General features: G+C 46.2%; 12 protein-coding genes, 4 long non-coding RNA genes, 1 other non-coding gene and 3 pseudogenes across 84 annotated transcripts; 13 read left to right on the plus strand and 7 right to left on the minus strand.

Annotated features, from left to right (window-relative positions):
* Nucleotides 1-1,260: 1,260 nt before the first annotated feature.
* On the plus strand, nt 1,261-31,809 carry SPI1 (Spi-1 proto-oncogene). Of its 5 annotated transcripts, none has more exons than XM_070473032.1 (5): nt 1,261-1,401; nt 16,987-17,086; nt 29,423-29,613; nt 30,284-30,446; nt 30,803-31,809. In XM_070473032.1, exons 1-5 carry the CDS (start codon nt 1,282-1,284, stop codon nt 31,120-31,122), a joined length of 894 nt encoding a protein of 297 aa, XP_070329133.1. In that variant the 5' UTR covers nt 1,261-1,281; the 3' UTR covers nt 31,123-31,809. The 5 variants fall into 5 exon arrangements, with proteins under 5 accessions (XP_070329133.1, XP_070329134.1, XP_020726656.1 ...); XM_070473033.1 differs by having other exon boundaries at nt 16,990-17,086; XM_020870997.2 differs by lacking the exon at nt 1,261-1,401 and adding an exon at nt 14,333-14,612.
* LOC139037074 (uncharacterized) lies at nt 4,221-10,921 on the plus strand. The gene is made up of 4 exons (XR_011489867.1): nt 4,221-6,902; nt 8,922-8,992; nt 9,942-10,114; nt 10,707-10,921. It is a non-coding gene; the product is annotated as an uncharacterized lncRNA (long non-coding RNA).
* A 1,559-nt stretch (nt 31,810-33,368) lies between the features above and the next one.
* Nucleotides 33,369-51,084, plus strand: MYBPC3 (myosin binding protein C3). The gene is made up of 32 exons (XM_070472796.1): nt 33,369-33,393; nt 34,501-34,767; nt 35,337-35,450; nt 35,529-35,621; nt 35,711-35,859; nt 36,992-37,109; nt 37,599-37,647; nt 37,914-37,943; nt 38,123-38,176; nt 39,427-39,444; nt 39,697-39,851; nt 40,849-40,981; nt 41,351-41,475; nt 41,551-41,656; nt 41,749-41,915; nt 42,264-42,429; nt 43,410-43,516; nt 43,602-43,631; nt 44,484-44,623; nt 44,828-44,908; nt 45,564-45,723; nt 46,031-46,135; nt 46,231-46,419; nt 47,650-47,787; nt 47,918-48,085; nt 48,688-48,776; nt 48,881-49,076; nt 49,296-49,435; nt 49,621-49,780; nt 49,852-49,988; nt 50,258-50,444; nt 50,659-51,084. Exons 1-32 carry the CDS (start codon nt 33,369-33,371, stop codon nt 50,667-50,669), a joined length of 3,807 nt encoding a protein of 1,268 aa, XP_070328897.1. The 3' UTR covers nt 50,670-51,084.
* Nucleotides 51,085-51,972: 888 nt separating this feature from the next.
* MADD (MAP kinase activating death domain) lies at nt 51,973-92,701 on the minus strand. Of its 37 annotated transcripts, none has more exons than XM_070473036.1 (37): nt 92,616-92,701; nt 88,792-88,951; nt 87,583-88,179; nt 86,879-87,182; nt 86,020-86,151; nt 85,372-85,485; nt 84,144-84,224; nt 82,277-82,455; nt 81,697-81,932; nt 81,336-81,492; nt 80,979-81,082; nt 80,574-80,764; nt 79,960-80,210; nt 79,580-79,719; nt 78,617-78,718; nt 77,240-77,299; nt 76,781-76,883; nt 76,021-76,207; nt 75,789-75,939; nt 75,142-75,348; nt 73,370-73,423; nt 72,305-72,405; nt 70,618-70,701; nt 70,114-70,272; nt 67,562-67,670; nt 67,218-67,280; nt 66,858-66,978; nt 66,650-66,755; nt 65,859-65,969; nt 63,691-63,798; nt 57,224-57,388; nt 56,966-57,038; nt 56,779-56,885; nt 55,007-55,015; nt 54,755-54,824; nt 53,052-53,098; nt 51,973-52,794 (listed from the first exon to the last, which is right to left on the minus strand). In XM_070473036.1, the coding sequence occupies exons 2-37, from the start codon at nt 88,851-88,853 to the stop codon at nt 52,690-52,692; spliced, it is 4,950 nt and encodes a 1,649-aa protein (XP_070329137.1). In that variant the 5' UTR covers nt 88,854-88,951; nt 92,616-92,701; the 3' UTR covers nt 51,973-52,689. The 37 variants fall into 37 exon arrangements, with proteins under 37 accessions (XP_070329137.1, XP_070329142.1, XP_070329140.1 ...); XM_070473041.1 differs by lacking the exon at nt 92,616-92,701 and adding an exon at nt 92,434-92,601 and having other exon boundaries at nt 79,580-79,692; XM_070473039.1 differs by lacking the exon at nt 92,616-92,701 and adding an exon at nt 92,434-92,600 and having other exon boundaries at nt 70,630-70,701.
* LOC110123372 (protein lin-7 homolog A pseudogene) lies at nt 60,671-63,205 on the plus strand (annotated as a pseudogene).
* Nucleotides 92,702-94,194: 1,493 nt separating the features above from the next.
* NR1H3 (nuclear receptor subfamily 1 group H member 3) lies at nt 94,195-101,282 on the minus strand. Of its 2 annotated transcripts, XM_020871342.2 has the most exons (10): nt 101,193-101,282; nt 100,373-100,452; nt 99,669-99,857; nt 98,886-99,152; nt 98,317-98,525; nt 98,030-98,209; nt 97,750-97,849; nt 94,995-95,108; nt 94,680-94,774; nt 94,195-94,488 (listed from the first exon to the last, which is right to left on the minus strand). In XM_020871342.2, exons 2-10 carry the CDS (start codon nt 100,413-100,415, stop codon nt 94,342-94,344), a joined length of 1,344 nt encoding a protein of 447 aa, XP_020727001.1. In that variant the 5' UTR covers nt 100,416-100,452; nt 101,193-101,282; the 3' UTR covers nt 94,195-94,341. The 2 variants fall into 2 exon arrangements, with proteins under 2 accessions (XP_020727001.1, XP_020727008.1); XM_020871349.2 differs by lacking the exon at nt 94,680-94,774.
* A 4,769-nt stretch (nt 101,283-106,051) lies between these two features.
* Nucleotides 106,052-118,027, plus strand: ACP2 (acid phosphatase 2, lysosomal). 5 transcript variants are annotated; one of them, XM_070473070.1, is made up of 13 exons: nt 106,052-106,207; nt 106,345-106,608; nt 106,991-107,177; nt 107,737-107,832; nt 108,158-108,244; nt 109,095-109,274; nt 109,384-109,482; nt 109,562-109,651; nt 110,097-110,226; nt 111,056-111,138; nt 111,257-111,363; nt 111,489-111,664; nt 113,385-118,027. In XM_070473070.1, exons 3-13 carry the CDS (start codon nt 107,064-107,066, stop codon nt 113,516-113,518), a joined length of 1,296 nt encoding a protein of 431 aa, XP_070329171.1. In that variant the 5' UTR covers nt 106,052-106,207; nt 106,345-106,608; nt 106,991-107,063; the 3' UTR covers nt 113,519-118,027. The 5 variants fall into 5 exon arrangements, with proteins under 5 accessions (XP_070329171.1, XP_070329170.1, XP_070329169.1 ...); XM_070473069.1 differs by having other exon boundaries at nt 106,058-106,207; nt 106,345-106,756; nt 110,094-110,226; XM_070473068.1 differs by having other exon boundaries at nt 106,058-106,207; nt 110,094-110,226.
* On the minus strand, nt 114,389-149,796 carry DDB2 (damage specific DNA binding protein 2). 7 transcript variants are annotated; one of them, XM_020871303.2, is made up of 10 exons: nt 134,137-134,512; nt 132,862-132,998; nt 132,294-132,485; nt 119,166-119,311; nt 117,808-117,907; nt 117,539-117,716; nt 117,081-117,223; nt 115,250-115,414; nt 115,065-115,110; nt 114,389-114,772 (listed from the first exon to the last, which is right to left on the minus strand). In XM_020871303.2, exons 1-10 carry the CDS (start codon nt 134,261-134,263, stop codon nt 114,723-114,725), a joined length of 1,284 nt encoding a protein of 427 aa, XP_020726962.2. In that variant the 5' UTR covers nt 134,264-134,512; the 3' UTR covers nt 114,389-114,722. The 7 variants fall into 7 exon arrangements, with proteins under 7 accessions (XP_020726962.2, XP_020726927.2, XP_070329167.1 ...); XM_020871268.2 differs by having other exon boundaries at nt 114,389-115,110; nt 134,137-134,519; XM_070473066.1 differs by lacking the exon at nt 115,250-115,414 and having other exon boundaries at nt 134,137-134,517.
* Nucleotides 148,398-157,491, plus strand: PACSIN3 (protein kinase C and casein kinase substrate in neurons 3). 3 transcript variants are annotated; one of them, XM_020871358.2, is made up of 11 exons: nt 148,398-148,507; nt 151,719-151,790; nt 152,041-152,130; nt 152,288-152,444; nt 153,405-153,640; nt 153,763-153,918; nt 155,055-155,230; nt 155,399-155,519; nt 155,697-155,833; nt 156,205-156,326; nt 156,958-157,491. In XM_020871358.2, the coding sequence occupies exons 3-11, from the start codon at nt 152,077-152,079 to the stop codon at nt 157,071-157,073; spliced, it is 1,275 nt and encodes a 424-aa protein (XP_020727017.1). In that variant the 5' UTR covers nt 148,398-148,507; nt 151,719-151,790; nt 152,041-152,076; the 3' UTR covers nt 157,074-157,491. The 3 variants fall into 3 exon arrangements, with proteins under 3 accessions (XP_020727017.1, XP_070329174.1, XP_070329173.1); XM_070473073.1 differs by lacking the exon at nt 151,719-151,790 and having other exon boundaries at nt 148,403-148,507; XM_070473072.1 differs by lacking the exon at nt 148,398-148,507 and having other exon boundaries at nt 150,031-151,790.
* Nucleotides 154,664-157,893, minus strand: LOC139037076 (uncharacterized). Its single transcript, XR_011489869.1, has 3 exons — nt 157,819-157,893; nt 156,458-156,550; nt 154,664-155,928 (listed from the first exon to the last, which is right to left on the minus strand). It is a non-coding gene; the product is annotated as an uncharacterized lncRNA (long non-coding RNA).
* A 248-nt stretch (nt 157,894-158,141) lies between these two features.
* Nucleotides 158,142-168,558, plus strand: ARFGAP2 (ARF GTPase activating protein 2). 3 transcript variants are annotated; one of them, XM_020871331.2, is made up of 17 exons: nt 158,142-158,270; nt 158,442-158,560; nt 159,077-159,149; nt 159,670-159,801; nt 159,888-159,968; nt 160,981-161,062; nt 161,336-161,392; nt 162,023-162,064; nt 162,408-162,460; nt 162,900-163,036; nt 163,134-163,265; nt 165,086-165,214; nt 165,294-165,428; nt 166,303-166,429; nt 166,580-166,673; nt 166,788-166,906; nt 167,377-168,558. In XM_020871331.2, the coding sequence occupies exons 1-17, from the start codon at nt 158,199-158,201 to the stop codon at nt 167,395-167,397; spliced, it is 1,605 nt and encodes a 534-aa protein (XP_020726990.1). In that variant the 5' UTR covers nt 158,142-158,198; the 3' UTR covers nt 167,398-168,558. The 3 variants fall into 3 exon arrangements, with proteins under 3 accessions (XP_020726990.1, XP_070329175.1, XP_020726994.1); XM_020871335.2 differs by lacking the exon at nt 162,023-162,064 and having other exon boundaries at nt 158,143-158,270; XM_070473074.1 differs by lacking the exons at nt 161,336-161,392; nt 162,023-162,064.
* On the minus strand, nt 168,475-373,637 carry CSTPP1 (centriolar satellite-associated tubulin polyglutamylase complex regulator 1). Of its 2 annotated transcripts, none has more exons than XM_070473076.1 (9): nt 373,478-373,637; nt 321,577-321,679; nt 282,647-282,777; nt 194,117-194,201; nt 176,078-176,163; nt 174,164-174,359; nt 173,224-173,333; nt 170,986-171,049; nt 168,475-168,767 (listed from the first exon to the last, which is right to left on the minus strand). In XM_070473076.1, exons 1-9 carry the CDS (start codon nt 373,521-373,523, stop codon nt 168,608-168,610), a joined length of 981 nt encoding a protein of 326 aa, XP_070329177.1. In that variant the 5' UTR covers nt 373,524-373,637; the 3' UTR covers nt 168,475-168,607. The 2 variants fall into 2 exon arrangements, with proteins under 2 accessions (XP_070329177.1, XP_070329176.1); XM_070473075.1 differs by lacking the exon at nt 168,475-168,767 and adding an exon at nt 169,977-170,734 and having other exon boundaries at nt 373,478-373,634.
* Nucleotides 219,040-220,370, plus strand: LOC110123504 (uncharacterized). The gene is made up of 2 exons (XR_002309533.2): nt 219,040-219,475; nt 220,014-220,370. It is a non-coding gene; the product is annotated as an uncharacterized lncRNA (long non-coding RNA).
* Nucleotides 253,079-253,405, plus strand: LOC139037245 (U6 spliceosomal RNA; annotated as a pseudogene).
* Nucleotides 373,638-384,557: 10,920 nt separating the features above from the next.
* Nucleotides 384,558-436,798, plus strand: LRP4 (LDL receptor related protein 4). 2 transcript variants are annotated; one of them, XM_070473085.1, is made up of 38 exons: nt 384,558-384,707; nt 397,935-398,081; nt 399,723-399,839; nt 400,430-400,543; nt 400,947-401,063; nt 401,381-401,509; nt 401,746-401,865; nt 402,505-402,630; nt 403,233-403,358; nt 403,557-403,691; nt 404,072-404,197; nt 404,950-405,180; nt 406,025-406,181; nt 407,263-407,480; nt 407,645-407,821; nt 408,210-408,332; nt 410,199-410,407; nt 410,581-410,662; nt 411,441-411,546; nt 412,303-412,504; nt 413,956-414,145; nt 414,229-414,360; nt 415,282-415,422; nt 415,779-415,865; nt 415,971-416,142; nt 417,041-417,203; nt 417,319-417,544; nt 417,919-418,222; nt 419,957-420,175; nt 420,320-420,454; nt 421,451-421,559; nt 423,254-423,398; nt 423,672-423,785; nt 424,522-424,657; nt 428,881-428,948; nt 429,780-429,867; nt 431,471-431,612; nt 434,294-436,798. In XM_070473085.1, exons 1-38 carry the CDS (start codon nt 384,656-384,658, stop codon nt 434,624-434,626), a joined length of 5,718 nt encoding a protein of 1,905 aa, XP_070329186.1. In that variant the 5' UTR covers nt 384,558-384,655; the 3' UTR covers nt 434,627-436,798. The 2 variants fall into 2 exon arrangements, with proteins under 2 accessions (XP_070329186.1, XP_070329187.1); XM_070473086.1 differs by lacking the exon at nt 384,558-384,707 and adding an exon at nt 397,440-397,828.
* Nucleotides 436,799-437,594: 796 nt separating this feature from the next.
* On the minus strand, nt 437,595-445,086 carry LOC139037078 (uncharacterized). Of its 2 annotated transcripts, none has more exons than XR_011489872.1 (2): nt 444,941-445,086; nt 437,595-440,225 (listed from the first exon to the last, which is right to left on the minus strand). It is a non-coding gene; the product is annotated as an uncharacterized lncRNA (long non-coding RNA). The 2 variants fall into 2 exon arrangements; XR_011489871.1 differs by having other exon boundaries at nt 437,595-440,281.
* An 88-nt stretch (nt 445,087-445,174) lies between these two features.
* Nucleotides 445,175-544,877, plus strand: CKAP5 (cytoskeleton associated protein 5). 10 transcript variants are annotated; one of them, XM_070473078.1, is made up of 46 exons: nt 445,221-445,269; nt 451,520-451,573; nt 479,952-480,045; nt 480,516-480,709; nt 482,514-482,720; nt 485,294-485,465; nt 486,069-486,201; nt 486,451-486,551; nt 488,375-488,488; nt 493,656-493,760; nt 497,264-497,353; nt 497,459-497,623; nt 498,137-498,265; nt 498,986-499,168; nt 501,765-501,878; nt 502,162-502,272; nt 503,248-503,340; nt 505,628-505,813; nt 506,314-506,408; nt 510,286-510,343; nt 510,428-510,553; nt 511,043-511,182; nt 511,314-511,488; nt 512,433-512,546; nt 513,601-513,729; nt 520,924-521,118; nt 521,497-521,632; nt 522,842-522,930; nt 525,098-525,223; nt 526,482-526,631; nt 526,936-527,139; nt 527,285-527,420; nt 528,111-528,304; nt 529,494-529,666; nt 529,895-529,918; nt 530,838-531,011; nt 531,524-531,644; nt 537,481-537,660; nt 538,368-538,555; nt 539,073-539,148; nt 539,858-540,046; nt 540,139-540,276; nt 540,679-540,762; nt 540,852-541,011; nt 543,864-544,015; nt 544,163-544,877. In XM_070473078.1, the coding sequence occupies exons 3-46, from the start codon at nt 479,989-479,991 to the stop codon at nt 544,403-544,405; spliced, it is 6,123 nt and encodes a 2,040-aa protein (XP_070329179.1). In that variant the 5' UTR covers nt 445,221-445,269; nt 451,520-451,573; nt 479,952-479,988; the 3' UTR covers nt 544,406-544,877. The 10 variants fall into 10 exon arrangements, with proteins under 10 accessions (XP_070329178.1, XP_070329183.1, XP_070329184.1 ...); XM_070473077.1 differs by lacking the exon at nt 451,520-451,573 and having other exon boundaries at nt 445,175-445,269; XM_070473082.1 differs by lacking the exon at nt 451,520-451,573 and having other exon boundaries at nt 445,175-445,269; nt 544,166-544,877.
* On the plus strand, nt 513,736-519,434 carry LOC110130072 (hepatocyte nuclear factor 4-gamma pseudogene; annotated as a pseudogene).
* On the plus strand, nt 527,527-527,637 carry LOC139037262 (small nucleolar RNA SNORD67). Its single transcript, XR_011490092.1, has one exon. It is a non-coding gene; the product is annotated as a small nucleolar RNA SNORD67 (small nucleolar RNA).
* A 3,097-nt stretch (nt 544,878-547,974) lies between the features above and the next one.
* On the minus strand, nt 547,975-562,616 carry F2 (coagulation factor II, thrombin). The gene is made up of 14 exons (XM_020881823.2): nt 562,515-562,616; nt 562,007-562,170; nt 561,398-561,422; nt 561,114-561,164; nt 559,662-559,767; nt 559,419-559,555; nt 557,850-558,164; nt 557,413-557,541; nt 557,202-557,328; nt 556,048-556,215; nt 555,354-555,527; nt 554,931-555,112; nt 548,374-548,444; nt 547,975-548,238 (listed from the first exon to the last, which is right to left on the minus strand). Exons 1-14 carry the CDS (start codon nt 562,591-562,593, stop codon nt 548,101-548,103), a joined length of 1,866 nt encoding a protein of 621 aa, XP_020737482.2. The 5' UTR covers nt 562,594-562,616; the 3' UTR covers nt 547,975-548,100.
* Between the last annotated feature and the right edge of the window lie 8,076 nt (nt 562,617-570,692).

Genomic DNA, 570,692 nt, shown 5'->3' on the forward strand with positions numbered 1-570,692 from the left:
TGGGAGTGGCGGTCGCTGTGTGTTACTGGCCACACGGTCACCGTGAGGCCCCAGACCATGACCTCGTTTGTCCTGCATTACCGGCTTTCAAGTGAGGCCTTTCCCCAGTGGGGAAACCGAGGCTCCAGGAGGCAAGATGACTTGCCCAGGGTCACACACTGCAGGCTCCCCAATCTGTCTGGCCCTGCAGCCCAGACTCTCCAACAGTCACAGCCACTTTCTTTATCTTATCTGCCTGACGAGGTTGTGAGTGAAGCAGCGTGATCTCAGAGGTACAGAGGGATCCTGGGCCCTGCTGCTGTCTCCTAGGACCCCGAGCTCTTGGCTGCCCGTTGTTCAGGAGACACTGCTGGGAGACCCTGGGGGCTGGGGGCTGAGTGAGAGCAGAGACCCCTGAGGAAAGGGGAGTGAGCCTGCCATCTCAGGATGGTTCCAGTAGAAACACCCCAACAGCGGGGGAAGCTGGAGGTGTCGCTCATAACAGGGCCCAAACTAGCCAACCTATCTCTGAAATTCCTTCTTCTTGTCTTAAAAATTCATACAGATTTGTATCCTGTTAAATAGGTGGGCTCCCTCACCCCACGCACACTTTAAAAAAAAATCAGTTTCTACTCTCAGTTTCTGCCTGCGTGGACACTCCAGGAAGACGTGATGTCTTCAGTGACTGCGTGTATCTGGTGCTTGCCCTTTGGACCCCAGGCCCTGGGCCCCTGGTCTGGTTTGAGAAAGTGCAGGGACAGAGTTGAGGTCACTGTCCTGCCCGTTCTCACAGTCCAGGGCTCTCCCCGCCTCCACTCTTTGCTCCGGCCTCTTGCTCTGGCTTTCCCGGCTCCTTTCACAGACGTTTGTCCAGCCCAGCCAGCCGTCCTGCTGGGACTTCTCAGATGCTTCACCCCCTCCCCACCCCTCTTCATGCCCTGAGGGTCCTTGTCCGGAGGGGCCCTGCCCGTCTGCAGCTGTCTATGCGGGGCAGTCTAAGCCTTTGCCTCCCCAGAGAAACAACAGCCTTGTTGAGTTTCCCCACGCCCATTTGGAGGAAACTGAGGCCCAGTGCTGAGAGAGGCTGGGCCTCCAGGGTTCCCAGGGGACCTCCGGGCAGGTGGGGTACCTCGCTAGGCCTGGGGGAGAAGGCACCCAGTCCGGGCCCCCCGCCAGGGATGCAGGAAGGAGGAGGGAAAGCCGTGGGGTGCCGGGGGCTGCCGCCTGGCAGGTCCCTGTGCCCGGGGTAGGGAAGTTTCTTATTTCTCCTGCTCCGACTTCCCCCTTTGATTTATTACAGCCATGAAATGCTCTGCTCTCTTCTCTTTTCCTTGCTGTCCGCGGGGCTGGAGCAGTGCAGGCCCTGCCGGGACTCCCACCTCCTTCCAAAGGGTGCGCCCCGGGGGGACCCGTAAAGGAGAGGTGAGTCGGGGCAGGTGGGGTGGGACGAGGAGGGGCCCCGACTCCCACCCGCCCTCCCTGCCCCCCCAAGGCGAGCCCCAGGGGGCAGGACCCCGGGGGCTGGCAGTCTCGGTCGGGAAGGGCTGGGGCCGGCCCGAGAGGGTGTGGCAGGTGTGGACTTGACGGCAGACAGCTCCCAGGGGCTGTGGGGGTGGCGGGCTCCGAGGCTGTGGCCCCGGGGAGGCTGGCGGATGGAGCCGTCAGGTCGAAGGCCGTCGAATAGTCCTCCCGTCCCAACCCTTAGGCCGGAGAGGCAGCTTCTCTGTGACCCCTGACCCCACATTCTGATTTCACGACGGCCCGAGGAGGCCTGGTTCAGACGCAGTGGGGGGATGGGGCTGAGCACCCAGAGGAAGGCGGGAGGCCTGAAGCCCAGGCCTCGGGCTCCTCCGGGCCGCCCCCCGCCCCCCACTGGACACCGGCCCGTGGTCGGGGCCCGGCAGGTGAGGGCTGAAGTCCGACGGCCCGGCCCCCGGGGCGGACCTGGCGGCCGGAGCGTCCCCCGCCGCGGTGTGGTGCCTGTGGTAACCGGGCTGTTGGCGTTTTGCAATGGGCCGGGGGCGGGGAGGCTGCGCACACACGCTTCCTGTGGTGACTGGGCGCTTCCTGTTTTCTCAGGCGCCGGACTTGCTGCTGCCGATGTGGAAACAGGGGCAGCTGCAGCCGGGGTGGCTCCAGGCAGGGCGGCCCACCGACCCTGCCCAGAGGGGGCCTGAGTGGGCCCGCACCGCAGGCCCCGACCCGGGCAGGAGATGGCCCGAGTTACCCCCCAACCCCAGGGCCCCCAGCCCTCCCATCCCCAGCACTAAGAGGAAGGGGCCAGGCAAGGCTGCCGCTCAAGGCCGAGCAGGTGGTCCAGAGGGTCTGAGGTCCAGGGTCGGGAGCTCTGGTCTCAGCTCTGCCCTTTGTCTACTGAGTGTCTCTGGCCCTCCCTGACCCACTCCCGGCCTTGGTTTTCCTCTTTCACGTGAGGTGATCATGGTACTCATAGTCTAAGATCCCTCGCCCGTTTCCGCCCCAATTCTGACAGTCCTTGATTTTTTCCATCCCAAGAGCTTCAGCTTAGAGGATAAGATCCGCCCTGGGACTGGGACCCTCCGAGGAAGGGCTTGGCATAGGCCTCGACAGAGAGGGGTTTGGACAGACGGAGCAGGGAAGAGCTCACCCGCTGGGTGAACCAGACTTCGAATTGAGGTGTGGAGGTCGGGAAGGCCAGGACCAGGTTAGGGAGACAGGGTGTGGATGGGACAGACAGAGAATGGTGGGTGACCAGGCTGACTCGGAAGGATTCCGAGCGGGAGAAAGATTTCCGGATCCCCTTTATGCCTACAAATTTTAGGAAAGGGTCCGGTCCACCCTCACATTATTTCTCAGGAGAAGGTTGAGTAGGGCTTGGGGCCGGGCCAGCCCTTCCCGGCTGTCCTGCAAGGAGGTGGGTGCCCGTGCGACATGACACCTGGGCCTTGGGAGGGCCCGGAGCCTTCTCCCGGTGTCGGGTGCCTGGAGGTTCCACCACCAGGACCAGGCCTCGGGAACTTGGCATTGCCTTTTCCCCGAATGTGTGTTGTTTTGTTTTCAAGCTGCTCTTGCAAGAAGGGGAGGGCAGATGACTTGTGCTTGTGGAGATTGCTGACAGCATCTGACGTCTGGAGGAAGAATTTCTTTGCAGGAAGGCTGAGGCCTGGGTGCCCCTGGGGGAACTGACCAGTCCACTGACTGAGTTCAGCCACCCCACTTGGCCCAGGAGGTTCTGATGTGCCCACTTCCTAAGTGGCTTCTCCTCAGTCTCAAGGCCTGTCCATCGTGGACAGCCAAGGACTGGTTCCAGCCAGAGAGGCCTCGAGGATCCCAAGACCCTGGTGCGCAGCCTGAGGGGCCGGGAGGCCGGCCTGGCCCCCGCCATCGCGTCCTCTGCCTTGGTGCCTGGGGTCAGCCCAAGTGCTGAGTTGGCGGCTCCGCAGCTGCTCTTCTGCCCACGGAGGCCCAGTTATAAATAAGCCCAGTGTGGCCAAGTCATCAAGTTCTATCCCAGCTGTATTACCTCAGTGACCACAGGTTGGGGCTGCCCAGAACCGGGCCCGCCAGAACCTGCCCATCAAGCCCAAAGGCCGGGCAGCCTCGATGCCCGCGGGGGTCCTCAAGCCCAGGCCAGCAGCGCGTGCAGCTAGCTGCTCAGACCTGGACCTCCCTGGACACGGGCCACAGAAGGGGCAGGGCCCATCCCGCCTGCACGGAGCCAGCAGCTATTTACAAACCGAAACCAGGAGAAGCGAAGTGACTGCGGCCAGAGTGACTCCAGGCCCCCCGGCCCCCACTCCTCCCCGCGGCCCCCTCCCCCGCTCCGCACGGCTTCCTCTTTCCTTCCCCACACAGCTCCCCAACCTCCCACTGCCCCGGCCAGCTCTCTCTGGACAACCTGGCAGGACCTCGCAGTGACCCCCCCACCTGCCCCATCCCCGGCCCTTCAGCCACTTGCTTGGAGAAGCAGGGGGTCCTCTTCAGCTCCTCACCGCCCCGCTCCAGGACCCCATGAGCTTGGGCTCCTTGGAGCAGCCCCCTCCCACTGGGGCCCGGCCCACTCTGGCCTGCCCAAAGCACATTCCCACAGTTCTCAGTTCCCCTTCGTGACTGGAAAAGCTCCAGCCCCGATGGCCGCCATGACGCTGCTCGGCCCTGCCCGAGGGTAGCCGCTCCAGGGGCCCCTTGACCTTTCCCGGGTTGGGGGGGTGGGGGCAAGGAATCTGGGGTGCTGCGGTGGGCCTGGGGGCACCCGGGGCCTTCCAGGGGGCTTGTTTCTGGGTGGGACGCCCCAGCCGCCTACTGTCTTTGAGCTGGGTTTCAGCCCCCTCATTCTGCTGGTGTGGGTCACAGGTCCTCTTGCGGGCCAGAGTTGAGCTGGGACCGATGGACGCTGGGCCTGAGACCACGGCTCACGCTGCTTAGGAACTGGCAGGCAGGACTGGCGCTGCAGCAGGGGATTGTTCTAGGAAGAGACAAAAGACAACACAAGGAACACTCGTTTCAGATCATGGACGAGCTCTCATGATGACGCAGAGGGGGGTCAGTTCTTTTTGTCCCCAGATATAGCCTGTCCCACCATCTCCATCAGAAATGACTCTGGGGCACAGAGGGCGAGGCGAATGTCCCAGGCTACACAGTGGGCAAGCGTCTGGACTGGGAGTCAGGGTTTCCTGACACCGAGTCCCCTCGTCTGTCCATCTGACTGGCCCTCGCTCCGTCTCATCCGTCTGTCTCCTTCCCCGGGGAGGACACAAGTTTCCCAGCCCCAGGGACAAGGCAGGAAGTCAGGCTGGCCCGAAGCTTGAGGGGGACGCAGGCCTCGGACGCTGGAGCTGCTGGACGGGGTCATCAGCGGCCCAGGTCCCCCTCCGCTGCCCCAGGGGAAGGCTCTGCCTGCCCCACTCCATACCTCCCACCAAGTCCCAGCTGAAGCGGAGCCCTGGCTCCCACCCCGCCTCAGCCCCAGCCAGCAGGCCGCGTTTCACCTAAACTCTCCGAACGTCAGAATCCTCTTCCGTGGATTGTCGGTCCTCAAACACAGAGCACCCACTCCTTGCCAGCTGCCTCAGATGCAAACTGTCTCTAGAGCTAGGACATGGCACCTGCCCCAGTCCTGTGCGCACGGCGGATGAGTGACAAGGTGCTGAGAACTCTGGGAGGGAAACTGAGGCTGGGGGACCCCAGGAGAAGGTGACGGGCGCTTCCTGGGGTGAGGAGCGGCCCCTCAGGTGGGGTAGGAAAGAGGTCCCCAACAAAAGCCTGGGGGGACAGGCTCCCCATGCTGAGTCCCACCCCTGGGCCTGAGCTCTAGTGGTTCCCACAGTTCAAGTCGAGTGCCCCTTCTTCCTCTGGGCCCAGTGAACTCCTGTTCATCTGTCAGGGCCCATGGACACACCATAGTATGACCAGGCCTGGCCTGGCGTCATGGCTCCTTGCCTCCTTCTTCCCACCAGGAGGCCGGGCCTCCTTGGTCACGACGCCCTTGCCGGCCCCACCCAGCAGGCATCTGCTCCCGGGCTGGAGCCCCCGCCGTCCTCTGCTCCAAAAAGCACCGTTTCCCTTTTCTGGGTGACCACACGCCATGCACAGGGAATTTCCACCTCAGCCTGCGGAGTCTCTGATTCACCCAGGCCCCTTATGCATTTAACTCCTTCCCGGTACAGGCCTTCCTACTCCTTGCCCCTCGCGCTTGCCCGGGACCCCAGACTGCTTCGAGGTAGCCTGGGATCCCACAGCCTGGAAATCAAGTCAGCACCTCAGTCACCGGCCCCCTCAGCACCCTCCCACTCACGCACCAGGCACACAGACCCCTGTCCTGCTGGCTCCCGGCACGCACGCTGGGGCAGCTTTGGGCTGAGAGCACAGACTCTGGAGTAAGATAAGCCTGGTCCGACCCTGATTCTGGCTCTTTCTGCTTTCTGGCCTGGAGCGGTATAAGCGTCGGCTCTGAGGCCCATTTCCATCTGTTAAAATCGATCCCTGTGCCGTCGCTTTGTTGTAAATGTCTAGCACGCTGGCCCACGACCGGTACTTGATATCGATTACCTTCTTCCTACCATAGCGTCCCTACTCCAGACCTGGGGCCCCTAGGTCTTCTCCCAAGAGCTGGCTGCTCAGGCAGGGAGGAGGGCAGAAGTGCAGGCAGGGCAAAGGAGGGCGAGAGGCTGCTCTCTCAAGGCTCTCCTCCGCCAGCTTCTCGGCTCCTCACGTTGCTCAGCTTTTCCAAGGAGGCTTTGGAAAGGCCAGGGGGTTGGCGCTTCCAAGGAACTGAGGACCGTAGAGATCCTGAGCCCTCGGAGATAGGGCCGAGCCTTCCTCCTCCAGAGGGATGCTGGGTGCGTGCATCACATAGAAACATCTCCAGTGCAACCTCTAATTCTCACAGTCCCCTGGGGGGTATCCTGCTGTTGGCCCTGTTTTACAGATGACGATACCGAGGCTCTGAGAAGTGACTTGCCCTCAGCCACGTGGCGAACACAGGGCAGGGATAGGATTCAGAATCAAGGTCTCTAGAGCCATACTCCTAACCTCCACGAGGTTAGGAGGATCACTCAGCATTTGTGGAGGCCAGTGAGGGAAACGCGCGCTGATTTGAAAACCTACTGTATATGAGGGGAGGGCTCACACAGAGTGTCTCTTTCTGTCCTCTGGACCGTGCTGCGGCTGGGTCTTGGCCCCTCTATAGAATCGAGGCCTCTGAGCTTCGGGGAGGGAAGGGGCTACACTGCCAGTGGTAAGGAAGAATCCAGGGGTACCTGGATAGGAGAGGATGGTGCCGGGGGCTCCACAGAAGAGGGGGGCCTGGCGGCGGCGGGGGGGGGGGAAGTGGCTCCTGGTCTCAGTGAGCCAGCAGGGCGGGTGCTGCCCGTGGTGAGCAGGAGGAAGTCGCTGTGGGTGGCGGTGGGTTTGAGGTGCCGGAGGCTGAGTGATGTGGCCAGGAGGTGAGCTCCCCGTCTGAATGGCCTGGCCAACAGGAGACAAGGGTGTGCAGCAGGGTGGGGGGGGGAGCTGAGATTCAGGGCATGGCAGAGATCGGGCCACTCTGGAGATCTCTGCTGCTTGGCCCCTGGGGCCGGGGAGCTGGTGGGAGTGTTGGGGGGGGAGCAGGGAGGTGGGCAGGAGCTGGCGCAGAGTTCAAGGAGGGATTCAGTAGGGCGGAGGAAAGATGGAGGTGATCTGGGAAGGGAGCGTCTGGGGAGACAGCCTGGAGGAGGCGAGCCCTCAAAAGATGGAGGAGGAAAAAAAAAAAAAGATGGAGGAGGCCTTTGAGTGTGAAAGGGGGTGGGAAAGGCCGTGGGAGATTGAGAAAGAGGTTCTGGGAATGTTGAGTAGCGTCTTTGGGCTGGAGGTGGGGGCAGGGCTGGCCCACTCAGGGTGGGGGAGGGTGGGAGAGGCTGGCCAGGGTGCTGGGGAGTGGGGGGTGGGCTACAGCACAGGACTCGGAGCTTTGGACTTCAGCCTGTGAGCAAGCCAGAGGCAAGGAGCACTTTTAGGTAGGAAAGCACCCATCCACAGAAGCACACGCCCCAGGGCCACCCCCACACCCCCCTGGGCCAGCTGTGTGTCCTTGGGCAGCCCCCTCGCCAGCTGAACCCCGTGACCCTTGTCTGTAAAACGGTACTGGTAGTAAATTCACAGGGTCATGGGAGGTGGGGTGAGTTAATGCCGGGCGACGAGGGCCTCAGCCGGTGGGGCTGGTCGCCTTGGTCCCAGCCCCTGGCACTTTATGGGCACCTGCCCTGGGTACCACCCGGGTCTCCAGCTGACCTGGTTTAAGCCTCGCCTGTCTCTCGAGTGGCTGAGGCATGGACCCCCCTTCTGAGCCCCAGTTTCCTCGACTGTCCCAGGGGGAATGATAAGAGCCCCAACTTCAGATCTGAATGAGAAAGTGAACTCTGCAGTGGAGCTCCCGTTCTCCCGGAGTCAGGACCAGATTCCACACGATGCACAACATCCCTCAGCATCCCCCACCCCGCACCCAGGCTTCTCACCTCCTCCCCCTTCCACCCCGGCTCCGCTCACACTGGCCCCTTGCTGGTCCCCCCGCCTGGAGCTCTTCTCCCAGGTGTCTGCTTGGCTGGCTCGCCCACTTGTCCCCAGGATTGGTTCAGTGTCCCCATTGTCCATGTCTCCCCGAGGCCTGCCCTGCTCCCCTTCACGCTGTAGAGGCGCCCCCCCGCCCCGCCGCCACCCCGAGCTGGGCAATCCCCTTTCCTGTGGCGCTTGCCTCCTTCTCGCCGACTCCGTGTGTCCCCTGCCACCCCCCCACCCCCGCCTGCTCCAGAATCAGCCCCTGGAGGACAGGGGCCTTTGCCTGTTTGGTCGCCTGACCCCTGGAGGCCCTGAGCAAATATTTGTCAGATGTCCTCGCGGGCTCCAGAGGCAGCCCCGCACTCAGACCGGCGCTCAGAGCTTGGAGGGGCCCAAGGAGCCCCTCCCAGTGTCTCAACCATGAGAGGAAGTTGCAAGATGGCCATTTCTGTACACGGCTCAGCTCTTTCTGGTCTTCTTTCCCAGCTCGCTCTCTGAGGTCTGAGTTCTCCCACACACCCCGTCACATCCCGCCGGGCCCAGCCACTTGCAAGAGTGGAGGGCGTCTGGAGCTCTTTGGGGCTGAGGGTGAGGGGTCTGTGAGAGAAGGGGTCACGACGTTCCCCCATGTGCACTCAGCTTCGAGGACATGGGCCCCATGTTTCCTGTTGCCTGCCTGCCTTGTGATTGCAATAGCACCCGGCCTACCCCAGCAGTCGCCCAGCCCAGGGCAGGCAAAGGCCGCCCAGTGCTCCACCAGCCAGGCTGCCTGACCGCGTGTCCCTCTCTGCAGGGCCCAGCCCTGCATGGCCGCCCGCTTGTCCCGTGGGAGTGGGAACAGCACTGTCATGGGCTGCTGGTAGGAGGATAAGTGGGGGAAACCTTTACTCAAGGCAATGTGACAATATCGCTATTGTTTAATCACTCAGTCGTGTCCGGCTCTTTGGAGACCCCCATGGCCTGTAGCCCGCCAGGCTCCTCTGTCCATGGGATTTCCCAGGTGAGAATACTGGAGTGGGTTGCCATGCCCTCTTGCAGGGGATCTTCCCAACTCAGGGATCGAACCTGTGTCTCCTGCATTGGCAGGCAGATTCTTTACCACTGAGCCACCTAGGAAGCCCATGTTTATCTACCTATTTACTTGAGAGTTAAAAATGCATGCAGTACACTTAAAACTAATACAATGTTATATATATCCCTTATATTTCAACTGAAAAAAATGTCCCCTTTGACTTCAAAAGAGGTAAGTCAAAAATTTCTGTGTGTACTTCAATAAAAAAAATAAAAATTAAAAATTAAAGAACTATCTGGGCACCTACACTGATAGCATCTAAATAATTCTCTGATCTCTTTTCCAATGAGTTAAGATAGAAAGCTGTGCCATTTTCAATATTACTTATAATTGAAGGAGTTTTTGTTTCTATTTTAGGTAATTCCTGATACTATTTATTAGTGTCTGCAGGGAGGTACACAAAGATTTTTGACTCAGCCTGCATTTGGTTGTGGTGATTTTCTTTTCACTGTCAAATCTCTTAATCACGATTAGACTTGGAAAATTAAATATATAGAGAAAGAATTTATAGCATTTTAGTGTCTCTCCCTTTGAACATTTACTTCTGCAGAAGTAGGCCTTTCTCCCACATAGTTTTCATGTAAGGCAGAAAAATAAGTTTCGATCTTTACAGTTGAAGGATGTTTTTTAGAAACAAGCTGACGTGAAGGCATGAGGACTACCACCTGGAGCCAGCACTGCAATCCCTCCAGTCCTGGAAACGACCTTTCACCCACATCTTTACCCAACTATTCCAGTAGACACTCCCCTCTAGCTTTCCTGCAAAAAAAAAAAAAAAAAAAAAGCACTCCTCTTTGACCCAGTATTTCAACTTTGGGGCATTTATCCTAGACGTACACTTGCATGTGTGTAAATTAGCAAATTTTGCCTATTGCAGTATTATTTGTAATAGCAGAAGTCTGGAAACAACCTGAACATCCATCCGTAAGAGACTGGTTAAATAACTTTTCAACAATGAATGCTATACGGCAATGAAAGTGGACCACAGCTACATGCAACAAGAATGTTTACACTATGATTCTCTTCATATAAAGGTTAAAATCTGTTAAGGTAAAAGCTAAACTATATTGTTAGAGATGTTTACTCAAGTGGGAAATCTGTAAGGAAAACAGGGAAATAATTACTGGCAAAGTTAGGATAGTCTTCCTTCTAGAGAGAGGCAGGACATTTGGGGAAGCTTCTGAAGCGCTGGCAGTGTTCTATTTCTTGACCTAGGTGGTGGTTATGTATGTGTACACTTTATAATTATCTTTTAAATTGTACACAAATGTTTCCTGCAGTTTTTTGAATGAATGAGGTCTCTCATGATGTGACACTACCACAGTTTACCCAAACCGTAGAATACTATATAGTCATTAAAAAGAGCAAGACGGCTCTATATGCATGGGCATGGAATGGATTTAGTGAGGAAAAAACAACCAAAGTGAAGCATGATGTGTTATGGGCGCTGTTTGCTGTGTGAAATTTAAAAAAGAATATATCTGCCTCTATGCTTCTGTCTGCTAGACTTCCTCTAGAAAAAATATCCAAGAATCAGCTAACAGGGAACGGGACCATTTCCCTTTTTGTTACCTTTTGAATTTCATACCATGTGTTTCTATTACCTATTGAAAAATTAACATAGTTTAAAAAACCGTTTCAGGGATTTCCCTGGTGGTCCAGTGGTTAAGAGTCTACCTTCCAATGCAGGGGACACAAGTTCGATCCCCGGTTGAGGAGCTAAGATCCTGCATGATGCCGTGGGGCAGCTGAGCCCGCACAGCGCAACTAGAGTCCACATGCCTCAACAGAGACCCAGCACGGCCAAAGATAAATAACGAATAAAAAGATAAAAATAAAAAACAGCTTTGCCTCTCATTCCCTGAAGCACCTAAGTGTTTTTCTTTAAATCTCAAACCAATTTCTTGCCCACAAAAACTCGAGCCACGGGGTCTACAAGACGCTCCTGGTGACTTCCAGCAAAACTGCGGACCCTGACCCTCTGTGCTCGGGCCTGCAGCCTCCCAGGACCCACCGTGCTCTCCGCTCTCGCCCTCCTGTGTCCTGCCCTCCCACCGCCCCACCCCGCTCTTTCTCGACTCACTTCTCTCTGCCCCCTTCTTTGGCTCTTTCTCCTGTTTTTCTGCCTTCCTCTTCTTCCCCAGTCCTGACCGCCTTGGCCCCTCTGTGTCCCCCCGGCCCCCTGTCTGCTCCGCACTGGCTCCTCGTCCTTCTGCCTCCTTTCACTGCCCTGGGATCCCACCCTTCTGAGAGCCCCAGAAAGCAGGTCCAGGCTCCCCACTCACAAGCTGTGTGACCCTGGGCGAGTCATCAACCTCTTGGGCCTCAGGGCAACATGATTGTCCCGGTTCCATGAGATCACAAGAGTGGAGGCACTCAGCCCAGTGCTGGACACTCAGAAAATACCTGTCCCCCCACCCCCCACCCCTTTGAAGGAGTTGCTAGCTCCTGGGGTTGTGGATATGATCAGACCCCTCCTGCTGTGCTTGAAATTGTTTAGAATCTGGGTCCTGCTATTCCTAAGGCTTAGGACCTCAGCAGGTCCCTTGGAATCCGAGCCTTGGGAAGAGGTTTCTGGTGTGCTTAGGGAGGATGGGCAGTGGGAGGAAGGATGGGGAGGACTTGCTGGTGTGGGAATGGATACAGGGTGCTCGAGCTGTGCAGAAAGTGGGAGCCAGTTCTGCCTGTTTCCCGAGATTTGGGGCCCTGGGGATTTTCTCTCCCTGGGCTTGGCCAGACTTGGGACAGTGGAGTCTCTCTCTTCTCTCGTGGCCCCTTGAGACTTAGGGCTCAGGAACACAGAGCCGGCCTGGTCCGCTGCCTGCACTCACGGGGGAGAGCAATACACTGCCTCCTCGAGTGTGTGCGCGCTCAGTGGCTTAGTCGTGTCCGACCCTTTGTGACCCCACGACCCCTGTAGCCCGCCGGGCTATCTATCCATGGGATTTCCCAGGCAAGGAACAAGTTGCCATCTCCTCCTCCAGGGGATCCTCCAGACCCAGGGACTGAACCTGCCGATCTCCTGCGTTGGCAGGTGGATTTGTTACCCCCGCAATGCGGCCTGGGAAGCCCGGACTCCCTGCCTGGGCCCAGCAGGGGCCCCTCGGCAGCTCCTGGAGGCAGCCCATGCCCCAGGCTTGGTACTCAAGGCTCTCCGCCGCCGGGTCTGGCCTTGTTTCCAGCCTGTTCCCGTCTTCTCTGCCACCTGCTGGCCTTGCTCTGGCCCCGGCGTGCTCCCCTGCGTGTGGCCCTGACCCGACTGACTATGCGCCTCTGCCCCTGGCACCTCTTGTGCCCCTGCCTCCCCAGAGGAGCGTGCATCTGCTCGCATGTCTGTTCTCTCTGTGGGCCTGCGAGCTTCTGGTGGCCCAGGGCACGCCTCCTTCATGTTCACGTCCCCTTGCCAGGCCCAGCAGATGGGAGACCTTCAGTAAAGCATTAGTGATTAAACAAATGAAAGAGAGATAAATAAGCATATAAGCAAAGAATGAATGAGTGAACACAGCAAGCAGGAGGTGGCCCTTGTGCAGTAGAGACCACCCTCAGCCGTGCAGTCAGTGGGGATGAGGCCTTCTTGATGAGAAAGTGGGGTCAGGGATGGCACAGATGCCAAGTCAGCCCGCCTCTCCCCTCTTCTTGGGGAGGGGCCTTGGTCAGGTTCCTAGGGAGTCCTGAGGACCAGTGCCCTAGACTTCTTGGAGAGTCCCAAAGGTGGAGGCAAAAAATCAGTGAAGGTGTAGGTGAAATAGGTCTAATGGTGAATCCAAACCTGCGATCCCTGGTCTTCGCTGCAAGCGAAGAAACACTCGGGTGTCTGGGATTCCACTGACAGGAAGGAGGCAGTGTTAGTGTGATTAGGACTTAGAGCAAAGGGTAAGACTTCACAGGAGAGGAGAGTGCGCTCTCAACGAGTATGGAGAACTGAGCTTACTAGAGACCAAGGATTTAAAAGTTGCCTCTATTCATCCTTCTGCCCTTCAGACTAGATCAGGAACTCCCTGAAGACAGGAGCCTTGTTCAGTACCTTTCTCTTTTCCCAGCACTGAGCATAAACCCTGTGTGTGTTAGTCACTCGGTTGTGTCTGACTCTTTGTGAACCCATGGACTGTAGCCTGCCAGGCTCCTCTGTCCATGGGATTTTCCAAGCAAGAATACTGGAGTGGGTTGCCATTTCCTTCTCCAGGGGATCTTCCCAACCCAGGGACTGAACCCAGGTTTCCCACATTGCAGGCAGACTCTTTACTATCTGAGCCATATCGTATGGGCATGAAGCCTAGAACTCAACTGATATTGGTAGAATGCATCAGTGGATGGATGGCTAGATGAATGAATGGACCAGTGAACGAACAGATTGATAGCTGGACATACGATGGATAAATAGATGGAAATGTGGATGAGTAACAAACGGATGGGCTGATAAATGAACATATAGACGGCTCACTGGATGAGAAGATAAACAAATGGGTAGATGGATAATAGACTAACAGATAAATGGATGAATGAAGGGCTGGATTAAACTGAAAGACAAATGAATGTACGGCTGGCTTGATGGGTGAATAGATGGATTGACAAAACATAAGTAAATGGATGGGAAAATAGGTGAATGGATAGACAGACAAGAAAAGTTTTTAAACTAGGAAGACTCAATTGACAGTCAGGCATTGGTAAGGGGTAGGGAAACTGAGATATGGAAGACATGGTGATCCTTGGGAAGATGGGAGGGGAGGGTGTAGGAACACTTCTGGTGGAAGGAAGGAGAAACCAGCATGATGCTGAGGACCAGGCCCCAAGGCCCAGCCCCAGGCTGGGTAGGACTGCGGTTGGGGGCCTACGGGCCCAGGAAGAGCCAGGCCTGGCAATCAGCAGGACGAGCGCCTTCGCCCAGCCAGGCTGACCCCAGAACGTGGAGGCCCCAAGGGGACACCCTTACCAGCTCCGATCCCCCAAGGAAGTGACTGTTGGCCACGTGGGGGGTCTCAAAAGTAGTAGGCATCTGCCGGATTCGGGGTGAGAGAGCCTCCACAGGCCCCAGGGGGCAGCAAGGCCCTCCTCGTGGTGAAGCCAGCCTTCCCCACTCCCATTCTCCCGCCCTACCCCAGCCCTCAAGGCCGCCCCTCACAGTCCCGACTTCCTCTGGGCAGGGGCCTGGCCCCCTCGGCCTTCCAGGCCAGCCCCTGGAGCACCACCTGCCCCAGCCGGCCAGAGACTTCCTGTAGCGCAAGAGATTTATGCAAACGGGCTGGGGTGGTGATGTCACCCCAAGGGGACTATCTCCCAGCGGCAGGCCTTCGATAAAATCAGGAACTTGCGCTGGCCCTGCAATGTCAAGGGAGGGGGCTCACCCAGGGCTCCTCTAGCTCAAGGGGCAGGCCCGAGCCCTGCGCCCGCCCCGAAGCGGTCCAGCCCACCCCCCCACACACCCCCGACGGGGCGCCCCATCCCCAGGGGCTCCGCACTGGCCCCCACCGAGGCAGGGGACCTGACCGGCTCGGAGCTCGGCTGGATGTTACAGGCGTGCAAAATGGAAGGGTTTCCCCTCGTCCCCCCTGTGAGTATCGGGACTACTCCACCAGCCCAGCCCACGGCCCTCGGACGCCCGCCACCTGCCCGCCAGCCCGCCGCCTGCCTTCCCCTATCAGTGGGAAGCTGGTGTTTCCTCCCTGGAGCCCCGGGGCCTGAGACCCGAGCAAGGGGGCCATCGGCCTCCTCGGAGCAAGCACGCCCCGGCGGGCTGAGGGCCGGGCCCACAGTGGGGCTGTGATCGATGGGGCCTGAGCGGTTATTTATAGATGGGGCTTGGGTGGCAGCCGGGGCTCCAGGGGCCTGAGGGGCGGCCGGGCTGAGGGTGGCGAGGATGGCGAGGGTGACTGGGAGCTGGGAAGGCTGGTGTGGAGGGAAGCCAGTCCCTGGGACGGTGAAGGGCTGGCAGGCAGGAGGCCAGACGTCTCGGGCCCTGGACTGGGTGCTCCTGGAGACCGAGGCTGCCTGAAACCTGGGTCCCCCGCCACCCAGGCGCAGAGGACGTGCCTGTTGACCCGAGAGGTCTGGGCCTTGGGCCCTGAGTGGCGGAGGCAGAGGTGGGGGCCGGGGCAGCGAGGGGAGCAGAGGCTCGCCAGGCAGCTGGGGTCGGGACTGCAGAGAGGAGGGCAGAGCCATCCTGGGGCTGAGATTGGGGCTGGGGGAGGGCCTCGTCCAGGGAGAAACGGGGGTGAGGGCAGCGGCTGAGGCCGGAGGTGAAGAAGCGGGCGTCCCAGGGGACCCCAGGGACGGCAGGGCGGCCGTCTGGGGCAGACCCCCTCCACTCCCGCTGTAGGTGACAGTTGCAGCCTCCGGCAGGTGTCAGACCACCAGGCCCCTCTGAGAGGACCCCCTCCCTTTCCTCACCCCCTTCCCCACTCAGCTGGGGATGGGGAGCCCTGGGGGGGTAACTGGGAAGGGCTTGGCCGGGCCTGCCCATCTGACTCAGCTTTCCCGGCCTGGAGGCAGCTCCCTTCCCCCCCTACCCCCACGGGCCACCCCACCCCAGGCAGGTCCCAGAGCCCCAGGGAGGCACCCCAAGCTTGACACCCTGCTGTGGGGTTGTGCTGTCTCTCTGCAGACCTATGCCAGGCTCCATGTAGGGCTGGGCACAGATGGGACAAGCCAGCCGGCCTCTGACCTGGCCCTGGCCCCCCCGTCCCCCACCTGGAACCTAGAAGATGGGGGAGACAGGAAGGCGTGTGATGGGGGGTGGTCCCAGGAAGAGCCCACTCTGCCTCAAGAGAGCCAGAGGGCCTGGGTCCCGGCCACCCTGTCTCTGACCCTTGACCTCTCAATCCCTGAATCCCAGCTAGAGCTGAACAGGAGACATGTCCTCCTGGGCTCCATGGGAGCCCCCGAGGCCCCTGGCCCAGTCTAGGGGCAACGCAGAGTGGGTCTTGGGAGGGTGGGCTCCCAAGGCAGCTCTGGTCCCCAAGCCAAGCCCTGGAGGCCACGGTGACTGTTGTGCAATGCTCGGGCACACGCACGGGGGTGGGGAGAGGCCTGGTGACTGTTGGGAAGCCTCTGGGTGTGCATGTCCCAGCGCCCGGCCAGGCAGTGGGGTGCGGGGAGGGGGAGAGGCATGGGGAGACGGAGGGAGGGAGACCAGGGAGTGTCCCCAGAGGACAGGGGAGGAGGGAGAGGCCCCCAAAGCCACAGCCCCAGCGCTGCGCGGGGTGAGTCCTGTAAAGCCCATCAGAGTGGGCAGCCAGCGTGGGGGTGGGGGCCCTGAGCTGGCCTGGGGCCTGGACATCGGGCAGCGAGAGAGCCTGGGGGCCCGGGGAGGGGGTTTCGGCAGGAGGACAAGCCTGTGTGCTGGGCGATGGGCGTGCAGGAACATGAGTGACCGAGGATGGACACAGGCCTGAGTGTGTCTGTCAGCGTGCTTGGAGGCGAGGGATGGATTCCTGTGTCAGCCCCAGGGACCCTGCGAGCACCTTTAGGCGGGTGCATACTGGCATGTGTGCCTGGGGTGAGTGTGAGGGCTGCGAATGGACGTGTGTGTGAGAGCACACGTTGGGAGTGTGGGAAGAAGTCTGTGGGGGAGTTTGTGTGAGTTTGGGGGGGTGCATAGGCACATTGGTGTGACCGTGAGCGGGTGAGTGTGTGAGGCTGGGACCTGGGCACGCCGTGGAGTGTGAGTGTGAGGTGGTTGGGGGAGCCGCTGGGCTGTCCCCTCAAACCTGTCTTCTTTTGACCTCTGACCCTCCAGGGCCTCTGTCACCCCCTTTCCGCCGGAGCCGAGGCTCTTGCGCCCCTGGGTCCCCGGCTTGTGCTCTGTGTGACCTCTCCTCTGGCAAGCAGACGGAGGGCTGTAGGCCTGATAAAGGGGCTCAGTGTGGACCCAACACCCTGGGGGGGTCCCCCGCCGCAGGCCGAGCCCTGACCCCCTCCTCTCTCAGCAGCCATCGGAAGACCTAGTTCCCTATGACACGGATCTCTACCAGCGCCAGACGCACGAGTATTACCCCTATCTCAGCAGTGATGGAGAAAGCCACAGCGGTGAGTAGCGGGCCCCACCCGGCCCCGACTTCCCCAGCCTGGCCTGCGCCCCAGCGCCGCTGGGTTCTGGGAAGGGAAAAGCAGACCCTTCCCGAGGCTTCTGTGGAATCCCGAGCATCGGATCCAGTTAGCTCTCAGGGATATGGATTCACTATCCTAAGTCCCCACGCTCCTGCTCCCCGCCAACATCCCACACCCCGAGCGCATGTTTCTGGAGCATCCTTGGTGTGCAGGCATGGGTGAGCCTCTTCATGTTTTATCTTCTCATCCACTCCTTTGGGCCTGTTTACACCTGACAGACCAGGCAGAGAGGCTACGGGACCTGTACGAGGAGGCGCAGCTGGCCGGTGGGACCCAGCTCTGTCCCTCCAGGTCCAGTGCTTTCTCATTTTTTTTTTTTTGGCTTCACTTAGTCGCTCATTCATGTCCAACTCTTTGCGGCCCCACAGAACTGTAGTCCGCTGTGCTCCTCTGTCCCAGGGATTCTCCAGGCAAGAGTACTGGAGTGGGTTGCCATTTCCTCCTCCAGGGGATCTTCCCCACCCAGGGATCGAACCTGCGTCTTCTTCTCCTCCCCCAAACCCCCATCTTCCTCTCCATTCTTGTCACTGCCCATGACCCTGAACTCCCCTCTGGTGCAGCCCCAGGCCCTGCTGTGTGTGACTCACAGCGTTTGTCTCTCGACATTTGGGCTGCATAATTCTATGCTGTGAGGTCTGTCTTGTGCCTTGTAGAGTATCTGCCAGCATTCCTGGCTTCTGCCCACTGGATGCCTGCATTCCTGCCAATCATGGCAACCAAAAATGTCCCCAGAGTTGCCAGATGTCCCCTGGAGGTGGGGCGGTGGGGTGCAGAAGCGCTCCCACTTGAGAGCTGTTCACTTAGCAGGGGCTGAAACCGTGTCTGCTGCTGGTGGGGGTGAGGGTGGGGCCTCGACCAGGGCCTTTTTCTGTCTGGGTCTAACTGCCCCCCACCCCAAAGCCCAGGCTCAATCCTAAAGCAAATTCAGGGGAGGGGAGAGAGACCTTTAGTGTCTGGGACCTGGGCAAGGGGCTAAGAGAGGTCACCAGTGGTAGATCTCGGTGTATTGATGGAATATGTCTGAACCAAAGGCGAGGTGGCCCAGTTAATGGGTCTTCACTGAGGGATTCTTCAGGGAGTCTGGAGGCCTGGGCAAGCCAGATAGCAGGATGTCTGCAGCCCCAGAGGGACAGACACGCTCTGTGCCACAGCCAAGGAAGGTTTCACTCCCGAGGGCTTCACCTGGGGGCTGTTCACACCTGGAGCTCCATTCTGCAGGCACACCTCTGGCAGTTTAAGCCTGATGTCTGTACCCAGAGATGCCATATGTGGCAAGTCCTTATTTAGGACCCTCACATCCAGATGGCAAAGCCTGCAAACAGTTTTGCCTGGAACTCACCCTTGACAGCCATTCTAAAGACTGTAACTGGAAGCCATATCTTGGGAGTAAGGGGTGGACATACTTCAAGGCCATATCTGGGAACACACAGGCTCCTTTCAGAACTTGAGGACTAGAAAGACTTTAAAAACATCCTTTATTTGCCCGCCCCCCCCATTCTTTTAAATTTAAATTTTATACTTCTACAAGAAATGCATCCTTTCTGGGGAAAATCCAGAGATGGTTTAGAGTCTCCCTCCTCCAACTGTACCTCCAGCTCCCGCTGCAAGGGTCGCGGGCTGACTGTCCCTGACTCAGACACCAGCCCTACACCTACCCGGAGTCTGGGACCTGAGCGGGTCCCTCCTTGAGGACTGGCGCCCCCTGGTGGCTCCAGGCAACAGGACCGCTCAGGCCCTTGCAACCTCAGGGCTGCCTCTGACCCCTTCTAGCCCCAGGGATCCTTTCTCCCCTGGCCTGATCCCTTCTCAGTCTCCCTGGGTCTGAGTGCCTTTCCTTTAGGTCTACCGAAGCTGAATTCTCCCCTCCTGTAATACAGGGGTGCTATTTATATACTCTAGAAGCCTGCTAGGCCTGGGGCTGGCTGATGGAGGGGGCACTGTAGAGATAGCCAGTGTTTTCCCAGCTCGTGCTCAGGCAGATCCCTTTTATCTGGGGTGACTCCCAGCTGGCTGCCTGAGCTCCCCGTCTGGGTCCTTTCTGCAGACTCCTTCCGAGTCCTCAGATGCTCTGGTCCCTATTCACCACCACTTCCCCCACCCCCACTCCTGTCATCACAGTCCATCTGGGCATCCGTTCTCTCCCTTCTAATACCTGTTGGAGGTAATTTCTGAAGACTCAAGAGTTGAGACACCCCCAAACTCTCCCACCAGCTCCCGCATGCCTTCTGCATGTACCCTTGCGGGAGGTGAGGCTTGGTGGCAAAGGCTGGGGGGCCAGACCTGCCTCGAGTCCTGGCTCCATCACTCACCCGTGTGTAACCTTGGAGCAAGTGACTTAACCCCTCTGCACCCCCGTTTCTGCATCTGTAAAACCGAGAACATGAAAACACCTCTCGGAGTTGCAGTGATTCAATGCAGTAATACATGCAATGTGTGAGGTAATATGCTGAGTCGAAGGCCCAATAACCTTTCAGGACAGGGTGTGTTAGTTTTACTGAATATCCCCCCGGGGGGAGAGGTGAAGCAGGTCCACAAGGAGTGGAGAAGCACAGAAATTTCTGTGACATCAACAGGCTCATTTCCTGACAACCCAGCAGACAGCCAGCCTGTCCGCCACTCACCCAGCCATCCGCTCCCCTCCCATCCGCCCAGCCCCCCCGCAGCCACCCATCCTTCCAAGGCTGTTGTCCAGTCCACTTGTCCACTTATCCCCTCACTTGTCCATCTCCCGAATAGCCCCTGATGACATGCCGTGGACCTGACCGTGTTCTAGGCGCTGGGTTTGCCACAAGGAGCAGGCCAGGCAAGGCCACTGCCCTCATGGAGCTTGCTAGTCCAGGGAGGGAGAGAGATGGGGAACAGTTGAATTGGCAGACATGCTCTAAAGACGTCCTGTAGAAAGCAGAGTAACGTGAGTCAGGCTCTGGCATCTGCATGTGAGGGCCCTAAAGAAGGACTCGCCACAAGTGGCATCTCTGGGTACAGACCTCAGGTTTAAACTGCCAGAGGTGTGCCCGCGGAACGGAGCTCCAAGGGTGAGCGGCCCCCAGGTGAGGCCCCCGGTGGAAATCTGAGTGCCCTGAAGGAACACGAATGCACAGACAGGGAGGGACCAGTGTTCTAGGAGCGGGAACAGCAGGTGCAAGAGCAGCAGGGACCTCGGTGGGGAGCGGGGTGGCCCAGGAGCACGGGCAGAAACGACATGAAGGGAGGCCAGTCTGCAGGGGAGGCCGCACAGGCCCGAGGACTGCGGTGGAGCTTGTCTTGTTTCCCACACCTGATGGGAAGCCACGGGAGGGGGCTGAGCAAAGAAATGACACGATCGGAATAACCTTTTGTGCGTGTGTGTGTCTGGTAAATATCTAAAGAAATTATGGATGTTTAATTTTAATTATTCAAACAAGAAATACCCACTGCAAAGAATTTTAAAATACAGCAGCATATCAAGGAAAATATTATGACCACTTTTCATTCTTACCCCTCATTGATAGCAATCTTGGTCTATCCTAGCAGATATTTTATTTGACAGTGTATAATCCTATATGTTTGTAAGTGTATACATCCACACATATTCTATCCATTCAGAAATGAACTATAAAAAAAAAAGAAATGAACTGTAGTATCATGCGGTTCTGCAATCTGCTACTTTTTTACATAAATTTATCAGAGTTGTTTCTCCATGGCCTATGCTGGGCATCAGAGATAGTTAAAAGCTATTTTTCCAGTCTTTCTGTTACAGAGCTATGGAAGTATATACATGAAAGTTTGAAACAGAGACTTAGAACAGCCTTTATTTATTAATTCACAAACATTTATTGAGGGATTTCTATATGCTGGGTGGACATGAATCTAGCTTGATTTTTTACTTAGAGAAATCTATTGTACTATGAAAGATGAGTATTTGACTTTCTAGTTATTTATAGAACACACACACGTACTTCTTCACACATACCAAAATGGTCACAGTAACTTTTCCCCTTTTTTTCATTTTATTGCTGTATGATATACAACATAAGTGTATGAGTTTAAGGTGTAACAGCTAATGACTTCATACACCTATACATTGGGAAATGATTACCACGTAAGTTTAGTTAATATCCAACTCTTCATACAGTTACAAAAAAATTTTCCCCTTGTGATGAGAACTTTCAGGAGATGCTCTTAACTTTTGAAGTTACCATACAGCAGTTAACTCTAGTCATCCTGTACATGACATCCCCAGGACTTATTTATCTTACAACTGAAAGTTTGTACCTTAGACCACCATCACCCAATTTCCGCCCCCACCCCACACTACTTCTGGCAACCACCAATCTGACCTCCTTTTCTGAATTGTTATTTTTTAAAAAAGATTCCACATATAAGTGAGATCATACAGCATTTGTCTTCCTCTGTATTCTATTTTTAATTTTTTTGCATTTTTTGGCCATGTCCCACATGTAGGGGCTTCCCTGGTGGCTCAGAGGGCAAAGAATCTGTCTGCAATGGGGTAGACCGAGGGTCGATCCCTGGGTCAGGAAGATCCCCTGGAGCAGGGAATGGCTACCCTGTCCAGTCTTCTTGCCTAGAGAATTCCATGGACAGAGGAGCCTGGTGGGCTGCATTCCATGGGGTCACAAAGAATCGGACACGACTGAGCAACTGGCACTCAACATGCATGTCATGCGGGCATTTAGTGCCCTGATCAGGAATTCAACCCTGGCCCCCTGCACTGGGAGCATGAAGTCTTACCCACTAGACAACCAGGGAAGTCCCTCTGTCTGTATTCTAACTTTGTTGAACTGACGTGTGAATTTTCCATGGTTTGGACCTTGTGAATATTGCTCACAGTTGAGCCACACTGTGTAATTTGATTACTTTCTCATCGCTGTGTTTCTAAGGGCTGAGCGGCAGTGCCACAGGGCCCCCGCATTGCAGCCAGGCTGCTGGGAGTCATGCCCCATCTCCCCACGATCGGGTGGGGTGACCACAGGGAAGAGGTCTCACCCCCCTGGGCCTCAGCTCCTCACTCATGATACCTATTTCACAGGACTGCCCTAAGGATGGAGTGAGCTACTCCATAGAAGAGGCTTAGAAAGTGAAAATTATGTAAGGATTTGTTACTCATAGCATTACGCCCTCCTAAGAGAGGCTGTCTGGGAGCTAAGGTTTTATTGCTGTTTGTGTTACTTGGTGTCTTTATGGCCTCACCTGATTAACAGTAGTTTGGTTGTGTATAGAAATCTAAGTTGAAAAAAACTTTTTTTTTTTTTCTCATTGAAACTGAAAGTATTTCTCTACTGTCTTCAGGTTACCAGAGTTTTTCTTAGGAAATCTGATGTCATTCCATATCCTCTTTTTTGAATGTAACCATTTTGGGGTTTCATTTAATTTTTTTCCTGTTTAGTTTTGTTTTATCTCTCTGGAAGTTTTTAGTGTCTTCTCCCAATACCTAGTGGTTCCACTGAATATGTTTTTTTTAAAAAATCGCTCTAATTTCTTTGTGAAGAATAGCTGGAGAGGAGGCAAGAGTAGGAACAGGGGGGAAGCCCAGGAGGAAACCACTGGAATAATCCAGAAAGAGACGACAGTGACTTGGCCAAGGGTGGTGGCGAGATAGGCAAAAAGGAGCAGACGGGTTCAGGATAGATTCTCAAGGTGTAGGGCTCATAGAATTTGCTGTCTATTATTTTTAAGTTGTGATTAAAATGTATACAGTATACAATGTACGGTCTTGACCATTTTCACACGTATAGTTCAGTGGCTCAGGGACATGTCGTGTGCTACCAGCCCCACCATCCAGCTCTGGAACTCTTTTCATCTTGCGAAACTGACATTCTGGACCAATCACACAGTACCTCCCATTGCCCCCTCCCCTCGGCCCCTGGCAACCAGCATTCTACTTTCTGTTCCTGTGACTTTGACTGCGCCAAGTACCTCATCTTAGTGGAGTCATGCAGTATTTCTCTTTTTGTGACTGGCTTACTTTATTCAGCATATAACATCCTCCAGGTTCACCTGTGTTACAGTGTACATCAGGATTTCCTTCCTGTTTAAAGCTGAGTAACATTCCGTTGTGTGGATACACTACATTTTGTTCATCCATTCATCTGTTGAAGGACACGTGGGTTGCTTCTACCTTGTGGCAGTTGTGAACATAGGTGTTAAAATATCTCTTTGCAGATCCTGCTTCCTGTTCTTTGAGACTATATACCCAGAAGTAGAACTGCTGGATTGTAAGATGATTCTAATTGTTTGAGGACCAAGCATACTGGTTTTCCTTGGTGGTTGCACCATTTTACTTTCCTACCAACAGTGCACAAGGATCCTACTAATTCACATCCTTGCCAAAACTTGTTATTTTCTGCTTTTTTTAACCATCGAAAAAACTGAAGTATAGTTAATTTACAATGTTTCATGTCTACAGCAAAGTGACTCACTGATTATATATATGTATATATACACATATATACGTATTCTTTTTCAGATTCTCTTTCATTCTGCTATTACAAGATAGTGAATGTAGTTCCCTGTGTTATACAGTCGGTCTTGGTTGTTCTGTTTTTTGATAATAGCCATCCTAATGCTATTTGCAGTGGGACTGATGGAGGAAATAGAGTTCCAAAGTATGACCGTTCTCTCCATCATTCCATCTTTCTATGCACTTTTCATCTTTTCATACCACAGATTCACAGTTTATTATTATTCACACACCACAGTTTATTCACTTCTAATCATCCATTCATTTCATTCACTTTCCCAGGTGTCCTTCCTTCCATCCCAGGCACATTGCCAGGTGCTGTAGGATGAATAAAACACAGGCCCTGCCAGATTTATCTTTTCTAACAAGGGAAATAACTAAAATCATAATAATTAGGTTACAATGTAAGAAGTAACAAGGAAAGTGAGACCTGGGGTTCTCTGCCCGCTGGGACCTCAGTTTCCATGTCTGAATAAGTTGCATGAGGGCTGGGATTAAGGAGCCCTTGTCCAGTGGTCTGTGATTTCCGGCGAAGGTTTTTTCCCTCATTCCTTGCTTTCTTAATTCCTCATCTTCCTTCTCGCTCTTGATCTTACTTCTCCTCTCCTGGCAAGAGCCAGCCGGCTTCAGGCTGAGGTTTCTGCTCCGAGGAGATAAGGTCAACTGAATGACCTTAAGGTTTGCCTTTTGTGTGTGTGGGATTGTTTTAAATATCATTTTATTTTTGTCCTAGTGACATCTAGGTGTTAGTGACACAAAAAACTGAGTAGCAGCAAGGATGTGTGGGTAGGGTCCCAGACTGGAAGCTGGTTTAGAGGGTGGAAGTGAAAGATGTTGATGAATGGGTCATTGCTGGCTGGATGAATAAAGGTTCAGTGGTGGATGGTTGGATAAATGATGGATGGGTGGGTTAAATGACAGATGATGAATGAGATGGATAGATGATAGTTGGATGTTGGATGGGTGGATGGATGGATAGACAGATGGATGGATGACAGATGATGTTGGGTGACAGATGGATGATGGATAGATGATGAATAATGAATGAGGAGTAAATGATGGTAGACAGACAGATGGATAATAGCAGTCTGTAAATTCTGTCACCATGTGTCTTATTTAAAGCTTTCATTAGCTGTCTTGGTCCTCAGCAGTGGTATGGCATAGGGGTAAGAGTTTAGTCCCTGGAGTCATACACAGGTGGGTTTGGATCCTGACTCTACCAATGACTATGGGCAAGGGACTTTATGTCTCTGAGTCATAGTTTCCTCATAGGCAAAAGGAAGATCATACCATACTGGCTACTTTGTCAGAGCCATGGTGAGGACTGAATGACATAATGTGGATTAAGTATTTAGTACAGTGCCTGGTACATAAAAGACACATTAAAAGTAAGCTTTCACTGGTCATTTAACCAAATATTGACTGAAGCCTAGTATGTGTTGAATGCCCTACAGGTTGTAGAAGGGAGGGTCCAGAGCTATCTCTGGATATGTGAATGACACTATATTCCCATATTTTAACTTTTAATATATGATTTATTTATTGGCTGCACCTGGTCTTAGTTGTGGCACACAGATCTTCGATCTTCATTGCTTCATGCCGGGTCTTTTTTTTTTTTTCCAGTTGTGGCATGTGGGATCTTTTTTTTTTTTTTCTTTTAGTTGTAGCATTCAAACTCTTTGATGCAGCCTGTGACATCTAGTTGCCTGACCAGGGATTGAACTCTGGCCCCTTGCATCGGGAGTGCAGAGTCTTAGCCACTGGACCACTAGGGAAGTCTTGACACTATGTCCTTTTGAGGAGCAGAAAGTCATGCTAAGGGGACATAAGTTGCAGGAGAGTCTGGGTGACCTGTTGAAGTGACCAGCAGGGATATAGAAAAGCATTCAGGAGCAGTCATCTAGGAATAAGGTCCAAAGAGCCCAGGCGTGCTGACCTTTGCATAAGGATGGACTCGTGGCATTATGTTCCTTCAGAGGACTCATCTCTGCCTACCAAACAGTGTTTATTACATAACTGCCCGAGCACTCAAAATCAAGGGTAGAGGAAAGGGTTTCGTTGGGCCTTTTGAAACCTTAATTGTAGCCCAAGAGTCTCTGTTGCCGGTTTCAGGTGACCCTAGGGCGGGGTTCCTGAGCCTCAGTGAGCAAACAAACCTCTGTAGGGTGCTGTGAAAGGCCAGACTCTCCCATCTCCTTCCGGCGCTGTGGATCGCATGGGTCTCCGATGAGCCCCAAATCCTCAAGCTTTTCTGGCCCCCAAAGTGACTCGAATCAGGGGGTGCTGAGACTTGCTGTGGGAAGTGCTGGCCTCAGGCTGGGACCACCAGAATGAGCCCGTGGGTCTCATGTGGAGCTGGAACATGAGGTGGGGACCGAGAGAGAGAACTCAGCGCCCCCAACCCAGAACTGAGTAGGGGGACTTCCCCGGAGGTCAAGTGATTGAGACTGTGCTTCCAATGCAGGTGGCACGGGTCTGATCCCTGGCAGGGGAACTAAGATCCCACATGCCACACAGCACGGCCAAAACCCGCCCCCCCCCCCCAAAAAACAAAAAAGACCTGTAGTAGGTGTGAGGATTTGAGGGGGAGTATAAAGCATTTCATAAAGATCATGAAGTTCCCCTGGAGAAGGGCATGGCAACCCACTCCAGTATTCTTGCCTGGAGAATCCCAGGAATGGAGGAGCCTGGCAAGCTACAGTCCACAGGGTGGCAAAGAGTGGGACACCACTGAAGTGACTTGGCATGCACGCATGGGCAGGATAAGGCATTCTATGAAGATCTGGGCTTCGGCCTGGGCAGGAGAAGGCAAAAATGGGAGGGCCTGGAGTGGGGCTCCAGGGCAGATCTACAGCTAAAAAGGAATCTGGACCCACTCAGTAACCCCAGAGCCCCAAAGAGCCCCATCCATACAGACAAAGCCAACTCTCTCTCAGCAAGTGGAGAATTTCTGGGTCTTATTAACTCAAGGCAAAATGAAAGTACAAAATAAGTGTCATTTTGTTTTGTTTTCCCTTCAGATTTGGATAATTTGGTGGAGGAGAGTCAGAATTCTTAAGAAGCTAGGATTCATGCTTTCACTCAGGAAATGCTTCTTCAGTGCCTACTGCATCTCAATTCCGGCCAGTTCAGTTGCTCAGTCGTGTCCAACTCTTTTCGAGCACATGTACTGCAGCACGCCAGGCTTCCCTGTCCATCACCAACTCCTGGAGATTACTCAAACTCATGTCCATTGAGTCGGTGATGCCATCCATCTCATCCTCTGTCATCCCCTTCTCTTCCTGCCTTCAGTCTTTCTTCAGGGTCTTTTCAATGAGTCAGTTTTTTGTATCAGGTGGCCAAAGTACTGGAGTTTCAGCTTCAGCATCAGTCCTTCTGGTGAATATTCAGGACTGATTTCCTTTAGGATGGACTGGTTGGATTTCCTTGCAGTCCAGGGGACTCTCAAGAGTCTCCTCCAGCACCACAGTTCAAAAGCATCAAGATGCCTACTGCGTCTAGGCACTGGGAATATGAAGGTGAACAAAACCAGTCCTCTGCCCTTGGTGCAACCTTGGGGTCCCAACTTAAGCTTCTGGGAGAAAGAGACAGCCAGGATCCCTCAAACTATTTCTCTGGACCACGGACTAAGGTGGCAGAGAGCAGGAGAAGAAGAGGAGCTGAAAAGTATTAAAGTATCTGTTGTTTGCTCAGGTGCTGATTTAGGCTCTCTAAAGACAGCATTAAACATTCATAATAATTATCATTATGATAACGGGTGTATGTGTGTGGTCAGTAGCTCAGGTGTCCAACTCTTTGGGACCCCATGGACTGCAACCAACCAGGCTCCCCTGTCCATGGGATTCTCCAGGGAAGGAGGAGTGGGTTGCCATTTCCTTCCATGGAATCTTCTCAACCCAGGGATCGAACCTGCGCTTCCTGCAACTCCTACGCTGGCAGGCAGATTCTTTGCCACTGAGCCACCTGGGAAGCCTGGAATGATAATAGTTAATGATTATTGAGTCTTACTTTGTGCCAGGTTCCATTCGAAGTGCCTTGCAAGCATTAGCTCATCTAATCCTCACAGCAAGCCTGTGTCGTGAGCTGGGTGTAGTTATTAGCCCCATCTCACAGCCGAGACAACAGGCTAAGAGAAGCAGAACCACCTGCCTAGTGTCACTTAGGGGTGAGCGGCAGGGGCAGCATTCAAACCCAGCTCCGCCCCAATCGGCTCCCCATGCCATGCAGCTTCACGGGAGTGGCAGTCTGGACTGTGGGTTCAAATAATTCCACATGCCAACCGGACCTCAGCAACTGCCCAGTTGGGTCTCTGACTTTTGCAGAATCAGAGGCTCAGGGAGATAAAATGTCTTGCTCAGGGTCACAAGGCAAAGCCACCACAGGGCAGGACTGGAAAATGAGTGAGTCTTCTGAGAGCCAGTGCGGAGCCAAGACCACACGTGTCGTTTCTCAGGGATGCGTGAGCGACGATGTGTTTGTGAGAGGGGGGAGACAGACAGACGACACACAAGACACGCACGGGAGGCTGGTGACGGTCCCCCTGCAGGGCCCCGTGCCTGTCCCGGAGATGCTGGCCTGTCTCAGCATCCTGTACACTCCCTCTTTGGGTCACACGGGAAAAATTCCTCTTGCCGCTTTGTCACCACATCTTTGGGACTCCAAGTAGTACCCAGGAAGCCCTCAGACATGTGGTGGTTTTTGTTCCTGGAAAAGGTGCCCAGAGTAACCACGTTGAAGACCGGCTCCAGGCCCAGGCAGGCTCCCAGTGGCACGGAGCTGTTCCCCAAACTCAAATCCACCCTGCCGCAGACTCTGAAAGCACCCACCAGGGGCTTTCCGGGAAAGCCTCGGGTGCCGCGGCGACCTCCCTGGGACTCAGGTGCAGCTCCCCAAGGACGCGGCCTTGGAGGGGCCGCAGGGGGAGCTCGGCTGAGGAATGTCAGCCCTGTGACTCTGCAGTCACACCTCGGCCGTGTGACAGGGCAGTGAGCTGTGACTGCGGGCAGCCAGTCAGCTCAGGAACCACTGCTGCGTCTGAAGGGCAGGAGAAGCGATTCCACACACTCCCGAGTGCAGGCTCTGGGGCTAGGGGGTTTTACAAAGGTGAACTTGCGTGGAGCCTCCTAGGTTCTAGCATCCCTGTTTGACAGAGGGGTCAATGCAAGTGCCTGAGGCCACACAGAAAGGAAACAGCCGGATTCGGACTCTGGCTCAAAAACTGGCATCGTTGGAATGGGCGTGGGAGGCACCAAAGGCTTTGCCTCACGGCCTTTGACCGTGGGCAGGTCATGTAGCCTCTCCAAGCCTGAGTGTCCTCATCCATAGCATATTCTGAGTATTCTAAAGTCCCTCAGTCGTGTCTGACTCTTTGCGACCCCATGGACCGCAGCCCGCCAGGTTCCTCTGTCCACGGGATTCTCCAGGCAAGAATACTGCAGTGGGTTGCCATGTCCTCCTCCTGGAGATCTTCCCGACCCAGGAATCGAACCCAGGTCTCCCGCATTGCAGGCAGATTCTTTACCATCTGAGCTACCTGGGGAAGACCCATCTATACAATTGGGGGTCGGAAAATAACAGGACGGGTGGTGCTGCAATTAATGCCAATCTGCAGCCCAGAATGGCGGCGGTGATTATGACAGGGAACAAGGCCTGGCACTGTTATTTTTATACATACTATTATTGTTATATATATGATATTATGTATAGTTATCGTACATAGTTATATATAATACACACTATCGTTGTTCCCATAATGTTTCACACGATCGTTAAGCCCCTCCTGCCCCGGCCCGCAGACCATTACTGGGACTTCCACCCGCATCACGTGCACAGCGAGTTCGAGAGCTTCGCGGAGAACCACTTCACGGAGCTGCAGAGCGTGCAGCCCCCGCAGCTGCAGCAGCTCTATCGCCACATGGAGCTGGAGCAGATGCACGTGCTCGACGCCCCCATGGCTCCTCCCCACGCCAGCCTCGGCCCCCACCAGGTGCGTGCCTGCCCGGCGGCCCGGCCCGGCCCGCGCCTGCGGTGGGGCGGGCGCTCCGCAGGAAGCTGACACAGCCTCTTACTCAACCCGGCTTCCTGCCCCACAGCGCCAACGGCGGCCGGAGCCCCAACGGCTGCCTCCTGACCCCCCGGCTGACCTCGTGACCCCGCACCCCTTATCTGCGCCCGCCCCACCGAGGACGGAGCCCAGACCATTCCCACCCCACCCCACCCCCACGGGTCCTTCTGACCCCCGGGGGCCTCTGAAACGCCGGGGCTGCAGCCCCCACCTCGTTCCCTGGCTCCTCGTGGGTCTGGCATCCGAGTCACTGAGTTCTGAAATCTGCTGACCTCCCCATCTCCCCGCTGACTCCGTTGGCCGACCCTCCTCCTCAGCCCCTCACCCCAGGGCAGCTGCCTGTCCACGTGGCACCTCCCGCCGCCCAAACCAGGGAGACAGGTGGGGTGTCAGGAGCCCCTTTGTCCCCACCACCGGCACCCTGTGTGTGCTGACCCCGTATGACTCCATAACCCGCGCGACCTCCAGTGTCCCCAGCCTTCTCCCAAGTCCCTCTGCCCCCCACTGGCCACCGCGCCCCAGGACCCTCCCCTACCTGGCCGCCTTCATTGGTCCCTCAGGGACCCCAACCCTCCTCCTGCCTCCTTCCCAGGTCTCCTACATGCCCCGGATGTGCCTGCCGTACCCCTCGCTGTCCCCCGCCCGGCCCAGCTCGGATGAAGAGGAGGGGGAGCGGCAGAGCCCCCCGCTGGAGGTGTCCGACGGGGAGGCCGACGGCCTGGAGCCAGGGTCTGGCCTCCTGCACGGGGAGACAGGTAGGTGACCCACCCTTGACCCAGCCTGGGCCCAGCCGTCACCCTGGCCATCCTTGTGTCCCCGTCCCCACCCCAATCAAGGCCCACGGACGCGGCAGCCTGGCCACAGAGCAGAGTGCTCGCGTACGGGTGTGTGTTTGCCAACACGTGTCTCCGTGTGTGTTCCATGGGGGAGGGGGGGCGTGCGTCCCCACCTCGGGGTCTGAGCACGTGCTCTGTGGGCGTGCGCATGCGCCATGCTGGCCGTAGCCCCGCCCCTGCGCCCACCCCACCCGGGGAAGGAGGGGGCGGTCCCACGTCACCTGGAGGCGGGCTGGGTCCCCGCCGCCGTGGGCGCTGACCGTCTCCGGCTGCAGGCAGCAAGAAGAAGATCCGCCTGTACCAGTTCCTGCTGGACCTGCTGCGCAGCGGCGACATGAAGGACAGCATCTGGTGGGTGGACAAGGACAAGGGCACGTTCCAGTTCTCGTCCAAGCACAAGGAGGCGCTGGCGCACCGCTGGGGCATCCAGAAGGGCAACCGCAAGAAGATGACCTACCAGAAGATGGCCCGAGCGCTGCGCAACTACGGCAAGACGGGCGAGGTCAAGAAGGTCAAGAAGAAGCTCACCTACCAGTTCAGCGGGGAGGTGCTGGGCCGCGGGGGCCTGGCCGAGCGGCGCCACCCGCCCCACTGAGCCCAGGCCTGAGCGCACCGGGCCGCCAGGCCGCCCCGTTGGCCATAGCATTAACCCCTTCGCCCGGGCGGCCGGACACAGGAGGGAAGCTCCCAGGGGCAGGACTGTGGCGGGCCAGGCCTCGCCTCCCCGCCCACCCCCTCCTCCTCCAAGCCCCCTGCCCGCCCCACACCCCTTGCTTCGCCTCCCACCAGGGCGCCGGCCCGGCTCCGGAAGGCCATCTGGGCGTCTGGCCCCCGCGAAGGGTCAGCTTGCTTAGTACGGGGCGAACGGCCTTGGGAGTTGGAAGCCGTCATTATTTGTGTATATTGAACCCCCTTTTTTTTCAGTGGCCCTCTCTCCCCACACCTCTACCCCCATCAGCATTCTCAATAAACCCATTTACCTAAAGTTATTCTCAGTTTTCTTCAGCCCGGAAATGCTGTTTTTTAAATCTTTTGTGCACCTTGTCTGACGCACCCCAGCCCCGACATCTGATCTGCCTTCTCAATTGTCCATTGAGTGTTTACTAAGGATCCTCGCCAGTGCTGGACCTGCAGACCTCGGGATGGTTGACACTTTCTCTAGTTGTCCAGTTTGTGCAGACAATTGATATTGCCTGACTTGCTGTTGTGATCCACGGAGGGAACGAATTCTCAGTTGTTCTTAGAGGAATAAATCATTAAAAAGCTCCCTGTACCTGATAAATGGTTGGTTTTTTTTTTTTTAATGTTTCAATGAGGCTTAAACTCATTGAATCTTTCTGTTAATGAGCCCAATGATGATGATGATAATAAGGGCAATAACACTGGATATTCTAGCCATTTACTGCGTGTTATCCTTGAGAAGTGGAACCTAATGCCCCATTTTATAAACTGGGAAACTGAGGCTTATAGAGGTCAACTAATTTGTCCAAGGTCACACGTGGAGTGAAGGGCTGCCATGGCCACGTGAGGCAGGAAGCTTCATGTGTCTGGAAAGGGGTAAAGTGCAGCTTGATCAGGAGCAAGGATGAAGCCCCAGAGCTCCCGTCAGCAGCAGAGCAGCTCACGGGATCCCTGCTGGCAGGACCCTGACACAAGTGAACTCCTCCCATGTACCCTGGCGTCTGGTCGCTCTGGCCTCTGGCCCACAGCAGGGGAGAGAGAAAAAGATGAGCCATGAAACCTGTACGGGCTTTGCTTCCAACAGAAGCAAGAAGAGGCAACCGAGAGCCTGGGAGTGAGGCAACTTTCCTGAGCAACCTGCAGACCTCAGAGAAGCCAGATTCTGGTGCCTTTTGTGTTGGGGCAGACACCCTGCACAGTGACCTGAGCCCTCAGGCTGGGGAAACCCAACCATAATCCCCCTCCATGGATCTCTGAGCCCCGAGAGAGGGAGAGTGCAGCCCAGTCTCTTTGAATTTTTATGGATTAATTAATTTGTTTTTTAAATATTTGGCTGTGCCATATGACATATGGGATCTTGGTTCCCCCACCAGGGACTGAACCTGGACCCCAGCGGTGGAAGCACAGAGTCCTAACTAGGACCACCAGGGACGTCCCAAAGCCCCAATTCCTTTTGAAAGACGGCCCAGCGACATGAGATGCAGTTTAAACATGGTTAAAATGGCAGAAGAGAATGGATTTATGTTGAAAGGGATGGCAAGTTTTGACCACACGGACAATGCTTGTGTATAGAATTCCTCTCTCCTGACGGCGGGGCGGGGTTCAAACGACCTTCCCTGATAGTGGGTCTTGCTCACAGTAGGTCACATGTGATTTGCTTCTCCCTGTGTAGCGCTGATGTTCTCTGTGACTTTGGGGGGGCGGGGGTGTGGAGGCAGTTGTGGGGGGCAGAAGGACACAGAGGAGGAAAGCCGGGACTCGGGGTCTGTGCACGTAACCATCGCCCGACACGGATGCATCTGACCCGACAGCGTCAGGGTTCTGGGCCCCGCACACTCCCACTGCACAATTTGCCTGTCACAAGGACACACGAACGGGGCTTGGGGTGCCCCTGTGTTCACCGAGAGTTGGGGGGCAGAATCTGTCCTGTTGGGTTGGTGCGGGAGGCGCTGGAGCCAGAGGAGAAAGCCAGGGCCACACATTCTCCTGGAGAGCCCTTGATCTCGGGAATTTGTCTATATTTAGCAGGTGGCCAGGCAGGGTGCAGATAAGGAGGGCCGGGAGAGGGGGCGGCCCCTTATATAGTCGGGGACCGGATCCCTGCTCAGAGTCTCTTCGGGTGGCCGTGCCTGCTCGGTTCCTGCTGTGACCTCTCTCGAGATGCCCGAGGCAGGGAAGAAGCCAGGTAGCTCCAGGCCTGGGCTGGGGCCGAGCGTGGGGCAGGGAGGGCTGGGGGCACCCGCGGCTGGGGGTGGGCCCAGGAATGAGCTTCTGAGGGGTTCCCAGGATAGGGGCTCTGTCCTCCTGGCTTCTTTTTCGACTCTCACTTTCTCCTCCTTATTGTTTTGATGAGAGTGAGGGTAAACCAGGGTCAGGGGCCCAGAGGGGGAGACAGCCAAGGCAGGAAGGCCCCAGGGCTGTTGCCCCACTGTCAGGATGCCGGGGGGCCCCTTCCCTGCCTCCATCCCCATCTTCTGCAGCAAGGTTAGGTCCCGGCTTGCCTTCTGGGGAAAGGCTGCTGCAGGAGGCCCCCCAGGATGGCTCCAGACTCGAGCCAGCAGTCTCCCTGAACATCTTGGATGGGCCCCTCCCCTCTCTGGGTCTCGGTTTCCCCAACTGTACAAAGAGGACTTGGGTGGGTCGATTCCAGTTCTGAGCGTCTCTGCTTTAGCAGCCTGTGCCGCTGTGGCCCCCACACCAGGCACGGCCCCCACACTGAGGTGATGCAGGCCCTCTGCTCTGGGAGAGGGTGGTCAAGAGGTCCCTGAGCCACCGCCAAGGGCGGAGAAAGTCACAGCCCGGAGTCCCCACCCTGGCCTTACCAAGGTTGTCCAGGTCGGGGATCAGCCCTCCAGCCCCAGCCCCCTCCCAGGCCAACTTTATCTCACTTGCTGATTCCCAGCCCCAGGCCCTTAGAGGACAATTTTAGCTGCGTCCAAGTAGGCAGAGTGCTGGCCCCTTGCCAAGGGCCCCCGTTGGTGGGGGCTGGGCTTCCACAGGCAGAGAGGGTGGGCTCTTCAGGGACACACCCAGCAAAATTCCTGTGTGGTGGGTGGACCACAGGCCTGGCTCTCCCACTTCCTGGCTGTGTGATCTTGGGTAAGTCACTTAACCTCTCTGAGCCTCGGAGCCCTCCTCTGGGGATAATAACTGCACCTACCTCATAGAGCAGTTGGAGCATTAAACAAGGTGATCCATGAAAGCACTCATCACCTTATTTAATAAGAGGGGATGTAGGAGTGGCGTGCAGGGGCAAGCCAGGGGACCCCTGCAAACTCCACTGGCCCCTCAGTCTCCGCCTTCAGCAAGAAGCCACGGTCCGCAGAGGTGGCCGCCGGCAGCCCTGCCGTGTTCGAGGCCGAGACAGAGCGGGCAGGCCTGAAGGTGCGCTGGCAGCGGGCGGGCAGTGACATCAGCACCAGCGACAAATACGGCCTGGCAGCCGAGGGCACGCGGCACACGCTGACGGTGCGGGACGTGGGTCCCGCCGACCAGGGCTCCTATGCGGTCATCGCTGGCTCCTCCAAGGTCAAGTTTGACCTCAAGGTCATAGATGCAGGTGAGCGCCTGGGCAGCCTTCCCTGAAGTTGGAGCAGCCCCTCCAGCTCTCTGTCAATCATGGCACAGGAGATGTCCTCCCAGTTTCTTGCCTTGGATCTGGGTGTGCCCTCAGCCGGCCGTGGCCTTTTCCTGTTTTCTGTAGCGAGACCTTTCTGAGTGTCCCCACGAGGCTCCCCGGCCCATCTGGGCCGTTCCGGAGGTGGGGGAAGTTCAGAGATGAGTCAGACATAACACTGACCTCCCGCTGGACACCCCCACATGGATGGGAACTTGGTGGGCTGGGTGTGCTGGCAGGGAAGCCCCTCGAACCTGTGGGCGTGTGCCAAGCCCCAGCCCAACCTGACGGGCTGGACCAAGATCCAAGCCTGGAAGAAGAGAAGAGGGATGTTCAGGCTGACCCTCTGAGATGAGGGGACAGACAGCTGGTGAGGGCAGGGAGAAGGTGAAACGCAGGCTGAATTGACTTCCTGCAAAGATGGGAAGGACCAGGGACAAGAGAACCGGTGTGTTGGGGGAGGGGGCTCTGGTTAGAAGCTGCTCCACAACCCTGGACCTGATCCCCTTCAGGGAAAGCGGAGCCTGTGGCAGTGCCTGCTCCCACCCCCGCTGAGGCCCCTGGAGCCCCTGGAGAGGCCCCGACCTCCGCCCCTGAGGTGGAAGGAGGCTCCCCGAGTCCCGAAGGTGAGAGGAGCGGGGCAGGGAGGCCAGGTTGGTGGGTGGCAGTGTCCCAGGGCAGGTCTCAAACTCCTCTGCCCACAGGGTCCAGCTCAGCGGCCCCCGAGGGCCCTGGTGCCCCTGATGACCCCATTGGCCTCTTTGTGATGAGGCCACAGGACGGCGAGGTGACCGTGGGTGAGTGTGGGTCTGCTGCCCCTGGGGTGAGGTGGGGGAGGGAGGCACAGGGCGCCCCCCAAGCCCAGACGATCACCCCTCTCCTGCAGGTGGCAGCATCACCTTCTCAGCCCGCGTGGCCGGAGCCAGCCTCTTGAAACCGCCCGTGGTCAAGTGGTTCAAGGGCAAGTGGGTGGACCTGAGCAGCAAGGTGGGGCAGCACCTGCAGCTGCACGACAGCTACGATCGGACCAGCAAGGTGGGGCCCGCGGGCACAGGGTCACGGGGGCTCACAGCGAGGGGCCGCGGGGAGCCCCCGGAAGGCCTGGGGGGCAGAGAGGCAGGGGGGCACTGTGAGACCCAAGCCACAGAGGAGGTGCAGAGAAGGGGCGTGGAAAGCCTGCAAAGCTGGCTGGGGGGCCAGCGGCACTCAGCGAGCTTGGGGAGGCTCGGAGGAGGGTTACTGGGGGGCACGGAAGAACATGGGGACTCAGAGGCGTGACAGTCTCACGTGTGTGCTCAGTCGTGTCCGACCTTTGCGGCCCCACGGACTGTAACCCGCCAGACTCCTCTGTGCATGGGATTTCCCAGGCAAGAATACTGGAGTGGGTTGCCATTTCCTCTTCCAGGGGATCTTCTCGACCCAGGGATCAAACCCACGTCTCCTGCGTTGGCAGGTGGATTCTTTACCACTGAGCCACCAGGGAAGTTATGATAGTCTCAAGGGGGCATAATAAAGCCTGGGGGGCACCAGTCAGTGAGGGTGCAGAGGCCCCAGATGGAAGGCTATCAGAGCTCACGGGGCCCTCGATGAGCACCCACAGTTCTCTACACATACGAGGAAACCAAAGCTTGAGAGGTTGCTGTTGGCGGTGCCAGGTCACTCAGAGCCGGGCCTAGAAGCTGTGCTTTGACTCCCAGCCTCTGCTCCTCCCATTCTTCCAGTCCTGGCCCAGGCAAGGGGGCTTCTGGAAGGGTAGGGTGGACATGTTCAGTTGTGTGGGCAGTGCCCTGAACAAAAATGCCTTTTTTGGGGGGGGCTGAACTGCGTGGCTCGCGGAATTCCTAATTGGGGATCCAACCTGGGCCCATTGCAGTGAAAGCATGGAGTCCTAACCATGGGACTGCCAGGAAACTCCCCCCAAATGCCTTATCCTAAGCGAATGCCACTTGCCTTGTAGCCACCCTTGATTTCTATTTCATCACCACCCTGTGCCAGCAGATGGCAATGCGTCTTGAGAAGGGGCCCCGTTTTTAGATATCCAAAACTGAATGGATTCACTTAAGCCCCGAGGGTGAAAAGGTCGGTGGTCCTCAGCCACCCCGTCTCCTTTAGGGTGCAGGGCCTCATGTCCTGGCCTCCAACCTCCCCTGACACCTTGCCTCCACAGGTCTACCTATTTGAGCTGCACATCACGGATGCCCAGGCCACCTTTGCCGGTGGTTACCGCTGTGAGGTGTCCACCAAGGACAAATTTGACAGCTGCAACTTCAACCTCACTGTCCACGGTGAGGGGCCCTCTGTGTCTGTGGGGTTCAGGCTCCCCATGGGTCCAGTCCCCACACCCGCCTCCACTTCCCAGTACTAAGGGGGATGCTGAGGCCTGACCATACGCCCGCTGATCACACGCCCAGCGCTATTCACACAGAGCATGCAAGAAATACGTCGGAGCTTCTAGAGTTGGAGTGGGGCTTGAGCTCAGATCTCATCTGGGGTCTTTATCATCTTGATGTCTGATGATTAGGCACTAGTGAAGAGGGGAAGGGTGAGTTGAGAGATGAGAGGGAGATGAATATGGAAGGTATTGGGGAACATAAACTGCGCCACATCCCTGGTTCCTTGACGTGGGCTGGGCAAGGCTCAGAAGGCAGGTTCCTGGGACAGATGCCCACTGTCAAGGGGTCACAGATGGGCAGGCCTGTGACACCAGGAGATCCCAGGGCAGGCCCCCTCTAAAACCTTCCCCCCTGACTCTCATTCCCCCTCTTTGAAACCAGAGGCCATTGGCTCCGGAGATGTGGACCTCCGATCAACTTTCCGCCGCACGTGAGTGGCCCTCTCTCCTCGGGGCCCGTGGGGGAGGCCAGTGCTGGGGTCTGTGGCCCCTTGGGGTCAGGGCCAGGATTATGTGAAGGCCAGGGCTGGGGTGGGATGTCGGGGGCACCAGAACTGGGGTTGATACGGGGGTCAGAGCAGGGGCATAACATAGGGACCAGGGCTTGGGGTAATGTGAATGGCCAGACTGAAATGGATGGGTGTGGAAGAGAGTAAGCTCCCCGGGCAGCTGAAAAACTTGAGTCTTATCCCCGCAGGAGCCTGGCTGGAGGTAGTCGGCGCATCAGGTACCCCTTCCTGTCCACCTGTATGGTGACACTGGGGGTCTGAGATGGGCAGGGCACACCCGTGCAGTCAGTGTCCCTTTCTCTCACTGCGCCCCCACCCCCACCGCAGCCCCTGCTCCCAAACACCTCCTATTAATAGTTGGCTCTGTTGTGGTTTTACTGGGGGTTCCTCTCCGTAGCGACAGCCACGAGGATGCTGGGACTCTGGACTTCAGCTCGCTGCTGAGGAAGAGGTAAGTCCCAGGGTAGCAGCTCCCAGAACATGTGGCTCCCAAACTCCGGCCCTGTGGTTTTCCAGCTGCGTGATCCCAAGCAGGTCGTGCATCTCTCTGAGCTGGTTTCCTTGTCCGTCAGATGGGACAGTCCAGGTGCAGGGAAGCGTCAGAGGGCTCAGCAAAGGTTACACCCCATGAACTAACATCCCCACACTGTTCCCATGACCAGCCTGCACTTGAGTCTGTGATAGCTCTTCTCAGTAGGCTCTGGAGACCCAGAAGTGGGAGAAGGCTCCAAAGCCTCAGGAATTGCCCACCTAGCCCCGCCCAGCACAATTGACTTGTGTCCTCTGTGTCCTGTCCCCCCCGCCTTGGACCCTGCATTACGGCCAGTGCTGCTTCAGCCCAGAGAATGAGCACTGGGGTCAAGTGCTTTGGGGGCAGCAGGGCCATCCCCACCAGGGCAGATGACAGATGAGAAGGCTGGAGATCAGACTGACCTGGGTGAGGATCTGGGCGAGGATCTCCACTGACTGGGGAGAGTCTCTGAGCCTCCGGCTCTCCTGACACTCACCCATCAGAGCTGAGGAGGAATAAACAAGGCCACGGGGGCCCGTAAAAGGAATGGTGTGAGTGCAGGGAGGAAAGTGGAGGTGAGGCCCCACGCGCTGTGCTTCATGGAGGGATGACCCATGCCTTTGTTACTGACTCCACACTTGTACTGAGTGCTGCATGACAGGCCAGTAAATCGAGGGACAACTTGTTGGGGCAAAGAATAGCGACTTTATTCAGCAAACCAGCAAACCAAGAAGATGGTGGACTAATGTCCCAAAGAACCACCTTACCCCAGATAGAATTCTGGTCTCTTCTATTGAAAGCGGGAGGGCGTGTGGCTGGTTATTGCAGACTTCTTAGTGCAATGCCTTGTTCTTGCAGCCCTCCAGGTAGATTTGGTCACAATGTTCTTGTAAACATCTCACAAGGCAATCCTTATCTTTTGTAACTTTTTATCTCTATACAAATGAAGAGTGTTCTAAACCTTTAATGGTCCAGTCAGGGAGACACAGCCTTGAGAATGGACTATCATATACTTTATGTTCAGGGTATAGACAACATGCTTTTACAAGGGTGCAGAGCCAGCTTGACTAAGAACAGGCAACAGAGCACAAGGGTTAGTGCTAAAGGCATGGACTCAATATTGAGTCACCTTTGTTCTTCTCTGTTCTGCCTCTAATGTGTACACTGCCTTTCTGCCCTACCTGGAGCAGCAGTTTACGGACCCCGAGGTGAGTGTCCCAGGAAGCACCCCCCGCCCCGCCTTATCACCCCTACTTCAGCCAGGAGCCCCTCCCAGTCCCCCACACTGAGCACCTAAGGCCTCATGATCCCCGGAACTGGCCCGGGATCCACTCCATTTCAAGCTGCCCCAGCAGAAGGGAAGGGTCAGAGGGGCAGGGGCAGCTTCCGCTTGGGGAGGGGAGGGGACGGCAACTCTGTCCTGGCCGCCGGGGCCCTGAGGGCTCGCCACGTGGACGCAGGCTGGAGGCCCCCGCCGAGGAGGACGTGTGGGAGATCCTGCGGCAGGCGCCCCCGTCAGAGTACGAGCGCATCGCCTTCCAGCACGGAGTCACCGACCTGCGGGGCATGCTCAAGAGGCTCAAGGGCATAAAGCGGGACGAAAAGAAAAGCACAGGTGAGCCGAGCAGAGCCAGGGCTGGATGAGGGCTGGATGAGCGCCTGCGCACACCTGCGCACACGTGCACGCACGGCGGGGCGTGGACGCAGGCACGTGCACGCAGAGCGGCGCGCGGACGCAGGGACGTGCACGCAGAGCGGCGCGCGGACGCAGGGACGGGCACGCGCGACGGCGCGCAGACGTGCTCACAGGAAAGAGCGGCGTCCAGCTTGACTCAGGGGCACCCGGGAAGGGACCTTTTGGGTGAACGTCCTCTTCTGTGGGGGGAAAAAGCAAGGTGCCCGGGTTGGCATATGGTCGTACAGAAAAAGAAAAGGGCAAAGTTAGCCCAGAGACGCCACAGGAAGAGGACAGAGCCCAGGCCAGCCCTCCTCTCCACAGCCAAAGCCAGGAGACCCCTTCCTCCCCCACCCGCCCTTGGCGAAAAAAGTAGACTGCTTGATTCTCCCCATGCCCCCCAGAAGGGGAAGAAACCAGTTTCGCCCAGAGGACACCCCGCCCCCCAACCCGGGAAGAGAAAACCCTGGTTAAGCCCCCTCATAGGCAAACAGAACAGGTGGGTGCAGGTGAGCGCGCCCGGCCCCCACCCCAGGTGGGTCAGAGGCGAGGGCTCAGGCCAGCCCTTCCCCATCACGGGCTTGACATGGAGGCCCTGGAAACCAAGTTGAGACAGCAGAGGCGCCTAGAAGGAGGGCATGAACCTGGGAGTTGCTGCAAAAACAGACTGGAGAGGAAGAGAAGGCCCATTTGTCCCATCACCCATTCTCCTGCCAAGCTCCTGCCTTTCTGGAAGCCCCGAACCCTAGCCCTGAGCTGAGCAGGTGGACCTGCTCAGTGGACCCCAAGGAAGGAAGACAGAGAGACAAGCAGCTGACAGACAGAGATAAAGAGACAGAGCCACAGCAGAGGCACAGAGAAATGTGGGGAGGCAGGACCTTGTCCACTGGGCCTGGGCCAGCCTGGGGAGCAGGGGGCTGAGGGTGGGGGTGCTCAGCCTTTCAGAAGAAGCTGCAGCCGGCCTACCAGGTGAGCAAGGGCCACAAGATCCGGCTGATGGTGGAGCTGGCCGACCCTGATGCCGAGGTGAAGTGGCTTAAGAACGGACAGGAGATTCAGATGAGCGGCAGGTGAGGGCGAGAGCGGGGCCTGGGGGCGCTGGGGCGGGCGAGGGCTGCTCCCCAACCCCGCTGTCCCCGCTCTCTCTCCGCCCCTGCCCTCGGGCCAGCTCTCTCTCCCTCTCTCTCTGTCTCTCTCCCCCCATTTCTCTGGGTTCTGACTCCCTGTCTCTCTTTCTGCCCGGCTCTTTCTCTGCTCATTTTCTCTCGATCTCGCTCCTCCCATCGGGAGTGCTCCACTGGCCTCTTCTGCTCCACAGCAAGTAAGGTTCCTGGAAGTCTTGGGGTGGGGGCACAGGGGTCCCGACGGGGGTTTGAGGGACACCCAGGGCCCAGGCGGGGCGTCCATGGGTCTCCTGCCCCCACCCCGGTCCTACCCAGGTACATCTTTGAGTCCATCGGCGCGAAGCGCACGCTGACCATCAGCCAGTGCTCGCTGGCGGACGACGCGGCCTACCAATGCGTGGTGGGCGGTGAGAAGTGTAGCACCGAGCTCTTCGTCAAAGGTGGGCCCGGGACCCTGAGACCCTGACGGGGGCCCCACAGAGCGGCCTGCCCATCTCGCTCCCTCTGCTTGACAGAGCCCCCCGTGCTGATCACGCGGCCGCTGGAGGACCAGCTGGTGATGGTGGGACAGCGCGTGGAGTTTGAGTGTGAAGTGTCTGAGGAGGGGGCGCAGGTCAAATGGTGAGTGCAGCGGCAGGGGGTCGTGGGCAGGGCCGGGGGCCTGGGGTGTCCCCAGAGGGGGCCCTGGCACCTGCTGCCCGCCCTCTGGCCAGGCTGAAGGACGGCGTGGAGCTGACCCGGGAGGAGACCTTTAAGTACCGGTTCAAGAAGGACGGCCAGAAACACCACCTGATCATCAATGAGGCGACACTGGAGGACGCCGGGCACTACGCACTGCGCACCAGCGGGGGCCAGGCTCTGGCTGAGCTCATCGTGCAGGGTGAGGCCCGGGGGGCCCCCGAGCCCCCCAGCCATGGACAGGAATTGAGCAAAGCCAGCATCGACGCCAGCATGGTCCTGGACATGTCACTTTAATACCTCAAACCTCCCCTTTCTCATCCGTAAAATGGGGATGCTGGGGTGACCATCGGGAGAGCCTTGGGAGGTTCACATGGGCCTGGTTAGCGTCACCCACCCGGGCGCGCTCAGGTTCCTTGTGTACACAGCGCCATCACAGGCGTTGCGCACACGCACGCACTCATGTGTTTTCACAAGCCCACGAGATCTCCGCAGGGATTCCCACCCACACACACCCTGCCCAGCTCACTGGCTCTGCCCTGCCCCCCAGAGAAGAAGCTGGAGGTGTACCAGAGCATCGCGGACTTGACGGTGGGTTCGAAGGACCAGGCTGTGTTCAAGTGTGAGGTGTCGGATGAGAACGTGCGGGGCGTGTGGCTGAAGAACGGAAAGGAGCTGGTGCCTGACAACCGCATAAAGGTGTCGCACATCGGGCGGTGAGTGTGCAGGGTGTGCTGGGGACAGGCTCTCAGAGACACAGCAAGAACCAGAGGCTGAGACAGAGACACAGAGGGAGGGACGGACGCATAGAAAAACAGACGGAAACAGAAAAAGAGACTAGCAGAGAGGTACTTAGCACTGAGAGTGAGCTAGAGACAAATACTGAGAGGAGAGAGAGGGGAGCAGAAAGGGACAGGCACACAGTCAGGACAGAGACAGACAGGAAACGGGATACACAGCAGTGTGGAGAGGCAGACGCATGCAGAAAAGGAGGGTCCGCTAGAGACAGGAGGAAGTCAGAGACAAAGACGAAGCAGTGAGACCGGCAGGCTGCGACCCCAGCTCGTGACCAGGGCAGGGCAGGGCGCCGCGGAGCACGGCTCTGGCCAGGGGCCCTCACTGTCTCCCACTCTCTTACTCATTCCCTGAGTATCTGGGCCAGCCCGTGCTGGGCCCAAGGTCACAGAGATTAATGTGACAGGCCCCTGCCCAGTCTCCAAGGGCCCAGCCAAGGGGACATGTCTACACTGCCTACCTCTGAAAGCAGGCAAGGGAGCAGAAAAATTCAAAAGCAGAGAAAGACAGGAGTTAAAAAACCATTTCTTTGGCTGTGCTGGGTCCTCACTGCTGTGCACCGGCTTTCTCAAGCTGGGGCGAGCGGGGGCTTCCCTTGAGTTGCAGTGCTCGGGCTTCTCACTGCGGTGGATTTTCGTTTTGAGGAGGACCAGCTCTAGGTGCAATCCCTTTAGTTGCTCCTCAGCATGTGAGATCTACCCGGACAAGGGATCGAACCCGTGTCCCCTGCATTGGCAGGTGAATTCCTAACCACTGGACCACCAGGGAAGTCCAAGAAAACACTTCTGCACACCATTGAGCCAGGGCAGGGTGGGGGCTCCCTGGAGCCCTGGATGGGGTGTCTGGTGAGGCATGGGGTGCGTGGCCTAGCAGGGTCCCTTGAGCCACCACTGCCCTGTAGGGTCCACAAGCTGACCATTGATGACGTCACGCCTGCAGATGAGGCGGACTACAGCTTTGTGCCGGAAGGCTTCGCCTGTAACCTGTCTGCCAAGCTCCACTTCATGGGTGAGCGGGTGCTGAGGGGCAAAGGGGCCCCTGCCTCTGGGCCCAGCCTGCACCCTGGTGCCACTTGCTCTTCCATCTCTTGCAGAGGTCAAGATTGACTTCGTGCCCAGGCAGGGTGAGTCTTGGGCCCCTGAATCCTGCCTCCCCCACCCCGCCAGGATCTCCTCTCCACTTACAGAAGCGAGGAGCCGGGAGTCGGGACCTGGCTCAGTCTGAGGCCCAGCCTCAGCTCTACCACTCCTGACCACGAGCCAGCTGCGGTCTGTCTCAGCCTCAGTTTCCTTACCTCTAAGACGGGGACCCCGATGTGGCTCCCTGATGGGCTGATAGGAACGATGACCTAAGGTGGTACATGTGAGCTTGCAGAGGACATCACAGTTGTGGGGTTTTATTATTAAACCTTTTCTGCTTTTAGAATTACCTCTCCTGCTTTTAGGTTAAACTGTAATCAGGCATTTTAGGATTTTAACTTCGGGAGAATCGTCCAGGCTGAGGTAGGCTCTAGGTCAGGGCTTTCCAAACAGGGTTCAGTAAGTTTGAGAAACCTTGAACCATCTGTCCTACTGCTTCTTGATTCAGAAAGTGCATTGGCATGTCAAAGGCTCTGAAAAGTCCTACCTAACTTGGTTTAACCCAGGGTTTCTTAAATATTTTCCGTGGAAACTTTTTTTTTCCTAGGAAGACACTGGTGTTCCCCCAAACACAATCTGAGAATCGCTATCCTAGGTGACCCAATGTTATGAACCTCCCTGGGAACTTCCTGGGGAGAAGACAGTGTTTTAGGTGTTGGTCAGGCAGTGGATACACAGGTGTATATGTTTGTCAGTACTTATTAAGCAGTACCTCGATAAAATTAATTCAGAAAATAAACCAACACCCAGGGGCGTGTGCTTCTTCCAGTTTTTTCTTTTTTCAAAGGCCTGGGGCCCTTTTCCTCTTTCTCTGACCTGTCCCGTCTCCCTGCCAGAACCTCCCAAGATCCACCTGGACTGCCCGGGCCGCGTACCAGACACCATTGTGGTGGTGGCCGGGAACAAGCTACGCCTGGACGTCCCGATCTCTGGGGACCCTGCTCCCACTGTGATTTGGCAGAAGACCATCACAAAGGTACTGTGGACCCCTCCCCCATGTCCCCATCTGTAAAATGGGTGCATAGGGCCAGCATGGTCCCCACCCCACCTGTGCATGCCCTACAGCTGGCTGAGAGGGTAGGCAGAGACACCGATTGGGGGTGCTTGGCACGGTTTCCCTCCAGGCCGAACCAGACCTTCCTCCTTCTCCCTCCCTCCTTCCTTCCTGTTCTGTGTCCAGGGGAAGAAGGTCCCAGCAGGTCCAGCCCCCGATGCGTCAGAGGAGTCGGGTGCTGGTGACGAGTGGGTGTTTGACAAGAAGGTGAGCGAGGCTGGAGGAGGCTCGTTTGCCTGCCATCAGTCTCTGTCCAGGTGGTATCTGCGCTCAGGCGAGGTCTCTGTGAAGGTGCTCCATCTGGCCAGCTGTGTTCCTGCCCCAGGCAGGGTCTCCACGGGGCCCTCAGGCCCCAGACAGACATGCTCACACCCTCCACACCCCAGGAAGTCCTCCGGACTAGGGGTCTCCCTAGCTCTTGTCTTCCTGGGCCCGCCTTGACTGTGCTTCCTCCCAGCGTGGGAGTGGGTCCCTGGCCCTTTTCAGTCGGAGGCGCGGCCGGGGCACTGCTCCTGGCTTTTCCTCCTCCTCCACATGCTGCTGCTTCCTCTGCCCAGCTGAGGTCTTTTGAGATCCTCACCGTAATCGTGTGAGGCCATGTAGATCAGACAGGGAACCTGAGGATGGGGCGGAGAGGTGATTGCCTGAAGTTCCCTGACACAGCGAGGGTCGTGCTCCGGGCAGGTGGTGGGAAAGGGTCTCGGATTAGACGCTCGCACAGTGCAGTTCCCACTCAGGCTGCGTCTCCCCAGCAGACCCGGGGCTGAGCTCCATGCCCATCTCAGGGCTGTCGGCGGCTGCAGGAACCCCTGGGGTCGGTCTGACTTGAGTCCCTCCCCCCCAACTCCTCCTCCCCCGCCAGCTGCTGTGTGAGACCGAGGGCCGGGTCCGAGTGGAGACCACCAAGGACCGCAGCATCTTCACCGTGGAGGGGGCCGAGCAAGAGGACGAGGGTGTCTACGTGGTCACGGTGAAGAACCCCGTGGGGGAGGACCAAGTCAACCTCACGGTCAAGGTCATCGGTGAGGCGGGGGTCCAGGGGAGAGCGCAGGGGGACCAGGGAGGACCCATCCGTTCAGTCGTTTGGCCTCTCGACGGACGGTGCGGGCCCCTCTCAGATCTGTAGAGCGGCTTGGGACTTGGACTGGGGGCACACAGGCAGTGAGGGGCCGTGGCCAGTTGAATGCAGGCTGGTGACCTGATGAGAACCGCATTCTGGAAAGATGGCACTGGGCTCCAGGGGCATGGGGGAGCCTGTGGGTTAGGGTGGTGAGGGGATGGGCGCCGTTGCCCTGGCTGGGCAGGGCGCAGGAGGGTCCACTCCCCCAGATGTGCCGGATGCTCCCGCGGCTCCTGAGATCAGCAAGGTGGGCGAGGACTCGTGCACGGTGTGCTGGGAGCCCCCAGCCTATGACGGCGGGCAGCCAGTCCTGGGTGAGCTGAGGGCACGGGCCCGAGCCCCGGGCAGGGCGCGTGCGGCCGGGGGCTGAGCTGCAGGCCGGACCAGCGCACCTGCCTCCCCTCTCCAGGCTACATCCTGGAGCGCAAGAAGAAGAAGAGCTACCGGTGGATGCGGCTGAACTTCGACCTGCTGCGGGAGCTGAGCCACGAGGCCAAGCGCATGATCGAGGGTGTGATCTATGAGATGCGGGTCTACGCGGTCAACGCAGTGGGCATGTCCAGGCCCAGCCCTGCCTCCCAGCCCTTCATGCCCATCGGTGAGCCCCCCCGGCCAGGGCGCAGGAACCACAGCTGCCCTGTGGGCTGCGTTCACACCCCTCACCTTCCTTCATTCCCGCCGTCTGCCAGGTGAAGAAAGGGAGGCTCTGAGAAGTAAATGACTTGTTCGGGGAGCCCAGCTGGCAGGGGGTGGAGCTGAGACTCACCTCTCCAGCCTCACTTTCCACATCTGTGAAGGGGTAATGACAATGTCTGCTTCACAGAACTGCTGTTAAGATGGAGTGAGAGCATGCAGCTGGAGCGTCTGGCATAGATGGTTCTTTTCCCCTGTTCCCACAGGGGAAACCCCCTCTCCAGCGGGGTTTGTGAACCGGGGAAGGGGTGAGGGCAGTGGGGTGCTGAGGGTGTGATGGGTGTCTGTCTCTAGAAAGGGCCTTGGACCAGGAACCAGAGATGGGGTTGCCGAGCCAGCGCCTTTGTCCCCAGGAGGAATATTGAGTCGTGGGCTCCCCCAAGCCTCAGTTTTCACATCTGTATAATGGGGGGTTGAGAAGTCCCCAGGAGGAATGTCTGGAGTCATGGTCTCCCCCGAGCCTCAGTTTCCACATCTGTATAATGGGGGTTGAGAAGGTAGAGCAGCCCCCGAGGGTGTGGCACTCTTGAGGACCCCTGTTGGTGTCAGGACCCTGAGTCTAGGGGCGGGGCGGCTGGTGGTAGTGGGGCAGACACAGGGAGGGGCACGGTTTAGTGAGATGGCAGGAAGATGCCCTGCGGAGAAGGGCTCAGGCCTCCCTCTTGAGGAATGACAAACGGCAGCCCACTCCAGTATTCTTGCCTGGAGAATCCCATGGACAGAGGAGCCTGGTGGGCTACAGTCCACGGGGTCGCAGATTAGGACATGACTGAGCGACCTCACTCACTCACTCACTGTTTTCTCAGCTCACTTGTACAATGCCAGGAGACTTCCATGTTTTGGGCTAGTTTTCCCTTAAATTACATCTATAGCATCTCCTACACCGTCTGACAGAAGTGACTCCTTCTAAGCATGTTGGTGTTTTGAGTGTCTTTTTAGATCTTTCTTCTGTAATTGCTGGTGCTATTTGGGTGTGTGTGTGTTTCTGAGTCTCTCTAGAGACATGTCTTTTAACGAAGCTGGGATATTTCTCGAGTGCTTGAAGGCCAGTGGAAGGGGGAGGGTTTCCCTGGATCTTCAGCTTCGCCGACTGGTGCAGCCTCGCTCAGACTCCATCTGCCTCCCCTCTGCCCAGGCCCGCCCAGCGAGCCCACCCACCTGGCGGTGGAGGATGTCTCCGACACCACTGTCTCCCTCAAGTGGAGGCCCCCCGAGCGCGTGGGAGCTGGAGGGCTGGACGGCTACAGCGTGGAGTACTGCCGGGAGGGCTCCGGTGAGGGCGCCCCCAGCCCCCAGGCTGGCCCCCATCCCCCTGCTGGGCCCATCAGCCACCAGGGAGGTGGACGGCAGGGTGCGGACCCTGCTGGCCTTGCCTGCTCACCGCCGCCTCCACCCTTCCGCAGGCTCGGCGTGGGTGTCCGCCCTGCCCGGGCTGATCGATCGCACATCGCTGCTGGTGAAGGACCTGCCCACGGGCGCCCGCATGCTCTTCCGTGTGCGGGCGCACAACATGGCGGGGTCTGGGCCCCCTGTCACCACCAAGGAGCCGGTGACCGTGCAGGAGCTGCTGCGTGAGTGCCCCTCAGGCAGCGAGGTGGGGGTGGTGGGGAGAGCCTGCCAGAGATGGCCGGGCAGCCCCTCTACCCCCCTCTACCCCTGGCCTGCACGTGCGGGAGGGGCGGGGCCTCCCCCGTGGCTGCCCCTGTCATTCCCAGTCTGGAGCAGGGAAGGCGCAGGTCGTTGCACCATCACTGTCAGCTGTTCCGTGGGTCTCGAAGCTCCATCAGGTCGGCCTTCTCCACGTGCTCAGGACAGAGCAGTGAGGTCACTTGGGGTCAGGTTGGCCCCTGGGGGGATCCACTTTTCGTTAGTCTGTCACCAGCAGAGTGGATCGTTGAGGATCTGCTGCTTAGCTGACAGAGGAAACAGCAGGGTGCATTGAGGCGAAGGCCTAGATTAGCATCCTGGCCTGTGACTGACTAGCTGTTGGACCTTAAATAAGCCCCTCACCCCCTGGTCCGTGCCTGTGTCGCAGTGTGAGGCCGTGGCAGCAGGAGCTCTGTGACCTTTGGGGCCGGGGCTGGGTGGCGGGAGGAGAGGGGGGCCCAACCGCGGCTCTCCAGCCTTGTTCCCGGCCTGCAGGCCCCGCCAAGCCGCTCTCCTGTGCCCACAGAGCGGCCTCGGCTGCAGCTGCCCAGACACCTTCGCCAGACCATCCAGAAGAAGGTCGGGGAGCCCGTGAACCTACTCATTCCTTTCCAGGTAGGGCTGGCTCCCGTCCCGGCACACTCGCGGGTTCTCAGCAAGGTGGAGGCAGGGGCCGGGAGGGCGGGCCAGGCTTGCAGCTGAGCTGTGCTCCCCCGCAGGGCAAGCCCCGGCCTCAGGTGACCTGGACCAAGGAGGGGCGGCCGCTGGCGGGTGAGGAGGTCAGCATCCGCAACAGCCCCACCGACACCATCCTGTTCATCCGGGCCGCGTGCCGCGCCCACTCGGGCACCTACCAGGTGACGCTGCGCGTGGAGGACATGGAGGACAAGGCCCAGCTAGTGCTGCAGATCGTCGGTGCGTGGCCCTGGGGCTTCCCTCCGAGCCCGAGCCCCTCCAGTCCCTGAACGGGGCTGCCGCTTGTCATCTTGCAGGCTCGGGGCCTCTCTGGGAGGCCCAGAGCCCCTGCCGAGGATGGCAGGCCAGGTCCTGGCAGGCAAGGGGGCCCCTGGAGCCTGGCGTCCCCTGCTTGTACTGTCAGAGGCGTGGGCTTCCACCTGAGTCTGTCTCCTGCAGACAAGCCAAGTCCGCCCCAGGATATCCAGGTTGCAGAGGCGTGGGGCTTCAATGTGGCTCTGGAGTGGAAGCCGCCCCAAGACGACGGGAACACAGAACTCTGGGGGTACACGGTTCAGAAGGCCGACACGAAGACCATGGTGAGCTTGGGGGCCGGGCCCCATCCCTGCCCGGGCCCAGCTGCCCTTCCATGCCCTTAGGCAGGGCCCTCCTTCTCTCTGCGCTGGTTCCCTCCACAGTGAGGGTGCAGATGACGGGTGCCCGAGAGAGGCCCTGGCAGCGAGTAGGGCCCACCTCAGGGGACCCTCCCTTCCCTCCCAACCAGGAGTGGTTCACCGTCCTGGAGCATTACCGCCGCACCCACTGCGTCGTGTCGGAGCTCATCATCGGCAACAGCTACTACTTCCGGGTCTTCAGTCACAACACAGTGGGGCCCAGCGACAGAGCTGCCACCACCAAGGAGCCGGTCCTTATCCCCAGAGCAGGTGCTGGGCGGGGTCGGGAGGCAAGCCTGGCTGGGTGCCACCCTCTGGGTGCTGAGTTCTCACCCCCACAGGCATCAAGTATGAGACACCCAAGTACAAGGCCCTGGACTTCTCCGAGGCCCCCAGCTTCACCCGCCCGCTGGTGAACCGGTCGGTCATCGCTGGCTATAACGCGACCCTCTGCTGCGCCGTTCGGGGCAGCCCCAAGGTATGGACCTGCAGGCGCTGGTCCAGGCTGACCCAGGAGAGCGACCTGTGGGCCCCCACCCTCCAGCAGTGCTCCTCCCAGGCTGGCCCTGCTTCCTCGCCCCCCCGGGGGTCAGGTCCCTCCGTGAACAGGACTGAGACGGTCCTGCTGGCTCTGTTTGTCCTCGGCCTTGGCCGTAGTTTGGGACTCACTCCAGGGGGAGCTCAGAGGAGAAAAGAACGTCTTGTGTCCCTCAGCCTGAGAGCTCCCTCCCGCCCTCCCATCTGCAGCCCAAGATTTCCTGGTTCAAGAATGGCCTGGACTTGGGCAAAGATGCCCGCTTCCGCATGTTCAGCAAGCAGGGAGTGTTGACACTGGAGATCAGAAAGCCCTGCCCCTTTGATGGGGGCGTCTATGTCTGCAGAGCCACCAACTTGGAAGGCGAGGCCCAGTGCGAGTGCCGCCTGGAGGTGCGAGGTGAGGAGCCACGGGGCCGAGGCCAGGTGCCCCGGGGACGCTGGGGTTCTGCCCTGCCGCCCTGGCCCAAGCTGCCGCCCTGGCCCTTGCGGGCGGGACTGGCCCCTACACGTCGTGCCAGAGCCGCTCGCTGAGCCTTCCCGGGGGTGGGGGCGGGGCCACACGTGGTGCTCGAGGTGCAGCGGATTCAGCATGGCCGCCTCCTCTCCCGCAGTGCCTCAGTGACCGGGCTGGCTCCCTGCGGATGGCCAGGTATGTGCTCCAGATCGCCTTGGTCTGGGGCAGCCACCAGGAAGTGGGCTGCAGGAGGCTCTTAGGGTTTCAGCCCGGCGCATTCAGACGGAACCTTACTACAGGTGCAGCTGGAGCCGGCCTGCATGCCAGGAGCCTGGAAGGAAGCTGGACAGGCCCCCTTCCTGCTGCTGGGTGTGTGTGCAAGTGTGTTCACTGGAGTGGGGGGGGGGGGGCACCCGTAGGGCAGCAGTCACGGCGAGCGGGCACATTCTGACCTCAGAGCTCCATGCGGAAGCTCTCAGACCCCTGTGTGGGCTTTGGAAGTGATGGCTGGGGACAGGCCTTTCTGGCCTGCCAGTTTTCTCAGCGTGTAAAGGCAATAAAAGATCAGTGCAGCCACCGAGAACTGATTCTTCCTGTCCCAGGTGCCTGTTTTCACAAGAAGCGTGGGGAAATTTATATTGAAAACCAACTGAAGGCAGGTATTCTTTCTCCCGGATGAATTAAGTGAGGACCAGCATAGGATCCTAAATTCACAAAACATGAACAGAAGGAACTTAGTCTCCCTGACCTTCAGTAGACACTGACGAGCTGTGACAGAGCAAAGTGTATCATTAGCAAAAGGGCCAGAAACCCCAGGCTCTGCCGTCTTTGTCCTGGTGACCGAGGTCACGGTAGCCCGGTGAGGGGTAGTGATGGACGTTTGTGTTTCTTTGCCCATAAGGCCTGGGGTGGAACTGTCCCAGCTGCTTTGTGGTCCCAGTAGGCAAAGAGCCTGCTGCCCACCCACAGCTGTGTTGCACGGGGGGAGAGGGTCCTGTCTGGAGAAGACGGAACCAGGAAGGTGTATGGGCCAGGGCCCTACTTTGCTTCCCCTTTTCCGCCAGCAGTTGGAAGCCCATCACTGATTTCCTTTTGGGAGGAGGAAGCCAGCAGCTTTCAGAGGTGCTCTGATAAGAGTGGGTTTTTCCATGCTATAGGAAAAAAGTTTCAGGAGGCTGGTCCAGGGTTGCTTCTCGGTGTCCTGCCCCACCTCAGACACTCCTGGTCTCCAGGCCCTGGGGGAGGCCCTGGCGCAGTCCCGACACCGCCCTGGGAGCTGAGACCCAGCCTCCCTGTCAAAGCCGGAGCACAGCCACCCGGGGGCTCCCCTTGGAGCAGGCCGCGGGGCGAGGTGGGGCGGGCACAGCCTCACCTGCCTCCGGCAGAGGGTGCCTTTGTGGAGTCCGGGGCCGGCCCTCCCCGCACCCGGGCTGATGGGCCTCACTGAATGCACGGCAGCCAGGAACCCGCAGGGAGTTCAGGACATTTATTTCACATTCACACCTCTGTACAACTTCTATAAATAGTGTGGAGCCGAAGTATTTATAGTCCCTCTGCTGCCCACTCCCAGGCTCGCCCGCCCTCACACACGAGTGGGGCCCGGACTGGCCCTTCCCCACCGTACCTGGCTCCGGGCGGGGCAGCCCGCAGCCCCCGGGGTCTCCTGCCAAGGCGGGCAGGCCACAGGGAACCCCGCCGCTCAGTAATGAAAGTGGGTCGGCGCGGCCAGCTGCGGTGGGGGGGCGCGTGGGAGCGGCTGCCGCCTGGGAACTGCCTGGGGAGCAGGGCGTCCCGCTGCCTCTGCCGCCCCCGACCCCTCCAGTCCCCACCCACCCCTCGCCGAGGGCGGGACGAGCCGAGGCTCCCCCAGCTCCCCGGGGCTGCCCTGGAGAGCCACGCCGTCACCGACGGGAACCACAATACAGACGTCTCAACGGCACGCGGCAGGGGGCTTGCACTGCGTGTCCTCAGGAGCCACTGGCCCAACAGGCGCGCGCGCGCGCACACACACACTCACTCTTGAGCCCTGAGGGGACAGCAGGCTGGCCTGGGGGAGGGTTGGGAGGGGGAGAGACTAGCTCATCCCCGTGGGACACGCTGGGGGACACACGGAGCGCCTCTAAGCTGCGGCGAGAGGCCCGCGGAGATAGCGCCGGGGCAGCAGCGAGGGGCAGCCTTCGGCGCGCCATCAGCTGGAGACGGGCCGGGGCGGGCTCCGGAGGTCCGCCTCGCTGCTGCGGGCCGCAGCCACGTACGAGAAGAGACACAGCACAGAGTAGCAGATCTCATGGGCCTGGGGGGAGAGAACCAGCCGGGTCAGCGTCCGCAGGCGCGGGCTCTGCCATCCGCACTCGTGGACGGCTGCCAAGTGGGGGCTCCCGGCCTCCAGCCGGAGGCCCCACTCCGCGCCAGCGGCACCTCTGCCTCCAGACCACGCTCGCCTGCCTCGACCACTGCGTCGCCCCGCGCCCTGCGAGGCCCGCCCCCCTCCTGCTGGAGTGCCCTGGGAGCCCTCTGCAGACCGGCTTGCGGGGCTGGCAGCACACTCACCATTGGCGTCTTGTACTTGTGGCTCACCACTTCTTTAATTTCAGGAACTAAAACCGGACGGGCAAGAGACAAAACAAGAAAGTTCAAAACTTCAGAGCAGTGATGCCACGCTCCCCCAGGCGGCGGCGCCCGGCACAGGGTCCCCTTCCCTTCCGGGCCTCGCCCAGCCCCTGGGAGCGAGGGGACGCTGGCCCAGATGCCCTGAGGTCTGCAGCTCGCCCCGCAGGCAACGCCCCAGCCCAGCGCAGGCTGGCTCCGCCCCGCTGGCCGCTGCTCCGGTCCTGGCCCCCCAGGACCACGGCGGGCGCGCCCAGCTTTCTGCCGGTAGAAGAGCAGTTTCCTAGCCTGTGCCTCACCTTGCTGGGACCCCGAGTGCTCAGCCCCCTGCCCACCCCCACCCTCCGGCCAAGTCAGCAGGCGCCCTGCGCTCCCAGCCCCGACGCCGGAGGCTCCTGAGGCGGGACGAAGCAGGGCCGGGACACTAAACCCACCAGACTTGGGAGTTTCCTTCCCTGATGGCAGGAGAGGCCCAGGCCTGCCCGTGTGAGGGAGAGCGTCAGAGGGCCCTGGAGCAGAGACGCCGAGCAGGAGAGACAGGCGAGGACAGCACCCGGGGGAGTGACGGGGAGCGTCAGGCAAGATACACACAGGTCACAGCCCAGGGGCGAGACTGGACCCCCGGCCCCAGCCCTGCGGGGCTGCCGCGCGGCCGGAGCAGGGAAGCCGGTCCCGGCCTCAGCCCCAGACCAGGAGTGGGGGGGCGTCACGCCCCCAGGGGGCCCCTCCTCCTCCTGGCCCCGGGAGGGGAGTTTGGGGCCCAGAGTTAACAGAGAGTAAATACACTCGTCCAAGGTAGAACAAGGAGCCCAGGTCCTTCTCCTGAGCCAGAAGACCCCCCCCCGCCCCCCGAAACATCTCTCTGGCAGAAGAGAGGAAGGCGTACAGAACCGGTGAGCCAGCGCAGGGGGTGGCGGGTGGAGGACGTGGGGAAGGAAGGGGCTGGAGGGAAGGTTAGAGACACGCTGGCGATGGGAGCCTGCCCACCCGCCGCAGGGCCCGAGGCGGCGGGCGGGGGCCTGGGGAGGCAGCGAGGCGAGGTCACTTTACCTGCTGGAGAACGAAGGTTTTCATAGCAGCGACGAGGGGCACAAAAGAGTGAAGCGCAGACACAGCAGGGACTCACAGCCCCAGGTGAGAACCCAGACACCGCTCAGCCCTGGGCGTGGGGGGGCCTGGCTCCCGGCTATCCTGCTGTCTGCCTCTGCGGCTAGGCCTGCCTGCGCCCCTGAGCGCCCTCCTCCGGCGGCGTGGCCCCGGGGCGGCTGGATGAGGCGCTGGGCTGCTAGAGGGACCGAGGCGGGCTACGCGAGCACTGCTGAGCAGGGCATGGCTCAGCCGCTCTGCCCCCAGGACTTTCTGACTTCCAGCTGGTCAGGCCCAGCAAGGGGACGCGCGCTGGCTGGAGGAGCCCCGCAGTACCAGCGCTGAGCTCTGGGCCGGCGTTAAGCCGCGGCTCTGGGGCCTGTTCTCTGGCAGCACCAGCTAGCCTTCCTGCCTCCCTTCTCTTGTCCTCCCTACACTCCTGCTTCTCCTGACCTCTCTGCAGAGGCGCTTCTTCTCTGTCTCTAGTCCCTCCTCTGGAGCTCCGAGGTTTGAGTTACTGCCATGTGAGTCCAGACCTAAGAGCAAAATAGTGTAATTACCAAATTCCTCCAGGACAAAGACGCCTCGGACTGTATTGCACTTTTTAATGTGATTCAGCTCTATGAAAACCTGCAAGAGAGGGAGGGAGGGAGCGGTAAGGCCCAGAGGCTCCCCCTCCGCTGCAGAGCCCCCTCTCCCGGCTACAGCCCCGAGCCCACACCGGAAACCTGTGTCCCGAAGGGAGGGCGCGAGAACCCACACACACACAGCTCAAAAGCGCCAAGAAGCGAAGACAGCAGAAAGGGCAGTACCTTCCGCTCCTGGCCGGAGGAGAAAGCATGGGAGAGAAAGGAAGGTGTTAGTTTTACCGGTCAAAGCCAACCCCAAGGCCCCTCTGCCGGCCTGGGCTGCCTGCCCGCACCCTCCGCCCGGGGCAGCGCTGGCAGGACCCGGCGCCCCGGGGCCCCCCGCCCCGGCCCCTCAGCGCTCCACCACGCCATGCGTCCTCCTCCGGCACCGAGGGCTGGCACAGGCACAAAGCTCTCCTCACACTGGCCTGGGGGAGGTGGGGGACATCTTCCATCAAACGGGATCCAGGTGCTCCCCGGAGTGTGTGGTAATGGCAGTGACAGCCGCCACTGTGAGCACCCACTGGGAGTCCTGCACACACTGTCTGTCTGTCCCTGCATCTCCGGAGTGGGGCGTCACACACAGGTGTGGGGCCACCCGCGTCTCACAGATGAGGACGCCAAGGGTCAGGAAGGGGTTTGCCCGCGGATAACAGCTGGGATCTGAATCCGAGGACATCCTGACTCCAGAGGCCACGCATCCCCCCCCCGCCAGGGGGCCACCGCTTCCTCCACTCCAGCTGACTGTCAGGAGGTAGAAGATGGGCCCCGAGGCCAGGATCTCAATGAGAGTCAGGGTCTGACCATCTCTCTCCTGGGGCAGAGCCATAGTCCACAGACCGTCCTGTACACACTGTGTAATGCTTAGACGCAAGGTCAGCCTGGGGCGGGTGCTGGGGGCAGACCAAGGTGAGGGTGGGGCGCATTCACTGAGACCGTTCTTCGGAAGGTGAGGCTCCGGGGCAGGCCGCAACCCTCAGGTGCAGTCTGAAGCCTGGCCCCCAACAACTGCTGGCGCCTCTGTGGTCCAGAAAACCGCTTAAGTAAACCCTCTGTGGGTGGACCGTCAGGTCTCGAGTATACTGTTTAATGCACGACCGTGGCCCAGAGTGAAAGTGCTTCTGCACGTACCCTGCCTGGAAGCTGGGCAGCTGCTCCCCACCACACCGAGCTGCCCTGAGGGGCTCCTGAAAGAAGAACTAAAATGGAAGCGGGGAGGGAGCCCCTGAGTCCAGGCGTTCACAGCACACTCGGGTCTGGCTCAGAGCCTCGGGGAGGGCAAGGGAAGGCACTTGTGTGAAGAGTCAGGACTGGGAACGGACCTGGGATGATGCGCGGGCCTCAGAAAGGAATTAGCTTAAGGAGTGTCCACTGAGAGAAAACGTAATGCTGAGTTAGAAGACCAAGAGGAGAAACGGTCAGCTCCTACGGTGGAACCACAGGGAGGGCAAGATGGATCCGGAAGTGCTCCCCGGTGGGAGGCGGGCGGGGGAGTGGGGTCTGCGGAGCAGGGAGGAGCGGGGCGCTCAGAGGAAGGAAGAGAGAGGGAAGGACGATCAGCAGGGCGAAAAGACGAATTTACACACACACTCACACACGCTTCGCGCGCACCAGAGGACCAACTGGCCTAGACTCGCACAGCGAAACCACGAGCAAAAGCACACCCTGGAGCAAGGGAAGGCGACAAGGGCTGGGGGACGCTCCCACTCACACTGAGCTGAGTCTCCCGCCGCGGCCCCCTGTCCCCACCCCCCTGCACAGCCTCCCTGCTGCAGCTTCGCGGGGTGGGGGCGGCCAGTGTCACTGCGCCCTCCCCACGGATCGCCCTGTGGTCCAGCTGCCAGGATGCTCTCACTAGCCCCGGAGGCCTGGCTCGTGGTCGCGGAGGGGGTAACCTGGACACTGGACGCCTGCAGCGCGGGGGCTGGAAGCCTCCGGCCACCACTGGAACCCACCTGGTTGTGCATGAACTTGAGGTTGATCCCTTCGAGGGTGACCTGCAGCAAGCCACCCTCACCGGTCTTCAAGTCCTGCACGGGGAACTCGCCACCCAGCTCCGGCCCTGTGGCGAGGGAGGGCGCCGTCAGCTGCCGCAGGGCGCGAGTCCCAGGCCCGCGCCCTCCGCGGGCGCCCCCTCCTCACCCGGCTTGATGCTCTGCTGGCGGGCGGCGGCGCGCTCCATGCTGTCCTTCACGCAGTAGTACAACTCCCGACACTGCGGCACGGGGAGGGGGCGCGGCGCGGAGGCCAGTCAGACCGGACCCCGGGCGCCCCACCCGCCCCGAGCCCAGGGCCTCGAAGGCGGCCTCGGGTGGCCCGCCCGCAGCCAGAGGCGTTCGGAACTCCACGTGCGGCCCCACCTCCGGGCCCGCCGCACTCGGAGCTCAGGCGGGGAGGTACCTTCTTCGTGTAGAACTTGTTGAGCTGGGTCTCCGAGCCGTTTCTGCGCCACAAGCACAGCACCTTGGTCTTGGGGCAGTAGGTCATGTTGATGAGCTTCTCGTACCACCAGCGCTCGTACACCGTCCCGATGTTGCTGCGCAGCACCAGGCAGTCGTCACACACCTGCGGGCGGGCGGGCGGCGGCCCTGGTCTCCTGGGTGTCTCCCCGCCCCGGGGACGGATGCACGCTGGGCGCTAAGAGCATCCCCCGGGTCAGGGTTCTCCCCCACACTCAGCCTAGCTTCGGGGGAGACGCAGACCCTGAACGGTTGGACATGCCGTCCACCGGAAGGGTTGCTGGCAAGAGCAGGAGCCACTGAAAGGAACTCGTGGGCCAGTAAGGAAGCCCACGTCTCACCTCAGGGTTGATTACCTCTTACACGTTCTGGACGTAAAGTACGCGGAGGCCATCTCCTGCCTCTACCTTTCAATCTTAGGGATCATCTCTTTAGTGACTGAGGCAGACTTAACCGAGGAGGAAAAATGGGAAAGGAACACATTTTCTAACCCTGGCTCAACTCCAGTTCTGCAGAGATTCTTTTCAAAAATTAATTACACCAATGATACATCGACACTGCTTAATGCAATAAAAAGAAAAGTTATCCAGCACAGGATGATATAAATTAAAAGGCGAAGTTCTCCTTCACAAAGTTCCTCTTTCTTGCTCAACATTCTCCCGCAGGCCAATGAATCTGTCCATCTGCCTTCAGTTGTGGAGGAGGCAGTTCAGCACGATGGGTAAGAGCACCAGTCTAAGATCTGACTGCCTGGGTTTAGATTCCGGCTATCACCTTACTTAGCTGTGTCACCTTAAGCAAGTTAATCCGTGTCTGTATGTCCTCATGTATACGATGAGGACAGCAATAACTTCATGGAGTTATTGTGAAGATTAAGTAAGTTAATGTGCATAAAATTCTCAGAATAAAGCCAGGCACGTAGAAAGTACCCGAGAGTCAGCTACTATACCAATAATACAATTGTGATGTAGGAAACAATAATTATGACGACCATACTGACGATCCTCCTTCTGCAAAGGAGACTTGTCTTCCCGAGTCCTGACCACGCTCTGTGCTGGTGTCACACTGGCAGCACCTCAAACTCATCCTGCCCAACTCTGAACTCTGCATCTCCCGGGCAGCTCCTCCCTCTGAGCTCCCTGTCTGATAACTGGCATTTCCGTCCCTCTGGCTGCCTGGGCCAGGAATGAGACCCCACCATTCCGCCCCATACACCCCAGGACACTCTTTCCCTCCCCTACTCCAGCCATTAAGTCCTAACTCTTTTTCAAGTCTAAGCTCAAGGATCACTTGTGAGCATCACCCACAACGCCCAGGCCTTCTGCTGTGTACCCCCATGACATCTGCCCCCTGGAAATCTCTCATAATACTCATTATACTTTATGACACTGGGTGTTTAATTTCCTGACTTTCCGAATGGCTTATCAACCCTATAAGGGCAACAGAAACCATATCTCCCTGATTCACTACTGTAACCCCAAAGCCAGCAAACCCAGCAGAGTGTCTGGCTATATTATGTGCCCCATAAAAATTGGGTGAATGAATAAGGAACACACAAGACTATCAGCTTTAATCTACCTACATAAGACTTTACTGGAGTTCAAAAGCCTGAGGAAGACAAGGGCCGAAGTAGCTGAGTAGCAATTTAGAGACTTGAATCCTACCGCAGCTTGACTCTGTGCTTCCCTCCGTCTGGAAGGTGGAGGACACTACTCCGCTTTCCATAACCCTTTGAGACCATCAGGTAGGGCTTTCCCTGGTGGTACAGTGGATAAAAATCTGCCTGCCAATGCAGGGGACACGGGTTCAATCCCTGGTCCGGGAAGATTGCACACGCCTAGGAGCAAGTAAGCCCGTGCGCCTAGAGCCTGTGCTCTGCAACAAAGGAGGGGCCACTGCAATGAGAAGCCCAAGCACCACGTGGAGGAGCAGCCCCCGCTCGCCACAACTAGAGGAAGGCCATGCCCAGAAATGAAGACCCAGTGCAGCCAAAAACAAGTAATTTTAAAAAGAACATCATGTAATGGAGGGGAAAAGATACTTAGAAGAACATACGATTTCTACGCTAGAGAGACAGAGGTAGTAACGTGTCATACTCGCCTACACTGCTGGCGGAGATGTGAACTGGTATAGTCTTTGGGATGGCAATTTGGCAAAAATCTATCAAAACTGCAAATGTATAAAGTGGATACCTGTATCCATATGGCTGTGCCCCTTCGCTGTCCACCTGCAACTATCACAACATCGTTAGTCGGCTATACCCAGGACAAAATGAAAACTTTTTAAAAAGCTGTAAACGTGTATCAGCTTGATCCAGAAATGCCTTTTTTTAAATTAATTTTTATTGGCGTACAGTTGCTCTACGGTGCTGTGTTAGTTTCCGCTGCACACCAAAGTGAACCATCTACGTACAGATCCCCGCTTTCTTGGGTTTCCTTCCCATTTAGATCACCACAAGCATTGAGTTCCCTGTGTTACACAGTAGGCTCTCATTAGCCATCTATCTTGTACATAGTTTGATCCAGAAATTTCACATTAACAATCTATCCTATAGAAATTCTCATCTGAGTATGTGAAGGTTTATGTTCAAGGATGACCAGTTAATCCTTGCTTTAAAAAAAAAAAAAGTGGGAGGGACTAGTTAAATAAACCATGGCACATCCATAGGAAACCTAACGGTTGAGCATCCATTTAAAAAAGACCAATTTCTATAATATGGAGACATACTATGGATATATCTGTGATACATTCAGTGAGAAAAGCCAAATTATAGAACAATAGTTGTAATCTGGTATCACTTTTATCAGCACTGAAATAAAATTCAGTATTTATATGGATTTTACACAAATACACTTAAAAAAAAAATCTAAAAGGATTCATACCAAATTCTTTACCAGCGGCTACCTCTGAGACATGGCATTGGCAGGAAGTGAAGGAAAATTTTTACTTTTTACTTAATTGACTTCTATAGGGTTTGAAACATTTCCAGCATATATTCTTACTTTTGTAATTAAAATAAAAGGCAATAAAGGTGATTCTTTAAAGTCTTTGCAAATTGTTATCCAACTGATCACGCAGCCAGCAGCCTGTGCTGAGAACGGTTAAACCTGACAGCCTCACGGTAGCCAGGTGCTGACAGAGTGAGCGAGGTGACCCTGCTTTGTGGTACAAGGCGGAGCATCCATGAGGTGACGGACCCACCCCAAGCTCCACGGCCCTCGTCTGAGGCTCCGTGCACAGTGGTGAGAGTGAGTCCTACGCGTCAGGGAACCCTCTGCAGAAGTTTACTCTGCAGCAGGTGTCCGAAAGTCCTCAGCTCCGACAGGCACTCACAAATTCTGTCATTTCAAGGGGACATGAAAACATCAGCCTTCTCAGCTACCTCGCCATGCAAGTTTCTGCCACAGAGCAGGTACCCCACCCTAAGTCTGATACCTCTTCAAAAAGCTGTGACTGAAAATCAAATTCAACTGAACCAAAAGGCAACAGGGTGTTAGCTAATTTCACTACTTTACAGAGGAGCTGTACTTGGCCCCTAAAATTACTTAGAAAGAATCTTAGCCATTTTAGAATTAAAAACACAGAAATGAAGAAAACGTGGCCAACTTCCTTCATAATACTGGATTAAGAAAGGATTTTTCTAGCTATGACTTAAAATTCAGAAGCCAGAAGATAAATGACTGATTAATTCAACTACAAAAAAAGTTAAAAAAAAAATTCTACACGGCAAAAAATACCGTAAGTTAAATCAGAAAACTAATGCAGTGCAGAGGTCAGATTCCCACATGTGAACCCACTGGTCACAAGGAGAGAGCTGATCATATGAGGCAACAGGAAAATATATGGCACCACCTATTCTTGCCAAAATACTGAAACTGAAATTGAACAAATCTCCAGACTGAAACACTAGTTTGTACAAATACAAGTGATAGAGAAACATGTTACACAACACTAAGGAGATGCAATCAGCAAAAAAATCTAAAATGTAAGATGCTCCATACGGCACATTTTCCCCAACAAAATAAACAGCAACATGGAAGAGAAACTATAGGTTAAGAGATACTTTAGAGTCATATCAACCAAAACTATAAATGCATTTTCCCTTTGACCCAGCTATCCCACTTCTGGGAATTCTTAGATAAAGCTTCCTTTCATGCATGAAATGAAGCAGGCACAGCATCATCCAGAGTCACACTACTAACAATATAAAAATCTGGGAGAAAACCAAGGGTGTATATATACTGACTGGCAAAATAAAGTATGGTCTAGTCACATGGTGGAACACCACACGGCTGTAAAAAGAATGAGAACATTCTTTTTGTACTGATATGGAAGATCTCCAGGATATGTTTAATGAAAAAAAGAAAAAGGTTCAGATCAGCAGATATGATGTGCTACCTTTATGTCTGTGGTGCTGGAGAAGACTCAAGAGTCCCTTGGGCTCTTTTTCTCACTACAAGCAGCGGCTGCTGCTGCAGCCGGGCGTCACTTGGCTCCCACGGCAGACATGGCGACCCTGACAGTGGTCCAGCCGCTCACTCTGGACAGAGATGTTGCCAGAGCAATTGAATTACTGGAAAAACTACAGGAATCTGGAGAAGTACCAGTGCACAAACTACAATCCCTCAAAAAAGTGCTTCAGAGTGAGTTTTGTACTGCTATTCGAGAGGTGTATCAATATATGCATGAAACGATAACTGTTAATGGCTGTCCCGAATTCCGTGCCAGGGCCACAGCAAAGGTTTTCTCGTGTGTACACTGTAAGAGAATGTAGACATCAGTGGCAGCCCAGAGTCTAGAACCAGTACTACTTCCCAGGCTACAGCTGCAGCTTTTGCAGCTAGTGAAGGCCATTCCCACCCTCGGGTAGTCGAACTGCCAAAGACAGGTGAAGGCCTTGGTTTTAACGTGATGGGAGGAAAGGGGCAAAATTCTCCCATTTATATCTCTCGCATCATTCCTGGAGGGGTGGCCGAAAGACACGGAGGCCTCAAGAGAGGAGACCAGCTGCTATCAGCGAATGGAGTGGGATAATAAAGAGGACCTCCTGGGAAAATCATCGCAAGATATTGCAGCTAGTAGAATTTTCCCCACATAATACTCTAGTTGAATTAATACTTAACATAATTTCAAGTCACTTTTATTCAGTTTGTTGTTATTCAGTCACTGAGTTGTGTCTGACTCTGCAACCCCATGGACTGCAGCACACCAGACTCCCCTGTCCTTCATCAGAGATATTAATGAATTTGCACAAATTCATTTTTTCTCTCGGAGCTTGCTCAAATTCATGTCCATTGAGTTATTCAAAGTTACTGTAAGCAAATATACACATTTAAAAAACAAAGCTAGAACTTTTACCCTATTTATTTTTCATTTTCATTATAGAGGAAGGATGGCTTTAATATGTATAATAATAACACACGTGGAAAAGGCTAATGCACAGGTAATTCTTTAAGCCAAGTAAACAGTTACAGTGAAATAAAAATATATTAGCCCCTTTCCTGGGAAAAAAAAAGAGCAAGTATCTATTCATTATATTTATCTTAGTTTTCACATGAAGTTAAAAGTATGAACATATATTTTTTCACAGCCTCATATTCTTTGGATACCATTACCTCCACATGTAATAATAAGTTGTTAATGAGATGGTGTCATGTGAAATGAATAATTCTTCCCTTATAACTTCTACTTAAATCAAAAATAATAACCCAAAAGCAAAAATTTCAGAAGTATGAATAGAAACATATCAAAGCTTATTTACTTTTCTTTTCACCTGGGATCTGTCTTCTAAGAACTTAAGGTTTAAAAAAATAAATTAGATTTGTGTTCTTTGTGGTCATAGTGATTTCTGCTAAGCGCATAATATCCAAAATAAATGCATTTGAAATGTGATATTTTGTTTATAGCCATGAAATAAATTCTTCTGTATTAAAAAAAAAAAAAAAAAAAGAGTCCCTTGGACTGCAAGGAGATCCAACCAGTCCATCCTAAAGGAGATCAATCCTGAGTGTTCATTGGAAGGACTGATGCTGAAGCTGAAACTCCAATACTCTAGCCACGTGGTGCAAAGAGCTGACTCATTGGAAAAGACCCTGATGCTGGGAAAGATTGAAGGTGGGAGGAGAAGGAGACGACAGAGGATGAGATGGTTGGATGGCATCACCGACTCAATGGACATGAGTTTGAGTAAACTCCGGGAGTTGGTGATGGACAGGGAGGCCTGGTGTGCTGCGATTCATGGGGTCGCAAAAAGTCAGACATGACTGAGCGACTGAACTGAACTGACAATGAATGATAAATGGACTATGAAAATGAATGAGATAAGTGGGGAAAAATATCTTGGCATCCGTTCTAGGAGTTCCTTGTGACTTTCAAATGCTCCTCTGGACATGAACCAGCAGCACCTACCTCCATGAAAAAGATATCTCCATTTGTGTCTGTCCCTGCGTGTACCACGAATGTCTGCTTCTTCATGTGCCGGCTGCCACTGGGCCGGATGGAGAGGTCTCGTCCATTCTGCAGAAAGAGATCCTTTAGGGACATCTGAGCGTCCCTCTCACAGAGCAGTCTGGGCCCAGAACCCCCCACTCAGCAACTCAATTCCTATCGGTCGCCTCAGAGAAGCGCCATCTGCTGGCCACTGGCCACCATGGACGTATTCACAAACCTTGGTCTCAGGACTCTTCTAACGTTACTGATGAACCCCAAGAGCTAATGTTTTTGTGAGTTAAATTTATAGATATTTACCATATTAGAAATTATCACTGACAAAAGTTTTAAGTTTTTATTAATTCATTTAAAGTGTTAGTCGCGCAGTCGTGTCTAACTCTTCGTGACCCCCACAGACTGCACAGGCTCCTCTGTCCATGGAATTCTCCAGGCAAGAATACTGGAGTGGATAGGCATTCCCTTCTCCAGAGGATCTTCCCCAACCCCAGGGATTGAACCTGGGTCTCTCACATTGCAGGCAGATTCTTTACCTGAGCCACCAGGGAAACCCAATTCATTTAAAAGGAATTAGTAAATCATTAATAAGGTGGCGCAAGTGGTAAAGAATACGCCTGCCAATGCAGGAGACACAAGGGATACCAGTTTGATTCCTGGGTCAGGAAGATCCCTTGGAGGAGGAAATGGGCAACGTACTCCAGTATTCTTGCCTAGGAAATCCCATGGAAAAGGAGCTACAGTCCATGGGGTTGCAGAGTCGGACACGACTGAGCGACTGAATACAAGGGTACAATAATAAATCCATTACATGGTAATATAAATAACATATGTTTTTCAAATAACTCTATCTCCCAGAACAAAAAAAAAAAGTGAAGAGCAGCATTATTTTGCATTTTTGCAAACCTGATTAATGTTTGGCTTATTAAAAAATAGTTGCATTCTCGTATCTGCTTCTACATTTAATCCATTCTGACATGTTGCTTTGGCAGAGGTGTATTAAAGAAAATCTGACTTCAAAGATATGTATCTGGAAAAGGGAGGCGTATTCTACTAGGCTTTCCATATATATATGTATATTCTTCTCTGATGCTATACTAGAACTGCAAGTACTTTCTTAAACTTAGTTGCAATGTGGGATCTGAAAACACATAGGTGAACACTTTGTACTTCATTACATTATGATCCATTTGTCTGCTTTACACTTGGAGTTAAGCTTGGAGTGGTTAGTTGAATTTGCAACATCACACATTGGGCATCTGGAAAATACTGGTTTTTCAAGTTATGAAGCTCTTTCAAGTGTTGACAAATTTCATAACATAATATCAAAAAATCACATTCATTAATTTCATCACCAGTCTCACTAGAAAAGCCTTTAAATACTGGGAAGCTTCGAGCACAAAAGTCTGCTGAATACCCAACTCCAAACAATGATAGTTGGTTAGTCATTCTTTCAAGTGAAAATGATGTCCCATAAACAAAGCTGCCAGTTCACTGTGCAACTCAAATTATCACAAACTGCTTTTCCTCGAAATGATCATTGCATTTTGGTTTGCGGCAGAAATGCTCTCTGTGTATTTCTCATTTTGCCACACAGAATGTTAAGAAGATGTATAATCAGTAATCAGATTTAAGAAAACTGATGATTTTAACTGCTTCATCGAGGACACTCACAAGTAAGCTGGCTTTTCAAAGTCTTTTTAACCGAGAGAGCGCAGAGGTGGCGATACCAGCACGTTTGGTGCCACTGTCTACACTGTATTAAGGCGCCAGCGGTTTTTACCCACTACTGCTTCTGAACCATTAGTGTGCACACCAACCCGGTAAAAAAAGCAAATAACACTTCAGTATTGTCAAGAAAGCAGTATTCTCCTTGTGGATCCACAGGGGTCCACAGACCATACAGATGTTAAAAAGGCTGCACTAGGATGATTTCAGTGCAGAGACTCCTATCACAGAAGGGCAAACACCTAATTTAGAGTCCAAGCCCTATGTTCAGAACTAGGAATTCTGAAAATATCTGAGCCATAAAATGACCTACAGGGAAGCCTCTCCATCAGGCCTGGGGGCCCACACCTGGGGGCTGACTAGTGTGATGGGAGGACCCTGAAGAATGACTGAGACGTGCTCACCAGGTTGGCCAGCTGGTCAAGGACTTCATTGATTTGCTGACTGTACACAAGTCCAATATGGGACTTTCCCATCAGGCGCCTCACCTTCTTCCGGATGTCATTCTTATTTACCTGGAAAACCAAAACAGGACCTTAATAACCAAGAGTGACAGTGACCAGTATTCTCTCCACTGGATCAAGTCATGTCTTCATATTAAGAGAGGCCGGGAGAATAGGCGGAGGAAAAACCCAGGAACTCATTCTCAAAACAACTCTCTTCTACCCACCAGGTCCTTTCCTTTACTTGGGAACACAGTTCTCTCCCACGGCTATAAAAACCAAATATAACCAAGTCAAACTAGAACCTGCTATTCATTACTTTTCTAATGAGCAGTCCTTTTTACATCTACGGGAAAGTCTACATGATAGACTAGTGCTGAAAAGTAAATTCTGAGTATCCTTTCTAAGGTTTCAGAATCTACTACTTTAAAAAAAATTCTTTTTCCACTGAATCCTGTGGGGATTTCGATAGGCATCCTAAAACTATTCAGCAAAGGAAGCCCACAGAAAATTCAAAAGAAATAAGTGGCACGCCATCATCATCCCCTTTACATCACTCTCCAGCACACAGCAGCCTGGCCGCTTCAGAGAAGAGGATAACTGAGCTGCAGAGAGGCCTCAGACCTTCAGTGAGGAAGAGGGCCCTAGCAGGACGCCGTGACTGCTTCCTGACTGCACTGGGATCCAGGCAACAGGAATAAGCCTTGTCCTCAGCATTGGCAGTAGCTAGGCCTAAGCAAAACCAACGCTACCTTCATCAGAAGCATGTACGAGATGAGGTTGTGCAAGAGTGTGGCCAGCAAACGGTCTTCATCGTCCTCCAGGCGCTTCCGGTCGTGTTCTCCCAGGGACAGATACCTGAACGGGAGACCAGGGCACGTCAGCCCCCAGGTGGGAGGATGCAGAATTAATGGGGAAGGGGCCAAATTTGCCTTTTCCAAGGGTTTATAAACCTCGCACCTGTCTATCATTTCCTGGGGACCCTGGTCCATGCCCATTCCTTCTCTCTCCAACATCACAGCATCTAAGAACGCATCTTCCCAGAACTGCATTTGGTCCCATAAAGTAGAACGCTCTTTGCCTGTGTGGAAGAGAGGGTTTCTGAGGGGCTTATATAACATATAAAGAAGGCGGCTGCCAAACTAAGATAAAGAGTCAATTCCAGCAAGGAAGGGAGTCTTCACAAGTTCCAGAGCAAAGGAAACAGCAGACTCGCCACCCCAGATCCAGCATTCCTGCCACCAGCCCCGGCTGCCTCCAAGTGAGGCCCAGTCCCTCCCAAGGAGGAGGGATGAACAGCACACACAGAAAGGTGGTTACTTATAGAAAAGGTCTCCATAGCAGCGTCCTCTAACTGGTCCCACATCGATCCTTTGTCCCTTCCTGCCAGTTTGTGAGCAGGAAGGACCACGGTAGCAAGAAAGTAAAAGAAGACAGAAAGACAGACTGTTGATTAACACCAAGCTTCAGTCTCTTCTAGTGTTCCCCCACTGCTTTCCTCTCTCCAGACCCAGACAGTCGCCGCCTTCAGATATAAACACGCCCTCTCACATCCGCACTGAGATCAGCCAACGGCCATGCAGCTCCTTGCCAGGTGCCACCCTCTTCCCCGGCCGGGGCCTGCTTCCTTCCTGTGCAAGAGGCCTTCTCGGTCTGCTGCTCACCTAGGAGTCCCTCGTAGAGGTAGACTCGCTGGCTGACATCTTCAGAAGAGCGAACTGGGCTGCCCACCAGCTTCTCCTTTACACTTGGCTTCAAGCTATGGGCTTTACCCTAGAGAGAAGAGGCAACAGGTCAGCTGCCCGAAGCACTAAGGGACTGGGGCAAAGTAAACCCAGCAGCTTATAAGAGAGGCTCACACGTCGGTCACCATCATTAGCCACATGTATTCCAGCAGCCCTGCCTTGGCCACTCTGCTAGCCTCAATCAGAACTCAACCTGGGACTTCCCTGGTGGTCCAGTGGTTAAGAATCCACCTGCCAATGCAGGGGACATGGGTTTGATCCTTGGTCTGGGAAGATGCCACATGCCACGGGGCAACTAAGCCTGTGTTCCCTAAAGCCCAGGCACCGCAACTAGAGAAAAAGCCTTCACTCAGCAAAGGCCCAGCACAGCCAAAAATAAATAAAAGAAACCTTTTAAAAGAGAAGTCAACTTGATAATACTGCTTTCTGTTACTGCCTCCCGAAACATGTAATTGAGCTTTCATTTTTATTTAATTTTTACTACCTCGTTTCTATAAGACTCTTTGCTCTTAAAAATTAGACAAATTCTCTGTAGCAGCGTGATACAGTGAAAAGAATACTGGGTTTAAACTGAGAATAACCAAGAATCAGATCCCTGCCTCTTACTAGTTGTGTGATCTTTGGTACAAAACTTATTAGCTTCTCAGACTCATTTTCTTCATCTGTAAAAGGAAGGTTATAATACCCACTCAACAGGACTATTCCAGGGATTAAATGAGAAAAGACATATAAATCACACATAGTTCCTGGCACACATGCGTGTGCTATGTCGCTTCGGTCGTGTCCGACTCCTTGCGATCCCATGGACTATAGCCCGCCAGGCTCCTCCGTCCATGGGATTCTCCAGGCAATAACACTGGAGTGGTTGCCATGCCCTCCTCCAGGGGAATATATCCGACTCCCACGTCTCTTACGCCTCCTGCACCGACAGGCAGGTTCTTTACCACCGGCACAAGGCTGGCATTTGACAAATGTTAATGTTTTCTCTCTTACCATCTCTTAGAAATATCCTCCCACATAAAAATACCACTTTATCTGCCACTTCCACAACATTAGGCTTTATGTTCATCCGGGAAAGATTTTCAGCTGGGGAAGGGGTAGCTCTCACGCCCATTTCACAACATGTGAGGCAGCAGAAGCAGAAGCAGCCTCCAATCAGAGGGTCCTGGGCAACAAATACCTAATGAGCATGTCCAAATGCCAGCTACCTGGGTCACAGCCAAGGCTTTGTTCGGAGAACTGTATTACCTTAGTGTAATGTTATTTCTTGCCGAAACAGCCTATTTTTTTGAGCCAAGAAATTTAGGTCACTGCTCTCCGCAACTCAACTGCAGGAAGCGCCCTTACCCAGAAGCACAGGACAAGTGAGAATCTGTCCCGGGAAGGTGCCAGGAAAAGGAGCCCACAGCTGAGTGGCTTCTTGCAAGACCGCTGCAGCGCAGCACGCACCTCAGCTCCAGAACGGAAGTGCACCAGAAGGATCTGAGGTGCTCCTAATTAAAAGGGTCTGCTTAGACTCAGGGCCAGTTACAGTCCAGGAACGTGAACGGCTCTGCGGACTCAATCCTACCCCACCCTCCACTCTGGGATGTTACTGGCTCTGTCAAAAGCAGGGCTACTCAGGGCCCTGGGGTGAGTGAGAGTGGTCGCCAGGGCTGTGTGATTTATTTCATTTAAACAACTTCTCCCATTCTCCCCACAGACCAAAGGTGAGGACCTCTGAGCTCAGGTGGAGAACACCCATCCTCAGCTCCGCCTAACCACGTGGCGCGAGTGTCAGAACCCTTAACGCTGCCTGTGGACGCCTGTATACATTGCAGGGCTGTGTGTCTACAGACAGGGACTAAAAAGAACTCTAATTCCAGCTGATCACTGGCTTACTGTATAACCTAGGGCTAGATCTTTTTTTTTTCCCCTCACCTATCAGAAGAGATCGGTCATAGCAATATACGGAACTGCAAACTTCTTGAGAAGGGGAATCATGCCTTGTCATCCCTGATTCTTTCTTACTTACAGAATCTGGCATTTAGTCAATCACTTAATAGATGTTTATTCATGAAGGAAAGCTTTGAATAACTGTTAGGAATACATGAAAATGAAATGCTATTTTAAGATGCTACGAAAACAAAGCAGTGACCAGAATAAAAACAGGCTGACTGGGACAAAATGAGAGCCGCAGTTGCCCTGACATGGCCACAAAGGGATCACTTTGTTTATTTTAAACACGGGGGTTATTGCCACATAGGAGTCGAAGCCCTTACGTCACTGGGCAGGAAGCCTAACTTATCAATGATTCAGGAGATGGTTCCCAAAGTCCCAGAGCATGGCATCGGATGACTCTGAAAAGAGCTAATTTAAGAAACATTTTCCTGAGGGTCAGATATACGAAGGTTATCCATGCCTTCCTTCCCTTTTGCCTCCTAACTTTCAACCTTTTCTAACCTAGCCCCATCCCAGTGAACAGTGCTTACAAAGATAGCACTGGTGGCAGCGCTGGTCTCGATCTCACTGTCAGACAAGGTGCCCCGAGAGCCTGCCAAGTGGGTGCTGCCCTCGCCACCTGGGCCATCGCCCGCGCTGCTGCTGAGGTCGCTGTCTGCTCCCAGGGTCTCTCCAGAGCTGTTGCTCACCTGCAAAGGAAGAAAGCTGCTAAGGGGTCTCCCCAGGGGTGCGTCACAGAGATGCCAAGCGTGTTAGAGCTCTCTGCTGCCATGAAGAAAAAAAGGACCCAGCCTCAAAGGCGTGTTAAGACAGCCTCTGGAAGTACCTTCTTTACAAGAGGAGGAGGAGCCCTGGGTGAAATCTTGGGGTCTGATCCCATGAACAAAGACCCATGACAGGTACACATCTCCACCAAGAGAACCAAGCTGAATGACCTGATACTAAGAACAGCCTCCACAGGAGAGAGGGAACCCCTTCTTCCAAAGGGGGATGCACACCCCGCCCACCAAGGTGCCAGCCTGGTGTTCCCCTACCACGGTGCTAACTTCAGAGTCCTGACTTGAGCTTCGGATCATCACGGCGGGACTCACACAGATGACAGAGTCTGGATCAGTCCTCTGAAACAAGACACGCTGACTCAGACACAGTAGGGAACTGGCCCATCCACTCTCAGCTTCCCTAAGAAACACTGTATCTTCTTCCTCCTCCCATCCCCACCCTTCTATTGTCATCCCTGGATAGGTCATGAGAAATCAGCTCTTTTTCCTGAATTTAAAATATATATGACTTACAGAATAAGAAAAACAATGAATGTAAAACAAATACGTGCTCACTATGGAAAATATGTGGAAGAAATAAGGAAATTAAAAAAGCCATAAACTTACCACCCACATTAATCACTGTTATTAAGTCTTTAGCATACTTCCTTTCAGTCTTTCCTATGTATATTTTAAAAGTAAAATCTGAATCACACTGTATGTAGCTTTGTAAACACTTTCCCATGTCACTAAATTTTTGAAAATACAGTCATTAATGGAGACTAATATTTTTGGGCTCCTTTTACTGCAGATGGTGACTGCAGCCATGAAATTAAAAGATGCTTACTCCTTGGAAGGAAAGTTATGACCAACCTAGACAGCATATTAAAAAGCAGAGACATTACTTTGCCAACAAAGATCCATCTAGTCAAGGCTATGGTTTTCCCAGTGGTCATGTATAGATGTGAGAGTTGGACTGTGAAGAAAGCTGAGAGCCAAAAAATTGATGCTTTAGAACTGTGGTGTTGGAGACAACTCTTGAGAGTCCCTTGGACTGCAAGGAGATCCAACCAGTCCATCCTAAGGGAGATCAGTCCTGGGTGTTCATTGGAAGGACTGATGCTGAAGCTGAAACTCCAATACTCTGGCCACCTCATGCAACAAGTTGACTCACTGGAAAAGACCCTGATGCTGGGAGGAACTGGGGGCAGGAGGGGCAGGAGGAGAAGGGGACAGCAGAGGATGAGATGGCTGGATGGTGTAACCGACTCGATGGACATGAGTTTGAGTAAACTCTGGGAGCTGGTGATGGACAGGGAGGCCTGGCGTGCTGCGATTCATGGGGTCGCAAAGAGTTGGACATGACTGAGCGACTGAACTGAACTGAATATTGTATTACATGGATACTGCTGCTGCTGCTAAGTCGCTTCAGTCGTGTCCAAGTCTTTGTGACCCCATAGACGGCAGCCCACCAGGCTCTCCCGTCCCTGGGATTCTCTAGGCAAGAACACTGGAGTGGGTTGCCATTTCCTTCTCTAATGCATGAAAGTGAAAAGTGCAAGTGAAGTTGCTCAGTTGTGTTTGACTCTTAGACCCCATGGACGGCAGCCTACCAGGCTCCTCTGTCCCTGGGCTTCTCCAGGCAAGAGTACTGAAGTAGGTTGCCATTTCCTTCTCCAATGCATGCACACATGCTAAGTCGCTTCAGTCGTGTCCGACTCTGTGCGACCCCATTGACGGCAGCCCACCAGGCTCCCCTGTCCACAGGATTCTCTAGGCAAGAATACTGGACTGGGTTGCCATTTCCTTCTCCGTTACATCGATATATTACACTCATTTCATCATTCCTCTGCGACTGGATATTCATGATGTTTCAAGGTTGTCTTTTTGTTTTGGTCTTAAAGAAATATTCTGAGATAGCGAACTATGAACGCTCACGATTCTGAACAAGGCTGTCACAAACCTGGGAACCGGATGTCAGGCTCACACCACTGTCTGCGCTGACCTGGGACTTTTTCTCGTCGGTCTCACCAAGGTCAAAGGTGGGTTTGATTACGTCAGGCCCTGAGGAGGGGAAGACTTGTGTTACTCGGCATACAGGTGAGGGGCAGGCTGGCCAAGGGAGTGGGACAGAGGCACGGCCTGGTCCCAGACCTGTTCCGCGTGTCCCAGTCACCTTTCCAGGGACTGCCACTCACTCGGGCCCCGCTGGAAAAAGAAGTCCCCAGATACCTTAAGAACTAGGTAGGGGAAAATCAGATCTGGTCTCAAGGGGTTCTGCAGCCATCTTCTCAACTTGAGAAGACTCTGACCGAATCACCCTAAGGAGGAAAAGTTACACAAACAAACCACGCTCCACTGCACTCAGGGTCAGCGCTTCACTGGGGCCGGAGAGCCTTTAAGGGGCCCCCGATCCCTGTGCTTTCCCAAAAATATGTCTCAAGGGACCGGAGCAAGAGGAGCCCAGGGAGATTAGACAGCACCAGCTGTTTCCGTGGACACCACCCCACCCCCCACAGCTTCTAGTTCAAGGTTAAAAGGCACCCCCGTCTTCCCCGCCCATCCACAATGGTATGGCAGAAGGACAGAATGACAGAAAGCGAGAAAGCGTGCCTAGGCAAGCAACCAGAGAGAGTCGGGAAGCTGCAGACTCAACACGGAGGGGCAGCAACCATCTCTGCCAACTGTGCCCACAGGCCTTCCAGTGGGCGCGGGAGATTCAGCCAATGGGGGTTGCTGAAGCAGGCAAGCATCCTCCCCACCAACTCTGGGGCGACAGAGAACCCAGCTCTGGGGGCCTTTATGCAGCGGATGCCCTGATCACCGCCTGGTTTACCACAAGGGGAAGGGGCAGAAGCAGCCTACGAGCACATACCTAGGCGTCACACACCACCTACCTGCTTTCGTTCCAAATACCCCCCAAGAACAAATTTGGGTTGGGGCTGACCAAGGGAGCCTGCCCCGACTGGGCCTGGGGAGTTGGCAGGTATGGGAGACTTGGGAACGGGAAGGGGCATTTGTTCCTTACTCTGTTTTTCCAAAGCTTTTTGCTTTTTCACTTCCTGGTGCTTGCTCCACAATTCTACCCCAGATGCAATGTAAGCAGGAGAGAAAGACAGAGAGAGTCAGAGGCTGGTCAGACAGATGAAATGGAAACCCCACCCACCCAAGCTGCTTCCGTCTCAGGCACAGGACTACAAATCAAGAGATCAAGAGAGATCTTCATTGAGGGGAGGAGGGGGGGTGAAACATCATGAGATCTAATGCCTACCCCCCCGCCACCCAGCTCAAGAAATAAATTCCTTTCCTCATCTCAATGCGTCAGTAAAAATCCTTCCGAATATCAGAGCTGGAGAAGCCTTTAATCAAGCTCCTTCAATCTGGTGCGAGAAAGCTGATCCCAAAGAGGCTGAAGCGCTTGCTCAAGATCACGTAACCCTGGACCAAGGGAAACTTCCACCACACTGTGCTCTCTCTGCCAAATGAGCCGGGCAACAGCAAATTTTAAAGATTCCAGATCAGACAGATGATCACCTCGTGCAGTCAAAGGGTCTCAGAAGCATCAGCACAAATCTGGGCGCTTCTCTGGATTGGACAGAGGCCACCTGTGCAGGCAGTTAGCATCCTTCCCTGTTGCTACCAAAAAACCCGACTTACCCTCAGAATCAGTGCCTGCCCTGCCAAAAGACCCACCTTAGCCAGTAGAGGTGGACAGAGAACCCTAAATGGTCAAGAAGAGAATCTTAGTAGGGGTAGAGAAGAGGGAATAGTCATCACGGCAATTCTTTTCTTGAAAGAACTATAAAGTCTACTCAGTCCAATCTCCTTGCTTCCCAGGTGAGGAGATACAGACCCTGAAAGGGAAGTGATCTGTCCAAAGTCATTTTCTTTGCTAGGGGCTGATCCAGGATTAAAACTCCAGGTCTCCAGACTGGCGGGTCAGTCAGTTTCTAGAGCGTCAAAACAGATAGGAGATAGGCTTTGCTGGCTGCCTCGAGGAAACTATTTTGCCGGCTAGAGAAGGCCAGGTTCCTAAAACGGAAACTGGCTCCGCATTAACATTTAAGGGAGTAAAAGTTATTGGCTCATGGATGTGGCAAAAACACGCTTCAATTAGAAGCATGTTCCCCAGGGATCTAGAACCAGAAAGAGAGAGATACCATCTAGATGAGTCCAGGTCAGGGGGCGAGTGAGTCAGACAGATGCCCCGAGAGCTCATCAAGGCACTGCCTCGGTGGGAATGGAGAAATACCACACGTAAAGCTAGCGCTAGTATCAAGTCCACTGAGGAAGAGCTGACTCAGAACTCTGCACCTCAAGGTCTAGAACCCAGGGAGATGGGGTGGCCGGACATGCCCCAGAGGAGCAAGTCCGAGGGCAGTGTGATGGCTGGATGGGGTGGAAGCTGGCTGTAGAGACCCAGACAATCACAGTGTCGCAGCCCAGAAACGCATCTATGAACGGCCCTGCAGCTTCCAGGAGCTCTCCACCACGTGAAGCAACCCCAGTATAAATGAGAGAGGGGGGACGGGGAGTCCAGCTCAGACTCCGGCTCTAAGGTCCACGGGGGCCCCTGAGCGAAACTCCCACTCTCCCTTTAAGGCTCAGGTGAGGTGGCTGTAAACAAAGCATAAGGGATAGAGAAGTATAGAGACGTGGCTAGAAATGGACACGAATCTGTCTCCCTGTCTGGGAAGCAAAGCATGGGGAAGAGAGAGGCGGGATTCTGGATGAATCGAAAGGAGGCAGGGACACTGAGGAAGCCAGAACTCCTCCAGCTCACTCAACCGTGATACACACCAATAGATGCCACAAAGTTCTCTTCCTTTAGGCTTCTGGTGTCCAGCTCCTTGGGACTCCTTCCTGGGGCACTTGGTGCCCGAGGTCCCAGCTGGGGGACCCTCAGCTGAGCCATGGCCTTTGGGTCCCCCCGCCCAGCCAGGCCAGGATCCTTGCCAACTGGTGTACTGATGCTCTCTGTGGGACTTCTCTTCCGCTTGTCTGGTTCTGAGGAAAAGATGAAACACAAGAAGAGGTCAAAAGAGACAGAGAGGACTTCCCTGGTGGCCCAGGGGCTAAGACCCCGAGCTCCCAAAGATGGGGCTCGCGTCCGATCCCTGGTCAGGGAATGAGATCCCATATGCTGCAACTGAGACATCTTTGCACAGCCAAATAAGTAAATGTTTCTTTTTCAAAAAAAAAAGAGAGAGTCCAGGTGTGGAATGAGGTGGGAGAAGCGAGGACAGAGGAGAAGGTGGAAGGGAAGAGGTACAGGGAAAGAAAAGCAGGCCTCGTTCTCCGCCCCAACAGCAGAATACCCGCCACATAAAGACATGTGCTAGAAAAGCCCAGAGCCTCACAGGAAGCAGCCTGGCACTGGGAATCCTGTCAAGGGGCCGGGTTCCTTCTCTGCGGACAGCATGCCGCCCTGCTGGTCCCACCCCTACCTTTACTGTAGTAGTGGGTCTGGGCGATCTCCAGAAGCCCGAAGATGCTGGCCATGCCACCCAGGCCGGCGTGGGCGAAGGACTGCTCCAGACTGAGGACCGTGCACTTCAGCAGGTCCAACATGCCCTTGTACACCTTCCGGCTGATCTCCTGCAACGACAGCCCAGGGCCGAGAGTGGGCACCGCTCTCTCCAGGGAGGCGGCCCCCGGCCCCCGGGCCCAAGCACTGACCACGTCCGGGATGACGTCCTGCTGGGCCTCGTCCTCGGACTGCACCGTGCGGCTCAGCTTGCTCAGGACGAAGACGCGCAGCTGCTCGCTCTCCAGCAGCCGCCGCACCTTCTTCATGTTGAGCCAGCCGACGCCCTGGCCGTCCAGCACGCTGTGCACCACCTCCTTCAGGAACTGCTGGTTCTCACTGGGGGCGGGGCGGGGGGGGTCCACACACCACTTTTGGGGTCAGCAGCTCCTTGGCAGAGCATCCCCCACTTTCACCAGACTAGATGTTTGCCGCTGGGGGCAAAAACACATTGCCACTTTCCAAAGCACTGCGAAGGCCACCCCCGCGAAGCCCACCCCTCCGGACAGCCGGGTGGGCCCAAGGACCCAGCAGTGGTCCCACCCTCCTCTACACCACAAGCCACGGCTGCCTCATGGGGGCCGAGTCAGAGTGGGAAGAGATTTCACCTCTCTCTCTCTCTCTTCAGCACCCCTCATGTTTGGTACAGGAATCGCTACCTCCATCTGAGAACCTTTTAAACAGCTCTGGGGACTTCTTGGGAGTGCCCAACGCAAGGGGCCCAGGTTCGATCCCTGGTCAGGGAACTAGATCCCATTTGCTGCTACTGGGGAGTTCATGTACCACAACTAAGGATCCTACGTGACAGCGAAGATCAAAGGTCCCGAGTGCTACAACTAAGCCCAGTGCAGCCAAATAAATAAGTCAATATTTACACAGGAAGCAAAACAAAACAGCGCTGCCCTTTATTACCTAGAATTGCTGGATCGACCCTGAGGTGACGGAGGCTCTCTTTTCACGGTTGGGCTGTGTTTAATGACTGATGATTTCTGGTCCACTAAGGCCCGCCTGTTTCCTGCAGTCAGGGAGGCAGAAGGAGACGGGCATCACTCCTGAGGGTCTAGGAGCGAGGGTCAGCACAGCCCCCCGGGGCAGCCATGCTCTGCACCCATTCCCTGGAAGGGCTGGGTGCGGGCGGCCCCGGGGTGTCACACACACACAGGTGGAGACCAGCCACGTGGAGGAGGTGGGGATGGAGACTCAGGCCGCTCCACATGCACCAGCAGCGTGCCCCACGGGCAAGCACGGGGGGGCAGGGCAAGGCGGGCCACTCGCGTGATGCCGCTTGCTCCGGGAGGAGGATGGCCCTTGGGAAGGCACAGGAGATGCTAGGAGAAAAAAGATCATGCAGAGCTCATGGGCAAGACCCACCTTCACCACTCCCGGGGCCGGCTTCAGTAACAATCTCCATTAGAGTATTTAGCCCAAATACTGGGACACAAAATACACAATTAGTAGGTGCACCATGATACCACCACCCTGCACCCCACGATGGAGCTGTCAGTCAGATTGTCTGAGCATCCTCCCGAAGCTGAGTGCATGTGACCTTCGTTCTCGGGCACCTCCAGGGGCTGGAAGCCAAGTGGCCAAGGGGAACAAACCCAGGCTCTGGGAAAGACTGTCCTAAGACTATGGCCTCTCCGAGCCAGAGGCAGGGGAACAACACCAGGAGCCTTTCGGTACTCAACAGACGCATGCATGAGGGAGAGCTGGTTCGTGGAACATCCAGCACGGGCGTCGGAGGGCCCACAGGGAGGCAGAGGGAAGTGCCCCAACGTGTCGATGGCATCGTGGGGAGGGGGCGGGGCTGAGGATGGGAGCGGGTGGGAGGGACGAGTGCGGCGGATGGAGTGAAGCACCGGCATGGCATGCGATGAGAGCGTGGCGACCCCCGGCAGCTGTGTCAAACGAGAGCCAGCAATGCTGCCGCCTTTCCGTCCCTAACCTGCCGCGCCTGGGCCGATCCGCCCTGCAGGCCTGGTGAGCTCCCTACACACACCCCTAGCAGTGATGTCCTTCTGCCCATCTACCCTACGCTCCCATCCCCACCAAAGAACGTTCCTAAGATCTCTAACATTTACTAACTGGTGGGGAGACAGATCAGTTAGAAAATACACGAAACTGCTGCTCACTGGGCTTTCTTCTTTGATAAGTACTTCAGCACAAACTCCAAAGGAAACAAACAAAAGTCAAGAGTACATTCAGAAGAGCCCGTCAAACTGTCGGGAGATCACAAATGAAAATCCAGTAAGGTCTTAATCGCCCCTCAATGCCAACCAATGCTACACTCACGGGGCCCTGAGCTGATAGGAAGCCAAAGTAAGAGGTCTCTTGACTCTGTAAACACTGCCAGTCTTTTCACAACCATACCCTAGTGGGCCAGCTCCTTAGGATGGAGTCTGTCTTAAATCCACGCAGCAGGAACCTGGCAGAAGACTGGTGGTAGCCAACGAGCCCTATGTGGATTATGTGGTTCTGACAAAGGTCGCCCCCGGAAGCAGCAGTAATCCCCCAGTTGCCATTATCCTAAATGATACGACAGGGCCTTCTCTTTAGCTACGAAAGACAGTTTCCTCCTGAAAACCAGCGAGAACTCATAGGATGTGTGGTGAGAGCCATGAGAAGCGCTGTGTGAGAGGCAACGGCCAGGTCAGATAACTCATCTGACACGGGGTTCCTCACAAGCACCCACGGGCCTGAAATATTTCCCGGAGGACCTTGGCTTGGCAGAAGGAGGGCGGTAGTCACCTTTCAGACTGGGGAAGGGTGTGCTCTTCTCTCGGGCTCCTTTGGTGGGCAGCGTGAGGTTTGAGAGGCTGAAGCTGGTGCTGTGGTTCCGATACAGGCTGCCTGTCCAGGGGGGTAGGCGAGAGCCATGTGTCAGGGGCGGGGGGAAGCCTTGGAGCACTCCCCTCCAGGGGCTGGAGCACCACCTCCACCCGCCTCCTCTTCAGATGTAATCCCAGAGTCTCTCACCTAAGCTTAGAAAGGACCACAGCTAACTTAGGGCAAACAAAAGGGCTACTGCCAGGAACGCTCAGAACCCCCAGGAAGCACTTTCCCTGGCTGCCTCCCATGGTAACACCCAAGCCTCTCCTGTACTGCCGGCCCAGCGCAAACGCCTGGCAGATAATGCACTTCCGGTCTGATGTTGGTACTGTCCCTTCCTGGCTTCTTAAAACAAAACAAAACAAAAAAACCCTCACCATCACAATGATCCCCCCATGATGGCCTTCTCTGGCCCCTAGTCTGTCTTTAATCTTGAACTGACACCACCCTCATTTCTGGTAATATTCTCTGTGTACAAGCCAATGTCACATAGATTTCAAGGCATGTGCGTGAAAAAGTCCTTCCCCCAGGCAGAGAAGGTATTAGGCATAAATCCCAAATCAAATTTGACCACAATGTTTCCAAGAGATATGTGTACAAGGGTTATGATTTTAATAAAATGATTTCTTTTCAGTTCAACAGCCAGCTGTCTTACCCTGAAACAGACTGAAACTTCCAGGCATAAAGACAATGACTAACCTGTCCCTGCTCTCTGTTGACTTCCCCCCAAAATACCTCATTTGGCATCGTTCAAAGGACCTAAGGAGGAGCTTGACAATGCCAACCCAGCCCCATGTCTGAAGTTGTTAGGAACATCTGCTGTGGCCAGGCCCTGCCGGACCGGAGATGGGACCGAGGCGGGCAGGAGCTGCAGGCACTTACTGGCGAAAGACATGATGCCCCCGAAGCCTTCCGTGCTGTTGTTGGAGACAGTGGAGGTGGGCGAGCTCGCTCGAGAGTCCGACTCTGCGTCTGAGTCACTTGCCAGTTTCAAGCTGTTGGGCCGCAGCAGCTTTTGAGCCCTTGAACACACAGGGGCGCCTCTGAGCCCCCAGGCAGGGCTGCCGAGTCCTGGGCAGACGGGCCTGACTCTACACTGCACTCCCTCCCCGCAGTCCCTACAGGGCTAGAGCAAAGCACGAGCCTCTGGGGATGCCTTGGGGATGCCTTTGGGCTGCCGGGACTTCCTGGCCCGCCCTCGCCCCGGGGCCCACGGGGGTGAGGCCCTCCCATCACCCCTGGGGGCACCCGCAGGCTCTCACCGCTGGCCACTGGCGTGCTGGCTGAATCGGGGGGCGTAACTCTCCCCCGGCTCGTCGTCCTCCTCGGGGGGAGAGCCAAACTGGGGCTGCAGGCTCGGACTGTCAGAGGCTCGCTGGCGCACCCACCCCTCTCCGGGTTCTGTCTGACGGCTGTCCGCGCTGCACTTGCCCACGCCAGGAGGCAAGGTGGGCAGGGACTTGGGGACGCCTCCTGCCGCCTTCTCATCTGTCTCCGCTGAGCCGGCAGGTTCCTGGGGACATATTAAATACAAAGCAGTCACCTGGCACCTGGGGTGCCTTCCCATCTTTCTCAGCTGGGCGGGGCCAAGCCAGGCCTGGTAGATTCTGAGCCTGAGGAGTGTGTGAGAAACATCTCCGTGACACCCCTGTTCTCTGTGCAGATTATGCACGGGGGAGATCTCAGCTCACTTCTGGGGTCAGACTGTATCTCATAGGCTCTAAACTACAGGCTCTATGGAGAGAAAGCTAGGGGGAAACGCGGAGAAAGTAGCAAATTAAGTGAACGGTTTCACCCTAGCTTTCCTAACAGAGAGGAGGCCCCCACATCCCAGGTCACAGTTCCCACTCATCCCCTCCTCCGGGTCATCACGTACAGAGCTGGCGCCGTGGATGATGGTGCTGGGGCTACTGCTGGCAGTGGTGCTGGAGCTGGAGCGCAGGGGCGGGTTTTCCTGAGAGTTCTCGCCGTCTGGGCCGGGCTCCTCTGCCTCCTTCTGATTCTGCAGCTCATCAATCGCCACCTCGCTGGCATCCCCCAGCGCTGCGTGTGTCAGAGGGTCCACGTCTGCCAAAACCCAAGGAGGATATGTCTGGCGGACTCACTGTACTGTCCCGTAGAAGCTATTGATGTAAATCAACTACACTCCAATTAAAAGATTAATTTTTATAATTTTAATTCTTTAAAAAAAAAAAAACAAAACCTCAAAGATGGCAGCTGCAGACCTGCCGTCGCAGAACCCCAAACCCTGCCCCGAGTGGCTAATTTCTCCGATACATACTAGGAGTATCACCGTTAATGTCGCATTTCATCATCTCGCTGACAAAGTCACCGAGGGAAGAGTAAGAAGAGCTTGAGTCGTCATAATCCATGCTGTCACTCCCGCTGCAGAGGGAGGAGCAAGAAGAGCAAAACAGGAGAAAGGGGGCCGAGATAAGTCAGGAAAAATCAACAGAGGGGCACGTGTAACTCAAGGTCAGGGAACAAGGGAGAGAATGAGAAAACGAACACAAAATCAGCTGAATATGACCCACGGCTTCACGGACTGCGGTCTAAACCCTATGAAATCCGGCCACTGTGCTCTCGAGAGTCTCCTAGCCTTTTGAGAACCCTCCTGCCGCTGTACGGCGCTGCTCACCTGTCGTCAGTGGGGTCAGAGTCAGAGTCTCGCTCGGGCGGCACGCTCAGCGCCTCGGCCAGCTGGGAACCGCTGTCATATACTCGATAGTGGATGGGCTGCAGCTGGTGGGCGTACCACTTGGGTTTGTCGCCAATCAGGGCTGGATCGAACATGTCTACCCGTGGAGGGAAAATAGGAGACTCGAGTGGGCAACAGGGGAAGAGAAAGCAAGCAAAATGTAAAAGAAAGGTGGGAGAGAGTCTCAAGCAAAGTCAGAATGGCAGGGGCAGCCTGCAGACTGGCAGAGGAGAGCACAAAGGGAGGAGCCATCAGGAAGACAAAACAGGAGGTGGGGCGGCACAGAGGGACGGGGACTCACTGTTGTGAATCCGCTGGAAGGCGTAGTTGGTGGGGTTCAGGATCCACTCTCCAAAGTACTCCACGGCCTGAGTCCTGGCCAGTTTCTCAGCAAAAGGAGTCTGCCGGGGGCGTGAGGCTAGAAAGGAGCCGGCTTGGAAAGCCACCACGGGCCGGGGGAAGAGGCGCAGGGTGCGCGTGTGCATCTGAAAGCCTTGCAGCACGTTGGGGGAGTTGAAGAAACGGACCATGGCCACTCTGGAGAAGAAGGGGACAGTGAGCTGACCCGAGTCCCACGCCCTGCGGAGCAAGGGTCCCCCGAGGCCTCAGACCACCTCCCGAGGTCATCATTTAACAGGCTTCCAACAGCCAGGGGGGAGGTGTCTTAAAGAATCATCAACTCGCTTCTGCACCCAAGGCCTAAAAGGCCTGAGAATATGATGAACCATTTACTCTGCTTTAACTAAGGTGGCAAATAAAACTAGATATTACCCACATTTTATAAATAATCTCTGGGCTCAGGGAAGTAATCTGCCCCAAGGTCACTAAGTGAGGAGGGACCAGTTTAAGAGCTTGCAACTGTCTGGTTGGCTTGTGTGTACCTGGTTGCGACATCCACCGAATCCACATCATTGCCGTAGATGAGTGGGTTGAACTCGGTGGAAGGTGTGGACTGAAGGTCATTAGAAGGCCTCCCCAGGAGAAGGGGGATCTCCTGGCCCTCATGGAATTTCTCCAGATTGAGGATGGGTTGGGTGTTGAGACTCATGCTGGCGAGGGCCTGCGGAAGAAGAAGAAGTCCCTCACGGATGGCTGAGTCCTGGGCGGCCAGCCAAAGTCAATTCCTAGGAAAGAGCCTTCATCTCTGAAACAGAATCCAAAGGCTTTAACCTTTAGAAAACAATCTGAATTACGAAATCTTCAGCTTAAACCAATCTGATCAAGGCCACCTGATCAAACCTGAGATCCAAGGCGATAGTTTTCAAATTTGTTTCAGCTATGAAACCTTGTTTTTCAGTTGAGATCTAGGTGGGAACATAAACAGTTGAAACCTATAAAAGTAACGCTTCTCTGAAGGACATGAGGAACCTAGAGCCTCATATGCTCAGTGGTCCCGATCTAAATCAACCCCCAGGGGCTCCATGGGCCAGTTTGAAAACCACTGGTTTATACCAGCAGTGTTTGTTTTTTTTTAATCAGTTAATTTTGGGGGGCTGCACTGGGTCTTTGTTGCTGCATGTAGGCTCTCTCTAGTGTGGGGAGGAGGCTGCTCACTGCTGGGACTTCTCCGGTTACAGCGTGGGCTCCAGGGCACATGGGCTTCAGTAGCGGCATGCGGAATCTTCCCCAGCCAGGGACTGAACCCGTGTGCCCTGCATTGGCAGACAGATTCTTAACCACCGCACCACCAGGGCAGTCCCAGCAGGGTTTCTTCAATGTTACGAGCATTGGAATCACCTGGGGATGTGGCTGCATGCAGATTCTGATTCAGTATGTCTGAGGTGATTCTGCACATTTAACAAGCCCAGGTGATACTGATGCTGCTGGTCCAGGGACCTCACTTTGAGTGACAGGGGTCAGAATACAGGATCTGTCAGCCCAGGGATCTTAGCTCCTATGAACATGTAAAGTACAACTCTGACTGTACTTCTCCATCTCATTAGTCATACTAAAGCAATCATTGAGAATGAAAACACAGCAAAGAAAGACAGCTAGAGAACCTTCTGAACTTGCTATCCTCACCACACTGTGCAGTTACCAGGCATCATATTGCATCAGCAGTGATGGAGCCAAGTGAGAGAAAGAGAGGGATGACACGAAATGACTCATTTAAATCCAAACAGATTTCACCTAGAGGTATTGCTAAGTAACTGAGACAACACAGAGAGAGATTTCTGAAGACGCTTCAAACGAGGGGTTCCTAAAAAGAAACACAGGGCCATCTACTGGTGGTCCTACACAACGCATACATCAGGGCAGGGGGCCCGGGTATCACGACATTTTACCTTCAGGTACTGTGTTCAGCATGCAGGGGAAGAAGAAAATCAATCAATGAAAATGTGTTTATGGAGTTTCCTCTAAAGGAGGAATTTTTGAAGAAATGATTCTGTAGGGACCAGAGATCAATTCAAGAGAAAAACATGAAAGGAGCCAGACTGTCCAAACTGCTGACTCCCTTCTTAGGAGACAGAGAATACTCCGAGGCCATTAAGAAGGGTGGATGTGACAAACAACACAAAGTGAAGGGTGGTTTTATGCACTAGAGGGTGGGAGGTGCACACACAGTGAATGAAAAGGAATCTAAATGGCTCTTTTCTAAGATTCACCCCACCACCCCGAAATGGGATACCCCGGTTTTCTGGAGCCCGCCCACGGCTAAAGGAATCGACTCGACTAGAAGTCGGCAAGGAGACCGGCTCTCTCAGCAGCTGCTGCTGCTCCCCTTGCTTGGCTGCCCTCTTCACCCACCTGCTTCAAATGCTTCTTCAACTCTAACGATTCCGGTTCCGGCAGGACAGGCAGCACTTCCGCATTGGTGGGGGCAATCACCTGCACCAGAGAAAGAGCAAAGGTGCAACCTCAGAATGAGTTGCTCCAGACTTTCTCTCACATAAGGGTAAGGAACAAGAATAGGAAATTAGGTACACAATGTTGTTGTTTTTAGCCACGAAGTCGTGTCTGACTCTTTTGCGACCCCATGGACTAGAGCCCGCCAGGCTCCTCCATCCATGGGATTTCTCAGGCAAGAATACTGCAGTGGGTAAACATCTCCTTCTCCAGGGGATCTTCCTGACCCAGGGATCGAATCTGCATCTCCTGCTTGGCAGGCAGATTCTTTACCATCTGAGCTACCAGGGAAGCCCCTTATATATATACTATTATACACATGCAAATACACACATTATATATGCATGTATATAAACATATATATATATACGCATGTATATGACAGATATACACACTTGAAAGGAAACAGTATACCTAAATGTTCTTGGTGACTCTCCCTAGCCAACAGGCTCATGGGATTGTGCCAGGTCTTAGCTATGGCACGGGGGATCTTCCATCTTTGTGATGGCATATGCGTTCTTCAGTTGCAACATGCAGGATCTTTTAGTTGCAGCATGCAAACTCTTAGTTCTAGTTCCCTGACCACGAATCAAAGCTGGGCCCCCTGCATAGGGAGCATGGACTCTTAGCCACTGGACCACCAGGGCAGAATGAGGATCATGGTTTTTGTTTCATTCCTTGTACTTTTATTTTCACTCTCTAAAGTTTTATGGCAAACACATATAAAGGGCTACCTACCGAAGCTTGAACATATTCACATCACAGAATGTTAATAATATACTTTTTAAAAGTCTGCACTGAAAGGCAGTTTCTTACTAGAAACTACACTCCCAGAAAACCAGGAGATGACCTATGCCATAGGTTAATAATTCTGCAACCATAACTGCTCTGCTGCTCTTGGAAGATGCGGGGAAGCATTTAACTCCAGCAAAACTAAATCTTATAATTCTCTGGGCCCTAACCAAGAGCTGATCAAGATAATAAAGTAAAAGCAGCACTTTTTAAAAAAAAAAGTTGTTTCAGTGAGTTTCACAGTAGCAATCACCCACAAATTACCCTGGAAGTAATTTAGAAAAACAGAACACACTCCTATTCTAGACCCCACGGAGCCTCAGACAAGGGGCCTCACCCTATTGCTGTCCAGATCTACTAGCCACACATCATCAGGCATTTTGAAGTCCAGTTTGTAGAGGAAGAAGCTGGCAGGGACCCCGATGATGTACGGTGTTGGAGCCAACAGCAGCTGAGGAAAAGACAAGGAACAAAACCAAAACCTACTGTGATCACTTGTCAGGTCAAGATTTTTCCAGGGGAGGAAAACACAGGTCCACAATCCCTTTTCCAAAATCCTTAAAGGCAGATGTGTTCCAAAGTTCAGAATGCTTCAGATTTTAGAGAAGTAACAGTATATATTATACATATTATGTACCACCTGCAGTGGGTAGCCAGTAGCCTATAATCCCTGACATTAACTGTGATAAATAAAAACTATAAATAGTGGATCCATGTATATGTATGGCTGAGTCTCTTCACTGTTCCCCTGAAATTATCATAACACCATTAATCAGCTATACCCCAATACAAAAAAAGAAGTTTAAAAAAGAAAAGCCTAAATAGCCTAGGTTTTCACACCAGATCAGTTCAGATTTTGTGGACAAATAACTTATAACAAGGAGTTCAGGACCAGGACTGACTTACAACTTCTTTGGGCATGGAACCTTCACCTGGACACTGTCAGAACAGAGGTGACAAAGCCACAAGATGCCTTGAGACTCACCTGTTCTGCCGATGCCATGCAGGTGGGCAGCAGTGGGATAACAGGAAACATATACTCCAAGGGGTAGATCATTGCCACAAACGCCATCACGGACATGGAGAGTGCGTTGTAGTCTCGGGACTGGAGCACAACCTGCGGCAAACCATACCAGAAGGATTGCTCGACAGAATAAGTAAGGCTGAAGTGAAAAGAGCCTCTGACACTACAATTTAATTTCTTTTCACCAAGGCCACGACCCTGGGACCTTAGTTTCCACACTTATCACTGCCCTACACCCCACCTGCCTGTCACCTCCCAGTGTAAGCACTGCCCAAATCCTCCCTTGAGTCACTCCTTTACCTTCTTAGTTCTTGTTCCCCAAATCCCAGGATCACTCGTCAGTACAGAATTACTGAGATTTCCAGAGAATTAGACTGGTACAGTTGAGATGAATTCAGCTGAGTGCCAAGCTCTCTGAATATATTCTACACGATGCTCAGTCACTTAATCATGTCAAACTCATTGCAACCCTATGGACTGCAGCCTGCCAAGGATCCTCTGTCCATGGGATTTCCCAGGCAAGAATACTGGAGTGAGGTGCCATTTGCTCCTCCAGGGGATCTTCCTGACCCAGGGATGGAATCCATGGTTCCTGCACTGGCAGGAAGATTCTTTACCACTGAGCCCCCTAACCCCCACAATGCTGGTACATTAATTCAACCCTCACCCACTGAGAACCGACTGTATACCTGGTACCATGTTATCTCTGGGAGACAAGGTGATGAAAGAGACGCAGTCCCTAATCCTCATCTTTGATGGTCTAGCCTCTACCACGCTTCAAAGTCCTTCCCTAGAACGGTCCAGAACGCTGCCCTCTCACCTTGTGCTCTAAGAGGATGCAGGTGAGCACCTGGAGACAGGCGTCCACACCCAGAAGTTCCAGGGGGAGGTGTAGCGGGAAGTCCACTAGGGTGAATCGAGAGGGGTCTGGGAGAGCAAAGGTCAGAGCCTGCTGGAGCTCCTGGGGCAGGACCTCGATGTCCACTCGCTTCTGCCCCGAGACAGGTACCGGGGAGCGCAGCAATCGGTAGATCCAGGCCTCAATCTCCCGGAGGTCGTGCAGCAGGGCACTTGACTTCTCTTCCACTAACAACGATCCAGTAAAGATGCGCCACATGGTGTCCCTGAGGAGCAGACGGCAGGGAGCAGACACGTTAGCACTGGAAGCTGATACCTCACGGCAGTCCAGCGTAACCACAGAGCATCTAATGATGGCAACTGGAGAAGACCTCTCTATGGACTCAGCCAGGACCACAGGGTGCACACAAGGGTGATGACAAGTGCAAAATGTACACACAGCAAGGACTTCGTGTCCTGCCCATCCTGAAACACCCAACTCCTCAGCATCACTCCAAGCACGATCATGGAAGGAGGTCTAACTCTGCAGCAGTCTTTCACTTCCATGGATTAACATTAAGCGTTTAAGGAGGTCTGAGGGACCTCAGGCTTTAGAGGGAAATCCCTACGCCCCTCACCAGCCAAGTACCCCTCAACTCCAGCCGCCTCCCCTATTCTGAGCCATACCTCTGTATGCCTCGAGGGAGGCCCAGTTTCTTGCCCAGCAGGCGCTCACTGCAGCAGTCCACCAGACGCTTGAGGGTGTACAGACACTCGCGGAAGGTGGAGAAGAAGGGGTAGTGGCTGAGCACGCACAGGGACGTCAGCGTGCTGTTGCGGGACCGGCTCCCTGCCTTGGCCCGGCGTCTGGCCCGTGGAGACTGGCTCACGTCCGGGGTGGAGTCGACACTGGGCGGCTGCAGGGATGGGCCGCTCTCCGAGGTCTCGGGGCCCACCTCCTCGGAGGCGCAGGGGGCTCGGGGCCCTTCCTTCCCCCGGGACCCTGGCCCAGCCTCCCCCTTTTCCTTAGGCACACGCTTTTGGAAGGAGCGGTAGAAGTTGACGCAGATGCCATAACGGGTGACACCAGTGTCCTTGTCCGTGAGGGTGAAGACAAAAGAGGTGTCATCCCGCAGGGTCATGCGCCGCTGCCGCACGCTGAGGCAGCCCTCTGGCTGGCAGAAGAACACGACATCCGGGGGCAGGGGAAACTCCGCATGGTCCTCTAGCGGGTACCGCCGTAGCAGTTCCGGAGTCTGGGCCACACTGTCACTGCTCGGGTGCCTGGAGAACATACGGACAAGGTCAGCAGCCTGAAGGGACAGCATGCTCTTTCGGGTTTTAACCACAGTAAAGAAAAAATAATAATAAAATAATAATAATAATTAAACCACAGTGGAGCAATAAATGCTCTTTTGGATAAAGCAACCTAGCTGCAGGACCTGGGAAAACATGGCACATTGAGGTCTGTGCTGCCATGAAGATGCCTATCCTGAAATGAAAGGCAAGTGGCAACAGTAAAATTATCACCAACACCATAAGATGACTAACATCTTTCAAGGTGTATTCGCTAATGAATTCCCCAAGGTAGACAGAAAAGGAGCACAACATACTCTTCCTTTTTTACGAAATAAGGAAGCTGAAGTAGATAAGAGTATATTTGCTCAAAAATCACAAAAGACGCTAGTTAAGAGCAGAGGTTTGCTCTTTCTCCTCCTCCAGGCCAGTAGTCTCGATCCACCTGTTTTGTTTTTCCAACTGGCAGCAAGGTTCCCATCAGGGTCAAATAACAGAAGAATGGGATATGCAAAGCAATGTGGAAGTAGGGAAGGGGATTCCTTACAGATTTTGTGGCTACCCCAGATGACTAGAGAAAATCAGTCACTTCTTGGTTACCTGGCCCCTACGATCACTAGGTAGTCAAGTAACCGAGGACAGGACTTCTTCTTTTGCACCATGGCTCAAATTCATCAATCCATCTCAGAGAAACTCCAAGGCACCAGGCACGGAGTCAGCGTTCCCAGGAGGAATTCTGATATTATCTGAAAATCCAAGCCTAACAGGAAAAAAAAGTACTACTAAGATCCACTGTTTCACCTGAGAGACTCATCCCTCTCCATGTCAACCCAGGTCAGAAGATCTTCCATTCCACTATGAAAGAGAGGAGAACGTGACACTTTTCCCAGTCTAGAGCTCTGTCCGGGCTTATGAGCTCACAGAGTCACGCGCCATGAAGTAGGATAAGTAATGGCTCACCTGCCCATCCCTACAAACCAGATCGTTTCCAGCCTCACTCCTGGGGCCTGTTTCTGAAAAACAGGCCTAGTCAATCCAATCGGGACTCAATTATCATAATAACAAAAATTAAGTCACTTTCAGGACTGCTCCAGGGTGCATCAGGATCAAACCAGACTCTCTAATCAGAACTCATCTGCACTCCTGGCTCTAGGTAGAAACCTAATTATTCTGTTCCAACATTCTGCATTCAGCTTGATGTGAGACTGCCCTACAGACGACACTTAATTGCACTCAGCCAACAACAGATGGCCACTCTACCCCACACGATCTCCAGTGAGGACTCTCTCTGCCCCAGCTGCTTCCTCCATACCATTCTCCTCCCTTCTTTAAGCAAGAAAGGGGCTGAGCGGCTACAGATACTAGCTCTGCCCTTGGTGCTGAATCATAGTCTTCTGCCTCTATTGCGGTCCCAGGATTTGAATCAGTAATACAATACACACGGATGAGGCCCTGTCCTTCTGGATCTTAGACATAAAGAATCTGAAGGCAGAAACAAGATTTCTGGGAGGAAAGGGAGAGGTGCTCAGGGAAATTTCTAAACCACAGTCCAAAAATTAGAAAAAGCTTCCATGTCTTACCCTGGAGAAGGAAATGGCAACCCACTCCAGCATTCTTGCCTGAAGAATCCCATGGACAGAGGAGCCTGGTGGGCTACTGTCCTTGGGGTCGCAAAGAGTCAGACATGACTGAGCAACTGAGCACTCACTCACTCCATGTCTTAACTGCAATTTATTTCCTGTTCAATTTCCATATACTTCCCTAAATAAAGTGTTTCACTCCATGCCAAGGCCACTTTCAGCGCTTCCAGCATTGCACCTCTGTGTGCCACACACGGCCACACTAGGACCTTGTTCACTGCATACACAGAACCCCACTGCGCTACACACTCTTACACGCCACTCCCTTCTTTGCCGCTGCATGTACAATGCAAACACTCCCTGTAGGCTTAAGGCTCTACCTGATCTAGATGAGAAGTTATATCTTTTTTCTCTCCTACTTAACAATTTTTTAAAACTATTTATAGCACCTCTCAAACCCTCAAAATACTTCTCCCTCCTTTCCCTTGCTCCCCATAGACGGCCTGCAGGTAATAGGATTCGGTTTTGTCTCCATAGCAACTCTGGCTACCGCACTATTTATAGCAGAGCTGCCACCCCTCCCCTGCTTGGTGACCGCACAGTGCTAGCAGCTGCTACCCCAGAGCTGCCCGGTGCCCCTAACAATTCACTCTCCTTGAATCTAGAGACGCCTCTTCCACTGACCGCATCTACCAATTATCAGGTTATCTTCTCCCTCATGGGCCTTTAGTTTGCACTTGGTTCTAATTCTGGATTTTCTTAAGAGATTATCTCCTTTCTATACAACCAAAACCAAGTTCCCAAGCTTGCTGTATACGCATTTCTAGGCATCACTACCACCGCAAAAGCCCTCTGGGTCTCCTCACTGCTATGGAATCATGAGCATACTGCAGAATGTGGAGCACTGTTAAGAGAGCTCCTCCCAAGCAGAATGAGAAGGAGAGGGAAACACGGAAATGAAATGGGAAGACGGATAAAAGCGTAACTCATTCTCTAAAGAATTACGTGTTTGTGATGGTCATTTTATGATATATTTAAATGTCAGATCACTGTTGTACATCTGAAACTAACATAACAGTGTACTGTCAACCACACTTCAATAAAAATGTTTGCTCCAATAAAAAAGAATCATGTGGAAAATGCCTAGTGAGAGCCAAAACACCTTAAAATAAAACAGAATTTGCAGGACCAGAGCTCAAGGCTGAGCCTTGAAATCTATATTTACACTGAAAACCAGAAGCCCTTTACAACCAAAAATCTCGAAGATCACACCTGAAGCGGCTTCTACTGACATACCAGGCATCGGACCTCTATCCTTGGTGGGATCCCAGCCCCCTCTGAACTGAGAATCACTTGATAAAACTGAAATCATTATCATGCTCTACAGTGTTCATCTCCCTCCAAAGCCACAAGGACCCAGAGATGTCATGACCATTCCAGCCACTCGCGATAGGGTGGATTTTTAGTCTCAGCTCACATCTCATCAACAGCCACTGCCTTCAGTTATTCAGATTGCAGAGATAACCAAGACTTTCCTACCCATTCTCTCCCTTCTCCCCTCCTCACAAAGACTCTAGATCCTCTAACAGTACCTATAGCTCACACTGTGTCTTCACATCCACACTCGGCCTCTAGCCTCATTACTAAGCGTAGAACCCATCATTATTAGCCCCTATATTCCAAAGGAAGCAATCTCCAAACGCAAACCTACCTGCTGAAGTTCTACAGTTACCATCCACTGCATCCACAGAGCTCTAAATTATGTCTTTTCAGCTTACAAATGGTCATACGGACCAGCTCCTTGGATCTGTCCCCCGTTTGGGGCAGGATGTTAATAGTAAAACCACAGGAACCAGAGAGCGATATGACATCTTCGCTGACGTGAGCAACGACTGGAGGCTCTCTCCCCTCCCCCTCCTCCCCAGGCAGTGACCTTGCAAGCGCATCAGCACAGACTGGTCCAGCTTGGGGAAGAATGAGAGCAAGAAGGCAGGCGCTAGGCAGGGATGTGGCACAGGGGAGGACAGGAACAGGGGGACGAATTTAGAGGTGCACGAGTACGAGCAGGGAAGCTGCTGCAGGAAAGATTGAACAAGGCGTCTCCACTCACCAACAAGCCAATTTTGAAACACCGAATTTAAAAAAATAATAATTTTTTTTTTAAGAACCAAATGCCCTTCTTCAAAACCTAACCAAAGATAAGCCGCGCGCGTGCGCGCACACACATATACACAAGCGCACAGAAACACACACACACACACACACACACGCTCGCCATGTGCTTAGCACGGCTCGGGCCCCCGAGCTGGACAGCTCTGCCCGTCCCCTCACCTGCTGGACAGTTCTCCCCGGCCCCCACCCCGGAACCAGGGCCGCCAGCCCGCCTCGCAGGAACCCAGCCCTGCAGCCGCGAACTGCGCCCAGGCTCGCAGCCCAGACCCCCTCAGGGGCCCGGACGCCCCCACCTCCAGCCCCACCGCCCCCTTTCCTTACCGATCCCTGGTCTGCCTCTCGAGACCCCCAAACCCTCTCACACGCCTTTGGGGCCTCCTTAGAGATCCCTTCCCCCTGGAGCTCCTGTTCCCTCCCAGGATCCGTTTCCCCCCGAGGAACCCAATCCCCAACACCTTCCTAGGGCCCCCATTGGCCCGGACCTTCCTACCTCCCGGGCCTAGGGGCACCGGCCGGGCTCGGCTGGACGTCCCCGGGCAAGCCGGGCGTCAGTGGCTCCCCGGCCAGGGTGCCGCTCGGAAGCGCAAGCCAGTTCCGCGTCTGCACCAGGGGGGCGCGCACCACTCGGACTAGGTGAAGGAAGGGGAGGCTGAGGGGGGCCGGGGGCCGTACCATTCACCCCCTGGGGGTGGGGGGGGGGAACGGGGCTGCACCAAGCCGAGCGCCGAAGGGCGGAGCCAGTCTCTGGAGAAGGGCGTTTACGCACACACCTAGGCGTGAGGGAGTGGGAGCGCGATGGGGCGCGCGGGGCTGGCCCAGCGCCTCTACGTGCCAAGGGGAGGGCCCACGGGAACGCTCTGGGTATAGGTTGCGCAAACATTTCAGTTCGACACGGTAATAGAGCCCATTTAGATGACGGGAGATTCACCCTGGAAACGACTTCTCAAAATAAGCTGCTCTCAGAGTTTCTCGCCGTTCCCTTCACCTCACGTCCCTCCCCCACCCCCGCTCGCGCTTTGGAAGCGCCCAGCCGCCCGTGCAGAGAAGCCGGCGGCCGCGGCGGCGGAGCCTACCATCTCCGGACGGCGAGGGGGGAGGAACTTGAGGCCGGAAGGCGCGGCCGCGGTATCACCTACGCCCGGTGCGCTCCAAGGAAGGGGGCGTGGGCGCCGCCGCGGCGCCCGCTGGGAAATGCAGTCCAGCCCTTCTGAGAGGCCCAACCTGGGACGCGGCAGCCTCCCCTTGGCCTCAGAGGACTCCCCCCCGCCCCCCCGGTCCCACAGGGCCTACGGGCCAAGAGGAGGGAATTGTCCTTCGATTTTCAGGAAAACCGAGGCATTGGACCTGCACGCGCGAACACAGGTGCGCGACTGAGGCGTTGGTTCCAAAAAATAAATCCAACACCCCTCCCCCAGAGAAAGACAACGCGCGATCCCACCGGGACCCCTGAAGAGGAAGCGGGCCTCCCAGCCTCAGCACCTCATTGACCCCCTTACGGCGCAATGGGGCTGGTAAAAGGAGGTCCCCTCTCGCTGCCAAGGCTGTCACTTGTGACCTGCCTCCCTCCTCTTGAGTCTGGAAGCGGACCCTCAAGGACACTCTATCTTCCCGCCTCCGGTGGTCGGGCTGCAACCCCTCCCCCAATCCAGAAATCGGTTTCTCTCCTTCCGAATTCAGTTTGGTCTTCCTATACAAACATCCTAAAGGAAATCAGTCCTGAATATTCATTGGAAGGACTGATGCTGAAGCTGAAACTCCAATACTTTGGCCGTCTGACGCGAAGAACTGACTCACTGGAAAAGACCCTGATGCTGGGAAAGATTGAAGGTGGGAGAAGAAGGGGACGACAGAGGATGAGATGGTTGGATGGCATCACCGACTCAATGGACATGAGTTTGAGTAACTCCGCGAGTTGGCGATGGACAGGGAAGCCTGGCGTGCTGCGGTCCATGGGCTGGCAAAGAGTCAGACACAACTGAGCGACTGAACTGAACGGAACTGATACAAACAGTGCCAGACCTCTCAGTGTGGCAGCCCCGAGGCATTTACGGCCAAGCCGCGGAGGGACAGTGGAGAATTTCTCTGGGGACCCTGTGGCGGAAAACAGGAAGTGGTAGAAGCAGGATGGGCCGGGCCCTGGAGAGCCTTGTGCAAAGGGGCCCCCAGGTTCATCCATTTGACGGGGTTCACAGAGTCTTCACGTGGAGCACAGTGTGGATATCCCGACTACTCAGCAGCCACAAAACTCCCAACCCTTTGACTCTCCTTTAATGCCACGTGAGGATCTCCTCTACCCAGCCCTCAGGAATGTTTGTCCTTCATGTGGCTCCACCTCTAGGAGGCAGCCACCCAGTCTCAGTTATCCAGCCCAGGAAAACAGAAGACGGAGGAGGAGCTGTCATTCGTGCACGTCCCAGATCTCAGACAGCAGCGGGGGAAGCTTCTTATCTTGCAGGCGCAGGGCAAACACTTGTTCCGAGTGGACGCTGCTCAGTGTCCGGAGGCTCACCAGTTTCATCAGCATCCTTGGGAACATCAGTCGGTCCTAGGAAAAGAGAGGGACAAGTAGGGCCTTTTGTCTCTCCCCAGGGAAGAGGGGCCAGGGGTAGGGGGGTTGTGGGAGAGGCAGAGAAGTGTCTGTGCTCGATGCAGTCAGGGAGGGGTTCTAGAAGGGAGAGCAGGTGTGCTGGGGATGAGCTGTGCAGAGAAGGGAGGCGGTACAATGGGGAGACTCACATGGGGGTGGTGGATGGAGACGTAGGCATGCAGGGCCTCCACATATGTGTGTTGCAGCCTCTCTACCTGGAGCTGGTTCTGCACGTTGGGCCGGTCTACAGGTCACCAACAGAGTTGAGTGGCAGGTCTGGCCAGGGTCTTATTTCCATACCCCAAATCACAACCCCAGAAATAGGGACCTGCCCCACCCAACCTCTGCCATCCCCCAGGAACACAGCAAGGGCCTCCACCCCCACGATCCTTGCCCTATGGGCGCCTGCAGCCCTCTCTGGTTTGAGTCTCTCGCTGGTTTTCCCTCTTGCTTCTCCTCCGCACCTGCAGAGAAGATGCTGATGGCAATGAGCAAGGCAAATTCAGCGTCATTTAGCTGCAGCTCATTCATGGCTCTGGAGAACTCGAAGATGGGGTTGATGAACTCCACCTGAAGCCCTGGGGAGGAAGAAGAGAGGCTGGGGAGTGTGGCATGGGCTTTGTTGTTCAATCCCTAAGTCACGTCTGACTCTCTTGCAACCAGAGACTGTAGCCCACCAGGGTTCTCTGTCCATGGGATTTCCCTGGCACAAATACTGGAATGGGCTGCCACTTCCTTCTCCAGGGAATCTTCCTGACCCCAGGATCAAAGCTGGGTCTCCTGCACTGGCAAGTGGATTCTTTACCACTGAGCCACCAGGCGAGTCCCGTGACATGGGCAGCACTGCTCAATTTAGGAAGCTACCAGGAAACTCAGAAGTCCCCAGGCTCTGCTGTGTAACCTTGGATAAGTTTCTTGGCCTCTCTAAGCCTCTTCTGTGAGGTGGGAATCATATCTGAACTTATAAAATTGTTGTGATGGTTAAATGGTAAAGCATACAGACCCATTTGCACTGCACCCAGCATATAGGACATGCTGAATTAAATAATAAGAATTGTTAGAATTCTTAGAACTCTTCAGGGCCCCACATTACTAGAAATAGAGGCAACTCTATGTTTATTTACAAAAAGACTTCTTCACTGGCAACTGGCCTTACATTGAATAGCAGCAATACATTTCATTTTCCACATCACGGGGAGACAGCAGTGTGTTGGAGGTGTGGACTCTGTTGTTGGCCTCCCTGGCTTTGAGTCAGCTGTAACACTTCCTAGGCTGTGTGACCTTGGGTAATTATTTAAGCTCTCTGGGCTCTGGTTTTCCCATCTCTAGAATGGAAATAATAATAGTACCTACCTCATAATGGGTCCTTAGAATAATGAGTGGCACATATAATAACTACCATATAAGTGTTTGTTGAATAAATGATAAATTAAAAAAAAAATAGAACCAGCCTTCTTACTGAGAAGACTGAAGTTCAATAAATCATGACTTGTTCTAAAGGACAGCGTTCTAATGAACGTTTCTCCCAAACACAGTCAAACTCTCTCCACCCTAGCCCATCCCCTAGGTTTTCTCAGATGTCTTTTAGCAACCATCTGCTAACTTTTCCATTCCGGGCTTCTCGATTAGTCACTTCCTGTACTTTCACCCCGATGTTTATCAAGTGTGCGTTGATCCACTTAACGGACAAGCTCTTTTAGAAAGCACTTCTCGGTGAGGTGTCCAGCCTTGAACGGCGCTGAAGAGCCCGTTGGAAGGGCCAGCCAGTTTTAGTTACTCCTCCTGTGAGGGTCCACTGCGGCTCGCCGAGTGAGCACCCCCGGTGCGGGCGTCTCACGTCACTGCTCGCTCACACGCGCAGCATGTGGTAGTGGAGGCAGAGGGGGAGGAGACCTACCCAAGAGCACCGCTGTCCGCCTCCCTCACTGAAGCCATGAGAAATGAAAGACAAACACGACGACATGAAAACCGCTTATATAAATGAGTCTATAAATAGATGCAGATTCAGATAGCCCAAGTCCGTGAGTGCTGAAAGACACGTGCAGGCATGAGAACAGGCAAGGGTTCAGAAGGGAGGATGTTATGAAGGAGAAGGCCGTGGTTGGGTAGAGAAAGGGGGCAGGGCTGGGCTTCTAAAGCAGGAAAGAGTCATTACATCACTCCTATCAGGTGTCTCTACCTTCAAGCAGCACACGGGGCACTATAGAAGGCTAAAGGTGCCCACACAGCCCTACCATGCCCTATGGTGAAGGGAGGCCTACCTAGAAAGCTCCCTGGGTGGCCTGTGATGAGACAAGAGCTGGCCTGAGTCACCAGAAACCTTTCTGAACTCTGCCCTGGAGACCAGGATCCTCCAAACCTGAGGACAGGGTCAGCATCAGCCCTATTTTACAGACCCACTGACTCAGGCGTTAAACCACTCAGTCTTTTGTTCAGCCTCAGTCCTGTCCCTCGAAAATACCTTCTACCTTTCAACCCTTCTGCCACAGCACAAATGCCACCCCACAACTGAATATGAGGAAACCAACACTGCTTAGCCTGCAAGAAAATATCAGATAGAGAACAGCACTATGAACTAATTCTTGGAGAAAGTAATCCAGCTATGGGATGGGGACAGAAGTGTTCCCTCTTATCCTAAAACTGCCCCATCTGGGCATGTCTGCTGTGTTTTAACACCAATGCCATGGCTCCTCAACGCAATTGAAAAGGAGAAAATCAGTCCTCATGATCCTTAAAGAGCACGTCTGTGAAAGGTTTTTCGTGATTGACTACGAAAAGGCTCAGTGAAGTTTTCAAGTATTTTTCCTAGCTTTTCTTCAAGCAAATCTTTTTTTTTCAAGCAATGTTTTCTTCAAGAAAAATATTATCCATAGGCACGACATATAATGCAGATTTAAATGGAGCTTCTTGTTTGGCTAAAGTTAGGGTGAAGGACACGTCTCCTCTAAGGTGACACTGTGGAAACCCTGCCTCAGGTTCCTGGGAGCACAGTTTGAGAACCACTGGCCTAATGCAACAGAGAGCAGGAATCTGTGTGGGGCTGTTAAGGGAAAACTATCAGCATTTCAACTTTCCGTCTTGGAAAAATAGGTGAGTCCTTCCCTTTGCAGCCGCTCAGACCCCGGGCCTGCAGCTCTGTAGTTGCTATGGACCCCCTGCATGATGGGACAAAATGCATCTGTCCATCCAACCCAACCCCTTTGTGAGCTCAGTCCTCACCTGCTTTGGCAAAGTCTTCCCGGTTATAACTGAAATCCTTGAGGAAGGTGATACTCTCACTTCCAGGGTTGTACCTCCGAGAGGTCTCCAGGAGCATCACCTGCACACAATTATCAGGCTAGTCTTGGCTCGGGGCACCTTCGAGGAAAGGGTGAGCCCCTCATCCCTACTCCCTGGGCGGGGGGTAGTGGGGGTCGTGGCTTTCCAGGGGGCTGGCTGAAGGCTCCTCCCACAGACATCCTGCTCAGGTCCTCCCTTCACCTCCATCCCCGCCAGCCACCTCGATCGCAGATGTCTTCAGGAGGGCGATCTGGTCCTCCCGGCTGAGCTGCAGGAAGCCTGGCAGCTGTTTGGCAAAATCCACAATCTCTTGCACGGAGACAATGGCCAGCTCGGTGAAGTGAGCAAAGCGCTGCTGACGGGCCTCCCGGCTCTGGGGATCTGGTGCCATGGGCCAAGGCTGCCCAGAAAAGCAAGGAGGAAAGAAACAAGGCACCCTGAGTTGGATGTCGAGAAACCACCTGGTGCTCTGGGCACAGCCATCTCTTCCCCAGGTCCCTCAGGTACCGTGACTCGAAGCCGGTCCGAGAAGGAGCGCCTGTTACACAGCTGCTGGGCAGCCACCAGCTTCTCAATCATGCCCAGCTGCTCCGGGCTGAGCTGGGGCAGAACTTGGGGAGGTGAGGAAGCCCTCGGGGGTGCAGATGTGGCCTGAGCCTGTTCCTCCTCTTGCCGCTTCAGTTTCTTCAGACGTATCTGTTCTTCTGATAAGACGCCTGAGGGCAGAGTGGGACAGGGTGAGGAGGGGAGAAGTGGGGAGACAGGAAGTGGGGATGGGGCACAGGAATAGTTTGAGGCTCCAGAAAAGCGGAGAGCATTGTATAAAGACAGATAAGAGACTTAAAAAAAAAAAAAAAAAAAAAAACATGACCAGGGATGGAACCTGAGTTCCCTGCAGTGGAAGCTCAGAGTCCTAACCACTGGACCACCAGGGAAGTCCCTAAAGAAGAGACTTGAATCCACTCTTAGGAAGGCCTGCAGACTCAGCTGCCTGTCTGCCCCCAGACCCTGGTAGCCACACGTCCCCTCTTCCCCATCAGCCTAACCACCCCCAGCTCCAGTGCCCAGACACTCACACTCCTCCCGCATGCCTGCCTGGCGGCACTTGCGAAGGCGGCACTCCTGGCATTTGCGGCGCATGTAGGTGTCCATGGGGCAGTGGCCCCCGCTGTGGCAGACGTAGCGCGCCCCTTTGATGACGCTGCGGCGGAAGAACCCCTTGCAGCCCTCGCAGCTCAGCACGTTGTAGTGGAAGCCGGAGGCCTTGTCCCCACACACGCTGCACAGCTCGTTCCCCAGCATTTTGGGGGCAGGCCCCTTTTTCCGCTTTTGTGGACGAAGCTCTGGATGCAGGAAAGAGCCTTATGTTCTTCTTCGGGGAGAAGGCTTAGTGCGCAGCTGGCCACTGCCCTGAGCACTTGGTGACCTTCATTCACTTCATTATACCAAGACTAGTCTCTCTAGTCTAAGAAAGTAGCTCTCATACACCAAGTGCTCTTATGTCCTAGGTACTGTCTAAGCCCTTACAGGCGCTGATCCTTACAACAACCTACGAAATGGGTGCTCTTATTAGTTCCATTTTATCGAGGCTCAGAAGAGCCTAAAAGTGAGTGAAGTCGCTCAGTCGTGTCCGACTCTTTGCGACCCCATGGACTGCAGCCTATCAGGCTCCTCCGTCCATGGGATTTTCCAGGCAAGAATACTGGAGTGAAGAGCCTAAGACAGATGCAAAATTTACACTCAGATCACTTACGTCTAGTTGACTCCAAAGCTTTTGGACTTAACCCTGATCTCATAAGGTAAAGAGCCCCAATCCTAGAACCAGGGAGCCCCCTCCTCCAAATCCGGCAGCTCCTCACCTGTGGACTCTGGAGAAGCTTCCACACCAGGGAGCAGGGCTGCGGGCTCTGGCACCTCCAGTCCCACCCTCGAAGTGCCCCCAGTGGACTGCGGTGTGCTGGATTCCTCCCTGAGGATGCACTTGCTGCTTCCCAAGGGCTGGCTGCTTGCATCTTGTGCATCTGGTTCCCACAGCTCCACTGCAGAGTCTGAACCGGAAAGAGAGACACAAGGGGGTCTCAGGTCCCCCTCATTCTCCTGGGAAACTGCAAGCCTATCTCCACCCACAGAGGGCAGCAAAACGTTGGCTCTGGCTCTGGGACCCTGGGATTGTCGTGGGCTCTAGGGTGAGTCACTTGGAGTTCCCTGCACCTCAATACCTTAAATGAGGATGTTAACCTCTGTCCTTTGGGCAGGGGCTGAAGTCCATCCATCTCAGAGATCAGACAGAACTCTTGAAAACCAAGCTGGGTAAACCCTGGACATGCCAAGCCTCCCCAGCAGCAAGCCCGGATTGAGAAGGATGGCAGGTTATCTGCAAGGGCCAGGCACCAGAACCAGGGCAGAGGTAGTCCGGGCAGAAGGAGGTCAGCAACACCCAGAGCAGCTCTGGGCTGCTCTCCAGGGGAGGGCTGAAGGCAGGTCATGTAGGAGGCTGATTCCCTCGGGAGGAGAGGAGCCGGGGTCCGGGCTTAGGGGACAGGGCTGGAGTGAAGACGCTTACCAGGAGAAACATCAGGCACAGGGGCCTCCAGCCACAAAGACATCTCTTCCCGGAGCCCTGAACATTACCAAGGGACTGTCCTGCAGGAATGATCCAGGTTACACTCTTCCCAAACTGGGTCCCTTCCCCTCCTGATCCTGCCTTTAATCTATCCTCACATATCAGCTTATGTTTACTTGCCATGTATGTGTTAGCCTGTGCCAAGGCTTTCCATGCCTTCCTCACAATATCCCTGTGAGGTTAGGGCTACTCTTAAGCCCAATTTACAGATCAGGAAACTGGAGTTACAAGACATGAAGAAGATTGCCTATGGCCACGCAGTTAGGCAGCAGGAGAGCCGAGACTCCCATCTCTGGTCTCTCCCGACGTCGAAAAGCCTGGTGTCTTGGCTACCGTGCCACCTTTTCTCCCCAGGCCCCCCTCCAGGCTGTCAGGGAACGTTTGACCCCCCCGCTTCTGTCAGAGCCTCTTCCCCTCACTCCTGCACTGGGGACCGCCGAAGTTGGGCCGAACCTGGGACAAGTTCTGGGATCCAGACTCCCTCCACCCCGAGAAACACACCGCTAGTTAAGACAAACCTCCCTCCTGCCACTTCCCGGGACAAAATCCTTGCCTCCGGGAGTCACCCCAGTTCACATAAAGGACCTCCTCCCCTGATCGCGACAAGTTATTCTAGGGCTTAAAGCGAGCGCTGCGCTTCCATCACCACCCTCCCTCGTCGCTCCCCTGAGACCCCCTTTCTAAAGCCCCGGGACACCCAGCCCCCACTCCCGGACACGCAGACGCAGAGCTCGAGGCCAGAGCTGAGGCGCAGACCCACCGGTGCCCAGGCCGCCAGACTTCCCGGCCGGGGCAGTCTCTGGAGCCCCCTTGCTGGGAGAGCAGGATGCTGCAGTCCCCGGGTCCTTAGGCCTCGGCGGCGGCCGGAGCGCCCGAGCTGAGCGAGACAGGGGCCGGGAGCCCGGGGCCGACCGACTGGAGCCCGGGCCTCCTCGCCCCCGCCCCCCCAGCTGACTCCGCCCCTGCCGGCCGGCCGCCCCCTCGGCCCGGCGCCACCGCGGCCCCTGCCCCCCGAGCCCGGCGGCCGCATGTCCCCGCAGAGCGGCCCGCGACTCTCCCCTTCCTCTCCTCACCCCGGCGGCTCTTACACAAACCGCTGCCTCCCAGGCACCCCCACCCCCCCACTCTCCGCAGGTTCCAGAGTCGTCCCCTCCCCTCCGGAGACATATCGCAGAGCAAAGGTCCCGGCCCGGCCCGGAATTGCGACACCGGGCCCCAGCTTGCTTTCCCAGTCTCCCTCCGCCTTCCCTGCCTCGGGAAGGGACCGAGCAGCTCTCCCCATCTCCAGGCCGGGGCCAAGCTGAGAGAACTCCAGGGGTGGAGACGGGCAGGTTGCTGGGCCTTCCAGGGAGTTTCTGACTGTGGGTGCCCTGCGCTGGGGGCGGGGGGTGGCGCTCCGAGAGGGGAAGAAGTTGTGGGGGGGAGACAGGGGTGGAAAGAAGTCGCTTCAGCACTGGATGGTCTGGGATGGGAGGCTGTAGATCTGGGTACCAGCCTGGGAGGACCTGAGAGGGTGTGCAGGAAGGGTTCCATCACAAGTGAGGGCAGGCCCTGTCCAGCTTCTCCTGAGACCATAGCCCTGCCTTCCTGCCCCACTGCCTGGAACACCGAAGGTGTTCTGAAGGTGGACACCTCATTTTATTGATTTTACCTCCCCTGAAACAGAACCTGACAGAGAGTAGAAACAAGGGTACTGTGGTTCTGTTTGTTGAATGAATAAGTAAACAAGGAAAACAGTGTGATCCTCTTCTATCCTATACTTGTTAACTCGAGTCAGTTTTATCTCCACAACACTGCTTCAGTGCATGGGCTCTGAGCTCAGATTTTGGGTTCAAATTTGGGCCTTGCCTCTGCCTCTTATTTGCTTTGTGATCTTGATTAAGTGGGCTTTCCTGCTGGCTCAGGCTGGAAGAATCCGCCTGCGATGCAGGAGACCTGGGTTTGATCCCTGGGCTGGGAAGATCCCCTGGAGGAGGGCATGGCAGCCTACTCCAGTATTCTTGCCTGGAGAATCCCATGGGCAGAGGGGCCTGGTGGGCTACGGTCCATGGGGTCGCAAAGAGTCAGACAGGACTGATGGACTAAACACAGCACATACCACTTAACTAAGTTACTTAATGTCTCTGAACCTCTGTTTCCCTATCTTTATAACAGGGATAATAATAATAGTGGTTTTTACTACAGAAGGTTGTTGTGGCAATTAAACAATGTATCATATGTATCGGACCTCCTAAGAGTACTAGAGACGGTAGCAGTGATCAACCTCCCAATTCCTTCAGCAGTGGGTCTTTCCCATCACCTTGACTCTGAACACTATTAATCTTCCAGTGCTTATTTCCGTATACAACCCCCTCACTATCTCTTCTGGTCCTTGGAGCCGCCCCAGGAGGGAGGGAGGGTAAAGTAACTCTGAGCTCCATTGTTTTTTTCGGAGAACACTGAGCTCACGGCAGGGCCTTTTCCAAGACCACACACAGTGGCCGAGCTGGGATGGGAATCCAGATGTCCTCACTCCAGTCCCTGTCCTCTTTCTCCTGCGTCAGAGTCCAGGATGCTCATCTCGGTGCCTCTCAGGTCTGCTGGACCAGTGCAGTGCTGAGATGGACAGAGCGGGGGCCCGGGGAGCTGCAGTGGGAGAGGCAGGGTCCCTGGGGATGCTTCGGTGCAGATGTGGGAAGCAAGGGGCTAAGGTTACTGCGGGTTGTTCCCCCCCCACCCCCCACCCCACTCCCAGTTTCCTGCTCGGAGGCTCTTCCTGTTTTGCTGTGAACTCCAGTTCCCATGGGTCCCACATTAAAGCAGAGGACAGGAGGCCAGGGCAGGCAGCCAGAGGGACAGACACGGAGATGAACAGGGCAGCAGGGAAGAAGACAGGAGAGGGAGCAGAGCAAGAGTGGACACGGGGTGGGGGGGGACAGGATGGGAGAGGTACCGGGCCAGGAGAAACAGAAAGGCGCTTGGTGAAAGATGGGAGGAAGCTCAGGGTGGGGCAGGGGGAACAGGCGGAGGTTGGGGAGCAAAACTTGAGAAGACAGCAGGCTGGGCGGTGTTGCAAAATCTGCCCATGTATTCATTTTCACTTTTCAGAAAAGCCCCTCTGACACCCCCCATCTCAAAGTTCTGCCTCCAGCTTTTGCTCTTGTTCCCTCTCATCACAAGGTCATCTGCTCACAAGGCCGGCACCCCGGGCTGGGCATCTCTGAGTCATGAGCACAAGGCCCCAGCTGTCCTGGGAAAGTAAGAAACCAGGGACTCTGGCTCTTGGGCAACTGGCACTGTTCTGTCTCAAGCACACACACCCTCTCCTGGCTCCCTGCTCCTCCAGTGGACGGAGAGTCAGCGGTGCCCCTGAGACACCTCTGGTCTGGGGTCTGATGACCTATCTTCTGGGAGTCGGGAGAAGACCCTCGTTTGCTCCAGATCCTCAAACCCTCTCCTCACAGCCTTGTCTCCCTACAGGCCAGGTCCGAGGACCACACGCGAGCTGCCTCTGTGGCCCTCTGACCCAGGTCAGAGCCGGCTGCTGAACAAGCAGCTTAGGGCGCCATCTCTCCCACGTCAGGCAGTCAGCCTCAGCCTCGTCTCGGAGGAGGAGGAAGCGTGCCTGCCTGAGTTACCCCTTCAGGTTACAGGGGTTCAGGAGCCTCCCCTGCATGAGGGGACAGCAAAATAGGCGAAGACCAAAACCCGTTGGTGGTCTCTTCACCGGGGTCCTGAAGACTTAACGACTGGAACCTGTTCCCCAAGCCAGGGCAAGCAGTCAGTTATCTGCAGCGGGAATCACATCTCACTTTGCCAGACCCCCAAACCCACCCCAGGCCTACCAGTCTCCAGGAGGTGTCGGGTGCAAGGCCTCCCCGTCCCGTGGGGGCTCTCCTGCGTGCTTCCTCCATCCCGAGAGGAGGCATCCTGCCTGGGAGCTCCATTTAAGACCTTCCAGCTCCCCACAACCTCCAGAGGGAATCTGAAGCCCAGACAGGTGCATCCCCCAGCCCATGGTCACATGCACCACTAGATAACTCCCCTCAAAGCGCTCCCCTGAGCAGGCCACAGGGTACAGATGGCGGTAGGGAGGAGGCGGGCAAGGGCTCCCTGCTGCCTCCCTCACGATTCTGGAAGGCTACAAAGTGTGTGGGGTGGGTGCGGGGGTGCGGTCATCTCTCAAGCCACCCAAGTAACTTCTCAACCTCCCAAATCACAGGACTGGGAAGAACCCAGGAATTCCAGGTCTGTGAGTTCAGAGATGACATAGACGGCAGAAAGGAAAAAAAGAAAAGTAACATTTATTAGGCCCTACGACATACATTTATCTTTACATGTATTATTTTATTTCTCCTTATATATAAAACCCAAAGAGATAGTTACTAGCAGGAGGGGAAATCTCAGATTTGAACACAAGTGTAGCTGACTCAAAAGCCAAACGCCAACAAGAAATTTCAACCTCACTCCATTACACAAAACTACCTTCCCAACTGGGAAAAACAATGAACTCACACGGATTTAGGTTCATTTCTGCCAACAAAGGGTAGAGCAGTGGTTCTCAAACCTGGCCTCCTTTTCAGAGATTCTGATTTATTTGGCCTGAGGTAGGCCCATGTATCCGTCTACAAATCTATTCTTTCTGCATCTGTAGCTAAGAACCAAGGTGTGGGAACCACAGAACCACCTGGTGGAAAATATGCAGAAGCTGGGGGTCAAGAAACCAGGGCTCATCTCTTGGCTCTAACATGGTACTCGTGATGTAATCCTCACCCTTCCTGGGTTTAATTCTCACCATCAAAACTGAAATAATATCTTCTCCATCAATCCTTCCTACATCAGATATTTGCAGGCACAAAGAATACAGAAATATTTGAGCAAGTGGGAAAAAAAGCAAAAGATGAATTTAAGGGATTTTTGTTCTACATGCCAAAATTTAGTAAGCCTGGGATTTACACTCTGAATCACAACGGTCTGGCTGCTTTGCAAGGAGAGTAAGGGGCATATTAAAATGAAATATTCAACAACTCCCATTAATATGCAGAATTTTGCCAATTAACCATGTCCTGTTCAACCCCACCCATGTGAAAAGGTTTCCTTTGCTAGAAATCTCTTTATTGAAAATATTTTGGGGCCACTGGATATAGTTAATGCAGTTTGAGTAACCTGTGAGAAATAGCCCATTATAAGGGCTATTTGACTAGAAATCAGAAAACCTGAGTTTTAATCCATTCTCCTAAATTGTGTGACCTGAGACAAGTCACTTCCTCTCTTAGGATTTGTTTTCTTATCTGTGAAGAAAAGGGAACTAGGTTACATCAAGGATTCAGATGTTGATTTATGAAGCTTATTAATAGTTTTCATGAACTTCTTGGGATTGTGTGCAAAATTCTATTTGTGTGTGGACATTTTTCTGGAGGAGAGGAGACTAAATTTTCATCTAATTCATAAAGGGGCTTATGACTAAATAAGGCTAAGAACTTTGACTACCCAGCCTTCAGCTCTCAATTTCTATTCACTCCTCCGTAACAATTCCGGAAGCAAAGTTTAGATCCTGAAATATATGTAAATAATTCAATCTGGAGTCCTGGCAAAATAATGACTCTGTTTTCTTCCACATGTTCTGATCAGGTTTTATTTCTCCAATGATCTGAGGTAACTGGCTACTAGGGGGCAGATCTGAATCAAAGCATCTCAAGGGCCTTTGACCTGACTTCCTGGAGCAGTGAGTCCCTCCCCAAGCTCTCAGAGTCACAAAGATCTGAAGCCAGACTGGCTGCACCTATAATCCTAGCGGTGAGTGCCAAGCGGGCCTCTGTCTGATTCTGTGGAAAGCCCATCTACTCCTACTCTATGATATCCTCTTTTCCCTTACCCCTATAAATATCTCCCCACTGGTCTGAAATGTCTCCCCTGAGGATTCACTGCTTTAGTTTTGCAGTCTGAACATCCTGTGCAACCCAACTCGTTTGAGAAGAGGCACGGCATCGTGATTCTAATTATCTAAAACTTGGACGTGGACGGGTGGGAGGACAAGGAAAAGGACTGGAAAAGACAGCACCTTAGCTCTGCTCAGGAAATGAGCAGCAGGCTAGACTGGGACCAACCTCCGGCATACAGGAAGTCCAAAGGGCTGGTACACCCTGTGCCCTACACCCCGATCAAGCCTTCTTTCGGGGAATGGAGTCTACCCGAAGGTAGGCGTGTGGAGACAGGCGCCCCGGGCCACTCCTCGCCCCAATTCGGCACCGGCTCTGGCTGTAGGTCAAGCCCGGCAGCAACCCCCGGCCCAAGGGGGCGCTTGCTCTCCCCGCCACGATCCAGCCGAATACAAGAGCCACCTTGGTACGGGGGTCTCCGTGGGCAGAGGCAAAATCCACGCTCAGGGGTCTCTTTACCAAGACGAGGTCTTCAAGCCCTTTCTGCCGGGCGAGGTGGCGCTACATTCCCACGCTCCTCCTCCACGGCAGGATCGCGAACCTGCTACAGGAATTCCCTCCCGGGTTCCTCCTCCCACCATCCCTCCTCCGCGCCTTTACCAAGATGGCGGCGAGCTCACTTCCGGCTTGTGTTCTTAAGGGTGCGTCCGGGCGGCTGCTGCAAGTGTCACCCAGAGGGTTCCAGCCTCTGTACTGCATAGACTACAGCGGTGATGGCGGGCAGGCGGTTTGGCTGGAGCCGGGCGGCTCTTCTCCAACTGATTCTTTGTGTGAACCTAATGGTGATGCCACCCACCCAGGCCCGGACTCTGCGTTTCGTTACCTTGGTAATGAGAGATGGGGTCGCCAAGGGCTGGCCAGCGCTAGGAGGGCACCGGCCTGCTGGTGGAGGGAGGGGCGGGGCTTTGCTGCGGTCTGGGGTCCGGGGTCTGGAGGAGGGGGGAGACGACTGGCCTGCGGGGTTGGGGGCCAGCGTTCGCAGTTTTTGTGAAGCCATGGGGTATTTAGATGGGGGCAGGGTGAACGGAGTTCTGTGTTAGAGGACAGATTGCTGAGTCTGCCTTGGGACTGGATGTAGTTCAATGAATAATAAGAGATTCACTTCTAAAGCAACCTTTGGTGATTTTTTTTTTCCAGTTTCCCCCACCACCTGCATTACTTTCATTTCTTTCCCTTTCCCACCTGTACTTTCGGTTCTCCCAAGGTCTCCAGCGGCATTGCTTAGCTAAGTTAAGAGTCTCTGGAGGCTGCAAGAAGTTACTGACTTCTGAGTTGGGGTCTTTTGCAGTGGGTAGAGTTGAGGCTGTCAACATGGGGCATAGGTTGGCTCCGTGTCCACACCAAGGGGACCCTCCGACCTCTAGGCTAACCACTTTCTTTCCTCAGCTGTACCGACACGGAGACCGCTCTCCAGTGAAGACATATCCCAAGGACCCCCATCAGGAAGACAAATGGCCCCAGGGCTTTGGTCAGCTAACCAAGGTGGGTCAGGAGCCAGCTCTCTCTCAGGATGAGCTGTAGAACCGGTGACCTCTAGAGCAGGCTGCAGAACTCACCAAACTGCTTTTCCCCATGTGGGTGCTGACTTTGGCCACATTTCTTCAGCTTACTTTCATCCGTGCCCAGATTAAAATGGGCACACACAATGCATGCACAATCAACCCCTTAATAAACGACTTGTGGGATCAGATTAACCCACTCCTACTTCCAACCACAAGGTAGAAAGCAGCCACAGCTAAGCCCTATTGTTCTCTCGAGCCATCCCCTCCCTTCGCCTGGGCATCTTAACCCGTGGGTTTGCCCACAGGAGGGGGTGCTCCAGCACTGGGAACTAGGCCAGGCTCTGCGACAGCGCTACCGTGGCTTCCTCAGTGCCTCTTACCACCGGCAAGAGGTAAGGCTGCGAGCTCGGGAGCGAGAGGGGGTCGGCTGTTCTCACGCTCTGCCCTCAGGGAGACTGCCGGTGGCCCGGGCGCTGTGGCCTCCCCTCCATGCATCTCTGGTTACAGCTGCAGGACACGACGTCCATGGGCTGTCTGGAGCAAAACTGTAGAGGCTGAGTTGCCCCTGCTTGGCTTGGGAAGAAGCAAAACTGTTCAAGCATCTAAGCCCGGACTTAAGGGCCTCGCAGAGTAGTTTCTGACTCTGGGAAGTAACTCAGGCTTTCCATCCAAGTACTGTTTACGGGCCAGGCACTGTGCTGGCACTGCGTGTAACAGTGCATCAGCCAGATCCAATCTTTGTCTCTCGTGTTGTTACTGTTTCCTTGAGGGCCAGCCCTATCCTGCTCTGTCCTTTCTCAATTCTTCCTCCTTTTCACAAGCAGTTATCTCTGTTTCTCATCTTATTTCCTCTCCTGCTCTCTAAACCAGTTATTAAGGGGCGGGGGGGGGGGCGGTGCGGGCATTGTGTGTGTGAAAGACAGTTTCTGCCCCCAAGGACCCGGGCCTCGATAAGGGAGACAGGTGTTGTAATAAACTAGGCAGGCTGGCAGGCAGACCCGAGGACCTTGCTGAGTAAGCACTTCAGACTGGGAGGGGCATTTGACCTAGAGCCGTTCCAGCAGGAATTCTTTGCAGATGCGGGGGACAGCAACCCCACCAGTCTTGGCTGAAAGAGGGGTGGGGAAGGCCAGAGAAGGGGAGAGGGCCAGACGCCTGGTGAATTTACAGTTTGCTGGGTGAACAGCAAAAACTGGGGCCCCACTGCAAGGCCAGAGCTGCCTGCACCCCCGACTTCCACAGGTGGGACTGGTGTTGCCACCTCTGCAGGTTTATGTGCGAAGCACAGACTTTGACCGGACGCTCATGAGTGCGGAGGCCAACCTGGCTGGACTCTTCCCGCCCGACGAGATGCAGCGCTTTAACCCAAACATCTCTTGGCAGCCTATCCCCGTCCACACTGTGCCCATCGCCGAGGACAGGGTAAGCCTGGCCCACCCTTCCCTCGAGGCGACGGCAGGGACGACTCTGGCCATTGGCCTGCTGATCCCCGACTCCTTCTCTGCCTCTGCTTACCCGCCCCGGCCTGCAGCTGCTGAAGTTCCCGTTGGGCCCGTGCCCCCGCTTTGAACAGCTGCAGAACGAGACCCGGCGGACACCCGAGTATCAGAACGAGAGTGTTCAGAATGCAGTGAGTGGGGCTGAGGTGGAGGGCACCACCCCAACCTTCAGCCCCGGGCAGGACTAACCCCCTGATCCGTGTTTCATAGCAATTCCTAGATATGGTGGCCAATGAGACAGGGCTTACGGACCTGACGCTGGAGACCGTCTGGAATGTCTACGACACGCTCTTCTGCGAGGTAAGCTGGCTCAGGTCTTCTCTCACACCTCAGCAGGCCTAGGTGCCCAGGCCAAGTAAAACACTGGACGCCATGCCCGCTGGGGAGGTCCAGGCAAGCCACCTCTTGTGAAACAGAAGAATTTCCCTCACGGGTGAGAAAACCTCAGAGTGGGAAATAGTTTGTTGATTGTCAGCAGTTCCTGCTTCTCCCCACTCAGAGCTCTCGTGGTATCTGACTCCATTCTGCTGAGTCATACTTTTGGGGCCCGAGCCTCCTTTCCTGTTCCCTGCCTCCTCCTTCTCCTTGACACCCTCCACCACGTCTCCCGATTCCAGACCCTCTGCCTCTCCTTTGCCTCCCCTCACACACACACAGGCACCATACCACCAGGAAAGAGAGCTGCTCCCGGGAGAGGCTCTGGCCGGGGCTGGGGAGCTAACCTGCCCGCTGCCGCACACAGCAGACACACGGGCTGCCCCTGCCGCCCTGGGCCTCGCCCCAAACCATGCAGCGTCTGAGCCGGCTGAAGGACTTCAGCTTCCGCTTCCTCTTCGGGATCTACAAGCAGGCAGAGAAGGCCCGGCTGCAGGGGGGTGAGTGACAAGACCAGCATGTCACTCCCCTGAAAGAACCCGACAGCTTTAGAAACCTTCTGCAGGGGGGAGCTTCTCACACACTTACTTGGCTACCTGAAGAGTTCTCTGCTCTTTGAGGACCAGCTAACCCTAGTTATCCCGTCAGTCATCAAAGCCTCCCCAGTCCCCCAGATGCTAAGCACATTTGTCACTTATACGAGTGACCACAGTTAGGCTGGTGTGTATCTTTTTTTTTTCGGTGTGTATCTCTTCTGCCATTCATTTTTTTTAAGTTTCACCCATATCAGGAAACCCTCCATCCCCTCAAATAACTCTCTACCTCCCCCAAAGGACCACCTGGGGCCATTCTGAAAGAAGGCCAAGAGTAATACACAGGCCACATGCTGATCTGATTACTCAAGGGAGCGCCAGCTGTCAGACCTTTCCGACGTCTCAGAAGTTTTCCGAGTCTGCCCCTGACAGAGTTCCCCTGGCCTGGTGCCGCCCTCTTGTGTTCCTTGAAGCAGTCTTAGGTGTACATTTGTTCCCAACTGGAGTAATTCTTCAAACACAGGCAGGGCCTCATAGCTCCTTTCTAAATAACTGGGCAGGTTTCTGCACCTGTGTTGAAATAGAGATATCTTGTTTTATCTTGCTTCCTTCTGTAAATTTGCAAGTTCTTAAGAGAGCAGGGGATGCTGCTCCCTGAGTTTGTGGGATTGCTCTGACGTGCCCTCTCTGCTGGTGGTCAGACCCAGGGCGGGCAGAGGGTGAGAGGCCCTCAGGTAGGTCTGGTCGGAAGATGGTGAAGGCCGCAGCTGCTGACACGGGGGACTGTCTCCCTCAGGCGTCCTGCTGGCTCAGATACGGAAGAACCTGACGCTGATGGCAACCGCCTCCCAGCTCCCGAAGCTGCTGGTCTACTCTGCGGTGAGCTCCCATGGTCCCCAGGGGGCTCACGGCACGCGGAAGCTGGGTTTCTCCTCTCTTGGGTATCTGGGGTTGGCGAGGGGGCGCGGTGCTGATGGGAAGCCCTCCTCCCTTACAGCACGACACCACCGTGCTGGCTCTGCAGATGGCGCTGGGCGTCTACAACGGTGAGCAGGCCCCCTATGCGTCCTGCCACATGTTTGAGCTGTATCAGGAGGACAGTGGGTGAGTGGAGCTTGCGGTCTGTCCTCGGGAGGGGCACTCCAGTGGAAGGTGGGGACTGTGGGCAGCCTGAGGGTACGCTGTTGGCCTGGGGAGCCACTCCCATCGTGTCTCCTACCCGCCCGCAGGAATTTCTCGGTGGAGATGTACTTCCGGAATGAGAGTAACCGGGCCCCCTGGCCCCTGACCCTGCCCGGCTGCCCTCACCGCTGCCCGCTGCAGGACTTCCTCCGCCTCACGGAGCCCGTCGTGCCCAGGGATTGGCTGCAGGAGTGCCAGCTGGCAGGCGGGCCCGCAGACACAGGTGAGCCGCCGTCTGCCTCCGCGCGGGCCGAGGCCCAGAGGTCTCCAGAGGCTGACGCACTTCCAGTCCTGGTGCAGGTTCCCAGACAGTCCCCTTCCCACCCTGAGACGTACTCCTCACCCTCAGGCGACGCCTTTCTCACAGCTGAGAAAAGCCACGCAGCTGGGAGGGAGAGAACCGTCTCATCCTCCCACCACGGGGTGTTCCGGCCTTCTCGCTGGCATGAGCCCCCGCTGGGGGCCCGTCTTTCCACGTACGCCCTAGGTTCGTTTCTTCTCACCAAGTGGGCCCCAGTGCTCGGTGACTGCCGGATCAGTCCCGTCGCAGAGCCTAACAGACTCCTTTGGCCCGCCTCCTCCTCCGGCTGCCACTCCCGTCCCCCTAGACTCGGGTGTCACCTCCTTGCCGCTCCTTCTCAGACACACACTGGACAGTCTTCCGTCACCTGCCACTCCACGGAAGTCACTGTCGAGAACCAGTGGCCTCCTCTCGCCCCAAAGCCAGTTGGCCAGTTCTTAAGTCAGCTCCTCCTGTCAGCTGCATTACTGACTCGGTCACTACTTTGACCACTTTCTTGGTTTCTCTGGTTTTCCTTCCCCCTCCCCCCAGCAGCTTGCTTTACTGGCTTCTCCTCCCCACTAACCAGTGGATGGCCCCAGGCTCATCAGCCTGGCTCTTTCCCCATTGATGCCCACTACTCCAGTGAGCTTACCCAGCCTTATGGCTTCATGTTACCATTTCCATGCTAAGTTCTTTTTATGACTCGTGACTGCTTCTTCTCTGAGCCGCAGGTTCACATATCCAGCTGCCAACTTGAGGTCTCTACGTGGGTGTCAACTAAGGCATCTCACAGTGGAGGTCTAAAGTCAAATGTTACCACTGCAGGCCTCCCCACCTTAGTAAATGCTGCCTCAGCCACCTGGGTGCACAGCATATCCCAAGGTGCCATTCCGAGTGCCCTCTTCCTCAGATCCCCCACCCCAAACCACCAGCATACCCCACCAGTCCGGTCTTTAAAATCCGTGCTCTTGCTCCGTGGCTCGGTCTGCCATCACCTCGTGCCTGAAGTACTGAAAAGCTTCCTAACGTTCTTTCTGATTTTGTTCTTGGCCCTACCAGCCTATAAGCACAGCACAGTTAAATTTTTTAAAAACATGAATCGGTTCACATCACTGTGAACCTTCTCAGAAGTGTCCAGTGGCTTCCCGTCATTTGGAATAAAATCCACATTCTTTACCGTGGCCTTCCAGGCCCTGCTCGGTCTGGGCCTCCACCCTGGTCTCCTACTTGCTCAGTCTGCTCTGGTGATACTGAGTTTCTTTCCTAGACCATGTCGAGCTAATTCCCTACTGCATTTGCTTCCTATCCACCCACCCCCCCCACCCCCACCCCGTGTACCGTTGGCCTCAGGACCCTCTTCTCTCAGATCTTTCGTACGTCTCACTGAACAACTCCTTGGAGTCACTTTCTCGGTTACACCTTCCCTGTGACCTGCCTTGCTTTGGCTCTCTTGATGGCGTCTGCCGCTAACCTGTCCTTTCTGTCATTTGCCTGTCACGGCGTCTCCTCTCCTAGAAGGGGAAAGCTACAAGGGAGACTGTGTCTTGGGCACCTGTGACCTCCCCACTGTAGGAACGGCACCTGGCATGTGGCAGGCACCCAAACATGTGTTGAACGAACACTGACACCACCTTTCTCTCCTCCCCCGGCGCGCGCTCAGAGGTGATCGTGGCCTTGGCTGTCTGCGGTTCCATCCTCTTCCTCCTCATAGTGCTGCTCCTCACCGTCCTCTTCCGGGTGCAGGCCCAGCCTCCTGGCTACCGCCACGTTCCAGACGGGGAGGACCACGCCTGACAACCACTCAGCCCCCTTCCCTCTGCCTCCTAGGGGAGGTGGGCTGGGCCCTTGCTCCTGACTGCTGCTGCTCCCCAGCCCATGGACAGGAGACCCTGGGTTGGGCCTCCCTCTGATCACCCGCACCTAGATGAACAAGTGAGGCTCAGCTTGGCCCGAGGCACCAGCATCCACGTGCCTGACATTAACCAAGTACTGTGTTGGACACTGGCTTCCTCCAAACAGAATGTGCCTCCTCTGTGCTCCCTTCTGAGGACATGAAATGTAGACAAGTGCTCCAGTTTCACTCAGGACCTAGGAGAAAAAGACTGAAGGAGACGGTGCTTGATCTGCTTGGCCTCTCCATCAAACCCTGCTCTCTCTTCCAACCCAGAGTCTCTGGCAGATGGCCCTGAGGATACAGTCTTGCCTCTCACCTCTCAGTGCTTATTTTAGTGGGAAGAAAGTCCCAACACTGGGGGTACAAACACTGGCTGCCAGGGAACCAGGTCACCCAAGAGCCAGCCAGTGACGTTTGTCCAGCTGAAGCCACCGTTAACTCGAGTGAGACGTAATGCCTTCAGCATCTTTGTCACCCCTCACCTTGAGCCGGTTGGAAGGAGGTTTGTGCTTGGGAGGGAGTCAGGGGTGGCGGAGAGGGGACGGTGGGTTGTGGTACAGAATCCTGAAACCACTGTCCCCACCCTTAGTGGGAGTGGGATCCCTAGGTTGTGAGCTGAACAGCTCTAGACTGTGGCCCAGAATAGGACTGAGACAGCTTCCAGAGAATGAAGGTTTGGGACTCCCAATGCTGATTCTATGCCTTTTCTTCATTCTGGGGAGCTGAGGAGCCCTTTGACCAGATCAGAGCTAGAAGACCCACTCAGAAGCTCAGTTGGGTATGGTTTTATTGGCCATGTGAATAGTGAGCACAAATTGAAAACCACTGCCTGACCCTCTGCCACTGCATGTCAGAGAGGAGAAAGAAGAGAAGCTCGGCTCCAGGCTAGATACAGCAGAGACCCTTGGGGCGGCGAGATTGCCAACTCTGGAGTTTCTGGTCTCAGTCCACGCCCGTGTCCAGTCCCCGTCGCGGTCCCAGCGCCCCAGCTCCAACTCGAAGACTCCGATACCTCGGCCCTTTAATACGAAGCTGCCTCTTCTCAAAGAACTTGTTCTCGTGGGGCTCCAAGCCCCTGCTTGGCCCCCGCTTCATTAATGTCTCTCATTTCTGAGTCCCAGCATCCTCCGGGCTCCAAACGAGAATGTGATAACCTAGGAGGAGTGAGACCAGAGGCACCTTCCATCACCAGCCTTCTGAGAACTTGGAGCTGGCGTGGGGAACCTAGGACTTGGTCAGGAGACACCAGGCAACTGGGCAGAAGCCAGGCATTGCTATGGCCAAGACTCAGCAAGAAGGATGGCTCTAGGTCCAGAGACCGTGGTCTCCTGGTTGTCATCCTCACTGACTCTATCCTGGGGGTGGATGGAGCAGCGCTGAGCTGGGGTGAGCCCACACTGAACCTTGGGGAGTAGGGTGGGCTTGACTGTCCTAATGTACACTCACCCATCACGGAGGCCAGCGTGTCCCCCATGGGATTGAATTCATTGAGCTGCAGAGACAAGGGGATAACCATGAGGAGGGAGTGGAGGCACCAGAAGAAGGGCATGTGAGGAGTAACTGGTCATTTTTGATCCATGAGGTTGAATCCCTGCTTCCTCCCATTTATTGTTTGAGGGCCCAGGCCTCACCGACATGATACCAGAAGATTCTGGGTCATACAGCTGATACATGATCTTTCCTGAGCTTCCATCAAACATATCGATCGTCCTTAATTCATGGGGGGAACAACTTTTGAAATTAGGATCTGGGTATCGGCCCACGACAATGAGGTTGTACCGAGGATGCCAGCTTGCCTAGAAGATGGAGAGGCAGGTCACAGGAGTAAGCTCAGAACAGCATTGAGAGGGACATAAGTATCTTTGCCAGCGACAACAATGGTTCATACAACTGCCAGCAATTTAACAACGGAGGTAAGACCTACATGAAACAAAGAATGGTTTTGAAGTGCATGTGCATCTACCATCGCAAATGTAAAATCCCCAGCAGGCCTCCCTGTGATCCTTAGGACACATTCAGGCTTTCTCTCTTTGCATTTCCTGACATTGTACCAGCTGATAAGTATTTTAACATCAGCGTGACCCGAGTGAAAGTGATAGGATAGTCCCTCAGTTGTGTCGACTCTTTGCAGCTCCATGGACTGTAGCCCACCAGGCTCCTCTGTCCATGGGACGCTCCAGGCAAGAATACTGGAGTGGGTTGCTGTTCCCTTTTCCAGGGGGTCTTCCCAACCCAGGGATCTGCATTGCAAATAGGACCTCTGTTCTGAGCTCATCCCACGGGTCTCCCTGTCAGGGAGTTGAGTAGAAAATGGCGAGTGGCTGAAAAGGGGGGAGGACCCCTCTGTTCCCCAGATCACCCCACTTGAAACAAACCCAGCAGTTACTAGGATGACAGAACTGGATGGGATTTTCCCAAGAAAGCTTTTCAGGGAAGTTCTGAAGGGTTAGCAGGAAGAAAGAAGTGCTGCAGGCAACGGCTTGGAGATAAGTCACAAGTCACACCTGGGACACTGCTGGGCTGACTGATTGATACCAAGAGGGAGATAAGGAAGAAAGGATCAATGGGAACACCAACTGCTAAAGGGCTGCTATTACAGAGAGCTTGGATTTGATTTGAGGTACGTTATGCTATGCTAAGTTGCTCAGTCGTGTCCAACTCTTTGTGACCCTATGTGACCCTGTAGTCCACCAGGCTCCTCTGTCCATGGGATTCTCCAGGCAAGAATACTGGAGTGGGCTGCCATTTCCTACTGTAGGGTTGAGGTACGTGGGGTCCATTCTAATACCAAATCATTATTGTTTGCTGAGTACTTACTAGGCGCCAAGCATGTTGCCACATGCTTAAAGTACATGAGTTCATTCTCACAACAACTCTGTCAGTTAGATACTATTATTCCCTTTTTATAGATGAGGAAACTGGGATCCCAAATTTGAGTTACTTGCTGAAGGAGTCTAACCTGGGGGGTGCAGGAATGGGGTCTGCCTGCCTGAACTCTGCTGACTACAGAAGTGCAGGTATGAACTCTGGAGGTCCGAAGAGGGGCTGCGGTTCTAGAAAAGAATATAATCTAGACAGCAGGAGGACCAGCAGAGTTCAGACTGCTTGGGGCGGGGGGCCGGCAGGCATGAAGGACTTGAAGACTGGGAGCCTTGGGGTCTAAGGCTAGAGAAGCCACAAATGGCTTAGCTAACTAAGCCAAGTTAGTTTGTGGGTCAGCTGCATACACAGGTAACCGAAACAGGGCAGAACAGAGGATCAGGATCTCAGAAAGTGCCCCACAGAGAGGAGATCTGGGCTGCGTGGAAAGAACTCAGGAAAATCAGCTTATCAAAGAGCATGAAGAAAACTCAGCAAAATGGGCTCACGGAGCTGCAGCAAAGGTGCAGAGCGAGCCAGGGCAAGAAGAGGGCTGGGACTGCAGGTTTCCCTGGCCACCGCCGCCTCCCCACCATCACTTACCTTGATGGGCGTCAGGTGCTGGAAGTGGCGGTGAGGATGTGGGATCAGGCTTGGCGGGCAGTCCCACCGGCAAGCAGAGTAAACCCGGATCTCACTCTTCTGGTCAGTGGTCAGGAGCTGGGCTCCATCGGGACTGAAATGAGCTGGCAAAGCGAAAAGCCCCTGAGCTCAAGGGACCCCAGGTGGGCCCTATCCTGGCCCTCACAGACCTCCTGCAGGGGCACCTCCCTCCCACTTCTTTCTAGAGACGGGCGGCAGGGCCGTGATCTGGGCCATGAAACACCCAAGAGGCTCAGCAGCTGAGGGGGCAGCTAGAGACAGGAGGGCTCAGGACCTCTGCCTGGCCGATGCTGTGCGGAGTTAAGGTCTGGCTGAGTGGCTTCTACGCTTTGCGGGAGAGGCCCTGAAGCGGCGGGTCGGCGGGGTCTGCAGGAAGGCTGAGGTCTGGTATATCACACCTGCGTTGACAGGATGCCTGTGCGGCAGCGAGTGGAGGAAGCTGGATTTCCCTCTGACCTGGCGCAGGTCCCAGATTTTCACCGTTTGATCTACGGAGGCTGTGGCCAGGAGCCAGTCACAGCACGGGTTCAGGGCCACATGGGTCACCTTCTTTTTGTGCATTCTCAGATTCCAAAGCTGCGGACAAGAGCTCAGTTCAGGCTGCGGCGCAGAACCGAGGCTGGGGGTCAGGAAGGGAAGGGGAGGGCCTGGGCTCTCGAGAACGCACCTCCCTGCCGTCCATGTTCAGCAGGATCACGTGCCCCACATTGTCTCCCGTGACCACCACTCGGCTTTTGACAGATACATCCAGGCTGCAAAACCAGACGCTGGAGGGAGAGATTGTGCTGTAAGACTCTTAGGGACAGAGGCAAGTTGCATTTATTCACTGCTGCAGCTCATGTCTCACACACAGTAGACAGTCAATAAATATCCGTTGAGTGAATGAATATCTTGTCATGGACTCCTAGTAAGGAGCACTCACTTGTCCGCCATTCCGACAAAGGGTTATGGGGGTGATGGGGCTCAGAAACTTGTCCAGTTACTTCTAGGCTCAGGATCCTCACGTGGTAAGAGTCCCCGAAGCAGCCAAACCCAGAGCCGTAAGGCAAGTCCTCAAGTCGGGGCTTGCCCCCTCGAGCCCTGAGGAAGACTCAGCTATTGTTTTCTCTCTTCATTCTCCACCCTCTGGGCCAAAGGAGATGACACTCCAAACAGGGGCTGCCCAACTGTTCCTCACTGCTGGCTGGAAAGGAACTCCTGCCCCCTCTGAGCACTTCCAGCTTGGAACTACCTGCTCTTTCTGTGGCTCAGACCACTTGCTATGAAGAGACTGGGGTTGGGAGGGGTGGGGGGAGCTCCAGGGATCCTCATACCCAATCAGGAGAGCCCAGATTCACATTTTCCCCTCAAATCTCTGCTACCCTGCTTTTTGCATCCCTTGTAAACATCTTTCAGGAGGAGGGCTCCTTGTGGAAGAGTAAGCCCATCTGTCACCTGTCCTGTTGCTCCTGTATTTCTTACCTCCGCCTGGCAGCCCAGTGCTAGGCAGAACCCCACAACCTCACACACTTGGGGAGCAGTCAGATCTCTTGACTGGAAACCAAAGTGACAAACATTTTGGAATTTCTCTAGCCACTTGCTCTTGGGGAGTCCAAAGTGCTTTGTGGACATGATTCTATCCATTTAGGCTTCCATCAAGGAGCTGGATAGGTTGTTACACCCCAGTGAAAGCAGGGAATGGACTCTTAAAGTTCTTAGTTCCTGCTCCAGGCTTTAAGTAGTTTTCTAGACTAATGCATGTCGACTTGTCCAGTGAGAATCCAGGTCTAGTCGGATACAGGAAGGACTGATCAGAGCTGAGACCCTTCCCTTGCTGAGAAAAGCTGAGGTTCTAGAACCTGTCCCTGACACAGGAACCCACCTGGCCCAGAGGAATAGCAGCTAAAGAGAGGGAAGGATGAAAAGGAGCTAACCCCTTCCTTCCCCGTGCCAGGTTTGGGGAAAATAAACGGGGTCCAGGTACTCTCGCCACAACTACAATGAGAGCCTAGAAGCCGTTTCCCCTCTTGAGTTGAAACTACTCACTTGCAGGTGTCTGAGCTGGCAAAAACTCGGAGAGTGTTGCCTTTAAAGTCTTGCAGCCTAGTTGTTCCCTCCATTGAGGAGGTGAAAAACTGGTTGGTATTGAGAGGGTTAAACTTCAGCCCCGTGATGCTCCCTCCAGCTCCAATCTAACACAAGGAAGAAAAAAGTCAGTGAGTGACAGTGGCCCATGAAGCAGACAAAGCTTGGGTGCACATCCACTGCTTGGACACACATCCACTGCTTGGACACAAGAGCCATCCAGGCCACACTTGGGGCCAGGCCAGCTTAGATGCCTAGACACTGGGATGCTGTCCACAGTACTGTTTCTCAAGGCTCTCATTTTATACCTTTTAATGAACATAAATTGGTTGTTTCTGGTATACAGCTTTATGAATTTTAACGCATGTAGAGATTTGAACCACCACCACCAAAATGAGGATGCAGAACAGTTGTGTCACTTCCCCCCCAAATCCCTCCTGCTCTCCTAATTGTAGTCACATCCTCCCCTGACTCCTCACCCCTGGCAACCAGGGATGAGTTCTTCGTCACCATACAAGTTTTGCCTTTGATGGAGTGTCATATCAATGACTTGTGGTATGCAGCCCTTTGAGACTGGCTTCTTTCATTTCACTCGGTGTAATGCCCCTGAGTTTCATCCAGCCTGCTCTGTCAATCTATAGTTCATCCCATTTTATTGTTGAATAGCCTATTGTGTGGATGTACCATAATGTATTATACAAGTGCTCTCTTCAGAAGAGCTTCAGCTTGGAACAGTGGCTGGGTTAGGTGGGCTGGTGTCAGACCCGAGCTCCTCATTTTTTGCAGACATACCAGACAATGATGATGAAGATAATCATGATAACATTGGTAGCATAACCTTATTAAGTGCTTATTATATATCAAGTGCACTGTTTTAAGAACTTTATATCCTCCAGGCTCCTCCTCCAGTTCTCCTGTATGTTGTTGCTATCCCAGCCTTACTTCTTCAAGGCCTCTTACACAACATTCACTTCACTCAGCATACTAACTGGTACTTTCCATTCCCTCTATAAAACATTCTAACTGATGCCTATGGTTCACCAAACCCTTGCTGCTAGTAAGTTAATCTGCTCCCACTAGCTGAGTTCTATGCTTATGAAGGGTTAGACATTGTGTTTGCTCTTAAACCTAGATATGTCAGTTGTACTTTGTATGGTAATCATGTAATTTAACTAAACATGTAATTAATTAAACATTTAAACTTTAAACACAAAACATTTCATTAAAATGTAATTTAATTAAAATCGATGAAATATGTGCAAAAAGAATGACCACTGTGGTTTCTATGAAATCCATATTGAACACTTTGGAAAAACTAGATAAAAAAGATTTGCTAAAATAAGAGTTGTTGAATTAAGCATGGGAGAAATACTTACAATCAGGGTGGGAAATAGTGAAAACTTAAGGGAATCTGCCATCAGACTGCTTCACAACTGATTTTAAATTATGTCTCCACTTTTGGGAAATGGAAACTAGACCCTGTAAAGTACTCGTTATGGATACGGTTTATGTAAGACCAGATGAACCTGAATCAGTGAACACTTACTACAAGAAAAGGACTGGCCCTATGTCAAAGCATTAGTAATAAACCCTTATGTAAACATTTTAAGGTAAGATGCATTCGTGTTCTTCTAGCAAGGGTGGATTAAGTTGTTATGACAGCTCTTGCACTGAGAAGGACTACATAAACCTGGACAAAATACAAAAAAGAAAATGTGTTTGAGACTTTCCAATTCCAGTGATGGTGGGTTAGCTGGTTTCAGGTCAACCTTCTGTCAAGAAAAGCTAGAAAAGGTAGATAAGGTACATGTTCTCAAAGTTTCTGAAGTCAACGAAGAGCTATCAAGGCACCAAGGATTTCCAAGTCCAGCCTCCTAGAGGGAAGAGAAGCAGAGAGTTAAGTCTGACATTTCGATGCTGCTTTTGCTCCTGAGGCCTATGCATATGAGAAAGCTGTATGGCTAAGAAGTTCAGCAGAAGTTCTGTCAATCTCAAGGGAGGCAAAAACAGAATTCAGACCTATCAAAGAGGAAAGGTTTTAGAAGAAAAAAAAAAAAATGCAGTTTTAAGTTAGGATCCCTGAAGCCCTAGAAATAACAGCAAATGAAACAGACCATCCCTCATGAAGACTGAAGTCCACATTCATTTCAATCTCTGATTAAGATGATCTGATTCTACCTGACCTGCCTTCCAGAGGGAAAAAATTCTTTTTGTGAGCACACTCAAAACTTCAAATTCTATCTCTGCAAATTTTCATATATAATATTTGGCATCAAATCTAAAATTGTCCAGCATATCAGAAATCAAGAACAAATAACCAATCAAGAGAAAAAACACCAGCTTAAAGACATTCACAGAAGATCCAGGTATTGGTGCTATTAGACACAGGCTTTAAAATAATTGTAAGTAGTATACATTTTAAAAAGAGACCTAATTAAAAAATGGACAAAGAGAATTCCCTGGTGGTCCTGTGTTCAGGACTTGATGTTTTCACTCACATGGTTGGGGTTCAGTCCCTGGTTAGGGAACTAACATCCCACAAGCCCCATGGTGCAACCAAAAAAAGGACAAAGGATTTCAACAGTCATTTCTCCAAAGAAGATATACAAATAGCCAGTGGCACATGAAAAGATGCTCAACATCATTAGTCACTAGGGAATGCAAATAAAGGCCACAGTGAAATACTATTTCACATCCACTAGGATGGCTATAAACAAAAAGACAATAATGAGTGTTGTAAGACAGCCTATGGAATGAAAGAAAATAGTGCAAACTATATCTGATGAGGGATTAGTATTAACATATAAGGAACTTGGACAACTCAATAGCAAAAAAAGAAGAAACAAATAATCTGATTAAAAAAATGGACAAAGATTGAATAGGCATTTCTCCAAAGACATACAAATGGCCAAAAGGTATATGAAAAGGTGCTCAATGTCACTAATCATAACAGAAATACAAAATTATGATATCACCTCACACCTAGTTAGAATGACTATTATCAAAAAGACAAGCGATAACAAGTGCTGGCCAAGATGTGGAAAAAGGGAACTCTGGTATATTGTTGATGGGAATGTAAACTGGTAGGGGCATTATGGAAAATAGTATGGAGGTTCCTCCATGAAAAACTCAGAAGGGAGCTACCAAACTATCCAGTTAATTCCACTGAGTATATATCAAAAGGAAATGAAATCAGTTTCTCAGAGTTCTGTCCTCCTGTGTTCATTGCAGCATTATTCACAATTGCCAAGATACAGAAACAACTATCTGCTGATCAATGAATGGATAAAGAAAGAAAATGTGATATATATATATATATATATCAAGTGGAACATTATTCAGCCTTAAAAAAAAGCAAATCCTGCCATTTCTGACAACATGGATAAACATGGAGGATGTTATGCTAAGCGAAGTCAGACACAGAAACATAAATACTGCATGACCTCGCTTATGTGCAATCTAAAAAAGTCCCTCACAAAGGCAGAGAATGTGGTTGCCAGAGGCTGAAAGGGGGTAGGGGAATGGTGAGATATTTGTCAAAGAACACAGAGTTTCAACTATTCATGAGATCTAATGTATAGCGTGGTGACTATAGTTAATAACTGTACTGTATATGTGAAATTTTCTAAGGGAATAGATCTTAAGTGTTCTCAGCATACACATACAAAACTATGTAAGATGATGGATGTTAATTAATTAGCTTGATTGTGGAAATCATTTCACAATATATACATGTATTAAAACATCATGTTGGGACTTCTCTGGTGGTCTAGTGGTTAGGACTCTGTGCTTCCACTGCAGGGGGCTCAGGTTCCATCCCAGGTCAGGAACTAAGAGCCCACATGACACAGCCAAAAATAATAAATGAAGTAAAAACAAAACCACAGTATGATGTACACTAAATATGCACAATTTTTATTTGTCAGTCAAGGATGTGGAGGAACTGAAGCCCTCCTACATTGCTGGTGGGAAAGTGAAATGGAGTAGTTGCTTTGGAACACAAGCAATTCTTCAAAAAATTAAACATACAATTACCATATGGCCCCAAAGATACATATACCCAAGAGATATATAGTCAAGAGAAATGAGTATGTATGCTGATATAAAAACTTGTATGCAGATATTCACAGGAGTATTATTCACAATAAAAGTTAAAAAAGCCTAAAAATCAATGACCCAAACATCCATCTCAAGAAGCTGTAAAACAAACAAGAAGCTAAAACCAAAGAGAGTAAGAGGAAAAAATAGAAATGAATGAAATAAATACACTGTGGAGAAAATCAACAAAGCCAAAAGTTGGTTCCATGAAAAGACTAATATAATTAAAATGATAAATCCCAGCTGAGAATGACCAAACAAAGGCAAAAGCACAAATAACAAATTTAGTGGATGGAAAGACATCTTAAGACATTTTAAAAAGTAATAAGAGGACATCATAAACAATCTTTTGCCAATAAAATTGAAAATTCAGAGGAGATAAACAAATTCCTAAAATAGTACAAACTTGCCAAACTGACAGAAGATGAAAAGGAAAAATCTGAATAATCTGATCTGTATTAAAGAAACCGAGTCACAACTAAAAATTTTCTTGCAAAGTAAATTCCAGATCTTAACGGCTTCAGTGGTGAATGTACTAAATATATATATATTTTTTAAGTTTATTTTCAAACGATCTCAAACTCATAGAAAAGTTGTAAGAACAGCACAAAGAACTGTTTTCTTCTGGAACCATTTGGTAATAAATTGCCAGCATGAAGTCCCATCACACTCAGATACTTTACTGTGTACTTCCTAAAATAATATTCTCTGACATAGCCCCAGAAAAAGCACCAAAACTGAGGGTATCTAAAGTAGTTCAGACTCATAGAAACAGAAAGTAAACCTGTGGCTGCCAAGGGCTGGAAGGAAGGGGAAATGGTGAGCTGTTACTCAGTGGGCACACAGTCTCAGTTTTACAAGATAAAAAAATTCTAGAACTCTGTTGCAAAAAATGGGAATACAGTGTTAACTGTGCACTTAAAAATGGTTGAGATGACACAAATTCAGGTTATGTGCTTTTACCACAGTTTTTAAAAGAAGCAGTATCACTTGCTAGAAATATAATTGTAAAGGTTAAAAAGTGGGGAATAAAAGAGAACATTTAAATAAAAAAATCAAATGTAACTAATAAACCAAAACAAATAAAAAACAATCAGTGTAGCTTTTTTAATAGCACAGATAAGGAAAATCATATGCTGACCTCAACAGACACAAAAGTATTTGAAAAAATTCAATTATCATTCATGATAACAGCTTCTGGCAAACTAAGAACAGAAGAGGAACTTACTTAATCTGATAAAAGGTATTAAAAACAAACAAGCTCCCAGGTGCATACCCCAGAGAACTGAAAACAGTTGTTCAAACAAAGACTTGTACCTAAAGGAACATTCATGGCGGCTGAATCAAAATAGCAAGGCAGAAACAATCCAAATGTTCAATGACAGATGAGTGGCAAAACAAACTTTGGTATAACTTATACAATGGAATATTATTCAGCCTCAAAAAGGAATAAAGTACTGAAACCTGCTACAACATGGATGAACCTTGGAAATATTATGCTAAGGAAAAGGAGCCAGACCCCCAAGGGCAAATATTGTATAATTCCACTTACATGCAGCACCTGGGATTGTGAAATTCAGAGACAAAAAACAGATCGGGGGGCTGGGGAAGAGGTAATAGTTATTATTTAATGGGTACAGAGTTTTATTTTGGGATAAAAAAGTCCTGGAGATGGATAGTGGTAATGATTGCACACTATAAATGTACTCGGCGACATTGAACTGTATGCTTTGAAATGGTTAAAATGGTAATTCTCATGTTATATATAGCTTATCACAATAAAAAGCAGCAGAAATTTTAATGGTAAAACATAAAAGCCTTCTATAATCAAGAACAAGATAAGAATGCCTGTTGGAGCAAACATTCAGCAAGTTACGAGAGGTCTCAGCCAATGGGATAAGGCAAATAAAAAAGAAGTGTAAAAATGGTAGAGGAAGAAATCAAACTCTCATGATTTACGGTGGACAAGACTGTATAGGAAAAAAGTTTAAAACCCTCAGAGAAACTATTAATATGAATTTCTACTTCCAACCATGATGGAGTGTCAGAAACCATATATATCCTTCTGCTTTAACAAAACTAAAAAAATGGAAAAATATATGAAAAGTTTTCACACACTGGCCAACAGGCAGCACAAGAGGGAAAAGAATGAGGCAGCCATGTGACTGCCCCAATTTAACGCTTGGAGAGCATATCCAGGCTGCAGCATAGGCAGGGAGGACCCAAACAGCCTAATAGTCTCAATGGGCTCAGGAGACATTTGGGAAAGCCAGCAGGGCAAGAATTTGTATGGCAAAATGCTGGAGAGGCTGATGTGCAGAGAGAGCATTATGGATATTTTCAGAGGGGTACCCTCAGGCCTTTGAGTAAATAATATTGTGTCAATGTGTATAAGGAAACTATATAAGGCTGGGGTGGGAGAAGGAAGACATGAGAAACTAACAGGAGGAGAAATCCTCAGAATGGTCTACATTCTCACCATCCAGAATGAAAAGATTCTTAACATACAGAACATCAAGCAGAGTCCTCAGAGGGGTACTGTCTCAGGGTGAGCCCAAAATCTAGACTATAGGCTGCTTTAGACCCAAGCTAACTGGAGTGGACTGAATAATGATAATGGATAGTTATCCAGTTACCCAAGATGTCTATGCTGTGACCCCTGGATCCTGTGAATATTTAAATGACAAAGGGAAAGAAAAATCACACGAAGAGGAACATAGGATGAAAGCAGACTTCACATAAGAAGTCATCTTTAAAGTACTAAAAGAAAAATAAAAAATCCTGTAAACCTACGATTCTATACCCAGCAAAAATACTTCTAAAAAAAGTACAAAACGAAAAAAAAAAAAAAAAAAAGTACAAAACGAAGACTTCCTTAGACAAACAAAAGGGAAAAAACATGCATCACCAACCAACCTACATTATAGGAAATGTTAAAGAAATCTCTTCAAGCAGAAGATCAAAAGGAAGTCTGAATCATACAAAGGAATTTAAAAAACTGGAAATAGCAAATATGTGGGTAAATATTAAAGTTTTTTTCTCATTTAAAAAACATCTTTAAAAGATACCTGCCCTGCAACCTAGCCATTCCACAACCAGGTATTTGCTCAGGAAAAATGAAAACATATATCCACACAAAGACTTTTACATGAAATCTTCATAGCAGCTGTACTGGTAACAGTCAAAAGCTGGAAAAAGTCTAAATGCCCTTCAATAGATGAATGGATAAATAAATTGGTATATCAATCACTGGAATACTACTAGAAACTACTGATACAGGCAAAAATATGGATGAACCTCAAATATTCATACTGCATGAAAGAAGCCAGGGAAAAGAAAAGAGTCTATATCATATAGTGCCATTTATATGCGGAGGATCTCCTGGAGGAGGGCATGGCAACCCACCCCAGTATTCTTGACTGGAGAATCCCATGGACAGAGAAACCTGGAGGGCCATAGTCCATGGAGGTCACAAAGAGTTGGACGCGACTGAAGCAACTTGGCATGCAAGCCATTTATATGTCCTGAAAATGCAAATTTATCAATAGGAATAGAAAGCAGATCAGTGGTTTTTAGGTGACAGGACAGAGAGTAGAAAGGGAAGGATTACCAAGGGGTGTAAGGAAATTTGGGGGGTGATGGATATGTTAATTGTGGTGATGGTTTCATGGTTGTATACATATTTATGTATGTCAAGACTCATCAAGTTGCACACTTTAAACATGCAATTTATCACACATCAGCTATATCTCAGTAAATATTTAACAAAAAACAAAAAGATAATTGACTGTGTAAAGCAAAAATCATGATGTATTGTAAGTTTTACAAAGTACAGAAGTAAAATGCAGGACAATGAGAGAAAGGAGAAAATGGAAGTCAGTACATAGTTGTAAGAATGTTACAATACATATAAAGTTGTATAATACTATTTGAATGTTCACTCTTACATTAAAAATGTAGATTGTGGGAAAGTCCCTGGTGGTCCAATGGTTAAGACTCCATGCTTTCACTGCTGAGGGCCCAGGTTCAATCCCTGGGTCAGGGAACTAACATCCTGCAAGTCTCATTGTCAAAAAAAAAAAAAAAAAAGATGTACATTGCAAACTCTAGAACAACTACTAAAAGAGAAGGGAAAGAAGAAAAGTGTAACTAATAATCCAATAATGAAGATAAAATGTAATCACAAAAATACTCAATTAAAAAGGCAAGAAAAAATAATGGAGCAAAACAATGACACAAATATAGAAGATAACAGATTTAAATCCAATCATATTTATAATTAATAGTATTAAATGTAAATGGACAAACGCTTCAATTAAATGGTAGAGACTGTCAGAATGGATTTTTCCTTTTTCACCATGCCATGCAGCTTGCAAGATCTATTCCCCAACCAGGGGCTTGAACCCCAGCCCTCAGCAGTGAAAGCATGGAGTCCTAACCACTGGTTCACCAGAGAATTATCAGGTTGCATTTTTTCTAAAAATGCTATATACAAGAAACATTTTATATACAAATACATGAATCCATTAAGAATAAAAGGATGAAAAAAGATATACAATGCAAGTATTAATCATAAAAAAAGCTGCATGGCTACATTAATATCAAAGAAACAAAATTTCAGAACAAGAAATATTACCAGGGATAAAAGGAGACATCTTACAATAACAGAGGTGTCAATTCATTAAAAGGACCTAATTCTAAATGTGTAAACACCTAATAACAGAGTTTCCAAATGTTTGAAGCAAAAACTAAAGGAAAATAGACAGAACCACAATTTTATAGCTGGAGATTCCAATATTCCTCTCTCAATAACTGGTAAAGAGATATAAAATCAGTAAGGATATAGAACATAAAAAAAAGGATACAAACACTACTAACCAATGTAACCTAATTGACATTTAGAGAGTATTTCACCCCAAAATGGCAGAGTATAAATCTTTTTTCAAATGCATATGGAACACTCCAAAGACAGTCAATATGCTAACTTATGAAAGGTCTGGAATCATGAAAATGTCCTTTGTTCCGTAATAGCATTGAACTAGAAATCAGTAACAGAGATATCACAACAATCCCCAAATAGTTAGAAATTAAACAGATACTTCAGAATAATCCATAGGTAAAAGAAGAAATCATAAAGAATTTGGAAAGTAACTTATACTGAATGGAAACAAAAATACAACAAAATCTGTAAGATTCAGTTACAGAAATAGAGGGAAATGTATAGCATTGAATGGTTGTGTTAGAAAACAATTAAAAAAAAAAAAAATCAAATCCAAGTTTCTATCTTAAGAAACCAGAAAAAGAAAAGCAAATGTTCCCCCAGGAAAGAAAACAATGGGGCAAAAAGAAAAAAAAATAAAGAAAACAGAAAAACAACAGAGGAAAATCAATGAAGTTAAAAGCTAGAAAATATCAACAAAACTGATGATCTTTTAGAAAGACTGATCGGGGTTAAAAAAAAAAAAGACAAATTAACAGTAACAATGAAATGAGTGAGAACATCACTACAGATTCTATGGATATTAAAAAGATACAAGGCTTTCCAGGTGGCACTAGTGGTAAAAAATTCATTTGCCAATGCAGGAGACGTAAGAGACTCAGGTTTGATCCTGGGTTGGGAAGATCTCCTGGAGAAGGAAATGGCAACCCACTCCTGTATTCCTGCCTGGAGAATCCCATGGACAGAGGAGTCTGGTGGGCTATGGTACATTGGGCTGCAAAGAGTCAGACACGACTGAGCATCTGAGCCCAAGGGAATACTATAAACAACTTTATGCCTCTAAATTCAACAACTTAGATAAAATAAACAAATTACTTGAAAGACAAACTACCATGCTCCTTCAAGAAGAAATAGATAACCTAAATTGCCTTATCCCTGTTAAACAACTGAAAATATAGTTAAAAACCTTCCAACAACAACAAAAAAACCTTCCAACAAAGAAAACTCTAGGCCCAGATGGCTTCACTAGTGAATGCTACGAAAAATTTAAGAGAAAAATAGTATTAACTCTGCACAAATTATTCCAGAAAATTCAAGTAGAGGGACCACTTCCCTGATACCAAAACCAAAGACATTACAAAAAAAGGAAATAAGATATTTTTAAGTGGGCATCATCTGGTACAAGATGACTAAACCAGAATATGATCTAATAAGTAAAATACAACAGATTCTAGGGTAGAACATTTATATAAAAATATAAATAAAAGAATAGGTGTGTATGATAGTGTCTACACACATATAAAGATGCCCTATATGGGGATTTCAGGTAATAATTACTTTATTCTTTATATATATATATTTTTTCTGTATTGCTTGACTTTCTTACAATGAGCACAGGTAATTTTTACAATGAGAAGAATCATTTTGAAAATTTAACTCATGTCCCTTTGCCAAGGGCCTGAAAGATACTAAGATCAGAACGAAGGTCAGATGACAAAAGAAAAGATAAAATGAGGCACTGCCGCTCCCTCCCTCAGTGGTCTCAAATCAACTTTCTGCTGTCGGTTTCTGGGAGTAAAAACAGACAGTTCTCCAGACCATCAAACCTTTCTTCTGCTACAACCTGTCTCCCTGTGAGTCACACAGTTTAAATGCACAAACCAATCTCCACAAGTGTGAGGAAGCTTCACTTAAACGCACATCGTAAGGAAGGGTGATAAAACCAAAAGCACCTTCACCCTAACACAAGTTCAAAGCAGTTATCATTCCTTTTTCAGTCAGGAAGCTCTTCCCCTAGGACACTCTGAGGCTATTTCTTAAATTTCTCTATTCTCACATCCTGGCTGCTTGGGGGCGGGGGGGCGGTGGTGAACAAAGCTCTTCCTGTCTGAGCTCTGGGTTCTGACTTCAACTTAAAGTTCCACTTCCTGGTGGTCATCTGTCTCACCAGCTGGACAGAAAGCCATTCTTCGGACTCCAGGCACTTATTTTCTTGAATAATCTCATAGCCTGAATCCTCATCTCACAAATCTGTCTAACCTGGCCTTTTCTGATGAGCTGCTCTCCAAAGCTTCCATTTAAAAGAACTCATCCTAGGTTTAGCTATGGCCTCTAAACCAGAGGTAGAAAAACAGAGAGCTAATGAAGAATCCAGTTCACATATGTGTTTTGTTTAGCTACAGAGCATGTTCAATTTCATTTGGTTCCCCAAATTAAAAATCAGGATATTTTAAATTAAAACCCTTGTGTCCTATTGGTAGGAATGTAAAATGGCACAGCCTCTATGGAAAACAATATGGTGGTTCCTCAGAAAATTAACAATAGAGTTACAATGTGATCCACTCTGGGTACAGAACCAAAAGAACTGAAAGCACGAACTCGAAGAGATATTTGTGCAACCCTGTTCATAGCAGCATTATTCACAAAAGCCAAAAGGTGGAAGCAACCCAAATGTCCATCAAGAGATGAATGGGTAAAAAAAAATGTGGTGTATACAATACATACAGAGGAATATTATTTAACTTTAAAAAGGAAGGAAATTCAGATACATGCTGCAACATGGATGCACCTTGAGGACATGATGCTAAGTGAAATAAGCCTGTCAAAAAAGGACAGGTACTGTCTGATTCCACTTGTATGAGACAGTCAGTCAAAATCAGAGACAAAGCAGAATGCGGTTGCCAGGGTCTGGAGGGAAGGAGGAATGGGGAGTGTGTGTTAATGTTTACAGAGTTTCAGTTCTGCAAGACAAAAAAGTTCTGGAGACTGGTTATGCAAGAACATAAATGTACTCAATGCCACTGAACTGGACACTTAAAAAATGGTTAAGATGGTAAACTTTATGTGTTTCACTACAATGTTTAAAAATCCGAACATTTCAGACTTCATTTGAAAAATTCAGATCTGATACCACAGGACCTCGATTCTCACCTGTCAACCATCTCCAATTTATCACTGACCAGCATCCTGCATCACTCCTACATCACTCTTTTATCTGTCTGGCTTCTTTAGGTATGTGAATCTGCAGCTCCTGCTCTAAAGCCAGAGTGCCACCTCTCGCAGTATAGCCCTCCAACCTCAGTGCCCTGCTGGGCAAGGTGAGAGTGTGCTCTCTGGCGGAGGAGCCAACACTCTCAACCCGAGTGACTGATGGCAAACACTAGCACAGTTAAGACCATCCCTAAACGGCTCTTTGCCAAACCTTGCCTCAAACACGCTCTGCCTTTCCTCCTTTTCTCTCCATGTACCTAAATATTGTTCTTCCTCACATCTCACTCATCCACGAAACCTTTCCTATCGACTCTAATTCCCAGAGATTCTTCCTTCTCTCATTTCTGTAGCATTTAGCATCTATATTGCTGTACAGTCAGTGATCTTATAGGTATGCATCTGACTTGCCCAGTTATCCCTCAAGGCCCTCATTCATTCAGCAAATACAAAGCAGCTACTATAAGTACTGGGGATATGGTGGTAAGTTAGAAAGACAAGGTCCCCGTGATCATGGAGTTTACTTTCCAGTGGGCAAAGACATACAAATAAGTAAAACATTTCAGATATTGATAAACATTGTGGGGGGAAAGTGATGGAGGATAATAATGAGGTAGAGAGTCATTAGTGATTAAGCACAGCGGTGAGTAATAAGCCTTGTTAAAGAAGTAATTTGAGCTGAGACCAGAATGATAAGAGGGAGCCAGCCATGAGAAAAACCGCGGGAAAGAGCACCCCAGTCAAAGGGAACAGCAAGTCCAAAGACCCAGTTTCAGGAACAGAAGTATCTAGTATGGCTAAAGCGTAGGCAATGAGGAAGACAACAGCACAAGATGAGGTAGAGGAGGTAAGAAGGGGCTTAGATCCTGTAAGTGACTTACAAGGATGATTAGTGTATCATACTTGCTAATATTTCAAGGGCAGGCATTCAATAGAGTACCATCACCATTGTTTGAAAATACCCACAGTTACTTTTGATCCCAATTATCTTGTTACTAGATGACTTTTCATCCCTTCAGCAAACATCTCTTCAGTACTATTGTCTGGCACAGGGTACTGCTCACCCCTTTAATGAAGGTAGGTTTGTCCTTTATGCCAAAGTTCCAGAGCAAGATATCTCCCCCTTTGGAGCCCACAGCCAGGGTGCTGGGGTGAGTTGGGTGCCATGCCAGGGATGTGGCCCTCCTGTCAAAAGGGGCAGCCTTTTGGAATATCCGGTAAGAAGCCAGAGAGTTCAAAAAGGACTGCTGGAGACCCTAATACAGAGAGAAAACAATTAAGTTGAATTAAAACACAAGGGTAAATTGCCTATCTCTGATTCCTCCATAGATGAGGCCTGGGGCCAAGTTCTCCCACTCAAGGAAAACCGACTGCCTGGCTCTGTGCATAAAAAGATTTGCAATACACATAATCTAACCGCAGAAATCAAGGGGTCAGAGTGCACTCCTGCTGGGACCCCTACAGCATAGGACTTCTACCTTGCCGAAAGCCCCGTAGGCCAGTCACCAAGGTGGGGGTGATCTGACCACTTGACAACCCAGTGAACCAACCCAGCATCTAATTTTGGAGCATCCAGTGGTTTAAAAAGGCATCATACAAATCCCTGAAATCTTCAGCCAGGAAACGCCTCACCTGCTGCAGTGATGGCCAGGCAGCTCTGCCCAGCTTATGCTGGTGGAGGGCCCTGACGATGCTGCTGCATAGCGGCGGGACCCGCAGGCTACTCAACCCCGCCCAAAGGCAGCCTGAGTCAAATCTTCTGCTAGAACCTGCCAAGCAGAACAGACACATATTTTCCGCTCCAATCTCACGCAGGAAAGATTTTTCTGCCGAATATGCCAGAAAGAAAGCCCTATTGCTTCTTTTGGCAGAGACAATCTCTCCTATCACCTCCTAAGATCTTTTCACGTTCTGCTCAGTCCCACCCAGCACAACAAATAGTGAGCAGGGATTCAACCTCTTCCAAAAAACATTCCCCAAAACAGTAATTCTGAAGTGAAACTGTGATCTTGCAGGGTTCCTGAGAACTGAGCCCAAGAAACACACAAGAACTGCAGAACTCTTCTCAGTTTTGAGTGGAAAACTTGTGATAGGGTTGAGTGACAATTTAAAAGTCATATATAAAGCATAATAAAAAGATTTTAAGACAACACAGTGGAAGTGACTAAGACAGTTTTTTTAAAATCCTGTATTACAATAATGTAGACGTGACCAGTTGTGGGCCCCAAGTCCAATCTGTTCTCCTGAAAACCAGCAGGATCCACAGGATCTGGCATGGCGCTAAATTCACTAGGCTACTTTTGGGGAGGCAGATCCACCTAGAATAGGAATAAAGCAACTCCGGATTACTAACCTGTATTTGAGGACCTGATCTCTATAAATCCTGCCTCTGGACAACCCATTCTTTCTTCTCATGAACAAAAAAAAAAAACACTTCATCGACAACCCGTCTTTGAGTTCCCTACATTCCTTACAGACCCAGGTTTTAGCCCCAAGAAACCCCTAAGAGTGAGTTTTCAAAGGAAGGAAGGAAGAAAATTGAGGGTTCCCGCAGTTAGACCAAAGACAGATAGCTAACAATCATGACTATCGAAATTAAGCACACACAGCACCACGCAAGGTAGGATTATCTTATGCAGGTCTCTGTGTAAAAATTCCGATAGAAATAAGGAATTGGAAAAGTCGGTTGTGTCTGTTGTAAGGGAGGTCACCTGCCTCATCCCGTCACCTGGGGGACGATAAGCCCAAGCTCTGAGGGTGTCAAAGGACCTGCAGACAAAACGCATAGCCTGAGGCGCCCACAAGCTGGGCAAGCCTCAGAACCTCTGCGCACCCATCCCCCACTCCAGCCTTCTGCGGAGAACCCCAAACTGCGGAATTAATTAAAGCAGCAGGCACAGGCAGTACCGGGGCCCTTCACACAGAGCTTCTTGGCCTCGGGCTCCGGCTCCCGTGGGCTTCTGTTCCTCTTGCTCTTGGGGCGCACGACCACCTCAGGGGTCTTCTGGGTTTCTGGGCGTTTCCTGGGAGCCATGGCGTCCTCCGTGCGAAGGGGTACTATGCCCTATGCCGAGGAAGAATTAAGAAGCCTCTGGGGAGAACAAGGCGGGGACGAGGAAAACCGCTCAGCCACAGGTAGGCCAACTAAGCCAACTTCCCGCCAAACAGGCTCACCGAGAAGGCGGGGGCACGCGCGGACGGATGGGAAGTGTGTGAGGGGAGGGCCTCACCGCTCCCCAGAGAAAAGGGATACCGCCTACAAGTTGGCTCGGAGCTAGTCCAAGTCAGCTGACCTGCCAGGAATAAAGATGGCCGCAGCGCTGGGCCTCCCGACTTGAAGCTTCTTCAGACGCCACGCTGCCAGGCCTCTGGGCTCCCCCACCCCCGAGACTGGATGCCAATCAAAACTTCGGCTCCGCCTCTCTACCTCTAATTGGTGACCACGCCCTCTCGGGCTTTGTGATTGGCTGATCACTACAGTTGGCGTGAGGCGGCTTCGTAGAAAGTAACCACATCCTGGCGGGGGAAATTAAGTTGTGACTGTCGGCTGGCTCTGTGGTTGATGTCAATCAGTTGTTATTTCTCCAGCTCCGCCGAAACTCAGCTTCTCTATGGAGAACAGTTGAAGCTCTCGGCTTTTAACTAAGGTTTCCCTAAGCCTGCTTAGCGTGCTCCTCAGGAGTAACCTAGGGCAGTGATGATGGACCGGAGAGAGTTGCAGCTAAGCTAAGGGACTGGGCTGAGAGGTCTTGTGCCCCCGACTTTAGCCAAGGGCCATTGGAGTGAGCTTCGTCGGTGTCCCACCCGGCCAGATAGGAGACAGTTTGGATACATCCCACTTTCTGCCTCAAGCCAGGCAGAACTGCTTGTCGGGAACTTCTGGTTCTTTGGTTCCACCGGCTAAGTCCCAAGCCAGGTGCTTTGGGAGACTGAGCAGAGACAAAAATATGTCAGTGGCAGATGGTGCATTAAAGGAGCTTTCAGACAGGTAGAGTGCCACAAACAACTCTTGGAAAGAAAGGAATGCTTCAAGAGAAAAATTGGAAAACGCTTTCTTGATGGGAAGATCAACTCAGGGTGTTAGAAATGGCCAACAACGGAAAAGCGCAAGCTGATGGCCTCTCCCCTGCAGCTGTTTTCAGAGCTGTGTTACTGAAGCTAGATGCGCCCTCTCCTTTACTCAGACCAGTCCTTAGTTTCACCTCAGTGGGCATTCATTTCTGAGGGATCCTGCAGAATGAGAAATGGCCCTACCCCTATACAGCCAGTTTACAACCTACAAAGAAGAAGAATATATGTGAAACAAGTCAAGATAGAACACAGGGGACTTCCCTGGTGATCCTTTGGCTAAGAGGCCACGCTCCCAATGCAGGGGGCCTGGGTTCCATCCCTGGTGGGGGAATTAGATCCCACATGTCAGAAGTAAATTGTTCTGTGAGCAACTAGAAGATCTCTCATGCCCCAACTAAGATTCAGCCCAGTCAAATAATAGATTAAAAAAAAGAGAGAACATAGGTGAGTACTAAATTGTGGTATGCCATCCAAGACTTTTAGATGCATTCAGAAAAGATAATCTAATGGAGAAAGAAGTATTTAGGAAAGCCTCATCGGAAAGATGGGGTTTTGTGTTGTCTGGGGGAGGGAGAATAGCATCCTAGGAGAAGAGGCAGATTGATAAGAGTTAGGCATGGGTGTGGGTTGTGAGAAAGAGAAAAACAGCTCTTTGAGCTTCTCTGGTGGCTCAGTGGTAAAGAATCCGCCTGCCAGTGCAGGAGACACAGGTTCTATCCCTGATCAGGGAAGATCCCGCGTGCTGCAGCTACTGAAGCCTGAGTGCGCTAGAGCCCGTGCAACAAGAGAAGCCACCTCAATGAGAAGCCTGCACACTGCAAGAAAGAGTAGTCCTTGCTCATCACAGGTAGAGAAAAGCCTGTACAGCAATGAAGACTCAGCACAGCCAGAGATAAGTAAAATTATTAAAAAAAAAAAAAAAAAGCAGCTGCTGGCATCTGGAAGCCAAACTAGTACTATTATCTAGGCTTTAGTCATCTGTTGAAATAATTTGGAAAAATATCAGCACAGACAGACAAGGCCATTCTATAATTATGGTGTGTGTGTGCATGTGGACACACGCTCAATTGTGTCCAACTCTTTGTGACCCCATGGACTGTAGCCCACCAGACTCTTCTGTCCATGGACTTTTCTAGACAAGAATACTGGAGTGGGTTATTTCCTTCTTCAGGAGATCTTCCTGACCCAGGGATTGAACTCACGTTTCTTGTGTCTCTGCATTGTGGAAAAGCCAAAGAATCCACCGGCTAATGCAGGAGACACAGGTTGGATCCCTGGTCCTGGAAGATCCCACATACCTCAAAGCGACTAAGCCTCTGCGCCACAACTACTCAGCCTGTGTAATCCTGATAGATCAACACAAAAAGATAATCACTGATGTCTGAATACAGACAGACGTATGAACACTGTCCAAACCACAGAAACGACCCAAACATTCCCCTATTATTTTGGCTAATATGAATGACTGCAGATTCTTTGCTACTCACAGCTTTAGCTTTGCTTCATTCTTATTGATATGCAATCATAGAACCATTCCTGTGTCCTGACAGCCTCCAATCCAGAGCAAAGGCCCACTTCTCTGAGCCCTTATCCAAACCATCTGGTTGAACAGAGCAGCATGAAGCATCTAAGTTCCCCAACCAGGGATTGAACCTGGGCCCTTGGCAATGAGAACACGGAGTCCTAACCATCGGACAACCAGGGAATTTCCTCCTGTTTCTATCTAACACCTTCTTTCAGAGATGTCCCGCCCTTCCCCACGGTATGCATCCCCTGTTGCAATGGCAGTAGACCCAGAGTTCAACTCCAAGCATGTCCCTAATGGTATTTGGCTTGGGGGCATGAACATTCATGAGCAGGATAGGAGGCAGCTTGCAGAGGAGAAAACTGATCATGTTAAAGATCTGTGCAGGGACTTCCCCGGTGGTCCAGTGGCTAAGAGTCCGTGCTCCTGACGCAGGGGGCCCAGGTTCAATCCCTGGTCAAGAAATAAGAGTTTGCGTGCCACAATGAAGATCCCAAGTGCCCCAACTAGGACCTGGCACAGCCAAGTAAATATAAAAAATAAGTCAACAAAGGATTGTGGAAAGTGAGAGAGGTCAGATAAAGGGGGAGGTGGTATGGTAAGCCGAAGAATTCATTCTACTGACATTTATCAAAACCCACACTGTTCCTGGCATTATTCCAGTCAAAAAGAATGCTGAAGTGAAAAAAATGCTTTATTCCCCCATGGAGTATGACTTTTAATCAACAAGTAAACATACAACTACAGTATTGTGTGATAAGCTGGGTGAGAGAGGAAGCACTGGATTCATGTGGGGTAGGGGGCACAGAAAAAGGGCTCTTGAACTCATTTCAGAGTGGAGTACATAAGGGACAGTGTTGGGACTTACCTGGCAGCATTCCGGTGGTTAAGACTCAATTCCCCCAGTGTAGGGGGCGTGGGTTCGATCCCCCGTTGGGGAATAAGATCGCACATGCTTTGTGGGCGTGGCCAGAAAGTGTTCACTAATTGAACAAACAGAGTCAAGGAAATCTTCCCAGAGAAGGTGACACTTAAGGTAAATCTTGAGAGGAAACAGAGGGAGGGGAGATGGGGAGAACCTTCCAGGCAGAAGGAGTAGGAAACAGAAAGGCAGGGAGGTAACTGTTAGCCATAATGGATTCACCAGCAAAGGAAATGTCCTGCTTAATACCAGATTTTCCTACAATCTTTGTTTAGGACTGAGGAGTCTTCCATGGTGGATATAAAACAACAACAACAAACAAACCTCATGTGAGCGGTGAAAACCTACCTTGCACATACCAGTGAAGCACCTTGCCTCAGGTCGTGTGTGATGGGCCATTCTTACCCTGAGTTTTGTTGTTTCACGAGGGACTTGATCCATTCCCATCTGATGAACCATTGGGTGCACAGTGGACAAACTATTTAATACATATTTTTGATGCAGCTAATCTCATAATGGGGTGAATGGTACAGCATTGCTCTGGTTTCATGCCATGGAGAGGTTGTGCCGTGAAACCCCATTTACAGATGTTTGGGTTCTATCTGTGACACTACTTTTGACGTAAGGCATCACAAGGCAATTCATTCAAAAGCTGCTGGTGGTAGCAAATCAAGGCCTCGTGTTCACACTGGAAGCCTGGCAGACCGTGAGCGTGGCCCTAAATAATGCCAGTTTCTTTGATCTGCAAAACAATGTGTGGCTTAGGTGTTTTCTGGAACAAATAATATAGCACGGTGGAGAGAGCACTGTGCTGAGATTGTGTGTGTGGTCTTGGAGCTGTCATTTCGCTTCTCTGTGCCTTAGTGGCCTCATGATCTAATGAAAGGGAAAGAGGAGGTGGGTCTCTTAGATCCTTTTTGATTTTAAAATCTGTGATCCTGTGACTGACTTGCTGTTAAAGCCGCGGAAACCAGGGACTGCTTTCAACTCTGGTCTCCCTGTGGGAAGTTTCCATCGAGTCGGGGTTATTGTCCTATTGCAGGCTGATACATGACTCCGATTCTGATCAAGCTGTCTGTGGATCCAAACACTCCGCTGAGTCTGCAAAACCATCCATAATCCACACGGATGGCGTGTGCAGGCTTCCCACACACATTTACTGCGTCCAGTGGTTTGCAAATAACAGCCTCAAGGATTTGGCAGCATTTGCAGGAAACTGAAGTTTAAATTCCTCCTAAAGGACTGGAGACAGACTGAATACAGCATCCAGGGTCCTCATTACTTGGCATCTCCAATACATGTTTAACTGCCCAAATATGAATAGATTTGTAATAATGTGAAGTGAAGGCATGACTCCCACTTTCTGGGAACAGCATAAGTTTTCAAAAATATAATAATTTGGGGTAGCTTTGGGAGTGTCAGACAGCTGTGTAAATACCCCCAAACCCTACTTTCTTTCTCTGCTGTGGGGGATGAAGCACCATCCACACACTAAATCAATATCCTGTCATGAAATACCATTGGTACAGGATGCCAGAAAACTTCCCTAGGCAGCCAGAGCTGCAGGGCATTCGCCAGAGTGCTAAAATAATATATGAAAGTGCTTCGCAAACTGTAAAGTGCTCTACAAATAGAAGTTGTTATATAATCTCCTGGCAGCATGTTTTTCACTTTGAGGTTTGAAAAAGGTGGTGGAGAGGCTGTTCTTCAGAATTCTCACCAGTCACTGAGCCATCATGGGAAGAGCGGGGAGCAGAGAATGAGGAACCAGGCGTCTGAGTTCAGGCCATGCCTTCTACTCCCTCTCCTCAAGCCAAAGGTCTCTTCCAGGGACTGCAAAAGTCCCAAGTGGCAGAAATAAAAAGCGTTCTCTTTGTGTTACAGCCAAGCCAGTTCTCCCTGAGCGGATGAGTCACCCGCTGGTGGGACCGGGAGAACTACATTTACATCTCTGTACATTTCCCTCTCCCCCCTCCCCTCCCCACTACCCGCCTTTGGCTCCTGTCCCTAGGAGCCAAGGTCCTGTTATTAGGACGTTTGTAACTCCGGCAGCATGTGACAAAAACTTGCCCGAGGAACCTCAGTTAACATTCTCCTTGTAAAGGACGGTGATAAGCTGCCAGGATAGCTGTAGTTCTTATAGGTGAAGCGGATAGCCTGGGGGAGGGGGCGTTCTTAGTAAGGATTTACACACATCCTCCCCCACACTCCACACTCTTCCTGGGCATCATCGCTGGCACCTTTACTGTGACTCCTCTTTATGCTTGACTTGCCCAGCGTTAGAAAGCCCCAGAATCTGAGCCTTTTGTCATAGCAATAGGCAATCTGGAAGAGCATGCCCCATTCGCGTTGACAGCGTTTAGGCTGCTGATCCATTCCTCAAAGAGGCGGATAGATTTATGAAACTGGATGAAGAAAGTCTCTGAAAAGGCAGACTGCTTTTTAAGCTCAAGACGCATTTTACTAAATGTCCAAGGCTGACAGCTGTGGGTTCCTCCAGCCTTGTGTGGAGGGTTGAATGATGGCCCTTGAAAAGATATACCCATATCCTAATCTCCAGAATAGATGGGCAAATAGATGGGAAACAATGGAAACAGTGAGAGACTTTATTTTCTTGGGCTCTAAAATCACTGCAGATGGTGACTGCAGCCATGAAATTAAAAGACACTTGCTGCTTGGAAGAAAAGCTATGACCAACTTATTAAGAAGCAGAGACATTACCTTGCCAGCAAAGGTCCGTCTAGTCAAAGTTATGGTTTTTCCAGTAGTCATGTATGAATGTGAGAGTTGAACTATAAAGAAAGATGAACACCAAAGAATTGATGCTTTTGAATTGTGGTGTGGGAGAAGACTCTTGAGAGTCCCTTGGACTGCAAGGAGATCCAACCAGTCCATCCTAAAGGAAGTCAGTCCTGAATATTCATTGGAAGGACTGATGCTGAAGCTTCCAAAGAAAGGCAATGCCAAAGAATGCTCAAACTACCGCACAATTGCACTCATCTCACACGCTAGTAAAGTAATGCTCAAAATTCGCCAAGCCAGGCTTCAATAGTATGTGAACTGTGAACTTCCAGATGTTCAAGCTGGTTTTAGAAAAGGTAGAGGAACCAGAGATCAAATTGCCAATATCCATTGGATTATCGAAAAAGCAAGAGAGTTCCAAAAAAAAATCTATATCTGCTTTATGACTATGCCAAAGCCTTTGACTGTGTGGATCACCACAAACTGTGGAAAACTCTGAAAGAGATGGGAATACCAGACCACCTGACCTGCCTTTTGAGAAATCTGTATGCAGGTCAGGAAGCAACAGTTAGAACTGGACATGGAACAACAGACTGGTTCCAAATAGGGAAAGCAGTATGTCAAGGCTGTATGTTGTCACCCTGCTTATTTAATTTATATGCAGAATACATCATGAGAAACAGTGGGCAGGATGAAGCACAATCTGGAATCAAGATTGCCAGGAGAAATACCAATAACCTCAGATATGCAGATAACACCACCCATATGGCAGAAGGCGAAGAAGAACTAACAAGCCTCTTGATGAAAGTGAAAGAGGAGAGTGAAAAAGTTGGCTCAATATTCAGAAAACTAAGATCATGACATCTGTTCCTATCACTTCATGGCAAATAGATGGGGAAACAGTGGAAACAGTGACAGACGTTATTTTGGGGGGGCTCCAAAATCACTGCAGATGGTGACTGCAGCTATGAAATTGAAAGATGCTTACTCCTTGGAAGAAAAGTTATGACTAACCTAGACACTATTTTAAAAAGGAAACACATTACTTTGCCAACAAAGGTCTGTCTAGTCAAGGCTAAGGTTTTTCCAGTAGTCATGTATGGATGTGAGAGTTGGACTATAAAGAAAGCTAAGTGCTAAAGAATTGATGCTTTTGAACTGTGGTGTTGGAGAAGACTCTTTAGAGTCCCTTGAACTGCAAGGAGATCCAACCAGTCCATCCTAAAGGAAATCAGTCCTAAATATTCAGCTACCTGATGTGAAGAACTGACTCATTTGAAAAGACCCTGATGCTGGGAAAGATTGAAGGCAGGAGAAGAAGAGGACAACAGAGGATGAGATGGTTGGATGGCATCACCAACTTGATGGATGTGAATTTGAGTAAGCTCTGGGAGTTGGTGATGGACAGGGAAGCCTGGTGTGCTGCAGTCCATGGAGTCAGGCACAACTGAGTGACTGAACTGAACTGAACTGAATCTGCAGAACCTGTGAATGATATCTTATTGAGAAAGAGTGTCTTTGCAGATGTAATTAAGGATTTTAAAATAAGGAGATCATCTTGAATTATCCGATTAGACTGTAATCTAGTGGCAAGTGTCCTTATAGGAGTGAGGCAGAGGGAGATAAGACACATAGACAGAAACATAGAGAGGATGTGAAGAGCTAGGCAGAGACTGGAGTGATATGGCAGTCGCCCAGAGGACACCAGATATCCCCCCAGGTTGCCAGCAGCTACTGGCAGCCAGCAGAAGGACAAGGAAAGCTTCTTCCCCAGAGCCTGGAGAGGGAGGTGTGGCCCTACCGCTTTGGTTTTGGACTTTCGGCCTCCAGAACTGTAACAGAAGACATTTCTGCTGTTTTAAGTCACCGGTTTGTTGCTTGGCAGCCCTCGGAAGCTAATATATCCAATCTCTGCCATGGATGCTCGGTATCACCAAGAGGGAAAAGTTGTTCCCTGGTGTTGGTGAGGCCTCAGGTTCCCACGTCCTAGCTGTGTCCTAAAGCAGATCCCGCACCTCTCAAAGTCTCTTCCCTCCATTGTTAATTGGGAAAAATCAATCCAACTGGACAGGGTTGTTACGAGGCTGGGGTGACCAGGCACTCAGCAGAACGCCTGCAGCTCACAGACACTCTGTGAGCGCCCCTTCCACCCCCTCGGTCCGGGCTTGCCTTGCGTACAGAGGGCTCCCTTTCTGCAGTTTCTGTACCTCCTCCCAGGTCTCGGGCTCATCAGAAAGGGTCAGGATAGTGCCTGTGTGCCAATAAAACTTTATTGACAATTTTAATTTCAATAAATAATTGAAATTACTGACACTGACATTTGAATTCCTTCTAACCTTCATGTAACACAGAGAGTATTCTTCTTTTGATTCTTTTCAACCGTTTAATTAAGTAAAAATTGTTCTTAGGGATTTCCTTCGTGGCCCAGGGGTTAAGAATCCGCCTTGCATGGCTGAGTCTCTTTGCTCTTCACCTGAGACTACCACAACATTGTTAATTGGCTATACCCCAATACAGAATGGTTTCGGTGTTTAAAAAATTAAGAAAAAAATCAATTGGCCATTAAAAAAAAAAAGAATCTGCCTTGCAATGCAGGAGGTGCAGTTTCAGTCCCTGGTCGGGAGCCCACATGCCGCCAGACAACTAGGCCCTTATTCCGAAACTCCTGAGTCCACAAGCCGAAAGGAAAGATCCTGTGTGACGCAACTAAGGCCTGACACAGCCAAATAAATACATAATAATAATCTTTTTAAAAATAATAATCTTTAAAAGATTTATAGCTTTGAAAACAAACAAAAAATAAAATAAAAATCTTCTTACCTTGTGGGCCATCCAGGCTACAGTTTGCTGATCCCCTGCTCTAATCTATTCTTCACACAACATCCAGAAAGATCTTTAGGGTCTCTCTTCTGTTTAAATTCTGCACTCAGAATAAAACAAAGCCTGCAGTGTCTGAGAGCTGCCTGCCCCTCTTACCTCACCCTGGCCCTCTTGCCCTCTCATTCACCACTCTGCCCTTCTTTCCCAGGTCAAGATCCCATCAGAGGGACTTTGCACACATCAGTTCTTCTGCCCGGAATGCCATCTTCTAGGTTCCCTCTTTACCTAGCTAACTTTCATTTGTCTTTTGGGCCTCTGGGGGTCCAGAAGCTTAAACTTCCTGAGAGAAGTTTCCTCTAACCCTCTGACCCATTGAAATTATGCTCCCCCTGTTATTCTTCTTTCATAGCACTGTATCCTTTGTATTCCCCTTTATTTATTTATCTTTTTTGCCATATGTTTTCAACAGCCTTTATTTTTTTTTCCATTTATTTTTATTAGTTGGAGGCTAATTACTTTACAATATTGTAGTGGTTTTTGCCATACATTGACCTGAATCAGCCACGGATTTACATGTGTTCCCCATCCCCATCCCCCCTCCCGCCTCCCTCTCCATCCCATCCCTCTGAGTCTTCCCAGTGCACCAGCCCTGAGCACTTGTCTCATGCATCCAACCTGGGCTGGTGATCTGTTTCACCCTTTATTCCCCTTTAAAACACATATCACAATTTGTAATTGTGTATGCAGGCTTTTGACTTTAGTGGGAAACTCCATGAAGCTTCCCTGGTGCCTTAGATGGTAAAGAATCCACCTGTAATGCAGGAGACTCAGGTTCGATCCCTGGGTCAGAAAGATCCCGTGGAGAAGGGAATGACAACCCATTCCAGTATTCTCGCCTGGAGAATCCCACAGACAGAGGAGCCTGGCAGGTTTCAGTCCATGGGGTTGCAAAGAGTCCATGGGGTCGCTTTATCCTATCCTATCATATCCACAGAATCAGGAAACATATCTGCTTTGTTTGCACTGGACCAGGCATCCAGCATGGTGTCTGGCATAGCAGGTGTTCTCTGAAAGTCAGCTGAATGAATGGTTCCCCCACTAGAATTCCTCTTTTACCAAAAAGGAGGTCCCCAGTGGACTTTGGGGAAGGGTCCCAATGAACCAGGGCAGGCTTCCTGAGCAGAACCCTGCCTGCAGAGCTGCAAAGTGGACTGTGCAACAGTACCTTCGGAAGACTCTGCCCCAGGCAAATTCCTGACCCCAGAGAGGCTTTCTCTATAGTCCCTGCTCTGAAATCTGCTACACATTTTTCACTCTAATGCCATCCATCTGCTGTTCTTCCTGTGTTTCAGCCCAGAAACAGCCACCCCCCGCCAACCCAACTGAGGTTAACCCTTCTCAATACCTGGGACCAGTTTTTCCACCTGGGGTTGCCTGAAATCTTAAAAACATAGATGTTGAACCAGAATACTCTACTTAGCTGCCCATCTGGAATGCTGGGGCAATGTCCAGAGGCCACGGAGACAAACAGCAGCCTTCAGAGGAGATCAGTCCTGCCTGCAGCCCTCTGCCCACTCCAATCTACACTCTGACGGGCTGCCAGAGTTATCTTTTTAAAGGACAAATCTGATCTAGTCACTTCCTTTCAAACAGTGAGATTGTCTATGAGAAGTATGAAAGGAGCAGCACCGTTTTAGACAATAACACCCATCACCATCTCCTAAAACAAAACTGTTTAGTTATACAATTTATGTTTAAGTACATACTCATCATTAATTTTCAAAGATTACAAAGATCTCCTTCACCAGTTCTCTCTGGAGTGTGCATGCATGCTCAGTCGTGTCCAACTTTTTGCAACACTAGGGACTGTAGCCCGCCCGGCTCCTCTGTCCATGGAATTTTCCAGGCCGGAATACTGAAGTGGGTTGCGATTTCCTCCTCCAGGGGATCTTCTCCACACAGGGATCAGACTGGCATCTCCTGTGTCTCCTGCATTGACAGGCAGATTCTTTACCATTGAGCCATCTGGGAAGCCTCTCTCTAGAGAGAATCACCAAAATCAGTTTGGTGCATATTTTCTGAAGATTTTGAGTGTTCTGCACTTTGCTTTTTTGTCATGGATGTCATGACATCCATGGATGTCATGGATCCAAGACATCTTGAATGTCTTCATATAAGAGCACATCTTTATCTCCCCTATTCTTTAGTTATTGCAGAGTAATCCAAAAGCATGAATGGACTTTAGGTTATTCAACCAATGGCCTCTTTTTTTTTTTCTTCATTAAAAAAATTTTTTTTGACCACACCATGTGGCATGCAGGATCTCATTGCCCCGATCAGGGATTGAACCCATGGCCCCTGCAGTAGAAAGGCAGCGTCCCAACCAACCACTGGACCCCCAGGGATGTCACCCAACCACTATCACTTGTTTCTAGTTTTTCCCTTACTGCAAACAATACTATATGCAAACATCCTTGGACCTTTTCCTAGTCTTGTACACGTTTGTCTGGGGTAGATACCAAAAAGTGGAATTGCTGGGTTACCACGTCATATGCTACCACCTCTGGTGCTTGGCACACCCTGATGCTCCTGCCTAGAATGCCTCTCCACATGACTAATTCTTGCTCATCAAGACCAGTCAAGTGTTGTCGCCCAGTGAAAGGTGGTCTTTTCTGCTTCTGTTTCCCCGTAGTATTTCCTGCTCATATTGTATCATTAACGTACACCTCGGACTCTGCCTTTTTTATTTTTGTATTCCCAACACCCAGCCTAGGGCTTAGCATAAAGCAAAAATGCAAATGTTTTCTTGATTGGCTGAGTGAATAAATAAATAAACAAACAAAGGAACTGTGCTTAGAACATTCCAGAAAGTCTAGGTGAGTGAGTCTGTGAGTGTTGTGAACTTGGGCTGAGGACCAGCCTGCCGCCTGGTGCCGGGAGCCAAGCTGCCTCTCTGGGTTTCTGTCTATCCGGTCCTCCTGACCTCGGGCATCCCATCTTGAGCTCTGTTCAAGTTGGGAACACACTGATGGAGCCCCGTGAGTGCTTAGGGGCTCTGGCTGTGGAGCACAGAAATCTGGACCCTGGGGCAGCACTAGGAGGCCTTTGGCTTTCCAAGGTCAGCTCTGTCTCCTCTGACCCTTGAAGCAGCTCCCTATGCTCTGGGTTTTGGTGTATTTTTTTCTCCCTACAGTACCTTAGGGGCAATTAAGATCAGCTGCAGCATTTCTCCAGATTTGAACCCGAGGGATGCCAGATGTTTCCCACTCCGCATTCCCTTCTCTTTGTGGTCTGACAAACAGCCCTGTTTTTTCTGAGTTTCTAGAGAGACTTCCCTAGATCCCAGAGTCTGGCTTGCAGCCTTTATTTTTAATGGGTTTTTGATAGGTGGCTCCTGTAATTCATTTCTTTCTTGTGATCACACTTTCTGTCCAGGTGCCTAAAGCCCCTCCGGGCACTAGGTGGGATGGTAACTGATTTTGAATAATAATACAAAAATAATAACATGGCTGTCAGTAGATGTTCCCTCAGCTCCTCTTATTTGCAGTCGTTTTACAAGCATTAATAAGCTGCTGCACAGGCCCTTTTGGGAGGTCAGCCCAGTCACCTGTCATGTTTCATAGAGGTGGAAACAGAGATATGGAGAAAATAGACTTGTCCAAGCCCCAGCAGAGTGGGTGTTGAAACTTGTCTCGGGAGCTATGTACTGCTGGGTTCACACCCTGCGAGCGCCCAGGCGAGGATCACTACTCAGGCGCGAGGGGCCGAAAGCGTCTTGTCTAGGGTGCCCCACAGGCGGTTTCACCCTCCCACGGGGACTGCGGGGCAAGTCAGTCCTCAGCGGCTTAGATGCCCGTTTGAAATTCTCCCCGTTCATTCTCTGCAAGCCCCCTTTTCATTTTATGAGCGGATTTATCTGCGCAGAGAACGCGTCCGTGATTCCTCCCGGATTTAGAAACTACCTAATTTTGCTATTTTTAAAGCTGTCGTTTAAAAATCCGTGCACACGGACTCACACTCCTCGGGGAGTAGGGGTGGGGGCGGGGGCGTGGGGACCGAGAGGACGTGCTGGGGAGAGAACAGCTTGGCTCTCTGCTTCCCAGCGCGCACGCCGTCCCCTGGGGGCGCACTCCTCCGAGAGCGCGGGAGGGTTTGCGGCCCACAGCAATTTGCGCGGTCCAGACCCTCTGAGCGCCCCCGGCGTCGGACCGCGCAGACCTGCGCCCCCTCTCGCCTGCCAGGTGGAGTGCACGGCCGCCGGGTCACCGGGCCCAGGAGGAAGCGGGAGGGGCCGGGAGACCGAGCAGGTGGCGATTAGGTCAGACTCAGAACATTCTTGGACCGCTCCAGTGGATATAAATAACCGACAGGCAGGCTCCGAAAAATCCCAGGGTGCAGGGCAAGGGGGTGAGGAAGAAGGGATTTAAGAATGAACCGTGGTACAAAATCTGGGAATAAGAACACGTGGGGGGGAGGAGCTCATGACTTTCTGCTCCACCTCCACAGCGTGTCGGACCCAGTCCTCAGAATGGGCCGTCAGATTGGCCAGGAGGGCTATGCAAGGAAAAGGCAAGGCTTTGGAGTCCCGGCCCTGCCCGACGACAGATCTTGTACAAGGTGCTAAAGGTCTCTGAGCCTCAGTTTCTGCATCTATACAATGGGAGTCCTAATGCTTACAAGGGGATGGTTATGAGCCTCTCCAGAGTTAACGTCTAAGTAAACGTCTAAGTTAACTTCTAACTTTTAAGAAAGCTATGCTCAGTAAGAAGAGCAAGGCAGTGTAGCACCCCCCAGGTCTCCCTCCAAAGGGAGCCGGTGCAGGCCGGACTCCTTCCCGCTTCCACGGCTCTCCCAGGTTCTGCCGAGGCCGGGGAGGGGCAAAGCCGAAATCAGACTCCTTATAGCGCCACCGCCCTGGATAGGCGGCCCTGGCGCTCCTCGGGCGGGAACCGAGACCCCACGGCCCGCGCCCCGGGAGCCGCGCCTGTCGGCGCGATGCGGGCAGCTCCTGCGCCCCGCCGCTGGCCGGTGGGGTTGGGGCCCGCGGCCGCGAGGAGAGGGCGGGGCTGGGGGCTGGGCTTCCCGGGGGGAGGGCCCGGCGCGCTCCGGGAGGCGGCGGCCCGGGCCCGGGAGCGACAGGACTTGGGTCGGAGCGTGGCCGGACCCCCCCACCCGCCGAGGCGCCCTGGGAGGACGCGGTGAGTGCTGCTCGGGAGGGGACGGTGGGGAGGCGGTGGCGGGAGCCGCGGCTAGATAGAGCACGCCCTCTCCTCCTCCCGCTCCTGAAGTTTGCAGTGGGATCGGCTCCAGCCCCGGGAGTCCCGGGGTCGCCGCGCTTTGCGTGAGCGCGGCAAGAGCTGCCGCCGCGCCGAGGGGGAGGACCCTTCTGCGGCGCCGCGCGCCCGGCACTTTCCCAGACCTGCCGCGGGGTTGGGGGGGGGGGGGTAGGGAGGCGTCGGGGCTGGCGGGCCACCCCATCTCCTGGGGCCCCTCAAAGGTCCCCGACCGCCCGGGGACCCCAGCAGAGGCCTCGCTCCCCAGCGACCCCTCGCCCTTAGCAAAGAGTCCCAGTTCCTGGGGCCGCCGGTCCCGGGCCACCATCTGGAGTTGCCGGCGGCGCGGGCCAAGGCAGGGTGCGCCCCCTCCCCTCAGCGGTGGCCGACGGGCCCCCACCTCCCGCCGAGACCGAGTTCAGCGAGTTTGGCCGAGAAGTCCTGGAGTCTCCAGGGCCAGGCCTGGCCCGGCCGCTCCTCGTGGGCTCCACCGGCTCCGACGTGTGCGGCGCCCGGCCCGCAAGCAGGGCGCCCGTCCATAAGGGCTTTGAGGCCAGAGACCGGCGGCCCCTGGGTTCGGAGGCTTGGTGTGAGGGCTCCGGGTTGGGAGTGCGTCATCGGGGAGCTGGCACCTCAGGCGGGGCAGGTCGGGTTTCCAAAAGTGCCCCTTTGTTATGCCCCTCCCGGGCCCGGCCTCCTCCCCCTTCCCCGCGCCGCCCCTCCCCCAGCCTCGGGGGCCTCCCTGGCTGCAGGTTCCGGTGGCTCTTGCCTGAGCACCCCTCTCTGGACCGGTCGACCGCCCGCCTCGGTGCCGTCAAATCCGCGGGCGGATCGGGAGGGGCTGCCGGGAGAAGAGGTCCTTGGGCGCAGCCTGTGACTCAGGACGGAGCCTGGGCAAGGGCAGGACAGCAGGGCTCCCTCCCAGGGCCTTGCCCTGGGACTCGGGACAGGGTCGGGCGAGTACCTCCCGGCCTCCTAAGGGAAAGTGGGTTCTTCCCTGAACCCCGAGACTCCCTACCTTGGCTCAGGACGCTGTGAGGAGACCCTGCCAAGCCCAGTTAGGTGCTGGCTCCCTGGGTGGGAAGGTTCATGATCTGCTTCGCGAGCTCTTGGCCGTGGCAGGAGTGTGTTGGGGACCAGGCGGGGTCTCTGCCGGGGTCGGGAGACGCAGGGGGCTGGCCCTCCTCGGCAGGGGTCAAGGCACAGGCCCATTCCCCCCACTGCTGGGTCCGCTGGGGCAGTGGGGCTGGCTGTGCCTGGGGCTTGGGCTCGTGTTTGCTCTGGGAGGCCGGAGGGAGCGGTGCCAGCCCTGCACACACAGCTCGCTCTGTTCTGGGGCCAGAGAGAGGGAACGGGTGGGGGGCAGCTCTCCTGGGAGCCGGGAGCCGGGAGGCTGGGGCAGGCAGGGGGCCCCGGCCCCTGGATGCCTGGCTGGGATAGCTCTTGAGGCCCTGGGGTTTACAGCTGCAGCTCTGTTCCTCTCCATCTGGTTGGCACGTCCTTTCTGGGTAAATGGGACAGACTCAGGAGGAAGCCAGGGGGAAGCGCTGAGGACCCCGGAGGGGCGGGCTGCTCCATCCTTCTCTGGGCCCAGGCAGCTCCGCTGAGGGCCCAAGCTCTCCCTGCTCTGAACTGAGAGGCAGAAGCCCACTCAGGCCATGCTTTCTCAAAGCTGCCACAGCCCGTGCATTTCCTGGTCTTCAGGTGGATATCGTTTGTGTTTTAAATTCAGCTACTAACTCGAATATCTGGAGGAACACAAACTGGACCCTCAGGAAGTCTCTGCCAATATCGTCACAAGGCAATATGTGATATATACCCGGAGATATATACAATGTGATATACACCTGGAGAGAGGGGTGGAGATTGGGGATGGAGAAATGGGAGGGTGCCTGGAGAAGATGCCTCACTCGATTTTCTTTAATAACAGCTTTATTGACATATACCACACAATTCACCCATTTAAAGTATTGTTTGTTTAGTTGCTAAGTTGTGTCTGACTCTTTGTGACCCCGTGAACTATAGCCTGCCAGGCTCCTCTGTCCATGGAATTTCCCAGGCAAGAACAGTGGAGTGGGTTGCCATTTCCTTCCCCAGGGGATCTTCCCCACCCAGGGATACGAACCTGAGTCTCCTGCATTGGCAGGTGGATTCTTTACCACTGAGCCACCTGGGAAGCCCTCACTCTTGAGTTTTGCAGGGTGGGGAGGCAGTCAGTTTGGGGGAGGACTGTCATAGAGCCCTGCCTTGGGGGCAGTGAACACACTGTTCTCCCAGGCCTGGCCGTGTCCCTGGGGTTTGCTCAGAGGAGGAAGTGGTTTCCTTCTAGGGGCTTGAGTTGATGCTGGGGACAGCTGAGACCCTGCCCAGAGATAGGCAGGGAGTGGCCGCGTGCCTCTGGGTCCTCCAGCCCCCCGGGGGGAGCTCTGGGGCTGGAATCTGCCTTGCCCTCCCCCGCAGTCCTGGAGCTGCACTGTTTTAACTGGCTGATCACCTACCTGTCTGACACCTCGTGCTGCCCCAGACTCTGGGCTTTTGGAGGGTGGGGCTGAGTTACTCATTATTCACGGAATCCTGTGGGACCTCAGGGATGCCGTGGAGCAGGATGAGTGTCTCTTGTGACTGTCAGGCTCCTCACAGGTCTTGTTCGCTGCCTTGGGTCTTATACCAGTGTTGGCACTGAAACAGGGAAGAAGGCGGGATTTCCATTTTGGGAGGGAGCCGAGGCCCTTTAGGAGACGACAGTATAATGCACTTGTTCAAGCTTCATGGCCAAGATAAGACTCAGACCTCCTGGCTCCCAGTGTGCTCTGGCCAGTGAGGGGAGCTCCTGGGGTGTGGCTGGGTACCCTCTGACCTGGCTGGGTCTGGGGAGGGGTAGCCTTGTTCCAGGAGAGGCCACAGAGCCCTGGCTTGGGCAGGCGTCCCCTTATTTCATCTGCGGTCGGGGCAGTGGGGCCCTCTGCCCACTACCCACCCCCGCCTGCCATGTAATCCCCGGCTGGACCGTGTGACCCGACTGGCATTCTCCTGGCTGGAATCTGGCGCTTCTGACAGCAGTTGCTATATCGGGGGAGCTGGGCACCGCCCTGGACGTGGTCAGCCCCACCCTCACCGCCTGCTTTGCTCTTGTTAGCGTCGAGGCAGGATCACGGTGGCAGCTGTGAGGGCTGGACACCCAGGTCTCCGGAGTGAACCCTAGGCCCAGGTACATGGAGTGAGCTGGTGGGGAGGGCAGGCCAGGGCAAGAGGAGGAGCCGTGGGACGACCATCTTTGCCCTCTTCGGGCCCCTCCTGGGACTTCCAGACCCCTGCCTGCTGAGTCCTGGCTCTTGACAGTTCCTTGGGGAGTGGGGATGGCAGTGGGGGGTGGGGGGCAGAACCTAGGGATAGCAGAGGCTCTTTGCCCGCCCCCGAAGTGCGCCTGGCTTTCCTGCTTACCCCTCTGCCCTCTGCAGCCCCAATCCGCCACCATTCCGTGCTGCGGGGACACCATGGCTCCAGAGGAAGAGGCTGGAGGGGAGGCCCTGGAGGGCAGTTTCTGGGAGGTGAGCAGCTGGGTGCCAGCTTTGGGGGTGGTGCTGAAATGCCCACCCCTCTCAGGGCCCATCCACCTGTCCCAAGGAGAAGCCTCGTGTCAGCCCTGGCCCCCGGGGGGGGAGCGGCTCCCCCGGGGCGACACCAGGCTTCTCGTCTCCTGCACAGGCTGGCAACTACAGGCGGACCGTGCAGCGGGTGGAGGACGGGCACCGGCTCTGCGGGGACCTGATCAGCTGCTTCCAGGAGCGCGCCCGCATCGAGAAGGCCTACGCCCAGCAGCTGGCCGACTGGGCCCGCAAGTGGAGGGGTGCCGTGGAGAAGGGTGAGCCCGCGCTTGGCCCCGTGGGGAGGAGAGGACCGCCAAGGCGGGGCGGGGGGGGGTGGTGCAGCCAGGCAGGGCAGTTTCTTTTTGCACCTCTTGTGGAAAGTTGGAGGCTTCCCTGTCCGCCTTCCCTTTAAAGAGAGAAGGTCCTCCTGGTTATTCTTACAGTTGTGCTCTTAGGGTTTGCCAAGCACCCTCATATGAGTTACTCTGGTATTTCTAACAATGCTGTGAGCTTCCCTGGTGGCTCAGTGGTAGGGAGTCTGGATCCCTGGTAGGCTTGGATCCCTGGGTCGGGAAGATGCCCTGGAGAAGGAAATGGCAACCTGCTCCAGTACACTTGCCTGAGAAATCCTATGGACAGAGGAGCCGGGCAGGCTACAGTCCATGGGGTGGCCAAAGAGTCAGACGTGACTTACAACCAACCAACCACAGCCCTATCATGGAGATGGTCTTGTTCTAACTATTTGCTAGAGGAGAATGGGATACTTCAGAGAGGCCAACTGACTTGCCTGAAGTCACACAGCTAAGAAGAGTTAGCGCTTGCCCACAGGTTTTTCTGCTTTGGAGCTTGGGCTCCTTCTATCCAAACAAGCTGCCTTCGTTGGGGACAGACACTAGTTCTTCCCTCTGGGGCAACAGAGCGTAGTGATTTTTACCACACACCTGGGTTTGGATCTGAGCTCCACCTGTAGCTGGAATGCTCGGAGCAACGAATTTCCCTTCTCTGGGCTGCCTTTTCACTTGTTCCATGTTGTTGGTGATGCCATCTTCACAGTGGTGGATGAGTCAAGCATTCAGTGGGACCGTGTGTCCAGGCACACAGTAGGTGTTCAGTCAGCAGCAGCTGACGTCACTTGTCGTTCATCTTCGCATCTCTGCCCCATGCCTGGCACCCAGAAGCCCCTGCTGGGGGCTGCCAGCAGCCCGGGCCCAGCCCCAGCTCACCTTTCCCCGCAGGCCCCCAGTATGGCACGCTGGAGAAGGCCTGGCACGCCTTCTTCACGGCGGCCGAGCGGCTGAGCGCGCTGCACCTGGAGGTGCGGGAGAAGCTGCAGGGCCAGGACAGCGAGCGGGTGCGCTCTTGGCAGCGGGGCGCCTTCCACCGGCCTGTGCTGGGTGGCTTCCGCGAGAGCCGGGCGGCCGAGGACGGCTTCCGCAAGGCCCAGAAGCCCTGGCTCAAGAGGCTGAAGGAGGTGAGCCCGGTAGGGAGGAGGGACCGCAGAGGCCCGCCCCCTGCCTGGGTCGGCCCGGGGCGAGGAGGGGCCGCTGCGCAGGGTCCTGGGTCCAGCACGGTCGGTCCCTGCGTGTGCGCCAGGTTGAGGCTTCCAAGAAGAGCTACCACACGGCCCGGAAGGAGGAGAAGACCGCCCAGACGCGGGAGAGCCACGCAAAGGCAGACAGCGCTGTGTCCCAGGAGCAGCTGCGGAAGCTGCAGGAACGGGCGGAGCGCTGCTCCAAGGAGGCGGAGAAGGTACAGGCTGAGGGACCGGGCAGCCCAGCTCAGGGCTCCCTGAGTGCTTTCTCCAGCCCCCGGCATTGCTCTCGTCTTCACCTGCCCCCTGCTCTTCATCTTATCATGTAACATCGGACCCCGAGAAAGATGGGGCTTCCCAATGGCCTTAGTGATAAAGAATCCAGTACCGATGCAGTCGAGATGTGAGTTTGATCCTTGGTTAGGGAAGATACCCTGGACAAGGGCATGGCAACCTACTCCAGTATTCTTGCCTTGGAAATCCCACAGACAGAGGAGCCTGGCGGGCTACTGTCCACGGAACTGCAAGTTGTCAGACACGACTGAGCGGCGCAGTGTGCACGCACCAGGGAAAGAGGATGCTCTAGGCAGGAAAGAAATGGTGCGGTGTGGGCCACTGGGATAATCTTAGCAGTTGAGGAGACCTTCCCAGCTGCTTTCCTTTCTGTGTGCCCCTTGGGACAAGTTTTCATGTTGCTCACTTGGCCAGAGCGCTTTTCCTCCAGCTCCGCGTATCCAGGGCCTCCCTGTCCTCTGAGGTGCTGCTCTGTTTCCACTGCTGGGAAGCCTTTTCTGATTTCTTCCACAGCTCCCCATGTGTGTGTGTGCCCGTGCATGTGAGGCCCGTCATGTCTGCCTTGCGACCCCAAGGACTAGTCCATCAGGCGCCTCTGTCCTTGGGAACACTGGAGTGGGCTGCCGTTTTCTGCTCCCATAGGTTAACCTTATCGCACTCTGTAACACCTTTTTGTTTGTTTGTTTGTTTATTAAATTTGAAAAAATCTATTTTAAAAAATTTATTATTTATTTGTTGGGTGTTAGTTGGGGTGCTCAGGCTAAGTTTCCCTAAGATATGTGGGATCTTAGTTCCCCAACCAGGGATTGAACCCACGTCCCCTACGTTGGAAAGCGTCTTCTTAACCAGTGGACCACCAGGGAAGTCCCTCCACCGGACTCTTAAAGCTGCTGGGCCTGAATGTCACCTCCCTTGTTAGGCTCCTGGGGTCCTCGCGGGCAGGAGCCAGGTTTCCGGGCCCTGGTGCTTAGCTCACAGCAGGTATGCAGGAAAGACTAGCAGAGTCTGAGTGGGGGAAGAAGGTCTTGTCCTCACCAGAGCCCCGCCTCTCCCCACCCAGACGAAGACCCAGTATGAGCAGACCCTGGCGGAGCTGCACCGCTACACCCCACGCTACATGGAGGACATGGAGCAGGCCTTCGAGAGCTGCCAGGCGGCCGAGCGCCAGCGGCTTCTCTTCTTCAAGGATATGCTGCTCACCTTACACCAGCATCTGGATCTCTCCAGCAGTGAGAGGTACGGCCTGCCGGGTGGGCCTGGAGATCTGGGTGAGGCTTGGCTCTCTCCCTTCGCCTCTGGGCTCTGGCTGGGCTGAATGAGACGGGGCAGGGTGTGCATGGTGGGGGTAGGGTGGGGAATAGAGGCCCAGGGCTTCCCCGCCTGAGGGTTATACCCGGGGCACAGGTTCCACGAACTCCACCGAGACCTGCATCAGGGCATCGAGGCAGCCAGCGACGAAGAGGACCTGCGCTGGTGGCGAAGCACCCATGGGCCGGGCATGGCCATGAACTGGCCCCAGTTTGAGGTACCTGTTCCTGGCAGGCTGGGGTTGGGAGATGGGGTAGGCTCCCACTGGGCTTACTCTGGTGCTCCAGCAGGAGGCTGGGGTTTGGGATGGAGTAGGTATAGGTGGTCTGGATGGTTCTGGCTGCCACCAAGCCTACAGCCCAACCCAACCCGACCCTGAACTCTGTCCCCACAGGAGTGGTCCTTGGACACACAGAGGACGATCAGCCGGAAGGAGAAGGGTGGCCGGAGCCCTGACGAGGTTACCCTAACCAGCATCGTACCCACCAGAGATGGCGCTGCACCCCTGCCCCAGTCTTCGGGGTCCCCGCGGTGAGAGCCAGGATTCAGGCTGTGGGAAGGACACAGCTCTGCCCGCTGCTGTGCGCTCCTCCTTCCTCTCTCTCTTCCCTTCATGCCCTTCACACCTGAAGTGGGTTCAAAGCTGGTGTTCTGAGTTGTAGAGATGCCAGTTTATATGGTGGTCTGCCAGGTGCTCCCCACACTCCCTCTCATGTACTGCCCGTGTCAGCTCTGCGTGGCCGGACGTGTGCCTGAGCTTGCAGGCATTCGTGGCAGAAGTCAGGCTAGAATCCTGCAGCTTTTCCCCCACCTGCCTCTCCCTGGGCTCCTGTAGGGGGGAGCCCTCGGCCCTGAGTCCCAGGCTCCTGCTCAAGCCTGCCCCCTTGTTCTCCCCCCTCTAGTGGCAGACACGAGGAGGAGTGGTCAGATGAGGAAAACCCCCCCAAGGCTGCCACGGGCGTGCGGGTGCGGGCGCTCTATGACTACGCGGGGCAAGAAGCCGATGAGCTCAGCTTCCGAGCAGGTACCCTAGAGCCCCGCTCCTGGTCCTTTGCAGGCTGCAGCCCGTCTCCCTCGCCCCTTTACTAGTCTGAGCAGGAATGTGGAGAAAGGGAAGCCAGATGCTCATTTTAAGCATCTGGTGCTTAAGCTTACGTGCTCTGAGCTGAAGACTGCTCTAGGTACCTCCCTGCTGGTCCAGTGGCTAAGACTCCATGCTGCCAGTGCTGGGGGCCCGGGGTTTGATCCCTGGAATGAGATCCAACTAAGAGTTCACATGCCACAACGAATGATTCTGCATGCACGCTGCAACACAAATTGAAGATATTGCATGTGACTTCTAAGACCCGTGCAGCCAGATAAATATTTTTAAAAAACTATTAAAAAAGAAAAAGGCTGCTCTGGGTCCATCCCGCAGGAGTCAGTGTGTCTGCTTGGAGCCCTCACCTGCCTCTCAAAGTCACCAGCTGGGGCCTGACTGCTGAATTCAGGGCCTGGGGGTGGGGGGTGGGGGTGGAGTGGCTGACTTTGACCTCCCTCTGCCTGAGCCTGGTCTCTTCTAGCTGGGTTCGCCGACTACCCCCTCCCCCTTAGTCCTTGACCCAGTTGCAGGAGTGGGGCGGGCAATCGCCAGTGACCAATCCCCCTTCTCGCAGGGGAGGAGCTGCTGAAGATGAGCGAGGAGGATGAACAGGGCTGGTGTCAGGGCCAGCTGCAGAGTGGCCGGATTGGCCTGTACCCTGCCAACTACGTGGAGTGTGTGGGGGCCTGACCTGCCCTGGCAGCCCTTATGCAATGTTTCTCCACCCTGAGTCAGAGCCCAGCTTGTCTGGACAGCCGGACCCGAGGGCCCTGAACCATCCTGACCCCTGCGACCGCTCTGTCCCTCCAGGAGGGAGGAAGTCCTGGAACCCAGGGAAGGTGGGGGGGCCTTGTGTCTGGGAAGGGACTGGTAGGGAAGGGCCAACTGAGTCTAGGCTGAGGGGAAGATGGGGAGGTCAGGAAGTGACCGAAAGGCTCAGGGGTGCCTGGGCCTCCCCAAAGGGTCCTCCAGTCTCCCCGGGAGCTGTGGACCCAGTTCCTGGTCTGTTTTGGGGTTCCTGGGGTTGACTTGGGGTGAGTGTAGTTCTGGGCTAGCAACACTCTTGTGGCTTGTTCTAGTGTGTATTAAACTTCAAAGAAAAAAAAAACGGCTTCTGTGCATCTTTTTCGCTATTGCACCCTTGCCAGGCGGCCGAGGGCATCTGGCGGGAGGCACTGGGGGGAGGTCGTGGGCCTGCAGTATATAGCGGGGGCGGGGGTTGGGCGGAGGTGAGCCAGGTTGGTGCCTGCTCTGGGACCCTAACCTAACCTGGGGTCCCGCAGGGGAGTCGTGATCAGACTTGGTGCGAGGCATCCGAAGATGGGTGGAGGTCGGGAGCTGAGCTCTGACCGGAGCGGGAGCCCCGCCAGTTGATCTTCCCATTCAGGTCGGCGGCACCGCGAGTGTTTGGTAGGGACGGTCAATCATTACTCACCGTTCGGGAACTGACCCGAACCGAGGCCGAGGGCCGAGCCTAGCTGCCCACACGCTTCTGGGAGGTGGCCCCGCCCCCCTGGGGGCGGGGCGCGCGGGGCGCGGTTTGGGCCTGTGGGCGAGCCGTCGCCCCGCCCTGCCCGCGGATTGGCCGCGGCGCGGCGCGGCGAGGAGTCGGGCGCGCGCGCGTGGAGCCCGGGCCCCTGGCGTCACGGCGCACGCTCCGCCGGCCGCTCGCCCGTTGGCCTGCGTCGGGCCGGTCGCCCCGCCCCTCGGCGGGCCGGCCTCCGCTGAGGCCCGCCCGCTGACCCTCCTAGGCGGCCGCGGATTGGCTCGTGGCGGGACCCGTCGGTCGCGCTGCTGTTCTGGGAAGGAGAGAAAATGGCGGCCGAGCCGAGCAAGACCGAGATCCAGACGCTTTTTAAGAGGCTTCGCGCAATTCCGACCAACAAGGTGCGGGAGAGGGAGGCGTGCGGGGCCCTGGGCGGGCCGAGAGGGTCTCCCCCGGGTCCCCTGGCGTCTGAGGGATGGGGAAGGGCCGGCGTGGGCTTCTCTTCCTGGGTTGTCAGCGCCCGGCCTCGACTCGAGGCCCCTGACCGTTCTCTCATCTCCTTCTCTGTCCAGGCCTGCTTCGACTGTGGCGCCAAGAATCCGAGTTGGGCCAGCATCACGTACGGTGTTTTTCTGTGCATTGACTGCTCCGGGGTGCATCGCTCCCTGGGCGTCCATCTCAGCTTCATCAGGTGTGGTCTCCTCGCGGCTGGTCGGGACTTGAGTGCTCGGCAGGGGAGAGTGGGCTGCCTGGACTTGGACCGCCCTGAGTTTAGTGTTCGCCAGACTCTCACGGATGGGAACCGCCTGTGTGGGCTTCTTGTTACACTGGCGGTTCGTCTCCGCGTCTGGGTCAGAACTCTTCGCTGGTAGTCATGCTCGACTCTCGAAATGTTAGTTTCGGGGGGAGAGTTACCTGCGTTGATCTAGTTGGTGATACGCTGGAGCGAGACTCTGGTTGTCCTTAAGAGGAAGGCTGAGTCCAAGCTTCCATTTCCTTTGGCATCTGGAAAACAGTTAGCACCCTTTTGACTACATGAGAGTGGAGCAGAGCTCTCCCGGACAGGGTGGAGTGGAGGAGACAGGCTGGTGGCTGGGGAGGGTTTTGGGGTGCCTACTGCAACCCGAGGCCAAATGACAGGTGTGGGTCTCTCAGGGAAGCGTCTCCTGGAACCTGCTGGTAGGTGACACACAGCCCTTGCACACAGGTCCACAGAGTTGGATTCCAATTGGACTTGGTTCCAGGTGCGGTGTATGCAGGTCGGCGGGAATGCCAATGCGGTAAAGCTCCTCCTTAGCATCCTCCTGCCCCCATTCTTCTGTCCGGGTACTCACCTCTCAGTGACTTCTTGGAGGCCTTCTCTGTTTCTCTGTTCAGAGGATTCTCTGGTCTGTGGCAGCTCTGTACGCTGTTCTCTAAACTTGGACATTGGTCACTGTTCTTCTCAAAGGGGCTTTGGATTCAAACTAACTGGGGCAGACATTCTTGGGGAGAGGCCAATGGAGTTGGGGCCTCCACGGTCGACCAGCTCTTGTCGGCCTGGAGGAAGGATGGGTGTATCATGCTGTTCCCAGGCAGAGTTGAGTGAGGGTTAGGCTTCAGACATTCATCCTACAGGATGGGTGGCTGTGTTATCTTGCAGGAGTTTCTGAGGAACTTTTTGAAAAACTGCTGGTGTCAGCAGTGTGTATCATTCTCTTTGAGTAATAATGGGGCTGTTGTGTGTGTGGGGGGCGGGGGGCGCCTCTTTTGCTCTGGGAAAAATCACCTGTAGCATGTTCTCACTTCTTGGCTCACCAGACAGCCTTTTTCCGCCAACATGGATGCACAGCCAATGATGCCAACACCAAGTATAATAGTCGAGCTGCCCAGATGTACCGAGAGAAGATCCGGCAGCTGGGGAGCACGGCCTTGGCTCGGCATGGCACTGATGTGAGTTCCTGTTCCTGGGGCTGGGGTCGTGGGGGGAGTGGGTATATTCAGAGTCCTGTGTTTCAGTGGTGTCTTCTCCTTTCTAGCTTTGGATAGACAGTGTGAGTACTGCTCCCAGTCACTCCCCAGAGAAGAAGGAGTCCGATTTCTTCTTGGAACATACTCAAGTGAGTGCCACAGGAATGTTTCCCACAGTTGTTCCTGACAGGTGGTTTACTTACTGAGGCTGAGGCCCAGTCACAGGCATGGATCCTGTTCGCCTTGGTGTGATATCCCCTACGGGGAATGTGTGGGGCCCACTGCTGGGTAAAGCTGGCTTTTTCCTCCTTTCATAAATAGGGTTGCAGTGTGGCCCTCCTTAGGAACAGAAACCCTATAAAGTGGGGTGCTAGGGAGGATGAGAAGATACTTGAAGGCTCAAGAGATATCAGGAACCCAAATAACTTTTTCTGGGTTCTTTCCCTATGTGAAAGGATTCCCTCCCAAGAAACCCACCCCCGGAGGTTTCCCTCTGTTGGTGCTGGGTGCTCAAGTCAGACTTTGTCTGTTTGGATCCCTGCTCTTCTGCTTGGCCTTTCTAGTGTGGGGTAAGATACCTAATGTGTTAAAACCTCAGTTTCTAAGATGGAGAACTATTTACCTCATAAGTTTGTTGTGATAATTAAACATATTTATGTGTGAAAAGCCCCTAAGACTTGTACCTGGCACATGGTGAGTGACCATTGGTTGTTGGTGGTTATTCAATTAGGGAAATGCATTCTAGGTGTAAGTAAGTAGTGAAGAGGTGGTGATGGCTGTAGTTTCTCTTGTTTTCTTCCATTGTGCTTAGTCGCTCAGTTGTGTCCAACTCTTTGCAACCCCATGGACTGTTGCCCCCACCAGGCTTCTCTCTCCATGGAGATTCTCCAGGCAAGAATACTGGAGTGGGTTGCCATGTCCTCCTCTGGGGATCTTCCCAACCCAGGGATCACACCCAGGTCTCCCACATTGTAGGCTGATTCTTTAATGTCTGAGCCACTGGGAGAGCCCTCCATAGTGAACAGCAACTATAATTTTACTCGCTAACCTCCAGTTTCCTTTCCTCACGGGCTTAGAGTAGGGCCTTGTACCCCCAAGGTACTTGGCACTCTTTGCCAGCAGGAATGGCTCATTGAGGCTTCTGTCATCTGGTTCTTTCAGCCCCCTGCCTGGAATGCACCAGCCACTGACCCATCAGAGACCCAGCAGCCAGCCCCGTCTGCAGAGAGCAGTGGCCTGGCACGTGAGTTCAGCCCATGTTTCAGCCGTGTACCCTGGTCTTGGCAAAGGGCTTGAGGCAGAGGAGTGGGACACCTGACCGAGGGAATGGAAGCGAGGAGTCTCGTGTATCTCTGGGTGGGCTGGGAGTTACTTAAGTCCCCTAGGGAAACTGGTAGGAATTCCTTCTCTTATTTGGTGGCCTCAGAAAGCTGAGGAAAGCAGTGCCGTCACTTTGAAGAGCAGCTCATAGGAAGTTTTTGAGTGTCACACCTAATTTCCACCATTGCATTCACAGAGCCGGAGCATGGCCCCAACATGGACCTGCTTGGCACCTCACCCAAAGCCTCTCTGGGTCAGTATACCAGCTGGCAGGAGTGGCGTGTCTTGGGAGTGGGTGGGCCGTGGGGGTTCTCTTCAGATCTGCTGCTGCCTGTGTGGACTGAGGTCCCAGGAGACCGAATTCTTGTCTCTCTGGAGTGGGGCCTGAGATTGAAGCTGTGGCTGCAGCGTTGACCAAAGGAACTTCAGAGCAGGCCCTTGGCGGATGGTGTCCCAAGCCTGGGTCTGCCTCAGCGTGTGGGCCTGGGCCTGGCCGCTATGAGGCTGGACACCTAGCCCTGGAGGCTGGCGCAGGACTGGCCTCTCTGGTCCATTTCATGACACAGGGAGACAGCTCTGAGCTGTTAATGGCTAGAGGCGACGCGGCCCTTTCCTAGCCAGTCCCTGGCCTTTCAGCTCTTTTCTGTCTTCTTGGTGTCCTTCAGACTTAATTCAGGGTGAATGATCCATTTGTTGCCCTGGTTTGTTTTGTTGACCTTTGGGGGTTGGGACCGGAAACCATCAGAGTGACCGTCACGATCCTGTGAGAAGGCTGATGTGGCCTGGGTCTGGTGTGAGGCTCTGTAGAGGCCTCTGGGCTTGGGAGCTGTATGGAGGCTCTGGGGTAGGGCCCGCTGTTAGCCATGAATCTGTTTCTCTCCAGAGTCCATGTATCTGTCACCTAAAGGGGTTCTTCCTGCCAGAGGTAACCTCCTGCTGCTTTGGGAGCCCCTTGCATGCCAGAGGCTGGTGTGTGGCGCCGCCCCGGCCTGGCAGTCTGTGTGTGGGGTCAGGGCCTTTGTCTCTGGTGCTTCAGGTCTGGGTCCTTACATCCATGTGCTGGGAGTTAGTAACCGCCCCTAACCGTGTCCATCTTGGCTTGGACGTCCTGACACCATTGGCTGGAGCTGGTGGTGGCAGCTGTGCGTTTCTCTGCCTGAAGCTGTTCTTCATAGAAGCTCTTGCCAGGAAGCTGCATGGCGTGGACCAAGCTGCCGCCTCTGATGTCCCTTTGTCTCTCCTCATGCCCCACCCTCTTCCTCACACAGAACCGAAAACCTCCCTCATTGGCAAGAAGAAGCCAGCAGCAGCGAAGAAGGGGGTAGGTGGGGAGAGGCAGTATGGCAGGGTGGTTAGGGGCTGGGTCAGATCTGACCACTTTGGTAAATGACTGTATGACTTTGGTAAAGGTGTGTAGCTTCTCTGTGGCTCAGCTGTGAAAGGGCTGTCAAGAGACCTGTCCTTAAGGGCTCTTAGGAGGAGTCAGCGAGACTGTGTGCCTAAGTGCTTGGCTCATCCCGGGCCTGGCAGCATTAGACCTCCGCTGGGGTTGCATGGGCCGCCTCATGCCTGCCTCCAGGCAGAACCACTCTTCTCCCTCTCCACCATGCGGGTGGGCTCCTATTTTTTTTTTGTTTTTAAACACTAAACTTTAAGAAGGAACCCTTTCCTTGGGGGTGTCCCCTCCATGCCAGGGAGGGGAGGAGGGGACAGAGGACATTGTGGTTGGCAAAACTCTCATCACATGATTCTCTTCCCAGCTGGGTGCCAAGAAGGGCCTAGGGGCCCAGAAGGTGAGTAGCCAGAGTTTCAGTGAGATTGAGCGGCAGGCCCAGGTGGCAGAGAAGCTCCGTGAGCAGCAGGCGGCTGATGCCAAGAAGCAGGCCGAGGAGTCCATGTGCGTGTCTGCCAGAGAGGCCCTGGCTTACGTGGGGTTGGGTGGGCAGGACAGGTCAGGATGTCTGCTGAACTCTGGCACGCTTGCCCCCTCAAAGGGTTGCCTCCATGCGTCTGGCCTACCAGGAGCTCCAGATTGACCGTAAGAAGGAGGAGAAGAAGCTGCAGAACCTGGAAGGGAAGAAGCGAGAGCAGGCCGAGAGGTTGGGCATGGGACTGGTGTCCCGAAGGTGAGGTTCAGCTTTGGGGTGCGGCAGGGAAATGCCATTGTTCTCCGGGGAACCTCTGGAGGTTCTTCCTAGTATTCTCAGCTCAGTCTTCCTCTGAGGCTGAATAGATGGCCTTGCTTATTGTCTTCAAGCACCGAGTATAGTGCTTGGCATGTGGTAGGTTTGTGCTCGCCAGCTATTTGTTTAACGAGTCAAAACACAGGATCAGGTGCTCTTTCGACTGTCCGAGAGACCAGGGTCGTGTTTCTTCATGAGGGCGCTGACGGCTCTTTGGATGGAGGACAGTTCTTTATTTCTCAGGATCTTCCCAGGAATCACAGGGCTTTCAGTATTCTGACCCCTGCTCTCTAAAGGCTGTTAGTGCTGACAGCTCCCATAACACCTGGAAATACTCCTGGACTCTCAGATGCCCCTGGTTGGGTGGTGCCCTTCCTGTTTCAGGACCACTGGGTTTAGGTTGCTGTGGTTTTCTTAAACAGAAATAAGAGCTGCTCACCAGTTCTCTTAGGCGTTTTGTTTACTTTACATTGAGAGTTAGCGTTTGGAGATTTCAGTAATATTAGATTTTTTTTATCTCTTTTAAAAATCAGAATATCTGGCAGTGCCAGAGTGAGAAACCCTGGCTACGGTGAGCTTGTGCTAAGTGGTGCCTGCTCCTCTCCAGGGTGTGAGCTTTGCCAGTGGCTTTATTTAAACACAACAGTCCTATGCAGGAGGTATTATTGTCCCTTTTTAAAAATGAGAAAATTGAGACTCAGAGCAGTTAAGCAACTTGCTTGAAGCCCAAAATACTAGTAATTGGTCCAGCTAGATATTGAACATAGAACTCTTTCATATTCAGCATTTGTAGCCATTATACTATGTTGCTCAGGTAGAAGACAAAGCTGGGTATTTCTACTTAATCTTTCAGGGTGTGGTGAGTTAGATTTCAATTATTCCCTTTCAGTCTGTGTCCTACTAGTGTGACCCACAGCTAATCAGGAAAACAAAATTTACTCCAGATTGCATCTCTTGCTCGTCCCTGTTTTGGTCACAGAAATTACTGGGTTAAAGGCTATACTTAATTTTTTTTATTTTTTGTATGCAGTAGAATCTTATTTAAACCTAGCCTACCCTGTTTAAAACTCTGTTGCAAATAGTAACTCTGTGGAGTTCTGCCAGCCAAAAGCTATAGATCTTAATGAATTTATTTAAATGAAACTAATCCTTAAAATGCCCCTGTGGAGTTTTAACACAGCAGGGAAGAGAGGCATCACGAGTTAGTACTGCCTGCCAAATTCAGTGCCTCTTCTCCTTAGGAAACCAGATAGCAGATTCAGGTCTTAGTGCGTAAGGCCAGACTCTAGTTTGAAATGCTTTGTTCTTTAAAAAAACAAGAAAAGGATGGGTTACTTAAGAACTCATCCTGTGATGCCATTAGACTCATTTTCCTGGTGCTGGGGCATTTTCCATCTCTTCCTTTCCGTTTGTGTCCCTCATGGTGCAGGATGTGGCTCATGGGACCACAAGCTGAGGACAGAAAGCACTACTGTTTGGCGCATAGTATCACTGAGATCAGGCAAACGGCCGTTGGCCTGGGAAACCCTACTTGGAGAAGACGAAGCTGATAGGTTGACAGGGGAGGTGCCCTCCAGCTCAGCACAGGGCCTAGCACTCCCTGCTGGGCCTTGACCAGCCCTGGGTGCAGGGAGGGGAAGAAAGTTCTGGGTGGTGCTCAGTGAGGGAGAAGCGGGTTTCTGCCCACAGCTGGGCGTCTTCTCTTGTGCGGTGACACAGATGCCCACTCTGCTGTCCCGCCCCGGCCCTGCCTCTCTCTGCAGCTCCGTCTCCCACTCGGTGCTGTCTGAGATGCAGGTGATCGAGCAGGAAACCCCAGTGAGTGCCAAGTCCTCCCGCTCGCAGCTGGACTTACTTGACGACGTTGGTACCTTCGCCTCTGGGCCTCCAAAGTAAGGCTGTTGTTGGGGTGCAGGCTTGGCTGCCGTGCTCCTCACCCAGCTTCTCTGAGCCTCTCTACCGTCTCCCTAGGTACAAGGATAACCCCTTCTCCTTGGGGGAGAGTTTCGGTTCCCGCTGGGATACAGATGCTGCCTGGGGTGTGGATAGGATGGATGAGAAGGAGCCGGAAGTGACCATCTCCAGCATCCGGCCGGTTTCAGAAAGGTGGAGGACCGTCCCCTAGGACGCCCGTGCTGGTGGCAGTGCTCTGTAGCTGCACTGGCCGGCTTGGTGGCCGCCACGCATGCGGTCCCGAGTCCTGCAAGAGTGCCTAGTGTTAACGTAGGGACCGAGTTTTTTAACTTAAATAAATTTGGATAGCCACTAGTGGCTATCAGACTGGAGAGTGCAGGAAGCCGGCCTGGGTTTGAGCTGCGCTCTCGTGTCTCAGAAGGCCTAACTAGCCTGCTGTGCTTGGAGTCCATTTCTGCCAGGAGGGGCCTGATTTTATGCTTCGGTTCCCAACCTCCCGACAATTATGTGTCTCTGGCCCTCATCTAGGAATTTTTTAAAAGCATCTTCCATGTTGATCTGGGTAATGATTAACTGATAAATATCTGCAGATAACCCATTAGGAAGATGGGGACATAACTCATAACTTCTCAGGGCCGCTTTAGGGTTAAATGAAACTGACAAACGCCGAGCTCTGTGTGTGTCAGGGTCAGGTGGCGGTGACCTTACCCCTTCTCAGCAAGACCGAGAGGCTTTTGAGGGTAAAAGGGTGATACTCATAATTACACCAAGGGAGGAGGTGTAAGTCCAGGCAGACTGAGAACTGGATCATCCTAGTGGTTTGGGGCAGAAGCCTTGGCCCCTCCAAACCCTGTTTCCATGCTGCCTAGGGAAGGGAACAGAAGTTCTCTGTGTTGTGGCTTCAGTGTGGAGGAGAGAGGGCCCCAGGTCTAGAGCTGCAGTCAGGCGGGACTGTGGGGAGCACCGCCAGGAGGCCTCGGCTTGTCACAGGGTAGCAGTGCTCCAGGGACACTTCCCTGGAGGCAGTGGGGAGAGTCAGAGCCGTTGTCCCGTGTCCACTCCTCAGAGTCACCAACCGGAGGGAGGTGGAGAGCCGGAGCTCAGGCCTGGAGTCGAGCGAAGCACGTCAGAAATTTGCAGGAGCCAAAGCCATCTCCTCCGACATGTTCTTCGGGCGGGAGGTGGATACTGAGGTGAGGTGGTCCACCCTGAGCCTGGAGGCAGCAGGCGGAAGTGGACTGTCTGCCCTGCTGTTTGGGTTTTAGCACCCAGGTGGCTTGGCCCGTGTGAGTTCTGGGTCAGTGGCGCAGAGAGCCGCAGACCTCACCTTTTCCCCGCCACAGTATGAAGCCAGGTCCCGGCTCCAGCAGCTCTCGGGCAGCAGCGCCATCAGCTCATCAGACCTCTTCGGGGACGTGGATGGCTCGCATGGAGCAGGTGGGCCCGGGGCCGGGGCCGGCACCAGGAGGGCCTGCTGGCCGAGTGGGAGGGCCCTGGGGGCTGGCAGGGGCTTCCTGCGGGCACTGGGTCACCCCCTCCCTCCTCTTACAGGCAGCGTGTCCCTGGGGAATGTGCTGCCCACGGCTGACATCGCCCAGTTTAAGCAGGGTGTCAAGTCTGTGGCCGGGAAGATGGCCGTGCTGGCCAATGGTGTGATGAATTCTTTGCAGGTGAGGCTGGACCGCGTGACCTGGGGTGGGAGGAGACTGGAGGGTAGTGCTGAGAAAGCGGCCTTCTCTACCACGTCCAGACTCAGCTGCAGGGTGGCCTCAGCCCGAGAGGGTGCCTTTTCTTTTCTTGGAGGACAGCTTCCTTCCTCTAAGCTAGGCCCCGGGGCTGGGCCTCTCCCTGAGATGGTGTCATGTCTACACTGATCTTCCCCCACTCTAGTCCTCCTCCCTCTCCAGCTTCTGTGTGATCAGGCAGGGCGTCCCCCTGGGGATCTGACCACACCCCCTTTCCTAGGTCACAGTAAATAGGAGACAGTCTCTGCCTGGGTGAGATGGGTGCTTGATTTCCTCACTCACCCCTCCCCACAGGCCCCCAGTCCCTTGGGGTGTGTTGGGGGAGGGTGTGCTCGCTGGGAAACTGCTGTAGGTTAGAGACTCTGACTTGGTTTTTTTCTTTCCATCATCCCCAGGATCGCTACGGTTCCTACTGACCCAAGCTCCGTATCTCAGACCTTCGGTGGTGGCAGAAGCAGAAACCTCATGATTCCTCAGCCTGGGGTGTTTGCCTTGTGGAAGCTGGGGAGGAATTGTTACTTTATGCCTGTGGTGTGAGTGGGGTGGCCTGTGAGGAGCTCCAGTGAGGAAGGGGCAGCAGCAGCCCTGACCTCCGCCTGGAGACCGGGCCCCTCACTCCCCTCCCTGCACACCCCCGTGTGCTCCACTCACCAGTCCTGCCCCCCACGCTGCTGCTCTCTTGGCCTGCCACCCTGGGGGTGAGGGGAGGGCATTCCCTCAGGATGGCTTACTCTGGCTCTAGGCCTTCCCCGAGAAGGGAGAGTGAAAAGTGTAAGGCTGTTGTGCCGGCTCTAGGATCCTTCCAGGTGGTCCAGGCGGTTGGCCCCCGGCTCTGGAACCGGCAGGGAGGTCTGGAAAGAGTTCTGCTGTGGATCAGCCCCCAGGGAGGGAGGCTGTGGACATGCTGCTGCTGCTCCTGTGGTCTCTCCCGGCACCGAGAGGGCAGGGCACGGGAAGGACCTCTGTCTGGGCCTTGCTAAGGGTTAGAAACTGGACCTGGTACCTAAAGCTTTCATTTGGATCGGACTAGAGGCCCGACTTCTCCTGTCTCGCTGACCCTTTCTGCAGCGATCGCTCGGAGGACTCCTCCTCCTGGGTGTGTGCAAGTCCTCCCGTGCCATCCGTGGTGGACTGCGGTCCCTCGGAGACTCTGTCCCTTCTTCCCCTGCTTGGTGGCCGTGGTGGGTCTGCTCTGCCCGGGGCTCCGCCCTGGATGCCTTGAGCGTAGTGCTGGCTGAGGAAGCAGAGGATGTGTGGGACGAAGCGGCTTTCCTTTGCACTGTCCTGGCCTTGGGACCCTGGGCAGCACCCCCACGGAGAGCTCGCAGCACCTGCGGAGTGGCAGGTCTCGGCCGCGGGCCACGCTCCGTACCATCCTTGGTGCCACCTGCCCCTGCTGCTGGCAGCCTGGGCCCCCCACCTGTGATGGGGGCTGGGCTCCCCGAGCACCGCCGACCACTGTTCCCAGCACCCTTCCCCCAAAGGGACGTGACTTCTTTCTGGACTGTTTGTATTGAAACAAAGTGGTGTTGAATAAAGCCCCGACGGGGCCCTGGGCCTCCGGTGGTCTGAGTGGAGGACTGTCCTCTCTGGATCCTGTCCCCCTGCCCGCGCAGGCCCCTGGCCTCACTCTCTGGGCTCCCACTGACACAGGCAGGGCGTTGGTGCCGAAGCGGGGGGCACTGTCTGCGGGGCCTCCAGCTTGTCTCTCCTCTGACAGCCAAAGGCCCCTGGCTCCTTGGCCCTGTGCTGCCGCGAGCTCCGGTGCGGCCTCCACCTCAGCACCCTGTTGCACGCGGGGGAAAGAGCTGGCGTTAGTTGGCCCTTCGTGGCACCCCCGAGAGCTGTGCGTGGGCGGGCGGCCTCCGCAGCCCTGCCGCTAGCCCAGCAGGCTTGGCTGGGGGCGGGTGTCTCAGGGATGGTGGGGGGAGAGAGCAAGTGTGTGTGTGTCTCTCTCAGGGGAGTTAGAAAAAAAAGACCTTAATGGAACTCTAGGAAGGTGCGTGCCTGTGTGCGAAGGAACTCTAGGAAGGTGCGTGCCTGTGTGCGCGTGCATGTAAACCCATGGCCTGGCAGCTCCCCCAGATGGGACTTCTGGAACATCTCTGTACCACCTTTGGCGGACAGTTGTAAACCACTTGTCTGGGAGATGGGTGATGAGAATGGACGGGTGGAAGGAGCCATGGGGCTCTAAGCCAGTGATGTCCCAAGTGCGGAGTCATCAGAAATTGTGAAATCCTTGGGAGGTGCTCATAAAGACGTTTCTGTGTCCTGCCCTCAGGCTGGAGGGGTGTGGTCGTATGCCTTGTACACAGGCACCCCAGGTGACTGAGGCAGCCAGCGGCTTTGCATGGCTCCCAGTCAGCTGGAGGCTGGAGATCCCTGAGCCCTCACCACGTGGCCTGGAACTTCTGGCCCTGGGCAGGCAGAGCTATGGGAGCCAGTCCTGTAATTCTCCAGGGGGTGCTGGTCTGGGCAGGGATGAGCCTAGGAAAATGTGGGTGCCCAACGGCTTCAGAGGAGGAAGCCTGCTCTGCTTGGGTCCTAGGGTGAGTTTTACTTTCTGGAAGTTGCAGGCCACACATCTTACTGTCTAGCTTTGGCTGGAAGCTGGTAACTCCTCCGCCTGTCTTGTTCATAGCTGCACCCCCACTGACCTAACCCTGAGCAGGTGCTTAGAAAATGTTTAATGAAATGGGTTAAAAGACTGCAACGGCAACCCTTTGTGGCCAGTCTCTCAAGTTATGGGCACCTGGCCTTGAACTATCTGAGCTTGTTCCTGAAAGCTCTGTCCCACTGTGACCACCTTTCCCATGAAAGGCAGAGATCATGTGCAGGTAGCAAGTCCCTCTTTGCTCATGAACTGAAGCAGGTCTCCAGGCTTGAGTGGTTCTCTGTCCCCCAACTTCCCAGTCCTGCCAGAAAAAGCTGGAACTTGGCACCAAAACCTCAAACTCGCCCTTTCTCTTCACCCGTCTCATGGCAGACTCACCACTTACCAGACACAAGGGACTTTATTCATTTCACATATTTAACTGTTAGACACAGAGGAGACTTGAAGCGGTTTCTGAAAGTGAAATTTCTTTTTTCCCACCCTTCTCCACCTTATGGTTAGTGGCTAGTCCTCTAGCAGGCTACCATGGCTATATCCTCCTAATACTTGCATCGCTGGGTGTCACCCTTGACCATCAAGGCCCTGCATGGTTCCTGGAACTGCTGTGAGGAGATGGGGATGGTCAGCAGAAGGGTAAAACCAAGTCACCCTTCCCGTGGCCTCAGCTCAATCTGCCCTCAGCTTGGGGCCTGGTGAAAAGCTGACTGACGGGAGAAAGTAGGCTGTTTAGGTAGGCTTTCTAGGGTCACTGCTTAGCTTGGCTGATCATCAGAACCTCTCTGGCGCGTCTCTGGGCTGGGGCTGTCACTTGGCCTTTTCACCAGTAGAGGGCAGCTCGGCACGGGTGGGAGAGGAGATGCCTGGAGTCCCAGGGGTTGGAGAAGGTGGGGACGTGAGTGGGTGGGGAGCTGGGAACTGGACCCAGAGCTGGGTCCTGTACTGTAGACAACACCCTTCGGACTCCTCAAGTCTCGGACTCATCTGTCTCTTCAGTGGAGCCATCGCTCTCTGCATCCACTTTGCGGGCAAGATGGAGGGGTCTCCAGGGGGAGCCAACCCGGGGAGGGGTGCGGGGAGGCAGGCAGCTGGCCTCTGGACCGGCAGTGACCGAGGTGACCAGGCCTGGGATCTGCGCCAGCCTGAAGAAGGGGAGACACCCGAGGGAGCGAGGTGCCCTCGTGTCCAGAGACTAGGACCCCCCACTCACTCTGGCGTGTGAGTGAGACCACGGGCTGCCTCCCCAAAGGATTCAAAGAGCGGCCGCCTCAGGCCTCCGCTGGCCCCCAACCCCTCTGACCGACGGACAGGTGCTGTGTGGCCCAAGTAGGGGTCTGATCCGCCTGAGGTTTGGTGCCCACAAGGGGGCAGCATCTTCCCACCCAACACTTACAGCCGCTCCAGTTCCTCGTCCATGGCTGGGTCGTGCATCAGGTCCCCTTTGTCGGGCAAGGCTCCTAGGGAATAATTGGGAGCACAGAACTTAACGCGAGGGTCCTCCACCCGGGCTTCAGCCAGACAGCCCCTTGCCCAGTAGCCGCCTCTGTGCCCCTCATCGTCATGTCTGCCTGCAGTGTCGACCCTGGGAGAGCTGATCTGGAAGATTCAGGGAAGAGGTTTAAGATCTGCTCTGGGGGCAGTAAGCCCTAGGTGCTGCTGGGGAAATTTAGTGAGCCCCCCTGCCTACCCTCCCCAATCGTAACTACGAGACAGCCCCCAAATTCAAAGTCACTGCACAAACAGAATGAGCTTCTTCCAAGACTGGATGGTATGTTGTGAGGTGGTGCTACTGGTAAAGAACCCGCCTGCCAGTGCAGGAGTTTGATCTGCCTGGGTCAGCAAGATCCCCTGGAGAAGGAAATGGTAACCCACTCCAGTATTCTTGCCTGGAGAATCCCTTGAACCGACGAGCCTGGGGAGCTACAGTCCTGGGGCTGCAAAGAGTCAGACAACAACGGCTGAAGTGACTTAGACTCATGCACGAGCTGGTGCCGAGGGTTTCGTCCTTTCCCGAGGCCCCAGGTACTGAGCTGAAAAGCAGCCAGAGACACAGGACATGGCCAAGGCCCCAAAGGCCAGAAGTTGCTTAGTTTTGTGCCTCCAAATCAGGGGGATTCCACTTTGGGGACAGAATGGTAAAAAATGCTGTCTCAGCTCCTCCCGGGAGGGTCCCAGGGCAAGAAGGGAAGGCGGGGTCGGGATGAGACCGGGCTCTCCTTGCTCAGCCGCAAGTCGCCAGGAGGGGCGCTGTCCCTTCTCTGACATCACTCAGCGGGTTTCCCCCGCTACAAACGAAGGGCAGTCATTCTCCGACATCGGGAAAGGAGGGGTCCAGGGTGCCTCCTGGGGCTGTTACCAGTGGGAGGGAAGGTAAAGCTGGAGTCTGCAGATAGATACTTACCCTCAAACGTAAGAGAAAAGAGCCGCCCTGCTGGTCAGAAGCTAGTTAACAGTGCTGGTCCCTGGAAAGCCTCGACCTTAAAATTGTCCATCTGGCTCTACTTCAGTTCCTGACCTTTTCAGATGATGCTTCCTGGCGCCTTTTGTTCTAAGTTAGTGGTGATCACACTGTGTTGGATGGAACCCTCGTGTGTGTGTGTGCGTGCGTGTATGTGTGTTGCCCTCAGGACTAAGGGAACAGGACAGCCCCCCTCCACAGTTGGCTGCACCTGGGGTAGCTCAGGTCTCTTTTCCATACATGGGAGATGCAGGTGAGGACAGAGACCCTACGCTTCTTTCCGTCTCCCACTGGTCCAGCACTGCAGGGGACGTGAGCTCCATCGCTGGTCGGGTAACTAAGGCCCATGCTCCACAACTACTCAAGGCCACTTGCCCTAGAGCTGGCATGCCGCAACAGGGGAAGCCACCGCCATGGGAAGCCTGTGCATCACAACTTGAGAGGCGCCCCAGCTTGCCACAAATTAGAGAAAGACTGCACGCTGCGACAGAGACCCAGTGTAGCCAAAAAATAATTTAAAAAAAGAGCAGGCAGATGTGCTCTTTCTTGTTTAAAAAATAAGAAGAACCCTCTCAAGCTCTGTGGGTGGTCATGTCAGCTTGGTGGCCCCTCCCCGGGAGGGCAGCAGGTGCGGGAGGGGGCGGAGGAAGGTGGGAGGGGAAGGTGGACCAGTGAGGATGAAACAATGGACAGGAAAAACTGGGCCGGAGCAGGCCTCCATCCACCACCGCCCTTTTTCCCCACTCCCTTTCAGACTAGTAAGATTTTTTTCTCCCCAGATGGGAAAAAAAAGGTCTCCTGAGACACACCTTTGCCTTGCTTACAAATGGGGTTCAAGTCTCTTTGATACATAAGCTCCGGAGCCAGTGATTAAATAGTCTGTGTCTGCCCAACCTGCAGGCCAGTGCCCAGAGCAGAGCCGGGGATCCTACGGGTGGGGGAGCGGGGGTGCTGGGCACGCCTCTGCCCCGGGGAGGCTGCTTCATGTTGGGGCAGGACCCGGGTGGGGGAGGCCGTCCGTCAGCACAGGAGCAGGGGAGGCCTCAGAGTCTGGCCCTTAGAAGTCAAGGCAGACCTGGCAAATCTGCATCCCCTGTGGGGACTCTGTCTACCAACAATTGGCTCCTACATGGCTTTCCGCTGTCAGGGCGGAGGCAGCCGGCTCCGGCTTACCTAGGGCTTGGTTGATCCCGTGATGCTTTGAGAGGGCCACGAGGAAGCCGTAGAAGGTCAGTCTCTGAACATTGCTGAGGACCTCTTTGACCAGTGCCGGGGGTGGGCAGCTAGAAGGGAGAACACAGATTCAAACACTAGTTAAGTCTGACGCCTTCTTTTCATCCAGACCTTAAGGCTTAGGAGGGTATGTTCAGTCACTAAGTCGGGTCCGACTCTTTGGGACCCCATGGCCTGGAGGCCACCAGGCTCCTCTGTCCATGGGGATTCTCCAGGCAGGAATACTGGAGTGGGTTGCCATTTCCTCCTCCTGGGGATCTTCCCGACCTGGGAATCGAAACTGCATCTCTTGCGTCTCCTGCCTTGGCAGGCAGATTCTTTACCACTAGTGCCACCTGGGGAGCCCTCAGGAGGGCGAAAACCAAGAGACCTGCCTGCCTTGGGAACCTTAAGGCCCTGGGGAGCCTGGCAGACCTCTAGGAGCAAGGCCTTGACTGTGGACAGAAAGGCTGGCATGTTCAATGATCAGTGCTTCACTGGCAGGGGTGGGGGATGGGGAACTGGTGCTGGGCGATGCCTCCTCTCAGAGGAGACACAACCTGGCTGCTCTGTCCCCAAGGGGACTTCGTGCTACACAGGACAGCTGCCTTCTTTTTCTGTAGGGTGAATTTTGCGCACAGTGGATATTTTTCTCCTTCTCTCTAAAAAGTCAAGACCAATCTATCTCCTGGCAAGAAGAAGGGGCCCTAGCTGGTCAATAACATCTGGTCTTGCCCTAATGGAAGCAATCCGTCCCTGTGAGCCACCTGGGAAGCCTGCCAATCATCAGCCTGGACTGGGGGCAAATGGCTCTGATTTATATTCAATACGATGACCATCAAGGGCCTAGGAGCCCCAGGCCCTCAGAACAGCCTGCTGGATATCCGAGCCGGGGCCTCACCTGTACTTGTGCCGGTCACACAGGTTCTCCAGGCACTGGTAGAACAGCGCGGCCTCCACGCCCTCCAGCGTGCTGGCCTCGCCCGCGGAAGGCCGCTGGCGGTGCTGCCCACTGGACGACGTGGGCACGATCACCGTGTTGGGGTTCTTGCCCGACAGCAGGTCCTGATAGATGGCGGCCACGCTCTCCAGGAACTCTGCGTACAGGGCAGAGGGGCACGCGTCAGGCAGGGAGGACACCCTGGGTCCCCTCACCAAGGGCCCCCTTCTCTCTGCCGGTCAGCTCAGCTCCCCAGTGAGTCCTCAACGCACGGCGTCTGGGGAGCAGGGGCCCTCGGCCTCCTGTGACCACCTCGCTTGTGAGGGATGACATGCGTTTGTCTCGGCTCGAACGTCCCCTCCTCTGGAGGTTCTTCCTAGACCAGGTGAGACCCCATTCCATGCTTTCAGGCACCCCGGACTCCTCTGGGGCACTTATCCGGTGAGGGTGTTTCTGTGACTGGTTCGCTTTGTCTCCTTGCTGGAGTGGCAGACCTTGCCCACAGGCCTGAACCATGCCTTGCCAGCCTTTCCCACACCCAGCACCCAGCACGGTGCCTGGTGCGTAGAAAACGCTATAAATATTTTTGAAAAGTGTAAAAGGTGAACAGGTACACATTCCTGCTGGCAAACCCCTCTTGTCAGGCCACCTGCCTCTCTGACTAAGGGAAGCAGGTTGGAAATACCCGCGCAGGAGAGAAAGCTTACCAGCTGCTGATTTATTAAACAGCTGAACTAGTTTTCAGGTATTAGTTGCTGAGCCCAATGAGCCCAGACTTCACGGCCCACCTCCCCATGGCTGCCCTGTTCTGGGGTCCGCTGTGAGGAGAGAGCCCAGACACACGGTGAGGGGAACAGGGTCTCCACACGCGGCTGCGCCTTCTCCAGGGCCCAGGAGCCTCAGAGAAATGGGCAGTGGACGCCCGGAGCTGCTGAGAGCAGGTGGCGAGATCCTAGACTGCAGCCCCTGCCGCCCGGGCCCGGGGCCACCATCAAGAGGACAAGGCGTGGGCCTGAGTGAGGCCGGGGCCACCCGCTGGCAGGAAGGCCACCGGCAGGCTCCAAGGACAGCCAGCCCTCTGTTTACTGGAAGAGCCTGTTTGAAACAAGTTTGCTTATGGACACAGTCAGCAGTTTCAGGGCTCAGCACTCCATCCGACTCGCCATGTGTGAGCCGGGGTGCGTTGGCATCCGGTCAGCCATTTTTATTCCACCTGGGATTGCAGGGCTAAGCCGCTGCTTGCTGGGGACCCGGGGGGCGAGGGGCAGCGTGACAGAGGTCGGCGTGCACTGATGAGGAGCTGTGCGCTCACACGTCTGCATCGGGCCCCGGGGAGGACCTCCAGCCCCGCTGACACGGCCGGGGGGCTGAGCGCGCGCGGTGCGGCGGCGGGCCCTCCGATCAGGCCTGGGCTCCACCGCCCCGCAGCCCGTCGCGTTGGCAGCTCCCCTCCGTCCGCTTCTCTCTTAAAAGACCGCCTGCCTCTCAGCGCCGCGGTGAGGATGAAGGTGCCTAGCGCTGGGCCCGGCACACCGTACATTTTCGCTCAACGGGAAATGCCTCGGGGACCATCCCGGAACGTGTGTTGGTGGTGGTGTGACCGTGGTTATCACTTAAACTGATGTGTTCCCCTGCTGGCGGGAAGCGCCGTGGTTTTCTGAGCCATGAGGAGGCTGAGCGAGCGAGTCGGCCCTGCGGGCCGAGTCGTGTGACCACCGGCGACAACGGGACATCCTGCGGGGCGGCCCGCGGGGAAGCCCGCCACGCAGGGAGGAGGCGCAGAAACGTGCGGGCCAGACACGCAGACGGCAGGGCCCAGGGCCGGACGGGGAGTGAGGTCCCGACAGGAGCCACTGGGGCCCGGAAGACTCTCACCTGAGTAGTAAAACTGGATCTGGAAGGCAAAAAGGAAGTCTGAGAAAGACATCAAGCAGTCCATGGCATCGTCCATGAGCACGATCCTGAGGGTCAGAGAGAGAGAATATGAGAGTGCGTGCGTGTGCGCGCGCGTGCGTGTGATGGAGGGGTGTTGGGGTGAGCCCTTCCTGGGGCTCCAATCTCCCTTGGGACAGCAATACACTGGGGAGACGGCTCCCCCAGACAAGCTGCTCCCTGTCACCGCACTTCCCCATTAACTGGGCTCTGCCACCAAACTGAACTGGGGTGTGGGGGGGGCAAGCTCCCACTTCAGTCTCTGTGGCACCAGCGAGTGGATGGAACATGGGCTGCGGGGAGGGGGTGGCAAGGAGGGGGGGGTGCCACTGTAATGCCGCCAAGATTTCTTTTCATATCCTTCAGCAGTAAATCCTTTCATCCTGCAGCGAGGACCATTTGGTTCAGAATAAATACAGCTGATCAGAAAAGGCAAAAAGAACAGCCAAGAGGTTTAAAGGGTCTTGGCAAGTGGCCCCGAGATTTAATAGGCGACCAAGGGCCAGACGGGCCGCAGGCACCTCCATCCTGGGACACAGGCGACACCGAGGGCCGGGGGTACAGCCTGGGGTCTGCCCTTGAGGGGGGTCAAGGGACACGCCCCCTCCAGGGGCGCCGCCGCCGCTGCTCCTCCACGCTGACCACGCCCACAGGGTGACCTCTCCGGCTTCGCGCAGGAAGAATACCACGTAACCACTAGAGGGCGCGGAGCGAAGCCGCGTTCACACTCTGCCCAGGGCCTCCTTGGAGACAGGACAGAAAGGGAAGGAAACGAGCACTTGCCGGGCTCCATCCTTGTGCCAGGCAGGGTGCCAAGCTTATCTACTGACTGGCAGCCGGGCCCCCAACCTGTTTCTTTTCTCTTTTTTTCCAGCCATGCGGCATGTGCGAATCTTAGTTTCCTGACCAGGGATCGAACCTGTGTCCCCTGTAGTAGAAGTGTAAAGTCCTAACCACCAGACGGTCAGGGAATTCCTATCCCCCTCCCCAATCTGTTTCTGACTGGGCCCTATCTTTCCTTAAACAAACAAGCAAACAACCACCAAAAAACCAACTTATTTTGCTGTCTCATGGATTTTTCAAATTCTCCCTCCACCTCACTGGGTCAGAGTCCCCAGACTGGTGACTGGATCAGCTCCAGAGACTGCAGGCATTGCTCACCTTTGGGGAAGGGGCTTTAGAGAGACTATGACGTGGATGGTGCCCCTGGGATTGTGCAAGGCAGCTGGCCTGGCTTCAGGTCTCCCCGAAGAGAGAAATGGTTCCTACATTTAGTCTCCAGGTGTTATAATGATAACAATAGAAATAGGCAGTATTTACTGAGTCCTTAATTCATCGCAGGCACCGAACAAGGTATTTGGATGGACCTGTGGTGGTTTAGTTGCTAAGTTATATCTGACTCTCTGAGACCCCATGGACATTATTAGCCTGCTAGGCTCCTCTGTCCATGGGATCTTCCAGGCAAGAATACTGGAGTGGGTTGCCATTTCCTTCTCCAAGGGATCCTCCCAAACCAGGAATCAAACCTGGGTCTCCTGCATAGCAGGCACATTCTTTGACAACTGAGCTACGAGGGAAGCCCTGAGTTACAAGGTATTTAACTTATGTTAATTAAATTTTGAGAGTCCCTTGGACAGCAGGGAGATCAAACCAGTTATTCCTAAAGGAAATCAACCCTGAATATTCATTGAAAGGACTGATGCTGAAGCTGAAACTCCAATACTTTGGCCACCTGATGCGAAGAGCTGGCTCATTGGAAAAGATTCTGATGCTGGAAAGATTGAAGGCAGGAGAAGGGATGACAGAGGATGAGATAGTTGGATGCCATCACCGACTCGACGGACATGAGTTTGAGCAAACTTCAGGAGATAGTGACAGACAGGGAAGCCTGGTGTGCTGCAGTCCATGGGGTCGTAAAGAGTCGAACATGAATGAGTGACTGAACAACAACAATTAAATTTTATCCCACAACAATCCTATGAGACAGGTGTTGTGATTATTCCATTTTACAGGTAAAGAGACTAAGTCTCAGAGAAGTCAGCTTAATGAGGTCGCACAGCTGGTAAATTTGCTCTTCATGTCATGAAGTAGGACTTGCTTCCTACTAGGTCTCACCACCTCTTTTAAAATAAAGATACAGGATATTGAACGGAGGAGCCTGGCAGGCTACAGTCCATGGGGTCACAGAGTTGGACACGACTGAGCAACTTCACTTTCTTTCACAGGATATAAACACCTGCATTTTATTTCTTAGTTTATTATCTATCCAACTTATCTTTTCTTCTCATCTACATCTTAGGACCTTAATTGTTTCTCATGTATCTCTTGGGGAAGAAAAAAGCTACCTCCTCTACCAGAAGACCCTGACGCTGGGAAAGATTGAAGGCAGGAGGAGAAGGGGACGACAGAGGATGAGATGGTTGGATGGCATCACTGACTCAATGGACATGAGATTGAGTAAACTCCGGGAGTTGGTGGTGGACAGGGAGGCCTGGCGTGCTGCAGTCCAGGGGGCCATAAAGAGTCGGACACGACTGAGTGACTGAACTCAACTGAACTACCAGAATTCAACGTTAAAATTCCCTCTAGAAAAAAAAATTCAGGGCCAGAGTGGGAACAAGTAATGCTGCCAATGGCCACAGGAGGGCGCCCTAGTCCTTCTGGCGGAGGCTCCCGGGTCCAAACGCTGAGACTCAGGCCAAGTAGCTGTTCAGTTACCCAGTCGCACCGACTCTTTACGACCCTGTGGACTGCAGCCCGCCAGGCCTCGCTGTCCCTCACCATCTCCTGGAGTTTGCCCAAGTTCACGTCCGTTGCATCGGTGATGCCAAGTATTTACCTCTTTCCTTATAACCTGAGCAGAACGGACAGGCGAAAGGGATGAGAGAGGGTGCAAGGCCCAGGTTCTGGCATCTGGATGGGGTCAGAGGGGTGAGAGAGGCAGAGAGAGGGCAAGGAGAGAGGCTGGGGTGACAGAGACACCCCAAACTGCAGAGGGAGAGTGCATTTTTCCAGAGTCCTGGGGAGCACCCCAACGTCCTCCCTTCCTGGGCCCACAGGGGGAGGGAAAGGCCCCCCGAAGAGAGAAGGCAGTGCCCTCCCCTTCCTGCCCTACTCCCGGCACAGCCAAGAACCAGAATGGCCTGAAGTTAATTACTAGGGAAGAGCGCTGGGCTGAGAACATCCCCAAGCAGGAAACCACGAAGGGGAACCAAAGCCTTTGAAGATGTTACTTGGCTCCTCTTGTTTATCATCAACCTGGGACCTGGTGCTCCTGTTTATAGCAGTTACCTCCCTTTACTATTTCTCTTTCTCTCTCTCGCAATCTCTTTTTTTGGCCATGCTTCGAGCATGCAGAACTTCCCCAACCGGGGATCGAACCCATGCCCTCCGCAGTGGTAGCTCGGAGTCTTAACCCCTGGACCATCAGAGAAGTCCGAACATTTCTCTCTTCACCTATTTATTTACTTACTTCATACAAACGGTTCCCATCTTAATGACAGGTCAGCTTAGGTTTTATGACTTTACCAACGATGGTGCGAAAGCGAGAAGAATTTAGTAAAAACCATACTTTGAATTTTGACCTTTCCCTGGCCCAGCGATGGAAGATACATATTCCCCTGTGACGCTGGGCAGGGGCAGCTCCTACTTGGCTGTGCAGTCACGAGGGTGGGACATGGACAACCATTCTGTTTTCACTTGGAGTACCACGTTCAATCAATTACATGCGAGATTCAACACTATGACAAAGCAGGCTTTGGGGTAGATGATGTCCAACTGTGGCCTGATGAAAGTATTCTGAGTGCAGTTGAGGTAGGGCTGGGCTAAGACATGATCTCTGGTAGGTCTGGTAGCCAGAGCATTCTTGACTTGATATTTTCAACTTAGAGTAGATTTTATCAGGACATAACCCCCTTGCAAGTCAAGGAAGAGCTGTATTGCAATGTAACTCCAATACCATAAGACTTATCCTTTAAGAGTGCAGAGTGCAGTAGGTTCACAAAACTGCACAATCATCAGCCCCATCTAATTCCAAAAGTGGTCATTCTTGCTGATCGGCCTGCTCCTGCCACGCCAGGGCTGCCAGGCCAACTGCCTTAAGCGTCTCCCCTTCTCAGCCACAGCCAGGGCTGCCGGTTGCAGAGGGCCCGCCCTTGCGGCCCCAGAACTGGCCGCCGTGCTGTCAGCAGCCACGCCTGACTGCGAGTGCCAGCTCCCTCTTCTGAGATGGGCAGCTGGGGAAGAGAGGGGCACAGCCCTCGGAGGTGTCACGGTGAAGCAGGCAAGCCCGGCGTGCGCTCCGCTTTGACGCCTGCTCCTCGGAGGGCTGACGCGTGGGTGGGGCTAGCTGGGGGAGGCAGGCGGTGCAGGGGCTTTCTCTCTGAGGGGCAGGTGGCTGGGCCCTAGCAGCACGTGCGCGTAGGTTTTCTCGACTGCAAGCAGTGGGCCTGGCTGCCAGAGAAGCCAGTTGGGTCTCAGCTGTCATTGACAGCCATGCTCCGAGTCTGCTTAGCCAGAAGCCTGCGCGTCCTCCTGACATCCGGGAAACTCCCTCCCTTGCCCTCCACGTATCAGCCAATCACCTGGTCCAATCAGTCCTGTTCCAGACATTTCTCTGGAATCCATCTACTCTTTTCCACTTCCACAACCCTCATCGATGCCCACCTCCACCTCCTCTTCCAGGACAACTGGACGACCTTCTACTGGATGGTTTCTGGTAACATTTTTGCCTCCTTTTAATTGGATATCCATACTGTGGTCAAAAAGGCTTTTTTTTTTTTTAAGAAAAAAATTAATTTATTTTTAAATGAAGGATAATGGCTTTACAATATTGTGTTGGTTTCTGCCAAACATCAACATGAATCAGCCATCAGTTCAGTTCAGTTGCTCAGTCGTGTCTGACTCTTTGCAACCCCATGGACTGCAGCACACCAGGCCTCCCTGTCCATCACCAACTCCCAAAGTTTACCCAAACTCATGTCCATTGAGTCGGTGATGCCATCCAACCATCTCATCCTCTGTCGTCCCCTTCTCCTCCTGCCCTCAATCTTTCCCAGCATCAGGATCTTTTCCAATGAGTCAGTTCTTGGCATCAGGTCGCCAAAGTATTGGAGCTTCAGCTTCAGCATCAGTCCTTCCAATGAACACCCAAAACTGATCTCCTTTAGGATGGACTGGTTGGATCTCCTTGCAGTCCAAGGGACTCTCAAGTCTTCTCCATCACCACAGTTAGGTTTGCCTGTGTCCCCTCCTTGCATTTTCCTCCTACGTCCTTCCCCATGCCACCCTCTCGGTTGTCAGAGCCCTGGTTTGAGTTTTCATACAGCAAATTCCCGTTGGCTGTCAGGCCTCCCTTGCAGCTCAGCTGGTAAAGAATCACCTGTAATGCAGGAGACCTGGGTTCAGTCCCTGGGTTGGGAAGATCCCCTGGCCTGGAGAATCCCATGGACTGTATAGTCCCCGGGGTCGCAATGAGTTGGACTCATCTGAGCGCCTTTCACTTTCACTTTTCATCTGTTTTACACATGGTAGTAGATATGCTTCCATGCTACTCTCTCCATTCACCTCACCCTCTCCTCCCTCCCAGAAAGACCTTTTTAAAAATGCAAATTTGACTGTTTTACAACTCTGTTTTAAACCCTTTATGGGCTTCCCCTTGTCCTTAGAGCAACGTCTGCCGTCCTTATCCTGGCTTATGAGCCTGTATGCCCTGCCCTGGGCCTCCGCTCACCTTTCTGGACTCACAGGAGGCCCCAGTCCCCCACGATGCTCCAGCAGCACAGACCCGTCAGCCTTCCCTGCCTCCTGTCCTCCACACCCCTCTCCTCACCGACCTGACGCCTCCTCGCTCTTCGGGGTGCAGCCTCAGAGCACCCCGTGGGCATGGTGATGGTAGGCCTCCCTGCCCTGGGACCTTGTCACGCTGTTCGGGTCTGTCCCGACCCCAGGACTGTGCAGTCTATGCAGCTGTCTCTCTGCTTGTTGCCTGACTCAGGGGCCAGTGGGGGGGGGGGCACACAGTAGGCCCTCAGCCAGTATTAGTTGAATGAGAGGGAATGTGTGAACACATAAGTAAGAGGTGCAGTACCCTTTTCTTTTCTCCTGGCAAGGTGACATCTGGGCACTACGTTCAGCTCTGGGTGGTTTATTTAAGAGGGATGACAGAGTCACGGAACAGGGGGTCGGCGAGGTGGAGTCTGCAAACCAGGATGTCGGGCCAACGACTGCCTTTAGATCTTTTAGTGGGAAGAGAGGATGAAGGGGGAAGTGACACTGGGCCGTGACTCTTGAAGGGCTGCCTCTGAGGGAGACGTCACAGGGTTCTGGGAGACTGGCTCCCAGAAGACTGGAAGACGCCCGGCTCTGTGATTGTGGCTGCTTTGTGAGCGAGTGAGCTGCCTGTTGCTGGAGATATTCAAGCGGAATACTTCCCCAGAGTCTGAGCGGGCTTCCTCGAGCTCTGACAGAATGGCATCCCCAGGGCGGAGAGAACTAACAGCTTCTGGTAACGCTGGTTCTCACTGGGGAAGAGTTTGCTGTTGAAAAACCTCACGAAAAGGAGCTTTTAGAAACATCGAATGCCGCACCGTCCATCTCCAGACGAGCGCTCTGACGCATGAGAGCCCTGGGCATCTGGCACCGGGATCTCGGAACTGTGGGGAGAGGCAGGCAAGAGGCTGCGGCTCTGTGTCTGCCTTTGGTGACTGTGATGACCCCAGGCTGTAGGCCCTTCACCCCACCGACAGCGGCTTCACCCAGAGCTCGAACTTGGCCCCACCCCCTTGAGGGTCAGGAGGAGGAGTTTCCTGGCTCAACACCCCTTCCTGCCGGAGGCCTTCTACCAGCGTGCCAGCTGCTCCTGACACCTGGAGGAGAGGGGCCCCCGCTCGGCTTTGAGGCGGAGCCAGCAGGGAGCGGCTGCCAACCAGAGTCTGTACTGATCCACTGGGTCGGGGAGGGACCCTGGCAGGCTGGGCCTCGGGGCTGGAGAGATGGGGCTCTGGGGGAGAAGGAGAGGCACTGCTCAGAGGCTGGTTCTGAGCAGAAACATGTGGAGGGTGGAGTCCAGGGCAGCGGCTAGAGTGGAGAAAGAAAAGAGCGCTTGGCAGGGTCTGAGCCCGTCCCGAGGGGGCTGGCTGTTCTCGCCCTCCCATGCTGACTTCCAACAGCTGGGACAGGCTGGCTGCCTGGGTGGTAGGTGGGTGCCAAGGAAGCAACAGTTTTCAGCCTGAATCTGCAACTTGCCAACTTCCTATTCCCCCTTAAAGGTCAGCATCCCTGGTCGAGTGGCAGAAGATGTATTGGTTTGTTTTTTTTTTTTTGCAATTCAGCGGGATCCAATCCCACCCAGCTCTAGAACTCCCTGCCCAAGTTTCCTTTTCTCGGCAAGTCATGTTTTCTCTCGGAGCTTCAGTTTCCTCATCTGTAAAGAGGAGATAATTCTAGTTCCCAATTCACAGGATTCTGGTGAAGATTCAATTATGGTGATACGCTGTGTCTATTCTACTGTTATATATTACTGGTATACATAGTAATCACTCAAAATCAGTGTTAGCTGCCATCCCTAAGTGTGACCTAGCTGGTTTCAGGTGATGGAAGAGCTCAAAATAGCGAATAAAAATATAGCTCAGAGGAAGTGCAGCCAGTGCTTGACCGGACACAGGCTCTCAGGCGGAAGCGAGCTATCCTGTTTCAAGTCCACTTTTTGGGGGGCGCCAGGGCTGGCGAGAAGCCTCCCGTGCCTGCACTTCCTCTGGGAGGTCACACGAGCCATGTCGTTCACGGGTGAAGGTGAAGGGCGTCTCCAGGCCTGTCTGGGATCCCGGGACACCTCTGTGGCGGCTGCCTTAACGTCAGGGCCATGAGCAAGGGTGAAACCACAGCCTGGCTGCCTTCTCCAGGTATTGCCGCGGTTTCCTACGACACTTCCGTAGGGCTGGCCGTCCGTGGGGCTGCGCTGGAGACCCCCTTGTGCTGCATGAGCTGCTTCCAGTCCAGGCCCTCTGAGCAGAGTGGGGCGTCCAGGTCGTGGCTCTCCCTGGGCTCCGGGTTGCACGTCCCAAGGGCCCCAGCACCCCTCTGCCCTGCAGTGCCTGAGTAGCTGGACCCAGAGGGTGTGGGCAGCAGCGATTACAGCTACACGGCGTCCAGTAAGGGCTTGCTTGGTCAGCGCTGTGCATCCGTCATTGCATTTCTTCTCCCGTTAATCCTCTGACGTAAGACTGATGGGTATCTTCACTGAGAACATAGGGCTTCAGAAACTTGACCAGCGTTTTCAAGCTAGAAGCAAAAGAGCTGTAATGCGAACACAGGCCGCCCTGAGTCTGGTCATAGCTCCGGGCCCGGCTGCAGCTGCTCCAGTTGAGACGTGGCCGTGACTTCCGCCGGGGGTGGCGCTGTCCCTTCTCCCACTGTTGTAGAGCCGTGGCCCCCAGCGGGGCTGGACGCCGAGGCCTGGACCCTGCTTCTTCCCTGCAGGCGCCGTGAAGGCCCCGCTTGGCCACTTCGGCTCCACGAGCCTGGTTTCTCCCCAGAAGCCTCATAGCCGGGGTTGGGGGCAACTGTTCCGCGCTCTTAAGATAAAACCCACATCCAGTGCATGGCCTGTGAGGCCCTCCTTCCTTCTCCCAGCCCCCCAACTCCTCAAACTCCAGGCCCTCTGGCTCCCCCAGGGCACCCAGCTCCTCACTGGCTTCTTTCCAGGCTGCTCACTTGCCTGAGATGGCCTTTCCCTCTCGCTGCTCCCTTCCTAAATCCTGCCCACCATCCTCATTTTATTTGTTTTTCTCTTTTTTATATTTTGAATTACGAAAGCATGATAACACATTTACAGGACGCTTGGAAAATACAGATCAAAGTTATGTATAGTTTCACTATATATTACAACTACTTTTTAAGCAGATAAATTAAGGTTTTTAGTTGGAGTTTCAATATCAAACTCTCAAAATTAATAGAATGAATACAGAAAAGTAGAAGGATGGAGTAGACCTGAAAAGCACCATGGACCAACTCAACATAAAGGTTACACAATTTTCACATAACAGTAGGGTATAAATTCAAGTTACCATAGATCATAAACTAGGAGACACTGGAACATATCCAGGGACGTAAAACAAGGTGGAAAAACTTCATGGTTTAAAGGTATTGAAATCACACAGAGTGTTCTTTTATCCACACCTTTTTCATTTTAAACACAATATTTAAAATTTCAGAAAATTACACAGAGTAACAGAAAAAACATCTGTGTACCCACTAGCTAACTTCCTCTCCAACCTTCACATTTTGCCATCCTTCCTTCAATGTGTAAAAGCTTTGTAAGCGATTACACGTACTGTTTAGAACACCTGGACACCCCCCTCTGCCTTCCTCCTCAGAGATCCCGCTGGAGCTTGAGGGCTTAGCATTCATTCATTCATTCACTGAAGCTTGGTGCTCTCATACTGTTGTTGACTCACACAAATGTTTACATTCTTAAAACGTGATATAACTTTGCTTTGCCTGTTCTCAAGCTCTATGCATCCTTCTGTAACTCATCATTTTGAGATATTCAGGGCTGATGCATATATATCTCCCTGTATTCACTTTATTATTTAAGAAAAAACTTATCTCTTTGGCACGGTAGGATCCCCATGGTATCAAACCTGCGTCCCTTGCATTGGAAGGTGGATTCTTAACCATTGGACCACCAGGGAAGTCCCATCTCTCTGTATGCATTTTAGCTGCTGTACAGAAGTCCATGGAATGGAAATAAGACACTTTATCCTTTCTACTGCATGCGACAGGCAGAGGACTTCACTGGAAGCTTTCACAAATAATGCTGCCTGTCTCCTTAGACTCAGCCACGCCTCGTGAACTTTTTTTTTTTTACTATTATGTAACTAGTTCCCTGCACATGGCAAATCCAAATTTATTTTGTTTTTCAGAACTTTCTGGAATTTCTTCCCATTTTCTTTTTTTTAAATTAATTTTATTGGAATATAGTTGCTTCAGAAAGTTGTGTTCGTTTCTACTGCACAGCAAAGTGAATCAGCTGTCTGTATACACATATGCCCTCTCACTTCTTGAACTTTTTAAGATTTGCCCAAATTGCTTCCAAGTGATTCTGCCACTCCCACTAGCAGAGTGTGCAAGTTCCACGTCCTCACCAACACTTGCATTATCTCACTTTAAAATTTTTGCCAATTTGACGACTCTGAGGGGGTATCTCAACATAATTGGCATTTCCCTGTTAACTAGCGAGTTTGGCCATGAAAATATGCCCGAATGTTCGGTAGTTGTTAGGGTTTTCTCTTCTGTGTATTAGCTCTTCATATCTTTGGACCGTTTTTCTACTGAGGTCATTCATCTTTTTCTTATGCACTTGTAGGAGTTCTTTACAGACAATTCTAGAGACTAAAAATATTCTGTAGACTGGTTTGTTGTTAGTTACATAGGTAATAAATATCTTCCTCAAGTCCCTGGCTTGTCTTTCCGCTTTGTTTGTGGCATCTTTGGTTGACTAGACATTTTTCATCCTCACTCTCCGGCGGGTGAGGGCTCAGCACTTGCACTGGTGTGGCCCGGGTTCCGTCTGCCGTCGGGGCCGCGAGCTTCCCAGCAGACACTTCTTTCTCCAGAATGTCTGCTCCACGAGGACAGGGGCTTTGTTTCGTTCACTGCTTCCATCAGCAGCAGGTGATGGCATTCTCCTTCAACACTGGCTGAGTGACTGAATAAGGGAATGCAGTTTTATGGTCACTTTATCAACCTCGCCCATTGGGGTTGGGCTTAAAGAATTTCTATCTCGTTTAAGAATTTTTTAACTACTGGTGGAAATAAAATATTTTCTTCTAATCTCTTTTAAGAGTATTATAGCTTTGCATTTTACACTTAGGTCTATAGTCCAGCCTTCCTAGGTGGCACAGTTGATAAATAATCCACCTGCCAATGCAGGAGACTTAGGTTCAGTCTCTGGGTCGGGGAGATCCCCTGGAGGAGGAAGTGGCAAATTACTCCAGTGTTCTTGCCTGGCAGATTCCATGGACAGAGGAGCCTGGTGGACTACAGTTCACAGGGCAGCAGAAGAGTCGAACAAGACTGATCACACATGCACGCGTGGGTTTTCTGTAATCTACATGAAACTGACTTTTGCATATGGTTTGAAGTAGTGATCTAATTTTATTTTATCCTAGAGGATAAATGTCAACTGAAGAAAATGCACGATGTAAAAGTTGTGAGTTAAGTTTTATTTGGGGCAAAATGAGGACTACAACCTGGGAGACAGCGCCTCAGACAGCTGAGAAACTGCTCTGAAGAGGTAGGGGGAAGCTCAATATATACTGACTCCGGTGAAGCGGGAACATGCAATTGAGCATGCATTTTTGCAGAAAGTTGCTGCTAGTCTTGTGAAGTTTACTGCTAGCCACAAGGAGCAGGTGTCTCCACTAATGATTTTCATGCTTTTCGAGGTATGAGGAGAGGCAAGGATTGGACTCATAAAATCCTTTCTTGAAAATATCTATCTGAAGGCCTGTTCTGCTAGTTTTTCCCAGAACACAGAGTGCCTCATTCCTAATGAACCCCATTCAGGGTGTGTTGAAGGTCAGCTGCTGCAGTGGCTTAATTCTCATAGAGACAGATGGCAAGTCCCAATTTTTAGTGGGCATTATGATGGCCTTGGGCTTCCCTGGTGGTTCAGACGGTAAACAATTCACCTGAAATGCGGGAGACCTGGGTTGGATCCCTGGGTTGGGAAGATCTGCTGGAGAAGGGAACAGGTACCCACTCCAGTATTCTGGCCTGGAGAATTCCATGGATTATATAGTCCATGGGGTCACAGAGGTCAGACACGACTGAGTGACTTTCATTGTCATGAAGGCCTTACAATAAGTCTTAGTACTTGATAGGGCTAAGACTTATGGCAAGACCATCCGGCTTCCCTGGCGGCTCAGGCGGTAAAGAAGCTGCCTGCAATATGGGAGACCTGGGTTCGATTCCAGGTCTGGGTTGGGAAGATCCCCTGGAGGAGGGCACGGCACTCCAGTATTCTTGCCTGGAGAATCCCATCGACAGAGGCGTGGCGCCTGGCGAGCTACAGTCCAGGGGGTCCGCAAAGAGTTGGACACGGCTGAGCGATGAAGCACACACAGAGAAGACAGAGCAAGTTCATCTCTTACAGATCCTTCAGGTCCCCGATTCAACATCTCTGCCGTATGGACAAGCTTCTCCTAATTTACCAGGTTAGGCTGGGTAACCTGCTTATACGGCCCTGTAGCACTTAGCTTTTCATTTATTTAATGTCTGCCTCTCTATCAGTTTGCAAGTTCTTCGAGGGCTAGAACCACATCTGTTTTGCTCACTGTCATAGCTCCCCCACAAGCACAATGACGGGCACATAACAGGCACTCAATAAATATTTGGTAAATTAAAGGATGGGGAGGGAAAGGATATTCTGTTTGGGTCAAAGACCTTTGGGGCCACAGTGACACTGTCAGATGGCAGGTCAGAGCTGGGGAGATCTCTGCAGGATGATATTGTAGGCGAGAGGCATAAAGACATTCTAGATTTTTTAGGAGTCTATATGCTTTCAAAGTGCTGTATGTACTCAGCACATAAGCATGACAAAAGAACTCTTCCTATTAAACATATATTACTGACTAGGAAATTTGGCTTTCAGAGAGGGAGAAGTGAGTTAAATAGGGTTTCAGATGACAAGAGTGAGAAGGAAATGCAATTGCTTTGAATTCAGTCAATTCTAAAATGGCAGAATGGGATGGGCATGCAAAGCTCTAAAGTGATTCTCAGAGAGTGGTCTCAGACTGTGAGCATCACCTGAGAACCTATAGGAAACATGAATTCTTGAGCCCCGTCTCAGACCCACTGAACTCTGAGGACGGGGCCTGGGCCATCTGTAGTTTAATAAGCTCTGCGGGTCCGTCTAAAGCACTCTCAAGTTGGACAACCACTTTAAATCTCCACCCTTGGGGCGAGGCTTCCCACCCGTGTCACATGAGCCTTGGATGGGTTGCAGGTGTGAGGGTCCCCCTGGCCCAGCGGGGAGGAGGCCAGAGCCTGCAGGCTAACCACAGTCAGTCTTGTCTTTACCCTGCTTTTTGTTACATATTATTTTCTGAGTGTTGTGAAGGGGAAGAAGGCCAGAAAGCAGTGCCTCAGGGAACCCAGGAACTTCTCACTTATTTTTTACCTCGAAGTACAGTTCATTTCCAACGTTGTGCTACTTTCTGCTGTGCAGTAGGGTGATTCAGTTATACATATATATTCATATACATGTATATGTATTCATACACATATATCCTCCTTTTAATATTCTTTTCCATTACGGTTTATCCCGGGAGATTGGATATGGTTCTCTGTGCTATACAGTAGGACCTCGTTGTTTATCCATTTTATATGTAATAGTTTGCATCTGCTAACCCCAGACTCTCAGTCTTTCCCTTCCCACTGGCAACTGCAAGTCTGTTCTCTCTGTCTGACTTCTCACTGGCTTAAAAAAAAAACAACTGGTAATAATAATAACAACATTATTTTAACAGCAAGACAATATTATTTACTGAATGTCCATAATGTGCTAAGCAATTTACATATATATATTTGTTGAAATCTTATAGCCATCCTATGATTTAATTATTAGCCCCATTCTACAGACATGGCAAACAGGGCTTGGAGAAGAGAGATCCTCAAGGTCATGCAGTCAACAGACACAGGTGGTGTGGACACTCAGGTCTTTCTAATCCTGTGATGCCTGTGTTCTTAGAGGTCAGGGTTAACACCACTGCTTCTAACATTGTTTGCTCTATGCCAGGCATTGTTTTAATCCGTGATATGCGGCTTCAATTACTGCAACTATGACTATTCCCACTTTACAGATGAGGAAACTGTGGCTCAAATAAATTAAATAATTTTCCCCAGGATATAAGCTGGAACCAGGATTTGAACTCAAGAGCTCTGGCTTGAATCTCCCTGGTGGTCCAGTGGTTAAGAATCTGCCTGCCATTGTGTTCAGAGCAAAGCTCAGACTGCCTGAACACAACAGCCAGGCACTGGGATGCCAGGAACCCGTGCTGGATGGATACAAGCTGACTAGTCGGAAGACTCCTGATTCTAAGTGTTTGTGATTTCTATATTCTTCTGGCTTTTCTGAAATTTCTTGGATTTCTTTACTGCACGTGTGTTGGTTGTTCTTGTAACTTAAAACGGAAAGGATGAAAGAAGCGAAAAAAAAAAAAAAAAAAAAAAAAGAATTCACCTGCCCATGCAGGGAACACAGGTTCGATGTCTGGTCCGGGGAGATTCTGCAGCCCTCAGGGCACCTAAGCCCATGCGCCTCTACTATTGACCCTGTGAGTCACAGCTATTGAAGCCCCAGAGCTCGTGCTCTGCAACGAAAGACGCTCCGCGAAGAGAACTGGCGTTCGGCACCTAGAGAGTGGCCTCTGCTCAATGCAACTAGAGAAAGCCCTCACGCAGCAATGAAGACCCAGCGCAGCCGAATACACACATACAGACATACAGACATAAAAAGGACCTTCCCTGAAGGTGGGGAGAGGTAGTATTAAAATACCATCAAAAGTGGCCTCTCACTTATTAAAAAAAAAAAGAAGAAGAAGAAGTTTGGCTCTAGTTGAATGCTTTTAACCATCAGGAAAGCCGCCCAGTCCATGGAGGATGGAGACGAAGACGCGGTGCTGACCGTTCAGGGATGCAGTAACTTAGCGACCTGCACCCTGCAGGAGTGGGGGCGGGCGCGGGGCTCCGGCCGGCGCAGGCAGGGGGTCTGCTGGCTCCTCCCCCAGCTGTGTTTCCGGCTCACACTTCCGCCCCAGGCCTGGCCGAGGTGCCGCCCGTCAGCGGCGCACGTGGGGCTGCTCCGCGCTCGGCAGGCTCTGGGGCACAGCTGCTTCTGGGTCACATTCCTTTACGCACACATCATCAGGGGCTGCCGCCTGCTCCCGCGGCCTGTCCCCACCTCGGGGCCACGAAGACCGTGAGCCCAGCAGTGAGACGGGAGAGGCCAGCGCGTGCTCCAGCCACGGCCACCCCACCACTGACAGTTTTGGTCAGAAGCCGGGGCTCGCGTGTGAGGAAGCTGGGATCCTGACCTTCAGGACGAGATGGGAAGAGCTCAGACAGTCAGAGAGGCACATTCTGGGATGTATATGATTTTTCCACACACACACACATGCACGCAGCAGCTGGAGTCGGGTGGGGAGAGAACGGAGCTGGGGAGGCGGGGTCGACACGAAGCTTGAGTCCTGAAGTCATCTCTAATTTTGTAGCCTGTCTCCTGATGCTTGCCCTGGGCCCTTCTGCGGTTCATTCTGGCGTCCCCACCATCCCTTCACGTTCCTGGCTATTAGCATGGACCGGCCACCATGCTTCCCCTCTGCTCAAATGGAAAGGTCTGAAGTTCTAAAGAACAAGAGGGTCTCCTGGTGGTGGCGGTGGTGATGGGGAGGGGCGGTAAGCTTCTGATCACAGCTAAGAGAAGGTCACTCCAGAAGCCCCTGGATATCAACACTTGTAAGAATCTGTGGACTTTAGAGGGTTCTGTTCCTTCTAGTCTAACCTTGCGGTGCTTACTACATCAGGTTGTTTGGAAGCATCTGGGAGGTGCGTGGGGCCGAAGACCATACAGAAGGTTTGTCCTCGGGCCCACCCGCGACCTTTCAGGTGCGGGAAAGGGGGACAGCAGCTGCTGTGGAGTGACAGAGACCAAGGTGATGTGTCACAAAGTGATGGCAGGCTGTGATCAGTACCCAAGGGATCCTCTTCTAAATCAGGTGTCAAGCTCCTTACGGGGGTCAAGGTGGGGGGGGGGCGCAGGAACTATATCTTATTCGTCACTGCACCCCCCAGTGTGCGGATTAGATCCTGGCACAAAACTGGCACTCAATAAATAGTTCATGAGCGACTTGTCTGGCGGTCCAGTGGTTAAGACTTCACCTTCCAGTGCTGTTTGATCCCTGCTCAGGGAGATAAGATCCCACATGCCTTGGGGTCAAAAAGCCAAAACATAACACAGAAGCAATATTGTAACAAATTCAGTAAAAACTTAAAAAAAAAGGTCCGCATAAGAAACCTTTAAAAAATATTTGATAAGAGGAAATACTGAGACCTGCTATGTCGTGGATGAACCTTGAAAACATAAGGCTAAGTGAAAGAAACCGGTCAAAAGGACCATATATGGTGTCATTCCATTTAAGTGTCTTGAGCAGGCAAATTTATAGAGACAGAGTGTAGTTGTCAAGGGCGAGGGAGGATGGGCGGGGGATTAGGGAGCAATGGCTGAGAGCAGCAGGATTTCTATTGGGGGTAATTAAAATGCTCTAAAATGGATTGTGGTGATGTGAGTATATGGCTGACCCTTGAACCTGGGTTTCCGCTGCGCGCTCACTTATATGTGGACTTTTTCAGTAGTGAATCCACAGGCGCACACGGAACCACGGGTGCAGAGGTTCTGTGTGCGTGCAGAGCGGACTGAGAGGTGTGCTTGGATTTTCAGCTGCGCAGAGGGGTCGGTGTCTCACCTCCTCTTTGCTCACTAGTCAACTCTACTCTGTATATATACTTGATCAATTGATTTAGGGAAGCTGGGCATTTATAAAAAATTATTATTTAGACTTTCCTAGAGCAGTTTTAGGTTCACAGTGAAACTGAGGGGATTTCTGAAATGCCTTCTGCCCCCACACATGCACAGACTCCCCCATTACACATTTGCTACAGTTGTTGAACCTACACTGATGCATCATCACCCAAAGTCCACAGTTCAGATTCACGCTTCCCTCTTGGTGTCCTGAGTTCTGTGGGTTTGGACAGATGTATCTATCACGTATGCTGTGTGCTGCGCTTAGTCGCTCAGCCGTGTCCGACTCTTTGTGACCCCCTGGACTGTAGCCCTCCAGGCTCCTCTGTCCATGGGGATTCTTCAGGCAAGAATTACGGCAGTGGGTTGCCATGCTCTCCTCCAGGGCATCTTCCCATCCTAGGGATCAAACCCAGGTCTCCCGCATTACAGGGAGGTTCTTTACCCTCTGAGCCACCAGGGAAGCCCAAGAATACTGGAGTGGGCAGTCTGTCCCTTCTCCGGGGCATCTTCCTGACCCAGGAATTAAACCGGGGTACCCAAGAATACCAGAGTGGGCAGCCTGTCCCTTCTCCAGGGCATCTTCCTGACCCAGGAATTAAACCGGGGTTTCCTGCATTGCAGGCGGATTCTTTACCAGCTGCGCTACCAGGGAAGTCCATCTGTCATGTATAAGACAGAATATTATTCTAAAAATCCTTTGTTTGGGCCTTTTTCAAAAAGTGAGATTTTTGCTACAATTCCATTTGCTGCCTTAGCTCAAATTTTCAGCTAAATAAGTAAAAGTTAACTGAGGCATAGCCCAGCTACCTCATTTGGTTAAAAAATGTGAACAACAGTGAAACCAAACACAGAAATTAGGGGGTTCTAACTATTTCTGCCAAGTCTTCCTGGTTCTGGACTAATATTGAAAACCACCTTTTAGCATAAATAATACAATTTATCTCTCCGTCAGTCGGGGTTTATCACCTTCATGCTTTCCAGCCTTGAACCTCAACCCCCTTCATCACAACTTGCTGCCAAAGCTTGCGCTGTATTTTCTCAGAATGTCCTCTAGGGATGTGTGTGTGTATATGTGTGTGTGTGTGCGCCCGTGTGAGTGTGTGAGCCGGTGTGAGCGTGTTTGCCTCTTCATCTCACCACTCCCCCAACTCTATCTGCAGACCCTACGGCTCCCCACAGAAACCACCAAAGATCATTTGGCTTCCTCCTGGAGATGCAGAAAGTGAATATTATGTTTTGGGGCAAATCCCAAATAGACCCCTCTCCAAACGCCAGTTCCGTCCCTATCAGTTTTACTCTCTCCTGACGGTGTGTTTGTCTGCATACCTTGCCATTATCTCTCAGAAGCCCGAGCCAGACACGGGGCTGAGTTGACTTCAGGAGCCCGGGAGACATACCTGGCGGCCTTCTGAGTGAGCTCCAGGGGGAAATCCGGGCACAGTAATTGCAGCAAGCAGTGATATTCCCTCATGGTCAGCAAATCTGTAGCGAAATGGAGAGGAAGGCGTCAGACCTCAGAGTGGGAAGTCACTGCGGTCTTTTCGGTCATTTCAGGGGTTTCAGGCCTACCCTAGGTAGAACTGCTCTTTTTTAAACAAATTTTTATTGGAGGATAATTGCTTTACAGTATTATCCTGGTGTCTGCCGCACATCAACATGGATCAAGATGAGTCACTATTAAGGCTGCGTTAACCCAAGGGTGAGATTTTACGTCAATATTTCTACAAAGTTTTTCCAGGATGGGAGGCACCCAGCTACAACATTTTGGCCAAAGGAGCTTCACTGGTTTGAGAGATGGTTGGGTAAGAAGGGAGAATTAGAGGGGCAACTTTATTAGCCTTCTCAGTTTGATTTTCCTGGTGTCTGAAAATCTGCAAAAATGAGTCATTTCAAAGCTGGCTAAATTTGCTGAAATTCTCTGGCATGGTTGCCTTCACCACAACATGCCCAAAGACCATGCACAGAATATCTGGAAGCATTGCTGAGGCAGAGGCAGTCTTGCAACATATGGGGGAGAAGAATACAGCAGGGCGACCCACAGCCCTTCTTGCTCTGTCATCCAGTTCTGCGCAGGCTGGCTTCTTTTGGATGCCCACACACAAATCTGGTCATCCTACCGTAGGAAGCCAAGACCCAAGATCTACAATCAAGGCGACCAAATGACTCCTGATATACAGAAGCAGTGCTTTGGGAGAGATGAGCCAGGATGAGGCTCCGTGGCTCAGCAGAAAACCCAGAGGGCTTTGTAGAAAGTCAGGGGAGAGGAAATACACTGACGCTTAAAAGTTGTTTTGGTATGATTTGAGAGAAGAGCGTTGAAACATGTATATTACCATATGCAAAACAGGTAAGCAGTGTGCCTTTGACGTACGAGGCAGGGTATCCACAGCCGGCGCTCTGGGACAGCCTGCAGGGACCGGGTGGGGAGGGCGGCGGGAGGGCTCAGACAGAGGGACACGTGTACACCGGTGGCCGACATGTTGACGTATGGCAGAAACCATCACAACGTGGTAAGGTAATTATCTTCCAATTAAAATTAAAAAAGAAAAAAAAGTTGTTTTGTTACTGCGTGTCCTAAGCCTGAGGGATTTTAGACCAGTCAGGCAGCTTCAATCCACAAGTATTCCATATACCAAAGCATTTCAAATACGGAAGGACGTGCTGACGGTAAAGCAGGATGGAGCAGCCCAGAAGCCCTCCTAACTGGGAGCCTGGTGAGAGAAGGGAGCCCAGAGGGCAAGGCCACACTGAGGGAATGAAGATGGTGATCACAGGCGCTTGGTTTCTTTGGACCTAAGTTAGCTCAAGCCACAGGAATCCAGATCTCCTGTCCCTGCAAGTTTGGTTGATGCTTTTCCAAGATAAAAACCCCAAATCCCCAGGGACAGGCCTGGGTTTCCTTCTCCTTTTTCATCAAGGCTCAATTCAAGGTGAGGGCACAGAGTCAGACTAACCACACCGCCAAAGTCAGGGACAGCAAGGGGACAGACTCCGCGTCAGCGTGGGTCAGAGGACCAAGACGGCTTCTGTGGCCTCCGTCTCGGCCACAACGGGGCGTGCACTTTCCTCTCCTTGCTCGCCTGACCTCGGGCACCAGCCTGGTCGGAGGTTTTGTTCTTCAGGGGAAAGAGTAACAGCTACTTGTGGGCTCGCAGGCTTGGGGTGAGGGACAGGAAAAACGAAATGGAGAAAAGCCACTGAATCGAATGTGTTCCTGCTTTCTTCTCGCTCCAAAGCTCCCTGTGCAGAGAGGAGCGAGTTCTGTCTTTGAATCATTAAAGCTCTTCTAGGCTAAGATTTAGAGAGGAAATGGCAACCCACTCCAGTATCCTTGCCTGGAGAATCCCATGGAGAGAGGAGCCTGGTGGGCTACAGTCCATGGGGTCACAGGAGTTGGACACGACCAAGCGACTGAACTGAATTGAACTGATGCTAAGATTTGGTGGATGGATCTGATACTATTCTTGGGGGTGGGGGGGGCAAAGTATTTCCCAGTTATTCATATTTATCCCCCACATTATCTGCAAGATACTCTTGGGAAGATAAACAGTGTGAAGGAAAATGAGAAGCTGAGAGAGAGTTGTGACACCTGTCCCCTGCCCCCAACCCTGCTTAATCAAGAAAGACAACGCTGGAATGCCATCTTAGCCTCTAGCCTCCTGGTTTTCATGCCCTCAGCATTTGTAGGTTCTTGATGATATTCTAACTCATGTGTTTCAAATACTTGCTTCCTAAGGATAGAAGAATAATTTACAAAAATAATTTTGTTCTTCTCCAAAGCATTGACAGGTCTGGGGAATACTAAATACATCAGAAAAACAGAATACATCCTGTTCACCACTTCTGGAACTTGACATTCCCACACGTAAAGTGAGGAAGATAGTCAGATAAAGAGATGAGTGAAAGTGCAGGCAAACACACAACTGTGGCTACCTTAATTGTGGAAGACAGAAGTTCTACTTCTTTAAGACAGCAGACTCAGGGTATTAAAGCAGACTCAGGATAATATCAAGGCCAGATGCTTTCAAGGGAGAGGCATCTGTCACTTGGAAACGCTCCTGGGTTGCACAGTGCGTATCTGGGAGAAGGGTGAGCAGTTCGGTCTCGTCCCCGAATCAGAGCATTGATGAGCAAAGGAGAGCTGTTCTCCTCCTGACCCTCTGGCTCGGGTTCAAACCTTGGCTCTTCGGTTCCCCAGGTGGGCAACCTTGGGCAAACTGCTCAGTCTCTATAAATCTCAGTTTCTCACCTGTGAAACGGAAATGATGACACCTACCTTTCAGGGCTCAAGTCAAGATTAAAAGAGATGATGTCTAGAAAGTACTCGGCAGAATGTCTAGAACACAGTAATGCCAAACAATAGGAGCTATTTGGTTTTGTTTTTAGTGTTCATTCATTTACTTATTTAATTTCTGGCTGTGTTGGGTCTTAGTTGTGGCACTCGGGATCTTCAGTCATGGCATGGCGGATCTTTAGTTGGGCCATGTGGAATCTAGTTCCCTGACCAGGGATTGAACCCAGGCCCCCTGCAACAGGAGCATGGAGTCTTAGCCACTGGATCACCAGGGAAATCGCTTGGTTTTGTTTTTAAATCCTGGGGGCAAAGGCAGGAGATGAGAGGAGGAAGAAGTTTCTTGCTGAGTTTAAAGCTTAAACCCCTAGGAGTGTTCTGCCTTGAAAATTCTGTCAGGTTGTTTGAGTCAAACCTGTTTTTGAATATTCTTCTGCAGTCTGCATTTTATGCCTCCTCCATTCCCAGGAAGATGCCCTGGAGAAGGAAATGGCAACTCACAGCAGTATTCTTGCCTGGGAAACCCCATGGACAGAAGCACCTTATGGGTTACAGTTCATGGTGTTGCAAAAGAGTTGGACATGACTTAGCAGCTAAACAACAAGAACAACAATATATGGAGGAGGGCATGGCAGCCCACCCCAGTATTCTGGCCCGGAGAATCCCATGGACAGAGGAGCCTGGTGGGCTACAGTCCGCGGGGTCGCACAGAGCCGGACACGACTGAAGGGACTTAGCACGCACACCATTCCCAACAAGCTGGCGGCCTCCCCAGCTCAGAGGCTCCAGCTCAGCCGTTAGTTAATCCTAAATGCTCCTGCCTTTGGGTCCTTTGGCTCTAAAGAGCTCTCCAAGATCTCGAAGATCAGCCTTGCAGGCAGCCCCTTTGTACTTCAGGAATAACAACAGTGAGTCAGACAGTCACTGAGCTCTGTGCTCAGGCTCTGAAGTAGCTTGCTTAACCTCACGACAACCTCATGAGATAGACTCCAGTAGTCCCAGCGTCACTGCACAGATAAGGACATGAAGCCTTAGAGAGATGAAATTATCTAGAAAGTGGGGAGAGAAGGGTCCAGAGCGTGGGAGACAGGAGGAGCATGTTTGGCTTCCCAGAGCCCTGGCTTCCTAAGCTGGGAGGGGAAGTGAAGTGAGTTGCTCAGTCGTGTCTGACTCTTTGCGACCCCATGGACTGACTATACAGTTCGTGGAATTCTCCAGGCCAGAATACTGGAGTGGGTGGCCTTTTGGGCCTAAGGGCTGGATGGGCTTAATGATGATAATAATACTTAGGGTGAACACTTACTGGGCATTTACTCTGGACCAGACACAGTTCTTCCAAGGGTTTTTTACTTGTGCTGTCTCATCTAATCTTCACTGTGGTTATCCCCATTTCACAGACACAAAAACTCAGATCATGCTTAACTGGTGGAACTGGACTCCAAGCTCTGGCAGTCAGGATCCAAAGTTTACCCAACTAACATTTTCTGCACCTTGATCTTATCAACGGTAATGGGTGAAGGGTTAAAAGCTTGTTCTCCACTCCAAACAAACTGTAGGGACTAAATAGCTCCAGGTGAACTCAATCAAGGAGATAATTCAAGTGATTTGGGATTTTTTTTGCATGTAAGAAATTGAGTCTGGAAGGTTCTAATTACTGTCAACAGGAAAGACTGCAGCTCCAGCATCGCGGCCTGTGCTGGGCCGGGTCCACGGGGAGGCGGGGATGAGTACACCTGTGCGAGAAGCTACACCGCGCATCCCGCCCACTGGCCGGGGCGCTCCACCCCGACAGGTGCAGGAAGGTAAGCGGTGTGCACCGACAGACGCCTTCTCTAGAGGAATCCCCCCACAATTAGGAAAGCTTCACCCAGCAGGTCCTCAAAGTTCAAAGGCAAAGACATGAGACGACTTTGGTATAAGATTAAAATCATAACATCCCCCGCAAACTGGTGCTCCTCATTTTGTGGGTGGCCAGAGCTGTTAATCTTTCTTATTCTAAACCTTGTAGTAAGAGTCCCATTGACTGTGCCCAGCTTGAGGACCAGAGGTCTTGACCCCGCTCCATCCTATCATCTCAGGAGGCGGCTCGGTACTGCATTGTGGTGCACGGCATGGACTCTGGAGTTAGACTGCCTGGGTCCAAATCTGAGCTTTGCCACTGATTTCAAATTAATGACCTTTAAGCATTCTATGCCTCAGTTTCAACATCTATAAAGTGGGGATAAGGATAACCAACATCATATGGTTGTTGTGAGTTAATGTAAATTACTGAGAACAGGGGCCCCATCGTAAGTGTTCTGTTAAGTGTTTGCTATTATTATTTCAGAAATAAAGAAACAAGGTTTCTTTAAGGTTAATGACTTCAAGGAGACAGAGCTAATAAGAGGAGGGAAGACTGAGATTCAGATGTTTGCTGGTTTAGCATTCAAGGTCCAGCAAGTGGTATGCTAGCAGGTAGGATCTAACTGGTTTGTGGGGGCCTTGACTTCTGATGATAGGATTATTTACGCCAGGTGACTTGCAGACTTTAAGTAAAATACACATAGAGGAAAACAACAGAATGGGAAAGACTAGAGATCTCTTCAAGAAAATTGGAAGTATTAGGGGGATATTTCATGCCAGGAAAGGCACAATAAAGACAGGCGTGGCAAGGCCCTAACGAAGCAGAAGTGATTAAGGAGAGGTGACAAGAATACACAGAGAAACTATACAGGAAAGGTCTTAATGACCCAGATAACCACGGGAGTGTGCTCACTCACCTAGAGCCAGACATCCTGGAGTGTGACATCAAGTGGGCCTTAGGAAGCATCACTAGGAACAAAGCTAGTGGAGGTAACTGAATTCCAGCTGAGCTATTTCAAATCCTAAAACATGATGCTGTTAAAGTGCTGCACTCAATATGTCAGCAAATTTGGAAAACTCAGCAGTGGCCACAAGACTGGAAAAGGTCAGTTTCCATTCCAATCTCAAAGAAGGGCAAAGAAAGGTCAAACTATTGCACAATTGTGCTCATTTTACATGCTGATACAGTTATGCTCAAAATCCTTCAAGCTAGGCTTTAGCAGATATGAACCAAGAACTTCCAGATGTAAAAGCTGGGTTTACAAGAGGCAGAGGAACCAGAGATCAAATTGCCAACATTTGTTGGATCATGGAGAAAGCAAGGGAGTTCCAGAATAACATCTACTTCTGCTTCATTGACTACCCTAAAGCCTATGACTTCGTTCAGTTCAGTCGCTCAGTCGTGTCTGACTCTTTGCGACCCCATGGACTGCAGCATGCCAGGCTTCCTTGTCCATCACCAATGCCCAGAGCTTGCTCAAACTCATATCTATTGAGTTGGTGATGCCATCTAATCATCTCATTTTTGTGTGTGTGTGGATTTGACTGTGTGGATCACAACAAACTGTGGAAAATTCTTCAAGAGATGGGAATACCAGACCACCTTACTTGTCTCCTGAGAAACCTGTATGCAGGTCAAGAAGCAACAGTTAGAACCGGAAATGGAACAACAGACTGATTCCAAATTGGGAAAGGAATACGTCAAGGCTGTATATTGTCACCCTGCTTATTTAACTTATATGCAGAGTGCATCATGAGAAATGCTGGGCTGGCTGAATCACAAGCTGGAATCAAGACTGATGGGAGAAATATCGATAACCTCAGATAGGCAGATGACACCACCCTAATGGCAGAAAGTGAAGAGGAACTAAAGAGCCTCTTGATGAGGAGAGTGAAAAAGCTAGCTTGAAACTCAACACTCAAAAAACTAAGATCATGGCATCCGATCCCATCACTTCTTGGCAAATAGAAGGGGAAAAAGTGGAAGCAGTGACAAATTTTATTTTCTTGGGCTCCAAAATCACTGTGAATGGTGACTGCAGCCATGAAATTAAAAGACGCTTGCTTCTTGGAAAGGAAGTTATGAAAACCTATACAGTGTATTAAAAAGCAGAGACATTATTTTGCTGACAAAGGTCTGTATAGTCAACGCTATAGTTTTTCCAGTAGTCATTCATGGATGTGAGAGTTGGTCCATAAAGAAGGCTGAGCATTGAAGAATTGATGCTTTTGAACTGTGGTGTTGGAGAAGACTCTTGAGAGTCTCTTGGACAGCAAGGAGATCCAACCAGTCTATCCTAAAGGAAATCAAACTGAATATTCATTGGAAGGACTGATGCTGAAGATGAAACTCCAATGCTTTGGCCATCTGATTCGAAGAGCTGACTCACTGGAAAAGACTGTGATGCTGGCAAAGACTGAGAGCAGGAGGAGCAGAGGGCAGCAGAGGGTGAGATGGTGAGGCAGCATCACTGACTCAATGGACATGGAATTGAGCAAACTCTGGGAGTTGGTGGAGGACAGAGGAGCCTGGCATGGATCACAGAGTCAGACACAACTTAGCCACTGAACAACAAAAACAACAAAAATATAGATGCCTTGCAGGTGGGCAGGGCAGTTGTGTTAGTGCAGAGACCAGACTTTGTAATCAGATGACTTGGCTTCAAAACCTGGTTCCACTAGTTACCACCAGTATGACTTGGACAAGTTAGACAACTTTTCTTTCGTTTTCCTTTTTTTTGGCTGCACCATGCAGCTTGTGGGATCTTAGTCCCTCTACCGGGATAGAACCTGTGCCCTCAGCAGTAAAAGCTTGGAGTCCCCACCACTGGCCTACTGGGGAATTCCCTAGAGAACTTTTCTGAACCTTGGTTTCCTCTTAGTAATGTGACTAACCTGCCTAATGGGATTGTCATAAAAATAAAAGGAGGTAATTTGTATATGAGGTGTTTTTCTAAAAAATTATCAAAATGCTCAGTAAATGGGAGAACTGTTTAATAATTATTAATAAAGTCCTGAAATTAAGGCATCTTCGGACCTAACTAAAGTCCTCAGTACAACACCCAGATTATAGTACTAAATAGCTGCTGAAAGAACGAATGAATAAAACATGCACTGCACAGTGACCCAAATGAAAATTCAGAGGGATGAGTTTCCGCTCACCGCATGAACACAGAGATGGGGGATCACATCTTCTGTGATGTGTCGGATCACAACCGACACAGAAGGTGTGACGGTAAATTTAGGGTAGTGTGAGGAGGTGCCAGGTGCTGGAAATGGAAAGTGTCCTGGTTGGTTAGGTAACCCGGCTCTCAGTGAACTGAATGAATTACAGCAGGTGTAACTACATTCCATGGCCTTGCTGACTCCTAGCACTTTCTTAGCAAGTGCTCAATCCAATCAACCTGAATACTTCTTTCACTGGAACAGATCACCAGTTTTACCATGAAAATCAGAAGAAGCCTAGGGTTCACTTCTTAGTAATTCAGTTTACCACTGTTAAAACTCTGGGGCTTCCCAGGTGGCGCTAGTGGTTAAGAACGTGCCTGCCAATTCAGGTAAACAAAGAAGCTCGGGTTTGACCCTGGAAGGAGATCAGGATCCGGATCCCTGGAAGGGATCAGGAAGATCCCCTGGAGGAGAGTGTGGCAACCCACTCCAGCATTCTTGCCTGGGGAATTCCAGGGACAGAGGAGCCGGGAGGGCCACCGTCCACAGGGTCTCAAAGAGTTGGACACAACCAAAGTGACTTAGCATGCGTGACTGTTACAACTCTGGCCAGAATACGAGTTTTCAACATACCCAACCCCTGACTCAAAATGTTCTCTTGGCTGTCCCCACTTTAATCCTAGAGAGTGATGGATGAGGTTATGATGGCTAAGAAAACTCATCTCGTCAGAAATTAGTCATGCCCAATATGTTCAAGGGCTAACTCGTTCTTACTTCCTCCTTTCTTGGAAAAGAAGGATTGAAGACCTTCTCTTGTCTTTTCTCCATCTGGTCTTGCCTTCCTGCTGTGGAAACTCTAGGCTCTGAAGCTCTGTGGGGGCAGCTGAGTCATAGCTACATCTTCCTCGCAGACCACCATGTGCATCCACACATTTGCCCCAAAGAACTGCAGCGGCCTGTGGTTGAAGATTCAGATGCCTCTCAATCTTCCTGGGAAACGGTGCCCTTTGCAGGGTCAGAGTGGTGTCATGAAAGCAAGGATAAAGGATCAAGGGCCATATCTTTGTCCCTTACTCAGAGAATCCTTCCCCCAAGCCTGAACCGAGGGTTGTTTTTTTTTTAACCACCTCAGAAAGTCTGGAGGAGGAACCAGGGTTTAGTCTGAGTTCATTTGCATGAGTGCCTTCAGGCTGAGGGCTGGGACAGGAGCTGGAGATAATGAAATGCTCCCAAGCCACTGGGATTCCCAGAGGACTGAACAGCCTTTCGTTGGTTGGCTGCATGGTCTCAGCAGGAACTGCCACAGAGCCCGGAGAATACCACAGCCCATGAGCGGACTCTCCAATCTTCAGTTGCCATTGTTTTTATGTTCTTTCATGCAGGGGTTGTGAAGTCTCCTTCCAAGTGACACTCGCCCCCCAGCCAGGCTGCTCTGCCAAGAGATGCTCGGAAGGACATGGATAATTCAGGGCATGACCATACCACCCCTTCCTTTCCCCCAGGGCACTGAGGCTTTGGTACCAGTCTGCAGCTGAGTAAATATCTCAGTGCTACTCTGCAAGGAGGGGAAGGGAGAGAGGGGGGAGTGGGGGGAGGAGGCAAGACATCTGATAGCTTCACCCCTCATGTAGCACTGGGTACCATGAGACACAGGAAAACAGCTAACATCCATGGGGGATGTTCTTGTCCAGCAAAACCCCAGAAGAAGGGCAGGCCATGTTCTTCAATTTTATCTTCCTTGATAGCACAGCTGTTTTATATTGTAAATGGAGGAAAATGATAGTTTACTGAAAGGGAAACGATTTGACAAAAGGAATGAGAAGCAATGGTGTCCAGTGACACCTGTGGGGCATTATTAATACTATTCTTTGCCAACGCATTCGTCTCCAGACTATGTGATGTGTGTTCAAACAGCGGCAGAGAGCCAGACTCTTTCGTTTTCATGTTTGATTATGACAAAGCCCAATACCAAGTGACTATTACTTCTTGATCAGTATATACATTCTAGGCAAAGTATTAAATCATGTAGTAACAATTTCACCACGAATTTTAGAATGAACAAAAGAAATTCCCCAGGGGGACGTCCCAGGGGGTCCAGTGGTTAAGAATTCACCTGCCGACTGCAGGGGACAGGGCTTTGATCCCTGATCCAGGAAGATCTCAGGGGGAACTAAGCCCGTGGCCACAGCTCCGGAGTCTGTGGGTCCTAGAGCCCGGCTCTGCAACAGGAGAAGCCACCACACGGTAAGCAGAGAGTAGCCCCCAGCCCACCGCTACTGGAAAACCCTGAGCGCAGCAGTGAAGGCGCAGCGCGGCCACAGATACATACATACATCCCCCAGAAACTGCTCATATTATTACAAAGATTTAAAGAGACGTGAGCATTTTTAATCAGGGTCTGAAAATTCTTCCCCAGGGATTGTGTACAGCACATCCCAGCAGTCTGATCAGGTGAGGGGCTGCGGGACTGAACCAGAGGGCTGGACTGGTACAGAAGAACCCTCCAGACTGGGTCAGACCTTCAGGGTGCCACCCTCTCTTCTGGACGTCATGATGCGGCTGCTGAGAGGTGGAGGACCAGGGCAAGTCCTGGTGCTGGCGGGGGGTGGGGGGGGGGGACACTGCCTTAGCTCTGATGACGACGTGAAACCCAACAGGCCGCCCATGCCCAGGCTGGGGAGCCAGGTGGCACTGTGGAAGGAGGCACCAGCCGGGAGAAAAAAAGTCTCTCTCCAGGAGCAACAGGGCTAGGTCCTCGGGCACGGGCATAGTCTCCAGATGGTTTACTGAGGACACGGAGGCAGCTCTCCCAAAGGTCCCAGTTAGCCCTTCAAGGAAGCTATTTCAAGCCTAGCATTGCACTACTGTTCACAAAAGGGAGTGCCTTTGGAGGCAGAGATTTCAGAGCCGAGGTGTAATTTTCATCCAGGAAGAAGCAGGGACTGCCGCAAACTCCTGTGAGCCACTCCGGTCCTTAATACAACAGAAATGGTCACACAGGCATGAGAGCTGGAGGATGAAGTAAAGTTGAGAGGAAAATCCTGCCCTCTCGATGGGGGCGTATCTGGAATACCTCACTCAATTTTTGAAAAACAGGCAGCATTTTAAATTTCCTTGGTGTGTGTGAACTGGTCGTTCAGTCGTGTCTGACTCTTTGCGACCCCGTGGACTGTAGCCCACCAGGCTCCTCCTGTCCATGGGATTCTCCAGGCAAGAATACTGGAGTGGGTTGCCATTCCCTTCTCTGGAGGATCTTCCCCACCCAACCTGGGTCTTCTGCACTGCAGGCAGATTCTTTACCGTCTGAGCCAGCTAGGGTTTTAATGACTGAATAAGGATTTTCATGCTTTTTCTTTTAAGTCTGTTTTCCCACAAAGATACCTCCTGATATACAAAAAATAACTTGATTTGAGTTCTGCAAAGAACTAATTCCGTGATTCTGGCCACAGGTTTTCTGGACCCCCATTTCCTTAGCTGTAAAATAAGAACATTGTGGTATGTAAGGGCTGAATAAAATTTTTAAACAGATATACTTTTTAAGGGGCTTCCCTGGTGACTCAGTGGTAAAGAATCCACCTGCCAATGCGGGAGACGTAGGTTGGATCCTTGGGTTGGGAAGATCCCCTGGAGGAGCAAATGGCAACCTGCTCCAGTATTCTGGCCTGGGAAATCCCATGGACAGAGGAGCCTGGCGGGCTGCAGCCCATGGGGTCGCAAAAGAGTCAGACATGATTTTGTGACTAAACAATACAATGTACTTTAAAAAAAAAAAAGGAAACCTTGGGAGTTCCCTGGCCGTCTGGTAGTTCGGACTCTGCCCTCGCACTGCCAAGGGTGTGAGTTCAATCCGTGGTCCGGGAACTAAGATCGCACTGGCCACAAGGTGCAGCCCCCGCCCCCCGCCAAGAAAAGGAACTCCTATAAGGAACCTTACCGTATAACGGAGAAAAACAAGCCTTTTCTTACCTAACTTTGTCAACAGCCTTCACTAGAGGTGTGGGGGTGAGGAGGCTGGGGGAGAAGGCCTGAGGAACTGCTGTAAAACTGTGGGCTCTACCCACGCACCCCAACTCCTGAGCCCGCGAGCAGCAACTGGAGGAAAGTCTTCACACTTCGAGGAGGGGGGCCCACATGCCTCAGTGAACGCCCTGCGCACCGCAACTAAGACCTGCTGCGACCAAGTAAATGGACATCTACTAAAGTAAAACAAAACGCCGGGCTCTGTGCGGGACGGCCACGCAAGCCGCTGGCCCTGAGCCCTCAGTGGGTCTCATAGAGCGTGTGGCTAAGAGTGCGGCTCCTGGATCAGCCGGCCAGGATCTCAGTCCTGGTGCTGAGGCACAGGAGCCGTGGAGCAATGAGCATGCCCACTAGAAGTGGCAGTAAGTCATCCTCATACGAATAGGAATAAAGATGATGCCAGTACTGATCATGAAGAGCTCCTGAGAGGATCCGGAGAGGCCACTGAAGAAACAGGGGGGTAGTAAGCGTCACGTTCGAGGACACGGCACGGGGCAAGCTCAGGAGAGCGCCTGGTCCTGTGTCTGAGGCACAGGTGGGATGGCACCTGCGGAACAAAAGGCTCAGTTCATGGACGCGCTCCAGCTCCAGCCAGTGGGTGGCCAGAAGGATCTTATGCCTTATCTCATAATTATTTTATCTCGCCGCCTTTGTTCTTACTGACGAGAGAATAACAGACTTCCTGCCCCAAGGCAGGTGCACACCACCTTCCTGGATAGTCAGTGCTCTGCCAATCCTCGTTTCTTACAATTAAAAGTACAGATGAGTCATATTTATAGAGAGACTGTATAATTATGCAAACCATTTTCATATGCACTACCACTTTTGATCTCCATAAGAAACTTGTGGGGCAGAGAGAGGAAAGTGGGAATAAAAGTGTTCCCATTTTTATAGATGAGGAAAGTGAGCCTCATTCAGGGATAAAATCACCAAGGAAGTGGTAGAGACAGGATGAGATCAAGCCTTCCCACTCCAGGGCACAGCCTCTTCTTACTATGGAGGCCAGTTTCCTGTGATGTCCTTTTCTTTCTGGCCATATGGTCCCTGGGACCCTGGGCTCTCAGCCTGCTTTTATTTCTCCTAGAGAATTCAGTAGTGAGAATGCAGTAAATGTTAGCTGCAAATGCTATTACTGTCATTTCTGTTACATTTAAATCTACCACTGGGTATTCTACCTCTTTCTAGCATCCTTCTCCTAGGCTGACCCAGGGTCAGATGTAGTCTATCTGGCTCCCAGCTTCCTGGTTGCCCCCCCCAGTCAAACTGAGAGGGCCCTTCTATTTTAGGTGATCTGCTGCTAATCTCTAAAAGAAAATAGGGAAGGGGAAACAAAAACAGTAAACATGCTGAGTCATTAGAAGCCTGCGTCTACAATGTTAACAGGCCCAGACATAGGTTAGCAAGAGAAAAGTATATTGAATGTACATAAAAAATACTTCCAACTACCTTTTTTCCCTTTCCAATTTAAAGTGAGGCTGACAACCTGAAACATCGTAAGTCAACTATACTTCAATAAAATATATATAGTTAAAAAAATAAATAAAATGAGGCTTAAAAAAAAATTGGCACGGGGTTTTATAAGCTATCAGCAAAACTGTCTGATGAGGACTTGTCTGAGAAAGCAAGCCACAGAAAACAAAAACCAATAAAAGTTATTATTTTTCTGGGCTTTCTACTGTCCAAAGTAGCCATAGAATAAATAAAAAGTGGAACAGATTATGCATTTGTTTTGCTTAAAATGCATTTTCCTTCTTTTCTAAATAAATATAATATGAAGCGGTGGCTAACAAGAGTTACTCACTGAGGGTGAGCTGAACCAAGACAAACTAAAAATAAAAAACAATCTACGTTCCCTGGTTCTCAATGATGGCGCGAGTTGGGGAAGGCTGTTGCCAGCCTGTAGGCGTATTTATAAAGACCACAGCCTGTTCTCTTGTCAGAATCCACTAACTTCCACCAAGGATGATGCATTTCTGGCTACCCATGAACTAAAAAAACAGACTTCACAAACAAAAACAGCAGGAAGCAGAGAGACGGCTGGATGTAGACAAACATATACATTTCTTGAGACGAATCCACCTTTGTCTTTCCTGCTGTTTTCTGTCTTCTGTGGGCATATATAATGAACCATATCTATAATTATATGTATATGTGTGGGTCAGAGGTGTCCAGAGACAGAGCGTGTCTGACTTTTTGGGAGTGGATGGGAAAGGAAACTGATGTTAGCAGTTTCTGTTCCTTAAAGGCATCCTCTTTGTCAAAGTATGGTTTCCCTGGGAGAAGAGTCTTTGCCTGTGACATGAGTGAATCACTCATCTTACTTTAATAAAAATGTGAACCAAACGCTATCAACTCTCCATCCTGAGAAATGACACGATGGGTCAGGCTATCTCAACTCGGATCCTCATCTTTCAGTGCAGCTGGCGGGCAGACAAAAGGAAAGGGAAAAGATAAAAAAAAAAAATACCCCAGTGGCATCAAAGGATGCATCCACCCAGTTTCTTTCAGTCATAAATATGCTAGAAGACAAAGTCTGGTTTCACAGAATTTGGATAAGGTACTTGGTGTGCCCACTGACTTTTTAAAAAATATTTGGCTGCTTCAAGTCTTAGTTTCAGAGCACAGACTCTCTAGTGGCGGTGCTTGGGCTTAGTTGCTCCGAGGCATGTAGGATCTTGGTGACCTGACCAGGGATCTCACGCGTGTCCCCTGCATCGCAAGGCAGATTATTCATCCCCGAGGAAGTCCCAACTGGGCACCAGCCCTTTGTACCTCAGTTTCTTCCTCTGTCATGCCTCACATATAAATGATCGGGGTTGATCAGACTAAGTTTAAATGTGTTTTAAAGTATGTAAGCATTACACCTTTTGAATTTTGTCACATTCATGTATAACCCATTTTAGAAAAATCAAACAAAAATATGAACAGTGGGCAGACACCAACGGCTCTTAAAAAAGTGAGACCACAGAAAAAGGAAAAAGAAAAAAGAAGAAAAAAAAGTAAGACCATTCACAACTATATAAAAAAGTGCAAATTATTTGTCTCAATAATCCTCAGGGTTCTATTTGGAGCTAGCATTCTAGGATTCGTTAACTGTAATTCTCTGTGGTTAAGGCAGTAACCTAAAAAACAGGGAGGACATAGTTTGAATCTAGGTAGCACAGAACTTGCTAGAAGAGTGGGGATGTTATAAACCCACACTAGTGCAGCACACGCAGTCACTGAGGGCATGAGCTTTGGAATTAAGGCAGATCTGAGTTCAAAATACCCGTTATTTCCATGCTATGTGGCATCGGCAAAACTCTTTGAGCACTAGCTTTCCCATCTGTAAAATAGGGTAAGAGTTCATCCTTCTCGGACGCCATCCAGCGGGGGCCCAGACTGCATCTCTTACCCAGCCCTTGCTCAGACCATCCAGCCCCGCGGCTTTGCCGCTTCTTGACTGTGTCGTGCGTGTCCCTGTCTCGGGCTTTCGTGCCTGCTGTCTTCATGCTCAGACCATCCAGCCCCGCGGCTTTGCTGCTTCTTGACTGTGTCGTGCGTGTCCCTGTCTCGGGCTTTCGTGCCTGCTGTCTTCATGCTCAGACCATCCAGCCCCGCGGCTTTGCCGCTTCTTGACTGTGTCGCGCGTGTCCCTGTCTCGGGCTTTCGTGCCTGCTGTCTTCATGCTCAGACCATCCAGCCCCGCGGCTTTGCCGCTTCTTGACTGTGTCGCGCGTGTCCCTGTCTCGGGCTTTCGTGCCTGCTGTCTTCACTTGCCCCTGTATTGCGCTGACTTCAGGTCTCTCCTCAAATGCAATCCTAGCAGTGAAGCCTTTGGGGCAGTAGTATTTAAAACTGCCACTCCCCTATCCCCCACCTCGTTCTCTTGCTTTATTTTGCTCCATAGTACTTATCACTGTATGATGTACTACATATTTTTTAACTGTATTACCTACTAGGATACAGTAGCATTCTATTTATCTCCCTACTAGAATGTAAGCTCCAGGAAGGCAAAGATTTTGATTCTTTGGTTCCCAATAAGTAATTGTTAGATGAACAAGACTTCTGTGATGATTAAGTGAGATGATGCTTGGGAAGCTCTTGGCATTCACTGAGACAGAATATGACTGGAACACAGGGTCTGTGTGGTTTGAACTGTATTTTTTAATTTTTTGAGTTAAAACATTAGAAAATCAAGACAATCCCCATAATACAATCTAGGTTTCAGATAGCCCTGTAAAAACTCCTATAAAAATAATTTTATTTTATTTCTGGCTGTGCCGGGTCTTTGTTGCCGTTATTTCTCTAACTGCAGAGAGCGGGGGCTTCTCTCTAGACGCAGTGTGCGAGTTCCTCGTTGCGCCGGCTTCTCTTGTTGCGGAGCATGGGCTCTCGGGTGCACAGGCTTCAGTAGTCTCAGCTCCTGGGCTTAATTGCTCCTCGACATGTGGGATCAATCTTCCAGGATCACGGATAGAACCTGTGTCTCCTGCATTGGCAGGTGGATTCTTTACCACTGAGCCACCAGGGAAGCCCTAAAAAAATTATTTTTAGAAAGGCCATTCCTTCACGGCCACGACCAGCTGAGCTGGGCAGAGGACGCCCTTGTCAGGTACCCACAACGCATTGCACTGAGTAACACCCGTGCTCCATATATTACCTGTTTGGCTGCTGCAGGCATGCGAATTTTCAACCCCAGATGTAGAATTTCTTTCTGGAAGCATTTACGATAAAGATTTGAGCCATCTGACTAAACAAGTTGAAGAAGAAAAGAAATAAACTAGATAACCTCATAATTATTCAGGGAGAGAGCAAAAAAAAAAAATTGTATACAGTATGATCCCATCTTTGCTTTAAAAGGAAAAAAAAAAGCTATAAACTTGCACAGAAAAAAGAACGGGCTTCATCAAAGTGTTAATAATGGTGGTTAACTCTGGGTTTGGGGATTATGGGTGATTTGCATTTTCTTACAATCAGAATAAAATGTACTTCACAAAAGCCACACAGACTAATGGTATGAAAATTATATCTCAGTAAAGCTGTCAAAGCAAGCAAGCAGACCAGCCAGCCACCCTGAGAAAATGCCAATCCTGCATCTTCCTTCAGAAAGGCACTTCTGTGTTCCTCATTCTCCGTGGCTCTGTCCACCCTCTCTAAGTCACTTGCTTTTGTCCATAATGCAAAGAGTTTGCAAAGCTGATAATCATCTTTTAAAATCCTTTACATGCTTCTGGATCTTGTTATAATGCTGCTTGGCTCTGCCTCATTCATGCTCACAGTTTGGGCCCATGGGGCACAGTAAGCAGGGGTCGGGGTGGCGGGGAGACACCTATCAAAGTCAGGGCTAAAACAGATCAGTTACAATACTAATCAGACTTCATTGCCTTTTAGTCACAATTATTGATGGTTTTCCTTCCTTTCTACAGCCCACGATGATTCTGTTTCCTCCTGGGAACAGTGTGGCTGAGCAGACGGGAAGGGAGGCTCAGGAGACTTGGAACCCTGCCTTGGCTCTGCCGGGCTACCTCACTGGAGCAAGCTCCTTACTCTTTAGGCTTCAGTTTCTTCATCTGTAAAATGGAGGTAACGATCGGTTACCTACTTGAGAGCAAGAGGCGAGATCTATGTCCTTGTGATCGCCAAGGCTCTTTTAAGTTAAACAGCCACAAAATGGACTAAATTCTGATCCTGAGAACAAAAATGGATTTTCCAGGGGTCTGTACCCTATACAATAATAGCTAATGCATTTTAAGGTTTTTTTTTGATGTGGACCATTTTTAAAGTCTTTATTGAATTTGTTACAATATTTTTTATGTTTTTATGCTCCTTTTTTATGTTTTGGTTTTTTGGCCATGAGGCATGTGGGAATCTCAACTCCCTGACCAGTGAGGGATCAGAACCCGCACACTCTACATTGGATAGTGGAATCTTAACCCCTGGGCCACCAAGGAAGTCCCACCAAATGTATTTACAACTTAACTAATAGGAGCTCTCAAATATCTAGATGCCAATAAGCCTCTAAGTAGGCAAAACAGATGTCACAAAGTTCACACACTAAAGCGTATGTGGTTAACGTACAGGTTTTCGAGAAATGCCCTGATTATTTTCACAGTTTTTAATAAGCTTGGCCATCTAGTTTCTAAGCCCAGTACAGACTAGACAAAGTAACCCGGGAGAGGGGAAGGAAGTATAAAAGGCAAGGGCTAGGACAGCAATGAGAAATTAGGCATTAACCACCTGACAGAAACTTGATCGAGAAAGAGGAGAAATAATTAAAAGACAATTGATGCTTTTAAGGTACACTTCCATGAGCTTTGATGGCAGCAGTGTTTTCCAGCATAATGCAATTCAGAAGTATATACTTAGACACAAGATAAGTTCTGTTTATGAAATGCAGGGGGATAAAAAGGAATGCAGAGAGTGGTATTATATATTTATTTAAATGTATTTTGAAAAAAATTCCCATGTAAGTTATATTAAAAACAGTAAAAAAATTTTGGTACTCTAACTGTAAAACAGAAGGTTGTAAAATGACAAAACTCTCCTGAGTTTTTCTATGTTTACTGTTTCTAAGCCACTTATTTATCACTTTTTATCCACTGCCTCCTGATGTTGGTTATCTGTTTTTAAACTACCTTCCTGGGTTCTATACACACATTACCTCATTTAATCCCTCATTACTGTCATATTAGGTAAATATTGCTGTTCTCATTTTAGTTGCAGACACGGGAGGTTAAGTCATTTGCCATTCCAGCTTTGAACCATGGGTCTGCCTGAATCTAAAGCCTGTGGTTTTTACTATTTCATGATTTATTAATAATATATGTGTCTGGCTGCCCCATTACTACCAAAAGATTGAATCTTGAGAGTGAGGACTCCGTCTCACTTGCTTTTATATGCCACAGAGACTGGTACGTAGTAGGCACTCAGAACATGTCCCATGGACTTCGATTCTACACCTCCTTATATAGATTCCAAACCCTTAAATGAAATATAGTATATCCCAATGTCTCTCCAAGTATGGTTCATGGAGCATCTGTATTCCAGACCTACAGAATCAGACTCCTCAGGGTTAGGATGTGTGAATGTGCCTTTAAATAAATAGCTCAGGTGACTTTTAACGTGTATCCAGGTTTGATGGGCGGACTTCCCTGATGGTACAGTGGGTAAGGATCTGCCTGCTGATGCAGGAGACATGGGTTTGACCCCTCGCCTGGGAAGATCCCACATGCTGCTGAGCAATAAAAGCTGGAGCACCACATGTACTGAGCCCCTGTGCTCAGCCACTGAAGCCTGAGTGCCCAGAGCTGGTGCTCCGCAACTAGGGGAGCCGCCACGAGAGGAGCCCCCGAACCCCAGAGAGGAGCAGCCCCCGCTCGCGGCAGCTAGAGGAAGCCTGCCTGCAGCAGTGAAGACCCAGTGCGACCACAAATAAATAAACTAAGAACAACCTCTTTTAAAATAATGTTAAAAAAAAGTTTGCTGGGACTTCCCTGGTGGTCCAATGGTTAGGACTCTGCTTTCTAACCAGGGGGCGTGGGTTCCATCCCTGGTCAGGGAACTAAGATTCTGCATGTTGGATATGGAGCCACCAAAAAATTAAAAAAAACAAAAAGTCTGAGAACTATTGACCTAGCGTTTGAAAGCACTTTCTTTGGAGTGAGTCAATCCTGGCTTCAGATCTCAGCTCCATTACTTAATAGCTGAGTGATGTGGGCAAATTAGTTACTTACATTCTTTGAGCTTTAATTCCATCATCTTTCAAATGGAAACAACAGAAACATCCACCTCACAGGATCCTTGAAGGGGCAAAGTTCATCCACTTGGCAGGAATCATGGAACATCTAAAATGTGCCCGATACTGCTTTTTAGGTGCTTAGGATATATTAGGGAACAAACAGACAAGTTCTTTGCCCTCCTGGAGCTTATGTTGGGAGAAGACAGATAAACAAAATAATTAACTATATAGTAAGTAAGTTGAGTGGAAAAAATAGAATAGAGCAAGTTGGAGAAGGCGTGTGAGGCAGCAGTTGTAGCATCATTTTATAGAAAGGAGTCTAGTTAAGTTTCATGAAGATGGTACCAAGCAAAGACTTGAAGTTAAAAAGAAACTTTGGCAGCCACCTGAGGGAAAAGCATTCCCGCCACTGCAAAGGCCGCGTGGAGGGAATGTGCCTGTTGGGTGAGAGGGACAGCAGAGAAGCCAGTGCAGCTACAGCCAGAACAAAGCAGAAAGGACTAAGGAATGGGGCTGGAGAAATAACGGTGGTCAGTTCATGTGTGGCTTTTTAGGCCTACACGTAAGGATTAAATAAGATAGTCATGTTAGGTGCATAGAACAGTAAGTGGTACGTAGCAAACATTTACCTACATCTGTATTGACATGAATAACTTTGGGTCCCTAAGTAGAGCTAGTCTGGAAGGTCAGGCTTCAGGGACAACGGCACCTTTTATGTGCTTTGGTGCGGTTTCAGAGCCCTTCAATGTTTCCCAGGGTACAGAACTCAAACAGATCAAAGGCCTGGGTGATCCCCAGCAGCCAGTAGAGATGGTTAATTCTCTGCAGGTGCTCAGAAAACTGAACTAACAGAAACACACAAAGTCAACACAGCATCAATAAAAGACAGGGAGAGAGTGGGGTGTGGATGGGGTGGGCTTGGCTAAAGGCTGAAACCAAGAGAAGAGTCGTTAGTAACGTAACAGAAGAAGCAGTGGAGCGTGGAAGCGTCACCTACGGCAGATGAAACACACTCTAATGTCAACGAGACCGCAAAGTCCAGAGAATAATGACTACAGACTGCCGGGGAGTGAGCCAGGAAGCCCAGCAACATGAACGCACTTGCATGGGGGGAAAAACAAATTAAGAGATTCAGGCAAAACTATCCCATTTCCTGGTGGAGGAGGCTCTTTAATCTTTAATATCTCTCTCCTGACACGAGGCACGGATCTTGCCCCAACAAGACAAAGGATGGTGTCTGTGCAGTTAGCACTCCTCATTCCAGCAAAGGACTTCTGAGATGACTACCATGTGGCTGCCAGGCTAAAAGGATGCATTGTCTCAGTCCTACGGTTTCACTGCCGGGCATGGCTGTGTGCTCGGTCGCTAAGTCGTCTGACTCTTTGTGACCCCACGGACTGTACCCCGCCAGGCTCCTCTGTCCATGGGATTCTCCAGGCAAGAATGCTGGAGTGGGTTGCCATTTCCTCCTCTAGGGACCTTCCCGACCCCAGGGAACAAACCTGCATCTCCCGCACTGGCAGGCGGGTTCTTTACCACTGAGCCACCTGGAAAGCCCTTCACAGCTGGGCAGGTGGGAGCTGAGACACGCCCGCCCACCTCCAGGGCTCTCCCAGGGGAAAGAGCTGCAGCTCTGGAGAGGAATGTGGGCTCTTTGGGACCTGGAGGCAAGCAAGGGTGTAATAAAGACCAGATAAAGATACCCAGGCTGGGCCTTAAGCTACTGTACATCTTGGTGCCCTCGGGAAAGCTAAGCGGGGGGCACTATCCAGTGGAAATGTGGAAGTGGGCATCCTTTGAGGCCTCAGTTAGGCCAGCTTGGCCGGGAAGGGTGCCGTGTTGGTCTCCATGACCCTGACCTAACCTACTCAAAAGGGAGCAGTTTAGTCTGAGTCAGAGGAAGAGGGAGCAACTTACTTTCTGTGATGTTTGACTCAACACATTTGGTTCGGAATTAAGACCATTATGAAAACCAACACGGGACACCCCTGGGCTTTTATTCCATTCCTCAAACTATGTGTCAGTCTGCCTTCACCATCTCCTGAGAGAAACCACATATTTGCTTTGGGAGTTCCTAATTGCTGTATTCCTACCTATTTCTTCAGTTAATAAATATTTAGTGCCCACTGTGTTCCAGGGGTGAGCAAGGCTCTGCAGGAAGAGGAATGGGTAAGACAAAAGTTCCTATTTTTATGGAGCTTACTCTCTAGCGTGGGTGCGTGGGGGAAGAGATAGATAAATGAAATACTTGCAGAAAGTGGGAAGGGCAATGGCATAAGTGGAACAGGGTGGTGTGATGTGGAGTGACTGAACATGAGACATTAGATGGGGCGGTCAAGGCGCAGGTGTCGTCTGAGCTGGAGCCTGGCCGGATGAGAAGGGGCCAGGCGTGCAATCGGGGGGAGCGCCAACAGCACGCGCACAGCCAGGAGTGGGAAGGGGCAGCAAGACTGCTTTGCTTCCCGGGGGCCTGCTCTGCACACAAGTACGACTTCTCTGTCTCTGGCTGTGCTACAATCTGCTAAAGAAATTGCTCTAGGAGGCCTGGGAAAGGAATGCTAGTGAATGAAATGGAATTCCAAGGCTGACCGATTAGTACTGGAGTCAGCACGGACCTTGGGGGAAGGGTTGGGAGCGTCAGTAGGTACTCTGATCCCCGAGCAAAGATAAGGCAAGGGCTGTAGGAACGAATTCCCTCCCACCCTCCCTGCTTTGTGGCCGCTCTTCCCTACTGTGGTTAACTGGCAAAGTGGCTCGTGTGAATGAGCGCAGGATGTCCAGGGAGCAGCACTGTTTCACACATCATCATTTCAAGTCACCAGCCGGACAGGATTTAGCACTCTGTGTCTGGCAGCAACCAGCAGGGAAGCGGAGAGAATTCCATTGGACTGTCCAGAGCATCTGACCCACAAATGAGGAGTGAGGAGAGCATTAAAACCAAACAAAACAACAACCATTCCGGAATGGTAGAGTGAGCCAATTCGACATCGAACAGAGACACACAAATCCGGGCGCCTCTGAGGCAAAAGGTCAATTTCTTGTGCTGGTCCCTGATCGTCAGAATCCAAGATCTTGAGCTGAGCTAGGTCCCTCATTTCCAAGCAGAGTTGGGCCAGATGGGCTGCTCAAGGTCAATACTCTTTGGTCTGACTCCAGAGGAGCCTCATGGCTGCAGTGGATGCTAGCGAGGTCGGTGGGAGAGGAAGAGGATGCAGGCAGAAGACAGGACGTGTCCTCTAAAGATACAAGTTCTGATTGCTTGGTTTTTCAGTTGAAGAAACTGATATTTGCATCCAGATCTTTATCTTTGGCAAGCCCACCACAGGTCCCGGGATTGGGATGAAGGGACAGAATAAAGGAAAGGAGGAAATCCCCATCTAATGAGATGTAGGTGGGACTGAACTGTCCCGCCTTGCGGATTTCTGAACTTTCTAGTTCTCTCCATCAAGTCCAAGCCCACCTCCCACGCCTCATCCTTCTCTCCTCTAAGTCCTTCCACACAGCTGTTAGGTAAGATTTAGTAGACAGAATGTGTTTGCAAAATCTGTTTTGTTCATTGGAACATGTTTATCTAGAAGGAAAGGGAGGAAAAAAAACCACGAAAAAACAACCCTGTTCCTTCTCGGTATTTACTTTTTGGTGACTGTCTTCTGGGATTGGGAACTGGATAAACAGATGGCCTTCATGGAAGGAATCAGGCGAAACGCCAGGGTGTGTGTATATATCTTGGTCTCAGTGTATACATGGCAAATGGTCCCCGTCCACACAGCTGTGCTGGTTTTGGAGGGCCACGAGGGGACAGTACCCTCTGGACGTGAGGACTCCCACTGCTCCAAGGTGTGGTGCTCCAAGGACCCCCTCCAAGGAGCACCTCCCTGGCAGAATCTCGGGCCATGGGGTGCCCGACGGTTTATAGAATTATAACCCCAGATACGTGACCGTGATTTCATTTGCTGGCCTCTGGCTGTGGTGACTAAGGGTTGTGCCAGATTCAAAACTGTTGCTTATGAGTTGTGCTGGGTTTGTCTGGCGTATGTGGGCGCTCGCAACGTGCTGAGTGTTCGCATGGCCCGTAGAGCGTGGAGCACCTCGGGATACACTGGATGCCTCTGTGCTGAGGGCGTTCCCACGAGGGTCGTGGTTGTGTTGTGCGTGTGTGCACAGAAGTCATGGAAGGCCTGAAATACGATTATTTTCCAGGCCATGGAGAAAGCATAACTGCCAGAGGGAATAGGGAACAGCGATCCCTTCTGTGTCCCCCAAGCTGACAGTGACTTGTCGGGGGAGTGGAGAAGCAGTGTCCCTCCTAATTTTTTGACCTCCGATATAAAGGGCTCCCCTGGTGGCTCAGATGATGAAGACTCTGCCTGCAGTGCAGGGGACCCAGGTTCGAGCCCTGGATTGGGAAGATTCCCTGGAGAAGGGAATGGCAACCCACTCCAGTATTCTTGCCTCAAGAATTCCATGAACAGAGGAGCCTGGCAGGCTACAGCCCATGATGTCTCAGAGAGTTGGACATGACTGAGAGACTAATACACACACACACACACACACACACACACATGTCTACTGCAGGGGGTGGTGATGCAGGAAGTAACTCTTTCATAATAAGAATGTTTCAATTCCAAGGTTTGAAGACGTCTCATTATATTTCTAATAGTCAAATTAAAGAAAAAAAATCTTGATTTGCTTCACAGAAAAGGGTTTGGGTGGATGTTTTTTCTCACCCCTGGCAAAAATGCCTTTAAACGACCACAAAAAGAAAAGATGACCGCACTGCCCAGGCAGAGAATTGGGGCCAAACAGCGTCAACTCAAAACCTCCAGAAACCCCCAACAACAGCAGCAAACACTCCCCGGGAGAAAGTGGCTGCATTCGTCAGGTTCAGGTAGCTCAAAGACAAGAACATGAAATGATTAGACTCTAAGAGAGCAAGGTGCTGCAGGGAATGGGACCTCACAGAGACAGAACAAAAGATCCCGTTTCTCACAAAGCCTGTGCAGACCTTTAGACTACAGTGAGCGGTGAGCGTGAGGGATGCCGCCCAGGAAATGAAAGGACTCCCTCGTTCCTCTCCAGTGAGCGGAGCCCAGGAGGAGTGTTCCAGGGCACTCTCACAAACACTCTTCAATAACAGCATCCAGAGCCTTTGATTCAAGGAACATGCTGAAGAATAAACAGCCTATTAATCTGAGTTTTCTGGTGTGCCTGATTATACAAAACAGCAGTGAACTAACCCCTTGGCTCTCGCCCACATCCTGATGGTGCACCATCCACTGCTCCGTTCCACCCCTCCGCTCCCTGTCTCCACCGCTGCATGCAATTTGTCCCTGGAAAAGCTTCAGGTTTGGGGGCCCTGGTGGTTTCAACTAAGGATGCCGAGGCCCAGCCCCGGGTGCAAAGAACTGGAAACAGCGCATCCTTGTTTGGCCATGAGCAGCAAAACCATGTGACTTCGGGCTCAAACGAGAACTGTGTGGTAGTGCGCCTGGGTGAGGAGCCGGAGTCATCAGTCTGCCTCTTTCTGAGCCAAGCTGACAGCCGCAGGCCTGGGAAAGGAAGGCCCAGTTTCAATTGCTTCCCAGTCCTGGTTACCTTGGTGGCGGGAAGGGTGGGCTTTGGGTGCCGCTCTGTGGAAATATTCCTGGGCGCTTTGCCTAAATAACAATGACCAAGCAAGGTCCCTGAGTTTTCAAGGAGGAAAGGAGAAGAAAGGTAAGTGACCGTTTCACTCTCAGACCCTTTCTCTATGAGTTGTTCTTTAAAAACAACGAGGTGTAGCTTTGGTGATAACAACCATTTGATGAAGCATCAGGTCCTCCTTCCCGCCCCCAGGGAAATCATAGATAAAGAAGCCGATAGTCTGAACGGTTAAGTAATAAACCAGGTTCGGTTGTTGAAACAGTATGATTGAGGCTAAGATCATAGGCTCAAATCAGCCCTGGGAGCCAGGTGGCTTCTTTGTGTCCACAGTCACCAATCTCACACAGGTGTGTGCTTAATCGTAAAAGGAACTGACCTGGTGAGCTGGATAAATCAGTATCAGTGCTATTCAACACACACATAGACACACACACACACACACACACACAACCTCAAAGCACACATCCCACTGACCTCAAGTTTATACACACAGGAAAACATGAAACTTTTTCAGAAAGTATTATAGAAAGGGTCCTTTCTAAAAATAATTTCAAAGAGATGCTTTGATTAAAAAGAAATTAATTCTAAAGTCCTCTGACTCTACTTTCAGAGAACCATATGGTATTTGGTCCGCTCAACTGGAGAGGAGAGGACAAGCGTCTTATAAAAGAGATGGGACAGCACAGAAGCTCACATACTTCCCGTGAGGGATGCTGAGATGCCACAGGATGCAGTGATTCGCCTGGGACTTGCAAAAAGGAGAGGCCTTGCAGACAGACAGGGGGAGCTCGGCTGCTGGCTGCATGTGATCTTAGACGCGTCACATAAGATCAGTGAGCTTCACTCCCTCACCTGTGAGATGGGAATCATCCTCATATGGCTAGTATGAGGGTTATATAACATACGGAAAAGGCTTCGTGCAGAGCCTGGGACACAATAAGTGCTCAGTAAACTACAGGCGTACTCATCACTCTCTGTGTGTGTGAGTCGCTCAGTCGTGGCCGACTCTTTTCAGCCCCAGGAACTATAGCTCGCCAGGCTCCTCTGTCCATGGGCAGAGGAGGCAAGAATCCTGAGGTGGGTTGCCATTCCCTTCTCCAGGGGATCTTCCCGACCCAGGGAACAAATGTGGGTCTCCCACATTTTGGGCAGATTCTATACCCCTTGAGCCACCACCAGGCACAGGAATCAAACACGGCTCTGGGGAGGGACCTAAGGGGCAGTGGGCACACGAGCTTCATGAAACAGGAGTTTCTTCATCTCTTGATTGGGCTGGGCTTAGAAGGCCTCCACAGCGTCCCTTAGTACACTGGAAACAAGAGCTTGCATTTCATGGGGTTATTGATGCAAGGGCCATGAGAGATTCAATCGTGGTACTCTGGGGATGTCCTTTTGGACTTGGGAACTGCAGACGGACTTGGCATTTTCCCACCCCAGAGTGTGGCTGAGCAGATACAACCTTCTTCCTCACGGCTTCCACCTGTTGAGACAAACAGATGTCTCTGAACACAAGAGGGGCCATGCAAGCAGAGATCTGGTGTCAGACAGCCTTTCCCTGCAGCATTCCTGGGGTGGTGAAACGACAAACATTCCAGCAGGCTGAGTTGAGTCCTTCCTGCCCTGTAACTGGGGGCCTTATGAAGCTGCTTCTTGTGATCTGAGCCAGTAGGACCTCACTCCAAGGCGATGGGGTGGACTTCATTAATATTGATGAGCTGCAGCTCGTTAACCTCATTTGATGTTTATTTACAACCATTCTTCTCATATGCTAACGAGTGACACTGGGCTCTTCAGATAGAAAGGAGAGAACTGGACCCTCTCTGCCAGCATCTCCTTGGCAAACTCCTGTCCCTTGCCACAGAAGTTTGCGCAGAGGGAAGGATGCCAAATGGAGGGAATGCAGCAGTGAGGACAAAATGATGTGAAAAGAATGTCTGCAATGTGATGGGGGAGAGAGAGCAGCCCAGCTGCTGGGGCCACGGGGTGACTCAGTGGGTAACAGAAAGAAGCTGAAGGGTGGGGATCCAGGGACCGATGAAAGGGCCAATAGGTTAGGGTTTGGAACTGGGGTGGGAGGTGGAGATGAGTGGGTCCCCTGGGCGTCAGTGGCCTTGAAGGCCTCTCTCCAGGTCATTTCACTTTCTTCTATGATCTTAAGGAAATCAACAAACAGGGGCTGGGGTAGATTTCTGTAAGGCAGTTAAATGCCCACAGTAATGAATGCTTAGTAAAGGCTTAGGCTTGGGGAAAGAGCACTCATTGTCCAGAACATCAATGTGAAATGGGGAAGCAGGGAGGCAAAAAAATCACTTTCTCTTTTCTCCAAGTTATGGGTATGTTATGTATATCAAAGAACAGGATGATGAAAGAAGAGGCAGAGATGGTGGTGGTGGGGGAAATAATTTTTAAAAATATGGCCAAGACTTCCCTGGTGTCCAGTGGTTAGGAGTTTGCCTGCCAATGCAGGGGACAGGGGTTCCATCTCTGGGCTGGGAAGACCCCACATGATGTGGGGCAGCTTAGTCTGTGGGCCGCAACAACTGAAGCCCTCGCAGCTGGGGCCTGTGCTCCACAACAAGAGAAGCCCCCGCGATGAGGGGCCTGCCAACCACAAGGAGCAGCCCACTAGAGGATGCCTGAGCGACAAAGACCCAGTGCAGCCAAAAGTAAGTTAATCAAAAAATTGTTTGTAACATCAATCACAAAAAAATATGGCCATTCTATTGTTTCAGGGCTGCTGAGTCTAAAGAACACAGGGTCTCTTCCAAACTTCATACTGTGTAGCAAGTCAATTTTGAGACGTCCCATCCATTCAAAAGGCACAAAAGACTATCTAAGACATACAAGGGGGATGGAAGGATATATAAATGTTTATTAATATCAGCACCAACATCAAACTTAAAATTTCCTAAACACTTACATGCCAGTTCCCCACCGTATTTCTGGTCTTTATTCCTCCGCACGTTACATTACTACTTAAGACAATTATTCCCTTCCTGCCTGCGGGGTCCACACCCTCTCTTTTCTCTCCATCTGACTTTTTCTATGAAGCACTTTGAAGATCGCTTCTACCCTTGATGTGCCTTTCTGCAAGACTAAAGAGGCAGGAGAAAAAAGGAATCTCTTACCTTAAGGATTTAACCACATTTAAGTACAAAGTATTGGTTCTCAAAGGGTAGATTTTATGTTGAGTTGTTTGTGTGAGATCATTATCCCTTAGGGTACGAATTTAATCTCTTTCAAGTTTCCTACGAACTCAGTTCCTGTTGGATTGAAGGAATCAATGGCAATCTGCATTCAGCCTGACTGTGTGCAGCTCACCTATCCTGGGGGACAAACATCTCCAGGATACTAACTGAAGCCGTCTGCCTGGGCTTCCCTGGCAGCTCGGAAGGTAAAGAATCCGCCTGCAATGCAGGAGACCTAGGTTTGATCCCTGGGTCGGGAAGATACTCTGGTGAAGGGAATGGCTACCCATTCCAGTATTCTTGCCTGGAGAATTTCACAGACAGAGGAGCCTGGTGGGCTATAGTCCATGGGGTTCCAAAGAGTTGGACAGGACTGAGAGAGAGTCAAACATGCTTTTTCTAGACTGCAGCTGTGTTTCCTGACTTTTTAAAATCCCATCCCCCACCCCCAGTCTTTTAATAACAATTTTTTCCAAGTTCCCTCTTCCACCATGAATTTTAATACCATAGAAATACTTCATGTCTATTTTTTTAGTGGAGGGCCACAGACCATTATGAACTGAACTGAACAGACCATTGTATTATTGAATTTTTTTTTTTTTGCCTCTCATAGAACTAATATTTTCCCCCTTCAGGGTAAATATTGCTCCCATTAAAATGCATGTTCTAGAGACTTTTTAAAAAGTATATCATCTGATTTAACATGTTCCAGGACTGAACCCAACATTCTCTCAAAGTGAACCATCAAACCCAATTATGCCACTGTTCTGATTTCAGAAAAAGAAAGAAAGAAAGAAAAAAGGACATCTTTGGGCCTATCCAGTGATAGTTTTTCCAAAGAAGAGATCAAAATCCTTTTTTTTTTCTGCGCTGGACCTGATCTATCTGCAGAACAAATGGCTTACTTTTTGGCTGTGGGTTAGCTTTTTACAATAGTTTCATTTGAGTGCTAGAAGAGGTAATAGATTGTTAAGTCCCTCGGGGACCCCCAAATAGCTAACTCTTCTAAAAGTCAACAATATATTCCCTTGTAAGAGGAGAATTAAGTTCATTATCTCATTAAATTTCTCCCAAACTCCAGAGTAAGATAGTGATTGGTGTTGCTATTCCCCTTTTACAAGCAGAAAAATAATGACATCGAGAGATTAGGTAGCTTAAATTAGGTCACAGGGACTGATGTTTCTTCATATAAATACCTTATCTGTCATACAAGGTTACGCTGAGGATTTCTAGACCTTATGTCTTCTGGTTCCTACTTTAATCTAGAATCATGGTACTCTGCTAGAGAAAAATTTAAAAAGGTTCTTCTGCCTCTGATGACCCATTTTCTCCATCTAACAGCAGAAAAGCATAAGGTGCTAACAGATAAGAACTGACTGATGGGGAGAAAGGAAGAGAACTCAGGCTATTATTCTCAAGGTTTCTATTTTGCAAACAAATGGCTTACAGTCAAAGCTGTGGTTTTTCCAGTAGTCATGAGTGGATGTGAGAGTTGGACTATAAAGCAGGGTGAGCACTGAAGAACTGATGCTTTTGAACTGTGATGCTCGAAAAGACTCTTGAGAGTCCCTTGAACACCAAAGAGATCAAACCAGTCAATCCTAAAAGAAATCAACTCTGAGTATTCATTGGAAGGACTGATGCTGAAGCTGAAGCTCCAGTACTTTGGCCATCTGATGTGAAGCGCCGATTCACTGGAGAAGACCCTGATGCCGGGAGACTGAGGGCAGGAGGAGAAGGGGGCAGCAGATGAGACAGACAGCGTCGCTAACTCAGTGGACGTGAATCTGAGCAGACTCGGGGAGACAGTGGAGGGCAGGGAAGTGGTGCAGTCCATGGGGTCGCAAAGAGTCAGACGTGCCTTAGGGACCGAACAGCAGCAACAGAGCACAGCGCACTGCAGAGGGAGGCACGCAAGCTTCTCTTCCTTTTCCATCGTCTTTCTGGGCTTAGATAAGACAGAGTAAACCATGATATATAAAGACTCAAATTAAGATCTCTCACAGAGGACCTCCCCGGCAGCCCAGTGGTTAAGACTCCGCACTTCCACAGGGGCCTGGGATCAATCCCTGGTGGAACTAAGATCCCACATGGCCAGAAAAAATAAAAAATAAAAAAGAATTTTTCACAGAGAGTCTTCAAGTAACATGAAAAATTCATATTTTATTTAGTAGTCAAAGAAACAGATCATGTCTTAGAACTATCCATACTTGAAACTCACCATAAAAGGGTGGGAGTCAGAGGTTGGCAAACCAAATAAAAACTGCTATCTAAAAGGACTCTTCTCTGTAAGCCAGACTTAGGTTCATTTCAATTCTCCCTGTTACATCAGTGTTAAAATTCCCTAAAGAGTAAGTGACTTCAAGAGATAAAGTCCATCTCAGGCTCTCAAGTAGATCTGTATGTAATTCATTTCTGAATACCAGAGTCTACTCTATTAAAACAAAGAAAGGATATTCTGAAATATTGCTTAGGAACCTCACATGACATTGTATAACATTATCTCTAATAAATTTGCCCACATATGTGACCTCTGTCCCTCACATTGCAATAAGAATTCATTCTTTTTTGTTTGAAGAGGGGGAGGTGAGCTAATGATGGGTTAAAGGCTTTAATTTTAATTGAGAATGCCCAGAGCCAAAAGAGACACCCCAGATCAATGAGAACACATTAAGGAGAATTTCAAAGTGTATTACATTCAGTTCAACTGGCTTCTGATACAGATACGCTATTCTAGCCCCTTCTTTTGCTATAAACCAGAAACAAATTTGAGAGAGGGCAAAAACAAAAAACCCTTCATGCTATGCCTTAAAAGGTAAAATTATATAACTATTTTGAACTAAAACAGAAACTAGAAGATACAAGGTACAAATATCTAAAAAGGGATTCTTTTATTACAGAGAAGCATTGAAACAAACAAAAAACCATTTCCTACTGGATGCCATAAAACAGGAAAATAGGGGTGGAGGTAGGGGCAAGTCCTTTAAAGTCTTGGACTTCAGAACAAAGGAACCAACGGAAAACATTCCAACTTGGGGATGGTGAGGAGAGAAAGAGCCCCACGGAAACCCCGTTCATGTTGGTGGCAGCAGCTGTCAATGTGTTGGAAAAGGGCAATGAGCAGGAATGAGCACCACTGTGCGACTGATTCCTTTATTTCAGAAGCATTTGTCTATCTTGTTCTACCGACATAACTAGCTAAAGAAACAAGACTAGATTCGGGAAAAGGCTAATTTTTTTCATTGGCGGGTGACCAAAGAAAACATTCTTCAACAAGCAGTATAATAAAGCAATAAAAACCAAGCTGGTACATATCAAACATTTTTATCCAAAGTGCTTAAAACATATGCCTATGTTATACTCAGTTTTCACTTCCCCGTTCACCGTCTTCCTCATAGTTGTGGGGGGAAAAGCAAACTTTCTGTGGGAAGGATGTCTCCTCTGCAAATCGATGTAGGTCTGAAGATAACTTGAGGAAAAGGACTTCCCAAAGAGGCTGTTGGTGGGAACGTGTACGACTCCTCAGGGTGCGAGACCCTCCAAGCTCTCTGTAAAGGCTTGGCGCTACCATTCCAAAGGCAGTGGGGGCCAAGTCCTTCTCGGTACACATAGATGCTGCCAAGAGAAACAACTCTTCATTTGGGCCAGGTACCAGGAGGGAGAATACAGAAGGAAAAGTAAGATGGCATTTTCACATTCAGATATAAGTAAGGAAACAAACCCACAGACTCACTAGTCTTTTTTTCTAAGAGGTGGTTTTATTAACCTGGTTTTATGCTCAGTGAAGTTGTGTGAAAGTTAAGTGTTCAGGAAATAACCTGCTCAAAGTTAGAAAGTAGGTCTGTAACAAAGAGCATTGTAGAACCCAAGGGTCAACTTCAAAAAGTGAACAGATGGAGGTTATCGGAAAGGCCCTTACAGGTTTGAGAATTAGAAGTTGGAATACTTTTCTTTTTTTTTTAATGGTGAACAGGAATGTGTAGGAAGACCTTAGACCAATGACTTGTCATGATACAGTGGTCCAAACCCATGGGAACAGAGATTAAAAGCAATTTTATAATGCAAGGTTTAAGTACTTAACAGGTAGTTCACAGTTTTGCACAAAACATATTACGTGAAAGTGTTAGTTGCTCAGTCATGTCTGACTCTTTGTGACCCCATGGACTGTGACCCACCAGGCGCCTCTGTCCATGGGATTCTCCAGACAAGAACACTGGAGTAGGTTGTCATTCCCTTCTCCAGGGGGTCTTCCTGACCCAGGAACCACACCCTGGTTTCCTGCATTGTAGGCTGATTCTTTTTTTTTTTTAGGATTAGTCTCTTGGCATGTTTTATTTATTTAAAAATTAATTAATTTTAATTGGAGGATAATTACTTGACAGTATTGTGATGGTTTTTGCCATCATTGACATGAATCAGCTACGGGTGCACATCTGTCCCCCTATCCTGAACCCCCCCCACCTCCCTCCCCACCCCATCCCTCTGGATTGTCCCAGAGCACTGGCTTTTACTGCCCTTCTTCGTTGTAGGCGGATTCTTTACCATCTGCGCCACCAGGGAAGCACATAATTAGGTTACTAAGGATCAGACTTTTACGGTCAGACAGTGAAGGTGGTGAGCGTGTCACAGATAGTCTTAAAAGCGTGAGGACCTGGGGCTTCCCTAGTGTTCCAGTGGTGAAGAATCCACCTGCCAATGCAGGAGACAGGGGTTTGGTCTCTGATCTGGGAAGATCCCGCATGCGAGGAAAGATCCCGCATGCGAGGAGACACTAGGCCCGTGGGCCACGACCGTTACGCCTGTGCTCTAGAGCTGGGGAGCCACAGCTGAGCCCATGGAAGCTCGCGGGCCTTTGAGAACGTGCTCTGCAGAAAGCGAAGCCGTGGCCACGAGAACCCGGAGCGCTGCAACTAGAGAGGAGCCCCCACTCGCTACACCTCGAGAAAAGCCCGCGCAGCAGTGAAGACCGAGCACAGCCCAAAATAGTAAATTATATATATATATATATATATATTTTTTTTTTATTAAAGCTTGAAGAATATGGTTAAAATAAACATTTCAAGTCGTGGCTATTTCCTGGGCCTCTTTCCTGGGCACAGATGTCCTACTCTGGACAAGATAAAAAGATTTTCTTCCCCAGAGTAGTATGCTGAGCATGTAAGATGTTCTTTGCTTCACTGGGACATCTGGGAGAAGTCAGTAGGGCTGTACTCGAGAGCTAAGTCTTGTGGACAGGATGACTTGAAATTTCCAAGTTGTGATGGCTTTAAGTAAACACTGTTTATAAAAAGAGCCTAAAAGTCCTAGTTCTTCTGTTTTTGAACTTTGGAACCATTTTAATAGTAATATTCTCCTTAATTTTTTTTTTTTCTGCTGGGCCTTGATATGACAGAAAAATCTTAGAATGATGTAGCTGAAAGATGCTTATTAATTTTTATGAGAAAAATCAGATAAAGTGCCACTAACTAATCAGTAACCATCTCGAATGAATAGACTTTATAATGAACACATGGGTCATGATAAAAATGGATTAGGATAAAAGGAATCTACATGATTTCATGAAACCAAAGTTCATGAATATAATTTTCTATTGCTTGAGATAAATCCAATAAATCTTAATATGACCTGGCTTGGCAGATCGAGGGACCTATGATGTTTGATTCCCTTCACCCAGACTCATGCCTCCAGGCAAGAAAGCAATTAAACTTCGGATAGAAATCAATTATCTGCCCACTTTTATGAGGTATCTAGAAGAGGCAAAGTCATAGAAAAAGAAAGGAGACTAGAGGGCACTTGGGGCTGGGGCTGGGAGAGGGAGAAGCGGGCCGTTCTTGTTTAACGGGTACAGAGTTTCAGTGTGGGACGATGAAAACATGCTGGAAATGGATAGTGGAGCTGGTGGCACAACGCTGGGAATGTACTTGAATGTACTTAATGGCACGGAACTGTATGCTTATCCACAGTTAAAATGGTGAATTTATTATGTGTATGATACTACAATAAAAAATTATCTGTCTTGTTTTCAAAAATATCCAGATAAAAGGTTCTTCAATCATTCTTTTATAATAATTTGGCCCAGGCAGTTCCCCAAATTTGTCTGCTCATCAGAATCATCTGAAGTGCTTGTTTAAAGGTACAGATTCTCTGGCCATGTGGGAACTCCTGGGCCCTAAGTTAGCATCACCAAGAGATATTTGGATGCTGTCTGTACTGGAGCACCATGGTGTCAATTCAAGAAGCTTAGTCACCCTTAGACCTCTTCCTCTGTCCTGTTTTTGCTTTTTTTCCCCCAATTTTTTCATTGTGGTAAAATACACATAACAAGAAATTTACCATCTTAGCCTTTCTTAGGTGGACAGTTCAGTGGTATTAAGTTCATTCACACTGTTATGCAACCATCACCATCTATCCCCAGTGCTTGCTGAATCTTCTAAAACTGAAACTCTAAACCCAGTAAAGAACACTCTCATCTCTCCAGCCCCTAGCAACTGCTGGTCTACTTTCTGTCTTTGCGAGTTTGCTACTCTAAGTACCTCATATAAGTGGTATTTGTGTGTTCGTGGCTTGTTTATTTCATTCAGCATGGTGTCCTCCAGGTTCACTTATGCTGTAGCACATGTCAGAATTTCCTTCCTTTTAAGGCAGGCGATGCTTCATTATATGTATGTGCCACTGCTGGCTTACCCACTGAGGGGCCACTGTACCGCTGGACACAGCATCAGCTCCGTTGTACATTCCCCCCAACAGCGTATAAGGGTTCCGGTGCCACTTTCTCCACATCCAGGCCAACACACGTTCTTTTCTTTTGTAATAGGAGCCCTCTTAATGGATTTTTTGGTTTTCATTTCCCTAATGATTCGTTTTGATTTTCATTTCCCTAATGCTCAGTGATGTTGAACGTCTTTTCATTTCACTCATGGCTATCGATCATTTGCATATCTTCTTTCATCATCTTCTTTGGAGAAATGTCTACTGAATCCTCTGCCAATTTCAAAATCAGGTGGCTTTTTTCAATGGTTGATGTTCTTGTGTTTTAATAGTTGTCAGGCTTATTTTACATGGAGAAGGGTATGATTTGAGACTCCAATATAGAAGTCATTTTTGAGAGATAGTACGCTGTTGTTTTGGGCTTCCCAGGTGGCGCTAGTGATAAAGAACTTGCTCGGCAATGCAAGAGACATGAGACGAGGGTTTGATCCCTGGGTCGGGAAGATCCCCTGAAGAAGGAAATGGCAATCTACTCTGGTATTCTTGCCTGGGGAATCCTACGGACAGAGGAGCCTGGTGTGTCCCAGTCCGTGAGGTTGCAAAGAGTTGGACGCGACTGAAGTGATTGAGTACCTACCCATGCTGTTGTTTAACTAAGGCTAAATAGTTATTAAGAGCCCACTCTGTACCAGGGTGGGCCCTAGGATTACAAAATTCAGTACGTTATGATCTCAGTGCCCAAAGAACTTAAAGTCTAATGGACAAGACAAACGATTGATTTTGAAACATGTTGCTGATGCAATTGACAGGGAGGACAGCCTCCTTGGTGGGTTGTGGCAGAGGACTGCTGAGGGCAGGATTCGAGAGGAGACGTTACCAGCGATGAGTACCGGAGTGGGAGTTTATCCAGGAGGAAAGATGAGGTGGCAGGGCTACAGGCAGTGACTCAATTGAGGCATCCTGATGGGAAACAACACGCGAGATGAGGGGGGACAGCACTTGCGTTCAGTATAATCGAGAGTAGATTTTCAGGTGAGGAGTTGCCAGAAACGAGGCTGAAGAGGGAGGCAGAGATCAGGTCACAGAAAGTCTTGTGGGCTTCATTCATGGTTTGCTGTTCAGTTGCTGAGCTCTGACCGAATCTTTGTGACCCCATGGACCGCAGCACACCAGGCTTCTCTGTCCTTCACCATCTCCTGGAGTTTGCTCAAATTCATGTCCATTGAGTCAGTGGTGCCATCCAACCATCTCATCCTCTGTCATCCCCTTCTCCTCTTGCCCTCAATCTTTCCCAGAATCAGGGTCTTTTCCAATGAATGGGCTCTTAGACGGTGGGGGCATCTTTAAATGGTTTCACGTAAAAGAAGAGCAGTGCAGTCAGATTTTCTTTGTATATAGATCACTCAGCTGTAAAGGGAGCAAAATTTCAAAGGTTCAAGCAAGAACTGCAGCAGTGATCACCGGAATCAAGAAGACAGGTCAGGAGTTTAAGAACTGTTTTGAAGGGGAGAACAGTGGGACTCTAGCTGACTCCATGTGAGCAGTGAGGGGGAGGAAAGAGGAATCTAGAATGATAAGAGTGTAACTTTGGGGAGCCCAAGAGAGGCAGATTCGGGGGGAGGGGGAGGAGTTCTGCTTCCGACATGTAGAAACGCGTGACCGTCAGCCATACATGTAAGGAGTGATGTCTGAGGCTGGTAGCACACTGCATGTGTGGGTCTGAGGCTCAGGGGGAGTTCAGGGCTAGACAGACAGATTTAGAAGTCATTTGCCCAAGATAGTAGGGGAAGTCAAAGGAGACAGGACTGCTCAGTAACCGTGCGCAGTGAGAAAAGGAATGAGTCAAGAATGGAATTCTGGGACAGAGGAGAGTAGCTTTCTAAAGATACCGAGGAGGACAGGTCAGAGGAGCAGGAAGAATGAGTTAGTGGGAAGGGCATAACTTTGAAGCCACAGAGAATGTTTAGAATCTCTTCTGCACATCCTATTGTATGGTCTTGAGCAAATTAGTTGTGAGCTTTAGTTTTCTTGTCTATAATATAGAGACAATACCTTGTAGATTGTGATGAGGATTAAAGGTGATTCTGTAGAAATTTTAACCTTAAGAAGCGCCTGTCACAACGTCGACCTCACTGGAGGCGCTCAACAAATGTTATTTCCTTTTTTTTGTTAGTCTGGTCCTTTCATGGTTCTCTCTCTGTGAGTAACAGGAAGTAGGGTATCCTTAGTTTTTATATAGTTTTTAGCTTAACCAAGGGTCACATTGGAGACAGGTTGGCCTCTGGCCATCTACATTTATTCTAAACTGAAGCCACAAAGATGCAAGAAATTCAGGTTTGTGATGGTATTCTTGATGTCCGTACAACTGCTGCTCTTCTACTGTGTTATTTACGGTTTTCTAAGACACTGGTCCTTGGGAGTTGCTCTGCCATGGCTAAAATGGGCCAATAATAACATACTTGGGAAGGACTATGAATATACGGTGTTAGAGGTGACACCAGGTTCATTTTTGGCTCAAGGAAGATACAGGAGTTTTGTGTATTGCAGGTAGTGAAAAGGTGCTGGAGTACTCCAAAACATTAAAATCAGAAAATAAAAAATTCTCCATGACTCAAAGATTAGTTTTATAGAGATTCTTTTTTTCTTCTGGAAGCTAAAATGTATATTACATCAATTTGGAAGGTCTGCTTTTAATGATTTGTAAGCTTCGATGAAGCAAACATCATTTAAGGCTTTGAAGGGAGAGAAAAAAGGGTTTTTCAAGTCCCTCAAACAATTTCCTGCTCCAGTATTCCTAAGAATCGTGTGAGTATTTTTCCTTCTGACTGGAGAGCAAAGGAAAACGGAATCCTGCGGAAACTGGAGTTGGACAAGAAACAAAGTTGGTAGATGACATCCTGTCTAATGCTGACAACTGAGACAAGACTCACAGCTCATGTCCTGTACAAAACCAGCCCGGGTCAGGCTCTTTTCTTCCCCTCAGTGATTTTTAAGTGTCACAAAAGGCCTTTCAGGCTGAACTAAACAATCATGGGAAAGTTCTTTCAGGAAAAAGGTACAATGATTATTGTCTTGATTATGCTCTGGGTAGGCCATTTCCCTGTCAGAAATTTATTTCTTTAATTGGAGTGATGAGCTCAAAAGAAGCAATTTGAAGTCAGTGAAATAAAAATATCTCCAAATAACACAATAGTTCTATTTCTGTGATAATTACTCTCCTTTATTCCAAAATGAAACTGTGCCTATCTCTGTATTATTACTGATGGTTAAAAAAGATGACGTTTAAAAATCTATAAACTAGTACCTGGAATACAGTAGGCCCTCAAAAAATACTAGTTGAATGAAAGAATGAATAAACAGAGCAAAACAACCATCTTCTCCTTAAGGCTTCTGTTAGTTTTGTATTACTCTAACTGGCGTGCTGCGATTCATGGGGTTGCAAAGAGTCGGACGTGACTGAGCGACTGAACTGAACTGAAGGCTAACTTAGGTTTGTGGTGGTCCCATCATTCTGCAACCCAATACTCAGTTTAAGTGTCTTTGTAGTCTTACTGTTAAGTTACATGTCATCATGCATCGTGGCCATGCTGTATGGCTTACAGGATCTTAATTCCCCGACTAGGGATCAAACCTGTGACCCCTGCAGAGTCCTAACCATTGGACTTCCAGGGAATTCCCATACCTCTTTTGTCTTGACCAACTTTTTCAGTTGGTTATTTTTTTAAACAATTTTTATTTATTTTTTCCTATTTGGTTTGTAAAATGAGCCTGTTGTTGGAACATGAATCCTTGGAACACAGAGATAACAGTTAATATACAAACAACCACAGATTAGCCTCTTTGGCATCCTCTAAGTCATGTTTCATGACACTCATTATACTTGTATTACTTATTCATTCACTCATCTATTTATTTAACAAATATTTACTAAGTCTTAATAAGTGCCAGGCCCTATTCTCAGTGCTGAGGACATAGCAACGAACAAAAATCCCTGCCCCTGTGGAGTTTTCATGAGAGCCCAGGGAGAGTCAGGCTAAACACAAGAAAAACACTTCATGAGAAACAAAATAGCACAGTGTTTGTTCCAGATTAAAAGAAACTAGAGAGACATTACCAAGTACAACTATAAACCTTGATTTGACTCTGGGTCAGAAAACAAACAGATTTTAACATAACTGAGAACAACTGGGGAATTACTGTTCATTTTCTTAAATGATGAAACTGGGGTTATGCAGACAAGGAGAATGCTTCCTTTTAGGGGATTAAGTATATAGGGGTTAAGTGTCATGATTCTTATAACTTAGTTTTGAATTATCTATCTATCTATCTATCTACCTGCCTTCCTACCTACCTACTGTGCACAAATGTAATAACTGGTAGCATTTGATGAATCCAATAACCTCAGATATGCAGATGACACCACTCGTATGGTAGAAAGTGAAGATGAACTAAAAAGCCTCTTGATGAAAGTGAAAGAGGAGAGTGAAAAGTTGGCTTAAAGCTTAACATTCAGAAAACTAAGATCATGGCATCTTATCACCTCATGGAAAATAGATGGGGAGACAGTGGAAACAGTGTCAGACTCTATTTTTGGGGGCTCCAAAATCACTGCAGATGGTGATTGCAGCCATGAAATTAAAAGACGCTTGCTCCTTGGAAGGAAAGTTATGACCAACCTAGACAGCATATTAAAAAGCAGAGACATTACTTTGCTAACAAAGGTCTGTCTGGTCAAGGTTATGGTTTTTCCAGTGGTCATGTATGGATGTGAGAGTTGGACCGTGAGGAAAGCTGAGCGCCAAAAAATTGATGCTTTTGAACTGTGGTGTTGGAGAAGACTCTTGAGAGTCCCTTGGACTGCAAGGAGATCCAACCAGTCCATCCTGAAGGAAATCAGTCCTGGGTGTTCACTGGAAGGACTGATGCTGAAGCTCAAATTCCAATACTTTGGCCACCTGATGTGAAGAGTTGACTCAGTGGAAAAGACCCTGATGCTGGGAGGGATTGGGGGCAGGAGGAGGAGATGACAGAGGATGAGATGGCTGGATGGCATCACCGACTTCATGGGCATGAGTTTGAGTAAACTCTGGGAGTTGATGATAGACAGGGGGGCCTGGTGTGCTGCGACTCATGGGGTCACAAAGAGTCAGACACGACTGAGCGACTGAACTGAAACTGAACTGAACTGATGAATCCAAGTTACCTCCATAGCTTTCTTGAAGGTTGGAAAAACTTTTAGTGAAGAGTGGAGGGTGTAGGGGAAATCTACTATATTTCTAGTCAGAGATGTGGGACATGATTATTGACTTGACTTTTGATACTCAGTATTTTTCGATGTGTGTTAATCCTTCATCTTGAAAAGAGTTCATTATACATATAGCAATGCTGGTCCCATCACTTTCCCTTTTCTACTGTAGCGATACAAAAGGTTGGGATACCTCATAAAGTACCTCTTTGCTATGATTTTGTTAACCAACATTTGTTAAGTGGAGCATAGGGTAGAAGGTGGTGAGTCTTGTTCAACAGCTGACCACAGAAAAAACTGGAATAGAAATCTTTGTTCCAGACAGGCCTTAGAGGAAGCGCAAAGCACATCTCCAGGGGCCACAGTGGGAGGTCAGGGCAGAGTGCAGACAAGACTGTCAGGACCTGGGGTAACACGTCCTTATCAGGGTCTGTGGGTGAAGAACTTTGGGATTTCTGGGCTAAGGCCAGATCGGTCAATTCAAACCAAAAGAGTGGGCTTTTGGTAGGCTCCCACTGGAGTCTTATCTAAGGGATGAGGTGCAAGCCCTGGGAGGCAGGGGTGACCTCTGAACACGAGGGGAAAGTCGTATCAGGACCTTATGTTTACTTGTGACTCTGCAGGCTGTTATCCAGGGCATGCGCTCACCGAGGGGCTGGTATCATTTTTAGCATCTCTGTGGACCAAACAAAACAGACGCCAAGGCGGCAACAGCATGGAGTAGCTCAGCTAAATTCTCAACATGCCTCAAACCTGATCTGAAACAATGCTTTTGTAACTGAATTCAGGAAATATAATTACCAAGTGTAGGAAAAATATAAGGACAAACTGTGAAGCAAGCAAACCACGAAGACAGTAACATGGGGTATATATGAGATTCTTATGGTTTTTGTAACAAATTACCACAAACTTGGTGGCTTCAAACGGCTGAAATTTATTCTCTTACAGTTCTGAAGGCGGGACGTCCAAAATAAGCCTTTTTTTTTCTTTTTAAAGACTTTTTTGGATGTGGACCATTTAAAGTCTTTATTGAATTTGTTACAATATTGCTTCTCTTTTACTTTTTGGTTTTTTGGTTTCTTACGTTTTGGTTTTTTGGTCTTGAGACAGGTGGGATTTTAGCTCCCTGACCAGGGACTGAACTGGCACCTCCCCCACACTGGAAGGTGAAGTCTTAACCACTGGACTTCCAGGGAGGTCCCCAGAATAAGTCTTAACAGGGCTAACATGAAGGTGTCAGCACCTTCCTTTGAGATTTGGAGGTTCCTCTGGAGGTTTGGGGACAATCCATTCTTTGGCTTTGCCAGCCACGAGGCTGTGGTCACTGCTTGGCTTGGGGTGCTGCATCACATCACCTTCCCCTGTCCATTGCTTCCGGCATCCACACTGCCTCTTTCCTCTCCTAGCATCAAATCTCTTGTGGTCTGCCTCTGAGAAGACTTGAGATAACATTAAGTCCACATGGGTAATCCAGGATAATCTCCCCCATCTCAAGATCTTTAACTTCATCACACCTGCAAAGTTCTTGCCATATAAGATAACATTACAGGACTTTGCTGGTGCCTAAATGATAAAGAATCTGCCTGCAATTCAGGCGACCCTGGTTCGATTCCTGGGTTGTGATGATCCCCTAGAGAAGGGACAGGCTACCCACTCCAGTATTCTTGGGCTTCCTTGGTGGCTCAGATGGTAAAGAATCCACCTGCAATGTGGGAGATCTGGGTTCGATCCTTGGGTTGGGAAGATCCCCTGGAGGAGGGCATGGTCACCCATTCTAGTATTCTTGCCTGGAGAATCCCATGGTCAGAGGAGCCTGGTGGCCTGCAGTCCATGGGGTTGCAAAGAGTTGGACACAAATGAACACCCACTCACTCACTCACAGTGTGTTGGTTTAGTTTAACTGGATTTCAACAAGACCTTGACAACATCTCCATGATATCCTTGTGAAGAAGCAGAAAGGATGTAGGTTGGATGACATATAATAGGTTGAACAGTCATATCAAAATGTGCTAATTAATGGGTTCATGTCATGCTGAAGTGAAGACATGACATGTCACTAGCAGAGGTGATGGAATTCCAGTTGAGCTATTTCAAATCCTAAAAGACGATGCTGTGAAAGTGCTGCACTCAGTATGCCAGCAAATTTGGAAAACTCAGCAGTGGCCACAGTTTTCATTCCAATCCCAAATAAAGGCAATGCCAAGGAACGCTCAAACGACTGCACAATTGCACTCATCTCACACTAGCAAAGTAATGCTTATAATTCTCCAAGCCAGGCTTCAGCAGTATGTGAACTATGAACTTTCAGATGTACAAGCTGGATTTAGAAAAGTCAGAGAAACCAGAGATCAAACTGCCAACATCAACTGTATCACTGAAAAAGCAAGAGAGTTCCAGAAAAGCATCTACTTCTGCTTTATCGACTATGCCAAAGCTTTGGACTTTGTAGATCACAACAAACTGTGGAAAACTCTTAAAGAGATGGGAATACCAGACTGCCTTACCTGCCTCCTGAGAAATCTGTATGAAGGTCAAGAAGCAACAGTTAGAACTGGATATGGAACAACAGACTGGTTCCAAATAGGAAAAGGAGTATGTCAAGGCTGTATATTGTCACCCTGCTTATTTAACTTACATGCAGAGTACATCATGAGAAATGCTGGACTGAATGAAGCACAAGCTGGAATCAAGATTGCTGGGAGAAATATCAATAACCTCAGCTATGCAGATGACACCACCCTTATGGCAGAAAGTGAAGAAGAACCAAAGAGCCTCTTGATGAAAGTGAAAGAGGAGAGTGAAGAAGTTGGCTTAAAGCTCAACATTCAGAAAACTAAGATCACTGCATCTGGTCCCATCATTTCATGGGAAATAGATGGGGAAACAGTGGAAACAGTGAGACTTTATTTTTTGGGGCTCCAAAATCACTGCAGTGGTGACTGCAGTCAAGAAATGAAAAGATACTTGCTCCTTGGAAGAAAAGTTATGACCAACCTAGACAGTATATTAAAAAGCAGAGACATTACTTTGCCAACAAAGGTCCATCTAGTCAAAGTTATGGTTTTTCCAGTAGTCACGTATGGATGTGAGAGTTGGACTATAAAGAAAGCTGAGCACCAAAGAATTGATGCTTTTGAATTGTGGTGTTGGAGAAGACTCTTGAGAGTTTCATGGACTGCAAGGAGATCTACCCAGTTAATCCTAAAGGAAATCAGTCCCGAATATTCATTGGAAGGACTGATGCTGAAGCTGAAACTCCAATACTTTGGCCACCCGATGCGAAGAACAGATTCATTGGAAAAGAGCCTGATGCTGGGAAAGATTGAAGGCAGGAGGAGAAGGGGGCAACAGAAGATGAGATGGTTGGATGGCATCACTGACTCAATGGACATGGGTTTGAGCAAGTTCCGAAATATAGTGAAAGACAGGGAAGCCTGGCGTGCTGCAGTCCATGGGGTCACCAAGGGTCGGACATGACTGAGTGAACTGAACTGACCTCAGTTTCCTCATCTTTAAAATGGAGACAAGGACTTCCCTGGTGGTCCAGTGACGAAGACTCTGTGCTCCCAATGCAGGGGGCCCTGGTTTGATCCCTGGCCAGGGAACTAGATCCCACAGGCCGTCACTTAAGAGTTCAGGTGCAGATCCTGCATGCCACAATGAAGATGTAAGGTTCTGTGTGCTGCAGTTAAGATCCCGCACAGCCAAACAAATAATAAACATTTTTTAAAAAATGGAGATAATAATAATATCCAAATAGTGGTTGAGAAGATTCAATACCATAATGCATGTAAAAATTTAACACAGTTCCTGAAACATGGTGCGTATTCATTGTTTTTCAGTCACCAAGTCATGCCCGACTCTTTGTGACCCCATGGACTACGGCATGCCAGGCTTCCCTATCCCTTACCATCTCCTGGAGTCTGCCCAATTTCATGTCCATTGACTTGGTGAAGCCATCCAGCCATCTCACTCTCTTGTGTTCATTAAATGATGGCTATTATTATAATTATTTTATTATTCACAGAACAGGCTGTGCAGCCCTCACGATGCTGAATCAGTGCAGTTTTCCCAGAGGCCTCCAGTGACCCCTTCTTCTATGCACATTCTGTAAGTCAAAGCTTAAATAAGTCAAATTCTGTAAGTCAAATACTTAAGTAAAGTTTAAGTGCCCAAACTTAAAAAATATTTTTTTAATAAAAGCATATCTTATCTCTAAACTGCATCACAAACTTCCTTGACCTGCTAAAAAGATGATCATAAACTTAAGTAACATTTGGTTTATCAACTCTGGTTCAACATTATGACAATTGCTTATTGCCCTGGACCATAATGGAAAGACACCCTCAAAGAACAAAGAGATTAATAAGGCCTTTACATGTCCCCTACATGCTAATTGACCTTAAAATACTATCTGCTTTAAAAAAATATATATAGATAGATTTTCTCTTGCTTGTTTTTAACACGGATTTTCTCTTCACTGTGAATTGCTAGTGACTTTCTTTCCTGATAACGTTTATCACCACTGTCAGTCCCTCCTCACTACCCTGTTATCTGCTGCTGTTGACCTGATCAGTACCTGAAAGTTATGCATTTATAAGTTATCGGATTCTCTGCGGAGCTCTTGGCAGATTTTCTGCCTCTTTTACAAAGACACATATAAACTCTGCAAACCCTGGCTCCTAGGGGGCCATTTTCACTGACTTTCAAATCCGTGACTCTGCTGTGAACATGTTAGAAGCTTGGTTGCTATGTTGGCGAGTTGCTAAGGAGAGTTCCATAATATCAGACATTAGCCTGAGGAACTGTCTAATGATTAATGCAAATCAAAACACTAGTGAATAAACCAGTTTTGGGTGTGACAGTATCTTCAATTTAATGATCTTATCTTACCAAAGTGGCCCAGTAAATTACTCTGTCCGTCTGGAGTTCAAGAGTTCTTATGCTTTTGCTTACAACCAGCATTGGACAATCCTTGAGACTAGAGACGGACACTAGGTATATGTATATACAGACAGAGGAACTCCAGATTATCCAGTGATTTAGCTATCCAGTGATTATCTAGTGATTCTTGTTTCTAGTTTTTACTATCAACATCAACTCTCTGGCTTAATTGAGCCCTTTGTTGATATACTTCTTTTGTTTGTTGATTTAATTCTCTCTAAATTACTCCTTGCCCTCAAGGAAGGTGGGTGAACTAGCAAGTCTTATCTTTGTTGAGACTGGGTCCTCTTAGTCTTAGCGGTGGCCAGTTTTCTAGCTGGAAAGGAGAGCAGGACACTCAGACAAGTTGGTGCACTACACAGTTAAAGCTGGAAGAATTCTAATATTTGTTAAATACAAATATAGGTGTTTATATTTGATCTTAACCAAACAAAATTAATTTTTGGATTAACCATCAATTCAAACTATCCATATCACTGGTATTTGCTGGCTGACTATATACTTTAGGTATGACTATTAAGTGTTACTGAAATTTAATTTTATCAGTCTGCTCTTCATGCAATAGTACAAAAAGAGTTCATTTTAGTTTACAAAACAGATATAGTGAATCTTGTGATATGTGGTGCTTCCTTCCCTGTATTTCCCAGGAATCTAAAGAACAGCGAGGTTTTCTTGTCCTGACCACAGTGGCTTTATAGAAAGGACCTTATGTATTAGGTGTAAGGCAGTAACAGCATAAAAACAACTGCCGTTTATGGAGCGCCTGCCAACAAAGGTCCACCTGGTCCAGGCTATGGTTTTTCCAGGAGTCACGTATGGATGTGAGAACTGGACTATAAAGAAAGCTGAGCACCGAAGAATTGATGCTTTTGAACTGTGGTGTTAGAGAAGACTTGAGTCCCTTGGACTGCAAGGAGATCCAACCAGTCCATCCTGAAGGAGATCAGTCCTGAATATTCACTGGAAGGATGGATGCTGAAGCTTAAACTCCAATACTTTGGCCACATGATGCGAAGAACTGACTCACTGGAAAAGACCCTGACACTGGGAAAGATTGAAGGTAGGAGGAGAAGGGGACAACAGAAGATGAGATGGTTGGATGGCATCACCAACTCAATGGACATGAGTTTGAATAAACTCTGGGAGTTGGTGTTGGACAGGGAGGTCTGGCATGCTGCAGTCAATGGGGTCACAGAGAGTCAGACACGACTGAGCAACTGAACTGAACTGAACCTTGTGCGAAGCACTAACAGAGTACTTTTTATAATGTGGTGGTTTTATGTCCACAGATCACCAGTCCAGGTTGGATGCATGAGACAAGTGCTCAGGGCTGGTACACAGGGAAGACCCAGAGGGATGGGATGGGGAGGGAGGTGGGAGGGGGACTCAGGATGGGGAATACATGTAAATCCATGGCTGATTCATGTCAATGTATGGCAAAAACCACTACAATATTGTAAAGTAATTAGCCTCCAACTAATAAAAATAAATGAAAAAAAAAGAGAAGATATGTCCACAAAATTCTATGATACTCCCCTCTCTGCTCCTTCAGTATGGGTGAAACTTAGTGATTCACTTCTAAAGAACAAAGTAGCATGAAAGTGCCATTATGTGACTTCAGAGATGTGGTCATGAGAGGTACTGATGCTTCTCGCATGCTCTCTCTGAGATCACTTTTTCACTACCATATCATGAGGAACTCATGATGAACTGAGTCCTCCTGCTAACAGTGATATGAGTGAGTTTAGAAACAGATCTTCTGGTCCCAGTCAAGCCTTCAGATTACTGCAGCCCTGACCCAAATCTCGATTTCATCTTCTTTTTTTTTTTTTTCTTTTCCATTTATTTTTATTGGAGGCTAATTACTTTACAGCATTGCAGTGGTTTTTGTCATACATTGAAATGAATTAGCCATGGATTTACATGTATTCCCCATCCCGGTCCCCCCTCCCACCTCCCTCTCCACCCCATCCCTCTGGGTCTTCCCAGTGCACCAGGCCTGAGCACTTGTCTCATGCATCCAACCTGGGCTGGTGATCTGTTTCACCCTAGATATACATGTTTCGATGCTGTTCTCTTGAAATATCCCACCCTCGCCTTCTCACAGAGTCCACAAGTCTGTTCTATACATCTGAGTCTCTTTTTCTTTTTTTGCATATAGGGTTATCGTTACCATCTTTCTAAATTCCATATATATGTGTTAGTATACTGTAATGATCTTTCTCTTTCTGGCTTACTTCTCTCTGTATAATGGGCTCCAGTTTCACCCATCTCATTAGAACTGATTCAAATGAATTCTTTTTAATGGCTGCGATTTCATCTTCTTTATGGAAAATCCATTTACTTGGCTGCATTGGTCTAAGCTGCCTCACTGGGCTCTTCTGTTGTGGGTGAGCAAGCTTCTCTAGTGGCGCCGTGCAGGCTCTCTAGTTGTGGCGCGTGGGCTTAGTTGCTGTGTGGCATGTGGGGTCTCAGTTCCCTGACCAGAGATTGAACTCACATCCCCTGCATTGGAAGGTGGATTCATAACCACACCACAGGAGTTCCCCAGAGCTTGATTTTAACCTTATGTGGGACCTTGAGCCAGAACCATCCAAGTAAGCTGCTCCTGGATTCTTAACCCTCCAAAGCTGTGTGACCTAAGTATTTATTGCTTTAAGCCTCCAAGCTTTGGGGGTAATGTATTATACACTGGTAGGTAACCAAAATATATTTAACTAATACACATGTATTATCTTTTTTATTCTCACAACCACCATGGAATAGGTGGTATTATCTTCATGCAAATAGGAAACAAAGGCTCAGGTAGTTAAGTAATTCATTCAAGGTCATAAGCTAGTAGTGGTAGACTCACCCCCCATATTCTCTGCAGTATATCATACTATGGCTTTTCAGGTTCTGTTTCTTTCAGGCAGCTTATTAGCTATCTCCCCCACCTTCGATTAGCCTGCTATCCATGGTTTCATGCAAATAATGGATTAGAAAAAAATGACAGGCTTAAGATTAATCCAGAATTATACTTCTGGAGTCTTTTGCTTCAGCATGACATGAACCCATTAATTAGCACATTTGGATATGACTGTTCAACCTGTTATATATCATCCAGCCCTACATCCTTTCTGTTTCTTTACAAGGATATCATGGAGATATTGTCAAGGTCTTGTTGAAATCCAATTAAACTAAACCAACACAGTGTGAGTGAGTGGGTGTTGTTGAGTCATGTCTGACTCTTTGAGACCCCATAGACTGCAGCCCACCAGACTTCTCTGCCTATGGAATTTTCTTTCTTTCTTCTTTTTTAAAACATTATTCTCTTTTATTTTTTAAAAATTATTTGTTTATTGTACTTTACAACACTGTATTGGTTTTGCATACATTGACTTGAATCCGCCATGGGTGTACATGTGTTCCCCATCCTGAACCCCCCTCCCAACTCCCTCCTTGCCCATAGAATTTTCATGGCAAGAATACTGGAATGGCTTGCCACTTCCTTCTTCAGGGGATCTTCCCAACCCAGGAATCAAACTTGTGTCTTTGGCATCTCCTGCATTGGCAGGCGAATTCTTTACCACTAGTGCCACCTGGGAATCCCAAACCAAGAGAATAAATATAGCTACATTTTATAATACTTTTATGATAAATATAGCTAATAAATAAATATAGCTAAGTATAGATTCTTCTCAATTTAACAGTCTAGTAATCCCTTCAAAAATGGAGTAAGTTTGCATTGACTATTTCACTTTTTCCTCCTTCAGTATTATGGCCATTACCATCATCTGTCTTTGTCACTCCCTTCACAATTACCAATGATTTTGATAAATGTTTCACACACATTATACCTGAGAACTATGCTATGAAGTAGGTTCTCTTATTATTTCCATTTTACCAATAAGGAATCTTGGCTTATAAAGATAAATAATTTGCCTAATGTTTTACTAAGAAGTAAAAGCTGGGGCCTTCTCTGCCCACCGCGCCTGGGCTCTATTCCTTGTCTCCTCTTCCCCCTCCCCTTCCTCCTTGCCTCATCCCCTCCCAGCCCTTTCTCTCTCAATAAACCGATAGGCAATAAAATCCCTCTGAGAGTGACTACAACGTCCTTTTCTAAACACCAACAACTTACTCTTTTTAACAAATAGTTGAAAGAATATCTCAAGACAGATGTCAGGGTCACCAGCCCTCGGTCTGCGGAAACGGCCTGCTGACCCGGGTCTTCTGGAACTCCTCTCCACCAGCCTGGCCGCCCTCCCTCGGCCCGTCCCCCCTTCTCCTCACAGCCTGCGTCCAGCCCGCTTTCTCACAGACCGCCAGCGGTCGTTCAGCCTGCGTGTCTACTGGGCCTCCGCGCCTCAGAAGGTAAATCAGACCCAGAAGCCTGAGCTCATTTAAAGCAGTTAGGTGATTTCTTACATCCCAGCTACATTTGATTTCATTTCCTGGAACCAGTGTTTCTTTTAACCTTTTCCAATCCAAAAAGCGTTCTCTTTGATGAGGAGACTAAATCAAAATAAGAGGTGAATGCTCTGTTTTCTCTTTCATTCATTAATATGATAACATCCACCTAGTCCTCACTGTTGTTTTTTGCTCTGATGTAATTTTTTAAAAAGGAAAACTTTTTACATTGTCTTCAGTATTTTGTCACAATTCTCAAGTCATCCTAGTCTCTTATTTTCCCTTTAATACAATGTAAGTATAAATATTCATTTATATATATGTGTGTGTGTATATCTATATGTATATATGCATATATATAGTTGACCTTTGAACAACACAGGTGTTAGGGGCTCCAGCCCCCCCATGCAGTTGAAAATTTGCAGAACTTTTTACTCTCCCCAAACTTAACTACTAATAGCCTACTGTTGATCTGAAGCCTTATTGGTAACATAAACAGTCAATTAACACACATTTTGTATATTATATTATTATATACTGTGTTCTTACAATAAAATAAGCTAGAGAAAAGAAGACATTATTAGGAAAATCATAAGGGAGAGAAAACACATTTATAGTACTGTACTGTATTTATACCATAAAGTTTACATAGTCTGTCTACAAGTGAATCATCTGTCAGCACCTACATAAATATTGTCAAAACACTGTAATGTTATATGTATTACTAACATTTATGAGAGTTGGACCATTAAGAAGGCTGAGCACTGAAGAATTGATGCTTTTGAACTGTGGTGTTGGAGAAGACTCTTGAGAGTCCCTTGGACTGCAAGGAGATCCAACCAGTCCACCATAAAGGAAATCAGTCCTGAATATTCATTGGAAGGAGTGATGCTGAAGCTGAAGCTCCAATACTTTGGCCACCTGATTCGAAGAGCTGACTCATTTGAAAAGACCCTGATGCTGGGAAAGATTAAGAGCAAGAATAGAAAGGGGAAACAGGATGAGATGGTTGGATGGCATCACTGACTCAATGGACATGAGTTTGAGCAAACTCCGGGAAATAGTGAAGGACAGGGGAGCCTGGCGTGCTGCAGTCCAAGGGGTCGCAAAGAGTCAGACACAACTTAGGGACTTAACAATGATATGTGAAAAAGAAATCCATATTTATTTACAGGTAAAATGGTTCATGTATTGATAATGAAGAAGCAGCAATACGATTGCTTTATGGTAGCCTACCTGACCCACCTCTTGAGAAAACTGTATGCAGGTCAGGAAGCAGCAGTTAGAACTGGACATGAACCAACAGACTGGTTCCAAATAGGAAAAGGAGTACGTCAAGGCTGTATATTGTCACCCTGCTTATTTAACTTATATGCAGAGCACATCATGAGAAATGCTGGGCTGGAAAAAGCACAAGCTGGAATCAAGACTGCCAGGAGAAATAGCAATAACCTCAGATATGCAGATGACACCACCCTTATGGCAGAAAGTGAAGAGGACTAAAAAGCCTCTTGATGAAAGTGAAAGAGAGTGAAAAAGTTGGCTTAAAGCTCAACATTCAGAAAACTAAGATCATGGCATCCGGTCCCATCACTTCATGGGAAATAGATGGGGAAACAGTGGCTTACTTTATTTTTCTGGGCTCCAAAATCACTGCAGATGGTGATTGCAGCCATGAAATTAAAAGACACTTACTCCTTGGAAGGAAAGTTATGACCAACCTAGATACCATATTAAAAAGCAGAGACATTACTTTGCCAACAAAGGTCCATCTAGTAAAGGCTATGGTTTTTCCAGTGGTCACATGTATGGATGTGAGAGTTGGACTGTGAAGAAAGCTGAGTGCCGAAGAATTGATGCTTTTGAACTGTGGTGTTGGAGAAGACTCTTGAGAGTCCCTTGGACTGCAAGGAGATCCAACCAGTCCATCCTAAAGGAGATCAGTCCCGGGTGTTCATTGGAAGGATTGATGCTGAAGCTGAAACTCTAATACTTTGGCCATCTCATGCGAAGAGTTGACTCATTTGAAAAGACCCTGATGCTGGGAAAGATTGAAGGCAGGAGGAGAAGGGGACGACAGAGGATGAGATGGCTGGATGGCATCACTGACTTGATGGACATGGGTTTGAGTAAGCTCCAGGAGTTGGTGATGGACAGGGAGGCCTGGTGTGCTGCGATTCATGGGTTCGCAAAGAGTCGGACACGAATGAGCGACTGAACTGAACTGAACCTATATACAAATGAATGAATCATTATACAAATTTGATGGCATACAGTATTACAGTCATATTCATGATACAGTACTGGAAATATTGCTACATTAAAAAAACCCACTTACTTATGATGACAGGATAAAGCAAAGTTTCTCCAATTATAAGAAAGAGAAGCATACTGTATGGTAATGTAATTCTCTGAAAACAAAGTTTTAGTAAACTAGGAAGAAGACTAACAGATTGTTAATTTTGTATTAAATATCACTCACCTTATGCCTGTGTAAGGATAGGCTATCAACCTCAATATCAGTCTTGCACACAATGTTTTTTTTTTTTTAATTTTCACATTCTTTTAACCTTTATTTTGTTATATGATTCAATGGAATCTCTTAACAAAAAGGAAAAATGTATTTTCTAATTTTTAATTGGAAAAAAGTTCAATACTTTCCTGTAAAGAGTGTTGCAGAACTTAGAGATTTTTTTTCTTTTATTTTAATTGGAGGCTAATTACTTTACAATATTGTGGGGGTTTCTGCCATACAGTGACATGAATCAGCCATGGGTGCACATGTGTCCCCATCCTGACCTCCCCTCCCGCCTCCCTCCCCATCCCATCCCTCAGGGTCATCCCAGTGCACCAGCCCTGAGCACCCTGTCTCATCCATCAAACCTGAACTGGAGATCTATTTCACACATGATAATATACATGTTTCAATGTTATTCTCTCAAATCATCCCACCCTTGCCTTCTCCCACAGAGTCCATAAATCTGTTCTTTACATCTGTGTCTCTTTTGCTGTCTCACATATAGGGTCATCGTTAACATCTTTCTAAATTCCATATATATGTGTTAATATACTGTATTGGTGTTTTTCTTTCTGACTTACTTTGCTCTATATAATAGGCTCCAGTTTCATCCACCTCATTAGAACTGATTCAAATGCACTCTTTTTAATGGCTGAGTAATATTCCATTGTGTATATGTACCACAGCTTCCTTATCCATTCATCTGCTGATGGGCATCTGGGTTGCTTCCATGTCCTGGCTATTGTAAACAGTGCTGCGATGAACATTGGGGTGCACGTGTCTCTTTCAATTCTGCTTTCATCAGTGTGTATGCCCAACAGTGGGATTGCTGGGTCACATGGCAGTTCTATTTCCAGTTTTTTAAGGAATCTCCACACTGTTCTCCACAGTGGCTGTACTAGTTTGCATTCCCACCAACAGTGTAAGAGGGTTCCCTGTTCTCCACACCCTCTCCAGCATTTATTGTTTGTAAACTTTTTGATAGCAGCCATTCTGACCCTCGCAAGATGGTACCTCATTGTGGTTTTGATTTGCATTTCTCTGATAATGAGTGATGTTGAGCATTGTTTCATGTGTTTTTTAGCCATCTGTATGTCTTCTTTGGAGAAATGTCTGTTTAGTTCTTTGGCCCATTTTTTTGATTGGGTTGCTTATTTTTCTGGAATTGAGCTGCAGGCGCTGCTTGTATATTTTTGAGATTAACTCTTGGTCAGTTGCTTCGTTTGCTATTATTTTCTCCCATTCTGAAGGCTGTCTTTTAACCTTGCTTATAGTTTCCCTCGTTGTTGCACACACTGTTCTATGTGATTAATATTTAGGTGATGATAATGGTAACAACACAAAAACAACTCATACAGTCCTTGCTATTCAGTTATTAGATTTTCACACAAAGATACCCCCCCGCCCCGGCCGCCACATACACAACAGATAAGTTTATTAACTGTATAACATGATTATTTACTATTATTAAGGGGAAGTGGACCATCATAAAGGTCTTCAGGTTGAGTAGGCTGAGGAGGAGGAGGGGTTGGTCTTGTCTCAGGGGTGGCGGAGGCGGCAGGGGAAGCAGGAGAGACAGCACACTGGGTATATTTTACGGAAATATATCAGAAATTTGCCTGGCCTTTTTTGCTTTTTCATTTTTCTAAAAATATTTCTATATAGTACTCATCCTTCTTTTACGGTTTGCTTTAGTTTCAGTGCCTGTATCATAGAGGGGTCCATGTCACAGAAGTCAAAAGCAATCATGAATAACTGGAACCCTTCTGCCAGAATGTCTAATGTCAATATGTTTTCTGGCACGACTTGTACGTCTTCTTCATTGCCGGGCACTAGTTAGGAAGCACTCATCTCCATCAGGTCATCTTCTGCTAATCCCTCTCATTTGGTGTCTATTAGCTCTTGAATTTCTCCATATCTTGAAATTCTCACCACCCCGCCCCTCCTTTTTCTTTTTTACCCCACAATCTCTTTCATGATTTCCTTGACGGGCTCTGTTGTAAATCCTGTGAAGTCATGTACAACATCTGGACACAGTTTTCCCCAGCAGGATTTTATTGTTTTGGGCTTGATGGCTTTCATGGCGTTTTCTATAGCAACAATGGCATCTTCAGTGGTGTAATCCTTATAGACTTTCATGATGTTTTCTCTATTGGGGTTCTCTTTCATAGTGCTGACAACCCTTTCCCTAGAGTACTGTGTGTAATGAGCCTTAAAGGTCCTCATTATCCCCTGAATTAGAGACTGTGTTTGGGGGCTAGTAGACCACTCTGAAGCCTTTATTATTGAATTCATGAGGTTCTGGGTGGTCGAGGCGTTGTCCAAAATAAAAAGCACTTTAAGAGGCAGTCCCTTACTGGCAAGGTACTTCCTGATTTAGGGACAAAATGTCGATGAAACCAACCTAGAAAAAGGACTCCTGTTGTCCAGGCCTTCTTCCTGAACAACTTAAAAAGACTGGGAGCTGGTTTTTATCTCTTTCCTTTGAGGTCTGAAGGCTGGATGAGGGTAGTCCTGATCACACACGTGACCGACAGTGCAAAAAACAGTCGAGTTAGCTTATTTCCTTCTGCCTTAAATTCTGGGGCTCACTTCTCTTCTTTACTAATAAATGTCCTTTACGGCATTCTCTTTCTTCTAGAATAGGGCACTTTCGTCTGCACTAAAAACCTGTCCAGACAGATATCTTTTCTCTTCAATGATTTTCTTAATTGCTTCTGGGAACTTTTCTGTTGCCTCTTGGTTGGCAGAAGCTGCTTCTCCTGTTATCGTGACATTTTTTTAAAGCCAAAACTCTTTCTAAAATTATCAAACTACCTTTTGCTGGCATTATTTCTCCAGCTTTAGATCATTCAATTTCCTTTTGCCTTAAGTTGTCATATAATGACTTCACTTTTTCTCAAATCATATTAGAGTTTATCAGTATGCCTTTCTTACAGTAATTCTACATCCACATGAAAGCTGAATTTTCAAGGAGATAAAAAGAGAAATATTCAATATTTCTCAAAAGTGCAAGGTTTCTGCACTTGCTGACTTAGCTGCAGCAATAACTCACACAGAAGAAGTGCTTTTTTTTTTTTTTAAAGAATGGTCCTTACATTGGATTCATTTATATTGAAATGGTGGGCAATCACAGCTGCAGACCTCAATCTATGGTACATATCAAGCAATTCAACTTTTTCTTGTCATGTCATGACTTTTCTCTGCTTTTTAGGAGCACTTCCAACATCACAAGTGGCTCTTCATATGGGTCCAATGGTGTCTTTCAAGGTTTACAATATTGCACTAAATGTGATGAAAAATACGTGAGATCTGCAGGGGATTACTTTTAACGTGATAAGCAGTACTGGAGCTATGAATCGCCCAGGTGGAAAGAGTTAGTGTCACATGGCGTTTTAAGTGGATACTCAATGATGCTTGAGCTCACTGCAATAGCAACAGGGGGGTCTCTACAAAATTATTACAGTAGAACAGTGAGTACTAGAATTAATCTTATACAGTTATGATTTAATATTGGGTCTTTATATTTGTTTATATTTCTCTAACCACAAATGATGCTATGTAAGTATGTGCATAAGTTTTTTTTTTTTGTGCATAAGTTTTTATAAACTGTTTATTTGACTATTTTTATCGGCTTCCCTTGTGGCTCAGATGGTAAATAATCCGCCTGCAATGTGGGAGACCTGGGTTCGATCCCTGGTTGGAAAGATCCCCTGGAGAAGCGAAAGGCTACATACTCCAGTATTCTGGCCTGGAGAATTCCATGGACTATAGAGTCCATGGGGTCGAAAAGAGCTGGTCACAACTGAGTGACTTTCACTTTTCATGGTGGTATTTAAATGGGTTTCCCAGATGGCCCTAGTGGTAAAGAACCTGTCTGCCAATGCAGGAGACCTAAGAGACACAGGTTTGATCTGTGGGTCAGGAAGATCGCCTGGAGGACGGCATGGCAACCTACTCCAGTATTCTTGCCTGGAGAATCCTATGGACAGGGGAGCTTGGCAGGCTATATAGTCCATAGGGTCGCATAGAGCTGGACACGTCTGAAATGACTTAGCACATATGCATGGTAGTAAATGATGAAATAGACTATCATCTATGTTTATTTGGCATTTATGACATATCTAACTTAATTTTTCTTTTTTTAGGTATTTCTAGGCTACACGGTTCATCTGTGAGCTTATCCAAATTGTTGCAAATCTCTAAAAAAATTTCCAATATATTCATTGAAAAAAATTCACACAGTTCAAACCCATGTTGTTCAAGGGCCAACTGAACTCTGAACAAGGCACTTTGCCAGATGCTAGCCCAGGGGTCCACACAGCGTCGGACACGACTGAAGTGACCTAGCAGAAGCAGCGGCAGCCCAGGGGTGAGACAGACATAAAGTGTTCTCGTGAAGATTGCAGGCTAGTGAGGAAGGCAGCGTTTAAGTAAACACTTACAGGCATGAAAAGTGTTAGGGAAAGAGCTTATAAGAAGCATGTTAAATCTCATTTAAAAGTTCATAAAAATCTTCCTAGGAAAAGAGACATTTTAAAAAGATATATTACTGAACTGGGTTCAAGATGGCAGAGTAGAAGGTTCATCTCATCCTGCAAAAACACTGAAATTGCAACTAGCTGTTGAACAACCATCAACAGGAGGACACTGGAACCCATCAAAAAAGATATCCCATGTCCAAGACAAAGGAGAAGCCGCAACGAGGCGGGAAGAGGCTTGAGCATGTTTAATTGCTAGTAGGAGAAGCAGGAAGGTATTTTTTTTATTTTTTATTATTTTCAGTTTTTATTTTTTTAATTTTTTTTCTTTGCATAAGGTATTTTGATAGATTCCAGGAGTCAGCAAACTTGGGCTCCTGCCTGTTTTTGTAAATAAAATTGGATTGGAGCACCCCCCCAAAAAAAAAAGATTATATTAAAAACAGGAGGAAATACTTTCAAACTCATTTTATGAGACCAGCATAATCCTGACACTCACACCAGACAGATATTACAAGAAAAGAAAACTGCAGACTAAAATACATTATGCAGATAGCTGAAAATCATTAACAAAATGTTAGCAAAAGGAATCCAATTATAAATATATATATATATATAATAAATCATGGCTAAGGTAGATTTATTCACATTAATAGCATAAAGGGGAAATCATATGTTATCTCAATAGATGCAGAAAAACAATAAAAAATTGAATATCAATTCACAATAAAAATTCTCAGTATATGTATACCTATGGATGATTCATGTTAATATTTGGCAGAAAACAACAAAATTTTGTAAAGCAATTATCCTTCAATTAAAAAAATTAAATTAAAAAAAATTCTCAGCAAACTAAGAATAAAAGCAAACTTCCTTAGCCTAATATAGGACATTGACAAAAAGCCTCATATTTAATCTGAAACACTGATAACTCCTCTGCCATGATTGGGAACAAAGCAAAGATATCTGCTCTCACCACTTCTATTCAACATTGTAATGAGGTCCTACTCTGGCAATAAAGAAAGAGAAAAATAACCCACAGAGACTTGAAAGGAAGAAATAAAAATGCCTCTAATTGGCATATGACATGATTTTGCATGTAGAAGATTCTAAGGAATCTACAAAAAAGCTATGGAACTAATAAGTGAATTTAGCAAAGTCTCAAGAGATAAGAAAAATATACAAAGAGCAATTATATTTCTAAGTTCTTGCAATGAAAAGTTGTAAAGAAAATAGATTTTAAAAATAATGCTACTTAAAATAGCACAAAACTTGAAATATATAAATTGATTTAATAAAATATGTAAGATCTGTATATTAAACACTATAAAATATTGCTGAGAGACATTAAAGAAGGTACATACAGTACCTTTCTGTTGTAATCAAGACTAAAGTTCAACAAGTAGATCAATGGAACAAAATAGAGAATCCAGAAATACACCCACACTTATATAATCAACTGATTTCTTTTACAAATGAACCAAAAAAATTAAGTGGGAAAGGTAAAGTCTTTCAGAGTGGTGCTGAAATAAACAACCAGCTATCCATAAGGAAAAAAAAAAAAACAAAAAATCCTGATATCAACTTCAAACCACACACAAAAACTAATTCAAAATGGATTATATATCTAAATGTAAAAGTAAACTTCTAAAGCTTTTAGAAGAAAATGTAGAGCAATAGTGTTATAAACGTATTTAAGGCAAAGTTTTTTTAGAGTGGACCCAAAAGGTCTAACCATAAAAGAAAAAATTCATAAAATAGACTTCAAACTTCTGCTGTATAAAAGACTCCATTAAGGAAATAAATAAGCCAAAGAGTGAAAGAGATTTACAATATGACTGGCAACCAGAATATATAAAGAACTGTTTTAATGATTATAATAAATAACCCACTAAAAAATAGGCAAAAGATGTGAAGAGGCATTTCACAGAGGAAATGGCCAATAAACAATAAAAAAGTGTTCAACATCATTAGTCATCAGGAAAACACAAATCAAAATCACAGTGAGATACTAGAAAGGCTACTTCAGACCCATTAGAGAGGCTGAAATTAAAGACTCTGCTTGCCTGAATGCGAGGGGAGTTTGGGGGAGAATGGATATATGTATATACATGGCTGAGTCCTTTGCTGTCTACCTGAAACTATCACAGCACTGCTAATTGACTATACTCCAATATAAAATAAGAAGTTAAAAAAATGACTGCTTGCTTCAGAAGAACATATATTAAAACTGGCACAATACAGAGATTCTTTACAACTCTGAGCCAACCGGAGTTTCCCACCTGCCGATGCAGGAGACACAAGAGACATGGGTTTGATCCTTGAGTCGGGAAGATCCCGTGGAGTAGGAAATGGCAACCCACTCCAGTACTCTTGCCTGGAGAATCCCATGGACAGAGGAGCCTGGCGGGCTACATCCCTGGGGTCACAAAGAGTTGGACATGACTGAGCGACAGAGCACACACAGGGAGATAAGCATGGTCCCTGTGCAAGGATGACATTCAAGTTTGTGAAACATCCCATATTTTAAAAATGACTGTATTGTGGTTATCATTTCACAATATATACATATATCAAATCATTGCATAGTACACATTAGACCTACAGAATGTTACATGTCAACTATATCTCAAAGTTGGGGGAAAAAAGATTGACAACACCAAATATTAGCAAGGATGTGTAACAACTGAAATTTTCAGACATTGCTGATAGGAGTGTAAAACAGTACAACCAATTTGGAAAACAGTTTGTCAGTGATTTTACCCTTAGATATTTACCCAAGAGAAATAAAAACATATATTCACAAAATTCATCTTCCTTTCATGACTAAAAACTCTGAACAAATTGGATATAGAAGGAAAGTACCTCAACAAAATAAAGGCTGTATATGACAAGTCCACTGCTTATACCATATTCAGTGGTGAAAGGTTGAAAGCTCTCCCTCTGAATATCAGGAACAAGACAAGGGTGCCTATTCTCACCATCCCTGTTCAACATAGTACTGCAATTTTTAGCCAGAGCAATTGGGCAAGAAAAAGAAATAAAAAGCATCCATATGAGAAAGGAGGAAGTAGAACTGTCTCTGTTTGTAGATGATACGATCTTATATATAGAAAATCTTAAAAACTCCAATCTAATCCCTAAACTGTTAGAATTAATAAATCAAATCTAGTAAAGTTACAGGACACAAAACCAACATACAAAAATCAGCTGCATTTTAATACACTAACAACAAACTACCTGAAAAAGAAATTAAGAAAACAATCCCATTCACAATAGCATCCAAAACAATAAAATACTTTGGAATAAGTTAATTCAAGGAAGTGAAAGATAGGTACACTGAAAGCTACAAGAGTCTGATCAAAGAAACTGAAGACACGAACAAACGCAAAGATACCCATGTTCACCAACTGCAAGAATCAATAATGTTAAAATGCTCATACTACCCGAAGCCATATATAGATTCAATGTAATCCCTATCAAAATTCCAATGGCATTTTTCACAGAAATAGAAACAAAACCTTAAAATTCATATGAAGCCACAAAAGACCCTGAAGAACTAAAGCAATTCTGAGAAGGAAGAATAAAGTAGGAGGCATGACACATCTTGACTTCAAACAATACTACGAAGCTAAAGTAATCAAAACAGTATGGTACTGGTATAAAAACAGACACATAGAACAATGGAACAAACTCAAGAACCCAGAAATAAGCCCATATGTACAGTCAATTAACATTTGGCAAGATAGCTAAGAAAGAATAGTCTCTTCAATACATAGTGATGGAAAAATTGGATACTCACATGCAAAATAATTAAATTAGACCTCTATTTTACACCACATACAAAAAATGGTTTAAAGGCTAATATAAGACCTAAAACTTTCTTCTTCTCCTACAAGAAAGCATAAGGGAAAACATCCTTGATATTGATCTTGGCACCAATTTTTCTAAATATATGACACCAAAAGCATATGCAACAAAAGCAAAAACAAGAGAGATATCAAACTTAAAAGTTGTTGCACAGCAAAAGAAACAACTAATAAGAAAAAGCAGAATTCCCTGTTAGCCTAGTGATTAGAACTCCATGCTTCCACTGCAGGGGGCACAAGTTTGATCCCTGATTGTGGAATTAAGATTCTGCATGCCACAAAGCATGCCCTCCCCCCCCCCCCCAAAAAAAGAAGAAAGAAAAGGCAACCTACAGAATGGGAGAAAATATCTGTAAGTCATGTATCTGATAAGGGGTTAATATTCAATATATATGGGGAACTCAAACAACTCAATAGCAAAACACCAAATAATCCAATTTAAAAGGGGCAGAAGACTCAGACATTTTTCCAAAGAAGATGGGTGGCCAACAGACAGATGAAAACATGCAACATCACTACTCATCAGAGAAATGTAAATAAAAACACATGAGATATCACCTCACCCCTCTCAGGATGGCTATCATCAAAAAAGACAACAAAGATGTGGGGAAAATGGAACCCTTGTATACTTCTGGTGCAATTGTATACTGGTGCAGTCTCTATGAAAAACAGTATGGAGGCTCCTTAAAAAATTAAAAACAGTACTAACACATGAGCCATCAGTTTCACTTCTAGATATTTACCCAAAGAAAACAAAAACACTATTTCAAAAACATATCTGCACACCAACGTATGTGTTCACTGCAGCATTATTTACAATAGACAAGATACAGAGGCAACCTGTGTCCATTGATAGATGGATGGATAAAGAAGATGTGGTATACATATATGTAATGGAATATTACTCAGCCACAAAAAAGAAATCTTGCCATCTGAAACAACACTGATGAATCTAGAGGGTTTCACACTAAGTGAAATAAATTAGAGAAAGACAAATACTGTGTGATCTCACTCATACTTGGAATCTAAAAAACGAAACAAACAAACAAACAAAATGAAAACAGTCTCATAGTCACAGAGAACAAATGGGTGGGGGGACAAAAGAGGTGAAGTGGATTAAGAGGTACAAACTTCCAGTTATAAAATAAATAAGCCACAAGGATGTAACATACAGCATAAGGAATATGGTCAGTAATAGCATAATAACTTTGTATGGGGCCAAATGGATACCAGCTTTATCATGATGATTACTTCATAATGGATGCAAATGTCAAATCACTATGTAGTATACCAGAAACTAACATAATATAGTACATTAACTATATTAAAAAAAAAAAAAAGACAAGTGCTGGCAAGAATGTGGAGAAATGGTAACTCTCATACATTACTGGTGGGAATGTAAAATGGTACAGCCACTTTAGTAGGCAGGAAGTCCTGTCAGGTGGCTAAGCAGTAAAGAATTCACCTGCAATGCAGGAGCCGTAAGAGACACGGGTTTGATCCCTGGGTCAGGAAGATCCCCTGGAGGAAGGCAAGGCAACCCACTCCAGTGTTCTTGCCTGGAGAATCCCAGGGACAGAGGAGCCTAGTGGGCTACAGTCCATAGAGTTGCAAGGAGTTGGACATGATTGAAGTGACTCAGCATGCACGCACAGGTAGGCAAACAGTTCCTTAAACGTTAAACATAGAATTATCATGTGATCCAGCATCCCACTACTAGGTATACATCTAAGTGTGTGTGTGCATGATCAGTCGCTTCAGCTGTGTCTGACTCTTTGTGAGTCACTTATACCATTCTTTGCTGTGAATTTTGTTTTCTTCACTCAATATTCTACTGGATTTTTAGAACTTTCACTATTGATTTTTAGGAACTCTATGTCAGGAAATTAGCCCTTCACTTGTGATATGCTACAAATACTTCTTGTTTGTTGTTCATCTTTTACCTACAGAATTTTTTTATCAAGCAGATTTTCCACCTTTTTAATCTAATGAAATATATCAATCTTTTATGGCCTTTGATTTTTTTTTTTTTTGGTCAGTCATATCAAGAAAGGCTTTTCCTTCTATTAAACTATAAAAGTATTTTCCTGTGGTTTCTTTGAGCATGTTTATAGATTCATCTTTTTTATAAAAAGAGTTACATTCCTTTTAACTTTAAAGAAATTTTAAATGTACTTATTTATTTTTGGCTGTGCTGGGTCTTCACTGCTGCCGGCTGTGGTGAGCGGGGGCTCCTCTCTCGTTGCGGTGCGAGGGCTTCTGATCGGGGTGGCTTCCCTTGCTGCAGAGCATAGGCTCCAGGCGCGTGGGTTTCAGTAGTTGCGGCTCCCAGGCTCCAGGGCACAGGCTTAATAGTGACGCACGGGCCTAATGGCTCTGAGGCACGTGGGGTCTTCCCAGATCAGGGATTGAACCCATGTCTCATGCACTGGCAGGCGGATTCTTTACCACTGTGCCACCAGGGAAGCCCCATGGCTTCATTTTTTTTAACACTGAAATTTTTGATCCATCTGTAAATTTATTTTCATGGAAGGGGTAAGGAAGGAATCCAACTTCATTTTTTAAAAGGTGGCTACCAATTATGCTCATTGATTTTAAATGTCCTCCCTCCTCCAACACAGGTTAACTCCCATTTCATGTTTGGGTCAATTTCTAGACTTCTCATTCTGGTTCACTGATTATTCACTTACCTATTCATGTTCTAGTAATGAATGTCTATGTGGCATAGTTATGAAGAGCATGTACACTGGAGCCAGAGTACCCCGAGTTTAAATTCAACCTCTGCCACTCATTAACTCTGTGAACTTGAGCAAATTAATCTCCTTAGGCTGTTGTGAGGATTAAATGAATTATCTCAAAAGTGCTTAAAACAGTATCTGGCACACAGTGTTTTGCCTTAGTTATTATTAGTGGAATTATTATAGCCTTAGAATAGTTTCTAATATCTGAAAGGAGCTACTACTCTATTATTTTTTTCTTTCTCTCAGGATATTCCTGGTTATTCTAGCCTATTTAGTTTTCCTGTATAAGCTTTACAATCAGCATGTCTCACAAAACATAAGCAAACAAAATTAAATCCTCTTGATATTCTTCTGAGATTATGGTAATTATAAATTAAATTAGGGAGAACTGACAGCTTTATGATGGTTAGGTCTTTCTTTCTAAGAACAGAGTATGCCTTTCCATATGCCCAAGCTTTCTTTTGAGTTCTTCAGTGGGGTTTTAAGGCTTCCTTCATACAATTCTTGCATGTTCTTGTTGGTTTATTCCTAGGTATTTTTATCTTCTTTTGCTATAGGAAGGGACTTTTCTTCTTGTTTGATTATATAAAGGCTATTATTTTTAAAATAAATGTTTGGTTTCAGTATATTTTGTCCGGCCACCTTGCTGAATCTTCATAAATTTTTCTCGTTTGTGTATTTATTTGGCTGCATCAGATCTTAGTTGGGGCACATAGGATCTTCATTGTAGTATGTGGATTCAGAAGTTGCGGTGCTTGGGATTAGTTGCCCCAGGACATGTGGTATCTTAGTTCCCTGACCAATGATTGAACCTATGTCCTCTGTGTCAGAAGGCAGATTCTAAACCACTGGATCACCAGTGCAGTCCCCTTCATAATGTTTATAATAGATTTCAGTTTGGTTGTCTTTGGCTTTCCAAGTAAGCAACTGTATTGCCTGCAAATAATGTAATTTTTCCTTCTTTAAAATTATGTCTTTTATTTCTTTCTCCTGCCTAATATTATTTTTTTTTGAACATAAAGTAAATTTCCCTATATCCTCTTAAACTTAGTGACACAAGATTCCTGATTATAATTGAACAATGGAAATGTATCACCTCTTCTTCTAAAGATACAATTTTGTTAGAGGGTTGTTATCTTTTTTCCTTTAAAAAAATTTATTTTTAATTGGAGGATAATTGCTTTAGTATATGTGCTGCCGAAGCAAGCACTAATTGGAGAATAATTGCTTTATAATGTTGCAGCTTTCTGCCATATATCAACATGAACCAGCCATAGGTATACATATGTCACCACCCTGTTGAACCTCTCTCCCACCTCATCCCACCCCTCTAGGTTGTCAAGGAGCACTGGGCTCAGCTTCCTGCAAGATGCAGCAAATTCCCACTGGCCATGGAAGAATTGACACTTTCAAATTGTGGTGCTGGAGGACTTGAGAGTCCCTTGGACTGCAAGGAGATCCAACCAGTCCATCCTAAAGGAAATCAACCCTGAATATTCATTGGAAGGACTGACGCTGAAACTGAAGCTCAAATAATTTGGCCACCAGATGCAAAGAGCCAACTCATTGGAAAAGACTCTGCTGCTGGGAAAGATTGAGGGCAAGAGAAGAAGGGGCTGACAGAGGATGAGATGGTTGGATGGCATCATCAACTCAATGGACATGAGTTTGAGCAAACTCTGAGAAATAGTGAAGGACCGGGAAGCCTGGCATGCTGCAGCCCATGGGGTCACAAAGAGTTGGACCAACTTGGTGGCTGAACAACAACAATCTATTTTACATACATGGTAATACATATGTTTCAGTGCCACTCTCTCAATCCATCCCACCCTCTCCTTTCCCCTGCTGCATCCACAAATCTGCTCTCTATGTCTGCATTTCTACTGCTGCCCTACAAATAGGTTCATCAGTACCATTTTTCTAGATTCCATGTATATGCATTAATATATGATATTGTTTTTCTCTTTCTGATTTAACTTCAGTCTGTAAAACAGGCTCTAGTTTCATCCACCTCACTAACCGGCTCAAATTCATTCCTTTTTATGTCCTGCTGAATACTATTGACTAGTATCTTTAGAAAAATGTAAATAATGATTTGTCGTTGTTTTTTATTTGCTAAGTCACGTCCAACTCTTTTGTGACCCCATGGGCTGTAGCCCAGCAGGCTCCTCTGTCCATGGGATTTCCCAGGCAGGAATACTGGAGTGGGTTCCCGTTTCCTTCTCCCGGGGGTCTTCCTGGACCAGGGATCCAACCCACGTCGCCTGCACTGAGACGTGGGTTCTTTACCACTGAGCCACCAGAGAAGCCCCAGAAATAACGACAGCGAATAGTAAATAGTGAACTTGTGTTTATAATTACAGCTAGAACTCCTACCTCATATTTCTTCCTTTTGAGAGGGGGACATAATATGAAGGCAAATCAAAGATTCAAAATAAAAAAAAATTCAGATCTTCATGAAGATATGAGATATATGAGAAACGGACATGAGGAAAAGCTTCTATATTAAAAAAAACCAACTAGGTATACAAATATTGTTCAGCATAACCTCTACTATGTAAAGACAATGTATAAAAAATATTAGACCAAGGAGAGAGGCCTCAGGAGCAATCAAAGCTGCTGACACCCTGATTTGGACTCCAAGTCTTCAGATTGTGAGAAAATAAAATTCTATTGTTTAAGCAAAAAAAAAAAAAAAACAAAAAACAAAAAACCTAGAAATAATTAGCAAATATATTAATGGAGAGTGCTGTCAGTAGTGGATTTATAAGTAATCATTTTTCTGCTTCATTATACTTTGCTGTACTACTATATTTCTATAATAGACAAGTGTTTCTTTAATGATCAGAAAAACATAAACAGGAAATAAAAAGAATTAATCAAGTGTATTGCTTATTGGCTGAATGTGGCTTGGAACTTATGCCTTGATGTTTGAAATCCCTGTCGCCCTGCTCTCCTGACTCAGGCCAGTTTTATGATATGCATCAAGAATGCTTTATCTAGTTCTTCCACCTGGCTAGGTAGCCTAGTGTAATCTCACATGATGTCACTTTCTTCTTTCATCTGACTCCAGATGTTCTCCAACATGCTCCCACCCTCAGATCTGTGTCTAGATATCCATGCAGCTATAGATCTTTTCGACACCAAGCTGGTCTGTTTCTCTTAAGTCTCTTGAATATCTTGCTTTTTGTTGCCCATGATTCTCCCCACAAGACCTCTGCATAACCCACAAGCAAACCTGCTCGTTGGTACTCCTGAGCAGTAACTCTTCTTGAGCAAGGATTTTTCTGAAGTTTTTGAACCCTGGGATGTCTCCTAAGACACTCATAGGAAGCCCTTCCCTAGCCAAGATGATGACCCATACAATTTTTGGAGATACAGTGTTCTTGGAGGAAGTCCAGAAACCATACTGATTGGCTTTATTACAAATTCATACAATCCAACCTTGACTGGATGCTCACGACTACTGGGTAATCCTTCCAGTCATCTCCTTTGAACTTTGCATTGCATTCCTTACAGCAGCTGCCCCAGACATTTTCCATTCTCAAATTTCTAAACTAACCCTTTGCCCCCACCCCTTCACTCTAAGCAGACAACCTATTTTATTGAGGAGATTGAAGCCATCTAATTTAATCCTTCAATTTCCTTCCTCCATACCTTAAATTTCCCTGTGTCTTCACTTTTCCTCACCTCCTCCTTCCCTGTCTCTTACTCTCCATCTGTGCTCCCGAGCCCGTGTTCTCTGTTTCTCTGGGACCCTGCTCTGCCAATTACCTGCCTTATGCTTGCATCTTTCATCTTACCTTCTCCATTAACTCTTTGCTATCTGCCCACATGTTTGAGCGTTCCCTTAATTTAAAAATCTTTCATAGTTTACTTACTAAAGCTACTTTCTTCTCCTTTTGCTTTTCAAAGCCAAATTTCTCAGAAGAGTGTGCTATATTCATTATCTCCTCTTTCTGACTACTCATTCATTCACTCAGTAGCCCCTTCAATGTCACTTCTATCACATCAAAACTGTTGTCTTGAAAGTTATGGATGAGCTCCCAATCACCATAGATTCAAAGGACATTTTTCTTAGCTCTTCATCTGTGACAACTGATACTGTTGTCCCTCCAATACTTGAAACTCTCCTCCTTCGGCTTAAACAGTGGTATTTTATGCCATTTTTCTTCCTACATTTGCTTCTTCCCTGATTTTTTTCCCTTCTCTCACCCTTTAAATTTGCGCATTCCCCAGAGTCCTTACCTTTCTCGCCCCCTACACTTTCGTTCCTCGGTGATCTCATCCATTCACATGTTTTAAATTCTGATTATATTCCCACTTCTAATCTCTTCATCAGTCCTGAATCCCTGCTGGACAAGTTCCTTTGAAAGGTTCACTGGCTTTTCAAACTCAGTTGACTACAAACCAAACTACAGTAGCAGCTCTCGTAACCCACTCCACTTAGACTCAATGAGTCTCCCGTTCTTCACTTTTCATTTCTTAATAATGCGCTTACGCTGCTATTTCTGGAGTTTTAAATCTTAGATATTATCTTTGGACTCTTAGCTGAAGATGATAGATTATTTTCTTTAACCACCCACACACATTTCCATCCCTCCATCTTTCTAATATATTAATGAGAAGACTCTTGAGAGTCCCTTGGACTGCAAGGAGATTCAACCAGTCCATCCTAAAGGAAATCAGTCCTGAATATTCATTGGAAGGACTGATCCTGAAGCTGAAACTCCAATACTCTGGCCACCTGATGCAAAGACCTGACTCACTGGAAAAGACCCTGATGCTGGGAAACATTGAGGGCAGGAGGAGAAGGGGACAACAGAAGATGAGATGGCTGGATGGCATCACAGACTCAATGGACACGAGTCTGAGCAAGCTCCGGGAGTTGGTGATTAACAGGGAGGCCTGGCGTGCTGCAGTCCATGGGGTTGCAAAGAGTTGGACACGACTGAGTGACTGAACTGAACCAATAGTGACAATTCTAGTTTAAAATATTCAGTATTTATATTTTTATACTACATAAATATTATTCACAGCCAAGCCACAAGCTGTGCTATTATTACATATTCTTTTTTTATCCAACATTTTGTTTCTTTTGGAGTTACATCGTTCTTGGTTTGCTTGGAGTTTGTAAGTATTAATTACTATTTCTTTGAGCGAAGTATTCATCTCTAATTCTCCAACCGAATGTAATCTAACACAACAGTTTCATCAGTTCTATTTTTAATGTTTTCTTGTAGGCATTCCTCCTGGAGATTTCTGACACTGCAATCTGAGCTGTCTGCTATCGACTTCTCCTGCACGAATGACTGCTCTGGGACTAACCTTTGATATCATCCTGAGGGTTCCCGTTACTTCTCTCCTCTGTTGGATAGCTTTTTCCAGACCCTATAATTCCACCTTTTTAGATTTATTCTCATTTTTGGGTGAAACACATCCTCCAGTAGCTTCATGAGAAAAGTTGCATGGGAGTTAAAATTTATAAGCCCTTGCCTATCTAAAAATCTATATTCTGTTCTCATAGTTGATTAATAATTTGACTTGATAATTTCCCCTTAGCATTCTGAAAGCATTGCTCTGTTGCTAAACCGATTTTCAACTTCCAGCATTGTTGCTGAGAAGCCCATTGGCATTCTAAATCTTTTCCTCTGGAAGTCCAATTTTTCAGATGCTACATTTCTGGAGTAGGCCTCTAATTCCTTGTAATTTTCTCTTATTTTCTATTTCTTTGCCTCTTCTGGGCCATTTCCTTAACTTTATCTTCAGCCTTCCTACTGAATTTTTAATTAATGCTATTATTTATTTTAATTTGTGCTAATGCATTTTTAATTTCCAAGAATTTTTTTCTTGTTCTTTGAAGAAAATACATATACATGTGTATTTATGTTTATATCTATGTGTGATGGCAGTGGTGGTGGTGGTGGCTTAGTCACTAAGCCGGTCCAACTTTTGCGATCCCTGGACTGTAGCCCGTCAGGCTCCTCTGTCATGGGATTCTCCAGGCAAGAATACTGAGTGGGCTGCCACTTTCTTCTCCGTATGTGTGTGTACGTGCATATATCTACATATATATAGCCTGCCACATACGGCAGGCTAGTCCTATTTAATGGATCCAATATCTTCTCTGTTTTCCCTGATGATACTAAAGAGAGCCTTCTTAAAGTTTTCTTCTGATCCTTGTATTGTTGCTGCTTCTTCTGAGTTCCCCCCTTGTCTACGCTTGGTTTCTGGCTTTCATGTTAGAGACTTTTTCCATATTTAGAGTAAGATGTCAGAAAGCTGACTTTCTGAATGGATGGAGCTTGCTGACACTGAGCTCCACTGTAGAATGAATAGGCTGAGACCTGTCATTTCACAGTGGAACGCCTAAATGTCATTTAGTGTAAACTAAAACTACTTTAGTTTCCCCAGGTAATATTCCAGACTCACGCTTGGGGAGTATCCATTTGGCAGCCAGCATCCTGAGGACTAAGCAAGCGAAGTGGGGATGCGCTATCAACACACAGCTTGTAGACACTGGTTTATTCCCTTGTTTTCACGAGGCTATTTCACCTCTGCTCTGAACCTAGTATTCTTGAATTGAGACTTCCTTCGGCTTGGTTGCTCCAACCTTCTACTGGATGGAGAAAGAAGTACTCGACCTTGATGCTTTACGTGGAGAAGAGATTCTGAGGATCTAAAAGTTCCTTATAAGGACTTGCACCAAATCCTGTTTTCAGCTCTCCTACACCACAGATGGCAGCCCACCAGGCTCTGCCGTCTCTGGGATTCTCCAGGCAAGAACACTGGAGTGGGTTGCCATTTCCTTCTCCAATGTGTGAAAGTGAAAAGTGAAAGTGAAGTCGCTCAGTCATGTCCGATTCTTCGCAACCCCATGGACTGCAGCCTACCAGGCTCCTCCGTCCATGGGATTCCTGCAGATAGGTGTAAAATTTAGTTCACACCTATCACATGGACTGAAAGGAGATCAAACCAGCCAATCCTAAGGGAAATCAACCCTGAATAGTCATTAGAAGGACTGATGCTGAAGCTGAAGCTCCAATACTTTGGCCACCTGATGAGAAGAGCTGATTCACTGGAAAAGACCCTGATACTGGGAGAGAGTAAGGGCAGGAGAAGAAGGGGGCTACAGAGGATGAGATGGCTGGACAGGATCACCAACTCAATGGACATGAGTTTGAGTAAACTCCGGGAGATAGTGAAGGACACAGAAGCCTGTCTTGCTCCAGTCCATGGTGTTGAAAAGAGTTGGACATGACTTAGTGGATGAATAACAACAACAATCACTTCATCTCTTCTTCTCTTTTGGCTTTATATCTCTTCTTCCCTTTTATTATAAATTCAGGGTGTTCTATAGAGAGTGCAAATAAATATGTGCATTTGACCTGACACTGTCTACCAGTGGTCTATGACTGTTTATTACATGTCAATTTTCTCTCTAACTAGACAATAAGCTTCTTAAAAGTAGAACTATTTCCTCCATATCATTTTAGTTCCAGCACCTAGAATAATACCTAGCACAGAGGTCACACTCATCTACTCTTGTTGAATGAATGAATAGATGAATGTGAGTTTTCTGCATAACTTTCATCACCTAGCACAGTGCTTTGAATATTGAAAGTACTTAACAATACATGAATTCAAAAAGGAAAGCTTTACAGTTGACATTTTGCATTTAAAATTTCAAATATATGGTTCTCTGAAAGACTCATTTGCATGGTAAGTATAGTTTACATGGAAACAGTATTTAGAGTGTATACTACATATTTAAAGTAATCATGTTAACCAAGTAGCCAGTAAAAGCTAATCCTAACTCCATTGTTTAAGAAGCCTCAATCTTAATGTCTTTTTTTTTTTAAGGGAAGTTTTACTCTGATCTTCATTTAATTTTATTTTTGGTTGCGCTGGGTCTTCACCGTTGTGCGGGTTTTCTCTGGTTGTGATGAGTGGGGACTGCTCTTCACTGTGGTGTGCGGGCTGCCCGTCGTGGTGGCTTTCCTGTTGCACTGCACAGGCCCGAGGGTACGCGGGCTTCAGCAGTCGCAGCCTGGGAGCTCTAGACCGTGGGCTCAGTGTGGGGTTCGGGCTTAGGTGCTCCGGGGCATGTGGAGTTTTCCTGGACCAGGGATCGAACCTGTATCCCCTGCACTGGCAGATGGATTCCCATCCACTGAACCACCAGGAGAAGTCCCTGTCTTTGTAAATTATTTATTTATTTTAATATTTATTTTTGATGGATGATTGCTTTACAATATTGGTTTGATTTGTCATACGTCAAACTGAATTAACCATGGGTGTATACTCCCTCCCTCTCGAGCCTTCCTCCCACCTCCTGCCCACTCCCAGCTCTCCAGGTGATTACAGAGCCCCCGTCTGAGTCCACTGAGTCACAGAGCGAATCCCCATTGGCTATCTGTTTACATATATTGGTGTACATGCATGCACGCTACTCTCTCCATTCATCTCGCCCTCTCTCTCTTCTCCTCCACCCTTGTCCACAGTCTGTTCTCTATGTCTGTGTCCCCACTGCTGCTCTGAGAACAGGCTCATCAGTACCATCCTTCTGGATTCCACATATGTGCATTAACATACAGTACTTGTTTTTCTCTTTCAGACTCACTTCACTCTGTATAGTAGGCTCTAGTTTCATCCACCTCATTAGAACTGACTCAAATGTGCTCCTTTTTATGGCTGAGTAGTATTCCATTCGGAGAAGGTGATGGCACCCCACTCCAGTGCTCTTGCCTGGAAAATCCCATGGGCGGAGGAGCCTGGTGGGCTGCGGTCCATGGGGTCAATAAGAGTCGGACATGACCGAGCAACTTCACTTTCACTTTTCACTTTCACATATTGGAGTAGGAACTGGCAACCCAGTCCAGTGTTCTTGCCTGGAGAATCCCAGGGACGGGGGAGCCTGGTGGGCTGCCGTCTATGGGGTCGCACAGAGTCGGACACGACTGAAGTGACTTAGCAGCAGCGGCAGTATCAGTATTCTATGGTGTATGTGTACCACAGCTTTCTTATCCATTCATCTGTCGATGGACATCTAGGTTGCTTCCATGTCCTGGCTGTTGTAAAGAGCGCTGCAGTGAACACTGGAGTACATGTGTCTTTTTCAGTTTTGCTTTCTTCAGGGCATGTATCTAGAAGTGGTACTGCTGGATCATATGGTGGCTTTATTCCTAGTTTTTAAAGGAATCTCGGTACTTGTCTTCCATAGTGGCTGTATCAATTTACATTCCCACCAGCAGTGTAATTTAATGTCTCTTTTTAAAGTAAAATTTTGTTTTTGTTTTGGCCCTCATACTTCATACTCTACTTTTTGATTTTTAGTACAAGAAAGTAGGAACATATTAATCATGAATTAAAAGCCTGTACAAAAAGCCAATGACTGAATTGAAACATGGATTGAAATGACAGCATTAGAGAGCACACGTACTGAAGGCTTTCATTCTCAATGCACTGAAGCAATGAAATGTTCACACCAGGCTTAGTTTCTATGTCACTTTGGAGTCAATATTCAGAATAATTGTGTTTATTTTCTTAAGATATGCTTTTCTAAAATGCTCAAGTACACCAAAAGATAATTTGCAATGTATCAAAATAAAGATATAGAATAAACTTGTCAAGAAAGCAAATTTCTCTACCTCAAATCATATTTGCTTACTACTCGAGATAAACTGACTTCCCGCTGTCTTTTCAAACACCATCATTATTGCTTCAGTGCTCAAGCTGCCTAAAACGTCCTCCTGCCCCCCTCCTGGTCAAACTCTGTCCACCTTTCCAGGCCCAACTCGAACCTCCTCTTTCCAGTGAAAACTTCCACATGACCTCTCCTCTTCTGGGAGCCTCCGGCACTTCTTTGAGCCACATATCCTGACATCTGACCACACTCCATACCACACTGCCCCTTAGGAGTCTTCCCAACTAGAATGTGAACATCTTGGTGACTAGGCCACAGCCTTCTTTTCTAATCCCCATGACTCCTAGTGCCTCTGTGGGCCCATGGCAGATGGTCAAAGAAAATCATTTTTTCAAAACAAAAATAGCTTTATTTTTTAAAGTGATGATAGCTAAGGTTTATTGTGTTTCAGGTACTGTTTTTGTTGCTTGCTTGTTTTGGCCGCACCGTGCGACTGGCGGGATCCTAGTTCCCTGGCCAGGGCTCCAACCTGCGCCCCCCACAGTGGAAATGTGGAGTCTTAACTGCTGGACTGCCAGGGAAGTCCCCCAAATAGCTTTATTTTTATTGTGAGTATAAAAATGCTACACAGTTATTATAAAAACTCAAACAAAAATGTGTGGAAAAAAAAGAAGTAAAATCCTAGCACTGAAAGAAAACCACTAATAACATTTTGGTAAACCTCTTTCCAAACATTTTTGTATGCATATTTTTACATGCATAAAATATATACAAATGGTGTTACACCATTCTGCTGTTCTGCCACTTGAGACAATAAATGTAGATTTTCAGAGTCTTCCTAAAATTGTATGACTTCCTTGTCCATTGCTGTTTCCTGAAGTTAATTTTATTGTAAAAACAGAAACATACTTCCAAGGAATTATTGGCCAACTTACATGACAAATAAGGTTTTGGACACTGGGATTATATATTTTTCAAGTTGTTAATTTGTTTGTCATCAGACCCATTTTGATTATAACTTGATTAAAGTCATTTATTTGTTCATATTTTAAAAGATATTAGACACCTGGTAAACATTTTCGTGGACTACCCATTAATCTTCATATAGTTTGTTACACATCTTTCATGAGGTTTCAATTAGTTAAGTATATTCTTATATTTCTCCTGCAAGCGACATAGATGGTGATAAATGCTGTCTGGTATCACTTCTGTCTCACTTATACAGCCTCTTAGCAATAAAATACCTTTAAATGATAGTGGTGATGGCAAAGCCTACTTTGTATAACTTGTTCACACATAGTCTATCAATATTGGGTTTTTGAGAAAGGATGATTTAAAGCTCCAAAGACCCTTCTTGGTCCTGTGCATCTAGAAAAAGAGCACATAGCCCACAGAGTTTCTTCTCATCAGTCTCCAGGCCAGATGAGAATTTCCCGAACTGTTTTTCAAATCAGGGCAAGGGGGAAAGAACAGGGCAGGGAATCCTTGGCTGCAACAGCCAGCTTCAAAGAATTCAGTGTGCTGGGAACCACAGCCAAGTGGGCGCGACAGCCTGCACCCTTGCAGCAAAGCCAGAGAACAAAGATGAAGGGCGAGGAAATTAAAGAGATTCTTAAAGTGACTTCCCAGGAGGACGCGCAGGCCAGCCACACCCAGTCCCTTCATCTTGGTAAATAACTCAGCAAAGCGGCAAACGGCTTTAGCTGAGTCCCTGCAGGAACCTCTCCCAGAGTGGGGGATTTCTTCCTCATTGCTGCTACTTGCAACTTCCCAGACCCACGCTTGCCTGCAGGCAAAGTGTGTGCTTTCCCCAAGTCACGGCATGTTTATCAGAAGATGAACAAACAAACAGCAAATAGCTCTTGGAGGGTTTTCCCTATTTCCTGGCAGCAGAAGGAGAGCAGCTGTTGTATGGTTAAACTGGGGATTTGGCCTTTTTAATGGAGTTTTTTAAAGTTTTTAGTAAAAATCCTACTTTCTGTCTATCTCTGATGGTTAAATTGAAATTTGACTTCTTCCAAGATGGGCTTACTGGAAAGGGACTATAAATAAGCCTGGCCCATCCAACCATCCAGCAGACACTCATTAATTTATTCTCCCAGCCTGTACCCGGCACCCGCAACCAGCAAAGGCACTGAGTGGAGCTTCAGAGATAAACCATGTTGTCTCCACCCTGAAGGAAACTAACAATGATACTTACCACATGACACAGACAATGGGCATTGATGAACCCGTTATCCTGTGCCAAGATTAATAAGGGTTTTAGTCCGTTATCTCATTTAGTTTTCACAATGTGGAAGTGGTATATATGCTCCATTTTATAGATGAGAAAACTAAGGCCTGGAAAAAGTAACGTAATCGCGGTTACACAGCTGTACCCAATTTAAAGTCTTCTCTTGAGGGTTTCATATGTAGCTTGACATTACAAATTGACCAGCTGGAGTGAGAGGTAGGAAAGACATAAAAATAGATTTAATCTAACCCGTGTGATGTCTTAGGAAAGAGATTTTATGTTTGCTAATAACTCAATGTAAATATGCTAGAACAAGTGTCGTAAGAGAGATCCCACGTGGAGAAGTGAGGGCAAGGAGGGGTTGCTTTTGTTTAGTTGCTAAGTTGTATCTGACTCTTTGCGACCCCATGGACTGTAGCCCACCAGGCTCCTCTGTCCATGGGATTCTCCGACAAGAATACTGGAGTGGGTTGCCATTTCCTTCTCTGGGGATGTCCCTGACCCAGGGATCGAACCTGCATCTCCTGCATCAGCAGGCGGATTCTTTACCACTGAGCCAGCAGGGAAGCCCTGCAAGGAGGGGAGGAGGTGGGAATCACGAGGACTTTTAGAAGATATATGACTTGAGCTGGGTTTGCTTGAAGATACACAGGAATGTGACAGACTTTCAAAACAAGTTCTGCACAAATAGAAAAGAAAAAACGAAGGTGTGCTGGGAAAAAGCATAAGGAGTGTTTGGGGGAAAGTGAATGACCGTGTGTGGTGAGTGTCAGCTGTGAGTAGGAAAGTGGTGGGTGGAAAGGTTAGATCTGGTCTGGATGTAATGTAATGGGATTCACATTTCCAGGGCTGTGCTTTAGAGAGCTGTATTTATACGAGGTCTCGAAGTAGTTCTCAAGCTTCAGTGTGTATCATGATCACCTGCAGAGCTTTGAAAATGCATGGGCCCTACTAAAAGTTCCAGAGCAACAGGAACTCTCACAAGCTACAGTAAAATGTGGAAAATGGTGCAATCATTTTGGAAACCTGGGAATACGTACTGAAGCTGAACATACACATTCCCAGCAATTCCACTCCTAAGTACACACCTAAGAGAAATCTATGTACCAAGAAACACATAAAAGTATGTTTAGAGCCACACTGTTTGTACTAGCTTGAAACTGAAAACAACCCAGATGCCACCTACTGCAGAAGGGATAAAAAATACTGTGGTTTATATATAAAATGGAATTCTGTACAACAATAAAAAAGAACAAACTGTAGCTAAATCCAACAACAAATCAGAAGTATGATGTTGAACAAAATAAGCCAGACCCTGAAGAGTGTTCTATGTTCTATGATTCTAGCTACATAAAGTTCAAGATCAGACACATCTAGTTTATGGTGATAAATGTTAGACTAGTGGTGACCTTAGAGGAGATTCATGACGAGGGGGACCTGGGAGAGGCAGCTGGGGTGCTGGTAATGTTCTCTGTCTTTATCTAGAGGGACATCACATGAGTATGGTTGTTTTTAAGAACTCCATTAAGCTGTACATTTATTATTTTGCAATTTTCTCTAAATGCTGTACTGCAATAAAATTTCTTCTACTTAAAATATTAAAAAAAAAAAAAAAGCATAGGTCCCAAATCATAAGATTCTGATTAAATCACTCTGGGATGGAGCCTGGGCACTAGCAGTTTTTAAAAACTCCCTTAGTGAACTTGACATGCAACCCGGTTTAAAAATTGCCAATGTAGAGCAAGGAGCAAAAGAAAAAAAAAGTTAAGAAATTATTCAATACTTCGCACACTTGAGTGATTTTAAGAATCACCTGAAATGCTTGTTAAAAAATAAATTCCCAGGTCCCTCCCCTGCTGACTGTGATTCAGTAGGTTGGAGACGGGATCAAGGAATCTGTCTGTTTGACAGCCTCTCCGATGTGGTTAGTTAGGGCTCTAAATTAGGGTCAGGTGGTAGTGCTGGGAAGGAAGAGCAGGTTATGCCAAGCAAAATAAAACTGGAAAAGATTAAATTTTCAACACTACTTACACTTGCTTTTATACACTTCCAGCTTAAAACCCACCAAAACAACCAAATTTGAGTATGCTTTATTAAACTGACATCTTTAACCTAAGGTGGTTTTACTTTGACTCACAGTGTGTAAACTTTAATTTAGTCATTTACTTTTGTTTCTAACTGAATCATGAGAGTAAGAGATTTCAGAAGCCTCAGAGGTACCATTTGGTTTTGGGGTAGATCTGCTTTAGAGAATGGGTTTAATAACATCCCATGGTAAAGTCTCACTTTTTAGCCTAATTAAAAAAAAAAAAAACTTTAGTTGTATTCTCAAAGAGCTTGCAATTTCTGCTTATGTCCTTCAAAGCATGAAATATGCAGTAACACAAGTACCATACTTCCCTCAGTAATAAGAATCATGATTTTTTTATTTGAAATAAAAGATGGAATAACTTAATTTTTTCTCTTGAAGACAGGCAAAGTGGAACTTAAAGAAACTTTCCTCCATCTGTTAAGGCAATGAAAGAAGAAAATCATATATAATTGCGATACATTCTTAAACCTTAAACTCATTTGATTACATTCTGGGCTAGAAAGTTATGCACTGACCTCAGAGACTGAATGACATAAAATACATATATGTTAATTAAGCATCAGGGAGAGAGAACTTGATGCTGACGGCAAGTGCGCTTGGCGAGAGGCAGAAGACTGAGAGAGTTGAGGTTTTGATTTATACCTGTCTGATAGGGGGTGTGTGGAAGCAGTTTTTATTATTTATTCATTTATTTTTCTTTTTTAAATTTATTTCTTTTTAAAAAAATTAATTTATTTATTTTAATTGGAGGCTAATTACTTTACCATATTGTAGGGTTTTTGCCATACATTGACATGAATCAGTCATGGAAGAAGCAGTTTTTAAACCAGGAGACTAGAGCTTTTACAGAGACACCGGTAAGGTTCTATAGATGTTTAATATTAATACTTTTCATGCTAAAAAATATGCCTTTATTTAAAATTTATAAGAAAAACAATATGTACACTAAATAGGTTAGTAGTAAATTTTTAGATATGGACCCTACCAACCTGCGCTCTCGGTTAACTCACCCTGGAGCTTTTCCATAAATCTATGTGTAGATGATACACTTGTAGACATGTCACTGAGGCGGAAGCTTTTCATCTGCTCTGGTCTTTTCCTTTTCTTTTCAATCCAGGACTACATTAGTATAAAGGCTATGATTACATAAAATCTTCAGTTCTACTGGATCAGAGTACAGATGTTACCACCCTCTCCTTGTTCCCATATGATGCGGTCATGGAACCAAACAAAGTAGATTTATTACTCCATAACATGGCTTGATAACTATAAAACAGAAGTCTTTAAAAAAAAACACAAAAACCAGAAGTTTTTAAATGTTAACATGCTAACAAATAAAGTGGTAAAAATGTAGTCATTTTTGTATTGGGACTGGAAAAGCAATATCAGAAAAAAACTTACAGCATAGTGGATCATGGAAAACATAGGCCTTACAATGTTATCAGATGTTGTGTAGATAAGCACTAGTAGTTAACATTATGCAAGCATTTTTCAAAACTCTATTAGATAATGCACAAATTGATACTTACTATTAATTTTATTAGGATGAGGTTTTTAAATTAGACCTTTCAGAGTTACATCTGCAGATGTATCAGTAATGATACTGAAATTTATTCTTTTGCACTAAAGTTTTCTGACTGATATAAGTTGTTGAAATAACAGTCAAATAAAATAAGAAATTACTCTTATTTCTGCCTTAAGTATATCCATCAAAGTTTATCAACCTGGAAATCTTATTAAGATTTTAAATAAACTGAATAGCATAATTTACAAGACTAATATACTTACAAACTCATTAGTGGTTGTAATGAGATAAAACATTAGTGATGTTTCAAAACAGGATTTGGCTTCAACATGCAAAATAAAATTAATCTTTCTGTCTAAAAATTGTGAGTAGAAAGATGGCTTCTGTATTAGTCTGCTCAGGCTGCTGTAACAAAGTCCCATAGAGTGGGTGACAAAGGACAGAAATCTTTTTTTTCATGGCTCAGGACACCAGAAGTCCAAGACGGAGGAGCCAGCAGGGTCAGTTCTAGTGAGGACTCAGCCCTTGGTTGTAAAAGGCCATCTTCTCACCGTTCCTTACACGGGGGTAGAGGGACGAGGCTCCCTGCTGTCTCTTCTCACAAGCATGCTGACCCTACCGGAGAAGAGTCCTACCCACATCCTGACAGCCCCATCCTCCAAACACAGTCACCCTGGGGCTTAGGGCGTCAACATACCAATCTGGGGGGACAGTTCAATCCACAGCAGCCCCTGAGGTATCTGATCTTTTAAGAAATAACATTATTGGACAGCTCGTATCAGATGTTATAAGATACATTTATTTTTCTCCAAACAATACAGTTTTTAAACTAGCTGAGAAAATTGTTCATTGAGTTCTCCAAAGTGATTACTCACCAATTAGGCAAGTAAATCAGCTTTGACACAAAAATTTACTATCACTACTCTTTCTTTTTTGGTTGTGTTGCACATTATTCACAATAGCCAAAAGGTGGAAACAACCCAAGTTTCCATGACAGATGAATGAATAAACAAAATATGAACCATACACAGTGGAATACTATTCAGCCACAGGACGGAATGAAATTCTGATACTCACTACAACAAAGACAAACTGTGAAAACGTCATGCTTAGTGGGATAAGTCAGACACAAAGAGACAAATATTGTGTGATTTCACGAATATGTGGTACCTAGAATAGTCTAACACATAGAGACAGAAAGTAAAACAATGGTTCTCAGTGGCTGGAGAAGGGCGGAATGGAGAACTATTTTCTAATGGGTAAAACCTTTCAGTTTGGGAAGATGCAGACAAGGAGCTGGATGCTGGTAATAGTTTTATAACAATGTGAACATAGTTAATACCACGGAACTGTAACTTAAAATAGTTAAAATGGTAAATTTTAGGTTACTTACATTTTACCACCAAAAGATTTCTCAATTTAAAAAGTGGTTAGAATAGCAGATTTTATGTTATGCATATTTTACTATAAAAAAGAGAATATTAAAAACCCCCTAGACTTAGTTTCAAGATGAGAGGACTTCTAAGGGCCCATCTAATTATGAAATTTTCCAAGAGACATCATGATAACAAGGAGAAAAGAGAAAGAATCTAGCTGAGGAACAGGATCCTAACTCCGTGTTCTGAATTAAGAGTGTAACTTTACCTTTCAAGTGGTTATAAATGGACCAGGAAGTTCTAGCAATGATAGCAAATTCAAACGCCTAGAGAGGCCAGGCGCGGGGATGGTGGTAAGTCTGGGGCTACGTGCCTGTCTGAAGACAGCGGCTGAGCCTCCGCCCTGGCGAGCTGTCTCTCTGTTGCAGCACTGGAAGGACTTTCCATTTTTAAGTGAAACTGAATCGACACTTTTTTGTTAAATGTTGGCATTTAATTAAAAATACATATTTTTTAACACAGCAGACCAAAGAAAACATATCTGCAGGCCAAGGCACGTATAGTCAGCTGACCACTAGTTTGTGATCTCTTTCAAAGCATAAAGGCTGGACCAGAATACAAAAGAAGGGAAGCAAGTATTGCCAACCAGACCCTCATCAATGTTTAAAGTTGGCATAGAGTTCATGATAAAAATCTTTCTAATCCTTGTTTAAAAGCACCAGTGGGTATTGAATATTATTTTAATTAGGTGTCATTTAAAATAGTATAGTTTTTGGACTTCCCTGGTGGCTCAGTGGTAAAGAATCTGACTGCCAATGCAGGAGACACGGGTTCGATCCCTGGTCCAGGAAGAACCCACATGCTATGGAGCAACCGAGCCTGTGCCCCTCAACTCCTGAGCTCCAGAGCCTGGGAGCAGCAACGACTGAGCCCCGGCATCGCTACTGAAGCCCGTGCACCTGGAGCCCGTGCTCTGCAACCAGAGAAAGCCACCCCAGCGAGAAGCCCCAACATCACAACGGGAGAGTAGCCCCTCCTCTCTGCAGCTAGGGAAAACCTGCGCACAGCAACGAAGATCCAGCATGGTCAAAAATAAATAAACAAAAGACATTATGATGCAGTGTAGCTTTGAATGGGTTCAGTTTCTGCTGGGGCACTTTGAACATGATGTTTTAGTGTGTTGCATATATCAGATGGTCAGTAAGTAGCAGCTACTGTTTTTTTTTTTAATTAAAAAAATTTTTTTTGCTGCTGTTATTTTAAATCATCTCCTACACAATATTGAAAAGTTTAGTGTAAAGCAGATATTTGAAACCGACCCTACCCCGTAATAAAAGGGATGATAATGTAAACCATTCAATACTCTATCCTCTGTCTAGTGACTGGGAAATGGTGAACCTTCATATTAAATAACAAATCACTTACATATGTTAGGTGTCAGGAAGAGCCTCATAAAGGTTACAATTTAATAAGAGAAATGTACATTAAGTAAAGGATCATGCAAAAAATATTTAGTCAGAAACTATAATAAACGATGACTAAAAAATTACAGGATGATTTGAAAAGAGTAATGAAGTCATCTAATTCAGATGAGGAAGGGTCACAGAGAAGCCCCCTTTAAGGAGCTGACCTTTAAACTGAGACCTAAAAGGATAAAGAGAGGTCAGCAACCTAAGGGCATTAGGAACGGGGGCTGAGGAGGGTTGGTCGGTGACAAAGGCATTCCAGAAATGCTTATGTGACGTGTGTGACAGCCCCAAATGACCAGAATAGGAAAAAGGGAAAATTAAATAGAGGAAAAGATGAAAGTTATTGGAGGGAGAGGTGGGACAGATTCGAGGCGACATCGGTGTTCTCTCTGGAGAAAAGATTCTGGAGAAGGAAGTAAAAATGAAAAAAGAAGAGACAGTTAGGAATAGACAAGAAATAAGTAAAATGGGAGCTAGGAAACAGGAACTTGAGGTTGAAGAAATTATTTCCTGGCTGTCGCAGGCTTCTGGGGAAAATGACGAGAGCTGAAAAACTGGTGGGAGCGGGGGGAGGGAACGGGTGAGAGGAGACCTTGGAGGGAAGCGGCCACACTTCACTTTGCGTTTGTTTACAAAACTACAAAAGCAGCAAACGCTCTTTAATATTTCAGACAAGACAGCCACCCCACTCCTGCAGTAAGCACCGCTAATCCGCACAGAATGGCTCTTTAGTGGTGAGGATGAGGATTAGTGACAAGCATAATCAAGTGGAAGCTTGAGGCAATTACGCAGAGAAGTCAGACCGAAGGCTTCACCTCAGCCTGAAACGTCTGCGTGTTCACCTGAGATCACTAAACCCACCATAGCATTCGAAATTTTAGGGAAAAAGTAACAGGTTTTTATCATACGGTCATCAAGACCTACTGCAACCCTCTGATTCCGGGAATGTGAACTCCTTTTATAAAAGCAGGGATTTTTTTTGTCCCCCCTAATTTCTGATTGGGCTTCCCTTGTGGCTCAGCTGGTAAAGAATCTGCCTGCAATGCGGGAGACCTGGGTTCGACCCCTGGGTTGGGAAGATCCCCTGGAGAAGGAAAGGCTACCCACTCCGGTACTGTGGCCTGGAGAATTCCATGGACTGTAGAGTCTGTGGCGTCACAAAGAGTCGGACACGACTGAGCGACTTTCACGTTCACTTTCAATGTCTGATTATCAGACCACAAACTCCACGAGAGCAAGAATTTCTGTCTAATCCCACTCACTGCTGAATTGTTTAGTCACCAGCTATGTCTTTCGAAACTCCAGGGACTGTAGTCCGCCATGCATATTTTTTTTTTAGTGAATAAACACACCTAGCCAATGAAGACAAAACCTCAGCAACTCCAGAGTAAAACCTAAAAGGTGAAAGGGAAAATAAAAGGAAAGGAAAAAAGGAGGGCAGGGATAAAATTGGAAATATTTCAGCTTCTGGCATTCATTTTCGACTCTTCTCTCCCATACCCTACACTCACAATAAATCTGCAAGTCCTGTCAAACCAACTCCTTAAATAACTTTCCATCTCCACAGCCACTTCCTGTTTGATTACAATCATCTCCTATCTGGTCTCTGGCTTCAGTCTTACTATCTGCCGTCCATTCTGTTTCCCATGCTTGTGCCAGCGTCATAAGTGAAAATAGCACACAAATCGATAGAGTCCTACTATGTTTAGGAGAAAGCATGAACTTCGGACACAAAGCCCTTTGATACTGGGGGTAACACGTGTTCAGTCAGTCTAACATTGTTAAGAATGTGGCCTTGTACCAGCGCATATACATGGAATTTAGAAAGATGGTAAAGATAACCCTGTATTCGAGACAGTGAGAGAGACACAGATGTATTGAACAGTCTTTTGGACTCTGGGGGAGAGGGCGAGGACGGGATGATATGGGAGAATGGCATTGAAACATGAAAATTATCACATGTGAAACAAACTGCCAGTCCAGGTTCGATGCATGAGACAGGGCGCTCGGGGCTGGTGCACTGGGATGGCCCAGAGGGAGGGGATGGGGAGGGAGGTGGGAGGGGGGTTCAGGATGGGGAACACAGGAACACCCATGGAGGATTCAAGTCAGTGTATGGCAAAACCGATACAATATTGTAAAGTAAAAAAAAAAAAGAATGTGGCCTTGGTGCATGAAATTATGCCATCGGCAGCATCATGGACGGACCTAGAGATGACCATAGTGAGGGAAGCCAGGCAGAAAAGGGAAAAACAAATGCCATATGATAGCACTTACAAGTGGAATCTCAAATCTGACACAAATGAACTTATCTATGAAACAGACTCACAGACACAGAAAACAAACTTAGGTTACCAAAGGGAAAGGGAGTGGGGGGAGGGATAAATGAGAAGTTTGGGACTAGCAGATACAAACAACTATACACAAAACAGATAAACAAGATCCTATTGCATAGAACAGGGAACTATATTCAACATCTTGTAACAAAGACAAAATAAACATGATGGAAAAGAGTATGTATATATGTATAACTGAATCACTCTGCTGTACATCAGAAATTAAGGCACCATTGTAAATCAACTACAATTCAATTAAAAAAAAATGTGGCCCTTGTGAAGGCTCCAGTTTGAATATGAGCTGTGCTACTTACAAACCATATCGTCTGTGCAAGTCACTTAACTTCTCTCAGTTTCTTTAGGAGAAACTGGATAACAATCACACCAACTCAAGTTTGTCGTGTGAATGAAATAAGTGAATACATTTCTGTTCAGTGGCTGGCACAATCAGCATTCAGCATCATTTTCTGTTGCCACATAGTACTTCTTACCATTTCCCAAAGGAACCATGGTGCTTCATGTTATACTTTCAAAACTGCAAGAGTTTTCTGTTTAGAATGTATTCCTTTGCTTCATAGCCTGCTACTATTCCAAGATCCAGCCTCATTCTCTTCACTTCTTTACCGCCTTCTCCAGCTTCTGCAGGAAGGACCATTTCTCTCCTGTGCATCACCAACTCTTACACAGACTTCACTAATCACTTACTCTACACGGAAACTACTTCTAGGCTACTTTGTTTCTTCTCCTGGAACGCGAGCTCCTTGCGGGTAAGCATTGTCATTTACTTACCTGTATTTCCAGCATCTTATACACTCTCCAGTAGAGAACACCTTACACATGAAAAACACAACACTGTCTCCAGTCAGTTTTCTCTGGCTCCTTTGGCATCCCTTGATCACACACTTCTAGGTGTGTGACCTAGACCAATTATTTAAATTTCAAAAATCTCAGTTTTGTTTTCTGTGCAGAGGAGATATTGTAAGTATATCTACCTGATACATAGGATTAAAAAATGAGATAGTCTACTTAATAAATATTAACTTATTATTATCAATATTTTTACTTCTGATACTGTATTTTATATATCTAGAAATCCCATTTAGATCTTCCTAATATCTTTCATTTATCTCCTAATCATTTTCATGTTTTCCTTTACATACTTGAGTACATCTGTATGACTTAACTGTTTAAAGGTCCTAGGTAGCTAGTCCCCCATCTCTGAAATTTCTGAGTCTGTGTTTCTACTGATTTATTTTTTCTCCTGGTTATGCGTCATATCTTCCTGTTTCCTGTACTTTTCAGCTGGATGCCAGACTTTGTGAGTTCTATGTTGCAGAGTGCTGGATTTCGTTGAATGCCTTTAAGGAGTATTGAATTTTGTTTTGGTGTGCAGTTACTTGCAGATCAGCCTGATGCTTACTTAAGTGGCTGAGGACTCGATCCAATGCCCCGTGTGTTGTGAGGTTTCTCCACTCCAACGGGTAGAAGTGTGAAGTAGCCTTGTGAACATGCCAGGAATCGTCCTGCCTACTGTTTTCCGGTGGGTCTTTTTCCAACGCACACATGTGCATAGTCTGTAGCCAAAGACTCGAATACCTCTGTGCAGTTCTCTGGAGCTAAGTGAGCAACGTACTCCTCTCTAGTACTTGGCCCTGCAAATACTGGCCACCATGGCCTCCCTAAACCCCAGCCCTCGTCTCCTCAACTCAGTAAGACCCTCATGATCTCCCTGTATGGTCACTTGGAAACTGTCTCTCAGAGACCACAGTTCCACCTTGATTGTTGGTCCAGTGTCTGAAACAGTTGTTACAGACATTTTGTCTGATTTTCTAGTTGTTTATAGCAGGAGGACACTTCCTTTAGTATCATTATTTTACTAAATAAAACATATGTATTCCTTGGTAAAAGCACAAAGCTCAAAACTAAATTCTCATAAACTGTGAAAATAAACTGTGGACAAAAGCTCTTTGAGCCAACATCCCTAAATAGAAAAAAAGATTTACTTCAGGGGAATTTCAGTCTTTGCCAGACGTGGAAATTTAGATTAATCTTTCTGTATCGAAAGAAATACTGAAGTGAGAAGTCTAATTTTAAAGACTCATTACATTTGAGTAGATCTTTTTGTTCCCAAGAGTCTAAAGTTGTCTAGATAGCAAGAGATTCGCTACAGTTTTCATGAGGTTATTTGACATCCAAACACAGGGAAATGAGCACCACTCAGTACTCAGTCATGCAGGAATGACGCTGCATCTCCGTACTTGCTAAAACCTGGGATGAAACGTTTCTTGCCAGAAGGGGTCAGGTCCTTACTTTTCTACAGGTGGCTTCACTTTTAGACACGTTAGGCTGGAACTCTGCACTTCTCTTGCTACCTCCCAGAAGAGTTAGTTTCTTCTTAATGATGCTAAAGTATGTACATGATGTTCTAAGGAAGTTATCTGCAGGAGAACAATATAATAGCAGCTCCACTGAGTAGGCGTCTGGTACTTGGCATTCTAATTGAAAAAATGGGGCTTAATAAATACTTTTCTTTGGAACCATGCCTCTGAGTGTTTTTGCTCATTCTGGATAAAAACTGGGGACTGACACATTCTGGGACAGAATGATGTTCTGAAGTTTCCTGGAAGAAACTGAGAATATATTAAAACTATTTAACCTGAGGGTCACCTAGACATAAATGCTGCCTTTGGTGTTTAAGGAATCAGAGACTGTCTGATTAAGAAGCATGACAATAAATATCCAGCATAAAATCTAGGTCCTGTTGGTAGCACAGGAGAAATGGGGAGAGTCTGGGGTCGCTTCTCAGCAGCTGAATGAATCATTCCTTGGTGGCTCAGTGGTAAATGAATCTGCCTGCAATGCAGGAGACTTGGATTTGATCCCTGGGTCCAGAAGATCCCCTGGAGGAGGAAATGGCAACCCACTCCAGTATTCTTGCCTGGAGAATCCCATGGACAGAGGAGCCTGGTGGGCTACAGTCTCTGGGGTCCCAAAGAGTTGGACACGACTGAAGCAATTGAGCACACACACACATAAAAAAGATAAAGAAAAGGACACCTGCTTATAGTCCACTGCTCCATGGATCCATAAGTCATGAGAAGAATTAAGAATATCTGAGGACTGTTTTCCACAGTTATCTTCATGTGCTATTTCACAGACACCAACTCTAGCTATACGCACCATTCTTCAATATAGTGAGTATTCAATACATATTTGCTGACTGGTCAAGGGGCAGAGAAAGGATTAGGAAAGATAGGTTCTGGAAAGATAGGAAAGATGAAATAGTACAAAATTCACCGATTCACTCATAGCTCCCAGCTTATGTGGAGACCAATGATATAGTGTTTCTGAGCTAGTTCACTTAAAATTTCATTCACATTGATTTTTGCCTACTGGTCATTTGTAAAGAAGAAGATACTATTCTCAGTACACTGGCACAAGAGTGTAATTGAGATGGATGATCTCTAGAGTTACATGTCAATAGTAGAAATAGAGTATCAGTAAATCTGGGTTCTATTTCTATCTTTGCTACTGTGCAATCCTTCTGCAAGTTATACAATTTCATACTTTATAAAATGGGCACAATATCTACCTTATCTATTTCTTAGGATAGTGAAATGATCTAATAAGAAACCAGGTAGAAAGAGTTTTAGCAAAAAAGTTCCAGTGGCTATATATAAAATAGCAATAACATCAATTAGATCAGGGTAGGAAATCTTGCAAATTCAATAAAAGCAGGGAGCATACCTATTCACTTACTATAACCCCAGTGCCAGGCACATGGCAAGTTTATCAGAAATACTTGTTGAATGAATGAAAAAATAGTTTTGGCCTTCCTCTCTACTTTAAGTTAGCATTCCTATAGAAACTGTCCTAAAGGCATTCAATACTTATTTGGAAAAACACATAATATTAAAGCAGGAATAAAAACAGGCCCTTGAAAACAGATGCGACCAAAGGTTTTGATATAGTCTAGATCTGAAAAATTTGGAGTAATTTAATCTATTTTAGTAGTCTAAATGTAAGAATCTAGCGTCACTTTTTTAAAAGAAGCTCTCAGTAAGGGTCTTTCACACTTCACCTCACCAAAGTAAAGTCTCAGTCAATATAAGACATTTTCAATTAGCATTTTTCTTAATATTTTCCTTGGGTTATAATCAAAAGATGCTGAACCAACAACATGCAAATTGATCTTAAGTTTCATTTGTTGTAAAATGGGAATTATAGTATCTACCAGACAGAGACGCTGTGAAGAGTAAATGAATCACTGCACATACAGCTACACTTGGGTCTTAACAAGTATCGTCAGTGATGGTGGCAGTATTATTGATGGCAATGTCTCTGACACAGACAGATAGCTCCTTAAAAGTAATGTTTTCCTAGAGCCTTAAAGAGCATGCACTGAAACAGTATTTGTACTGAGCAAAAGAAAGAAGTTTGGAGGGAATAAAGGAAGGCTAGAAAAGAATTCAGGAAGACTTACCGCCATTTTTGCCTACAGTTCGGAAGCATCTCCAGAAGGCCCGTAGGAATGATGCCCTGTTGTGAGGGGTGGCTTGGATGAAGCTGAACTCCCGGAAAAGAATATGAGTTCCCTGACATACACTGTTAAAACTGCAAAGAGAAAAAGCAAGAAATCATCACTGTATGGATAGTTACAGAAGACTGGAATTAGAATAAAAAGTCAAGAATATATAGAACAACTGCCAGGAGAGAAATCTTTTCTCCAACAAAACTCTGAACTACAGATTAGACCAAGCCCGTCTATGAGGAATTCTCTTCACATAACTATATCTCTTTGGAAACTCTTGGAGTCCAATTCCTCTGAATGCCACCTCGTGTGTGTGTGTGTGTGTGTGTGCGCGCACACACACACACACTAAGGAAGCTTTAAGCAGTTATTGGAACATCTCACATAGAGGGAAATCTTTGTCTTTAGCTGGATGATACTGGCACTCATATCCTCTTGGAGAATACTTCTCCCTGTACCCCATTTGAAATTATATTTTCTTAAAGACATTCTTTTTATCTTCTATCTGGAGGAGGAAAGGGCAACCCACTCCAGCATTCTTGCCTGGGAAATCCCATGGACAGAGGAGCCTGGTGGGTCACAGCCGATGGGCTGCAAAAGAGCTGGGCAAGACTGAGCGTCTAAACAGCTGCCCTGTATCAGGTGCCTTAAGGGCAGCACGGCTTATGGAAACACACTGGATTGTCTGTTCCAGTTTGGGGGTGGCGCTGCATGCCTCTCCGACAACAACCTTAGAGGAAAGTCCACTTGCCAAAGATATAAAAGGTTCCAGACAGACACTGAAGGCAAACAAGGGAAACGAGGGTAGAAAGTGGCCCGTGAATGAGAGTCCGAAGCAAAGCCCCAGGGCCCAAGTGAGTCATTGTTTAAGCTGGGCTGGGGAAGGGGAAAAACACACTCCATTGCCTTTGGGTTCTTCTGCCAAAGAAATACAGGCTGGAGAGCCTGGCGTAATCTAAAAATGGAAAATCCACCAAAGAATAGGCAATTATCCAGTAATCATCACTACCAAAGACAGACTTCTGGTTCCAGAAAACTCCTAAAGTCCCTGACAAATAAATCATGAGTGGAAAATATGTTAATCTTTGTAGAGAAGCAGACATTAAACTGAAGATGGCAAGAAATAGAGGGATAGGGGTAATTCCAAATGCCACTTTTCATTTGTTTATTTAAAGGGGGAAAATATTCTGAGTCTCCGAACTGAACAGGAAAAAAAGTGTCAGGAGCCATCTAATCCATTTTCCTTTTCCCTGACCAAGTTTAGAGGGAAGTGTCTAATCTGTCTTTAACATAGAGCATATTATCACTTGGGATAAAATTAGCCTCTTTCTGTTAATATTAACAACACTGTATGAAAAAGAAAATTACATGCCCTTCTTTCCCCATGGAAAATGAGCCTAGAAATCTTACTTCTAAGATACTATGAGGAAGTATGAGGACAACATCTGGCAAAGAAGTAGAAGAGAGATTTTTTAAAAAGCAATGAAAGTGTTAACCTAATTATGCAGTTTGCAGTGCTGTTGTCTTGAGTAAAGGAAAATGAAAAATAAAGCAAATGAGCTGTTACAGGTAAATGGAGCAGGCCACATTTCCAGCAAATGAAGTCTAGCAAATGATAACATTTTAGCATAAATTTATGAAGCTACCCAGCAAAGAATTAGTCCCAAAGTGTACTGCACACCCCTCCAGGGAAACAGGCTGGTGTCTAGGTCATGGTCTAGGCTATAATGGAACTAATACTAGTGAAATTCTATTCTTAGTGTAGCTTTTAAAAAATAGCTTTTTTTAAAACTAGGGAGTAATTTATGCATTGAAGAATGTAGCTGAGCCTCATTTACAGATGAGTACAAATATACACAAGAATTTATAAAACAGGAATTTTATGCCAACAGGGCAAGTCAGATAAAATTGAATATAAAAAGACTTATAATTGTGTTTACACTACCATCTTTAGATAACTCATACCAATAAAATTCATGTTTAATTAAAAACAAAAATAAGCAGGAATGTTTGATTAGGGTGGCAGCTGATCAGTATTGAGGTCATAATCACTACCTAAGGAGTTAACAGACAGTCTTAACACAGCCAGTGAAATCCTTTCAGATAAGATGGCTATAAAGAAAAAGCAGAAAACACAATTACTCCAAACTTCACCGTTTTTCTTCAGCCTGAAATATCTTTTTCCTACCACCTCCACCTCTTAAATTCTATCCAATCTTTTAGGACCATCTCAAATACCATGTGCATGAAGTCTTTTCCTGATTCCACCACCACAGCCAATTCCCATCATATATCACTTACAACTCTCTGATGATACTCACAATTTGCTGCCTTGTTTTAAAGTGACTAGATTTATCTCCTCTATTAGATTCTATACAGTAATCAATTAGCTTGTACTCATCTTTGTCTCCTTACATTACCTAACATGTAGTAGATACTGCTTAAGAAAGATAAGAAAAAAATAGAGGAATGATACCAGGCAGAAAGTACCAGGATGTATGCTGGTAGCCAGCCATATTAGTGATACTGAAAGTCAACATTCTACAATCTTTTTAAAAGTCCAGGACTTTGGTCGGATATTAGTGTTGTAATTCTGCAATACTAGCATTTTTTTTCTGATTGGTATTTGCCTGGCATATCTTTTTCCATGCTCTTAATTTCAATCTTTTTGCTAATTTTAAAAAGGTATTTCTCTTGTTAGTAGTAAATAGTTGGATTTTATTTTTTAACCCATTTTTACATTCTCTGTATTTTAGTGAGTTTTTAAAATAAATATTTGGTTAATCTCTGCCATCTTATTTTGTCTTTTCTGTGAACTGTTATTCTTTGACTTTCCTCACCTCTTTTACTACTTTTTAGAGTGTTAGTAAAGTTTTTAAAAAACATCGCCCAACCCATTAGTTTGGAAGCTATGAGAGAATCTGTAATCTTTTAGTATTTCTCTTAAATTTAATATACATATTTAGCTAAACATTTTTAACATATACAATTAATCATCTTTATCAAAACAAGGGCCAAATTGTACACTTATTAGCACTCTTCTAATCTTTGGGTATTATTTTCTAGAATTTGAATTCTACCTTTAATTGAAAAACTTTTTTTTATTATGGTAAGTTAAAAATATTAATATTTATCATTTTAAACATTGTAAAGTGTACAATTCAGTGGCATTAAGCATATTCACAATCCTATGTAACCATCATCACTATCTATACCCCAAATTTTTTCATCATCCCTAATAAAAACTTTATATCCATTTAGAAAAATGACTTCCCGCTTCTATTCTTCTCCTAGATTCTGGTAGATTCAACGTTCTATCTCTATGACTTGGTCTATTTTAGGCGCCTCATTTAAATGAAATCATACAATACTTGTCCTTCTGTTTGTGGATATTTCACTAAGAATGTTTTCAAGGTCCATCCATGTTGCGGCAGACATCAGATTTCATTCCATTTTAAGGCTGAATAGTATTCTACTGCATGTATATACCCCATTTTGTCTGTCCATTCATTTGTCAATGGACACTCGGCTTGTTTCTACCTTTTGACTGCTGTGAAAAATGTGGCTATGAACTTGGGTGTCCAAGTATTTGTTCATGTCCCTGCTTTCAATTCTTTTGCATCTATGCCAAGAAGTACAACTGCTGCATGAAATAGTAGTTCTATGCTTAATGTTCTGAGAAACCACCAAACTGTTTTCCACAGTGTTAGCACCATTTTACACTGACCAGCAATGCACAAGAGTTTCAATTTCTCCATATTCTTATCAACATCAGTGATTCTACCACCTCTTTTTTTAATCACCCTCTTAGCAGGTGTAAAGTGGTATCTCGCTGTGGTATTGATTTGCACTTCCCTAATGCCTAATGACTGGAGCAGGAAATGGCAACCCACTCCAGTGTTCTTGCCTGGAGAATCCCAGGGACGGCAGAGCCTGGTGGGCTGCCGTCTATGGGGTCGCACAGAGTCGGACACGACTGAAGCGACTTAGCAGCAGCAGCAGCAATGCCTGATGATGTTGAACATCTTTTCATGTGCTTATTAGCCATCTGTGTATCTTCTTTGGAGAAATGGTTATTTAAGCTTTTTGCCCTTTTTTTGAATTGTCTTGTTTATTTTTTACTGTTGTTGATTGTAAGAGGTCTTTACATAATCTGGATATGCATCCCTTATTAGATATGTGAGTTGCAAATATGTTTCCTCTTTCTGTAGGTTGTCTTCTCACTTTCTTGATAGTATCTTTGATGTACAAAAGTTTTTAATTTTGATGAAGCTTAATTTATATATTTTTTCTTTTGTTCTCTGTGTTTTGGTGTCATAGCCTTGAAACCACTGCCAAATTCAATGTCGAGACGATATTGGATTGTTTTCTTCTAAGAGTTTCATGGTTTTAGCCCTTAAGTTTAGATCCTTGGTGAATTTTGAGTTAATTAATCCAAAGCACATTTTCTACCTCCATAAATATGCACATTCTCATTAATTTTTCACTGCATTTAACTAAACTGAAATGTTCATTTAATAGTCATGAATCTTGAGAACAAATTAGTGGTTACTAGAGGGGAGATCGGAGAAGGCAATGGCACCCCACTCCAGTACTCTTGCCTGGAGAATCCCATGGACGGAGAAGCCTGGTAGGCTGCAGTTCATGGGGTCGCTAAGAGTTGGACACGACTGAGCGACTTCACTTTCACTTTTCACTTTCGTGCATTGGAGAAGGAAATGGCAACCCGCTCCAGTGTTCTTGCCTGGAGAATCCCAGGGACGGGAGAGCCTGGTGGGCTGCAGTCCATGGGGTCACACAGAGTCGGACACTGAAGCGACTCAGCAGCAGCAGCGGCAGAGGCGAGAGGGGTAAAGGGAGGGGTAAAATAAATGGAGAGGATTCAGATGTATAACTACAAGGTATAAAGTAAATAAGTTAGAAGGATGCCATGTACAGCACAGGAAATATAGTCACTATTTTATAATAACTTTGTATGAAGTATACTCTATAAAAACATTGAATTATTATGCTGTACATCTGAAATTAATATCATATTGTAGGTCACCTATACTTTAATAAAAATAAATAAAATTGGATCACAAATTTTGAAAAAAAAAAGTCATCAAGCTTACCTGTAAAATCAAACATAAAAGTTCCTAAAAATATCTTAAAAGGGTGTGTAAAAGTATACCAGATGCCTGCCTCAAATGGAGTTCTCCAAAACCATTATTTAAACTTCATTGAGTAAATTCTTTCATTTTCTTTAAGCTGTTGGTTCTGTTCCCTTGAGATTTCATTTTTTTCTACTCTGAAATAATTTCAAATTTACAGAAAAGTTACAAGAATAGCACAAGGGATTCCTGAATATCCCTTACCTTGATTACCTGAATGTGAATATTTTACTACATTAGCTTTCACTACAACATTCTTCCTCTCTCAGTCTCTATCACACCCATACATACATGTATAAATATACATATGTATATATTTCAGAACTATTCAAGAGTAACTTGTGGACATGATACTCCTTTACCCCTAAACACATATGTATTTCCTAAAAAATAAGTAATTTTCTTATGTAACAATAGTACAATGAACAATACAATATCATTGATATAATACCTTATTTTATATAATAAAATTGATATAATACTTTTATATCATCTACAGACCTTATTAAGATTTCATCAACTGTTTCAATAATGTCTCCTTTACAGGAAAAGAGAATTCGAGACAAAACATTGCCTTCGGTTGTCATGACTTTTTAGTCTCCTTTAATCGGAAACAGTTCCTGGGTCTTTGTATTTCATGACACTGACATTTTAAGAGCACAGATTTTACTCCAGTTTGGGTTTTTCTGATGTTTCCTCACTATTAGGTTCAGGTTATACTCTTTCGGCAGGATTATCACAGAAGTGATGCTGAGTTTTCCTGTGCATCATATCAAGAGGCACTTGCTGTGGATTAATCTAATTACTGGTGATTATTAACTTAGGTTATTTAGGTAAAGCAGTGTCTGCCAGGTTCACCCACTGTAGAGTTATCCTTTGTAATGAGTAAGTATCTTGTGGGAAATATACTGTTACTCTTCAAACCTTCATTTACTACTTTCAGCATCTAATGATAATTCTTGCCAGACGCAACAAAAATTATGATGGTTTTGCCGAATGGTGGTTTTCTGCCTAATTACATCATTTCATCTACAAGTTTATTTTCTATAATAAAGAATAGGTAGATGCAAACATTTTTATTTCCCATTCTTTCTTATGCTAAAGTTAGCATAATACAGGTGTTTTTTTGTCCAGTTCATAGGTGTATCTGATTATTTCTTTTTAAGATGTCATGAGTAAAAAGTTCAGGAACTCTCTGGATCTTTGTGAATAATTTTTAGTCCTAAAAGGTATAAATAAATTTATTAAAATGAAATTGTCTGAGAACAAATGTCTCAAATTGATTCTAACAAGAAAATAGTTAAATTTCAGTTTTACCATTTTATTTGCTTACTATTTAATTAAACTTAAAAGGCAGCAGGGCTTCCCTGCTGGCTCAGAGGGTAAGGTGTTTGCCTACAATGCGGGAGACCTGGGTTCAATCCCTGGGACGGCAAGATCCCCTGGAGAAGGAAATGGCAACCTACTCCAGTACACTTGCCTGGAAAATCCCATGGACGGAGAAGCCTGGTAGGCTACAGTCCACAGGCTCACAAAGAGTTGGACACAACTGAGCAACTTCACTTTCACTATTTAATTAATGCTAGAGTAACATATAAAAAAAAATGCAGCAGAAGCTGTTTAAAATTAATGATCTTTATAACCAGACATTTGTAAGCATGTTAAATAGTTTTGATACAGTTTCATTTTCTCATTTAATAACAAAGGTTGTTTATACAGAAAAAAGCCAACTGACTTCTATGAAGTGGTATCTGTTTTCTCCAGAAAAACTAAAGAAGTTCTAAGGATTCATTTATGATATCAATTTCACATAACACCTTAATTTTGAATTTTAATAAAATTTTATTAATAAAAATTTTATTTAATAATTTTATTTAATTTTATTTTTATTTATTATTATTTTAATAATAATTTTATCTAATGAAAAATTTATTAATTTTAATAAAAACCAAAAGGTTAGAACTGATTTAAGTTACTTTGGTTAAGCAGTCAGTAACTCAAGGACTACCAAAAAGAATTAAATATAAATGTAATCATAGTAGATTTATATACATAGCCATTCACATTCTATATAAAGAAATAGCAAAGAGCAAAAGGACCAAATTAAAATATTCCAGCTCATGTTCAATGTGCCAAGAGGCAAAAGTTCAAAGCTCCTACAATACTTCATATCTTCCAGATACTCTTTGCTCTTACTCAAAATGAAAACAGCCAATGAGTCTTGACCTACAGTGAAATTGGATTGCAACAGTTCAGTCTTCTTAGGCCAGTCACTTATCTCTTTTTTCTCTCTAAAATCAGGCTAGCTCATTAAGAGTATATGATCTTCTGTTAGAAGTGGAACTGCCTTTTGCTGTTTTGAGATGAGTTTTATATGCAAGAACTCCTAAACAGATCTATCAAAGAAGCAATCTATGAGAACAGATCACACCCAATTATGCAGCACAAATTGGCCACACCAAGGTGATAAATATATAGGGTGTAGATCAACCTCTGAAAAATAAACAAGATCAGAGATCCAAAATACTTCAGAAAGAATCATGATTTAAAGTAACCCTTTACTGTTTCTGGAAGCAGAAGGAAAAAAGATATTCCCTATAGAGGGAATACAAAAGAAATCTTTTGTGGCCTACTTCCCATTATCAAATTGGCAAGACTAGCAGACTGGAGTTTTGTTCTGCAAAAAGTCACCAAACTCTAAAGATATACTCCCGTGGCAAGATTTGGTCCCCTGAACTAACTCTGCCTGTATTTGTTCTTTCCCGCCTTATGAAATTCAGATGAAGCCTAAAGCCCTTAAATGTTTTCTTTCCATTGCTTTCCTGCTATAGAATTTTGCAATGCCAACTTGATGAGAGAAGTCAGTGAAGCATGTCAGCTTGGTCTATGTTGCAGTTTAGACAACACACTTGAACAGAAGTTGTCTCACACCAATTTCTTTTGCATAGTGCTACAAAGAAATTTCTGCACAAAAGTTTACTGCAGAATTTCTAAAAACTTCTCTCTACTGGGCTGTTATAATCAGTATACAACATACTCACAACAGGAAAAACAGTTAATGAACAATATGATTCTGTGTCCATAGGGAAATCCGACCAAGTGTGTCTTGACTGTACAGTACATTTGGAACACGGTCCTGCCCGTGGATCTGCATCAGGCGCACTGACCGCAGGCTCTCTCCTCTGCTGGGCAGGAAGATGTAAGTGTCGGCAGTTTAGACAATAGAAATCTACCGTGCTGCAGGCGGATGTCCACCATCCTCTTCATCTTCTCATTCTCAGCTAAATTAGGGGTAGAATATCTGAGATCACTGGCTTCTAAACAAACAAACGAAAAAAAATCTCCAGTTGAGGAAGAAATTCGACAGGGACTAATCGATCTTCAGTCACTGTCTAGGGACAGGTGAACCAACCCGTGAGCTGCCCTGGTTCGAGAGCGGAACCACTGAATCAGAAGCTTATCGGTTCACTCTGAGGACTTAGCACTGGCATTTCATACCAGGATTCTTTTTTTTCTGCCTGACTGAGTAATCCTCAGTAGCAGAGTTAGTTTTCGGACCATGACATCAGTGAGATCACACTGTACTGCATTATGAAGAGAAAAACTCATGAGACGGCTTCGTAGGCCCCAAGAGCTGTGAAAAGCTTTTGCAACAGGACGCAAAGGCAGTGCCGAGTTCTCTTTCCTCAGTTACTTTGCCCAGTGCTCTTCCGTCACCAAACTGCAGAAAGAACCTGCTTCAAGCAGTGGATTGTGCCACCCTGGACATTTGATGCCAAGGGGAAAGGAGAGTGTTTCTACATAGGGGGATCACTGAGCAAATTCTCACATGCTGCTTCTCTGAAAGTAAACCGCTCTCCACTGGATCTTTGTTTCTAATTCAGTAAGGCCCTCCTGCCAGAGTTTAAAAAAAAAGGTTTCAAACTCCCCTTTCAAGTATTCCAACTTCAAAACTTATTGCTGAAGGCCTGGTATGCTACAGTAAACTCCCAATTGCATATAAACTCCTTACTCACTTGCATTAATGGAGAAGCAAGATGATTCATTAACATCTGTTTACTGTCTGCAGTTCTAAGTGTTAAGGAACATTACTTTTAAATGGTTGTTTACTTCATGCCAATAGAAACAGGCAAATACATGTAACTCAGGATGGGAAATCAATGCACAGAGCACCAGGAGACAATTACTAAATACATACTCTTTATAGCATGTTAGAAATTTAAATTATAAAAAGACAATGTAGCAATTTAGAAAATGCTTTTCGTATATGATAAAAAACAGGAAATAGAATAGTGAGTACATTATATTTTAGCTACATTACAGTAGGTCTACAATAAGGAAAATGATTAAAAAAATTTAAAAGACAACTGTATTTACTCATTGTATTAGGGTTGCTGACTTCTAGCTGATTTCTTTCTGTCTTCCATATATTCTGCAAGTAATAGTAAATAATAGTAATAGTAATAGTAAAGACATTTTTTAACAAGAGTTGAAAAGATCTCTAGTTTTCTTTATTCCTACTTGGTCTCTAAACAGAACTCTTGATAACAGAACTTCCAGGAGCTTGTCTAACTTCACTTGAAATTCAGAGTAAGTGTGTTTTCATGATTTCTCTGGGGAAATGTCTCCTACCCCTAGAGGAAAATTTTCTGGACAAAGAATGTTCCTCCTAAGAAAGCTGCAATATTTCTGTTATGTCTTACCTCGTGCTACATGTTATACTCACATACTTTCTTATGTGGTCTCTAAAGCTGTTATCTGCTATTTCTTTCTCTTTGGCTCTAAGTGTAAATCGCTGTATCTCTTTTGTCAGCAGGCTCATCCCATCCGCACTGCTTTCTTTGCCCAGTCATGTCTGACTCTTTGTGACCCCAGGGACTGCAGCCCACTAGGCTCCCCGTCCGTGCAATTCTCCAGGCAAGAAGACTGGAGTGGGTCGCCATTCCCTTCTCCAGGTCTTCCTGACCCAGCTCTCCTGCATTTCAGGCAGATTCTTCACCATCTAAGTTGCCAAGGGAAGCCCTTTTTTCTGCTACTGAAGTTAAATTTAGTGCCTCAGATACAGCTCTCCTTAGTCGGCCTCAACACATCCTGCCATTCCTTTCTCACAGTGTGTTTACTCTCTCCCTCCGGACCTCAAAACAGCTTTCGTCCGTTTTACTGCCAGATCGCCTATCATATTCTCATCTAATTTCTTGTCAGTTTTCTTCTTTAGCTTTTTCAACTCAATACTAATTTCCTTCCAAGGTTTTCTCCACCCATTGCAAGTCTGAGGTTTGTATCAACACAACAGTAGACGACATTTTAAGGAATATTCTATTTTCCGCCTACAACTATAAGGTTTTTTTCTTAATCATCTTTTTAGTCCCATTAGGATCCGAAGACCCAACACTATTTTTATGGGTCCCTTAAAGGTTAAAAATACTTTCCTCCACCCCATTCAAGAACTGGAGGCATTACATTTATCAACTCTCTCAGTTCAAAGCCAGCAAGTTAATTCTCACACCATCATCCTTTGTTCTTGTTCAAGATGATATGAATTAAGCTGGGGGAAAAAAAAAAGCTTCATACAAGTGCTTTGTCATAAGCCAGTCTTCTTGGATTTGATTATAATTCAAAATGAAAATAAAATTGGAGGTGAGTTGAGAGGTAGGGTTTTTTGTGTTAGAATCACATACATCAGACTTGCAGCTGCTGATTCCATTCTCTTCTGGGTTATCATCTCATCTTGTGTTACATTACTACCACTATTTCCAGAGTTATCTTCTTTGTATTATTTTTTGTTTTATCTCCAAAGTTGGTCTTACTTTTTAGAAAATAAATGCAGTTTCTTTTGGTAGCCATGTACACTTCTATTTAAAAGCTGCTAGTAGACTCATTCATACTTTTAAAATACTCATTTTCCTGACTTAAGGTAACAGTTATTTTCTGTTCTTTTACCTTTCCAAATTCAAGTCCATTCTAATTTTTTTGCATTAGCTGGGAACTCCTAAAATGAGAGAGCTCTAGGCATACATGATTAAAGCAGTCTTACTGATTCAGTAGTGTATGATGGAAAGAAGTCGGTTTCTTCCTGATACCTTTATAAATATCCTTTCAAATTTTCTTATTATCAGATTCCAATATCACTTTTATTTATTTTCTTATTTCCAACAGAGAATTTTATTTCTAAAGATACATGAGGAAAGAACTCTAGATAGTAGGTAGGGCCTTACACAAAGCTTTTGTAAACACATGAGAATCTAATGTGTCATTTGGTTAAAAACCTCAGAGAAAAGGGTATCACAAAGTTTCTGATGATCCTGGGATAGCTACTACAGGAAATCTTAAAGGAAGAACATAAAAATTAAACTGGCAAAGAATCCGCCTGCAATGTGGGAGACCTGGGTTCAGTCCCTGGGTTGGGAAGATCCCCTGGAGAAGGGAAAGGCTACCCATTCCAGTATTCTGGCCTGGAGAATTCCATGGACTGTATAATGCATGAGTTCGCAAAGAGTAGGACAGGGACACGACCGAGTGACTTTCACTTTCACTTTCCCATTCCCCAGACACCTGTTTGTCAGGTGCAGTCTTGAATTCACTCACATTAAATTTTCTCTGTGCTATAAACCTTCTTAATATTGATTTGTTTTAGAACACTACCATTCTCTAATTCTTTACTTGGTATCATTTAACCAATTACCAATCTTCTAAAACACAAAGGACATTTTCAGTATTTTTTTTGTGATTGATTGAAAATCACAAAGCAGTTATAGATGACAGAACTTAATGGAAATCTATACTGAAACTCACTTTTCCTGCCAAACCTTTAAAGATTCATTTAAGTAAGAAATTGTTTTTCTTTTTTTGAAAAAGAGGGACACAAACAATACCTTGAACATTAACTTGTATCTTAGAAAGTAAGATATTGGGTATAATTACTACATATGCCAGCAATTTCACTTCCAGCTTTATTGTAAAAAAAAAAAAAAAAAAAGAAAGTAGTACTCATATATTTGTACACCGTGTTCATGGCAGTATTATTCACAATAGCCAAAAAGTGGAAGTAACCCAAGGGTCCATTGACAGGTGAATGGATAAACAAAATGTGATATCGGCATATAATGAAATATTATATAGCCTCAAAAAGGAAGGAGATTCTGATACAAGCTACAGCTTGGATGAACCTTGAGGACAGTAACCTAAATAAAGTAAGCCAGTCACAAACAGACAACTATTGTATGATTCTGCTTATATGCAGTATCTTTTGTTGTGTAGCTGCTAAGCCTGCCTGATTCTTTTGTGACCCCATGCACTGTAGCTCTCTGGGCTCCTTTGTTCACGAGGTTTTCCAGGTAAGGATACTGGAGTGGGTTGCCATTTCCTTCCCCAGGGATGCAGTACCTACAGTAGTCATATTGTAGTCATACAGAGCTAGAAAGCAGAATGGTGGTTATCGGGAATAGGGGAGGAGGGAATGGGGAATTAGTGTTCAACAGCTACAGATTTTGGTTTGGGAAGCTGAAAAATTTCTGGAGATGGATGGTGATGATGGCTGCAAAATACGAATGTACTTAATGTCACAGAAATGTAGACTTAGAATTGTTAAAATGGGTAATGTTAGTAACATATATTTTACCACAATAAAAATAAAGAAATGAAGATACTGGTTAAGATAATAATAATAATGTAACACAAAAGCCCAGTATGTGTATTTATAGAATTGCTTGATAGAATGAGAAATTTAGTTATAACTAAAACATTTTTAGATTGGTTCTGAAGTAAGAATGACTACAGCTTTGTTACTGAAAGTGTGGACCAAGGATGGTGGCATTGGCGACACATAGAAGCCTCGTAGAAATCAGAATCTCAGGCCCCATCCCAGACCTACTGAATCCCATTCTTCATTTTAACAAGATGCCCAGGTGATTCATATACACATTAAAGTTGGGAAGCACCAGTGTGGGGCACACCTTATCACTTTTTAGTTGTGTGACTCTGGGCCAGGTACTTAACCACTCTGTGCCTCAATTTTTTTTTATCTGTAAAATGGTGATAATAGGAATGCTCACTATATAAGGTTGCCAAAGACTAAATGTGATGATAATGCCTGCCGTATAATGCTTGTCACACTCAGGGAATACCAGCTATTGTTATTACTTTGCTGTGCTGTGCTGAGTTGCTCAGTTGTGTCTGGCTCTTTGAGACCCATGGACTGCAGCCCCCCAGGTACCTCTGTCCATAGGAGTCTCCAGGCAAGAATCCTGGAGTGGGTTGCCATGCCCCCCTCCAGGGGATCTTCCCAACTCAGGGATGGAACCAGGTCTACCCCATTTCAGGCAGACTCTTTATTGTCTGGGCCACCAGGGAAGCTCATTATTGTTACTTTGCTGTACAGAAAATCTGTGAAAGTAGATTTCAGGGACTTTTCTAAAAATAGTAAAATTTAGGAAGTCAATATTTTCCAGAGGATATGAATGGTGCTGGCTTTTAAGAGGTAATAGTGAAAAAAAAGATATATGGGAGATAACAGTTTTGGCAAAGCACAAAGGGATGGAAATGACTTTCTTCAGAAGACCTAATACAGTTGAGGGAAGGTGTCAAATTCATTCACAGTGAGGGAAATATCTCTTGTTACAGTATGTGAGGACCAGACAAATAATATTTACAAAATACAAATGGAATGGAAGTAGCTTTTAATGACAGTGTCATATTTGAAAAATATTTTAGGGGCCCAATGGTATGCTTTTCACATGCTGGGAATCCCCCTGAGGGATATAATCTTTCTGCTGACATATCACAAATATACTTGACTTCTGTGATGAAGGACCAGTATCTGGCCAAGGAGCAAGCTGGAAGAGGGAGGAATATTCACCAGGTGGGGAGACAAGAAGGACAGTCATGCAGGCCCCCTGAACTGCCAGCACCTGGGCCACGATTCCCAAAAGACGTCGTTGAGTTCCTAACCTACTTTCTCTGGCTGGAGGTCTTTCCTCGTCCCAGAAAAGACTTTTGGAGACAGAGAGGATTAAAAAAAATAATAGTTAAGAAGTGAGGTTGCTGGGCTTGCACTTTCCTAGCCGGAATCCCTTTATCTTTCCTGAGAACCCCCCAGATCTGTTTTATTCTAGGTCAGTAATTTAACACTCTCAGCTCTCAATTCAAAGCCAGTAATGACCTTGCTGTGCTGAATTATTAGCCTAGGATATAGAAAAAGAGAGAGAGGGAAGGAGGGGGGCGGGGGGAAGAAACCCTAAAAACAACAGAAGCCTTTTGATCAGAGCACCAAACTGCAGTTCGCTGTAACTCAAGCTGCCCATTCTTATATGGCAGGAATTAAGGACTCCCCCTGCCAGGCCAGACCCTATTAAAAGACAATAGCTGTTTGAAAAGGGTAAGCAAGTTGATATGGATATAATAGGCCACATATGGGGGCCCTTTTCTACTCTGAAATAAAGCTCCCTCTTAAGAGTTGTGAGCTGGGAAATCCAGTATTCAGTAAGGCAGGAGGAGGAGATAGAATAGAAAAGAGTGGGTAGCCATGCAGAAATGCTTGAAGGTGCTTCAGGGAAAAGCGGGGAGGGCTTTGGGGAGCCAGCAGAGATGCACATCAATCACTGTGTAGAGGCTTTCAGAATGGCCAGGTGCTCTGAGGTCCCCCAGAGGTATTTAGGACCAGTGATGACAAGGATTTGGCCGGAACTAATATAGTGGTTAGTTTCTCTAATGGGTTAACAACAACGACAACAAAAAACAAGCAGCAAACTAGTAAGCTCCCGCCAGGAATGATGCAGCTGGCAAAAAGTAACCTTTTCTGTCTTGTTTTAAACCACCTATCATGTCAACATCCTAAACTCCTGATGAGTACCATCGAGTGCCACTTAAATGTTCTTGTTCTCTCTAGGATGATATTAAAAAAAAAAAAAGGAAAAAGCCCTGCAAAACAAAGATAGTAAACTCCAGAAGAAATTGCCTCTTGCCTACAAACTACACACTTCCTCTGTGCAGAGAGGGAACCACAGGACCTGGGACTTCTCACTCTATTAGCTAATCCATCTTTGCTTGTCTAGCGCCAAAACACTCTGCCCATTAATGGATGATGCTTTTCGAGGATCTTAAATCCACAACAGAATTTTCCAACCACTGTTTTAGCTATCTCTAAGATCTTGTTAGTATGTTACAAAACAAGGAAGGATTTAAGAGTGATTCAAGTTATTTAAACACATTAATCTAGTTGTTTATGACTAAATTCTGAATTCCCAAATTCCTAAGCAGAAATAACAGAGAGGTATTTTCCTTTCCTCCACCACCCTTCGCTAATTGCCAAATGAACAGCTCTCCAGTTCCCATCCACCGCAATTAACGGGCTAGCCTGATGGAATTGACAACCAAAGAAAAACACAAGGGCTCTCTAACACTCGCCTGTTTCACTGGGCGGTTAACGGGGCACAAAACTCATCTTTTGCAAATTGAAGGGTTTTGCTGATTAAAGAGGAAATCTGGATTCCTAAGAAAAAAAATTCTGCCTCACCACTAGGCTTAAGACTCCAAAACAAACAGATGATTTTTACAAAAAGTTATTAGAGATAATTGTTTCCATAAAATATCACAATTCTAAACTACTCTCCATTACGTAGACTCATTTCAGATGGGGTCATCATGTAAGAAGGGAGGGACGAGCAACGGAGAGCTATGAAAAGAGTAATGGGGAACATCAAACACCACACTCATTCCCTAACTCATGCCTAAGCATATGGTGACCATATTTTCAGAAGTTCAAGTTGGGACACAGAGTCTAAAAAAGTTTTTTATTTGGTGTGTGGGCCACTTCCAGGTGTGAGAAACGGTCTAAAGATTTTACATATAGATATAGGTGTAATGGCTATGTTTTACATGCCATGCTAATTGATAAAAATTAAATGTCACACCATTTGATAAATTTTTTAAAAGATTTATTTGATTGTTTTTGGTTGCCCCGGGCCTTCGTCGCTCTGTGAGCAGGCTTTCTCTAGCTGCGGCAAGGGGGGGGATGCTACTCTTTGCCGCGGTGCACGGCTGTCTCAGTGCGACGGCTTCTCTTGCTGCAAAGCACGGGCTCCAGGCACTTGGGCTTCGGGAGCTGCATGGCGTTAGCTGCTTCATGGCATGTGGGGTCTTCCCGGACCAGGAATCACACCCGTGTCCTCTGCATTGGCGTGTGAATCATTAACCACTAGACTACTAGGGAAACCCAAATCTTTATTTATTTATTTATCTGGCTGCACCAGGGCTTAGTTGCAGCATGCAGGATCTTTGGTTGTGGCATGCTAACTCTCAGTTGCAACATATGAGTCCCTGACCAAGGACTGAACCTGGACCCCCTGCACTGGGAGGGAGTGTGTGAAGTCTCAGCCACCGGACCACCCGGGAAGTACTGGTAAATATTAAAAGACGTACAGCCTATATAATCTGAAAAACAATGTTTTATACAGGACAGCATGGATAGTATAAAACCACTGACACAAAACTACATATCTATGGGCGTATATGCAAGTAGACAAGATGCTTGAAAGAAGAGAGAAAATGAGGGCAAGAAAAAAAATGAAAGAAAATTTCTCAGAACTGAAAGACATGAGTTCCCAGATTGAAAGGATCCTTAAAAGCCCAGCACGATGAATGATTACAGGTGCATGCCAACGTCCATCACTGTAAACACAGACTCTGCCTTTTCTTGGGGGTGTGGCAAGGTCTCTCTGTAGCAGAACATGGAGGACAGGAGACACTGGTGCGGCCATCTTTGGAAAACAGAACCTGCCACAGTTTCCCTCTGGTCACAGCCATTCTGCATTCTTCCCAACTGCAAAATACAGCCTGCTCTCTGGAACCCCGAAAGTCTAATTCCATTTCAGTGTTGACCCAGAAGTCTAGGAGTCTGTCATATAAATAGAAACCAGGTCCAGATAAAGTTGCTTCAGTGCAGTTTCTCGGGTATGGCTCCCTGGGTCTGGTTCCTCATCCAAACACCTGTACACCGAGGAGATGAGTGATTAATACATGCTTCCCTACACCTAGCATGTACAATGATAGTACAGGCATAGGATGACCACAGAAGACTTCCATTCACAAACAGCGAGGAGAAGAGGGTGTAATCATTGGTCTGTTGCAGCTCTGAAATCCATCCAAGCACAGGTCTTATTTCCTTGATTTGGGCCCAATCCTTCTTCCTGGTAATTATTTTCTGTGACCACTGACTCTCTACTCTGAGCTTTTGGTTCCATCTTCTGAATCATACTTTCACCTCCATGAAACATTGCTTCAGTTTGTAGCTGAGTAGCTTTTCTGTCTATTGAAGTCTAGGGGTCCAAATGTAACTTTTTTATTTTGTATTATTTCTATCTTCTTGAGTCCAAACTGGTGGCACTTCCACCAATACAATTCTCTTAAAAATATGGGTTTTTCTATTACCTTAATTGGAGTTTACATCATCAGACAAAAGCTATACACCCAAATCTCCCTGAGGCAGGCCCTATTTGGGTTTTCTTCTGAGGCCTTTTGAAACAGTCTAAGAGGCTCCACCTTGGAATCTGAGGCTTTAACAAATGGTGCCTCTTTACTCTAAGACCACATTTTTCTGACAGCCCTCTGGATTTGATCTTTGCCCCGAGGCACTTTCTTACTTTGAGTACTTTTTCCTGGTTGGAAAGACTATCCATGCTCTCTGTATTTCCTCTAAATTGTACTTGAAAACAAAATAGTTCATTTCTTTAGCTCATCTCTCTCACATTTTACTGTGAAAGTGAAAGTCACTCAGTTATGTCCGACTCTTTGTGACCCCATGGACTATACAATCCATGGATTTCTCCAGGCCAGAATACTAGAGTGGGTAGCCTTTCCCATATCCAGGGGATCTTCCCAACCCAGGGATCAAACCCAGGTCTTCCGCATTGCAGGTGGAGTCTTTACCAGCTGAGCTACAAGGGAAGCCCAAGAATATTGGAGTGGGTAGCCTATCCCTCCTCCAGGGGATCTTCCCAACCCAGGAATCAAACTGGGGTCTCCTGCATTGCAGGCAGATTCTTTACCAACTGAGCTATCAGGGAAGCCCACACATTTTACTGTAGGCAGCTAGAAAAAGACAGACAGGTGGCCCAGAAATTTCCATAGCTAGCCCACTGTGTTCACCAGGTACATTTCCTATTTTTTTTCACATTACCAAAGGTGACAGTACACCAAACTTCCTGTCTCTGTATAACAAGGGTCTTTTTCCACCACCCCCCCTGCCCCGCAACATTTATCTGGCTGTGCCAGGTCATACTTGCGGCACTCAGGATCTTTGATCTTCGTTGCAGCGTGCAGGATCTTTCACTTATGGCATATGGGATCTAGTTCCCTGACCAGGGATGGAACCCAGGCCCCCTGCATTGACTGAGAGCCTGGAGTCTTAGCCGCTGGACTACCAGGGAAGTCCCATCTCCAGCTTCCAATAATACCTTTCCTCACCCTTTTTTAAGCCTTCATGGACAGTCTCCTTGAGGCCCATCAGACTTCTACTGACTTCTCCTCAAGGTCCTCCTGATTCCTTGCCTGCTGCCTGGTCTCCAGGCCAGTGGTGCATGTTTGAGGCTTTTGTTACTGAGCTTCCTCATTCCTAGGAACAAATGCTGTTCCAGACCTCTATGACTGCTTAAAAAACCACACCAAAGTTGGTGGCATAAAAAATAAAAATGCTCTTATGCTCATGGATTCAGTAGGTTCAGAAATTATACAGAGTGCAGCAGAGACGCCCTGTCTTGACTCCACGATGTCGGGGACCTACATTGGGAAGGCTGAGTGGCTGGGGTCGATTGAAGGGCTGGTGACATAATCCGCGGGAGGCGTCTTCACTCTCCGGCTGGGCACCTGCACCGGGACGACCTGAAGACCAGGCCCGCGGCCGGGCTTCTTAGAGCACGGCAGCCGGCCAGGAAGAGGGGTCCTCGGGGGAACGTCTGAAGCCTGAGGTCCCGGAGACAGAATCCACATGGCCTTTTGTGACCCAGCCCTGGGAAGTCACAGTCTTTCTTCTATCGTATTCAAATTCAAGTGGAGGGCACATAGACCCCACTTCTCCAAGGCAGGAATATCAAAGAATGTGGGATCCTTTTTCAAGACCACTATACCAAAAATAAAGATGAAAGAAGATAGGGAGTCTGAAGGGTCACGGTGAAAGTCCAGAGATCCCTGACAGCAGCTGTGTAGCACACGGAGAGATAAAGTAATAAAGATAGAGCAGAAAACAATATTCTGGGGGAGACTTCTTTAAGGAGGTAAAAAAGAAAGAATAAATACATACAAACATTAACGCACTTGCTTCTGTCAGAGTACTGGCTGTGAACAGATAATGCATTGAAAGAGGATCGCTGAGGACTGTGTTTCAGAAAAAGGGTATTTACAAAGGTGTCAACAGGGCTGAGGGCTATTTAGGATCTGTGTTTACCCCTAGGCCTGGAGAGGCAGGTGGAGGGAAAGCTTCCTGGAATCCAGAAAGAGCAGGGACCATTCGACTTGAGCTGTGACCGTCAGTAGAGGAACAGAGCCAATCCAGCCCACAGCAGACTGGTAGGAAGAGAAACAAATGAACACATACCCCCGTCTCCCTCTCTCCCCTCCCGCCCTTCCATCTCCGGCCAGCACCTCCCACGGGCCTTAACCCAAATGCAAGCCTCAGGGCAAGAAAGTCTATGGATTCAAATCCATACACATCAGCCCTCCAGAGCAGAGAAATGTGGAGACTGGATCTGCAGGGGCAATAGCAGAAATATTGCTATAGAAATATTTCTATATATTCTATATAGAAATATATAGAATAGAAAGATTCTGCTGGAATAGCACAGCACTAGAGGGAAATTTATGCAACTGGACAGAATTTGGTTCAGCTGTTTGATAAATCTATAGGAAATTAACCAAACGAGAAAAAAAAGTAGCAGGGGAAATCCTAGGGGCAAGAAGGTTGTACAGCATAGTTCAGGGGTTGATAGTGTTTATATAATTATAAAATATAAACACTGAGTAACAACAAAAATCTGGACATAAGTATATTGGGCGGTTGTGGGGGTAAGTAAAGGTACATATGTGTGGTAAAGGAAATAATATCTTAGAGCGGGAAGTCAATAGGGAATTCCTCAATTTGAAAAAAAATCAAGAAGAAGCAACATAAGCTAGTAATTTAGAGATCTGGAAATAAATGCCAAATAAATCACTCTAAGTTGAAAGTGGTTATCTTTGAGGAATGGGAAACTGAACTGAGAGTTGGTGGAATTTTTTTTTTTTTTAACAATTCTTATAGAACTGTTTCATTATTCAAATTGTATGCACATATACCTTTGATTAAAAAAATAAATTAGGAAAAGATACTCAGCTTAGAGGGCTACCTGTTCTGTGACACCTTCTGTGACCCCTCCAGCTTACTTACGATGTCTGTCCTCTGGACAGTCTTAATCTTACACCTTAAACCTCTAGGTAGCTAAAATCACAAGTAATTTAATCACTGGCTTATTTGTGAGTTCTCTCAAGATAGGGACCATGCCTTATTAATCATTGTTTCTCCAGCATCTGTGATAACCAAGGCATATAAGGGGTATTTAAGAAGTATTTCCTAAATTGAATGATCTGTCAGTGGCACCAATACCTTATCAGAGGACAGAAAACGATCTTTCTAACCCCTCACTTAAATAACTTCCTAAGCTCTATTACCTCACTGCAATATGCTGAATATTTGTAGCCCTTTCAAAATGCGCATATTGAAACCTAATTCCCAAGGTGATGGTATCTGAAGATGGGGCTTTGGGAGGTAGGTCAGGAGGATGGAGCTCTCGTGAACGGGACTTGTGCCCTTATAAAAGAGGCTCATGGGAATTCCCGGGCCCCTTCTGCCATGGGAATACACAGCAAAAAGATGGCCATCTATGAACCAGGATGCAAGGTTCAACAGACAGAATCCCATCAACCTCTGCATGGAACTGACCTTGCTCTTCAAGCATCCAGAAGTGTGAGGAGTAAATTTCTGTTTATAAGCCATACAGTCTACCGTAGTTTGTTACAGCAGGTCGAACAGACTGATGCACAGACCACAGACCCATTGTCGTTCTCTAAATACACCAAATCTCTGTCCCCTTGCTCATGCTACTCCCTTAGCTAGAGATGCTCTCCTTGCTCAGTTCCCATTCTCCAGTATTCATTTTCTAAGGACCATTTGAAGCGTTCCTCAAAATTTACACTCAGAATAAATCTCTTCTTCCACTTATCCCAAAACATGTTGCCTGAAATTCTACCTGGCACTTACTGAGCAGTATCTTAATAATTATGCTTACATCTGATTTTCTCCTTAGTTCACAAGTTCCTTGAGTTCAACTGGCTTATTCATCTTATATCCTTCATTAACATGGTCTTTAGCATATAGTGGATCCACAAACATTGTAGGATACACTGTTTTCTGGTATGTAAGCTGTCATGGTTTCTGCTTCCCATAAGAATGGCAGTGAATTCCTCGAGGACCATGTCTGACACGGTGGTTGGCAATTTACTAAATGCCAACTAGAGGTAACCTCTAGCTAACTAGAGGTTTAAGGTTTAAAGGCTTAACAAGGGCTTCTCAGGTGGCACCAGTGGTAAGGAATCTGCCTGCCAATGCAGGAGGCATAAGGGATGCAGGTTCGATCCCTGAGTTGAGAAGATCCCCTGGAGGAGGGCATAGCAGTATTCTTGGGTTTGGAAGATCCTCTGGAGGAGGGCAGGCCAGTATTCTTGCCTGGAGAACCCATGGACAGAGGAGCCTGGAGGGCTACAGTCCATAGCATTGCAAAGAGTTGGACATGACTGAAGCGACTTAGCACACACAGGGCTTAACAAATAGTAACTAAATTTTAAAAATTAAAAGAAGACCAAGCAGTGAGTTTACTTCTCAGCCTTTATAAGGTACTGTCTTTCACTTTGCCTTTCTTTTTATCTCAACATAATTGAGCCTTCCACAAACCGGCCCTATCCTTATTATATACTTCCTGTTAGTTACTTTTCAATATGTACTGGTCCTCCACAAGTCAAGGGAGACTCTTTTATGACTCCTTGCAGTGTATGGTACTTTCTACTTCTGCTAATATAATTATATTCCACCAGAATGAAAGTTCCAAACACTTCCTCTTACAATAAAGGTAGACTAAGGAATTCAGACCAACCCTTCTGGCTGAGAAAAACTGGATGAATTATTAAAAGCACCTGTTTGAAGTCATCAGCAAGCCACCAAGTCAGATGAAGAATGACAAGGCCAGGTAGGTATTAAGAGAAGAATAAAATCCAAAGAGGTGAGTCCAGTGTTTGGAGTAATTTTTCTCCACGGGCAGGGATTCTAACCAGAAGGATCCATGGATTGAATTCAAGGAATCTACAAACTTAGATAGGAAAAAAAATTACATCCTTATCTTCACTAATCTTTAATTGGAATTTAGTATTTCCTTCAACTATGAAAGTAAACATAGCAGAATTAGCAGTGCCTGTGATTTTTTTTTCAAAAATAGAAATCTCAGATATTTTCATATCATACTAAAGTTGTTCCAGACACTTCACAATATCATTTATACTCATTACCACTTCAAAAGCAAGGTAATATTATACCCACTAGTAGTTCCAAGAGCTGTGTTAGTCATAAAAGAGGCAGCTGATAGACTGAATGGTCATCGTTTTGAATTATTGTTAAGTCCCTGAATTTTCAAATGATTCTTAAGACTTGGCAGTCAAAAAGTGGAGTTCAGGATTCAGGGACTTGGGTAAAGTCTCTAAGACTCCAGGAAAAGGCTCCATGAAAACTGTGACTGGAAATAAATCAGCCCTCCCTGATGCTTCAGCCCAGCTTCAAATGATTTCAACCCCTGATTGGATTGAGGTAATCCAGGATTGTGAGTGCTCAAGCCATCTGCCAGCAGCAAATATAAATCCTCTTTGAAAATAGATAATGTCATTCTGGGCCTCACATTATCTCTCTAGTTTTTCATATACAATATATAAGACAACTAAAGGGGGAAAGGTATACTATAAGATAAGACAATGGAGGAAAAATCCAAGAGAAAGGATAGATAATAGACCCAGACCCACAGAGAATCCAAATAATGAATGATGGACTGCCTAGAACCATGCTTTAGTATGGTTAAGCAAATGAAAGACAAGATCTAGTAAAGAGGCCATTAAAAAAGAACTGAATGGCAGTCCTTTTGATTAAAAATGTTATTGAAGTATAGTTGATTTATAATCTTGTGTTAATTTCTGATGTACAGATTTAATTTTTGCTATAAGTGATTCAGTTATATATATATAATATATAATGATACACATTACATATAATTTTTATATTTTTTCATTATGGCTTACCACAGGATATTGAATATAGTTCCCTGTGTTATACCGTAGGATCTTGTTATTTATCCATCTTATATATAATAGTTTGCATCTGTTAACACCAAACTCCCAATCATTCCCCCTCCAAACTCTCCCCTCCCCACCCCAACAACCACAAATCTGTTCCTTATCTGTGGGTCTGTGTCTGTTTCATAGATATCTTCATTTGGGTCATATTTTAGATTCTACATGTAAGTGATATCATGTGGTACTTGTCTTTCTCTTTCTGACTTACTTCACTTAGTATGATAATCTCGAGGTCCATCCATGTTGCTGGGAAAGACTGAGAGCAGGAAGAGAAGGGGGAGACAGAGGATGAGATGGCTGGATGGCATCACCGACTCAATGGACATGAGTTTGAGTAAGCTTCGGGAGTTGGTGATGGACAGGGAGGCCTCGTGTGCTGCGGTTCAAGGGGTTGCAGAGAATCGGACATGACTTAGGGACTGAACAACTATCCGTGTTGCTGCAAATGGCATTATTTCATTCTTTCTGATGGCTGAGTATATTCCATTGTATACATGTACCACATTATTTTTATCCATTCATCTGCCGGTGGACACTTAGGTCGTTTCCATGTCTTGGCTATTGTAAATAGTGTTGCTGTGAACACATGGGTGTATGTACCCTTTCGAATTATAGTTTTCTCTGAATATATGCCCAGGAGTGGGATTGCTGGATCATATGACAACTCTATTTTTAGTTTTTTTGAGGAACCTATATACTATTTTTCATAGTGGCTGTACCAATTTACATTCCCACCAACATGCCGAAGGGTTCCCTTTTCCCTAAACCTTCTCCAGCACGTGTTATTTGTAGGCTTTTAAAATGATGGCTGAATAGCAGTTCTTCAACTAGAAAATATAATGATCAGAAAATGCTACATATTATATGATTCCAACTATATGATATCCTGAAAAAGGGAAAACTATGAAGACACTAAAAAATATTAGAAGTTGGGGTGGGGAAAGGGATAAACAGGCAGAGCAGAAGGTTTAAACATAATTCTATCCATTTACTTTGGGCTGTGTCGGGTCTTGGCTGTGGTACGCAGGTTCAGGAGTTGCAGCGGGCAGGCTTAGTTGCCCCACAGCATGTCGAATCTTAGTTCCCCAACCAGGGATCAAACCCAAGTCCCCTGCATTATTGGAAGACAGGTTCTTAACCACTGGACTACCTGGGAAGTCCCAGAGCAGAGGATTTTTAGAGCACTAAAAATATTCTGTATGATATTACAATGATGGATATGGGCCATTACACATATGTCCAAACCCAGAGAATGTACAACATCAAGAGTGAACCCTAAGGAAAACTGGGTTTTCCAGGTGGCTCAGTGGACAAATAATCTGCCTGCAATGCAGGAGACACAGGAGGTGAGGGTTCGATCCCCAGGTCAGGAAGATTTCCCTGGAGGAGGGCATGGCAACCCACTCCAGTATTCTTGCCTGGAGAACCCCATGGCCTGAGGAGCTTGGCAGGCTATGATCCATAGAGTCTCAAAGAGTCAGACAGGACTGAGCAGAAGCCTAAGGTAAGCTGTAGACTTTGGGTGATAATGATGTGTCAACATAGGCTCATAAACTGTAACAAGCGGCCACTCTGGTGGGATGTTGGTATGAGGGAAGCACACGTTTTGGGGGAGCAGAGGATATATAAAAAACCTCTACCTTCCTGTGAACATAAAACTGCTCTAAAGATAAGTCTTTAAAAAACAAACACAAAAAAGCATATTTGAACTACTATTTGAAAACTAAGGTTTTCACAATAATCTAGAAGAATAAATTACAGAAAGTAAGCTAATTAAAATCTACTTTGCTGTTGGAAATAAAAATAAGAAAGAATTAAGAATTCAGTGTAGGGGAGGCAAGACTGTGTGATGGTTACTTTTATGTATCAATCTGACCAGGCTAAGGGGTGCTCCAATAGCTGGTAAAACATTATTTCTGGATGTGTCTATGATGATGTTTTCAGAAGAGATTAGTTTCTTCAGACTAACTTTCAACCATTTATATTGATAGTTTCCCCAACTTGCAATTTCCCTTTTCCTTCTTTTGTATTTAAAAGACTGATTAAAAGTGCCACAGTAAACACATTAAAAAGAGTTAAGAACTCAACAGACAAATTTAACAGCAAATTAGCCATAAATAAAAGTTCAGAAAAAATATTCACACTGAAAGACAAAATGATGAAAAAAATGCAGAAAGTACATAAGAGAGGATACCACGAAAAAGTCTAGTGGTTGTGTAATCAGAATTCCAGAAGAAGTGAAGAAAGTGGAACAGAAGTAAATTTGAAAAGCTTAAAATTGAGAACTTTCCAAAATTGATAAAAGATGTCAAGTTACATGTTCGAGAAACACTTAAGAATCCCAAATAGTTTATAAATACAAAGAAAAGCAAACCTAGGCACATCAAAGAAAAACTAGCAAAAATCAGACCAAATATCCAAAAAGTAGTCAAATTATTGTAAAAGGATAGATTATTTTCAAAGGTATAAGAATAAGACTGACAATTGACTTCAGAAAAATGGTGTAAACAAGATAATGGGATGGTATATGCAAAATGCCCAACTGCCAACCTACAATTTATACAAGAAAAAACTGGCCTTCAAAAATGGAGGTGAAAGTTCCAATAAAGTCTATAATTAATAGTTTTCAATTAATAAGTCTCTGATTTTCATAATTATACTATGGTTATAGAAAATGTTAACATTAATGGAAGCTGGGTGAAAGAATGGAATAATGGAAGCTGGCTACAGAAATTCAATAATATTTTTGTGATTTTTTTTTTGTTAAGTCTAAAATAGTTAAAAGAGAAAATAATGAAACAGAGATAGTTTCAGAATGATAGCTAATTTTAGAGTGGAAGTGCCATGAAGGTTGAGATCTTGTCTGTTCTGTTCACTTCTGTATCCCCTAGTGTCTAGAACACTAACAAAATGCAGTCAGTAAATATTTTTGAATCAAAGAACAATAGTAGCAGTAGCTATTATTTATCCAACACTTTGTATGTCTTAGGTAGAATGCCAAGCACTTTATACTCATTATTTCATTTAAACCTATCAATCATTTCACATATAATTTTATGTTTATATGAATCTCCCTATTTTATAGGTAAGGCTAAGCAACCTGCCCAAGATCACATACAAGTTAAATGGCAGGCTTTTGAACACAGATCTGATTCCAAAGTCTGTGTTCTTAACCACTGTGCTACAGAGCTTTCAAGTCACATAAAAATACTTCTTTCTTTTTCACTTATCCATATTCTACTCACCTTTCCAGGTTATATTAATCAGTGGTATCCAGAGAAACAGATATATACATATGAGGAGATTTAGCTTAGCTGATTATGGAATTGACACAAGAGATTATGGAGGCCAAGAAGTCCCATGATCTGCCATTTGTAATCTTGAGAACCAAAAAAGTTGGTAAATTCAACCAAGTCTAAATGCCCAACAGCCAGGGAAGCCAACAGCGTTAAGTCCCAGTTTGAGTCTGAATAGACCAGGCCAAGAATCAGGGGGCCCGTGGTTTAAGTTCTAGTTCAGATTAAAGGCTTGAGAACCAGGAATATCAGTGTCCAAGGGCAGGAGAAAATGGACTTCCCAGCTCAAGCAATCAGAGCAAATTTACCCTTCTTTACCTTTTTGTTCTAATCAGGTCAATGGATTAGATGATGCCCAGATGCATTGAGGAGGGCAATCTTTCTTTAGTTTACTGGTTCCAATGCTAATCTTTGAAAATATCTTCATAGACACATCCAGAAATAATGTTTTACCAGCTATCGGGTCACCCCTTAGCCTGCTCAGGTTAACACATAAAATTAACCATCATATGGGTCAAGACAAATTCTTCTATGATGTAATTACTCTAGTGCCCATTATTTCACCATACTCTCAGATCTCCAAGCATGATTTAACGCCATTGTATAAGGTCTTGAATGGTTCTCTAGTTAATCAATAAGCATTAACTCCTCAACCAGATCACACACCTGAAGCCATGTGACCATATCTTATATTCCTATTGACACAGACCACATTTAAAGCTCTATAACAACACTTGATATTTTGGTAATAAAGGCATGAAGAAAAATATTTAGTTGGAAAAACCATGCATGGAATATCATTTGGGGATGCCTTAGAGATTGGGCCTATATGGTTTAAGATTCTAAACAACAAACCTGACTCAGAAAAACACTGCCTTAAAAAAAGGTGCTTTTTACATCAGGTTTTCTATAATACCTTCTTTTCCTCACGGCAAGTTAGTGGATGTTCAGGGCAATTTGAACAGAGCAGTACAGCTCTCTCGGTTAAACCCCTTTGAGAGGGCACATATATTGCACAGAAAGTGAAGTCTGAGGGTGTGCACATGGACAACTACTCCCACACATGTACACGGTACCTCGTGTGGTGTAAACATACTCTCCCTGCCTGGAACTGCCCGGGTAGTACTCTCTCCTTGGGCTCTGCGGTTTCCCAATACATCCCAACTGTTTGGAGGCTGGAGCTTGGCTCAGCAAGCACAGATAAACAGCTTCCTGGAGCAAGCTGCCAGTGTGACGAGCAGTGACCTCAGCAGAGAATGTCTGCTTCTCATTACCCTCAGCCAACACTGCACTTCTGGAGCTGAGAACAGAACAATACAAGCTGGAAAGGCTTGACTGACTCAGGTCTCCCATTACACCTTGAATTTTTAAAACCTCGGCAGCCAGAGGAAAGAGGGTATAGACAGGAAGTGAGGAAATAGCTGAAATGTGGGGTGGGGGGGAAGCTTTCTTAGGTTATTCTCTGAATAAACTAATACTAAACGGCGAACAGTCGTGTAGAAAATCATCAAATGTCTTTAATCTCCAAACAGTGCATGCAGTGTTACAGAAAACAAGAGAGACTAACAAGTCCTAAGGATCTTCATCTCTAATACTATTTAAAGAGGAATACTATCACTTTCCAAAAAAGCCATGAAATAGGAGGGATGCAAACATCCCAGAAAACTGGAGCTAAAGGGGAATGAGACTTACATGAAAACGAATCATCAATACATAAAGTCAGATACTGGAGTAGGAAATGGCAACCCACTCCAGTATCCTTGCCTGGAAAACTCCACGCACAGAGGCACCTGGAGGGCCACAGTCCACGGGGCCGCAAGGAGACGGACAAGACTGAGCACACAGTTAGATATTTCACACCTGTCAATTCACTACATTTGCATAACAATCCTATGAGATAGGTATTATCATCCCCAGCAGTGGTTTTGACTTGGAAAATACAGTTCAAGGACCTTAACAAAGACATTTGCTATTAATGTTATTTAATGCCAAAGAGATAAATTCAGGGCTGCTTCTACAGCTACCCCAGAAATGGCATTAGCTACTATTGCAGCCCCAGAAGTCAGTAATCTTGGAATGATGAATCCAAAAATAAAACTACATGCTCATAACATTTTATGACAAGATAGTTTCTACCATGTTGATTACAGTTGCATCTGCAAATTGAAGAAAGAAAGCACAGTCATGACCTCAGAAGATCTCCTGGAGGCGGGCATGGCAGCCCAGTCCAGTATTCTTGCCTGGAGAATCCCATGGACAGAGGCGCCTACTGGGCTATACAGTCCCTGGGGTTGTAGAGTCAGACCTGACTGAGGAACTAACACTTTAAGTCTTCCCAAGTGGCACAGTGGTAAAGAATCCACCTGCCAGTGCAGAAGGCGCAAGAGACGCAGGTTCGATCCCTGAGTGGGGAAGATCCCCTGGAGGCGGGCATAGCAACGCACTCCAGTATTCTTGCCTGGAGAATCCCATGGACAGAGGAGCCTGGTGGGCTACAGTCCCCAGGGTGGCAAAGAGTTGGACACGACTGAGCACGCACGCATAGGCATACTGAGCTGATCAGAGCCGCATCTGTTAGTCGAAGAAAGAGAGCTCAGTTCTGACCTCAGACAGGAACTTGGTTGGATACGACCCTTCTTGAGGGATACTGAGAAACAGTTTGTTTTGTGGGCAAGTCACTGACAGAAGAGATGCACCTGCCGTGCATGGGGCTGGGAGCAGTGCACAGGTGGACATCTAAACAAATCACAGTAACAGAAAGAAGCTTCATTTGACTTTTGTTTCCCTTTTCTCGGGGAAGAAGGGCCTTTGTGTGGCTGCCAAAAATCTGACTGTCCATCCTCCTCCCCCTGGCTCCCTCCCACCCCCATCTCAGTTCATTAACAACCTTCTGGTTCAAGGCGCCAGATTGTGTCATTCTTTCCTGCTCGCACGCCAGGCCTGTGCTGCCAGCACCACAGCGCTTCTAGAGTTCTGAGCAAATTATGGGAGAGATTAAAAGCACTGGTGAATTTTTTAAAATAATTTTTTATTTCTTCATTTTTGGCTGTGCTAGGTGCTTGCTGCTGTGTGAGTTTTGTCTAGTTGTGACGAGCAGGGGCCACTCTCAAGTTGGGGTGCGAGGGCTGCTCACCGGGGAGGCCTCTCTTGTCGCAGAGCACGGGCTCTGGGTGCCCGGGCTTCAGCAGCTGCGGCACGTGGGCTCGGCAGCTGCAGCTCCTGGGGCTCGAGAGCGCGGGCTCAGTACTCGTGGTGGCACGGGCTTAGCTGCTCCGTGGCAGGTGGGATCTTCCCGGCCGAGGGATCCAACCAGTGTTGGAATCTGGCGGGCCAGATTCTTTACCACTGAGCCAGGAGGGAAGCCCTGATTAATTTAAATAGTTCTACTGCTGATTAGATAAAGATTCTTAACTTCTGATTAGCAACAGCACTATGGACACGTCACCTCAGATTTGTGTGTGTCCACTTGATTGCCAGAGGAGAACTCGGAATGATCAGAGAGAGAAGGGATATCAGGGCTTGGACTGGGCCAAGTAAAGGTTCTTTCTATTACTTATAGATTAAAATAAACCAAGTAATTTCTCTAAGGGGAGACATTTCAGTGTGGAGAATTACACCTAACATTTATACTAGCTAGCTATAAGAGCAGCTCCCATGAAAACAGAAATAATATCACTGGGTCTTGAGAATACTTCAGCCAAGGATGGAGTTCCTTCATTTCCTCTTATTGAACGGTTTCATGACAGCTAAGTTCTTCTTAACTTGTAGCAGGGAGTGGGTGGGGAAGTAAGGTCTATCCTGACAGGGAGAATCTGGGCCCAATTATTACTTCCATAACCTTTGACTCTGACTTCTGAATGAGTCGGGGGACCGGTGGGCTGTGAAATGGCTTCCTCAGTCGCCAGGTCAAGTGCCGCCGGATGGTTTCCTGTACTCAAAACACGAGGGGCCTGAAGAAGAAAGATGGATGCTAAGCAAATAAGCAGCTTCTTACATCCTCAGTGAACCTGGATTTTTAAGCTTCAAAAAACTTTCAAACCCGCTACTATGTTTCCTTGGCATCCTTCTTCTACAAGATGCTTCTGGTAATATAGAAAAGAACCAGAATCCTCTATGGATTTCATAAGTGATGGCTTAACAGAAATGCCTGGGCCAGGATCAGTGAGGGCAGGATTGCTTCAGCTATGGCAAAATCTATTCCAGGCAACCCTCTGAGAATGCAGATGGTGACAGTGAAAAGTGGATAATTTTTTGCTACAGTATGTCAACTGCAGCTAAGAACTGAACTGTGGAAAAAAGATGGGGATGAGGGGCAGGCCAGGACAAGCATTACCCCTGGTGAAGACGCCTGTGATATGATTAGTCACCATTACTTCACCATGCTACACTGTGGCTCAACTTTACAACAGTAAGTTGGGAGAATGTGGAGCAGAAATGGCCCAGAGAAGTCTCGGGTCTGCTCCTCACTCAGAGCTATGAGCCTGAAAATCAGCGAGGTCCTAGTTGTCCTCATGTGCTTCTCAACGCTCCAGACCTGCTCCTCTGTTACCATAGGCACAGGAAGAGCCCAAACACGACTTAAATGCTGGGCGGTGGATAATCCTACAAAACCTGCCAACTTTAGAACTGAAAGTTTACGCCCTGATCGTTCTAGATTACTGAGGAGAGAAGTGGGTCATCTTTCATAGGGCTTACAGCACCTGTTTAAAAAAGAAAAAGTAATACATACTTTATAACCATGGATTGTTTTCATTAGAGTTACATTTTAAATGATTTAAGAATATGCACTATTGGAATCTCCTTTCCTTCAAGAGTAAATTAATGAAACTCACATTTCATGGACTTATTCTAACTAAAACAATAAAAAAAGGAATTTGATGCTGGCACCTTTTACTACTAAAGTATATAAAAAAGCATGCAAGTTCCCAACTGAATTCTGATGATTAATATGTATCAGAATGGAATTAATAATTTTTTCTAAAATTGATAAAAACTTCCATCTCTATATTTAAACTATATAAATATAAAGTATATATTAGATAACACTAATTATTTTATTGTTCTTACTTATTATATACGAGCAGTGCCCATGAGAAAGGTCAATTACCTGTAAGGCAGATTTCTATGACTACTGCCTGTTAAAGGTATTCCACTCTGAGAAGCAGCAAATAAAATTAGTCAAATTTTCTTTTCTGGACAAAGAAAGCCTAGGTAATAAAGGTGGACAAAAGCAAGGTAAGTCACCTGAGCTGAAGTGACTTATCAGCTCTTGAATGAGGAGCCAATCATTCTATAATTTGAACCTTCAAATGATGTTTGATAAACTATCAATTGATAAATTATCAATAATAACTTGATAAGCCTTCAAATGCCATCCCCTCCAAGGGGCCTTCCTGGCCATTCTATACATCACATTATCCTAGATACTTCCTTGTTGTTTATCTTGTTACAGTTATCAGTTGTGTAACCTGGGGAATGTTACTTTTGTGTGCCTGAATTTCCTAATGTATAAGATGAAGATAATACTAGTACTCCACCTCGTAGTATTTTTGAGAATTAAATGACATAATACATGTTACAGGCTTGGAACAATGCCCAGAACATAGCAAGTATTTATCTACTATTAGCTATTGTTGTCATCATCAGTTTACTTGTTTACTGACTATCTCTCACTAAACCTCCAGGTCCAGGAGGGCAATTATTAACATCTTATTTGTCTTGTTCACCACTCTTCTGCATTACCAAATACACACAGGCACTAGTAGTGCTCAAAAATAATCACTGCATGGATGAATTCATGAAGAAATGTTGTCATAGAGTCTCACATATCCTTAAGATAAACCTCCATCAATGACGGTAATCTGTATATATGCTTGTAACCAAAGAAGTCATCATGAAAACTTCCCTAGGAAGCTAAAATCATCATTTAAAAAAAAATAAAAACAAGACACTTGATCATAAAAAAGAGCCCTCCTGGGCCCACCAACCAAGGCCACAGAGTACCATTCTTTTCTATATTAGTATGTGGGGGTCAAGCTCCCTGATGCCACAGGCTGTAACTACCAATTTAGCCTGTGAAGAATGGTTCCCAATCACGACAGGAGCTCTCAGATTTCAGCCTGTTTTTCTCTCATCATTATTTTCCAGTGTCTTAAAAAACCACATTCCCCATTTTATCTTTGCCACAGGAGCCTGGTCACACTCTGCTGCGGTTTCTGCTGCAGCTCCTCTACTCTGGCCTCTTTTTCTTGGACGTACTTCTTCAAAGGTCCTGACCCAGTGCTGACACTTGGCTATTCTTAGAGTGGCACCTCTAAATGTCAATTCCTTTTACCTTCCACTGGTTGAAGACAACATTCAGAGGTAGAGGTTGCACACAGCATAAAAGAAAATCCGCTGGGATCTGGTATCCTTCTTTCAAGAGTGTCCAGAGGAATCTGATCTGAAGAGCTCACAGTCTTACACACACACACAGAGTACAGCTTAGCCACTCATGTTTACAGCTCATCCAGACTTGCTGGAACAATCACGGATTTGTTGGAAAACACCAGCCACCAGGGAGTGACAGCACAGGTAAGAGGGCAAGCTAAGCCACAGAAGAAAACCGGCAGAAAAACCTTCCAAAAACTATTTCCAAGAGCAATCTCTATCATTCTTTAAAGGTAAATTATCCACCACTTATTGTAGGAAAATATCAACGTCTGAACTTGAGACTGAGAGATGGAAGTGCACACTTAACATATTTTTTAAGAGATTTATGTATTTAATTTTTTGGCTGTGGCGGGTCTTCATTGCTGTGTGTGGGCTTTCTCTAGTTGCAGCTCGCGGGCTTCAGAGAACTGGCTTAGTAGTTTTTGTGCACGGGTTTAGCTGCTCTGTGGCATGTGAGATCTTCCCCGACCAGGGATCAAACTGGTGTCCCTTGCATTCCAAGGAGGCTTCTTAGCCACTGGACCACCAGGGAAGCCCAACACACTTTTAAAAAACTTATGTTTCCTATTGTTTAGAGACAGCTCCAATCTATCCCCTCCAACAGGCCAATGTTAAACATTTAAATGGCAATGCATTGAGGTCACCAGACAAAGCTGTGTGATAACCTGTGTGAAGTATAATTCATAAGGGAAACCTCAAAGAATTTAGAAATCATAGCAAGTTCAGTTCAGTCGCTCAGTCGTGTCTGACTCTTTGCGACCCCATGAATTGCAGCACGCCAGGCCTCCCTGTCCATCACCAACTCCTGGAGTCTACCCAAACCCATGCCCATCGAGTTGGTGATGCCATCCAGCCATCTCATCCTCTGTCATTCCCTTCTCCTCCTGGCCCCAATCCCTCCAGGGGATTTGGGGCCCTCCCCAATCAGGGTCTTTTCCAATGAGCCAACTCTTCACATGAGGTGGCCAAAGTACTGGAGTTTCAGCTTCAGCATCAATCCTTCCAATGAACACCCAGGACTGATCTTCTTTAGGATGGACTGGTTGGATCTCCCTTGAACTCTCAACAGTCTTTGCCAACACCATAGTTCAAAAGCATCAATTTTTTGGTGCTCAGCTTTCTTCACAGTCCAACTCTCACATCCATACATGACCACTGGAAAAACCATAGCCTTGACTAGACGGACCTTTGTTGGCAAAGTAATGTCTCTGCTTTTTAATCTGCTATCTAGGTTGGTCATAACTTTCCTTCCAAGGAGTAAGCGTCTTTTAATTTCATGGCTGCAATCACCATCTGCAGTGATTTTGGAGCCCCCCAAAATTAAGTCTGACACTGTTTCCACTGTCTCCCCATCTATTTCCAATGTCTCCCCATCTATTTCCCATCATAGCAAGAAGAGACCTCAAGTTATTATCTGGTTAGGCCTCCAGCAACATTAGGCATTAGAGCGACTTGGAGACAGTAGAGAACAGTGGCTTTTTAATACCGCAGGTGACGCTTGGTTCCTAATTCCGTAGCTCATGAACTGAAAGAAGCTATTTTAACCTTTCTGAGCCTCAGTTTCCTCATTTATAAAACAGAGATAATAATACTACCTACTTCAAAGAATTATAGCTACTGAAATATAGGATGAGTTTAATAAAAACACTGTTTATTATAATATATAACTCACATCATTTTAATTAGCATGTTAGACTTTATTATGCCCACTTTACAGATGAGGCAGCTGAGAGCCCAGAAACTTTGAGAAACTGGCTCAAGATTACAGAGTGCGGACTTAAAGGACAGCAGCTCTTCTTCCCAGGGCTCAGTTCTTTCACTTCACTGTGCGTGGGTGTGCTTAGCTGCTCAGTTCTGCCTGACTCTTGGCGACCCCATGGACTGGAGCCCACCAGGCTCCTCTGTCCGTGGGCTATTCCAGGAAGAATACTGGAGTGGGTTGCCATTTCCTCCTCCAGGGGATCTTCCCGACCCAGCGATCAAACCCGTGTCTCCTGCATAGCAGGCAGATTCTTCACCCACTAAGCCATCTGAGGAGCCTTTCACTTTATTATGCTTCTACAAATCAATACAAAACTGAGGCCTGTGAAAGAAGGATTTTCACTAGATAAGTTAAGTTTACAATCAAAGGCAAGTCAAGAGCTTCTACCTTGCAGGTCTCCTTGCCTACCAAATACCACTTCCCACTTAATCATCCATCTTCCAAGTTTTTTTTTTTTTCTAAAGGATTTTGGAGCTTTGATGCTGGCTTACTTCTCAAAATAACTTGCCTCAGGCCAATATAGTTGTCTTAGAGTTATAGAAATGTCAAGTATGTGCCATTCATATATATTATATAATTTTTAGTTTTCTGAGGACAAGAAACTGCTCGCTTGGTAACTAGATTTCTATCAGCCCTGTGGAAAATCTGAAGACTCTTTTTTTCCCCAACAGTGTACTGCTAGATAAAAGCTATAGTCAATAGCATTTGGAAATAGTTATAAGCCTTATTAGAGTTCAGAATTAGTTACACAGACTAGTGGGTTCACTTTTGGAACCCATGCCACATGGTACATCCATGGTATACAGCTTCTTCTTTATTTTTCGGCTGGACTGCAGAGCAAGTGGGATCTTAGTTCCCCGGCAAGGATATAACCCAGACCCCCTGCAGTCAAAGTGAGGAGTCCTAACCACCAGACCACCAGGGAATTATGGTCTACAGCTTCTTAAATGGCAGGATATAGAACTTTATAAAAAACAATCAACAAAAAAGAAAAAAGAACAAGAGCTAGTCCTTATTCATAATAAGATCGAGAGTAAAGAGTAGATAGAAATGTTTGCTGTTTAGTCATTAAGTCGTGTCTGACTCTTTTGCAACCCTGTGGACTGTAACCCACCAGGCTCCTCTTCATGGAATTCTCCAGGCAAGAATACTGGAGTGACTTGCCATTTCCTACTCCAGGGGATCTTCCTGACCCAGGGATTGAACCTGTGTCTCCTGCATTGGCAGGTGGATTCTTTATCACTGAGCCACCAGATAGGTAGTATTCAATAACTTAAAATATATATACAGCTATAGATTCAACAAATATTTACCTAACATCTATCATATACTAGGCATAATGCGTGCCAGGCATTGGGAACACAGAGACGAAGAAGAAATGATGTCTAGCCTCAAGGAACCAGCATAGTAGGGAAAAGATGTAAAGGAGATGGGGGAGGGAGAATAGAGTAAAGTGAAACAGGCCAGGAAGAAGCACTGCCCCCAGGAGAATCATATTTCACTTGGCAAGGAGGCTCAAGGGTGCTGGTACAGATTAAATGGCCTAGAAACTTGACCCCTAGGCTTGTCAGTTCTGTAAAAGCAAGCAAGGCTATTTGATCTCAGTCTTTGTTCCCAGCCCACTTCATCTGCTTCAGCCCATACCACGAGAACAAGGAAGATGCCTTGCTCTACTTCATCCTCTTTTAGACGACTGGGAGAAGACAAGGAACCAGTTCTGATCCTGGAAAGCCTGTTTTTCCCAGGAACTTGAAATTCCAACCCATAAAAAATCTAGATTTTATTTGCAAGACTTATAGCTCAGCAAAAGAGTGAGGGTGAGTCAAGAATTTCCCTAACAGCAACCCAAGTTTAAGCCATTAGAGGAGATGTCTAATCTTCAAGGAACCTCTGGAGAATAGAAAGGAAAAAAAACTATTTTCAAGAATAGACCTGAGCTCATGATTCACCTTAGAATAGGATAGCCTGTAAGAGCTATTCTTCCTTTCTTAAAATGCTTACAATGAACCAGAAAAAAAGGGAAAAGAATACAAATATGATTGTATAAATATGTGATGGCAATTTGGTAATAAAAATAATTTTTAAAATTTCTTTAACATAGCCTTTCATGAAGACCAAGGTATTTTAAACTGATTATCTCATTCAGCCTAAAAGCAGTTTTGTGATATCAAAAAGAAAGAAATAGGTAAGAGAGTTTAAGAGGTAAATTCTGGTGGCAAAACAAAAAAAATGGCTTATGGGTATGAAGTGTACAGTGAGGAGAATGTGGTCAGTAACTAATATCTAAAATTGAAAAAAAAACTAATATCTTTGTATAGTGAACTATCATAATTAGACTTGTTGCAGTAATCAGTATCAAATGTAAAAGAAATATCAAATCACTATGCTGTGTAACAGGAACTAAGAGTGTTCTAGGTCTATAATTCAAAACCAAACTCAGTTTGGGATGGACGTGTACACACTGCTATATTTAAAATGGATAACCAACAAGGACCTAATGTATAGCACATGAAACTGGTCAATGTTGTGTGGTAGCCTGGATGGTAGGGAGCTTGGGGGAGAATAGATACATGTATACGTGTGGCTGAGTCCCTTTGCTGTGAACCTGAAACCATCACAACACTGGTAACTGGCTATACTCCAACACAAAATAAAAGGTTTTTTAAAAAAACAAACAGAAATAGAGATCAGATTTGGGGTGATCAGAGGTGGGGAGGGATAGGAGGAATTGGATAAAGGTAATCAAAACTTCCAGTTATAAGATAAACAAGTACTGGGGATATAATAATGTGTGTTCCATATGAAAATTTCATATGTTACATATGAAAATTGTTGAGAGGAAATCCTAAGAGTTCTCATCAAGAGAAAAAAGTTTTTTTCTATTTCTTTAATTATCTATCTAAGATGATAGATGTTCATCTGAATTTATGGTGATAATCACTTCATGATGTATGTAAATCAAATCACTATGCTATGCATCTTAAACTTATACAATGCTGTCTATCAATTATATCTCAATAAAACTTGAAGAAAACCATTTTCTATGAATTAAAAAGTGAATAATCATCTTGACTTTTACACACTCCAAACATACTTTATAAAGGAACATATATTATAAAGATATAATCTATGAAAGATCTCCTGTCTCTAGAAATAATCTTAAATTCTTAAGTGATGGATACAGCATCCTCTGGAAGGAAAACTGCAGAGGAATATCATCCTAAACATTTCCATGGAAAAAAGCCAGCCAAGAAAAACACAGGCTAACGGGACAAAGACTAAAGGAAATCAGAGTGAATATTCTGAATAATGGGAAAAGTTAAAAATTATAAGAGGAACCTAAAAAAAAAAAAGAATGTAAAAGATCAAACAGGGCTTCCCAGGGGGCTCAGTGGTGAATTATCCTGCCAAGCAGGAGATGGGGATTTGATCCCTGGGTCGGGAAGATCCCCTGGAGGAGGAAAATGGCCACCCACTCTAGTATTCTTGCCTGGAGAATCCCATGGACAGAGCAGCCAGAGGGGCTACAGTCCATGGGTTGCAAAGAGCTGGACACGACTTATTGACTGGACAGCAACAGCAGCAATAGATCAAACAAGCAGTTGTTGAGCTTCTAGAGTTGTGACTACTCACGAGACTTAGCATTAGACAAAACTGGCTGCGCCAAACACACGTTCCCAAACATGTTTGGGCAGCCCTCAGCTCCGCCACCGAAGCAGCGCGCACTGCCACTGCTCCATCACCGCGGCCCTGCTCTCCTTTTCACGGGTCTTGGCTGCTTCCAAAAGCCTCTTCTGGACCTGCCCCACAGGCAAAGCACTCAGTACTTACTATTCTGTGAAGAATCTGGCAATGCCATATTGGCTAATATCTTCCTTGTTCTCTAGCAGCTGGCAGACTGCATCCTCCACGTATGTGAGGACATGTCGCTGAGCTACAGAAAAAAAAGAGAGAGAGAGAGAGGGAGAAAGTGAGAGGGAGATAAAAAAAAAAAGTCCTCCAAACCCCAGTAAGCCATGAAAGTCAATCAAGGCGCTGGCTCTGCTCTAGGAAGTGGACTGCAATAGGTAAACCAGCTCATGGCCCTAGCTGAGCTATAGTCTCAATGGGTAGAGAGGGAGATGCTGTAGAAGACCTGCTGCCGTTTGATTGGCTGTTAGTATTAATATCAACCATTCTCTTTTTATTTCAGTGATAAGGGTGAGGAGCTTTAGCACCATTTAGCAGATACACCTGGGAATTCCTTCTTCCCACCTCCTTCCACTTCTGCATGGCTCAGAAATTTGTCCTAGGGAGTAACGATTCTATGCCTGATTGCAAGGAAAACGCAATTCTTCCACTAAAAAAAATTAAAAGTCACTGAAAAAGTTTAAGGACCATGAAGATTTCAGTAAAGATGTTAAAAGTTATTAATCTTGGTAAATAATAAGACCATGAAATCTGGGTGGCCTGATTTATCAGAAACCATGTTTCCCACATTTGTTGTGACTAGCAGATGTGTGACTTCATCATGGGCTTGTAGTAAAGGGTGTGATGAGTACTAGAATCAGACAGACCTGGGTTGGAACCATGACTCTGAGAGCATAATCTTGGATAGTTATTTAATCTGCACCTGTTTTCTTCTTTATCAAGTGTGGAAAGAAACATAATTTTATGTATTTATTTTTAAATTGAAATATAGTTGATTTACAATGTTGTGTTAGTTCCTGGTGTATAGGAAAATGATTCAGTTATATATACATTTGTTCTTTTTCATATTCTTTTCCATTATAGTTATTACAAAAGCTTGAATATAGTTTCCTGTGCTATATAGTAGAATCCTATTTATCTATTTTATACATAGTAGTTTGTATCTGCTAATCCCCCGCTCCTAATTTATCCCTCCATGCCTTCCCTGTTGGTAACCATAAATTTGTTACCTATGTCTGTGCGTCTGTTTCTGTTTTGTAAATAAAGTTCATTTGCATCATATTTTAGATGCCACATATAAGTAATGAAAGAAACAGAATTTAATTCTTTCTCTAAACATGGCTAATCAACTTAATGTGAATAGCCTGAGACACCCTATTAAAATACAGATTCATAACCTGGCACTATCTCAGACTTAGTGATCTTAAAATTCTAATTGGAGCCCAGTAATTTTAACATGTACCCTTGAAGTTGCTTACGTATCCTGAAGTTTAACAATCACTGGTTAAGAACTTGGGCTTTGGAGTTCTGAGAGACCTGAGTTCTCTCCTCAGCCCTACCAAATTCCTAGCTGTGCGACCTTGGGCAAATTAGTCTGCAAGCCTATATCCTCGCTGTAAAATGTGGATAATAACATCATCACTATTCTTAAACCACAATGCCTGGTTTTCTTGATAATATGTCTCATTAAAAGTCGATCTCAAAGGGCTATTGGAGGTCTGCTTCAGTAATACAGCAGAGCTTCTAATAGCAGGTGCTCACCAGACGCTTGTTCCCCTTCCCTGAGTCTTGTCTTTAGCTATAACAGTGGTATCCTGGCACACTTCACATGTAAACCTCCAATTCAGTATTTCCATTTACCATCCAATTTTTTTCTTTTTCAAAAGCAAAACAAACAAAACAATTTTCATCTGGGGCAGTAAGAACAAAAAACCCCAAAGTAACAAATATCCTGCCACAAAACAGTTCCACAAAGTTGCTACCAAGATGAACACTTGCCTCTTTCCTATTTTCATCCCTCAGGGAAATATGAGGGAATTACCTAAAGTTTGTAAAATTAGATACTTAAAAAAACAAACAAACAAACAAAAAAAAACATTCCTAAAGTCCTGGTAGTTTCGTGAGACTTGTAAAGCAAATAAGTTCATCTACCCAAGATGTACTTAAGACAGTCTTTGTTTGACAGTGGTTACCTAAAGTTTCACCATGTTGACACCAGCCTAAAGTCTGGATGAATGACATGTTTACATTCCATGACTTACTCTCTCGATATGAGTGCTTCCCAAAGTTAACAACTATCAGCTACTGCAAACATTCTCCAACTCCGACCCCACAAAAAGATGTGAAAACAAAACCCGTGCTTCATCAACAGTTCATCCAACTGGAAAACTATTTCACTAAGAAATCGCCAAAACTGACAGCGAAGTCGTGAGATAATACATGAGAATGTCTTGGGACTTCCCTGGTGGTCCAGTGGTTAGGATTCAGTGCTTCCACTACCATTAGCCCTGGGTTCAATCCCTGGTTGAGGAACTAAGGTCCTGCAAGTCTCACGGCACAACAACAACAACAGACAATTCTGGCATTAATTGTTTTATAATTAAGTATATATGAAACTGGGGAGGCGTGGCCAAATTAACATTAAAATCAGCTATACTTTCACCTCTGTATTCTCCTTCCCTTATTCCACCCACTTATCCTTATCTTACAAAAATATTCCTTCCTTGGACTATTTATAGGCTTTTATGACTTGGAACTACCTAAGGCTACTACAAAAGATTAGGGGATTTTTTGTTTTGGTTTTTGTTTTGTTTTTTGACAGCAGAAATGAAAGAGCTCTACTTAGAAGCAAATCCTGCTTCTTCTTCTCCATCTTAGCTCCAGGGACTAAAAGTCAATGTGAAAGCCCTTTAAGGGAGAAATGTTTTCAGAGCAGTTAGAATCAAAGTACTTTTGTTTTCCTCAAAAAAGGGAGGAATTTTCTGGAAAACAGACTTTGCACCAAGGGCGGGAAAAACGGGGGATGGGGAGCAAGCAGGTAAAGGAAAAAAGAAAACAAATATAAATAAAGGACTGTACCTATTTAATATTCAGCTACCAATCAGATATTTAGAACTTAATATTACACATAATAATGATGATAACAATAACAGCTCTACCAATTTTGAGCACCTGTGCAACTCACCGAATAACCATTAGCACAGCTAGCCAGAAACTGTGCTGATTGTTTCACATGCATTATTTTATTTCATCTTCATAACAATCCTTCGATAGATATTTTGATCATGTTTCCAATATACAAAAGGGAGAATGGAGATTTATAACGTACCTTTCTCAAGATCACACAGCTACTAAGAACAGAAGCCAAGACTCAAGCCAAGGTATGTCCTACCAAGAACCCACGCTCTTAACACTGTATACCACACTGCCGCATCACTGACACTTTATAAAAGCTTTATAATAGATATGATCTTCATTTTACATGGAGCACAAAAGAAAGAAGGGGGTGCATGTTGATAGTAAAATCATCTGAGAGGTGTGGTCCACCTGTGTCCATGTGAATTCATGTGAGTGTGTGTGTGTGTTTACCCTGTCCCCACCTGCACAGGTGTGCATGCCAATCGGCATTTGTGTGACGTTAGAACACGTCCCCGGTTCCAAAGTTTCTTACAAAGAACCTGCCCACCACAAAGTCTTCACCCCACCCACCCCTAGCTCGGAAAGTAGAAACAGAAAGACCGAGTGCTCTTTTCACCCGCGGGTGAAGTGAAGGAATTGAGAAGAGTCAGCAGAGGCAGGAGGATGCTCCTCTGAGGCGTTCACACAAGCCTAGTGCACAGAGTCCTCCTCTCTAGTTGCTTTCTCACTGGTCGTTTCCCCCACGTGCAGCTCCTACCAGTCCCAAGTTACCTTCTGTGGTTAAGGGTACCACCCAACCCTGGAAAATCCTTGCACTTTATCAAACATCAGTAAGACAGAAGTTCAAAGCTCTTGTCTGGCAATAAAACATGGAGGGTGTCATTTCATATTATTTTTAAAATGCAAAGGAATAGGCTTTAATTTATGTGAATGATTAAAGAATAAAAACTGCACACCTGCATCCCTGGAGGGCAGAGATATCTGGGCACCTTAGCTGCCCTCTTGGAGAAGGAAAAACATTTCAGATTGACTTTTCCTCTTCTGCTTTGCTGTGATTTTTCACAAGGCCAGGATTAAGTTTTCTAACGTGAGCTAATAGGCTCTATTGTTCTGAAATCCACAGTAAGGCCCAAGGATCCATGTCTTGCTCAAGATAGCATCGCGGTCTAAGATAAGCACTTAAACCTTCAACACACTGCACTGAAATGGCTGAGTAAAGTCTAAGTAAGCATGGTATGATCTTCATATGAACCGTGTGAGTGAAAGCAATTGTGGATCAGAAACTTTTTGGTTCTCCGTTGAATCACCTCCTGCTGATCACTTAATCTCCAGATACCACAGTCAAGCTTGCTGTGACATGAGTATGACATGAAGACTATGCCTAATAAACTGTTTCTTTAGAAAAGGGCTTCCCTGGTGGCTCAGATGGTCAAGAATCTCTCTGCAATGTAGGAGACCTGGGTTTGATCCCTGGGCTGGGAAGATCCCCTAGAGAAGGGAATGGCAACCCACTCCAGTATTCTTGCCTGGAGAATCCCATGGAGAGAGGAGCCTGGGGGGTTTATAGTCATGGGGTCACAAAGAGTCAGACACGACTGAGCGACTAAGCACATAACATTCACTTACTAACTTCCTTGCAAGGAGCAAGGAAGCCTCTTTAGAAAATATCAGATACATACAAAAGATGACATATTAATGATTGTGTTACTACTGCTACATTCTGATTTTATAGATCAAAACAATATAGCGATTCACTGCAACGGTTAAGAACATAGGCTCTGGAGTCAGGCTGAACTGGATTTAATTTCTAGCTTTGGTACTTATTAGCTGTGTGACTTGAAGCAAGTTACCTAATTTCTCTGCCCTTTTCTGTAAAATTGGGGACTAATGCCTACCACTTAAGGTTGTAGTGGGGAGTAAATAAAATAACTTATGTAGTAATCTTAGGGGCTTCCCTGGTGGCTCAGGCAGTAAAGAATCTGCCTCCAGTGTGGGAGACCTGGGTTTGATCTCTGGGTCAGAAAGATCCCCTGGAGAAGGGAATGGCACCCCATTCCAGTATTCTTGCCTGGAGAATCCCGTGGACAGAGAAGCCTGGCAGGCTACAGTCCATGGGGTTGCAGAAAGTCAGACACGGCTGAGCAACTAACACACAATACAACACACACAATAATAATCTTAGCATAGCACTGGGGCACACAGTAAGTATGCAATAAACTTACTGTATTTATGTTCATTATTGTTATTATGATAGTTGTTACTGTACATCCCTTTCAGATATCGCAACTCACAAAGCAATGGGTTTCAACACTAACAAACCCCAAGACATCAATCTACCATAGTCCCTGCTCACTTATTTAAAGTCTGCCCATCTAACCAAAGATGTTTACAGATTATCTTCAAGGATTACTGAGCTACATAAAACTCTACACATATGATAATACACATTATTTAGACTCACTTCAGCTATAGCCTTCAAACTTGTAGGAGGCATTCACTTATTAACTGCTAATTACTCAGGAGACTCTAATTTATATGGGAAAATCCAAAACGATTTCGTTTTACTCTCTTCCCAAGCATAAATACCATCAAAGTATTAACTGTTTATTTTGCAATTAAATGGTAAGGGGCCCACTTGGAAATTTTTGCTTGAGGGGATACACTCATTTTATTATATGATTATTATTTTACACAGAGTCCCTGGACTAGAATAAACAAGTTTCACTAGAAAACATTCACATGAATTACAATATAAGATATTACTAGATATAAGAGCAATAGCAGTGTAAGTGAAAAGCAAAGCATATATATATATCCACATTTATATCTGATTTTCTTCTCCCTTGTCAGAGTCCTTTTGAGACTCAGATGCTGGTTGGAACAAATAAGTGCTGAATTAAATTAAGGCTATTCTCTGAGATTAGAAAAGTAACCTTATTAACCAACAACCTGTCATGTAAACTGTTTAGAAGCTTCAAGTTTAATATCATTTCTAGATCACTAACATGATACAATATTTGATCTTGTAAAATATAAATAGATAGCTTAATGGTTTAAAAAGTTAAACCTCTAAAATTAATCATTCACATTCTCCATCTTTACTGGTATGTTCTCATCCAGGGATACAGTACGCTCTGGTAAAATATTTTATCACCCATACAAGACTATCTTTGATCTCAGACCACACTAGACCAATTTCCTTTGACCACAGGAGATGGGGAAATGAGGAAAACTAGCACATGGAATACTTATACAACCCAGTGAGGTAGGTAATACACTTTTTTTTGAAGCTCAGAGAGGTTAAGAAACCTGCTCAGTCTTAAAAAATGACTGAGTTAGAATTGAAACTTAAGATTTGACTCCAAAGCCCATGCCTTTCCATCTCAACCCTAGCTCTCAAAGGCAAAAAAAAAAAAAAGAAAAGAAAAAGTCAAGAACCTACAATGTGTCCCATTTTACAATGCATTGTCTAGAAAATGCTGGCTCTCCACTGTTAATACTAGAAAAGAAACTTCATTTGGTTAACCAGACAAAGTACTGTCATGGTCTTTAAATTTTTTAAAATGTTTATTATTTATAATTATATATTTAATTATTTTGAAAGACCCAAACAATATAGAAAAAGTTAAAAACCAATCCCAGTTCCCAATCAGTTTGGTATGCATATCTAAAAAATACAGAAGTACACAGTTTGTGAACTTGGTTTTGTTTTTAAGTAAATGACATATACTTTTCTGTACCTAACTCTTTTCACTTGACCATGTTTGGAAATCTTTTATGAAATGATGTGGTACCAACTTATTTGCCAATGTACTTCTATTGATGAATACTCAGGCTGTCCCCACACATTCCCTACAGCAAATTGCTGGCTGAGCATTCCCATACTTGTCTCCCTGTGCACATGTGCAAGAGTTTTTCTTAAGGTGAAAGTGAAAGGCACTCAGTCGGGTCTCACTCGTTGCGGCCTCATGGACTATACAGTCCATGGAATTCTCCAGGCCAGAATACTGGAGCGGGTAGCCTTTCCATTCTCCAGGGGACTTCCCAACCCAGGGATCAAACCCAGGTCTCCCATATTGCAGGCGGATTCTTTACCAGCTGAGCCACAATGAAATTGACATCTGATAGGATGCACATATCCTCATGGGTTTTATTTTTCAGTTTTATTGAGAAAGAATTGACATACATTACTGTGTAAGTTTAAAGGATACAGCACAATGGCTTGATTTATACATATATTATGAAATGGTTATCATAGTAGGTTAAGCTAACATCCATCTTCTAATATACATAAAATGAAAAGAAAAAAAAAAAGAAATATTTCTTCTTGGGTAAAAGCTCTTAGGATTTACTCTTTTAACAACTTTTCCATATATCATACAGCAGTGTTAACAATAGTCATCATGCTGTATTTAACATCCCCAGTATTCATTTACCTTATTACTGGAAATCTTCACTCTGCCCCAGCATCACCCCCACCTTCCTCCTCCTCTCTCTCTCCCAACCCTCTGCCTCTGGCAATCACATGTCTGATCTCTTTTCCAGAGTCTGGTGGAGTCATTTAGATTCCACATATAACTGAGATCATAGTGTCTACCTATTTTATTTAAGTCTATTTAAAGGGAGAGATTTTAGCATAATCTATGGTGTAAGCCTACTTTATGATTTATTTCACTTAGCAAAATGTCTTCAAGGTCCATCCATGTTGTTGCAAATGGTGAGATTTCCTCGTTTTTGTGGCTGAATAATATTCCACAGTGTGTGTGTATGTATTTTTTGCACAACTTCTTTATCCATTCATTCAATGGACACGTAGGTTGTTTCCTTATCCAAATTATTGTAAACATGTTGTTGTGAACATAGGGGTGTAGGAATCTTTTCCATTTAGTGCTCTTGTTTCCTTTGATATATTCCCAGAAAAGGAATTGCTGGATCTTATGGTGTTGTTGTTCAGCTGCTAAGTTGTGTCTGACTCTTTGCAGCCCCAAGCACTAAAGCACTCTAGGCTTCCCTGTCCTTCACTATCTCCCAGAGTTTGCTCAAACTCATGTCCATTGAGTCAGTGATGTCATCCAACCATTTTATCCTCTGTTGCCCCCTTCTATTCCTGTCCTTAATCTTTCCCAGCATCAGGATCTTTTCCAGTGATTCGGCTCTTCATATCAGATGGCCAAAGTATTGGAGCTTCAGCTTAAGCATCAGTCCTTCCAATGAATATTCAGGGTTGATTTCCTTTAGGACTGGTCTGATCTCCTTGCTGTTCAAGGGACTCTCAAGAAGCTGCTACAGCACCACACAATTCACACACAATTCACCACACAATTTACCACACCACACAATTCACAATTCACCACACATTTCAAAAGCACCACACCAATCAATTCTTTGGCGCTCATCAGTTCTTCAGATTTTATGGTAGTGGTTCTAGTTTTAATTTTTTGAGGAACTCCATACTGATTTCCATAACTGCGGTACCAACTTACAATAATAACAACAGTGAATAAGAAGTTCCTTCTCTCCACATCGTCAGGCTCACTAGACATACAAAGTTGCTTTACAAAGTGTGTTTCGACTTATACTCCTCCCCACCATAAGAATATCTGTTTTCACTATGACTGTTTTCACTGACTTCATGATTTTGCCAATTTAACAGTTATAAAATAGTTTCTCACTGTTGTTTCAGTATTTTAGTCTTCTTATTTAATTAAGTTAAGCATATTTTCACGGTCATTTGTATTTCTCTTCTGTGAATTGTTGTTGTTGTCATACATGACAGCTGGAAAAACCATAGCTTTGACTATACAGACCTTTGTCAGCAAAGTAATGTCTCAGGTTTTTAATATGCTGTCTAGGTTGCCTACAGCTTTTCTTCCAAGGAGCAAGTGTCTTTTAATTTCATGGCTGCAGTCACCATCTGCAGTGATTTTGGAGCCCAGTAGTCTTTCACTATTTCCATTGTTTCCCCATCTATATGCCATGAAGTGATTGGACCAAATGGCATGATCTTAGTTTTTTGAATGTTGAGTTTTAAGCCAGCTTTTTCATTCTACTCCTTCACCTTCATCAAGAGGCTTAGTTCCTTTTCACTTTCCGCTGTTAGGGTGGTGTCATCTAAATATCTCAGGTTATTGATATTTCTCTCTGCAATCTTGATTCCAGCTTGTGATTCATCCAGCCCGGCATTTCTCATGATGTACTCTGCATATAAGTTAAGTAAGGAGGGTGACAATATACAGTCTTGACGTACTCCTTTCCCAATTTGGAACCAGTCCAACCAGTTGCTCCATGTACCGTTCTGTTGCTTGTCGACCTACATACAGGTTTCTCAGGAGGCAGGTCAGGTGGTCTGGTATTCCCATCTCTTTAAGAATTTTCCATGGTTTGTTGTGATCCACACAGTCAAAGGCATTAGTGTAGTCAGTGAAGGAGAAGTAGATATCTTTCTGGTATTCTCTTGCTTTTTCTGTGATCCAACAGATGTTGGCAATTTGACCTCTGGTTCCTCTGCATTTTCTAAATCCATAGTGTACATGTGGAAGTTCTTGGTTCAAGTACTGTTGAAGCCTAGCTTGAAGGATTTTGAGTATGAGCTTGCTAGCATGTGAAAGAAGTGTAACTGTATGGTAGTTTGAACATTCTTTGGCATTGCCCTTCTTTGGGATTGGAATGAACACTGACTTTCTCCAGTGCTGTGGCCACCGCTGACTTTTCCAAGTTTGCTGGCATACTGAGTGCGTAATCTGCTAACATCCTTTGCCCATTTTCCTCTCTGGTTATCTTTTTTCTTCTTTTTGATTTGGAGGCTTTTCTAATTATCTGTATGTGCAAATATACACCTATCTTAGGGGTTTTCTTATCATTTGTTTATGGTATCATTCATTAAATTTCATCACAGAAATTTAAAATGCTGATATTGTCAGCAGTATTTATTAATATCTGTATACTTTGTGCTTTGTGTCTTATTCAAACAGGCCTTCTGTACTCCAAGTGTATAAACCTATTACTCTATATTTTTCTCTGATATGATATTTAATTTAAGCTAGTTATGTTCCTTACCAAAATTATGAGTTCACAATTAACATAGTCAGTATAATACAAAAAGAGATTTAAAACTTGCAAGAAAGAAAAATAAAGTAAAAGCGTTAACCCCAAATCAAGCCTTTACTAGCTCTGAATATAAAACAGTGGTATGTCAAGTTTAACTTTCAGTTCAGTTCAGTTCGCTCAGTCGTGTCCAACTCTTTGCGACCCAGTGGACTGCAGCACCCCAGGCCTCCCGGTACATCACCAACGCCCGGAGCTTGCTCAAACTCATGTCCATCGAGTTGGTGATGCCATCCAGTCATCTCATCCTCTGTCGTCCCCTTTTCCTCCCGCCTTCAAACTTTTCCAGCATCACGGTCTTTTCCAGTGAGTCAGTTCTTTGCATCAGGTGCTCAGAGTACTGGAGTTTCAGCTTCAGCATCAGTCCTTCCAATGAATATTCAGGACTGATCTGCTTTAGGATGGACTGGTTGGATCTCCTTGCAGTCCAAGGGACTCTCAAGAGTCTTCTCCAACACCACAGTTCAAAAGCATCAATTCTTTGGTGCTCAGCTTTCTCTACAGTCCAACTCTCACACCCATACATGACTACTGGAAAAACCATAGCTTTGACTAGATGGACCTTTTGGACCTCCAGAAAAAAACTGTAAATAAGTCACACCTTGCAGATCAATAGCCTGAGAAATATCCTTTATATAAATGCAGGAGGCCTCCCTCTTTTACTAGCTCTTGATCACTACAGATTTGCTTAATGGTAGCTAAACCTATAAATATAATAAAATGACAGTCAACATTTATTAAGCTCTGCATGCAAGGCAGTATTCTAAGCATTGTACAGGTATTAATTCATTTACTACTTACAGCAATCCTATGAGATGGATACTTTTATTTCCATTTCAGAGGTGACAGAAGGAAGACTCAGACATGTAATTTTCCTAAAGGTCAACGGGCTGGTAAGTGGCAGAGACAGGATTTGAATCTGCAGCCCTCAAAGAGCTATGCAGCATATATATCAAATGGAATTTTCTAAGAACAAATGTCCAGGTTAAGGAAAGATCTTTTACACTGATAGTTATAAACAGACACAACTAATCCTTTGCCTTTGGGCACTGCTGCTATGTGTGCATATGTGCTAAGTTACTTTAGTCGTGTCTGACTCTTTGACACCCCAGGGACTGCAGCCCACCAGGCTCCTCTACCCATCAGGATTCTCCAGGCAAGAACACTGGAGTGGGTTGCCATGCCCTCCTCCAGGGGATCGTCCAATCCAGGGATCGAACCTGAGTCTCTCATGTCTCCTGCATTGGCAGGCAGGTTCTTGACCGCTAGTACCACCTGGGAAGCCCAGTGCTGCGATACAGCTAGTGAAGCTCAAATACTAAAAGATAAGCCAGGAGCAAACAAGACACTACACATATGTCAACATCACCTGTGACAACCAGAAAACAAGTGGGGACTAAAGATCTTTCTTTAAACCAGAGGACGAAAAACTGAAGCTTACTTCCCTCGACAAATGAAAGAGCTGAGAAAGCTAACAGCTGGGCAGAGCTCAGTGCCTTGACATTCAGTTTCCAGTCAACCATTAATCTTCCCCTCTTCCCTTTTCCTTCCTAAAACTGGTGGCTTTGTTGGCAGGGGGTGTGAATGTCAAAAGGCTAAGTACTTAAATCATACTGCTTCAGTGTTTCCAGCCTAAATCTCATTATACAGAATTAGTACGTTGGAGTCTTATAATTTCAAGTGCCAGAAAAAGGAGGCTTTTACAGAGGTCCCAATGTGAAGTGCTCGCCTAACTGACCATAACAAAATTCACTGCCCAAATGCAGAGAAATCTAAAGTAGCACTTAAGTTTCCTATAGTTATGATCTATGCTTATGAAGAAGTCAAATAATAACTGTCATCATGATAGCTTTGCAAAATCAGCTATTCATAGAGCAGTAGAGTTATCAGATCAACTCCATAAACATTCACAATACCATTTTCCAGAAAACACAAACAACCTATAAATTGACAAACAGGGAACAAGTCATGTGCCATTTATAATGTCACATCAGGCAGGAAAGCATTAACGTTATAGGGTGAAAATTAATTGTGCTACATAGAGTCATCAAAGGTTGTAGCGTTTTGGGCAAACCACTCATTGACACATTATCAGCAGTTATGTTTGGTAATATGCAATTGGACTATGAATATACAGATCAGTTACATTAATGCAACAAGGTACAAATGCAATAACATCGATTACTTGGCATTTTATATTCAAACTATTTCATAAAAATTAGTTCGCACTCGCAACAACTCACAAAACAGCAACAGGGTCTCATTTAATCTAGTGGCAGAAAGACACAGAGGAGTTCTAATTTAAGGTAGCTGAAAACTCATGGGCTTAGAATTCCCAATCCTCTCTCTTCTGAGTGATGCTGCTTCTGTATGAAGGTGGGATTCTTTTTCAAATGACAGTCTCACATGTCAAATCCCCACTCAGAACTATGTCTACACCGTGCTTATGGGATAAGGCTGTAATAATGCTCAATAATCGCTCTGAGTTTCTATTTTTGTTATAACATAGATATTTATAGATGCCTAGAAGCCTAGGTCAAAGGGCAGAAAAAGTCATATGCAATGAATGGCTAGAACAGTATAGGCTAGACAGAGAGGCCCTAGATTAATTTACATAGAAAATTCATGCCAGCACTTAACATATCACCTAAATTAATGGTGTAAAACACCAAAGCACCCTATAAAAACAGGCTTTGGATCTATTCAACTTCAGCCACATAATTTTTGACTCGTAACTCAAATGACTAATGGAATGTTGGAATGTTGCAATGTCCAAGCCTACCTTTCCTGCTGGGCTCAACTCAAATGCCACCTGGCCAGGAAGCTTTCTCAAATTCTCTCTGAGCCAGAAGCAGTCTTCCTTTTCCTGAACTCCCTAAATACCAATTTTAAATATTTCCAATGGCACTTTCTACTTTGATATAGAGTTATTTCTGTTACATATGTGTTACCTCCTTTGTTAAGACTTCTTGCTCCTTAAAAACAGAGAGGTAACCATAACTCATTTATCTTCTACCCCCTATAATACTCTGGGTCATTCAGAGTCTTCCACATACCAGTCATTCAAATATTTACTGAATGAATCCATAACTTGAATCACTATTTATAAACTGTGGTGCTATTCTTCATTCAACTCAACCGGTTCAGGACTGTGCCCCCCAGGTGGGCATCACTAAGTGCCAAAACACATTCTGCAGCAATGTTAGGGTTCTTACAGGAAGCCACTTTTGTCCTGCTCTCAACCCTTCTTTCCATTGCCTTTTTACTGTTCTGTCCCTCTATTCCAGGGAGAAAGCACTTGTTCCTTTTATTGTTACTAAGAGCCTCATTATGTTCAAGGTAAAGTGAAAAAAAAAATGCATTCGATGCAATTACCAGTTCCTCCACAAATTTGGGGGCTACTTGTCATTTCAACATTCAAGACGTGAATAGAAGAAAAGTCCAAATTCTTTTCACTCCCAAGAACTATTTTCTTTTTCTCTTTTAGACAAAATGGAAGCACACAGCACAGGAAGCAGTCCTCAGTAAGCCACCGTTCATAAACAGCTTTGCTGAAAGCGTAACAAAGGTTCTGTTGTGCGCTTGCATGGCAGGGCCAGTAAGCAGCAGGAGCAGATGAACTCTTTAAGAAACAAAGGTTCTGTCTCCATGCAAATGTTTGCATTAATAAAAAATGAAGGAAAAGATATAGAAAATGCAGGCTAGCTGGACATAATGGGTCTCTAAACGGGAGGTTTTTCACATTTTTCAGGCGGAGTCAGCAGGTCTTTTAAAAACTTTGTCATTCTGAACATTTCACAGACATCACAAGAAAGACATGCAAATAACAGAAGCAAATCAAAGGACATCCCGCTGTTCTGCTGGCGCCTCCCTCATCCCTGCCTGGTTTGTCATTTTCTGTTAACCCTGGGGGCGGCTGCTGTGCTGTTGAGGAATGGAGGCCCCGGCCCATGAGGCAGTACATGTCCAGCCAGCTGGCCCCTGCACTGACGGCATTACAATGCAAGCCATGTACCACCACTCAGGGACACGTGCTGCCAGGCAACAAGTCCAGTGTGTGACTTTTATACACCCAGCTCGCCAATCTGCATTGGAAAGAGCCTCTAGACTAACCACTTAGTAAGATATGATCTTCTTGAGTGTTAGCATCACTGAGCAGTTCTCTGAAGATGGACTGACTGAGAACCAGCCCTTCCAAGTGAAATCCACAATAAGGGCCTTAAAATAAATGTAGAAAACTTAAAACCTTGTGAGGGGAGAGGTTTACCAAATACTGACACACCATACTAATGCTACTATGCATTATCTCATTTAATCTTCACAGTCACCATTTAAGGTAGATATTTATTATCTCCATTACACAGCAGAGAAAATTGAGGTTTTCGAAGGTAATTCCCTTGCCCAAGGTCACACAGCTAACAATGGCAAGCCAAAACTAAAAGCTATCTAATGGGCAAATTCCTCTCTATTTTTAAAACATTTTTCGCAGCCCTTACTTCTGTGTCTCTTGTGACTGAAACCCAGTTTATTCTGAAAATGTTACAATGACCATACTCATCCACTGCATGTCCACTGAAGTGTAGTACTCTTTCTGTTTTAATCATTTTAAGTCATTCACTTTTTTTTAAGAGTGAGCGGCTTTTTGTTAGGTTGTGGTAAGAATCTAATTAAAGCTGCAAATGCTTTCTCAAAGAAAAATGGATATAATTTAACATGTAAACAATTTTAGAACATTCAAGAACTTCCAAAGGCTCATCTATAGCTCCTCTGAGGATTTAGGGCCTACATGTTAAAGTAAAAAAAACAAACAGAACCCAAATCTCTCTTCATGGAAGCACATGGTCAGTTTTCTTTCATAATGATGAGCTACCAAATCCCAACCTGATAGTTCTTGTCCTTCTCAGCTTTCACTGAACACACTACTCCTCTTCGCCAGGACCTGAAATCACTTATGTCCTTCCACAGACCGTCCCACTGGCCTCTCTTTCTGTTCTTGAATCAGAAGCCAGTCTCTGCATCGCTATTCTCACCACTGCTCCTGAATCATGTAAGCTTAGGAGTTAAAGGACTTTAAGGTCTTATCACGCAACTCCAATCATTTTACAGATACGGAAATTGAAGTCATTCTTCTTTCTTTTTGCCCTTGATTCAGTGACAGAAAGTTCTTGGGCTTGCTCAAATGCATCCCTTAAGTTCTCCATATTTCTATCCATAATCACACTGCCAAAGTGTGATTTCTTTGCTTTCTTTGTACAAAGCAAACAAAATAAATCATGCTAATAACGGAATTATTTTCAAATATTTTTTTCAAACTCCCTGAAAGTACCTAACTTTTTAAAAGCAATAGTCAAATGATATGGGCTTCCCTGGTGACTCAGTGGTAAAGAGTTCGCCTGCCAATGGAGACATGGGTTTGATCCCTGGGTCAAGAAGATCCCCTGGAGGAGGAGATGGCAAGCTCCTCTAGTATTCTTGCCTGAAAAATCCCATGGACAGAGGAGCCTGGTGGGCTACAGTCCATCGGTCGCAAAGAGCTTGACACGACTGAGTGACTAAACAGGCCCACGCACACCAGTGCAGGAGACATGGGTTCGATCCCTGGCTGGGGAAAACCCTACATGCTGGGGAGCAACTAAGACCGCGTGCCACAGCTGTTGAGCCTGGGCTCTAGAGCCCAGGGGCCTCAACCACTGAGCCCACGTGCTGTCACCACTGAAGCCTGCAGGCCTAGAGTCTGTGCTCGACAAGAAAAGCCACTGCCACGAAAGCCCACGAACCACAAGGACAGCCCGCGCAGCAAGGAAGACCCAGCACAGCCATAAATAAATACATAAGAAAACATACAAAAGGAGTAGTCAGATGATATTAGCCAGGCTCCTTTTATCCTATTAACAGTCCATTTAGGCCTCTGGTACTAATCATAATACAGGATTACAAAAAATTGTTTTTGTCCTATAATAAGTGATAATAAATTTAATAAAGTATTAACTTTCTTTACATTTATTATTTATTTATTGGGCTGTGCCAGGTCTTAGCTGTGGTATGCCAGATCTTTGACCTGCACTGAGGCATTCGGTACCCTTAGCTGAGGCATGCAAACCCTTAGTTGTGACATGTGGGAACTAGTTCCTTGACCAGGGATCAAACCTGGACTCCCTGCATTGGGAGCATGGAGTCTTAGCCACTGGACCACCAAAGAAGCCCTTTAACTTTCTTTAATATAATGCTAGGCTGAAAGATAATCAAAGTATTGATAATCAGATTACTGAATTATACTGAACCTTTAACATGAAGAAAACCAGATGAGGCAAATTATTACATGCCTTTATGATAAAAAGGCAGAAAAAGAAAGTATTCTAGAGAAAGTAAAGAAGGAAGCTATTTTGGAGGAGGGTAAATGGCAGAGCTCAACAATACTAGAAAATTGGAGAATCAAAACATAACCATATCAAATGGATTAAAAGAGCTGGTTGAAAAAAATAAATGCAGTTGTTCACACAACATAAGAAGAGAGGGTGAAAGAGGTGAAATATGGCAGGGTGAGAACAACTCCTCTCAAAGTATGCCTTGCTATTTGGTTGGTGCAAAAGTAATTGTGGTTTTGCATTGTTGGATTTTGCCATTTGACGTTGGAATTCATTCTTAAATAAATGTGGTTAGGTTATACATCATTTTAATGTGCATTTCTCAGAGGATTTTTTTTTGGTTATGATTTATTACTTGCTGTTTATTTTAGACTACAGCAATGATGTTAGACAAAAAGCAAATTAGAGCAATTTTTAAATTTGCGTTCAAAACGGGTAGTGAAGCAGCGGAGACAACTCACAACATCAACAATGCATTTGGCCCAGGAACTGCTAATGAACATACAGTACAGTGGTGGTTCAAGAAGTGTTGCAAAGGAGACGAGAGCCTTGAAGATGGCCAGCCATTGGAAGTTGACAGTGACCAATTGAGAGCAATCATTGAAGCTAATCCTCTTACAATTACTAAAGAAGTTGCCAAGTTTGGCATTTGAGGCAAATTGGAAAGGTGAAAAAAGCTCGATAAGCGGGTGCCTCATGAGCTGATCTTTTTGATGTGTTGTCTTCTCTTATTTTGCACAATTGTGACACGCGACAAAAAGTGGATTTTATATGACAACCAGCAACAGCCAGCTCAGTGGCTGGACACAGAAGAAGCTCCAAAAAGCACTTCCCAAAGCCAAACGTGCACCAAAAAAGGTCATGATCACTGTCTGGTGGTCTGCTGCTGTTCTGATACACTGCAGCTGTCTGAATCCCAGTCCATTACATCTAAGAAATACACTCAGCAAATCGATGAGATGCGCTGAACGTTGCAATGCCTGCAGCCCGCATCAGTCAACAGAAAAGGCCCAATTTTTCTCCACGACAATACCTACCCACACAGCGCACAACCAGTACTTCAAAAGTTGAACAAACTGGGCTACAAAGTTTTGCCTCATCTGCCCTATTCACCTGACCTCTCACCAATCTACTGTGACTTCTTCAAGCATCTAGACAACTTTCTGCAGGGAAAACACTTCCACAACCAGCAGGAAGCAGAAAATGCTTTCCAAGAGTTCATCGAATCCCAAAGCATGGATTTTTTTATACTATAGGAATAAATAAATTTATTTCTCATTGGCAAAAATGTGTTGATTGTAATGGTTCCTATCTTGATTAACAAAGATATGTTTGAGCCTAGTTACAATGATTTAAAATTCAGGTCCAAAACGGCAATTACTTTTGTACCAACCTTATTTTTTGAACGTGTGGATATGTTAGCTAGTATGTGTGTGTAAACATACATATAATAATATTATTATATATTTATATTATATATTGTATTTTTATATTTTTATTTAATATTTATATATTATATAAAAATAATAAACATATTAGTACTGTAAGGTATATACACATTCTAAAAAGACTGCAGGCTGAGACAATGCTGGATCTTAGAACTGATACAGTATTCATAAAGCATTTATTCAATAGGACTTTGACTTCCTCAGAGATGAGAAAAGGCTAAAGAAAAAGGAACTAAAGACATTTATAAATAAGAGGGTTCAAATTTAAACCAATACAGTGTATGTGCATGCATGCTAAGTTGCTTCAGTTAAGTCCAACTCATTGCAATCCCATGGACTGTAGCCCGCCAGGCTCCTCTGTTCATGGGATTCTCCAGGTCAGAATACTGGAGTGGGTTGGTTGCCATTTCCTTCTCCAGGGGATCTTCCTGACCCAGGGATTGATTCCACATCTCTTATATCTCCTGCACTGGCAGGCGGGTTCTTTACCACTAGCGCCACCTGGGAAGCTCCAATACAGTGTATACCCCCTTATATTTCCTAGGGTTTTTCCTTTCTCGTTTTTTTCTCCTTTTTAAATTTACTTATTATATTTTTCAAAATGTAATGCTTTGACATTAGAAATATTGCTTTACACAAACATTGCCAAATATAAAAATATGTCCCTGGAATTTTCAGTTTCCCCTGCCCAAACTATCTTGTTATCTTCCTAAGGAGATATATTCTCTTTGACTCTTGTCTCATTCCTCCAACCCCCAGTGATCTCTTTTTTTCACCTTGAACTATTACTTTTTACATAGCACTTGATTTTATATTGACTTAAAGTGTTTCACTTCATCTGTAAGTAACCTCAACTAAATTATAATACAACTGAAAGACATTCCTTTGTTTAATAATTAGTTAATTTACCTAAGCATGGTCCTTGTCTTCAAGGAGATTATTTAACATTGACTGGAGAAGCAGAAATACAAATCAAAGATGATAACACAGTATGATAATTGTTATAAAGGAGGAATGGAAAAAATGTAAAGATAAAGAGGCCTATGTCTGTCTGGGAGAAAGAATGTTTCAAAGAATGTAAAAGAATTTCCAGGTGAACAAGCAGAGAAGGGATATTTAACACAGACACATCAGCATGTGCAGAAGCATCAAGATGTGAAAAGCATGGGAGATCTGGAAAGCAACAAATAGCTTGACTATTCCTAAGAGATAAAGCTGGACAGCATCATCATCATAAAGGGTTTTATTAAGAGTACAGATTTTAGGAAACCACAGAAGGATTTTGAGCTGGAGAGTGACAGTCATATTACTATTTCTGAAAGATCACTTTGACAGCAGCGTGGAAGAACTGGAGGGAGAAAGATTAGAGGTACAGACAACAAGGAGAGCAATTGTTGACACAGTACAGGCCAGAGATATTAAAGGCCTGAATTAGGGAAGTGACAATGGAAATGACAGATCAAACCAACAGCAGCTGGTAACTGACTGGGTGTGAGAGGTTAAAGGATGGGAGGGAATTTAGGATGATTTCTGGGTTCCCTTTCTTGGGCATTTGGGAATACGATGATTCCATTCACTAAGACCAAATAAAGGACTAAAAGTCAGAATTACACCCTTTCTGTGTACTGTGCAGTATTAGGCATAGTGCTGAGCACACAGAAGTCAAGTCATCCCATGGGCCAACTGGCTGTCTTGGAAAAACCCACAGAGCCTTTTACTTACTGAACTTTTGGTCACTTTCCTAAAGCTGGCATCAATCACCATGCACTGATATGATTCCTAGCTACAAGATAATTGAAGTGGACTAATTCACCCAGGAAACAAGTAAAGTAAAATAGGCAGCACTTATGTGAATGTGAGGTACATGTCTGTGTGTGTGTACATAAGTGTTGGGGTGGGAGGGCACAGTTTATGAACAAAACATCCATATATTTATATAATGCTGTGACAGAGACTGCTGGTTGCGAACTCCAGTAACCTTTTTCTCCTTAGAAACATACTCCAATTTTACCTGGGTACATGGCCACTGGCATAAAGATCATATTTTTCAGCTTCTCTTGCAACTGGGCTTTCGTTATGTGATTAAGCCATAAAATGTGAGCACAATATTATGAGGGTCTTTTAGAAAGTATTTAAATGAAACTGATTCAGCTGAAAGATGTTCCTTGTCCATCCCAGAAATGAACAGAGAGCTACTTCAGTCCTCATGGATCATAAGGCAAAAAAAAAAAAAAAAAAGGAATCTATGGTTGGATGTCAGAGTAAAAAGACAGAAGCCTGAGCTCCTGATTACACTTGGAACATACCATACCAGCCATGGACTGCTTATCTTCAGTCTTCTAAGTCATTTAAATCACGTTGTTTTAGGTTTTTCTATTTAGAGAAACCTAATGTAAACATAAAACGTCTATGTGTTTGCCCTAAAGTATAAATGAAGAGATTAAACGAATGTACCAGTCAGAAAGCTCATTGGTCTATCCATTAATTTAGGTTAGTGCACGCTGGGCTAGCATGACGTGTTTCCAGACATCATCCTAGCATCTGAAGAAATGTACTCTTACCTTCAATGCTGAACCACTGTTGTACACAGGGTAAGGTCTTCCTGACTCTTAACTGAACAATTCGATTTGTAATGCCCCTGAAACTTTATTAAGTACTTTCACTTACATTATCTCATTGAACCTTGCAACCAACCTAGGAATCAGATAAGGTTGGAATTATTCTCTCCATTTTACAAATGAGGAAATTGCCCAAGGTCATATAGTTTATAAATGGTAAAGCAAAGTTTTAAAATTTAATCTCATAAGTGTAAATATATCCCACTGAATCACAGTGGATAATTTCTAGAGAAATTCTTAGAGATATTCAAAAGTTTTTAAATGACCATGATTAATACTAATTAATGTGAACATAAATATCATGATTTGTATGTGTGTGTGTTGCACAATAGATCACAAATCACTGTCTTAGTATTTCACAGAACTGGTATAGACATTTTAAAATTCATTTTTCCATTTACTAACTGAGGAGGCAGTCTGTTCATTCAGAACTGATGACAGGACCACTTCCTTCGGTCCTACATGTCGCACTAGAAAGGAAAATGAACAAAAGAAGGGCAGCACGTGAAGCCAGGGGCAGCAGAGGGGCGGCAGAGCTCCTCGCTAAAGGCCCCTTCGCTGTGGACAACCTGGGTCAGATTCCGTTCAGGTCCTTCTGCTGCTGGCATATGACACTTCTGCAATTGCTTCCAGAAATCTCTTATCAGAAAGTTTATGTTGCTCAAATAATCCAACACTTCAAGGAAAGCTGAACTGACCTTTAGTCCAGCTCTTAAACACTGAATTGATCCCAGCCCTGCATTGCCATTCCGCAGAGAGGCCCCCAGGCTAACAGCATAAGCAAGAGGGTCTTGTTATATGAGCCCTGGTTTCTAATCACTGTTTTATAGATTGCTCCATGGAGCATTATGCAAGGTATTGAGCCTCCCTCCAAGCTGAATTTCCTCATTAGATTATGGGGGAGAAGGATGCTTTCCTCTCCAGCACTGTTTGGAAGCCTGATTAAGCATAAGTGCACATTTTGCTTTTGCAACGGTTAATATAGATATGGAGAATGAAATAACTGCATTTTTTTTACGTCTCTGAATTTATACTTTGTCTTTCCAAAACAAAATGAGTCAGTAGAGTGCCTAATTAACGGATCGAGTTTAAGAAAATGTTAAACTAAGGAGAAAGATCTGAATGGCACTAGAGAGAGAAGGAAAAGATCAAACAAACTTGACTTTCAAGTTCATTTTCTTGAGACTGTAAAAGCATGGAGCTGATAGCAACCATATTAAGGTCATCTAGTTTAATACTTTTTTAAAATTAGAAGATCAACATTGTTATTACATTTTATAACATTGAAAGGCAATGCCAAAGAATACTCAAACTACCGCACAATTGTACTCATCTCACACGCTAGGAAAGTAATGCTTAAAATTCTCCAACCCAGGCTTCAGCAATACATGAACCGTGAACTTCCAGATGTTCAAGCTGGTTTTAGAAAAGGCAGAGGACAACTGGATCATAGAAAAAGCAAGAGAATTGCAGACAAACATTCTGCTTTATTGACTATGCCAAAGCCTTTGACTGTGTGGATCACAATAAACTGTGGAAAATTCTGAAAGAGATGGGAATACCAGACCACCTGACCTGCCTCTTGAGGAACCTGTATGCAGGTCAGGAAGCAACTGTTAGAACTGGACATGGAACAACAGACTGGTTCCAAATAGGAAAAGGAGTATGTCAAGGCTGTATATTGTCACTCTGCTTATTTAACTTATATGCAGAGCACATCATGAGAAACGCTGGGCTGGAAGAAGCACAAGCTGGAATCAAGACTGCTGGGAGAAATATCAATAACCTCAGAAACGCAGATGACACCACCCTTATGGCAGAAAGTGAAGAAGAACTAAAGAGCCTCTTGATGAAAGTGAAAGAGGAGAGTGAAAAAGTTGGCTTAAAGCTCAACATTCAGAAAACTAAGATCATGGCATCCGGTCCCATCACTTCATGGCAAGTAGATGGGGAAACAGTGGCTGACTTTATTTTTCTGGGCTTCAAAATCACTGCAGATGGTGATTGCAGCCATGAAATTAAGAGATGCTTACTCCTTAGAAGGAAAGTTATGACCAACATAGACAGCATATTAAAAAGCAGAGACATTACTTTGCCAACAAAGGTCTGTCTAGTCAACTATGGTTTTTCCAGGGGTCATGTACGGATGTGAGAGTTGGACTGTAGGGAAAGCTGAGTGCCAAAGAATTGATGCTTTCAAACTGTGGTGTTGGAGAAGACTCTTGAGAGTCCCTTGGACTACGAGGAGATCCAACCAGTCCATCCTAAAGGAGATGAGTCCTGGGTGTTCAGTGGAAGGACTGATGTTGAAGCTGAAACTCCAATACTTTGGCCACCTCATGCGAAGTGCTGACTCATTTGAAAAGACCCTGATCCTAGGAGGGATTGGGGGCAGGAGAAAAAGGGGACAACAGAGGATGAGATGGCTGGATGGCATCACCGACTCGATAGACATGGGTTTGGGTGGACTCCGGGAGTTGGTGATGGACAGGGAGGCCTGGTGTGCTGCGGTTCATGGGGTCGCAAAGAGTCGGACGACTGAGTGACTGAACTGAACTGAAACACAGAATTCCTCTATCTTAAAATAGCAAGAGGTTACATATCTCTATGGTCCCTTCTCATCTTCACTAAAATTCACAGATTTATGTTGGAGTTCTACTTTTTTCTGTTGTTTGTTTCTACATGCTTTTACACACACATACGTACAGACGCACACACACAAAGTCTTCTTAGGAATTACTTAGTGATATAATATTCCACTGTATTAACTTACCTCAGTTTGCTTCTGTATTATTTCCAGTTATTTATTAAAAATAATGTGGCTATAAAAAATTTTTTACAATTTATTTTCTCTTTTGAATTATTTCCTTAAGATACATTCCCAGAAGTAGGATTGATTGGTTTGATCTCCTTGCAGACCAAGGGACTCTGAAGAGTCTTCTCCAAAACCACAGTTCAAAAGCATCAATTCTTTGGCGCTCAGCCATCCTTATGGTTCAGCTCTCACATCCATACATGACTACTGGAAGAACCATAGTTTTGATTGTACAGACCTTTGTCACAACATAATGTCTCTGCTTTTTAATATGCTGTCTAGGTTTCCTATAGATTTTCTTCCAAGGAACAAGTGTCTTTTAATTTCATGGCTGCAGTAACCATCTGCAGTGAATTTGGAGTCCAAAAATATAATAAAGTCTTCCACTGTTTCCCCATCTATCTGCCACGAAGAGATGAGACCAGATACCATGATCTTCATTTTTTGAATGTTGAATTTTAAGCCAGCTTTTTCACTCTCCTCTTTCACCTTTATCAAGAGGCTCTTTAGTTCCTCTTCACTTTCTGCTATTAGGGTGGTGTCATCTGCATATATGAGATTATTGATATTTCTCCTGGCAATCTTGATACCAGCTTGTGATTCATCCAGCCCAGCATGTCCCATGATCTATTCTGCATATACATTAAATAAGCAGGGTTACAATATACAGCCTTGACATACTCCTTTCCCAATTTGGAACTAGTCTGTTGTTCCGTGTCTGGTTCTAACTGTTGCTTCTTGACCTGCATATAGGTTTCTCAGGAGGCAGGTCAGGTGGTCTGATATTCCTATCTCTTTAAGAAGTTTCCACACACAAAAGAAGAATTTTCCACAGTTTGTTGTGACCCACGGTCAAAGGCTTTAGCATAGTCAATGAAGCAGATGTTTTTCTGGAATTCTCTTGCTTTTTCTATGATCCAATGGATGTTGGCAATTTGATCTCTGGTTCCTCTACCTTTTCTAAGTTCAGCTTGTACATTTGGAAGTTCTTGGTTCACATACTGTTGACGCCTAGCTTGAAGGATTTTGAGCATGACCTTTCTAGGCTGTGAAATGAGTGCAATTGTGCGGTAGTTTGAATATTCTTTGGCACTACCTTTTCTGGGATTGGAATGAAAACTGACTTTTTCCAGTCCTGTGGCCACTGCTGACTTTTCCAAATTTGCTGGCATATTGAGTGCAACATTTTAACAGCATCATATTTTAGGATTTGAAATAGTTCAGCTGGAATCCTGTCACCTCCACTAGCTTTGTTTGCAGTGATATTTCTTAAGGCCCACTTGACTTCACATTCCAGGACGTCTGGCTCTAGGTGAATGATCACACCACTGTGGTTATCCAGGTCATGAAGATCTTTTTTGTACAGTTCTTCTGTGTACTATTGCCACCTCTTCTTAGTATCTTCTGCTTCTGTTAGGTCCATACCATTTCTGTCCTCTGTTGTGCCCTTAATTTATTTATCAATTTCCTGCTAACAGCATTTTTTCAGTTTCTAGTTTGGGTCTATTATGAATGGTATCACTATGAACACCCTAGTATAAGTCTTTTATTAGCACAGGGGCCCCAACCTCAGAGATCTAATTCCTGATGATCTGAGGTGGAGCTGATATAATAATAAAAGGAATAAAATACACAATAAATGTAATGTGCTTGAATCATCCCCAAACCACCTTACCCCCACCCTCAGTCTGTGGAAAAACTGTCTTCCATGAAACTGGTCCCTGGTGCCAAAATTTAGTAAACTCATGTCTGCATTTTCAGCTGGTTCTGTGCCCTGGAGTACATGACTAGACCATAGGTGATGAGCAGGTTCAGCTTCTGTATACACTGCCAAGGAGCTTTCCTGGTTTGCAGACGGCCACTTTCCTCCTCAGGTGGTGAAAACAGAAATTCTCTCTCTTGAGTCTGTCTGTATTGGGTTGACCAAAAAGTTTGAGTTTTTCATACAATGTTACGTAAAAACCTGGATGAACTTTTTGGCCAACCCAATATAATCCCATAATGAAGGCTCCATCTTATGATCCAATTACCTGCCAATGGCCTCACCTCTAAATACCATCACAATGGGGATCAAGGCTTCAACATAGGAGCAGGCCATAAGGAAACTTTCAGGTGATGATAATGTTATGTATCATAACTGAGGTGATGACTACATGGCTATATATTAATATATATACATCAAAGCTTATTAAATCTTACCCTTATAATAGGTGATTTTTGTTGTATGCAAATTATACATCCATAAAACTGTCAGTAAAAAAGAAATGGCAGTTTCTTCTGAGTTAATGACAAACTTTGTAATTGAACTACTTGGTTTTTTTTTTGAACTACTTGTTTTCGAAAGCTCAAAAAAAATCAATTTGTGTACGGTGTTTTATTATTTAATTTTATCTTATACTTTCTTTGGTTTGCTACTTTGCTCCTTTTCTAAAGTCTTTAAGTATAAACTTAGTTATGTTTTTATGTCTTATTAATTTAAATATTTATAGCAGTAACTTTTCCTCTGAGCATTGCTTTAGTAAATGTCATAGATTTTAATGGTGCTGCAGTTAAAAATAGTTTATTGTTATTTCTCAAATTTATTTCCTAACCCAGTAATAAAGGAAAGTAATTTTTAAATTATCCTTGTGGTTGGGTACTTTTAAATTATACTTTCATTATCTCTAATTTTACAGTATTATAGCTTGAGGATGCAATATATATAATTTCTGCCTTTTATTAACCAAAAACTTCTTTGTACCTTGTATATGATAAATGTTTGCAAAGGATCCACATATTGTTAATTTCTAAATTTTCTCATTTATTCTTTTCCTAAATGTTTTAATTTTACTTTACTGTCTGTAATATCAGATTTATAAAAAAGAAATATTAATCACACTCTCTTCATAGGTTAACAAATAAGATAATATACCTAAATGTACTTTATAACAATATAGTACTACAATATAGTTAAATGTACTTTAAACAATAAAGTACTACACAAGTATCAAATATTTATATTTAGGTGATAGTCTAATCCATTTAAATTTAACATAATATTTGTTCATGCTTCATTCATTTATTCATTCATTTAAACATTTTATAGAAAACCTAGAATATGCTGAGCACTGGGAAAATGAAAACAAATAGAACTATGCTCCTTGTCCTTAAGGAGACAAATAAGCAAACTGACAATCACTGTATCGTCGAAACTACAGTAAAGATGCACATATATGGTGCTCGGTTCGGTTCAGTTCAGTCGCTCAGTCGTGTCCGACTCTTTGCGACCCCATGAATTGCAGCACGCCAGGCCTCCCTGTCCAGCACCAATTCCCAGTTTACTCAAACTCATGCCCATCAAGTCGGTGAGGCCATCCAGCCATCTCACCCTCTATCATCCCCTTCTCCTCCTGCCCCTAATCCCTCCCAGCATCAGGGTCTTTTCCAATGAGTCAACTCTTCGCATGAGGTGGTCAAAGTACCGGAGTTTCAGCTTCAGCATCAGTCCTTCCAATGAACACCCAGGACTCATCTCCTTTAGGATGGACTGGTTGGATCTTCTTGCAGTCCAAGGGACTCTCAAGAGTCTTCTCCAACACCACAGTTCAAAAGCACCAATTCTTCGGTGCTCAGCTTTCTTCACAGTGCAACTCTCACATCCATACATGACCACTGGAAAAACCATAGCCTTGACTAGATGGACCTTTGTTGGCAAAGTAATGTCTCTGCTTTTTAATATGCTGTCTATGTTGGTCATAACTTTCCTTCTAAGGAGTAAGCATCTTTTAATTTCATGGCTGCAATCACCATCTGCAGTGATTTTGGAGCCCCCCAAAATTAAGTCTGACACTGTTTCCACTGTCTCCCCATCTATTTCCCATGAGATGATGGTACCGGATGCCATGATCTTCTTAGTTTTCTGAACGTTGAGCTTTAAGCCAACTTTTCACTCTCCTCTTTCACTTTCATCAAGAGACTTTTTAGTTCCTCTTCACTTTCTGCCATAAGGGTGGTGTCATCTGCGTTTCTGAGGTTATTGATATTTCTGCCAGCAGTCTTGATTCCAGCTTGTGCTTCTTCCAGCCCAGCGTTTCTCATGATGTGCTCTGCAAATAAGTTAAATAAGCAGGGTGACAATATACAGCCTTGACATACTCCTTTTCCTATTTGGAACCAGTCTGTTGTTCCATGTCCAGTTCTAACAGTTGCTTCCTGACCTGCATACAGGTTCCTCAAGAGGCAGGTCAGGTGGTCTGGTATTCCCATCTCTTTCAGAATTTTCCACAGTTTGTTGTGATCCACACAGTCGAAGGCTTTGGTGCAGTCAACAAAGCAGAAATAGATGTTTTCCTGGAACTCTCTTGCTTTTTCAATGATCCAGCAGATATGGGCAATTTGACCTCTGGTTCCTCTGCCTTTTCTAAAACCAGCTTGAACATCTGGAAGTTCACGGTTCATGTATTGCTGAAGCCTGGCTTGGAGAATTTTGAGCATTACTTTACTAGCATGTGAAATGAGTGCAACTGTGCGGTAGTTTGAGCATTCTTTGGCACTGCCTTTCTTAGGGATTGGAATGAAAACGGACCTTTTCCAGTCCTGTGGCCACTGCTGAGTCTTCCAAATTTGCTGGCATATTGAGTGTAGCTCTTTAACAGCATCATCTTTCAGGATTTGAAATAGCTCAACTGGAATTCCATCACATCCACTAGCTTTGTTCGTAGTGATGCTTTCTAAGGCCCACTTGACTTCACATTCTAGGATGTCTGGCTCTAGCTGAGTGATCACACCATTGTGATTATCTGGGTCGTGAAGATCTTTTTTGTACAGTTCTTCTGTGTATTCTTGCCACCTCTTCTTAGTATCTTCTGCTTCTGTTAGGTCCATACCATTTCTGTCCTTTATCGAACCCATCTTTGCCTGAAATGTTCCCTTGGTATCTCTAATTATCTTGAAGAGATCTCTAGTCTTTCCCATTCTGCTGTTTTCCTCTATTTTTTCGCATTGATCGCTGAGGAAGGCTTTCTTATCTCTCCTTGCTATTCTTCGGAACTCTGCATTCAAATGGGAATATCTTTCCTTTTCTCCTTTGCTTTTCCCTTCTCTTCTTTTCACAGCTATTTGTAAGGCCTCCTCAGACAACCATTTTGCCTTTTTGCATTTCTTTTCCGTGGGGATGGTCTTGATCCCTGTCTCCTGTACAATGTCACGAACCTCCGTCCATAGTTCATCAGGCTCTCTGTCTATCAGATCTAGTCCCTTAAATCTATTTCTCACTTCCACTGTATAGTCATAAGGGATTTGATTTAGGTCATACCTGAATGGTCTAATGGTTTTCCATACTTTCTTCAGTTTAAGTCTGAATTTGGCGATAAGGAGTTCATGATCTGAGCCACAGTCCGTTCCCAGTCTTGTTTCTGCTGACTGTATAGAGCTTTTCCATCTTTGGTTGCAAAGAATATAATCAATTTGATTTTAGTGTTGCCCATCTGGTGGTATCCATGTGTAGACTCTTCTCTTGTGTTGTTGGAAGAGGGTGTTTGCTATGACCAGTGCGTTCTCTTGGCAAAACTCTATTAGCCTTTGCCCTGCTTCATTCCGTACTCGAAGGCCAAATTTGCCTGTTACTCCAGGTGTTTCTTGACTTCCTACTTTTGCATTCCAGTCCCCTTTGATGAAAAGGACATCTTTTTTGGGTGTTAGTTCTAAAAGGTCTTGTAGGTCTTCATAGAACTGTTCAACTTCAGCTTCTTCAGTGTTACTGGTTGGGGCATAGGCCTGGATTACCGTGATATTGAATGGTTTGCCTTGGAAATGAACAGAGATCATTCTGTCATTTTTGAGATTGCATCCAAGTACTGCATTTCAGACTCTTTTGTTGACCATGATGGCTACTCCATTTCTTCTAAGGGATTCCTGCCCACTGTAGTAGACATAATGGTCATCTGAGGTAAATTTACCCATTCCAGTCCATTTTAGTTCACTGATTCCTAGAATGTCAACATTCACTCTTGCCATCACCTGTTTGACCACTTCCAATTTGCCTTGATTCATGGACCTAACATTCCAGGTTCCTGTGCAATATTGCTCTTTACAGCATCAGACCTTGCTTCTATCACCAGTCCCATCCACAACTGGGTGTTGTTTTTGCTTTGGCTCCATCCCTTCATTCTTTCTGGAGTTATTTCTCCACTGATCTCCAGTAGCATATTGGGCACCTACCGACCTGGAGAGTTTCTCTTTCAGTATCCTATCATTTTGCCTTCTCATACTGTTCATGGGGTTCTCAAGGCAAGAATACTGAAGTGGTTTGCCATTCCCTTCTCCAGTGGACCACATTCTGTCAGACCTCTCCACCATGACCCGTATAGATGAAACCTAGTCCAAACAGAAAGGACTAAAAAATTACTTAGAGGAGTAAACAGTTGTGTTGAACCCTGAACAACTAGGATCCCACTGTAATATTCTTTTTTTTTTCATTTTAATATTCCAATGAAATCTCAAGAGACTCTGAAGAGCCAAAAAATCTCGGAAAAGAACAAAAATGGATGACTCACTCTTCCTAATTTTAAAACTTATTACAAAGTTACAGGAATCAAAACAGTGCAGCACTGTCATGAAAACAGACAAAAACAAACCCACAACGGAATAGAATAGAGAGCATGGAAATAAGCCCTCACATATATGTCAAATAATTTTGACAAGGATGCAATGTTATTCAAGGGGGAAAGGCAATCTTTTAAAAAAAAATGGTGATGGGAAAACTGGATATCCACATACAAAAGTGGATCCATACACACTGATTTTTTTGTTTTGGCAGCCTAAGCTAACTAGTAAAGTTGAGTGAAAAGTCTACATAAGAACCAATTATATTTCAGGATCCTCTCCCCAACTTTATGGAGCAAAGTGATCACCCTCCCTTTACCTAGACATGACATTAAAGGTTTATCTTCTGCTAAGAAACTGAATCATCAGGTCTTTGAACTTGGGGACTTCAAGGACAGTTAAAACTAGAGGTGCCAGATGACTGCATTAATGCCTGCCTACTGACCTGTGTAAGACTCTCCCCTGCTCAGCACGTAAACAGATGCCCAAGAAGCTCCAAAAGCTTGAGGAAAGGTTCTTATCTAAAAATATACCAAAAATAACTCACAGGAAAAAATAAACTTGAAAGAAAAAAATGCAGAAGACATACACATAAGCAAGAAAACAAACCAAACCAAAGCACAGAACAACAACAAAATAAGGAAAGAAATATCACAATTACTAACCTCAGAAAGTAACAATCTAGAGGGGTGGGAAGAGGAGGGAAACGGGAGGGAGGTCACGAGGGAGGGGACATATGTATACCTATGGTCGATTCATGCTGACACTTGGCAGGAAACAACAAAATTCTGTAAAGCAATTATCCTTCAAATAAAAAAAAAAAAAAAACTCAGAAAGACAAGTTAAAATCTTATATTCGTGAATCCAGGAAAAAATGAAGAGAAAATTAAAATATAATAGTAGATATTTGTAGCGTTCAATAGGATTGGAAAGGTCAAACATAGTCACATAAAATATAATAAACCAAAAAATATGGAAAAGAAGAAAGAAAGGTAAGAAAATTAGAGCATGAATCCATAAGGTCCAATGTCTGAGTAACAGCGGTTCCAGAAACAGACATGAGAAAATGCCAAACATAAATTCAAGAAAACATCTCAGAACTGAACGATGTAAATTTCCACATTGAAAGGGCCTCAAGAAATGAATGAAAGATCAACACCAATGGATATCTTTATGAAATATAACAAATAAGAATGGCATTCAACTTCTCAACAGCAATATGGGAAACTAAAAAATAAAGGATAAATGCCTCTAAAAGTCTAAGGGAAAATTATCTCCAACATAGAATTTTATACCTACACAAATTATGAATCAAGTGTGAAGGTAGTACAAAGACATTTTCAGAGATACAAGATACTCTAAATTTTATTTTGCATGCAAACTTTCTCAGAAAGCTACTAAAGGATACAACCTAAGAAAAAGAAAGAGCATTTGTGGAAAAAGGAAACCAGAGGCTTTAGGTCATACGGAGTATCACTTGAGAGAGACGAGTAATATTCATGATAGGGATAAGGATTTTGAGAGCAACTGGGTCAGATGAGAGCAGGAGGGCCAATCAGGTAAAGGAGTACCCCAGGAGAGTTATCTTGAAGAAAATAAATTGAAATTTAGAGAATACCTGATGTGTCTGAATCAGCTCGGAGGAGACTAGCCTTTTGGTTGGAGAGTTGGGGCAGAAACTAGAGACAAGCTCATAGAAAATCAACCAAACAAAAGACAAGGCAATGATTAACTCTGGGGGGGAAAAAACCTATGAAAAAAGGAGAAATGTAATCATAGTATACTTCATGACTAATGTATACATACCATTTTCTTAGTGATGATAAACACTGAATATTGACTTAACCAAAAATCATAATTTTATTGCAAGGCTAGGAGGAAGGGAAGTTAAGAGGATATAAAAGCGCTAAATCCATCACAGGCAGTCATTAGACAATATCCACAACTGAAAAATCAAGAAGAGCAATGTAAGCATGTCATTTTAAGACATGCAGCAAAATAGCAAAAGATATGGTGAAAAAATCTGTAGTCTCCTCTGAGGAGGGGGATTTAGAAGTGAGCATTTGTGGGGTATGGTATTACTACTTTAAAGCTTTTATAAATCCACTTGGCTGATAAAATTCCATAGCTAATAAACATCAAATAAAATAATTTTTCTTATTTTGGATTTTTCCCTCTTTACCCATTATCTGTAACACCTTGTTTTCCTAAAAGTTATTCCGTTGTTTCATCTAATTATTACTTTGCAATATTTTTGTAGTTTTTCCTTTTAGAGTTTACATAGTCAGCTTTGTTCCTATTTATGTTTTTTGTTGCTTCTTTTTTCAAAGGGTTTATTTATTCTCAGGTGGCGCAGTGGTAAAGAATGTGCCTGCTAATGCAGGAGACCTGGGTTCGATCCCAGGATCGGAGTGGGCAATGGCAACCCACTTCAGTGGGTCTTCTTGTTTGGAAAATTCCATGAACAGAGGAGCCTGGTGGGCTCGTCCATGGGGTCACAACTGAGCAGGCACACACTACTGTGCATTTATACATCTTGACTTCAAATGTCTTAATGCTGCTCAGAATTCTTCTACTTGTTCCTAGTCAAGCTGTCGTTCTTCCTTCCTACAGCAGCTTGTTTCTTCTTTTCCACAGTAACACTAATTTTCTTTGTCTCCTATGCCTTTTACTTTTGTTTTCCTAACTCTAGGGAGGTAACCTTGAATCTTACTTCAGAGAGAAAGACAAGGTGGGTGGCCTATAAAGAACATCAACTCTCAGCCCGCACTTCACCTCTGTCCTTCACCAATGTCACTTTCTGTCTCTGTTATGCAAAAGCAATTATTCTTTGTAGAGTCAGGGTTTCTTTCTTTTTCTTTTTTATTGACACATAATTGACACACAGCACTGTATTTTAATAGTTTCAGGTATACAGCATGATGATTGGGTATCTGTGTGTGTTGTGAAATGGTCGCCACAGTAAGTCTGGTTAACATCTGTCAGTCACCACACAGCTACAATTTTTTTCTTGTGATGAGAATTTTTAAGATCTACTCTCTCAGCAATTTTCAAATATACAATACCTTATAATTAACTATAGTCACCATGTCGTGCATTACATCCCCAGGGATTATTTATTGTATTACTAGATATTTGTACTTTTTCCCACCTTTACACATTTCACCCACCCTCCACCTCTTTGGTATGTATGAGTCTAGGGTTTTTTTAATATATTAAATATTACATACATACTAGTGAGATCATACAGTATTTGTCTTTAACTTTCTTCACTTAAAAGAATGCCTTCAACATCCATCTACACTATTGTGAGTGGCAGGACTTTCTTCTTTTTTATGTTGAATAATATTCTTGCAGAGCTGTTTTAAAACCATGTTAGCACATGAATTCACACTTGGGATCTCCTGCTAGCTGCAAAAAATCTTACCTATAACTTGCTTTTGCTGTTCAGTCGCTCAGTCATGGCCGACTCTTGGTGACTCTGGGATGCAGCACGTCAGGCTTCCCTGTCCTTCACCATCTCCCTGAGTTTGCTCAGACTCATGTCTGATGCCATCCAGCCATCTCATCCTCTGCTGCCCCTTCTCCTCCTGCCCCCAATCTTTCCCAGCAGCAGAGTCTTTTCCAGTGAGTTGGCTCTTGACATCAGGTGGCCAAAGTACTGGAGCTCCAGCTTTAGCATCAGTCCTTGCAATGAATATTCAGGGTTGATTTCCTTTAGGATTGATTGGTATGATCTTCTTGCAGTCCAAAGGACTCTCAAGAGTCTTCTCCAGCACCACAATTTGAAAGCATCAATTCTTTGGCACTCAGCCTTCTTTATGGTCCAACGCTCACATCTATACATGACTACTGGGAAAGCCACAGCTTTGACTACATGGACCTTTGTTGGCAAAGTGATGTCTCTGCTTTTCAATATATTGTCTAGGTTTGTCATAGCTTTTCTTCCAAGGAGCAAGCATCTTTTAAATTCATGACTGCAGTCTTGGTCTGCAGTGGTTTTGGAGCCCAAAAAAATAAAATCTGCCACCGTTTCCAATTTTTCTATTTGCCATAAAGTGATGGGACCAGATGCCATGATCTTAGTTTTTTAAATGCTAAGTTTTAAGCCAGCTTTTTTTACTCTCCTCTTTCACCTTCATCAAACGGTTCCTTAGTTCCTCTTCGATTTCTGCCATTAGAGTGGTATCATCTGCATATCTGAGGTTGTTGACATTTCTCCCGGCAATCTTGATTCCAGCTTGTGATTCTTCCAGCCCAGCATTTCACATGATATACTCTGCATATAAGTTAAATAAGCAGGGTGACAATATGCAGCCTTGACCTCCTCCTTTCCCAATTTTGAACTAGTCTGTGTTCCATGTTCGGTTCTAACTGTTGCTTCTTGACCTGCATACAGTTTTCTCAGAAGGCAGGTAAGGTGGTCTGGTATTCCTCTCTCTTTAAAGAGTTTTCCACAGTTTGTTGTGATCCACAAAGTCAAAGGTTTTTGAGTAGTCAATAAAGCAGAAATAGATATTTTTCTGGAATTCTCTTGTTTTTTCTATGATCCAATGGATGTTGGCAATTTGATCTCTGGTTCCTCTGCCTTTTTAAATCCAGCTTGTATATATGGAAGCTCTTGGTTCACCTACTATTGAAGCATAGCTTTAAGGATTTTGAGCATTACCTTGCAAACATGTGAAAGTTGCTTTTAAATGTAATAAAATGTTTTTCCATACTAAATATAACAATAAAAGTGATATTATACTATGTTTTATAAATGTATAATTAAACATTTACCCATATTTTAAGTCAATAAATATTATTTTGGGGGCTTCCCAGGTGATACAGTGATAAAGAATCCCCTGCCAATGCAAGAGACACAAGAGATGCAGGTTCGATCCCTGGGTTGGAAAGATCCCCAGGGTAGAAAATGACAACCCACTTGAGCATTCTGGCCTGGAAAATCCTGTGGACAGAGGAGCCTGGTGGGCTACAGTCCATGGGGTCACAGAGAGTCAGACACAACTGAGCACATGCACACACACAAACATTTTTTAGGTATCAAATATTTTCAAAAATTTCAAAACTGTTTAGAGATTAGGCACAATGCCTGTAGTGCCTAATGAATAAACATGGCCCTGATTCCCACCTCCAAAAACAAGCTTGCACCTCTGCCCTTGATCCTGGAATGTTCTCCCACCTCTTCTAAAAAGTATTGCATCATTTAATCATCTTATTCTCTTGGATCATCCCTCTCTCCTCTGAAATGCCTCCCTTTCCTTCAGCCTGTAAACAGACTCAAGACTCTAAAAACTTCAAAACAGCAATAAACTCTCCCCTACCCTTGCTACCACCCCCTGTCCACCTTCCCCAGTCCACCAAACTTCTGGAAACAAGTCTACCCTACCTATTGTCTCAAATCCCTCACCCTTCCCATTTACAGGCAAACCTGGCTGGCGTCCTGCCACACTGCTCCACTGAAACTGCTCACCTAATGCACTAACAATCCCTCTCGCAGCTCTTATCTTATTTGACCTCTTGGAGGCAACTGATAGCACTGAACACCCCCTCCCTCTTGAAACTCACTCCTCCCCCAGTTTCTGCGTCCCCACATTTTCCTCGTCCTCCTAAATCTCTTACTCTCAGTCTAGGAAGTCAAATATCTTTATTTATTGTAAAACTAGCTCGCTGGAGACAAGATTTAAGTTTCTACCATGGATCTAACTTCCCACTCAAAAAATTTTTATTTGGCAGCAAAGTAAGCCCCAACAGACAGCAAGCAACACAATAAGGAAGAACTAAAACCCTAACAATTACATGTGCTCACTGAAGTGTAGAAAGGAACTATTCTGATTAGTTGGAAATATTTACAAAGGACAGAGAAATAATCCAAGAGAAATGACAGGAGACACAGAGTTACAAAAGAAAAAAATAATAAAAAGGAAGCAACCAGCTCAGTAGTAGCTTAAGGTAAAAGAGTGGAGAACAGGGACAAGCAATAAAATACACTGTTCTTGAAGAGGCAGACGTAGGGAAGGAAAAGTCAGGCACCCACTAGAACGTCTGTGCTCCCCCTCTGAATAAGGGCAAGCAGCTACTAACTATGCACATACCAGGCATGGGAGGTTATTGTTTGCACTCTGAGGAGGAGCGCAAAATATGTGCTCCTATTCTTACACTCGATGTCTGCTTGGACTTCCCAAGCTCCTCTGCAATTAGCAGGGGTCTTATATTATAAAGTGGGCTTCCCTGGTAGCTCAGGCAGTAAAGCGTCTGCCTGCAATGCAGGAGACCTGGGTTCGATCCCTGGGTCAGGAAGATCCCCTGGAGAAGGAAATGGCAACCCACTCCAGTATTCATGCCTGGAGAATTCCACGGACAGAGCCTGGTAGGCTACAGTCCATGGGATCGCAAAAAAAGAGTCAGACACGACTGAGTGACTTCACTTCGCATGCCATCTGCAAACAGTATATTATAAAGTACTCACCTATGAAATGTGAGCACAAGTGATGTTCGCAACTTCTGCCTTCCTTGCTTAAAAGGTGTTTGCCCTGGACTCATTCCTTCCCCTTTTCCTTTTTACGACAGAGCCATCCTCAGAAACCATGGATTTCAAATGGCATGGCTACCCTGCTAGCCTGAAATCCTGTGATGGCTTCCTAGAGCAGATTCTGCCTTCTGTACCCTTGACCAAGGTTAAGGGAGAGAGAAATAAAGTTCTCTCCTGTGTAAGCCATTGCACCAGAGGGGGCGGTTGCTCAACCATCACCCTGAGATCAGTGGCACACGACCACCTGAAGCACAGAACCTCAGCATCCTCACCAGCTTACTGACCCAGTAGGAAACATCAGTCTGGAGAGAGAGGACTTCTGAGCAACAGGGGACGTTCTTGTCATTAATCAACAGCTACCAGTCAGATTTAACTAACACTGAGTGAGTGGCACCTACACCACTAAATTTGGAATCAGAAGAACTAGAATCAAATCTTAGCTCCACCTACTGCTATCTACATGAACGCTGGAAATTTTACTTAAGCTCTCTGAGTCCCTGTTTCCTAACATACACCCTCATGAGTAAATGTCATAACACATCTATAGTAAAAATGTCTAAAATAAGACACCATGTCATTAAGAAAATGTTAAATTATGTTCTATTATATACCAGGGAATCTGGGGAATATCTCATATATTCTGTACACATTTCTGTTAAAATATTAAGTTCTAATCCTTAAATCCTTATGAACTGAATAAGAAAGCGGGCCTTGAGAAATCAGACCTTAGCAAAGTAGCTGACAACACAGGCTCTAGAGTTAGATAAACTTCACTCAAGCTTCACCTCCACATTTACTAGCTGAGTGACCTTGGGTAAGTTACACGACCTAAACTTCAGTTTCCTCATGGAAAAGTGAGGGTCGGGCTGGTACCGACCTCACAAATATCTTATCAGGACTGACTCTAGTCCTCCTGGGTATGAGGGACCTCAGCTGGCATACCAAGAACATCTGTTTGAATATATTTCCCACTTAAAGACAGTACTTGGGAGGCTGGGCTTACTTAGAAGCTGGAATATTATCTCTGTATTTAAAAACGTAAGACAGATAATCTCTGCTGAGGGTTTAGAATTTAAATGAAATAGCGTTTCCCATTTTGTGTCATCTAATAGAAAATGAAATCTGGGAAGTGAGGTTATCCAAACGTCAGTGTACTTGGAAACAAAAGATGAAAATTACATTGAAAATTACATTATTTCCAAGAGGGTCGTCTCAGGTTTTGTTGCCTAAAACCTTATGCAAATACCAACAAAAATGGAAGCAGAGATGTCAGTGAAATTTTGTCATTTAAAAAATGCAAAGTCTTTTCCGGTATCCCTTCTCCTCTAAAGATAACAACCAATGCTATTTTTATTACTTGGCTTAGTTTAAGACCTTTCCAGTTAGGGAACTCAATGTTAGGTCCTTCAACAACAATTATTTTTTTCTTAAGCTACTAAGAAATATGATAAGAAAAGTTCACAAAGTAAGACAAATCAATCACTTCTTTTCGTTATGTTTGTTTCTTCTTTAGAAACATGAGATCAAAACCAAATATTTACTGGAAGAACAAAGGTCAAAACAGTCACTACCTATGTTCAGACATGGCAACAAAGATTAGCAAGACTCCAAAGACTATTTGCAGGCATAACCTTGAAAAGAAAAAAGGCAGGGCCATGCTTCCTGAAGACCTAACTTATTTTCTTCCACCACCACATGGTAGAGGGATATATGCACTATTCTCTACCACAACCCGTGAAGGCAAGGCAAAAGGCTGACGGCGCATGTTAAGACTTTGTAAGTGAATCATGTGTTTAAATATCAGGTTTGGTGGTCTATAGACTATCAAGAAAGACAATTTTAGGTCTCATTAAATAGTTCACTGTAAGATAACTGACATATATTAATTAATTCATCCTCTCCACCCAGTATGAGGTAGCTTTTATCAACTCCTTGTGTTGGGGAAATTTGATCAAGGAGAGTAATAATGGTATTTTCTGTTTACAAAACACCTTTCTTATAAAGAGTTCTACATGTTTATCGTCTCAATCTTCTAGCATTCCAGTGAGGTAGGCGGTAATATTACCTTTTCCTTTCTTATGGGTAAAACGCTAGGGTTCAAGGGGCCTAATGACTTACTCACTTGGTAGCCTGTACTTTAGCTACTAACGAGAACATACTGCATGGGATTAACACTAGACTGTGGACTCAAGTCTTAGCTGCACATAATTCAAAAGTGTCAATCTTCTAGTTTTCTCTACAGTCATCTTTCAATGTGTCACATTCCAAGAAAGACTGGGGTCATGCTTGTTGTTTAAGCTCATGTGCTTACTGTTCATAAAGCTCATTATCATTTCTCTACATTGGACTATTCAAGTTTTGTCGAAATGCCTAAAAGCTAAATTATTTTTTTGTTTACTGTCTGTGAACTAGCATTATAAATGATGTCATCAGGAATCTGCAAAAGTCTTAGACAAAGCTGCAGGGCCAATAAAAGCAATTCACTTGGGGAAGAGTGTGTTTCTGCTTCTCCCCCTCTACCCCCGCCCTCCCCCCTCCCCCCTTTTTTTTGAAGTAGGCATCACACAAAAAGATGACTCATTAAGCCCAAAAGAGTTGACTATGCCATGTAAGGGCTTCTTATGCAGCCCTCCACAAAAAGACCTGAGTGGCAGCATAAGGCCTCCTCTTCTGTGCATTTTCCTCCAGGCAGAATGTGCATTTGTGTGGCTACATACACAATTATAATCTCCCCTGAAAAGCAATTCCTTCCATATGACAGGCTGAACAGTGGCCTGAGTGCTGGCCTCATGTTGCCTGTGCCGTTGACATGCTGAAATACCAGACACGTTTAATCTCTCCTTTCTGAAAAAAAAAAGCTGTGATGGGACAGAAGAAGCGAAGCTGGAAAGAACTCCACACAGAGAGAAAGGGGGCCAGCCCAGGCGCCCAAACTCACTTTCTCATGGGCTGAGCCGCTTTGTGCGTTGCCTACTTACGTGTCAGTTTCCAGGACTTCAGGGCATGAGAACCATGGAGCCGAGTGGTTCTGGCAGCCTCTCCATTTGACAAGCAGAGCCAGAGACATGCGGCCTTCTGGTACATTTCACATTCAAAAGTGTTATTGTTTCAAGCATGCCTATTTTAAAATATATAATTTTCCCATTTAGGGCACATGTTGTATGTAAGTTGGCCACAGGAGGAGTTCTGCCACATGATTAAAAAAAAAAAAAAGGCAATGGCTCTTATACAGCCCTTTTTCTGCCAGATACCTCTGTTTACTGGGGGCCGGGGGTGGGGTGGGGGGGCGCTATTCCAGGTGAGAGAAGTCTGAATTTCACAAACACCTGATGTGAAGGCCAAGGCACAAACAGATTTCTGTCTGAGATTACAGAAACTGAAGCCTGTGTTTTATCACAATTACCTGTAATCTCAGGGCCAGATAATGGTATTAGCAAGACCTTGGGCTACACAATAGGACAGCTGGAAAAAGGCTCTTACTCTCTCCAAAGAACAGTGCTTTCAAAAAGCTAATTCAATGAAGAAAAAGAAAGGGCCCGGAAAGTGCCTTCTCAAACAATATTTACTTTTACTGGGTTCCTGCTAATCAAACACAACTTAGTCAAAAGCTTTTATGAAAAATACATTGGATGATTTCAGCTGTAATTACTTTGTTTAAAGAGAAGTGCTTAAGAGAAAACATAGCTAATGGGATCAGTAATTTGGTAAGTTCAGATGTGTTTGGGAAAACCCCTCCTCTCTTTGATAAATCATTAAAATTCTGGTCAGATAAATGTGTTTTGACTTGAAATTCCAATCATAGGACGAGCTATTTCCTAAGGCCCGTAGGGAAGCAGTGCGAGGGCATCCCAACACAGAGCACCCAGCGATTAGCTGACAAGGGTAATTCCAGGCTTAATCAAAGCATATTACTCTGCCCAACTGAAAACGGGATCTCAAGTAGATGCCTCAAAATAGTATTAAATTTCCTTTCTTCATAAGAAACCATTTGAAAAAAGGAACTAAATCTTACTGTTGTGTAATCAAAACGAAGAAAACATGCTGTCAACCAAGAAATTATATTTACTCATTTAGCAAACACGGTATACACGCAAGTAATGGTGATCCCCAACTTTTGGACAGCATTCAGAGTAAAGATTTTAATCAGTTATCCTTTGGTTGTCAATGGAAGAAGGGAAAAAGGCCTAGTGTCTCTCGCACAGCAGGAATTCAATAACTATTTTCTGAACTGGATTCCTTTCTTTCATTTAAGGAAAAAAAAAATTATTTTGCTACTTAAAGCATATGCGTATGTGCTAAGTCGCTTGAGTTGTGACCGACTCTTTGCGACCCCATGGACTGCAGCCCGCCAGGCTCCTCTGCCCATGGGATTCTCCAGACAAGAATACTGAAGTGGGTTGCCATGCCCTCCTCCGGGCGATCTTCCTGACCCAAGGATTGAACACGAGTCTCTTACATCTTCTGCATTGGCAGGAGGGTCTTACCACTAGCAACCACCTGGGAAGCCCACATAAAGCACACTGTTCATTTAACAACTGTGCATTTAACTTGGGCCAAGCACTGTGCTAGATTTTGGAGATACTAAGAGAATAAGTCTGCCCTTATGCTTACATTCTAGTAAGAAACAGACAATAACAAGATATATGAATAGATTAATAAGGTAATTGTGATAAGCACTAAGAAGGATACAAACTGGAAGATGAACCAGAGATAAGTTAATGGATCATCTATTCTTTTCTGAAGTCTTTTTTATTACTTTTTAAAACTTTGATTACTTAGCTTCCTAAAATTCACTCATCTAGCAAATGTGGCATTTATAGCAAAAAATAGTGATCTCCAACTTTTAGACAGCATTTAGAGGGAAGATTTTAAGATTACCTGAATATATAAATGATAGGCAAAGTAAAAAATTGATGGAACTATTTTTAATCCCTAGAATAACACTGACATCACCTGTAGTCAGTTACCCAGGAGAAACAGAGGTGGGTAATGGTCAACAAACAGCATGCCTCAGAACTCACTGGCTCTCCCCTGACAGCCTCCATTCCCCATCCCTAACCCTCTCCAACAGAAACACTGATCACATTTATTAAGCAGCTTACAGAATCCTTAGAAAGATGAAAGGAACAGAGTCGAGGCTGAACCTCCAGGAACAGCTCCCAGGGGCGCACCCCAGAACCGGGCCACCTAGGGGACTGCTGCCCCTGCGATGGCGATTTCTTCTTTTGCTTTTGGATGAATCCTGATCAGAAAATTTACTTTTGTTTGAATATGATTAGTGAACCTTCCAAACCCAACCCTATGCTAGAGCCAATCCAACCCATTTCCGTTTACGTCAACAGAAATACTCATAGGACTTTAGGGTGCTCGGGTTGTTGCAGAAAGGAAAACAAATGAATATGATAGATGTTACGCTGACTTCCTAAATCTCTGGATACTATTCATAGGTTTACAATATATGAAGCTGGTCACTTAAAAACAGTAAGGCACATGTCCACAAAATCATCTCTTTCGCTTCTTCTTCCCCCTTTCTCCTTCCTTTCTTCTCTTCCTAATTCTTCCTTCCTTCCCTTCTTTCTTTCTTGCTCCCTGAATAGCTTCTCTATATAAAGCAAAGCATGAATATAATGTGCCGCTCCCTACAGGAAACTTATGCCATACACGGGAGATGGGATCTAAGTGCTAAAACAGACTGAGTGAACTCTATGTAGGCAGGGGTCTCGGCTCTTTCCCAGTTTCAGTTCAGTTCAGTCGCTCAGTCGTGTCTGAGTCTTTGAGACCCCGTGGACTGCAGCACACCAGGCTTACCTGTCCTTCACCAACTCCTGGAGCTTGCTCAAACTCATGTCCATTGAGTCACTGATGCCATCCAACCATCCCCTTCTCCTCCTGCTCTCGATCTTTCCCAGTCGGCACTTATTACACTGTTACTTTGTGTTACAGTCATTTATGAATATTACCTTCATGATTTTGTGAAAATATGCATTACTGTTTTTAAGTGACCAGCTTTATTATTATAAACCTAGTTTCCAAAGATTTAGGGAATCAGTGTAACACCTATAGTATTTATTCCTTTTCCTTTCTGCAACAACCCAAGCTCTCTAAAATCATATGAGTATTTCAGCTGACCTACTGTAAATGGCAATGTTTCCTAGCATGAGGCTGGGTTTGGGAGGTTCACTGATTATATTCCAACAAAATTACATTTGCTTATCAAGACTCATCCAAAAGCAAAAAGAGAAACTATGTCGGGCAATAAGACAAGTTGATATCAGCAAATGCAAAAAAAAAAAAAAAAAGATTAGTAACACTTAAGAATCTTCAACATAGAAACAGTCATATGTCAGAACCTCTGCCAAGGCTTGAAGAAATCTTAAACCTCACGACTGAAAGGAACTGTATCAGTGACTACTGGAGGCTGTCTTAGTCCAGGGACTCTGAGAAGCAGACAAGAAGACAGGATCAGACATGCAAGAGATTTAGGGGATGAAAAGCCCATGAGGGAAAATGGGGAGGGAGCTGGAAGAGATTCAGAGAGGTGACAGACACACTGCAGGGCTGACCCGCGCAGAGAAGAGGGTGAGAGTGTTTGACTGCGGTGCAGTGGGAGTCCTCAAGCCAAAGTCACCATCAGAGGAGTCACACTTCTCGTAAAAGTGGGTCTGTCCGCCTCACCCAGCCATCTGCTGGGAGCGGCCTGCGGGAAGTGTGGCCTCAGTGTGAATAAGGTTGGACTGAGAGCTGGAGTTGAGCTAATTACCTTCCCCTCCCATACTAGGCGATCTGAGAGGCACAGTTTCATGGCCACCACAGATGCATTGCGCATGTTAGGCTGCTTCAGTCATGTCCGGCTCTGTGTGACCCATTGCCACAGATGTATTACATATTTTTATTAAAAAAAATAGGAATAATAATAGCAGCTAATATCTATTGAGCACTTACCTCGATGCTCTAGAAGAAAAAATATCTTACTCATCTTTGTATATCCTCTTTTCACAATGTATCAGCCAGGTATTGCTCTAAAAGCTTACATGCATGAGGTAAGTATTATTATTATCTATATTTTGCAGATAAGGCATCTAAGGCACAGAGAGGTTGAGTAACTTCCTCAAGGTCACACAGCTACACAAAGTACATAGATTACTGTCACTCAAGCTCCCCTATATGGTTTATTTTTAGATGTTATCTTCCTTACCGCCTGCCTTTGAGAGATGAGTCCAGTGAAAGAAGGAACTTGAATTTTACTATTTGACCCATCCTGATTCCTAGGATGCCCCCTCCTGGCAGAAATGTTAAATTAAGCCCTTGAAAAAGAAAAAAAAGAAAAAAAAAATTAAGCCCTTGGAGTCATCTGAACTTAACTCCAGAATCCATGCAACCATGGAATGCAGGTCTGTGCGACAACTGTAGCCTCATTTTCGGAGTTGTTCAAGGTATTCATAGCACAGAGTTTAACAATGCGGACTCTGAAATCATACTGCTGGATTAGAATCCTGCCTCCAGGACTCACTAACTAGTTATTTAATGCCTTGGTGCTGCAGTTTCCTCATATACGAAATGGAGATAAAAACCGAAACTATCTTCATGTGTATTAATGTATGTGAAGTACATAGAATGTCACCTGGTACATACTAAGTACTTAATAAGTCAGTTATTGTTGTAGCTGCTCACACTTGGGGGACCCTAAAGTCAAATTATTCATGTTCCATGGGTTGCTCAGACGGTAAATTTTGCCCACAATGCAGAAGACGGGGGTTCAATGCCTGGGTGGGGAAGATCCTCTGGAGAAAGAAATGGAAACCCATTCCAGTATCCTTGCCCGGAGAACCCCATGAAGAGAGGAGCCTAGTGGGCTACAGTCCACAGGGCCGCAAAGAGTTGGACACTGAGCAACTAACACTTACACTTTTAGGTAACACACAGGTATATATAAGGTGTCTACATTGTGAAAAGCAGGTGTACAAGGATGAGTAAGGTACAATTTCTGTTCTCAGGACACTTATTTGCAACTGATGAACTGTTTAAGAACTCCCGTCTTAAAAGGGAAGCAAGGATCACACCCTTTACAGGCAGCAGCTATTTTGGTTTGTTTATTTTTATCTCTGGGTTTGAACTGTGATGTTGGAGAAGACTCTTGAGAGTCCCTTGGACTGCAAGGAGATCCAACCAGTCCATCCTAAAGATCAGTCCTGAGTGTTCACTGGAAGGACTGGTGTTGAAGCTGAAACTCCAATACTTTGGCCACCTGATGACTCATTTGAAAAGACTCTGATGCTGGAAAAGATTGAAGGCAGGAGGAGAAGGGGACGACAGAGGGTGAGATGGTTGGATGGCATCACCAACTCAATGGACATGAGTTTGGGTAAACTCCGGGAGTTGGTGATGGACAGGGAGGCCTGGTGTGCTGCGGGTCGATGGGGTCGGTTCTCGAAGAGTCACGACTGAGCTCCTGAGCGACTGAACTAAACTGAACTGAAGAGAGGGAAAAACAGGCATGGAATCCCATAAACCTGGATCTGAATCTGGCTTTTATGCATCACCACCTTGTGTAACTTTCTACAAATCAATTAGCCTTTCTAAGACTCAGTTTTCTTATTTGTAAAATAAAGAGATCTTAAAAACTACTAAATAGGACTAATAATTATTGTTGCTCAGTTGCTAAGTTGTGTTCAACTTTCTGTGACCCCATGGACTACAGCACGCCAGGCTTCCCTGTCCTTCACAATATCCTTGAATTTGTTCAAGCTCACATCCATTAAGTTGGTGATGCCATCCAACCACCTCACCTCTGTCACTTCTCCTCCTGCCCTCAATCTTTCTCAGCTTCAGGTTCTTTCCCAATGAGTTGGCTCTTTGCATCAGGTGGCCTAGGTATTGGAACTTCAGCTTCATTATCAGTCCTTCCAATGAATATTCAGAGTTGATTTCCTTTAGGATTGACTGGTTTGATCTCCTTGCTGTCCAAGGGACTCTCAAGAGTCTTCTCCAGCACCACAATTTGAAAGAATCAGTTCTTCAGTGCTCAGCTTTCTTTATGGTCCAACTCTCACATCTATCTACACATGACTACTGGAAAAATTATAACTTTGACTATATGGACCTTTGTCAGCAAAGTGATGTCTCTGTTTTTTAATATGCTGTCTAGATTTGTCATAGCTTTTCTTCCAAGAATCAAGGGTCTTTTAATTTCATGACTGCAGTTACCATCTGCAATGATTTTGGAGCTCAAGGATATAAAATCTGCCACTGTTTCCACTTTTTCCCCATCAATTTGCCATGAAGTGATGGGACCAGATGCTACAATCTTGGCTTTTGGAATGCTGAGTTTTAAGCCAGATTCTCACTCTCCTCTTTCACCCTCACCAAGAAGCTCTTTGGTTCCTCTTCACTTTCTGCCCTTGAGCAGGGCATGGCAACCCACTCCAGTATTCTTGCCTGGAGAATCTCCATGGACAGAGGAGCCTGGTTGCACCAGGCGACACGATTGAGCAACTAAGCCCCCCCACACACACATCTGCATGTCTGAGGCTGTTGATATTTCTCCTGGCAATCTCGATTCCAGCTTGTGATTCATCCAGCCTGGCATTTTGCACGATGTACTCTGCATATAAGCTAAATAAGCAGTGTGACAATATACAACCTTGAAGTCTTCCTTTCCCAATTTTGAACTAGTCTGTTGCTCCACGTCCGGTTCTAACTGTTGTTTCTTGACCTGCATACAGATTTCTCAGAAGGCAGGTAAGGTGGTCTGGTATTCCTACCTCTTTAAGAATTTCCCACAGTTTGTTGTGATCCACACAGTCAAAGGCTTTAGAGTAGTCAATGAAGCAAAAGTAGTATTTAGCTGGAACTCCCTTGGTTTTTCCTATGATCCAGGGGATGCTGGCAATTTGATCTCTGGTTCCTCTGTCTTTCCTAAATCCAGCTTGTACATCTGGAAATTCTTGGTTCATGTACTGTTGAAGCCTAGCTTAAAGGATTTTGACCACAATCTTGCTAGCATGTAAAATGAGCACATTTGTATGGTAGTTTCAACATTCTTTGGCATTGCCTTTCTTTGGGATTGGAATGAAAACTGACCTTTTCCAGTTCTGTGGCTACTGCTGAGTTTTCCAAATTTGCTGGCATATTGAGTGCAGCACTTTAACAGCATCATCTTTTAGGATTTAAAATAACTCAGCTGGAATTCCATCACCTCCACTAGCTTTGTTTGTAGTAATGCTTCCTAAGGTCCACTTGACTTCACACTCCAGAATGTCTGGCTCTAGACATACCATTGTGGTTATCCGGGTCATTAAGACCCTTTTTTGTATAGCTCTGTGTACTTTTGACATCTCTTCTTAATCTCTTCTGCTTCTGTTAGGTCCTTGCCATTTCCTCCTCCTTTATTGTTCCTATCTTTGCATGAAATGTTCCCTTGGTATCTCTAATTTTCTTGAAAAGATTTCTAGTCTTTCCCATTTTATTGTTTTCCTCTATTTCTTCACATTGTTCACTTAAGAAGGTTTTCTTACCTCTCCTTGCTCTTCTCTGGAACTTTGCATTCAGTTGGGTATATCCTTCCCTTTCACTTTTGCCTAATAATAATACCTTGTATGACAGTTGTAAAGATTAAACGAGTTAAGGCACAGTGTTGAGCATAAATGAAGTGTTCAAAAACTATAGCTTCAAAATAACTGTGGGGGTTGGGGGTGAGCGGGAGGATCCAGAGGGAGGGGATATATGTATACTTATAGCTGATGGCAACCCACTCCAGTGTTCTTGCCTGGAGAATCCCAGGGACGGGGGAGCCTGGTGGGCTGCAGTCTATGGGGTCGCACAGAGTCGGACACGACTGAAGCGACTCAGCAGCAGCAGCAGCATAGCTGATTCAGGTAGTTGTACTGCAGAAACCAATGAGACATTGTAAATAATTATCCTCCAATTAAAAAAACAAAAACCTATCCAGGGACTTCCCTGACAGTCCAGTGGTTAGGACTTCACCGTTCCAATGTGGGGGTTGTGGGTTCAATCCCTAGTTGAGGAGCCAAGATCCCACATGTCTCACAGCCAAAAAACCAACACATAAAACAGAAGCACTGTTGTAACAAACTCAAAAAAAAAAAAAAAAAGATCCACACTTAAAAAAAAAAAACCTCTCCAATTTATTATCATTCCTCTATAAGTACAGCCTGCAAAGGAGAAAGACCCACCTCTGATTTCCTGGAGTTACCTATCACGCTGATCCACTACCAACCTTAGTGAGAAAAAGCACTTTCCATAGAAACAGAAGAGGTAAATAGGAACATGAGTGAAAGCAAGCACCTCCCCAGTTTAGGTGGGGTAAGATAATAAACTTCACACCCTCTTGCTTATACTCAGGTCAGCACGTAGGGAGTGTGTTTTGCAAACCTGGGACCAGAACAGGCCGCCCTTCGGCTCTAGAGAACTCTCCACACCCAACCAGATACACAGACACACCTCAGCCTCTGGCAGAAGCTTCCAATAAGTAGCTTTCATGAAGCTGGAACTCTTTCAAGGGCTCTATATTTATTTCATCTCTTTTCCAGATTCTCCTCTCTCTATTTATGCCTGGGCATTAACACAGTTTCTATCACTCCATTCTGACGACTGCAGGCATGAACATCACAGAGCTGATTCTGTAATGCTGATCTTAAGATACTAAAGCCATCCCAGGCCATGATTACAGGTTCCGAACCCACCAAGTCAGCATGGAATGGATCAGTTTACCGAACATGATGAAAGATTCTTTTCTTCGCTAGTAGTGAAAAAGGCAAATAGAAGCCCTGGCTAACACGTAGAAAGGAAAATCTATAGATATTCACTGAATAGGTACCCCTGTAATTGGTACATAATACTAAAGAGAGGTCTCCGTTTACACTTACCAAGGGATCTTGAACTTTCACTTTTCCCATGCACTGAATACCTAGAGCTTTCCCATCTCCCCAATTTTCTTTTTTCTGTATGCATTTTCTTCTCCAGTTCTACACACGTGACTTTATAATTTGTAAAAACAAAAAAAAAAAAAAGAAGAAGAAAAGGAGAAGAGCCAAAGCAAGTCAAACAAAACCTCCACAAGTATTTAAATTTTCAAACCAGAAACTATTTCATTACATTAATCTATAAGGGATGATTTTCAGTGGTTGTTAAATGGAGGATGAATGCTTCAAAACAGCAACAGCATGCCTCTAAAAGAGACCAAACTGAAAGGGCAGGGTTGCTCTCAACTAAAGACAAATGCATTTCAGCAGAGTTGTACAGTTTGAGCAACCATGAGTAAGGCAGTGAGTGGTATGACCCTGCTTAGGGCAGTATGAACGTCCAGACCGGGACTGGGACATGGACACTTAAACATGCAACAGAAACTGAAAGAGCTTCAGTAATCCAGGGTTCAATAATTAGCTAAGTGGTTGGATGCTGAAGTTTTTTCGGCCAAACTGAAACTTTGATTCTGTTTATAGATTCATTATCAACAATGCCATTGGCTTAGTCTCCCTGAAAAAAAAAAAAAAAAGCCACTTATGGAAGGACCATCAGCTCCTACTCACCAAAGAACCAGTAATATTAACTATGTCAAGGCTTTGAGGCAAACATCCAAGGAACTGAACACCGGACTAGGCTTTTCAAATATTTCATAGACTCATTGGTGAAAAGTCGCTCAGTCGTGTCTGACTCTTTGCGACCCCATGGACTGTAGCCTACCAGGCTCTTCCTTCATGGGATTTTCCAGGCAAGAATACTGGAGTGGGTTGCCATTTCCTTCTCATAGACTCATTAGTACTGAGTAAGTAAGATAAAAAACATAAAACTTTAGAAAGAGTCTAGGCATTGCTAGACATTAATATTATTATTCATTGGCTGCAAAATTATCTGTGATTTAACCATGCTCTTTAGGTATATGTGAGTGAGTGAAATTGCTCAGTTGTGTCCGACTCTTTGAGATCCCATGCCATAGCCCACCAGGCTACTCTGTCCGTGGAATTTTCCAGCCAAGAACATTGGAGTGGGTTACCATTTCCTTCTCCAATTAGGAGAATTAGGTATATATACTCCTTTAAAAACCACATATACCCCTTAACCTTGGTGAAAAGAGTCCTAACTTCATAAGAGAAATGCATATCAAATCTACCCTGGGACTGTCACTAACCAGTTGAAAATACCTGATGGTTTGAGTTGGACATATTTTGTTGGAAAGACCATAGGGAAACAGACATTCTCCTACACTGCTAACAGCAGTGTAAAATGGTCCAATCCCTGTGAAACATGATTTAGCAATGTCTATCAATATTTAAAAAGCATATATCTCTGACCCACCAATTTTACTTTGTGGTTTTCTTTGCAGATATACTAGTAATGGCACAAAATTACAGGTTATTCAGTGGGGCATTTTCAGTAATGGCTTCCTCTGGTGGCTCAGACAGTAAAGAATCTGCCTGCAATGCGGGAGACCTGGGTTTGATCCTTGAGTCGGGAAGATCTCCTGGCTACCCACTGTAGTATTTTTGCCTGGAGAATCCCATGGACAGAGGCGCCTGGCCAGCTACAATCCACAGGGTTGCAAAGAGTTGGACATGACTGAGCAACTAACACACACATTTTCAATAATAGCAAAAGGCTAAAAACAACATGTGTACCAACCGAGAACTAGTCAAATAAATTATTTTAATACTATGCAGCTAAACAAGTTCTGAGAAGAATGAGAAAGCTCTCACTGATACAGAAATCACTCTGAGATATATAGAAAGAAAAAAATACATTATCTCTTATATACATAATAAACTAAACTCTGGAAGGTCACACAGGAAACCAGTCACAGTAGTTACTAGTAGTGGGCTGAGGACAGATGGAAACTGGCAGATGAGGGGAAAAGGGCTGGAAGAGACTTTTCCTTCTAAACTTCTTATATTTTTTAATCTAGTTTCCATATGACAAATTCAGAAATTTAAACTGGAATTGTTTTTCATTAAAAAAAAATGTGTACAGTATCGATATATCCATATAGTTGAATATTATTCAGTTATAAAAAGAAATGAGCTATCAAGCCTGGAAAAGATGTGGAGGAACCTAAAATGCATTATTGCTTAGTGAAAAAAGCCAGTCTGAAAAGGTTATATACTCTGCGACTCCACTGTATGATATTCTGAATAAGTAAGACTTTAGAGAGAGTAAAAAGGTCAGTGGTTGCCAATGGTTGGGGGACAGGAGAAAGGATGAATAGACAGAGGGTGAAGCTACTCTGCACAATACTATAACAGGGGATATGACACTATGCATTTGTCGAAACCCATAAAACTGTACTGACACAGAGTGAACCCTAAGGAAAACTGTGGATCTTAGTTAATAATAACATGTCAATATTGGTCCATCAATTGTAACAAATGTATTATACTAATAGATGTCAGATGTTAATAACAGGAAACTGACAAGGAGTACATGGGAACACTATAATATTTGCTTAATTTCCTGTAAACTTAAAATTTCTTTAAAAATAAAGTCTATTAATGTTTTAAAGGGCTTCCCTGATGCTCAGTGGTAAAGAATCTACCTGCCATTGGAGGAGACCTGGGTTCGATCTCTGGGTCTGGAAGATCCCCTGGACAAGGAAATGGCAACCCACTCCAGTATTCTTGCCTGGGAAACCCCATGGACAGAGGAGCCTGGCCAGCTACAGTCCATGGGGTTGCAAGAGAGTTGGACACGACTTAGCGAATAAACAACGTTTTAAAAGATGTGTCCTTACACGTACGCATACACACACACACATCCTTTTCTCATCCACACTTAAGGTGTTAAGTGTGCATAACGTATTACAGCCGCAGCCCTACTGATCAAGAACTGAAGCTCAGGAGTGGGCAAATGATGTTCTGATCCAGGCCATACCATTTCCTAGCGGTGCGGCTTTGTGTAAATTATCTCTTCAGCCTCAGTTTCTCCGTCTGCAAAATGGAAGGAAAACAGTTTCCTCCTAGGGCTGTTACGAAGATTCAATAAAGAATGCATGTAAAATGCTTAGCATAGTGCCTAACGTACAAGAAAAACTCCAAAGTGTTAGTTGCCGCCGTGACGGTTATCTGACGGCTCACGGAATGACTGAGGTGGCACTTCAAGATTCCAAGGTTACTCCACTAGCAGCAAGTCAGTAACACCCCCAAAGCCCCCCACCCCCGCCAATTCTCAACTCCAACCTAGCCCACTGTGAGCACAATCCACACTGCCTGAGCTCCAGCGGGTACACTTCAGCATTCTTTCTTCCCCAGATGTTGTTTTCCTCCTCGCTGGGCCTTACACCTTCAGGCCTCTGGATCAGCGCCCCCTCCCCACCCCACCCTAGCGCACCCCACCCATTCACACTCAGATCCCTCCCCATCCTCCTCCCCAGACTCTGGCCTAATGCGTCCGCATTTCTTTCCTTCCCCAAAGCCGAAGGAAGCGCCTACCCAAATACTCGTAGTCCGGTAGGGCTAGGCGCTCCGGACTCAGCATCCTTCGATCAGGGTGGCTTCAGAGCTCCAGCTCTCCGGCTTCCGGAACCTAGGTCTCCCGGCTCTCTCGGTTGCCATGGCACCCACGCGGCGGGAGAGGCAGGAGGCGGAGGGGGTGCCACGCGAACAGTTTCCGTATCGCAACTCCAAGCTGCCCGTACCAGTTCCGGGAGCAGTCGCCTCGCAGCGGTCTTAGTTTCTTTGGACTCCCTTTCTTGAGGCGATGGTTTATTAGACGAATTTGAGGTGGAGAGTTCCTTTGAAACCATCATATTTCCCGGTGTGGAAAACTTATTGTCAACCCTCCATATACCCTCAATTTCTGAATTTCATAACTCTTCCTGCTTTATACAACTGTTATCATAATAGTTGGAGAAGGAAATGGCAACCCACTCTTGTACTCTTGCCTAGAAAATCCCATGGACGGAGGAGCCTGGTGCAGGCTATTGTCCATGGGGCCACAAAGAGTTGGACACGACTGAGCGACTTGACTTCACTTCACCATAATAGTAGCCTTGATGGTTTAGTCGCTACGTTGTGTCCTACTCTCATAGACTGTAGCCCAGCTGACTTCTCTGTCCATGGAATTCTCCAGGCAAGACTGGAGTGGGTTGCCATTTTCTCCTCCAGGGGATCTTCCCGACCCAGGGATTGAACTCAAGTCTCCTGCATTGCCGGCAGAGTCCTACATAGCAGGCAGATTCTTTACCAACTGACCCACCAGGGAAGCCCCACAATAGTAGCTCCCACCCCTAAATGCCCATAAACCTTTAATATCCCATTATCATTTTTTTTTTTCTTTGTGGTGGCTTCCCTGGTGGCTCAGACTGTAAAGCCTCTGCTTGCAATGCGGGAGACCGGTGTTTGATCCCTGGGTCTGATCCCTGGGTCGGGAAGATCCCCTGGAGAAGGAAACGGCAACCCACTCCAGTACTCTTGCCTGGAAAATCCCATAGATGGAGGAACCTGGTAGGTGTAGTCCATGGGGTCACAAAGAGTCTGACAGGACTGAGCGACTTTACTTTCTATTTTCATCTGATTATTTACCATCTTAAATTACTACAAAGTGCTCTCACATGCCCATATCTTGGCTGCTCCTTGAAGTCAGAGATGTCTTTGCTTGTGACAAGACTGGGCATCCAGAAGGTGCTCATTAAATCCTCTGTGACTTCATGGACATTTCCTCTCAAACTCCTCTTTATCTTTATAGTCCCTCCTTCTACCTCTGTCTCTTACTAGTTGATATCCTTCCCAAATGTCTTTTTTTTTTTTTTTTTTCCTATGAAGACACTCCACATCTTGGGGGAATGGGATGCACAAACAAGGACACCTATTGGATTTTTCCCCCTCATATTCCTAGCTGCTCACTTTTCCTTTAAGAAGGTAGAGAACTCCTTGGTTTTCAAGTTCCCAGATATTCACATACAGTATTTGTCTTTTAGCCCCTCTCCACACCCAACAAGGCATTAGCATTGTGCAGCCCTTGTGATAGTTCTAACGCAGTAGAAAAAGCGACTCTGTCCTCACATTTTTAGTTAGCTCTCCCCCACACAAGGTGAGGTTTTGCGGACAGAAAGAAAACAAAAATCATTCTTTCACAGGAATGACTGGGAAACCAGCAGACCACCTACACTGGGAAGAAGAGGAAAGAGGAGGCTCTCTTTGTGTTCTGAGTGGTCTATTCTTAGCCTCCTCCAGCAGAAGCGTCAAACCTCCTAATTCTCCCTCTCCCTTAAAATTGTGTATGTCTCATATCTAGGCTCCTGTGAGTCACTCTTGAGTTTAGATGTGGTAAGGATAAAGGGACAGAGCCAAACTCAGGGCCGCATTTATTATGTCGAGGTAATAAATTTGCTAATTTGGTATTTGATGTGAAGTTCTGCAAATTTGATTTGAAAAAATTTTGCCTTCTTCCTCCACCTGTGCCTCCCACCGCCCTGCCCCACGCTGCCCCCCGACCCCATGCACCTTGAGGGTGTAGGAGTTTCATAACTTTAACACCTGTGACTTTTTACTGTATTATTAATTAAGTAATAGGATGGTAATTACTAAGGATTGCAACTTCATTTTATTTCCAAGCAACCTGAAGCTATTCACAGGTCATTTCATTTGTCCTCATAAAAACTTTCTAAAGCAGTGCCCCCTTTTCTAAGTAGGGAAACGGAGGACCGTGTCAGGAAAATGACTTGTCTAGCGTCATCCAGCCAGTCAGTGGGAGAGCTGGAACTGGATCTCAGCGATCTCAGCCTCCAGGATAGTGGTCTGACCGCTAAACCACTTAGCCTCTTTTTTTAGGGTTTGTTGGCTTGACGTTTATTTATTTATTTTCCCCTTGGCTCTGCCCTGCCAGCAACTGGGAGCTCCCAGATAAAAGAAGAGAATTTTGAGTCCAGTCTGAACATTTGACATCCCCTCATTTGTGGGGAATTATCCTGGGATTTGGAGGGTGCTGCTCTTGGGGTCTGTGCGGTGGAGCTGGGAACCAGCCCCAAGAATATAGCTTTGTTTGGGCATTAACCCATTTGCGGTTATAATAATGATAAGTTTCAGCACCAGTGGCGCCCGACTGTTAATGACTCAAAGAAAGCTAAATAAGAACAAGATGTCATCTCTGGAGCAATTTGTAGGTTTTTCCTACAGCTCCATCCCTTCCATAAAAATCCTAAGGGCCTTTATATTTAAAGTCGGTCTTCCACTCTTAATGTCTGAAACAGTCTATTGAGGCGGAAGACTTAGAAAAGGGCAGGTGGTCTGCTAGGCTCAGGCTTCAAGAAACTTTGAGGTTGCACAGAAATAGCAGGTAGGCTTTAAATGGTGGTGGAAGTACTGCTTACATTTTTCCTCTTTATACTCTTCTTTATCCTTAAAATTATCTATAATAGGCATACATTGTAACCTGAAAACAAACAATAACTGAGTGGCTTGAAAATCTTTAAAATGTTTTTAAGCAGAGGTGATGACCTTTCATAGAGAGTTTGTTTTTCCCCAGAAGCAGCCATTCGTTTTAGATTTCTTTTTTTGCCATATATTACATGAAAATGTTTTGGCAACCCATCAGTGGCAAAGGAAGTTTTCTAGTGAAACCTTTACAACATCAGATCTTAAGGAAAGGAGAAATACACAAGAATTGTTAGAGTCAAGTGTATTTCTGTGAACCAGTTGAATGTAAAAAAAAAAAAAGAGAGAAACATCTCAGCCTTCAATTAGATGGGCTTTTCAGGTTCTTCAATTATCATCATATACTTCTTAAATTTTTACCCATACAAATAATCATCAAGGTAAACCAATAAATCAGAAAACAACTCTACAATCCTGAATATAAGCAAATGATATGAAATTGATCTAAACATAGAGAGGACTTGAGATGTGACAGTCAGTACTGCCGTGTAAAGAATGGAAACATTGAACTCAATAGGAAAAAATGCCCATGAGAGAGGATATGTTGAGACATCAATTTATCAGATTATAATTTCTAATTATAAAGCAAAAATGAACAAACATCTCTGGCTCTGCAGAAGATCTGTGGAGAGATGGATAGGGAAGAAAATCCTCCTTGGAACTGAAAACCACAGAAAAGCAAACATAAACGTACCAAATAGTTTTAAACCTCAAAGAAACAATAGAAAGAAAAAAACACAGTCTGAATTATTGCTACAAAACAGGTTCAAGAAACTAGGACAAGCTTTTATCAACTCATCAAGCAGAAAGATGCTAAAGGCGAAGCAGCTACTAAGAAATGCAGGTCATGAAATTCATGCTGAGCTACTAGGTTCTTCTTCAAAGACTTATCTTCCATAAGAGAAAAGCAAAAACTAAGTGTGGTGCCACTGCATGAGATTTACATGTTTACTTTAAAATGCTATTCACAGACAAATCATTTTAGGCCGCCCCCGATGAGCAGATCAGAGCTTTGGGAGAACTTGCAAAGAATGGTCACAAATTCTTGGTCAGTTAAAGAAAACTAATGCAAGAAACTGGTTTAGAGGACATGGCTTAAATTGAACTGGAGCCCAAAGACAATTACAGACTCGTACCTTCTTGTTATTTTATATTTTCTGTGCTATAAAAAGAGTTGGAAATTATACTTTAATGTAATTTAAAAGAAAGGAAGATTTTTTTTTTGACCCTTCTTGGTAGCCCACAAAAATTAGCTGTGCCTTCCTCTGTCCTGGAGTATGCACCTTGATAAATATTTATGTCATTTTCACTAAGGGAATAGTAGGACAGTGTTACTCATTTAATAAATTACGTAAAATGGAAAAATTCCTTGAAACCCAAACTAGCAAGTTTCACTCAAGAATAAACAGATGACTTGAATACCTGTCTATTTATAAAAAAAAAATGGAATTTCTAGTTAAAAATCTTCCCACAAAGAGAGCTCCGATTTTCCAAAATGTGATTTTGTATTTTTTAAACATTTAAGTTTATGAACTAAAATAGAAAACATTATCTAATTTCCCTTTGGAATTCTTCTTTGTCCCATGGGTTATATAGAAATGTATTATTCAGGATTTCCATACACTGGAGGATTTTCCAGAGGTGTTTCTGTTTTGTTTAATTTTTTGTTTTTTTTGTGCAATCTGTGGGATCTTAGTTCCCCAACCAGGAATCAAATCTAGGCCCTCAGTAGTGAAAGTATGGAGTCCTAACCACTGAACCACCATGGAATTCCTTGATTTCTAGTTTGTTTCCTCTGTGATCAGATATAAAATCTTATATGGTTTGAATCTTTTTTACCTTTATTGAGACTTTGTTTTACAATCTGGAATATGGACTACCTTAGTAAATATGCCTCAGTAGATGTCATGGGTACACTTTAAAAAGAATGTTTATCCTGCTATTGTGGGGTAGAGTGTTCTATAAATGTTAATTTCACAGGTTATGCATGGAGCTAAGGACTGGAAATAAAATGTAAACAATATATTTAAATTTTATTTAAATAATATAAATTTATATTTATATTTTATATATTTATATAGTTAATATAATATAATGTATTTAATATAATATTTAATATTCAATATATTATAGTTAATATATTTATATTAATATTTAATATTTTAATAATATAAAATATATTTTTAAAATTTATGTCATTTAAAAAAAAGCACTATTTGAATTATCCTACTGGGTTGTAAGTTCCCAAAAGTCACAGACAGTCTTCAATCATCTTTAAGTTTCCAGGACCATGCACAGTGCCTATTAAACAGACTTTTCCCCCTACTTTAGATTAAAAGTCTAGAAAATGAAGGCCATCCAATGTATAGGACTTATGATTGCCTACAAGGAACCAATTCATGAAACAAATTCATTAAATAAGGAGGCCAGCAAATGGCAAGGCATCATTGAGAAGATTAAAAATCAATCAGACAGCATTGGCATCTCCTCCTTACACCTAAATACTATGTGTGATAGATCATCATAGCTTAAGAAATACCCAGAAAAAAAGCAACTAACTCAACAACAGGCATAGAGACGATGCTGCATGTAGACAAGAGAATTAGTTTAGGACGATGAAAGGGACTCTACTAGGAATCCCTAAATAAACTCAGGATATCAACTGGAAGTTCCCAAAGTTTAGAATCTCAGGACAAAAAGCTGCAGTTGGTGTCTATTTTTTTCTCCCCCAAGTCATCTTCTATATTGTCACAGAGTTTATTGTTCTAAAATTGAAATTTGACCGTGTTACTTCCTTACTTTGAAAACACTGCTGACTCACCATTACTAGGATGAAGCAAAATTCCTTAACATGCAGACATATATATTCCTTCACAGTTTGGCTCCAATCTAGTTTTCCAGCCACTATGCCATTCACTCTTTCCTACACACTTAATTCTCTTGCCATACCTTCCTACTCACTATTCCCAAACATACTGAGCTCATTCACACCCTCTTGCTTTGGGATAAGCTCTTCTCTCCACCTAGAATGTACCTCGTCCACATTTTCTGCCTAGTAAACTCATACATAAGACTTCCCAGGTGGCTCAGCAGTAAAGAATCCATCTGTAATGCAGGAGACTCGGGTTCAACCCCTGGGGCGGGGGAAAGTCCCCTGGAGGAGGACATGGCAACCCATTCTAGTGTTGTTGCTTGGAGAATCCCATGGACAGAGAAGCCTGGTGGGCTACAGTCCATGGAGTCACAAAGAGTTGGACATGAATGAAGAGACTGAGCATGCACCCATGCAAACTCTTACACATCCTATAAGACTTCGGCAAAATGGCACCATCTCCATGAATTCTTATTCAATCTCCTATATAAAACAGGGTAAAGGCAATAGTAAGGACAAGGCACCTGTAGGGTGGTAAGCTCTGAGGCTATGACACTGAGCTGACAGTGGCCACAGAAGGGTCTGGGGAAACAGTATTCTAAGCAGAGGAGACAGCCTGTGCAAAAGTCGTGAGAAACGGTAGCGTGTTGCAGACCTGAAAGAAAGCCAGTGTGGCTAGCGCAGAATGAACGAGGGGAAAGGTGGTCAAAGAATTAAGTGGGGGCCAGCTCATGAAGGACCTCAAAGAACATGTGAGAATTACAGCCATTATTCTGAGTACAGCCATTATGATGAGTAGGAAGCATGGGGAGGTTTTTAGCCTCGTGATAACATGATCTGATTTGTTTTGTAGGAAGTCACTGTGCTGCTGTGTAGAAAATGAATTATACAGGGGCATGTGTGAAACAGACCATTTACGGAGATGTTTGAGTCACGGTTGTTACCAACGAGTATTTATTCATTGGTCCATTTGTTTATCCACCATTCTAAATTCAACTTTGCTGCTGAAATTACCAAGATGCACTGAGACGTTTGCTGCAAAAGCTCTACTTATATGTATCACGTGTGTGACCATCAAGCTTTCAGGAGATTTTTAAAAATATGCTAGGAAGCCCCATTTTTCAGGATGTGCCCCGAGTTACACCAGGGAACTGAATTAGCCGTGGTACTCAGATCCTGACTCAAATACTACTGTTGACCTGGAATGTGAAAAGTGTTGGTGCTAGAAATGATTTTGTGGAGTGCCTGGAATTAAAGAAAGCATAGAAATACAAACTGGACTATTTCTTTATACCTCTTCTCTTCTGGTCTCCAGCAGTAGCTCCCTGAACCTAGATAAAAGCATCTGCTACTGTTGTTGTTTATTAGTTGCTCAGTCATGTTCCACTTTCTAGGGACCCCGTGGACTGTAGCCCATCAGGCTCCTCTGTCCATGGGGACTCTCTAGGTAAGAATACTGGAATGGGTTGCCAAGCCCTCCTCCAGGGGATCTTTCCCACCCAGGGATTGAACCCATGTCTCCTGCATTATAGGCGGATTCATTACTGCGGAGCCACCAGGGAAGCCCAGATAGAAGCATACCCATGGCTAAAAAGTTACTGATACTTTTTCTGTAAACCCTACAGACTCTTTCCTGGCTCAGGGCCTTTATACATACTGTTCCCTCTGCCTAGAAGACCCACCCCATCCACTCTTAGTCTTGCGAATCTTACTCAGCATAAGTGTCAGTGCCTCTGACAGGCCTTCCCTGAACCCCCAAATCTAAGCAGTCTCTGTCCATTTCCTGAATACCCATAGCATTTATAGCTTTGAATTCATTCATGAGATTATTCTTTTAATGCCTCTGTATACTTGTAGCCTCCCCAGCTCAGACATTAAGTTCCAGGGACAGAATATATCCAGTTACCGTTGTTTCTACAGTGCCTGGGACATAAGAGACTCATAATAAATACTCCCACTAAGTGAGTTAATACTAGTAATAGCCAACCCTGGGCAGATAGGTATAGGCTCTTTCAGCTCCTTTCATTGTGCTTTCTCCTGTTTTCCATTCTATAGCTTTAAGATCTCCCTCCTCCATTCATACAAGAACGTGATTCCAGCGATGGAGCAATTTTTTGCAGACTCATGTTCTTAATTTTTTTAACCAAGGTTTCTCAACCTCAGAACCATTAACATTTCGGGCTGGGTAATTATTTGTTGTGGGGAGAGATATCCTGTTTATTGGCCTGTGCTCATTATTCACCAGTAATACCTGCTTCCAAAAATGTCTCCAGGTATTGCCCCATGTTGGCAAAAATCATTCCTGATTGAGAATCCCTGGTTTAAAGTTTGAAGTGTCAAGCCTTTTATTCTCTTAGAAGAATTACTTTTAGAATTCGGGTTGTCGAATGATGCCTGGGTTAGAGGAGGATTCTCCCAACCCAACTGGATCAAAATAATGCCCATTTCTATCTTGTTTCTGTAGCACTCCCTGTGTCCTTTGAAAAGGCCATTTAGTGATGGTCTAATTCAAGGCGATATTCTGATCTTTGAAATGCAGTCCCCTGGTCCGTCCTAGAAGGATGAAGGAAATAGGGGTGGTGTTTCTGAGGAAACCAATGCCTCTGAGACCCCCTCTGGAATTGGCAATCCCCTACAACTTTCCTAGGGGCATGTCCCAGAGGACAATAAAAGGGAGACAAACAGCCCATTCTGGCATGCTTTTCAGGATCTCTCACTCCAAACAAGAAAGTCTGAGAGGCCTGGTAAAAATAAATATGGCTTAGCCCTCCTGGCACAAAAGCAGTTTCTGACAGCCAAGACTTAACTCACCCTAGGGGGTGACCCAGCCAGGGACCATGCGCGAAGTTCGTTTCTACCCATTGATATTCCCAGTGACTCACAGCAGCCGGGGACGGCGCTGAACACCAGAACTGTGCCGAACCATGGAGGAGGACTTGGGATGCACACAGAAAATGCAGTCTCTTGAGCCTGAGTTAGAGAGGGCCAGCCAGCCTCCCTGCTTCTCTTCAACCCCAGAAAAACAACACAAATCATGCCTTCTGGAAAGGAACCTGTCTTTTGAATACAGAGTGGAAACTGTTTATAAATTCTTAATCCCCTGACACTGAAAGTATGGTGACTGCCTGTTCTGGATTTTTTGGGACAAATGTATTCGTTATACCACATGTCCTCAGTTTTCATGTGGGGAAGGAAAAAAAATATGGCCTCCAGGATCACGAGGTCTTCCTCAATAGGTCAAAAAGCAAGCCTTCATAAACAACTATACTGAAACCCTGAGACCAATGAAAGCTGCAACAAAAATGTTGTGGGGAGGGGGAATTAAGAATCAGCCTCTACGTTTCACTTGTTTCTCCTTGGATTTTAGGCTAAGATGACACAGGTCTTAAAGGCTGACTGTTTTCCCAGCAGTAAGATCAAGTAAACCTGATCTGACTCGACTGCCGCCATCAGACAGCAAGAAGAACTACACACACAGAAAATGTCTCAGTGTTAGTTACCATGGTGACGTTAGTTCAACCACATTTCATCTGTGTAAAAATTTAAGGCAAAACAGAATAGAGAAATATTGGCTAAGAAGTAGTGAATACCGCATTTCTTTCTTGCTATTGCGAACTTAACGTTAGCTTTGGTCAAAGATAGTAATTTGAAGTGAAAGCCTTTGAAAAATTGCAGACAAGTAAGGATGAAATGGTGACCAATCCACTAGAGAAATCTCCTAATATTCTCTGCACTGTACCAAATTACTTTCCCCTCAGCTAATATGGGGCATTTGGGGCTTCCTGACTCTATTTACTAGTGAGAGGAAAGTGGTTTAAGAAAATCGCTGATGATCCAAAGGCAGAAACTGCTGGCATACCAGCTTGGATAGAAAGATGGTATACACGACCCTAAGGAAACTCCAATACCCTGGCCATCTCATTCAAAGAACTGACTCACTGGAAAAGACCCTGATGCTGGGAAAGACTGAAGGCAGGAGGAGAAGGGGACGACAGAGGATGAGATGGTTGGATGACATCACATGAGTTTGAGTAAACTCAGGGAGTTGGTGATGGACAGGGAGGCCTGGCATGCTGCAGTCCATGCGGTTGCAAAGAGTCGGACATGACTGAGCAACTGAATTGAGCTGAAGGAAGTCAGGGACTTGGACAAAAGAAGCAGGACAAGATACAACCCAGAAAATGGAAGGTGGTAACAAAATTAATCCATATCGTTAATAAATGCTGGAGAGAGGCATAGGCCACAAAGCGAAGACAAGAAAGGAATTTACAACTTTATATACTAACCCAAAGTTAAATATTGCTAGAAGGCTCTAGAGACTGGAGCTGGGAGGAGGCTGAGGTCTCTGAAAGGATACCACTGCAAGTAAAGACTTAACTTCCTTACCCCCTTCCTTCCTTGCCAGGATCAGAAAGTCAAAGAAGGTGAAGAGGCTAACCAAGCTGATTTACAAAGACAGCGAGGAGGAACTACGTCTGGGCCAATTCTGGACGTCTGAGCTGGGGCGACAGGACCCAGACAACCACCTCAGGAAATGAGGACATGAAAAGGGGAGGTCGTGGAATTATTTAGCCCTTGAACAACGCTGCCTAGACTGGGGGCCGAGGTGGGCGGGAGGGGCAGACAGAAATCTCGGAAAAGGAATTTTGACAGTGAGAACGCTAGTGAAGACAGCACTCCAGGCCCCCTGATGGCCCTTGTTTGATGTCCGTGAAGCCCGAGAGGATTATGCATTAGCAAGCCTTGGGTATCCTGAGACATCAATAAAGTCTGGACTCGGGGCCGGTAGGGGGGCCGGGGTCACGTCCAGGCGACTCGGGTCAGCTTGGGTGCACCACTCTGGCCCAGAACTAGAGTGAGCGGGGATCCGAGAGTTGCCGCTACGATGACACTTTTTTTAAGTTAAGGACATTCGAGCAGTAGTAACGGGGACAGTGCGTGGGGTGGGTGGGGGGGCTCTCTCGAGGGCTAGGAATGTGGGGGCGGCTTGCAGAGGAACTGGGCCAGCGCTGGAGGCGCCGGCGGGTGGGGTCCGGGGACCAGGGGGCGGGGGCCGAGGGCGGGAAGGGGCCGGGCCGGCGCGGGGGGCGGGGACCAGGCGCGGTGGCGGTGGCGGGGGCTGCGGCCCTGGGGGCGGGGCGGCAGGGCCCGGGACACCCCCCTCCCGGTCCCCTGGCGGGGCGGCTTCGGCTCGGCCCGCACTGGAGGCAGCAGCAAGCCGGAGGGCGTCTGGCGGGGCGCGCCCGCCGCCGTGTACCGGGACGCGGCCCCTGGAGGGGAGCCTCCGCCGACACCCTCCGGCGCGCCGTCCCGCGGGAGCCGGCGGGACCCCCGGGCCGGCAGGGAGCGCCGGCGGCGGCACCATGAGGCGGCCGTGCGGCGCGCTGCTGCTTGGAGCCCTGCTCTGCGCACACGGTAAGCGGCGCCGCCGCGCTCGCGCGCACCCGCCAGCCGGGAAAGTTTGTCCCCGGGCTCCGGCCGCTGCAGGACTCAACCTTCCGAGAGCGGAACGGCGCGGGCTGGGGCCTGGGAGCCCCTCGCTCTCTCACTCCAAGCAGTTCGCCGGGAGATAGCGTGCCGGGAAAGGGGACCGGGAGCTCTCCACCCCACCCCCCCCACCCCCGCCCCCGACTCCTCCAGCCCGAGATGGGGCAGCGGCAACCGAGGAGCTCCTCGGGCTCGGGTCTGGGTCAGGCTGGGTGGAGGGGGGTGGGGGTGGGGGTCGGAGGGAGACCCGAGGCGCTGGCCCCCTCCTTCCCTCGCTGCTCTTTGAAGAGCTGAGTGCTTCCCGTTTCGGGTTGACCCACGGCCTCTGTGTCCTTGGTGCGAATGAATGTGTGCGAAGAAAGGGAGGCGGGGAAGGACGGTCGCTAAAGCACAAATTGTAAATAGTCCTCCTTCCAGGGTCCGGGGTGGAGGGGGTCTCGGGAGGATTGCAAAGGGAGGCTCCAGTGGAATCTGAATACTTGAGCTCAGGGGATTCCTCCCGATTCGGGGAGCAGTTGCGCGGGCTCCGGACCACGCTCCCGCCGAGGGTCCTTGGGCACTGCTCGCTCGCAGCATCCCCACTTAGTGGTGTTTTGGGTTCCCGGTTTTCTGCCCTGCGTCCTTCCCGGGGAAGGGGGAGGGGGAAAGGGGGGCAGAGGAGGGACAGAGGGAAGAAACTGCTGGAAGTCTCCCGCAGATCCGTCCTGGCTGGGACAGGGGGGCGGGTGTCGCCGAACCTCACCAGGCAGCCCCCCCACCCCACCCCCCGGCCCGCGCGGTGGCCCTCGGGGGAGCTGGAGGGATGGCAAGAAGACTGCTGCTTCATCTGCTCCTTATTAATAACTTGTTTGGTGCCCGAACGCAACTGTTGTGTGCGTTGACGGCTCCGGTGGAATCTGTTTCTCGGCAGCCGGCTACGACCGTGGGTGCACCCTGTGATTTAGCTGCTGCCTCTAGTTGGTGCCTGAAGATCAAAGAAGTTTGATCTTTGAACCCCAACCCTATTCACCCACCGAGGTGTGGGGGGTGTGGGGGGGCGGTGGTGGAATCTGAGTCTTCCCATTCTCCCCCACCGCCGCCGGGATGAGGCGCTGGACGGGGTTTAGAGTGATGGGGACTGGAGACCACGGCCTCCTAGCGATTCTTTCTTTAACGTAAAAGGGAGCGCGTGTGGAAATAGTGCAGATTTCGGAACTTGCCTGGCAGGGCGTGGAGATGCCTGAGCACTTGTTTTAAAGATTGGTTTACCTCCCAAATCCAAAACAGAGTTCTCCGTCTGTTATTTAGACAACCCGTGGGTTTTCAATGACTTTTTCCATGCCCACACTAACCCCACCGAGCACTTAACTCTTCCTTTCGGAGTAGTAGCCCGGCCGACCCATGTTCCTCTCTGGACTGCCCTCTCCCCCTCCCGGGTTCTCTCCTCGAAGGTTATTTGTAGCCTCTTTGGCGTGTCGGGACAGCGGCCCTACTAGGGTAGGAATGTAGCTGCTCTTCCCACCACATGGGCCCCTTAAAGGGACAGCTATGCTTTTTGGGGGCTTTTCCCCTTCGGGCTGCAAGGCAAGAGGAGGGAGCTTTCCTCCCGGCCCCCTGGAGGAAGTTTTGAAAAAGATCAAGGGAAATGGCATGGCACTGAAGGGGGGAAAAAAAAGGGCTAAAACGGATACCAACAAAGCCAGAGCGGAGATTGTCGCCTTCTGCCCTAGGGAAAGGGGAACTGGAAGGGTCCCGGCGGAGACTGGCCAAGAGGATTTTATTGCTCCAGAGCTGTCAAAACTGCATACACTACATCTGCATTGAGAACCAGGGTAGAAAATTGTGTATATTCAGTGCTTCACAGAAGAAGGATAGAGGACTCTTGGTCGCTCTTTGGGTGCTTTTCAAGGACAAGGTATTTAATGGAAACGTCAAGGTGTGGGAGGCTGTCTGTGTATGTGCCTAAGGACCCACAGTGGCAGCAATATCTAAACTTTGCCTAGCCTGCTGCTGAGCCATCCTCAGAGGCTTGGAAGGGACAGATTCATGGCTCCCCAGTGAGACTGAGCAGTCACTCAACCAAAAATACCAGGAGGATCCCACACCATGTCCCAGGGGCTCAAGGAGAAGTCAGTGTATCATAGTCAATCAGTGAGACAGATCTGACCTCCACTCGGAATGAATTCAAGACACTAAAATTCAAGGCACTTATTTGGATGCTGCTAGTACTTGGGGCTTTTCTAGAGCCCGTGGGATTGGCTCGAGCCTGTGTAAACACTCCTAAAGATTTTTGGAAGGAAACTTGATGACTGGTAATAGCCCTGGGTATCTTCCTGTTGAGGGTTGAGGTGAGGCCTTGGACAATCCACTACCGTTTGAAGAGTGGCAGCCCTGTTTGTCTTGGAGATCTCTTCTAGGTAAGCTTTGGTACACAGAGGGTTTATTTCTGAGACTGAGTGACACAGAGTGGCACTGAGACTGGTCTCCTTTCCATCTGGTGTTGTCACGGTGCTGGGTTGACCTTGTCCCTGATCTTACTGGACTTGTGAAAGATGCCTGGCTTGTCACTGATTTTGGATTTCCTCTTCTGTCCGCTGTTGAGTATCAGATGACATCTTTGGGACTGGCACATGGTATTAAGAATGACAGGTGCAAGGGGACTCAGTGAGGCCATGTCTGACACTGAGCACATCGGACTTGCACATCTTCTGGGCCGGTGGAGAATACAGGATGTTTTACAGGCCTTTCTCACTCTTTCTATGGGTTGACTGCTAATCTTGATCCCTAAAAAGAAGGAAGATGGGAGAAGCTGGCTATGTTGCTTCTCCTTTGAAGGGAGGATCAGTCCTAGGGGCTTCCAGAACAGGGCGGAATTTTGGAGACTAAGAAGTAGTCTTGTCTTTTTTTGTGTTTGGACACATCTCATAATTTCATGACAATTTCATGCCCGTAGCCAACTAGGTCTGTTAGCCTGTTCCAACCACGGTCTCTACATTCCTTGACACAGTTTAGGTGCGAGTTTTGTCACAGTTGCCTGGACATGGGGCATCTGACCCCAGACTCTGGATTGCCATCTCATCTTCAGTATTGGAAATCTTTCTCCCTTTCTCAGCCTGGTGGGATTCAGTGTCCCGGGAAAGACTTCATGCCGACTGGTTGGCTGGCAGAGCCAGGGTTTGGCCCTATAAATAGCTCTGATGAATGCTTGTGCTTGCCACTCTCCTTCCAGCTTCGAGCTGACAGGGTCAGGGAGTGTTCTCCCAGCACACTCAGGAGCATTCCCTGAACTGGGCTCTGCACCCATTCATTTGTTCATTCATTCCCCGGACACACATTTGTCAAGTGCTAATCTAATCCCTGCATGCACAGCTCCATGATCAAGAAGCTCAGGGAGTTTGAATCTTGACTTCACCACATCTTGGTGATCCTATATAAAACACTTCATCACCTTGAACTTCAGGGTTCATATCTGTAAGGAAGGGGCTGGAATAGTAATAAACTATCATGCAAGGATCCTGTAAAAATTAAATGAGATAATAGTACGTTCAGGCCATTCAGCACAGAGTCCCACAGATAAATGTAGGTTGTTTGTAGCGTGCTTGCAGAAATAGATTAGAGATGGTTTTTGCCTTTGGACTATGGGAATCAGGCAAACAAGTAGTTAAACTACAGTGTCATGTGCTAAAATGGAGGCTCAGCGCTTCATTCATTTTCAGCTGGTTTTTGCTCTCTCTCTTTTTTTTAAGGTCTTGCCCTTTCTCTCCTGCCTTGAACACCTAATGAAACTTAAGCATGTTACTCTCCTATCCACACTTCAGAAAAGAAGTCTGTGGAGCTCTGCTGTGAGTCTAGCAGGCTCACTCTGCCTCACTTCTCCTGGGTCAGGGCCTGGGAGACGGGGCTTTCCTCTGAGAGCATCCCCGTGGTCGGGGTTATAGCCAGGCATCTCGCCCTGAGGTTGCTGTGACCCGGGGTGAGAGGTGCTGGCTGAGGTCTCCTGGAGCTGGAACCGTTTAGAATTCCAGGCTCTCCCTCCCACTGGCCTGGGAAAGGACAGGCCCCAGAGCTCATAAGGTAGTAATTGCCCCAACTGGGGGGCCGGGCCGCCGTGGGGCTGCCTTCTTTCATGACTACTGTCTTCAATCCGGAATCCTGTCGGCATGCAGGGAGAATAGATTGGAGTCTCAAGCCCACGACCCAGCCCCCAGCCTCTTCACCCGTCGAGTTTGACCCCTGTGGTCTCTTTGTTTTTTCCATTTAAGTTGGTGCCACTAATGATGGTTTGGGGAGGTGGCGGGGGTGGGGGGGGGGTTGTGGAAAGTTGACCGTAACCAAGAGTAGCAGTTAGAGAGAGCTGATTCTCGAGCTTTCCCGACAGTCCTTTGACTCAATTTTCTGTCCTGCATTTTTGATTTAGCAAGAAGCAAACATCCTTGGTGCCCTTGGGCACCTTTTACGCCCTTCCGAGCAAACTTCATTCTTTCACGGCACGTAGGCATTCCCATCCTCGCTCACAGCTGAGTGGATCGCCCGCCAGCTGCCCTGACATCCTGCTCCCCTGCTCCTTCAGGTTAGAGTGAGGCGGGGAAGGGCGCTGCCCGAGCCCCAGCTGAAGAAAACCTCACCGGGGACTTGCTGCAAGCCCAGACACAGCCCACCGGAGCTCCCCCCTCACCTCTGTGCAGAGCCGGGAGGATTGGAGTTGCGAGCAAAGCCGGAAACAAAAGCCTGGGAGCAAACCTCCCATCTGGCGGAGAGGCAGCACAAAGGTGCTGCTGCATAATTTATCACTGGAGGTTTTCTAGGGCTGGGGAAGCTCCTGGCAGAGCCTGTTGGTGGGGGAGAGGGTCCTCCACCGCCTCTCATCTGGGTGAAGGGCTGGGCAGGTACAGGGTAGGGACACCTGATTAGCAGTGAAATAAAGACGCTTCGAGAGTTTGGAAGGAGCTGCAGTGATCTTTCCTCGCTGAGTTGCTCCACTTCCTGCCCGGCTTGCAGGGCAGGGGGTAGGGGAAATGCTCCAAATAGTCCCCTCCTTGGCCCCAGCCTGTAGAACTGTCACCACGGCCTGGATGAGGACAAGAGATAGTTTCTCTGTTGGGTTGACTACAGCCTGCTGGAAATCAAATACAGATGCTGGGTTCTAACAGCCATACAGCTAGCAAGTAAGAAGGGCTTCCCAGATGGCTGAATGGTAAGGAATCTGCCTGCCAAGCAGGAGACATGGGTTCAGTCCCTGGATTGGGAAGATCCCCGGGAGAAGGAAATGGCAACCCACTCCAGTATGCTTGCCAGGAAAATCCCGTGGACAGAGGAGCCTGGCAGACTACAGTCCTTGGGGTCGCAAGAGAGTCGGACACGACTTAGCAACTAAACAACAGCAACAAAGCAAATAAGAAAGGGGAGTTTCCCCATCTTTCCACTACCGCCCCCCCCTGCCCCCCACCGTGGCCAACCCCACACTCACCTGCTGTTTAAACAAGAAATTTCAACCACAGGTTCAGAGAAGCAAAAAAAGTGAATGGCTTTAAAATATACCTTCCTCAAATGAGAATTTCTGCTCCTTTGGGAGTGATCTCTGGTGACAATTTTTGCACAGCAAGCTGGGACATGTAGTCCAAAAATGACAAATGGACTTTCTGGGGCAGTTAACACTGGTGAATCTCTTTGCTGTATTGCTGGCACTGTGGTAAGTGTTAGCATGTTTTATTACATGGCACTGTGATGATTGTTAGCATGTTTGATCACATTTACTCCTCACCGTATCCTTACTAGGAAGATTCTGTTAGATTCCTGTCTTACAGACGGGAAAGTAAGGCTTGGGCCATTTGCTGTCACACAGCTAGTGAGTAACTGCCCCAGGATTGAACCCAGAGCCTGAGCTGTTAACCCTCTAATCCACACTGGCTCTTAGAACAGACTCTTTTATATCTAAGCTATGCCAGAAGACCCTGCTCAGGACTGGTCTCTATTTTATCTCAGATTGACCTCTCCTGTCTGTTTCCAGTCTTCATCATCTCAGGGAATCCCAAAGCATAAAGAATTACCTATCGGGTGCTTTTTTTTTTTCTGATGGAGGGAGGCTTTAAGAAGCTCCCAGGAGATGTGGTTTGTAGCTCTTTGAAGCCCTGTGTTATCCTGTGGGCCTTGGGTTTTGAGATGTAGGGGGAGGGGAGAGCAATATTCTGAGCAGCCGCTCAGCACAGCCGCATCCAAGCCGTGCTGGATTTGTGGAGTCCTGTTGACTGAGCTCCTGGGCAGGGTGAGGAGACCTCTGAGGACCTGTACGGAGACATCGCTGCATTATTGGGTTGAGAGAGAGCACTCAGATGAAGATGGTGGTATTAACAGCAACAACAACAAAGTAATAGCTGCTATGATGTACTTTGTATGTATTATTTCATCTAAACCTCCTACCAACCCTGTGAAACAGGTAGTACCACTACCCCCATTTCACAGAAAAGGAAACCATCCAGCAATTTCAGTTGCTCTGAAATTTAGGTTCTAAATGCTCTTTTCTATGCTTGCCTCCTAGAAATTGGTTGATGAGAGATTAGGTAAGGATAAAGGATGCCATGTACTTCAAGCTCCCCCAGAGAAGGGCCGTAAAGCAGGACTGTGGTCACAGGACTCTCCCCTGTTGCTTCCTGAGGCCGCTCATGCCGACTTAACACATGGGAGCAGCACTGCAGCTTGGCACACAGTCAAGTTTTTAGACATCTCAAGCCCTGAAATATTAGGGCTTAATCAAGGGGTGGCTGCATAAGACCGTCTGAGTGAGTCAGATTCTGTAAAAGTAATAGTAGGTGCTGTCATTTATTCAGAGCTTAGGATATGCTAAGGGCTTTTTATGAATTAACTAATTCAGTTCTCATAACATCTGTGGGAGGTAGGGACTCTTATCCCAATTTTCTAGAAATTAAATAACATGCCCAGGTCCAATGGCCAGTAATTAGCTTAGTTTTGTTCCCATGTTCTTGACACTATGCTCTTCTGCCTCAAAACTTTGGAAGCTGACCATTAAAGACTTCTTCTCTGTGAAACTAGCAAGAGAGGACTGAACTTCCTGGGACTGATAGTTATGTGTCTCATGGTGTCACTTTTGAGAGGGCCCTCAAGGAGAAGAGTTTATCAGATTTTCAAACCAGGTAAGGTTGGCCTCGGGATCTAGGGACAGAGATAAGGAAAGTTATGGCATGTCAGTAACTCAGCCTGATAACACAGTGAATGAAAGGAGCTCTTGTTGGAGAAAGGAGTGAACTTAAACTTTACCTGGATACAAGTAGGTAGCCACCTTAAAAAGAAGATTCTTGTTTTCTTGAGTATAGGGTAAGTCGGAAATAACCACTTTTATTTCTCATACCGTGGGCTTCCTTTTTCCCTCTGACTTCAGCTCTCACAGGATTCTCAAGGAATTTGTCATTTTTTCATTTTACAAACATATGATCCACACTACTTGCAAGCATTGAGCGACGCACGGAATACGGATACAAAGCTCTTTATCATACAATCCTAACTGCCGAGAGACTTCTGGTCTAGTAGGAGAACAGTGGTCCCTCAGTGGGCTAAGTCCTGCTGTAGAAGGAGCCCCCAAGGGCCGCTGGGCACAGATCAGAGACTTTGAGTTAAGTCAGGCGCCGCGGACCCAGGTGGGGCGGCGTCAGGAAAGGGTCCACGTCCTGGCCTCCTGCTGTCAACCATTTGGTTCCAGAGTTTTTGGTGCAAGCTCTGTCCTCTCAAACAACGGCTGTATAGAAACCCGGGTCTCTCCTGACTCCAGGTATCTCTTGGGTGAGACCACATCCATCTTCACGTGGCTTTTGGCTGCTACCCCTTTCAGTTATACCAGTTTTGTCTTGCTTCATGGGCCTCCCTTTCAGTGGGAGATACTTATTGAGTAACCTGCCCAAGGATTGGTCCCTTGATTGGCCTGGATGTAGTTTAGGGTCATTTCAAATGACTTAACCTCATTAAATAAGGTTTGTATCTTCATCATTGCTGCCAGTTAATAGAAAAGAAGACAGCATTGGAGAAAAGAACAGTGTTATAAAAAAAACATTCCTGGTAGCCCAGTGGCTAAGACCTGTGTTCCCAAGGCAGGGGGCCTGGGTTTGATCCCTGGTAAGGGACCTAGATCCCGCATGTTGCAGCTAAAGAACCCGAATGCCACAGCAAAGATTGAACATCCCAAATGCTGCAACTAAGACCTGGTACAGCCAAACAAACAAATAAATATTTTTGAAAAAAAGAAAAACATCCTTCACTTATATAAGTGATGATCTCTCCCTTTCCCATTGTAATCACTTCCATGCGGCAAGAACTGTCATATACCTATACTCACAGGACACCCCTTAAGCCTTCTCATTTCTGGTTCAACTTGAAAAAGCTGCTCTGTAGCTGTGTATAGTCACTGGACACCTTGGGCCTCCGAGTGACAGGTGTGGTCCCTCCTGAGCTGAGCATTCTATGAAGTGGTGAGGAGCAGCGCCTCTCTAACTTGAGTGTGCCTCAGTGAGAAGCTTTACTGAAAGTCCGGATTCTGAGACCATAGTAACAGAAGAATATTGGTCTAAGGATCAGAATGGGTCTGCCATCCTGGCTCTCCTACTTAACCTATGACCTTGGCCAAAGCAGATGACCTTACCCATTAAAATGGTACGGCTGTAATGATTAAATGAGAACACAACTGTGTGTGCAAAAGTAGCTTGCAAACTGCTAAGAGAAACTGCAGAACTTAATCATTTGTTGTGTGAAGTCCTGTCCTTTTCCAGACCAACACCAATACTGAGGCGCTCATTTAAAGGACTAGGGTTCCATACTCTGCTTGCCTCGCTACTTGACCTTAGAGCAAGGGAAATGAACCTTTAGCCTTGGCAGTAGCCAAAAGGAGAGGTCACTGCTTGAAATCCATAAACTCACTGTGCATTTGCTGAATGAGAATGCAGAAAGAAGGATCCGGAAATCCCAGTATTACCAATTCCCTTTCTGAATCTCAGAGGTTTGGAAACTCATAGCAATCCCACGTATTGGGAGGCAGTATCATGAGGGGATTAAGAGCAGAGGGTCTGGAATTGACCTGCCTGTGTGTGAGTGCTGGCTTTAGCCCTTAGTATCTGTATGACTTGTCAACAGACTTCTCCTCCCTGGATCTCAGAGTCCTCACCTGTAAGATGGTGATAATAATCACAGACACCTCCCAAGACTGTTGAGAGCCTCCAGTGATGTAGCATGAGAAAAGTATTTTAGAGAAGTATTTAGAGAGCACATGGTAAATATTCAGTGAGTGGTGGCTGTATTTTTATAAAGCTTTTGCTGTGTGCTGGCCCTGTGCTAAGAAGTCTGCATGGATTTTTAAAATTCAAAACATTTTTAAAAAAGCATTTATTTATATATTTGGCTGCACCGGGTCTTAGTTGTGGCCCATGGGCTCTTTAGTTGTGCAGTGGGATCTAGTTTCCTGACGAGGGATCAAACCCAGGCTCCTGGCACTGGGACTGCAGAGTCTGAGCCACTGGACCACCAGGGCAGTCCCAGATTATTTCATTTAACCTTTACAAAACCCTTTGCAGTAAAACTATTGTTATTCCCATTTTATGGATGAGGAAACTGAGACTCTGGAATGCACTAACTCTCTCAAAGTTGTAGAGTTAGCGGTAGAACCAGGACTTGAACTCCAGCCTCTCTAACTGGAATCTATGTTCTCTAACATGTCCCACTGTATCTGGTAGTGTAAGCAGGTGGATGTCTCTTTTTTCCTGAAGAAAGCAGTGAGAAAGTGGTAGGTAACATGGCTGAGATTTGAGTTAGCCTCCTAGGAAGGCCCTATGAGCACAATAACATGTATCCTAAAAGCTGGATTATCGGATGATCAGGGATCGTGAACACTTTGGGAAGAGGTCTTTTCCTTGTTGAACAGCTTTAAATCGAAGGTCCCATCCCCTTCATGGCCAAAGTAGACTTGCAGTGTGGCTGGGAAATAGTGTTCAAGGCCAGAAGCCCAGGGGAGTGCTCTAACTGAACAGTTCTTGAAATGAAGACCGCGTCTTGCCACCCGCAGTCACTTGTTTCCTTTCTTCACTCACCATTCTTTTAGTTAAAAAGGGTTAAAAGCTGTCCTTTATGATCACAGCCAGGACTCAAGTGAAAAGGCAGAATTCCACCTCCCAGGATCCCAGAGGGGCAACAGTTGTCCAGAAGAGCTGAGTCTTGGAGGATAATGTGTCTGTTTACTGTATGAACACCCAAGCCAAGACTTTGCCTGTCGCCGGCTGCCTGACCTTCACATGCCGACGTTCAGATGTTGCTCTGACAGGCAGGAAGTCGTGCCTTTTCAACAACCAACTTGATGCCCACCGGATGGAATGCTTTGTTTCAAAGTCTGCAGGGGGAACTCAGGACTTCTGCTATCACTCAGCCAAAGGGGGTTGGGGAGGCTTAAAAAAAAAAAAATCCCCTGAAGGCTCTTCTTTACCTACTGAATTCCTTTTTTTAAAAAATTAATTAATTAATTTATTATTTTTGGCTGTGTGGGGGCTTTTCTCTAATAGTTGTGAGCGGGGGCTACTCTTCCTTGCGATGCGTGGGCCTCTTAGCACGCTGGCTTCTCTTGCAGGGCACAGGTTCTAGGCGTGTGGACTCAGTGGTTCTGGCACAGGCCCAGCTGCTCCGCCTCATGGGAGGATCCTCCTGGACCAGGGATCGAACCCGTTGCCCTGCATTGGCAGGCAAATTCTTAACCACTAGCCTTTATTTCTTTTGATTTGCAGGTAGCCTGAGATGCCGCTGTGCTTGATCCTGGTACTCAGGTTCTTAGCATCAAGGCCTTTTAGGAAAAAAAGCTAGCCCCCAAATCCTCACATCCCCGCACCGCCAGCCTGCGCCTCTGGAGCATCCTTGGCGTGCCCAGGCATGAATCAGCCTCTCCCACATTCATCCTCTCATCCAAGTCTCTGGCTTTTTTATACACCAGGCTAAGGGGGCTGTGGTACTTAACACAAGGTAGGGCAGCTGGTCAGGGGGACCCAGCTCTGTCCGCTGCAGGTCCAGAGCTTTTTCCTCCTCCCCTCTCTCCCGTGCCTTCTCCTGTCCATTCTGGTCATCCCCTTGCCCTGATCGCCTCCGTGGTGTGGCCCTGCTCCCTGCTCTGTGGGGTTAGCGGTATTTCTCAACCTCCCATTGACATTTTAGGCCAGATAACTTCTTTGTTTGGGGGCACCTGTCTTGTACATTGTGGAATATTTAGCAGCATCTGTGGCCTTTATCCTCTGAATTCTATCCGCGTCACCAGTTACAACCAAGAATGTCATCACACATTGCCAAATGCCCCCCAGGGAGAAAAAACATCCTTCACTGGGAACCACTGTGACAGCTTATTCTTCCTCTTCATCATTCCTCCCCGCGAAGGGGGTCAGTGTCTTGGTGAGCCCCATGGCATGGAGTCCTCTGGAATACTTAGTTATTGCTCTTTCATGCCAGCTGGAGTCCCCAAAAGCAGTGCTTATAGCTGTGATGAGCTGATCACACTTAGAAAAGTTTCTCAGGCTCTCGTGCCCAGGGTCTGAGTGAAAAAAACACCCAAAAACCCATTCCTTCTCAGTGTTCTCAGAACAGGCCAGAGAGGAGGGGACTGGGGCTTCGGTGCTTGCCTGGGAAGAATCCTCCATCCTATACTTGCAGGGAGACCTGGAGAGACAGGCGTGCTGGCCTTGGAGTAGAGATACAGCTTCTCTCAGATGGATTCTTCTGGCTTCTGCAGGAAATCCTGCATTTTTTCTAGGGCAGCCAATTCCCTTAGCATGTGGAAGGCGAGGGCAAGGCCTTTGCTGAAGGTGGGGTGAAAGCTATGGTCCTTCACTCCAGAAACATACCTTTTGCCAGAGGTTCACGGATCACAAAGGCTGGCTGTCCCCGCCCCCCCATCCATCTGCAGGTTAGGGACCCCTGCTTTCTGCTTATACTTGTCCTGGGGGGTGGACGTGGAGAGGGAGGGGTCTGGGAACAGCAGTCCTTTGCTTTTGGTGGGAACAGCAATCCACCCTTTCATTCTGGGCCCTGAACCCTAAAGCTGGCCCGAGGAACATAATGTGAAGTGAGGATGGATGTCAAGGAGATGAGCCAAGAGAGGGACGCTGGGCCCGGGAAATAGGAAAGGAAGCAGGGTGGCATTTGGGAGCTGACTCCTTCCCCATTCCAGCCCAGCCCGAGGGCAGCGCCCAGCGGAGGGGAGGACAAGGAGAAGAAAGCAAGTGGGGGAGATGAGCAAGGGAGAGTGGCCCCGTCCTTCCCAGCTGCAGCAGCCCAGCGGGTTAGATGAATGCTGGGGGGGCGGGGAAGAGTGACCCTGGCAGAACCCTTTGTTCCAGCTGAGGCTGGAGCGGGGGCACCGAGCCATTCACACGCCATCCCAGGGCATCCTGCTGGGCACGCTGGGGAGGGGGCGCAGCGGCCGGTCATGGGACTTGGCCAGGCAGATAGCTGGATGCTCAATAGGGAAGCCCAGCTGCGTGCTGCGGGGGCTGGGGGCGGGGCGGCCCCTGCCATCCTTCCTCCAGGCCGTGGCCAGGCCCACAGACAGGAAGCCCCCACCCCGCAGTCGCTCTGCCCCAAGGCAGCCTGGTCCCCCCCATCCCCCACCCCGTCCCCCCTTCTCCTGGTCGCCCTTGTTAGAGGTGCGCTCTGACTGTAGGACTCCCAGAAGTGTCTGCTGCTTCCTGCTCCCCGGTGTGACTTCTTATCCCCAGAAGGGGCTCCAGCATTTTAATTCAGTGTCCCCCTCCTGAATAGAGGCGAGAGCATCCATAACGCCGCCTGGTTTTGGAGGGAAGGGCCTGGAAGCCTTTGTGCATCGTCCTCCTCTCCCTGGCTCCCTTTCCTCAGGACCACTAGCCCTGCAACTGGTGTCGTCTCTGGGCCTTTGCGGGTGTGCAGAAAACCCTGTCATAGAGGGGAGACCTGGGCCATCTGTGAGCCCAAAGTCAGAGGGTATCTTCTGGACCATTTGTGCCTAGAGGAGGGGGAAGGCACCATGACGTCATCCATATCTCCCTGCAGTCGTCTCCCTGACCTCCTAGGTAACAGCGCCCCTAGACTTGGCGCCTCTACCTTGCCCCCCAACCCCGGAATGGATTTTGGTGGGCTGGGACTGAGCCCTCACTGGTTGCTCTTCTCTCTGCCCAGGACTGGCCAGCAGTCCCGAGTGTGCCTGTGGTCGGAGCCACTTCACGTGTGCGGTGAGCGCCCTTGGAGAGTGTACCTGCATCCCTGCGCAGTGGCAGTGTGATGGAGACAATGACTGCGGGGACCACAGCGATGAGGACGGATGTAGTAAGAACTCCTCCCCCCCGCCCCGGGCTCCTGGGAGGGTGACAGATATGCACAGGTGGGAGGTTTCTTCACAGTGTGTATGACTTTAACTCTCCCGTATTTCCCATATTTCCACACGCATATAGTCATTAAATGGTAGCTCAGCTGGTAAAGAATCCACCTGCAATGAAGGAGACCCCAGGTCGATTCCTGGGTTGGGAAGATCCTCTGGAGAAGGGATAGGCTGCCCGCTTCAGTATTCTTGGGCTTCCCTGATGGTTCAGATGGTAAAGAACCCGTGTGCAATGTGGGAGACCTGGGTTCGATCCCTGGGTTATTGGGAAGATCCCCTGGAGGAGCGCATGGCAACCCACTCCAGTATTCTTGCCTGGGGAATCCCCATGGACAAAGGAGCCTGGCCGACAGTCCTGGGGTCGCAAAGAGTCGGACACAACTGAGCGACTGAGTGCACCCAACATAGCTACTAAACCACTTTGAAACAAGCGTAGGAAAAAAACAGCCTTGAATAGATCTCTGTATTTGTGTGCATGTGTATTTGTGTTGCATATTTCTACATTTTTAAATGTGCACACTATACGTGGATGAAGAGTATTTGTTTCTTACGTTGGTGTATTCTGTGTAATCACACCTTTTTATTTTATTTTATTTTTTTTTATAAACAAAGATTTAATTAAATTAGTTTATTTACTTAACTGTGCTGGGTCTTTGCTGCTGCATGAGGGCTTTCTTTCTTTATTTTTTTCTTCTTTTCCATTTATTTTTATTAGTTGGAGGCTAATTACTTTACAACATTGCAGTGGTTTTTGTCATACATTGAAATGAATTAGCCATGGATTTACATGTATTCCCCATCCCGGTCCCCCCTCCCACCTCCCTCTCCACCCCAACACCTTTTTAAATAACATAAACTTGGTGAGAAATTTTATATTCTTGTTAAGTCTCCCCTTTGCCCTAGTGCAATAACACACAACAGGCTAGGGTGTCCTGGATACATGTCTTGGATATGTAGCAATATGGCTCCTGAGCCAGTTACTTCTCTGGGTTCCAGGGTGTGGCCCCCACCCCTGCAGACCTACCTCTGAGGGAGGCTAATTAGTCTCATAAGAGTGAAGCTACAGCCTGGACCTTATTACCCCTAACCAGTTTAGCTAATTGCGATGATGGTAAATGGCTCACTTTCATGGAGCACTTTCATATGCATTATCTTAAAAGGCCTCTCTGAGTCAATTATAATTATCCCCATTGTACAGTCGGAAGAACCTGGAGCTAAGAGAGGGTATCTGGCTTGTGTGATAAAAGTAATGAGTTCTAGAACTTGACATCGAGCCCAGGCGTGTCAGTCATCATTTAATAGGAGGAAGCGGGGGAAATACATTTGTTTCTCTTCATGTTTTCCTTCACTGCTTTCCTGGTGGTTCCTCGGACCCTTCTGTCCTGTGAACCCCTGACCACTGCTCCCCGAGGAAGCTCTCTCCTCTTGGCTGCTTTCTGCCTGCTTCTCTGTTAGTGGGGCCCGGGGGCAGTTGGAGGAGGCAGTGAGGGGGGACCGCAATTCAGACAGGGCCAGAGGGGAGGATGGGGCCTGCCTCTGAGTCAGTGCCCCGCACTGACCCCTGCTTCCCTCCCCTTCCCGGGGCTCAGAGCTGCCCACCTGCTCCCCTCTCGACTTTCACTGTGACAACGGCAAGTGTATCCGCCGCTCCTGGGTGTGCGATGGGGACAACGACTGTGAGGATGACTCGGACGAGCAGGACTGTCGTGAGTGCTGGGCGGGGCTGGGCGGCTTCCACTGGGCTTGGCTGGGAAAGGCGTTTCAAAAAGAAAATGAGGCCCCAGTTTTTCACCATTGAGGATAATGTTTGCTGTGGGTTTGTCACATATAGCTTTTACTATGTTCAGGTATGTTCCTTCTATTCCTACTTTCTGGAGGGTTTTTATCATAAATGGATGTTGAATTTTGTCAAAGGCTTTCTCTGCATCTATTGAGATAATCATATGGTTTTTATCTTTCAATTTGTTAATGTGGTGTATTACATACATGCATGGCTGATTCATGTCAATGTATGGCAAAACCACTGAAATACTGTAAAATAACTAGCCTCCAATTAAATAAATTAAAAATAAATAAATAAATAAAAAGAAAACGAGGCCCCAGCCCGTGGTCTTTGGCTCTTGTCCTTCCACCTCCTCTCTCGGCTTATCTAAGCACCCCCCCCCCCCCCCGGGGGGTAGGGGACAGCCAGCTCCCGGCTCCCTAGGGCAGCGTTGGAGCTGCTCTGCCCCACCAGTCCGGGCGCTGGCCCCCCTCCCCTCCCCGGCCTGCAGCAGCCTGACCGCTGTGCCCACAGCCCCCCGGGAGTGTGAGGAGGACGAGTTTCCCTGCCAGAACGGCTACTGCATCCGCAGTCTGTGGCATTGCGATGGCGACAATGATTGTGGCGACAACAGCGATGAGCAGTGTGGTGAGCGGTGCTCCCGGGGGGCGGCGGGGGGCGGGCAGGGAGGCTGGTGGGTGGCCTGGCCTTGGCAGGGGCAGGAGCCTCAGGGGCCCTAGCACTGCCCAATCCTTGAACTGCCCGGGTGTCTGGAGCAGCTGGAGGAGAGAAGGACGGGAAGACGGGGCTGACACCCCAGGGACCACAGAACGGGACGGGGCTGACACCCCAGGGACCACAGAACGGGAGCCTGAGGCCAGTCTCTCTGGGGCCTCTTCTTTCCCCTCAGGAGCCTATGCGGAACCCGCGGACTCTTGCAGGGCCTGGGTCAGACTCCCAGGGGGGCAGCGAGGATGGGAGTCAGGGAGGATTCCCGGTGGGGCTCCTGCAGGGTTGCTCTCCCATTGTGTCCCCCCCGCCCCGCCCCCAGACATGCGCAAGTGCTCGGACAAGGAGTTCCGCTGCAGCGATGGAAGCTGCATTGCTGAGCACTGGTACTGCGACGGAGACACCGACTGCAAAGACGGCTCCGACGAGGAGAGCTGTCGTGAGTGGCCCCGGGACGCAGGCTGCCTGGCTGGGCTGGGGGCAGAGGGCGCCAATCGGTGGGCTGAGGGCCAGGCCGAGGAGTGAAAGGACAGCGCGGGGCCGGCTGGGAGGGTGGGTTCTTAGGCAACAGCTCCTCCTGGGCGGGGCCGGGAGGGAACAAGTGCCCCAGGTGAGAAGGGAGGCCTCCCTTTGGTCCTCTGGCATATGGGCGTGTATCAGGGCCATGCCCGAGTTAACTCGGCTTCTGTGTCTGAACGCCTGGCCCCTTGGAGGGGGCCTGAGTGCGTGCCCCTCCCCGCCTTGTCCTCCTTGCAGCCTCAGCAGTGCCAGCACCCCCCTGCAACCTGGAGGAGTTCCAGTGTGCCTACGGCCGCTGTATCCTCGACATCTACCACTGCGATGGCGATGACGACTGTGGAGACTGGTCTGACGAGTCTGACTGCTGTGAGCACTCTGGCCAGCGGGGTGGAGGAGGGGAGGCCAGGCTGGGAGGAGCTCCTGGGGGAGGCGGGGGTGAGGCCAGCTGGGGCAGGAGCTCAGGAGAGGAACTTCTAGAGCCCCTGGTTCCCTACGGGGTCAACATGGAGGAGCCGGGGCTCCGGGGCTGTGACTTGCTGGTCCACCGTGGGACACTGCTTGCGCGGACTGGCTAAAGACAGAAGCCTGGCATGTCTCCCCAGCCTCCCACCAGCCCTGCCGCTCTGGCGAGTTTATGTGTGACAGCGGCCTGTGCATCAATGCGGGCTGGCGCTGTGACGGCGACGCGGACTGTGATGACCAGTCTGATGAGCGCAACTGCAGTGAGTGGGGGGCAGTGCCAAGCTCTGGGCCAGAAGCAGAGAGGCCACCTCTGATAAAGCTCCAGGATAGTTAAGACAGGTCCACCATGTACAGTTGTGTAGGTTGGGCACTGCACAAAGGTACTAGGTCCAAAGAATGCCAGTCCCACAATAGACTTATATATTCTATAATTCTCTAGATTTATATAGTCATCATGGCAGTTTTCCAGCAGATGGCAGTAAAATGTCAAGGAAAAGACACCTTCTGATCCTCACAGAGATGTGAGGATCAGATCTGTGACACTGGTGTCAAGAAGAGTGTCAAAGGGATTTCACTGTGGTCTAGTAGTTAAGATTTAACTTCAAAGACAGGGGGTTGCCGGTTTGAGACAGGGGGTGCCGGTTTGATTCCTGTTTAGGGAGTTAAGATCCCTCTTGCCTCCTGGCCAAGAAATCTAAAACAGAAACAACATTGTAACAATTCAATACAAACTTTAAAAATGGTCCAAAAAAAGAAAAATGGTTCACATCAAAAAAAAATAAATCTTAGGAAAAAAAGAAAAGTGGAGTGGGTGCTGGCATAAAGTGCAGCCTGGGGTGGCAGGGTGGGGCTTCGGGCTAAAGCGGGGTCAACCTTTCATCAGCCTGTGCTTTGCCCAGCCACCTCGGTGTGTACGGCGGAACAGTTCCGCTGCCGGTCAGGCCGCTGCGTCCGTCTGTCCTGGCGCTGTGATGGGGAGGACGACTGTGCGGACAACAGCGATGAAGAGAACTGTGAGAACACAGGTAGAGTGTCCCTGGAGAGCCCCAGGCCCCTTAACCCATAGTCAGGCTGGAGGAAGGAGCTGGGAAGAGGGTGTTACTGCTGCCTCTCCAGTTGGGCCAGCGTGGTGCTTTCATCAGGTCTTGCCCTGGATTTTTCCTGCTCGTCTCGGTTACCAGTGTCAAATCAGGTTTATCTGTTGACCCTCGCTCTCACGGCCTGGAACACAGTATCAGGGCCGGGAGTTTCAGTGGCCTCACATTCTTACTCACATGCAGCCCGTGCTCTGTTGCTCTGGCCTCACAAGCAAGGACTGGTCTACAGCTGACAGCCCTACGCCCCCTCCCCTAGCCGCGCAGGTGCCGGACACATGCGTGGGCTCCCTCACTCTGCCCCGCGTCCCATCTCACCGTGGCACTGTGCTGTCCTGGGGAGAGCTCGCATGCAGACAGCCCAGTCTGAGCTGTTTTCTGCCCTGGACCCCGACCCTCCGACCTTGAGTCTCCTCTGTCTCCAGCTCGCCCTAGAAAATGACAGGCTCCCATCTTTTTTTGGTTGACCCAAGCCCCGTCAGCCCTGCCTGGCGCTGACCTGGCTCTCCTTCCCTCCCCATCTTCCTCTCTAGGAAGCCCCCAGTGTGCCTCGGACCAGTTTCTGTGTTGGAACGGGCGCTGCATCGGGCAGAGGAAGCTGTGTAACGGGGTCAACGACTGTGGGGACAACAGCGATGAGAGCCCACAGCAGAACTGCCGTGAGTGTCCCCACCCCGCTCCCCGGGTGTGCCGGCCCATGGTTTGTGGCCGCGCCCCACCCATCTGCTTCAAGAGAGTCCGCCCCAGGGACGCGTGCAGCCCCGGGAGCTGTTCTTCGTGGCCCAGGTGGAATGCCAAGTTGGCCGTCTGGGGGAGGATTCCGGGCTCAACTCCCATCTCTGGCTTGGCTGGCACAGGGCCCCGGACGGGTGAGGAGAACTGCAGTGTTAACAACGGCGGCTGCGCCCAGAAGTGCCAGATGGTGCGGGGGGCCGTGCAGTGTACCTGCCACACCGGCTACCGGCTCACCGAGGACGGCCGCACCTGCCAGGGTAAGCGGGGGCCCCCCGGGCAGGAGCAGGGCCGGGCGGCTGCGTCAACCGTGGGTCAGGCCTCTGAGAGACGTGACCGTGTGTCATCATCTCAGTAGCCCGGGGAGCTGGGGATTGTTGTCCGTCTCCTTTCGAAGGCGGGGGGTGGGGGTGGGGAGTGAAAGCTCAGAGAGGTTATCAGTTACTGAAGGTCGCAGAGCCGATGAATGACAGAGTTGGGATCCCAGCCCAGCTCGAAGCCCTTAACCACTTGCTCTGTAGTCTTCCCGCTGGACCTGGGACGTAGGAGGGTGTGTGGGCAGGAGAGAGCTAGTCAGCCTGCGAGGTGGGGCTGGAGGACGGCAGAACCGAGATCTCCTGCCCTCGCTCCGTCGTCACAGATGTGAACGAATGTGCCGAGGAGGGGTACTGCAGCCAGGGCTGCACCAACAGCGAGGGGGCTTTCCAGTGCGGGTGCGAAGCGGGCTACGAACTCCGGCCTGACCGGCGCAGCTGCAAGGCTCTGGGTAAGGGGGGCGGGGCCTGGCATTCGGCTGGGTGGGCAGAGGGCTGAGCAGGGCAGCCAGGGGCTCTGGTGCTTGGAGACGGGTAGAGAGTTAGAGAGATGTTTCTTTTTTTTGCCTTTTAATTTTATATTGGGGTGTAGCCAGTTAATGAGAGTAAGCAAATTCTGGGAGATGGTGAAGGATGGGGGAGCCTGACGTGCGTCAGCCCATGGGTTCGCAAAGAGTCAGGTGCGACTGAGCGACTGAACAGCAAAATCGTCAATTAACAATGTTGTGATAGTTTCAGGTGCACAGCAAAGGGACTCAGCCATACATGTACATGTATCCATTCCCCCCCAAACTCCCCTCCCATCCAGGCTGCCACGTGGTATTGAGCAGAGTTCCTTCTGCTATATAGCAGGTCCTTGTTGGTTATCCATTTTAAATAGAGCAGCATGTACATATTCATCCCAAACTCCCTAACTATTCCCTCCCTATATCCTTCCTCCCCGGGGACCATAAGTTCGTTCCAGAGAGATGTTTCCATTGCAATAAAATGGAGTTGTGAGTTGAATCCTGGGCCCCAAGAATGGGATGAGATGTACGCTTTGCAGGCTGCCAGTCTTCTCTTAATGATGGATGCTGACAGCTTGGGACATGCCCTAGTGGGCCAGGGAGCCCCTTGGAGCTGGGGGGGGGGGGGTGCATGCTGATGGCTGCCAGGGGGCAGCTCTGGAGCCTAGTGGGGGCCCCATTTCTATGCCACGTCCCAGGGCCGGAGCCTGTGCTACTGTTCGCCAATCGCATCGACATCCGGCAGGTGCTGCCGCACCGCTCCGAGTACACGCTGCTGCTCAACAACCTGGAGAACGCCATCGCCCTGGACTTCCACCACCGGCGCGAGCTTGTCTTCTGGTCCGACGTCACCCTGGACCGGATCCTCCGTGCTAACCTCAACGGCAGCAACGTGGAGGAGGTTGTGTCTACAGGGCTGGAGAGCCCAGGTAAGGAACGAGGCCCCGTGGGGAGGGGCAGGGCCGCACCATGTGCAAAACCACTGAGGAAGGAACACGTTAGTGGCCACAAACCTTTAGGCAGCAGAACATCTCACGGTGAAACCTTGCGTGGAACTCTAATACAGACAGTGTTCATTACTCTACATTCATTTTATAGGCTCAGATTTGTAATATTTGCTCGGTATTGAGCTCGATCAGTGAGAATACTGAGACCATTTCGTTGAATGGAACCATTTGAAACCAGAGATCTGTGGATGACAGGTGTAATTCTCTATCAGCCTGGCATCCCATCTAATTCTGACTTTCATTTTGGTTACTTCGTATTAGGAATATTCTGAGGGACCCAGATAGATAGCATCCAAATGTTTGCAGATTAGAAAAACAGTAGCTCACTCTGCCATCTCAGGCCGTTCGACGAGCAGGGGAAGTGGGTTAGAATTTGGTATTGGTTAAGCACATTTGACTCAGATGCTTATGGAACTGATGATGTTCCTATGTAAAACCCTGAGGCACAAATTACAAACCCCGGGGCCAGTGGGGGTCAGGGAGCTAGGATTCCGGAAGTGGAGTATGATCGGCTGAGAGGAGGAAATGCACGACGTTGGACAGTTACTTGAGTTCTCTTTGCCTCAGTTTCTTCATCCTCATGGGGATTGTTATAGCACCTAACTCACAGAGTTGTGACGATTCAAGGTAAAACGTGTGTTTGTAAAATGGTGAGAAGAGTGCCTTGCCCAAGAAACAGCTTCGTGCAAGAGTTGCCCTTGTTTCTGTAGCACAGAGGGGCCCTGGCTGAACCCCTGACTCTCTTTGCACGGCCTCTTTCCACCAGGGGGCCTGGCTGTGGATTGGGTCCATGACAAACTCTACTGGACCGACTCGGGGACCTCAAGGATTGAGGTGGCCAACCTGGACGGGGCCCACCGGAAGGTGCTGCTGTGGCAAAACCTGGAGAAGCCCAGGGCCATCGCCTTGCACCCCATGGAGGGGTGAGCGAGCTGGGACTCCAGCTACCACATCCTCTCACAACCTTTAGGGACATTCCTCCACCACCCGGGCCAGACTTTACTGGGGGGGCGGGGGGACCTCACAGTGTGATGTTCACAGCCTTGGCTCTGCACCCAGACGCACCTGGGTTTCCAGCTCTTCGGTAACTGACTGTATGGCCTTAGGCTAGTTCATCTCTCTAGGCTTCCATTTTACTCATTTCTAAACTGGTGATAAAAATATACCTACCTCACAGCTGTGTGAAGATGAAATGATGTGATGCATTTTAAATGGCATGACATACATTATATAAGTGGTAGCTGTTTCGTATTTTTGTTATTAGTTTATAGGGTTGAGCTAATTAATAAAAATCAATAATTTTATTATTAGAAGAAAGTAGAAGAAAGGTCTTTTGTAGGGGAAGTTCTTTGCCTCTGGCTTTTAAAAATTAAGTGCAATCAATTGAGAGGTGTGTCTTCTAAGATCCTACCGTTATAGATTAGCTCTTTTAGAAACAGTGTGTGTGTGTGTGATGTATGGTGTGTGTGTGTGTGTGTGTGTGTGAAAATTATAAAAGGCAGAGGTAGAGACTGTGAGCAAGAAGAAAATGCTTGTCCTAAGTAGTATCCCACTAGTATTTTTTTCAGTTTCACAAGGTCAGGATTTTTATGTTTTGTTCACTGCCATGCTCTCAATGCCAAAAGATAGATATGTTCATCTCATAGCGGACACTCCAAAATTTTTTTGTTAAATGAATACGTTCTTTGTCTAGAGACATTTAAATTTAAGCATTGAGGGACTTCCCTGGTGTTCCTGTGGTTAAGATTCTGTACTTCCAATGCAGAGGACATAGGTTGGATCCCTGGTCAGGGAACTAAGAATCCACATGCCACGCGATGTGGCCAAAAATTTTTTAATAATAATAAAGAATTCAAACATTGAAAAATGCTCTGTAAACCCAGGAGAATGTATTTCCTACCAGTTGGAGTCCCCTGGGTGAAATCGATAAGAGACCTGCCTGACGCTGGGTACCTTACCTGCCTTCTACTGCTTGCCTCTCAATGTCCTTTTCTCTCTTCCCAGGACCATTTACTGGACAGACTGGGGCAACACCCCCCGCATCGAGGCCTCCAGCATGGATGGCTCTGGCCGCCGCATCATCGCTGATACCCATCTCTTCTGGCCCAACGGCCTCACCATCGATTATGCCGGGCGCCGTATGTACTGGGTGGACGCTAAGCACCACGTCATTGAGAGGGCCAATCTGGATGGGAGTCACCGCAAGGCTGTCATTAGCCAGGGTGAGGCCCTTCCTTCACTGTCCTTCATCTCTCGTCCTGCTTAGCCTGTCCCAGCCCCCAGAAGCCTTTGGCAGAGGGTGAGATTTGTACCGTTGCCAGGCCTGGGCCCAGGGGCCGGCCGGACAGGCCATGTGTAGACTGAGGTCCTCCTGGACTTTCCCCAGGCCTCCCGCATCCCTTTGCCATCACGGTGTTTGAAGACAGCTTGTACTGGACAGACTGGCACACCAAGAGCATCAATAGTGCCAACAAATTTACTGGCAAGAACCAGGAGATCATTCGCAACAAACTCCACTTCCCCATGGACATCCACACCCTGCACCCCCAGCGCCAGCCTGCAGGTAAAAAAGTCAACGCCCGCCTGGTGAGCCTCCAGTGCTTCCGAGAACCTTCCTTGCACCTGTCAACAGTTGCCAGGGTTTCCAGCAAGGAAATTTAAGGTTGGCGCTGATGTCGACTCATTCCGCCCTCTGCTGGACTTATAGGGTACAACGTGGAGACTTAGGAAAGACATTCCGCTTTGCTATCCCCATTTAATTCATGCAAACTTTTCCTGTGTATCAGGCATTCACTCTGCTCATAGGTGGGGGCAGATATACAAAATAAGAAGACATAGTTTTTTCCTTCAGGAAGATCATGCCTTTGCTAAACCCCCACTCACTAGCCTTGGGACCCCTTCTGCCAACCTTTGGCCTTACCTGACCCTCTCGTTCTGGGCTTTTTGAGCAGGGAAAAACCGCTGTGGGGACAACAATGGAGGCTGCACCCACCTGTGTCTGCCCAGTGGACAGAACTACACCTGTGCCTGCCCCACCGGCTTCCGCAAGATCAGCAGCCACGCCTGTGCCCAGAGTAAGTGGGTCTGGGGCCCCGCCTCCGTGGACCTGCCTTGTGAGGGCGGGTGGAGCGAACAAAGGGGGAGGAGTCTGGGAATTGCCTGGTGAGGGGAGGAGCCAGCTCCGCAGGTAGCCCCTGGAGAGGAAGAAGGTCAGGCGCTGAGGGCTCCCCGGTCACAGCTGAGGGCTGAGGGCCCAGCGCCCATCCCTGAAGGCGCAGGGATACCACAGAGTCAAGCATGAGCCCCTGCAAACCGGCCTGTGGGTCATTTCACCCAGGGTGCTTTGTCTCTAGGCAGCAGGAGGGCTCCAGACCCTTCCAGACAGCAAGGGAGCGGTTTCCTAGCTCTTTACCTTCGGAGTTTCCCTGGTGCTCAGACTGTAAAGTGTCTGCCTGCAATGCTGGAGACCCGGGTTTGATCACTGGGTTGGGAAGACCCCCTGGAAAAGTAAACAGCAACCCACTCCAGTATTCTTGCCTGGAAAATTCTATGGATGGAGGAGCCTGGTGGGCTACGGTCCATGGGGTCGCCAAGAGTTGGACCCGACTGAGCGGCTTCACTTTTACCTTTAGCATCACCCTAAAGACTGTCTCAGCCCTAAACGAGAGAGTAAGATAAAAACATCTGATGATGCTCTGTATACAGAGGCCCAGGATAGATAAGTGTCTAGTGAGTGAAAGCGTCCCCTGGGGGCTCCCTGAACTGCTCCTTTGGCTTTCTTTGAGCTCCTGAGGTATATTGCCTTGAGACGGTGGCCTTGTCTAGCTCAGAGGCACAGGTAACTTTTTTCCTGAGAATAGTCCAGAGAGGAGTGATCCAGATGGGTGGCACACCCAGCCAGGGGCTGGGGAGATGCCTCACGCATCACGGCTCTTCTGTTACTGCTGTGTGCCCGCCGCCCCACTTCTCTCTGGTGAAAATCAAATTTCTCTCAGGACCTAGGTCCTTTCCAGAGAGTGGAATCAGGGCAACTAGTCCAGGGAACAGAGGGGGCGTCATTCAACACACTTTGATTGAGAACCTTGTTTCCTTGCATCCTCCTGTGCCCAGCTCTTCCCATGTGGTCTTGATGAGATGCAAGGAACTTCCCCTGAAAGAAGTTCAGTTGATAAAGTGACGCAGGAAGTGCCTTTCAAAGCAGAATAGTAACTGGGAAATATTCAGACAGACCAGAATAGGGGCAGGGGATGGAGAAGAGCTGGGAAAATGCTGAATGGGAATGTGGCCAGAACTCCGCCTTTGCACTCAGACCTGAGTTCAAGTCCCCTGCTCCGGTGCTTGGTAGCTGTGGGATCCTGGGCCAGTTCCTGGGCCCCTGTTAGCCTCTGGGTCGTTGATCCAGAAAATGAGAATAGGAATAGCGTGAACCACAAAGGACTGTTAGGAGGGTAAAGGAGACAAGGCAAGAGAAGCAGGAAGCTCAGTGCCCGGCAAGGAGTAGGGTGCAATAGTCATTATTGGCCCGAACCACGAAGAGCATAGAGGAAGGGGTCTTAGACCATGGAGTGGAGCACAAGTCCTGAAGCAGACGTGGAAGGCAGAGAGGTGGGGTGGGGGCTTGACAGGGATCTAGCCCAGCCCACTAGGTGAGGCTGAGCGAAGTCAGAGCAGAGGAGAGTTGAGATGCAGCTGACAGACACTTAAACAGGATGCCCATCTGGGCCCTGATGGCGTCTATTCCACTGGCTCCTCAAGTCTGATGGTGCCAGCACAGGCCGCCCAGTGCTCAGAGGCGGTCTGAGGTGTGAAGCATAGGGGACATAGGGCAGCAGACCCCAGGAAGTGTGGCTGAACCAGATGTCCCGTAGGCGAGCGTCTGTGTCTGTCACTGTTACTGGATTTAGAGCATTAAAAGAAGACCCCTTTCGGCCTTTGATCAGGTCTTGACAAGTTCCTGCTTTTTGCCCGAAGGATGGACATCCGTCGGATCAGCTTCGACACGGAGGACCTGTCCGACGATGTCATCCCACTGGCTGACGTGCGCAGCGCTGTGGCCCTTGACTGGGACTCCCGGGATGACCACGTGTACTGGACAGACGTCAGCACTGACACCATCAGCAGGGCCAAGTGGGATGGAACAGGGCAGGAGGTAGGGCCGGACGTGGGGCACGGGCCCACGGGGAGGGCAGGGCGGGCGGTGTGGGATTCACCCTCTCCCTGGAAGGGCCTCCCAGACCTTTGCCAGCCTGCCAGTTGCTGGCATGTGGGCCCCAGAGCCGGGGCGCAAGTCCAGTTGGTGATACAGTCTTGCTTCCTGCCTAGGTGGTGGTGGATACCAGTTTGGAGAGCCCAGCAGGCCTGGCCATTGACTGGGTCACCAACAAGCTGTACTGGACAGATGCAGGTATATAGAGGACACGTGTGGCCTGACACTCTGGGATCTTCTTATTTAAAACCCTGGCCTCAGCTCAAAAGGACCTCGTGCCCCTCCTAGACCATTTCCATCTTGACCTGAAGTTCCTTGGTCGGTCAGGAGTGGTTGGGCTGCTGCAGAACTGAAGTTAGAAGCTCATATCTGAGGGTTTGGCATTTGCCATTCAAGTGGCGGCTACTTCGGCTGTGCAGCTGATGCTTGAGAATGTTTTGAGGCATTTCAGACAAGAAACCTACACCCTATGGTTTTCCTTCCATCACTGTCTTTGTGAAAGAGGCATTTGCTATTAGGCAGCTAAGTGTGGGAGGCAGGAGGAGTGCCTTAAATGAGAGCTACTCAAAGTGTGGTCCCTGGACCAGCAGCGTCAGCATCACCTGGGAACTTGTTAGAAATGCAGATTCCTGGGCCCCACCCCAGACCTGCTCAGTCAGAATCTTTGGGGCTTAGGAATCTGTATTTTCACAAGCTCTTCTCGTTCTTAGGCACATTTAAGTTTGAGAAGCATGGCCTTAAATTATAGAACAGAATGGGTTACTTGGGTTGAAGAAGCCTTAGTCTTCCAAGAAGGGGGGCTAATCAGTTCCTTGAATTTCTTCTTGAAATTCAGGTCCCTCCATTTTCATTGCTTTTATCACAAAGTATTTTTGAGGATTTATAGCACACCAAGCTCCGTGCTGGGCATAGAAGGTAAGAGGGTGAATGACCCAGATGAGAGTTGATATCTTTGCCCACACCTACTTCTTGGCAGGGACAGACCGGATTGAAGTGGCCAACACGGACGGCAGCATGAGGACAGTCCTCATCTGGGAGAACCTTGATCGTCCCCGGGACATTGTGGTGGAGCCCATGGGCGGGTGAGCGCCTGCCCCTTTGGAAAAAGCTCCCCCCACCCCCAGATCTGAGGACTAGAGTGAGAGTCTGGAGGTCAGGGAGAGAGGCTAGATCTTACAGGCACACCGAGGAAGCAAGAGCAGCTGTATAAACCTCAGAGCATCATGACCAAGGATGCTTGGTCTCCTTCATGGCCAAGGAAATCTTTTTCATTTTAAAATTTTTTCTTCTTTCTTTTTTCTTTTTGGTTTTTTGGTCTGCTTACTAAAGTAAGCCATTGGTTTTTTAAAAAGTTTATCAAGAGAGAAGATTCTCCCCAATGTCACTCTCCAACAATAACTGTTGTTAACAGTTGAGGGCAGTTTTTCCAGATTTTCTTCCCCGTGTATGCATACATGTGGTGGTGGTGGTGGTTTTCGTTTGACAACATACTGTGTCTGTAACTTGGTTTTTTTACTTGGCTATGTATCTTGGATATCCTCCCATTTGATCAGTAGATTTTTTTTCTTTTCTTGATGGTTATATAGAATTCTGTTAAGTTGACGTACCACAATTCTTTAACCCATCCAGTCAAGGAAACATTTAAGACCCTTGGTGGTTTTTGGTAGTGATATAAGATGTAAGACCTTCAGAGACAGCTCTGAACCCAGGAGGGAGCTGGAAACTGAGGCAAGAGGCTGGGGCAGCCACTGCGAGTAGAAACCCTCGAGCCCTGGGAACCCTGAATCCCCACTGGGTAGAAACTGGAAGGCTTGTAAGACCTCCCTTCCCTTGCCCAGGTACATGTATTGGACGGACTGGGGTGCAAGTCCCAAGATTGAGCGAGCTGGCATGGATGCCTCAGGCCGGCGGGTCATCATCTCTTCCAATCTGACCTGGCCTAATGGATTAGCCATCGACTATGGGTCCCAGCGGCTCTACTGGGCTGATGCCGGCATGAAGACGATTGAGTTTGCCGGACTCGATGGCAGCAAGAGGAAGGTACGCGTGGCACGGAGGCATCCTCCCACAGCCCTGACCGCCTCCCCGACAGGGCTTCCTGGCTGGCTGCTGACGGGACCCGGGGAGGCCTAGGGGAGACCCAGTCTGGGGTGAATGCTATTTCTCTGAGACTGTGGCTGCACTCTCGAGCCTGGGGTCCCTGCTCCTTGATGATAAAAGGGAACTGGGGACTGTGTGGCTTGTGGGCTGGGGTATAAGTGCTTTGCTAATAACCATCACCATGAATGCTATTTTATCACCAGTCGCATACTGGGCCCATGACCTCTCTCTCTCTTTCTCTCTTTGTTAATTTTGGTTTAATTTCCAACTTAACAAACTGCAGGAATAGTCAAAAGAACCAATAACTGACATTTTACCACATGGTTATACCATTCTTATTCTCTCTACACGTGCACACACACACATTATTTTTCCAAACCATCTGAGATTCCACTTGGAGACATCCTGCCCTGAACCCCTGATAGTCCAATGCATATTTCCTAAGAACAAGAACTCAGTCTTACATAACCACAGTTAAGTAATCAATATCAGGAAATTTAACGTTGACACAATATTACTGTCTAATCCGGGCCCGTGTTCAGTGTCACCACCAATTGCCCCAATAATATCCTTATAACTTTTTTTTTTTTAGTCTAGGGTCCAGCTCCAGATTACAATTGTTTTTAGTCATGATGTCTCTTTAATCTGGAACATTTACTCAGCTTTTCTTTATCTTTCTTGATCTTTGTGTCTTTAAAGAATAAACGCCAGTTATTCTGAAGAATGTCCCTGAATTTGTCTGGCGTATCTTTATGATCAGATTCAGATTATACATCTGGGGCAGGAATACCACATTAAGTCCTGTCCTGAGTTCTCCGTATGTCTTATTAGTAGTCACAGATGTCAGCTCGTCTCATCATTGCAATACCAATTTTTTCTTCTAGGATTTTTTTTTTAATGTGGACAATTTTAAAAGTCTTTATTGAATTTGTTGCCATATTGCTTCTGTTTTATGTTTTGGTTTTTTGGCCACAAGGCATGTGGGATCTTAGTTCCCTGGCCAGGGATTGAAACCATGCCCTCTGCATTGAAAGGTAAGGTCTTAACCACTGAACCACCAGGGAAGTCACCAGCTTTGATTGTGTGGTGAAGATGGTGTCCCCTGTGAAGTTGCTGTTTCTCCTTTTGTAATTAGTAAGTCACTTGTACAGAGATTCTTCGAGATTATGTAAATAATACATGATCTCTTAGAATCATCACATAACCCTTGGAACCAGGCACTGTCACGATGCTATCACAGATTGGCAGACCAAGCCTCGAGAGATTTTATAACCAGCTCTAACCCAAGGTCACACAGCAGGTGGTACTGGCAGAGTGCGCCCTTGACGCCTGCTCTGTACTGTCAGACCTGATTGGGGCATGACATGACATAAGCGTGGGGACCCTGGCAGGTCCTGATCGGAAGCCAGCTGCCCCACCCGTTTGGACTGACCCTCTATGGGGAGCGCATCTACTGGACCGACTGGCAGACCAAGAGTATCCAGAGTGCTGACCGGCTGACAGGGCTGGACCGGGAGACCCTGCAGGAGAACCTGGAGAACCTGATGGACATCCACGTCTTCCACCGCCGGCGGCCCCCAGGTGACCAGCCCTTGGCCCACACTGGCTTCTCCTTGGCTTCCCTCGGCCACGGTCCTTCTCATTGACCCCCTCCTCCCACCCAGTGTCCACACCATGCGCGACGGAGAACGGCGGCTGCAGCCACCTGTGTCTTCGGTCCCCAAACCCAAGTGGCTTCAGCTGTACCTGCCCCACAGGCATTAACGTGATGCCTGATGGCAAGACCTGCTCACCAGGTAGGTCTGGGCATCACAGACCTGGCTAGAGCCTCTCTGGGAAGGGGCAGTGACTCTCTTCCTTCCTCGCAAGTGGACTCCAGTGTGGCCTGAGGAACCTAAGCTTCTAGAGGCTTAGGGGCAAGACAAAGCTTTTTTTTAAAAAAAAAAAAAAGAGATGCAGGGGAACAGGCAGACAGGATTAGAAGCAGGGTCCAGCTAGGTCTCATGGCATCTTCATGCACATTAGAAAAAGATGCTCCTTTCTCAGACACTTTATTTTTCTCTGTTGGGAAACTGTCATAATATACTGATTTGGTTAGAATAAATCACTATAGTTCCATCTACCCCAAATTGGTATAATAAATACTAGAACATGTGATAAACTACAAGGTAATGGTACCTCCTTTGGAAATGGCACTTGTGTGAGTAGGCACGATCAGCACAACCTTCATGATAACCTGAACTGAAAGGTCTCAGAAGCAGGAGCTGGCTGCCCAAGTGTTGGAAGCTGATGTTTCTCCCTAGGAGATGCTATGTAGTAGGCTACATTTGAACCCTAACTTCCTAGGGAACTTGAGTGAGAAAGGAGCTCTGAATTGTCCCAGGCTGTGGGCAAAGCCCTCTTTCACTTAACATGAAGTTTTTTAAACTTCAAAGAGATTCACTTTTGTGATACTAATAAAGAACTGTGTCTATGAATCAGACCCGATGCTAAGGGTTTTTCTGTATTGATCTTTTATCCCTACAGCACCCCCTGTTATTGTCCCCATTTTACAGATGATGAAACTGAGGCTTAAACAATTTAAATAATGTGCTCAGGATCACACAACTAGAAACTAATGGAGACAGAAAGCATGAACTTCAGCTTGCCTTGCTCCAGATCCTCTCATGGCTGTGCTAGGATGACTGTCCTCTTTCCTTCTCTCCGCACCTGGGCAGGCATGAACAGTTTCCTCATCTTCGCCAGGAGGATAGACATCCGCATGGTCTCCTTGGACATCCCTTACTTTGCCGACGTGGTGGTACCCATCAACATCACCATGAAGAACACCATTGCCATTGGAGTGGATCCCCAGGAAGGTCTGCGTGGTCCTCCCTGCTCTCCTGGCCCCCATAGCAACGGGTGCCCTGTTTGCTGCCAGCTTTGCCTCCTGCTGAGAGCCTAGGGGCCTCCCGTTCCCTCTGGCACAACCCCTGCCCGTGTCTGTAGCACTTGCTCTTTCGTTATGAGGGCATGGGGTTGGGGGCCACGTTCTTCATCTTCTGCCAAGGGCTGTGCTGTTATACTATTTCTGTATTCCCCTTGATTTCCTCTCCTTGGGGATGTAGGGCGCTCTGACATGCCCAGGCGTCTCAGAACACGAGTCAGCAGTGTGTGTTCCTTTGGAGGCGGGGAGGGATGAAGGTCTGGGCTGAGCCGTGCCTTCCTTTTCCAGGAAAAGTGTACTGGTCCGACAGCACGCTGCACAGGATCAGCCGTGCCCGTCTGGATGGCTCGCAGCAGGAGGACCTCGTCACCACAGGTGGGCCTGGCTGCAGCCTTGGGCCCGCCTGTCTGCCTGCAGGGCTGGGGAGAGGGCCCGTCTGTCTTAAGGCAGGAGCCAGTGAGCTCTGCTGACTTCCTGCAGGGCTGCAGACCACAGACGGGCTCGCGGTGGATGCCGTCGGCCGGAAAGTGTACTGGACAGATACGGGAACCAACCGGATCGAAGTGGGCAACCTGGACGGGTCCATGCGGAAGGTGTTGGTGTGGCAGAACCTTGACAGCCCGCGCGCCATCGTACTGTACCACGAGATGGGGTGAGAGCGGCTCCGGGGCCCCAGGCGGCAGGACGAGCACGCCCGCCTTGCAGGAGCACCGAGTCTGACCTCCCGGGGGCGCTTCCTCTCCCTTGTGATGACCTTCAGGGTGGCAGTGTAGCGTAGAGGTTCAAAGTATGAACCCTGGAATCAGAAATCCAGAAGTCAAATTTTTCCACCATTTATTAGCTGCATCTGTCACTTTGGGTTCAATGTTTAACCTCCCTGGTCGTCCAGTGGGGCCCCCTCCAATCTTCTTGCCTGGAGAATCCCACGATCAGAGGAGTCTGGCTTCTGCAGCCCATAGGGTCCCAAAGAGTCAGACACGACAGATGCAACTTAGCACACATGCCTGGTCCTCAGATTCCTTACCTGTAAAATGGAGGTGATAATGAAATGCATGCCTTGTGGACCTTGTGAGGATTAAGTGAGATAATGCTGGGAAGTACTTAAAAAATTTTTTTTATTTTAGTTTTTTAAATATTTTAATTATTTTTAAAAAATATTTATTTGGCTGTGCAGGGTCTTAATTGTGGCATGTGGGATCTAGTTCCCTGACCAGGGATTGAAGCTAGACCCCCTTGCATTGGGAACACGGAGTCTTAGCCACTGACCACTGGGGAAGTCCTGGAAATATTGTATTTCTAATCGTGAAAAGCATAGCATTAAATTTACCATCTTAACTGTCTTCAAGTGTACAGTTCAGTAGTGTTAATACATTCACATGATTGCAAAACCGGTCTCCGGAACTTTGTCGTCTGGCAAATGTGAAACCCTGTAGTCGTTAAACAAGCCCGGTCTGTGCGTGTAAATGCTTTTCACAGTGTCTGGTGTACTGTGAGGCCTCCCAGGGTATGGGAACTGTGAGAGTAACCAGCTGGTACCGTTTCTTGCCCAGGTTCATGTACTGGACGGACTGGGGGGAGCATGCCAAGTTGGAGCGGTCGGGAATGGACGGCTCCGACCGCACCGTGCTCATCAACAGCAACCTCGGGTGGCCCAATGGACTGACTGTGGACAAGGCCAGCTCCCAGCTGCTCTGGGCTGATGCCCACACCGAGGTGGGGTCCCGCTCCTGCTCCTTTGCAGAGCCTGAGAGCATAGGAGGGCCGTGGAGTCTCCGCTGAGGGCTCCCGGCCTCCCAACAGCCGCCGGTACCCTGTCCTTCCTCCACAGCGAATCGAGGCTGCGGATCTGAACGGGGCCAATCGGCACACGTTGGTATCACCTGTCCAGCACCCGTATGGCCTCACCCTGCTCGGCGCCTATATCTACTGGACTGACTGGCAGACCCGTAGCATCCACCGTGCCGACAAGGGGACTGGCAGCAACGTCATCCTGGTGAGGTCCAACCTGCCAGGCCTCATGGACATCCAGGCTGTGGATCGGGCACAGCCCCTGGGTGAGAAGACCCCTAGGGCTATGAGCCAGAGACCTCTGACTCTCTGGGGCCGTCTCAGCATCAGAGATCTATCCAGAGCAGAGAGATGCCTTTACAACCAGAGGGACAGGGACCTGCCTAAGCCCCTCCTCCAGGATCAGGCTGCGTTCCCTCTGGGTGCAGTGGGTACTGCGTACGCCCACGGCAGGGTGCTGTCCCCTTTAAGGGCTCCTGGAGACACCCCTGCTCCTTCCAGCTCATCCCTGCCAGGCACCAAATCCTGTTATGCAGAACAGTAGACCATAAGGCACGAGAAAACCCGTGCCTTGGTTAAGATTTAGACCGTATTCCAGGCCGGGTGTCAAAACTCGCGCCTTTCTCTCTTTCATCACCAGGTGTGAACAAGTGCGGACCCAGGAACGGTGGCTGCTCTCACCTGTGCCTGCCCCGGCCCTCGGGCTTTTCCTGTGCCTGCCCCACCGGCATCCAGCTGAAGGGAGATGGGAAGACCTGTGATCCCTCTCCTGAGACATACCTGCTCTTCTCCAGCCGCGGCTCTATCCGGCGTATCTCCCTGGACACCAGCGACCACACGGATGTGCACGTACCAGTCCCTGAGCTCAACAATGTCATCTCCCTGGACTATGACAGCGTGGATGGCAAGGTCTATTACACGGATGTGTTCCTGGATGTTATCAGGTATGAGTGTCCCCGAAAACCTCCAGAGGACACAGACCTGCTTCCGATTTCTGATGGCTGAGGTCATGGTCTGGGTTCACCTCTAAAAGGACTGAGTGATTTGGCAACTTGGATAGTGATTTCTGACCCGAATTTGTTTGCTTTGCAGTGTTATCCCAAAAGAGTTTCAAACTTTTTTGTTTGTTTGCTTGTTTGAAGGTTCTGATGTGCTTTGCCAGGCTTCCCAGGTGGTGCAGTGATAAAAGAATCTGCCTGCCAGTGCAGGAGACTCAAGAGACCTGGGTCTGATCCCTGGGTTGGGAAGGTCCCCTGGAGGAGGAAATGGCAACCCACTCCAGTAGGCTTGCCTGGAAAATCCCATGGACAGAGGAGCCTGGGGGGCTACACTCCACAGGGTCGTACAGAGTTGGGCACGACTGAGCACACACACATGGCCTATCTTGTGTTTCATGAATTTATATTTTTGGTCGCACCATGCAGCTTGCAGGATTCCCCGACCAGGGATCAAACCCATGCTCCCTGCAGTGGAAACAGTGTCTTACCCATTGGACCACCAGGGAATTTCCCTATTTAAAGAGGACTAGGGTTGGACACGACTGAAGCGACTTAGCAGCAGCAGCAGCAGCAGAAGTCCAGTATGTTAAACAGGCAGATAAAGTCAGGCTAGGGACCTGGAGCCTTCTACCCCTACTACTGGACCCTACAGGAGTTCCACGGATCCTCTGAGACTCAGTGATTAGTTGGCCACATTGCCAAACTGAGCGTATTGTAATACAGAAATACCAGCCAAATGCAAGGTGTATGGTGGTTTGCGAGGTTGTGCTTGTTTTTGTTTTTAAAATATTTTTTGTTTTATTTAAATTTTTATTCTTTCAACTTTTCACCCCAACACAGCCAAGGAATGTGGTACCCTGCATCCATGTACATTCATGTACTGTTAGAGGGGTTTACCATGGCAGAGATTCTCATGTGGAAGAACAGGATTATTCCCTTTTTTCTCCCTGAGGGGTGTATTAGACTCTCGTCCTGAGAGCTGGTGGGTACATGTGGAGTTTAGAGAAGGCCCCCATGTGTTGGTGACACGCCCCCTCCCCCATCCTGAGTTCCCTGCTATAGGTCAGACTATTATAAAAAATGCACAGGTAGATTTTAAAAAATCTTCCCTTTCTTCTAATCACTACCTAGCAATCCTTGTCTCCTCCTGAAGGTGTATGGGGCTTATTAACCTGTCTTCTGGCAAGATGTGGGTCCAAATGCCACCTACCTAGAGCAGGAAACACTCTGTCCTCCCAATACCTTATTCATTAGCTCTGCAAATATTTTGAATACCTATTGTGCTAGACGCTGAGGAATGTACTTATAAATGGGCTTCCCAGGTGGCACTTGTGGTAAAGAACCCGCCTGCCAACGCAGGTTAGACTTAAGAGACATGGGTTTGCTCCCTGGGTCAGGAAGATCCCTGGAAAGAGGAGTGCCTACCCACTCCATTATTCTTGCCTAGAGAATCCCATGGACAGAGGAGACTGGCAGGCTACAATCCACAGGGTCTCAGAGAGTCGGACACAACTGAAGCTACTTAGCATGCACACATGCATGCATGTACTTATAAATACTTGCTCCCTGCCCCTGTGGAGCTTACAGTGTAGTGGGAATCCAACTCTGGGAATGTGGATTAAAGGGGTATCAGCCTATTGCTGATCTAATCAGTCATCTAACCCTGGGCTGTTCCTCAAGGCGAGCAGATTTGAACGGCAGCAATATGGAGACAGTGATCGGGCGTGGGCTGAAGACCACTGACGGGCTGGCAGTGGACTGGGTGGCCCGGAATCTATATTGGACAGATACGGGCCGCAATACCATTGAAGCATCGAGGCTGGACGGTTCCTGCCGCAAAGTGCTGATCAACAACAGCCTGGATGAGCCTCGGGCCATCGCTGTTTTCCCCAGGAAGGGGTAAGTTTTTGGCCAGCAGGAAAGAGATCCAGGGGAGAAGGGCCTGGGGAGGAGGCACTTGAATATGCCTCGATATTAATGGTATTCTCTCAACCTCTGGGTGCCATCTTCCCATGCCTTGCTGATGGCACCATCATGTCCCAGGTACCTCTTCTGGACAGACTGGGGCCACATTGCCAAGATCGAACGGGCGAACTTGGATGGCTCTGAGCGGAAGGTCCTCATCAACACAGACCTGGGTTGGCCCAATGGACTTACCCTGGACTATGATACCCGCAGGTGGGAATCCTATCCCAGACAGCATCCTGGAAACTGGGTGGGCAGAGGAGAGGAAAACCGAGATTGAAGTAGTGAAAACAAAAAAGTAGAAAGCTTCTTGGTGGGTAGGGAAGAGCAAGCAGTGAGAAGGATGAGGTAACATTCTTGGGGCAGGAGTCACTGAACCCAGCACTCAACCCTCAGGTGGGCTTTGTTTATCTGGTTTACGTGTTTTTATTTTTTATTTTATTTTGTTGTTGTTGTTCAGTTGCTAAGTCGTGTCTGACTCTTTGCAACTCTACGGACTGCAGCATGCCAGGCTTCCCTGCCCTTCACTATCTCCCAGAGTTTACTCAAACCCATGTCCATTGAGTCGATGATGCCATCCAACCATCTCCTCCTCTGTCGTCCCCTTCTCCTCCTGCCCTCAATCTTTCCCAGCATTAGAGTCTTTTCCCCTGATTCAGCTGCTCTCATCAGGTGGCCAAAGTACTGGAGCTTCAGCATCAGTCCTTCCAATGAATATTCAGGACTGATTTCCTTTAGGATGGACTGGTTGTTTCTCCATGCAGTCCAAGTGACTCTCAAGAGTCTTCTCCAACACTAGTTTGAAAGCATCACTTCTTCAGTGCTCAGCTTTCTTTATAGTCCAACTCTCACATCCATACATGACTACTGGAAAAACCATAGCTTTGACTAGACGGGCCTTTTTCAGCCAAGTGATGTCTCTGTAGGAGTCAAAGGGTGATCGAGTTGCTGAAGACGAGATGGGGTGCTGGCTCCCCTGAGGTCACTTGATTTCAACTCCTCTCCAGAACCGCCCTGGCCTCCCCACTTATGAGTCACCATCCAAATTCCACTCCTCAGCTTAGGGACTCCCAGTGACCCCCCTCATCAAGTCACCATGACTGCTCACAGCACCCGCCAGCTCAGCTCAGGAGGGGACAGCCAGCTCCCCGAGGGCAGGGTTGGGCTCTCTGGCTCACGTCGTCAGCAGCCACCTTTTCTCCTTCACAGGATCTACTGGGTGGACGCCCACCTGGATCGGATTGAGAGCGCTGACCTCAGCGGGAAGCTCCGACAGGTGCTGGTCAGCCACGTGTCGCACCCCTTTGCCCTCACTCAGGTACTGACTCGGAGAACGGGACTCACCCTCCTTGATGGGGGGTACTTGCTTGGGGCTCTGTCTGCCCCAAATGCCGCTGAACAGGTGTGCGACGGAAGCCCATTTTAGGAGTGATTCTTGTACAGAGAAGCCTTGCCACCATGCGCCCTGCTGCTCCCGATCGCTCACATTCTAGCATTCAGAGGGGTGGCTCTCCCACAGCTGCACATGGAGTCAGCCCTGGGACCTGTGTGAATGAACATTCCTGGGCATCTGATATAAAGGACCTGCCTCCTGAGGGTCGGGCTGGGAATATTCATTTTTAACAATTTCCCCGGTTGATCCCAGTGCCATGGTCCCAGCACACAAACTCAGGCAGCTCACTTAACAGCCAGAAAGTGGAGTGGCTGAGAGCCAGCGTTTTGAGGCAACGAGCCAGTCAGTAAGTTTATTGGGTGAGTGCCTCCAACGAGCCAGCTCTGTGGGTTCAAGTTCTGCCTGGGTCTTGAACTGACTGGGCAACTTGCACAAGATACTGAACTTTCTAAGCTTCACTTACTTATAAGAGAAACGAGTTTAATAATAGTGTCCTCCTGAAGTCATATCCGACTCTTCATGACCCCATGGACTGCAGCCTGCCAGGCTCTTCTGTCCATGGAATTCTCCAGGCAAGAATCCTGGAGTGGGTAGCCATTCCCTTCTTCAGGGGATCTTCTCAATCCAGAGATGGAACGTGGGTCTCCCGCGTTGCAGGCAGATTCTTTACTATCTGAGCTACCAGGGGGAAGCCCGAAATATACACAAAGCATTAACACAGTGCCTGCCACTCGGGGTGTGTTATTTGTGATCATTTTAATTAGTATTGGCTGACATTATTTTTTAAGAGTTCTAACCTTGTAAAACAATGCAAGGAAGGAAAAAGGTATACCAAGGCAGGGGCCAAAACAGGGATGCTCAGTTATTCAAAAATCTTTGTCCTTTTTTTGACAAAACATCCACTTGATCTGCATTCTGCATTATATCCTTCCAGCCAAAAGATTTTCTCTGACTTTACTTAATGATAGGCTTTCCCACCTCATACTCCACATGTAAAACTACAGGATTAGACTGAGTTTAGTTTCCTAGTCTACAAGTTTCCCTGGGGTTTCTGATGCATACCCTAGGGATGGGAGGGGAACCACCTACACTGCACTTCCTCCCCTGGTTGAGAATCTCAAGATCACTGAATTAGAAGGCCGCTGCCTGCAGAGGTAACCAGGGAACTTGGGCCGGGGCTGTGAGTGAAGGACCCCCCACCTCCAGAATTTACTCCTGTTTGCTAGATACAGGAACTCAGTTATTCACTGAGCTACTCACTGAGCCACCTGATTGGCTCAGTGTTAGTGAGCCAACGTGTTAGTGCTGGAAATTGAGAGATGAATAAAGCACATTCTTGTCCTTGAAGGACTTAATCTGGCAGGACAGATAGATATGTAAAACAATGACCATGGGTAGAAGTGAGGACACGGCTCAGAACAGCATGGAGAGAAGGGTGACTTCTCTGTGGACTGGGGGAGATCTCCTGGGTAATGTCATATGTGGGGATGCATACGAGTTGACCTGGATATATGAAGAAGAGGGCAGCTGGGCAGCGGGAACAAATGGGCTGAGGCACGGAAGCTGTCGTGGGGTCTGCCTATTAATAGTTACCCTTTTGGGGTCTCCCTGTTGAGTAGCAGGACAGGTGGATCTACTGGACAGACTGGCAGACCAAGTCCATCCAGCGTGTGGACAAGTACTCGGGCCGGAACAAGGAGACGGTGTTGGCGAATGTGGAGGGACTCATGGATATCATCGTGGTCTCCCCTCAGCGGCAGACAGGTGGGCTCCCGGTCCGGAGGCTGCTTCCGTACCACTGGTGGGGTTCACTGGTCACCCCAAGGACTGTTAATAACCAAGACGGTGGGAGCCACCGGAGAGCCGCAGGTTCACACCTGAAGCTCTTAGGCCTTTTTGGCCCCCAGTTGTTATACCCCTCCTTCCTGCCCCACTGTCCCTGGGAGTCAGGGAGCCCTGAATTTCCTGAGACCTGATTGTACAATCAGGGAGACCTGATTGTACCCCAGGTCAGACCTTCATCTGCTTTGCTCCCAGGGACCAACGCCTGTGGCGTGAACAACGGCGGCTGCACCCACCTCTGCTTTGCCAGAACCTCGGACTTTGTGTGTGCCTGTCCTGATGAGCCCGACGGCCGGCCCTGCTCCCTTGGTGAGTTAGACTGATGGGCACCCCCCCCCAAAAAAAAGCGGAGCCCTTGCAAGGGCCGGGGATCAGCAGCTTTTTCCATTTGGGTGAGACGGTCCCGCAGGGGATCTTACAGCAGAGTGACTAGGAGCAATGAGCTTGAGGTTTGGAATGGCACAAAGCCGGGTCTGCTTGGCTTCTGGTGTGTACGTATGTATGTGTCTATGTATGTAGCTGTGCTGGGTCTTCCTGGCGGCACGTGGGGCCTTCTCTAGTTGCAGCGCACTGGCTCCTTGTTGTGGAATGTGGGCTTCGGGCTCTAGAGCCCGTGGGCTTAGTAGTTACCGTGCCCGGGCTTTCTCTGGTTGGGGCACATGGGCTCAGTTGTCCTGCAGCATGTAGGATCTTAGTTTCCCAGCCAGGCATCAAACCCACATCCCCTGCAGTGGAAGGCAGGTTCTTAGCCACTGGACCACCAGGGAAGTCCCTGGCTTCTGGGATTTACTAGAATGGAAATCAGCTCTCCTGAGTCCCTGATCCCTGCTGTGACCTGTTCATGACTTTCTTCCTGTCCTTTGTGGGCCAGCTAGCCCATCCAGAGCTGTTACTATTGGAAACCAAATCCTTTTTATTAAGAAGGACATCTAACAGGGGTGCCTAGGATGAGGACAGCTAAAAGATTGCTCTGTCAGGTTCTCTTGGAGCACAGGTAGATATTTGGGGCTCCAGTGGTTCACTCCAGCCCTTGTTTTCTCTCCAGTACCTGGCCTGGTGCCCCCAGCTCCCAGAGCTACTAGTATGAGTGAAAGAAGCCCTGTGCTACCCAACACGTTACCGACTACCCTGCGTTCTTCTACCACCCGGACCCGTACATCTCTGGAGGAGGTGGAAGGGAGGTAAGTGCATTTAGTATGGGACTGAGGGCTCTTTGATCCAAATCTCATCCCCTGCCAGCAGACCACCATAGTCCCAGCTTGATAATTCTGACAGATGGGAAATGGATTACATCATTATCCACTAGTCCCTGCTGTTTGGAACTGGAGATGATATTTAGTCTTATAGATTGTTGCAAGTGATTTTTTTTTTTTTATAGCTCTGGAAGCAAGAAGCTTTAAGAGCAGCTTTAGAGAGAAATTATTCAGGAAGTTTCCACCTGGCACTCCTCCTTCTTCCTTTCTTTCTGTGATCTCTGCTCTGGCAGAACAGGTTTAGCACATGGTCTTATCCTTCATTTTGCTTAGAAGTCACCAAGTCATAGTGGTCTCTGGGCTGGGGCTTTGTAATCTGAGACATTCCCAGGTATATGATGGCCTTAGCTTATAATGACCTGTAACACTAAAACAGGCATGTATGTGCGCACACGCACACACACACACATACCCCATTATTAAATAAGCAAGCATAATCATGAATAGTTCTCAAATTAAGCATAAAACACTGTATTTCATTAAGCTGAAAGTGCTGTCAATTTAAAATGCATCCTGATTTGAGAGATTAAACTGAAAAAATAACCAACAGCAATTGTGGTATGCCATTAATTGTAAGACATAGCCCTATTTTAGAGATGTAAGAATATAGAAAAAAAAATGCTTATCTTAAAATTGATGAAATATGTTATATTCAACTTAGAGAAAGTCTAATAAATATGTTTTTTATTTATGCTTAGTAAAAAAATAATCTGGAAATACAAATAGGAGTAAAGATGAAAGAAGTACCCATATACTCATATATAATTACCTTTAGTGGTTTTTTTGTTATATATGTATATTGCAAAATGATTACCACAATAGGTCTAGTTAGTTAACATCCATTACCACACATATCCAATTTCTTTTCTTATAACGAGAACTTTTAAAATCTACTCTTTCAGCAGTCCTACTACTAGGCATATACCCCGAGGAAACCAAAATTGAAAAAGTCACATGTACCCCAATGTCCACTGCAGCACTATTTACAATAGCTAGGAAATGGAAGCACGCTAGATGTCCATCTACAAATGAATGGATAAAGAAGCTGTGGTACATATATTCAATGGAATATTACTCAGGCATAAAAAGGAACACATTTGAGTCAGTTCTAATGAGGTGGGTGAACCTGTACAGCCTATTATACAGAGTGAAGTAAGTCAGAAAGCGGAAAACAAATGTCATATGTCAATGCATATATATGGAATGTAGAAAGATGATACTAATGCACCTATTTGCAGGGCAGCAGTGGAGATGCAGACATAGAGAACAGACCAATGGACATGGGGTGGGGTGGGGGAGAAAGGAGAGGGTGGGACGTACGGAGGGAGTAACATGGAAACATATACACTACCATGTGTAAAACAGACAGCCAGTGAGAATCTGCTGCATGACCCGGGGCACTCAACCCGGGCTCTGTGAGAACCGAGGGGGGTGTGGGGGGAGGCCAGAGGGTGGGAGGCTCAGGCGGGAGGGGACACAGGCGTACCTCCGGCTGACTCGTGTTGGTGTTTGGCAGACCAGCACAGTGCTGTAAAGCAATTATCCTTCAATTAAAAATAAGTAAATTTAATTTAAAAAAATTTTAAACTACTCTCTTAGCAACTTTCAAATATACAGTATTGTTAACTGTAGTCACTATGATGTACATTGCACCCCCAGGACTTATAACTGGAAGTCTGTGCCTTTTGACCATCTTCACTTATTTTATCTACCCCCAACCCCCCATCTCTGGCAACTACCAATCTGTATGATGTTGATTGTATCTATTAATTTTTTTCCGGAGTCCACATATAAGTGATATCTCTGTCTGACTTATTTCACTTAGCATAATGCCCTTAAGGTCCATCCATGTTATTGCAAATGGCAGAATGTCGCCCCTTTTTAATGGCTGAATAATGTTCCATCGTGTCCCTATACAAACATTTTCTTCATCCATTCATCCACTGATGGACACTTTGGTGATTTCCATGTCTTGGCTATTATAAATAATGCTACATTGAATGTGGAGTGCGGATACCTTTTTCAGGTATTTATTTCATTTCCTATTTTCACTATTTTGATGTGTATCTTCTCAGGCATTTTTCTATTAGATCATTTTCACTGTAAAGTATTTTTAATATCAATTGTAGCTTAAAAGGTAATTAATACTTGATTTCAATTCTGAAAACAGAAACATAGTAATAATCCCTGATGAGAACTCTAGACTCTTGTCCCTGAAATTAGATCAAATTTATTCTATGTGCCCCATTTTCTCTTTTTTAAATTTACTTTTAATTGGAGGATAATTGCTTTCCAATGTTGTGGTGGCCTGTTTTCTCTTGTTAGTTTATATAGAAATGTTATATGATATAAACATATATAAACACGTACCTTTCTCACTAACTTTTAAGCACTAAAAATCATTATTAATCTGATTTTATTTGGGTTTATTTAGAGAGCTTTTGAACCAACTCAGATATTTTCTTCCTCTCAGAGTTCTATTTGAAGACTCAGTACACCTTGGTTTCAGATGCTTTTGCAAGCAGCTTTTCTCTAACCTTTCACGTGTCAGTCGCTCAGTCATGTTTGATTCTTTGTGACCCCATGGTCTGTAGCCTGCTGGGCTTCCCCGTCCATGGATTTTCCAGGCAGGAATACTGGTGTGGGTTGCCATTTCCCTCTCCGGGGGCTCTAACCTTTAGGACACACCTTTAATTGCCAGCTCAGAACGTGCCCCAAAGGAGTTACCTTCTCAGCATTTCAAGTTAGTTATCTAAGCCCTCTCTCTGGATGTTTTGCATATTCCCATGTGAAAGACTGAAGGAGAGAAAAACAATATATATATTTTTTCAGGTCTTTCTAGATCTTGTGATTATCTTTACCCAGTGAGAGGTTTGCTTGACTGGTAGCTTCTTCCCACTCATCCTGGTAGTTTAATAAAGCCTACTATTTGATGTCTTTAGTATTCTTTCAGCAGACTTCCAGTTCACTCCCAGACCTGCTTCTTCTTTTTAAAGAATCCTATTTAAAGAGTACATATTTTGGGAATTCCCTGGCAGTGTAGTCAGTTGTGACTGTTTCACTGCCACGTGGATGCTAAGTTGCTTCAGTCGAGCCCAACTCTGTGCAACCCTGTGGACTGCAGCCCGCCTGGCTCCTCTGTCCGTGGGGTCTTCCAGGCAAGAATACCGGAGCGGGTTGCCACTTCTCCAGAGGATCTTTCCGACCCAGGGATTGAACCCAGGTCTCTTATATCTACCTGCTCTGGCAGGCAGGTTCTTTACCGCTAGTGCCACCTGGGATGCCCCTTCACTGCCAAGGGCCTGGCTTTAATCCCTGGTCGGGGATTCTGGGATCCTACAAGCCTCACGGGCAAAAAACAACAAAAGACTATATATTTTAAAACATGTAAATGTGATATAGCATCTTTTAAAAAATAATTTGTATTTATTTACTGGCCGTGCTGGGTCTTCGTTGCTGCACGGGCTTTTCTCTAGTTGTGGTGAGTGGGGGCCGCTCTCCAGTTGAGGTGCGTGGGCTTCTCATTACGGTAGCTTTTGTCGTGGAGCACGGGCTCTGCTGCACATGGAATCCTCCTGGACAAGGGATCAAGCCCATATCTCCTGCATTGGCAGGCGGGTTCTTTACCTCTGAGCTACCAGGGAAGCGCAGGATTTTTTTTTTTTTTAACTTTTTATTTTGTATTGGGGTATGCCATCACCGATTCAATGGACAGGAGTTTGAGCAAGCTCGGGGAGATGGTGAAGGACAGGGAAGCCTGGTGTGCTGCAGTCCATGGGGTCACACACAGCTGAACAACAACAATAAATAGCTGATTAACGGTGTTGTGATAGTTTCCGGTGCACAGCAAAGGGACTCAGCCATACATGTACACATATCCACTCTCCCCCAGATGCTCCTCCCATCCAGGCTGCCACAGAACATTGAGCAGAGTTCCATGTAGCATCTTGAAGACTCAGCTGATTTCTCTATTTCCTGGTCCTGCCCGCTCCTTGCGTCTGACCTCTCCTATATGGTACAGTCTCCTGTCTGAAAGCCCTGATCCCAGGCCTTCTGCCTGGTCCTCTCAGGACTTTTCCCTTCTCCTGGTGGAAGGCAAGATCTTTGTTGAATACAGGTAGCTTTCACATTCAGTTCTCTCTGTCCCACAGATGCTCTGAAAACGATGCCCGGCTGGGCCTCTGTGCGCATTCCAATGAGGCCGTGCCTGCTGCTCCAGGTAAGCCCCCGGTGTCCATCTGTTTTGAAAAACAAGAGCTAAGAAATTGAAGTGTCCATTGAGATCTTGAGGAACCTTCACGGGGACTCTGGAGTTGACGAACCCTTTCCGTAGACTAAATTCATAGAAAGAACAACCATAAATCACTGCCACTTCTGGAGTGCTTTCTGTATGCCAGGCATTTATTTATTAAGCCACATTTGTGTGTGCATGGGCTTCCCTGGTGGCTCGGTGGTAAAGAACCCGCCTGACGATGCAGGAGCTGCAAGTTTGACCCCTGGGTCAGAAAGAACCCCTGGAGAAGGAAATGGCAACCCACTCCAGTATGCTTGCCTGGGAAATCCCAGAGACAGAGGAGCCTGGTGGGCTATAGTCCATGGGGTCGCAAAGAGTCGGACGTGACTTAGTGACTAAATGACAAATGTGTGCACGTGTGTATGCATATGTATTTGTATATACACGCTCACTTTCAATCTCCAGATGTAATACATTTATTATTTGATGTTATGTATTTATTATTAAATATAAATAATAAATGAGGAATTTATTATTTACATTTAACTGATGAGAAAACTTGGGCTTAGAAGTTAAGCATCTTGCCATAAGTCACACAGCTAGTAAGTGGTAGAACTGGGGTTAGAGATGCTGACAGAGTGATAGATTTCGCCTCAGCCCCCTCTGCCCACCCCCTGTGGCCTCTTCCCTGAGAAGAAGGCCTGTAATTGTCCTCAGATGGTGTGGGAGGCAAAAAGGAGCCTTCCATCCCCCACCCCTCACACCAGCTCGAAGAGCATCCCTGGTCCCCACCTAGCATCCCTCTGCTCTTCCCAGGGGAAGGACTTCACGCCAGCTACGTCATCGGTGGACTCCTCAGCGTTCTGCTGATTCTGGTGGTGATTGCGGCTCTGATGCTGTACAGGTAACCTCAGCCCTACTGCAGGGGCCACATGTTGGCTGAGGAACCCCATTAGCACGTTTGGGACCTCCTTGAAGCTGCCCACTCACTGATTCAGCTTCTGACCAACCTCATTTCAAAGCTGGGTCCCTGGGCAGAGCAGCAGAAGGGAAGGGCAGACACCTGACTGTGTACCCTTCTTCCCTAGGCACATCACAGGTCATTTCCTCATTTCATGACCCCAGCAACCCTCGGGGTTTTCCTTATGGACTAGGATACTGAGGACAGGGGATGTCACCCAAGGTCACAGAGTAAGAGGCAGAGCTGGCACTCATCTAGCATCTTTGCTTTTTGCCACCATCCCACACTGCCTCAAACCATTTAGAAGTGATTTTCTCTTCACGCAAACACAACCCTGTATGACAATGTTGGGTGATGTGTCATTGCTCAGTAGGAGTCCTCCTGGGAATCCTAAATTTCAAGTTAGAATATTTTTTTTATCACTCTCTCTATATATATTTTCCCCTAAATGCTTTAAATGCAACTCACGGCAAAAACATCTTTCTGCTAATAACAACAGCTACAATAGTAATGGGCTTCCCTTATAGCTCAGTCGGTAAAGAATCTGCCTGTAGTGCAGGAGACCCGGGTTCGAGTCCTGGGTTGGGAAGATTCCCCTGGAGAAGGAAATGGCAGCCCACTCCAGTATACTTGCCTGGAGAATCCCACAGATAGTGGAGCCTGGCAGGCTACAGTCCATGGGGTCGCAAGAGTCGGACACGACTTAGCGACTAAACCACGACTACCACAACAGTAATAATAGTAACAGCTACCATTTAATGAATATGTCTCAATGCCACCACCACCTTATAATACAGGTATTATTGTTCCTCACTTTACAGATGAGGATCTAAGGTTCAGAAAGTTTAGATTATGTCCACCAACATCCCTAACAGCTACTAAGTAACAGAAGTGGGATTGAAACATAGGTCTGTCTCGACACTAAAGCTTGGCATATTCGTTTTCTATTGCTGTACAACATTAACCCCAAACTTAGCCACTTAAAAGTGACAACCAGTGATTACCTCACAGTTTCTGTGGGTCATAAATCTGGGTGCAGCTTAGCTGGTGCCTCTGCCTCAGGCTGTCTCACGAGGCAGCAATCCAGGTGTCAGCCAGGGTTCCAGTCTTGAGACTTGACTGGAAGAGGAAGGGCAAGGATTCCCTTCTGAGCACAGGATATAATTCCTTGCAGGCTGTGGGCTGGAGGCCTCTCTCGTCTGTTCCTTGCCTTGTGGGCCTTTGCATAGAACAACTAGCGACCTGGCAGCCTGCACCCCTCAGAACAGAAGTGGGAGAGAGACTGGGAGGGGAGGGCAAGCCGAGAGGGGAGCCGGTTTCCTTGTCGGGAGCTTCCTTGTAACCGAATCTAGTATCCCGCGCTTTTCTACGTTCTGTTCAACAGAAGCAAGTCAGCAGGCTCAGCTCACGGGGCAGGGATTCAAAAGGTGGAGAACCAGGAGATGGGGCCCACTGCGAGGCTGCCTGCCGCATGTGGGTGACAGCTTCCCCAGATATCCTCCCCACACAGATCTGAACTAATTCCTCATCCCTTTTTCTTCCAAAGACACAAAAAGTCCAAGTTAACTGATCCTGCAATGGGGAACCTGACCTACAGCAACCCCTCCTACCGAACTTCCACTCAGGAAGTGAAGATTGAAGTGACCCCCAAACCGGCCATGTACAATCAGCTGTGTTATAAGAAAGAGGTAAACATGAAGTCTTGTATCTGAGAGTTTGTTTCTGGAGGGGCCGGGGGATTACGCTCCAGTTGCCTGAGCAGGAAGGCCGCAGGGAGGGATGCTGGGTGGTCCTGGCATCTTGGGAGCGACAGTGAACAGAAGAATGGAGTGTGATTTGGGTTTCTGGAGAGGTCGGCAGCTTGTGAGGGACCAGCTTGAGGGGCCCTGGTGGGAGCAAGGTTAGAAAGTGGATCCCAGGGACGTCCCTGGTAGTCCAGTGGTTGGGACCTCACCTTCCAACACAGAGGGTGTAGGTTTGATCCCTGGGCAGGGAACTAAGATCCCACATGCTTTGGGGTCAAACACCTAAAACATAGAAATGGAAGCAATACTGTAACAAATTCAATTTAAAAAATAAAAAGAAAGAAAGCAGATCCCAGGAGGTGTAGGTCTGAAAGCATGTGGGTATGTACCTCCCTGCCCAAACATGTTTTCCCGGGCTCAGATGTTCCTTCCCTTCTAGAGCTGTCATTCCCCAGCAGTGAGGCTGTGCCCCTTTAAAGTGACCCCAAACTCCCAGAACTCCTGGACTCCCCTTTTCTAACCTCTGATCCAAGCTGTTGGCACCCAAGCTGTAGTTGGGAACGGCTGGTGTTTTGCTGTTCTTCCTTTTATCACAGAATCTAAAGGAATTTCTCTAGAATTCTGAAAGTTTATGTGCTTTTGTTCTTTTAACTCCTTTGTTGTGAAAAATTATTTGCTGAATGTTTAGGCATGAAAACTAGTCCCTCATCAGTTTCAATGAGGGACTATAACTGAGGACTTTTGATTTTCCTAGTCTAATATGACTCTTGTTTTTTTCCTAAAATCCTGCAACCCTTCATTAGAAATTATCCTATATGGGACCATATGAGATTCTCTTGGCTTGTCTAGCACAGTCAAAACCAGCCCTCACACCGACAGGGCTCCTCTGCATAACTGATATGCTGTACATTATAAGCATGTGATTTCAGGATCCACGAATTCCCCTATTAAAAAAACCTTCTACTACAAGCCAAAACAGAACCTGTAGGGATAGCTTGCAGCTTCAGGGATGACAGACCCCCTTCTCTATTAATGTCTTTGAGAGAAAGACTCTTGAAGCTTCTTGGGCTCCTGGCATGTCTGATGCCCCCAGAAAGGAACCCCAATGAGGGCCCTAGGTTAGACATTAAAATCATGTGACTCTTTCTCCTGTTGTATGCTTTTTCCTCAGCAGCTCTTTCACCCCTCTGATAGTCTTTCACCCTTTCTCTTCTGATTTCCTCATTTCAGGTACCTGTTGCTGTGTGTTTGTAGAGGGAGTGGTATCCCCCATTGCTAGTGCCCTGTCAGCCACTCTTCCTGACTCACCCCGTGCCTCTGTGATGAGGACACAGTGTTCTGCATCTTATCTGACACTAATCCAACGTGGAGCGTGTGCTTGGAGACTGGGCATGTGTGTGCGCGCCTGTGGGCTTGTGTCTGTGTCTCTCTCTGCTTGATTGAGGGAGCTGTGACTCCCAGAAGGCAGGGACCGTATTTTATGTTGTGTAACCATCAAAGCATCCTGCTTATTGTAGGGGCTCAATAAGTATCTGTGGAATTGAATTGTTACTAAAATAAAGCAGCAGTTGCAGGGCTCTTGGCAGGAACACTATCCCAGGGACAGAACCCAAGCCATGGCTCATTTTTCTCTCGGCAGTGGTGGCATGTTGGTTGGTATCCCCCAGAAACCAGGGGTAAGGCTATCCTTTGAGGAATCCAAAAAGGGAGAAGCCTGAGCAGAACTTAAGGCTTCCTTGGAACGATCCCTGGTTGCTTGAGAATGGCCCCAAGGCTCATGGGAGCAGAGTCAGAATAACCTCACACAAAAGCTTGTAGGTTACAGGACCCCAGTGGATTGACACTTAGAACCCAAATGAAAGGGTTTTCTAGAGCCTTTCTGCCTTACCTTCTGAAACTTTTCTTAAGAACATTAGAAAGAAGAGAATTAAGACTAAAAGAGAACATGGAGCTGTGTTCAATATCTTGTAATAAACTTTAGTGGAAAACAATCTGAAAAAGAATTTTAACTGAATCACTTTACTGTACACCAGAAACACAACATTGTAAATCAACTCTACTTTAAAAACAAAAAAAGAATAAAATAGCACAAAAGTGGTTTAAAATCTTGAATAAATGAACATTTAACAGCCTCTGTCAATTGCTTCTGATCAGGTATCTTAGCATGCTGTCCCATTAATAAACCACATTAGCGATGTGACAATAGCTAACATGATTTAGTGCATGTTATGTGTTAGCTTTTATGTGTTAGGCACCTACTAATTGCATTTCATGGATCACCTCTTTTGATGCTCACAGCCATTGGTTATGAGGTATGAATACTGTTGCTCTAAAGAGGTGAGCCTGAGGTTGGGAGACGTTCAGTGATTCGCCCCAGGTGACGCAGCCAGTGCGTGGCTCACGCAAGGCCGGGAAGTCGCGGTTCTCCCACCTCCCCGTGTGATAAATGGTAACGATCGTCAAAGCTGCTCCTTTCCTTTTAGGCTCAGCCTTATACATTGGCTCTGACTAAATGTCCCCATTTGTCTGTGAGATATTTGCACTCTTCGCACCCACTCCTACTCCATCCACCCACTTCAGAGAGAGCTGATCAACTGACTGTGTCTCTCCGCTCTCCACCCCAGGGTGGACCTGACCATAACTACACCAAGGAGAAGGTCAAGATTGTCGAGGGCATCTGCCTCCTGTCTGGCGACGATGCCGAGTGGGATGACCTCAAGCAACTGCGCAGCTCCCGGGGGGGCCTTCTTCGGGATCACATGTGCATGAAGACAGACACCGTGTCCATCCAGGCCAGCTCTGGCTCCCTGGACGACATGGAAACGGAGCAGCTGTTGCAGGAAGAGCAGTCCGAGTGCAGCAGCGTCCACACCGCAGCCACTCCTGAAAGACGGGGCTCCCTGCCCGACACAGGCTGGAGACACGAACGCAAGCTCTCCTCGGAGAGCCAGGTCTAAATGCCTCGTTCCCCTCCCTGCCTCTTCCTTCTCCTTGGTGGACTCCCGGTCCTCGTGCTCGCTTGTACGGCAGGCCCCTTTCCTCTGTGCTGGTCCTGCTCCTCCTCCTCCCACCCCTGTTAACTGCTCCCCGAGCCCTCTGCGCGAGCTGTTTCCATCCGAGTTCGTACCTACCTGTGCACCAGAAATGATGGGGCAGCCTCAGAATTTAGACCTGGACTGTACCACGAACCTTACCTCCTGCAGTCCATCCTGAGCCCCCCCACCCCCACCCCGCCGCCCCGAAACCAGGCCTGGTAACGATTCCTCATCATTACAGAGCTCCACCTCCATCCCCTGGTACCCTCACTGCCTGCCCCGCCAGAGCTGATGACCCAAGAAGGCACTCCCCCCATCAGAGCTGGCCTGACCGCTTCTCCAGGAGAGCTTGCTGAATGGGGGCTGGAATCGGGGGCTGGGGTCATGTCCAGAGAGAGAGATGAAGGATAGAGGCTGAGAGGAGGAGGAGTCAGCCCAGCTGGCATGGGCATCTGGGGAACCTCCAGCCTCGAGGGTGTTGGCAACACGAGAAAGCTTTCAAGGGTGATTGGGCCGGGTGGCCTGTCCATTGCCGGCAGTGGATATTATTCGTGCCCTGAGAGTTGTTTTTCCAGCTGCAGGCATTGAAGAAATCTATCTGGGTCTGGCTCAAGCTGTTCTTCCTTCTGCCAGAATGCCTGGAGCCTTTTCTGCCTTCAGATGACTGAGGGTGGGGGTGGGGTGGCCCCTATCACAGGGCTGCTGGCTAATACGAATCCCCTCCTGCTGCCTCCAGGTTGTGAGCCAGTGGCTTGAGTAGGTGTGGGGGCCCTCAGCACGGGGTCTCTGCCACGTCTGAGAAGTGCTTCTTAGGCCAAACATAGCACATCTCCTGAACTTTTAACGTCCTGCCACTCTCTTCCCTCCTCATTCTCTGGGATTCTGAGCACAGAGATCCTGGAGCAACTTCTCAAAGGAGGGTCGTTAAGTTCAACAAATGGCTGGGACGAGCGATCAGGTCAGAGACTCGAGGCCCCCAGGGCCTAAAGTGAAGTGTCCGTGAGGCTGAGTCTCCTGCGTTCTCTCAGGTGCTCAGGGATCTAAGCGAGTGGACAGGAGCCTGCAGCTGGGGGCGCTGAAGTTCCCACTCCAAGTCCTCCCGGCTAGGTGACTCCCTTCCCTGCTGAGATGCCGTCACTGGGTTCATGCTTATTCACAGAAAAGGCACGTATGTCACACAAATGTTGGCGGAACTGAGACTTCTTACTGTCCTAAACTCCTACCTAGCTCTTCTGGGTTTTGTTTGTTTTTTTCGGTGCCTAATGTGCTTATTCTGATCTAGCCTTGTGGGCACCTGTGGCCAAGAGGCCTAAATAAAGATGCAAAGTGTGTGTGTCAGGGGGGCAAGGAGTAGAAAGGTAGAGAGAAACACTGAGGAGGCCCTTTCAGCCCAGGGCACATCCAGACCTCTTTCACCCAGGGATGAGAAGCCACAACAGGAGCTGAGGATGGATGGGGGTGCCTCGAGGCTGAGTTTCCAAATCTGAAACATGTCCTGGGGCTCCTGGCATTGAGAAATCAGCCGCCAAACGTGAGTGAAAAGGGAAGACCAGAGCTAACCCTTTCCTGTCGGTTCTGAGATCACTTGAGACAGGTGCCAGGCTCTTAGCCCTGCTCTCGGTGGCCAGCCCCAGGTCTGGATCCTCAAAGGACAGCCAGGCCAGGCCAAGCAGGATCTCCCAGAACACAAAGTTGGAAAAGAAAGGTTCCCCCTCCTGGGAGGAAAGGGGGACATTTCACATTTGACGGGGCAGTAAAAGGAGGAGCACTTTGGGTCCTCGGATTTGGGGATGGGGAGAGAAAGTAGCCAAACGGTATCTTCTCACATGGAAAGGGGGAAGGATCTTATTGCACTTGGGCTGTTCAGAATGTAGAAAGGACATATTTGAAGAAATATCTATTTGAGCACTGATTTACTATGTAAAAAGCAAAATCTCTCTGTCCTAAACTAATGGAAGTGATTCTCCCACGCTCACGTGTAATGGTTTAACGTTACTCACTGGAGAGATTGGACTTTCTGGAGTTATTTAACCACTATGTTCAGTATTTTAGGACTTTATGATAATTTAATATAAATTTAGCTTTTCTTAATCACCTTGCCTGGCTTGGAGTCATGACTAGTAACTGCACCTGCTCTGTCTGACTGAAACATGCTGTGGAGACCCGCTTGCAGACATCACCACTAAGCCCTCTGGGGATGTGAAGAGTGATAAAAGGTGGGAGGTTTCTGGCTGGAGGTTCAGCTCATCTTGAGAAGACAGGTTAAGACCAGAATTCATTGGCTTCTGAAATCCTGATGCCCTCTAGAGCAGGGTGGCTGGAAGGTTTCATTGTGAGTGCCAACTCTGGTTGGTCATGGCTGCCCGAGGTTCTGTCCAGACCCAATGGAAAAAAGTGTCTTGATGGTTAGTGGAGCCTTCTTTGAACACCGAAAGGAAGCGTCATGGCATGTATGGCCATGACATACATTCTATTTCTGTTCTAGGTCTAAGAGGACTTTGGTGTCACAGAACTTGAATTCACCTCGCAGGGATGGTCACTGTTAAGACTGTTTGATGTCTTAAAAGAAAAGTACTGGGATGGGGACAAGGAGGGCTAATTCCGGTCCCAGGTCTACCACTAGCTCTGTTTGATCTTAGTTGTGTTTCACAATTACTCTGAGAATGGGTCAAATGAACTAAAATTCCTTTTGTTTTTAAGAAGCTATCTACTCATAGCCCATCCATTACATCTCAAGGCTAGAACAAGGCATTGGGGAATCCCATTTCAGCCTCTGGACATAATACCTTTCGATGAAGATTGGGAATCATGCAAGTCTTAATGTCAGATACGGAATTTGATGTCAGGGGTCAATAGTTGATTTTCTAAGCCACAAACCATTTACAGACTATTGTTCCCATTCATTCATCCATTTATTCATCTGCTAGGGGCTGGACACTGCCCAAGCATGACCAAGAAAGACAATATCACAGAGCTTAGAGTCAACCAATACCACCCCACCCCCCTCAAAAAAGAAAAAGGAAGCAAGAAGGACCGAATTCTTTTGTATATAAGTGATGAGATCTGAGTATAAACTGTCATGTGTATTTCTTCTAACTTTGGTGAGGGATTGGTGTGCTAGAACAAAAACAAGTAGAATATCTCAAGGACAACCATCCACCATTCTGTTTTGGGGAAGAAAAAAAAAAAAATCACAACAGAGAGGAAAGGAGGACATCTGAAGAAATGAAATCCAGTCTAAGGCACAAGCTGTAGGAAGTGCCCCTTTCCAGAGCCTCAGGATTACAGGCCAACGCTATGAACAGTGACCACTAGAGCTGGGAAGTCAGGAAGAACTTTTCAAATGGGGAGAAAAAAATGAATGCATTGAACACACACCATTTGCCTGGAAAACTGGATGTGTTTCTGGAAGAAGAAAATTTGGTGGATGCATTTTGCTAACCTGTGATTGTCCTGCTGCCTCAGCAGGAGGTGGCAGAGGAGAATGGGGTTGGCCTGATGGCCCAGGTCGTGACAAGAATTTGACCAGTGGCAAGTGAGAATTCTGTAACAGCGTCAGGGACTAGCACCCTGTTTTCATGTATGCTCACTCTTAGCTTCCTGATCAGTAAAATGAAAAGGTTGAACCAGATGATTGCTGAGGTCCTTTCTGGCCTGAGACTTGTATGTATGTTCCTTCCAGGAAATCTTGGGGCTGAAACAAGAGTTGAGACTTCCTTGTCTGGTTTTCTGGATATAAAATCTAGAACTGCTAAGTAGGGAGATAATGAGTCAAGTTCTAACCAACTGGACACATTTTTGCAAACTATTAATAGTTATGTTCAAAATACAGTCACTGCCTTTCTTTCTATATTATTTGAGCAAATTGTGCAACCGAAGATGAATCAGTTCAGTTCAGTCGCTCAGTCGTGTCTGACTCTTTGCAACCCCACAAACTGCAGCACACCAGGCCTCCCTGTCCATCACCAACTCCTGGAGTCCACCCAAACCCATGTCCATTGAGTCGGTGATGCCATCCAGCCATCTCATCCTCTGGTGTCCCCTTCTCCTCCTTACTGAGTGTTACTTTTGTGCCAGGCACCGCAGTCACCTCTGGGATTAGAGCAAACAAAACCGACCAAGTCTCATGGAGCGAATCTGCTAAGGTCAGTGGAGGAGGAGGGTGTGGCATGAAGACAGGCAATAAACAAGCCAATGGATTCCCTTCAGGGCTTGACAAGCATTCTCTAGAGGAAAAAAGGTCAGGATGATCCGACAGCGTGACCAGCTGGGGATGGGGACATGAATGACAAGGGGAAATATTTGAGGTAGTTATATGAGGCCTCAGCCATGCAGCCGATTGGGATAGGATATTTAGGCAAAGGAAGAGGAAGCAGCACAGCACGTTCAAAGGTCCTGGGGTGGGAATGCTTAAGGTATGTTTGAGGGTCCAGTTCAGTTCAGTCACTCAGTCGTGTCTGACTCTGCAACCCCACGAACTGCAGCACACCAGGCCTCCCTGTCCATCACCAACTCCCGGAGTCCACCCAAACCCATGTCCATTGAGTTGGTGATGCCATCCAACCATCTCATCCTCTGTCGTCCCCTTCTCCTCCTGCCCTCAATCTTTCCCAGCATCAGGGTCTTTTCAAATGAGTCAGCTCTTTACATCAGGTGGCCAAAGTACTGGAGTTTCAGCTTCAACATCAGTTCTTCCAATGAACACCCAGGACTGATTTCCTTTAGGATGGACTGGTTGGATCTCCTTGCAGTCCAAGGGACTCTCAAGAGTCTTCTCCAACACCACAGTTCGAAAGCATCAATTCTTCGGCGCTCAGCTTTCTTTATAGTCCAATTCTTGCATCCATACATGGCCACTGGAAAAACCATAGCCTTGATTAGACAGACCTTTGTTGGCAAAGTAATGTCTCTGCTTTTTAATATGCTATCTAGGTTGGTCATAACTTTCCTTCCAAGGAGTAAGCAAATTTTATGGCTGCAATCACCATCTGCAGTGATTTTGGAGCCCAGAAAAATAAAGTCAGCCACTGTTTCCACTGTTTCCCCATCTATTTGCCATGAAGTGTTGGGACCAGATGCCATGATCTTAGTTTTCTGAATGTTGAGCTTTAAGCCAACTTTTTCACTCTCTTCTTTCACTTTCATCAAGAGGCTCTTTAGTTCTTCACTTTCTGCCATAAGGGTGGTGTCATCTGCATATCTGAGGTTATTGATATTTCTCCCAGCAATCTTGATTCCAGCTTGTGCTTCCTCTAGCCCAGTGTTTTTCATGATGTACTCTGCATATAAGTTAAGCAGGGTGACAATATACAGCCTTGACGTACTCATTTTCCTATTTGGAACCAGTCTGCTGTTCCATGTCCAGTTCTAACTGTTGCTTCCTGACCTGCATACAGGTTTCTCAAGAGGCAGGTCAGGTGGTCTGATATTCCCATCTCTTTCAGAATTTTCCAGTTTATTGTGATCCACACAGTCAAAGGCTTTGGCATAGTCAATAGAGCAGAATAAGATGAATAGATCTCTGTAAAACATAAAGAGGTCTCCAAGGCATGAATTGAAGTTTTCATCAAACCTAGGCTAGAAGAAAACAGTCAGTGGTGCATAGGAACCGAGAAAGAGCATCTACAAGAGCTGAGGGTGTAGGAGGTTCTAAGCATAATGCACTGACATTCAAGGGCACTTTAGTCATTTCTACTAATGGACATGATAAAAGAAATGTGGTTGAACCCTTTTTGTGGCTAAGAAACAGTCTATGCCTTTTCTTCATTTATGAAGATGACTCAACTGATCCAGCTAGTAGGATATGTGCTGGGGGATGTTTTAGGCAGCCTTTGTTTTGAAACATTCCCTCGCTCACCCATTTTTTTCCTCTCCAGATCATTCTCCCATTACCCAGGCGACAGAGGCTAAGTAGAGCTCTGCATAGGGGACAGAATTTTATTTCCTGTCAAGGCTCCATGTCACAACTTTAGACACCCTGATGTGATATTAAAACAGATCCAGACAGCCTAATTAAGGGTCTGCGTTTAAACCCAAGGCTGAAGTTAGCCCCAAGGCTATCCAATCTGCTTATTTCATTTTACAAGACACAAAGAGCCAAGAACTTTCTCTTATCCTGCCCTTCTCAGTGGTTTTTCCTTCAGCCCTTAAAAGCCTGCTGACAGCCTGCTAGAGAGGTCCCTAATCTCTCCTTTCTGCATACTTCCTCTTTGGTGGAGCTGATGCTTCTGTGGTCAAAGTTCTTGGACAGCCTGCATTTTGGGGCCTAAGGAGAAATGGACTATAAGAGAAAAAAAAGCTGTTCATTCTTCATTCAACCAGCACGTATTAAATGCAACCAAGTACAAAATGGGATAGGCTTTGCCATCTTGGAGGCACTGAAACCCACAGCCACATAAGATCTGTGTTAATGTTGCCACTGCTGTCTCCAGGGAATAATGCAGGGAGTACCTGGACTAAGAGCTGAAGTTAATCACTGAAGCTGCTCCTTTTAGGCTGGATGGATCCATGTCCCATGGCACGGATGTTTCCACCAAAATGGCTTGTGATTGCGATGGAATGAGCACTGTCCTAACGCTTGCAGACTTTTCAGAAATGCTCAGCACAGTTACTCAGAAGCCACAATGTTTGGCATTTGGTTCCTGCTTCCGGTTGCAATAACACAGTGTTCACTTAGATATCTAATGTCCACAAGGGTTTCATTATTAACTTCCATGGGTGGAACTATTGAGAGATCCCAGGAATAAAATATGTGTACATGAGTCTAATAAATACATAGATAAATGCCATTTGATGATAATCCTGGACTTGCTAAACACTGAGCATCTACTATGGGCAAGGTACTGTATTAGGTTTCTACAAGGCTCCATAGAATCTGCACTCCCTTCTCTCTACTGTCAGTAGGACCGCAGCTGCTACTACCTTCCTGCTGCTAAATGCTCTGCTCTTTCTTAAACCTGCCAGGTATGCACCCAGCTTAGGGTCTTTGCATAGCTGTTCCCTCTGGTTAGCACTTTCTTCCTCTAGATATACTCATGGTGAACTGCTTGGCCTTTTTCAAGTGTTTGCTCAAATGTGGTCTCAATGAAACTCTGACTGCCCTTCATAAAATGATAGTCTTTCCAACTGCACTTCCCAGTTCCTTCCACTTTGTTTCATTCTTTTCCATTTTCCCATTGCACATATTGTCAATAACATACTATACGATTTTTAAAGTGTTGATTGTTTATGTTTCCCCATTATAATGTGAGCACCATAAAAGGAGGAGTTTTTTTGGGGTGGGGAGGTATATTTTATGGATAATCCCAAATGCCTAGAACAGTCCCTGCACATACTAGGTGCTCAAAAAATATTTGCTGAATGAATGAATAAATTAAGGGAATCAAGACATTTCATGCCCACCTTCTAGTGGGGTTGCACCTAAACCAAATAAGACAAAAAGGGATTTTGCCATCTTGTTCTAAGGTCTAAACCTCCAGGATCTAGACTCTGTACATTGTTTATTCATCAAATTCCAGGTTACCATCACTCTCTCCTTACATGTAATCTTCCATTTATTTCTGATAATATTTAAATAAAGTAAACATTTCAATGATTAATGACCGAAGATGACTATTTCTATATACTGCTAGCCTGTTTCTCAAAGATTAGGCTGACCTTTTTGCTCAGATCGGCTCCTGCCCGCTCCCTCTGCCGGTGGATCTGTCCTCATCGCTCGTCTTTTCATTCCCTCCACTCTCCCACTCTGTGGTCTCATCCACAATTTCATCTTTTCACTCCATGGAGGTGATTCTTAAACCTATATCACTTGAGTCCAATTTCTTCTCACAACTCTCATCCTGGACTCCCTAGGCCTACTTACACGATTCCATTTGCATGTCTCATTGCTAAGTAAAAGTAAACAGGTCTGAAACAAAACACCTTGTCTTCCCTTTGAGACTGGCTTCTCCTGACTTTCTACTTCCATTTGGGCAATCATTGCCTCCCATTCCCTAGGCTCAAATCCTGGCCACACTCTTTGACTCATCTCTCTAAATGGGCCTCACCCTCACCTTTATTCCTAACTCAGTCTGTTGTCAAAACCTTCCCTGTTTCTTGAGTCTTTTCTCATCATTTCCACTGCTCATATCAGACTCCTAACTGGGCTCTCAACTCTAACCCATTTTAGAATTAGAGAATCAAGCTAGTTAGTTTTCCTAAAGTTCAGTTCTGATTTTGTCACTCCCTTGCTCAGATATCTTCAGTAGCTCTTAACTGCCTGCTTTAATAAAGTACAAATTCCTTACCCTAGTATTCAAGACTCTCCAAAAATTGTTCCTTTCTCAGCTACTCTTGGGTCCCAATAACTTCCTAGTATGAACCCTGTTCTAAATCAACCCACAGGTTCAACCCCCAACATAAAATGTACTTTCTTGTCTCTGTGCCATACTTTTCCCACTACTAGACAGTCTCCCTTCTCCTTCTATTAAGAAAAATTTTTTTAATGTGTCAGTGGTAAAAAAATTCATTTTCCTCCCTAATGAGTCCCATCCCCCTTAAATTTTTTTAAATTCCTGTCTTGTTCTAACCATTTTCAGGCATGCACACATATACACATACATTTGTAACCATATATAATAAAATCATTCCATGTGCCAAGTCATTTCAGTCATGTCCAACTCTTTTGCGACCCAATGGACTATAACCACCAGGCTCCTGTGTCCATGGGATTCCCCAGGCAAGAATACTGGAGTCAGTTGCCATGCCCTCCTCCATGGGATCTTCCCAAGTGAGGGATCGATCCTGTGTCTCCTATGGCCCCTGCATTGCAGGCGGATTCTTTACTGCTGAGGCACTGGGGAAGCCCCCAAACCAGTCCATATATGTATGCTTTTCTGCAACTTGCCTTTTTTTCAATTAAATAAAATTTCTGCATTTTTCTAACCAGTGCATATAGATTAACCATATTCTTTTTAACAGCTGCATAGTATTCTATTGAATGGATATACCATAAATTATATAAGTTCCCTATAAATGAACATGTAATTTTCCGGATTTTTTGTTGTTAATGTGTTTGTTTTCTAAATCAGTGCTGTAGTGAATGTCTTTGTACATTTTTCTTTGCATACATGAGTAAATCTCTATGACAAATTCCCATCAGTAGCATTATTTGGCCAGAGACTATATACATTTTACATTTTAGTAACTGTTAAATTGGCCTTCTAAAAGTTTGTACCAGTTATACCTTTACCAACAAGTGACTTTGAATGTCTATTTCTCTAACTCTCAGCTAACCAAAAGTTGTTAACCTTTTTCATCTTTGCTGATTTGATAAATTAAAACAAAAACTATTGTTTTATTACTTTCACCCATCCCTTCTACATTTCTTACCCTCTTGGCTACATATTGTTTAAATCTCAGGTTAAAAATACATCCCCTTCACAGATCATCCCCCATCTAATTTCTCCCTTCCCTTAAACATCTACAGCTTTTCTTTTATATTGTTCTCATATTGCTTTGAATTTTAGTGACTAGTTCTATATGTTTTATTCCTCTAACAGCTGTAGTTTGCAAATTCCTTGGAAGCTAGGATCAGGTCTTATTCATGTAAACACTGAATGTAGAGACAAAACAAGAATTTCAGGAACCATATTAACCAAGTCTCTCATTTTTACAAATAACCAGAGTATTAAGTCTTCGAAGAACGCATTACTGTTAAAAGCCCATTTCTAGACACTCAATTAGTTATATTAATTCAACACACTAAATTTATAAGGGAAACATCATTAACCCAGTTCACAGATGAGGAAACTAAGTTTCAGATGATTTACTGAGAAAAGTGCTTTACTCAGAACAGGTCCAAGACCAGGATCCATCGTTTTGGCTCCATGCATCCTCCTTCCACTGTATCTTAGTTGCCTTTCTGGTTTCCCTCACACACTCAGCTACACCTCAATAACTGTGAATAAAATGACTCCGGAAAAAAAAAATTGCCAGGTATTGGCTGCATACTTTGACCACCCGATGCGAAGAACTGACTCATTGTTAAAGACCCTGATGCTGGGAAAGATTGAAGGCAGGAGGAGAAGGGGACGACAGAGGATGAGATGGTTGGATTGCCATCACCAACTCGATGGACATGAGCTTGAACAAGCTCCAGGACTTGGTGATGGACAAGGAGGCCTGGCATGCTGTGGTCCGTGGGGCCGCAAAAAGTTGGACACGACTGAGCGACTAAATTGACAGTAGTTTAAATACCTGCAATTAAGTAAAGCAAACCTGCTGAGCACCCAGGAGGCACAGCTACCTCTTCACACACCTTTCTTCCAGGATAGTCTCAATCTTCGCTCCCCGCTCCGGTGACCTCCCCACAGGACCAAGCAGTCAGGCTCTAAAGGAAACGCGGCTGCGCACGGCCCCTTTAAGGCTACGGGCGGCGCGTGCCCACAGTTCTTTCAAACGGACCAATGGAAGGGCAATGGGCGGTCCGCCCAGGACCAATAAACAACGAGGACACTGCGGGGTGTGCGGCGGCCCAAGCGGTTTCAAACGGCTTAGAGCAACCTCTCGGTTCTGGCCCGTCGGAGGTGAGTGGACTGTGGGCCCGACCCACCCGCCTAGGCCTCGCAGGTTCACGAGTCGCGCGCGCGGAGCGTCCCCTCACCCCGGGTGCGGGGGGCGGGGGGCTTCCGCGGACGCGCGCCTCCCTCGCCCCACAAATCCAGCGGGTTTGAGGCGGCGGAGCGGGGCGGAGGCCGGGGGACTGGTGGTAGGGAGGGCGGGGGGAGGGGGGGGGGGCGTGGGCGCTCGGGTGCGGCTGAGGCCGGGCCCGGGATCCTGGTGACCAGAGCGCGGCGCGGCGGGGTGCTGGCGGCCGCGCCCGAGGGATGCGTGAGGCGCAGGGCCGCGCCTGGCGGCTCAGGGTGTTCGGGTACTGGGGCCGGGGGGCCTACGAGCCGGCCCTGCTACGGCGCCCCTCGCGTAATTGTCAAATGAATGAATGAGAGAGAACCTCCGTGGGCTGTGGTGGTTGTGAAGGGCTCTGGTCGCCTCAGAGCGTGACAAGGACAGTGGTCCCGGGGCCTGCCCGCGCACCTGTGCCCGGCCCGCGCACCTGCGTCCCCGCCGGCTTGCTGCGATTTAAAACGATTCGGATCGCATCGCTCCGCCCTTCCGCCTGGCTTTCTCTCTCAGAAGGTGTCAGTAGAATTCAGGTATATTTCCAGCTTTGAAGCTTTGGGGGACACATACGATAGCCAGCAGTGTGGGTTAAGCAGGCCTTGCTAGTTTAAGCTGAGGGCTCTGTAAACTAGATTTTTAGTTTTTAAGCTCTTAACCACTGTGGCTGTCGAGATAGCTATCCTGCCATTGTGGTAATTGTCAGGCTGGATTTAAACGCGTCTGTTTTTTGTGTCTGGGATAGAAAATGGTTAAAGTCGTGTTGCCAGAGCGGCCACTGTGTGTTAGAAAATACACTCGTGTTGATGAATCTTAGCAATGAGTTTTTCATTCAGCGACAATAGAGGAAGAAGAGGTTTTTGCAGAACTTGCCCCAAATTTATGCATGGTTCCAGTGTAATTCTTATGGGACTCAAGGCTTCAAGTGTTGGCCCAGAAATGCTCCCTGCCTTATTTTATGCATAATTATAGTAATTGAAAACTCATTTTGAGAGAGGTGAACTCCTCCCTTCTCCATTTTTATCACCCTGAAAAGTCCTTCTTTGACCTAAAGAGCTGATAATGAAGGTAACAATCTTTGAAACTTAAGAAATTGTAAAAGATTTGGATTTTTCTTAAATGACTGGATAAACTGTAATGTTTTTATAAAATGGCTTAGAGAAAGGTGAAATCAATATATATTTGCCAACATAAATTAAACATAATGGGTAAACCCATGGGAAAAAAATTTACACAAGTTTTTAAAGTTTGTTCAGTCAACAGCAAGCAAAAATATTCCTTAACAATAAACTGTATAATTTATTAGTTTAAAACTTTTGATCAACAGACAGCTTAATTTTAACAGCAGAGTTTTAACTGTGATAAATTTGAGTACCCTAATATTATCAACATTGTTTCAGGTTTTGAGAAAGCAATTAAAAATAATTAATGTATTTTAACAGTGCCTTAGGTTATTGTTTAAAATCTTGATGGGGAAGGAAAACTTTTCTTTATATTGGAGCAAAGTCAACTTCCTTTATGCTCCTTTGTCTTAATGGAGTCTCATTCATTCATTCACCAAATATTGAGATTGAAGCCTACCATGTGTTAAACATTGTTCCAGATTCTGGAAATACACTGGTGAACCAGAAAAAGACAAAGCCCCTGACCTAAGGGAGTTTGACAATTTTATCTCTCAAACAATTTGCTGTAGCAAATTGTCGTTTCTATAATCCCTCTGGCCAGCTCTAGTCCTTGAACAAAATAAATGCTCAGCTACTTCTACCAGCAGTAGTTAACATTTATTGAATATTCACTGGGTGCCACGTTTTATCTTTTTTAATTCTCACAACCTTTTACAGATGAGGAAACTGAGTCTTAGAAAGCTTATCCAGCGTGCTCAAAATCTTAACAATCGATAGAACCTCAGTTTGAACTGAGGTTAGTCTCAGTTAGTCTGTCTAAGTGCCTTTGCCCAGAATTTCTGGTTGTACTGTGTGAAGTGGTGAGATCTGTTAGGGAGAATTCAGGGTCATTTTCTGAGGTCATTCCCTCTTGCCTTTTTTTTCTTAAATACGTCTATCAGAGACATAATGAAATGTGAACCACAGGCATGGTGGGTTTTAGAGGGAAGGTGGAAGAACAAGTCAAAATATCATATTTACTATATGAGAGATGGACAGTTGTGACAGTGGGAGATAGGACTAAATGGGGGCATAGAGTTTAGATGTGGATCTAATTATGATTGATGAATTCCTGGTGATCAGTGTTGGAGAGGTTTGAATTTTTTTTTAAATTTTATTTTAATGTTAAATGCGTATTTGTACCTGTAGAGTTCAGGATTTATTGCTTACCTTGTTTCTATCAGGGCAGTTGCCTTGCCCACTTGATTTATCTCAAATACTTAAAAGTTATTGTTTTTGACCTTTGTATGTGTGCTCTCTGCCTGGAACTTCCCACCTGCTCTACCCTGCCTCAAGCTTGTCCTTGTATATAGGCATCACTCAGGTCTCAACTCAAATATCATCTCCTTAAAGAAGCATTTGCCAAGCTCCAATTGGTGTAGCCCTCTTGGTCATATTTACCTCACTTTTTTTTTTTTAAACTTTATAGCATTTATTGCTATATGATAGGTCATTTATTGTTTGCTTGTATATTGTCTGATTTCCTCACAGAAATGAAAGCAGGGCACAGGAGTTTTGTTTTTTTTGTTTTTTTTTTTTTTATCTGTGAGGTTATTTCAATGCTTCAGGTGGTGCTTAGGACAAATAAGGTGGCCAGAAAATATTTGTTGGCCAAAACTGGCATAGTTTTCTCCATGTAATAAAGTGTACAACTAACCAGTGTTTCTGTGTCTTTGGATATGGCAATATCTTAGCAGACTAATTTGGAAAGTCTTCAACTAAGAATCATGGAAAAATGATAGTTTTATGTTTGTGTTGACTGAGAGAGAAAATAGATCTGGCTTCCCCACTTCACTGTTTCCCCTTTATTCTTAAAAAAACTTAAAAATCTATAGAAGTTTTTAGGGGTATTGTTTAGGCATGTAGTAGAATGTTCTTCATGTATTGGAATTTATCTGATGTTTTTCTCATAATTAGACTGGGGTTATGTGTTTTGGGGAGGACGATCACAGAGAGAATGCCATTTCCATCCCATCATATAAAGGGTACTATCAACATGATTTATGACTGTTGGTATTGACTTTGATCATCTGGCTGAAGTAGTGTTTGTCTGGTTTCTCCACTACAGAGTTACTCTTTTCCCCTTTCTATACTGTGGTCTTCGGAAGGAACTAATTTTGTACAGCCCACTTACGAAGTGAGGGATTGTGCTCCCTGTCCTTGGGGCGGAATAGCTAGATAATTTATTTGAATTTCTTCTGTGTGGGAAATTTGTCTCTCTTTCCCCATTTATTAGTCAAGGATTTATATCAGTATAAACTGAAGGGTACTTTATACTTTGAGTTATAGTCCAGTACTACTTTACTTTGTTGCTCAAATTGTTTAGCTTTATCCATTGAGTATTCTTTCAGTTGGCTCTTGTTCCCCTTTAACATTGCCGCATCTGTATGTGTGTGTTTTATTTAATTATTATTATTATTTTTTAGCACTTCCTGACTTTCTGACACTACAAGATGCAATAGGCTCATCTTGTATATTTCTTGTCACCGTGCTAGAATTAGTCATTTCTCCTGGATATCCTGGGACCTTTTATTGGAGAATGGTAATAAAAACCAAGATCTGGGCAGTAAGTGTTCTCTTTGCTACTCGGGTGTCATTTCTTTTAGGCACTCTCAACTAACAGGTATATATACTAACTGGTGTGTATAGACATCTATAGATAGTCCTATATGTTGCTATCTGTTTCTGTACCAAATTAAACAGGAGTTCTGTTCAGCTCCAGTAGACATGTATAGCAGTATCTGAATTTTTAATCCATATTCCCATAGAAAACAACTTTATTAACTAGAAGTGCAGGGCTTCCTAGGTGGCTCAGTGGTAAAGAATCTGCCTACCAAGCAGGAGACCTGGGTGGGTCGGGAAGATCCCCTGGAGAAGGAGATGGCAACCCACTCCTGTATTCTTGTCTGGGAAATCCCATGGACAGAGGAGCCTGGCAGGGTACAGCCCATGGGGTTGCAAGAGTCGGACACGACTGAGCGACTAAACAACACTGATACAGTGCTTATGTCCAGTTCCTTTCGCCTTTCAAGTTAAAGTCCATTCATTTCCAAAGTTGCTTAAGCCAGTTCTTTTTCCCCACCCACTTCAATGAGATGGTTGCACACATTTTATGGGATTCCTCAGTCTCCCAAATGACTTTCTAAAATTAGCATATGTTAAAGTTTACTGTTTATGTTGTAAACTTCTGTAAGTTTTTATATTTATAATGTTATTTATCCACCATTATACCATCATAGAGAATAGTTTCACTGCCCTAAAAATCTCTTATAATTCACCTGTTCATCCTTTCTCCCTCCCCCACCCTCTGGCAGCGTTGCTGTCTTTATTGTCTCCATAGTTTTGACTCTTCCAGAATGTAATGTAATTGGAATCATACACTATGTACCCTTTTCAGACTGGCTTCTTTCACTTATGAGTATCTATTTAAGGTTCTCCCATGTCTTTTCTTGGCTTGATAGCTCATTTCTTTTTATTACTGAATAAGATTTTATTGTGTGTGTATACCACAGTTTATCCATTCACCTATTGAAGGATATCTAGGTCACTTCCAGTTTTTGGCAATTACGAACAAAGCTGCTATAAACATTTGTGTGTGTCATATAAATTTTTAGTTCTCCTGTGTAAATACCTACGAGTGTGACTGCCGGGCCGTAGGGTAAGACAGTGTTTAGCTTGGTAAGACATTGCAAAACTCCTCAAAAGTGGCTGTACCATCTTGCGTTTCCACCAGCAGTGAATGGGAGTTCTTTCTGCTTCACATCTGTGTCAGCATTTAGTTTCACCAGTTTTTTTCTTTTTTTTAAAAATTTTAGCCATTCTAGTAGGTCTGAGGTATTGCACTTTGAAAAAATTTTGTTTTTCAAGACATGACTTTCTTGAAGGTAAATGATAGGGTTTTTTGTTTTTCGGGGTTTTTTTTTGTTTTTGTTTTGACAAAACCTCTAAAAAATAACCTTTTTTTATTTTGTAATAATTTAAGATTTACAGAAAAGTTGCTAAGATATAGCATTCTGTATACCTCTTACCCAGTCTCCTCTAATGTTAATATCTTACATGGAACATATGTCAAAATGAAGAAACCAACATTGATGCATTACTTTTAACCGAACTCCAGGTTTTGTTGGGATATCTGTAGTTTTCTATTCATATCACCTTTCTGTTTCAGGATCCAGTCCTAGGTAACCTATTGCATTTAGGTGTCATCTCTTTGTTAATCTCCTTCAGTCTTTGACAGTTTCTCAGTCTTTGTCTCCATGGTCTTGACAGTTTTGAGTACTAGTCAGTTATTTTGTGGAATATTCTTCTTCCGGGTTTGTCCCGTGTTTTTTTTTTCATTATTAGACAAGGGTTATGTGTTTTTGGAAAGAATGTCACAGAATATCATCATTTCTTATCAAGGGAATATATGATATCACTGATGAGGTTAACTTGAACATTTGGCTAAGGTAATGTTTGCCAGGTTGAGTAGTAAAGTTACTATTTTTTCCTTTCTATACCTATTCTTTGGAAGTGAGTCTCTGAGTCTAGCCCATCCTCAAAGTGGATGGGGGGCATAAGTTCTGCTTACTTAAGTTGCAACAGTATCTACATAGATTGTTCGGAATTTTGTAACAAAAATTTGTTCTCCCCCATTAATTTTTCTGTTTAACCAGTTATCTATATCAATATGAATATCTTTTATAATCTGATTTTATGTTATTTATTTACTTTAGCTCATTCTGAGCACTTTTCTGGTACAGCAAGATGATCCAAACCAATCTAGTATTTTCCCCCATCCCAGCCGTAGAATCAGCCCTGGTTCCTTTTATGAGACTGTGATATTTATTGATAGAAACCAAGATCTAGATGTGCTTATTTCTGGGGTGTCATTGTTCCAAGGTCCTCTCAGTAAACAGAGCTGGGTATGTATGTATACTGACTCATGCATATGCACACATATATAGTTGTTTTTATTTATTTCCATCTGTATTAAGCTAAACATGATTTCACACAGGTCTCTCCAAGTTTCCGAGGAAACTCATGTCCCAAACAAACGTCCTCCAAAGAGGTATGCTTTTTACTGAGCTCTTTCTTTTTTCTTGCATAACTCTTTTAAGTGCCACAGAAAACATTATTTTCACCTAATTGCTAACAGCAGTTGCTTATTCCTGGAATATGTTCTTTGCTCAGAGATGCAAAGTATAAATTCTGAATTTGTTGGAATGGTCATTTTTGGCATAGATATGATGTCAGATAAGCCTTGGTGACCTCTGTCTCTTCAAAAGTGATTTTTATTTTATTAAGAGATTAGAAACTTACTTCTTCAATATCTTGATTATATTTCTTGTTGTTGTTGTTTAGTTGCTCAGTCTTGTCCGTCTCTTTGTGATCTGATAGACTATAGCCCACCAGGTTCCTCTGTCCGTGGGATTTTTCAGACAAGAATACTGGAGTGGGTTGCCATTTCCTTCTCCATCTTGATTATATTTCTTAGAGATTATTAATTAAAGTGAGTTTTAAATTCTTTCTACGAAGATGAGGAAAAAAGTTGAATAGTCTCAAGTATGTCTTGAAAATGTTTGTTTAATCAGTTGTCTTTTTGTTTTTTCAATCATAAGACTTAAAGTCTCATTTTATTTATCTGAATGTTGACTGCCAGGAAATAAACCAAAAAAGTCTTTTCTGCATTCTAAATTTTATTGATTTCCTTCAAGTAGATCCTGCTCCCTCTTTATGTGCAGTTTTCACCCTGCTTGCTTCTTTAAATCAAGAGCTAAAATTAGATAGCACTGCTACAGTTAACCAGAAGTGTTAGTTTGATCAGGAAGTTTGAGGAAGGAAAGCTGCAGAACATTAAAATTTGAAAAAGCCATACTGGAACCACTTGATTTCGATACAAGATTCCCTCATAACTCCTTGCCAGTACATCTTGAGGGTATTGCTACATTGATTGCTCAAATGGATTATCCTGAAAATTTTTAAATAATTATCAGTTGATTTTGTTAAAGAAGAGTGTGAAGCTTATGTATTTTCTTAGATTTATTTTACATGGAAAAAAGTTATATAAAATAATTGATATTTCAGAGGCAAACCTCTAGCAAACTTGGCTACCTAGAACATCTTATTCTCTAGTTCATTATGCTGTTTTATTTCTTTTATGTATTTATTTGAAGTGTTTGTTTTTCATCATTTTGTGTCCTTATTGATTTGCTATATGAAGTCTCTCATTCTTGTGTTTTAGGTATTTTTTTCAGTACTGTAATTTCACACTTTTCTTTTGGCCCTTTCTTATATGATAAATTCCTTAAAAAAAAAAAAGTCTCATGAAAACCCCAGTCCTCAACTAGCATGAGTTCTTCATTTGTGAGTAAAGATCAAATCCCATATCAGAAATCTCTGGGCAGTAAAGGGAAACAGATTTTTATGCTTTAGAGGACTGCCTGCTTATTTTGACCTACGTTTAATATGGGGAATTCCTCCAAGTGAGATATGGATAGTCTCCTGAGTAATATAAAATGACATTTACTTGTTTGAAAGGTGAAAGTGTTAGTCAGTCAGTCATGTCTGACTCTTTGTGACTGGTCAGGCTCATCTGTCTATGGAATTCTCCAGGCAAGAATACTGGATTGGGTAGCCATTTGCTTCCTCAAGAGATCTTCCTACTTCTCCAGGGGTCAAACCCAGGTCTCCTGCATTGCAGGCAGATTTTTTTTTTTTTTTTTTTTTTACCATTTGAGCCACCAGGGAAGTCAAAAGTCTGGTGCTCTACTGATTGAATTATCCAGGCTTTACTTGTTTAACTTTCAGTAAATCTGCTTTCCATAGGATAAAAAACTGTTTTAGATCAGAGACTTACCTTACCCGGTCCTAAGAACCCTAAGCTAACTTAGGCCTTTCTTGAACCAGAAGATTAAAATGTGGGTTTGATTAAGTCTGAAGACAGCATTTTAAAAAGCAGAGACATTGCCAACAAAGTTCTACCTAGTCAAAGCTGTGGTTTTTCCAGTGGTCATGTATGGATGTGAGAGTTGGACTGTAAAGAAAGCTGAGTGCCGAAGAGTTGATGCTTTTGAATTGTGGTGTTGGAGAAGACTCTTGAGAGTCCCTTGGACTGCAAGGAGATCCAACCAGTCCATCCTAAAGGAAATCAGTCCTGAATATTCATTGGAACGACTGATCCTGAAGCTGAGACTGCAATATTTTGGCCAATTGATGCAAAGAACTGACTCATTTGAAAAGACCCTAATGCTGGGAAAGATTGAGGGCAGGAGGAGAAGGGGATGACAAAGGATGAGATGGTTGGATGGCATCACTGACTCAATGGACGTGAGTTTGAGTAAGCTCAGGGAGTTAGTGATGGACAGGGAAGCCTGGCGTGCCGCAGTACACGGGGTCGCAAAGAGTCAGACACGACTAAGTGACTGAACTGAACTGAAGTCTGTCTAAGATCTCTAAATGACTCTGAGATGATGCTTATAATAATAATATAGTAATGATACCTACTGTTTCTTGAGTGCTTGCTGTTTGCCATGATGGGTCTTTCCTGGTGGCTCAGATGGTCAAGAATCCACTTGCAATGCAGGAGATCTGGATTTAATCCTTGGAGTCAGGAAGATCCCCTGAGAAGGGAATGGCTACTTACTCTAGTCTTCTTGCCTGGAGAATTCCGTGGACAGAAAAGCCTGGAGGGCTATAGTCCAAGGAGTCACAAAGAGTTGGACATGATGAGCAACTACCACAAGCATAGTACTACTTCCTTGTGTAAAGTCCCTGGCTTTGTATGATCAGACCCTTTTCAGTCTGCCCTATTTCTCAGCTTCTGTTTTGGCCACGTAAGTTGCAGTTCTTTCTTTATCTTGCCTAGCTCTTGTCAGCTTTCACCCACATGCCGGAAACATTCTCTTGTTATATCTAGTCATTGTGCCTAGGTCTGGCTAATCGCCATTAATTTCCTTTAGTTCTCAGTCTAAATACCACTTTCTCAGGGAGACCTTCCCTCCCCGTCCAGTCTAGATGAATGCCTGTTACACCCTCACAGGTCATTGCCACTGGGCTGCTGGGTTTCACTTCCTGTGCTCAGTGTGCAGCTGAGTGCCCACTGCAGAGTGACATCTTATGATCTCACGCTGCTACATACCAAGTGCACTGTGTGGCAGGGGGGGTTTTCTCATCTGTAAAATGGAATCATAACATCAATCTCAGAGTTACAAAAAATAAATGAGTTAATGTATGTGAAGTGCTTAGAATACTGCCTGGCACGTAATGAATGCTCAGGAAATGTGTATTAAATAAGGAACCACATGAAGATGGTACTGTAGTGATGGATGATAAAACCGAAACTCAGGTAGTGTGTGACAAAGCAAATGCTAGAACTCAGATCTGACTCCAACATCCAACTTGACAGTTTTGGTTGAATTTAATTTTGACTAGTTCAGTCACTCGGTCGTGTCCGACTCTTTGCGACAGCATGAACTGCAGCACGCCAGGCCTCCCTGTCCATCACCAACTCCCGGAGTCCACCCAAACCCATGTCCATTGAGTTGGTGATGCCATCCAACCATCTCATCCTCTGTCGTCCCCTTCTCCTCTGGCCCTCAAACTTTCCAAACATCAGGGCCTTTTCAAATGAGTCAGTTCTTCGCATCAGGTGGCCGAAGTATTGGAGCTTCAGCTTCAGCATCAATCCTTCCAATGAATATTCAGAGTTGACTTCCTTTAGGATGAACTGGTCGGATCTCCTTGCAGTCCAAGGGACTCTCAAGAGTCTTCTGCAACACCACAGCTCAAAAGCATCAATTCTTTGGCACTCAGCTTTCTTTATAGTTCAACTCTCAACATCCATACGTGACTACTGGAAAAACCATAGCCTCGACTAGACAGACCTTTGTTGACAAAGTAATGTCTCTGCTTTTTAATATGCTGTCTAGGTTGGTCATAACTTTCCTTCCAAGAAGTAAGCGTCTTTTAATTTCATGGCTGCAGTCACCATCTGCAGTGATTTTGGAGCCCAGAAAAATAAAGTCAGCCACTGTTTCCCCATCTGTTTGCCATGAAATGATGGGACCAGATGCCATGATCTTAGTTTTCTGACTGTTGAGCTTTAAGCCAACTTTTTCACTCTCCTCTTTCACTTTCATCAAGAGGCTCTTTAGTTCTTCTTCACTTTCTGCCATAAGGGTGTTATTATCTGCATATCTGAGGTTATTGATATTTCTCCCAGCAGTCTTGATTCCAGCTTGTGCTTCCTCCAGCTCAGCGTTTCTCATGATGTACTCTGCATATAAGTTAAATAAGCAGGGTGACAATATACAATTTTGACCAGGGTGCTGTACAAGATTTATTGCAAGCAACTGCTCTCCTGCCATGACTTTACCAAACAAATGATTCTAAAATTAAATTTTCCTTCTTTTAATGGATTTTATAATCAAAACGAAGGTACTAAGAAAACAGTGACAAAAGTCTTCTAAATTTTGGAAATCTATTACTTAATAATTTTTCACTTTGAAAAAGGGTTTGCTTTAGAATTCTATTAATTATATCATGTTTCCTTTTCATATTTTAAATACATTCAGCCTGCAAAATTCTATTTATAAACTCAGAACACATTTATTGTATATTTAAGAGTTCTATAATTTGGTGAAATTGTGCTGTTTTAGGAATTATGTGTCAGAGGACAAAGCATTCTGCTAGATGCTGGGGTAATAAATAAGATTCAGATCTCTCTTTCAAGGGAGATAAAATGTCCAAAAAATACTAAGAGGAGGAAGTGAGGCTTATGGAATATGTATAGACAGATTCAGCTTCAAGGTGCCAGGCTGGAATTTTGAAGTTTTAGAGCTTTTAAAAACATTTTGATAAAAAATATTGAAGCTTGTTGTTCATTAAAATAAAAGACAAGGCTATGTATTAAAATGAAAAGTAAAAATTCTTTAGCTAGTCCCATATACATTCTTCTAAAAGTGGTCATTGTTAATAATTTTCTGTGGATCCATCCAGAAAATTTTTATGTGCTTTCAAACATGTATTGGTTTTCTATGACTACCAAAACAAATGACCACACATTTGGAAGCTTAAAACAACAATAATTTATTCTCTCACAGTTCTGGAGTTGAGTCTAAAATTTATGGTGCATAGGAGTTTGGGGTTAAAATATACACTGTACTATATACATAAAAGATAACCATCAGGGAACTATACTTGTGATAACCTATAATGGAAAAAACTATTTTTTGTACACACACACACACAATTGAATCCCTTTGCTGTATGCTTGAAACTAACACAACATTGTAAATCAACAATATTTCAGTAAGAATTTTAGAAAAATTGAGGATGAGGCTTACTGGAGACTGATACCGAGGCATGGCCATGTTCCTCCAGAGGCCTCAGGGAGCATCCCGTTCTTGTCTCTTCCACTGCTGGCGGCTGTCGGTATCCCTTGGCTTGTATCGCATCACTCCAGCCTCTTATAGTCTTGCTCTTCTCCATCTTCACATCACCGTCTCCTCTGAGCGTGTCAGCTCTTCGTCAGTCTCCCTCTTGTAAGAATACATGTGATTGCATTCAGGGCTCACTCAGATAATCCAGATGATCTTCCCATCTCAAAATCCTTGATCACATCTGCGGAGACCTTTTTCCCAAATAAAACATTTATAGTTTTCAGGGATTACAGCCCAATATCTTTGGGGGTCATTATCAGCCTACCACCAGTGTGTATGACCCAGTTTTTATACTTTTACTAACCACACAAAAAAGGAGACTTCACATGCTAGCTTCCAAAACTCTTTTTAAAACTTCGTAATAGATTTCTTCCACATCAGTATTTAAATATTTTCTTTAGTCTTTATCTTTTTTTCTTCAAATACCTACAAAGCATTTTGAACAGATGAGTGTCTCACTTTTTAAAAACTAATATTTTTTAAAAAGCATGTAGCATAAAAATTACCATCATAATTTTAAACTAATGGTCACATTCAGTCGTCGTGAAACACAGCTCCAAAACTGTCAGTCTTGCAGATGAGACACTCTGCCCATTAAGCAGCTCCTCTTTCCTGTTCCCCTGGTCCCTGATAGCCACCGCTCAGCTTTCTGTCGCTCTGAGTGCTACTAGTTCAGTACCTCCTGTGAGTGGACTCATACAGGGTTTGTCTTTTGGTGGCTGACTTGTTTCACTCAGTGTGATATCCTCAAAGTTCATCCGTATGGTGGCGTATAACAGGATTTCCTTTGTTTTTAAGGCCAATATTCGATTGTATGTATTTACCATGTTTTGCTTATCCATTCACTCATTCTTTAGTGGACATTTGGGTTGCTTCTGCAGCTTGGAACATGAGTGTGTAAATTTGAGTCCCAGTTTTCAGTTCTTCTGGAGAGAGAGATATATATATATACCCACACTTACACATACACTTAAAAGTGGGGTTGCTGGATTATATGATAGTACAATACTCTATTTTTACTTTTTTTGAGCAGCCTCCATCCTGTTTTCTATAGCTGTTCTACCATTTTTCAATCCCACCAACAGTATACAGGTGTTCCAATTTCTCTACATTCTTGCCAACATGTTATTTCAAAAAATTTGCTTATTAAATAGTAACCCTTCTATTGGGTGTGAAGAGATAATCCCATTGTGATTTTGACATGCATTTCTCTGATGATGAGTGATGTTGAACATCTTTTCATATGCTTATTGGCCATTGGTTATATCATCTTTGTTGTTGTTCTTGTTCAGTCACTGAGTCATGTCAGACTCTTTGTGACCCCATGGACTGCAGCATGCCAGGCTCCCCTATCCTCCATTATCTTCCTGAGTTTGCTCAAATTCGTGTCCATTGAGTTGATGATGCTATCTAACCATCTCATCCTATGCCCCCACTTCTCCTCTGCCTTCAGTCTTTCCTATTATCAGAGTCTTTTCTAATGAGTTGACTCTTTGCATCAGGTGGCTAAAGTATTGGAACTTCAGCGTCAGCCCTTCCAATGAATTTCAATAAATATACAAAATACTCATCTTTGTAGAAACATCTATTCAAGTCTTTTGCCCATTTTAAATTGGATTATTTGGAGTTTTGTTGTGCGAGTTCTTGATATTCTGTGGATATTTACCACTTATCAAATAAATGATTGATAAATATTTTCTTTCCTTCTGTAGGTTATCTTTTTACTCTATTTTGTCCTTTGATACACAAAAGTTTTTAACTTTGATATAATCCCCATTGGCCCTTTTTGCTTTGGTTGCCTGTGCTTTTGTCATCATATGTAAGATTTCATTGTACATTCCAGTGTTATAAAGCTTTTCCTCTATGTTTTCGTCTAGGAGTTTTATAGCTTTATGTCTTACATGTAGATTTTTAATGATTTCATATTAGTTTTTGTGTATGACGTAAGATAAGGGTCCACCTTCATTCTTTTGCATGTAGCTATCTGTTTTTTCCCACCATTTGTTGAAGAGACCATCCTTTCCCAATTGAGTGGTCTTGGCACTCTTGTCAAACAAAGATCGTTTTACCCTATATGCAAGGGTTTATGCCTGGGTTCTCTACGCTGTTCCATTGGTCTATTTGTCTTTCTGCCATCACCACACTGTTGTGATCATTGTGGCTTTTTAATATGCTTTGGAATCAGGAAGAGAGTACTACAACTTCTTTTTTTTTTTTTTTTTTTCAAAAATATTTTTACTATTCAGGGTCCTTTGAGATTCCATGTGAATTTTAAAATTAATTTTTCTATTTTTACAAAAAATGCTGTTGGAATTTTAATAGATTATGATGAATCTATAGATTATTTTAAGTGGAGTTTTTTTCTTAATTTTCTTTTCATATTTTTCATTGGTGGTACATAAAAACTACTTATTTTTGTGTGTTGGTTTTGTATTCTGCAAAATTCATTCATTTACTGAATTCATTTCTGCTCACAAAATTTATTCACTTACTGAATTCATTTATTCTCACAATTTTCTTTTGTGGAATCTTTTAAGGTTTTCTACAAATAAGATTATGTCATATGCAAATATGATTTTACTTCTTCCTTTTTGATTTAGATCTCTGTCGTTTCTTCATCTTGCCTAATTTCTCTGCATAAGACTTTTTTTTTCCTGCAGAGAACGTTGACTTTCAATTCTATATTGAATAGGATTGTTAGCACAAGCATCCTTGCCTTGTTCCTACTCTTAGAGGAAAAGCTTTCAGTTTTTTACTCTTGAGTATGATGTTATATGTGCTCAGTCATGTCTGACTGTTTGTGACCCTTTGGACTAGAGCCTGCCAGGCTCCTTTGTACATGGGATTTTTTAGGCAAGAATACTGGAGTGAGTGGATTGTCATTTCCTCCTCCAGGGGATCTTTCTGACTGAGGGATCAAACCTGTGTCTCCTGTGTTGCAGGCATATTCCTGCAGGCACATTACCTGCTGAGCCATTCAGAAAGCACCCCAAGTATATTAGCTGTGAGCTTTTCCTAAATGGCCTCGATTATGAGTATGATTATTTAGTAGTTTCTTTCCTAGTTTGAGTGTTTTTATCGTTGAAGGTGTTAAAATTTGTCAGATGCTTTTTACTGGATCAGCTGAGATGGTCTTGTGGCTTTCATCTTTTCATTCTCTTACTGAAGGACAGTGTTAGGGTGCGCTACATTGATTTTGATGCGTTGAGTCATCCTTGTATTCCAGGAGTAAATCCTGTTTGGTTGTAGTGTACAATTCTTTTCATATGCTTTTGGATTTGGCTTGCTAGTGTTTTTTGAGGGTTTTTGCCCAGTATTTAATAGTGATGTTGGTCTGTAGTTTTCTTATAGTGTCTGTCTGGTTTTGGTAGCAGAGTAATTGTTTCCTCCTACAGTGAGCTTGGAAGTGTCCCATCCTCTTTAATTTTTTAGAAATTTTGGAGGATTGGTGTTAATTCTTTAAATGTTTAAATGTTTGGTAGAATTCTTCGGTAAAGCCACTTGTCTGGGGTTTTTAATGCATTACTTTCAATATTCTAGTGATGGTTGATAGTGAAAGTTCAGCAGTTGGTGCCCTGAGTACAGGCTATAGGAAGGCCTGCTCTGTATGTGATTCTGATTATGTGGTGTTACAGATTGAGATAGATGTGACTAGATGACTTAGTAAGTCACTTCTCAGTACTGAGTGTTAGGAGAAGGAAATACAGTTCAAATTTCTGACTTTTTGAATGAATATTTTTACGTTTTACATTACTTTCTTTGCCAGGCATAAGTAGCTGCTAAGTACATTTTTGCTCTTTGAGTGACTTGTGTGAACCTCTACTTTTTGAATCTGGGGAGAAAATATTTTCTACCAGGGTTATAATGCCTGAAAAAGGAAAATGATAGTGGAACCCACATTTTTGCAAACTATGGTTTTGAATTAATACTGCATTTGTGATACTAGCATAAAGCAAACTACCATTCCTTTGTTGTCATTTAACCAAGGGCCAAAGGGAATGGGACTGTGAGGCTTTTACCATGAAGCAAAAGCACTTTCCACACATCTAACATAAGCCGCATATATCCTGGTACTGAAAAATTTGGAATTGCAGAAGCCTGCTGTTTATTATGTATAAATCATGGTTGTGAAATACTGTTCCATAAAATCTGCTTTATGCATGAGAATACCAAAGCCCCCAAAGATTAAATGACTTCCATAAGGTTTCACAGCTAATTAAGTAGAGCAGGGATTTGGGGATATAAAAAGTATCTTCCAAGTTTCTGCCTGAACACTACAGTTATAGAATTTTATTAGCTAGAGGCAGAACTTTTTTTCCCCCTTTCATTTTGAAACTCATGGGATATTTAGTATATTTTAAATATAATAAGTCATTTTTGTTCAATTCAGTCCTTCAGTCATGGCTGACTCTTTTCGACCTCATGGACTGCAGCACCCCAGGCCTCCTTATCCACTACCAACTCCGGGAGTTTACTCAAACTCATGTCCATTGAGTCAGTGATGCCATCTAACCATCTCATCCTCTGTTGTCCCCTTCTCTTCCCACCTTCAATCTTTCGCAGCATCAGGGTCTTTTCAAATGAGTCAGTTCTTCCCATCAGGAGGCCAAAGTATTGGAGTTTCAGCTTCAGGATCAGTCGTTCCAATGAATATTCAGGACTGATTTCCTTTAGGATGGACTGGTTGGATCTCCTTGCAGTCCAAGGGACTCTCAAGAGTCTTCTGCAACACCACAGTTCAAAAGCATCAATTCTTTGGCACTCAGCTTTCTTTATAGTCCAACTCTCACATCCATACATGACTACTGGAAAAAACCATAGCTTTGACTAGATGGACCTTTGTTGGCAAAGTAATGTCTCTACTTTTTAATATGCTGTCTTGGTTGTGAACTTTGAAAAAGAAACATTACTATTCCTACCCCCAGTTTAAGAAATAGATCACATCAATATCCTGTGCACCCTTCCTTGACTGCATCTCTACCTTTTCTGCTTTGCTGTTTTCAGGATATCATCCTCATACTTTTCTTGGGTTTGAATAATCATAATGTATGTTGTTCAGTAACTAGCTATTTTCTCAGCATGGTTTGTGAAATTATGCATATTTTAACTTAATAGCTGTCTTCATTTATTTTCACTGCTGTATGATATCTTTTCTGTGAATATACTATAGCTTATTTATTTATCTCCTATTAATGGATTTTTAAAAAATTGAGATATAATTCACACAGCATAAAATTTATTCTTTTAAAGTGTACAGTGGTTTCCTAATATATTCACATAGTTGTGCAGCCATCACCACTAGCTAATGCCAGAACATTTTCATCATCCTGAAGAGAGACCTCATACCCACTCACCGTCACTCCCCATTCTTCGTTTCCCTCCCTGCCCTCCCACCCCAGCCCTTGGCTCTCTGTCTGTCTCTGTACTTGCTTAACCTGGACATTTTGTATTGTCGTAATCATACAATATGTGGCCTTCTGTGTCTTGCTTCTTTCACTTAGTACAGTGTTTTCAAGGCTAACCCATGTTGTAGGATATATCATTCCTTTTCGTGGCTAAATAATAGTCCATTCTATGGATAGATCACAATCTGTTTTGCCCATTTATCAGTTGATGGATTTGTGAGTTATTTCCACCCTGGGACTATTATGAGTAATGCTGCTGTTAACATTTATATACAAGCTTTTGTGTGGACTTTCAATTCTCTTGGGAATGGGTTGTTAATATCAAATATTTTCCAAATTGGATGTGCCAATTTACGTAACCAGCAGCAGCATTTTCTTGTAATATTGGATATAATATTTATTTTTTATAATATTTATTTGGTTGTGCTGGGTCTTAGTTATGGCCCCTGGGATCTAGTTCCCTTACCAGGGATCAAACCTGAGCACCTTACATTGCCAGTGTGGAGTCTTAGCCACTGACCACCAGGGAAATCTCTGGACATAATAGTTATAATGAGTTTCCAAACATTTTCTTGTATGCATCCTTTTTGCTTCCTAATCAGGAGAATTATACTTTTGCTAAAGATGTTAAATAATACTTGCTATACATTGTTGAGAAATTTTATTTAGGCTGTGGAAACTCTGAATGTTTGGAGTGTCTCTGGAAACTCTGAATGTCTGGAAACTCTGAATGAAAGTCTGAATGTTGCAAGTTTGATTGACAGAAGTATACCTAATGTATTTAGTTACTAGTAATTTTTTTGTTAATTCTTATAGCTTATTGATCCAGAAAAAATTAACATATATGACTACTCTTGGATGGGATTTGAAAGTAATTTTCATTGATATTTCCCTTTGAAAGTGTTATAAAGTAACATTTAAGATTCATGTCAAGTGATCAATGATTCTTCATAAATAGAAGACTAATTACACACCATTAATACTAAATTGCGGAAAGAACTGATTGTAATTGGTAGGTATAAAAATACAGATCCATACTGAAAATAAGTAGTAAGTAATAATCCAGTTACCCTTGACTTATTATTAGTAGAAGAGCATGAAAGAGTTCAAAGAGACACTTTAGAAACCAATTTGACAGTTACTTATAAAATTAATGACGTACTTAACGTCTCACCCATCTTTCCCATTCCTGGATATTTGCCCAAGAGAAATGAAAAGTTATGTGCATACCAAAATTTGTATCAGTTTTGGGTTTTGTTTTTTCTTTTTTTTTTGCAATTGCTAAAAACTGTAAACAGTTCATATGTCCTTCAACTGGTAAATGGATGAACAGAATGTGTTAGATCATACAGTGGAATGTTGCTCAGCAGTGAAGTGAACAAACTACTGATATGTGAATAAACATGGATAATCTCAGTTGTACTAAGTGAACAAAGCCAGACTCAAAAGACTACACACTATGTGGTTCTTTTTATGTGACATTGTGGAAAAACCAAACCTGTAGGAACAGAATACTGATCAGTGATGGTCTGGGGGAGAGGGGTTAGTTACAAAGAGCACAAGAAAATTTGCGGGGCTTGTAGAGATGTTCTTGACTATGGTGATGGAGACATGACTGTATTTCTGTCGGAGTGCATGGAACTGTGTACTGTGTACAGTGTACTGTGAAGTTTAAACTGACACAACATTGTAAATCAACTCTACTCCAAGAAAGAATTTTTAAAAGTAAATTTTAGTATCTGTAAGTTATACCTCAGTAACCCTGGCTTAAAAGCTCCTGCGTTGGAGGCCCTCTTCTTCCTCTAATCCTCAGTAACTTCTGACAGCTGGGAGGAACCCAGGGAGCAGCCAGTGGGAAGGGGCTGTCCGTTTGCTTTTTAATGGAGGAATGCGATAGAGAAGGCAGACAGTATTTGTTGAACGTTATGTATTTTATTTACTGCTTATGTTCAGCAGTTAATTTTAGGCACTTTTTAAGTATAATAAACTCAACTCATTTAGTTCTCCTAATTAACCCAGTAAGGTAAAAAATTCCTCATTTTACAAATAGAAAACAGAAGCACAGAGGTAAGAGTTTTTATCTAAAGCCACACAGCTAATAAATGGCCCAGCCAGGATTTGAACTAAGCATTCTGTCTCTTAATCACTAACTTGGCCTCTTCCCTTCACTAAATATGATCTAATAAAGAATTCCAGTTAATGCTTAAAACTTTCCCCCTTTCACTCTGGCTATGTGTAAATAAATATTTTCCTTAATCTATGCTTGATTTGTTTCAGGAAAAAACATTACAGTGAAGAAGGGTTTTTTTTAAAGCACAAAGAAATGCCACCTTTCTGATAAGTGAATTATCATTTTCCCATATTTTCTTCCATATATAATGTTTGCTGGATCATTTCCTAAACGGTTTCAGCTTTGCCCTGGAGAATACTTCTTTCTGGTAATTTGCTGAATTGTGAAGATTTTACACGTCCAGTTTAGTCTCTTCATGGTTTGTAAAGAGAAGGACACAGTAACCGAAATAAGATGGGCTGTGTTTGGGCTGTGATATTTGGTGAGATATCTAAGTATTATTCAGTAATATTATATAAAATGTCTTTGCTTTGGGACAAAATGCATAAACCCAGTTGTACTGAGTTGTACAATCAATGGATTTTTTTGCTCTCTAAATGTTGGTCATATCTTTTGTATAAATATTTGCCGAGTATTCATTTGGTATCACATACTGGGAAAAAAGATGAGATACATTCCAACCGTTGCCATGAGGTGCTCACAGTCTAATGGGAAGGCTGATCTACAAACCATTGCTCTCAGAACAGTGTGATAAGCTTGATACAGATAGAATGAAAGAAGGTCTTAATTACCTAATTCAAAAGTATCATTCACAGTCAAATGCACTTTGAAATGAGGTGATTTTTTTTTTTTTTTTTTTTTGCAATTCAAAATAAGACTGTTCTAGTCTGAGTCACTTTCTCTTTATGGCAACCTTAGCCTAGAATTTTTTTAAGACCTTCAGAATAAAGGTAACCTGGGTCTGCTCCATATCAGAGCAGTCTTTGTGCCTGTCCTTTGGAATTTAAATTTCCACTTGAACTCCTATTTGGGGTGGGAGATGTTCGGGCACTTATGAATGGTCTTTTGTTGCTGTTCTTCAGGCGCTAAGTCTTGTCCAACTCTTTTGTGACCCCGTGAACTGTAGCTCGCCAGGCTTCTCTATCCATGGGATTTCCCAGGCAAGAGTACTGGAGTGGGTTGCCATTTCCTTCTCAAGAGGATCTTTCTGACCCAGGGACTGAACTTGCATCCCCTGCATTGGCAGATAGATTCTTTACCCCTGAGCCACCAGGGAAGCCCATAAATGGTCTTTAGCTTTACTAAATTGATTCCTAAATAGGTTTAGGGTGACTTAAGGTTTTAATAAGGTATGTTTATTTATCAAGATTAGATGAAGGTATGCTGGGTTGGATGACTTAGGAGCTGGAATCAAGATTGATACCGCTTTAATTGCAGCAAGTGAAGAGGAACTAAAGAGCCTCTTGATGAAGCTCACCTTCATCAAGAGGAGAGTGAAAAAGCTGGCTTAAAATTCAACATTCAAAAAACCAAGATAATGGCATCCGGTCCTTTTCACTTCATGGCAAATAGATGAGGAAAAAGTGGAAAAAGTGTCAGATATCATTTTCTTGGGCTTTAAAATCAACCTGGACGGTGACTGCAGCCACGAAATTAAAAGACGCTTGCTCCTTGGAAGAAAAGCTATTAAAACGCAGAGACATCACTTTGCTGACAAAGATTAGTGTAGTCAAAGCTATGATTTTTCCAGTAGTCATGTATGGATGTGAGAGTTGGGTCAAAAAGAAGACTGAGCACCAAAGAATTGATGCTTTCAAACACTGGTGTTGGAGAAGACTCTTGAGAGTCCCTTGGACAGCAGGGAGATCAAATCAGCCAATCCTAAAAGAAATCAACTGAATATTCAGTGGAAGGACTGGTGCTGAAGCTGAAGCTCCAATACTTTGGCTACTTCGTGCGAAGAGCTAACTCATTGGAAAAGACCCTGCTACTGGAAAAGATTGAGGGCAAGAGGAGAAAGGGACGACAGAGGATAAGATGATTGAATGGCATCACTGTCTCAATGGAGATGAATTTGAACAAATTCAGGGAGAAGGTGAAGGACTGGCATGCTGCATTTCATGGGGTTGCAAAGAGTCAGACACAACTTAGTGACTGAACAACAAAAATACAGACTTAATAAACACATAAATCTCTTTCCTGACAGTATAAAGGAGACACAAAATGCATACAAACCTTGTAAGTTGAGATTGAGGAAAAATTCCTCCTATGAAAAGAAATTTAAAATTCTTTAATAACCTACAGAGAGATCAGAGACCATTACTTAACTCCTTGAGATTTTAGTCCAGTTTCTACTATGATTTTCTCAAGAACTCTTCCTATTACATGGGCTTCCCTGGTGGCTCAGATGGTAAAGAATCCACCTACAATGCAGGAGTCCCGGGTTTGATCCCTTGGTTTGGGAAGATCCCCTGGAGGAGGGCATGGCAATCAATTCCAGTATTCTTGCCTGAGAATCCCATGGACAGAGGAGCCTGGTGGGCTACAATCCGTGGGGTCGCAGAGTGGGACACGACTTGGCAGGCAATGCATATCCATCTTCTATGTTGTCTTGGATTCCTCGTTGTACCGGAGAAGGAAGTCAGTGAAAGGGTGAGGTGAAGCAGTGCAGGCTCTCAATTCATTTCTGTGTCTTTGAGTTTCCATTTGAAAAACGCTAACTGCTCTAGTTAATAAGCAGTTAGTGGAATAAGCCAATAAGATAGTGGGGCCTATACCTTGATGCTTTGACTGTTTTCCTGCCACAATATTTTTCACCCCTGATGGAGGCATTAAGATTGTGATAGTAAGAACAGGTCACCTCCTTTGTTTCTGGAACATTATCTGTGTTGCCACACACAAAAAAAGAGGCCCACACCTAACCAAGGTAGAGTGTTCCTAGTTGGTCCTTCATTAGCCTCTTGCCTTGAGAGCCCTGTGGGATGGAAGGAGCGCCCAGAGTCCTGCAGACCTCTGAGCACAGGCATGTGCGGCCCCTTTAAGCCGTCAGTGTGCCGGGCGGGGGCCAGGGCCGGGGTAGGGCGGGCACTCTGACAGTGCGCTCTGGGCCCCGCCCCCGAGGAGGCGGTTCCCAGCGGCCCTCCGCACCAATGCTGCCACCGCCCCCGCCCGCACGGTATTCCTGCTGATTCCGCCTGGAACCTTAGGGCTGCGATCTCTCCCTGCCCGGGAGCGTAAGTGTCAAACTGCGGGCGAGGGTCAAGCATCCCGCGCCCATGCCAGAAGTCCTGATGGACTGTACAGGGGACTTTCCTGGCCTCTCAGAGGCTAAGGCGGCGAAAGAGCGTAAACAATGCCGGCTGCAGTGAGCTAAAGCCTGGAGCATCTGCTCTACTTCTGGGTGGTGACAGCGGCCCTAGGGTGCTGGTTTGGATATGCAGTGGTTGAGCTGTGCTCACAGCCTAGCTTTGCCCCAGTCTGGTTCCTGCTTGAAATGAGGAGAGGATTGCTTTTGCCCAGTATAATTCCGCTGACCTAGATGGGTGGAGCTGGAATCTAGGGTCCTGGGCCTTGGGTCCTTAGCCTGGGATTTGGAGACCTGGCTAACTCTGAGATGAGTAAGCATTCGATTTTCAGCTATCTTGGTACAACTGAGCAGTAACTCTCAAAGTTGACCTAATTCACAGCCCGGCGTAGCTTTCTTTCTCCCCAGAGGCCTGTGTTGCTATCGAATCCCCCACTTTTGGAGATCACTTAACAGTGATCATCTATTGAGGAGAGTCCAGTTAACCTTTCCCACTGACATGAATAGCAGAATGTGAAAGAGTCAACTCTTTTGCCCCTCTCTGAAGGAATTGGTGGGAGGCCACCATCCCAGGACTAGTACAGCAAGCCCACTCAAGTTTGTTGAGATAACCTACTAGAGGAGTGGTTCCCATTTCTGCCCCCATATGCAAAATACTCCAATAAGAGGGTAACACTTGTCCTTGTTAATGAGAATTACCTGGAGGCAGTGCCTTTTTTTTAAGTTAGAGGGAAAGTTTTGTCATTTTTGTTACTGGCTACTTAAGTGATGAGATTTTGTCTGGCTTGGCCAGGTAATACATTTTAAAATTTTCTATGACAGTTACTTAATTGTTATACTTATTTAATCCAGTTGTCCTTCTTAGACATTGAGTAAAGATTTCTGGGCATGTATGTGTATTTTGTCTTATCCTTGTTTTAGAATTTCCTTTTTTTTTTTTTTTTGAGCAAGTTCGCATCGTTCTTTATTATAATCGTTCAGAGGAGTTTCTTTTTGAGTGGGGAGAATTTTTCCTCAGATTTCCCTCAGACTCATTCTATGCTTCTGCAGTAGCATTTCCTTAGACAGAAGTCAGGAGTCCAGGAATGGTAATCAGATCCAGATCTCTTGTATCGTGATCGTGAGGAGTTTTTGAAGGCCAAGAGTTTGGGAGCTAGCCATAAGATAGTTTCACTGCCATACCTTCTTCCCAAGTCAAAAGCTAAAACAGTATGTTTAGTAGCTGTATAGATGTTATTAGCTGTCATAGTGCAGGAATTTAAAGTAAAAGGACACTACATGGACCCTTGAGTGACGGGGAAGAATGGTGGACTGAGAATTGGGAGATGCAGGTTCTACCCCCAGGTCTGACATCACTGGTGTTACTGATGGCTTTCTCTCTCAGTGCCTTGCTTTGAGCTGGTTCATGAAAGAGGAAATGCATAGACTGCTGGGGTCTGTATGCTAACGATAGTACATAATGCACATTTAATATTTAATTGGACACTAAACTGAAATCTGTTCTAAGTTCAGAGTTTATTCTAAGTTGTGGCCTTATGTGTGACTTTGGAAACATTTCCTAATCTCTGGTCTAAAAATAAATAATTACATATAAACATTCTTCAGCGATAGTGTGAACTATATGGTATTTGAGCTCTTTAGAAGTCATTTTTAGATACAACAGTGGTATTAAACTTATAATATTTCTGTGGAACAGATTTAATTTGCCTCTGTTTTAGACTAGGGTAAAAACAGAATGCGGAGTAATTTGAAGTTTCTGAGTATTTGTAGTATGAACTAGCTTGAATGAACCATAATGATAATGAACTTGAAATTTCTGAGTATTTGTAGTATGGACTAACTTGAATGAACCATAACAAACATCATATATAGGTCAAATTAATTTTATTAATGCTTCTCTTTGTTGGCAGTGTTATGCACTCTTAAAACATCAAGCTTTGCTATGTAATGAAGATTTGGTTTCCTGTTTATAAAATCCAGAGCCCTCTGTTCATTCCTGGTGCCACATTTCCACCCACTTGAATTTCAAATCTAAAACCAAACTCATCGTATTCTTAACCTCTCCTCCACTCCCCCTAAACAAACAACTCTCAGAACTTTCTTCTGACATTTTTCTGTCATTAGCATCACTGTTCTCCGAGTCATGTAGACTGGAGCCTCCTACTAGATTTTTTTTTCCTACTCTCACGTCCTTAGTTGCTAAGGCTTGCTGATTGTTTCTTTAATGTAACTCCCTTCAGTCTCCTCTGCTCATCCTTTCCATTCCTAGAAGTTCTGGCTTCTATTTAGCTTTGTCTTCGAGTACTGCAGTAATTTCTTATCAGGACTCTACTTTCTCTCCCTTCCAATTCATTCTACATAGATTTAGCTTTCTAAAGTGGATAGGATCATGTCATTGCCCTGCTTCAGGTCATCAGCATCCTCTGCTATTTGGCTTAATACTCAAGAATATACATGATCTGACCCCAGTTTATCTTTCTGGTCTATGTTAAGTGGAGCCATTTAGTGTTCCTTAAACATGCTTAGTACTTTTCTACTTCCAAGACTTTGCGTTTCTCATTTTCTCCCCTTCAGTATCTCTTTTCCACTCCTGGTTTTGTTTTTGTTTGTTTTTTGTTAATCTACCTATAATTTATTACTGAGCTCAGATGTCATCCTTTCTATAAGATTTTTCATTGACCATCCCTTACTCACTGGCTGTGATCCTATCTTTGATCTCCCTAACCCTTATTTGTCTCTTGCTTAGGGCACTTTCCACATATACTACATTTTGTATTATGGTTGTTTGGGATTGTGTTTTTTGGTTTTTTTACTTTTTATTTTATATTGGAGTATAGCCAATTAACAGTGTTGTGCTAGTTTCAAGTGGATATGGTTCTTTGTTTAGGTATCTACTTTTACTCCTGTGAACTCGTTGAACCATCATGGTTTGCCTAGTGGGAAATTCATTGAGTGAATACTTATGGTAAAATTGGAGTATTAGATCCTATTATTAGAAAGGATTCTAACCATTATAGCCAGCCCATGCAAGTGTAAAATGACTGGCAGCTTTTACATATCATTCTTATTTCCCAGGGACTTCTTTTTAAGTAAACTTTGTTAGTTTTTGTTGTTGTCGTTGTTATTGTTTCAACAGTTTTAGTAAGATATATAATTTATATACCATTCCCCCATTTTTAAAGTGTACAATTCAGTGACTTTCAGTATATTCATAAATTTGTGCAACCATCACCACAGTCAATTTTAGAACATTTTTCATTACCCCAATAAGAAACCCCACCTTCCTTCACACTTTTCTAATATTCCCAAACACTCTAGTCGTAGGCAACCAACTCATCCAATTTCTGTCTCTGTAGATTTGCCTGTTCTGAACAATTTCATATAAATCTACCATCTTAAGCATTTTTTAATGTATAGTTCAGTGGCATTAAATGCATTTGTAATGTTGTGTATCCTCCACCATCCATCTCCATAATTCTCATTGTAGAACTAAAACTTTATACCCGTTAAACAGTAACTCCTCATTCCCCTCTCCTTACATCTGTTGGCAACAATTATTCTAGCTTCTATTTCTATGAGTTTGGCTACTCTAAGAAGAGCAAAGACATTCTTTGCCGACGAAGATCCATGTAGTCAAAGCTGTGGTTTTCCCAGTAGTCATGTATGGGTGTGAGAGTTGGACCACAAAGAAGTCTGAGTGCTGAAGAATTAATGCTTTTGAACTGTGGTGTTGGAGAAGACTCTTGAGAGTCCCTTGGACTGCAAGGAGATCCAACCAGTCCATCCTAAAGGAAATCAACCCTGAATATTCATTGAAAGGACTGATTCTGAAGCTGAAGCTCCAAGACTTGGGCCACTTGATGTGGAGAGCCGACTCACTGAAAGGACCCTGATGCTGGGAAAGATTGAGGGCAAGAGGAGAAGGGGGGTGACAGAGCATGATGTTTGGATGGCATCACTGACTCAACGGACACGAGTTTGAGCAAGCTCCTGGAGATGGTGAAGGACAGGGAAGCCTGGTGTGCTGCAGTCCATGGGGTCACAAAGAGTCGGACAGGACCGAGCAACTGAACAACAACAAGCACTTCACATAAATGGAATCACAGCATTTGTCTCTTTGTGGCTGGCTTATTTCGGTTAACAGTATCTTCAAGGGTCACCCAGGTTATAAGCTTGTGTCAGAATTTCTTTCCTTTTTAAAGCTGAGTGATACTCTGTTGTGTGTACATACCACATTTTGCTTAGCCGTTCATCCATTGATGGTCACGTGGGTTGCTTCCGTGTTCTAACTGTTGTGAATAATGCTGCTGTGAACATGGGTGTACAGATCTCTCTTTGTACTTGCTAAGCCCCTTCAGTTGTGTCCAGCTCTTTGCAACCCCATGGACTGTAGTCCTGCAGGCTCCTCTGTCTGTGGGATTCCAGACAAAGATGCTGGAGTGGGTTGCCATTTCCTTCTTCAGGGAACCTTCCCGACCCAGGGATCCACCTCACATCTCTTATGTCTCCTGCATTGTCAGGCAGGTTCTTTACCACTAGTGCCACCTGGGAAACCCAAACCCTGCTTTCAGTATAGCCAGAAATGGAATTGCTGGATCATATGGCCGTATTATTTACTTTTGGAGGAGCCACCATACCGTTTTCCACAGTAGCTGTACCATCTTACATTCTCACCAACTATGTTAAAGGGCTCCAGTTTCTCCATATCCTTGTCATCGTTTGCTGTTTTCTGTAGTTTTGATAGTAGCTATCCTAGTAGGTATGAAGTGGTCTCTCATAGTTTTGATTTGCATTCCCCTGATGTTTAGTAGTAGTGAGCTGCTTTTCATGCACTTATTAGCCATTTGTCTGTCTTCTTTGGATAGGTGTCTAATCAAGTTCTTTGCCCACTTTTTAATCACATTGTTTGCCTGTTTTTGAATTTTAGGAATTCTTTATACCTCATTTTTATCATTGAATCATATTCTATTCTATGGATTTACCACATTTTATTTATCTATTTAGCAGTGGGTGGAGATTTGGGTGGTTTCCACTCTTAGCTATTATGAATGTTTATTTGGTTTTAGTTTGCTCTGTGTTTTGAAAATAGCACTACATTTCTCAGAAGAGATTATTCAGGCCTTTAGATTGTATGACTTTTCATGAAATTATTGGTTTATTTTCTACATTTTTCATTTTATGAACTCTGAGGGTCCTCTGCATTACTTCCTGAATATGTTCTGAATGTTCCTAAGGCCTGTCTGATAATGGTTAGTTAAAATGTGCAGATAGAGGCATAGTTTAACGTTATGTAAACAAGTGGCCACTTTAATGACCTTTTTCCTGCTGCCGCTGCTAAGTCACTTCAGTTGTGTCCAACTCTGCGCGACCCCATAGACGGAAGCCCACCAGGCTCCCCTGTCCCTGGGATTCTCCAGGCAAGAACACTGGAGTGGATTACCATTTCCTTCTCCGACCTTTTTTCTACCCTCCCACAAATATTCTATAATTGTAGTTATAAATTTAAAACTAGTATGAACTGTAGATTGTAGTCTGCTACTCTTTTGGTTTTTTAAATCAATTTCAAGGAAAGATCTTCTTTTTCAACTGGTAGAGTCAATACTCAGTGAAATAAGTATTGTGAATAACCCCAAATTATAATTAAAACTGAGTTATTTCTTATGCAAAGACAAGTGAACAGTATCTGAGACCTAGCTAGGTACTTAGCTTGATTATTTGGCAGCTGCTGATCAGGGATGATTCCCCCTTACCAACTAACTATTTTCAATTTCTCCAAATTACCTTAAGTCCTTTGGAGGCAAATGAACTTGTCTTTCACATATACTCTTATTTGCTGTTTGTATTTTTATTGAGCTAGGTAATCACCAAAATAACTTATTATTTAAACTATATGAATAAATATAGGGTGAATAGATTTCACTGTAGATCATATAGAAACCATATGTAGGTAAGTCATGGAAAATTCACCAAACCTAAGAATCAAGAAATCTCCTCTAGACCATTCTCCTCCACCCAAGAGACCTTTGGCAGGACACTGAACCTCTTTTCCCCCCATGTATAGAAAGAGGATAAAGATGCTTTATTTATTTATTTGAGCCTCATGAAAAGAGAGATTAACTAGACAAAAAGCTTTTGCTCAAGAGAATCTTATGGTTGAGTAAGAAAGAGTTACCTAAGAATAATATTTAAAAAAAAAATAAACCTGAAAAAAGAGGATAGCGATGCTTTATTTATTTGAACCTTGTGAGGATAGAGATTAATAAGACAAAAAGCTTTTGCTCAAGAGGATCTTACAGTTTAGTAAGAAAGAGCCACATAACTAAAAATAATATAAAAAAAGAAAGAAACCCAAATGAGATAGTGTGCTTGCATTTACGTTATGAAATACATAGAAGATGAATGATTATAAAAATACCTGTAAAAGATAAAGTGCCAATGAAGTATTGGATGGGTGTTAACTGTTATTTTAACAAGGGACTTTGAGATGATTGTAAGCAGTGCCCTAAAGTCTTTGATCATAGAATTTGAAAGGTTGTAGACTAAGAGATTTTAACCTGTGTTAGGATTCAGGGACTCTGTACATTTATGTGGAAAAATAATTACATCTTATTTTCACTAACCTCTTAACTGAAATTTTGACATTTTCTTCAGTTAATAATGTAGACAGTAAAACTGCAGTGATATTAGAAGAACATACGCCTCTGTCACCAATAGAAATCATCTGTAGTCATATAATATATAAGAATATTTTTATTCATCGTAACTTCAGAATTACAGTAGTTATTAAATATGCTGCTATGTTTTATTTAATGTATTAATGTAGAAACCCATATGCTCACATTTCAAAATACTTTGATATTAATACTGTATTTCAACATGACAGATTTAATATGATCATGTATCTTATGCATTAAGCAATATTCTAAGTTGCTTATAGACTTGCTCTTTTAATGCTATGCAATTCCAAAATAAAGTTGACTATAATTTAGAAATGAGATAAATATTTTCAAATTTGGAATGCCAAATAATGATAGTAAATTGCTAGCATTTATTGAGCCAAGTACCTAGATGCCAAGTATCTAGTATAACAGCTTTTCATGTACTGACTCATTTAATCCACACAATCCTCTGAGGTGTGTACTATTATTCCCACTTCACACACAAGCTTGCTGAGGCAGTGTACATTTGGGTAAGTAACTTACCTAAGGTCTCAACCTTAAGTTAGTGGTGATTTTGAAGATACAGAATTCCTTTTCTTTTTTTTTTTTTAATTTAGATTTGCAGGTAGAAATTGAAAGTAACAAAGTTTCCCTTAAGTAACAAAAACTCAAATTTGATAAGACTATTTGCGGTTTTTTCTTTTTATTTCCCCGGCAGACATTAACTGATCATTTTGTGTATCTGGCACTATACATGATGGGACTAAGGTCCTATAGATTCTGGTTGCTAAACTTGAAACATCTAAACTCTAACCTGGGGCTCTTCTCACTATGCACCCTTCCTCAGTACTATTCATCCACCCCTTGTATGTGTCAGTTACTCAGTCGTGTCTGACTCTTTGCGATCCCTGGGACTGTAGCTTGCCAGGCTCCTGTCCATGGAATTCTCCAGGCCAGAATACTAGAGTGGGTAGCCATTCCCTTCTCCAGGGGATCTTCCCGACCCAGGGATCTAACCCTGGTTTCTCACATTGCAGCAGATTCTTTACCATTTGAGCCACACAGATAACTGCTAACTAAATTTTTATCTCCAGACCAGTTCTCTCTCTTGAGCACCAGGCTTGAATCTCCAACTGCTTTCCACATCTACCCTTGTCTAATGTACGTCTCAGACACAGCTTGTCCAAAGCTTCATCTTTATCCTGATCTTAGACTCCTATAGTCACTCAATAAAGATAGTCCTTGACATTCTTTATGTCTCTAAAATCCATTCTCTTTTCTCTACCTGCATTGCTACTGTTCTTAGTTTCAAGTTGTCATCATCTTTCACTTAGATTACAGTTTTCTGATTTTCTTCCATTGTTACTGCTTTCCAAGACATTCTTTATATTGCTTTTATATTTACATTATATAATGTTTGAAAAATGCAAATTTGATACCTTATCAAATTTTTCTGTTTACAGTCCTTCAATCAAAGTCTCCTTCCTTTGGGCTAACGTCCAGATTTCTTAACATCACTTACAAGACCTTTCAGGGTCTGATCTAGACTACCTCCCAGCCTTACTCTCTGTCCTCCCTTACTTTTCTTGTTGTATTTTATACATTAGCCTCACTCAACATTTTTCAGTTCCTTAGACCACCATAATGAAAGAAGTTAGAATAGCTGCTATGGCAGTTTCTGAACACTTACCTCTGTTTCTATACTTATCTTGGAATGGTAAGGTTTTGTGCCAGCATAAGTCTTTCGACCACAATATTAGTAGATTTAAACTATAGTATACCACATGGGTGAATTTTACAAATGAAACATTTAATGAAAAAGGCAAGTTATACAACAGTATAACATTTTCTAAGGCTCACAAGCAAGCACAGTTAATTTTGTTTAGGAATATGTGATTGACCACAGCATGCTGCTGCTGCATGCTGCTGCTGCTGCTAAGTCGCCTCAGTCGTGTCCAATGATGTGTGACCCTATAGACGGCAGCCCACCAGGCTCCCCCATCCCTGGGATTCTCCAGGCAAGAACACTGGAGTGGGTTGCCATTTCCTTCTCCAATGCATAAAAGTGAAAGTGAAGTCACTCAGTCGTGTCCGACTCTCCGCGACCCCATGGATTGCAGCCCACCAGGCTCCTCCGTCCATGGGATTTTCCAGGCAAGAGTACTGGGGTGGGGTGCCATTGCCTTCCCCGGACCACAGCATAGAACCAAACAAACTTCTGGAAAGTGCTGCTTTGGGAAGAAGGATGGGGGTAGGAAAGAGTTGCACTGGTGCAATAATATTGGTAAAGTTCTGATTTTTAATTTGGATGGTAGGTCAGTATATCAATTTTATTGTAATGCCTCCTAAAACATATATTGTATATATTTTCTTAGATATGTAAAAAATTAAATTCTAAAATTAATTTTAAAATTAATTCTGGAGAAAAATTAGTGAAGTCCTTTTTTTTCTTAGCATATTAATCTGGGAAAAGATAAAGACAAAGCAAGAGTCTTCAGTTTCACACGTATACACAAAATACTATCCATTATTTCAGTGCCTGGGAAAGTTTTGGTATGAACCAAGCCTTTGCTTTGACTGGAAAGCAACAAAATCATAAACCAATAGTTTTTTTAAACTGAGGCTATGAAGTAGTAGAAGCCATTTCAGAAAACGTAGCACAATGACAGCAATATTTTATATGGTGCAGTTAGGTTGGATCACCTTTTTCTTCACGTTTCAAAAAGGAACCAACAAGAAAAAAAAGAAAGTATTGTGCTGAATTCACAGAATACCAACAATTGAATGTTGTTCACATTCTCTTGGTTGGAAAACGCTTTGAAAGCTCTCACTGACTGTTTCTCTTTGAAAATCAGTCAGATAGGAAAGATTGCTTTTGCAGCTCAAACTTGTGCCAAGAAGATAACGTTAGAGGTTTTTAGCCCAGGTTGCTTGTTAGAATCACCTGGGAACTTAAATTTTTTAAATTGATGTGACATTCATATAACATAAAATCAACCATTTTAAGTGAACAATTCAATGGCATTTTACACATTCACAGTATTGTACAACCACCATCTCTGTCTAGTCCCAAAACAGTAACATTTCCATCACATCACAGTAAAACTACTTATCCATTAAGCAATTTCTTCCCATTCTTCCTCTCTCTGCAACTCCTGGCAGCCACTAATCTGAATCTGTCTCTATGGATTGATACATTCTGGATATTTCCTGCGTATGGAATCGTGTGATATCAGACCTTTCATGTTTGGCTTCCTTCACTTAGCGTCGTGTTTGTGACGTCCATCCATGTTGTAACGTGTATCAGTAAGTACTTCATTCTCATTGATAGCTGAGTAACAGTCCTTTGTATGTACGTGTCAGTTTGTTTATTCATCCACCAGTAGACATTTGGGTTAGCTTTTGGCATGTTCATGTACTTGTTGGAGTAACTACTGTCAGCACTTTCAGTTCTCTTAGTTGCTGTGTAATATTATATCCAGTGAATATACCACTGTTCATTCTCTTTCTGATAAATTTTAATGTGTTTTCAACATTTGACATTTATGGCCAACATCTCTGTAAATATCCTTATACAGGTCTTCTGGTGCAGTTGGCATCAGTTTCTAGGGTATGTACCTAGGAATGGAGTTGCCAGATAGTAGAGGATGTGCATTTTCAAGTTAAATAACATCATACTGTTCTCCAGACTCTTGTATTTTCTTGCTATTGCTTTATTTGCCTTCTCATAGATTCTCTGACTCCTCCTCCAAAACACAGTGCTGTTGTGTCACAGAGTCTTGGGGATTTTGAAGAGATGTCTTAATAGAAGTTTTCATTTACTCTAATAAACTTTTATAATTCAATCTCTAATATTTTTTCCTGGGATGGTTTCTGCATTTAAATGGGAGGCAACAAGTTGTAAAGGAAGAGGCATAGACTGAATCTTAGCATGAGCTACTGCCTGCCAGTTTTGTTGTTTTTGGCAAATTATTGAGCCTAGTGTGTAAAGTGGGAAGAATATTTTTCTTTCATGTAGTTGTTTATAGTATAATGAATCCACAATTTTAAAAAGTACTTTTCACAGTGCCTGACTCATAGCAGACAGTATCAAGGCATATATTCATTAAATAAATATTGATTGAAGACATATTTTATGTCAGATGTGATTTGAGGACAGATAAACAAGATCTCTTTTGTGTTATTTATAATATTGAAAAATTTGAGACAATTTAAATGTCCACTGTTAGAATTGGTAATTATGGTACATTCATAAAATGCAGTGCATTTAGACTTTAGCTCAAATGGTAAAGAATCTGCTTGCAAGGCAGGAGACCAGGGTTGGATCCCTGGGTTGGGAAGTTCCTCTGGAGAAGGGAATGGCAATCCACTCCAGTATTCTTGCCTGGAGAATTCCATGCATAGAGAAGCCTGGCGGGCTACAATCCGTGGTGTCACGAAGAGTTGGACATGACTGAGTGACTAACACACACACACACACACACACACACACACATAAAGTGCAATGCAGCCTTTAAACATCATGTTCTCAAATGTGAGGAAATGTTTGTGACCATGTAAGAAAAAAATTACAAGAAGATTAGCCCTTTTTCATACAATTTATACACTGCATGTACATTGAAAGAAATCTAGAAAGATTGAAGTGGATACATTTCAGTGTTCATCGTGGTTACTAATTGGCGTGAAATTGTGTTTTAGTACTTTCCTTCTTTATATATTTTCTGTACTTTGGAGATTTTCTACAGCTATATTATCTAAATGAATAGCATAAAGTTGTTAAAAGAATGTTGACTACAAATCTCAGTAACTAAAAAATGATTTAATGTTTATGAAGAATTAGTTTATTGGGGGATTTAATTTTTTGCTAGTTTATATTTTGTGGTTGTTCTCTCAGTAAGTCGTGTCCCATGGACTATAACACTCCAGGCTCCTCTGTCCTCCAGTACCTCTTGGAGTTTGCTTAAATTCATGTCCATTGAACTGGTGGTGCTATCTAACCATCTCATCCTCTGCCACACCCTTCTCCTTTCCCAATCTTTCAGCCTTCAATCTTTCCTGGCATCAGGGTCTTTCACATCAGTGGCTGAAGTATTGGAGCTTCAGCTTCACTCCTTCAATGAATATTCAGGGTTGATTTCCTTTAGTTTATATAGACATGTTTATTTACCAGGATTAGGTAGAGAGTTAGGTAGCATTGAGGTTTTTTTCATGTTGATTATTTGCCTTACTGAATTTTGAGTTAAAAGTATGACTTATCTTTGAAACTCTTTTCTTGCCTTTTTTAAAAGGCCGAGTAGTTTAGCTCTTCTGTTTTATTCTAGTTTTGTCATAGATCTAAGAAGTTCTCATTTGGGAAAATACATATAAGTATCTTTTTTTAAAAATAGTATCTCTCCTTTCTAGATTTATTTAGATTTTTTATTAATTTTTTGTTTACTTTTTTAATGTTCTATTAATGGAATTAAATGGGCATTTGACCAAAGAATGAGATTCTTTTGTTGGCGTGTGCTTGATAAAAGAGACAGCTTGGTTGCTAGAGTTAATGGATTCCGATTTTTATCTGACCAGGAATTACTGTTAATTCTAAGGAGAAACTGGAAGCACAATGGGAGATGACAGTGAGTGGATGAAACTGCCGGTTGATCAGAAATGTGAACACAAGGTAAGACTTTTCTGGAACTCAAATTTTACTGTCATTGGCTTGTTTTGTCAGCAGTTATACTGTATACTATAGTATAAAGCTGCCTAATGATTACACAGTACAACCAGAAAAACAGCCTGCTTTGGAGATTGGACACTTTCAGCAGGAAACTGTCTCATGTTTGAATCGTTAGCTCTTTAATGTCCTGTTACAAAGAAATAATGACTAATACTTGGGTACAAAATGCGATACATTTATAGTGGCCAGTTTATGAATTCTAGAAGGCTTTGGAAGAATATCATTAAACACAAGAAAAAGTTTATTAGCTAATCTTTAAAAAAAAATCAGCTATCTGGATTTCTTAAGCTTTGTTTTTGTTTCTAATATGGGATCCTTTGTTCTAATTACCTGGTGTACGATAGTCACCCCCCCTTAATAGTAGATGATAATACCAGTAAATTTTGTTTTGTTTCAAAATACTTTTCTTTTAGCTGTGGAAAGCAAGGTTAAGTGGGTATGAAGAAGCCCTGAAGATCTTCCAGAAAATAAAAGATGAAAAGAGCCCAGAATGGTCCAAATTTTTAGGATTGATCAAAAAGTTTGTGACGGATTCCAATGCAGTGGTTCAGTTAAAAGGATTAGAAGCTGCACTTGTTTATGTTGAAAATGCCCATGTAGCAGGAAAGTAAGTACTTTCTTTCCAACTATTCTGGTAAAAACCCTTGTCTGGTGCTACATGGATTAATTATGTATTTTTATGGATCACTGTGCTCAGCACTTTTAGAGGATATTAGTTTTTTAACTTTCATAGCTCCTTGACCCTTGTTTTTCACTCAGTCTTTATCTGCTCTCAGAAGTCTAAAAGGTACATGAGATCTTTAGAGAGGAGCGAATTAGAAGTCGGATACTGAGTTTTTTCCATAGGGTTTGATGAGCAAGTGATTCTCTCCTGCTGAGATTTTTATATTGAGAATTACTCTAAGAGGAAAAATTTTTATAAGAAACTGAGGTGGTTAGTAAAGGCAACAGAATTTCACTGAAAACATTTGAGCATTACTAAAATCTTTTTCTTACAATGGTTCCAGGCTGTGTCATCTTAAAGTCACATCTTTCTCCCTATGATCATTAGATGTTTTTATCTCTTAGGAGAGGATAAGGCTAACTAAACAACCTCTGTAACTCCCAGCTTATTGGTTGATAGATGTATCTAGTCACTAGATCTAGAGACTAGATACTAGTCTCCCATACCTCATAAACATGACTTTTCTAACACTAGTCTTTATGTCATTGAAAGGAGTCCTCCATACCGAAAAAAAAAAATGGGGACCCTTGACCTAATTGCACAAGAAATACATATAGCCATCCCTCAGTGTCTTCAGGGGAATTGCTTCCAGGACAAAAGTCCATACCCCCATGCCTTAGGATATAGCAAAATCTACACATGTTCAAGTCCCTTACAGGAAATGGCCTAATATTTGCATATGACATGTAACCTACATCCAACTTTCATCTCTAGGTTACTCCTAATACCTGATACAATGTAAATACTATGTAAACAATTGTAACTACAATGTAAATGATGTGTAAGTAGTTGCTGGCTGTTTGGCTTTTGCGTTTCGGCATTTTCCAGAATTTTTTTCTCCAAATATATTTTATCTGAATCAGTTGAATCCACAGTTGAGGAACCCATGGATAAAGAAGATACCAATATGGATAAAGAAGACACCAATATGTACTTGACTCACCTCACAATTTATACCTAGAAAGACAGTCATCAACTTGACAGTTTTGTTAATAAGCATCACCACTTTCCCTTGCCATCAGTGAGACAGTTGCTTTTTTAATTTCATTTTTCTTCTGATACTAGAAACTTTTTGATAAATGCTATGTGTGATCCCAGCCCACTCAGTTTCTCTAATTTCCAGTAGTACAGGTTTTATTTAAATTAGAAGAGACTCAAAACAATAAAGATACTGTAAAGTCTTGCCAAGGAGTCAGGAGCTTCCTTTTGTTATTAAAGGTGCATATCCATTCCTTCTGTGAAGAAATTCTCTGTCCTAAAAAGTGTTTCAAATGACTTAAAATTTTTTCAAAAAAGCAAGAACTCTGTAATCTTATTTTTATAAAATGTATGTATCTATCTGTTTATCTGTGCATATAGAAAAGTCTAGAAGGATGTATATCATAAAGTTTAAAGTAGTTTTCTCTGGGTAGTGAGATTTCAAGGGATTTTTGCTTTCTTGTTTAAATTTCTTCTCTGTGTAAATAGAAACTATGGTCTGTTGTGACATGTCTTGAAATAGTTTGCTTAAGTTTTTTTTTAAATGTTGTTGAACACAAATGTTTATATAGTCTCATTTACGTTATTTCTAAGCATTTCTTTAAAAAAGAATTTGTTTCCCCCACTTTCCATGACCCTTTCCAGCTCTTTCCACTCAAGTGTGCTTTTATGTGCATGGTTGCTATTGTTTATAATCTATATATTACAGAACCACGGGGGAAGTTGTGTCCGGTGTTGTAAGTAAAGTGTTCAACCAACCGAAAGCCAAAGCCAAGGAGCTCGGCGTTGAGATTTGTCTGATGTTCGTAGAGATTGAGAAGGGGGAGGCTGTGCAGGAGGAGCTGCTCAAAGGCCTGGACAGTAAGAACCCCAAGATTGTTGTGGCCTGTATAGAGACCCTGAGGAAAGCCTTAAGGTAAGACCTTTTCTTTTTGCTTCAGTTCTGTTGATGATAGTCTCTCAGTTGAGTTTGGCTGCCTGGTTTAAACAGAAATGGAAACTGTTGGGATTGACTTGGCAGGCCATACTAACCAGAAAAGTGACCTGGAAAAACCAGAGCCATTCTTTAGGCTTGATACTTTGTATTCAGTAAGTTTAGCCTTTAAGTGTGTTGCATAGTTAATTTATCTAAATCTCTTTCTAAGGAAAATGAGTGGGGGATATTTCTGACCTGTTTTAAGATTATGAATTGACTTCTTCCTGGAAAAGCACTCCTCAGGGTATTTAACAGCTTTTTTTCTCTTAGCCTCAAGCATAAATGTATGTACTTTGAAATGCTGGCTAAAGACACAGTTGTTGGCTAAAGCAAACCTTTGTTTATGTGCTTTTTAAAATAAAATAGAAGGAAATGCTGTACGCTTTTAAACAGAGGCATAGCAACAGAAATAGAAAATAACTTTTATGTAATAAGTTATTTTCAACCCTAGAATTTCATGTTGTTTGACAGTGAAGTTTTTCATGAATGGGATCTCTTTCAGGAACAAGTGGCTGTAATTTTGTATGGAAATCTGAATTAGACAAACCAATAGTTCGTTCTTATCTGGCAGTCCTTCTCATCTGATATCCTGTCCCCAAAACTGCCACATGAGATACTTCAGAAAGCAGCGCTAGTGAAATCCTAAATGTGTGACCTATGAGTGTGAAGATCTTCCCAATTCAGTTCTCTTTTGATTTTGTATATGACCTATTTCTTGCAGAATATGCTTCCTTTGATATTTATCTTACATGAAAGTATCAAAATTCTTAAATTTATTAAGCTATCTTGAATTTTTAAGTCTATAAACTTTGTCTTTCACTTCGTTCATAGTGTTCTTTCATAAAATTTGGCTTTTACTTAGATTCTTTTGTGATAAAGTTTTCCTCATTCCTAGCCTATTATAGTGTAATAGATGTACTATCATTTTAGAAATTTAGTGAATTGACTGCATTGTCAAGATTGAGTGAAGCCACTCAGTTGTGTCCGACTCTTTGTGACCCCATGGACTCTTTGTAGCCCACCTGGCTCCTCTGTCCATGGGATTTTCCAGGCAAGAATACTGGAGTGGGTTGCCATTTCCTTCTCCAGGGGATTGAACCCAGGTCTCCCACACTGTAGGCAGACGCTTTACCGTCTGAGCCACCAGGGAAGTCAGATTGTGTTTGTCTTAATGATCTGTTCTGTCCTTAGTGATGGGTTTCTTAATAAAAAAATATATATCATAAACTATATTCTACCTTAAAATTAAAAGTTTCTAATCTGGAATTCTGTAAACTCTGGCTATTTCATTTTTAAGCTGACTGGGAGAATAAAGGCAGAAAAAAAAACAAGTTAGGTATGCTGTCTTATGTTTTCCTAATAGATGTTGCTGTTTATTCCCATCCCTGTATGGTTCTGTACTTATTCTAAAGCATCTCAGAATCTATAGTAGAACTACTAGATAGCTCTCTGGGACTTTATGGAACCTTCGGGCCAAACTGTTCAGTCCTTGGTTCCAGAGCTTCCTCAAGCTGTCTACGTTAGCTTTGTGAAGTAGTTCAGTCGTGTCCGACTTTTTGCAACCCCGTGGACTGTAGCCTACCAGGCTCCTCCCTCCATGGGATTCTCCAGGCAGGAATACTGGAGTGGGTTGCCATTTCCTTCTCCAGGGTATCTTACCGACCCAGGGATCAAACCTGGGTCCTCCCGCATTGCAGGCAGACACTTTAACCACCAAAAATGTTCTGTGGCCCCTAAAATGGGCTTCTCGAACACTTTTTTATCCCCCCTATAGTAATATGTGTAGTATTAAGATTATGTTTTGTGTTGGTATGGTGTCTGTTTTCCACTTGGACCTGCTCCATCTGTTGGTTTTTTTTAAGTATCTTTCAGAAGTAGGCCAGGATAGCAAAACAAATAAACAAAAATCAGGTGAAACAGTAATAATGCAAAGGAAGGTTAAGAGATCCCAAATGAAGAAGTCAGAATGCAACTGTTTTTCCCATGGAAAAGTGAAGCAAAGAGAGATTTAAGTTGCCTGAAGTTATAGTGTGATAGCCTCGAGTCAGGAATGAAAGACGCACTGCCAGGACTAGTGACCTGTCAAGCAGAGTGAATCCCCGTAATCACATCGAACAGTTAATAAAAGATTACTAAAAGTAGATGTCACTCATTTAACTATTTGTTAATTGATTCTGTATTTTAAGCTTTTATATGTACATGCATATAAGATGTTACACGAGTGTTGGTCTATTTTAGATTTAAGTAATTCCTAGACCGATTACCTAGAAAGTTTTTAAAAAACGGTAGTATTATTTTGGACTCTGGACATTAAATAATATTCTTGGAAGAATGGCGTTTAAATATAGATGTTGTTATAAGTTCCTTTTTTTTTCTTCCCTGAAAAATACTTGACCTATATATGTCCCTGTTGTATATAGATATAAAACTGAGTTTGAGTGAATTCAAGCTAATATTTTACCCAAGCATATTGCATGGTGACAGGTTTTTTTCCCCCCAATTTTTTATTCTAGTGAATTTGGTTCCAAAATCATCTTACTGAAGCCAATTATCAAAGTATTGCCAAAACTCTTTGAGTCTCGAGAGAAGGCTGTTCGAGATGAAGCCAAATTAATTGCTGTAGAGATTTATAGATGGATTCGAGATGCTCTGAGACCCCCTTTACAAAATATAAACTCCGTCCAGGTGAGGCACTAAGTATTTTGGTTGCCTTTATATAAGGTTAATATGAAGATAGTTCCTTCCTGTTGTTATTGCTGATATTTCTGTCCTTACAAATAATTATTCTTCATTCTTTATTTTGAAATCAGTTTTTTCCACCCATACCTGTTTCTGCTGTTACTTTTGTCCACTCAAGTTATTAAATACTGTGTATTCTGTGATACCAATATGTTAGTGTCAAAACTAACAGTTTAAAAGATCCTTTTATAATACTGTAGGACTTAGTATCCATTTGGACAGAATGGATTCTATTTATTTTTTATATTTCAGTTGGTTTTAGAGATACTATTTGATGCAAATATATGTGAATTCATGAAATAATAAGAGTGTCTTAAAAAGTAGATTTTATTTTTTTCTAACTGGTTAGTCACACATCTTCAGTATAGTCGATATAAGTTGGTTTGAGTTTTACTACAAAATGTACACAGTTTAAATTTATCTTTTCTGATTTGCCTTATTAGAGCCACATAAATAAGAAATTAGGTTCCACTCTATTAGTAAATATAAATGCATTCTCTAATAGCAGAGATATAGATATGTTTTTTAAATATTTTATGATATTTGCAGTTGAAAGAACTAGAAGAAGAGTGGGTCAAACTGCCAACAGGTGCTCCTAAACCAACTAGGTTTTTGCGTTCCCAGCAAGAACTAGAAGCTAAATTGGAACAGCAGCAGTCTGCCGGTGGAGATGCTGAGGGAGGTAAGACACTTATCAACACTGGTTTCTATAAAAAATTAGCAAGATGGCCCTGTAACAGGAACTTTGTGTTCACGAGGTAAATTTTATAGGACCGTCATTTCGTAAAACACAAGTTGTTTGTAAGATTAATAATTCTGGTCCCTCCTGTGGCAAGATTGCATCAGGAGTGTGAAAGGACAACTGACAACTGTTTGATAAGTAAAACCATTTCATCCATTTTTAAGGTTTGTTTTGTTTTCCTCCTGGAAGGTGGTGACGATGGTGATGAGGTACCACAGATAGATGCTTATGAGCTTTTGGAAGCAGTAGAAATTCTTTCCAAGCTTCCCAAAGACTTCTATGACAAAATTGTGAGTAATGGTAGACTCCTTTCATTCACTTCGTGTTTAGCAGTTGCTGAATACAGTTGGAGAGCGCTCTGCTGAGCCCTCTTCCTTCCACCGCATCTCCCTGTTAGGACGAGTCAGTGGTTTCTTCTTTGTTCCCATACTAGTTTGAATAAGCACCTACGTTAGTCCTTTTCTTCACATCTTGCCAGAAACCCAAACATTATTCTTGACTTTTAAATTTTACTCTTTTTCTGTCTGGGTTTACCATTAAATATATCTCAAATTCATCCTCTTTTCTCCATCCCCAGGGTTTCTTTCTCTACCCAAGGGTTACTGCTTTTTTTTTTTTTTTTGGCTTCCCCAAGGTTTCTTGACCTTGGCACTGTTGACCTTTTTTGGCCAGATATTTGTTTGGGGGATTGTCTGTGCACTGTAGGATGTTTAGCAGCATCTCTGACCTTTATCAATCAGATATTAATACCAGCATTCCTCAAGTCATGACAATCAAAAATGTCTCCAGACTTTGCCAAGTATACCCCAAGAGTCAAAATTATCCCCAATTGAGAAAGTCTTGTCCCAACCATTACCATCAGCTCTTGCCATATATGCTGCAGTATCTTCCACAAGACTCCCTGTCTGCTCTTGCCTCCTTCCCACTATATTTCGTAGTATAATTAGAGGTGTCATTTTCATTCTGATAATGGAAATCTTCCTATATTATTGCCTCATTAAAATCTTTCAATGGCTTCCATGGGTTTTAAGATGATGTTTGAAATCATACTGTAGCCATTGAGGCAATCTCTGGTACCTTTGAGGCCTCCATGTGCCTTCCAGCCACATCTCTAATTGCTGTCACTTCCCATGCTCCAGTCATACTGAATTTCTCCTGGTATCAAATGCACCAAACTTTTTTTCCACCCTAAACTCTGGGCCTTGACATATGCTGTTCTTTCTGCCTATAACACTCTTCCCCCCCTCCCCGTTTACCCCATAATATCTCTTCATCATCCAGATCACACTTGAAGCATCATTTTTGGGAGGAGGTCTTACCTGATAACCCAAACTGAGTTAAATCCTTTGCTATCCCAAAGCAGCTTATACTTCTCCATTCCCAGTGGTCATGACCTGATAGTTATTTATTGAAGATCTACCTCTACTATCAGCTCCTTGAGTATTCTGTTATCTTCTGATTAACACATACATATTTGATCAATTGAAATGAATTATAATTTCCTCCAAGGTGATGCATTTGTCATCTTTGTATCCCTAGTTCTTTCCAACAGTGAATACTCAAATTCAAATTCTAGTGAAGCATTTTCTACTTTATGACCACAAAGCAAACAAACAAACAAAAAAACGCTATACATACAATTTGGAAAACTGATATCCAGAATTAGAACAGTATTGGTTGTTGGTTATGTGTTAGTTCTTGTCTGGTGTTTCTAATGTTATCAGTATAGAAATTCCTCTCTCCTGTAGATGTGCTACTGTGAGATATGCTAGAAATGTTTTCTATTAGTGTTTCCTGTTTAGCACTTGCTTAAAATTTACCTGGAAAATGAGAAGAACAATCTATGGTATTTCATCCTGCTTACTTATTGTAGAACATTAGGATTATGGAATATTAATTACAAAAGTACTTTTTACATATGAACAAAATTTCATACACATGAACTTAACATTCTGCTTGGCTACATAGTTTTGTAATGTTGATTTCTAACTAGCTTTTGAAAGTTTCTAAAAAACAAAAAAATAGATATCTTTGAATTAGTAGCATGCAAGAAATAGACTTTTGTTTTGCTTTCTTATTTTCTGTTCTCCAAGTGACTCATTGTGTCTTGTAGGAGGCAAAAAAATGGCAGGAAAGAAAAGAAGCCCTGGAAGCTGTGGAAGTACTAGTGAAAAACCCCAAACTGGAAGCAGGCGATTATGCAGACTTAGTCAAAGCTTTGAAGAAGGTAAATATGAAGAGTTTTAGCATTGGTATACCAGCAGCAGCCCAGGTCATTGGTTTTCTTTATCAGTCATCTTTTTTATCACAGTTAACACCGCCATTTAGGGAACACTGTTGATTGTCTTTTAATTATATGCATACATGTTTTTTTAAGGGTTATTTAAAGTGATTGATCTTAGGTTAGTTTAGAGGGATTGGTTTTTAATCTTTGTTAATTATCACTTTGACTAAATATGTTATTTGATAGCATACACAAACATTAAGAAATAGAGAATCTTGCTGATCTAGAGCCAAATATTCTAGTTTTATAATTCTACAGAATGAGCTTTTTAAATTGGGTCTATTTAATGGAACAGATATTAAATATGAAGAGTATTTTTCATTAGGTAGTAAGTGATACCTCCCTATTAGCATGTGAAGTGAAGCATAGGACCTGGGGATATGTGGTCAGTTATAAAGCAGGTAAGTACTAAATAAGAAAGAAAAATTTTAGGAAATACTCTTTGGTATTACTTAGTTGCAAGCAAGTTGAATGCTGGGGTGGATATTTTTGTATGTCGTGGCTTATAAAATCTGTAAGTCAGGTCAGACACTTGTGGATGTTGTTTTAATAGAGCTTAAGAGCAGACTCTGAAGGCATCTTCCTATTTTTTTTTTTTTTTTTGAAGGCGTCTTCTTGAATATAGCAAGGATAAAATGTTTTATTTGCTTCTTCAGCTTGAAAGTACAGAGGATCAGTATGGTGGGGGGTGAGGGAGGTTACTCTTTAATTATATGTATATGTAATTAGAGTAATTCTTATTATTCTTGGTAGTTATGTTCTATAATGTCACCACAAACACCGAATTAGCAAATGCTGAACCATTGCTCCAAAAGAAGATACAGGGTTAAGGTCCTGCATCCCTATGGTCACATTTTCATCAACTGATCAGTGCATGACCTTGTTTTATTCTGTTTGAAGATGTCTTATTCACTATATGTTATTGATCCTTAACATTGAATTCACAGCCAACAGCAGTATAACTCATGCCTAAACAAAGCCTACCCAACACAGTTTTCTCTGAAAGAGACATCACTGCCTTTTTGCATGTAAGAACACAAGAGAGCACCTCAGCAGTATACTTGTGGGTCATTTTAAACAGTGGAAGCATCAGCCAAAAGCACAAAAATGCAGGAAAAAACCCATGGCAGTAAACTAGACTATGAAAAAGACACTTGTTTACAGTGTGAGAGCTAAAAGACAAAGGCAGAGTATTGCATTGTTCATCTCAGCTGGGAATGTGCATATCAGGCAATTCAGATTTTTCCCAGCTCTGTGCTTATCTGTGAGGAACCAGGAAAGTGCCTCAATTATTGATTTGGGGCTTATCAGTTAATTTTAATGGGTAGATGAATTTGCAAATGTGAAATTCATGAATCATGAGGCTGGATTGTGTTTTCTCACAGTTAGTCTTCCTTTGCTCTTCTCCAAGTAGGTTTTGGAGACAGGGATATAATTTGTCAAAATAATTGTTCCTCTGTCATCTATCTTGAAGAGCCACAGACCCAGGCAAGACTACAGTCATCTCTCAATATCCCCAGGTTGGAGGAAGAGGAGGGCAGAGTGTTGGTTCCAGGAGCTCCCACCTACACTAAAATCTGCTCAAGTTCCTTGTATAAAAAGGCGTAGTAGTATAGTGAATACTGTTGGCCTCCGGAATCTGCAGTTACAAAGGACTGACTGTCATTAAAAGGGAATTGCCCTAGGGAAAAGATTCACCAACCTGGAGCCTAGGAGGAAAGAGGAAGGGTAGAAGGCAGTAAGAGGGATTCTAGTGGCCTTGAAGAGAGCTTCAGATTATCTTAAGTTCTAGCATATAATTTTTTTAATCAGGAATCTTATGGAAACATGATATATTGCACTGAATTCTCAATGCCTCAAATAAAAGCTTCTATTTTTCCTTATGTAATGATCAGGAATGTTAATTGGAATCAGGAATGTTAATAATTGATGTTCTCTACGTGCATTTTCTTAGGATATTAGCTTTTCAGATGGAAACTGTTCTGTGATTTCCATTGGCTTTGTGACTAAATATAAACTCTCACTGTATTCTATACAGAGAAGGTCATGGACTTTTATATCTGGGTAGACATAAACAGTGGATCGGTGTGAGATCTTATGGTAGCAGGAGGCACTTCTATCCTCTTCACATGGTGGAGTCAGGGCAGTCAATCAGAGGCTACAGACCAGTAAAAAGAAACTTAATTTTGTGGCTAAAATATTTAAAACCATGAAAAATAAATGTCAATATAAATTAACATGAAGCATGACATTTTTATTTTTGTATTTTCTGTTTTAGTTACTTGTAGACAAAAATAAACCTCATATCCATATTGTTTTTGTTTTATTATATAGTTAATTTATAGTGTTGTGTTAATTCCTATTGTACAGCGAAGTGATTCAGTAATACATATGTATATATATTCTTTTTGATATTTTTCCATTATAGTTTATCCCAAGAAATTGAATATAGTTCCCTGTTCAATACAGTAGCACCTTGTTTATTGATCTTCTGTGTGCTAGTTTGCATCTGCTAATCCCACTCTTAATCCTTCCCTATCCACACCCTCGCCCGATGTCCAGCCCCAGGTCCGCATTATGTTGGCTTAATTGGTCTTTGTGGACCCATCCCTCTTCCTTCCATAGTCTCTTCTCTCTGTTGTCTTTATCAAGTAATCTTACTAGTTTCCCAGTTTTTTCCTTTAATACAGGTAGTAAAAAGCTACTCATTTTGAAATTCCTCACAGTGTTCCTGAAACAATTTCTTTTTTAAATTAAAAAAAATTGTTATTTATTTTTGGCTGAATTGGATCCCTGTTGCTGCACATGGCTCCCTTTAGTCAGGGTGGCAGGGGCCACGCTTTGTTGTGGTGTGCAGACTTCTGGTGGCCATGGCCCTGTTTGTATTGTCTGTCAGCAGTGTTTTTGTTTTGGTTACTGTTTAGTGGCTCACATTACTAGTTAAAGATAAGTAGTAATTGATTATTACTTAAAATCAATTAAGTAGATGTGACAGCAATTTTAATTATAGAGTAGTTCCCATTATTTAGATTAAATTAACATTGTGAGATAAAACATTTCTTTCCCTGATCTCAAACAGAATTACTGACTTTTTCTTCAACTCTGAAATGAAGTCCCTCCATGTACAGTATTTTTCTTAAAAATAAACACTTTTTCATTTTCCCCATTCCTGTTTCCCAGTTAAGAACCACTTGTTTAGTCAAACTGGGATGTGTGAGAATGAGTCTTAATAGGCAAATATTGTACTGGGTGCCTGGTTCATCACTTACCAATAAATGCACTCAGTCTTCTGCTATATCCTGAACTATAACAGGTTGACAAGATCCTCTTCAAAACTTTGCATTAGGGTCATCAGTGTCTAAGATTCAATTTCCACTGGTTATTGAAGAGAATTGGATTGAATGATGTCCTTTAACTAGGCCAGTATAACAAAAGCACCTTTGAACTGTATTAGAATACTGATGTCCAAATCCCATCCCAAATTCATTGAAGTAGGATCTCTTGGAATGGGGTCTAGCATGTTTTTGATGACCTTTCCTAGAATATATGTTTAGATGCTAAATACAAAATCTAGCATGTAAATAATACCTGAGAGATGTTTTAGTAAGGAAAAATAATCCAGACACAAATGCCAATAATATGTTCAATACAAAAATGGATAGAATTTCAATACCTAGACTTTTAGTAATTATAGATTTAACAAAACATTTATTAAGACCCTGATCTCATCTTCTCATAAGGAAAATAAATTTGCCGTGAGTTTAGAAGGAGAATGTGCTTTAGTAAAGATAGCAAAAACTTTGGGGTCAAAGCAGATCTAGGTTTGAATCACAGTACTACCATTTGCTAACTCTGTGACCTTGAACGTGTTACTCTCTAATTTTTGAAATCCACAAAATTGAGATAATAGTACTAGTTTTATAGAGCAAAAATTGAATAAAGATTATAAAGCACCTATAAAATTATAGCATCTAATTTGTTTTTAATAAATGTTGATCTTTTAATTCTTACTCCTCAGTAGGAATGTATATATATAGGACTGTCTTGCTATGCATAATGCTGTGCATTAAGGGTTCTTTAATTCAGGGAATCTGGAATGAAATGTTCTGCTCATGAAATACCAGATCTTAGGGATAGAATCCAAAATAGAATGAAAGTATTTCTTCTACCTGGGGAAAGTGTGAAAAAGCAAAGATTTTGGGACACTTAAATGTAAAGCATCTTTTTAGCATCAGCTGGCTTGAACAGTAAACCACAGTAAAATCTGCAGGAAGGAACTGAGACATAGTAGTCACTGTCTTGCTAAATTGATACAAATGGAGCTACTACCTATGAGTTTTGCTAAGTTCTGGGCTTTGTAGGGTATGCTCTAGGAGGGTGGTAGTATTAACACTGCTGGAGGACACTCGGATGAGAGACTCTGAATACAAATCAGATGGTCATTAGTAGCTAAAATGGCAGCTGCAAGGCCTTAAGCTCCCTCAAAGGAATGATTGCAGAGGTATTTGCAATTTAGAATCCTTGTCAACTTCCTTTTCTGTTTGTTTTTAACATTCTTTTCCATTATGGTTTTATCACAGGACACTGAATATAGTTCCCTGCTATACAGTAGGACCTGTATATCCTACAGGTTATCCATCCTACATATAATAGTTTACATCTCATCAACTTGTGAAAGTACCGACAGCACTCTGTACTGGTGCTTCTTGGGCATAAGTGTTAGAGCTGCTGCTCTGTGGTGTCTTTCAGAGATACTGCCTTTTGACTTTCGCTGCCGCAAAGCAAAGTCAAGAGGCCTCCAGCTCTTCTGCCAGTTTGCGAGTCACCTGCGCGGTTGGGCGGTGCTGACAGCCCAGACTACTACCAGTGGGGAGTTAGAGATTCGATGTGGTTGTATGTATATGTTGTTGGTAGAGCTTTAAGGTAGGAGACTAAACATAAGGAAGAGAAGCTCCCAAATTTTATATTGTCAAAGAAGAATATTTCCTCTTGTACAGAACAAAGTTGGCTATCCATTACATAGTAGCTTTCAGAGTTCCTTTAAGAGTAAATTTTTACTCTTCTTTGGGACTGTGACTCTCTTGTTTTCCTTTTTTCCCACCCTTTGTAGGTTGTTGGAAAGGACACCAATGTCATGTTGGTAGCTTTGGCAGCAAAATGTCTTACTGGCCTGGCTGTTGGGCTAAGAAAGAAATTTGGACAATACGCAGGACACGTAAGTAACACTCCTTTTTTGATACAGATTAACAGTGTTATCAAGAATGGATGGCTAATTTGCTTTATGCTTTAAAACAGCTTTTGGCATAAATTTTATTAGTACTAAGTGTAGCTCATTAAAACATTTATTTTACAATAAAGATGTCAGTTGTAACTAAATTTACAACTGAAAATCAGGCACTTGACCTAAAGTACTTAATTGAGTTGATTTGCTTATTCATTTACTTACTAATATCCTGTTTTGCTCTTAAAATACAATGTACAGTATAACAGGATGAAATATAACTTGTGATACCCAGAACAGAGTTAAAATGAGAATAGGAAAGGCAGTATAAAACCAGAAATGAGATTAATGTATAAAATGTATAGTGTTTTTCTATTTTAAAAAATAATAGTTTTCTTGAGATGGGCTTCCCTGATGGCTCAACTGGTAAAGAATCTGCCTGCAATGTGGGAGACCTGGGTTCAATCCCTGGGTTGGGAATATCCCCTGAAGAAGAGAAAGGCTACCCACTCCGGTATTCTGGCTTGGAGAATTCCATGGACTGTATAGTCTGTGGGGTCGCAAAGAGTCGGACTCAACTGAGCGACTTTCATTTTCACATACTTGGGATATTTTATGTAGGTTACACTGTTGGTGATATATCAGTTTATTATAAGAAGCTCTTGACTAGAGACATTTGTTGAATATAAATTTGGAAGCAATCAAGTTTGGGAACAGTTTTAACACATGCAGTGTTTTCTTTAATTTTGGCATCTGTCAGTTGATCTCTAAATCTTATCTGTATTACTTAGATTGGCTAAGCCTCCTGTAAATTGACTGTACTGAACTTTAGGGTTTAACTTGCTAGCCACTTGATCATTTGATTCCCTAGATCGACTTGAGAGTCTCCTAACAGTCTGTAGTCATGTGTCAGTTTATACTGTGAAGCAAACATCTAACCTCACTTTGTTATGGTCTTTGGAGCTTGCTTACTCATAGATTAAAAATAATTTTGGAGAACTTAACTGAAAAAAGCAAGACACTACCAAGTAAAAATAAATCATGACTAGCTTGTTACCAGGGAAATAAAAATAAGGGTCTATACAACCCTTAGACATGTAAATCACAAATTGGAATGAAATTATTCTCAGTATTTTATAGCATTCATTACGTATTACATAGTATCTGTGTGTGTGTTGTCAAATGTATTGATTTGGTCAGTTTTGTGTTGCTTAGAATATTTTATACTTTTGTATTAGAAATAACTCTTCAGCTGGAAAACAATTCTTAAAATACATTTTAATTTACTAATTTTGTCGTTGATTATAGATGATTACCTTACCCTCTTGTTTGAATTCTGATTCTGGCTTTCTGATTTTTGTGTGCAGCATAAAGACTGTCATGCCTTATAGTTTGGGGTATTTGTCCCCCCTTAAAATTATATACTGTGTTTGATATCAAGCATGTTAGAGTGGTTCAGCTTTATTTTCTTTTATTATTTATAAACAATCTTTTAGCTGTATATATAAAAGTGAACTTTAGCTTTACAGCTATTAAAATATCTTGATTTTTTTTTTTTATTGGTGAAGGGCAAAATGGATAAAAAGTGAAGTCATGACTGTAGCCTGCCAGGCTTCTCTGTCCATGGGGTTTTGCAGGCAACAATACTGCAGTGGGTTGCCATTGTCTTTTCCAGTGGATCTTCCCGATCTAGGGATCAAACCTGAGTCTCCTGCACTGCAGGCAGACTCTAAAAAAAATCTCTGCCACACTGAAACAAAACCACCAACTTATTTTGTGTCATGTAAAGCAAAGGACTGACATTAAGATATGTGACAATGCATGTAGGCAGCGTGTCTTCTATGGGTGGTTTCAGCAGCAGTGGGAAATACGGCACAGTTGAGTTCCAGCTTTTCAAACAGAACAGCATGAAAACTCCCTGCCTCCTCCAAGAGGCGGGGTGAGGGGACAGCTCTGGGTTGCCACTGGTGAAGCATTCAGCTTGCTATTTTGTGTCACCCTTCTCATTCTTGCATTCCCAGTTAGTTACCATCTGTATGTAGTGTAAGTCTGCTAGACCGTAAATTAGCAGCCTTCAGGACAGATACCTTGAATAGTTCTTAAGGAGGCTAAACAAATACTGTAGCCTAACACCCTGCTCTCCAACAAACATGCACGTAATGGAAGTGAAGTCTCAAGTGAGGGATGGGACAGGCAGGGGCTGGGGTTCAGTCCCAACTGTGACAGCACCCTTCCCCAAACAGATCTAAATGATAGCTTAGTGTGATCATGGGATTTTGTCCATAAAACTAAAAAAAACTATCAAATGCCATAATCAATTGTATGGTAACAAACGAAAACTAGATTTTTGGTGGTGAGCATGCTGTAGTGTATGTATAAGTCAAATTATCATGTGGTACACATGAAAGTTAGATAATGTTATGAAACAGTAAAAACAAATAAACAGTTTTATATTTTTCCATGGAAACTGTATTCTTCTGATCTGTATCACTTCTGTGAAATTTTTTTATAAAAAATCGAGTGGCAGGAGGTGCCATTGAGCTTTGCTATATACTGTTTTAGATCTTAAAAAATAACCTTAATTTGCCTGCTAGCACAGTGCCTGTCTACATATATTCAATACATGTTCTTGGGAGTCACTAAATATTTAATGGAATTATTGAAATTTACAAGACAATAAACATAAAAATTCTCAGTTTACTTATCTAAACTTAGTACTTGAATAGGAAAATATAACTCTGATAAAAACCGCTATACCTTCTGGCGCCGTGTCTTCCTTCTTCAGTGCAGTTAAAGGGGCAGGAGACGCCTCAGTCCACGCGAGCCCACCCGAGCCTGGAGTGGGGGGGAGAGGTGCACCAGACCTGTGCCCCTACCCTAGATCCACTTAGTTGGGAATCATCTTGTCCAATAAGAGTTGTTACTGATAAAAAATGATTGTAAAGTTGCATGTAAGGTACAGATGGGAAAAAAAAAAAAGGTGAGAAGCATTGCTGTGATGGTACAGGCGTAAGACTGTTCTGGCATAAGATTCTGGTACCCTCCAAGAAAGGAAGTGATTTTTTAATCCAATTTAGATTTTTACTTTTTTTTGTTTATATTGGTAGATCCAAACATTGTTTTATTAAGATATAACTTATATACTATAAAACTCACCCTCTCAAGGTATATAATTCAGTGGTTTTAGTATCTTCATAAGGGTGTATTACCATCACCACTAATTCCAGAACATTTTCACCACCCCAAAAGAAACTCTATATCCGTGAGCAGTCACTCCCCATTATTCCCTCACTCTAGACCTTGGCAGCCTCTAGTATACTTTCTGCCTCTGTGGATCTGATGTTTTGCATAGATGGAATAATACACGTGTGGTGTGGTCCTTTATGACTGACATCTTTCTCTACCAACATGTTTTCAAAGTTCATTCATGATGTAGCATGTGTCAATCAGTATGTCATTTTTTTTCCCGAATATATTTCAACTGTTCGCTTGTAAAGGTTGTACCAACCATTTTGGAGAAATTCAAAGAGAAGAAGCCTCAAGTGGTCCAAGCCCTTCAGGAGGCAATCGATGCGATCTTCCTCACTGTAAGTTGGATTTGTGGTTTTGTCTCAAGTGAAGTTTGTCCGTGTGATATTTTTACTGTTCTTTACAATTGAAAAAAACTTATTGACCACATTTTCTTTCTGAAGACCACACTACAGAACATCAGTGAGGATGTTTTAGCAGTAATGGATAATAAAAATCCAACCATCAAGCAGCAGACATCTCTATTTATTGCAAGAAGCTTCCGCCACTGCACTGCTTCTACCCTGCCAAAGAGCTTACTAAAGCCCTTTTGTGCTGCTCTACTTAAGGTATAGACTTTCTTTTTTTTTTTTAGACTCTCTTTGAAATTGGGGGATTGTTTTATACCTAGGCAACATTTTTTTTCTCTACTAATTGTATGCACTGACTACGTGACTGTAGATTATTGTCTTTTGAGGAGCAGACCCTTTGTAGCTTTGGAAATTGAATCCAAAGTCTTGTACGATTTATGTTCCCATTCTTGAAGAAAAGAATAAATTGATAATTCCACTAACTACTAAAAATTGTATTTATTTGGCCCATAAACTGATATCAGCTATGAAGCTGAATCTGGTCAAGCACAGGCATCCAGTTTAGAGTAGTTGAAGATAATCTGCTTGTGAGGCATTCTGGATAGAGGGTAAGAGGAAGAGTAACTGTTAATTAGCAGAAAGAAAGCTAAGCTTAGTTTCTGTGAATTTTAAAAAGCAAATTCTTCATCTGACAACTCTCAGTCTGAAGTAAAATTAGTAATACCTGAAGTACCTTGTATTAAGGTCATTCTGTTTACTTCCGGACTATAGCACATCAATGATTCTGCTCCTGAAGTCAGAGATGCTGCGTTTGAAGCTTTAGGTACTGCTTTGAAGGTGGTTGGTGAGAAGGCAGTAAACCCATTCTTAGCTGATGTAGACAAACTCAAGCTTGATAAGGTAGGTTAGTAATGGATTGTAATGAAATTGGGTAACAGTCCTATCTCTGTGCATTCTAAGTTTTTCTACTGGTGTCCTTTTGATCAGAGTTTCTTGATTAGTAGAAATATTTTCAAATTATAAAAAATAAAATTGAGTGGACCAATCTTTAGAAGAAGTAAAAATTATGTCTTAATTTCATTTCTGATATCTGGAAAATTGCCTTTGTAAATATGAATGTCTACCACCAAAAATGTGACTGTTGTTTGTTTTAAAGTTTGTACTGGAGTATAGTTGATTTACAGTGCTGTGAGGGTTTCTGCTGCACGGCACAGGGACTCATTCATATGCCCACTCCCTTTTAGATTCCTTCCTGTGAAGGCCGTTACAGAGCATTGAGTGGAGCTCTCGGTGCCGTGCAGGAGGTCCTCAGTAGTTACCTGTTCTTATGAGTAGTCTCCCTAATTATCCCCCCATCTCCCCCAAGAAATGTAAACTTGTTTTCTACAAAAATGGGATTATTATAAGCTGCATAAATTTTTCTCTGCGTAGAAATATAGTGTAAGATGTCATTCATGTATATCTACTGCTGAGAAAACATGGATAGTTTATCTTTGTTGAAAAGGAAGCTTTCTCTCTGAATTCTCATGTAGTTGTGGTTTAGAAATGACTTACTAAGTAATGTGGTGATTGTGTTTCAAAGTTGGATTCAGTAATGTCTATCTCAATTTCGTTTTCCAGATCAAAGAATGTTCAGAAAAAGTAGAGCTGGTACATGGTAAGAAAGCTGGACTTGCAGCTGACAAGAAGGATTTCAAGCCTGTGCCCGGAAGGGCGGCTGCTTCAGGGGCTGCAGGAGATAAGGACACAAAGGACACTTCAGCACCCAAACCAGGACCCTTAAAAAAGGCACCTGCTGCTAAGGTTAATAAATGACTTGGAAACTGTGGTTTAAAAATTAGAATTTAGTAAGGTAGGGTCTGAATCTCAGGTTCATAGTCATTCTTCAGTATGATTTTATTTGAGAGAAGAACTCATTACAACATTCAGCATGCAGCAGAGCATATTTCAATGAAGACAGAATATTCCAATAGTACATTTAGTTATTTGAAACCTGGATAGAGATAAAAATGATAATGAAGATATGGAAGTATATTTTAAGGCATCAGAAAGTATCATTAAATGATGAGATAGTGTGACGGGCCACTTAACATTAATAACATCACCTTGGTCATTTTGCTGATAATGCTCCAAAGTTGTTGCATCGAGTTTCCATTCTGTCAAGCCACCCACCCCAACCCTTCACCTTGTAGTGTAAAAGAGAGGGAAATGCTCAAGGGCAAATATGACTTTCTTACAGTGAACACTTTTCCTGGACTGGATTCTCTTAAGCGTAAAGTTATCTGCTGCAAATGCTAGAAGTTTGATTCTTTCCTACCCTGAACCCCAGCCTGGAGTTAGGAGAAAAGAACTAATATTAGTGAACCTCACTTTGTGAAGCATTTTACCTACTTAATCTCATTTAATTTTCATAATAACCCTTGAGATAAGTGTTTTGTGATCCCTGTTTTTCCAGAAAAGCAAACTAGGACTCAGCAAGGTTAAATGTCCTGCACATGCTCTTACAGTTCACTTGTTCGTTTACTCTGTCTCCCCACACTGTATTACAAACCTTAAAGGACAGAGAGCTTGTCATGGGTTGACCCCTTGTGCATAAAAGAGGCTCTGGCATACAGCAGGAATTCTGCATATATTTGTTGAATGTCCAGAGTTGCAGAACTGGGATTTGAACCCAGGTATCTAGCTACAGAGTCTCTGTGCTGTCTTTCATGTTATGCTGTCTCTTCAGTACTCTAGTACAGGGATTTGGCAGCTGTTTTCTCCTTTCTCACCAGCTCCTGCCTCTCTGGACAGTGACTTGGGCACCACGCCTTAAGACCTTTTCTTATCTTGCCGAACATTACCATGTTAGCTGGCTTTCTCTTATAAGGGATTCTTTTCCTTCCCCCCAGAGTAAGCTGTGGATGGGATAGGGAGGACCTGCTTTTGTTCTTTTGAAAAAATAAGTAGGACAATATCAACCAGTAAATCTACTAAGCCAATAAACGTGTAAGTGTTTTAAAAATAGAAAGTAGGAGATCGGTTAACTGAGCTACCTCTCTAAACAGAGTACTGTTATGGGAAAGGATCCAGAAGAGGTGTTACAACAAATCAGAGTGTACAATTTTCTGTTTTTACAGTTAGAAAATAATTAAATTTCTCTTTATCGGGTAGTTACTATGAATCAACACAGTCATACTGCTAATGTGAACTGACAAGAGTTAGAGGTGTTCTTTGATTAAAAACCAGCATCTTAGTTTTGCTTATTACCCCACTTAAAAGCTCAGAATATGTTCAAGATAACAGTGGTTTCAGAACAGGTATGGATGTTCAAGACTAATTTGGTCCTTTGTCTTTTTATCTTTTCTTTTTAGGTTTAGGCATTTCTTAACATTTAGTCATTGCTTAACAAATACCCAAAATAGATAGGAGTGATGTGTGTTGCCATATTCATGTTACTGCCCTTGACTGTGTACCTTATAATAAACTGCTATTTTCTTGCGACCATTCAAAACTGGGGTGAAATAAATTTAAATCAAGATACTTAAATAGAATATTAGCAGATAGAATCCAATGGGTACAATAAAAAGTATGACCAACTGAAGTTTATTCCATGATTGCAAGGATAGTTGGATATTAATATTAGAAAAATCACTGAATTTATAGATCAAAAGAAATCTAACTTCAGACATTGAAAAGGAACATAATAAATTTCAGCGTGTCTTCTTGATAAAAACTCTTAACCATATAGAAATGGATGGAACTTTGACATGATTAAATATATCATTTTTATAGATGATATGAGTATATTCTTAGAAAACCCAAGCAAGTCACCTGGAAAACTTATTTTATAAAACAATAAAAAAAAATTCAGTGAGATGGCCATCTTCAACATAACTAGAACACTGACTGAAATTGGCATAGCACCTTTTTTCCTTCACAAAGTAGATCTTTTTTTTTTTTTTTAAAGTAGATAGTTATACATTGAATAAAAATATAATCTCATGTTACTGGAGTACCTTGTGGTCAAATACTGAGTAAGTGTTGTAACTCAGGAACTGTCCTTTACTAGTATAGGAAAGATCTAGAGGCATTTTAGGCATCAAATATTAATTCTCAAATTAATCTGTAAATATATATATATAGTATAAAACCAGTTCATCATTTGTATTTTATTAGTCTCAATTAGCTCATTTGGAATTCGAGGTTCTTAATACAGCTTCTGTAGAATCCCCCATGAATGATCTTCAGGAGTCAGTCTACCCTTGAAATTGCTAAATTCTGTGGGCAAAAAAATATATGGTTTTTTTTTTTGTTGTTGGTTGAGTGATGCCTCATTTTAATCAAATTTGTCTGAGAATGTCTGCGAATCACTATTCTGAATCCTTACCTGGTTTAGTGTTTTTCTGTTTGCTTTTAGCCTGGCGGGCCACCAAAGAAGGGGAAACCAGCTGCGCAAGGAGGCACAGGAGGCAGTGGGACCAGGAACAAGAAAGCAGTAGAGACTAAAGAAATGGTGGAGCCTGAGCTCTCGGTCAGTCTTACCGCCTGCCTCACACTCAGGGCAGCACAGAGCCAGTGCCTGCAAGGAGATTCGAGTTCTCTGCTGAGCTCTGTAACACATGGTTAATTGATACCTTTTTAACTTACTGAAACTATGCCTTGGACAAACTTCCCCTTTATAGTGGTATAATAGAATCCTCAGATACTAAAGCACACCTATAGGAGTGTCCTTATAGTTTTAGTTGGAGTTTTCCTACATTCTTTTCTTCTGTTTCCTTAAGCAGTTATTAATGTTAATGTTTTGTGTCTTACAGATTGAAGTATGTGAAGAAAAAGCTTCAGCTGTCCTTCCTGCTACCTGTATACAGCTTCTCGACAGCAGTAACTGGAAGGAAAGGCTGGCCTGTATGGAAGAGTTCCAGAAGGTGGGCGCACAGGATGAGTTGAATGTGAAAGAAAATTACGTTTAGAGGAGTGATGAATTGGCCGGTGAAGGAGTGGTCCTAGTTGCTGTTTTATAACCAGTGAGCGTGTTTGATGGGTGCTAACTAAAGAAGAGGCAGGGTTTTTGTTTGCTTTTTAGCTGTGTTGGGTTTATCTTTCAACATCTGCTTTCTGTGGCTTCTGTCACTTCATAACTTAGTGCTTACTCAAGAAAATTAGGTTTGTTCTGAATTATAAGACTTAAATGGATTTTAATATTATATAGTATTAAACCTTCTTGTCAAACAGGCCTCTTCATTTAAACCACCCCTCATCGATTTTCTGTGTTTCCCTTTTGTTGTCATGATTCTTAGAAGACTAGACATGATTACTTGGTATGAGAAGCTTCTTTAAAAAAAATCTGTGTTGGACAGGAGCACAGTGGTTCATTTTGGCACACACTCCTTGGTTCTAATGAGGAGGGCTGTGGAGAAACTGAAAGAATCCTGAGACTTGAGCCAGTAGATCTGACTTCCAGTCCTGTATCCACCGCTTGGATTTAGACCTGAGTTTGTGCTTCTTTGAAACCTGTATTTATACATGTCTAACCTACTCTACTATGCTATGTTTTTAGGAAAACCAAATAAGTCAAAATATATATAAGCAGTTTCTGCCATATACTATGCAAATTGAAACAGTTAATGTTACTTTCCATGGGGCAAACTTTGTGAATTCCTGAAATTTTGGGGGGAGGGGGAAGAGTTTCAGTGGCATCACTGTTAACAACCGTATACCAAACATCCACCTCAAGAAACAAAGCATTATAACAGAAAGTAAATAAGCTCTCTCTATGACCCACCTCATTTCTATTCCCCTCCCTCCTTTAGAGGTAAACACTTCCTTGATTTTGGATATGCTCTTCCCTTGGAACTCATTATTAATCCCTTAATTCTCTTACTATCTTGTGTTACTTCAAGGCTGTTGAATTAATGGACAGAACTGAAATGCCATGCCAGGCATTAGTGAGGATGCTAGCCAAGAAACCTGGATGGAAAGAAACTAATTTTCAGGTATTTTTTAATTAGAGATTCACTGTCTTTTATTGAAGTAATTTTCATTACATCATCCTATGGAGTATTAGAGAGGTATAGTTTGGTAATGATTTTTAGCTTTTTTTTTTTTAAGTCGTTCAGATGTCATCTAATTTTAAATGAATGATAGAATGTATGCATTTTGATTAAACACTTAACTCTAACTTTGTACATTTAGCAGTTGTGTGTGCGTGTGTATATGTATAAAACAGTAAGTATTTGTGTGTGCACATACACGCACATACTTACTGTTTGCTAATTCATATATATGGGTTTTTCTCATTATTTAGGCCTGGAAGCCCTTTACTCTCTTCTAGGGCGGATAAAGGATGAGATAGCTTTCTTATTTCTTTGGATAAAAAATAAATATAGTCTTTAAATTGCTAATAAAAACTGACCGCAGTCAGTTTAACTCATTACCTGATACTAGAGAGGAAGTTGAGCATTACCGTTTTCTAGTCTTAAAAAGTAGGTGTAAAGGGAGATACAGGAAAGTAATACATGAAGGAGAAGAGCAGAGTTTTCTCCTCCTCCTCTGGGTGGTAAGTGAAAGTTTGCAGTGTCGCAGGTGTATTTTGGGCTCCTGCCAGCCTCTGTTTTACTTCCGATCTGCCACCTCTCGCCCTCCGTTCAGGATCCTTAGTTCCCTAGCACGCTCTTCCTCAGCGCTGCACTAGAGACCTCGTCTGTGCCTCCGGGGTTTCCCACGCAAACAGCTCCGGTGCTGCCTTCTTGCCCCGCACTGCCACTCTTAAAGTTGTCCCAGTGCAGCTTCTCAGGCAGTTGAAAGCCACACACCTGACTTGAGCTGATAACCCTCTGGGTGTTAGATCCATAACAAGAGGTAATTTTGTATGGTTTTTTTCCTTTATAACAACTTCCTGAGCATATAGAACTCTTTTGGAGGGTACAGTGGAGCTGTTTTTAGTCTGTTCACTTAGCTCTGCAGCTCCTACCACTGTGTAATTCTAGACTATTTTCATCGCGCCACGCCCCCACCCCCCAAAGAAAGCCCCATACCTATCAGCAGTCACTCACTATTTCTTCCCAAGTCTCCACCCCCAGTCCCTTGCAACTATTAATCTACTTTTCCTGTGTATCATTTCTCCTGGACATTTCATAAATGGGATGATGTGACCTTTTGTGTGTGACTTCTTTTACTTAGCATAATGTTTTCAAGGTTCATTCATATTGCAGCATGTATCAACTCTGTAGTCTCTTATTGCTAAACAATATTCCTTGTCTGGATATACAACATTTTATTTACCCATTCATAAGTTGATGGGCATTTACATTGTTTCTGCTTTGGAGCTATTGCAAGTAATACTGCTGTGAATATTCATGTACAGGTTTTCATGTGAACACATGTACATACCTAGATGTAGAACTGCTAAGGCTTATAATAACTCTGTGTTTAACTTCTTGAGGAACTGCCAAACCTTATTCACACTAGCAGTGCAAGAGTGTTGAGTTCCTGTTTCTCTACTTTCTTGCCAACACCTGTTATTTAAATATTCAAACAGGACAAAGGAAAATATTTATGGTCAAAAGGGTCTGCAATCCCAAACATCTGCTATCATCAGTTTAACATCTTTAAATTATCTTTCACAGTTCCTTCCATTCTTCCTCTTAAAAATATACAAGTTCTTTAACTCCATTTCGGGCGGAGTCGGTGTTTGTGTATACATGAGGGTTGTAATTTTTTTTCTGGGCAACTCTTTATTAGGACTCTGAGTTAGTATGGTCATTTATTATGGATTTCAGGATGTGCACTCAGTACTGAATGCAAATAACATAAGAGGAGGAGGATATAGAAATTACTGTATGTTTTTTAATTCATAAACTTCACACAGTAACATTGCTTGTTAGTATTTTAAAACATTGAATGGTTTGTTTTTTTTCTCTTAGCTACTTTAAAATTGATAATAATAAATTTTATTGATTATTAAAGTCAGCTACTTTAATTGGTAATGATTAAAGGATAAACATTATTTTGTTTCTTGGTTTAAAACTTGATTCTAGTTTGGTCATGTTGTCACCTGTCCCTAATCTACATCTTCAGGCTACTATAAAAATAAGTAAATAGATAAATATTTAGGGGGAATTCCCTGATGGTTCAGTGGTTAGGACTTTGTGTTCTCACTGCCACGGGCCTGGGTTCAATCCCTGATCAGGGAGCTGAGATCCTACAAGCCACATGGCATAGCCTGAAGAAGAAAGATGTCTTTGGCTTACTTATAATTTTCTGATACTTACCCTTGTTCAGGTGATGCAGATGAAGCTTCACATAGTTGCTTTGATTGCCCAGAAGGGAAATTTTTCCAAAACTTCAGCACAGATCGTCTTGGATGGACTTGTGGACAAGATTGGCGATGTGAAGTGTGGGAACAATGCAAAAGAAGCTATGACAGCAATAGCCGAAGCTTGTCTGTTGCCGTGGACGGCGGAACAGGTCAGTGACACAGTGCCGTTTCCTCAGGTTTCCCCAGTTTTTCCCCAGTTTTAATTTGAGGTTATTAGTTAAACTTTAGTTCTTTTCTTCTCAAGTAAAAACCACTCTGATACTTTATTTAAATTTTTACCTTTGGTAATAACTGTTGCATGATAATTAAAATTGTCTTAGTAAAGAATGTTCTATTAAGGATGAGAGTAATTTTCTCTTAAGACATTATAAGAGACCACCAATGAAAAGTTGTACACTGTCCAAAATTCTTTATTAATTTTTTATTGAAGTAGAGTTGATTTACAATACTGTGAGAATGCTTTTAATACTACTGTCACTTACCTTATTTTCTCAAGTTAAACATTTCTACAGCATTCTTGTCTTTGCTTTAGCATCAGAAAAGGCATGCTCAATCCACTTCTGCCTTAATGTCAAGGTATATTTCTACAAGAAATATGAGAGAAAACTCAGATCTGTTTGTTTTTTGTATGTTTGTTTTTCTGTTCCAGGTTATGTCATTGGCGTTCTCACAGAAGAATCCCAAGAATCAGTCAGAAACTCTGAACTGGCTATCAAATGCAATAAAAGAATTTGGTTTTTCTGGGTAAGTCAGAAATCAAGTACTTGTTTTGTCACTCTCTTAACTGGTGATTATATTTGTTGTAGTTGTCTCTGCTTATTTCTGAGAAGCCAGAGCTCAATTGTCTAATTTATAAAAAAAAAAAAACCAACTACCTTTGTTCCTAAAAAGCCTGTATTGGCTTGTTCTCCTGCATTTTGATATCCACTAACATCAGGGTTCTCTAAGTTATTTTTCTTCAGTATTTATGATTGATCCACAGAAGAGCCAGTTCCAAGGATTTCTAGTTAAATACATTTGGAGATTACTATATAAAATCACATTTGTTTAGAACTCTGTAGCACACTTTGGAAAATTAAAGATTCTTAGAAGTCCTGCAGTAAAGGCACTTGTTTCTTTATTTTTATTAATTTATTTGGCTGCATCAGGCATTAGTTGTGGCACACAGGATCTTTCATTGCAGCAGGTGGACTCGAAGCCCACAGGCTCAACAGCTGCAGTGTGCAGGCCTAGTTGCTCCACGGCATGTGGGATCCCAGGTCCCCGACCAGGGATTGAATCCCTATCCTCTGCGTTGCACAGCGGATTTCAACCTCTGGATCCCAAGGGAAGTCCCACAGATGCTTGTTTAACCCACTCTTCCCCAAAGTTATTTGCTTGTTGAACACGTTGGTTTACAGTAGTCTCCCCTTGTCTATGATTTCTCCTTCCACAGTTAGTTACCTGCAGTCACCAACAGTCAAAAAATACTAAATGGAAAGTTTCAGAAATAAACACTTCATAAGTTTTAAATTATGGGCCATTCTGAGTTGCATGATGAAATCTCACTCTGTCCTGCTCAGGATATGATTCATGCCTTTGTCCATTGGATTCTCCCCATTAGTCACTGAGGAACTTTCTTAGTTATCAGATCACCTCTGTGGTGTTGCAGTGCTCCTGTCCAAGTAACCCTTATTTTACTTAATAATGGTCCCAAAGTGCAAGATAGAGATGCTGGCAATTTGGAAATGCCAGAGAGAAGTTCCTTTACATGACAAAGTGTAATCTCTTAACTCAGGAAAGAAGACAATAATGTGCTAAGGTTGCTAAGATCTACAGTAAGAACAAATCTCCTATCCATAAATTGTAAAGGAAAAAGAAATTTCACACCTCAAACTGCAAACTTTGTAACTGCTTAGTTAAGATAGAAACAGCATTAAATTTGTGGATGGAAGTCATGAGCAGAAAATGTCATTGATGGGAATGTGTTCCATCCAAAAGCATGGAGTCTATGTGAGGACTTTAGTAAGGAATGCCATGAAACAATTGACACCAAGCCATTTACTGCAAGTAAGAATGGTTACATGGATTCACAAACAGGTTTGGACTGAAAAATATAATAATTACTCGAGTGGCTGTGTTGTACCGGTGAAGCAGCTACTGCCACATTTCTGGTAGAGTTGAAAAAATTGAGGAGAAAGACCACATTCGCATAACTTGTATTACAGTATATTGTTATAATTGTTCTATAATTAGTTATTATTCATCTCTTACTGCATCTAATTTATAAATTAAACTTTAGGGAGGGGGGATCGGGATGGGGAATACATGTAACTCCATGGCTGATTCATGTCAATGTATGACAAAACCCACTACAATATTGTAAAGTAATTAGCCTCCAACTAATAAAAATAAATGAAAAAAAAAATTTAACTTTATCATCGGTACATATGTATAGGGGAAAAAATAGTATATATAGTACTATCCATACCTTCAGATATCCACTGAGGGGTCTTGGAATGCATCCCTCCCAGATAAGGAGGGACTGCAGTGTTTTATTTAACAAAATTTTATACAGCTTACTTTATGTCAGGCACTTTCAAATAATAACTCATTTGATTTACTCATCGTAACAACCATGTGAGGTATGTTCTCTTCCTTTTATAGATGAGCAAACTAGGGCACAGAAGGTGATCTGACCAACTCACAGCTAGAAAGTGGCAAAGGCCAAAATTTGAACCCAGGCATTCTGGTTCCGAGAGGGAAGACTAACTGCTGTTCTGTGTGGCCTCTCTCTGTCCCCTGCTGCTTTTCACACGTTCTCAATAGGCTGCTTGCAGTGCTCTGAGTTCCACCAAACGAAGACACAGTACTCTAGAAATTAGGTTTTTTTGGCCACACAACGTGACTTGCAAGATCTTAGTTCTCTAATCAGGGATTGAACCCAAGCCCTTGGCAGTAAGAGTGCCACGTTCTAACCACTGGACCACCAGGGGATTCCCTAGAAAGTATCATTTAAGTGTTATTCAGACAAAGAATTGTTTGTTATGTCATTATCTGTGGTGTCCTCCTATAGTTGAGGGTATTGTTACAATCCCTTCTTAACTATATAACTGTTGATGTGAAAACTATCTCTTGGCATGAATGACATAAAAGCCATGTGAATGTTTTCCTCTTTTTAATTCATCTGTGATCTGTCATTTATTCAACAACTACATATTGAGTACCTGTGATATTCTAGTCATTTGTTCCAGACCCTCAGGAATACAGTATGGACAAGATTAAATTCCTGTTTTCATGGAGCTTATTTGAGTAAGGGGAGATGACAGTAAACAGTAAAAAATACATCAGAAAGCATAATAACAACAGAACAAAAGTAAAGCCAGATAGGGGATTAGTGGTAACACCTTGGAGGGTTTAGTGTAGTTTTATTTTCTGTAAGACAGAAATCCTTTCGAAATAATGCCTTTGAGACATAGACCTTGAGGACATGAGGGGCTGACAGTAGCAGGCTGGCAGTCCTTCAGAATGCCGCTGGAGCAGAATGAGCGAGGGAGATGGGAATGGTAGGAGAGAAGGAGCAAAGGAGCAGGATGGGGACACGCGTAAACCCGTGGCTGATTCATATCAGCGTGTGTCAAAAACCACTGCAATATTGTAAAGTGATTAGCTTCCAACTAAAATAAATAAATTTTTTTAAGAAAAGAAAGAAAGATCAAAGGAGGAACAGGGGGCAGGTTCTGTAGAGCCTCAAAGTTTTGAATAAATTGGAAACCATTAGAGGGTTTTGAGCAGAAGATTAACAGGGTTGTTTAGACTACAGTCAGAATAGGTAGGATCAAGGACAGAAGCAGGGAGACTAATTAGAAGACTGTTGAAATAATTCTGTCAAAGAATTATATTCACTTGGAAATATTATGACTTAGTTTTATAGAATATATTTTGAAAGTAAAACTAAAAAGGATATTGGGCTTGAGAGAGAGAGGAGTCAAGGATGACTGGGAGCAGTTGAAAGGATGAAGTGACTGTTTACCGAGATAGAGAAGGTGAGGAGAAGAACAAGTTTGGGAGTTGGGGTGTGGACAGTCAGGAGTTTGGTTTTGACAGATATAGGACATCTACTAGACATAAAAATGGAAATGTCAAAAAGTCGGTGGGATATTTGATTCTGTGGATTTAGGCATAAATTAACATTGATAGTATTTAAAGCTTACTTTAAATGAGTGTAGAAAGAGAATATGGAGGAGGAAATGGCAACCCAGTCCAGTACTCTTGCCCGGAGGATCCCGTGGACGGAGTAGCCTGGTGGGTTACAATCCATGGGGTCGGGAAGACTTGGACACGACTGAGTGCCTTCACTTTCACTTTTCACTTTCATGCATTGGAGAAGGAAATGGCAACCCACTCTAGTGTTTTGCCTGGAGAATCCCAGGGACAGGCGAGCCTGGTACGCTGCTGTCTATGGGGTTGCACAGAGTCAGATGCAACTTAGCAGCAGCAGCAGCAGCAGCAGAAAGAGAATAAGTCAAACTCCGGACATATCTAAAGGAAGCCAGTTCTGAAGTCTAGCTTTATAAAACCCCAGTGAGTATTTTGATGGTTTCATTTGTTTGTTTTTAATTCTAAGTATTATTTCTCCTAGACTGAATGTGAAAGCTTTCATTAGCAATGTGAAGACAGCTCTTGCTGCAACAAACCCAGTGAGTACATAGCAGCATATATAGGACAGTACAGCGATCTTTGTGGTTGTGTTCTGACCTGAAAGGTTTTCTTTGTTCTGCCAGGCTGTGAGGACTTCTGCCATCACTCTGCTTGGTGTGATGTATCTGTACGTTGGTCCCTCTCTGCGAATGTTCTTTGAGGATGAGAAGCCTGCCCTCCTATCCCAGATAGATGCAGAATTTGAGAAGGTAAAGGTTTCACAGATGATTCAATCCATAGTTGACTTGAGAATGCTCATATGGTTAAATTTAAACTTCTAAATGTTTAGAATGAAGAATATGGATGTATTTGCATTTATATATATGAAGTATCACTGGGAAGAGTTCATAAGAAATGGATGACCTTGTGAGAAAGAGAACAAGATAGCTATGGTATAGGATGGGACATTTTCCCCTTGGAATCCTTTGTAGCTCTGATATATCAAACATTTTGAAAGAATTACATATTCTAAAAGCACACTAAATGTAACAATTTTTTAAAAATATACTTGTCCTTCCTTGAATAAACCTTTTGTCACATAGTCTCAGAATTGAAGTCTAAATCTAATTAAAATATGTGCTGTGTGAATATTGTGTTATGAGGGAATATGAAAGTTTGACACAAGCACCATTCTCTCACCAGTTTGCTCTCATATTCTTCATCGAGTTCATTAGCCTCACTGACTTGTCTGTGTGTAGATGCAGGGACAGAACCCACCGGCTCCAACCAGAGGGATTTCCAAACACAGCACAAGTGGGACAGACGAAGGGGAAGATGGAGATGAACCAGATGACGGGGGCAGTGATGCTGTGGATCTTTTGCCAAGGACAGAAATCAGGTTTACTGCTAATGATTTCTTTAATGATTTCTTAATGATGCCTTCTGCTTCTTAGTCAAGGGGACTTCTTTGACATTCTTTTAGGCATCAGGAATTAAGGATTCTGTCTTCTGTTTTTTTTTTTTTTTCAGTGATAAAATCACTTCAGAGTTGGTGTCTAAGATTGGTGACAAGAATTGGAAGATCAGAAAAGAAGGCCTTGATGAAGTAGCAGCTATTATCAATGAAGCAAAATTCATCCAGCCGAACATAGGTGAACTTCCAACAGCCTTGAAGGGTCGACTCAATGATTCAAATAAAATCTTGGTACGTACGTAGAACATATGCCTCTTCTTGAAATAGAGACACAAATGTAGAGAAAAAACATATGGACACCGAAGAGGAAGGGAGGGGTGGGATGAATTGGGAGATTGAGATTGACATATAGACGTATATTATATATATATGTATGTATAAAATACATAACTGTATGTATTTTAATAAACAGAACCAATTTATTAAAACAGAGAACCTCCTGCACGGTACAGGAAACTCTACTCATTGCCCTGTGGTGACCTAACTGGGAGGGGAGTCCAAACAAGAGATGATACATGTAAACATACAGCTGATTCACTTCGCTGTAAATTGGGAACTAACACAACATTGTAAAGCAACTATACTCCAATTGGAAAAAAAAAAAAACAAACATAATCCTGTTCTTCTTCTCTCCCCTCTCCCCTTCCGTAAGGGGCTCCTTTTCAATAACCTTCACCAGTGGAAAAAAAGAAAAAAGAAAATGATCATTTTATTTCTTTGAACTAGAAATAGCTTCCTTTCATTCTGAGTGTGCCTCAAGTTTTGTTGGTAGATGACAAGTTTATTAATCAAATTTTCATGAACCTGATTTGCTGTTTACAAGACCTCTGATATTATTAAGTATTTGTATATAAAACTGCTTATAATGTAAACAAGCTTAATTTCTAATTTTTTGATTTGGATTTTTATGTCACATTTTTCTTAAACTAGGCTTTACCTTACTTTAAAATTATAAAGCATTATAATCTAGTCTAAAATTCTAATACTCCAGTTTTATGAACTGATGATTAAGGGAGAGGCCATCACCTGAAAATTATTCATAAGCTGATTAGTATCATAACCAGCTGTTTAGGCCAGAAACTTCTTACTGCATTGACCATATAGCAGCAAACTTTCAAAACTCTGAACACACGGTGCTGTGATTTGAACATAAGGCGTTGCCTCTTCCCACTCAGGTGCAGCAGACGCTGACTATCCTCCAGCAGTTGGCGGTAGCCGTGGGCCCAAACATCAAGCAACACGTGAAGAACTTAGGCATCCCTATCATCACAGTGCTTGGAGACAGCAAGGTATCCCTGATTCTCTTCATCACAGCTGCATTCTGGAACAACCAGACACGTACTTAGGCTAAGAATAATCCTTTTCTTATGAATATAAGAGTGCATGTAAACGGTCTTAAACTTTTTGTAGAGAAGAGACTATTGGAAGGAAAATAATAAAACATTTTTACCTCCCAGGCAGTATTAAGGTGACCACATACCTCACTTACTAGCTTTGTGACCCTTAGATAAGTTCCTTATCTTCTTTGAGGTTCAGTGCTTTATCTGTGGAATTTAATTCTTAGAGGATTAAATAAGAGTCTGTACATAAAGTACCTGTATCTGCCTCATATAGTACATACTAAAAAATTGTTGCTATTATGATATCATTGTTTAAAGTGTTGGTATAAAGAGTGAATAAACAAAAATTTTTGGATAATGTATTTTATTTTCTACCTTTTCCCCTGAACTGGAGTACAATCTTCTAGTACTTCAGTAAGATATTTGCAGTTGCACAGTCCTAGAATTTGTCTCATTGAAAGTTACAAGCTCTTATATGTATCCGTAGATTGAATATTTGAATGTTTATTTTTGTGTAATTCATTTAATTTGAGGAATTGGACTGTTTTAATATTTTTCATGTCATTAAATCCTTCTCATTCTGTGAGTACAAATTAATATAAAAACAAAATATTCAAATTGTTAATCATTTTAAGCTAACCATTATGAGTTCTATAACACATAGAATTATATCCTTTAGCAAATAACTAGGGACATGAGAGTCCCCAGGGGTTCAGGAAGCAAAACCTAGGTGTTTATTCCCCTAACATGATATTTTATGCCCAGTTCAATGTTTTGCCAAATTAACTAAGTATAGGATTGTTAAAATTTAGAGTTTTCATTTCTGCTTTACTTTGGAGTATGCCCATAGATCTAGTTGTTTCAGAGAAGATGAAGAATGTTTCAAGTATGTTTATTGTAGACCTGTAGAGAAACCTCTGTTGTTCATGTTTACAAAGTAATACACTTTTCACTCCTTACCTCCAAACCGTAGTGATAGTTACTGATTTTCTCCTCCATTCAGAACAATGTTCGATCTGCTGCCCTAGCAACTGTGAATGCTTGGGCAGAACAGACTGGCATGAAGGAATGGTTAGAGGGGGAAGATCTTTCTGAAGAGCTCAAAAAGGAGAATCCTTTCTTGAGGCAAGAGGTTAGTACTACAAATATGATGTGCTTTACTCATGTCTTTTACCATCCTAGAGGCTTGAGCCTACCTAATAAATCATATGTGTTATGGATAGAATGAGTTCCATTATAAAATAGCTAATAAAATGAAACCAAATTCCTGGAGCTTTTTTATTCATATGGTTCTTTTTTTTCCTTTTCATTTGCTTTGTTAGTGATAATTTTTTAATAATTTGTGAAATTTTCTCTTTTCTTCAACTCTTAAATAGTAAAATAAGAGGTTTTAATCATGACATAAAAATGCAGTTCGACATTCAGAAATCTATCAATGTAATCCATCATACCAGCAGATTAAAGAAAAGTCATACAGTCCTATCAACTGACACAAAAAAAAGATTTGAGAAAATCCAGCACCTATTGATAAAAACTCTCAGTAAGTTAGTAATAATATAAGAGAATTACAACTTAAATAAAAAAGCATCTGCATAAAACCTCTATAAATGATACTGTTAGTGGTTGAAGACTGAACACGTTCCCCCTAAGATCAGGAACAAAGCAAGGATGTCCACATTCATCATTATTACTCAGCATAGAACTAGAAGTTCTAGTCACTGCAGTAAGACCTGAAAAAGAAATGAAAGGCATATAGCTGGAGAAAGTATAAATAAAGCTATCCCTAATGGCAGATAACATGACTGTCTACATAGAAAATCCCAAGATACCTACAGATAACCAAAATGAATAAATGAGTTCAGTAAGATTGTAGGATACAAAATAAACATAATCATGTTTGACAAAAGTCAAATACATTGAACACATGGAAACTGAAGTTAAAAACAGTACAATGTACAATCACTGCAAAGAAAATGAGACATATATACTTAAAACAAATACAAAGTATGTATACTGAAAATTCCAAAATGCTGATGAAGTATTCAAGGAAGACCCAAAGAGATGTTTGTGTGTTAGAAGATTTAACATAATAGAAATGTCAGTTCTGTTCACATAATTTAATGTAATTCCTATCAAAATTCAAGAAAGTTTTTTTTCCATAGACAAAGTCAAGGTTATTTTAAAACTAACAATCTAGCTAAAACAATCTTGACAAAGGGAAAAAATGGAAAGAACCATTCTACCATGTACTGCTGCTGCTGTTTCTAAGTTGCTTCAGTTGTGCTTGACTCTGTGTGACCCCATAGAGGGCAGCCCACCAGGCTCCCCTGTCCCTGGGATTCTCCAGGCAAGAACACTAGAGATTACTAAATTGCTAACATAATCAAGACACTGTGGGGAATTCCCTGGCCGTCCAGTGGTTAGGACTGCATGCTCTCACTGCCAGGGACACAGGTTCAGTCCTTGGTTTGGGAATTAAGATCCTGCAAGCCAAGCAGTGTGGTCAGAAAGAAAAAAAAAAAAAAACGTGATTGCAAGGGGTAAAGAGGAGAATAGACCCAGATAGGTGGAACTGAAGAGGGAACCCAGAAATAGACCCACACAAATATGAACAACTATGTTTGAAGTTACCAAAGTAATGCAGTGAAGGAAGTGTGACCTGAATTTCAACACATAATGCTAGAGCAGTTGACTTCCAGAGACCAAAAAAATTAAACTTGGAACTAAATCTCACATCTTGCACCAAAATTAACTCAAAATGGATTATGGGCTTAAACACAGGCCATAAAACTATGGAACTTTTAAAGATAACATAGGGGTAAACCTTCAGGATATAGAAATTCTTCAGGCAAAGAATTCATAAGACTTGACACCAAAACCACAATTTATCAAAGTTAAGAACTCTTACTCTGCAAAAAACCATGTGAAGAACATGAGAAGACAGGCTAGAGTGGGAGAAAATATTTGCAAATTCTGTGTCTGATAAAGAATTATCATCAAGAATGTATATAAAACTCAAAACTCAGCAGTTAAAAAAATTAATTAGAAATTTGGCAAAAGACATAAACAGACATTTCACTGAAGAGGATTACAGATGGCAAATAAGTCCATGAAAGATGTTCAGATGTTACTGGTCATCAAGTAAATGCAAATTAAAACTACAACGAGATAGACAACTACCAGAATTACTAAAATTAAAAGTTGTGATAACACCAAACATCAGCAAGAATGTGGAGAAACTTGAACACTCTCCTGGTGGACATGTAGAATGATATAGCCACTCTGGAAAGTAGTTTGGCAGTTCTTATGAAACTAAACATGTAGTTACTATATGACCCAACAAATCTTGAGCAATTATTCCAGAAAAAAGAAAATTTATGTTTATGCAAAAACCCATATACAAATGTTCATTGCAGCTAATTCAAAATAGCCAAAACCTGGAAACAGTTATCTTTCAACAAGTGAATGTTTATAAACAAACTGTTATATATCATATATGTAATACTGTTCAGCAGTAAAAGAAATAAATCACTGATACATGCAACAAGTCAGTTAAGTCTCCAGGAAATTGTGCTGAGTGACAAAGCCAGTACCAAACAGTTCCATACTGTATATGATTCCATTTAGATAACTTTGAAATCTCGTGATTTAGAAATAGATAACAGATTAATAGTTGCCAGGGATTAGAGAGGGGGAGGGGGAGGAGGGACGTGAGTGTGGTTATAAAAGAGGCAACACATGGGATTCTTGGGATGGAACTGTTCAAAATTTTGACAGTGGTGGTGGATACATTGACACATGATAAAATTGTAGAGAACTAAATATACACACATAACAATTGAGAAAAAGTCCAACTGGAACAATCTAAATATAATCAGTGAATTGTATCAATGTCAGAATCCTGGTGGTTATAGTTTCATAAAGGGCTACTGTTGGAGGAAATGGAATAAAGAGTGCATGGGATCTTTCTGTAGTATTTCTTATAACTGCATGTGAAACTGCAATCATCTGGATAAATATTTCAATTAAAAATAGATACAAATATGAATTATTTTAGAGGTATAGGGAATAACTCTCTTGTGTGAGGCAGAAAACAGAAGTCCTGGTAGAACTTGTCATCTTCTGATCAGATAAATATTTTGGATCTTCTCTAGCTGAATAGTTCTTAGAATTAAAAAAAAAAAAAGCTCCTTCCCGGGCTGGGAAAAAGTGTGGCCCAGGACCCCTGCAGCCGGGGTGGGTGGGGGGACCTGCCATTGGGAGATGCGGCGGCGGCCGCACGGCTACGGCGACGCGGGAGCTCCAGGAGCCGCTCCGCGCAGATGAGAAAACTGCATTTGAGAGAAGTTGAGTGACTGGCCTGAGCTTGCAGACTGATAGTTCTGTCCCAGAGACAACAAATATGAATGCCGCATATAACCGTGTCAACTCTCTGCGCCATATGCGGGGACAGAGCGACAGGAAAGCACTATGGTGCCTCCAGCTGTGACGGGTGCAAGGGTTTCTTCAGACGCAGCATCCACAAGAGTCATGTTTATTCCTGCAGGTTCAGTCGGCAGTGTGTTGTTGACAAAGACAAAAGGAATCAATGTAGATACTGTCGATTAAGAAAATGCTTTAGAGCAGGAATGAAAAAAGAAGCTGTACAAAATGAATGTGATAGAATAAGCACCAGAAGAAGCACATTTGACGGCAGCAACATCCCCTCCGTCAACACACTGGCGCAAGCAGAAGTTCGGTCTCGCCAGATCTCAGTCTCAAGCCCTGGTGCGAGCACTGACATAAATGTTAAGAAAATTGCCAGTATGGGTGATGTCTGTGAATCCATGAAACAGCAACTCCTAGTCTTGGTGGAATGGGCTAAATATATTCCTGCCTTTTGCGAGTTACCACTGGATGATCAGGTGGCACTGTTGAGAGCTCACGCAGGGGAACATTTATTGCTTGGAGCTACAAAGAGATCCATGATGTATAAAGATATTTTGCTTTTGGGGAGCAACTATGTTATTCACCGCAACAGCTGTGAAGTCGAGATTAGCCGTGTGGCCAACCGGGTTCTAGATGAGCTGGTCCGACCATTTCAAGAAATTCAGATTGATGATAATGAATATGCTTGTTTGAAGGCAGTTGTCTTTTTTGATCCAGACGCAAAAGGGCTAAGTGATCCAGTGAAGATTAAGAACATGCGGTTCCAAGTGCAGTTGAGTTTGGAGGACTACATCAACAACTGGCAGTATGACTCCAGGGGCAGATTTGGGGAGCTGCTTCTGCTCCTGCCCACACTGCAGAGCATCACGTGGCAAATGATTGAGCAAATACAATTTGTTAAACTTTATGGAATGGTTAAAATTGACAACTTACTTCAGGAGATGTTACTGGGTGGTGCTTCCACTGAGGCTAACCATCTCCATCATCCAATGCACCCACATTTGTCTCAAGATCCATTAACTGGACAGACTATACTTCTGGGTTCAATGTCAACACTGGTGCATACAGACCAGATCTCAACTCCTGAAACCCCACTTCTTTCGCCACCTCAAGGCTCTGGACAAGAACCATACAAAATAGCTGCAAATCAAGCTTCAGTCATTTCACACCAGTCTCTTTCCAAACAAAAGCAATTGTGAGAGTATGTTTACTTCTGAATGGCACTGCATAAATGTGAAAAGTTGTTGGTCTTAAAATATCTCAGGATAGCACTTTTGGCAGACTCTTAGCCAAGACTTCTTCATGGTGCTGTTATAAAGACGTATCCTGTTTTCTTGTTTATATGTTCATTTTGTTTGTTGTTGCTATTGTTTAAAACCTTTAGATGCAACCAATGTCTATCACTTAGTTCCAGTGCGCTTGTATAGTATAAACCTGTACTATGCCTGAACCAGTTGAATCTCATGTACTACTTTCATGTGTTGTCTTATTATTAATTTAAATCTGTAAATAATTGCTTTATGGTGATATGTGATGAAGAACTAAGTTTTCTTCATTGAGAACAGTAGATCAGAAATCCCAGATTAATATTAAATGAGCCAAGTTCTTTTTTTAAAATAAATTTTAAACTTGCAGATTTGAAAATTAAAGCAGTTGCTGTAGAATAGGGTATATTTCTTTGAAGAATCACTTACAAGCATCTTTTTGGCCCATAGTTAAATATGCCTATAAAAGATTAGAAAATTTTAAATAGGCATTTCAAAGATGACTGGGTATTCCTTGAAATCTGCCTATATTTGAAGATGTATGGTAAAATAAAACGTTAAATTTATCAGTTAGGATACAGGCTAAATTGTTTAAAGAAACCCTTAAAAAGAGGCTCAAGCAAGACAGGCATTTATTTCCCTCTCAGAAAACAAATCTAGAAGTAGTCATCCTTTGACTAGAACTTAGCACATGCCCACATGTGGTTCTCAGGGACACTGGGAGTATAGTCTTTAGGCAGAAAGCCTCATGCCAACAAACCTGTCCATCTCTGGGATTCTGATATCAGGAGACAAATTAGCCATCTGTCACACACATGTTGCCTCGTTTAGCCCTCCTGTAAAAGAGGTATTATTATCTTTTTCTTATAAATTAAGAAACCTTTAGCTTAGAGGATTTAAATAATATAACCAAAGATTGTTAAACCTAAAGAGGAGGAGAGCTGCACTCTAGCCCAGGTCTAATGGACTTTAAGGAGAATAAATCTTTGGTATGAAAATGTGAACTTCTTACTGTGGTTTTTAAGTAAATACAATTGAGTGATAATTGGATATTATCCATTGTGTTACCTGTTAACACATATTTACATATAAATGAGTGTAAATTTGTTGCAACATGAATAAGAAACTACTTTTGTACCTTTAATGAGTCTTCTAACTTTAATGAATCTTCTTCCTAAAATAAAAAGATTTTAAAAACTTTTGAACAAAGAAAATAAAATGTATAGCAGGTAGATCATGATGAAAGCACAGACAAATTAAAATCACTGACAGCATATTTTCAAAAATCCAGTGGACTGAGGAATCTAGTTCTTTGGAGCCCCAAATTTGGTATTATCTAAAGCTGGAGCTTATTTTAAAACAATCGACAGTCTGCCTCAAGAAATAGTGATGTCTCTCTTTCTCTCTCTCTCTCTATCAAATAAATACACACACACTGTATTTGCTGAAGCAGTGAAAAACTGGTTTAGTAATTATTAATGATATAAAAAGCGTTCCCCAAGCTCCAAGAGACTGAATTAAATGATTTTTACAGAAGTTTTCAAAATTTCTAAGATTATGATTTCATAACCCCCACTTGCCCTGCAAATAAAAAGCTTTTGTTAACTGTAACTTCTTAACTCTTAAAATGGAAAAATGATTACTTAGAAGCTAGCATTGATTTAATAGAATCAATAAAATCCCTTTAACAGCTGGTACCTGGAAATGGTAAAATATATCTTTGAGAGAGAGTGAGAACAGAAAAAAACTTTAACTCATTTTTGAAAAGATTTATGCTAGTGTCTCTAGTTCACAAATAAGAATGCTTTTGATTTTTTAAGATGGAAATACATCTTGTAGTTTTCTGTTGTGCTCTTAGAAGATACTAAAAAAAAAAAAACCTTTAAAATATAAAACATATAATTCATTGTTAGTGTCCCTTCTAACTTATCTGCATCTATTTACTAAAACAGTCATGTTTTAGAAATTATTGCTAGCAAATTTGTTTTAATAACCACGGTCAGGGAATGTGAAATATAATATTTTTGTATACTTAACTGCCAAAAATGCTGGACAAAAAGGAACTGAAGTTTTCAGCATATCTTAAAATATTGATAAGGGAAGTTATTGCTTTTATATAACACAAAAACACTTATATAACACTTTTTTCAGGTAGTAAAAAAGAATAATTTATTGTGAAATAATGATTCATTTTATAAATGTAAAATTATTTTTATAAATTTCTTTGTTTAAAATAAAAAATTGCTAGATTTTTTTTATTGATAAATTATAATGAGATTAAAATATTTCTAAGCTGTGATACCATGTTGTTTCACTGAACTTTCTAAATAAAAATTGAGAAAAAAAAAAAGAAGTGTGAAAGTTTTTCTTCTTTAAAATGCATTAAGAACAATTAAAACTTAATAGCTGAATGCTCAAATATGGTCCCAAAAACTTTGTCCTTATTTTAACTGATTGTCAGCATTTTAAATTTATTATTTCATTGAACAAGAAAATAACTGATTTTGTATTGGAAAGTTGCAGTGTGAGAACTAATTCAGTGTTTGGTACTGATGAAATCATTAAGCTTAAGGTCAGAAATAATAACAGTTTTCTACACGAATTATGTAACTGGTCTTTATTTCTTTTGACAGCTTCTGGGCTGGCTGGCTGAGAAACTACCGACTCTTCGTTCCACCCCCACAGACCTCATCCTTTGTGTTCCCCACCTCTATTCTTGCCTAGAGGATCGCAATGGAGACGTGCGAAAGAAGGCCCAGGACGCCTTGCCATTCTTCATGATGCACTTAGGATATGAGAAAATGGCCAAGGCTACTGGGAAACTAAAAGTATTTCTACTTATTATTGCTGCTGTTAAAAGCCATTAGAAAAATACTGAACATGAATTTATAGAGGCAAAAGATTATATTACTTTCTATGAGTTTCAACTTGAAATCCCAATGAGAGCACAGATCAAATATTTACTAGTGTAGAACTTCTAAAGAATCTGCTGGCTTTGCAGGGATAAAAATTGTGACCTTCTAGAATGGCAGCTAACTTAGTGTGACTTCATAATGTGTTACTTCTCTTGCACTATGTGCTGCGTCCCTTCTTTGGTATTTCAAAACCAGGAGCTCAAAGATTTGTTTGACAGTAGATCTGTTAGTAAGCATAGTATGAGTATATCATTTCTGTGGCCTCTCACCTCTATTATATTGTCTTCCTAGCCAACTTCTAAAGATCAGGTGTTGGCCATGTTAGAGAAAGCCAAAGCTAACATGCCAGCCAAGCCCACTGCACCTGCTAAAGCAACATCCAAACCAGTGGGAGGGTCAGCTCCAGCCAAATTCCAGACTGCCTCAGGTAAGTTTATTTTGAATGGGTTATAGGGGAATTAAAATAGCCGAGGGAACTTTTAAATCTAACGTTCATTTTTAAATCACAGTTTCTCATGGCTTAGATCCCAAGCCCTCCCTCCAACTCCTCAAATTGCCTGTTTTCTGCCAGTAACTGTGCTGAAGGTTTGAAGATAATTAACTTGATTTCCAACTCCAAAAAGCAGTTTTGGAGTAGCACAGTGAAATACTCCAGAAAGCAAGTGCTCAATCTTATTTTTAAGGTTTCCATAACTATTTTCTGCTATGGGATATTATAGTTAGAGGGGCAATTGGGGTCATCTAGCTGAATCCCCTTTATTAACAGACAAGGAATACCAAAGGTTAAGTGACTTGCACATGGCCAAACAGTCAAGTCAGTGTCTGAACCAGCAGAGGACTCTGCTTCCTCATTCACAAATGAGTTCTCATTCCCTTGCACTTGGCTGTTTGCTGATGGATTCTAATATTTACTGAATTCTCTGGCAGTCCAGTGGTTAGGACTCCATACTTCCAGTGAAACAAGGGGTACGGGTTCAATCCCCACTGGTCACGACAAAAAAAAAAAAGCAGCATTCAAATATTTATTCAACTTTGTCAAGGAAAAACTCTTGACTTCTTCATCCTAATGTTAAAATTCCATAACATATAAACAGATACTAACCTGTAACCACTGCTTTGCTGGACTTAGTGCTTAAACAAAGCAATAATCTGTTTAGTGGGGTGCTAAAACGTTAGAAAGTTTATGTGTGTAAAATTGTTAGTATCAAAGTGTATATTCAGTTATAACATCTACTGGAATCTTGCTATTGGTATATATAATTTCCTGTAGTTTCAAAGGTGATAGACCCTTCTCTTGAAGCAGTATCCATCTAGCAAAAAGGTAGACGTATTTAATTGCTATTAACTGCTTAAAATTAATTAATTTTTAATTGCTATTTAGAAAATAGTTTTTAAACTGCAGTTTAAGTGTTGATAAAGCAGATGTAGATTTCCTGAACTAATTTCATGAGGTTGTGCTTAAAGAGGAAATTGTGGAGAAAAAAGATTAGGGGGGGAAAAAAATCTAAACACTTTAGAAAGGGATACATTTTAAAACTGTAGGCTTTCTCACCATCATTGTATTTTGAACCTGCTCAGAATATAGTGATATTAGTTAGAGTTTGTATTTACAGTGTGTGTTCTTATTTTCTCAAAGCTCCTGTTGAAGATTCTGTTTCTGGCACTGTAGAATCCAAGCCTGATCCAAAAAAGGGCAAGGCTCTAGGAGTTTCCTCTAAAACAAAGGTATGTTAACTCTGCAGCTTAAGTGTAGAGTTGCTTTTAAATATTTCTTTACACTAAGTCATTCTTTTAAGACATATACTACATATGGAAGGATATTATCTGTGAAGTGCTTGTACAGCTTTCTGTGGCTCACTTTTAATGATGCCATGAAACAGAGGCATCCTATTCTCAAGAGCTACTGTCATCCAGGTATTTGGGGGAGATTTTCAGTAGTAAGCAACTTCCTCCACATGTGGCTGTTAAGTCATCATACCACAAAGTGTTCTGATTAGACTCAAAGGACCTTCTGTCCCCACAGCAGTGAAATTTGATGGATCACCAGTCTTTTAGCATCCATGCAGAATTGAACAGCTTAAAGAAGTGTTTTCAAATGCTTAGCCTTATGTATCCTCGGGTGTCTTTTCATTTAATTAAGTTTTTTAATCCCAGCAAATTGTTGTCAATTTCTGTATCAGTATTCAGAGCTTGTCACTATATTCAGAGTATTGACTATTTTATATTTACAAAAGGGAAATTGCAGAACTGTGCAATCAATAGTAAATCTAGAGAAAACTATTTTATTAACTACATGTAACTGATGAAGATGTGTCAGTGGAGGACATGTTTTATTATCCAGTACATTTATTGTTATATCCCCACTATAGCAGGGCCATCCTGTGGCCATCCTTCTAAGTATTAATTACTCATTTTCCTTCCCTGTGCTTGGGTCCTTCAATTCAGTGAGTTAATTTAAACGGGTATTTATCCTACGAATTATCAATCAAACTGTTCTTTTCCTGTCCTCTTTCCTCTCCTCATCCCACGTTTAACAAGCACTTATTTTAGTTTCTTGATCACAAGTGCTTTAAGGTATTTTTTGACTGTATTCTTAATGCCACTGTTTTTTCAGACTTTTGCAGTTTACAAAGCAATTTGACATAACTCATCTCTTATTTGTTTTGACTAAATGATTTCAGTCTTTGAAATAGAAAGAAATGCTGGCCTTCTGGAAATAGCAGACTTTTGCTCCATTTACTATAATAATAATTCCAGTAATGAAATTCAAATTTTACCTTAAACATGTATACTATATGTTTACAGTTTCTTTCCATCTGATACAAAGATTCTAAATCTTGGATTATTTTGAAGAGCCACTTTAATAACTTAAGTATTTAAAATGTTTCAGCAGTTTTCTCTAGAAGCAGGTTCTCAAAGTGTCTTCAGTTAGAATGATGTGATAGAGATTTTATATGCAGAGAAACAGAAAAGCTTTCTCAACTAAGTGATACTAAACGTGTGACTGCTGTTCAAAACGTCATTAATATGGAAAGCTATAAACAGTGATGAAGATTTCAAGAAAGAAAAGAACTATTCGTTCAGTTCAGTTCAGTTGCTCAGTTGTGTCCGACTCTTGTGACCCCATGGACTGCAGGACGCCAGGCCTCCCTGTCCATCACCAACTCCCAAAGTTTATTTAAGCTCATGTCCATTAAGTTGGTGATGCCATCCAACCATCTAATCCTCTGTCATCCCCTTCTCCCACCTTCAATCTTTCCCAACATCAGAGTCTTTTCAAAGTCAGTTCTTCACATCAGGAGTCAGTTCTTCACCTCAGGAGGCCGAAGTATTGGAGTTTCAGCTTCAGCATCAGTCAGTCCTTCCAATGAATATTCAGGACTGATTTCCTTTAGGATGGACTGTTTGGATCTCCTTGCAGTCCAAGGGACTCTCAAGAGTCTTCTCCAACACCACAGTTCAAAAGCATCAGCTTTCTTTATAGTCCAACTCTCACATCCATACATGACTGCTGGAAAAGCCATAGCTTTATATGTCACTTATCTCTCAATTTTTTTTAAAGACTTGTTCAATAAACAAAAATAACCTGTCACCCAGACCATTGATATAGCTTTTCCAACCACATCACATGCCACCCTAAGCACTAACCAACAGTTACTTAAGCCTGCTATCAGAAACATTGCTGGAAAACCTGTGCACAAACATATCAAATGCAAGATTCTATTCATTTGTTTCTTTCATTTGGAATATGATATAGAACGGGAAAGATATAAAAGATAAAAAAAGATACAAAAAGGAAAGGTTTACACGGTACTCTTTTAATAGGCAGTAACAGTGAAATCCTAAGGAGAAGTAATCTATCTAATCAGTATCCCCTGCACCTTGGTTGTAGACTGCACAGGGAAAGAAAGTTCCAAGCAAAACCAGCCTGAAGGAGGATGAAGACAAATCTGGTCCTGTCTTTATTGTTGTTCCAAATGGAAAGGAGCAAAGAATGAAAGATGAGAAAGGACTAAAGGTAAGGAAAGAATTAAAATCTTCAGGAAGTTTTTGCTTGGTTTTATAATCAAGAGTTAAAGTTTCTGTCTGAACTTCATAGCATTGTGAAATATCTAATAATTAACTAAATCTTTTGCTTGTGAATTATATCTTGTTTCTCTAAGACTACATTATGGAAGTATGAAATCCTACAGCATTAATTCCTTCCAAAGAAACTATGGAATGGAGCTGTTGCCTTTTTTTTCTCCCAGTAGAAAGAAGTAGAAGTTTTCGAGGGTTTGGTGGGTTTGTGGGGTTTTATTTTTTTAGAATCAAAGACTGGAAAGTAGTCATTGATTTTTATCAATTAACGCATATGTAATATGCCACTCCTTTAATCTTTCTTGTACCTGATACCTTAAAGGATAGGTTTGATAACTATATATGGCTAGTTCAATAATTTATCTTTTGGTGGTGTTTTGGTTTTATTAATCAGTTAAAAAATTTTCAAAGTACATAAATTTTTAAAAATTCAAACTGCAAAAAAGTAGAGAAAGTATGAAAAGCATGTCTCCTACTCCAGTCTCCCTGAACAGGGAAAATACCAGTTTTTTAATTTATTACTCTAAAAATAATAATATTCCATTCCTATACAATCATATATGTATAAATATATAGCTCTCCTTGTGCACAAGTGGTGGGAACATGCCATGCTCTTTGTTCTGAATCTTACTTTTTTCTTTTAATGGTATTTGAAATACTGTCTTGAAGATTGTTCCGTATCTGAACGCATATGTGCTTTCAGTTTATTGGTACATCGTATGTGTTACCTGTCTTTATCCTCAACCCACTATGTTAAACCTTTAAGTATTTGCTCTTATAAACTATACTGCCATAGGCATCTTTGAATGTCAATTTGTGCATGTATGTAAATATATTTATAATAAATGCCTAGACTAATATGCATATTTAAAATTTTTATACACATTACAAATTTTCCCCTTATTAAAATTATGCCAACAGTATTCACCATGTTATAGGATAACAGCATTGATTTTTCTAGTAAAAATTGCTGAAAATTCTATTCCTAAAAGATTTTAAGAATTAAGCTTCCAGTGTATGACAGATGGAAAGAGCACTTTGCACTCATATTTAATTACAAATTAATCTTGGTGAATTTAAAAATATCCTGTTAAATTGATTCCTGCAGCTGCTTTAAATAGAATGTCTCTGTGCATTTCAGTTGAACCCCTTACAGCCCCTTTTCACTGTTTGTTTGTTTGTTTGTTTGTTTTCAGGTATTAAAGTGGAATTTTACTACTCCACGGGATGAATACATTGAGCAACTAAAAACTCAGATGTCTAGCTGTGTCGCTAAATGGTTACAAGATGAGATGTTTCACTCAGACTTTCAGCATCATAACAAGGCCCTTGCTGTCATGGTTGATGTAAGTTTGCAACAAGATTATTAGGCATGAATCTTGGATGTGTGAAAACACTGAGCTCTGTGAAATAATCAGGAGGTTGCATGACTTGAGAACTAGAATACACCATGTTCTCTGTTCTTAGAACTTTCTTATTATCTGATTGAATAAATGACTACATGTCTATAATTTGGGGTCTTAAATAGAGGCTTAAAAATCTATTATCTTTTTTTGGGGACTGTAGTAAAATTTAAGAGTTACTTGCCTAATAGAAATTAAATTTTTATACAGTCTAATTTTGGGGAGTTTTGTATCGTTTTGTTTCAAGCACTTGGAGAGCGAGAAAGAGGGTGTCATTGGCTGCCTGGATCTTATCTTAAAGTGGGTTACACTGCGGTTTTTTGACACCAATACAAGCGTCCTCATGAAAACCCTTGAATATTTAAAATTGCTCTTCACCCTGCTAAGTGATGAGGAATATCATCTTACTGAGAACGAAGCATCTTCCTTTATCCCCTATCTTATCCTCAAGGTAAGACATTGTTCTCACTCTGGAAGATTACTCAAGTTCCCAGCTACTTCAGTTCTTGTATTTTTATTCCCTCTCCCGTCTTCCATCTATTGTATGATGATAACTTTCCACCACTCATTTTCTTCTTATTTTCCTTGTTGACCAGGTCGGAGAACCAAAGGATGTCATTCGTAAAGATGTCCGTGCCATCCTGAACCGGATGTGCCTTGTCTACCCAGCCAGCAAGATGTTCCCCTTCATCATGGAAGGAACCAAATCCAAAAACTCCAAGCAGAGAGCAGGTAAAGCAACTATTGATTGATGCCTGTGTCTGCAACAGTGACCTCTCAAAGAAATAGTTTATAGATGAACCAGGAAGTTTCTTGGTTCCAGGCTTCTGATGTGGACTGTGAGAGTGATGAGTTGCACACTGGTGGAGCCACAGTATCAGGTGATACAGGCACTACCCAGTACCTCCCTGGTGACGAAATCAGGTGCACAGGGGCCATCTGACTCACAGCATCCCTGCTGGGAGCACTTGCGATAGCACCATTGTTTCGTTGTATATTTTGTAGAAGGCAATAAACAAGGAGATATTCAAGGGAGAGCCAGAATAAGACTTTAGCCCTTCATGTATGCCAAGGGAAATGTATCCAGTAAACATAGGCCTTTGTGCCAAATGTGTGTTGCTGCTGCTGCTAAGTCGCTTCAGTCGTGTCCGACTCTGTGCGACCCCATAGACGGCAGCCCTCCAGGCTCCCCCATCCCTGGGACTCTCCAGGCAAGAACACTGGAGTGGGTTGCCATTTCCTTCTCCAGTGCATGAAAGTGAAGTCACTCTGTCATGTCCGACTCTTTGTGACCCCATGGACTGCAGCCTACCAGGCTCCTCCATCCATGGAATTTTCCAGGCAGGAGTACTGGAGTGGGGTGCCATTGCCTTCTCCGAATGTGTGTTGAGTGTCCTTAATCTAGCTTTTCTTCCCCATCAGAGTGCCTGGAAGAACTGGGGTGTCTGGTTGAGTCCTATGGCATGAATGTTTGCCAGCCAACCCCGGGAAAAGCCTTAAAGGAGATAGCGATTCACATAGGAGACCGTGACAACGCTGTGCGCAATGCTGCGCTCAACACCATCGTCACAGTGTACAATGTGCATGGGGACCAAGTGTTCAAGCTGATTGGAACCGTGAGTCACTTTTCTCTGAACATTTTCAGCATGTTGTGAATTGAAAGATCACGTAGGTGACAGATTTCATCTCATCTCAACTCTTAAGTTTTTACCACTTTTTATTAAAACTCAACCTCTTGATATGTCCTGAAATCCACATAAACCCTTGATGGCGCATCTGATTACTTTAGGACACTTAAGGCTGTGTTTTACCAGAAGTTAGATTTTCTTTCTGAGCATTCCCCTCTTATCAATTTGCTTTAGATGAAAACTATTTTTGAATCAAGAAATTTGAGGTAGTCTGGGATTTAAATTGTGCCTGGCAGTCTCCTTGATAATTTTACTACATTTATTTTTTAGTGAATAAGTACTCACTTGTATATAATGTGGATTCTGGTACCTGTCAGATCAAAAAGGTCTTGAGTTACAGCCATTAGCCAGACTCTCCAAACATAGAAGGTTCTGTTTGTGACTCCTAGTTCCTCTGAGCCAGTCACTACCATGACTGGACCTGTTCTTCACTCCAGTTACCTCTTAGTAGCACATATATTTACCCTGTGCTTATATTTTTTTATTTACATTTATCTCATTTAATCCTCACTATAAGGCCAGTGAAGGAGATAAAGCAGATGGGAATTTTACAGATGACCAGAAGTGAGGCTTCTTGCCCATAGCCACACCACTAGTTTAGTGGTGACACCACAAAAATGAGGAAGTTTTGTTTAATTCTTGACCTCTTCTTTTGTATCCTTTCCTTGTTTCATATGTTCTCTTACTAAAGCAAGTCAGGTTTTAGCAACAGTTGATTTTAAAGTATAGGTAGTGTTTGGAAGTGAACATACTGTAACCTAGGAGGTCCTGTTTGCTTCAGCATGAAAATGGAAATTAATTCTTAGGTCTTCCAATTATATGAAGATTATATGAGGTTTTTTGGCTTCCCTCATAGCTCACTCAGTAAAGAATCTGCCTGCAATGCAGGAAACCCGGGTTCGATTCTTGGGTTAGGAAGACCCCGTGGAGAAGGAAATGGCCACACACTCCAGTATTCTTACGTGAAGAGTCCCATGGACAGAGGAGCCTGGCGGGCTACAGTCCATGGGGTCATAAGAGTCGGACACGACTTAGCAACTAAACCACCATATGAGGTTTTTAATTCTCTGAAATTCTAGTAGAGAGGTGAGCTAATAAATGTGGCTTCTGTTAACAGCTTTCTGAAAAAGATATGAGCATGCTTGAGGAGAGAATTAAGCGGTCGGCAAAAAGGCCTTCGGCTGCACCAGTGAAACAGGTGGAAGAGAAACCTCAGCGCACACAGAGCATAAGCTGCAACACCAACATGCTGCGCAAGGGGCCAGCTGAGGACATGTCCTCCAAACTCAAGTATGTGGGGCGAGGTGCTGGCCCGAGGTGCTTCTGTGGCCTTTGCCTGTGTGCTCAGAGCTTATCCTGTGACATAATCTTGAGTTCTTGTAGCCATGATCATGCATGACACAGTGTCTGGGTATATGTCTTGTAACCAAATGTTTAATCCTTCAGTCTTCATTGTCTTTGTCTCAAAACCACTTCTAAATAGTCTTGTGCCTTCTTTCACTGCTTTTCCGTGGACAGAATTATGTATCGCACTTATAGGATGTAAGTACTGCCTGCTAATTTCTCATTAGCAGGGCTCTTATATCTTTCTAACTTCTGACTTGGATTCATCCCCTCTGGAGGGCCACTGGTGTAGAGTTTATAACCAGGGTGGAGGGTGTTCAAGTAGCTATGAGTCAAGCCTTCCCTGAAAGTCCACTGGCTAGCAGAAGTGTCAGCTCAATGTCATGTGGCCAAAGCATTGGTTCACCTTCTTCCTTGTGTTATGTTTGGTCATGCACAGGTTCCTATTCTTCTCATTAAGCTGAGTAAAATGCATGCAACCCAGAATTGGCTTAGGGACTCAAAAAACTGCCTTCTAAGCAAGACAACTCTATTTTGGGTCATATCATGAGTATTAATTTTAACCAGTTTGAATTTGGAAACTGAATATCTACTGCTTAAATGTAATGCTGGTCCCAACTCGTCAAGAGTGACTATTCCTAAAAAGAGGTGATTGTCCCTGAAGTATAAAATTTACTGAACACTGCATGGGATGATGCTTGTAATTAGAAAAACATAAACACTGGTTAAATTGGTGGAAAAGATCCAGGCAGTCTAGATATTTCTTAGGTTTCTGCCCAGAAATCATGACCTTTGAGTCAATATAAATATTCTTTATTATTTACTGCCACAACCAGAATAGCTATACAAGGTTGGTTGGCTTTAGTGAACTAGAGAGGATACTTATAATTTGGCAGTACTGTAAGTACAAGTGAATCTACTCTCTTAGGATATTCATGAACCAGCGTTGTTGCCCATTGAAGACACTTGCTTAGAGGCAAGGATTTAAATCATTCAGGGGGGGCTGAAACCAGAAGTTGAACGTCTGTCGTGCAGCTTTGGGGAGGTTGGCAGTGCTGCTCTTGCCCTCAGATTCAGAAGTCTCTCTGATTCAGGAGCCTCCTTTTGCTCCCCTTAGCCAAGCCCGAGGCATGAGTGGGCACCCCGAGGCCACGCAGATGGTGCGCCGGGAGTTCCAGCTGGACCTGGACGAGATCGAGAGCGACAGCTCTGCGGTGCGCTGCGAGATGCCCGAGCTTGTGCAGCACAAGCTGGACGACATTTTCGAGCCGGTGCTCATTCCTGAGCCCAAGTGAGTTAGCCCGTCTCAGCGTGAGTGGTTTGTGACCGTCGGGGTGTGCATACTGAAGAGAGTTCTCTGTGCAATTACAGCTTCTTAGAATAGATTCAGTCCAGTTCAGTCGCTCAGTCGTGTCTGACTCTATGTGACTCCTGGACTGTAGCACTCCAGGCCTCCCTGTCCATCACCAACTCCCGGAGTCAAACTCATGCCCATTGAGTTGGTGATGCCGTCCAACCATCTCATCCACTGTTGTCCACTCTTCGTCCCGCCTTCAATCTTTCCCAGCATCAGGGTCTTTTCAGATGAGTGGGTTCTTCGCATCAGGTGGCCAAAGTATTGGAGTTTCAGCTTCAGCATCAGTCCTTCCAGTGAATATTCAGGACTGATTTCCTTTAGAATAGATTACTATCTGGCTAATAGTGGTTCCTTATTGAAACATGGATCTAGTGGGGAATTGCATAATTCCAACTCATTGGGCTACCTTGTAATAATTGAATGTTTTCCTTTGCTCTGCTCTCTAGGATCCGGGCTGTTTCTCCACACTTTGATGATATGCACAGTAATACAGCATCCACAATCAATTTTATTATCTCCCAAGTAGCCAGTGGTGACATCAACACAAGCATTCAAGCTCTGACACAGGTAATGGTGGTGTTACCCATGGCGGTGATTCCACGGATGACTGTGGAGCAGTAATAGTGGTGGCTGCACACTGAGGACAGCATGAGCGGAGGCGGGCAGTGCTCAGTGCCACCCTGATGAAAACGGTGCACAGGGCCCACTCTCAGACATCCCTTGCTGCATAGAGGAAGTCGATGGGGAGAGCTCTAATAGAGCCTCGCTGTTTACAGCTGCATTCTTTCACCCGAGGCTGGACCATAGCAATGGGTAGGAACCAGCTTTCATGGAGCTTTCTTAGACTTTAGTGGACAGAGACAAACACAAAATATCAATAGTAACTACTGTGCAAATAAAACTCAAGTGGGGGATGGGAGAGAGGGGACTAAGTGCCCGTCGCTTAGATGGTGGTTGGGCCTCAAGCAGAGGACAGCTAGTACAAAAGCTGGAGTACGGAAGCTCTGGAGCAGGAGTGACCTTGGCGTGGTCACAGAGACAGAACAGGCCAATGTGCCTGCAGCACAGATGGCAGGAGGGAGAATGGCACAGGATGGCATTTGAAGGGTGGACAGAGACCAGATCATATAGAGCTGGAAAAGCCCAGCAGTAAGTTGTTTGCATTTTCAGTGTGATCAGAAGTCATTAGAGAGTTTTGAGCAAAGAGAAACTACGTGTTTTTTAAAAATCATTCTCTTCTTCCTCTGCTTCCCTTTCCTAACAGTCCAGTCATACAGCCAGGAGGAGGGTAGCATGAGGAAGGCACCTACCTTGTGGCACAGGGTGGGAGTAGAGAGCCACGGGGGCCCGGTGTGAGGGTCTCAAGCCCAGGTGTTGTCAGGAGGATGTCATGTGGGAGACATGGCGCAGAGCCAAAGCCGGAAGAAGATGTCCATGACGGGGAGCTGACACGGCGTGGTGTTAGCACACCCCGGGATACTCGTGTGTGTTGGAAGGGAGCAGGACAGCTCGTGGGCGGCTCAGAATGGGGACTCAGAGCCCAAACAGTGGAGGTTGGCCTGGGGAACCAGGCAGAGATGATGGCAGGGATGGAAGATTGGTTACATATAAAGGCACTGGTCAAATAGATACAATAAGGAAAATGGGGGCCAGAGAAGGGTGATAAAATATGGAAGCCCAGGGAAAGAAAATGAACTCTGCTGTTGGACTGGAATTAGATGCATCAGCATGAATTCATGTTTTTCAATATACAGATGTAGAAATAAATATATGTGCATATGTTTATATGTGATATATAATAAATGAATGTTACAGATAACATGTATATATAGATATATAATAGCTATCCAGAATACTTAAGAACTCCTATAACTCATTGACGAAAAAATAAAACCCAGTTCAAAAGTTGGCAAAGGACATGAACAGACATTTTTCTAAAGATGATATACAAATGGCAAATAAGTGAGTAAAAAGATGCTCACCATCATTAGTCACTAGGGAAATATAGATCAAAACCACAGTGAGTTACCACTTCACAGCCATTAGTAATTTTTTTTTAGTGGAAAATAGCAAGTGTTTGCCACAATATGGAGAAACTGGGACCTGAGTGTATCGCTGGTGAAACATAAAGTACTATAAGCATTGTGGAAAATAGTTTAGTGGTTTCTCAAAAAGTTAAATATAGAATTAAAATAGGATCCTCAGGATCCCCTCCTAGAAAGCAGAGATTCAAACAAATACTTACGCTCCAAAGTTCACAGCATCATTATTGACAATAGCCAGAAGCTGGAAGGAAACTGTTCAAGTGTCCATCAACAGATGAATGAATAAACAAAATTGGGTGTGTATATATATTTATATATACACATACACATACACAGTGGAATATTAGTCATAAAGAAGAACGAAATTGTGACACATGCTTCAACATGGATGAACCTTGAAAGCATTATGCTATATAGAATTAATCAGGCACAAAGGGACAAGTATTGTGTGATTCCACTTACATGAGGTACCTAGAATAGCCAAATAAAGAAACTAGATTAGAGTTTCCTAGGGGTTGGGTAGGTGGATGGATAGAGAGTTATTATTTTAATGGGTACAGGTTCTGTCTGGAATAATGACAAAGTTATGGAAATAGTGATGGTTTTTAAGTTTTGTTGAATGACATTATTTTGTGACATTTCTAAATAAACAGAAATATACTGTGTTCTCAAGATTCAATATTATAAAGATGCCAGCTTCTCCTCAAGTTATATCTGTAAATTCAATGCCATTCCAATCAAAATCTTGTGTTTTGTTTTTTTTTTCTGAAGTTGAGAAGCTGATTCTAAAATTTATATGGGAAATCAAAGGGCCTAAAAATAGCAGAGACAGTTTTAAGACAATGTTTTAAAATAAAAACACAATAGAAAGGACTTAAACCACTGGTATTAGCAGTGATGACAGAGCCACTGCAGTTAAGTCAGCATAGTAATGGCCCAAGGAAAAGCAGGCAGACCATCAGAATGGAACATCTAAAGGAAACTGAAAGCACAGGAGTCATTAACATCTCTTAACAAATGTAAAAAGTAGAAGATATACTGACCAAATTCTTTGCTGATAACCCAACAAAATTTTTAATAAATAATATTAATATCACAAAAGATTTTATTTATATTCACTCAAAATTGTTCCATACATTTTGGCATCTAATATATTGATAAAAAACTAGAAAGTTTATTATCTTAGTGATTTTAAAAAAAAATTTGAGGTTTGAAATTTCTAATCCAATTCTGAAAATATAAAGAAATATTACGTTGTAAAGAAAAAAGAAATTAACATGATAAAGTATTAAAGTACAGATTCTGTTCAGATTCCACAAAATTTTAGGCTAGTGTCCATTATTTGTTTTCATACCTCATTCAAGATTCCACATTGTATTTAGTTGTATTGAGCAGCTTCAGCTGCATCTAACAGATTCTGGTAAATTCCCTTATCATTTTTATTCTGTTACAGATATTTTCTGCTTTTCCTTGTTATGGCTTCTTAGGTATATCCATCATTTAAAAGTGGACATTTAATTTCCAAATACATGGAGTTTTTAAAGTGTATTTAATATTAACTTCTCATTTTTATGTTAATTTCTCATTTAAACACTTTCTTCTCTGCAGTCATGCCTCTGTTTTTTAAGTCTTCTAACTTTATTGAGGCTTTCAATGGCTAAGTCAAAGATCTCCTTTGGTAAATGTCACAGTGAACTTGAAAATATGTGGGCTATTAATATCTTTTAATATTGATTTCTAACATAGTTCCACAGTGATAAGAGACAGACCATGATTTCAACACCTTTAGACCTTGAAACTTTCACCTTATTTTATGTCCCTGGATGTGTTCCAGTGTCTCCTAGTTTACTGTCTATGCGAACTTTAAATAGAATGTCTATCCTACTGTTGTATGAAAATTGTATGAATCTTAATTATATTGAATGGATTCATAGTGCTTTTCAGGTCTACTATATCCTGCTTTTTCTGTATATTCTTTCTACTAACTTTTGAGAGTTTGATATTGAAACTCCAACTAAAAATCTTAATTTGGCTCAAAGAGTAATTGTAATATTTGGGGCACTATGTGTAATTTTGTTCTGTATTTTCTAAGTCTTCTGTAAATGTGTTATCATACTTTCATAGTTTAAAAAATAAAAAAGAGAAAAAAAAATCAAAACTCTTTAACAGTGAAGGAAATAATTTCCCTCTACAACTATACTGAAGCTACTGAGCTCAGAAAAATATATTGCCTGAAGTGCATTTATTATTGAAGAAAGGCTAAAATAAAGTAACTTAGTACTTATACTTAGAAATTAGAAAAATAAAAAAATAAAAAATTTGAGAGAAGGTAATATAGCTAAAACTCATGAAATTCTAAAAGCCAGTTCTTATTTTTAAAAAAGATTTAAAATTAAAAATCCCTTACTGGCCTGATTGGAGAGCAAAAATATAAGTACTGGGGTGAAACCGGAACTAACCATAGATGTGGAAGAGATTCTTTTAAAAAATAAGGTAATGCACATGTAACCCTAAAGTGACTAAGCATGTATGCAACTCTCTGGAAACTTGATTCAATTGATCCCCGATCCCAGTTTTTTTAAATAACCAAGGAATTTGGGGAAACCATTGAAAAATAAGGCAGGAAACCCAGAACCTAAAATGAAAAGACAAATTTAATCATATAAAAATTTTTAAGATTTTAATTTGAAGAAATTTACTGTATACTTTCAATAAACAAGTGTTATATTGTGGGATATATTTGCTTATGACCAATAAAGGACCAATAACTACAGTAAACAGAACTCTTACTAACTCTAAAGAAAAAGAGAACCTAAAAAAAAGAAAATAAAAAAATTTTTTTTAAAAATTAAAAAAAGAAAATAACTCAAGGATAAGAATAGGCAAATCACAGAAGATATCCAAATGGCCAGTAAATACCTGTGAAAAGATGTCCAGCACCTCCCCATCACAGAAATGCACATTAAAATAATAAGATCATCATATTTAAACTTTCAGAGTGATAAAAAATAAAATGAGTAATAATACTTCCAGCTGATAGAGACACTGAAGAAACAGTACTCTTACACATTACATGTAGAAATGAGAATTAGCGTTAGTGCATTTTTAAAGAAGACAACATAGCATAATTTAAAATGTTTTATTCTTCAACTTAAAAAGTTAAAACTCTGGGCACACTTTTTTTTTTTAGAAACTAGAAGACAAGTACCTTGGGACATATATATACACAAAGATGTTTATTGTAAAATTATAGTGGACAAGATATCCAAACTAGTTGATCAGTCAGGGAATGATGAAGTTTTGGTATGTCTATATGTGGACTGTATAATACAGCCTTTAAGAGTAGAATTGTTTTTGTTAACTAAGGATTTTCATAATTTTCTGTTAGGAAAGCTAGATGCAGAGAACTGTATATACTATAAATATGGAATAAACAGTGCCCTAAACCTTGACCCTATGTATGTGTGCATGTATGGTTATATGTATTTTTTAAATATATATAATATATATATATATATATATATATTGTATTTTTTAAAAATTTTGTCCATATTGAAACAGTGTTATTAAACTGTTCCAGTTATATAAAATTGTATGTGCTTATGGGTATACATGCATAAAGAAATTAAAGTAGGACCACCAGCTTCTCAACAGAAGATGGCACCAGTCACATTGTACTTTGTATAGACGGTGCCCTCTGGAGTTGTGCAGTGTAGCAGCTTTGCAGGAAAAAGTGGTCATGAATTGTCAGTAATGAGTGTCTCAGGGTGTAATTTATGTAATCTTAAAAATAAGATATTTAAAAAAAAATAATAAGGTATTTTTACAGTAGTGAATAGGAAGTATGTGTTTTACCCATAGTAATATTTTATTATTAGTGACAGCCAGTCTACTGAACCAAAAAAAACCTGGATCAAGATATGGAAAACTTGGGTATTGAATTTGAACTAAGTAGCCTGATTTTACTGAGCCTCATTTTTCTCATCTGTAAATGAAGATCTTACATCCAGCCCTGTCTGTTTCTACCTCTCAGAGCTGTTGGAATAATCAAATGACATAATGGGTATAAAAACACTCTCAATAAATTAGCATTTAAACACAAGGATTATTATCCCCTAAACTAGATGGCAAGCCTCTTACAATAGGAGCTACAGTTAATTCACACCGTAGTATCTTGCTCTGTAAATATTTATTGAATGAGTCCCTAAAGACTAGTTATTTGTCTGTTAAGTGATTGAGTTTTTTCAAGTTAAGATATTAGAAGTGCTTTGCTAATAAATATTGCAAAGACTTGTAGTGTCTTCCTGATACCTAGAAGTATAAAGCTTGGAAAATACATCTTGGATCTTTGTTATCAGATCGATGAGGTCCTGAGACAGGAAGACAAGGCCGAAGCCATGTCTGGCCATATTGATCAGTTCCTCATAGCTACGTTCATGCAGTTGAGACTCATCTACAACACGCATATGGCAGACGAGAAACTGGAGAAGGATGAAATCATCAAGTTGTATAGCTGTATCATTGGCAACATGATTTCGGTAAGGCTACCTCTGCAGATCCTGAGTTTCCCTTCAGTTTCTCATCCCACCCAGGTTCTCAAGCCTGAGTCGGTTCTCATGTTCTAGTGAAACGTGGGAAACATATGTCATTTGTGGGATTTTTCCGTGTAAGCTATTGACTGCTTCCACTGGACGCTGGACAACATTCCAGCTCATCTTATTGTGAGGAGACTTACAAACTACCTGGAATTCTGCTTTTTGCCAGTTTCTTCATCAGTCATGGTTGGGCCTTAGTTGGCTTTTACAGAAACTGATTTGTCAGCAATGATTGTCTCAGGGTGTAATTTATGTAATCATAAAAATAAGATCTTTTTACAGCTGTGAATAGGAAGTATGTGTTCACATTAAAAATACTTTTTATAAGAGTAGGAAGCATGCCAGTCAATTTCACTATTACTGGAGGTTTGGGAGGTTATTTTTTTCCTAGTACTCTGAATTTTTTTTTTCCATTTATTTTTATTAATTGGAGGCTAACTACTTTACAATATTGTAGTGGTTTTTGCCATACATTGACATGAATCAGCCATGGATTTACATGTGTTCCCCATCCTGATCCCCCCTCCCACCTCCCTCTTGAATTTTTATAAATACAGTATAATCGTTTATTAGACTCTGCCGCCCATGTTTCTCTTCCTCACTGCGTATGTTGAGTTTCACACCTCTCTAACAGAATTATCATTGGATAGCTGTTTCAGATAGAAAGCCTCGCCCGGCAGGCCTCCACTGGAGTTTTGAAAGACCTGATGCATGGCCTCATCACCTTAATGCTGGATTCTCGAATTGAAGATCTGGAGGAAGGGCAGCAGGTGATCCGCTCTGTGAACCTCTTGGTGGTGAAAGTTCTGGAGAAGTCAGACCAGACCAACATCCTGAGGTATATTTGTACTATAAGCATTAGAGTCTGGAACAGCCTCTCTTTTGTCTGCACATAGAAACCAAAAGGTACTAGATCGGTTGTAAGTTTAGGTTTATCTGATAAATTATTACTCTCCTCTTCCTCAAGAACCAGTTATTCCAACCTGAGACAGCAGTTATAGTAAGTTAACAACTCAAGAAGCCAGCCAATATTATGAGTTTTCTAGAACAGGACCATGGAATTTGTCAGTTACCTCCTCTTTGGTATACATTTCATTTCATGTACATTCCTTTCTTAACTACCAGTGACAATGAGAAATAGCTACAAGCTTTACCATTTACCAACTGGTAACTTACTAAGCTTCAGTGATGTTTATTTTCTTAATGACTGAGTAATCAAGGATAGTTCCTGATGCATGAGCTCTTCATTTCTCAGGTGGATAGAGACTGCTTACACTTGGCCTTTCAGTTACTGACTTTAATTGGAATGCAGGCTTGAAACTTACTAATGCTGTTGTGTTGGGTTTGTTTTCTAGTGCCCTTCTTGTTTTGCTGCAAGACAGTCTCCTAGCAACAGCCAGTTCTCCCAAATTCTCAGAGCTTGTTATGAAGGTGAAGTTGACATAATTTGATATCTTTTCTTTTAAAGTGTAGGGAAAGAAGATTGAAAGTAAGTCAGCCAGGCACACCTGAATAATATAGTTGTTCTCCATTTTTCCTTTCCTTCTGTACCCCCAGTTCAGGCCTAAAAAAATTCCTGGTCTCAAACAGTGAAAAGATAGAACTATTTTGTGAATATCTTGTTTTCCTAGAATCTAAAGGCAAGAAGTTTGATGAGACAAATTTCATTTCTCATGGGGGGAGAAAATATGTATAGATTTATAATGTTTTGGTCTCTTTTTGAAAAACTGCAGATGAACATATCTGTAACATTATAATACTGTTACTGCACTTGTCATAGTGTAAAATATTTTTGTTTCCTCAGAGTAGATTTGATTAGGTAATATGAACTACTCTCAGGAATCAAACAAACCTAGGACAGAATTTCCTCATTTACTTATCGTTTAAGGTCCCATCTCTAGGGTGTGGGAGAGGAATGAAGGTGGTCAGGTGGATGACTTGTCACACTTTACCCAGTGACATGGTTGAAGTAAATGATACTGTTCATGTTAGCCGCTGAACTCGAAAGTTCATGAGGTGCCACTTTCATATCCCTGACCATCCTTTAGAAGTGATCCCAGAGTTTAGGGAAAACAATGATGACAGAGATTATCCTCATTCTTCAGTGACTCCGTCTGACTTTCGTTTCCTTTTTAAATAGTGTCTGTGGAGGATGGTTCGACTACTGCCTGATACCATCAACAGCATTAATCTGGACAGAATTCTTCTGGACATACACATTTTCATGAAGGTCTTCCCCAAAGAAAAACTCAAGCAATGCAAAAGTGAATTTCCCATAAGGACCCTAAAAACGCTACTGCACACTCTATGCAAACTAAAAGGGCCCAAGGTGAGTGAGAACAGCAACCAGTCCTGTGGTAGCTTGAGAGAACATCACGGATGTGGGACCGCTGCCATTCAATGCACACGTCTGTCCCTCAGATTCTAGACCACCTGACTATGATTGACAACAAGAACGAGTCAGAGCTGGAGGCCCACCTCTGCCGGATGATGAAGCACAGCATGGAGCAGACCGGGAGCAAGTCTGACAAGGAAACAGAGAAGGGAGCCTCTCGGATTGTGAGTGTCCTGACTTGAAAGACTGAGAGCAGTGGTCTTGCCAAAGGGATGAGCCACCGGAGTGTGTCTTTCTTAGGGCCTAAGGTGGAGGCTCGGGTTAGTCCAACCACCTTGAAGTCTCAAATATAAACTCTAACCTTGTGCTTTTTGTCCCTAAGAAAAGTTTCTGCATCCATGCCTAAGGCATCTGTGTCTCTAGATAAACTTAGGGAGGGACTCTCCTCCGTAAGTTTGGTTGAAAACCCGAGACTGTTACCGTCTCTGCTGCAGCTCTGCGGCTCTGTTATCTGAGACACACAAGGAAGGGCTGAAGTTTGAGATGAGATTTTCAGTTCTTATCCAACCACTGGTTCCTACCTGATAACTCAGATCTAACCAATGGTTCCTTCCTTGTGTCTTTAGGATGAAAAGTCATCAAAGGCCAAAGTAAACGATTTCTTAGCTGAGATTTTTAAGAAGATTGGCTCTAAAGAGAACACTAAAGAGGTGAGAGGGAAAAGGTTGACCCAGATGGGGATCTGCTTTATGGAAGAGTCACTAACATCTGTCTCCACCTCCTTTTCCTTGTTAACCAGGGCCTAGCAGAGTTATATGAGTACAAGAAGAAATATTCAGATGCTGACATTGAACCGTTTCTGAAAAACTCCTCCCAGTTCTTCCAGAGCTACGTTGAGAGAGGCCTTCGGGTGATTGAGATGGAGAGGGAGGGCAAAGGCCGTCTTCCGTCCTCAGCAGGTACTGTGACTCCAGGAAAAGCTCAGAATCGCTCCCGCCTCGGCCACCAGGGCTTCCGCCGGGCTTACGTTTCTGCCCATGCCTCTCAGTCTTAACGGCCACAGTGAGGCAGAGTGGCAGCTCTCACTCAGCCTCGATCTGTGTCAGGGTCCAGCATCGGCCGCGCTCTCTGTCCCTGGAAACGGCCTCTCCCCGGGCCCTGGTCCTCCATGATCTCGGTCCCCTCCTCCGCACTGCTGCCCCCAGGGCGCTCCAGCTCTTAATGTTGGTGTCGCCCTGGGTTCTCACCCTTACCCCCTTAACTTCTTCTCCCAGCACTTTAAATAGTTTCTGTGCCAGCAAAGCCCAGTTTTCTCTGTTGTCCAGCTCAGCTCTCCTCCCTGCTCCCAGCTGAGAGATCGTGCCTGACATCAAACGCCAAGCTGCTGGTAGTCCCCAAAACCTGCTCCAGTTGCGTTCCTCTCCATCTTGCTGGATGGCAACTTTGTCCTTCTGGTTTGCTCAGCCCCCAGCTTTTGAGTTTTTCTTCCCCTCTGTCAGGGAATCCTTTTGAGGGACTTGTCGTGTGGTCCAGTGGTTAAGACTCCATACTTCCAGTGCAGGGGGTGCAGGTTCGGTCCCTGGTTGGGGAACTGAGATCCCACTTGCCACATGGTACAGCCAAGGAAAGAAAAAGAGAGATCTTTCTGACTTCACTTGCCAGACACACAGAGAATCCACCCACACTTGTGACCTTCACCGCCACCCCCCTTCTGTTCCGTGGGTCACAGCGCTCTGTCCCATCTCCCATGGTCACGTCCCCCGCAGAGCATCAAAACAGTGCTCCTCAAGCGTTTTCCGCAGGCTCTCCCTTTCATTCAGCGGAGCAGAAAGCCTTACACGAAAGGTCTGTGCGGCCTGACATGACGTGGCCCCCTGATCCCTTTAGAACTGTCTCCCCCCGCTACCCTCTCTGACTCCGGGGCTTCGCCGGCGCCCTCGCCGCTCCTGGGACACGCCAGGCACGCCCCTTAAGGCCTCTGCACTGGCTTCTCTCGCCTTAGATGCCCTTCTCCACGGCAGCCTTGTTCCTCCTGCGCGTCTGTGCCACCTAGGGAGGCATCGCTCGCAGCCTGCCCCTCGCTCCCCCGAGTACTGTGCCTCCCTGACACGCCATAGAGCATCTTGTTCATTAGACTGACGACTGATGTTTGTTTCTGCCAAAATGTAAAGTTCACAGGGGTAAAGATTTTCATCCTTCTTGTTGCCTGGCACATAATAGGCACTCAGTAGTATTTTTTGAATATATATGAATGAGTGCCTGTCCTGATGTTAAGCTGGAATATTACTGACCACACGATGAAAAAGCCTGTATTAGAGAATTACTGTTCAAGGATTTAGAGACAAAAGGAAGACTTCGGAGGTATCAGTGACAAAAAATAGCTGTCCAGAGCCTTAAACCCAAACAAGGCCCAACTGCTGCAGGCCGCTCACCAGGCAGAGCCCTCTCAGTGGTCCTGTATTTAGTTCTTTCCAGGTGCAGGGACGCTCACCTACTCTTAGCCCGAAACTCTGTGCCTGTGAAACTGTCCTTCCGCGCGTCTCCAGTTCTGGTCAAGGTCCCTCTCACCACGTACCTTTCTAGGCTGCAGTGTCACTTATTCTTCTCTTCAGTTGTTTCTTGTTGTTGTTTTTTTGTTGTTACTGGGTTTTTTGGTTTGCTTTTGCTTTCCTCATAGTTGGTCTTGTCTTTAAACCCTGTAAGTTAACGCCTCTCCACGACCCAGAGTCCCTTCTGGAAGCACAGTGAGCAGTGTCAGAGGCCACATGCGGGTGTTCCTAGTTGAGGTCATCGGGACAGGGCCTCCATCTCTTACGTCCAGAGTCCTTTCTGAGGAAGCTCGACGTTTGCAACGCAGGCATGTGACCCCACCGGTAACTGAATGCCTGAAAGTGCTCAGGCTTCCTTCATCGCTGCATTATTCTTCACTTTTCACCCTCTCAGAGTATTCTCATCTGTACGTGAAAGGATCCCTTTTTCTCAGGAGTAGCCTGTTTTTACTTTGTTCTGTTTACCGTAGAGGGCTTTCTTCCCAGTGCTCTTGGCTTATGTGATGCCTTTTCATTGATATCAAATTGGATATTTTAAATGCTTGCATTTTGTGGTGGTTCTGCTCAGAAATTTAGAACTATGATAGATTTTGTTTTGGTTTGATTTGGCTCTGGTTTTCCCCCACTCCTCCCAGAATATTGATCTCGATGCTTCAGCTCCTACTCCTCCTCTTTGGACACCTCAGTTTCCTCCTCTTCCTCCTGAGCTCCTTGTTGTCCTCCCTGGTTGGAATAAGAGTGTTCCCCTGGGTATCACCTGGTCGAAATCAAGTCTGATTCTTGAAAGTATCTAAAGTCCTTTAGATTCTTCACTTGGGCACTTAGCATTTACTCAGGAGTAGCTCAGGCACTTTGGATTGCCCAGTTCAGCCAGGGGCGACAAGGATAAACCGCTGCAGAGCTCGGAAGGCGGCAGGATGGCCCAGCTAAACACTCAGTGCCCTTCTGGGGCTTCCCTGGTGGTCCAGTGGTTAAGGCTCCTTACTTCCATTGCAGGGAGTGTGGGTTCAACCCCTGTTCAGGGAACTAGATCCCACGTGCCACAGGATGAGGCCAAAAAAAAAAATTCAGTGCTTTTCTCTTTTCAGTTTTGGAAGTTCTCATTAAGTATATCTTATATATTTCAGAGTACCTTTTATCACCAACTCCAGGTAGAGTGGTGATAATCAAGGCCCAAATTGTTCCCTTTGGTGGGAGATCTAACAAGGGCAGTCAGGGCAGAGGGTATATATCTGAATACTCCTTCTACGTTTCCCCCTTAGGCATCTCCCCTCAGATGGAGGTCACGTGTGTGCCCACTGGTACAAGCACAGTGTCCTCCTTAGGTAACACAAATGGAGAAGAGGTGGGACCGTCCGTCTACCTAGAGAGACTGAAAATCCTCCGACAGCGATGCGGTCTGGACAACACAAAGGTACTGCTCGTCTCCTTCCGTGTGGGGCAGGGAGGGTGATGACCAGCAGGCCAGGCCAGGCTGGCCAGAGGGGCCGCGACCCGGCCTCGGAGGGTCTTGCCCCGAGGTCAGGCCTGCGCTGCCTGACGGCATCTCTCCTCTCGACAGCAGGATGACCGGCCCCCGCTGAGCTCTTTGCTCTCCAAACCGGCAGTTCCCACGGTGGCCTCCTCCACAGACATGCTGCATAGCAAGCTCTCCCAGCTCCGCGAGTCGCGGGAGCAGCACCAGCACTCGGACCCGGACCCCAGCCAGACCCACCCCGCAGGCCCCGTGACCTCCTCCCCCTCCACAGCCAACATCGACGACTTGAAAAAAAGACTGGAGAGAATAAAGAGCAGTCGCAAATGAAGCCGCCCCACTCCCGGCGCCCTGCCGCGTTAGCTGACTAAACTAGGAGTCCTCATAGTTCAGGCGGCCTCGGCAGGCCGAGTGTACACAGACTGGTTGTGTGTATCATACTGTGGGCCTGGGGGAGGAGTCGTCGTGGCACAAGTCTTTTGCACATCGTCCGCTTCTCTCCGCCAGCATCCTGCCTCTCTTGAAGACTGTCTGTGTCTTAGTTTAGTGTACAGACCTGTAAACAGCGGGCCTCCTTTCAGCTCAGACTAGTTTCCATATCCTTTTTCTTTTTAATTGCTCATTTGTAAAGTTGTCCTAATCTTTCCTAGCTTTTAACTATTAGAAACTCTTGACTAGCTTTCCTTTGAGTTTGTGACCTCTTCTCCTGTAGCCCTGAAGGGTCTCTGTATTCTGTATGAATGCATGGCATGACGCAACTAATTTAAGAGTCTTTTATAAATAAAGTTTGCATTAACTATAACTGTGTTCCAAGATGCTCCTGTCGGGGAGAGTTGGGCAGCTGTCCATTGCCAGTTCTTGACACCTGCTGGGTGCTCAGCCAGTAGAGAAAGGGTCATCATCGCTCCTTACGGAGCTCTGCGTTTTCTTGGCCCACAGGCTTGACGCTGTCTTTCTCTCCTTTGGAATAAGAGGAACTCAACTCTCCTGCTTTCCACATGCAGCTCCTAGGGAAGCAAAGAAATCTTTCTTCCTTGTTTTGAGATTTTTGGTCGAGACTTCCATCCCATCATCACCATGGTTCCAAGGAGCTCTCAGGTCTCCTGCCACCTTGCTCCTCGGGCGCATGTGACCTTGTGCCCAGGGGTCAGCTGGGCTGCTGCAGCCATCACACCACAACTAGACTCGGTCACCGTACTAAAGGAAGATGGAGAACACAGGGGCTTCCTGCCTGGTTAGCCGAGTCCCTGGATCTAGACCGACAGTTGCTTCACACTCTGTCTCAGTAAAGACTAGAAATAGGGCTTCCCTGGTGGTCCAGTGGCTAAGACTCCACAGTTCCAAGGTGTCCAGGTTCTATCCCTGGTCAGGGAACTAGATTCCTCATGCCGCAACTAAAAATACAACTAACCACAACTAAGATCTGATAGTCAAATAAATCATGTTTCAAAAAAAAAAAGCTAGAAATAAACTGAGGGTTCACTTCTGCAGCACATTCCACAAGGCCCCCTTCCACAGTCAGAAAACATTTAAGTCAAAGGAAACTTTCTACACACCTCTTACTTAACTGGTGTTCAAGAAATGAAAGGGTGATGAGAACTGAATCCTCTGTTGATTCTAGTCATGATTTTCAGATGGTCCACATGCTGCCTGAAACAAAAAATTAAATTTGCCTCTCCCTTCTATTGGGAATATATATAGAAGCAAGCCTTTCGCTGAAAGGAAGACAGAGGAGAAGGAACGTATTTAGAAAGAATGGCTGTGCTTGGATCCTGAACTAACACAGCTAATTTGAAAAACCAAAGTGGCCATCAGTCTTGTGAGAAGGTGCGCCCTTGTTTAAAAAGCAGATTTGAGGTATTACAACTAACCTGATGACATCCCCCTGCTCTGGGTTAAAGCTCTGGGGCGCCAAGATCCTGCACACTCACCGACTTTGCAGTTTTTATCCTACTTTCCGGCCAACTGGAACCTAAGAATGAGGAACTCGGTCCTAATTCTTCCTTGATGTATTTTTAAAAAGGAGAATGGGAAAAGAGGAGAGGAAGGGGAGAGGTGAGTAAAGATACCTACCTTAGGTCCCCTCCAGCTTTAAACCATGAAGTCTAATAGACCTTAGCTCCTAGGCTCAGAAGGTGACCACCCATGCTCCACCCACCTCTGAGCCTGGGGTTGAGAATTCCGTGTCCTACAGGTGGTTGCCGAGAGATCGGCGTCTCACACCAGAGGCAACTCCCTGCCACACACATCACAGGCTGTAGTGCCCGCTCCCCTGAGTCATACATGCACCCACCAGGAAGAGCAAAACGCCGAGCTCAGCTAGAAGCTAGAGCTACACAGAAGGGCGACGACGTGTCAGAGCTCCGCGCCGTCCCAAACACCGCCCTCCGACCACGGCACACCGAAGCATGTGCCATGAAAAGACACCTTCACGGTTCTGTGGCTCTTAAGAGGCCAAACTCTTTCAGAATCCACTTCCACAACTTCTTGTTCCCATTTCTTAGGAAAACAAATTACTCAAGTCTGATAACCACTGTGGGAGTGGAAATTCCAGGCAGCAACAACCCCACCACTGGGCTATTTCAGGGGCTAGAGAGGGAAGTGGCCGAGGAACTTTCACCACGCCAGGCAGCAGGGAGAACAAGGGCAGCGGTGACCCACGGAGAGCTGACCAGGTGCCAGACGCTTTGCTGAGTGCACGACGCCCACAGCCGCCTTTAACCCTCAAAGCCTTACTAGGTAAGCAACGTCATTATATACATCTTATGCACAAGGGAACCGAGGCTTGGGAGGTCAAGTGACTTAACCATGATTATCCCCTTATTTATTTTTTTGCCTGCACTTAGTGGCTTGAAGAATCCTAGTTCCCTGACCAGGGATCAAACCAGGGCCCCAGCATTGGAAGCACAGAGTCCTACCCACAGGACCACCAGGGAATTCCCATGATTATCCTTTTTAAGGCTGACGCCCAAATATGGGCTTCCCGGGTGGCTCAGATGGTAAAAAAATCTGCCTGCAGCGCAGGACACGCGGGTTTGATCCCTAGGTTGAGAAGATCCCCTGGATGGCTGCCCACTAAAGTATTCTTGCCTGGAGAATTCCACAGACAGAGGAGCCTGGTGGGCTACAGTCCACGGGGTCGCAAAGAGTCGGACACGACTGAGCGACTAACACCTTCCGGCAGTCTGATGCTAGGGCCCCTACTCCAATCTGCTATCCCACAACCCTTTAGAGTGAAGACACTTAAAATACTGAGCCTTTGGGGGCATACATCTGATATTTTAATAATCTGTGCTCAGTCACATCCGACTCTTTGCACCACCACCCCCCCCCCCAGAGTAACCAGTTGAATTTCCCAGGCAAGAATCCTGGAGAGGGGTGTCATTTCCTACTCCAGGGGATCTTCCCAACCCAGGGGTCGGGCTCCCCCTCCCCGGCCTCTTGCCTCTGCTGCATTTACTGGCAGGTGGGTCCTTTACCTCTAGCACCGCCTGGGAAGTCCCGTAGCGACATCAGATGGATGTAACTGCTCACCCCTCACTAGCCTGCCCTCCTCCAGCCTCTTCTCTGGAGGCTTGTCCCAGGACAAGCTCTTCACAGTCCAGCACAGGCTTCAGCATCTCCTACAATTCAAGTCAGACTTTGACCCTTCGTAGCCATGTGACCTTGGACAAGGTACTTCTCCAAGTCTCAGTTTACTACCTTGTGTGAGGATTACATGACATAATCCACGAAGGCCGCAAGCCTGGAACATCTGAAATGCTCCTAAGTTCAGGCTGCCATCTCCCCTCTCACCTGGCCCTCTTCTAGGGGCGGCGGATCTTTCGTGTGCCGCTTGTCCAGTGGTGGGACTGGCTCTTCCTGACCTGCCCCATGAACAGCACTGGGAGTCCCGAGGCTCCTTGATAGAGTCACTTTTATTGAGAAAGATAGTTTTAGGAACAAACCACAAAAATAATTCTTTCACTGGATTGGGCTCTGTGATTTTGCAGTGAGGAGCCTGGAATGTGGGTGGCTCCCTAACTTCAGAACCGATCAATGACCTTCTGTATCCACTTCTTCAGGCGGAAGACGTGTGTATAGAAGCCGTATTTTCCATCCCTGTCACAGCCTTCACCCCATGAGACGATGCCCATTTGATACCAGCGGTTGTTATAGGGGCTCTGAGGAAGAAACATGGGGTTTCCAGTAGAGTCAAGTCCAAGGTAGGGTCAAGCGATTGTTCCTGAAAACTCAGGTCCCTCCCCGCCCGCCCAGAAGGATCTACCCACCAGCTCCGGGCCTTCTGAGGCGCTTACCTTCATGACGAAGGGTCCCCCGCTGTCGCCCTCACAGGCATCCCCTCGTTTGCCTTCACCAGGCTTATAACCTTGAGAGAGAACCACAGTGCTCAGGGAGGGGCCAGCTCACGCTCCAGCCACTCTCCCCTCCAGAGATCCTCCGGGTGAGTGCCCACCGGCTGCTTCCAGCCCTCCTGACTCTGCGCATGGCCTCACCCCACACAGCCAAACCCAGGCAGATTTTGTCAGCTCTGTCTTCGACGTACGGCCTCAGCCCCGCCACTCCTCACCACTTCCGCACCCAGGCCCATCACATGCCACTCTCCCCCGAACCGCTGCTTCCTCTCCCTCTCCTCTGGCCGCCTACAATCCAGGCTCCACCCAACAGGCCGAGCGACTTAAACACGTCAGACTGACAGGTAGCTGAGAATAATGGCAGTTGCCTTTACCCAGACATCCCCAAGTATCCGCCACAAACAACGCAGAGGAGCTCAAAGAACAACAAAAGCTACACAAGAACTACACCTTCAACCTAAGTGTAACCCAGAGAACACCCAGACTTCAAACTGCTTTAATGCATCTAACGGTGAAAGTGTTAGTCACTCCGTTGTGTCCAACTCTGCGAACGCAAGGACTGATGCCCACCAGACCCCTCTGTCCATGGGATTCTCCAGGCAAGAATACTGGAGTGGGTTGCCATTCCCATCTCCAGGGGATCTCCCCAACCCAGGGATTGAACCCAGGTCTCCTGCTTTGCAGGCAGATTTGCAGGTTCTTTACCATCTGAGCCGTTAGTTAGATACAATAATTAATGTACATTTACTAATGTATCTAACTGTACACTTAATATCAAAACTTATGTGGAGATGAGGGAAAAATATCTACTAGATCAAAGAAATAGATGCATAGGAGTTAGGAATCTTGTAAATAACCCCAAATCTGCAAAATGAATAGATGAAAACTAAGTAGACCTATACAAAGATACAACAGGACAACAACAAATATGAACAAAAATAGCTCAGCTAACAGAAACTCCCCAAACACAACCATAAATCGGAAGAAAACTGTGACTGAAGTAAATATCAGGTGGGGAATTCCCTGACAGCCTAGTGGTTAGGATTCCAGGCTTTCACTACCATGACCCTGGTTCAACCCCTGGTTCAACCCCTGCAAGCCGGCCAAAAACAAGAAAAGATATCCTCAAGCAAAATTTTGGTGTCTGAAAAATGAATCAGAAATTCAAAAATTAAACAGACAAAACAATGATAAGTAGTTAAAAGCAGAAAGTGGTTGAAATGGAACTCAGACTAAGGGAAGAAAGGAAGCAATGGAACAGAATTAATATGTATGATATAGTCCAAGAAAACTTCATAGAAATAAAAGATCAGATGTGCATATTGAAAGGACCCACTGGGAACCTGGCAAAGCTGATTTAAAACACTCAACTCTGGGGGAAAAAAAAAACAACACTCAACTCTGAGACCTATCCTAAGAAACTGAGACTTCAAAGATGAAGAAAAAACCTTCAAAGCCTCCAAGCAAAAAAAACCAACTCCCTTGGCAAGAGCAAAAGAATTACACTTGGCATCAGACTTTGAAAACAACATACAAAGTAAGTAACAACAAATTCAAGGGAGGAAAACTTAAACCATGGATTTTATATCCAATGCTGCTGAACTTGAGGTATCAAGGCTACAGAAAACCAGTTAGTTACAGGTTAGAACTCAGGAAATTCTTTACTCATAGCCCTCTTGAAAAATCTACTAGTGTACAAGCTTCATCCAACCAGGAGATGGATGCCTCAGCAAAAGGGCTGATTAACTTCCAACAAGTAGGAAGAATACAATAAAAGTATGAGAGGAAAAAAGAAAGTACACTCACTGCTTGTAACTCCCTCCTATTGACTACACAACAATTCAGTGTCAATTTCAGTTCAGTCGCTCAGTCGTGTCCGACTCTTTGCGACCCCATGGACTATAGCACACCAGGCTTCCCTGTCCATCACCAACTCCCAGAGCTTGCTCAAACTCATGTCCATTGAGTTGATGATGCCATCCAACCATCTCATCCTCTGTCGTCCCCTTCTCCTCCCACCTTCAATCTTTCCCAGCATCACGGTCTTTTCCAGTGAGTCAGTTCTTCACATCAGGTGCCCAAAGTACTGGAGTTTCAGCTTCAGCATCAGTCCTTCCAATGAATATTCAGGACTAATTTCCTTTAGGATGGACTGGTTGGATCTCCTTGCAGTCCAAGGGACTCTCAAGAGTCTTCTCCAACACCACAGTTCAAAAGCATCAATTCTTCAGTGTTCAGCTTTCTTCATGGTCCAAATCTCACATCCATACATGACTACTGGAAAAACCATAGCTTTGACTAAACAGACCTTTGTCAGCAAAGTAATGTCTCTGCTTTTTAATATGCTGTCTAGGTTGGTCATAGCTTTTCGTCCAAGGAGCAAGTGTCTTTTAATTTCATGGCTGCAGTCACCATCTGCAGTGATTTTGGAGCCCAACAAAATAAAGTCTGTCACCGTTTCCATTGTTTCCCCATCCACACAACAAATAAAAGACTAGAAGGAACTAAAGGCCTTTCAAAAAGGGGTAAGACCAAAGACAATGACCAGAACAGAAATGCAAACCTTCCTGATCACATGAAACTGTTTGAAACAACTCACAATATCAACAACACATTTGGATCAGGAACTGCCAACGGACGTACAGTGCAGTGGTGGTTCAAGAAGTTTTGCAGAGGAGACGAGAGTCTTGAAGATGAGGACCATAGTGGCCAGCCATTGGAAGTTAACAAAGAACAACTGAGAGGATCATCAAAGCTGATCCTCTTACAGCCACACGAGAAGATGCTGAAGAACTCAACATTGACCATTCAACAGTTGTTTGGCATTTGAAGCAAATGGGAAAGGTGAAAAAGCTTGATAAGTGGGTGTCTCATGAGCTGACCGCAAATCAAAAACATCGTCTTCTCTTATTCCATACAAAAACAACTAACCATTTCCCAGTTGGATTGTGATGTGCTCGATGAGTGGATTTTAAATGACAACCAGCGACGACCAGCTCAGTCACTGAACCAAGAGGCTCCAAAGCATTTCCCAAAGCCAACTTGCACCACTTGCATCACTGTTTGCTGATCTCCTGCCCATCTAATCCTCTACAGCTTTCTGAATCCCAGAGAAACCATTACATCTGAGAAGTATGCTCAGCACATCGATGCGATGCACCAAAACTGCAATACCTGCAGCTGGCATCGCTCAACAGACAGGGCCCAACTCTTCTTGACAACACTCAACCACACACTGTACAACCAACGCTTCAAAAGTTGAATGAACTGGGCTCAAGTTTTGCCTCATCTGTCATATTCACCTGACCTCTCGCCAACCAACTACCATGTCTTTAAGCATCTCAACAACTTTTTTTTTTCCAACAACTTTTTGCAGGGAATAACACTTCCACAACCAGCAGGAGGCAGAAGATGCTTTCTAAGAGTTCACTGAATCCCGAAGCATGGATTTGTATGCTACAGGAATAAGCAAACTCATTTCTCAGTGACAAAAACATGTTGATAGTAGTGGTTCCAATTTCAATTAATAAAGAGCCTAGCTATGAGTTAACTCATGATGCAAAACCGCAAAAAACACAACGCAACTACGTTTGCATCAACCTATTAATACTTCCTACACTGATGTTGTGAACCCCTCAAAGTCATCCATGAGGATTGGAACAACTTCCAAACTCCTGTTCATGTCGACATTTTGACCTCTTTTCATGAATCACAAATGTTCTTAATGGCATCTAGAATGGTGAGTCCTTTCCATAAGCTTTTCAATTTACTTTGCCCAGATCCATCAGAGGAATTACCATCTATGGCAGCTATAGACTTATAAAATGTATTTCTTAAAATCATAAGACTTGAAAGCCAAAACTACTTCTTGATCCATGGGCTGCAGATTGGATGTGTTAGTAGGCATGAAAACATTAATCTTGTGGTATGTCTTCATCAGAACTCTTGGGTAACCAGGTGCATCGTCAATGAGAAGGAATATTTTGAAAGGAATCTTTTTTTTCCTGAGCATCAGGTTTCAACAATGGACTTAAAACATTCAGTAATCTATATTGTAAACAGATGTGCTATCAGGCTTTGCTGTTCCAATTAGGGAACACAGGAAGAGTAGATTTAACATAATTCTGAAGGGCTGGGGGCTCAAGTGGTAAAGAATCTCCCTGCAATGCAGGAGACCTGGGTTCGATCCCCGAGACAGGAAGATCCTCTGAAGAAGGAAAGTGCCACCCATTCTAGTATTCCTGCCTGAAGAATTCCATGAACAGAGGAGCCTGGCTGGCTACAGTCCATGGGGTTGCAAAAAGTTGGACATGACTGAGTGACTAACTCTTTAAGGGTCCTAGGATTTTCTTAAGGGTAAAAGAATATTGGCTTCAACTTTAAGTCACCAGCTGTATCAGCCCCTAACAAGAGAGCCAGTCTATCCTTTAAAGCTTTGAAGCCAGGCATTGATTTCTCCTAACTATGAAAGTCCTAGAGGGCATCTTCTTCCAATATAAGGTGGTTTTGTCTGCATTGGAAATCAGTGGTTTAGTATAGTCATTTTCATAAATTATCTTAGCTGAATCCTCTGAATAACTTACTGCTTCACGTTGCACTTGGATGTTATGAAAACAGCTTCTTTCCCTAAATCTTATGAATTAATCTCTGCGAGCTTCTAAGTTTTGGCTTAAGGGAATGCTGCGGCTAATTCTATCCAGACCACTAAAATTTTCTTCATATCAGCAATCAGGCTGTTTTACTTTCTTACTATTTATGGCTCACTATAATAGCACTTCTTTTGGGGGGTGAGGGGTCACACTGCATGGCCTGCAGCATCTTAGTCCTTCGACCAGGGATTGAACCTGTGCCCCCTGCAGTGGAAGCATGGACTCTTAACCACTGAACCGCAAGGGAAGTCTCTAGAATAGCACTTTCCCTTTAGAAGTCTTCCTTTGCACTTACAGCTTGGCTAACTGTTTGACACAAGAGGGCTAGGCTTTGACTTTCAACATGCCTTGCTCCTTAAGCTTAATCATTTCTAGATTTTGATTTAAAATGAGACAGGTGCAGCTCTTCCTTTCACTTGAACATTTAGAGGCTGTGGTAGCGTTATTAACTGGCCTAATTGCCATAGTCTTGTGTCTCAGAGAATAGAGGCCCGAGGAAAGAGGGGCAGTCAGAACAGTTTGCTGTCTTATATGGGTGCAGCTCATGATGCCCCAAAACAACTGCAATAGTAACATCTGGTCACAGATCACCATTAACAAATATAACAATGATGGAAAATTTTTGACACATTGTAAGAATTCCTAAAATGTGACACAGAAATGTGAAGTGAGCAAATGTTGGTAAAATGGCTCCCATAGACCTGCTTGACACAAACGTTCAATCTGTGAAAAAAAAAAAGAAAAACACAATATCTGGGAAGGGCAATAATGCAAGGCAAAAACCTAAGCATCCATCAACAAATGAACAGATGAAGACGATATAGCATGTGTGTGTGTGTGTGTGTGTGTGTGTATACACACGCATGCACAATATTACTCAGCCTTAAAAAAGAATGAAATTCTGCCATTTCCAATAACATGGATGGACCTAGAGGGCAGTATGCTTAGTGAAATAAGTCAGACTGAGAAAGACAAATACTGTGTTATCACTTGTCTGTGGAGTCCTAAAAATAAAGCAGATGAATATAACAAAAGAAAAACAGACTCACGGACAGAAGAAAGTAGGAGTTACCCATGGGGACCGGGAAGTGCGGAGGGGCAAGACAGGGCTCGGGGGTTAAGACAGACAAACCACCACATACAAAGTAAATTAGCAAGATCCACTGAACAGCAGAGGGAAACACAGCCGTTATTTTGTAATAACTTTAAATGGAGTATAAGCTATCAACACTGAATCACTATGTTGTACACCTGACACTAACATTGTATATCAACTATGTTTAAATAAAATGTATAATACGTGTTAGTATACTGTAATGGTCTTTATCTTTCTGGCTTACTTCGCTCTGTATAATGGGCTCCAGTTTCACACATATATATGGACTTTAGAAAGATGGTAACAATGGCCCTATATGCAGAACAGAAAAAGAGACTCAGATGTATAGAACAGACTTGTGGACTCTGGGAGAAGGTGAGGGTGGGATGTTTCAAGAGAACAGCATTGAAACATGTATATTATCTAGGGTGAAACAGATCACCAGCCCAGGTTGGTTACATGAGACAAGTGCTCGGGCCTGGTGCACTGGGAAGACCCAGAGGGATCGGGTGGAGAGGGAGGTGGGAGGGGGGATTGGGATGGGGAATACATGTAAATCCATGGCTAATTCATTTCAATGTATAACAAAAACTACTGTAATGATGTAAAGTAATTAGCCTCCAACTAATAAAAATTAAAAAAAAAAAATGTATAATACGTAAACAAATAAAGCGAAGCCAGGACTTAAACACAGGCCTGCGCTGTTAACACGTCTCATCCTCCCAACCCAGCCCGGCCACGCCCAGGGGACTTGCCAGCACAGAACATGTTGTCGGTGATGCGGATCCGGGTGGAGGCCTTGCACACTGGCCTCTCCACGAGAGGCAGGTTGACCACCTGTAGGACGCTGGGCTGCACCTCGGTAACGCTGGTGGTCCACGTCTCCCTCCGGTTGCCCCAGCCCGTCACCCGCCCTTTGAACCCAGCCTGGAGCAGCCTTTGGGGAAGGGAGAAGGATCCAGTGAGAACAGGCCCGCCCAGGAGCCTCCCGGCCCCAACCCAGCATCACCCCCTTAGAGACCCGAGTCTAAGACCCCCGTGCAGGAAGGCCCGAGGCCTGGAAACGGGAAGGAGATTCAGCAAGGCAACAGGATGTCAGAGTCGGGCCCAGAACCCAGCCCAGGCCCCCTTAGCCATGAGCCGCCCGCCTCCCCCGGCTGCCCTCCTGGCTGCCCCACTTGGCTGCTGTCTCCTTGTCGGGCAGGCACACGGGGTGGATGTAGTCGGAGAATTCGATGGGCCTCTTGAGCTTCAGCAGGGCGATGTCCCGGTCTAGATTCTCCTTCCAGTTGTACCTGGGGTGGATGTAGATCTTGTCCAGCATGGAGATCTTCTCGACCTTCCGCTCATACCTGTGCAGACCCCAGCAGAGAAGAAACAGAAGCTGCAGGCCACCCAGGGAAGTCGGCAGGTTCCTTGAGGAGGCAAACTGCCTGCCCTCAGGCGCTGGAAGTCAGGGTAACCAGAGGGCCGGCTCCTGCCTTGGCAGCACCCCCGGCAGCTTCTTCCCGACCTGAAGCTGCCCCAAGTCTTCAGGATCAAGCAGCCCAGGCAGTTAGCAGGAGGACACAGGCTGCGGGCCCTGACCCAAACAGCCTCTACTCAGGGGTCACACCTGGGCCATGTCCTGATGCCTGGAAGGGCGCCAAGGGCAGGCCAGGAGTCTGTTCTCTGCGAAGGCTTAGTTTCTCTGTCCCCAGGTCCAAGCTTTGGTCAGGACATGGCCAAACAGACTTCACAGCAGAGACTGCTGGGTTTTCTACCGTGAGAGACGTACAGACAAATCTCCGGGGTCTCAGGGCCACTGGAGCCCTCACAGCCCCTCTGGAGGACTCAGACCCCCACCAGACACCCGGGGCCCCCCTTCTGTACCTGGTGCGGGAGTGCTTGCCGATGCGCACCAGAAGGTCGTCCTTAGTGAAGTTCTTGTCCCAAGGCGGATACAGAAGACAGTGGGCGGCCGTGAGGACCCAGCGGTCACTGATGAGGCTGGCTCCACACAGCAGCTCCTGGGGGCTCTTCCGAAAAATCATCACCTGCCTGAGGGAAGAAGTGGGAAGCATTAGGAGGTGGCAGGGTTGGGTCGGGGGGCGGGGGCTGCCCCATTCACCAGCCCTGCAAGCAGAAAGGTCTATCTAGTCAAAGCTATGGTTTTTCCAGTAGTCATGTGCGGATGTGAGAGTTGTACCATAAAGAAGGCAGAGCGCCGAAAAATGGATGCTTTTGAACTGTGGTGTTGGAGAAGACTCTTGCCAGTCCCCTGGACAGCAAGGAAATCAAACCAGTCAATCTAAAGGATATCAATTCTGAATATTCATTGGAAGGACTGATGCCGACACTGCAGTCCTTTGGCCACCTGATGAGAAGAGCTGACTCATTGGAAAAGACCCTGATGCTGGGAAAGATTGAGGGCAGGAGGAGAAGGGGACAACAGAGGCTGAGATGGTTGGATGGCATCACCAACTCAATGGCCATGAGTTTGAGCAAGCTCTGGGAGAGAGTGAAGGACAGGGAAGCCTGGCGTGCTGCAGTCCATGGGGTTGCAGCGGACACAACTGAGTGAATTAACAACAAGAACAAGCAGAAAGTCCTAAGTTTAAGAACTAAGGACAGAGCTAAGGGCTGGGCCCAGACCCCAGCTTGACCTGGCTACCCCTGGGGACAGAGCATGCATGTGACACCAAGGGGCAGCCACCTGCTTTTTGCACCTCTCCTTCCCCCCGTCGAGCTTCTTCCAGGCCAGAGTTGGCATAGCTTAGCAGAGCTCTGGGGTCAGAAGAACTGGAATTGAGTCCTGCCATGTAACCCATTCACTAACAGCATCACTTAGACGAGTTCCTTAAGCGCTCTGAGCCTCAGCTTCACCATCTGATATGGAGAAGTAACAAACTCAAATCTAAATAGGTGGCAGTGAGGATTCGAGGCGATGCTGGTGCCGGGCTAGGTTACAGTGGAGCCTAAGTCTGTGAGCACGGAGAAGGCTCCGGGGCGCGGGGTGGGGGGCGGGGGAGGCGAGGAGCACGCACCAGGGCGCCAGGCCAACCTCCGCGTCCTGACCCTCCACGATGCGCCCCTCGATGTAGGACTCGAAAAGCTCCGTCTCCGTTTGGTCCTGCAGCTTCTTCTTCTCGAACAGGGGTCGCAGGCCACAGTCTAAGGGGCAAGCGGGACCGTGAGAAGCGGAGGGCCGCCGCGCCCCCGCCTGCCCGGCCGGACGCCGTGACCCCCGCGCCTTACCGGCCTCCCCGGAGCCGAAGGTCTTCTCGTTGAAGAAGGGCTGGAAATGGCCCTCGGACGTCCGTCCTTCGATGGCCGCGTCCGGGTCCTCACCCAGCCCGTCTCCCAGGTCCGCATCTACCGGCTCCCCTGCAGGGACCCAGACACCGGCTGCGGCTGGGCCGGGCCATGCCTCACCCGCCGCCTGGGCCTCCCCGAGCCCCCACCCCGGGGCGGCCGCGGAGGCCGTGAGGCGTGGAGGTTAAGTGTGCAGGCGCACCTGGGTTACTAGCGCATCGCAGCTGGCCGGCCTCACTGGCCTCAGCTGTGCGCAGCGGCTAGGCTCGCCCCTGCCCGGCTCAGGAGGGGCAGGTCAGGAAGGCCCTCTGCACACGTGGGAAGCCCAGGGCCAGGGAAGGCACTGTTCCTGCTCTGACCGCCAGGCCCTGCCCTCTCACCGCAGTAGTCCAGGTCACAGTACTCAAAGCCGCCAGGCTGGCCGGCCACGTAGCACCAGGCGCCCTCCTCATCCCCGTCTGGGTTGCGGCAGAAGTTCTCCACCAGGGGCACGGCCGGGTTGAAGTCCTGGTCCTTGCTCAGAGCCTTGGCCTGCTCGCTGCTCCAGGCAAGGCAGCGGGACCCGTGTGTGGTCACCGCCAGGCGCCCCCGGTACTGCCGGCCGCGGTCCGGGATGCACGTTTCCGGTCCGGGCGACTGCCTAAGGGTGGAGCCTCCCGACCGCGGGATCAGTTCCGCTGTGACTCGGTCCTGGCCTGGTGGGCGAGGAGACACGGAGAGCAGAGAGCGTGGGACCACAGTGAAGCCAGACAGGATGGGAAGCTCTGCCCCGTGACCTTTGACCTATATGATGTCAAGTCACTTAACCTCTCTGAGCGCAGTCCGCTTGCCTGTAAAAGGGATCACTAATGAGGTTTTTTTTTTTGCAGGGTTGTTGATATTTGAACAAAAGATCTGGCGCACGTGTCTGGGGCGTGACTAGCCAGGGACAGTACCCAGGTTTCACCTCCTACGCTATCTGTACTCCATTGCTAGTGCCCGCCCAGAGTCTAAGGGATTCTGTGTTTTCACAAAGGCCCATAGGACAGATAGCTGGATCCACCGAGGATGGCAAAAGAGAGCAACCCATGTTTGGTAGATTGAGTTACTGGCACTAATTCGTTACCCCTGCCTGAATCTCCACACCCTCTGTCCTGTTATTTAATTTATTTATTTATCTTTTTGTCCTGTTATTTTAAAAACAAAGTGTAGCCTCCACCTCTCGACCTTGGCCTTGATCACTTGACTTGCTCTGGCCAAAGGCATGTGGGCAGAACTGACTCTGCCAGTTCTGTGTGCTTCTGTTTACTGTTTGGTATTTCTGCCATCCCATGGAAGAAGCTGCAGGCTTTCTGCCTCCCTCACCTGTGGAAGAGCAGACCTGGATCCACTCACCCATGGAGCCGAGCTCAGCTGGACCCTTTGTTTGAAGCGACTGAGCCCAGCCTACATCTGGACCCCACAGACACATGATCGAATGCGGCTGCAAGGAGCAGAGCCACCCCAGCCTACCCCCGGACACATAAAAAATAAACGCTTACTGCCCCCGAGCTTTTGTGGTTTGTTGGTCATTTTGTGGGCTTTGCGGGAATATTGTAACTATAGCTAGCTGTCACCTGATGGGAATTAATCATGAGACTCATGCAGGGCTGGACTGTACGAGGCTTGCTGTTGCTGCTCATAAAAAGGGCATGTGGACTGAGATGGTTAGGAAGGGCTTCCTGGAGAGAAGAAGGCCCCGAGCAGGAAGGAAAGCATATTTAGAATGAGCCATGTCCTGGATTGTAAGGAAGCAAAAGCTGGGGACGGAGAGGAGGCTGGAAGTGGACTCGCTCTGGCCTCCTGATGTCACTAACCGGGAAGTGTCAGTAACTAACCCCGGTCAGAGGGCATCTCGATTCCCGCCCTGCGCTGCCAACCTGCGCAGACCCATGGGCCGTGGCCGTGAGCCACAGACTGCCCCCACTCACCACACACGGGGATGCTGCACTCTTCCCTCCGCAGAGTAGGGGATGTGGTGTAGCACCAGGGCCCAGTAAGGCTGCCATCTGGGTTGCGGCAAAAATTCTCCCGCAGGTCAGCCCCCGGGTGGGTGGTAGAGTTGATTCTGGGACAGAAAGTGGCTCAGCAAGAAGTCTCCCCCGCCCCACCCCACGCCCAGCATCTCCTCGCCCCCAGCGTCTCAGCAGACAGGCCCGCTGCCCGTCACTCACTCCGGCTTATGTGGGTAGCGACTCCTCCACAGCTGGCACTCGATGCCTGACCGGGTGACGCTCACGTTCCCGCGGTAGTTCATCCCCACGCCTTCAGCGCAGTTTCCTGCGGAGACCCCCAGCCCAGGTGTCTGACGCCGAGGACTCGGCCACTCGCCTTTCTCTCCTCGTAAAGCCCTGTTGGTCCATCCCCTCCAGGCTGCTTCTGCTCCGCGACCCTTAGCCTGCCTGTACTCAGCACTTCCTTTGTGCCCAGCAGGGCTACACTCCATTGAGCAGCAGGCGCCAAACGTTCACGGAACGCCCCTGTGTGACGTCCATGTGACAGGCGCTGTGCCCAGTACCAAGGACACGGCAATGAACACGGCGGTCAGAGTCACGGTAGGGCCCTGCCCCCACGGAGCACGTGTCCAGTGGCTCCCCACAGCAGAACGAAGACGTGAACGAGGTCCTTAGGATCCGGCCCTGGTCTGCCTGTCCTGTTATCTTAGTCCTCAAGCCTAAGGGCCTTTGCACATGCTCGGGCCTTGGCCTTGGGATGCTTTCCTATTTATTCATCAGTGCATCCCACATATACAAGTAAAACTACTCCTGGGGAGTGGTCCTTGATTCTGCCAGCTAACGAAACGCTCCCTCTCCTGGAATTCTCTGGGAACCTGGAACAGAACTTTTCCATCCATTAATTTGATATTTTGTATTTTTGCTTTCCTATGAAATTATGAGCTCCCTCATTCTCTTAAAATTCCCAGCACTTGACCATAGAGCTTGACACATTGCAGAGGTTTAGTGAGAGGGGCCTACTGTCATACTAAAGGCGTATTTGGAATGCGGTGGAGGAGGGACAGTGTGCCCGGAAGGCTCGGCAAGGTGGTGTTATTTGCACTGGTTCTTGAAGGACAGGGCAGGGTGGGGTGGTTCAGCAGTGAGGACTCTCGGGGGGAGATAATCGTGTTAACAGGGGCCAGGATCTGACATATCTTGGCCTGTTTGGAGAAATGCTTTCAGGTAGCAGGGGCTCTGGCTTCAGGGTTGGCGCGATAGGAGAGAAGGCTAAAAGGGAAGGTTAAGGTCAGAACCTACCAAATTCACCAGGCTAAGAAGCCTGTGCTTTATTCTGGGGACAACGGGGACGGTGCTGGGGAATGAATGTGATGTTATTGAAGCTCTGCCCTGGGGGCACGGGGAAGACTGGCACGGTCCAGGGGTTGGCTGAGAATGACGCCTTAATATTAATTCATGACACGTTCATTCATTTCCTCCTCCACAATGAATCATCCTACGGATGATTGCCAGGCACACAGCCAGGGGCAAAGACGCATCCTTGACCTCAGGAACAGAAAGGCCATGTCAGCCGCCAGAGGCCACCACCCCCCACCACTACTCTGCGCTTGTCTCAGGCTGACCCCTCATGTCCTGCACAGGGGTCTCCCCGCCCCCATGTCAGTTCCTCACCTTCCAGACATTCATTGAGCTTTTCTCGAGGATTTCTCGCTGACTCACAAGCTAGAAAAGACCCAGAGACACCACTGAGATTGAGGTAGGGACGGGACAAGGAAGGGTGGGACGGCATTCAGAACCAGAGGAATGGGCAGACGGATGGAAGGAAGGAAGGAACAAACGAGGCAGGGGTGGAGGGGTGGGCGACTGGATGGACCAGAAGATTCTCTGGGGTGGAGCACTCTCCAGCTGGGGTCCCCAGGACTCCCCTCCCAGAGCAAAGTCTTCTGAGTGTTCACCTGTGTACTTGGCCCAGAACACATCCTGAAAAACAAGGCTGAGTATGAGGTTGTGGCACAATCCCTTTTGCTTTTTATAGTCAACTTAGTCTTCTCCCTACACGTCCCCCTTTCCCATACTCTGCTTACACCCTGGGGACGTGAGGCGAGCTGCCTCTACCCCTCCGCCCTGCCGGGTCAGCCAAGACTGGAAGGGATTTCTGTGGGTGGGGTAGGCTGGCGAGGAGGGGCCCAGGCGGAGCCCTGGGGAAGGGGAGGCCGCACGGGGCTCCTGGGACCCTGAGGCCCCAGCGCCCAAGGAGGGCACAGATGTCGCAGCAGAGCTAAAGCTGAGACGTGTGGCCAGCGCCAGCAGCTGCAGGGATCCCAAGGTAGACAAACGTCTAAAGACTGAGGAGCCCCCTTCCCTCGAAGCCAGACCCCGGGGCCTTGACAGAGCCAAAGCGCTGGGCCCTCCCACAGAGACTGAGCTGTCCATCCCAGCGGCCCAGTGAAGCGGGGCCCACACGACGTGATCGACAAAGAGCTGCTGTGTTCGGCCCCCTCCGTTGTGCTCCTGCAGCGGGGACCCCTTGGGGGGAGCCGGGCCCTGCCTCACCGGGGCCTCACCGTGGCGCTGAGAGACTCCAGGGCCTCGAAGGCCTCCTCGCGGCTGCAGGGCTCCTCCAGGCACTCTCGCTCCAGGTCGCCCTTCCGCAACTCCTCCAGGAAGCCCTTGTTGGCACGGCGGGCCCTCTGGAGCAGCGAGGATGCTTGCCGACGGCCCAGGAACACTGCAGCGGGAGGAGGGTGGGACAGCGGGCACCGTGGGGGCAGGAAGCAAGCCCGGCCGGCCTGCTGGCTTCCGAAACGGGGGAGGGGGCCTCCGGGGCGGCGGCAGGACCCGGAAGGCGGCTAATGGCAGCCCACTAGCCCCCGCCTTTCACGGATCAGCCCGCCGTCCATATTGCCTGAGAGCCGCAGTCAGTGTCCGTCCGGCCCGGAGCGCCCGGCTCCTTCCCTGAGCTGGACACGATGGGAACCTGGGGGCCGGCCCTGTTTCTCTCAGTGGAGACCCCAGCCCGCGGGCCCGCACCCCCATCCGCCGGCCTGTCGCAGCTTGCAGCGCCCCTCTTACCATGCTGGCTGTGCGCGAGGCTGAGCAGGGCAGCCAGGGCCAGGCAGCCAGGCAGCCGCAGGCCTCGGACGTGCGCCATGGTGTGTCCGCTCCCAGCACTCTGCGGGCTGGTCCTGACCCCTCCGGGTTAATGTTGAACCAACGTGAAGAAATCAGCCGGGAGGCGGAGGTCAGCGGGTCAGGGCCGTGGGGACAAGCAGATGGAGAGCCCACCCCCGCCATCCAGGAGGACTGCCGGGTCCTCCAGGAACCGCGGACGGGGGGCCTGGGAGGAAGCCATGGAGCGGAGCCCAGTGTAGCCGCCACCGTCCGGCCCCTCGCTCTCTGGGGTCAGTGGGGTCACAGGGCTTTCCCGCAGGCTCCTCCCCATCCTAACGCACGGTGATGGTCGCTTTGACCTCTGTGAGCCTGTCTCCGCCTCTGGGCGGTGGGGAGAGTGTCTTGCTGTGGAGACTGAAGGAGATTCTGAACTTAGAGGGGGAGCTGAGTAGGCAGTGGCTGTGTGCAGCAAGGCCCGCGGGGAGGTCTGTGGAGGCCACCGCGCGCGTAAGGAAATGGGAGGCGGGGTGCAGCCAGACGCGAGCGCCCTGCCACCCCAGGACAGCCCAGGGCAGGGCCGGCCACCCGGCCGCGGACGGAGGGTCCCACGTCCCCTCCCCGCGGCCTGGGAACCAGGGAGGCGTGTTCGTGTGCAGCGGTTGCCGGAAGGAGGAGCCGGGCCCTGGGCCCCCCAGGCCTCCAGTGCGTCTTCGTGCCCAGGTCACCCAGGACCGGTGGCCCGTGGGGCAGCTCGGACCCCCACGCCCGCCGATCTCCGGGCAGGGCCCTCGCTCTCCCCCGCGCCTGTCTGCCCAGAGTGCCTGCCGCTCCCACATGACCCCTTGCCCGGCCTCCCCCAGTCCCCGATTGCAGTAGAAAGGTAAATATTAGTCCTGGGTCTAATTAGGACAGAGGGCCGAAGAGCAGGAACGCAGGGAGCACAGGTTTTCGCCTCCCCATCCTCCTGGCCTGGCTGTCTGGGGTCTGGACTGGGGTCATGTCCAGTGTGGGAAGATCACACAGAGAGGCCCAGCGCAGAGCAGGGGACGAGGGGTGGCAGGGAGCTAGGGACCAGGGCTCCTAGGAGTCAGCTCAGCTCCTGGGGGGCCCGGTTCCACCACCGTGTATATATTTACGTTATATTCATTCCTGTTTTTCTATGTATTTTAAAAACTGAGGTTCAGCTTGTATACAACAATGTTGAAACAACTCACAGTGTTTCACTCAAACTGTTATTATGTACACACCCATGTAACTACCACCAGCTCAAGAAGAGGACATTTCCAGCCCCCAAAAGACTCCTTCCAGTCCTTCCTGAGATAATCGCTACTCTAACCACCATCATTATTACCATAGATCAGTGTTCCTACTTTTGCACTTCATATAAATGGAAACCACCAGCACATATGTGTTTGTCTGGCTTCTCTGGCTCGGCATGTTTCTGAGGTTCACTCCTGCTGTGTGTATCAGCAATCTGCTCCTTTTAAAGCTGTGTAGTATTTCATTGCATGAATATTGTAATTCATTTATACATTCACCTGTCGGTGGGCTTCTTGGGTGGTGCTAGTGGTAAAGAACCCACCTGACAATGCAGGGCACATAAGAGACATGGGTTCCATCCCTGGGTTGGGAAAATCCACTGGAGAAGGAAATGGCAACCCACTCCAGCATTCTTGCCTGGAGAATCCCAAGGACAGAGGAGCCAGAATTAGGCCTCCACATGGGGCTATAATGAATGGTACTGCTGTGAATATTCGTGGACAGGTCTTCTGGTGTAGATAAGCACTGATTTCTGTTGTGTACAGAGGATCCAGGAGCAGGTCCCAAGGCAGGCATTTCTCTTGACTAAGACACTTGGACAAATAGTCATCCCGAGTCGTTGTACTGGTTTACACTCCTACCAGCAATGTTTGAAGACTTTCAGCAGCTCGTATCACACCCGCTCATCTATCCACTTACAGCGACCATTCTGAGGGGTGTGTTGGTGTCTCATTGTGGTTTTAATTTGTATTCCCTGTTGACTAATGATGTTGAGCCGACTCCGTTTTTTTTTCTTTTCTTGTAGTGGAATGGTGAAAAGATCTCACCTCATTAACTTCTTTAAAAACTCCATACAAATAAGGAGGGGGGTAGGGCTGAAGAGGGATGTAGTTTCATCCTTCCCGGATTTTTTTTGAAGGGGGCGGAACTTCCCAGACCAGGGGTGGAACCTGCGGACCCTGCAGTGGAAGCACAGAGTCTTAACCCCTGGACTAAGTCCTCATCCTGCCTGCTCCAAGGCAGGCGCTCTTCCTCCTGCAGAGCAGCAGCCTGGGCCAGTGCTGAGTCATCCTGAGAGGGAGGCGGGGGTGCTGGCCAGGAGGAGGGCACAACTCATCACAGCGGCCCCCTTCTCTGGAGAGTTCCGGCTGAGCGCCTGCCTTGTTCCCTCACGGTCAGAAACCCCCGTCCTGACAGCCAAGGCCCGCAGCCTGAAGGAGAGTGCTGGCTTGGGAGGCTGGTCCTGGGTCTCACTACCTGTAAAACCAGAACTTTAGCAACACTCACTGCGCAAGGCTGTTGTTGAAAAGCTTAAGGTCACACTGGCTTCTCCACAGGCCCTTCTTCGGACTTGCCGCCTTGCTGAGTCCATGGCACACTCGTGCACAGACTCGGCCGTGCAGGGGCATGGCTTGGCCATGTCTTCCTCAAGCTGTTTTCAGACGATGTTCCCAAGGAGAAAACATGAGATGTGGGTATAAGGATTCCTGCTTTCCCAGGCTTGTTCCTGGATTTATGAATCAGGATGAAGTTACAAGCCATGATAGTACCCACGGCCACATCCATTTAGCGGGGAGAACTTTTCTGATGAGAACTTCATTTTGAACATGTCCAGACATCTGGTCCTTGGCAAACGCTGGACCCAATGCAAATGGTTCGGTTGGTTGTTAGCACAGCTAAGAACAATGAGTTGGATGGCCAGACTGGGTTTTTTGGTCAGGAGAGAGACGGCATGGATGCTGTGGAGGCCGTGAGCACTTGGAGCCAGGGATGGCAAGACCAGCAAGAAGACTCTCGGCCATTCTGTTTTTTTTTTTTTTTGGTAGTATTTTCTTGGCAGTGCCACCCAGCACGTGAGATCTTAGTTCCCCAGCCAGGGATTGAACCCGTATCCCTCGCATTGGAAGCATAGAGTCGTAACCACTGAATCACCAGGGAATTCCCATTATGATAAATTTGATTTTGTGTTTTATCTTATCTCCATGGTTCCTCTTGTCCCTGCAGAGACCACCTCCCAGCTCTCAAATCCTGCTATGTTTGTGCTCTCACTGTAATTCTTTGAATTCCAAATACCTCGTCTCCTTCCAGGCCTAGTTGGATTCAGTTTACTGGTGTGAAGTTAAAACTAAATTACTCCCCCCAAAGCATATTATACTGTTTGTAAAGTCTCACAAGGCCTGTCACACAGTAAGCACTCAATCAACAGCATGGATTATGGGATATGATGCAACAAGGAATCCACAATGATGCCAATTAAGGGTTCTTCCTAAAAGAGTGAACCTGGACTGGATCAAACCTCTCGATTTAATTACTAGTTTAGAGGAAGGACAGACAACAGAAGAATAAGTAAGACACCAACCACGAGGAAGGAGGGACATTCGACAGGACAAATGACCCTGGTATCTCTAACAAATCCATGACATGGAAATGAAAGGGGTGGGTGGCAGAGACTGTTCAGAACAGAAACATAAGACCTAACAACAAATGCAAAAGGGAGCAGAATGACCATGATTGGTTCAGACCTTTGAACACATCAACTGTAAAAAGACTATTTTTGGACAAGTAAAGTTCAAACATAGGTTAGATATGCAATGATATGGAATAACTATTTTTAGTTTGCTAAGTGTTAGCTGACATATGGTTTTATTTTTTTAAATCCTTATAGATTATACCTAGGGGTTTATAATAAACAGATGAAACAAGCAGGGCAAAATGTTAATGATCATTAAATCTGGGTGGTAGAGGTTGTTACATTGTTCTTTTACCTGTTTTGTGTTTGAAAACATTCATCGTGAAAGTGGGCTTAATTCCCTAAGAAATGGAGGCCGGGGTTATCCAGTGGGTCCTAGTTGGACAGCCTCCCTGCTCTCCCGAGTGAACACAAGATGCACTCACTCACTCTTTTGTGGAGAGGACTGGGGGAGAGCGCCCCTCTGGGAATGTGGCTCTGGGGGGATCTGAGAGTTCTATGGGTCAGGGTAGCACCTCCATGGGCGAAGGACCCCAGCGGACTAAGAACAGGCTCAGGCCTCAGGGCCCAACGCAAGCCGCCCAGCCTCCAGGGATCTTTTCCCTGGAATTCTCTGGGGCCAGGAGGTACCTATCGTCAAGCCTGTCATTCCTGCTTTCACCACAAACACTTACCTGTACCTTTCAAGTAGGTTGAATTTTTCTCTGAGAACAAGGCCATAATGAGGGGTTGCATGTTGGCATCAAAGAAAATCATGGCTGAAGCCAACATTATGTTGTAAAGTGAAGCTCTATAATCATTGAAATCAGCCAAATTGTGTTCCAGGACATAGAATTACAGAATTTCAGAGCCTGAAAGGAGATCAGAATTACTAAATCCAGATATTTTGAAACCTAGGCCTCTGGGCATGGACTACATGATGGCCTATCTTTCTGCATATTTAAAAAAAAAAAAAATTCTAAAAGTAATTTTTATAATTTTTTCCCCCAGGAATTCCCTGGCAGTTCAGTGGATAGGACTCAAGCTTTTATTGCTGAGGACCCTGATTCGATCCCTCATTGGGGAACTAAGATTCCATAAGCTACATGGTGTGGCCAAAAAATAAAAAAGGAATTTTCTCCCTTTTGGCTGAAATTATATCTTTTTAGGTGGTTGCCTTGTCTTTTTTTCCTTAAGCTGATCAGCATTTTCTATTTTGATTTAAAAATATATATCAATTTCTCTTAATAAGATTTTTTAAAAAAATATAAGACCCACAGAAGAAATAAAGTGAGCCAAAAAAGGCTTCATGATGAAGCTGAGATTGGGATCCACTGATCTGATCCTCTCCCAGGTCATTGAAGAAAGGGAGCCTGAGAGCTGGGAAGCTAATGGTCAAGGTCTTACAGACAGGTGGTGATCCAGCAAGGACCAGGACCTGCTTCCTGCCTCCTGGGCCACTACTCTTCTCATGCAACCCCGTCTTGGCATTTGGCAGGGTAGAGCCTAGCTGCGCTACAAACTCATCCGAAGGGGATCCGTTCTAAGACCCTCAGGGGATGCCCGAGACCATGGACAGTACTGAACTCTGTCCATACTGCTTTTCCCTACACTAACGGGAAGGTCGTCTACACTGGATGAAGTGATGACGAACATCCTGGGTGGCAGGGCGAGAGACTTCGTTGTGCTACTCAGAGTGAGTTCACAGCTTAAAATTTGCAAATTATTTCCAGAATTTTCCATTTAATCCTTTTGGATGGGAGTTGACTGTAGGTAACTGAAACCACAGAAAGTGAAACCGATGTTGGGGGGGATGCGGGGACTACCATATATCCACAGGACGTGTGCCTGAATATAACAGTACTGAGTGATGCTGACCTGCCCAACAAGCACTACCTACAGGCAACATGGACCTCAACCTCGTCCTCCAAGCGAAGGGGACTGGTTCCAAGACTTTTTTTTTTTTTTAATTTAGTTACACCGAGTCTTAGTTGAAGCATGTGAGATCTAGTTTCTTGACTAGGGATGGAATCCAGACCCCTGCATTGGGAGTGCAGAGTCTTCACCACTGGACCACCAGGGAAGTCCCTCTAATACTATTAATAATCAGCTGCAACTTATTAGGTGATCATCATGTTCCAGATATGTAGTACTGATGAGGCAGGAACTACAGCTAGTCCCATTTTATGGATGAGGAAACAGAGGCATGGATAAGTAACTTGCCTGAGTTTATGCAGCTAGCTCAGGGTGGAGCTGTGATCCACACCTGCACTTCTCTAGTCCACGAATCAAATTTTATTCTATTGTGAAGACTTTTCTCACAGTATTAAAGCTGTAATTTAGGATAAAAGATCCTTTGTCTCCCACCCTTTCTGATGCTTGGCTCAGCAGCTATACATATTGCGTGGTTAGATCTGTAAAAAGGATTCCAGCAACATTTTCATTGCAACTTTGCTCTACAGCAAGCAGCAGCGCTCGAATTTGATGCTAAATACACCAAACAGTTCAAAGTGACTTCATTGGTGGATGGAGAAAAGAAGCAGGGAATAAAGGACTTCCAACGCTGTAATGAAACAGGAATGATTTTGATATGGGGGAGGGGATATTTTCTTAAACCATATTCCTGTGATCAGTTTTCCCAAGAACTATCCCTGTATTTTATTTCCATTGGAGAGGAACTAAGGTGGGCTTCAGAAGGCCTGGGCCTCTGTCCTGGTTCTGCTCTTCACTGGTCTCATGCCTCCACGGGGGACTTCTCTCTTGGCTTCTGTTGTCTTATCTGAAACGGGAGGAATTTGGACGATGCTCTTTGATACCCATTCCCACTTGTTAGCGCCCAGGACAGGCTCCTAGTCCAGGTGCCTCTGCATTTGGTGACATGATCTGACACACCTCTGCATCACCAGGGACAATCTCAGTGGAGAGGAAAGGTCCCCATCTGTTTGAGGATGTACCAAAGAGGGAGATAAACACCCGTTTTTGGCCTGAGGATGGATGTGGGCATCGACAGGCTTCCCCAGCAACCCAAAGTACCCCCGTTTCCCTGCAAAGCTCAATCTCAAGTTATAGTCACATCCCAGGTTACCTAACTCTGGTTAGACACAGCTGAGTGGTCACTTGAGTTGGAATGACCTGCCTGAAACTGGAGATGGAAAAGAATAAGACCTACCAGGCTGAGTCAGGCAGTTGGCTGACTCAAAACTATTATTAGAAGCTGTTTTTCAGGTTTTGGATGGTGAGGGCTTTCTTTCCACAGATCGTCACCGTCTCTCGCTGTCTTCCCTCTCCTTTGGACAATCTCAGAATGATGCTCTGCCAAGAAGTTATTCAGGCTGGGTGGGTGGATAAATTAGTCAGTGGCCAAGCAGGAGACACAAGGCTGCTTGTGACGCAGTGATCGAGTGATGGGGAGCCAGAAGACATGCCACGTTGCAATCCTGGCTCTGACTGTGTGGTCTTGGCTGGTGCTACCCTGCTCTGAATCGACTTCTCTGTGAAATGGGGGCACGACACCCAATTCGCAGGACAGGAGAAGGGAACAAGAATGTGAGTTCCCCTGTCTCCCTTGCCTCCCCCTTCTCAAAGCAATCTCCAGTCTGGCTTCCAGCTGCCCTCAGCTCACTGGCATCGTCTGCAAATTTCCACCTTCTCAACAGGCATTGGTGCTCTCCTGTCCTTCCTCTGCCGAGATGCTCTTCCATCAGTTTACATGACTCACACGAGGCAGGTTTTCCTGTTTCATCAGAGGCTGCCTTAGTCCCTCCTGCAGGGCTTCCCCTCTCCCGGCAGGCGGTGCCAGTCCTGCCAACTGGCAATCTCTCCGTCCTCAACTCATTCCAAGCCAGATCACAGCCGCCCTGCTCCCACCCCATGCCCACCTAACTTGCTAAGTCAGAAAGTTGGACCCAGAGCTTTCTCCCCCTCTCTAAATTCAGTCGCTCCAACCTTCCAGGGAACATGTCACTCAAGCCGTCGCCACCACGTAGTTGCTGCCCAGCCCTCACCTCCTTCCCCACCCCACTGTGGCCACGCTGGCCCTTGCTCTTGCTCGAGCTTGCTGGGCCCTGGCGGCCCTGCTCCCTCTGCCTGAAGCCCGGCTCTGTCTGCAGACATTGACCTGGTTCCCGCCTCTCCATGGTGCAGGGTCACCTTACTGGAGGCCTTCCCTGACCACCCTCTGTGGAGCCTTACTCCCCGTTCCAGCCCCTTCTTGCATTACTCTTCTTCGCTGCAAGGACCGTGATCTGATGGGTTTGTTCCCTGGCTCTTTACACAGATCTTGACTGCCACCTCTGACGCCCAGCCCACAGGAAGCGCTGTTAGATGCGTGACTGCACTCCCACTGCTGCCAGTTTTCCCCGCCACCGGATTCCCACACCTGCACCTCTCCAGGGGTGTCTTCAAATACCAATCTCACCATCCCCCTGCTC

Source organism: Odocoileus virginianus, chromosome 10 (genome assembly GCF_023699985.2).
Source record: "Odocoileus virginianus isolate 20LAN1187 ecotype Illinois chromosome 10, Ovbor_1.2, whole genome shotgun sequence".
Classification (NCBI taxonomy): Eukaryota; Metazoa; Chordata; class Mammalia; order Artiodactyla; family Cervidae; genus Odocoileus; species Odocoileus virginianus.

Excerpts from the sequence above, each read along its gene's own strand:
- SPI1 (XM_070473032.1), top strand. The coding sequence starts at position 1,282 with ATGAAATGCTCTGCTCTCTTCTCTTTTCCTTGCTGTCCGCGGGGCTGG. Across the intron at positions 17,087-29,422 it reads TGATGGAGAAAGCCACAGCG|ACCATTACTGGGACTTCCAC; the intron begins GTGAGTAGCGGG and ends CCCGGCCCGCAG. Across the intron at positions 30,447-30,802 it reads CCTCCTGCACGGGGAGACAG|GCAGCAAGAAGAAGATCCGC; the intron begins GTAGGTGACCCA and ends CTCCGGCTGCAG.
- MYBPC3 (XM_070472796.1), top strand. The coding sequence starts at position 33,369 with ATGCCCGAGGCAGGGAAGAAGCCAG. Across the intron at positions 44,624-44,827 it reads GGCAGAAGACCATCACAAAG|GGGAAGAAGGTCCCAGCAGG; the intron begins GTACTGTGGACC and ends TTCTGTGTCCAG. Across the intron at positions 49,989-50,257 it reads CCGTTCGGGGCAGCCCCAAG|CCCAAGATTTCCTGGTTCAA; the intron begins GTATGGACCTGC and ends TCCCATCTGCAG.
- MADD (XM_070473036.1), bottom strand. The coding sequence starts at position 88,853 with ATGGTGCAAAAGAAGAAGTCCTGTCCTCGGTTACTTGACTACCTAGTG. Across the intron at positions 76,208-76,780 it reads GGTCGATCCAGCAATTCTAG|TGAGAACCAGCAGTTCCTGA; the intron begins GTAATAAAGGGC and ends CCCCGCCCCCAG. Across the intron at positions 75,940-76,020 it reads AGGACGTCATCCCGGACGTG|GAGATCAGCCGGAAGGTGTA; the intron begins GTCAGTGCTTGG and ends CTGTCGTTGCAG.
- NR1H3 (XM_020871342.2), bottom strand. The coding sequence starts at position 100,415 with ATGTCTTTGTGGCTGGAGGCCCCTGTGCCTGATGTTTCTCCTG. Across the intron at positions 95,109-97,749 it reads GGAAGACTTTGCCAAAGCAG|GGCTTCAGGTGGAGTTCATC; the intron begins GTGAGGACTGAG and ends CTTCCTCCCCAG. Across the intron at positions 94,489-94,679 it reads TCTCCATCCACCACCCCCAT|GACCGACTGATGTTCCCAAG; the intron begins GTGAGTCTCCCC and ends CTCTTTTCCTAG.
- ACP2 (XM_070473069.1), top strand. The coding sequence starts at position 107,064 with ATGGCGGGCAGGCGGTTTGGCTGGAGCCGGGCGGCTCTTCTCCAACTG. Across the intron at positions 108,245-109,094 it reads CCTCTTACCACCGGCAAGAG|GTGGGACTGGTGTTGCCACC; the intron begins GTAAGGCTGCGA and ends CGACTTCCACAG. Across the intron at positions 110,227-111,055 it reads GAAGGCCCGGCTGCAGGGGG|GCGTCCTGCTGGCTCAGATA; the intron begins GTGAGTGACAAG and ends TGTCTCCCTCAG.
- DDB2 (XM_020871268.2), bottom strand. The coding sequence starts at position 134,263 with ATGGCTCCCAGGAAACGCCCAGAAACCCAGAAGACCCCTGAGGTGGTC. Across the intron at positions 117,717-117,807 it reads TGAACATGGACGGCAGGGAG|CTTTGGAATCTGAGAATGCA; the intron begins GTGCGTTCTCGA and ends TCTTGTCCGCAG. Across the intron at positions 115,111-115,249 it reads AATCTTCTGGTATCATGTCG|CTCAATGAATTCAATCCCAT; the intron begins GTGAGGCCTGGG and ends TTGTCTCTGCAG.
- PACSIN3 (XM_020871358.2), top strand. The coding sequence starts at position 152,077 with ATGGCTCCAGAGGAAGAGGCTGGAGGGGAGGCCCTGGAGGGCAGTTTC. Across the intron at positions 152,131-152,287 it reads TGGAGGGCAGTTTCTGGGAG|GCTGGCAACTACAGGCGGAC; the intron begins GTGAGCAGCTGG and ends TCTCCTGCACAG. Across the intron at positions 156,327-156,957 it reads TGAGCTCAGCTTCCGAGCAG|GGGAGGAGCTGCTGAAGATG; the intron begins GTACCCTAGAGC and ends CCCTTCTCGCAG.
- ARFGAP2 (XM_020871331.2), top strand. The coding sequence starts at position 158,199 with ATGGCGGCCGAGCCGAGCAAGACCGAGATCCAGACGCTTTTTAAGAGG. Across the intron at positions 158,271-158,441 it reads GCGCAATTCCGACCAACAAG|GCCTGCTTCGACTGTGGCGC; the intron begins GTGCGGGAGAGG and ends TTCTCTGTCCAG. Across the intron at positions 161,393-162,022 it reads CTCACCCAAAGCCTCTCTGG|AGTCCATGTATCTGTCACCT; the intron begins GTCAGTATACCA and ends GTTTCTCTCCAG.
- CSTPP1 (XM_070473075.1), bottom strand. The coding sequence starts at position 373,523 with ATGCTGAGTCCGGAGCGCCTAGCCCTACCGGACTACGAGTATTTGG. Across the intron at positions 321,680-373,477 it reads ACCGGACTACGAGTATTTGG|CTCAGCGACATGTCCTCACA; the intron begins GTAGGCGCTTCC and ends TTTTTTCTGTAG. Across the intron at positions 174,360-176,077 it reads GATCCAGTTTTACTACTCAG|AGTTCCTGGAGAGCGTGGCC; the intron begins GTGAGAGTCTTC and ends CCCTGTACGCAG.
- LRP4 (XM_070473085.1), top strand. The coding sequence starts at position 384,656 with ATGAGGCGGCCGTGCGGCGCGCTGCTGCTTGGAGCCCTGCTCTGCGCA. Across the intron at positions 417,204-417,318 it reads GGGCTGATGCCCACACCGAG|CGAATCGAGGCTGCGGATCT; the intron begins GTGGGGTCCCGC and ends CTTCCTCCACAG. Across the intron at positions 423,786-424,521 it reads CGGCCGGCCCTGCTCCCTTG|TACCTGGCCTGGTGCCCCCA; the intron begins GTGAGTTAGACT and ends TTTTCTCTCCAG.
- CKAP5 (XM_070473077.1), top strand. The coding sequence starts at position 479,989 with ATGGGAGATGACAGTGAGTGGATGAAACTGCCGGTTGATCAGAAATGT. Across the intron at positions 497,354-497,458 it reads TCGATGCGATCTTCCTCACT|ACCACACTACAGAACATCAG; the intron begins GTAAGTTGGATT and ends TTCTTTCTGAAG. Across the intron at positions 528,305-529,493 it reads TGTTCAAGCTGATTGGAACC|CTTTCTGAAAAAGATATGAG; the intron begins GTGAGTCACTTT and ends TTCTGTTAACAG.
- F2 (XM_020881823.2), bottom strand. The coding sequence starts at position 562,593 with ATGGCGCACGTCCGAGGCCTGCGGCTGCCTGGCTGCCTGGCCCTGGCT. Across the intron at positions 558,165-559,418 it reads GTGCAGCATCCCCGTGTGTG|GCCAGGACCGAGTCACAGCG; the intron begins GTGAGTGGGGGC and ends CTCGCCCACCAG. Across the intron at positions 548,445-554,930 it reads CGACAACATGTTCTGTGCTG|GTTATAAGCCTGGTGAAGGC; the intron begins GCAAGTCCCCTG and ends TTCTCTCTCAAG.